The 553,784-nt window shown below is 41.8% G+C and overlaps 8 protein-coding genes across 18 annotated transcripts; 5 read left to right on the top strand and 3 right to left on the bottom strand.

Moving 5' to 3' along the window:
• Positions 1 to 83,968: 83,968 nt before the first annotated feature.
• Positions 83,969 to 114,917, top strand: LOC139346979 (CBY1-interacting BAR domain-containing protein 2-like). The gene is made up of 9 exons (XM_070986384.1): positions 83,969 to 83,988; positions 85,295 to 85,526; positions 85,620 to 85,688; positions 95,645 to 95,746; positions 100,378 to 100,383; positions 100,459 to 100,563; positions 112,749 to 112,862; positions 114,374 to 114,580; positions 114,723 to 114,917. The coding sequence occupies exons 1-9, from the start codon at positions 83,969 to 83,971 to the stop codon at positions 114,915 to 114,917; spliced, it is 1,050 nt and encodes a 349-aa protein (XP_070842485.1).
• Positions 114,918 to 120,898: 5,981 nt separating this feature from the next.
• arhgef4 (Rho guanine nucleotide exchange factor (GEF) 4) lies at positions 120,899 to 348,517 on the bottom strand. Of its 11 annotated transcripts, none has more exons than XM_070986356.1 (15): positions 348,002 to 348,517; positions 331,482 to 331,511; positions 240,328 to 244,872; positions 236,672 to 236,929; positions 236,178 to 236,307; positions 156,546 to 156,697; positions 144,095 to 144,274; positions 142,640 to 142,840; positions 141,750 to 141,929; positions 141,206 to 141,438; positions 138,538 to 138,667; positions 138,252 to 138,383; positions 135,714 to 135,957; positions 133,861 to 133,938; positions 120,899 to 121,987 (listed from the first exon to the last, which is right to left on the bottom strand). In XM_070986356.1, the coding sequence occupies exons 1-15, from the start codon at positions 348,188 to 348,190 to the stop codon at positions 121,830 to 121,832; spliced, it is 6,840 nt and encodes a 2,279-aa protein (XP_070842457.1). In that variant the 5' UTR covers positions 348,191 to 348,517; the 3' UTR covers positions 120,899 to 121,829. The 11 variants fall into 11 exon arrangements, with proteins under 11 accessions (XP_070842457.1, XP_070842463.1, XP_070842460.1 ...); XM_070986362.1 differs by lacking the exons at positions 331,482 to 331,511; positions 348,002 to 348,517 and adding an exon at positions 262,840 to 263,062 and having other exon boundaries at positions 240,328 to 240,485; positions 244,321 to 244,872; XM_070986357.1 differs by having other exon boundaries at positions 121,255 to 121,984.
• Positions 348,518 to 367,615: 19,098 nt separating this feature from the next.
• chchd7 (coiled-coil-helix-coiled-coil-helix domain containing 7) lies at positions 367,616 to 373,347 on the bottom strand. Its single transcript, XM_070986386.1, has 4 exons — positions 373,001 to 373,347; positions 371,270 to 371,329; positions 371,060 to 371,158; positions 367,616 to 368,131 (listed from the first exon to the last, which is right to left on the bottom strand). The coding sequence occupies exons 2-4, from the start codon at positions 371,321 to 371,323 to the stop codon at positions 368,027 to 368,029; spliced, it is 258 nt and encodes an 85-aa protein (XP_070842487.1). The 5' UTR covers positions 371,324 to 371,329; positions 373,001 to 373,347; the 3' UTR covers positions 367,616 to 368,026.
• Positions 373,348 to 373,614: 267 nt separating this feature from the next.
• plag1 (pleiomorphic adenoma gene 1) lies at positions 373,615 to 384,382 on the top strand. Its single transcript, XM_070986372.1, has 3 exons — positions 373,615 to 373,791; positions 380,571 to 380,921; positions 381,124 to 384,382. Exons 2-3 carry the CDS (start codon positions 380,674 to 380,676, stop codon positions 382,307 to 382,309), a joined length of 1,434 nt encoding a protein of 477 aa, XP_070842473.1. The 5' UTR covers positions 373,615 to 373,791; positions 380,571 to 380,673; the 3' UTR covers positions 382,310 to 384,382.
• Positions 384,383 to 394,413: 10,031 nt separating this feature from the next.
• Positions 394,414 to 398,668, top strand: mos (v-mos Moloney murine sarcoma viral oncogene homolog). The gene has a single exon (XM_070986375.1). The coding sequence runs from the start codon at positions 394,455 to 394,457 to the stop codon at positions 395,469 to 395,471; it is 1,017 nt and encodes a 338-aa protein (XP_070842476.1). The 5' UTR covers positions 394,414 to 394,454; the 3' UTR covers positions 395,472 to 398,668.
• Positions 398,033 to 415,146, bottom strand: steap2 (STEAP family member 2, metalloreductase). Its single transcript, XM_070986371.1, has 7 exons — positions 415,050 to 415,146; positions 414,502 to 414,623; positions 410,751 to 411,198; positions 409,019 to 409,185; positions 402,462 to 402,989; positions 400,576 to 400,740; positions 398,033 to 400,010 (listed from the first exon to the last, which is right to left on the bottom strand). The coding sequence occupies exons 3-7, from the start codon at positions 411,139 to 411,141 to the stop codon at positions 399,717 to 399,719; spliced, it is 1,545 nt and encodes a 514-aa protein (XP_070842472.1). The 5' UTR covers positions 411,142 to 411,198; positions 414,502 to 414,623; positions 415,050 to 415,146; the 3' UTR covers positions 398,033 to 399,716.
• Positions 415,147 to 473,075: 57,929 nt separating this feature from the next.
• Positions 473,076 to 508,207, top strand: alg14 (ALG14 UDP-N-acetylglucosaminyltransferase subunit). The gene is made up of 4 exons (XM_070986385.1): positions 473,076 to 473,317; positions 480,534 to 480,685; positions 488,669 to 488,791; positions 502,695 to 508,207. Exons 1-4 carry the CDS (start codon positions 473,173 to 473,175, stop codon positions 502,923 to 502,925), a joined length of 651 nt encoding a protein of 216 aa, XP_070842486.1. The 5' UTR covers positions 473,076 to 473,172; the 3' UTR covers positions 502,926 to 508,207.
• Positions 508,208 to 509,665: 1,458 nt separating this feature from the next.
• cnn3a (calponin 3, acidic a) lies at positions 509,666 to 551,189 on the top strand. Its single transcript, XM_070986383.1, has 7 exons — positions 509,666 to 509,921; positions 546,084 to 546,205; positions 546,375 to 546,441; positions 546,859 to 546,996; positions 547,112 to 547,228; positions 547,504 to 547,650; positions 550,103 to 551,189. The coding sequence occupies exons 1-7, from the start codon at positions 509,865 to 509,867 to the stop codon at positions 550,442 to 550,444; spliced, it is 990 nt and encodes a 329-aa protein (XP_070842484.1). The 5' UTR covers positions 509,666 to 509,864; the 3' UTR covers positions 550,445 to 551,189.
• The last annotated feature ends 2,595 nt before the right edge of the window (positions 551,190 to 553,784 follow it).

Below are 553,784 nucleotides of genomic sequence, written 5' to 3'. Positions count from 1 at the left end.
TTTGTGTATATATGCTGCCCTGCGATCGACTGGCGACCGGTCCAGGGTGTATCCCGCCTCTCACCCATTGACAGCTGAGTAGGCTCCAGCCCCCCCTCACGACCCTGAAAGGGATAAGCGGCATAGAAAATGGATGGATGAATTATAATTATTGATGTACAGTATTAACACATACATCACTTTAATGTTGCAGCTGATAAAGGTAGAGCTATTCTTATACTAAATCTACTGCTGGGTAGCCTGTGAATTTGGGGAGCATCTTATCCACAATATTACATTATTATCAACACCAGCAAATGGCAATTGACTGGAGATACTCACTAGGTACAGGCTCTGGAAACTCATGGGAAAGATCAGGAATCCGACGACAAACCAAGTTGAACGTCTTCCTTAGAATACGTTTACACTTAGGGAAAAGGCATATGATTTAATGTGGTTTGGCCTCTTGTTTACATGCAAAGAGAGTTTTTTTCACAGAAAACGAATAATAATAATAACATTTTTAAAAACTCCGGCTAAAGTGGACATTTTTGAAAATGCCGGTTATGTGTTGGCATGTAAAAAGGGGTTAAACAGCATTTTAGGTTCCGAAACGTCACAACATGCAACTGAAAATGCTTAACGTCATATGAGCGACCTATATACTGTAGGCCATAGGTTTGGCATAGTTATGATGGCGCTCGACGGCATATTTAGCCGGGTTCATGTAAACGACAACATTTTTGAAAACGATGTTGTGTGCACAATGTTATTGTTGAAAACGGACGGGCCAAAATATCTGTTTTCCAAAATATCCTGCTATGTGTAAATGTAGGCTTAGATACTAAGCCCTAATCAGGCTCATGTGCTCCAGGTGAAACACCCAGCTGAGACAGACAGGGGAACAGACAGACAGACACATAACACTAGGGGAAAAGGGGAAAAGGGAAACAGAGAACACTAGGAACAGACAGGTTTGTGGAACACTTGGGCCTTAAAAAAAGGCTCTCAAACATAATTTTCATATGAAAATATGGTGCAACAGGACTGCACGATTAGACAATCATGCTATTGATTTCAACCAAGGATGAAGATATTACTTGCAAATCACGTATGTAAGCCACGTATTCAAGAAAAAGTTGGATTCTCAAATTAAAGCACATCCCATTGAACCAAATGAACTTTACCTCACCTGGTCAACATCGCTCATGATAGCTTGTGGCTAAGCTAACATTAACTTAGCACCTGTAGGCAAAGATACTATGACCGGACTTTTTGACCGGCATGTTTTTAACTTGACGTTATTGTTGCCAGAGGGGAATCACACGGAGACTCGTGCATACCTAGTTACATTGATATAACGTAACAATACAGAGGAATAAACTGCTCAACACTCATTCTTGGAAACTAAAGGAGGAAGAGAGTTTATTCTAGCGCACACATGGTTTTACACATATGCTTCACATGTCCCTATGAACACACATGATTGGCCATCACCTACTCAAGATATGTTTTATGAAATAAAAGTTCCTCCTGTACAATGGAGGGCATATCTATTCCATGTTTGTTGACAGTCATTGTTTTAAAATACATTTTACCATGCAAAACCAGCAATTACTGACTAACGGAAACCCATCCATCCATCCATTTTCTATGCCTCTTATCCCTTTCGGGGTCACGGGGGGGGCTGGAGCCTATCTCAGCTGTCAAGGCGGAGGCGGGGTACACCCTGGACCGGTCGCCAGCCGATCGCAGGGCAATAACGGAAACCCTGTTACATTAATTTATTAACATCACACTACAGACAACAGTCACATGCTAACATGGTCTTAACAAAAAGCCTACGGTTAACGTAATTTTTGCATTATAACAATACGGAAAGTGGAAATACTACACGTCTACTACTTGGTAACTTTATTCTTACCTTAAAATGTCCGGCCGGGTGGCGGTGAACCTCTGGCTGCTACAATGGCGAACTTCACAGTAACAACATTGATTTGACTGCCAGGCAATTGAAAGGGAATCACGTGACTCCACTCACTTTTCAAAGTAAATATTACAATAAAATGTTTGTTGTGTGAGTGGACAAGAGAAGATTGGCTGGAATTACGTAAACACATTTTGTTAAGGGATACATGCACAATGTCTTGTCTTTTAAACTACGCAGATCAAGTCCAGGACAAAATTGTTCTTTGTAGAGAGAAAAACAAACATTTTATTATTCATATCATAGGTTTAATTGTGTTACATTTACATCCTCCCAGAATTTTTTTTTCTCAGTGTAGAGCTGCATTTTATTTTATTTTATTTTATTTTATTTTATTTTATTTTATTTTATTTTATTTTATTTCATTTTATTTTATTTCATTTTATTTTATTTTGGTCACCTGGAGTAAGGAAAAAACAAACTATAAACTAAGACTGAACCAAACGAGAAAAGTTGAAGGCAGAATTACACAAAACCATGAGTTGAAAGATGCTAAAATGTTCTTCACAGCTGAGGGGAACTGCAGAGTTGGTGATAATTGTCTGTGGGTTTATCACTATGAGCAAAAGCATTAATATTACTCATAGTCATTTGGTACATTGTAAATAAAAAAAATAATTTGAGCAGGGGAACCACAAGTTGATGGGGAAACAGACTTCAACACAACACCAACAAATCTGTCAGGATATATGGACTTCAGAAGAATAGACTTCATAAAATCAGAACCTATCCTTTATATAAAAGATAATGACTTGCTTACAGTAAAATGAAACCATTTCCACTTTCCACTTACACTTTTTTCTTTTTTGCTGAGATGCCTGAATGTCAGACAGATGTATTGTTGAGTCCACTCTTTAACCTCATCTTGACATTATAAATGTAAATCAGAGTTGAAAGCATATTTTGATGTTATTGTATGTCTTGATAACAAAAGAATGGTACATCGCTCAGTGTAGATTAATTGTATTTTCATACTATGCTTTTTTTGCTTCAATGATATTTCAGAGTGAGCTGGAAATGCATACATTAGCACAATATACAAAATATATTATGCCAATACCTTTCACTTGAAAAGTTTAGTTCACACAGACAACTCACATAGTGGTTGTTGATTTTAGTGAGAATAAATATTGATATTCATTTCATTTTTCTGCACAGTAGTGTTGTGCTTAGTACAGTCACCTCTCAGCAAGAAAGGTTCTAAATTCAAACCTGCTGGCTAGCTGGAGCCTTTCTGTGTGGAGTTTGCATGTTCTCACTGTGCCTGTGTGAGTTCTCCAGAGGTTCAGCCATCAACAGGTATAGCTGATGGATGGATTAAATTGTTCCTTCTCTGAGGGATACTTCAGGACAAAGAACCAGTTTGTATGACTTACAGTCAGAAAATCCAATAAGAGCAGGTATTTGTGAACAGTGCTGTCACAGTGCTCAAACTACAGGACTAATGACACTATGTGGAAAATGGATAACCATTGTATGAAATTTCTCATCAATGTCTCAACAATCTCAACAATGAAACAGGTTTCCACAAATGAAAGTATTTTATTCTTTATACAATACCACTATAAATTAATGTTCACATACAGTATATAAAGTGAAGCTACAGTATAGTGACATAAACTTCTTGTTAATTGACTTCATGTTCCAACATTTAGTTCCAAGTCTTTCAATTGTCATGTGACAAGGCATTTCCAGGCCAGTATTTATTTAAAAGCACTTTTGTTGGTGGTTCCTTTTATTTTTGATGATCACATACAAGACATTTAAAAAAAGGGATTTTCTTAAATGCAAACACATGTTTCTGCAGATTTTAAGGATGAAATGTTTAGCATTATGTAGAAAACCTTCATATTTCCAGCTACTTTGAAAAGCAGCTTGTAAGAGCTTGGTACTTTCTTGAACTTAGATTTAACTGACCATAAAACATTGTTTTACATTTCATGTTTGTATGCTTCATTGTTAAAGTATAGCTTATAAATCTCAAGGATTGCTTGCTGATGTTTAAACAGCCTGTGAAATGCTCCTGCCTGCCATGTTTTGATGCTTATTTGGCTCTTTATGGGTAAATATGCAGGGGCTTTTCACTTTGTGTTCCTCATCCAAGTATTGAAGAGATTAGTGTGTGCAACAATAAAAGATGTACATGAAGAATGTTTGCCAATGTTATTTGGTGAATGGTAAATGGACTGTATTTGTACAGCTTTTTTCTAGTCTGAAGACCACTCAAAGCATTTTTACAACTGAACCCATTCACGCACACATTCATATGGTAGCTAAGCCACCTATCATTATGAACGTCATACATTCACACACCGATGGCACAGCATCTCCTCCTTAGTTCTCTCCATTTGACCATTGGTCTGGATATGGTCCCCCTTACAAAGTCAAAGTCAAAGTGTTTATTGTCATATGCACTGCAAGAAACAAGTTTCCTAGCACAATGAAATTCTTACTTTGCCGTCCATGGGAATGCCAAGATAAAAAGATATATAAAAAGCAACAATATCAAACAAAGAGCAATTTAAAGAATCAAAGATAAATAAGAAACAAATGCGAGATAAATGAACAGAATTGTAACAGCTATAAACAGAAATTGGAAATGACTATTTACATAATTGCAATGACTATACACGTCGTGCAAAGTGGTGTTATGTGCAAACTGGTAGGTGTAAACAGTAGACAGTAGAGTAGTACTTCCCCTTACCGTTACCCAAACAAGTATAATGGGAACCCAGCTGGTCACTGCATTCTAAGTTCTAGGCACAGCCGCCTAATTTGATTGGTTAAATGACATGCAATGCATGTTTATGTTCATTTGTGTGTAAAGACAAAGTTTTACCTAGTAGTGGCACAAGAGGAATTGTGCAAAATTATCTAAAATGGAAATGGCTCATCGTCAGGGGAGTACAAATGTGAATTTCATACTGGTGCTAGAGAAATTATCAGAAGATTGTAGACCTGCGCTGCTTTATAATAGTCTTCTAAGCAAGGTAAAGCCCTTCCTCCTCTGTCCTTGGGCAACTGTAATGTCTGGAATCGAATCCTGGGCCTTTGCTTTCCCCAAATAAAGACTGAAATCATTCTATTCCATTCACTGAATTGCTTGGGGGGGACATGAACAGGCAGTGACTGGAAAAGGTAAAGCAGTCTGGGTAATACATTCATCTTTATAACATCTATTCGATTATACATGTTCATTGGTAACAGAGACCAACGATTTAAATCAGCTTTAATATCGGCTGTTATGGGAGTATAGTTATAATCATAGGTGGCAGATAGCTCTCTAGGTATTTGTATTCCTAAGTATTTGATTTTGTCACCTTTCCATTTAAAGTTGCACAATCTGTAAATATTCTCCTGTGGTTCATAATTAAAGGTAAGAGTTTGGGTTTTCTGTAAATTCAATTTATAACCGGAGTATGAACCAAATATTCTGAGCAGAGACAATCATTTAGGCAGGCTTACATTAGGGTTGGTAAGTGTCACAAGAATGTCGTCCGCGTACAGACAGGTCTTGTGTTGTGTATCTCCAATCAGTATACCTGTTATGTCACTGTCTTCTCTGATTGCCTGTGCTAGTGGTTCGATAAAGAGAGCAAAAAGTGTGGGACTGAGGGGGCATCCCTGTCGACACCCTCTCTCAAGAGACACAGTTTTAGTTAAATTCCCGTTAATTTTAATTCTGGCTGTAGGAGAGCAATATAGGGATTTCAGACATCCAACTACCTGATTGTCAAAACCAAACCGTCTAAGAACCAAATACAAATATTCCCATTGAACGGAATCAAAAGCTTTCTCAGCATCAAGGCTAATAGCTATAGATTCTGTGTTACTGTTTGTCATATGATCAATGAGGTGGAGGGCTCGTCTCACATTGTCGTGGGTCTGCCTGTTTTGTACAAAACCAGTTTGGTCTGTATCTATCAGGTCTGGGATTATATTTTCCATACGTTTTGCAAGTAATCTATGGTCCATGTTTAAAACGGATATGGGTCTATAAGAACTGCACTCTGTCTTATCTTTACCTGTTTTGGGAATTACTGAAATTATGGCTTGTCTCCAGGACAATGGAGTCAGCTGCCTGAGGTTGAGCGTATAATTTTGTGTAATATTTTTCGAAACAGGTTTGTATGTCTTCCAGTTCATGATACAGCTTATCGGTCTGGGGATCTTTTAATTTATATACAAATCTCTCGGCCTGTTGTTTGCAAATTCTCCAAGCAAGTAATTTTTTTGATTTAGTACCATTTTCATAAAAATTTTGTTTAATTAGTTTGGCTCTCTTCTCTATCTGATTTTCATATAAGTTGTTTAAAGTCTGTTTTATATCCTGGATCAGATTTAAAACTTGAGTGTCCATATGTTCCACATGTTTACTCTCCAGAAACTTTAACCTTTCAGCGAAATCCTTTATTTGTTTCTCTTTCTCCTTTTTCTTCTGAGCTGACCACATTATAAGTTTACCTCTACTTACAGCTTTTGCAGCATCCCATAGCACGCTGGGAGACACTGCACCATCATCATTATGGGTCATATATTCTTGAAACTCTCCCTTTACATATTTCTGACATTGAGGGTCATTCAAAAGAATAGTGTTAAGTCTCCACAATGTATCCTTGCGCAGTGTTAAATATACCCCTGCGTGATCAGAGATATCCCTTACCCCGATATTACATTTAGTAATCCTGTGACGATCAGAATTAAACATAAAAAAAATAATCAATTCTTGAATATACAGAATGAGGGTGGGAAAAAAAAAGTAAAGCGTCTGTCAAGTGGGTGTAACTCCCTCCATACGTCTATCATACCCAATTCTTTAAGCAATTTTTTAATATGTATTGCTTCAGATCTTATTCTTTTTGTTTTATTTGAGGAGTCAATGGAGGGATTAAGTTGAGTATTCCAGTCTCCCCCACACACCAAGACACCTGATGTTTCTGTAGTTATTAAGTTAAAGACTTTTTTGATCAGCTGTTTATCATTTCCTGGTGGTCTGTAGACATTCAATAATGTAACTTCTTTATTATCAATTAGACCTTTGACCAGTAAGTAACATCCTCCTCTGTCATTGATCTGTGAGGAAAACCGGAAGTTTACCTTGTTTGAAATTAGTATCGCTACACCCCTTGCATTTCCTTTTTCAAATGAAGAGTAATATGAATTTTTAAATCCTAACTTTCGTAACTTCTCATGTTCATCACTGGAGAGGTGTGTCTCTTGCCAGAAAATTATGTCTTGTTTTTCTCTTTTCATTTTGGCAATTGCTTTACTTCTCTTTGTAGGATTATGCAACCCATTCACATTAAGTGTGATTACGTTATAATGTTGATGAAGCATTTCTGACAGTACAAAGGGGAAAAAGATTCACCTGAACATTTAAACATCCCTGGATGACCTGAACACTGTAACTTCTGTCTGCAAATCAAAATGAAACTTAACATATAAACGTCCAATGATAATGACTTCCATCTCTGAAGTGTGAACTCGACTTCTGGCTTGGGAGGGGAAGCCCTTAACTGTGAAGGGGCCTCTCTCAGTGCAAACAGACATCTCTGACTTAAAGAAATCAGAGCAGTGCACATAAAATAAAAACAACATAAGTTCCCAGCTGCGGATAATATCAATGTACAGTTTAAGCTTAGAAAGGAAAGTTCGCCTAATTTGTATTTATATTTCACAGCACAGTCCGAGCTGGCATAAGGGTATAATCTTACCGGCCTTTTTTAACAGTTGCACTGTCATTTATAGTAATTGGTTGTTTTCATTTGGCGTCGTCCTCTCGCCTGAACCCCTTGAGCTTCTCCCGGATGCGTTGCAGGCGTACGTCTCGGCTCCGGCGTGTTGTTGCACCTGCTGTTACCCAAGGGAGTTGTCTCCTTCTCGACGTGGATGTACTTTCCGCGTGGGTCTCGGTTCCGCAGGTATCCGGGATTAAGCCTTTTTTCTTCAGGTCATCCGCTGCCTCCTGAGAGCTGTTGTAGATTACTGGACCGGTGTCGTAAAACACTTTGAGTTTAGCCGGGTAGAGTGTCTGAAAACGGATCCCTTTTTCTTTAAGTGCTTTTTTGGAGGTGGAATAAGCCTTTCTTTTCATAACTATTTCGGTCGGGTAGTCTTGTTCAAAAAACACTCGTTTACCTTCATAGTGGATCTCCTTTTTTTTCCAAGCGGAGCGGAGGACGAGCTCTTTGGTTTTATATTCCAAGAAGTAAATGATGATGGACCTCGGGTTGGAACCCTGCGGTGGCTTAGCTCCGAGGGACCGGTGACAGCGTTGTATGTCGAGGGAGGTGTCGGGAAGGGCCAGGTGTGTTTTAATGAACTTTTCAAGAAATTCCTACATGTCGCCCCCCTCGGCCTCCTCAGGGATACCGTGGATGCGTATATTATTTCGGCGCGACCGTGCCTCGAGGTCCGTTAAGTGGGCTTGGATGCTTTCCCGAAGCTCCAGGGTGTAGGAGAGTACTTCTCTGGATTCCGCGCTCCACTCCTCCATGTCCGCCACTCTCTGCTCCATTTCTTCAGCTCTGTCTGTTATTGCCTTTAAATCCGCAAAGATAGCACTTAGCTTCTGGTTAATTTCTCCTCTGAAATCTGCTAATTCCCCCTTCAACAGCGCCATTGTGTCGGTAAATTCTTTTTTCATGTCCGAGCGAACCGCTTGTATCTCGGCGATGATATTAGCTTGAACAGCCTCCATAGCTTCGTGCTCGGTGTGGTAGCTAGCACTGTCGCTAGTGTCTTCACTTTCACTTGGTGATTTATCGTTTGTCGTCGAATTTTTCTGCGGCTTTCCTCTCGTCTTTCTTGTCTTTCCCCCTTTCATACTATAAAAACAACTTTTTAAGCCAGGTAGCTGGTTTTTGTTAAGGGGGGAAGTGCGACCATCTGGGAACCTTTGACTTATGCTGCTGCTTCTTGTTGCGCCATACCGGAAGCCCCCAATGCATTAGATTTTAAATAATTTGTCACAGATCCATGTGGAATATACGTTTGACCTGATGTTGGTGCCAGATAAAAGGTCAAAGGGTTACATTTTTGAATGTTCAGCTGACCTGCTGTTAACTGATAAATGCTTACAACATTGTGGGTAATAATTTTACTGTTCAGATTTGTCTTCTCAGACAAACAAGTTTGGCTCTTGCACTGTTGGACTGCATTTCAATTGTCATAATGATGTTGTGTCATATCTCAGTTATTGATAGAAATGAAGAAGAGGAGGAATTGTACTTTTTATTATCACATCACACATCATGTTGCACACTACATGCTTCATGCCATAATTCCCGTGAAATTAATTCCTCCGCATTTGACCCATCCTGGTCGTCCTTCTTCCGCGGCAGACCAGGAGCGGTGGACTGCCAGCTGACATCCGACAGCAGCATCTGGGGGCCCAACTCTCTTTGTCACCATTAGTCAGGTGGTGATCTTCTTGCATGTTTATAGTGGGGGTATTTTATGGAGGATACCCCAGGTGAGCACAGGGAGAACATGCAAACTCCACACAACTCCACACCCCTTTTTTTCTCAAGCAGCAGGCACTGAAGGCATGGTGGAGGACACGCCACCAGCGCCCACAGCAGGATTCGAACCAGGGACCTTCTAGCTGTGAGGTGACAGTGTTACCACCGAGCCACCGTGACAAAACTCCAAAATAAGACCCAAGTTTTCTGAAAGCAGAACTAATTCAACCGACTGGTAAAACCAGGTTAACTCGGTCCATATATAACAGTCTATATACTGTATACAGAACAATTACACGCCATCATAATAGATGAAAATTTGTGCTAATTATGTATTTCCAATACTTCAAGTCTCACCTCTCCATGTTGCTGCCTCTCTAACTGAACAAAGATTATGCTTTCTTTGTCATTACTGTGACTGTTTCCTGTGGATACATATGCAATATTAAGTGAGATATGTCTGTTGGGTAGAGAATAGAAGAACAACACATATGGTTTAGTTCAAATAAATCCATTTCAGGAATATTGTAATGCAGAAAACCTGTACATCAGTGCAGCCCTCTGCTGTCCTCTTAAATGATGGAATAGTTCATATTAGGTCTGTCATTAAATTTAAACTTAAATGGAGCGTTGACATTTCCAAGCTACTTAGCATTCTCACTCACACCCACATAAATACACCCACCTCTGACACACATGCACACCACAATCATTTCTGGCTTTAGTCATAATGCATTGGAACAAAACTATTGATTTTGTCACTGCAAGCAGCAGCAGCACTCATCACTAATTGAAACAAACAAGTAATATCGGCTGTTTACTCCAGGCAGTGGGAATTAATCCACAGCTAACAGGGAAGAAAATTAAAAGCAGAGGCTATACTGAAGAGTGCACTGGCAGCATGAGTGCATTAAGTGAATGCAGTTGGTAGTGTTCAAGGGTGGGAAGCCAGTGAAGGCACATACCCCTGCACTAGCACTTACTCATCAGGATGTGTGACATCATCAAAGTAAACTTTCACAAATATTTCACATAGATGAACTTTTTTGGAATAGCAGCAGGTCTGCTAACATGATCCAGAGCAGTCATCTAGTCAGCACTACAGTAGACCAGGACCTGGGTAACAGCAGCACCTGCTGAGCTGCGCAGAGGAACATGCACACTGCTGGTAGGGAGAGAGGAACAGTCTGTGGTTGATCTGGAATTTCAATTTCAGCAGGGTGGGAGGAAAATACTTGGATCATGGTACACACTATACATCATGCTGCACTGTACACATTTACATATTGCTTCATGGACAGTTTTTTGTTGTTGTTGTTGTTTTTCAAAAAAATTGCCATCATCTAAATTTATTGTGCCATAAAAATTGTCAACAAAAACAAGCCTTAATGTCAACAAATCCCTCATGCAGATCAACACCATCAATTAATGTATCCTATTAACAAGTGTTGTAGTTGTATCCAAAGCCTGCTATATCATATTTCTCTGTGCCATAGAGCTCCATTGTTGTCCAGAACTATTAAAAACACACCAGTGACCCACAGTGTTGCACTTGGTGAGATCTTCTTTCATTACTATGAACACACACTGTAGTTTTGAATCAATCCCACATGCATTGCCCTTGTGCCAGATATATTCATCAGAGCATAAAATGTGCATTAATCCACCTCTGTAAATAGCCCCTAACAAATGCACTATTTCCTCCTGCTGTTTTAGAAATTATTGAGCCATAATAAACATGAAACCATGTATGTCTGAGCTGTTTTCAAAGATTGTCGTTTTCAATCACAAAAAAAAGAAAGAAAAAGAGAGAGAGCCACAGACATGGCTGGGAAGTCAGACAGTAATGAGAGATGGGCTGGGCTTGTTTAAATGATGACAGAAAATGATGTAGACTAACACTGACCTCATCCTTAAAAGCAATTCTCTTTTAGTTGTCAACCTCGAATTGGCTCTGTACACCTCACACCCTGCCCCCCCCCCCCCCCCCCCCCCCATTCCCCAGCCAGCTGTTCTCGAACAGTTTGAGCTCATTACCCTATCCTCCCTCTCAGATGCAGTCAGTCATCTGCAGCCTTCCAACTGACCCCGACTGTCTACCCTCCCATCTATTCAAGGATGCTACAGTTTTTGGCACGGTCACCCCCTTCCATCTACTGCTGACTAACATCATCCTCTCCTCTGGTTGTGTCCCGGCTGCCTTCAAGCATGCCGTGGTGCAGCCACTATTAAAGAAGCCAAACCTTGACCCCTCTATTCTCTCAAACTTCAGGCCTATCTCCAAACTACCCTTCCTGTCAAAAGTCCAACTGCAATCATTCTTAACCAACAACAACATCTATGAGAAATTCCAGTCCGGCTTTAGAACTGCCCACAGCACAGAGACTGCCCTCCTGAGAGTGCTAAACGACCTGCTCCTAGCCGCTGACACAGGTAGCCCAGTGATCCTGGTACTTTTAGATCTTACAGCAGCCTTTGACACGATGGATCATAGGATCTTGCTGTCTCGGCTCGAGCATCGCGTAGGCATCAAAGGCTCAGCCCTGAAGTTCTTTCAGTCCTACCTGGCCAAAAGGATCTTCTCTGTCCAGCTTGGAGATTTCTTCTCTACTGTTGCCCCCCTCACCTGCGGGGTCCCTTAAGGCTCTTTACTAGCTCCCATTCTCTTTCTGCTATACATTTTACCCCTAGGGGAAATCCTGATCAAATATAATATCTCCTTCCACTGCTTTGCTGACAATGTCCAGCTGTATCTCCCCTCAAGGTTGATGGGCAGGCTGCACTCCAGCCATTTCTTGACTGTCTGGCCAACATCAAGTCTTGGGTGCGTGCAAACTTCCTCAACCTTAATGAGAGCAAGACGGAGATCATCATTTTTGGCATAACCTCTTCGGCCTTCTCCACCAATGGTCTAGGCCCTCTCACCTCCAACATCCGGCCTTCTGTCAGAAATCCTGGCGTGATTTTTGACAGTGCCCTCAAGTTTGAGCAACAGGTTAGTACAGTAGTTAGGGAAAGGTTTTTCCATTTGAGAACCCTAGCTAAGACCAAGGCCTACCTGCCTCAGAGTGACCTAGAGAGAGTTATTCATGCCTTCATAACATCACAACCGGACTACTGCAACGCTCTATACACCGGCATCGATCAATCACAGCTTCACCACTTGCAGTTGGTTCAAAACTCAGCTGCCAGACTCCTCACCCGCACAAAGAAGCACGAGCACATCACCCCGGTCCTCGCATCGCTCCACTTGCTCTCCATCCATTACCGCATTAATTTTAACTTCTAATTAACTTCTAAACTTCTACTTCTGATCTTTTACGGCATCATACCCCCTCCAGAGCACTACAGTCAGCTGACCAGCTGCTGTTGGAGGTGCCCAGGTCCAGATTAAAAACCAGGGGGGACAGAGTCTTTGCAGTAGCAGCTCCCAGACTCTAGAAGACCCACCTCTTTTCACTTGCCTTTGACTAGCGTCTGCTTTTTTCAAATGCTAGTGTTTATGTTCCCTAGTAATCCCTCAGTTACCTTTTAAATGATCTTTTTTTGTTGTTGTTGTTTTTGTTTTATTTTAACTCTTGTAGTCAATGTCTTTTAACCCTTTCTTTCTGCCCTAGTTCTTCCCTGTATTAATTTCATTTCAAGCTCTCTCATGTGAAGTACTTTGGTGCGGCTCAGCCGTCTGTAAATGTGCTATAGAAATAAAACTTGACTTGACATTATATCACAGTCATCAGAGTAGATTTTCTTTGCTACAAAACAGTAATTACTGCAACACATCCGAGGAATCATTTGAGTATGTGGCTGCTGGGTTCATCTTTCTATTTGACCACTGTTACACAATTGTGTGAACCTAAATGCAGAACACAAGACATGAGACAGAGAGTAGGTGCAACGAGGACTCTATTAACACTCAGTGATTATTCATAGGTAACAGGGTTACTCAGCCATGGGAGAACAGAGGCTCAGTCATGAGTTGCTGGCTTGAAGCAGGCAAGGCAGAAGAACTGGTGACGGAAGACTGAGCAAGGGGAATTCAGAGTGAAGAAGAGAGCAGGAGTCGGACAAGGAAGGCTGCAGGCATGAATTAACAAGAATTACCAAGAGCTTAATCAAACCATGTGATTCAGAAGTGGTGGTGTGGTGGAGATGAAGCCCAGTATTTGAGGCAGAGAAGATTGGTAATGATTAGCAGTTGACACCTGCATACCTGATCACTCCTACAATCAGAGCACAACACAGACACACAGAGTGTGAGAGAGAGAGCACCTGGCTACAATGAGGCAGAGGGTGTGACAGTAACCTTGCATATCTCATGGCTCCTTACTAATTGGTCAAATGTTGAGTAACTTTGGAATGTTAGCAAATCAGAGAAGGCAAGAAAAAGTGTTTTTGTGGAAACCATTTTGAGACTGCTGCTTGTGATTCACTTTTCCTGACTTGAGTTTTTGAGTGCTTCTAAACAATTTCCACAACAAACCACATAAGTCTTAATAATGGATCAATAAAATGGGGAGACAGTTTTCTGGAATCCACTTTCAGCAGAGCATTTACAATTACAATTAGTCATTTGTCAGACGCTTTTATACAAAGCGACATACATATGAATTCACACACCGATGGCACAGAGGGCAGATTTTGGGGTTCAGTATCTTGCCCAAGGGTACTTCAGCATGTGGACTGCCAAGGCCAGTGATCAATCCACCGACCACCAGCCAGATTGGCAGACGACCGCTCTGCCTCCTGAACCACGGCCGCCCCAGGAGAGCATGTCCTCCATCTCCTGATTAGTTCTCTCCATTTGGCCATTGGTCTAGATATGGTCCCCCTTACTTCCCCTTACCATTAGCAAAACAAGAGTAATGGGAACCCAAGCTCCATTTAGTGTCTGAAATGATGTGCAAAACTATGCAAATAAGACCCAGGTTTTAATGTCTAACTACAAGCAATAGTAATAGCATTAAAGTAAATATGTACATTTAAATACAGCAAATAGTTAAAAATATATGCATGTGATGAATGAGTGCAATTGACTCATGGACTGAAATAATGTAAATATTTCTGTTAATGTAAATAAATCAGAGATATGAATACAAATAAGAGTGGCTCAAATTTGACTTGATAAATGAACAATGTATAATAATAATAATATGAAGAAGAAGAGGAAGAAAATTTGTACAGCACCTTTCATAAAAGGAATGTAGCTCAAAGTGTTTTCCAACAAACATATTACATGCACCAAGTGCTTCACAGAAAAAACATACAGGCATAGAAAGTTAAATATGACTGAGCATAAAACCCACCATAATAATAGCAGGAAAGAGGAAAATATAATGAGACCACAGAACACCGCATGGAAAACAAAACCCACTGAATAATAATAATAAAATGAAGTTAAAAATAGAGTACACAAAATGTTCTTTTTTAGGGCATTGCCATCCCCGATATTGATAGGTGGTATATTCCAAAGCTTTGGGGCATAATTTACAAAGGCCTGATTTTCTTAATCTGTAACTGGGAACCTCCAATAAGTCAGCAGTAGACACTCGAAGTGTTCTTGAATGCAAAACGTGGAAAAAGGGATTTAGCAATGTAGTTTTGTCCTAGCCCATTAAGGGCTTTGTATACAAGGAGGACCTTCAAGTCAATTCTGAATGTTACAGGAAGCCAGTGCAGAGCAGCTGAAACATTTTTCATTTATACTTTGATGCCAGCAACACATTTAAGGAAAATTGGGATTGTGGCAACAGAAGACTGGAAAAGCTATGAAATGTTAAAAGAAAACAGCTGGTGGAACCTCTTACAACTAATTTGGTTAACAGCTTAGTAACATGATTGGGTATAAAAAGAGCATCCACAGAGGCTGAGTCTTTCTGAAATAAAGATAGGGAGAAGTTTCTTCAAGGACAAGAAAGCCATATTAGATTAGATATTAGCAAAGGAATATAAGCAAAGCAGAGCAGGAAGCATGCTATTTTAGAAAAATGCATCCCAGCTGTGATATTTTTAGGCTGAATATCATGAAAGAAAGAATGACCTGCGGCCACTTATACAATAGAAGGGAAAGCTGTTTCAGTGTTAATGAGTTTAAAAAGCTCTGTGAGGCAGCAGGTGGTATGTGAACATCACACAGTGTCAAACTAGAATCAGAGACATGATGGAGGAGACAGGATCAGAGGCTACAGTAGAGTCTGCCTAAGTAGACACTTGTGGTCATAAGTACTAAACAGAGGATGCAAGCAGCGCCAGTAAGTACAAAATTATTATGTCTGAAACACTCTAACAGTACACATGATGTACAATATTTTAAAGTTATAATCTGAGCTCCAGAGACAGCAAGACGATGACACCACTAATCAAGTGTGTCTCTGTGTGCTCTGAAAGTCCACCACACAGTCCATCACACGCTTTTTACGGCTACTTAAACTCTATTGAACACCAGAAATAAGTAATTCAGATAGTCTCGTTGTCCATACGTTGTGTGGCAAGGCGGTAGATTTTCTGAATAGGGTGCAGACAATGCCACCTGGGGTATCTCGCCCCAGGAAATAGTTTTAATACAAGGAGTCAAACACCTAAGGTCACACAGGTTTGTGACACAATGAGTGCAAGAGACATGATTCTACGATTAACAAATTTTTATTTTAAGCACTTAAAATGGCAGTTAACTGGTCATACTTTCTAAAAAAAAAAACAGGTGCACATGGGCTACGTACTTGTCTATTGCTGGAGAAAAACAAAACAGATAAGCTTAAACCATATACATGAAAAGGAACCAGAAATGGGGCTTACCAGGGCAGCCAGTGGGGAAGGAACTCTACTCTAAACACCACGTGAGAAAAAAATAAGGACACCCAAAGGGATACCACCACCAGGGGATCAGGCTGCCATGCACCAGAGGCCCACAGCTCCTGTTCAACACAAACACAAACTCAATTAGAGAACCAGCAATAGACAATATATATAAATGAAATAAAATAAACCAAAAAACCAAATGTACATAACCAAAAAAGAATATAGAATAAACACAACAAGTACAGACAATGTACACGTAACAGAACCAGACTGTGGCCAAAAGAGTAAAACCAGGCCTCCTGCCAGCACAGCGGAAACCAGGACTGAAACAGTGAAATACGACAGTGTAGAGACACGAACACGAGTAAAACAAAATAGCAGCTCTGCGGAAGTAGCGGCCGGCTTTAGCAAGGCCGCACACCAAGGCTCTGAGCCAGCTGAGTTGAAGTGGGGAGGAGAATTTGGAGCCACGATGAGGGCAGCACACACGTCATCACCATCACACAGACAGCTAGGAGCAGATAGAAACGTGGTCACTGCTTGCAGCAAAACCCGTCTCAAAAGAAACAGCGGCAATATAAGAACACAGGCCTACCTCACGGACAGAGCGACCACAATGAGCCGGTCCCAAGCGGAGGGTGAGCAACACCACCAGCCCCCGTCAAACAACGCTGCGTACTGCGGACACACAACACGGACGAATAAGCAGTGTGTGCTGGTGATCGGACGAGCAAAGAGGGAAACGTGCTTACCGTCAACAATGCCAGACCCCCTCTATCAAAGCAAGTGCCCCAAGAGCAGACCAAGTGTCCCACGCTGCCACCTCACCTCGACCAAGCCACACCACTGCACTGGCTTGAGTAGTCAGATACGTAACAGGTGTGTGCCAGTGCGTATATATGTATACTGCTCTCACAGCGCCGCCTACTAATTAAGGTGCCAGCTGTGAGAGAGAGAGAAATAGCGAGCAAGAGTGAGAGAGGGCAGAAAGGACAGAGCAGAGCACTCCATTCGTTCTGCTACATTTTACCCCTGGCTTTTGAATCGTCGTCTCGATGATTAGCCCGGAGACTATGACCACGGCCTAAAGAGGGCTGACAGGTGCGTTAGACACTGGTTGCGGAGGGTCTTCAGCTCTATGGTCTACATGCCCAGCAGACTGGGGAAGACAGTGCACATTGGGGTGCTGACCAGCATTGGAACGGCCAGTACGGCGCAACGTCTGTTGCATGGCCCAGGTTGAACTCCTGGTGATAAAGAAACAGCCACCGGGATCGAGCTTCTCTGTACAGAAGGCATGCTGGGGACGACTGAAGGTCCCACTGGGACAACAGGAGGGCCTTGCGAAGGGACAAAGTTGGGAGCCACTACGGCAGGTGCCAGAGAAGTTTCCGGCACCAAGAGCCATAGGTCCTCCTCGCTGGAGTCGCTCTCAGGTTGGACCGGCGCAGGTGGAGATGGAGCCAGAGGAGGATCAGCAGGAGGTCCAGACCTAACCTGGGGTTTTATCATGTCTCAGTGGACATGACGCACCTTCTGGAGGTCATCGACTGGGGCGACTGTGTAAACTGCACCGGCAACAGGTGCTCGCAAGATCTGGTAGACCACTGGGTTCCAGATGTCTTGGATCTTATGGCGACCTCTGGTGCCATGATCCCGAAGATAGACCATCTTCAAAGGAGCATCACGAACCCACTGGTCATGTCGCTCTTTTCACCGACCTGCAGCAGCTGACATGTGCTCACGAGCCCCCTCAAAAGCCAACCTCAGTCTGGCCTGGTGCTCAGCTACCCAATTTTGGACCTCTCCTGGAACCAGATCAGAGACTCACCCCAGGAGAAAGTCTACAGGCAGCCGTGGCTCCCGACCAAACATCAAAAAGAAAGGAGACTCTCCGGTGCCCTGATGAGGTGTAGAGTTGTAGCAGAACAGGACCTGTGGAAGACAGGAGGCCCAGTAATGCTTCTGTGAGGTCGGGAGTGTGCGTAGGAGATTGTGGAGAGTTCTATTAAACCTTTCACACTGCCCATTGCCCGCCAGGTGATACGGGGTAGTGCGAGATTTCAACACCTCATACAAACAACAAAGCTGTTGGATGAGGGAACTCTCAAAACTCCTACCCTGGTCCGAGTGGATGCGACTTGGAACCCCAAGTCTGAAGAACCACTACTTGCGAAGACATCAGTCAGCACAAGAACGTTCTCCAGGCCGTTCCGGGAGGGTTCCAACACCGTAAAGTCTATGGCCACAATTTCGTTGGGCCTAGACGCAGACAAGTGGCCCATAAAACTATGAGGCACGAGGGCAGAATCTTTTGCGACTTGGCAACGCTCACACCCCTGAACCCACTGTTTTATGTCTGAGGTCATACCTGGCCAGTAGCAACGCTCCCATACCAGCTTGGTGGTCCTCTCAATGCCTTGATGGCCATGTTCGTGGTGCAGCTGTCTCAGGGTCTCACCTTTAAGGACAGCAGGCAAAAGCAGCTGACGGCCTTCTTCGCCCCCATCTGGCTGAAAGAGCCGATGGTGAAGCACCCCCTCTTTCTCTACGAGAACGATCCCAAACAATCCCACTGCCGCAACAGTGCCACAACGGGCATGGGGAGCTGCTGGCGTTCTGCCCAGGTGGGCTGAACTCGCCTCCTCCAAAACACCAAGATAGCTGCCAGAAGGGGGTTGGCCTCTTGCAGAGAACGAAGGTCAGAGAGAGAATGGCCTGGGAAGACAAAGACCAAGGACTGGATTGCACAGGCAACTGAGTCTGGGTGTGAGGCCTGCTGAAGGGATGCAGGTACTGAAGTTCCGGGCACAGCGTGCTCAACCAGGCTAGTACCTGATGTGAACTGCCGGGAAAGTGGTCAGGATGTCAGAAGACAGAAACCCAGAGCCCACTTTAAAACACTGTCAAAGAGGTTAGGAATAGAATGGAATAGTATGGATGTCATCTAAATGCTAACGTGTGTGAAGATCTAGGCCAGTACTGAAGTGTGAAATTTTGGACTGTGGAATTTTGGAAAGGACGTCCACTTTTACTCATACAAAAGAAAAAGAAAAATAATTGGCTTCCTCTTAAAAATACTCCAGGTCCAGAGGTTTTTGAAGTTGGTAAAGAATAGATGGTTGATGGCTCCAGCACAGAGACAGAGGCCAGACTCTCTGAGACATGTTTTGAAATGTACAATATAGCAATGGTCATGAAGAGGAAAATAAGAAAAATCCCAGGTTTCTCTTCAGCACTATCACCAGGCTGGCAGAAAGCCATAATTCTGTTGAACCATGCATTCATTTAGCTCTGAACAGTAATGACTTCATGAACTTCTTTAATGATAACATTCTTACTATTAGGGACAGAATACATCGCCTCCTGTTGTCAACAGGTACTGATTTATCTTCAAACACAGACACTGTGGAAATTGTTATTAAACCTGTCACAGTTTTAAACTGCTTTTCACCGACTTTCACCAACTAATTTCAATAATTTCGTCATCAAAATCAGCAACCTGTATTCTAGACCCCATCCCAACTATGCTGCATGAAGAAGTTTTACCCTTAATTGGCTCTTCCTTATTAGACTGTCTTTATCAACAGGCTACATACCACAGTCCTTTAAAGTAGCTGTAGTAAAACCTCCACTGATAAAACCTACTCTTGATCCAGGGGTTTTAGCCAACTATAGACCAATATCCAACCTCCCTCTCTCTCAGAAAACTGTTGAGAAAGCAGTTGCTAATCAGCTGTGTGACTTTCTACACAACAATAGTTTATTTGAGGATTTCCAGTCAGGATTTAGAGTGCATTATAGCACAGAGATAGCACTGGTTAAAGTTACAAATGACCTTCTCGTTGCATCAGACAAAGGACTTGTCTCTTTACTAGTCTAATTAAATCTTAGTGTTGCATTTGACACCATTGACCATGGTATCCAATTGCAGAGACTGAAACACTTCATTGGTATTAATGGAATGTCGCTCAGCTGGTTTAAATCCTACTTTTCAGACCACTCTCAGTTTGTACACGTTAATGATGACTCCTGTGTGCTCACTAAAGTCAGCTATGGAGTTCAGCAGATTTCTGTGCTTGGACCAATTTTATTCACCTTATATATGCTTCCTTTAAGGAACATTATCAGGAAACACTCAATAAATTGTCATTGCTATGCAGATGATACCAAGCTATTTATCAGTTTAACAAAACAAATGAAAATGTCCCTTCTTTGGGTAAAAGCAGAGTTCAGTTCCTCATGAAATTCTCTTTTGAGAAAAGAGATCAGAGTTCCCTTTAACTTGTGTGCACACTGCTGTGTGTTGTGTCTTATCTGTATGAGTGTAAATCGATGGTCTGAAGTTCACTGAGGCGGAACCCACGGCTGGCCACGCCGTTTGTCCAGTCCGTCCACAGTCAATTCTCTGGTTCTGGCTTGCCACTGAACCCTCCAGGGTTAAGGATCAGACAAATCAATTCCTAGTCCACAAGAAAAACCAATCTACACACACAGTGTAGAATATATACATTACTATCTCTTATTACTATCTTTCTGTTTATCAAATGACCTCAAATTACTTTCATCTCTCATTATATCTCTTCATATAAAACAACTACACAGTTTCAATCATTGTGAAATGAACTGACATACAACACAAGTATTGTAATAAACGTTACCCTTTATTTCCAGTTAATATAGAATCAACTGAGCAGGTTGACCGATAGGCTGCCACCATCTTTGACCGGGTTGGTCCTGTGTCAGAGACCTGAGAACAAACACTCCCAAGTCCACAACATCTGAACAATAAACCCTTTATTTAACACATTGTTCATAAGCCACACAGTTTCTTGTGTGTGGTAAGGGTCGGCCAGCAGAGAACTAGCCGACCCTTACCACAACCCCCTCTCCAGGTCCCCCTCCCACCAGCCAACCACCTGCCCTGAGTACCACAGCACGCCCAATCACCAGTTACAGGTAAGCACACTATAACATGCAAGTACACAGGTCACGTCACATGAAAGGAGATAAGTACACTCTGGGTAAAAAAGTGATTAACGGGGCGGGACCTGTGTCACCACCTGCCTATGGGCTCACTTCCTCTCGGCTCCTCCTCTCTCCCTCACAAATACGCTGCTGTGGTGGTTATGAAAATGCATAAAAGTTACATTTTAAGCAAAGAAAAACTGGACACTGACAATAATACACAAGCCCCGACGTCCTCAAGCTCCGCTCCCCAGACACACTCTCCCGCTTTCTCCACTCCCTCTTACCAGTTCACCTGTCTCTAATTGTAATCCCCGTCTCCCCAGGCAACCACAACCTCAGTTCACTGCAGTATTTTAGTGCAAACAAAATAATTTATCATGAATTCACAACCTGTATTTTAATGACACAATAAAATCATGTACCTTTAAAAGACACTATATTTTTAACTAGCAACAACAACTAACAACTATGAATTTGTAATTAACTTTTAGCACCCAAATGTAATAGGCAATGCTAGTGTTAGCATAATGGCTAGCGCCATGTGCGATTAGCATTAGCTCACGGCTAACGTCATTAGCAATCTTTTTCCTCATCGTCTTGAACAGTTAACAGTGATAGAGTCTGTACCAGAGTGGTATCAAAAGCTCTATGACTTCGATTGGTTTACAGAAAATATCAGCCAAAAACAGTGTGGTGTGATAAGCAACCAGCTAATACTAACAAGCAACATGGAGATCTAGCCTCTTAGCAACAATGGCTACGCTTACCAAAGTTCACAGTGAGAGAGCTCACTCGATGAAAGTGGCTCCTCCGTTCAGCTAGACACACAGGACTTTGTCCTAACAAACAAGCAAGTTATTAACACACGATATACGAGGCTTAATCATGAATTTATGATTTTTTTTCATTTTTCATACCAGGGGATCTTTGCTCAATGCGCGCTCTCTGGAACGTCTAGGATGAAAAAGGAGAGCAAGTAGAGAGAGAGGCACTAAGTTGTTTTCACAGTGAAGTACGGAGTGGGTGCGCCACCCTCTGGCCGGCATGGAACTACACCTCTAAACTACATAGATGGGTTTAGTAACCATATTTTTTATGTGGGTTACATAACATTGCAAAAATCAGGCACATCCTGTCTCAAAACAATGCAGAAAAACTAGTCCATGCATTCATAACTTCCAGGTTGGATTACTGCAATTCCTTACTATCAGGCTGCCCAAATTCATCGCTGAATATTCTCCAGTTGCTCCAGAACGCTGCAGCACGTGTTCTGAAAAACGAGGAAGAGAGATCATATTTCTCCAATATTCGCTACTCTGGCTCCCTGTAAAGTTTAGAATAAAATTTAAAATTCTCCTCCTTACTTACAAAGCCATAAATGGTCAGGCACCACCTTATCTTAAAGAACTAAAGTACTATAACCCCACTAGAACACTGCGTTCCCAGAATGCAGGCTTACTTATGGTTCCTAAAGTCTCCAAAAGCAGAACAGAAGCCAGAGCATTTTGCTATCAAGCTCCTCTCCTGTGGAATCATCTTCCAGTCTTTGTCCGGGAGGCAGACACTGTCTCTACATTTTAGAGTAGGCTTAAAACTTTCCTTTTTGATGAATCTTATAGTTAGGGCTGGCTCAGGCTTGCCCTAGACCAGCACCTAGTTATGCTGCTGTAGCATTAGACTGTTGGGGGACCTTCAAAGATACACCAAGCTCCTCTGTCCTTCTCTCCCTCCCCATCTGCATGCTTTCATTACCTACCACATCCTACTGCATTTCTGTCTGTCTCTCTCTCCATCTGTCTGTCTCTCTCTCATACAACCAGTTGAGGCAGATGGCCGGCCACCAAGAGCCTGGTTCTGCCTGAGGTTTCTGCCTGTTAAAAGGAAATTTTTCCTTGCCACTGTCGCCAAGTGCTTACCCATGAAGGAATTGTTGGGTCTCTTTAGATAAAACAGCTTCGTATGTACCAACTCTATATGGAAAGTGTCCTGAAACAACTTCTCTACTGATTTGGCGCTATACAAATAAAATTGAATTGGATTGAATTGTTGATTTAACCAAGAATAACACTGATGGAGTCTTGCAGTTCTAAAAAACATCTTAAGATTTGAGTTAAAATATTTTGTACAGGATTATTTTCCCCTAGATTTAAAAAGCACTAATTGAGACTGTAAGGGGTTATTTAAAAATTTAGGAGATTGATTAGTTGGTCTCTTTTATTGCATACATACCAAGGTGCACAAATCACTCAAATGTGTCATTCTTAACCCCCCTGTTATGTTCATTTGTCAGGAACAGCAATGATGTTCCTGGTGCATGTTTAATTATCCAAAAGATGTCCAAAACCAAATAAATCCTAAGAAGCATTGTTAATATTTCATTACTAACTCCATTACTAACTATTCTATCAATATTTAGTGCAATGGTGTTCCTTACCTCTCATAATTAATGGTTCAATTAGGATAATTAACTCGTTTTTCAGAAAAAAAAACACGTTCAAACTTTTTTTAATATTTCACCAATTTATTACTTTTGAAAGACAAACATATAAAATACAATAGTTTTATAGTTTTACATAACACTCAAACATAACTTTTAAATTTTGTTTTACATACATGCACTGCTTGTGAGCCAGAAATGAACAAAATAAGTGTGTGTGTGTGTGTGTGTGTGTGTGTGTGTGTGTGTGTGTGTGTGTGTGTGTGTGTGTCCGTCTGTCTGTCTGTACATCTACACAACACACGAGTGACATGTCACCACACTGTGCTTTGTGTAAATGAATTTTGCACATTTCACACAGCTCATGCTTGTCTTGACATCATCAGACGGCCTGCAGACCTGAAACCTCTTCCTCTTCCTTTTTCCCCCAGCAGCAACCTAGAAACAAGAGGACCATGATTACTTTACTAAGATGTCTTTTTGCTGATCCCAATGTGGTGTGAGTTCTCACCCTGGGTGGCGTTGTCGACAATACATCACCATCTCTTGGTATATCTTCTGTGTCCAACTTGCCACACCAAGATACATACAACGCACTCTCATACAGACCATAGTCTATTGAATCAAGATGGCCGCGCACACGTCCTAGCGTTGTTTACTCTCTGGCTCAGTGTCTTTGACGGTGTTTTAACAAACTTTTACTAATTTTCACCAAGTGTGATATTTCTTATTCTTATTTTAATCGTTTCTAACTGGACTCATCTCCACGTGAACACTAAATCGAGCTTATCTGTGAGGAAATGAATCATCATCATCAACAAAGTACTGCCTGCCTACCGGCTTCTTACCTTTTGGTCCACCTGAGTTTACGCTGCTGTCGTGCTGGAAATCCCTACCAGCATGTCTGCTTGGTTGACGAAGTGTCTTGACTGCTCAGGCTGCTGCATCTCGGTCTCCTACACGAGTGAGTTGCGGCTGCGGTGCTGTTGCCGGTGCTTCTGACATTACTGGATGCAGATACCGGCTCCAGGGTGTCCATCTGTTGCTGCTCACTCCTGTCTTCCTCTTGGATCCTTCAGCTGTGATTCCACTCTCCGCTGGATGCCGAAGCTAAAGCCGTTGATTGGCCTGTTAGCTGCCGGATCCTGTGGCTACACCGGGATCCGTCTTCCAACACCCCGGATTGCTGGCTGTTAGCTGGTGAGTTAGCCGTTAGCGGTTGCCCGGAGAGATGGCATGGTGGCTGGCTGGTAAGTTAGCTGCTTACTGTCAGCCACTGATAGCCCACGTTGTGGGAGAGCACAGCAGTCCTGCTGCAGACCACTCTACTCAGCGTACCCCTGCAGGTGATTCCACAGGTGATTCTGCATTTCACCTCTCTGCTGTCCACTCCAAACACTACTAGCATCTTTAACTGCATGACTATCTCGAGACATTAACAATGAAATTATTACTTGCACTGTCCTATTTCTCGTTCTCTGGTCCCTTGGAACTGTAGTCCATTGTAATGTACCCACTAAGGGGTCCTGCCCACCTCCGTGCCTTCCTAAGGCAATGACTATCACCTGGTCCTCTGCTCCTGCTGAGCTGGCTGAATGCTTGCCAGTGTCCTCTTGTGGGCCAGTTTTAAATGATCTTAAATTGCTTGTTCAATGTGTAATCTTGTCTTAAAAAACTATTTTTATCTCACAGAAGCATCATTTATTGACCTTGCCATGTCAAATAAGGGTGACTCTGCATCATTTCATGATCTTAAGAGAAAATGTTTCATTCTGCTTTTGCTACTTCTGTCTGGCAATGTTCAGCCTAACCCAGGCCCCACTCTGAATTGTATTGCTACCCCTGGGGTATAGCCATCTATGTTAAAAATAGGTACCACGTGTCTATCCTCTGTGTCCTTGAGCAAGCAATTTGAGCTTCTTGCCCTAACACTTGATTTTGCAAAGGGTCAGTCTATAAAAGTTATGGGTTGCTTTAGACCACCCTCAGCATGTAATGAAGCCCTTTCGTCACTGTCAGATATTATCTCCATGTTTAACATGAGTGAACTTGTTTTGGTTGGAGATCTAAATCTTGATTGGCTGACATCCGCATCAGATAGCTTGAAATCTGTTCGTGACTCATTTAATCTTGCCCAGCTAATTCATAGTCCAACCCGTCCTAATGCAAAACAGCCTACCAGATCATCATTAATTGATTTAATCATAACTAATGTTCCCCACAAGTACACTGGGGTGGGTATTTTTGCAAATGATTTAAGTGACCACTGTGCTATTGCTACTGTGAGAAATGCCAAGCTCCCAAAAACTAATCCACAGCTTCTGCTGAAAAGAGATTTTAAACACTTTTATGAGCAAGCTTTTTACCATGATTTGTCAGTTTTTGAGTGGAGCAGAGTTTCGCTCTTTGATGATGTTGAACTTGCTTGGAAATACTTCTTTGATGAATTTCTGAGATTAATTGATAAACATGCACCCCTACGCAAATTTCGTGTTAAGGGATGAAATAACCCCTGGTTCTATCCAGAAATTGGTCAATTGCTTAAGACAAGAGATGCTGCCTGGGCCAAGGCAAGAAAAACTAAAAATGAGGCCGACTGGCTCTCCTTCAGGCAGCTTCGCAATAAATGTACATCCTTTATTAAGAAGGCCAAGTCAGAGTTTTACCTCTCTGAAACAACCAAAAGCCTAAATGACCCCAAGAAATTTTGGAAAGTTGTGAAGAGTTCTGGTCTTGGATCAACAACTGAACTCCCAAATTTTTTGATGAAAGGTTCGTGTACTCTGACTAAAAAATCTGACATGTTGAACTGATTTAACGAACACTTTATTTCTGCTGGTTATTTATTTGACACTGTAAACCCTGAACTCGTTAAGCCTGCTCAATTATGGATGCTCAGGTTGCAAATAGTAGTGCAAATTGTTTTTATTTTACTCCTGTGTCTGCCTCTGATGTGCAGAGAGTTTTGTCCAAACTGGATGCTAAAAAAGCAGCGGGTCCTGACAAACTTGGTACCACGGTGGCACAAGTGGTAACACTGTCGCCTCACAGCTAGAAGGTCCCCGGTGGCGTGTCCTCCACCATGTCTTCAGTGCCTGCTGCTCGAGGAAAAAGGGGGCCTTTCTGTGTGTAGTTCTCCCCGTGTTCACCGGGGTTTCCTCCTTAAATAACCCCCACTAAAAACATGCAAGAAGATCACCGCCTGACCAACGGTGACGAAAAAGGATGGGTCCCCGGGCGCGGGCACCGGCATCGGCTGGCAGCTGGCAGCCCACCGCTCCTGGTCTGCCGCGGAGGAACGACGGACCGAAGATGGGTCAAACGCGGAAAAAATAATTTCACTTTAAGCATGGCGTGTGTACAGTCTCCTCCTCCCTGTAGCATGTGTGTGCTGTGATTAATAAAGTACTAATCTTAATCTTAATCTTTCTCAAACTGTCATCAGATTTCATTGCTGAGCCAGCAAGTCAGCTTTTGTTCTTCCCCTGTTAAAAGGGGGGGAACCTTCGGATGTAAATAATTACCGTCCGATATCCAAACTTTGTGTGCTCTCCAAAGCGTTCGAACGACTGGTCAGTGATCAGCTCAAAGATTTTCTTGAAGCAAATAATATTTTATCAACTTTCCAATCTGGTTTCAGAAAGCAACACAGCACAGTCACAGAGACTCTTAAGGTTCTGAACGATTTTAACTATGCTTTGGACTGCAAGAAATACTGTGTTGCACTTTTTATTGACTTGTCAAAGGCATTTGACACAGTAGATCACGGTTTACTGATAAACATGCCATATCAGATTGGCCTGTCTAAAAATACAGCCTTGTAGTTTGCCAATTATTTGTCTGATAGAACCCAGTGTGTTCAGATGGCTGGTTCCACCTCGTCATTTTCTGAGGTCTCCAAAGGTGTGCCCCAAGGTTCAGTCTTAGGGCCTATTTTATTTTTTATTTATATAAACAAAATATGTGATAATCTGTCAAATACCTCTTACCATTTTTATGCAGATGACACTGTCATCTATTGTTGGTCACCCTCAATTGTGCAGGCTCTTGAGTTTTTACAATCTGCTTTTAATGTTGTTCAATCTCGATTGCAAAATCTTAAATTAGTTTTAAATGCACAAAAAAACAAACTGATGGTGTTTTCTAGATCTGGTGAATTATCAGGGAACATCCCCTCAATCTTAACCTCACGAGGTGTTCCCATTGAACTTGTCTAAAATTACAAGTGCTTGGGTTTTCTTATTGATCATGAGCTATCATTCAAAGTGCATATTGTTAGTTTGGTCACCAAGCTCAGGATTAAAATTGATTTCTATTATAGAAACAAATCCTGCTTCTCTCTCCAAGCTCGCAAATATCTTGTTTCTGCAACTTTTTACCTCTGCTTGATTATGGTGATGTTCTGTACATGACAGCTTCAGCTAAATGTCTACAGTCCTTGAACACCATCTATCACTGTGCGCTGAGGTTTGTCACTGGCTGTAGCAGACTCACCCATCACTGTGAACTCTATGCCAAGTCTGGATGGCCATCTCTGAGTGTCCGCCGGTACATACACTGGTTGACTCTCATTTACAAAGCTCTTCTTGGCCTAGTTCCAACATACTTGTGTACACTTTTGCAAAGAACTAAAAGCCGCTACGCCTTACGCTCTGGTGATATCATACACCTGATTGTCCCCCGTGTCAGGACTGAACAGGGAAAAGAGCTTTCAGATTTGCTGCCCCATCAGCATAGAATACCCTCCAGTCTGATTTAAAAATGTCTGAGCTTATTCCATTGGAGAACTTTCGCTCTCTCTTGACTTACAGACATTGCGAGACCTTGGAACAGAGCTTGTGTTTTTAAAATTGTTATTGTGACTTCCACTGCTGCACTTTAAATGTCTACCTTTGACCTTAGTTACTGGCTGCTCTATCATATTGTTCATTGTCTGTCTGTTATTTATTGTGAAGTGTGCTGCTGACCTCTTGGCCTCCCTTGTAAAAGAGATCTCGATCTCAATGGGTCTTTCACCTGGTTAAATAAAGGTTAAATAAAAAAATACACATACACACATGTACACGTGTACACACATGCACGCACGCGCGCGCGCACACACACACACACACACACATGTACCTCACACACTGGTGTATTAGGTGCAGTCCTCTCCTGGATCTCCCTCACTGCGGCTGCAGCGGCTGGGGTCCTTGCCAGGTGCTGCCTCCATTGGATGTGCAGTGTCACAAGCGCCTTCCCCAGCTCTTCGAGAAAGATGTGCCTCTTGTACAGCTTTGACACATTCCACTCAGGAAAGATCTCAGTCGCGTTGTAGACGCGTTGTAGACCAATACATCGACCATGTTATAAAAGATGACCAATGGCAGTCATTCGTTTGGTGCTGTAGGACCCTGTTACTTTGTCCAAGTTGTCTACCCCCCCCCCCCTTTGGTCACATTGTAATCCAGGATCACGCTTGGTTTCTGGTCCTGTCTTGTGCTGATTTCAGCATTTTTGTGCTCATGAGCACAACATTTTTTCCCTTTTTGGGGCAGTAAGACACTAGGGCTGTGGTATCTGTTAGGGGAAACATGGAAGATTGAGAGGCCCTGTTCGTGATTACCAGCAGCTCAACAGGGAATTCAGCCCTGTTCTTTCGGACAGTTCCAACCATTGTGAGCTTTCTCTTTAGAAGCTCCTGACCAAAGCTGTAGCTTGTGAAAAAATTGTTACAGGTTATGTTGAGCCCCCTGAGACCCTGTGCCATGTCGAGCACGACCCTCTTGCCCTGATTCTTCTCTGGGGCTCCTCCAACCGGCTTTCCAGTGTAAACCTGCTTGTTCAATGCATAGCTGGTGTTTGCATCACATGCTGCCCAGATTTTTATCCCATATTTAGCTGGTTTGGAAGGCATGTATTGCCTAAATGGGCAGCAACCTCTGAATGCCACCAGCCATTCATCCACTGTGACATTAGGGCCTGGGTTATAGAGTAGTGGAAGTTGCTCTACCCACTTGTCCCTCTCTCCCATCTGCCAGCCCTTGTCTCTCGATTATCAAATCGGATTACTCTGGAGAAAATGTGAAAAGTCTCCAGAGACATTGTGGCTCGAAATATAGCCCTGTCTGTCTCTGCGTCCCACAGACTGGCTGTCGATTCATCCTTCGACTTACAGACCCCAGCCAGGATGAGGAGCCCCAAATACACTTCTAAATGTGTTTTGTCCAGCTCCTTCCACTTCTCCCCAAAAACACGTCTCCCTTCGAGATTAGTCATTTCCAAAATGATTTTCTGGATTGAATTAGGCATGACCAGTTCAAAAGCTGACTTGATGTCTGTCACACAAGTCACTGCCCACCGAGTGGGCCCTGGCAATGTCTTTATTATGTTTTCTGCAGACAGCTTTGCCTGACAAATATTTGGGGATGAAGACCACTGTATTTCACCATTTTTTGACATGAATGTCTTGCTTGGAGGAATTGGAATAGCAATTCCCTCATCTGGTTCAAAATCAGAATCATTAGGATCAGAATTGAGCTCAAGATAGTCTTTATCTTCAGACACATCCTCCTCTATTTCACTGTCACAAGCTCTGAGTGTAATGTTGGTAGGACTCCCGACGCTGTCTGATATCAAAGTTTTTCAAAGTCCAGTCCAATATGTTCAGTTGAATCCCTGTATCCCTTGTACGGTTACTGCGTGCCGTTTAGATCTCATCTGCCCAGGCGTGAATCTTCATGATGATGATGAAGATGGAGAATCCTGGATCCTCTTTAATCCTGCCCCGACTCAGACAGAAACCGTGGTTGGAATCACCGCTGTCCACCATATGTAGATCCAGTAACTCAAAAAAAAAACAAAAAAAAACCCAATTGGAATCCTCGGTGGAAAAAAAGAAAAGAAAGCAAATCCTCCAGTCACAGCCGTCTGGGACTCTTGTGACAACTCAAAACATGTACAGACATGTAACTTCGAGAATAAAGCAGTTTCTCTTCAATAAAATGTCAATATCTCCTTCATAAATATATTGTGGCAGCATTAGCATCTGGTGTAGCTGGGGTGTCTCTATCCCAGTATGCAATGCACCTATCTACTCGACTCCCCACATGAGCGCACATAGTGCCATCCAGCAGCTGCAATCCAGCAATCACAATCATCTTCTAACAGTTCTCTTCATGCATTCAGGTGTTAAAATTACAGTTACTAAAGCCACAACCAAACTATGGTAAGTAAACCCAAGCTGCATTTTCACAGGGGTTACATCCACCTGCCCTTAATTGGCATGCGTCTCTGCATGTCAACCCACACTTAAATATCAATGACTGGGCTTATGTAAGGGGAAGGTGAAGAGCTTGGTACATCGGGCAAATCAAGGGCTTCTGTGAAAACCTGTGAAAAACTGTGTAGTACAGAGTGCATGGCCAAAGTCAAGGGATTTCCAAGAGACTTGTATGCCAATCTGTCAGGTTCCCTTCTAGTTCTGGTTGGCCATCTGGCCTCCCGTTCTTTTTCATCCTGAACAGAATTGGTATCAGTCAGTCCAATCTCCTCTTCAATATTGTCTCTTTCATTCTCCTCTCTCATTGCTGTCTGATTCTGGTTTGTCAGCTCTGTATCATTAGTTCCTCTTCCAGGTTCTCCATTGACTGGTTCCTCGGGTACCTTTGGACTTTCATCAACACGTACAGTGACAGATTGTTCTATTTCCTCCATAGGTAAGTTTGTCTCATCAACAGGTGAGGGGTCGGCAGGTAAGTTATTATCCCCCGCTGCTTTCACGCTTGGGAACTGAGATGTGCCTGAGTGTTCCTCTTGCTCTGCTTGCTGGGGATGGAATTCTCCAGTGTTTGGCTTGAGATCAGACCCTTCAGGACTCACATCCAATAGCAAGGAAGGCTTGGTCATAGTTCTGGGAATGTCGTATGCAACAGTGAATGATGGGTGAGTAACCTCATCTGGACTCATTGATGGATAGTCCAATTCATCCTCTTCATCGCTGTCGTGTGGAGTTTCTGCCTCCCCGACTTCAGGTATAGGATTTTTCTGGGAGGGTTTGGCAGTGGTCCTCTTCTGGCCATCCAGACTGACTTTGTCAGCTTCAATTGACTCTGAAGGTGTAAGAAAACCACAGGGTAGGAGCAGATCTCGATGTAGTGTTCTCTCAGGGCCTTCAGATATGAGGGGAGCCACTACATACACAGGGGAATCACCAATGTGTCTCACCACCGTATGGATCGTTTGACCCCACTTATCTGCAATCTTGTGTTGCCCTCGTATTCCCGCGTTTTTCACAAGGACACAGTCTCCAGCTTCTAAAGTAGATTCTCTGACCTTCAAGCCATATCTCTGTTTGTTGCGTAGCGCTGTCTTATTACTGTGCTCAACAGCCAGTATGTAACTCTCCTCCAGTGTTTCTCTGAGTTTTTTCACATACTCATTGTGAGTGACTTTTCTTTGTCCTTCAGGATGAAGTCCAAATGCCACATCAGTAGGCAGGTTTGGCTGTCTTCCATACATTAGTTGAGGGGAAAATCCAGTCATGTCATTTTTTGTGCAATTATAGGTGTGGACTAATGGCTGCACATAGGCTGAATCCCATTTCACCCCTTGGCCCCCCCCCTTGGCCCTACCCCTCCGTTTTGCGCGTTCACGTGGAGGGGTAGGGGTGTCCCAATTCCCATTATGACGGAGGGGTAGGGGGAAGTGGTAGGGCTATGTACCCCTCCAAACGGAGATTTTTCCGAGGCACACTCCAAACGGAGGGGTACAACAGATTTCTCAGAATGCCTTGCAAGACCGGTATTTTCTCCATGAACGAAGTTTTAAAATGTACGAAAACCACTTTATTGTCTATTTTAACGTTGTTTCAATGTGTAGTGGTCATTTTCCTCGTAAAAAAAAAACCCTGAAAAAAATCGATAGTAGTCAAGGCTTCAGTTACATGGTTACCGTTGCCAGGCTGAATGCCACTAGCGGTGCTCTGTGGGCAGCCTGATAATCTGCAGTGATAACGTTATCAATAATAACTTTGGCAACCTCGCTGCTGGTATTCAGTTACATTGACAGCGTTGTGGGATACAACATGCAGGAATGTCATACACAAATCGAATGTGACGGTAGCATTAGCTTGTCGCATCTGCCTACGTAAGAGGCAGCGGCGACTACTGATGACGTACGCGATTGTCAAAGGGGTGTCCCAATTCGGAGGGGTTGACTTTCGGCCCTACCCCTTGGCATTCCGTTTCAAGGGGCAAGGGACAAGGGGTAGGGGTAGAAAAGAGAAATGGGATTCACCCATAGTCTCGCCACCTCACTTTTTCCACTTCTTCAAGAGTTCCAAGCATTGCCACAGGGGTGGTAAGGTGTCGTCCTCGATTTCTTTATCCCCAAGAGGTCACAGAGGTTTTTGATGACAGCAGATTCGAAGTTTCGACCCTGATCACTATGTAGGCGTTCCGGTATACCATAGTGTACAAGGAAGTTATTCCATAGCGCCTTGGCCACTGTTTTTTTCCTTTTGGTCAGGGGTGGCAACTGCAACTGCATACTTTGTGAAGTGGTCAGTTATAACGAGTATGTTCTTTGTGCCACGGCTGTCTGGTTCCAAGGAGAGATAGTCCATGCACACTAACTCAAGTGGCCGGTTGGTCTTGATGTTAATGTTCATCCATTGCTAGACACTCCACAATAACAGGTAAGTGACTACTTTCTTCCTCTGTCTCTGTGATCTTGTCCAGCTGATGTCTCTCACAGCCTCCTTTGGGAAGGTGTCTTCATTTCCCTCCTTCACAAACTTTGACACAAACTGCCGCACTCGTTCATCCTCAATCGCTGTAGTGCTGTCAGTTTCTGCAGGGGCATGTGGACGTCTTTTTCTGCGTCCTGTTTCTTTTTCCTAGCTCTGTATCTGATGCTGAAATTAAAGTTGGAAAGGTCAGCAAGCCAACGATGACCACAGGCGTCCAGTTTAGCAGAGGTCAAAACGTAAGTCAGGGGGTTATTGTTGGTCAGTACACTGAACTCTACTCCATAGAGGTAATCTGCAAACTTATCTGTGATAGCCCATTTGAGGCTGAGGAACTCAAGCTTGTGAGTCAGGTATCTGCGTTCACAGTTGGATAACTCTTGACTGGCATATGCAATAACCTTCATTTGACCATCTTGCTCCTGGTACAGTGCGGCTCCAAGTCCGTGTGAGCTAGCATCTGTGTGGAGTATGTATAGCTTCTTGGAATTTGCGAATCCCAGTACAGGTGCTGTTGTCAATCGTGATGAGGGTTTTAAATGCCTTCTCACATGAGGGCATCCACTTCTCATTAAAGGGCTTCTTTGAATCAGCATTAGTAAATGACCTCTGATAATTTATTGTGTTCTTGTGTTTCTTTTTCTTTGCAGGGACGTATCCTGCCATCAGATCGTTCAGAGGCTTTGCAATCTTGTAGTCCCTACAAACCTCCGATAGTATCTAGTGAAGCCACAGAACGACTTCAACTCAGATATGCTGTTAGGGCAGGGCCATGAGGTAAGTGCCGCGATCTTATCAGGGTCTGTTTCTACACCATCTTCTACACCAAAAAGTCTCTGAGTTGGTTCAGCACCCTCAAAAGCCGCTCTTCATGTTCTTCCAGGCTATTGGAGAAAACAATGAGATCGTCCAGGAATACCAGCACATCCCTGTGATTAAACGAGCCCATACACTTTTCCATGACTCACTGGAAGGTGCCCGGGTCGGGCAGGGCCTTTCTGTGTGAAGTTTGCATGTTCTTCCCGTGCATGCGTGCATTCTCTCCAGGCACTCCGGCTTCCTCCCACAGACCAAAAACATGCTAATTAGGTTAACTGGTGACTCTAAAATTGTCCTTAGGTGTGAGTGTGAGCGTGAATGGTTGTATGTTTGTATATGTTGCCCTGTGATCGGCTGGCGACCGGTTCAGGGTGTACCCCGCCTCTCACCCAATGACAGCTGGGATAGGCACCAGCCCCCCCACAACCCCGAAAGGGATAGTCGGGTATAGACGATGGATGGACTTCACCCAAGCTTCTAGTGTTAAGACATAAAAGACATGAGGATTTTCTGCTATATATCAGCTGTGAACCTGACAGCAGGACAGGCTTTATCACGCACTTTAGATTTGTCCGCTATATTACTCATTCAGCTTTTCATGTGCTTTACATTTTCCCCTAACTTGGGGTAATATTGAACTCTCCACAGCTTAGGATCCACTTATTTAGTTAATATTGAAGTGCATCCACACATACACACTCAAGCACTGGGGACATGTCAGGATGCTATTCATTGTGTATTGAGAATATTGCATTAAAGCACATCCCTGACGAAATTAACTTAGTAGAAATGAGAGAAAATATTCAATTCAATTCAATTCAATTCAATTTTATTGTGTAGCACCAAATCACAACAGAAAGTGTCTCAGGACACTTTTAAATTACGTTTCAGCCTCTCTCTTGTGATAGACAGGAGAGGTCATTGGGCTTATTAAGAAGAGAATGTTCATCCCCATTAAAAAATGCAAGTATAAAGCAAATAATATGACAATTTGTCTATTTCAATAATGAGATATCCTGTGTACAAAGACATTTTGGTCTGAGAGAAGTTCTGAAGGAAATGACTGAAGGTCACTAAATACATCATGAACATCAAGAGGTTTCGTTATTTATGGTGTAAGATCGCAATCAAAAAGACGTGTCCATAATTTAAGTTTCGTATTTGTAAAGTTAACAATTTATGTGTCATAAAAGTTGTTTTACACAAAATTCTGTCATATACGTGAGTCTGTGAAATTGGGTTCGGTTTACGAGTGTTTTTATATGAGTATGAGTCTAAAAGCTGTGAGTGCAAAGTCTTGAGAATACGATTCATTTTTCTAGGACAAGAAGTCTTCACTGTGGATACGAATTCAAGTTTACGGGTACGACTCGAAAAGTGCTGAAATGACATCACTGAGGTCACAGTCAAGTCGCAGGGGAAAGTAATCGATCGGCGATTCCTCCAACTGCGCATGTGTATGCCCCAGACACAAACGTGCAGGGCAACGCCACCGTCCCCGAGGAGACTTCACAGGTAATGTCAATAATAACGTGCATAGCTATTATTGATTTCATAAAATCGAACCATTTTATACAATATACATTTCTTGGACTCACATACTTACTGCTTTAGCTTGCAATCTAAAGATATTTACATGCCGATGAAGCTAGCTTAGTGCTATCATTACTGGGTGCTATCATTCATAATTTTCGACCAGAGCATTAACAATCAAGCCAGATTTGGGATGAATTAACGTGAACCAGTAACTTTGTTTAAAGTTAACACGGAAAGAGGGAGAAGGTTGATATGGAGAAATAAACCCGGACATGATGAACCATCCTGCTTATTGCACGATTTACGAGTGAAATTATACATTTGAGACAATAAATTACTGGTTCACGTTAACTCATCCCAAATCGGGCTTGATTGTTAATGCTCTGGTCGAAAATTATGAGTACAGTGCATTTTTTGAGGGGTAATGTTATATGTTTCATAGCTGTTCAGTGCTAACTAATTAGCACTGGCCCACTTCTAATCCCAGTAACGGTAGCACTAAACTAGCTTCATCGGCATGTAAATATCTTTATCTTGCAAGCTAAAGCAATAAGTATGTGAGTTCAAGAAATGTATATTATATAAAATGGTTCGATTTTATGAAATAAATAATGGCTATGCTCGTTATTATTGACTTTACCTGTGCAGGGCTCTCAAGTTTTGAACTGAGTTCAGAGTGAGATTTGGCAGCGGCAGTGAGGGTTCGGGTGGGGACGGGGGTCTGATCTGATAAATGACACATAAATTGGTACAAATAAAAATATTTATTCAATTCAGCATTTTTTAGTGCAAGTGTGTGTGTAACCTCCGCCCTTCCCCATCCTGCTCAGTGCATAAAAGAAAACACAAAGCGGCTCCTACTCCGGCTCCCCGGCAGGAGACTGCACTGATCGTTCACTTCAAAGAGCAGCTCTACGAGCCGTTTCATCCGTGACCGACACATCACCACTTCCTCTACCTGTTCCACTGTTTTATAAAATAGTGGCGCAACTTGGTGGGTGTTATCCTGGTAATTTCTCTGTGTGAGAAATACAAGATATGGCGTGTGAGCATGTGAATGGGTTGAAGTGCGTGTGTCTCACGCCCAGTGGGTGAGACTTTAGAGCTTTGCCAGTGAGGTCTCTCCGGGGATGGTGGCGTTGCCCTGTGTAGCAGAACTAGCCTCCAACTGACCCCTTCCTTCCCTCCTTTTCTGGTGATACTCAAGGGAAACAGAGGTGTAAGCCCGTCAGCTGATTGAATAGTAGACCATCCGGTCTATCTATAATGCAATCAGATTTCAAAGAGAGAGACAGTATGTCTGGCTCAGTGAAGTACTCTTCTCACATGTTGAAAAAGGAGAGCCAAAAGGTTAACACCTATCACCTATTCAGGGTGTCCCACTCAAACGCTAATCACTCCCCCAATAGCCCTAAGGACCCAATACAGTAAAGCTGGCTGGGAAGAACAAAGGCCAGGTTTCAACTGAATCCACAAACCGAGTCTGCTGATGGGTTGCAAAGTAGCCAACCTTGAAATGAACTGTTTGTAAGCCGGAGGACTTTGTTTCTTGGTATACCTGACAATTGCATCTTTATGACTCAGCGCTGGATATATGCACATGACTAACCCATGATCTGTATGACGCCCATGTTTTCTCCTGTCCCATGACAAAGCTGTGAATCTAACTTTGTTTTAAAGATTTGCCTGAGGCTCTGCTATGGAGCCTTTCTACCATCTAAGGGTTCATAGAGTTTGAAGTTGATTGTGCTTTATGAGACTTATATTAAGGAATAATCATAAGGATGATAATCATTTCAGCAAATATAGTCTGCATTTCTTTATTTCTTAATTTCTTTATCTTTATTTCTTTCTTTATCTCTTTCTATTTCTTTTATTTTTGTACTAGTTATACATTGAGTCATTATTCATGTTGGGATGAAACTGTACCAGGATTATCATTTAATGTTGTCACCCAACCATAGGAAGTGCCTGATGCATGCTGTGAACAACGTTGAAATGTCATTGAAAATTTGTTATTGAAATTATATGTGATTGACCATAGTGAGAAGCAGATGAGCCCCTCGTGTGAGTCATTGATTAATTCAGCTCCTTGAGGCGATCGTGCGTCACAAAGCGTCTCACATGTTCGACAGCCGGCCCATTAGACCCGCCCCAGGAGCGAGGCTTAAATGTCTGCAGCCGCAGCATGAATTCAGTGCGCGTTACTCAGTTTTGTTTAGATTATGTTACGTTACGATTAGTTTCGTCTTTTAGTTCTTTTTCTTAAGTTTTGCACAGTTGTTTTTGCTCTTTAAGTTTTTTTTCGTCTTCAAGCTACTCAAAGCCATTCCGAGTAGCGTAAGTTATCTTCAGAAGACGTATTCTTATAGTTCGCCGCAAGTTTCCAAGTTAACCTTTTTGTTTAGCCAAACGTTTAGTTTTAACATCAGTAAATTTAGGCAAGTAATACTAATTTTGTAGCCTTCTTCGACTTGCCATCGAAGAGACTCTTAATTTGTACTATCAGTCTAAAATAATCCGTCACAGACTCAACCGAACCAAACCCTGCAGCCAGCTGTTGATCCTTGGTCCGGCTAACGACCATCCGGAGCAGTCCCTCATCTGTAACCACCACCGCAGAACCAGTTCCAGAGAAGCCCCGTTCGACATCAGCTCTTCAACTTGGAGTTTGGGCCGTCCACCAGACCACCAGTCAGATCGAGCCACGGACGAACATCTGGAACGTCTTCGAGTTAGTTCGGAGCAGAGCACAACGGGACGCCATCAGTCAAGTAGGCACGCTAAGCGGGTTTGAATAAGAGTTGGTCCGTGAGGTTAAGAGACGGTCAATTCGTCCAAATTCTCTCCGTTAATCGTTTATTCCCTTAACTCTACTTTCACATCCCCATTATTCCCTTTCAGCTACCTCTCACTATCGCCAATTTATTTACCATTGTGTTGCCATAAGTTTCTCGTGTGTTCTGTCATATCATCTTCCATCTTCTGTCTTATTATCTCTGATACATCACTCATTATCCCTAATTCTGCTTAATAAATGATATTTTGATATAAGTCCTGGTTAGACGGTGTCCTTTTGAACTGAATATATACGATCCCTGTATCCAGAGTTTACACTTCAGATTATCAGATTGGTTTACTGTTAGTTCATTCGTTAGTATTTATCAGCGTTATAGCAGATAATTTCTGCAGTCCTTCTTAGCTGAGGAAGGTGGTGCCCCGTCATTTTATCAACGAATGCAACATCAAATTAAGGTAGTTCCCCTAGTTACACTACACCTGCATGTTTGCGTCTGGGGCATGCGCATGCGCAGTTGGAGGAATCACGATCGATTACTTTCCCCTGCGACTTGACTGTGACCTCAGTGACGTCATTTCAGCACTTTTCGAGTCGTACCTGTAAACTTGAATTCGTATCCACAGTGAAGACTTCGTAGTCGTAAAAAAATGAGTCGTATTCTCAAGACTTTGCACTCACAGCTTTTAGACTCATACTCATATAAAAACACTCGTAACCTGAACCCAATTTCACAGACTCACGTATATGACAGCGGAATTTTGTGTAAAACAACTTTTATGACACACAAATTGTTAACTTTACAAATACAAAACTTAAATTATGGACATATCTTTTTGACAGCGATCTTACACCATAGTTATTCCAGCAGGGAAATCTGCTACTGCAAAGCGTCGTTTTGTGTTTAGCAACTCCCATGGCAAAGAAAAATTGGAGATGAGATCTCCTTTATGTCACATTTGCATCTCCTAGATATAAATGAGCACTAATCAAGACCAAAGTGGTTTTCTCATTCTGCTCAAATTTAGATCCTGAGAAATAAGTCTCACAGTGAGAACCGTGTGAGTTCTCTTAATTCTCTTACAGCTTTCTCTTTTCCAGATCTCAACTAAGAGAAAAGTGAGACATATTATGCCACTTTCAAATATGTCTCAATTTGATCTCTTTACTCTGAAGCACTATCTCAGTTATGTCTCAGTGAGAAACATGCATAAATCTGTCTCTCACTGCTCACTATTTTAGTTCTTTCAGTTGTCTCTTTTCTAGTGTCTCATCAGAAAGAAAAATGAGAGTAGTGCAAGCTCTCAGACTAGTCTCAATATGACACGATTTAATATTATACCTCAATCATATCTCAGTTAATCTCAAGCCAAAATTTGAGAAAATAAGTAATTAAGGCAAACAATTTATGATATATATGGTTTATTTACATAATACTCAACTCATAAAATGTGATGATTTCTTACACAAGTAATTTAACTCAATAATTACAATTTTTACTGTTGAGTTCATTAATTTGTTTTCTGACAACAGTAAAACTATGTACATGAATACAGTTGTTTTTGACAGAATTCACAGCAAAGTTAGATTGTATAGAGCAGTAAGAGAGTCTTGGAAAGTGCAACACATAATGGAGCACATAATGTCATACTAATCATTCAAGTCATCCAGATAATACATCACTGGCAATTCATCTTGCCACCACATAATGTAGGCTCTTTGGTGCATCCAATATAGGTTCATGATAAAGTGAGCCCAATTCTTAAGATGGCTTCTAATTCTACAAAGCTTTGATGGCAAGTGGTCAGATGGGTGAGCCGTCTGCATTTTCAGATCATGTTATTTCAATGATTCATCATTTAATTTGAGGCCTCTAAGGACAGTTCTGGTCTTAATGGGTTAAAACCTTTCGAGTGTGTTTGGGAAATGAGCTGCAAACACAATGCCAGGCATGGATGTCAAGTCAAAGAAAACAACTTTACCCAATATGTGGTCCAAGGAAACTACCGTATTGACAGAGGTTTCCAATAGGGGAACAACATGATTGCATGTACCATTTGTTACATTATCCTGCAGCAAAGAAAAACCTGCACCTTTGAATTCATGAACAAGGGCCCATTCTTGACCTGACTGCCCTGAGGTAAAAAAAGAACTCAATTTGTCCATACTTTGTTTGTCCTTGACTCGAAAAAACAACTGTAAAATTGTTTCTTCTATTGCCTTTCCCATAGTGTTTTGATGTGAGAAAATGTCTCTTAACTTGTGCCCTGTGAAAGATCCTCACTGTTTTAGAACTGATGCAGTGACCAACATGTCTTTCCAATGAAGAGAGGTGAACTGTGTCCAGTTGAAGTTCACTTGATGCTCCATACAGTTTAGTCCTAGATGAATCAATGTTTTCATCTTTAGTCATCCATGTGTAAAATTCAGCTATGGCATTCCCTGGCTTTATGGTTTGTGATATAACAGGAATAGACTGCACAAGTTTGACTGCATGGACCATCTGCATAGGTATATTTTGAGTGCCATGTATGAGCCTTAACAAATAGCCATTTTTGTCCTCAAAATGAAAACATGAATGAGTCCATAATGGACCAAGGGCCCTGACACTGTCTGCTAGATGAATGAGAAGGTGTACATTTGCAGTTTCATACCGCTCACCATAAAGACTGGCCATTTGAGAACAAAAGTTCCACAGTAGTTTCTCTGCATGATCAATCTGTTCAACTGATATGGATTCCATCAACAAAATGAAAATGGCTTCACTTAGTAAAAGGAAGTGATTATAGTACAGTGTTGCAAGAATTCCGCGGAAAACAACAGGTCCATAGAAGATCAAAAGATCCCGATATTCTGATGCTTTAAAAAACATTCTGTGAGATGCCACTGATCGAGGATATCGAGTTGAAGATGGAGGAGAGATATCCTGAAATCGATTGTCAATTTCTTTGACATTTTTGGCCATGCTGAAGGGCTGATGAGAAAACTCTGAGGAAAACCACAAAACCATCAAAAGGCGCATTACTCCAAGAAGGACTGAGTGCATGTAATCTATGGCAGTGCCTTTGATAAGGTTATAACCTTTAAGTTTGCTAAGTCAACAGGGACCCTTCACCCCTTTAACAGTGGTTTTGGTCTCATTTGCGATTTTCATATCAAGGGCAAATTTTTCGTTTGTGCGTAGTGGCCCTTTCGGATCTCTGTGTTGGTAAGGAAATGCATAGACATGTCCCCTTTCCCCTGTTTTCACAGTCTCTCCTGGCTGCTCACATTTATGACATCCAAATGTCCCGTTGTACTGCACTGAATTAAGAACTAATGCTTTAGCAGGTAAATCACATGTTCCAGCAATAGTGAGCACTTTGCACACAAATGGTTCAGATGTCAACTCTGCAGGTTGCACAAGAATCCCAGTGTCTGCAAGTTTACTCAGTGTGTCACTTAGTGGTCTAAGAAATGTTACCATTGATGGTTTTGAATCCCCATACCAGAGTCCAGCAAATATCATATTCTCTCTTTTTGTGCGTTCCATAAAGCTTAATTCATTTATTATACAATAAAAAGGTCACACTGAAAACTTCGACGATTTGAAAATAGGTACCCCATCTGTGTTCCAAGTAAGTGAAATGTTTTTAGCTTCACTGAGAGGACCATCCCTATCTACAAGATTTTTGTAAACTTCTGCATCATATATATCTTCAATGTTGTTAGGATCTGTTTTCTTCCTGTTAAATGAGAAACAATGACCTTATTTGAGCCTCAATTGGAACCTCTATGAAGGATGAGGATCTTTCCTCTGACACACTGGTCCCACAAGACTGACATTCTAATTGTTCACTTTCTAATGACCCAAAACAAGTACTGCAGTATTTATGCAACACAACAGGGGATGATGCAGAGTGGGAGAAAAAAAAGTCTTTAAACTTCTGAACACTGTTTAAGCAGTCTGTATTCAGGCCACCAGGACAAAGCAACTTGAACATTTTAAGTAAATCACTGAGAGCCTTATCAGTTACTTTATGACAGTTTACATAAGCCATGATGATCAAAAGGCACTCTGCCACAGTTATTGATGCATTGTCATATAGTGGTTTGTCTGTTGTGTCATTTGAATCTTCTGCGCACCCCTCACTCAAATCCTCTTCAAATCCCTCACTGAATGTATGTCCATCATCATACCTCCAATATCCCACATCAGGGAGAGCTCCCTCAAATGATTAAGATGGATCATACTCAGCATTGTCATGAAGTTCAGCTGTTAGGCCATCAGGAAGATCTCTGAAGGCTGATCTGCAACTTGGTTCTTCGTTGTCTTCGATTGAGTCAACAGCTGGAATAGTCTCTTGTGCCATGCTTCCTTGTTCTGGTCATAAAATAGAATGAAAATCATTAAGGACCAAAAACAGCTTGTCACATTGAAAAACCTTTATTGTCTCAGCCTGTATGTCACCCTTTTACATCCAAATGATTTTGTCACATTTTAGCAAGATCTGCTCAGTGACAAGATATTCGGCACATCATTTAACAGAGAGACAGACAGAGGGTGTGTGTACCTGGCAGGTGGTGAGAGGCTTGATTTTCCAGAGTGAGTGTGGTACATCCTGCATTGACACCCAGAGGTTGGAGGTGTTCCCCTTGAAGTGCAGCATTTTGGGCTCCTCCGGGAGGCAACTCTTCTGGCTGTGTTGTCCTGCTGCTTACTCCTAACAGAGAAGAGAACATACATCAATAGTTAACACATTTTTCTCGAAAAAAAAAATGAAATTATTAAAACAGTCACATTTTGCTCCAAATACTTTATTCATTAATTAGCAAAAAAAAAAATAGATTTCTTATGACAAACTTTCTTGCAAGAAACTCAAGATAAAAAAGAAAAAGAGAAAACATGCAAAACAAGAGGCAGGTTGACATATACCAGTTATACAAATACAGCTAATGAGGCGCATATTCTTTTTCCCCACATCTTGATCACATTGTAGCAGTTTGTTTACATCTCTTACTGTGTCTGTGGTCACACGTAACCCACAGTGTTGAATGTAACAGAATACACACATAATAAGAGGTTAAAGGAACCTCAGGTGAATGAGTAGCTGTCAAGAGTTTGGACGGATATATATGATACAAGCTGACAGTGGCAGACAATACTAATAATGAGTGGAATGCCACAGCAGCAAACCAACATGAGGCTGCAGCCACAAGGTGACCTATATTAAAGTATTATGACCTTATGTTATTAACAGCCTTAACTTAAAGGTGAAGGTTCAAAGTAGGGATTAAAATAACAATTATTTTGATAAACAATTAATTAGTCAAATATTCTGGACATAAAACACACGCACATTTCATAACCTACCTGAATATTGCTGATCAGTTGCCACATGAACATTGGTGGCTGCAGGGAGGGATGACTGCAGAGAGGAAAAAAGGTATTACCGGTAAATGTCATATCTGCTGCAAGTTTGCTGCAACAAAGCTATGCCAGGCTACTCACCAATTGTGCATTCCTTCTTGGTCATTTATTTGGGTCTTCCTCTTTACTAGTCCTCCTCCATCGTTTTCCAGGTTTTCTTCTGGTCATTTTGGCACTCCAATACTATATGAATACAGACACAAATTGCTGGAATATACAGTGGAACTTTTTGTAAAAGTAAAACTCTATATCGTGATGGAGCATCAAGTGTTGTTTCAGTAGTAGGGTTTCACTCTAATCAGTTCTTCAGTAAAAAAAAAAAACATTTTCTAGCAATTCTCAGTCTTTAAAGTTCCTGTTCCAATTTTCCATGTTCATTTCTTTGTACCATTTTGATTTTCAAGTGGGATAGATTAAGTTTCTCTAATCAAGAACAATTTAACTTAATTTTTCTTTATTTTTTCCTGCATTACTTCTCTGTCCTAACTGGATGAATATCATATATATATATATATATATATATATATATATATATATATATATATATATATATATATATATATATATATATATACTACCGCTCAAAAGTTTGGGATCACTTGTAAATCTCTTTGTTTTCCAAAGAAAAACACATTTTCATGCATTTCACAAACAATTTTTTCCATTTCACAAACATTTTTATCCATTTCACAAACAATTAAAATTAATCAGATGATTTTCAAAGAATGATCTACATTTTTGCATAGAGGCCTACTAACAACAACTGTCAGTCCTCTGCATCAATCTCCTGGTATGGCTGCTAATCCAAGTTAATCATTTTATAAGGCTAATTGATTATTAGAAAACCCTTTTGCAATTGTGTTGCACAGCTGAAAACCGTTGAACTAATAAGGGAGCACAAAAGAGAGCATGGCATTCTTTAGGTTAGTTTATTGTCTAAAGTATCAGCAGTTGTTTGTTTGTTTACAGGCTCAAAATGGCCAGGAAGAAAGAGCTTCCTTTAGAGACCCGTCAGTCTATTGTTGTGCTTAGAAAGGAAGGCTATTCAATGCAAGAAATTGCAAAAAAAACTTAAAATCTCTTACCATGCTGTTAACTACTCCCTTCACAGAGCAGCACAAACTGGGTCTAACAAGGACAGAAAAGGGAGTGGGAGGCCCCGATGCACAACTGTGCAAGAAGACAAATATCTGAGAGTGTGTAGTTTAAGACAAAGACGCCTCACAGGTCGTCAACTGGCAGCTGCACTAAATAGTACCCGTCAAACACCAGTGTCAGTATCAACAGTGAAGCGGCGACTTCAGGATGCTGGACTTCATGGCAGGATTGCCAAGAAAAAGCCATATCTCAGACTGGCCAATAAAAAGAAAAGACTGAGATGGGCAAAAGAGCACAGGCATTGGACACTGGAAGAGTGGAAGAAGGTGTTGTGGACAGATGAGTCCAAGTTTGTGGTCTTTGGATCAAACAGAAGAACATTTGTGAGACACAGAACAAATGAAAAGATGCAAGAACAGTGCTTAATACCATCGGTCAAGCATGGTGGAGGCAGTGTGATGGTCTGGGGGTGCTTTGGAGGTGGTAAAATAGGAGATTTGTACAGGGTGGAAGGGACCTTGAGGAAGGAAAGCTATCACGAGATTTTGCAAAGCCATGCCATACCCTGTGGACAGCACTTGACTGGGGCCAATTTCATCCTACAACAGGATAATGACCCAAAACACACCTCCAAAATGTGTCAGCAATAATTAAAGAATAAGCAGTCAGCCAGAATTCTGACTGTAGTGGCCAGCACAGTCTCCAGATCTGAACCCTATTGAGCTGTTGTGGGAGCAGCTTGACCGTAAGGTACGGATGAAGACCCCATCAAGCCAATCCATCTTGTGGGAGATGCTCTAGGAAGCATGGGGTGAAATCTCATCAGATTACCTTGAAAAATTGACAGCTAGAATGCCTAAGGTCTGCCAGGCTGTAATTGCTGCAAAAGGTGTTTTTTTTGATGAAAGCAAAGTCTGAAGTACACATTCATCATTTCCATTAAAATCATTATTTCTAACTCTGACAATGTCATCATGTCCTGTTCATTTGTTATATTTCAGACTAATCTCATGTATGTTTCCATGGAAAACAAGAAAAAATTTCCAAGTGATCCCAAACTTTTGAGCGGTAGTGTATATATATATATATGTATATATATATATATTTCAAATTAAATTATTAAATTACAAATTTACAAATTAAATTATTTTAATATTGGTGGGTTTACAGCTTAAAAAACTAAATATCAATAAGGAACATTATTTGATTGGGTTTTTGCTCATTTTGTTTGAACTCTTGCCCTAAAACAGTTGAATTGGGTTAAAATAGTGTCTATTTTCATTATACTTAATGATCCAAAATTATTTTTATTTTCAGGATGGACAAAGACAAAATGCCAGCAACAAAGAGGGTCCGGTTTCCCACCCAGAAAATGAAGGACCTGCAGAGCTCCCCTCCCCCAAATGATAAATCTGGTACACTGCATGAAAAGTCACATTTCCGTCAATTTCCGTCACTGTAAATTGCCGTGGAAGTTCTCCCTCAGCCACTGTGACCATGAGGTGTTAAAATGCAAATGTAAATGCTGCAAAGCTATACAAATGCAAATTGGGATTTTTTTTTTTGTGTGTGTGTGTGTGTGTGTGTGTGTGTGTGTGTGTGTGTGTGTGTGTGTGTGTGTGTGTTCTGTGCCTACAGAATACAAAGATTTTTTTTTTTTTTCATGAGGATTTAAAAGTGTGTTTAAGTAATTTTATAGGTTACATACAGGATAAGTGTCCTGACTCTCAAAGGTCTTTAATTTTCCACTTAAATTGCTAAATCAAAATTGTGAAAATTAAAGCATCTACAGTTCTTGGACACTGGTCACAATTTTTCGCATTTTGCCACCACAACACCAGATGAACAATGCTTGTGTGATTAGCTTGCAAAATTCCAGCAGGGTAAGTCCACTGATGATTCTTTAAGTAGGAATAAAAAGGGAACACACCAAAGTAACTTTTCTTTTTTTATTTTCGATGATGTCACTTTAAAGAAGTTTACATGTTTTATAAAATATTCAGGTACAAAAATAGAAAATCAAAGTACCTAACAAAATTACAGCATGTTTTTCATTTACACAACAAAAATGGTCTCGCAAGAAATTCAGAGAGCGCGACCTCGCATATGATTGGACGCCTCCTCTGACGCAATGACGTCGGCAGAAAACGACCTCGGCAAGTCTGTGAACGCGAATCAAGCTTGGATTACAACAGTTACGTTTCGGGTCCTGCTAAACTTTAACTCTGTTCATGCAATGGCCGGACGTCGTCTTCAGTTCATCCCAGAAGGCACTCCTCTGCGACGAGTGGACAGCCTGGCTGCAGAGCGACCATATCCAGAAAGTCCAAACAATTTAGAGAAGAAACTGCTGAGCGCCTTCAGTGGATTGTCTCGGCTGCTAACGCAGCTGATCGCGCAGTTGGCGAGGAGAATGGCCGTGATAAAAGCCAGACTGCTCGCTCTGGAGGAGCAGCCCCGACCGAACTGCAGCTGCAGAGACGAAGAGACGGGTGCGTAAGTAACATCAGCATTTAGTACCACATTGTGCAGTTTTTAGGGCGCCAAACCTTTATTATTCTTATTGCACTACGTTCCGAACGTTTGGTAATCGTTCATGTTACATTTAACATTACAATCTATTTTGTATTTTAAAGGAAAAGGTGCGACGTCTGAACAATAGTGACGGACACAACAGGCGATATGAACCTGAGCAGGGGTAAGTTAATAAAATACACAGGAAATATTCTGCAGAATATAAGTAAACGTAAACGTTGCATGACCTGTACTTTTTGTGTTTTACAGACTAAACTCGCCCTACAACGAAACGGTGACGTCATATTTGATGGCGACTTTAACTGGGAGTCCAGACATGGATGGTGTGGACAGCAGTCTTTTAAACCCTTTCTGTTGTTTCTTGTTGTTGTTTTTACTGAAGCCTGTCTTAATTATTTCAAACCAATATATATTTTCTTCCAGACATATTATGAGATGGTGTGGAGGAGCTTCAGGTATGCCCAGCCAGCTCTTTCAGCTCAGGCAGCAACTGTGAAGATTTCAGCTCGCAGCAGACAAAGAAGGAGGCGGGTAAGAGTCCCATGAATGCCGCTTTATTTTCACAACAATGTAAAAATGGGCTGAATTTTATTTATTAGCTGCATTGTTTTTGACAAACATGGTCACATATGTTAATGTGTTATTGTTTCTTAGCAGTACTAATATTATATTAACACCTGTATTTACAGCTGCTGGAAGCAAGAAGGAGTGTCCTAGCTCTCCAAACTCTGCCAGACACTGCAAGATCGGCTGGAGAGCGTGCATTGGAGTTGCTATCCAATCACATGATGGTTTCCTTTTAAAATGCCTGTGGAATCATCCAATGGTTGTTTGTGAAGTCAGCAGGCCAGCCTGAGTAGATCAACGTTGGTAGCATTCATGTGCTAATTAGAGCTATTCGCACCTTCGCGAAGGCGCGATTAACCACGCCCCCCGTCGACAGATGGTTCGTTTCCGACGATTTTCGAAGTTCCCCGTAAACTTGCCGTATATCGCCAAAAATCAACGAACTTCGCAAGGATTTACGGGTCGAAAATGTGGTTTTTCATGCAGTGGTAAGTGTTGAGGTATTAATGGGAACTCATATAGTTGCTGTTATGTATGCAAATAGAGATGAAGGGTATCAATCATAACATTCTAAAAACATCTAAAAATGGCTGTCTAAATTGCTGTGCCCTTATAGACAAGACAAATTTTTAGACATTTTCTCTCTTTCTCTCTCTCTGTCCCTCAGGGCGTTTTGCATTTGTCAGATGGGAGGATGGTTATACTGGCAAAATCTTTACAGCATCTGACATTTTAGCAAGAGATGAGTCTCCCGTGCAGCTGCAAAATCTTAAAACAGGATATAATTGCCTGGGCCCCCTATGATCAAAACTTTTGGTCAATATCTGATTTGGCTAAGTTCCAATCCAGAAAAAACAGCATTAGAATAACTTTGTTATCCAATCTGTGATCATAGCATTATTTCAGTAAATAGTATGGTAATGACCAATACAATATAATATAATATAATTTATGGTTTAATGTCATTGTATGATAGGTCTAACAAAAGGGGCACCATTGATCCATCAGCCTACAATGGCAATGCAAACAGCCTATCTGCTTCTGGCCCCTGCACCTCTGGTCCATCTCCCTATGGCACCCATACACCCAGCCCACCAGGGTATGGCCTCAACACCTCTGGTCCATCTTCCTATGGCACCCATACACCCAGCCCACCAGGGTATGGCCTCAACACCTCTGGTCCATCTTCCTATGGCACCCATACACCCAGCCCACCAGGGTATGGCCTCAACACCTCTGGTCCATCTTCCTATGGCACCCATACACCCAGCCCATCTGCTTATGGCCTCAACACCTCTGGTCCATCTCCCTATGGCACCCATACACCCAGCCCACCAGGGTATGGCCTCAATACCTCTGGTCCATCTCCCTATGGCAGCCATACACCCAGCCCATCAGCATATGGCTTCAACACCGGTGGCCCACAAGCTATTGAGGTCAGTCCACCCGACAGCGGAAAAGCAGCCCACCTGTCACTGGACAGGAGAGATGCAGGCAGGTCATCTGACACGGGCAACAGTCCTTATGGAAAGCAGGCAGAAAATGCGTGGACACCATGTGATGGATGTAAGGGGGAGTTTGAAAGAATCACACGCGAAAAGAGGATTGATGAAGTCCTCTCAAGAATAGGCAAGTAATTTGTGTTCATTTATTTCTTCCACCAAGGAGGTTATGTTTTTTTACCTGTTTTTTGTCTTTTAGTGAACAAAATAACTTAAAAAGTAACAAACAGATTTTGATGAAATGTTGGTAATGAGACAAGGAAGACATGATTAAATTTTGGTGGTAGACCGGATTACCATCTGGACACTAGATTATTTAAGTATTCCTTAGCATTCCAAAGTAGGGCCATCGGCTGCTTGGTGGTGGTCTCTCGTGAAAACACTGGTGAATGGTCAGCTACCTAGTCTTGAAGCATCATCATCAAATCAAATCAAATCAAACTTTATTTATATAGCACTTTTCATACATAATAAAATGTAACACAAAGTGCTTCACAGGATTTAAAAACAATAGAAATCAAAATAAAGCAACAATAAAAACCCATCCCTCCCACCCTCCGTATGTACAAGCACCCACCCTCAACTCCATGCATACACACACGCACACATGCGCACATACACGCACATACACACATACACACACACACACACACACACACACACACACATTCTTACTGCAGACGATGGCAGGGGTAACGAGACATGGCACGGCACTAATGACTGAGGAAAAGGTCACCTTTCGGGTCGTCCACACCGAGAGACATCAGGGACTGTGAGCACAGGGGGCACCCGCACCCGGGCCCACCCGAGCCCGACAGACCGGTGGGCCCCACACCAAGGTAGGGAGTCCCCCAACCAGCCGGGCCAAGAGGGCCCGAGGACAGCCCCCCCTGCAACAGATCAGACACATCTCTCAGTGTGGAGGACCCGCCGAGGAAACACTGGAATTAAAAAATAAATAAATAAATAAGTTGAAAAAATAAATAAATAAATAAACATTTAAAAGAAGAAAAGTTCATAAGACAATAAGTAGAGTAGATAAGATAGAGTAAAATAATACAATATATAAAACATGAACATTGAGTGAAATGAGATGAGTAAAGGAATAAAAGGAATAAATAGTAAATAAACTATAAATGAAAGCTATAGATAAACTAGTAATAAACTGAGTAAATGAAATAAATAGTAAATAGTCATGTCGTAAGAACATACAACTAAAATATGATAAGATAAGAAGCCTGATTAAAGGAATGAGAAAAATCAGACATATCAATTAAAAGCCTGGTTAAAGAAATGAGTCTTGAGCCTCTTTTTAAAAACATCAACGGTCTCTGCGGCCCTGAGGTTCTCCGGCAGGCTGTTCCACAGTCGGGGGCCATAATGACTAAAAGCCGCCTCCCCATGTGTTTTAGTTCTTACTTTTGGTATGGTTAAGAGGCCGGAGCCGGAGGACCTCAGGGTCCGCGAGGGTTGATATGGTAAAAGAAGGTCAGATAAATAAGAAGGCCCGAGACCGTTAAGACATTTGAAAACTAATAAAAGAACCTTAAAATCTATCCTAAAACGCACGGGGAGCCAATGCAGCGATTTTAAAACTGGTGTAATGTGCTCCCGCCCTCTGGCCCTCATCAGCACGCGAGCGGCCGAGTTCTGTAGTAGTTGAAAATTTGAAGTACTCTTTTTGGGAAGACCAGAGAGCAGGGCATTACAATAATCTAAGCGACAAGAGATAAAAGCATGCATCAGCACCTCCGTGCTGGCCTGAGAGAGAAACGGGCGGACTCTGGCTATATTCTTAAGATGGTAAAAACCTATCTTTGTTATGTTTTTGATGTGTGGAATAAAAGTAAGCTCAGAGTCAAAAATCACGCCCAGATTTTTTACAGAATGTGTCGGTTTAAGATCTTTAAGTTTTGGTAAAAGTTTCTCTCTCTGGCCTTCAGGACCAATGACTAAGACCTCTGTTTTGTCCTGATTGAGCTGAAGGAAATTTTCTGCCATCCATGACTTGATGTCTAAAATACAGTTAAAAAGGGCATCAATAGGCCCTGTGTCATCAGGAGACACGGCAATGTACAGTTGCGTATCATCAGCATAACTATGGAAGCTGATGCCATGCCTCCTGATGACATCCCCGAGGGGTAGCATGTACAGATTAAAAAGAGTTGGACCTAAAATTGACCCCTGGGGAACCCCACACTTGATCTCATGGGTACCTGAGGAACATGCATCCCAACTTACAAAGAAGTGTCGGTCAGTGAGGTATGAGACGAACCAGTTAAAAGCAGTACCGGAGAGGCCGACCAGGTGCCTCAGTCTGTTCAATAAAATGTGATGGTCTACTGTATCGAAGGCGGCAGTTAGATCCAGTAGTACCAAGACTGTGAGCTTGTGTTTATCTAAGTTGCACCTGATATCATTTAAAATCTTTAATAGGGCTGTCTCGGTACTGTGGTTCATCCTAAAACCAGACTGATACCTTTCTAAGATGTTCTTTTTGTTTAAAAAATCATTTACTTGGTTAAAAACCAGTTTTTCTAAAATTTTACTTAAAAAAGGTAAGTTGGATACAGGTCGATAGTTATTAAGAATATTGGGATCTAAATTGCTCTTCTTCAGAAGGGGCTTCACCACTGCCGTTTTAAAGGAGGCGGGGAAGACACCCGTCTGAAGAGAGCAATTCACCATGTATAACAGCTGTTCCTCAAAGGACCCATAGAGCGTTGTAAAAAACGGTGTGGGAATTGGGTCTAAAAGGCAGGTTGTGGGGTTTACCTGGGAGAAAACTCGACCAAGTGTCCTTGCATCAACCAGGACAAAACTCTCCAGTGTTTCCTCAGGTAAAACCTGTGATCCAGACATATTGGTAGTTAAAACCTGTTGCGATAAAAGACTGGATCTGATGTTATCAATTTTGCGCCTGAAGTGGTCTGCAAAGTCTTCACACAAGGTATTTGTTATTGTCTTATGAGATCTGTTAAAATTACTGTTTATTAAAAGATCAATTGTGGAGAAGAGAAATTTGGGATTATTTTTATGGTCAGAGATTAGTTTTTTGAAGTGAGAAATTCTTGCCTGTTTAATGGTGATATTGTAAGTTTTGAGTTGATGACGAAAAATTTCATGGTGGACTGTCAGCTTTGATTTTCTCCATTTCCTCTCAGCACTCCTGCAGTTTCTTTTCAGATGCCTAATATCTTCATTTATCCACGGAGGTGTAGGTTTTTTCTTAATTGTTTTTGTTAAGAGCGGAGCCACTGAGTCCAGCGTTGACTTCAGATTACTGTTAAAATTGTCAACGATAAAATCACAGGGTGCTGGTAAAATCTCTGCAGGAGTGCTCTGTAAAATCTGGATAAAATTTGCAGCCACTTCAGGAGTTAGGTAGCGTTTCCTCACTGTTCTCACTGGTGCCTCCCGCTGAATAAAACTGGCGATGTTAAAAAACACACATGAGTGATCGGACACAGCCAGATCCACAACAGAGGACACCCCCACAGACAGGCCATAAGTTATGATCAGGTCCAGGGTGTGCCCCCTGTTGTGGGTCGGCTGTGTAACGTGCTGTTTAAAATCCATACAGTTTAAGAGGTTTAAAAATTCTCTGGATACTGGGTCCGAGTTGTTGTCAATGTGTAGATTAAAATCACCAGCTATTAAAATCCTGTTGTAGGTGGTATGAATGACTGATAAGAACTCAGAGAATTCACTGATAAAAGAGGATGAATACTGGGGTGGTCTATAGACCGTTATGCAAAGAATAGGAGGATGGCTAAAAACAAAGGCATGGTGCTCAAATGATGTAAAACTGTTAAAAGGAACTGCATTTGCAGACATTGAAGTTCTAGTGATAGATGCAGTGCCGCCTCCCTTTTTGCCCCCCCTAGTAGAGAATAAAAAGTTAAAACTTGGTGGGGAAGCCTCAGTGAGAACAACAGGTGCATCAGTGCCGAGCCATGTCTCTGTAAGGAGAAAACCATCTAGGTTTTTGTCTAAAATTAAGTCATTTATGATAAAAGATTTGTTTAAAAGAGAGCGCACATTCAGCACAGCCAATTTGATAGCTGTGCTGAATGTGCACTCATCATGGTGTTTTAAAGGAATGTTAAAAACAGTGCTGGGTCTAAAAGCAGTCCTGGGCTTTGAATGTCTGTGTGAAGTGATTGATGTAATAATGTGAATGTCCTGAGGTTTCGGTGGAGAAGAGGGGTTTACTGCCGGGAAGGTGTGCATGGTGTGGGTGAAACATGTAGTGGGTGAGGGTGAGTGTGGAGCAGATTGCTTGTGTGCATGAGTCATACCAGTTAGTCAGGAGGTGGCTGAAGTGCAGGACCGGACAGTGAGGTCAATGTTGACTGATAAAAGCCGTGAGCCCTCCTGGTTGGGGTGTAGGTTGTCCCGTTTAAAAAGGCAAGGCCTGTTTAAAAACGCTATAAAATTGTCCACATACGGGATGTCTCTCGTCAGGCAGTAACCCTTCAGCCACAGGTGTAGCTGGCGAAGCCGGCTGGTGATGACGTCACCATAACGTGGTGGGGGAAACGGGCCGGAGATAATTAGTCGCTTCCCAGTGTCCAGCAGGCGGTCGATCAGCGACATGAAATCCTTTTTTAGGACCTCCGACTGTTGGTTTCTAAGGTCGTTGATGCCTGCTTCCAAGACCACTGTGGAGGCTGGGCTGTGTTCCGCACACAGTTGGAGAGCGGCGGATGCAACCTCCGTGACGCGGGCTCCAGGGTGGCAGAAGGTCCGGCCGCCGAGCACCGCCACGTGCCTGACCATGGAGGTCCCCACCACCAGCACCGAGGGGAAGGTGCGCTGCCCCACTGGCTCCCTGGGGGTGCGGCGGTGGCGAGGTGGAACCTGCTGGCGTCGCGACGCGGGTGCTCCGGGCCGAGCCGGAGGGGAGCGGCCATGTTGGACTGGCGGTGAGAGCCACGGCCAGTTGGGTGGACAGGTCCTGGAGGCGAGCTGGGCCAGGCACTGACGGGAGGGAAATCCTGCAGGCTTAGGATGTCGAACCTGTTGTCCAGTGGCAGATCCGGAGGCGGTGGAGGAGGAGATGGCCGAGCTCCAGCGCCCCGGTGCACCACCGACCAGGGCTCCCTCGGCTTGAGTGGGGTTGAGCTCACCGGGCCCTTCACCCCGTCCTCCCCGGTGAAGCAGTGCGACTCATCGGGGCGAGGGCAAGAAGTGGAAGGTGCCGATGTTTTAAGCTTGGCTCCCTGTTGGTGCCAGCGGGACTCGGCCTGTGCTGGTGCCGGAGTACCGGTGGTGATCGAGCCCGTCCACGGCAGGGTGGTGTTGTTTGTGGCCGCCATGTTCCGGTCACCAGCGCCGGATTGCCTCAGGTAGGCGATATGTTTCGCCTGCGTCGTGGAGAAATCCAGGAGGATTTTATCTTTCTCTTTGAGATCGGCCCGCAGACAGGAGATGCTCTCCCTCAGTTTTGAGAGGGTGGGGAGGCAGGACTTGCACACCGCCATCATACCTGAGGCCACTATAGGCTCAGGCAGGTCGAAAAACAGTACCACCACAGGGAGGTGAGTTTCTGTCTTTAGAGTGTGGTGCCGGTAACGTTGGTACAGCGCTGTTATTGCTTTATGTTTGACTTATTTCATTCAAACTACTTTTTTTTTTTTTTTTTTACGTAAAAAACTTCCCACTGGTGTCCTTCACAGAGCTGCTGCCTACGTTCATTAAAAGCTTCTGTATGAATATATGTGTGTGTGTGTGTGTGTGTGTGTGTGTGTGTATGTGTTTATATATGTATAAGTAAATTCATGCTTATGTGTATTGACACTCCTAATAAAAATTTGAAGACTAGTTGAAAAATTTCAAGAATTTACATTTTTCCTTTGTTGGATCTTAAAAAGGTTCGAAGCTCTACTTTGAACCTTCTTAAGATCAAACAGTGCAAAAATGTAAATTCATGCAATGTTTCAACTTGGTCTTTCAATTTTGATCAGGAGTGTTAATACACATACACATGAATAAACATAATTTGTTCAGGAAAGTACGTGTTTGTGTATGTATGTGTGTGTATGTATGTATGTGTGTGTATATATGTATGTGTGTGTGTGTGTGTATATGTATATATATATATGTGTGTGTGTGTGTGTGTGTATGTATGTATGTGTGTCTATATAGACACACATACATACATACACACACATACATACATACACACACACACACATATGTGTACACATACACATATATACACACACACATACAGTTCATGGTATATATGTATGTATATATATATTTTTTTTTTCTCTTGTGATATAGCGTTTTTTTTTTTAATCTCCCCTGAAGAAGGCCTATGCATGTTGTATGGGCATGTTCTTTATATGTATAAAAAAAAAAAAAAAAAAAAAAACTTGCCTGCCAATTAATTTTTAAAAACATTTTAAAGGGTAGCTAGGTATATTCTTACTGTTTTATTTTTGTGTACTATTTATCCCTTTCAGATCCAACCCAGGTCAGAGAGCTTCAGACTCTGTGTGACCTCATTGGAGAAAAACATCGTGACAACCCATCATCACCATCAGGCCAGCAGGAGCTCTTTCCTGGGGCTGGCGTGTTCATCTCATCGTTTCGCCTTGCTGCCACGAATCAAGCATCAAAACCACATTGCATGCGTCTGTTTCATGCACTTTTTGATCATTTCTTCACTGTTGAGGAGTGTCAAAATGCAGTCCCCTGGCAACAACCCCCTAGGACAGGAAGGAAAGCGGATCCTTGACCGAAAAAAAGTTGACGGAATCCTAAGTAAGTTTCCTCAATTAGGGTCCAGTGTTTTCCATTAATTAACAAGATTTTGACAGTTTTCCACAATCTCGTTTGGGCCTGCCATAGTCTCTCAAAATAAAAAGACATCATTGTGTTTTTCGCAACAGCATTACTATCTCTCATCTCTGTCAGCTCCTCCTGTTGTAGTCATGTCGTGTGCACTCTCTCCAGAGTGATTTGTTAATGCACCCATGTTTTTACATGCATATGTGAATGTGCACACATACAGTTCATTGCATGGTGTTTCGATGGTTTCCTAAAATCCTGTGAGGGACACAGGGCACCAAGTGTTTAATGCTGTGAGGATAGTGATTATACTCAATCAGGAAACAGACTTTTTTTTTTACAGTTCAGTTATTGATTGGCCCAAAAACTTTCTAGCTGATTTGCAATTCTTTGAACTAAAATGGGCACCTCACTATGTTATGTCCCTTTAACCTGCAGTGTAATTGTGTATGGTCAAGGTGTTATGTCTTTTTGTAATTTACTTATGCCAGGTTTTATTGCTCTTGTCTTTCAGCTTATGTCCTGAGATGTGCTACTCTACCTGGTTGGGAAAAGATTGAGGAAGCCAAGCTCAAGAAAGCCTTTGTCAACAAATGTAGGGCCAGAGCAGGTTCTAAGGAGTAGGCCACTGCTATAGCCTACGGTATGTTGACTGCTTTCTGTCTCACCCTTTCTTTATTTTTCATTTTCATGGACCAGAGATGTTAAGACTGTACCTGCCAAGTTGACTCTGAGGTTTGGTTGTATGTGAGTTACTAGTAGAAGGCACTGAGGTCCTTTTCACATAGTTTGCTTGATCCACAATCAAGTGTGGTAGTTGCATGTACCTCAGAAGAGCTGGTCAGAATGTTCATTGTTTACAATTATGAAGTTTACATTTTCTGTATGTTGATTGGATTGCTTTATTGAATGCACCACAGTTCACATTTGAAAGTATTTTTGGGGGATACTCCAGTTCCATTGACAGAGCTTGCACACCATTCTGTACAGACCCCTGAGTGTAAAAAAACATTGTTCAAATTTTATAAATTTATTTCTGTTTAACTTAAAAGAATAGTTCACCAAAAAAGAAAATTTAGTGTACCCCTGAGAAGAAGTCAAGTGTTTTCTTTTTTTTTTTTAATAGTCTGTTAGAGACAAAACCTAATAAAAGTATCCCCGTAAACATAATTCTTCATTTCTCTGCTTTGAGGATTTTGGAGTTTTTTAAGGGGGGATACTTTTATTTGGTTCTGTCTGTGATTAGGCTGTGATAATAAAAAATTTACACCTGACTTCTTAACAGCAAAGGGGTGAGTGGGGGTGATGGCTGATTTTTTATTTTTTGTATTTAATTTATTCGTGTTTTGTTTCTTTTTTATGTTTTGCTTTTTATGCATTTTGTTCATTTCATTCAATGAAGTGTAATGCTGCTACCCAAATACTAATTATGTACAGATACATAATTATACCGTATACCATTTTACTGTGCAAAGGTGTTACCCAAATAAAAATGTTAAACTTTTCAATTTTGATTGTTGGTTTTAGTTCATTTTAATTACAAAAAATAATCTTTAAATAACATTTTCAATTTGTTCTCATATTTCTCAAATATGGCTCATATATCATTCTCATATATTGCTTCAATAAGACATTTAAGAGAAATAATTAGGAAATGAAAGAGACATTGGACACACAATAACAAGATCTCTTTTAAGGCTCATATTTCTCAGGTTTGTCTCATAGAATTCTTAGATTCATCTCATTCTATTCTCCTTAATTCTTCTTTAAGTTAACCAAGACATAATCGAGATCAGGGGCATACAAATATGAGTTCTCATCTGTTTATCCCACTTCTCAAGTATTGCTCAAATGGTTTTCTCAACTCAACCTCTTCAGTCTCAGTGATGTCTTTTCTCTTTTTAGCTTATCTCTTGCTCCTAAGGGACCCTTAGGAGAAGTATTTCAGAAACAAATGTTCACAGAATGATACGAATATGAGAAGCTCAAAATGATCTCGAAAGATGAGATTGAACAACAGATGAGCAACACAATTTTTGCTATGGGCTTATTTTTTTCTACTAGTTTCAATTAATACACATGCACACGCCACCTAAGATCTATCAAAACACAACAAGCCATGATGACACAATGAGTTATCGTGGAAATGTGGGTGTGGGACTGACACAGAGACACAGCAAAAGATTTAGTGACTGCAGGAGCCAGTTAGACAGATGGATCGACAGGTGGACAAGCATGGATGGGGTATAAGCATACACACAGACACGCACACACGCCCACACATACACACTCACACACGCATGCAAGCACACACACGTGCATGCACCCACACACACACATGTGCACACACACACACACACACACACACACACACACAAATTGATCTGAGCAATACATCTGAATTGAGCACAAAGACTTGTAGTGTGTTCATAGGCTTTCTTTCACTTGTGTGTTCTGCACAGTCCTGAGATGCCCTGCTGTGTTTTCGGCTTGTCCTGCTGGCCTCATGTGGCCAAACAAAATCTAATAATTCCCACATATAAAGTTTGAACTTCAGTTCATTTGCCCATCAAGGTTCTTACAAATATAACAGTCGTAAAAATCCTTGATGAGTACTCATTTCAGCTCATCAATTCTCTTCCTCTCAAGCACTCTCAAAATGTGTTCATGAGATACATACAGTACATGCTGTGAAGGCCTTTGTTTGATGAATACAACACTTCGAGGCTTCCTGTCTCGCTTGCTCAGCTTTATAATTCCCTCAGAGATTCGATGAAACCCCTTTGCTGTTTCTGCACTCGAAAAGCCTTGTTCAATGCATTCATAAAACCAGTGAAAGCACCGATTATGATTGGATGCCAATGATTAAAGTCAGATAGCCTCTTCTGATCATTCACTTTGGGAATCAGCATTGTTCAACTTCTCTTGAACTGACACTTCAGTAGGTTACCACAGTACAAGACTGTGTTAAACAAGTCCAGCAGCTTCTCACCTTTTTTAAAACGTCATTTAGAATGAGGAGCAGAAAAAATAAAGTGCAGAAAGAGGAAGCTAAAATCAAAGTTCAAATAGAAGAGTATGCAGCTCTACAAAAGACTGCAGGAAAAACTAAGAAAGATAAAGCAGTTGGAGGCAGTGAAAGATCTCAACATAGCATGAGCGAGGATGCAAGTGTACAATCACGTGACGATAGGAGAGCAGAAAGACATACTAGAACATGAGATAGTAGCAGATAACAAAGCTTCTGCTTCTACAAGTCTTCTGTCCCATATGTCTCTGGTACTACAACCTGTGATCACCTCTTCAAATTAAAGTATAGCAGAGCTCATTAAGGTGCTAGCAGGAGCTTTAAGTGCCAACAAAATTCCTGTTCCTGAACCTACAGTATTCAGTGTGAATCTATTGAAATACAATGACAGGAAACTCTCCTTTGAAATACTGACTGACCAGAAGAATATTCAAGATAAGGAGAAGATCTACTACCTTCGTAGATATGTAAGTGGACAAGCTAAGAAGGCATGTGACAGCTATTTCCTATTCGGAACTGAATCTGTCTATGTTGCTGCATGGGAGAGTTTGGAAGAGAGATATAGAAACACATTTAGAATCACAAAATCATACCGAGACAAGCTCCAAGCCTGGCCCAAGATGGGATCTAATGAGAGCTTTGAGCTCAGAGAGTTCGTTGATTTTCTCTGTAGTTGTAAGGCTGCCATGCTCCACATCAAGGCACTGGAAATCTTGAATAACTAATGAGAACAGAAAAATTCTTTCAAAGTTATCTGATTGGCTAACAGAAAGATGGAACTGGAAGGCTACTGAAGTACAAGAAGAGAGTAACCAATTCCCCTCCTTCAGCCAATTTGTCAAATGTCTGACAAGGGAAGAAAAATCACCTGCAACCCTGTCACATCACTCCAATCACTGAAACAAAGTGAGGCTGAAAAACCAAAAAGCCAAAGGCAACAAAGCTTTGGAGCAGAGACACTGATCACAAGTTCCAACAACCGGGCATACTTTGCACAGATGCAGGAAGTTCATGGAGAATGCAATTTCAGACAGAATCAAATTTGTTAGAACTGAAAGGCTATGCTTTGGTTGTCTCAAGTCTGGTCACTATTCAAAGAGCTGCACCTGTAGGAGTGTCTGCAACATGTGACACAAGCAGCATCTTACATGCCTGCACAAGGAGTGAACCAAAGAAGAACAAAAACCACCCCAAGCCAAACAAAATCCAAGTCCAGAAAAGCCAGGTATGAGTCAAGAAAGGCAAGAAGAAAGAACTCCATGAACACAACACAATGGAACAACCACAGCCGCTACTTCAAATAGAGTAATACTTAATGAAACTAATACACAAACAGCTGCAATGATTCCTGTCTGGCTTTCATCCACAACTCAACCAGCACAAGAAGTTTTGTATATGCTCTATTGGATTCTCAAAGTGACACAACCTTTATTCTAAGTGAAGTAGCTAAAGCTTTGGAAGCAAACAAAGAACAAGTCAAGCTCAAGCTCTCTACTATAACCTCAAGAACCATGGTGGTGAGCTCTCAAAGAGTAAACAACTTACAAGTCCGAGAATTTTACACAAGAAGATCTCCTTAGTTTATTCCAGTCAACAGAACTCACATACCAACAGATGAAACTGCAAAGGCTTGGTCCCGTCTAGAGCACTTCCAAGAAGAGATAGCACCTCTGCAGGATTGTGAAGTAGGTCTGCCCATTAGATGCAACTGCTCACAAGCCCTACTCACCAGGGAAGTAGTGTCTGGCACAGAAAACCAACCTTATGCACAACGTACAGACCTCGGATGGAGTATTGTTGGCCACGGAAATTCCCTGTCTAAACTACGGTGACTCCATCGGAATCAGCCATCCCATAGTAGTGAGACAAGTGACACCTAGTTTGGAACTGGCTGTAAACCTCAAAACTGTAGTACATTAAGTAAAAGAAATCACTCCCTCAGACATCATTAAGGTCCTCGAATCCGACTTCTCAAAAGAGCTGGAGAAGAGGATCGTGTGTGTCAGGGAGACTTCAAGTTCCTGTCAAAGTTGAGAAAAAACATCACACATAGCGACCGTTGTCCGGTCACTATGAAATGCCATTACTATTCAGAGAGGAAAGACCAAAACTACCTAGTAACAAGATGTGCGCAATGCATCGCCTGAAATGTCTTGAAAGGAGACTATAGAACAATCGAAAGTACTGCAAAGATTATGTAGACTGACAACAGTTCAGCACGGTAAAATTCCACATCACGGAGTTTATCATCCGCAGAAACCAGCAAAAATGCGTGTAGTATTTGACTGTTCTGCCAAGTTTCAAGAAACCTCCCTCAACCACCATCTCCTCATTGGTCCTGATTTGACAGACACATTGGTGGGTGTCCTGTGTCACTTCTGAAAGGGTTCCATTGCAGTCATGTGCAACGTTGAAGAATGTTCCACCAGTTTCAGATGAAAAAGGAAGATCAAGATTATTTAAGATTTCTATGGTGGGAGAATGGCAACTTGGAAGCCAGACCATCATCCTACATTATGAAGGTCCACTTGTTTGGAGCGGCCTCATCTCCTGGCTGTGCCAAATTTGGCCTAAAACATCTGGTAGCACAAGGGCAAGGACAGTTCAGTGAAGATTCTGTATGCTTCATTCAAAGAAGTTTTAACTTCTGACAGGCATCCAAACTGAGACAGAAGCCATCCAACTTGTAAGAGAATCCAAGGGGACTTTGCTGCACTGGCAAGTTAAGACTGCACAAGTTTGTTTCCAAGAATGAGAACGTGATGGCAACCATCCCAGAAGAGGAACGCCCTGTAGTTAAAAATCTAGACATGGCATTGAGCTTACCGTAAATGGAGAGAGCTCTTGGAGTAGAGTGGTGCATCACATCTGACTCATTCGAATTCAGAGTGATAGTAAAACCCAAGCCACTAACAAGAAGAGGTGTGCTCTCTACATAGCCTCTGTGTATGATCCCCTGGGGTTCATGGTACCCTTCGTCCTTTTGGGGAAACAGATACTCGAGCAAATGTGCAGAGAGAAGATCAGCTGCGATGAGGAACTTCAGGAAAATCTAAGACTAAAAAATACAAAGGAGTGAAGCAAAGAACCAACGAAAGTACAAGCCTAGAAGAAAGGAAAGAAGCATAACTTGTTATCAAGCTAGTTCAAGAAGAAACATTCTCAGATGAGATAAAGACCTTGAAACTGAAGAAAACAGGTCAAAGTATGTTCAAAAGTCAGTTCCAGGCTTTACCACGGATCTTCCATAGAAAACAAAACAGGAAATCAAAATGTTGCATACCAGGATGGCGTCTCTTAGCGCAGTGCAACCATTTAAGAAGGCAAATATGTACAATACTCACAATACTCGGGACCTGTCAGTCAGTCAGTCAGTCAGTCAGAGAGGGTCAGGATTGGCGTCGGTCGGACAGCATCGATTTGAACTCCACAGATGCCGTCAACACCCGGGAAACTCTACGGAAGTATTCGATCCTCCTTGATTCCAGCTGCTGACGCTCCTGACAAAGGAGATCCTTCTGCTACTGATGGACTTCAATTCGCGTTTTTTTTTTTTTTTTTGGCAATTCGCTGCGGTAAGTTGGCGTGCTCTCGCTCCACTCTCTTACTGGCGTCTCTAAGCTGAGCTCATATGTTTTTTTCCTATCGACCCTCTTCAAAACTGCCAGCCAATGTGGAGAAAGGGGATTGGATTACTGAACAACTATGGGTGGCGTCAGAGACAAACGTGAATGAATGTGGGCGGTGACATAATGATGGGTCGTTATACTCGGTGACAAATTTCTGACAGGGGTCATTACAAAAGTGGTAGGTCCATAATTACCTAACTATGAATCTATTTAACAGCAGCTATTCGAACATGATATAGTAAGGCAAACGTAGGTGCTACTAATGGCATGAATTAAGGTCCACCAGAAGGTACACCAGAATTGTCGTTCACATCTGAGTCAGGGTTTTCAAACTGGAAAAAGGCCTTGTTTAAAGAAGCTGAGTTCAAACTTCACTCAAGGTCAGAGCAACACATGAATGCCATGTTTGCCCGGAGTGAATACAAAAGGGGCATTGAGAGTAACAGAACAATATTGTATGCTTTAAATGAGGGTAGAAAAAAGAAAGTTGAGGAAAATCAAAGCCACATCAAAACAACTTCCTACGCGCTACTGTTAACAACAACTCAAAATATTGCAATTTTTTGGGCCATTTTGAATCAAATAGCAAAGCATGACCCCTTCCTTGAGACTAGGCTAGATGCCTGTGACAATGCCAAGTATATCAGCCAAATTCAGAATGCGATTCTCCAGGGATTAGCAGAAATGGTCCAAAAACAAATCATAGAGGAAGTAAAGGAAAATGAGGTGTTTTGTGTGTTGGCTGACAAAACTAAAGGGGAAGAAAAGGCAGAAAGCCTGGATGCAGAGGGTCTGACTAAAGTGTCTAGAGAAACACGGTCTGGACTACAAAAATAATCTTGCAAGGCAAGGCTATGATGGTGTTTCTATAATGAGTGGGAAACATTCTGGAGTGTCTGCATGCATTAAGAGGGATGCAAGATTTGCATTGTACGTGCATGGTAATGCACACTGCTTAAATTTAGTTCTTGTTGATGTGGTCAAGTCAGCGCCTGCAGCTGATCAGTTATTTGCACTTCTGCAGAACAATTATAATTGTTATCTGGCTCTGCTGTTCATATCAAGTGGTTTGCTGTTCAGAAAGAGCTCTGTCCACAGAAGACGCTATGAAAGACTTGCAGATGTTAGGTGGGCATGCAGATACATGGCATGTGGTAAGCTGAGGGACAGGATCCCAGGGGTTCTGAGGCTTGTACAGGAAATTTCTCTTGAGGATGGTGGTGATAGGAAAGTGGAAGCAAAGGGTCTTTTGGCTCAGATAGATTTTCAGTTCATAGGGGTTTTGGTAACCATTGTCAAAGTGCTTGGTGATGTCAAAAGTCTCTCTGACATGTTTAAATCCAGCAGTCTTGATCTGGCAAGGGCTGTAGATTTAATTGGCGCTCTTACAGACACATTGCAAAGCTACAAAAGTGAAGCTTACTTCAGTGAGCAATGGAAAGAAATCGAGGAACTGGTAGAGCACTGCAAAATCAGCACTGAAGCAGTACGTAAGAGGCGGCCTAAAGCCATCTAGATTTCTCGACTCACTAATAATGAGCTCTGTTGGACAGAAGTACAGTAACCCCCAGAGTTACAAGGCTTCTCCGGAGTAGTGGTGCTATCGAAAGATAGCTTAGCACTTTGAAGTGCATATCATGACTAAACTGCACTGTTTTACTTAATTTGCCACTTGGTGTCTATCGTCATGGTTAGTCTAGCTTTGCACTATGTCCGTAAACCTAAGATAATTTGCCACTTTGTGGTGCCTGTGATTATGAATCATTAGTCTAAATTTCGCACTATGTTCTTAAACCTGAGATAATTTGCCACTTGGTGTTCTCCATGGTTATGATATGTCTAAACTTTGCACTATGCCTTATACCTGAGATAATTTGCCACTTGGTGGTGCCTATGGTCATGGTTATTATTCAATTTTCAATTTCAATTCAATTTTATATAGCGCCAAATCACAACAGAAGTTGTCTCAGGACACTTTCCATATAGAGCTGGTACAGACCAAGCTCTTTTATCTACAGAGAACCAACAATTCCCCCATGAGCAAGCACTTGGCGACATTGGCGAGGAAAAACTTCCTTTTAACAGGCAGAAACCTCGGGCAGAACCAGGTTCTGGGTGGGCAGCCATCTGCCTCGACGGGTTGGGTTATTCTGACTGTAACTCTGCACTATGCTGTGTTTCTAATCTGTTTTATGTGAGTTTCCCACTTTGTGGTGCCTATGTTCATAATGGCACTTTGCACTACTTTCTGTTCTGACATATGAATTTGCCACTCGGGAATTTAAATGGTCATGATTTCGTTTTCCACTATGTTCTATGTAGACCCAAGATAAGGCTTAAGATAATTTGACATTTATTATATGTGGACTCCTGGCCATGTTTTAAACCTACCTGTCATGTGAAATTGCTTGTTGAATCGAATATGTCAAATTATCTGGTTTGTATAGACTTTTGCATATACACATACCGTATGTATTATTATCCACATTTTATGTTAGATAAACTCTCCAAAGTATTTCATCCACTAATTTCCTGTGTGCTTGTGTTAGGACCTGGCAGTGTGTCTCTCCCTTTTGTTTCATTTTCCCCTGTTTTCCCCAGTGTGTTTTGTCTGTTTGTCTCCCCCTGTCTGTCCAGGACCGTGCAGTAAGGCTGCACCTGCCAGTCAAGCTCCACCTGCCTGCCTCCTCTCACACCTGCAGATCATCAGCTCATCAGCAGCTGCATTTAACCCAGGCTTTTTCCTCCAGTACTCGTCAGATCGTCTGCTTACCTCCGTGGTAGTCTGTCTTTCCTCTGTCAGTAGACTTTTCTTCTGTGTGCGTCCGGTCCATTCTGACCTGTGTTTTTGTCTGCCCTCTTCCAGGAGCCTTTTGCCCTGTGGATAAGCCCTCAGCCCAGCCTAGCCTCGGTCGTGAGAGGAGTTGGAGCTTCCAGCAGAGTGTTTGTTTGCTCTCGCCTTTAGTTTTTTCCCGTTTTTGTGGACACCTTTAGTTGCTCTGTGCAGAGTGTTTGTTTGCTCTCGCCTTTAGTTTTTCCCGTTTTGGAGGACACCTTTAGTTGGACGTTGCAGAGTGTTTTTGTGCTCTCGTTTTTCGTTTACCCGTTTTTGTGGACACTTTTTGTTAATAAACCTTCTGTTGAATTTACCTGCCTTAGTTTTGTATTCTCTCAAGCCATCCCTGAGAGTTCACCTTCTTCTGGTCTCGGTGTGTGTACTCACATAACAGCTTGAGCTAAAATATTTCTACTTGGTGATCCATCTTAATGTAGAGAGGGGGGAAAATGGCTAGGTAGATGATGTATGTTCTAAATAATTAATAATGATTTGCATCTTTGGGAAAGACATTTAATTATATATGTTTATATTAGCTGTGTGAGTTAAGATGCCATTGCACTGTATGAGCCCATACTAAAATAGGCGCAGATCTCTTTCAAGCCCCCCTTGGTAGGATTATCTATATATACATTAATTTAGGCTATTTATCTCTGCAGAATGAGCCACGGGCTGTCTCAAGCATTTAGTTGTTTGTCTTCTACATGCAGTAAGCCTATGAATTCAGATAGTAGGCCTCGGTCTAGGCTATTTATATCATCAGACAGAAAGCATTGTGATGATGAGCATAGTCATTGGTTTTTTGTTTTTTAATTTTATCAATTATGAAGACGTGCAAATTTGAACTTGCGAGCTCTTGATGAAGAGGAGCACTATTGGGTCAACAGAGGCAGCCACATAGTTGACGCGCAGGTAACTAAACTAGGCCTATAGATTACTTAAGTCATGGACACCAGCATTACTGTATGTGCCGAACTCTAATTAACAATCACAGCCTATTCTACATTGGAGAAAGCAAGGAGAAAAAAAAATAGCGTGATGAAATGCATGCGGGTGTGAGCAGGTGGGATCTGTCAATTGTGTGTCTCTCACGCTCAATGCGTTCACTGCATGAAAAGTAGCATTTCCGTCAATTATCATCACTGTAAATTGCTGTGGAAGTTCTCTCTCAGCCCCTGTGACTGTGAGGTGTTAAAATGCAAATGTAAATGCTGCAAGCTATACAAACACAAATTAGAATTAATTAATTAAATTAAATAATTTTATAGGTTACATACAGGATAAGTGTCCTGACTCTCAAAAGCCTTTCATTTTCCACTTAAATCCTCTAAATCAAATTCTGAAAATTAAAGCATCTACAGTTCTTAGACACGTCACAATATTTTTGTATTTTGCCACCACAACACCAGATGAACAATGGTTGCGTGATTAGCTTGCAAAATTCCAGCAGGGTAAGTCCACTGATGATGATGATGAGGAATAAAAACGGAACACACCAAAGTAACTTTTCTTTTTTAATTTTCGATGATGTCAGTTTAAAGAAGTTTACATGTTTTATAAAATATGCAGGTACAAAAATAGAAAATCAAAATACCTAGCAAAATCACAGCATGTTTTTCTTTCTACGCAACAAAAATTGTCTCTTGACAAATTCCGAGAGCGCGACCTCGCATATGATTGGACGCCTCCTCTGACGCAATGACGTAGGCAGAAAACGACCTCGGCACGTCTGTGAACGCGAATGGAGTTTGGATCAGAAAAGTTACATTTTGGGTCCTACTAAACTTTAACTCTGTTCATGCAATGGCCGGACGTCGTCTTCAGTCTTCGAGTGGACAGCCTGGCTGCCGAGTGACCATATCCAGAAAGTCCAAACAATTTAGAGAAGAAACTGCTGAGCGCCTTCAGTGGATTGTTTCGGCTGGTTACGCAGCTGATCACGCAATTGGCGAAGAGAATTGCCGAGATAAAAGCCAGACTGCTCGCTCTGGAGGAGCAGCCCTGAACGAACTGCAGCTGTGGAGACGAAGAGAAGGGTGCGTAAGTAACGTAAGTAACGTTAGCATTTAATACTACATTGTGCAGTTTTTAGGCCACCAAACCTTTATTATTCTTATTGCACTACGTTCAGGGCGTTTGGTAACCGTTCACGTTACATTTAACATCACAATGTATTCTTGTATTTTAAAGGAAAAGGTGCGGCGTCTGCTTAATAGTGACGGAAACGACAGGCGATATGAACCTGAGCAGGGGTAAGTTAATAAAATACACAGAAATACACAGGATATATTCTGCAGAATGCAAGTAAATGTAAACGTTGCATGACCTGTTTGTGCTTTTTGTGTTTTACAGACTGAACTCGTCCCACAACGAAGCAGTGACGTCACACTTCATGGCTGGGAGTCCCTTTATGTAAGTTTGTTTTTTGTTTTTTTAACCCCTTTCTGTTGTGTCTTGTTGTTGTTGTTGTTGTTGTTTTTACTGAAGTCTGTCTTAATTATTTAAAATGAATATATATTTTCAGCGGTCTGTAAGACATATTACGAGACGGTGCGGAGGAGCTTCAGGTATGCCCAGGCAGCTCTTTCAGTTCAGGCATCAGCTGTGAAGACTTCAGCTCGCAGCAGACAGAGAAAGAAGCGGGTAAGAGTTACATGAATGCAGCTTTATTTTCACAACAATGTAAAAATGGGCTGAATTTTATTTATTAGCTGCATTGTTTTTGACAAACATGCTCACATATGTTATCATGTGTTATTATTTCTTAGCAGTACTAATATTATATTAATACCTGTATTTACAGCTGCTGGAAGCAAGGAGTGTCCTAGCTCTCCCAACTCTGCCAGACACTGCAAGAGCGGCTGGAGAGCGACCCAAAGTATGTGGCGACACACCGCAAGAGGCTTCGCATCGAGTCCCCTTCAAAGCAACAGGCGCAAACTCAGTATGACCCAGGGGCAGCAAAGAAGCATTTCCAGAGGCCTTACTCTTTTTTTCATGCACCATGGACCAGCGGCATGGCCCAACCCAGAGACTCTTATCAGTGAACCCCTCTGCACATTTCCTTGCTTTTTTTCCCCAGTAGTAGTATATAATTTTTTTGTGTGGTGCACAGATGACCAATAACAGCAGAGTTGCCATCCAATCGCATGATCACTCACTCATGTGATTGGAGCTGCTATCCAATCACATGAGGGTTTCCTTTTAAAATGCCTGTGGAATCATCCAATGGTTGTTTGTGAAGCCAGCAGGCCAGCCTGAATAGATCAACGTCAGTAGCATTCATGTGCTAATTAGAGCTATTCACACCTTCGCAGAGGCGCAAATAACCACGCCTCCCGCTGAGAGAGGGTCCGTTTCTGCCGATATTCGGAGCGGCGAACTTCCCAGTAAACTGGCCGTAAATTGCCTTTGCAGGGGTTTACTGGTCGTAAATGTGGTCTTTCATGCAGTAGTTTGACTTGAGAGCCTGCGAAGATAGTTGTATGTAGGCAATATATATTCATAATAGGCTAGGCCTACTTCCTCAAATATGATTAACACATCATAGGCTAATTATTTTTAATAGTTGTTTGAAGAGTAGGGACAATAAATTGTGGTCAGTCTTAATGAAAGCTACAACCAGCAAGTCAGGAACAAAAAGGTTGAGTTACGGCAAACAAAAATAATTTTAAGGCTGGCCTCATAAGAATTATCAAGTAGGCATGTTACTTAGGTAATAGACCTACAGTAGATGGACCCCCTGATACAGGCATGCCCATCCTCTGGCCATCCTTTGTATAAAAGTGTAGTTACGCCACTGAAACAGTCAATTCTTGGATGAAGAAGGTATCCTAAGAGCGGGAGAACATCTAAGTCAAGCTACGCTTCACCCACATGTGAAACATCCGGCAATACTCCCAAAGAACAGCCACATGTCAGCTCTACTTATCAAGCATTTTCACAAAAAAGTACATCATCAAGGACGTGGAATGCCGATGAACGAACTGCAAGCTAATGGATGGCGGATCCTGGGATACAGCAGTGCAGTCTTGTCACACATCTTCAAATGTTTCCAGTGCAGAATGTACAGACAACGTACCGAAGAACAAAGAATGGGTGACTTACCACAAGATCAAAAAGAAACAACTCCACCTTTCACCTACACCGGTATAGACTGCTTTGGTCCAATCTATGTCAAAGATGGAAGGAAAGATCTGAAAAGATATGGTCTCTCACTTACCTGTCTATGTTTAAGGGCTATACACATAGAAGTGATTGATGACATGACAACTGATGTATTTATTAATACCTTAAGAACATTCATCACCATAAGAGATAATGTTCGTCAACTAAGATGTGACCAAGGAACCAATTTTGTTGGTGCAAGGAGAGAGTTTACAGAACTCATGAAAGGAATGGACCAAGAAAGAGTGAAGGCTCTAGAATGTGAGTTTCTTCTGAACCCTTCAGCAGCGATTCACATGGGCAGTGTCTAGGAGAGGCAAATAAGAACTGTAAGGAGGGTTCTTACTGCCATTCTTGACCAGTCGGCACAAAGGCTCAGACAGCACCTCTCTAAGGACATTCCTGTATGAGGTTATGACCATTATTGACAGCAGACCACTCAGCACTGAACATTTGAATGGCTCATCCAGACCTGAACTTTTAACTCCAAACCACATTCTTACAATGAAGTCCACAATCATTCTGCCCCCGCCAGGACAATTTGTCAAAGAAGATCTTTATCTCCAAAATAGGTGCCGAAGAGTTCAGTACTTGGCTAATGAGTTTTGGACTTGCTGGAGGAAAGAATATCTTTTGAACTTTTGCCACTTTTGTCATGGTTGTAAGTGGCACAAGTTGTGCCACTTTTGTCTTGGTTGTAAGTTCAAAAGATAGTCTTTCCTTGTGCCACACAAGAACAGAAGAAACATGAAGGTCAACGATATCGTTCTTCTACAAGATTATCTGGGACCACGCAGTGAATGGAAGCTGACCAAAATCACAGAAGTTTATCCAGGATCAGATGGTAGGGTGAGAAAACTAAAATTGCTGGTTAGTGACATCACACTTGAAAAAAAAGGGGAAATCCACAACTAGAACGGTAATCCTTGAAAGACCTTTACATAAGGTTGTTACTTTGCTTGAGGCAGACTAAGAATTTAATGTTTTGCCTCAAACGTCATGTTAAATGGTTAATAATAGGAAATGTTTCATTGAGAAGTTGAAGTTGAAGTTTGCAGCAACCATTGTTTGATTGATTCACTGCCGTCGGGGACGGCAGTGAATCAATGTCTACCGGTTACTTTGTGGAAGGTGGGTTGTTGATGCGTAAATGGACACCGCTGAATGTGTCTCCCGTTGAAGAGTGGAGTGTGGTTAGGCAGATTATTGTTCCCATGCCATATCGTGCTGAAATATTAAAACTGGCTCACGACAAACCGCTTGCTGGCCATCTTGGCATTAGGAAAACTTATAATCGCATTCTGCGTCATTTCTTCTGGCCAGGGTTAAAAGGCAATGTAACACGCTTTTCTAAATCCTGTCATTGGTGCCAAGTTTCTGGAAAACCCAATCAGACCATTCCTCCCGCTCCTCTGTATCCAATTCCAACTGTTGGCGAACCTTTTGAGCGTGTACTGGTAGACTGTGTGGGTCCGCTGCCTCAAACAATATCAGGAAATAAATTCCTAATATTCAGTTCAATTCAATTCAATTTTATTTGTATAGCGCCAAATCACAACAGAAGTTGTCTCAGGACACTTTCCATATAGAGCTGGTACAGACCAAGCTCTTTTATCTACAAAGAAACCAACAATTCCCCCATGAGCAAGCACTTGGCGACAGTGGCGAGGAAAAACTTCCTTTTAACAGGCAGAAACCTCGAGCAGAACCAGACTCTGGGTGGGCGGCCATCTGCCTCGACCGGTTGGGTGAGAGAGGAAGAGCAAGAGAGGGAGAGTGAGACAGACAGACAGATAGACAGACAGAAATACAGTCAGAGAGAGAGAGAGAGAGACAGAGAGAGACAGAGACAGAGAGACAGACATGCAGTCACAGTAACAGTGACTGCGGATGTAATAACAGCAGTAGCAGTTGCAGTGGATGTCAGGCAGGGCCAAGGCAGGAGATGCAGCTGAAATCCACAATCCAGATTCAGCCACTGTCCATGGGAACCTGCAAGACGACAAAGCACAGAGACTCCGGGGAAGGAGTTAAGTTAGTAACACGCCGTGGTAGGACATGATAGCGTGCAGATGGAGAGGGACAGAAGGACAGAGGAGCTCGGTGTATCTTTGGATGTCCCCCGACAGTCTAATCCTATAGCAGCATAACTAGGGGCTGGTCCAAGACAAGCCTGAGCCAGCCCTAACTATAAGCTTTATCAAAAAGGAAAGTTTTAAGCCTACTCTTAAATGTAGAGACAGTATCTGCCTCCCGGACAAAGACTGGAAGATGGTTCCACAGGAGAGGAGCTTGATAGCTAAATGCTCTGACTCCTGTTCTGCTTTTTGAGACTTTAGGAACCATAAGTAGACCTGCATTCTGGGAACACAGTGTTCGAGTAGGGCAATAAGGTACTATGAGCTCTTTAAGATAAGAAGGTGCCTGGCCTTTTATGGCTTTGTAAGTAAGGAGGAGAATTTTAAACTCTATTCTAAACTTTACAGGGAGCCAGTGCAAAGTGGCGAGTATTGGAGAAATATGATCTCGCTTCCTGGTTTTTGTCAGAACACGTGCTGCAGCGTTCTGGAGCAACTGGAGAATATTCAGCAACGAATTTGGGCAGCCTGATAGTAAAGAATTGCAATAATCCAGCCTGGAAGTTACGAATGCATGGACTAGTTTTTCTGCATCATTTTGAGACAAAATATGCCTGATTTTTGCGATATTACGTAGGTGAAAAAAGGCAGTCCTTGAAATTTGTTTTACATGGGAGTGAAAGGACATGTCTTGGTCAAAGATGACTCCCAGATTCTTTACAGTGGTGCTGGAGGCCAGCGCAATGCCATCCATAGCTGCTATGTCATCAGAAAGTGACTTTCTAAGATGTTTAGGGCCTACTACTATAACTTCAGTTTTGTCCGAGTTTAGCATCAGAAAATTGCAGGTCATCCAGGTCTTTATGTCATGAAGATATGCTTGTAGTCTAGTTAACTGACTGGTTTCTTCCGGTTTCATTGATAAATATAGCTGGGTATCATCTGCATAGCAATGAAAATTTATTGAGTGCTTCCTAATAATCTTACCTAAAGGAAGCATATATAAGGTGAATAGAATTGGTCCAAGCACAGAACCCTGCGGGACTCCATAGCTGACTTTAGTGAGCACAGAGGAGTCCCGCTGTGGACTCTGCGCACATGACAGGAATAACTGTCATGTGCGCAGCTACAGGGTTTCCAGAAGTTTTTCCTGTGCGTAAAATCACTACTTCAGTTGTTGTGCAGGTGCTGATGAAGTTCTTCTCGCTGTTAAGGTTGCCTCACGTGGTACAGACGCATCAGGGCTCAAACTTTATGTCCAAAGTGTTCGCCCAGGTCCTCAAACAGCTTAAAATACAGCACTGTCACTCCAGCACGTATCATCCCAAGAGTCAAGGCGCACTAGAGTGTTTTCATCAGACGCTGAAAACGATGCTGCGATGAGGGGGTTCATTGGCAAATGTTGGCTATACGGGAGGTGGTTCAGGAGTCACTTGGTTTCAATCCCTCAGAGCTAGTCTTTGCACACACTGTCCGTGGCCTGTTGAAATTGTTAAAAGACAAGTGGTTGTGCGGGGAAACTGAACAGAATCTGTTGAACTATGTCAGTCGGTTTAGACTGAAACTGCGCCGTGTGTGTGAAATTGCTAAAGGCAATCTTGAAGTCGCACAGGCCAGGATGAAGTCTTGGTTCGATAAGAAAGGTAGGATAAGAGAATTCAAACCTGGGGGAAAAGTATTGGTGTTATTGCCCATTCCTGGCTCCAGTTTGCAGGCGCGGTACTGTGGCCCTTATGTAGTAAAAAACAGAGTTGGTGATAGGGACTATCTAATCTCCACCCCTGACCGTCGCCGTGCAACACGTCTGTGCCATGTAAATATGTTGAAGCCGTATTTTGAAAGAGTCGAGTCATTTGTGTCTGAGTCAGGTGGTCCCTGGGGAGCTGTCCAGTGACACTGGTTCTGAACGCTCCCAGCCGCGTGTCAGTTTGGTTACACAGGTACAGGAGCTGTTCAGTTCAGCACCCCCTGAAGATGACAGCTTGTCTGTGGCTTTGACACAGGGAAAGTTTGCCAATTCAATCGCATTACAGAAGTTGCCATTGTTACTGTCCCATCTGTCTGTCTTGGAGCAGACTGACTTTGTTAATCTGATTCAGTCCTATGGCTCACTCTTTGGTGATGTTCCCTCTCGGACTCACGTGCTCAGCCATGATATTGATGTGGGTGACGCTAGGCCAATAAAACAGCATCCATATCAGGTAAATCCTGACAAACGTAGACGTTTGAAAAAACAAGTCGACTACATGGTAGTGAAGTTACGTTTGTCTTTGGTTATTTAAGTTTTTTCTTATAGACTTATTTCGTTAGTAAGTTTTGGGAATTTAATTTATCGCGCTCCTGCCCCTCCTATAAATAGGCTGGCTCCAGAGCACTCGCTCTCTCTGGCTTCGCGCTGCCTCTCCCACCTCACTGGCTCCATCTCACTACCTGCGGCACGCCTTGGTCCGGTGCGCGCTCTGGGCATCAGCTGTGCCACGCTGCCGGCTTCAACCATGCCGGTCAGGTCGCCGTTTTTTTCTTTTGTTCATATAGTCTTCTTTTCCCGTTTGACTTGGTGGGATCGGCCGTCCTGTTTTCACTCTTTTCTTTGGTTTGGGTTTAGTTTGGGGTTTTCTTTTAGCTCGGGTGTCAGCACTGGCTTCGACGGCCCTATATAGGGTTGGCCTGGTGCCCGCACCCTTTGGTTTTGTTTGGCCGACCTGCCAGGTCCACCTATCAGTTTATTACTTTGATTAGTTTTTGGGCATGGGGTTGTTAAGGGTTTTTTTTACTCCTCCTCTTTCAGACAAGAGTTGCGTCCAACCAACTTAATGAAAACAACAAAACAATAAATTGAAAGTTTAAACCCTTAACTTCGTTTTTTGTGTCCTTTATAAACATGTTTGTCCCTTTTTATAGGTCATAACAGAGAGCAAAGCTAGCAAAGATGCTAACCTCGACATAGCAGCTGCAGAGCACTGTGGAGGGAGAAACAGAAGTCGCACTCGACGAGTGGAACAAACAATTCCCCACGTGGGAGGCTGAGGCTGGGCAAAGGCTGAACATGGCTGGTAGGCACTGTAGGCAAAGCACAGGTGAGGCAAGGGAAAAAAACACCGGTAAAAAACAGATCACAACTAGGCAAAGACTGGTACTCACTGGGCTCGGTTAGGGATAACTCATGGGAGAGATCAGAATAATCCGGCGACCACTCTAGCTCAGCCTCTTCCTTACGTACCTGAGCTCTAATCAGGCTCATGCACTCCAGGTGCACTGCCTGAGAGGCAGAGTCAGCTGGGTGCAGGGACACCCAGCTGAGACAGACAGGGGAACAGACAGACAGACACATAACACTTAGGGCAGACAGATCTAGTGGATCCTCACACGGCCAAATGATGAAGTATAATTGTAACTAATAATCAAGTGCAATAAGAGGGTAATGGCAGTGTTTTATATTTTTACATTTTATATTCTTTTCAAGTGCAGTAAATGGAATGATTGTCCATGTATGAAAAAACAACAACAATCATTTTCTTGTCTGTTACTAGTGTCCTGCCCTCACATTTAACAAGAATGTTCAATGAACTCATTTGTTCATCATTATTAATGGTACATTTTAAATGTTCCTAACAGCAATTGAGGTACTCATGAAACTCCAATAAACTGTCAATAGGATTATCATATATCATGAAACTGTCATCCACCTAAAAGCTTTCCATAGTTTGATGTGGTCATAGAAGGGAATTTTCAAAACAGGCTACATTTAGGGAACAAAGGTAAGGAGTCCTTTTGCATAGTCTGTATGAAAACGATTCTTTGTCAAATAAAAGGACATTTTTAGAAAAGACAGTCTCAGTCAGTTCCTTTAAACAATGAGTACTTGGTATAGTCCTAGGTGGTCTGGATCGTTAACCACACATGCAGGGCTGTGCAGAGACCTTTGGAGGGAAGGTGCTCAAAGTTAAAAGGGGGGAACATGGAGCACGAATTTGAAACACCATACAGAAACATACCTTGCAATATAACCGGTTGAAAGGTAGCACCCCATATTCATAAAGAATGTAACACGGAATTGCAACATACCATATCATTGTCCACACCTCATATATTTGTTTGAGGCCAGTGCAAAGCAAAATTAGTCTCTGTTTTACCTGATGTGGTACATTGAACAGCTTCTGTTGAGGGGGCTGGTGAGGAGGCTGCTGCTGCTGATTTAGCTGGAGGTGGGCTGTATTGATCTGAGAGTGTAGACTATTTGAACTAACCGAACAAGTTGCTCATTCATAAACTGAAAGGGGAACATCAATGTGTGTGTGTGTGTGTGTGTGTGTGGGGGGGGGGGGGGGGGGGGGGGGGGGGGGATATACAGTCTATATCCACAAAGCCATAATTCAAGCTTTGCATTAATTTAGGACATATGAAGTAGATAATGTATTAAGTTGAATTTAGATCACCATTAGACACTGGACTGTGGCTACTCTTCCTGGAGTCCTTGCTTTTCATCTTAATCAAACTAGAGGACAAAAATTAAGAAATTCTGAAACCTCTTTATTTTAATTTCACAGCTTTATTTTTGTTTTCTAACCTACTAAGAATAGAGGAGGGGTGGGTGGGTGTTTCTGTGTGTGTGTGTGTGTCTGTCTGTCTGTCTGTTTTTGTCTGTCTGTCTGTCTGTCTGTCTGTCTGTCTGTCTGTCTGTCTGTCTGTCTGTCTGTGTTTGTCTGTGTTTGTGTTTGTGTCTGTGTCTCTGTCTGTCTGTGTCTCTGTCTGTGTTTGTGTCTCTGTCTGTCTGTCTGTCTGTCTGTCTGTCTGTCTGTCTGTGTTTGTCTGTGTTTGTGTTTGTGTCTGTGTCTCTGTCTGTCTGTGTCTCTGTCTGTGTTTGTGTCTCTGTCTGTCTGTCTGTCTGTCTGTCTGTCTGTCTGTCTGTCTGTCTGTCTGTCTGTCTGTCTGTCTGTGTTTGTCTGTGTCTCTGTCTGTCTGTGTCTCTCTGTGTTTGTCTGTGTCTGTCTGTGTTTGTCAGTGTCTGTCTGGTCTGTCTGTATCTCTCTGTGTTTTTTACACATAACAGTTTCCTTGTTGCAGTTATAACAGCAACTTCCTGTTGCCCATGCTCTGAAAAATGTCAATGGCTTCACTGAAGTTGATTGGAATATCCTTCTCAACTGCCAGTAAAAGAAGCTCTGACAACCTCTCCTCTGTGCAAAGGGGGCGAAGTTTTGTTTTCACCAGCTTCAGATTTGAGAAAGAACGTTCCACTGTTGCTGTAGACACCGGAAGGATGCCATATGTCTTCAGCAGCTCAGTCAAGTTAGGGAAAGCCAGATGCGCATTGTTTTATTTGACCACTGAAAGAATAGATGTCACACTGATTTGTGAGGGGCATGAGTATGAAGTGTGGAAGACCTTAAGTTCTGTCTGCAATTTGTCTTCCTCAGTGTTGTAGAAATGGAACCTCTGTTGGAATTTTTGCTGTTTTCCAGTTCTCTGGGACTGTCAGGGAGTGGAGGGCACGCTGTGTGTGTTTAACTAGCAGCTATAACTTGTGAGAGGTGTGTGTGCAGAGTTGGACGACACAGAGGATGCTCATTGCTCACTTCACTTCATCAGTCATCTTGCAAGAACACATCGTGCACAAACGAAAACCGCTGCAAATCCTACTCACCGGACCTGTTGTTTACTCCTTCGGGTCTTCTTCAGTTTCACGAGACTAGCAGTGGCCATCTCCAGCAGCTTACCGATTAGCAGCAGGGCACGTCTGGGCACGTCAGGGCAGAGACGGCAGAGTGAGGCACATTGTGGACCATGTGGTCGACCAAGGTAGTTTTAAATTATTATTATTTTGTTTTATTTATTATTATTTTGGGCCACACAGATGGACTTTCACACTCACACACACACACACACACACACACACACACACACACACACACACACACACACACACTTACACCGCACGTGCCAGCACACATGTCATCATAGCACTTGAAGCCTGTTGCTGTGCATGATGCATAAATATGCCAGTGGTTCCCATTGTTCAAACAAACTGATCAAAGGAAGATCCAAATGAGAATGAAAAGTTGTTATAATTTGACTTCTGTGGCATGGAATAAGTGTGTTACCTTCTTTCATTTTCTGGAACAGGAAAACATGGAGGTATTGTTGTTTGCGCCATCAGCAAATTAAAACTGGAACAGATCAGACAACAGGCAACAGCTGGCTAATAGAGCAAACTTGTTTGCGACTGACACACACTGGCTGTAACCTCAATGTGGCCACATGGTAGCAGCTGGAACTCAAGTGGGTCAGTCTTAATGAAGAAGCCCACTGAAGGAGAATTCGATTTACCAGCATCCATCAAACAACCTCAGGTGGACCTTGTGAATTATGACTGTTCAATTAGCAACATCTCTGCATGATTTAAATTTTAAGATTGCATTTTGGTGTATCATTATTCCTATAATAGTTAATATTCACAACATATATGTATTGGATTGTATGCTACATGGATGAGAAAGGATTACACACTTCAATAATGAAATATGTGTTGTGGTTTGTATGCTTTGGGCTGTTATTTTGGTAGGTTCATGGACTTTTATTTTGGTGACACTGGTTCCTGGCTGGGTTGTTGTGGGCTAACTTGTCACCTGCTCTTCCTGAGGCACCCTTCCCCCCTGCTGCGCTGAGGAGTGATTGAACACACCTGTTCCTGCTTTACCATCAGTGTCCCTTCTTAAGGCCTGCAGAGACACTCCTCGGCGCCAGAGTATCCTGATAGCTTGCGTGGTATCTGCTGGCTTGGTTTTTTCTTGTGAGAAGTTGATATTCCCTCTCTTGTGACAACTGCTGAATTTGTTCTAACTCGTGTCTCTCCTCTTCTTTTCCAGTGCCTCCCGTCTCCCACACAGCCCAGCACTCTCCAGCCCTTTTGGATTTTTTGTACTTGTTTGTGCACTCCCTGCCCCTGTTGTAAATAAATCTTTGTTCAACCTTTTCCGTTTCCGCTCCTGGGTTCTGTTTCGTGCACACACGTCACAATATGAATAATAACGAAAATGAATATAGGGCACCACATACCACTTTATGAATTTCTATGATTCAGTAAGGTGATGTTGGGAGAGCTCATTGACATGACTATATTTTGTGTAGACTATGATAGGCAACTTGCTCTTGGGTACACCTGGTTTCATTAATGAATATCTCATATGGTAAAGACCCTCTCAAGACATGTTTTATGACTCTGCACAGTTGTTATATGATAAGTCCTGCTCATATGTTCATGTTTTCAAAGAAACACAAAGAAAGAGATATAGACTCTGCACAACCATTATTCTGCAGAGTGGAGCTCAAATATCACAGTCAGTAAAGAACAAGCAAACTCATTTTTGACTGGAGGGGGAATGTACCATTTTAATACACAGACAATATATGTTACATTGTTGTTCTTCTTATACTATATTTTTGTCCTCATGTTATTGAAAACTTAGAGGATAGTCTGAGGAGCTTGACACATGATCCTAGAGCTTGATCAAGAGTCCTGGTAGGTGCGCTGTTGCTTGCTGCCACAATGACTACAACACAGTGCCCCATTTGTGGATGTGTAGTTGTGTCATAGTGGTGTCCTTGAGGGTCTCCTCGACGGAACAGCAAAATGTTGAGCTTTGGTTTGTGAAATCTTCTAGTTTGTAGTATGAGTAAAGCACCAGTAGGTGGAGGTAATGCTACGTGGATAACATTCATGCACTGTTAATGAGAAGCTTCAGATGAATGCATTGGCTGATATTTCTCAAAAAAAAGAAGGAGATAATATGCGTATTATGTTAGCTGGCCTGTAGGAATCCTGACCCACAGGAATATACAGAAAATAAAATGTTGTAGTTTTCTGATAGATGGATAACATCTGAATGGAATCTGTACAACACTCTGTTCAACATGCACCTTAAATTGCATTCTGTTTGCACTGGACATTTAAACTCATTTAAACACTTGACATTTAAACTTGCATTCTGTTGCATTGGACATTTTTACTTTTAATTCTGTTTGGACAGAATCCATCCATCCATCCATTTTCTATACCCGACTATCCTTTTCAGAGTTGTGGGGGGGGAGGCAGGGTACACCCTTGACCGGTCGCCAGTCGATCGCAGGACAGCATATATAGACATACAAACATTCACACTCACACTCACACCTAAGGGCAATCTTAGAGTCACCAATTAACCTAATGAGTATGTTTTTGGTCTGGAAGCCGGAGTCCCCAGAGAGAACCCACACAAGCACGGGAAGAACATGCAAACTTCGCACAGAAAGGCCGTGCCTGACCCGGGGATCGAACTGGTGACCTTCTTGTTGTGAGGCACGCGCACTACTTGCTGCCCCACCGTGCCACCCTGTTTGGACATTTTACTTTTAATTCTGTTTGCACTGGACATGTGGACATTTTTACTTTTTTTTTTTAGTTTTACTTCTTCGCTTGCTGTGCTTTTAGATTATTTATTGTATGCCTTTTACTTAAAATTTGTGGAATATGCTGTAACTTGTGAATTTCTATCTATCTATCCATCCATCTAGCTTCTCAAACCATTTCTGCACCATAATGACTTTCTCTGTTCCATCTGTATAGTCAATATTTTCCCCTCATGGCCCACCACAGTACGGCTACATACACAACTTGTTTGTCACACTGCTGCCGTCCTCATAGAATATATTGTATATTGAAGTATATATTTTAGGCATGGTTATACTTTTTTTTTTTGTTGCCATGACAAAGGTCACCACCGAATTCCATGGCAGCCACCTTAAATCCAAACTGAGCATAGCTCAATAAGAAAACTCATGGTGAGTGTGTGATTATTAGGAAACAGAGGATTGTGGATTTTAACACTGAAATCCCCTTCAGTTTTTTCAATTGTTATTTAAAAGTGTGTGTGTGTCCAGCACACACAAACATAGAAAGTCACACACACACACACACACACACACACACACACACACACACACACACACACACACACACACACACACACACACACACACACACACGCACACACACACATGTTGTGTTTATATCACTTGTGGAGACATTACATAGACTTACATTCATTTCCTGGAGCCTTACCCTAACCCTAACCATAACCACTATTTGCCTGTTCCTTACCCTGTACCTAATCTAACCTTACCTAACCCGTAACCCTATCCTCAGTCTGTACCCTAAAATTTAATGATTTACATTGAGGGGACCTGCATTTTGTCTCCATAAGGGAGGTCAGTCCCCATAATGTGACTGTGTAAACAGATTTTTGTCCCCACAACGTGATAAATATCTGGATCACACACACACACACACACACATAATATAAGCACTCTCTGAAGAGGAATGAGACAAGCATTTTGTGTGTGTAGTAAGAAAACTAAAGGACCTGTTACTGGCACAAACAGTAAAGAGGAAAAAATATTTCAACTAAATGGTTAGAGTGGGCTCCTATGCGATATGTTGTCTGTTAAGAACATGGAGAATGACCTTGGCTGAAGAGTCCTGGCTTGAATTACTATTCCTGTATTTCTCTCTAATTAACAACTTTTTTTTTTTTTTTCAGCAACAAACAAAAGCTTAGGTCTGCTGAATGTCTCACAATGATATAGCAGATTAATTGTGCAACTTTTATTCATTTATTTATTATTTTATGCAGAAAGATGCACATGAGAGGGAACATCCTATGCCTGACTTGTGTCTGTTTTTCAAATAGCACTTGTTGCTCATGTTAACAGACCACACCTCGGAGTACAGCTTGTTTCTGGTTGTGAATGCTGGTCTGAGGTCAGTACAGACAGTTGTGCTGACACTGAACTGACGGAGTGCAGTAAGTGTGTCTGTTGTGTTGACGCTAATAGGTTTAATAATATACACGGTGCATCAGAACTAGGCCTTCTGCTACTCCTTTCTGTTCTATTGGAGCCGACAGTGTACATCTTTGTGACCGTATTAAACTGTTCTTTAATGAAGCCTGCAGAAGAGAGACAGAAAAGTAGAGAGTAAATTGTTTCTTGTGTGTGTTGTATACACAAACACACAAAGACAACTACTACTCCTGCAGTTCTGAGTGAAAAGTCAGATCATTATCTCCTACTGAGCCTAAATGAGACATTTGATAATAGAAATTTTCAGGTAGATGAGAGAGTGAGTTCAGTAATCTTATTGTCTTGATTTGATTGGAGAGACCTGGGTATATGGGGCTCTGACCTGATCGACCTGATCTATGGCTGGCTGGGATGGGAGCTGGGACATGGGACATCTATACTGGAAATAACAAAATATAAAGACACTGTACATGTCATCACTCTGTAGATTTACTTTTTGACATAATCACAATAAGCAATGAATGTAATTCCAAAAACGTCTTTATTTAGTGGTGTTCTTAATTGAGTATAGTAAAAGTAAAAGTAGTCATCAACATAACTACTTGAGATAGAGTACAAAAGTATATTCAAAGTATATTAAAAAATCTAAAAAGGTATCAAATTCCTGCCAAATAAACAACTGAAACTTGATAATTTGATAACTTGGAATGTGCTCACTGGATTTTGGATTTAGCACTCCACTCAGAACTCTGTTTTTGAACTGAAATCTTTTCCAATGGAGTACAAAAGAGGCAAATATTTTATTTTTAACTCCACTACATTTATCTTAAAGTTGTAGACACTAGTTCACTAGTTAGATTATTATTTCACATAAAAACACATTTTAAGTTTACATAATCCAATGCATCGTTAAATATTAAACCAGCTTTTCCAAATGTTTTGGGCTTGAGGCTCCTTGAAAAGCAGGGTCTAGTTGGAGCCCTTGTTATGTTTCAGATGTCTGAGTTGTTAGGAGTTCCACCAAAGAGACATTTCCCTTCTAAACCTCACTTTCATTCTGTTTGGGGGTCACAGAGGGCAAATTATCCAATATTTAATAAAATAAGCAAAGATTAGACAATAGTCCAAACCATGAATATAAATGCATGTAGCAGGGCTTTGTTTTACTTCTATCCTACCCCATTTATTACCTCATTAACTACCTGAGGGGGCCCAACCCCTAAATTGGAAACCACAGGACTATCCACCTAGACCGGCTAGAGCAGTAAAATGCTATTTGCATGTTGTTGCACAGTTATTAGTAACATAATGATGTCACACACATATCATATCACTCACATGGGTACACTGTGTTGATAATTCTTCTGCTTTGGTAAGTTGTATTCTGAATGTACAACTTTAACTTGTAATAGAGTATTTTTATATTGTTGTATTGATACTTTGGCTCAAGCAAAGATTCTGAGTACCTCCTCCACCACTGTTTATGTCCTTTGGAAGCATAAAAACTAATGTTGAATGTTATTTTAGTACAATAACATTAGCAGTCTGCATTTACTTTCTCATTTACATGAGTTACCGTTTTTAAATGAAAAATACAAGTTAAAATGCATTTGGGCAAACAATCTGAGAGGAAGAGCAGCTATGGTGCTCCCAGTGGTAGTTGAATGGAAATACACTGTAAAAAGACACTACAGAGGACAGACTTATTTGGTGAAAAGATTATTTTTCCTTTCATAATCCTTTACAGGAGAGACAGAAAGACTAATTAGTCCTTAAGTCCACTAGATGGGTTTAATAATATTCTGCTGCCATCATGTGTCAAAGAGCATACCTTACAACTACACCACAGCTATTCCACACCATCTGTCTGTTGGTGTTTCTATGGCAACTTATGTTACCTGGTGCAGGTGAGAACCACCCGAGGCAAACAGCATAGCAGAGAAGCTGTGGGGAGGACAGCAGAACAAACATGAACGGTCTCTTCAGCAGGTAGGAGTCACTGCTTTTATGTTTCACATTATCCAGAGGGACGTTAACCTGAAAGCATTCTCAACATCTCCTCCGTAACCTGATAGGTTTTAGCCAAAATGTTGACAAGCTAGCTTATTCCCACACTGCTGCCCTCCTCATAGAATATGTTATATATTGAAGTATATGTTGGAGGCATGGTAATACTTTTTTCTGCCATGACAAAGGTCACCACTGAATTCCCTTGAAGCCACCTTAAATCCAAACGGAGCACAGCTCAATAAGAAAACTCCTGGTAAGTGTGTGATTCTTAGGAAACAGAGGATTGGGGAGGGGCGATAACATGAAAAGCAGTTTCACCATCTCCCCTGTAACCTGATAAGCTTTAGCTAAAATGTTAACAAGCTAGCTTATTTCCAATATGTTACAATTCACTAACAAGGACCATGCTGATAAGACACAGATTTATAATGTTTAATGCATATTATGGATGGAGGAGAGCATGGATGATGAAAGATAGATTAGGATGAGGGTCGAGGGATGAAGAAATGGAGGGATGAGGGTCAAGGGATGAAGGGGAGGCAGGAGTGTAGGGAAGGAGGGATAAAGGGGTGAGGGGTGTGTGATGAAGTAATGAGGGTCAAGGGATGGAGGAATGAGGGGATAATGAGCAAGGGATGAAGGAGTGAGGGATGGAGGGATGAGGGTAGAGGGATGATGGAGTAAGGGAATAAGGGTGAGGGATGAGAGAATGAAGGGAGAGATCCAGGCTGTGGATGGATGAATGTGATGATGGACCAGTGTGAGCTGCTGGCGTAGAGACGAGATGGAACCATTTGGAGTTGAGGTCAATGGTGGGGGAGCTGCCTCTTCGAGTGTTCTCAGATTTTCAGAAAAAGCAGAAAAAGGAACCTCAAGAGAAAGCTAATTTCTGAAACCATCAGACGATCTTGGGGGGAAGCTTGACTGGCTAGTTGTACTTTGTGTAGTCATGGATAGGTTCGAGTAGACTTCGGAATGAATCTAGTCAAAGACGTGGAGGATTAAACTGGACTGGTTAGTCTAGCTGTATATGAGTCAAGGGAATAGACGGAGATGTCCAGACATGGCTGCGTGTTGAGATTAGTAGAGGATAGTGGCTGTGAACTCATGCCGTGCAGAATGTCAAGGAACGGTGGTAGGAACACAGATTCTGAGATTTTCCTTGAAAATGAGTTCCTGGTGCGAGATGTGGTCCGAGTGGGATGTTTTTGGGGTGTAGTCTTTGTTCCCGAATTTAGTTATAAATCATATCCAATTGCCAATTTTGTTATCTTGATCCTAACAGGGATGTTCAAGTTAACATGGAGCAGATGGTGAAACATGCTGAGAAGTACCTGGGTGAGATTTGCACCCTGCTGGCCTCCTACACTAGGAAGACAGCCAAGCTCAGAGATAAGGCAGACCTGCTGGTAGCTCAGCTCGTGGACTTCTCCGGCACAGAGGGCCCTGAGCTACAGATCGGCCTGAAAAACCTGGCTGAAGACCTAGCCATGGTGCAGGACTACAGGCAGGCTCAGGTCAGTGTTACTGGAGTTATCACCAATGCACTTTGTTTTCTGCATCAGACTTTTCAGCATGTTGTTGTCATGATGAACACTTTATTATTGCAGGTAGAGAGACTGGAGACAAGAATTGTTGCACCTTTAAAGGTCTATGGAGACATAGTCAAAAATAAAAAGGTGAGTTTGAATACAGATGTGTGCCTCGCATACTGATATACCTGCAATATATACCTCAGCTGTTGACCATATTGTCCTAAACAATATAGAACAACCCTGATTACAAGATGACTTCTCCTTTTCCAATACCAACATAATATTAGACATGTCCTGATAGGGAAATTTCTTGTAGAATTGTGTAGCTTTCAAACAGTCAGTCACTGTCTTGTTGCTTGGAGGTGGTGTAAATTATAATTATATTGTTTCTGACAGTTAGCATTTTGTATACTGTCTGTCTTTGAGATCCTCATCATCTGTTACAGCTGTAATTCTTGGCAGCTTGATTGATCATTCAGTCTGTTTCTGCAACCAGTGCTGTCTTTTGTCTTGTGATGACTGTTACACAAATACACTACATGAAAAACATGACATGACATAGTATGTGTTCGGGTCACCAGAAGGATGGCAGCATGAGGAAAGGCCTCTCAAAAAAAGTGAAAGAAATCTGGCTAAAAGTGTAAATAATAGAAGTTTACTGTTACTATACTTAGAAACGGGGACAGGATGGAGCAAAAGAATAATTAGTCCTCTCAGAGTATTGATGAAAACAATGAGGTTCAGCAACACAAGAGTGGTGGTTCCCCATAGCTAATTAGGACAGTGACAAAATGGATTCTGAGATTCTGATCCTCAGAGGTATATGTGATTTCAGGCAAGACAACAAAAACAGCTTGACGACATGAAGGACTAATTTCAGGTCCCATGAGGCCAAAGTGAGGTTTGAAGGGGATAAGGAGTGGCTACAACATGTGGGAGAGGCAATAGCAGGAAACTCCAACAGCAGCTCCGGTCAAAGCAAACAGATCAAAAGGGGGGCTTAGAGAGGGAACGCTTGAGGATATAGGGCAGTGGTGATTAACCTTTTTTCTCAATGAGCACATATCACACTAACTGCCGTACTGGCTGGAACTACGTCTCTTTGTCAAGGCATCTGATGCATACCTGTCAATACTGGCATTTGAAAATAAGCTCCATCCCAGGCCATTCCATCAACCTTACCACTGTCCACACCCCCTTTACATTTAGACAAGGATTCATGAATCAAAAAACACTACAAAGCAACCACTTCCTTTAAAGTATCAGAGCAACAAGCATTGAGTTTAACTATTTCCTACATTGGGCTCTATTTTCGACCCCGCCGCTGGCGCGGCGCAGGCTGCGCCGCTGGCGCAGTGGTATTTTCGAGCGGCGCAGGCAGGCGCACAGCGCATTTGGTATTTTGGTAGACCGAGGCGTACAGAGGTGCGCCAGGATGGGCGTTGCGGCGCAGTAGGTGGGAGGTGTCGGCATAATGAGCCACGCATTGGAATTTTCGACCATTTCGGTCTGCGCCGGCGGCGTAAAAGTGTGCTGAAAGCTCGCCACCTCAGACCTGGTCAACTCTGTGCGCCAGCGGCGCAAGTGGATTTTTGTAAACCGGCGGAGTTGTGCGCTCACGTCACCAATACCTCACAGGCAGGTTTCCACAGTGTCTGGCATTTCACTGCGATCAATAATTAGCAACAGCCACGATTCAATGCAACTATCTGAGTCAGCACATACAGTCAGACCTAAATTTATATATTTTGATCCGTATCTCATCTGACCACATCGAAAGCGCGTTCGGCACGCGTAATGGTCACTCAACCTGACTGAATGTACACAGGTGAAACAGGGATGTCTGGTGATCTGTGACTCAAATTGCCTGGTGACAAACGTGTATGCCACTTTCCCCGGGTCGGCACATGACTTGTTCATCCGGCAAATTCTAGCATCCTTACAGTCTTTCAGGGGGACACCCCTCTGGATGTGTGGCTGCTAGGTAATAACGGCTATCCACTGAAAACGTGATGACGCCATATATCACACCGTCAACAAGACGGCAGCGTGGTTTTAACGGTGTTTTCAGCAGTGCTCGGTCAGTCATCGAACGCACACTGCGATCAATAATTAGCAACAGCAACGATTCAACGTAACTGTCTGAGTCAGCACATACAAGCGCGTTCGGCAGGCGTAATGGTCACTCACCCTGACCGAATGTACACAGGTGAAACAGGGATGCGAACTAATCGGTTAACGTCGCTTTGCCAACCAGAAACAGCCGTGACATCCTACAGAGCATATATACTGCATCTATCTCAGAGCACTGTCAGAGACAGAGAGAGACAGACACATGAAAAAACGTAAGTGATGATCGTTGTCCGCTATTACCCACGTCATTTCATTCCAAATACAAATGTTATCATTGTAATGCTTAACGTTATCTGCAACGATGGAGTACATCATTGCTTTGAGGAGGATGAAGAGGAGGCCGAGGATTTACCATCTAAGGACCTCATATTTAGACATCAGAATCAGAATCAGAAATTCTTTATTTATCTCCGAGGGGAAATTGTTTTTGTTGCAGTGCTCCTTACATGAATAGAATTAGAATAAAATTAGAGAAGAAAGAAAAGAAAGAGAACTATATATATATAAAAAGCAAATATAAAAACAAAATATTTATATTGAAAATATAAATATATAAACAAAATATACCACAAAATATAGAACACAATATAAAACAATATATACATATATATATACTGAGAAAAAATAAACAGTATATACAAACGGTTGTGCAAAGTAATACAAAGGGATGTCAGGAGACATGAGTGACGTCAGTCTCCTGGAAACTTGCCATGCGCCTCGCCAGGCGTTCTTAAAGGTGAGGCGAGGAGCTGCTGTGATTGGTGAAGATTTGACTCAGCTGTGCCAAACCCACTCCACCTTCTCCCCTCCCTCTTTCCGAGTTGCGCCGCTGGGTGGGACTGAAATGAGAAAGAGGAGGAGATGCGCCGGCAGCGCAGCTCACGAAAACACCAAAGTCTGTGCCGCCACGCCCCATCGGCGCAGCGGACCAGACTTTGCGCCGCGCCTGCGCAGCGCCGGGGGCGGAGTCGAAAATAGAGCCAATTAAGTGACTTCAGTTAGGTGGTCAGAATCAGATAGCTGGTTGAAAGTGAAATGCTGTGAACATCCCTGTATTCTATAAATGAAAACACAAAAGGACATACAAACACACTACTTAGTTTATTTATATATTATTTGACAGATATGTACACATCACTGACACATTATGCTTCACTTGTGAGGGTACTGAAATGAGAAAATTGGTTGGAGAGGGTGATTATGAAAATGGATGGGAGAGGCAGATCTGATATTGCTGTGTTAGTGTTTTTTCTACAACATTGTAATTAGGTTGCTTCAGGACCATCTTTGCAACAGTCACACTGTTGATGTCAGAGCTCTGTGACTTAGGGGAAAATATACACACATTAGAGAAGTTAGCCTTTCTAACACATAATTAACATTGTGAAAGGGTCTATTTTAACTTTTTCCTTGTAGTATGTAGTTTTGTTGCCTTAACCTAACCACGTTGCAGCAGAAAACCGAAAACAAAAAAACTAAATTGAAAATACTGAACTGAATAATAAATTGGTCGAGGCTGAAAATAACACGTCAACATTATCTTTCACAATGACATGAACACATCTCCCAGAAAAAATCAGATGTTTGACCCACTCATCCACCATGACCTGCTCCCAGTGTGAACTTTGTCACTTTTTGGTCAGTTGCAGTGATGGTCGTGAAGCAAAATTCTTCTTCTACTTCTTCCTCATCTTGGTCTTCTTCTTGTTTTATTGCTGGGTGCCATTTGAGTGAATGACTCAAGCAAACTTTTTGGGAAAAAAAAATTTACAGGAAAATATTTAAACTTGAGGACAGCAAGAGAGAAGGGTAAATGAGATAGCTTGGTGTCAGATGGTAGTGATGATGATGCAACTGCAAATTGCAGTTGGTTTTCCAGGTTTTTGGTCAGTCATTCTTGAACAGAACTGAGTCTTTGCAGAAGTCATCTTCATAAAAACTGCTAGTCAGCCATTGCTTTGCAGCTCATTCATTTCATATTGTAGGTTGTCTGGCACATTAGCCGCTTCCATATTAAAATGCATATTCAGCATATTCAGATGTTATTGCAGACAGTTACCCCTTTGCAGTTGCACTAGAGACTACTAAGAACAACATGTCAGACTGTGGTAATCTGTAAGGGGGGACAGGGACCAGGAAAGTGAAATCATTGATGGGAGGTTGCCATCATAGATGTGCTGGACTGCACGGTATAGAAAATGGATGGATGGATGGATTCAAGATTGTAACATTGTAAAGATTGATCTTTGAGACCATAACCCAATTTCTGTCTCTACAGTAATTATAGAAAGGAAACACTCACTCAAACTTTCAAATATGCACAATGATCCAAAAATAAAGGAGAGACTAAAGGGATGCATCAAAAACTATAGAGACCTCAATGATTCTGAGGAAGTATCACCAGTAATCCTGTGGGACACAATAAAAGCTATAACAAGAAGGGAAATTATTTCCATCATCACTTATATGAACACACTTAAAAGGCACACACACTTTTCCTGAAACAGAACAAAAGAATTATGAAGTAAGAGTATGAAGGCAGGAGTGTGTGTGTGTGTGTGTGTGTGTGTGTGTGTGTGTGTGTGTGTGTGTGTGTGTGTGTGTGTGTGTGTGTGTGTGTGTGTATGTGTGTGTGTGTGTGTGTGTGTGTGTGAGTGAGTGTGACCAGGTATTTATCACACTGTGGGGACAAAAATCTGTTTACACAGTCACATTGTGGCGACTCACCTACCTTAGGGCCAGAGCTTCTTGTCTGCATAACATCCAGGAGAGTGGAGAGATACCGACCTTGGGAAGCCCGGTTATCTCGGGCAGCCAATGAAGGATAACAATTGTTTGGGTTAGACCGACACTATGTTGAGTCTCTCTGAGTCTCCCGGTGGCTGTAATTCAAATATATCCAAATTCGGTGGTCAATTTCACCCGAGCCGAGCTGACAACTTCTCTGAGTTGGCATCCACCCTGCAAAGGAGTTCAGGAATCGCATCCAGTTTGCAATTGAGCTCACATGTCGCTTGAGTCTGAGTGTTGACAGCCCTGCACATTCCCTCAGTCATGACAGGCAGCTTCTCGATAGCCAAAAGTGCTGCCAACATCTTCCAAACTTTGCGATAAATCAGGAAGCTGCTAACTCCAAACAGCAGAATGCCTGTTATCATAAATCCAAATAATTGTGTGTGTGTGTGTGTGTGTGTGTGTGTGTGTGTGTGTGTGTGTGTGTGTGTGTGTGTGTGTGTGTGTGTGAGAGAGAGAGACTTTATACAGACTAGTTCACCAGTGACTGACTATCCTGCCATTAAAACTTAAAATGGCACTCTGATTATTGACTTGAATCATACGGTTTGGAAGTAGGCTATCTGCCAAGATTCATATTTAACATTTAACCATAATGTCTGTCTTCGAAGATGGAGATATTTGGTTTTATCATGCTGCCCCATCAGCACTTCAGCAGTTAAACTCTAATAGCCATTTAATGTTATTCATCCATAAAGCTCTGCTGTTGAAGCTTCCAAACCACCTCAGATGTCATCTCTCACTTTAATCTAGTAAGTACAGGCCACATAGCAGAAATTACTTTATGTACACACTACTGTTGGAAGTACACTGACGTGCAGCTAGTGTTGCTGAACAGTTATAGATAGATAGATAGATAGATAGATAGATAGATAGATAGATAGATAGATAGATAGATAGATAGATAGATAGATAGATAGATAGATAGATAGAGTGCATCTTGTTTCTTCTTCTCAAGTCTTTCTTTGAAAAGAGGTCTTAATCTACCACATAGTGGTGCAATTCTTTAGTCAGTCATCTCCATTATTACCTGACCCATTAACTGGGTCTTACAGAAAGGGGAAATTCCACCCTCTTTGAGGGAGGAAATGATATCATTTTGTCCCAAGGAGGATGAACACAAACAAGAATGTGACAAATATCAACCTGTCAGTGCTCTAAACGTGGATTACAAATTACTTACATCTATTTTAGCTTGCATACTGGAAGCACCCTTGCCTGAACTCATCCATTTAGACCAGAGTAGATTTATCCATCGAAGATAAACTGTGGACAATATAAGAAGGACTAACCAACTATCATTAACCTCTAGTTAATGATAGTTGGATTAGATGGAGAGCCTTTGATTCAATTATACGGATATTTTTGTATGATGTTTTGGGAAAATTTGGCTTTTGAGGTTTACTGTTCATGATTCAGACCTTCTATGAAAAGCCAGCCACTTGGATAAAGAATAATGGGGACCTTTTTTGTAGAGAGAGGAACAAAACAGGGCTACCCAATTTCCCCTCTACCCTTTACTTTATTTATTGAAGCTTTAGGCCAATTAATAAGACAGAGTGAAGCTGTCAAAGGAATTGATGCAGAAAGTGGCATGATGTCCTGGGAGGGCCTGTCCAACCTCCCATTTTTCCTGGGATTTTCCTATATTTTACCTTTACCTTTTACCCACTGTCCCCTGTCAAATCTCACATATTTTTAACCTTTCTAAAAAAGAATTATGTGTTTGTTACCTTCCTTTCTAGTACAGCAGGTGGCAGTATGTAGAACATTAGCTGTAATATCTGGTGATGAGGAGTCATTCACTCAAATGACACCTGCAAGGCAAAGACGAAAAAAAACAGACAGGGATGGATTATCTGCCAAAAAGGCTGGAAGTTTCTGCAAGTGTCTCATCAAATGGGTGGAGGCATACCTGCCTACCTACCTACTTAATGAAAAGCAACATCAGTCAAAGTCCTGCTTTTTGTAAAATATGCCACTAAAATCCACAAATTTTAGTGTATCACCTGGAGGGAAATCAACAAATATATCAAACATAAGCACACCCAAAAAGAACATGTTAGTAATAGTGGAGCATAAACATGTTCCACTACTGCATTTATATTATCTCTGCCATCCATTTTCAAATTCACTTTCTTTTATCGATTGTCTTTCTTGCCAGCCGCCTCTCTCAAAAATTACAACTCAATCATAATGTGAATCATATGTCCTTTTGTGTTTCCATATAATACAGGGATGTCACCTATACAGCAACCAGGTGTCTGATTCTGACCACTGAACTGCAGTCACTTAATGTAGGAACTAGTTAACTGAATACTTGTTGCTCTGATATTTTAAAGAAAGCGATTGCCGAGTGATGATTTTAGTATTCAGTTTGTGCATCCTTGTCTAAATGTAAGGGTGGTGGGACAGCCCAGGGCAGGGTAATGGAAAATTTCCCTTATTTTCAAATGAATCCCAATGTTGACAGGTACAGTTGTGGTTTATTTGGAGGAGCTATACAAGTTATTTATAGGAGTAATGACACTGCTGGCTAATTTTGGGAAATTATCAGGCAAAAGATCAACTAATTGAAAACAGGTTATGACTAAACTTTACTTCCCCAAAGGACCTGCAGGACAAATAAAGCCTCCAGCTGGAGGCTGAAGCTTTAAAATATTTAGGAATAACTCTGACAAATGATTATTACCAGCAGATTATGGGCCATTATCTTCCAAGATAAAAACAGATATGCATTGATGAAATTTTATCTCCTTTCAAGTCTGACTTCAAGGATAATTGAATAAGAAATGCCATATTGATGTGATTGGCAGTACCAGTCCAAATGTAAGGAATTACAATCTGGAAGGACTACTAATTTTCCTTTCCTATTCCCATTTTCATATTTCATATTTTTGTTTTGGTGAAGAAGGAGTCCTATCGGGCCTGGTTGGCTCATAGGACTCCTGAGGCAGCTGATGGGTACCGGCAGGCCAAGCGTGCGGCAGCTCGGGCGGTTGTAGAAGCAAAAACTTGGGTCTGGGAGGAGTTCGGGGAGGCCATGGAGGAGGACTACCGGTTGGCCTCGAAGAAATTCTGGCAAACCGTTCGGCGCCTCAGGAGGGGGAAGCAGCTTTCTGTCAACACTGTTTACAGTGGAGGTGGGGAGCTGTTGACCTCGACTGGGGATATTGTCGGGCGGTGGAAGGAATACTTCGAGGATCTCCTCAATCCCTCTGTCATGTCTTCCGTAGAGGAAGCAGAGACTGGGGACTTGGAGGTCGATTCATTCATCACTGGGGCTGAAGTCACTGAGGCAGTTCGCAAGCTCCTCGGTGGCAAAGCGCCGGGGGTGGATGAGATCCGCCCTGAGTACCTCAAGTCTCTGGATGTTGTAGGACTGTCTTGGTTGACACGCCTCTGCAGCATCGCGTGGCAGATGGGGACAGTGCCTCTGGACTGGCAGACTGGGGTGGTGGTCCCTCTTTTTAAAAAGGGGGACCGGAGGGTGTGTTCCAACTATCGGGGGATCACACTCCTCAGCCTCCCTGGGAAAGTCTATTCCAGGGTACTGGAGAGGAGAATCCGGCCGATAGTCGAACCCCGGATTCAAGAGGAACAATGCTTGAGGGTTCATGGGAGTTTGCCCAACCAGTCCACATGTGCTTCGTGGACTTGGAGAAGGCTTTCGACCGTGTCCCTCGCGTCATTCTGTGGGAGGTGCTCCGGGAGTATGGGGTTGGAGGCCCTCTGTTGAGGGCTGTACAGTCCCTGTACAACCGGAGCAGGAGGCTGGGCCGCATTGCCGGCAGTAAGTCGGACCTGTTCCCGGTGCATGTTGGACTCCGGCAGGGCTGCCCTTTGTCACCGGTTCTGTTCATCATTTTTATGGACAGGATTTCTAGGCGCAGTCAGGGGCCGGAGGGGGTTCGGTTCGGGGGCCGGCAGATTTCGTCTCTGCTTTTCGCGGATGATGTTGTCTTGTTGGCTACTTCGAGCCAGGACCTTCAGCATGCGCTGGGGCGGTTCGCAGCCGAGTGTGAAGCAGCTGGGATGAGAGTCAGCACCTCCAAGTCCGAGGCCATGGTTCTCGACCGGAAAAAGGTGGCTTGCTCCCTTCAGGTTGGGGGAGAGTTCCTCAAGTGGAGGAGTTTAAGTATCTTGGGATCCTGTTCACGAGTGAGGGAAGGATGGAACGTGAGATTGACAGGCGGATCGGTGCAGCGGCTGCAGTAATGCAGTCGCTGTATCGGTCTGTCGTGGTAAAGAAGGAGCTGAGCCGAAAAGGCGAAGCTCTCGATTTACCGGTCAATCTACGTTCCTACCCTCACCTATGGTCATGAACTTTGGGTCATGACCGAAAGAACGAGGTCCCGGATACAAGCGGCTGAAATGAGTTTCCTCCGCAGGGTGGCGGGGCGCTCCCTTAGAGATAGGATGAGGAGCTCTGTCACCTGGGAGGAGCTCAGAGTAGAGTCGCTGCTCCTCCGCATCGAGAGGAGTCAGCTGAGGTGGCTCGGGCATCTCTATCGGATGCCCCCTGGACGCCTCCCTAGGGAGGTGTTCCAGGCATGTCCCACCGGGAGGAGGCCCCGGGGAAGACCCAGGACACGCTGGGGTGACTATGTCACTCGGCTGGCCTGGGAACGCCTCGGGATCCCCCCGGAAGAGCTGGAGGAAGTGTCCAGGGAGAGGGAAGTCTGGGCGTCCCTGCTCAGACTGCTCCCCCCGCAACCCAGCCCCGGATAAGCGGAAGACGATGGATGGATGGATGGATGGATGGATGGATGGATGGATGTTTTTGTTTTGTTTGTTTGTTTGTTTGTTTGTTTTTCATATATAGACCAAATTGGACCCAGATAGAAAAAAACCTACTTAGACTGCCAAATCTGGTCTAGATTATCCCTGGAAGAGCAAAGATTCTTCAAAACTTTTGAAAAAAATTCAGATTTGTGAAACCTTTCCCCTGTTTTTGAAAATACAAAAAAGGGATATTACAATTAGCAGACTTTTATCCAAAGCGACATACATATGAATTCACTATTCATTATATGTGGAATGGGATGGATGGGCATACAGTCCTGGAAGTGAAGATGGAGGGCTGAGTTAAGGCCTGAAATACTGCAGCCTTTTTCCGTGAGCATGTATATAACAACATATATATAAAACATGACAGTCTATCTACCATTCAGGCAGATCTGAAGAAGTTCAACGCTGATCTTAACAGAGACCTGAAGGAGTTGCAGAAACTGGATAAAGTCCGACTGAGGAACCCAGCAGATCGACAAAGCATTGTATCCTTCATATACTACATGGATATGGACTTTATTCATCACCACGTATTCATGAGAAATTTATTTCACTGACTGAAACCATAAGGAACTGCCAATGGATCAATTAGTATAAATTCCTACTGTGCCAACAGACATTGCTGAAATCCACAGAACTTAAAATTTTAGTACAGATGTTAACATTTCCAAAGAAAAAGGAGAAGTCATGCAGTGTCAGGTTTAAATAGCTTACTGAATGTAAGCATAATCATAGCTTCAAATCAGAGCTGGAACAAGACAGTGTGGAATAAGATGATTTTTTCCAAACTTAAAGCCACTTTTCTTACTATAGCTAATTGTAGTGGACTAAAAAGTACAATTTCCTTCTATGTGGTGCAGTATTAGCATAAAGTAATGTAAACTATAAACAATGAAGTACGAGTTCCTGCATTTAGCAACATTTAATGTACTTTAAGTGAGTAAATATATTTTACTTTCCGCAACTGAAAACCTGTCTTACTAATTATGGAGATTTGGCCATCATGCAAATAAAAAACAATCTATTATTGATTAGATTTGAGTTATTGATTTAATTTCTCACATCTGTGGTCAGGGTGACTGTAGACACAATTATCTGACTTATCTGTGCACATAATCTTAAAACTAAACTAAATGAAGTGAATTCCAAATTTAGGAGCCACAACCTCAAAGCTAAGCTTCCAAAATAAAAATTAAGAAATCCATTCAAAATATGGGGAATAAGTTGGGGGTGTGAGATGACATGCTGTGTCTTGATTCACCTCTGTATGGAAACAGGGGCAAAGATACAGTAAATAACACAGCTCTGTCTTCCATCAGCTGCTGCCTTCTCCAAAAATCAGCATTCTTAAGACTGCATTATATCACAATGGGTCAACAGCGCTGTCCTATTCTGAAGCCTTCCAAATGCAGCCTTCTTTTTCCCAGATTTGTATAATGCAGCAGGGATGTCCTTGTAGTCCTCAGTATCGCAGTCTCCATTGTGCACTTGTTCATTGTTTAGGTTTGAGTGGGTGGCAACAGTTATTCCTCTTCAGACATATCTTTCGGGGAGGAGGTTCTGATCCACCTTACAAATTGTTATCATAAGGAAAAACATTTTTCTAAACCACATCCTGAAGAGAACCCCCATGGATAGAAAAAGAGAAATAGAGAGTGTATGTGTATAGGTGGGCAGGTAGTTCAGGTTGAGCATCTCTTGAGCATGAGAACTCTGTGTTAGAGCAGCACAATGCAATCATCACATTTACATATATAATCAAATTTAAGTAGGTATACACATATTTTTATTATTGCTTGAAGATATATTTTGCAAAATATACCCATATATTTAATACCAGAAACAAATACAACAATATATTACTAAATATAAGTATGTACAATATCAGTTGCAACTCTAATATGTGGTCCACAGGGATAATAAAGCATCAGATGCAATGTTCAGTCTATTTTCCAAGTTATCTCTATCTGACACTTTCTATTAAACAGAGACAAAAGAAAAAAAATCAAAAGGTATGCAAAAGTATTTCATGACATCATTTTAATTATCATTCTGAACATTTTATCAAAAGTAATAAAGTCATGCCATTTTAAACACACACACATACATATACTCTTGTGTACATATAAGAAAATTCTGTATTTTAGCTGTTTCTGTGGGTTCACAATCATGAGCCAGCTGAATGGATGTTTTGTTAATGTAAGCTACAATGCCTTAACTTCATATGTATCAGCATGTATGTTTAATTTTGTATCATTTCGGATCGGGTCGGGCAGGGCTTTTCTGTGTGAAATTTGCATGTTCTTCCCGTGCATTCGTGGGTTCGTTCCGGGCACTCCGGCTTCCTCCCACAGACCAAAAACATGCTTATTAGGTTAATTGGTGACTCTAAAATTGCCCTTAGGGGCTCTATTTTCGACTCCACCCCCAGCACGGCGCAGGCGCGGCGCAAAGTCAGGTCCGCTGCGCCGATGGGGCGTGGCGGCACAGACTTTGGTATTTTCGTGAGCTGCGCTGCTGGCGCATCTCCTCCTCTTTCTCATTTCAGTCCCACCCAGCGGCGCAACTCGGAAAGAGGGAGGGGACAAGGTGGAGTGGGTTTGGCACAGCCGAGTCAAATCTTCACCAATCACAGCAGCTCCTCGCCTCACCTTTAAGAACGCCTGGCGAGGCGCATGGCAAGTTTCCAGGAGACTGACGTCACTCATGTCTCCTGACATCCCTTTGTATTACTTTGCACAACCGTTTGTATATACTGTTTAATTTTTCTCAGTATATATATATGTATATATTGTTTTATATTGTGTTCTATATTTTGTGGTATATTTTGTTTATATATTTATATTTTCAATATAAATATTTTGTTTTTATATTTGCTTTTTATATATATATATAGTTCTCTTTCTTTTCTTTCTTCTCTAATTTTATTCTAATTCTATTCATGTAAGGAGCACTGCAACAAAAACAATTTCCCCTCGGAGATAAATAAAGAATTTCTGATTCTGATTCTGATGTCTAAATATGAGGTCCTTAGATGGTAAATCCTCGGCCTCCTCTTCATCCTCCTCAAAGCAATGATGTACTCCATCGTTGCAGATAACGTTAAGCATTACAATGATAACATTTGTATTTGGAATGAGATGACGTGGGTAATAACGGACAACGATCATCACTTACGTTTTTTCATGTGTCTGTCTCTCTCTGTCTCTGGAGTGCTCTGAGATAGAGGCAGTATATATGCTCTGTAGGATGTCACGACTGTTTCTGGTTGGCACAGCGACGTTAACCGATTAGTTCGCATCCCTGTTTCACCTGTGTACATTCGGTCAGGGTGAGTGACCATTACGCGTGCCGAACGCGCTTGTATGTGCTGACTCAGACAGTTACATTGAATCGTTGCTGTTGCTAATTATTGATCGCAGTGTGCGTTCGATGACTGACCGAGCACTGCTGAAAACACCGTTAAAACCACGCTGCCGTCTTGTTGACGGTGTGATATATGGCGTCATCACATTTTCAGTGGATGGCCGTTATTACCTAGCAGCCACACATCCAGAGGGGTGTCCCCCTGGAAGACTGTAAGGATGCTAGAATTCGCCGGATGAACGAGTCATGTGCCGACCCGGGGAAAGTGGCATACACATTCGTCACCAGGCAATTTGAGTCACAGATCACCAGACATCCCTGTTTCACCTGTGTACATTCAGTCAGGTTGAGTGACCATTACGCGTGCCGAACGCGCTTTCAATGTGGTCAGATGAGATACGGATCAAAATAAATAAATTTAGGTCTAACTGTATGTGCTGACTCAGATAGTTGCATTGAATCGTGGCTGTTGCTAATTATTGATCGCAGTGAAATGCCAGACACTGTGGAAACCTGCCTGTGAGGTATTGGTGACGTGAGTGCACAACTCCGCCGGTTTACAAAAATCCACTTGCGCCGCTGGCGCACAGAGTTGACCAGGTCTGAGGTGGCGAGCTTTCAGCGCACTTTTACGCCGCTGGCGCAGACCGAAATGGTCAAAAATTCCAATGCGCGGCTCATTATGCCGACACCTCCCACCTACTGCGCCGCAACACCCATCCTGGCGCACCTCTGTACGCCTCGGTCTACCAAAATACCAAATGCGCCGTGCGCCTGCCTGCGCCGCTCGAAAATACCACTGCGCCAGCGGCGCAGCCTGCGCCGCGCCAGCGGCGGAGTCGAAAATAGAGCCCTTGGTGTGAGTGTGAGTGTGAGTGTGAGCGTGAATGGTTGTATGTCTATATATGTTGCCCTGCCATCAGCTGGCGACCGGTTCAGGGTGTACCCCGCCTCTGCTCGTTGAGAGCTGGGATAGGCTCCACCCCCGCAACCCTGAAAAGGGATAGTCGGGTATAGACGATGGATGGATGGATGGATGGATGGATGGATGGATGGATGGATGGATGGATGGATGGATGGATGGACTATGAGTCACATTTCACAAAATCCAAGACCAAGAGCAGGAAAGGCAAGTTATTCAACCACAGAATAGCACACAGAACAACAGGCTGAACAGGTGTCGGTATGTTAACGTAACACATTAACAAATAGCATAAAGAACATACCTGGGAGGCTGAATAGGCTAAATTAACATAACAACCCAGCGAGTACAACAAGTAAGGTACTGGTAACACATCACATCACTGAATCCATTGAATTTTTCATCCTTGGTGTTGCTTCTGAACAACTCCGCCAACTCCGGAGGAAGATGAAGCACTGTGTCCTCTTCTGCCAGGCTGTGGTCAGACTCGGCATTCAGCACTCAGTTAATTTTTCCAGTGGTACAGGAGCAGCATATAGCTGATCGATATCACATATGAAATTGACCATTTTGCTATCATTTGAAAAAAAATGTGAAATACAGTATACATTTGCTATATATGTGACTTTCATGTTGTGAATATTGGTGAGAGACATGCATTGAAATATATATATTATACATGCAATTTACATATATGGTCATTTATACAGTATGTTTTTGTGTAGAACGGTATAATTTTCCTTACTTTCACATGCAATGCATCAAATATTACATATGAATTTATACACATGTACAATGGGGAATTTTTTTCTTGACAAGACCTTTCAGTCTCAGGTACTGACCCTACAAGCAGCTCATACAGACTGTGAGGTAAAGCTTTGTGTAATATAATTGTGTGTTAATTGACAGGCGGAAGTAAGTGCTCAGAGGGCTTCCAAAAATGTTCAGCATAATATAAAACAACTGGAGGAGACCATCACAGACTTCCAGAGACAGAAGCTGGAGGATATCAAAGTCAGTCACACACATGCTTGTATACATACACTCTCCATCAGGTAAAGCATCAGTGCTGCACTGAGAGCAAACCATTGCTTAACCCCTCGAAATAATTTGCCACAGATCTTTTTAACACTTCCAAATCTTTTACCCATATGCAGCACGTCTCTGGACCCAGATATAACCACAGGCAAAATCTTGAGTTTTTACTCTGGACATGTCTCTGAATTCCCTGAATAAGACTGACTTTGTCTCTGACCACAAATTGATTATTACATTTGACACACCTTTACTACCACCTTTACTACTACTACAATAACCTAGAAAGTTACAATCCACCCAAGTTTCCACTGTCTGTTTTACCATCCACAGCAATCAGCCATTCTGCTTTACTGTTTAAACTTGCTCCTATGTCCCTCCAAATCCTTTTAAACACTGTAACTCATATGTGTACCTCCTCTAGTCCATGTGATAGAATTCCTTTCCAGTTCATAACAGGATGTCTCTTGCCCCTGTGAAGACTGAGCCAATCAGAACCGATTTTGAGATGACCGATGTTTCAAATAGCCAGTGAAATTCTGAACACACCAATATGCCAATTCATCTCATTTCATCTCATCTTCAACCGCTTATCCGGGGTCAGGTAGTAGGGGCAACAGCTTCAGCAGGGGACCCCAAACTTTCCTTTCCTGGGTCACATTAACCAGCTCTGACTGGGGGATCCCCAGTCAGCAATAATAATGCTATTACACATGACAAGTGACAAATATAGTAAATGCCCTCAATATAAAAAATATATAGCCAAAATATACGTAAAAAATACCTTAAAAATCCATGTAGATCACAAAAAGATTACAAATATATCAATCTAAATATAGATATTCATGTATATAGATATATAGTAAATTGGCATTTTTTTTAGCCTAAATATACCATTAGAGAAAATGTGAAAATATTAACCTTCTGTGGGGCTATCAGTTTTCGTGAACTTGGACAAGTGTAAGGCTTCATGCTGTGGTTCCATTGTGTTTTCCAGCTGAGGTCCCACATACAGTCATCTGCAAGCATCTATTTGCAAAAATATGTGCAGGCAAAAAACCAAAACAAAATTCTATTTCAGTGTGTTCAAACTTCTATTAGTCAATGCCAGTAGTACTTAACAGTGATTCTTACCGCTGGGATAATAGTTCAGAGTGTTACCTTTCAAAAGAGGCCGAAACCATGCATATACTCCAAATGGTTCAAGAACAGCTATCAATTTACATTGAATGTGTCTTGGATAGGCATTTAGGTTCATTTTTCTTAGAATGGCAAGGGTTAAAAAAAAAAAAAAAAAACCTTGACCCAGCCTAGTTAAAGATTCAGCCATACCTGCATGCCATACTCCAGTCTCCTGTCATTGGTCACCCAGGTTGTCAGTACCTCCCCCTGTGCCAATCAGATGATTTCCTCCTAGTTAGTGGAGTAGCGTCTCATTCATTTATACACAGCCAACCACCTGTCACAGTAGGACCCTCGCTGCTTGCGGGTCATTTTACACACCACGGTTGTGAACTTCTGACTGAACCTGGAACTGGACACTGCGCATCTTGGAAATATTCCTGGAATCGTTGACCATCTGCTTTGTACTGACATGCCACTGCTGCTGTGGATCTGAGCAGACACCCAACACACCATTGGTCAAGCTTGGTCAAGCTTTTTGGATGGAAAATGGATGGCAAGCTGAAGGAACCGAAACCCTGAAGAGACTCTGATCAGTCCACCTGGCTGACTCCTGCAGAGACAGGCCCCAAGCCTGACGGCCTACATACTTGGTGGTGTGGTAGGATTTTAACCCCCCCACTTGAATTAGCCAGTTTATCACTTAAAATAGAATTCACTGAATAAGTGAGATTCTGTGGGACTATGTAATACTCCTTTTCCATATTGACACCAGCACTTAAAAAACCCTTTAAGCACTTTAGCACATTGGCACTTTAAGTTTAAGTGCAATAGCAACCTTAAAGGGCTTGATTGGGAATCGTGCAATTCTTTGTCGTGTGGAAATTTTTGTGTGCAACTTAATGAACTGATTGAATGATGAAGCTGATTGAGGTGTGTGACCTTAGATGCACTGTGAACAGGACCTGGAACAACTACTATGGACTAAGTACATTTCCATTGATTTTGTTTTTTCCTTATTTTAAAGGGCCATTTTGTAATTTAATTTCGTTGTGTTTTCTCTTGAGTGATATCAAGTATTTTTTTTTATCATTGAATATTCAATACAACTGGTTAATTTAGTTCTGTCTCCTGAGTATTCTGTTAATTTTCCCTTGGCTCCCAGAGTGAACCTAACCTAGCCCAGAATTACCCAAATCATATGCTAACTTTGGTAGCTACCACCGTTACCTTCAGTGCTACATAAACTTGGCGAGCCAGCCAGGAGCCAGGTGGCGAATTAACAAGCACACAGTCTTGAGTATATCGTAAAAACCTGTAGTCATGGAAATAGTCCTGCAAGAGTATATAAAAGTCCTAGACTCAGTTGTGATTGTGGGCTTAACTTACACTGAGACTGACAAGGAACTCAAAAATTATCTGCCGAAGTTTGGTTCTGTAAACTGGGTTTTTTGTATTGATACTCCTGAATACCCTCGTCATGGTATTATTGAGTTTACACATGGAACTGCGATGCAGTCACTTGCACCTTTACTCCCTTTAACGTATAAAAGTCCTTCCACACCAGAAGTCCTCTACGAGGTATGTTCATTGGAGAGCCTATACAGTCCCCTTGCTTGCAGTAGCGCCACCAAGAGCTACCTTGAAGAAATGCAGGCTATTGCTAAATTAAGGGCAAAACCATTTGAAGTATTGTTACAAGAGGAGTTAATAAAAATTGCCTCTCAGTCTTCGAGGTGGAGTGTCTCCAACTGAACTGAATAGACATCTCTTGAAACAGTTCTGCACAGGCTACTCATTAGTGATTTACAGTTGGAGCAAAAGAAGGACAACCCTCCTTCCTTTGCAGAGTTGCTTTTACTGCTTTGTGTGGAAGAGGATAAGCAAGCATCTAAAGCCTGTCGCATGAAACATCACTTGGGTACAGTCAAACCAGCATCCACCTCTGCCAAATCACATGCCACATCTCATGTACATAGTGCTTGTTCTTGTACTATGGTGGAGCAATCCTCCCAACTTGAGCAAATGAAAAAATCGGTGATGCAAATACAAAGGCAACTGTCAGCATTGACCACCTCTCGGTTTCCAAATATCAAAGGTATACCAATGAACCAAAACCAGTTCTCAGATAAAGCGACATCTCAACCAGGGTCTGTTTCAGCAGTCTAAATCATACACAAAATCCTGTGCTCCATTGCGGCCTGGGTACTGCTTTAGCTGTGGGGAGGATGGTCATATATCCTCCAACTGTGATCAGGCACCCAAACCTTCACTAGTGGCATTCAAGAAGGCACAGCTACAAGAAAATCAGTCACAAATGAAATCACCAGCTGCTTTCAGTAATTTAAACTAGAATCAGCTTCTGTGGAGGGACACTCAGGAGCTGATGACAGTGAACAAAGTCCCACTGCCAAGCGGGTACATTTGAAACACACCAAAGCAAGTGATCACTCTGCTGGATTTCCCAAAAGACTAGTGGGAACCAAGAGCACTGCACAAGTCAAAATTTCTGGTACTCCGGCAATTTGTCTGCATGACACAGGCTCTCAAGTCACTACCATTCCCCTGTCCTATCATGCACAGTTCCCGGCTAACCAACCAATAAAGCTTTTAACTATGTTTCTAGAGAAAAAAGGTGCAAACGGACAACAAGTGCCTTACCTTGGTTACGTTGACCTCTGTCTTTCCGAAAGAGTTTGTTGGGATGGAAATTGACATCACTACTCTTGCTTTGGTGGTGCAGACTCATGAAGGCCAGGCGGGTGAACAAGTATTGATCGGCACCAATACCCTTGACTTCCTCTATTCTGACATTTGTCAGCACAACCCAAGTTTTGTTCCAGCTCAACATGGTTAGCATGCTGTCCTGAAGATCATGGAACTGAGACATAGGTACTCGCAGGATGGTAACTTGGGGCTGATCAAACTCCAAGGCCAGACCCCTGAAGTGATCCCAGCATACAGTACTGTGGTGCTGCAGGGTGTCATCAACAACCGAGGCTCCCATTCAGAACAATGGGCTCTCATAGAACCTCCATCAACCTCTTCATTACCCTGTGGAGTACTAGTAACCAGTTGTCTCATCACCTTACCCTACCAGCAGTTTAGTCGACTCCCAGCGGTGTTACATGATGAAACCAGTCGTGACATAGTATTACCACCTAAAACTGTGTTGGCTGAGTTGAGTGCAGTTCAGAAGAAGAAGAAGAAGAAAAAGAAGAAGAAGAAGAAGAATGTACTTTTTAATATACATGCACCACACATTACATAGACACACCATGCCTTGTGAAATTAATTCTCCGCATTTGACTCATCCTCGGACTGTTGATCCTCCGCGGCAGACCAGGAGTGGTGGGCTGCCACCTGACAGCGATGCCCGGGGACCCAGTTCCTTCTCGTCACCAGTGGTCAGGTGGTGATCTTCTGCATGTTTCTGGTGGGGTTTTTTTAAGGAGGAAACCCCAGGTGAACACGGGGAGAACATGCAAACTCCACACAGAAAGGCCCCTTTTTTCCTAGAGCAGCAGGCACTGAAGGCATAGTGGTGGACACGCCACCAGCGCCCACAGCGGGATTTGAACCGGGACCCTCTAGCTGTGAGGCGACAGTGTTACCACTTGTACCACCGTGCCACCCAAGAGCAGAGCATCATAAAACAGCAGTCTGTCTCTCAACCTGATTCCTTTCAGTCTGAACTCTTCCAACCACCAGAATCCTTCACACCGTCTAGCTTGAGTTTTGACTTTGGTGACTCACCTTTATCATCTGTCTGGAAGGAGAGAATACCCAATCGCCTCAATGCTATGAGAGACCTGGATTTTGGTCACACTGATAAAGTAAAGCATCACATCAAGCTAAGTGATGAAAGTCCATTCAAACAATGTGCTAGACTCATTCATCCCCAAGATCTTGATGCAGTCCGTAAATATCTGCAAGAGCTGGCTGAGACGGGGGTCATTTGAGAATCAGAGTCACCCTTTTCTTCCCCAATTGTGGTCATTCGAAAAAAAGAAAATTCAGTCCGCCTCTGCATTGATTACAGAAAGTTGAATCTGCAGACAACTAAAAATGCTTACGCTCTTTCAAATGTGGAAGACGCATTCCGTGCTCTTGCCGGTTCCAGATGTTTCTCTGTGTTGGACCTCAAATCAGGGTACTACCAGATAGAGATGGAAGAAGCTGATAAAGCTAAAACCGCTTTTGTGTGTCCTTTAGAATTCTGGTTCAATCAGATGCCCTAAGTTATAACCAATGCCACAAGCACCTTTCAGCGCTTGATGGAAAAATGCATGGGAGATTTCAACTTGAAAGAGGTGCTGGTATTCATTGATGACATCATTGTCTTTTCTGACACCCTGGAAGAACATGAAGCACGCTTTTTCAAGGTGCTGCAACAGCTGAAGGAATATGGTTCAAAGTTGTCGCTGGAGAAATGCAAATACTTCCAAACCTCAGTGCGATACCTTGGCCATGTTGTCTCCGCCAGCGATGGTGCGACTGACCCTGACAAAGTCCAGGCTTTACAGACGTGGCCAAGACCCCAAACCCTCAAAGAATTGAGGTGATTCCTTGGGTTCTCTGGTTACTATCAAAGATTTATTCAAGACTATTCACGCTTGGCTAAGCTTTGACAGATCGTCCAGCTGGATATCCACCCCTTCCCGATCAAGGAAAGAAAAAGAGTAAGCCTTTCCATTATCACAATCCGAAGGAACCTTTTGGGTCCCGATGGACATCAGCTTGTCAACATGCTTTTGACACACTCATTGAAAAACTCTCCACTGCCCCTGTCCTTGGATTTGATGATCCCAAACTGCCCTATGTTCTGCACACTGATGCAAGTACCACAGGACTAGGCATTGCATTGTACCAACAACAAGAGGGACAATTACAGCCTATAGCTTTTGCTAGCAGAGGATTAACTCAAAGTGAGTCAAAGTATCCAGTCCACAAGTTAGAGTTTTTGGCTCTTAAGTGGGCTGTCACTGAGAAATTCAATGACTTTTTGTATGGTGCTCACTTAATGGTTGTCACCAACAGCAAACGCCTCACATATGTTCTGACCACTGCTAAGCTGGATGCAATAAGCTATTGATGGCTGTCTGACCTCTCTACTTTCACCTTCAAACTGCAATATCGGGCTGGAAAACAAAATGTTGACGCTGATGCACACTGATCATGATGTTCCCATGGTCATCTTCTGAGTGATCATTCTTCCCAAAAGGAGAATGACAGGATTCGAGAGTTTGCCTTACAGCATCTGTCTGAGTCAGAGGTACATGCCATTTGTGACAAACATATTGTCTGAAACTCCATTGTTGCTGGTGTTGGTGACGGTTGTCATTCAGCACCACTGGTGGAATCGTTATCATTTCATGCTGGTGCTGTTCCTTGTTTTCTCCTCGATGAATACAAATGTGGCCTCCTTGTGATTTCTCACCTAACAGAAGAGGACCTGAGTGAGAAACAAAGAACTGATCCTTGTATCCGAGAAGTCCTTCAGCAAATGGAGACAGGAGTGACCCCTTCCCCCACAGTCTGGGCAGAGCTTCCAGAGATTCCTCTTCTTCTAAGAGAGTGGAATCTGTTGACTCTTAAAAATGGTATCTTGTACAGAACATGACGGGAAGGTGGTGCAAGTACAACTCTCCAACTGGTGTTGCCAACAGAACTAAGAGCCCTGGCCTTACACAGTCTCCATGATAACATGGGTCATATGGGAATTGACCATGTACTTGACCTTGTCCATTCTTGCTTCTTCTGGCCCAAAATGGCAGCTGCGGGATACAAACCTGTGACCGCGGTGTACAGCGGAAAACTCCCCCAGATAGAGCCGCTCCATTAGTCAACATCTTGACCAGTCGTCCTTTGGAGTTGATCTGTATGGACTTTCTGTCTCTGGAGCCAGATCATAGCAACACAAAAGACATATTGGTAATTACGATCATTTCACCAAATATGCAGTCACCATTCTCACTCCAAATCAAAAGGCCAATACTGTTGCTAAAGCTCTCTGGGACTATTTTATTGTTCATTTTGGATTCCCTGAACAACTCCATAGTGATTAAGACGCAGACTTTGAGTCAAAAACCATTAAAGAGCTCTGTGATAGTTGTCAGAACAACTCCCTACCATCCAAGAGGAAATCCAGTGGAACGCTTTAATCGCACACTGCTTCAGATGCTTGGTACCTTGAACCACAGAGACAAATCTCACTGGAAGAACTTTGTTAAGCCCTTAGTGCATGTCTATAACTGCATAAAGAATGAGACTACTGGCTGCAGTCCCTATGAACTTATGTTTGGTCGACAACCTCGTCTACCTATAGAATTGGCTTTTGGTTTCTCCTCGGACAGTTCCCAGCCTTCACACTCTCAGTATGTCAAAAAGCTCAAAAGCAACCTGGAAGAGAGGTATGGAATTGCAAGCAGCAACACTGCTAAAAATGCTGGCAGGAACAAAACACGTTTTGATAAACTAGTCACAGAGTCCACCCTCAGCGTGGGTGATAGAGTGCTTGTCAGAAATGTTTGCCTACGAGGTAAAAATAAACTGGCAGACAAACTATGCTGTAGTAAAGCGTGCAGGAGATCTACCAGTGTACACCATTAAGCCTGAAGGTAAAGAGGGGTCTTTGCCTACAGTTCATTGGGACTTGCTGTTGCTTTGTGGATTTCTGCCCAGAACTGATTCCGAGGTGCCTGTCACACTCAATCCGCCCCGACGACCTCGAACTCGTAATTGTCCAGATCCCAGCGATAACAGATGCCCCAATCACATTCACTAGAGTGAATAAGAGAAACCAGGCAAGACAATCTCTGTGTAAACCTCTAAGGCATCTTCGACCAATCCCCTCGCCTGTTGCCTTTCCTGTAGAGTTCTCATCAACAGAGGAGGATAGTGGTTCGGTCCCTGTAGTAAATATTCCTGCCATTGCTTCCATGGAGTTTGACCCTGAACCCAATCTGGATCCAGACTCTGGACCTGATTCAGAATCTCAGACTGAACCAGAACATCATTCTGAACTTGAATTTCACCTATGTTCCGGAACCTGAGCTTGACCCACAACCTGATGTAACCTTACCTGAACGAGACAGTAGCCTTAATACATAACATGCTTCCAGTAACAAGGACTTACCTGAACAAAACGATGACGATGAACCGGACAGGACACCTGAAAGATACTCTCCTGAATTGTACACTCCTGAAACTGAAACTGATCTAAGTGAGGATAACGGAGGACAAACTCAGGACAACGGCACATTGCATCCTGCATGTTGCCCGAACTTTTCCTGGACCTCAGCAGTGCTTTCAACAGGCCAGGCATCCTGAGAAACTAGCTGGAGCTTTCAGGAGTGGACCAACACCTCACATGCTGGATAGTGGACTATCTCTACAACCGCCGACAGTATGTGAGGACATGGGACTGTGTGTCAGGGACTGTCCTCTGTAGTGTGGGGGCCCCCCAGGAATGGTGCTGGCACCATTCCTCTTCACCCTCTATACAGCTGACTTTTCCCACCTGTCACCCACCTGCCACCTGCAGAAGTTCTCTGATGACTCTGCCATTGTCGGTCTCATCACAGGTGGGGACAATAGGTCATTTTGTGGACTGGTGTCAGCAGAACCACCTCCTGGATAAAACCAAGGACCTGGTTGTGGACTTCCGTCGACGCCCGCACTCTCCCCCACCACCAGTGAACATCCAGGGAAGGGACATTGAGATGGTGACATCATATAAGTACCTGGGTGTTCATCTGAACAACAAACTGGAATGGACTCATAACACCACTGTACTTTATAAAAAAGGACAGAGCAGATTCTATCTGCTCAGGAGGCTGAGGTCTTTGGGGGTGCGTGGGGCACTCCTGAAGACCTTCTATGACTCTGTTGTGGCCTCTGCCTTGTTCTATGGTGTAGTCTGCTGGGGGAGCAGCATCACAACAGCTGACAGGAAGAGGCTGGACAAACTCATCAGGAAGGCCAGCTCTGTCCTGGGATGCTCCTTGGAACAGGTGGGGGAGAGGAGGATGACAGCCAAGCTGTCCTCCATGACAGACAATGACTCCCACCCCCTCCAACACACACTCACTACACTGAGGAGCTCCATCAGTGATAGGGTGCTACATCCAAAGTGGACATCACTAAACTTGGACATCCCTTAATTTCTGTCATCCAGTCATTGTTCCAAGGTCTGAGTGATGCTGTTTCCACCTCTCTGAACTACAGCTCAGATGTTGTGAGACCTTCCGTTCCGATGTTGCCTGTGCTGGATGGGCCGGTGACTGCCCAGCCACAAAGAAGATGCAACGGGACGTGCAATCCTTCAGGAGGGGAGTATCTGGTTGACTCTGCTGACCATCTTCTACTACAGTCCATGACCACTCTGCTGTAGTTCATGGCTGTCCAGCCATACCTGCATGCCATACTCCAGTTTCCTGTCATGGGTCACCCAGGTTGTCAATACCTCCCCCCTGTGCCAATCAGATTATTTCCTCCTAGTTCGCTAACGCCCCTTTCACACAGTAAGGCAGAACAGCATTTTATTCATTCGTACACAGCCAACCACCTGTCACAGCAGGACCCTCACTGTTCACGGCTCATTTTATACACCACGGTTGTGAACGGTTGTGAATCGTTGACCATCTGCTTTGTACTGACATGCCACTGCTGCTGTGGATCTGAGCAGACACCCAACACACCATTGGTCAAGCTTTTTGGATGGAAAATGGATGGCAAGCTGAAGGAACCGAAACCCTGAAGAGACTCTGATCAGTCCACCTGGCTGACTCCTGCAGAGACAGGCCCCAAGCCTGATGACCTACATACTTGGTGGTGTGGTAGGATTTTAACCCCCCCCCCACTTGAATTAGCCAGTTTATCACTTAAAATAGAATTCACTGAATAAGTGAGATTCTGTGGGACTATGTAATACCCCTTTTCCATATTGACACCAGCACTTAAAAAACCCTTTAAGCACTTTAGCACATTGGCACTTTAAGTTTAAGTGCAATAGCAACCTTAAAGGGCTTGATTGGGAATCGTGCAATTCTTTGTCATGTGGAAATTTTTGTGTGGAACTTAATGAACTGACATCTATTGAATGATAAAGTTGATTAATGATTGAGGTGTGTAACCTTAGATGCACTGTGAACAGGACCTGGAACAACTACTAGTAAATGTTAAGGCTTTGCAGCCGCCGAGTATTAGGACCCAGAGATGCAGAAACCAGAGGCAGGGATTGTGTAAAACCACGTAAAAATGTATTAACAAAACGAAGAACAGAAAACGCGCTCAACGAGCAGATAATGAAACAAACAAAAGGCGCACTCAAACGGAGTGGAAGCAAACAAAAGACGCACTCAAACGGAGTGGATGAACAGAAGGAGCACCGACAGAGCGGGTATGACACGAGGCACGCGTGGAAGCGGCAGGCAGACACTGAAACAAAAGAAAACACAGCACAATAAATGGCTGGACAAAACGATGGACAAAAAAATGACTTTTTCTAACGAAGAGAGGAAGACAAAGAGACTCGTACTTATGGACCAACAACCAGACATCGACCAGGAAAGAGGAATAATCCGGCAACAAGGAGGAGAAGGTCCATGTCTTAAATACTCTCCCTAATCAAGGGAGAGTGACTGCAGGTGAGTCGCAGTGGGAGGAGCTGGCAGCAGGTGAGGGGCTGCCCAGCCACGTCGCCAGGGGTAGACAGACAGACACACACACAGGGAAAAGGGAGAGGAGACACACTGGGAGAGACAGGAAGCCAGGATCATAACAGTAAAACTATGGACTAAGTACATTTCCATTGATTTTGTTTTTTCCTTATTTTAAAGGGCCGTTTCGTAATTTAATTTCATTGTGTTTTCTCTTGAGTGGTATCAAGTATTTTTTGTTATCATTGAATATTCAATACAACCAGTTAATTCAGTTCTGTCTCCTGAGCGTTCTGTTAATTTTCCCTTGGCTCCCAGAGTGAACCTAACCTAGCCCAGAATTACCCAAATCATATGCTAACTTTGTAGCCTAGCATACCTTCCACCCTTTTTGGTAGCTACCACTGTTACTGTAAGTGCTACATACACAAATCTATTTCTCTGCTAAACCCAATAATCTGAATCGACTGTCCTCCCTCCATGATTTCTTAGCTGACAGCAAAGAATGGATGTCTTAATTTTTTCCACCTAGACCCTGACAAAACAAACATTTTTTATTGGTCTTGATAATTTTTCGATTGTAGTTGATTTGGTTGATTTGGTTAGTTTATTGGTCCATTTAACTCAAATATAAAATCTACTGCTAAGAATCTTGGTACCATCTCTGATCGGTATATGACTTTCGTCCAACATGTCACTGAAGTTGTTCACTCCTGTTTTCTTCAGCTAAGAAAAATGAAAATTATCAGAGGTATCCTGTCCTCTACAGATCTTGAACTGTTGATTCACTTTCTCTCGCTTTAATAATTGTAACTCCCTCTAGATGTGTCCAAGTCCAACTGCTCTGCACTGTTCAGAGTAGTCCAGGGTGCAGCTGCCTAGAACAAGCTGACGGTCCAACATTGCCCCTGTTCTTGCTTCTTTCCCCTGACTTCCTGTGAAATTCAGAATACTACAAGATCCTGTTGATTACATATAGGGCTCTGCATGACCTTGCTTCCCCTTACATTTCTGATCTCTCGTTATGTATTCCACTTCTCAGCTCCTCTGATCTTCTAACCTCAGCCTTTTATCCTTCTTCTTCTTATCCCACTTATCAACTTCATCTATTAGATATGCTGAATCTTTGCACTGTTTCAAGTGGCCTCTAAAAACATATTTTTGTATGCAAGCCTTTCTATAGAGCTCCATTCTGAACTTCATTTTTAGTTGCTTTTGTTGTCTGGTCTATCTGCCATTGTGATGTGTTTTATATTTTATTGTGTTTTTACCTTATTTGTTTATTCATGTGTTTTCGTGTGTGTGAAGCACTTTATATTCTGTGTGTTTTAAAGTGCTTTACAAAAAACACTTTACTTACATACCTCATTTGTTTGACAGAGGATTTTCACAGACTTTATCACCGTGGAGATGATCTTCCATGCTAAAGCCCTGGAGGTCTATACACACACATACCACAACCTTGAGGCAATGGACCCTCAAAAGGATCTGGAGGTATGTTATGCTAATGATACAGCTGATAACACCTGAAACACCAGCAGTTAGTGATGTAACTGTAAAGATAAACTCACTGAACGTTTCCTGCTCAGCCCCAAACAGCAGACAGACAAAGCTAGCAATTACCAACAGGCATGGCTGCATCATGTTCTGGCTGCAACGTGGTTTTGTTCTGCTCTACATGTGATTCAAACTTCACTGGGAAGCTGTGGAGAAGAGCATTTTACCTGCCTGATTTTGTTGACTTGCTCAGATTTTGCTGATTTGGTCATTATTCCTTGACATTTGTGCTTCTACCATGGGTAAGTAGGCCACGTAGTTAAATAGCTTCTTTTTGATAGTTTATTCTTGATATATAATTGGGAGTATGCACAGGGTGGGTTTTTATTTTGGAAAATTTACCAGATTCTCCAAACAGTTCCTGTGTCTGACTTCCTGCATGGCTCAATCTGCTCTGTGCAGCTTGATGCATCGTCATCGTCATTAAAAATAGGATTCTGGGATACTTTTGAAAAGCGCCACTGCGCATATGGTGGAATGGCATACATTTACTAAAATGCCATTGATTAGCACCCACAGACAGAAGACAGATGGAGCAGTTATTCCTGAGTGTTACTCCTGAATCGGCCCTTTAGCACTGTTGAGGCTTTCTAACATATAGTGAGTGAGTGTGTGTGTGTGTGTGTGTGTGTGTGTGTGTGTGTGTGTGTGTGTGTGTGTGTGTGTGTGTGTGTGTGTGTGTGTGTGTGTGTAAAAGTGGCAATGATTAAAGGAAAGAAATTGAAAGCCTGGCTGGAAATGGGTTGTCTGGGAGTCTCAAGCAGTCCCCATCATGCCAGTCCATACTATGTCTGTCAAAAACAGTTCTCATTCAGGTTCAGGAAGTGGGCACCTTAACAGATGTCAGAAAAAGACAAGTAGGCAAACAGGTGTAGTCTGTGTGCAGACAGGGGAACAGCAGCTCAGCAAAGTTGAACCAATAATACTACTACATGATCACTAAATACAGCTGTAACATAAGCCAGCCCTCTGCCAACCTGCCAAAAACAAAGAATGTATCATCTAGGTTAAAGCATGATGCATTATTATAGAAGCATCAATATGTGCTTCATTTTGCTGAACACATACAATGATAACTTATGATGCTGCATGGTCTATTATAGCATGCTATTAGTCCTTACTACTGTTGATTGTTGAGTTGTGTTTAAGTGAGTATAGGTAGTCACAATGTACTAAAAGCCCCATCAGTCAACCTCTAGTTTATAATTAGTCAAGAGCATCCGTAAAACACTTGAAGTTATAATTTATTATGAGTAACATCTATAACCTTTCATGACTGTTGATGAAGTGCATCAGAAAGCATTATGTGTGTGTTCATGAGTGTAGACATCACTATGAATGCCCTCATAACACACTACAGATGTGGTCTTCATAGAAGGTGTTCCCAAAGCGCTTCCTCTTCCTCCTGATTATGAAGTTGGTATGACACTGTCTCCCTGACTCCATAGCTGTTCAATGGACGGATCAAGATGTCCGCCTCTCTGGCTGGGTGTCTGGACACCCCACTGAGCAGCTATTCTTCTCCCCTCATGAGCCGCTGCCCCAGTCCTCCTCTGGCCTCCCCCAAAAGCCAAACCCTGTGGTCAACGCTGGCCTCAACCACAGGCCGCAACCACAGACAACAACACCGCCAGTACCCAGCCAGAGCCAGGAGGGTGAGCTCTAATGTCTTTGTTACCATAATGACATAAAGAGTGCTTGTTAAAGACAGAAACTTCACCTAAACTAGTCAGTTCTGCTCTGCTGTCCTACAGGCCATCACTGAGCCTGAGAATTCTTACCTTATATCATTGGCAGTCTCGTAGCACCTTACAACACCAGAGAGGTGTAGAGGAGGAGGAAGAGCTTGAGGGGGACAAAGAGGATGAAGAGGAAGAAGAAGAAGAGGAAGAGGAGGAGGAGATGTATGAATTAGAGAAAGAGGAGGGTCAGCGCACCAGCAGACAGTCTTATGCTGCCCAATATGCTGAGATGCGCAGATGGCAAAAATAACAACCTGTGCATAGAAACACATTCATATAAACAACTCCTTGTACACAGCACTGTGTTAGGTGCTTTCTTTTATGCCGAAATAGACACGCTGATGGCTGTAACTTTTCATTATTGTTGCTATCATGGTGCAGTCTTTATAAATTATGTTTATACAATATCACTTAATCTTATTAATTATATTTCACTTTTAAAACAGGTCTCATGGAGAGGTGATGTGACTCCCACCTATTCCAGTGAGATGCTGGTCCACAGGTAGAGATCAGACAAAGGGGGGAACAGTACACTCATGACACAAGGGCAATATTTTTCACTTTATAGGGATAAAAGCAAGCAGTCATTTGACTGACACAGGCTTTCATTCCGTTTCCATACCAGATGAACACGGAATTAAATAAAGACGTCATCTGTAGTCAAGAAAGACTTCCATCAACATGATTTTTTGTACAGACCCCAATTCCTTTTTTTATAGGTTTGCTTCTGAACGATCCTATCTTTGTTTATAATTGTTTGTTTATAAATATCTTATATAGAAAAATGACTACTCAAATACTTATTTTGCTCACAGACAATACTTACATTGTCTGTAAGGATATTTTTGCTGTCTTTACTTACCTTAAATATTAAACTTTGTATGTGGAATTCAGATGTACATTTATATTTATTTGAATACATATTGCTTAATTTGAAAGCAAGCAGTCTGATGTTTTCCACTTTGATTCTAAATCCATGCTTGTATAGTTTAAATTTCCTGGTTTTTGGAAATGTGAACATGTTTAAGTTTTATTTAACAACCATACTGCCAGACAAGAACATCAATTTGGAGGATTCCTCACAACCATCTAAACATTCAATGACAATGTTCTTGTTATATATGCAACATGGCAAGTATGACATGATTAAGGTTAGGGAAATATAAAGGTTATTACTGCAGGACTGAACTCGGGCCTGCTGCATGCAAGTCACATGTACTCCACATTCCTCCACCACCCAGACCTCTATGCTCTGATAAAAAGGACAACATACTTCCTGTGATAGCATTAGACATAAATTGTGTGGTGCAGAACATTCCAAAATGGACACAAGTTCTTGGGAGACTGGGCTGATACTTCAATGCTGAAGTCACACCCAGGTCAAAAAGTACTTTATTAGAAATAATTAAGTTAGTACACTCACATTTAAAGTATGTTTGACACATACTTTTAAAAAGTGTTCTCAATAAATGTCAATAAATTCAACTTAAATGTATTAAAATTAATATACTAGTCGGCACCCACTCGTTAGGTTTTAAATGCATGAAATAACCACATGAATTTGTTTAATGCATCAAGACTTTTTGACTTTGTCAGGAACCTCGATTTCAACAAAATAAAACAAAACAAAAAAAAATTTTCACTGAATTATAAAATGCTCTAGTTGAAATTATGACCTTTGTGTTGTTAGGGTCGGTTTTGATCTGGTTATAAAAATAACATTATAAAGCAATAATAAGAGCCAAAAATGTATTCATAACCAACACACTGACAGCCAGCTCCTCTCCCAATCATGTGAGCTTTAGGGGATTCTCATTTTGCCTTATTTTCCAGTACACCTGCACAAAAACAAAATAAACAAACAAAGACAGGCATGTCCAGACATGTGAGGTCAATTCAGTATAGAGTTGTTGAGTTGCAGAGTGCACATCTCCAATTTGCAGCATGCAAAAATGCCAGTGAATCACCAGGAGATGGCCAATGGTTGTGTTTTACAACATCCTTGATGTGTCAGCATGTAATACATTTGTGTTGTGGACCCACATCCACCAAGGATGGAACTCCACAAAAAACAAGCAGAGAATGTTTCTTGAGGAGCTGGGAAATTTCCTTGTCAAGCCACACATTGAGTGAACGACCCAGATGCTGCAGCCTTGGTCAGACAGCTGCAGAGCTATACTAGCACTCCGTCCATGCCATCAGGAACACAAAGAGCATCCGCTCCAGCATCCTCCTCAGCCAGCCCTGCCTCAGTTGATTTCTATTAGTTTGATTTGCTTGATCAGTTATTGTTTGTTTGACCTTGCAAATCATTATTTTGTCATATTTTAGTGCTGTCAATCGATTAAAATATTTAATCGCGATTATTGCAAATTAATCGCACATTTTTATCTATCATTTCAATACTGTTATCAACATGGAAAAGTGGCTTCCTTTGTGCAAATGTTTTTTAATTGAAAACAACATGTAGTGTTATATTTCACACTAACATTCCCACTTTGAGCAGTCATTCACATTTGAATGAATCAAATCTCACACAATTTAACACTGTCAATAAACAGATGACAAAAAAATAAATACTTGTAGTAGTAGTAGTTTCCTTTGAACATAATAGCATCCATATGCCTCTGTCGAAAGCCATCCATTGTCGCCTGGTTTTGACAAGGAGGCGGCGGAGAATTCGCATTCGCCGTGTGTCTAGGCATGCCTATTGTTTTGTTTCCAGTTTACAAGTGGATCCTGTTGTTTTTCTTACATTACTAGCAGTGGCCACAGCTTATAAAAAACTACAAGTAAACTAGGTCACAAAGAGCGTTAATCCATTAAACCATTAAAACTGATTTGCGATATTTTTGACAGCACTATTATATATCTATATCTAGATAGATAGATAGATAGATAGATAGATAGATAGATAGATAGATAGATAGATAGATAGATAGATAATTTTGTGTTAATACTAAAGTTCTATTGCTGAAAAAAAGACTTTTTTGACTTTTTCTTGAAGTAAATATGTATGGGTTGGAATTGATGTTGTGTTCTGTTGTGATTTGGCGCTATACAAATAAAATTGAATTGAATTAATTGAAAATACTTATAGAAAGTGTACTTTATTTTATTGTTATAGATTGTACTTATGTGTACTTTTAAAAAGTGTGCTGTTACAAATACATTGTAATAAATCGAAATGCTCTGCTTATTTTCACTCAATTTTAAGTATATTTAAGTATACTTCCAACACATTGGTGCTATAATACGATTGTACTGCAAGTGTGCTTTGAATGCTCATGAACGCTGATTTTCACTGGTGTACTTCAGTGTACCTCAAAGTTCGTATAAAGTTGTGCCAATTTTGTATATTATTTATACTTCAAGTATACTCATGTATTACTCAATTGGTAGTCAAGTACACTTATGTATACTTGAATATATTTCTACAATCGTCGAAATCAGCGTTTCTGTCTTTCTTTTGAGATACAATGTATCAAAATGTGTGATTAATGTTGTGGCTTCTGCCCCAGAATAATTGTTTTATTTTTGTTTTGTTGAAAGGAATGCTCTACAGCCCACATCTCAAGAAGTTGGTAACTCACACCAAGACAATGTAGATGTATAAATAGCACGAAATGTCAGAGGGAAAAAATGTGTTTTTGATTTTGGGATGAAATGTTCATTTAAGCTATTTACGAGCAAAAACATCTTTTCAATCGAGAAAAGCCTTCAGTGCTGTTCTAGTTCTGATGGAACTGATCCTCCAACAGCATCAACATTAACCTTTCTTGGAACTGTGATTTTTCTTTTTCAAACAAGCCGTGACTTCTTTTGCTGTTGTCACTCCTAAACCATGCCGTTTTAGCTGCAGTAGTTCCTCACAGGACACCGATTGATTTGCAGTGACTCTGGTTTGGCCTTAAACACAAATAACTTGATGCTTGACAAACCGGATTTACCTGGCAAGGTAGCTGGATCCACAAGATCACACGAACTGAGAATCCATTGTCAAAGGATGACTTCCAAGATGCAACAAACCATGTGGAGCATCAGATTGGTCCCCTGAATAATATACCAAACTGTTTTGGGTAATTTGAGATTCAGAAATTAGACATGTTTTTAAGTTACAGTAGACCTACATAATGAAGCTTAAATGGCCCCATGATGAGTTTGCAAGTTATTCAGTTACTCACATTACAAAATACTGTGTAAAAAACAAGATTTTGACATTCATGAATTGCAGCATTTATGTTATATATCTCTCTCGCAGTTAGGCTAACAGAGTTCACAGTTCATAGATCACAGATCATCAATAACCCTGGATCAACTATTCAAAACATTTGAATAAAGTGTGGAGTGGAGCTAGATGAAGGAACAGAAATAGAAAAAGTTAAGTCCTTTGAGGCTGATGCAGCCAAGTGTTTTTTAAAATAACAAAAAAATCAACTATTAGACAAGGTTTTGCAGCTTTTTAGCCATACCACATGCTTTTTATTGTGATCAACCTTCGAAACAATGAACTCATTGTTGCACACAAGGGGTTATGGTTAGTTAGTATAACCCTAACCAATTGATAAATTAGAGACTTCTGACCAATATAGACCATTTTTCATGCACAAGGATTTAATCAAAGAATAAAACCTACAAATTATATATGTTGGTTGTGCAGCCTATTTCTTATGTGTGTGTGTGTGTGTGTGTGTGTGTGTGTGTGTGTGTGTGTGTGTGTGTGTGCATGCGTGCGTGCGTGCGTGTGTGCGTGTGTGTGTGTGGACAGATTGGATCAAAGCCAGAATGCCAGTGCCACTGTGAGAGTAGTCTGGATATGAGTTAAGTCTTTCAGTATTAGTGTCACAATACTTTATACTTCTAATACTTTCATCAGTGTTTATTAAACACTGATGGATATCACATGTATGGAGTTTAACACTGTTTAACTCTGTCTTGACAAAAGCATCCATGCAGTAACTTAAAAAAAAAACAAAAAAACATTTTGCATAAAATCTAAGTCTAATAAATAGCAAAATTTGAATTTAAATAATCAAATATCAGACCAAAGAATAAGTAAATATGCAATTAATACCAATTTTTAGTATTTAACTGTTTTTGATCTGTGCTGTGGACACTTTGCAGTTAGTACCCAGAAATTAAAGGCCGATACCCAGCCCTGTTTTTGAGGTCCTGTGGATATAATTTCCAGCATAGTTATGTCCACGTGGACAATTCTGCACCTCACGGTTTATGTCCAGAGTTCAATGCCAGTATTCTGTGCCAATACAGGAAGAAGTGTCTCATTTATGTAGAAATGCAGAAAGAACACGTATTAAGGTTAAGATGGTGGATGGATGAGTAACACATCTTTCATGTTGGAAACTGGAGTTTGTAACCAAAAGGAGATGCCTTTTTTTATTAACACTTACCACAAAAAATCTTTATCATAGAATGTTGTCAGGGGTTTTGCAAAAATTTGTACTGAACTCTGTGAACTGTAAATGAAGGAAAACTTGATGTTCTATGTGATGGAGGGTACAATTTAAGTTTCAAGAATAACTGAATTGACCTTCAGTCTGCAAATAATAGAAAATATGACTCTTGAGAAAAAACTTTTACTGCATGCTTTTCCAAATTTTAAATAATACAGGTTTTGTGGTTTAAGAGCTTATATTTGCAAAAATGCTGGTGTGCTCCTTTAAACCTCAGTTTTTCTTTAACTTGAAAGTTAAATCTGCAGCTGAGCTAATGACAGTGCAGCAACACATTATGCTCACGCTTGATGTCTGCAGAGTAGTGCAACACTTTAGTGTGAAATAAAATAATAATCACCCCAAGTGATTGGCATGTTTGTCAGCTTAGGAATGTTTAATATTCCATATCATCAGAAGGTAAACTATTTGAACATAAAGGTTAAAAGAGTACATTTCACTGAATGCACTTACAGAGCGATATCACTGGGCTGCATTGATCGGAAATGAGATTATACTGGAGACCAGATACACAGAGCAGGGATACTGGATCAGTGAGTGTGTGTGTGTGATGCTGTCAGCCTAGTAGCACAATGAAACTTGAGTTTCTGAATCTGGCTAAATATAGCAGGGTTCTTCAGAGATAAAAAAAAAAAAAAAAAAAATATATATATATATACATATATATATATATATATATATATATATATATATATATATATATATATATATATATATATATATATATATATATATATATATATATATATATATATTCTTCACAGTATTTTTTCATCACATCCATGCATGTCATTGTAAATCCTCCATGACACACTTGAAATGGCACTTAAAAAAAGAAAAAGAATAAAAAAGAGGAGGTTTTTCATTTTCATTGACATGGTAGGTAGAAGGAGGAGTCAAGGATCAGATTCGAGGAATGCCGCAGTGTCCGAGTTTGACTAAAAAGCTCCTCATCTGCGATGAGCTGAATCTTCTTCAGGCTGCATTTGATGACTTTTATCAAGTTTTGCACAATACCACAAATGCACCAGAGACATACAGACAACCCCCTCACACACATCCATCCACACACACACACACACACACGCACACACACACACACACACACACACACACACACACACACACACACACACACACACACTCCCAATTTTCCCTTTTTTCAGAAGCAGACACGGAAAAAATACAAAAAAAAAAAAAAAAAACACCTGGCACTGTGAACACTTGGCATCTGTCAAATCCTAAAACAATAGAACAGTGGAAATAACACGATTTTTGTTGATAACCAACATCTTCACAGAGGCAGCATAGTCAAAAGACACACACTCACTTGCAGCAGTACAGTAGTAGTACTAGTACCAGTTGGTGTTTGATTGAAGATGTCGTAAGTTAAGCAAGAGGCCAGTCTCCTTGTTTGACTCAGTGTCTCCAGGAGACCATTCTCAAGTCTGATTGTTAGCCAACCTATAAAGTGCTTTCAAAAATAATCTCCTCATCATAATCATCCACATCTGTACAACTAATCAGTATGTCAATTAGGGCAATGTTACAAGTAGGAAAGAAAAGAGAGGAAGAATTAAAAAAGGTCTATTCAGGCACGAGCAAAGAGCTCTTCTCTTATTCCTCCTCTGTTCCTTCTCTCCACAGCTTTTCTTTTCAAATCTGATTTTTTTTTTTTTTTTTTTTTTTTACTTCTTGAAAGGTGTCAGTCTGCCGATGTTGTGCCAGAAGGTGGAGGTTTTGCGCTTCGGCTCAGCCAGCATGAACACCTGCTGCTGGGGCAAAGCAGTGGGGAGAGAGGGGTGTTTCTGTCGCAGCAGGAAGTCATAGTAGGGTCTGGTCACTGCTGAAGAGGAGGAGATAAACAGAAAATATCATTATTTATGACATTATAATCAGATATCACACACAGCTGAGAAAAGCTGACGCATTCATTACATATTCCAAGACTGTGTTTATGAAATGTCTCAGAGGCCTAGAAGTCTCACAGTGATGCATATTCCATCCATCCATTATCTATACCGCCTATCCCTTTCGGGGTTGCGGGGGGCTGGAGCCTATCCCAGCTACAATGGGCGAGAGGCGGGGTACACCCTGAACCGGTCGCCAGCCGATTGCAGGGCAGTGATGCATATTATTATTTCTAAAATTAAAGTGTAAGGGTAATCAATTAATGACTGATCCAGCATTAAGTGAGAAAGGTCAGTTACTATTAAAAGTCTGTAAAAAAACATTGAGCAGAGGTAGAATTACATGTACCATCCTGCCTCACCCACAGTACTCATCCCATCCCAGTTCAACACTATGGGCTCTATTTCGTCACTAAGTGAGGGTTTTTGCCAGTGGCGCACCCCTCGCAGTGGTATTTTCGTGCAGTGCAGGTGGGCACGCAGCGCACTTGATATTTTGGTAAACCGAGGCGCACAGAGGTACGCCAGGATGGGCGTTGCGGCGCACCAGGGGGAGGTGTCGCATAATCAGCCAGCGGATTTGGATTTTCGGTCCATTTCAGTCCACGCCAGCGGCGTAAAAGCGCACTGAAAGCTCGCCACCCCAGACCTGGTGAACCCTGTGCACCAGCAGCACACCGCTGGGTAAGTGGATTTTCGTAAACCCACGGAGTCGTGCGCCCACATCACCAATATCTCACAGGCAGGTTTCCACAGTGTCTGGCATTTCACTGCGATCAATAATTAGCAACAGCCACGATTCAATGCAACTATCTGAGTCAGCACATACAGTCAGACCTAAATTTATATATTTTGATCAGTATCTCATCTGACCACATCGCAAGCACGTTTGGCACACGTAATGGTCACTCAACCTGACCGAATGTACACAGGTGAAACAGGGATGCAAACTAATCAGTCACTGCGCCAACCAGAAACAGCCGTGACATCCTACAGAGCATATATACTGCATCTATCTCAGAGCACTGAGAGACAGAGAGAGACAGACACATGGAAAAACGTGAGTGATGATCGTTGTCCGCTATTACCCACGTCATTTCATTCCAAATACAAATGTTATCATTGTAATGCTTAACGTTATCTACAAAGACATAGTACATCATTGCTTTGAGGAGGATGAGGCGGAGTGCAGGTGGGCCACGAGAATAACGCCATCAACACTGTACGCTATGCAATTTTCTTTAATGATCTACTCTTTTGCATGTCACAGGAACATATGACATCAGCCAAGGGTGGTCGTTGACGTGGTAGCGTGCATCGTGGCCTCAAATGCGCACCCCGGCTGTGCTCTCCCAGTCGCGGCAAGGGTGACAGCAGCTCTGACCTTCTTCGCCACCGGGTCTTTTCAACATACCGTGGCCTCGGTGGTGGGGATCAGTCAGTCTGCTCGGCTATACGTGCAGTTTCCTCCAGGCTAGTCCAACATGCAAATGAGCACATCATTTTCCCTGCAACACTTGAGAGCCAGCTGGAAACTAAGTGAGGGTTCTTGTTGAAATTTGGATTCCCCAGGGTCACTTGGAGCAATCGCGCGGCCCAGAGACCCAAGACCACATTTATGTGAACCGAAGGGGGGTCCATTCCATCAATATCCAGGTGATCTGTGACTCAAATTGCCTGGTGACAAACGTGTATGCCAATTTCCCCGGGTCGGCACATGACTCGTTCATCCTGGCGAATTCTAGCATTCCTACAGTCTTTCAGGGGGACACCCCTCTGGATGGGTGGTTGCTAGGTGATAATGGCTACCCACTGAAAACGTGGTTGATGACGCCATATATCACACACCAAGACGGTAGCATGGTTTTAACGGTGTTTTCAGCAATGCTCGGTCAGTCATCAAACGCACATTTTAGATGTCTGGACCGGACAGGTGGTTCATTAACATACAGCCCTCAGAGTGTCGGTGCATTCTTCGTGGCATCAAAAACTTTCCACACTAAACAGATAGACAGTATTGAAATAAATTTTGCGAGACAGTAGATACAGCCCCTGCGAGCCTGGACCTCCCAGACCAGAATGTCACTCTTCTCCTGGAAGAAGTTTGGGCGTCAGACACTTTCCTGCGTGGGCTCAGTCATCCTTGAAACTTGCCATTCGCCTCACCAGCAGCATTTTTAAAGGTGAGGTGAGAAGCTAGTGTGATTGGTGAAGATTGGACTCAGCTGTGTCAAACCCACTCCATGCGTTCTCCCCTCCTTCTTTCCGAGTTGCGCCGCTGGGTGGGACTGAGATGAGAAGGGGGAGTATTTGCGCCGGCAGCGCAGTGCACGAAAATACAACTGCGAAAATACAAAATAAATAGAGCCCCATGAACACAAACACTGTTTTTTCACTAATTCATTCCAAATGAATGTTGTGAAAATGTATCTGATGGTGAATGTATCACGACACCAGAAGCATCAACAGAAAGTTAAAGCAGAAGATCGGAGAACAAAGATGCTTCATTACTTTCCATTCACTACGTCACTGTTTTGCAACTGTCTTTGAAACTCAACACCTTCTCCAGAGGTCTCACATTAAAAGCCTACTAGTGGAGGGGAAGACTGTTTTCCTAGACCTTCTGAGATGCTTTATCACAGTGGTTCTCAATAGACGGATGACAGTCCACATCCTGGACCCAGACCAGTAACCAATAAATTATTGACGATTTTTCAATTTTGACAGTGTTTCTGTTGTAACTACTGTACAGCTTTTCTCGCATTTACAGTATGGGTTCATCAACCCAGGACACTCACAGACCAATTGTATTAGTCGTAAATCATCTCAGGTGATGCTACTCAGCCAATCAAATCTGGAGTCAGTTAGTGAGAGTTCACACACAGGGAGGGACAAGATGAGGGCAATCGGAGAAATAAGTGTGCCAGAGAATAGTAATTGTTCCTGGTGTGCTCTAAAAAGAAAAGAGTAGACAGCAAAAATAGAGCTTTTAATCAAGAATGGGCAGAATGTTTGTTCTTCCCACGGGAAGTCCAAAACCAGTATGTCTCATATGTTCCAAGACCTTGCCAATTATTTAAAGTGGCCATGTGATGTGCCACTACGAGACAAAGCACAGAGCAACGAGAACACAGCCAATCAAATCTGAACTGACGGTACAGTGGCTAAACATGAAAAAAACATTTACTGATGAAGGGGTTGCCAAGGAGTACATGAGTGCGGTGGCTGAAATCACACTTGCAAAAAAAAAAAAAAAAAAAAAAAAACTATTAAAATTAAGCACTTAATTTTAATAGCTCTGTTGTGTATGTAGCAGAACTGGCCTCTAACTGACCTTCTCCTCTCCTCTCTGCATTTCTCAGGAGAAATGCATTTGTAAAACAAACTAACTCTTGAGAATTATTTACCATCTGGAATGTTCACAGGTAGAGGTTATCTCAGAGAGAGACAGGATGTCTGGCTCAGAGACATCTTCACACTCTTTCAATGAAGCAGGATTACCAACACCTTCACATCAAAAATTACCTTGCTCACAATGTTTGTCATGAGGATGCTAATGCTCCCTCATGATGGCCCATAGGAGATACTGATAATAAAACTGGCCGGGAGAACAAAGGCCAGGCCTCAGGGGAATCCACAGACCAGATCATGCTGATGGGTTGTAAATTAGACAGCCCTGAAACAAACTGTTTGTAGCCTTGCTTTCTAGTATACTAGGATCAGTGCTGTGCCTGAACGCGTTCATTGAACGATAGTTCATGAACTCGTTCATATTTTGGGGCGAACGTGAACTGAACGTACTGTATTACTACCTGATGAACGTTACTATGAACTCGTTCATTCTGGTGTCTGTGAATGGCACACTCTCTCAGTTTAACTTCTTTCAATCGGGTGCCAGATTTCTATACAGCCTTCCAGGCAAAAACCCGGCTAAAACACACCGTAAACAGGCCTTAATATGTAGCGGAAAAAACACCCAACCTGGCAACACCAGCCACCGGTGTCGCACCGCGGCATGCGTCATCAAAACAAAAACCAGTCGGTGAGGATGGGAAAAATCTTACATTTCTGTGCAAACTTAGGCTTTCAAAAAGAAATCCGCACTTCAGTCACATCCACAGCAACCCTGAAACAGCACATTGAACTGAAGCACCCGGCTAGCCTTTCAAGGTATGTTCTGACGCATAGTTACAGTGTTAAAACTGCTAAAATAATTGCTGTCTGTGGTTCTATATGGGCTGTGGTAATACTTTTGAAAAATAATAGCTAGCAGCAGCATATGGAAAAAAAGAACTATGTGTGTGTGTGTGTGTGTGTGTGTGTGTGTGTGTGTGTGTGTGTGTGTGTGTGGTGTCTGTTCTGTGCCTACAGAATACAAAGAGGATTTAAAAGTGTGTTTAAATAATTTTATAGGTTACATACAGGATAAGTGTCCTGACTCTCAAAGGTCTTTAATTTTCCACTTAAATTGCTAAATCAAAATTGTGAAAATTAAAGCATCTACAGTTCTTGGACACTGGTCACAATTTTTCGCATTTTGCTTGTGTGATTAGCTTGCAAAATTCCAGCAGAGTAAGTCCACTGATGATTCTTTAAGTAGGAATAAAAAGGGAATACACCAAAGTAACTTTTCTTTTTTTTATTTTCGATGATGTCACTTTAGAAAATCAATTTAGAAAATCAAAGTACCTCACAAAATCACAGCATGTTTTTCATTTACGCAACAAAATGGTTGAGAAATTCCGAGAGCGCGACCTCGCATATGATTGGACGCCTCCTCTGACGCAATGACGTCAGCAGAAAACGACCTCGGCGAGTCTGTGAACGCGAATCGAGCTTGGATTAGAACAGTTACGTTTCGCGTCCTGCTAAACTTTAACTCTGTTCATACAATGGCCGGACGTCGTCTTCAGTTCATCCCAGAAGGCACTCCTCTGCGACGAGTGGACGGCCTGGCTACGGAGCGACCATATCCAGAAAGTCCAAACAATTTAGAGAAGAAACTGCTGAGCGTCTTCAGTGATTTGTCTCGGCTGCTAACGCAGCTGATGGCGCAGTTGGCGAGGAGAATGACAGTGATAAAAGCCAGACTGCTCGCTCTGGAGGAGCAGCCCCGACCGAACTGCAGCTGCAGAGACGAAGAGACGGGTGCGTAAGTTACGTAAGTAACGTTAGCATTTAGTACCACATTGTGCAGTTTTTAGGGCGCCAAACCTTTATTATTCTTATTGCACTACGTTCCGAACGTTTGGTAATCGTTCACGTTACATTTAACATTACAATGTATTTTGTATGTTAAAGGAAAAGGTGCGACGTCTGCACAATAGTGATGGACACGACAGGCGATATGAACCTGAGCAGGGGTAAGTTAATAAAATACACAGGAAATATTCTGCAGAATATAAGTAAACGTAAACGTTGCATGACCTGTTTGTACTTTTTGTGTTTTACAGACTAAACTCGCCCCACAACGAAACGGTGACGTCATATTTGATGGCGACTTTAACTGGGAGTCCAGACATGGATGGTGTGGACAGCAGTCTTTTAAACCCTGTCTGTTGTATCTTGTTGTTGTTTTTACTGAAGCCTGTCTCAATTATTTCAAACCAATATATATTTTCTTCCAGCGGCCTGTAAGACATATTATGAGATGGTGTGGAGGAGCTTCAGGTATGCCCAGCCAGCTCTTTCAGTTCAGGCAGCAACTGTGAAGATTTCAGCTCGCAGCAGACAGAGAAGGAAGCGGGTAAGAGTCCCATAAATGCCGCTTTATTTTCACAACAATGTAAAAATGGGCTGAATTTTATTTATTATCTGCATTGTTTTTGACAAACATGCTCACATATGTTATCATGTGTTATTGTTTCTTAGCAGTACTAATATTAATACCTGTATTTACAGCTGCTGGAAGCAAGAAGGAGTGTCCTAGCTCTCTAAACTCTGCCAGACACTGCAAGATCGGCTGGAGAGCGACCCAAAGTATGTGGCGACACACCGCAAGAGGCTTCGCATCGAGTCCCCTTCAAAGCAACAGGCGCCAACTCAGTATGACCCAGAGGCAGCAAAGAAGCATTTCCAGAGGCCTTAGACTCTTTTTAATGCACCATAGACCAGCGACATGGCCCAACCCAGAGGCTCTTATCAGTGAACCCTTCTGCACATTTCCTTGCTTTTTTTCCCCAGTAGTCACTGAATTTCCTTGGATGATCCTTGTTAATGTGTGTGTCGTGATTTCATTAAAGACTTTTTTCAAAATGTTTCTGTCAACTGTGTTCTTTGTGTTCTACTGTGTGGTAGTGTAGAAGGTGGATCGCCAAATAAATCAATGAATCATCAATCAAATAAAATATATATGTCATTTATATTTTATATGTACATAAATCTAACAATATAATAACTATTTTTAATATATTAATTTATTATATAACATATGAATTTAATATATATTTATTATTATTATTATTATTTGTGGCGCACAGATGACCAATAGCAGCAGAGTTGTCATCCAATCACATGATCACTCACTCATGTGATTGGAGTTGCTATCCAATCACATGATGGTTTCCTTTTGAAATGCCTGTGGAATCATCCAATGGTTGTTTGTGAAGTCAGCAGGCCAGCCTGAGTAGATCAACGTTGGTAGCATTCATGTGCTAATTAAAACTATTCGCACCTTCGCGAAGGCGCGATTAACCACGCCCCCCGCCGACAGATGGTTCGTTTTCGACGATTTTCGGAGCCGGCGAAGTTCCCCGTAAACTTGCCGTAAATCGCCGAAAATCAACGAACTTCGCGGGGATTTACGGGTCGAAAATGTGGTTTTTCATGCAGTGGGTGGTGCAGCAGGTTGTGCCCGTGCCTCACAGCAAGAAGGTTGCCAGTTCGATCCCCGGGCAGGGCCTTTCTGTGCGAAGTTTGCATGTTCTTCCTGTGCATGCGTGGGTTCTCTCCAGGCACTCCAGCTTCCTCCCACAGACCAAAAACATGCTCATTAGGTTAACTGGTGACTAAAATTGCTCCTAGGTGTGAGTGTGAGTGTGAGTGTGAATGGTTGTTTGTCTGTATATGTTGCCCTGCGATCGACTGGCGACCGGTCCAGGGTGTACCCCGCTTCTTGCCCATTGACAGCTGGGATAGGCTCCAGCCCCCCCGTGACCCTGAAAGGGATAGGCAGTATAGAAAATGGATGGATGGATTGATTATTGTTGAAGATTGTTATCTGCTCATAAGAAATGCCTAATGCGTGTTATGAACAGTGTAGCAGAACCGGCCTCCAAATGACCTCTTCCTTTCCCTCCTTTTCTGTTGATACTCAAGGGAAATGGAGGTGTAAACCCGCCAACTGATTGAATTATAGACCATCTGGTTTACCTATAATGCAATCTGATTTCGAAGAGAGACAGGAAGTCTGGCTCAGTAAACCACTTTACTCACACACTGAAGAAAGAAAGCCAAAAGGTCAACGCCTATCTCTAAATCAGGATGTCCCACTCTATGCTAATTACTTCCCCATTAGCCCGAGGACTCCATGCAACAAGGCTGCCTGAAGAGACAAATGACAGGCCTCAGAGGAATCCACGAACATCAGCAAATGCTGATGGGTTGTAAACCGGACATCCCTTGAAGCAACTAGTGACTCATGTTTGTGTGCTTTTTCCTCAACACTCCAAGATAACCAGATTTTATGTCAAACTTAACTTTTCATGTTTTCAACTTACAGGACTCGGAGTACGCATTATATTGATGTTTTTCCCGTATCTCTGACCCGAAGTATGACCAAGTTGTGATTTTAACGGTTTTATAAAAAGTTGTATGAATTGTCACCACAAAACTATACTGCCATCCAGAGTTTCCTAACCGTCAGATTGAATATGCTTGACTTGGTACATTTATCGATAAGTAACCGTGATCGTGATAATCATTTTTGACAAATATAATCTGCCTCTCTTTATTATTACCTTTATTTTTGTATTAGTTATTCATTCATTCATCGTTATTATACCTGTTGGGATAAAATTGTACCATGGTTATCATTTAATGTTGTCACCCAACCATAGAAAGTATCTAATGCCTGCTGTGAACAATGTTGAAATGCCATTGGAAATTTGTCATTGAAATTATATGTAATTGACCATAGTGAGAAGCAGATGAGCCCCTCGTATGATTCATTGATTAGTTCAGCTCCATGAGGCGAGATTACACCGCGCGTCACAAAGAGTCTCACGTGATTCGATGGCCTGCCTTTCGACACGCCCCGGAGCGACCTTTAAAAACTGCGTGTAGTGCGCGTTACAGTTAGTAGATTTTTGGTTTTTGTTAGTTGGTTTTAGTTCTGTTCCTTTGTTTCTTTTCACGTCTAGTTACTCTCAGCTGAGTTCTTTTCTTTGCTTTTGTCTTAAGTTTTGCACAGTGGTTTTGCTCCTTAAGTTTTCGTCTTCGAGCTACTCAAAGCCATTCCGAGTAGCGTAAACTATCTTCAGAAGACGTATTCTTATAATTTGCCATAAGCTTCAAAGTTAACTTCCTCTTTAGCCCAACGTTTTGTTTTGTTTTTCATCAGTAAATTTAGGCAAGTAATACTAATTTTGTAGCCTTCTTCGACCGGCCATCGAAGAGACTCTTAATTTGTACTATCAGTCTAAAATAATCCGTCACGGTTTATTGATTTATTGTTGATCCTTGGTCCGGTTCACAACCATCCGGAGCAGTCCATCATCTGTAACCGACCGCCGAACCAGTTCCAGAGACGCCCCGTTCCGCACCAGTTTGTCATCTTGGAGGTCTGGGCCTTCCACTAGACCACCAAGTAGATCGAGCCGCGGACGAACATCTGGAACGTCTTCGAGCCAGTTCGGAGCAGAGCACAACGGGACGCCAGCAACCAAGTAGGCACGCTAAGCGGGTTTGAATAAGAGTTGGTCCGTGAGGTTAAGAGTAGGTCAATTTGTCCAAATTCTCTCCATTAATCGTTCATTCCCTTAACTCTGCGTTCGCGTCCCCATTATTCCCTTTCGACTGCCTCTCACTATCGCCAATTCATTTACCATTGTGTTGCCATAAGTTTCTTGTGTGTTCTGTCATATCACCTCCCATCTTCTGTGTTATTATTCATGGTACATTACCCATTATCCACAATTGTGCTTAATAAATGATATTTTGATTTAAGTCCTGGTTAGACGGTGTCCTTTTGAACTGAATATCTACGATCCCTGTATCCAGAATTTACACTTCAGGTTATCAGACTGATCTACAGTTAGTCCATTCGTTAGTATTTATCAGCGTTATAGCAGTTAATTTCTGCAGTCCTTCTTAGCTGAGGAAGGTGGTGCCCCGACATTTTATCAACGAATGCAACATCAAATTAAGGTAGTACACACTACAACAGTGTTAAAATGCCATTGAAAATCGTCCATTCAAAATATACGTAATTGACCATAGTGAGAAGCAGATGAGCCCCACATGTAAATCATTAGTTAGTCCTCGCCTCATAAAATGAAATCGCACGTCTACGAACCATCCCACGTGTGGGACGGCCTGTTGATTAGACACGCCCCGGAGTGAGATTTAAATGACTGCAGTAGCAGCGAGTACTCAGTGCCTGTTACTCAGTTAGTTAGTTATGTTTTTAGTTGTCCTTTTGTTTTCATGTTTTTGTTCCGTTGTTTTCTAAGTCTCTTATACTGATCTCATTCTTCACAGACGTATTTTTCTAGTTTGCCCTCCTTAAAACTTTAATTCTTACTTGCCACGCTAAGCCGCATGATTTGTTTTTTAGTAAAATTCTCATCAAGTAGTAATAATTTTGGAGACACTTTTCGACCAGCCATCGAGGAGGTTATCAATCTTATTGTTGTTAAATGTAAAATCTTGCTTCGTGGTTAGCAACCAAGCTAAAGACCTGCAGCCTGCTGCTAACCCGCTGGTCTGGGTCAGAAAACATCCAAAGCAGTTCCTCGCCTGTCACCGACGCGGTTGAAATCCAATTCCTGAAACATCACTGTTCAATATCAGCTCTCAACCTTAGTGTGCCTGGGTCTTCCACCGGACTGCCGAATAGACCGAGCTACGGACGGACACTGGAAGCATCTTCAGCTAGTTCGGAGCAGGCCTCTACAGGAACGTTGCTGACAAGCAGGCATGCATTAAGCAGGTTTGAATAAGAGTTGGTCCGTGAGGTTATGTTACTGTTAATTTACCTAAATTCTCTCAACCATTTATCCAAGAAATTAACTGTACATTTGCGTCCCCATTTTTCCCTTAAAAGTACTTCTCGCTATCGCCAAACTCATTTGTTTTGCCATAAGTTTCTCTCTCCAATTCTTTGTGTTATGCCATATCATCTGCATATTCTGTCGTACTATTCATGATACATTATCCACAATTATGCTTAATAAATGAGATTTTGATTTAAGTCATGATTAGACGGTGTCCTTTTGAGCTGAATATAAACGATCCCTGTATCCAGAGTTTACACTTCAGATTATCAGACTGGTTTACGGTTAGTTCATTCATTAGTGTTTCATCAGTGTTATAGCAGTTAATTTCTGCAGTCCCTTAGCTGAGGAAGGTGGTGCCCCAATGTTTTATCAACAAATGCAACATCAAATTAAGTTAATTCCCCTACATGTATTTTATCATTAATCGCAGCCCATATTTTACTTGAAATAAGAAAAGATCATCAGTGGTTAATATTTACAATCCCTCCAGTTCAGTGTGAAAACTAAATATTGTTGAAATACTGAACTTAATTGATTTGCACTTTACTTATTTGATTTGACCGTCAGTTGTTGACTACAGACATTGATGTAATGAGGCTATTTCAGTATATATGGCACCAAATTGTAATGCAAGTTAGACAGTATGATGTCGAGGATGTTTGCTTGAGGACACTTTCTCAAACTGTACCTCTTTGAATATCAATTGAACATTCCTACTTTAGCCTGATAATTGAATTGCCATTTCGTTTTCACTTCATTATTCAGAATCATTTCATTTTATAGTTGATGAAATGTCTTAACAACAGAGTGATGTTATAATCACCAAACTACTGCTCTGGGTCTCTCTGTTAAACACAAATACTGCTCTCATTCAATAATTACTGCCAATTGCCTCTACTTTGCTGTTTCTTCAATCACAGTTCAGACACTGTCAGTGAAACACAACACTTGCAGCAGATGTTCCTTATTTCTACCAGGAAAGGAGATGATTATTTCCATTGAGCTAGTGGAATCTTTAAATGTGACAACAGCAATGCAGTAGAACTGAGTTTTATTGACAACCGCACAACACCAATCAAACAGCAACAGGAAAGTAGAAGCAAGTGGAATGCTGATATTTATTTTAAAGGGAGCTCTCTGTCTTGCATGAGTGTAGGGAATCTTCATAAATAACTCTGCTGTTCTGTTCTGCAGGAGGAGGAGAATTTCTAGCCCCAGCAAACCTTAACTGTTATTCCTGAAAGGGATTCTGAGATGCTTGAAGAATAAAGGCCTGGTGAGATATGATTTCAGTAAAAAGTGCTGCTGTATGTATTATAGATCAGTGCTTATATATTATATATATTGAGGTAGCCTATGTCTGAGCACCGGGAGGCAGAAAAACATCTTAAGACTGAGAGAACACTGATAAAATGATCTAAGGGGTATTATATTCCCTGACAAAAGGAAATAAAATGTAAAGAGGATGTTAAGTTTACACTGCTACAAACACTACACTGAGACTCAGGTACAGGTGTTCATTGTCTAATGAGCGATTGTGCAAGTCCGAGCAATCCAGTAATTTCCCTTTGTCTGAATCCTTGGTTGAATACCTTTGGGTTTCCCAGATGGATGGCTTTTGCAGGCATTCAGTATGGCCTGTTTCTTCTGGACCTCTGTGAGAGAGAAGCCTAAGAAAAGACAAATACATAGTATCACCATGAAGCTTTCTACATAAACAGTCATTTTTTCATAGGAAAATTTTGGAAAGTATGGTAGAAAACTTGGCCACTGAAAGAGTGACAGACAAAAAGTCTGTAAAATCAGCAGCACACTGATTTGTGCAGTGTAGCTGATCCAATAAACACAGAATGAATAGTTTCACACTATGCCACTGTTAAACAGGTGTTGGTAACATGCCAAGAAACACACTAATGTGTCAAAAAGGCAGTGAAGAAGACTGCATACTAGTAAACATGGATGTCAACAACGCAGGTTTCCAAGGCATACACATTGCATCATTGGTGACTAATGGTGTATGCAAATTTTTCACAGTCCACTGTGAGGTTCAGCTCTTAAGTCCCCTTCCCCCATAAGTTTAATTTTGCAAAAACATCCAATACTGTTTACAGTTATAATTATTGCTTATTCTTACTTAGAATCTGTTTAGAGTTTGATTTCCTATTACTATTTTTTTTGTTTAGGTTTAATTTAAAATGCTCATATAAATTCAAATCACACCCATTTACACCCAACATTAAAACACCATCATGTGGGCCAGTATGCTGGAGGGACACCTCTGACTGACTTGACTGTACTGTATACTTACATTTGTGACTGACTGTCAGCAATTTTAAAAATTCTCAATTATAAGCAACTCAACACACAGTCTATACTAGTGTCCCTAGGGCTGGCTGGTCCACATGCCATGATGTCATGGCTGCCATCAGCTTGTGCCAGCAATGATAGGGTCCATCCAATCATGACACAGTATGTATGTGTTATACATAAAGGTCATACATAGAGGATAACAATGAGTATTGTATTTCACCTCATTCCTTAGTTAGATTTGTTTTGTTTGTTGTTGACATTTTGAGTCTAACTTACATTAGCTAGTGCACCACAAGTCAGTTTGTAATATACAGTAATATACAATATGGAGCATAAGGGGTTGAAAAATCAAGGAATACTGACTGTCTGATAATACAGCACACGCCTGACACAGAATGTCTCACACCTGAGACTAACAGGTTGCACAAAAGCATTGGTGTTGGACTGACCTCTATCACTTCAAAGTTTCAAGTCTGCTTTGACTGGTGGACTACTAATATGTGACATCATTCTTGGGCGGTAGAGAGTTGAAAAGTTGAATTTTCAACCTGTTCCATCACTTTGAACAGCCACAGTGCTTTAACTTTTACGAACTTTCATCCCATCTATCCCCTTACTATAACCCAACATGCATTTAATGGATAAAGATGTGCAGGATTCAAAATCAGTCAAACTCAAAATACTAATTTCTTATGATTCAAAATTTCACAATGAAGCAACCAGATGATACAGACCAAATAACTCAGGAAAGAAGCCTGGCTGTGTATAATGGAGGGAGATGAGGTGGAATCTCTGACATTCTGCTTGTCTATTCTTTGGTCAGCATCATAGAAATCCATTTACAGCTGGCATCCTCACAGTTCTTGATACACTGCCAAGTGGTGATATTAATGTATTAATGCACATGCAGTGGAGGGAGAAGAAAGGAGGATATTGGTCACATGATAGCTTAAGGAAACAGCTCTGTGGTTTGCAGAGAAGGAAGCTTGGCTGAGAGGTCATGGAGACAATGTCAGCTAACCAGATAATCACAGGATTAATGGAAGTAATCTTCAGTATTTTCTGGCTACAGAACAGATCAGTTGGCTAAAAGAGCAAACTTTAAGATCAGTGTTGAGCTGTGCATGTATCTGACCTGTCTCACGGTCATGCTGGACCTGAATCCTCTCGTCCGTGAAGGCTCGAAGCCAGCGCTGTTTATGCTCAGGCTTCTTGGCACAAAGGAGGTGGACCTCGTCACCAGCCAATGATCGCAACTTCAGGGCATTCTTCACGCTGATATTGAAGTCCTTCTCCTTGCCATCCTCCACATCTATCACCTCCATGTGGTCCATGTCCATCCGACCCTTGTAGTATAGCATGTCCCGGCGCAGGAGGTCCTTCAATTATAAGGATGTCAAATTTAATCAACAATTCTTTTGAAGAATACTCCAGTAATCTGCAGAACCAGCAGGAGCTAACATGACTGACTGATTGATGAATGGTGTGTTTCATGTCACAGGTATGAACAAACAGAAAAATAATCTTAGTTCTTCTGCTCAGATAATTTTAGAACATTCCATATTCAATATAGGTATTGAAGTCAATATTTCAATTTTCTCAGGTCCAATCATTGATTGATGATTGATGATCTTTTTAGGATTTAGTGTCTGGTCCCATCATTGAATATCACACCATATACAGTTTAAAATATGAAAATCTGTTCTTATTATCCATAAAAAAACAAAAAACAAACAGGCTGCCAGGTAGGGAATTCCAGACAGTTGTGCCTTTAAATGAAAATCTAGAAAGACCATATAACTACGCTCCCCCTTTCCTCTTATTATTAAGCAGGTATGTAGTTCCATTGAATACTTGGGTCTGAAACCAATTTCATTTGGGCGCAAGTGATTATTATCATTCCAGTATGACATTAATTGTTGTTGAGGTGGCACGGTGGTACAGTGGTAGCACTGTTGCCTCACAGCTAGAAGGTCCTGGGTTCGAGTCCCACCTGGGGTGCTGTGGGCGCTGGGGGCATGTCTTCCACCATGCCTTCAGTGCCTGCTGCTCAAGGAAAAGGGGCCTTTCTATGTGGAATTTGCATGTTTTCCCTGTGTTCACCTGGGGTATCCTCCATAAAAAAACACTAAAAACATGCAAAAGATCAACACCTGACCAACGGTGACAGGAAGGAACTGGGTCCCCGGGCGCCACTGTCAGCTGGCAGCCCACCGCTCCTGGTCTGCTGTCCTTGAAGGACTACCAGGACGGGTCAAACGCGGAGGAATTAATTTCACAGAAGCATGGCGTGTGCATGTAATGCATGTAGTTGTGTGGAGTGATTAATAAAGTATGTTTCTTTTTCTCTTCTCCTCTAGATTCCACTACCCATATAAAATGGACATCTTTCATCTTTTAGGCTTACAAACATGTTGTGGTGTTTTTCACAACTGCCCAGGTATCTCAATAAAAATACATTTTGCACTACATGCCATTTGCATTACATTCCATTTTAGTGCTGCTGAGCACTACTTTGTGGCCCTTGGAAATTGTCTCTGTGAGGTCATTTAACTTAAATGTTGACACAAAAATCAATGGAAAAAGGCCAATAATTGTATTTTTACCAGTGCTGTCAATCGATTAAAATATTTAAGCGCGATTAATCACATGAATGTCATAGTTAACTCGCGATTAAGCCCCTTTGATAACCATTTCTAAGGGATCAAAACAGGGTGATCCAAAATAAAGTTACAAAGTGCACATCATTGTAAACTAGGATTCAGGCTATAGTGCAGTTAAACCATGGCTTAAACTTTCTTTTCATTAGTTTCCTTTGAACATAATTGCATCCATATGCCTCTGTCGAAAGCCATCCATTGTCGCCTGGTTTTGACAAGGAGGCGGCGGAGAATTCGAATTCGCTGTGTGTTTGGCCATCAAATGTTATTTAAGACAGGATGTGCTACGGTGATAATTCAGTTCACACAGATAACTTTGGTCTTGTCAGTCGACCCATCTGGCAACTTTCTGAAACTAAACTTTCCATTCAGAATCTTGTTCGCATCCATTTCAACGTTTCGCGCTTGACATATACACACACCGGTAGCCTACTCTTTGACAGCTAGCGAGCAGGCAAGACCAAACACGTGCATGGGGCGTGCCTATTGTTTTGTTTCCGGTTTACAATCGGATCCTGTAGTTTTTCTAACGTTACAGGAGCAGTGGCCACAGCTTATAAAAAACTACAAGTTCACTAGGTCACAAAGAGCGTTAATCTTGTGATAAAAAAATGATGCCATTAAAATTGATTTGCAGTAACACCTTAATAACGCAATATTTTTGACAGCACTCATTTTTACTTAATATGTGAGAATTTGTATATTTCTTGTATAAAGATAAATCAACCATTTGTGCACTACAAAGGCACCACAAATTGTTACATTATTTTGGATATTTTAATTTCAACCTGTTCCTCCATCATTTTTGCTCTTTACCACTTCAAGCAAGCAATGCTCCCTAATGAAAACAACTCAGCCACAAACCCTGCAACAGGTCAAAATTAAAATTAAATTCACGCAGTCATTGCAAATACACTAGGCAAAGTTAGAGATACTATAATATCACTTCTTTTTCTTCTTCCATACTGATATCAGCATAAAACTGTAAAATACAATGTAAAATGCTGAGGCACCTTTTTGCAGTACACCATCTGATGATCAAAGAGGAAAAACATTCTCTGTTGACTCTTGGCCTGAGGCTGGGACAGCTTGGTCAACTCCCCTGAAAAGATGAGATCAGAACTCCTGCTGAGGACGTCTTCACCCTGCATGGGTTGAAACACACACACACACACACACACACACACACACACACACACACACACACAGCCTTTACTTGCTAACCAGTCCTGTTACAGTTGCACTACACAGTATGAAGTGAAAGACCATATTCCGGAAGAAATATGCTTCTTGTCGCACCTCCCAGTCCTCTATGGAGCTCTGCCAATGGGCAATCTTGTCAATGTTCTCAAGGCGCCGTTTCCTCTCGTTAATCAGCCTGGCCACATTCTTCATGGCATTTAAGGCTGCCTCTACATCTTTGTAGTCCCTAAAAATAAGAATGACATGCAGTTGTTGTGTGAAGCTGAAGCTTAAAGAATACAGTATGTCTGTTGATGTTCTATATTTTTCGTAACGTCAAGAAATTCCATGAAAAGACCAAAAACACATCAATGAGTAGCACTGTTACTCTGGGTGACACATTACTTCATGACCATGAACTGACACTCTAGTTTACTTTGACTCAATCCCACACACATCATCCTGCTGCCCCAAATACTCACTAGCACCATATGTGGATTAATGTGCCTTTGAAAATAGTCCCCACAAATACACTATGTCCTTGTGTTTGCCGACTATTTCTGCTCAAGACCACAGTGACCAGCTGTCATTAGGAAACAACATGTACCTAGCAGTTGATATGTCAATGTATTGTGGCAGCTCCAGAGCGTTATGCTTTCAAAGAGAAGCGTTTTTTTTTTTGGTGAAGTATAAGGGAAGCCAGTTCTTGTTTGGATACCCAACAAGCACAAGACCACATTCTGATAGAGACAGTGCTAAGTAGGCAAGTTTCAGAGTGAGCAAGCTAAGAGGTGAAACCTCATTCAGAAGGAGAATTTGTGAAGGAGTGGCTTGTTGCTGCTGTGCAGCTGCTAGCACCAAAGTAAAAAGTAGTATTTTCGAGCAGCGCAGGCAGGCGCATGGCGCACTTGGTATTTTGGTAAGTCCAGGTGTACAGAGGTGCGCCAGGATGGGCATTGCGTAGGGGGAAGGTGTCGGCATAATAAGCCGGCGCATTGGAATTTTCGACCATTTTGGTCTGCGCCAGCGGCGTAAAAGTGCGCTGAAAGCTCGCCACCTCAGACCTGGTCAACTCTGTGCGCCAGCGGCGTAAGTGGATTTTTGTAAACTGGCGGAGTCGTGCGCTCACATCACCAACACCTCACAGTCAGGTTTCCACAGTGTCTGGCATTTCACTGCAATCAATTATTAGCAACAGCCGCAATTCAATGCAACTATCTGAGTCAGCACATACAGTCAGACCTAAATTTATTTATTTTGATTGGTATCTCATCTGAACACATCCAAAGTGCGTTCGGCACGCGTAATGGTCACTCACCCTGACCTGATGTACACAGGTGAAACAGGGATGCGAACTAATCGGTTAACGTCGCTGTGCCAACCAGAAACAGCAACCAGAAACAAAATATACCAAAAAATATAGAACAGAATATAAAACAATATATAGAGAGAGAAAAAAATAAACAGTATACACAAACGGGTGTGCAAAGTAACGGAAGTAACGGATGTCATGAGACATGAGTGACGTCAGTCTCCTCCTGGGAGAACTTTGGGCGTTGGACACCTTCCTGTGCGGTCTGAGTCATCCTCGAAACTTGCCATGTGCCTCGCCAGTGGCGTTCTTAAAGGTGAGGCGAGGAGCTGCTGTGATTGGTGAAAATTTGACTCGGCTGTGTCAAACCCACTCCACGCCTTCTCCCCTCCCTCTTTCCAAGTTGCACTGCTGGGTGATGCACCAGCGGCGCAGTGCACGAAAAAACCAAAGTCTGCGCCGCCACGCCCCATCAGACCTGACTCCGGTGGCGGAGTCGAAAATAAAGCCCTAAGTGTCTGTGTAATTTGACCTTCATGGTGGACATTACCCTGTACCTCAGAGAGCTGAACATCAAGTACCAGCCAGCTTCTAGTTCTCTAATTTCAAATGTGAAATCATTCAGCATTTTCCTACTCCTATAAACAAAAGCATGCTGTGACATCTGAATATGCTGGTGAGTGTGAAAACTCCTTCAGGCATTTTAAGAGAGGTTTCAGGACATGAACAGTAAACAAACAAAGGAACTGAACATATTTGCTATGCTGTTTAATGTGGAACCAGCTCATGTGCCTGACAATCTACAACATGAAATAACTGAGCTACAAAGCAATGACCTACTGCTTAGAGCAGTTCTTTTCAACAGTGATTCATGCAAAGGCTCAGGTCCTCTCAAGACCGACTGTCCCAAACCTGAAAACCAGCTGCAAGTAGCATCATCATCATCACCACCATCTGACATCAGAGGCCTCACCAAAGAGAAGGAGTTCAAGCCAGAGATTAGTGTAATATATACAGTATGTTCAATAATTCTGTCTGGCCTGGGCTGCTGCCAAGCAGATTTCAAGGCTACACTGATACAATTGCTGGCCCCCTCCAAGTGAGCACCCTTCTTCCACTTCCCCCTCTCACATATACATAATAAGCTTCCTAGGTGCTATCTAATCACCACTGATTTGAAAAGATCTGGGTTTTGATCAACTGAGGAAGACAGTGAGAGACAGTTGGAAGCTTTGGAGAAAGCTGGTCAGTGGACCCTGACTTAATTTTATTTTTTGTCAAACTGCTGTTTCCATGGTAAAAAAATGAACTTTCAAACTATACTGATATTGACTGCATCTGTCCACGTTGAGAGCTGGTCAGTCTCTAGAGGAAAGAATAAAAGCAATGGATCATTTCAACATCAGCACACACATGCACCAATCGATCTCCTGAAATGTTTCCCTTTGTAACACATGAAAAGTTTGCATTCACCTGTGCTGCGGATTGGTGTATTTGAGCAGCTCAGCCAGCTGCAGTGGGTACTTGCAGATCTTCTGAACTGGGGTGAGCAGGAAGCCATCCAAGGAAATATCAATCATCTTCTGAAGCAGTCGGCAGGCCTCAAAGAAGAACACGTATTTGTTGACCTTCATTAGCTTAGAGAGCTGAATGCAGGCATTGGGATGGTTGTTGCAATACTCTGAATAGATCTGGAAATCTGTTTGCTGCATATTAAACAAAGCAAGAGAAATGGTTAGAAGCAAGAAAAACAACTTGGGTAGAATGTAGACCCCAGGGTCAAAACGTATGCAGTCACATTTACTGTAAGCTAATTGTTATATCAATAATAGCTGAAAGAGGTGTAATACAGAGACAATAAGAAGTGGAGTTTTGACAAACTATTTTGTGTCGTTTTTGTCATACAGTAACATCTCTCTGCTGGCATAATTTTGAAATACTACGGCAGTAATTAATGGGCTTTCAGCAAATTGTCTGGATTCAAGTTGTTTCAATTGACTTTTGTGGCACATCTTACGTGTTCAAGGAAGCAGCAGCCAATCTCACTCAGGTGCGGCTGCTCCTTATTGAACTTCTTTTCCAGGCCTTTCAGGAACTTCCTCTGGAATCGGTAAATCTCTTCAATATTGCCAAAGATGGTACGAAGTTGCTCTTCATTGAACATGTCTGTCCTCTTGCGGCACTGTTTGATGTAACCCTGAGGGAAACAGAGACATACAACATAAACAAATACATTTAAACATTCATCACACAAAATACATGCACAGTACAATATATCTGTATAGTCTGTTGTTGTTGGAGGGCAGAAGTCCAGTTATCAATACTGGCTCAAAGAGGGGTTTTTTTGTATTTTCCAGGTCATATAGATTGTCTATTTGGCTTCCAATTATGGAAGTATAGTAAGTGTGTTTGCTTTTGATTTATGTTCTATGGTTGTTTTCCAAGTACATATATTGCCCAACAGGGGGGAATGGATTACAGGAAAGCAGTTAGGTTAGAACCTTTTCACATCAAGGAAAACCCATTACAAGTGCATGAGTAAGCCAACCTCACCACACCCATGCCAGCACATTTCTGATATATTCTGTGTCATGGTTCTGGTTCTTTAATTACATGGTGTTAGATGAGCTCTATTGTAGACTTTTCAGTTGATTTATTAAGGAATTAGTAATTACATTAAGAACCACAATGGAAATAATTTTTGGATTACTGTAACATCAAATAAATCAAGAACAGTGGTTAACTGTTCTAGAACTAGAACTAGGTTTAAACCTTGACAATCAGAAAAGCGTATTTTCCATGGTCATGGTAAAGAAATTGGGCTATTGGAGCAGGTTTATAACAGTACATAAACAAGACAATAAATGACTTGTTATACTTCATGTTTCAACACAATCTAATCCAGACCTCACAGATGTCTTTCAGGTGCTTTATGTAGTCTCTCTCCGTGCTCATGATCTCATTGATGACATTGGCCCTCATCTGCTCTTTGCAGGGTAAACCAGGTCCCAGCAACAAGCCCCGACCTGCCCGGTTCTCCTCTCCAGCCTGAGACTCCTCCAGGTGGGCCAGATACTCCTCCATGGGCTCATCCTGGTTCACACGCAACTGTGGATCACACAGGTAAGTTAAAATGGCAGGAATTTTGGATTTTCCCCAACAATTACCTCTGCATGCATTTCATTGTCAACTCTCTTAAAATCACATGTATGTGAAATGGAGTTTCTAATACTGCAATAGATTCTGGTTTAAAGCTGTACAAGTGATTTAATGAGAGATCTAAAGTTGTTTTGTTTTTTTCACAACTGTCATGTACATTTCTGTGTTGTTTTCTGGCTTTCTACAAATCTCTCCCTTTAAGACAATAGATTTTGGATTTTGGACAATGGTATATCTGCCTCAGTACAGTATTTTGGCTTCAACCAAAGCCTGGACCACAACAATGATTTAGAAACACAGATTTACACATGCAACGTTAGGTAAGCTAGCTGGCTTTGGTCATGTCTGTCTAGTCTCCGTATTATTTTGAGCACATTTCATGTCTTGTCCTTCATGTTTTATTTTTGTTATCATTAATTTTGTGTTTCTGTTTTAGGTTCACTTCCTGCACGCCCTTCCCCTGTCTCGCCACACCTGCTCCCTGATTGTTCTCCCCACCTGTTTTCCATCTCCCCTGATTACCTCTTGTATTTTACCCTGTGTGTCTCACAGTCTCGTTGCCAGTTCGTTGCACTTCGTAGTCCTCGTTCCAACATTTATAGTCATAGTCTGTTTTGTGTACAACCTTGTTTTTGCCTCCGACCTTGCCTTTGCCTCTTGTTTTTTGGATACCTCTGCTTGTCTGATTGATCACCCGTGTACCGAACCCTGTCTGGAATTAAACCTGCCTTTTGCTCTAGCCAGATCTATGTTGTGCAGTTGTGTCCACCTGTTCTGTGTTCAGGGGAGTTCTTGACAGCTTTTTAAGAATTCCCTTCTAAACATCAGACAGATTAAAACAGATCCTCACTCAAAAAGTTACAGTAGCAGAAATTGATGAGTCTCACATCAATCCTATTTTATTGCTGCTGTTTTTGGAAGCTTTTTGTTCGTCAGGGTTGTGAGGATCCCAGGTAGACCACAGAGCACTTTCTGAAAGCTAATTGGGATCTGAAAAAAGAATTAAGGATGCACAAAAAACAAAACAAAAAAGAGGCAACCCTAATTTCGTAGATTACACGATTACACAAATATTGATAACAGGAGGAGGCATCATATTTGTCTGTCAGTTTTCAACAGCTGTGGTCAATAATCAGTGTAATTGAAAGGTGTATAGCAAGTAATTTCTGTCCCTCCCAGTAGTCTGGACAGAGCCTGTCTTACCCGTACGAAGCTGGCAGGGAACCAGCCCTCGCTGTCCATGATGCGACCCCACCACCACTCCTTGTTAGTGGCATCCACTACTTCGATGACATCACCGGCCTTGAAGCCCAGCTCCTGGTCGTCCATGGTGACATGGTCCCAGAGGGCCTCTGCATACACCACGCTGCCATCACTGATCAGCTGTAGAGGAAACACCACAGAAGGAACAGAGGTTAGGCTTCTGTTAAGTTTATTTCTTGTTTCAGCGCATGTTCCAATATTATAGTGAGGACTTGCCACGTCATGGTGGCAACTGCAGTAATTTTCATCATACAATGAATAACACTGGTCAACAACCATCCACTAAAATGACAAAGAATGCGGATTGTGCAGACAGTTCTTCAAACCACTTACGCATTTCTTACTGGACAAAATATTTGTATTAGTAGTATCAGTTAGCCCACTATCCAGCAAAAATATGCACTTTCAACAGTACATTGTGAACTTGATAGAATTGGTATCGAATATGGGTTTGGGATAAGGCCGGGTGACTGGGTGATAATATTGGCTATTGGTGACGGGCTGAGTTGCTTGTTGGGTAGACATTTTGTCGTTTTATTTTGCAAATTTAATGCTCTGCCACTGAAGAATGAGTGAGAGCCGCTGCTCAGCAACAGACTCTTGCTCAGCACAAAGAGGCCAGCAATGGAAAAAAGAGGCAGCAGGGAAAAATAGTAGTGCCAGAATTTTTTCAAGGGGTTTAATTTTACCAAATCAGAGTTGGTGATTGTTGGAAGAGCAGAAAGACTAACCCAGAGTTGTTGAGCTTTATTTTGTTTCTCTTGAGTTTACATTAAGTATGTTTTACAAGGAAAGGAAAGGAAAGGAAAGGAAAGGAAAGGAAAGGAAAGGAAAGGAAAGGAAAGGAAAGGAAAGGGGAAACGTAAATTCAGAGGGTGTATTTTTTAAGAAATGAACAGTGCCACCCACACACATCTGCATGATTATATTGGCAATCACCAATGTTGGACTGACATATTGCCCAACCCTAGTTTGGGACACAATGAAGGTGTGTTCCTTGCAGTCTGTTTTGTCATGATGTTAGTGGAAGTAGACAGACGAAGAGGGAAGAGGAAGTGTGAGATAGAGAGGAGACAGAAATGGAGTGATACCAGAAGGAGACAGAACCAGTATTATTGATGAAGACACTGCAGTGGTCATATGACCCCAGGCTCCACAGAGGCCATCCATTTTCCTGCTCAGCCTCTCATTCCTGCAGAGGCAACACAAATCTTGCTGGATCACATCAGCCCATTATCCCTCTCCTTTGCAGGCTTGCCCCTTTCAGATATGGTCTTTTACACTACCTCACTAGTGTTGTTAAAGATATAGTCATGTTATTCTTCTTAGATCCACTGATCCATCATAACGATAAGGAAAACAGATGATGTGGATGTTGCTAAGCAACACACCCACACCATCTTGCCTCTCTTCTGCCTTTCTCTCCAGATTCCTCTTTGGCTACATGACAGCAAAATATCCTCCTATTAAATGTTATGATAGTAAACAGCTACATTCACCTTGTTGTAAGGTGCTCGAGCATCATGACAATGCCCATAGCTTATAAAATACAGTAACTGTGCCCCTGACACCTTTCCCCCCTGATCCTGATTTGGGCATCTGAGCAGGGCATAAACAGGTTTTGTCTGGCTCTGAGGGGCTCGTGGCTCAGACATAAGCTTTTTCTGGGCACGTACACATACACACATTTACAAGCTGACTTATACCTGAAAATAAAATATGCTTATTTTTAGGGCTGTCAGTTTAACGCGTTAATTAGATTAATTAATTACGCTGCAAATTAACACGCTATATAAATTAACGCAATTAATCATGAGTGGCAAGTCAATGCGCAAGCATTTTAAATTTGGCCCTTTGAGTGACCCGTAGGCTGCAGTGGCAGGTCGCATCCTACCTGCACCACTAGTCAAAAGCAGGGTGACAACAGACATGGATGCAACACTGGAGAGCGAGGCAAGCCTACTTGGACCTTTGAATGGCAAGTTTATTTATAAAAAGAACAAAGACGGGACTATTAACAAGGACGCAGTGGTTTGTACCTTGTGTAAAAAAGAATTTTCCTATCACCGTACCAGCTCCAGCCTGAATTATCATTTAAACGCTAAACATGTAGTTGCTGCTAGTGCCGCTAGTGCTACCGTGAGCTCACTCTGCCAACCCACACTTGCTGAGTTAGGAAAACGAATGAGCAAAGCCACGACAGACAAAAACTGACAAACTCAATCGCAAAGTGGGTTGCTGCTGATAGCAGGCCGATTTCAATCGTGGAAGACGAGGGCCTAAAAGAGGCGTTTCAGATAGCGTCATCTGACTCTAATTTCCAGCTACCGTCGAGAACTACAGTGATGAAAAGAATTCACCAGCTGTAATGTGAATGTTAGTGAATTGTAATGTCCTAGAATTCAAATTCTTTATTTGGGACCTTTAGCTGATATGAGATTAAAATGCGATTAATTAGATTAATTAATTACAAATCCTGTAATTAATTAGATTAATTTTTTTAATCGCCTGACAGCACTACTTATTTTATGTAATCTATGTCACACCGTGAAAACAAGCCAAGAAGGAAAAACGGCTCTGGTTGAAGTGCTTACAGCTCACAGACATTATCAACTTATGATGAGGGGTCCTAAGTGGATATTGCCTCATTTTAAGGGATTGGTTGAGAACAGCTAGATTATTTCATATCTGAGTCATGTAAAGTAATAAGTCATGTAAAGTCAACTGATGTATTCAAGTGACACTCTCAAAATGCTCCTTAAATAAAAATAAATACGGGACAATGTATGACTAGGTGTCCCAATGTAAGAAACACTTCTTTATTTCACATTCAGCAAGTTACGTGTGCAACTGCACAACTTGCCAACAGAAACACTTATGTTGGGAATAACAACACTAACACCTGGAGCAACGAGAGGAGACAAGTTGGACAATTTCTTATTATTATTTTTAGTAGTAGTAGTAGTAGTAGTAGTAGTAGTAGTATTTCTGTATTTATTTGTCTTTTGTGGGTTTTCAAATAAAGCTTCCTCTTTCACCTGCAAGGAGAAAGCTGCTATTCTCCAGGAATGTAATTCAAGCGACAATACTACACTGAACATGTGTAGCAGCATGACTGACATGAGAGAGAAGAGAGAGAGAATAGAGGAAAAGGCAGCTTGACAGTGTATATAGTTCATATTCATGATGTAAAAATCACCTTTTTCTTTACCAACTGTTCCAACAACCCCAAGAAATTTGAGTTTGAAACAGCCGATTTTGCTGAAAGTGGCCGAACTGATGCTATTGTTACTACACTGTGCCTGCAGTGTAATCTCGGCAAATTCAAATGTGAGTCACATGGTAAATTCAGCATAATGTCCATGTGTGCTCTGTTGCTCTCAGTTTCTCTCAGAAATACTGATTTCAATCACTTCCACGTCCTTCTCATTTGCTGTTGTGAAGCACCGAACACTAATCTACTATCATTGAAATGAAATGTAACAGTATCAATTTGTCCGATGATATACTATCAGTGTTCTTACTACTGATGCAGACAAGCTGGCAGGTTAGTTCGCTAGTTACTATAAGGAGATTTCTTTTAATTATTTTTGTGACATGTTAACATTTTTGCAGTCATTTTTTTTACATATGGGTGCATTTCTGTAATGTTATGGTGCCAGAGTCCAGATTTATATATCACAAGATACAATGTGAAACGTCTTTACAGCATCAATTAGATATGTATCTGTTTGACTAACCAGACTGGAAATAGAGGCATATGTGAGAAGATTGGTGTTGATCAATTCAGTGCTTCAATAATGCAATAATCTCATCTCTTTATTTCCAAATGAAAGTTACTGTGAAAGTAAACTGTTTTGCCTTTTTGTTCTAGTCCCTCATTTCAGATACTGCACCCTGAGATACCATGTCCGTTTACCTGGAGAAAGGGCTGTACAACAGCAGCTAGTGTTCAAGTACAGTCCAGCTAGCTGTCTGAATACTAACACACCACTAACAGGTTGATATATTTTTTTTTTATATATTACATTATGTTACATTAGTATTTTATAATATGGCACCAAATCAGTGATAACATGGGCCGATCAGATCAGATCAACCCTGTCTATTCAGTTATGTTCAAACTGCCAAGTTGTATACTCCGAACACCAACAGCCATGGTTATCTAAGAGCTGAGGAGCAGTAACAGGGTCACCGCAGAGTGTGTTACATCACCTGAAAGTACTACTGTTGTGTTTAAGCAAACTACTTTATACCAAATAAACACATATTAAAAAAAATAGTGTGGTCTGTGGATTAGCCACAGCAGCATAGGATATGTTGGTGTTTTACTTTAATGTTGGCAATATTCTTTTTTTCAAGTCAACAAATCCCACATCCATGTTTTGGTTTAAGGAAATTACTGAACCTTGTTTTATAATTGAAAGTATATATTTGTGAGATACTTTAAAGATTCATGTTTTCAGTAGGAACCACAGGGCTTGGAGCTGAGAGCCACAGACAGGGTAGGGAAGTCACTGTAGTCAAAGTATTGTGAGACAGACTAAAGCATTGTTGGTTTGGAACATTTTATGGAATTTTTTTTGACAGTTATAGAAAAGCATAAGCCTTACCCTTCAAATACCACAAACTGTATACCATCAGCACCCTTGTGCTGGGGTGGAGACTGAAAGCATCGAGACAGATATGTCAAAGCCTGGACAAGTCACAGTCATTACTACAGGTATGAGAGAAGTAAGTTTTTCTGCAATTCTGATGAAGCCATCCTTTCTCTACGGGTTCCTACGCTCATATACAACAGATTCCTCTTGTTTACATGTTTCTGATGACACAAATGTACACATATGACCATTCCCACACTCAGTGATTTTCCCTTTTCTCCTGGTTGTACCTGTGTTCTGGCGCTGCCACGGTGGACACCCATCAATCCCAGCAGTCCCTCACATCAACAGGGCAGTCCTCTGCTCCTTGGTGCCTCTGCGTTTCAGTTTATCTGGTCTTTTCCTCCATCTAGAAGCATGTGTTTATGTGTGTTTGAATGTGTGTGTGTGTGTGTGTGTGTGTGTGTGTGTGTGTGTGTGTGTGTGTGTGTGTGTGTGTGTGTGTGTGTGTTTTGTGTGTGTGTGTGTGCGTGAGAGAGAGCGCGGTGGTTTGTGTGTGCGTTCTACTGGAAGGCGAGCAGGAACATGAGTACCACGTTGATGATGATGAGAAGCATCATGATGAGGAACACCACCACCTTCTGAGTCTCTGGGGGTAGGTTGCAGCGCAGCATGGCATTGAAGAATCCCATCCTTTGCCTGCTCCACCTCCCTGAGCCGCTGCCACGAGCCATCAGTCCCCTGGCCTCCTCCTCTTCCTCTTCCTCAGCACCACTGCCCCTCCCCCGTCGCCTTTCCCTCAGCGCCGAGCCTCCACACCACACCGCGTCACTTTGTCTTCCTCCTCGACTATCTCCGTCACTGTCCTCTAGTGCTGCTCTCCTCCTCCGCTCGGCTCCAGCGGTCGCCTCCTCTGCTTCTCCTGCCACTTTGCCAATGCCCAGTGTCGCCCCGGCCTGCCAGTGGAGGCTGGGTGCCTATCTGTGTCAGTGTGTGTATGAATCCGTGCTCTGAGAAGCGATTTGAGTATTACGTGCTGAACATCGCCCCGTCCTCCTTTGCTCCCTTTCTTCTCTTTGAGGAATAGGCACCTCCCCTCTCTATTTTCTTTTTATCTTCCACCAATTGAGTCTTTCTTTTCCTTTTGGTTCGTCTCGTCTCTCTTTCAGTCAGGATGTCAGGATAAAAGACAGACGACACGATGCTGCATCTCTCCGGCTCATGCTCATGCCTCCTCGTCTTTTCCTTCCTCTTCTTTTTATCTCTCTGTCTTCTTTTCCGGCTTGATCTTTTATCACTGTTGCCTACATATATTCAGTTGTTTCTACCTCTCAAACCAACCGGCCATTTTTTCTCAATCTGGCTCGTTTTCTTCCTCTCCTATCTTACCGTCTCTGCCCAGCTTTTTTCTCCATTAAGGTGGTCCTGCTAAAATGGTGTTCTGCTCTGCCTGGAGCTGTGCTGCCTCAGCCATCCATCTAACTACCAGGATCACCCTCTTTTCTTTTTCCCCCCTTCCTTCCCTTCTTTTTTGTGTGCCCACCCTTACATAGCTAACAGCCAATCAGGATGCAGAGTGTGTCACTGTATCCTGGATACCAGAGTAGCTGAGGCTTGGCCATAGCAACCCCTAGGAGGGTGAAGAGGGGGTTGGGTGTTAGAATGAGAGGGACAGAGGGAGGGGTACAGTGGAGGCCATGCAGAATAATAGATGGATCTCAAGGGAAACGTATGTGTCTGCATCTATGTGTGTGTGTGTGTGTGTGTGTGTGTGTGTGTGTGTGTGTGTGTGTGTGTGTGTGTGTGTGTGTGTGTGTGTGCGTGTTCGCACAAGTGCAGGGGTTTAAGGGTGAGTGCTGTTTGCCGCATTCAAATACATTTGAAATGATCAAATACTGATTGATATGAAATTTGATAGTAGTTACAAATGAAAAAAAAAAAAAAGAATTACCAAATAGACATTATAGATGCAAAACCACCACTTAAAATCACATCAGGTTTCATAGATTGAATCTGGTGTTTTATATATTATTCAGCAAATCTCATGAAAAGAACAACACTAACAGTCCATCTCTCAGTACTTTCTGACTTCAATGTCCTGTCTGTAGCTCTCAAATCAAGACCACTGAGTCCTACTGAGAACAAAATCTTTAAAAATTATTCACAAATATGTAGTTTCAAGTAATTTCCTGAAACAGCTGGCCACAGCAGTTTTTGTCAAATGCTATTTAAGCAGAAGGAAATTTGTAGGGGACTATTTTCACCAGCAGAATAATCCTCATTCAGTTCTTCTTTCTGGGATTATGCCATAGTCTGTGACCACCATTAAGTGTGATAGATGGGTGCACTGTTGCATGGATGTTACTTTGTATGAGCGCTTGCTGCTATTAACCAGATTCAGTTTTTAAAACGGGTAACTAAAAGGCAAAGTACCAGGCAATATTGAAATACTGCATATTTGTATAGAACTTCTAAGCACAGCAGGGTCCCAATTTCTGATGATCTGTGTAAAAAATTGTAACCTACATTGCAATTTGCTTGACCTCTTGCATATTTTTGTATGTGTCATTCTGGTTTTAAAGAAGCTCATCAACAATTATTAACACTTATCAACTCATCTGTTCTATCCAGCTTGTATTATGATGGATGGACATACAGAGAGCATTGAGCAAGGAAACCGAAGCAAAACTGTAAAGTGGGGTGATAAATGTTGTGAAAATTAATATTTGCACATTTACTTGAGTGTGATCAGCAAATCAGTCATGGTGAGACACAAATTAATGGATATACAGTATTTATGTATATTGGTGTTTCCTCCTACTGTTTCCTTAACTCTCCTCTATCACCTAACCCTCACACTGAAGATAACAGACGATTAGCAGTAACATTTCCCATATTCTACCTTTGTTTTAGTTAATCACATTGTATCAACTGACCTAGAGAAGTCAGTGAGCCGTTTCTTTCCCTGGTTCTACCTCTCCACAGACCTGACCTCGATACAGAACTGGAATCACCACAACAAACCTCCTCTCATTCATTTCCACTCAAAGCCCAGGCTACATGACGCTGACACATACATGATAAGAAAATACTGAAAAATGCTCATCATAATCTTCCCCAAGCCCAGCTGATGTATTCAAATGATCATTTTGCTCAATCAGCATTCAGAATGCCAAAGATATTGAGCAAAAAAGAAGCAGATCCTCACATTGGAGAAGCTAGAAGTTGGAAACAACCACAAATAAGTGACAAACATACATGTACACAGCAGCCTCCTGGCCTGGTCTCCTCACAGCCATCTCACATTTCATCCAACCTTTATGAGCCCCTCCATTAACGGAGTGCTCTTCTGAGCAGCAGTCTGCCAGGAACCACACAACCCCCCACCCCCCCCAACACACACACACATACACACGCACGCACGCACACACACACACACACACACACACACACAGAGGCTCCTCCACGGGATGGCAGCAAAGCACTGACTATCTGCTACTTCGGGAGAAGAAGAAAAATGGGTGACGTGCAGCTGGTTGCCTGGCTGGCTGTTTTGATTGGCTATCACTATCAGCCAATACAACAGAGTGTACACTCAATGCAGCAGGATGAGGGAGGAAGACCAGAAGTCAATAACTAAGGAACTGATTGTCCTTTCATTGTTTCACTTTTCACCAACAATGAGTGTCCATCAACTAATTGCACCAAGTGGCTGCCTGAAGTCAGAGTCAATCAGACCTGCCACCTAAACAAAACTTCACAAGGCTTCTTCCCAACATTAATGCCTTGACCTCATGTATGTGTGTAGTGTATATATTTTGCAAAACATTTTCTCTCTTTGTTCACTGGTTAACATTATATATTCAGTCCAAATTTGCATGCAGGTCACTAAAATGAAGAATTTTTAAACGCTTTACAAAGTGCAGGTTTTTCAGTTGTCCAGTTTCTGTGTATCCCTGTGTGTTTGGGGAAACAATGATGTCAACACCTCGAGCCACACATGCTATTATTGCTTTGGGTAATGTGTCAGAAACAACAACAATGTACCACTGGTTAGTTTACATTTGGTTAGCATTGCTAAGCCATGTGCTGGACAGGCATTAAAAATGAATGAAGGCAGTGTGGAGAGAATGTTTTTTTAAAACGAAAGGGGAAATACCTGTTTTAAAAATATGTTTGTCATGGTTTTGGTTGTTATTTCCTGTTTTATGGTCAAAGTTATCTTCATGTATTATCTTTTGCTTTATTTCCTGTGTTTTCCTGCCTTTAGTAATTATTGATTTATTTGCGCCTGTCCCTTGTCCGTGCTCCCTATTTCTCTCAGTGTATACACGGGAGGTTGTAGCTCAGGAGGTAGAACGGTCGTTCAGATGGTTGGTGGTTCAATCCCTGGCTCCGGTATTCTATGTGTCGAAGTATCCTTTGTTCAAGATATCAAACCGCAATTGCTACCGATGCTGTGCGTTGCGGCATGTGAATGGTTAAAGGTCATACCAATCATTGTGTGAATGTGTGGGCGAATGCAGACTTGTGTTGTAAAAGTGCTTTGAGGATGAGAAAAGCAAAGGTCTGCAAAAGTCAGACTTATCAGTCTACATTTGATCCAGCCCCTTCTATTCCCTATCTGTACAGGCTTCAAACTGTACATGTGTGGTCAAAGCAGAAATCTCATCAACCAAGGACAACACATTACAGTATAGTATATAAGCAAATAGATGTAACATCTATTCATGTGAACCATATACACCAGTCTTAAACAAATGTGAACCAATCTGGACAACAACAAAGCTATATAATGCTCTACAATTAGTTACAGGAAAATGGGCAGGTTTCTTATTTGAATTAGTTGGAAACATCCATCCATCCATCCATCCATTTTCTATACCGCCTATCCCTTTCGGGGTTGCGGGGGGGCTGGAGCCTATCTCGGCTGTCATTGGGCGAGAGGCGGGGTACACCCTGGACCGGTCGCCAGTCAATGCAGGGCAACACACAAGAAGGACAACCATTCACGCTCACACTCACACCAGGGCAAGGGCAATTTAGAGTCACCAGTTAACCTAATGAGCATGTTTTTGGTCTGTGGGAGGAAGCCGGAGTACCCGGAGAGAAAACACGAATGCACGGGAAGAACATACAAAATTCACACAGAATGGCCCGACCGTAGTTGGAAACATGGCTTTTAATATGAAAAACTTTATGTTTCTATACCAACACACCTGCATTGGAGAGAGAAAGATTGCTTTACTCTAAAATGCAGATTAAAATGAAAGCTAATATAAACATATTTGATGCCTGATTTATGTTCTGGGATCCTTGCGCTTAACTGCCAAGAAATTTTTTGATACATTGATTTTGAGGCACTGCAACAAGTTCACATTCTATCAAAGCAGGTTATTCATGACTTATTTAGAAGTTTTTTTTTCTCTTAAAATTAAATTTTAAAAGTAACCTATTTTCATGATGTCACATGTACAATAATTTTTTGCAAAGACAACAACCTTTGATGAATGCCTTCTTTCCTCTAACATCACTCCTAACAAGAATGTTAGATGTTATGTTTTTGTTGTGTGAATAATGGAAAAAGCAGCACATGTACAGCAGCACGAGAAGCCTACTGTAGAAGAAGAAAGCAAGCAAAGCAGTGCATGATGTGCAGGTTTTTTTATGGCATTTTTATAGTTGCAATGTGTTGCCATTGCATGTGTGTTGTTTGCTTGTGTCCTTGTTCTTCTTTGTCTTTATATGCAAATATGTTGGTTACATTATTGTGGGCATGTTTCTGAAGAAGATGCTACTGAGTTCCCACAGACCACAGAGCCAATCATCAACAAGGAGCTTCACATTGTCGTCCCTTATGGCATATTCATGTTACAGCTGAAAAACAACGGTCTCTGTGCATCCTGTGTTCCAACACCTTAACTAAAATGCTACAATGCTAGTTGCTAGCAGTGTGGAATACTATACTACTATACTTTCTGAGGCTCAAACAGTGCCAACCTAGTTGTTACATCTGCATGATGATATTTAGCCAGGGGAATATCTTTGTCTGGTCTCATTATGAGGCCAATTTGTTATTGCACAGTTCAGGGAAATCAGAAACACAAACAATTTCCATATTAGCTGCACCCACAAACATCAGTGCAGCTTGGGCCAAAGGTAAAAAAAAATTGAACTTTCACAACTGCATTTGTATATAGTTATGTATTTATTATACCCCTAAATCTACTGAGAAATAACACATAATGAAATTGGTTATTGAGCTATCCATAATAATAATAGCATAACAAAAAATAGAAATGCTATGCAAAAGTCTGGATTGCAAGTCTTTTTCCAAATCATTTTTAGTTTCCATAAAGATATCTGTTACTTTCTGACAGACAATGTACTGGATTTGCATGTAGACTGTAAATACACACAAGAAATTCTTTGGAAGGTCCTTTCAGGCACAATACATGTTCCATCAATAACTGAGGCAATGAATAAATCAGCATTTTTATCAACTCAAATCTTCCCTCATTTGAACTGTGTTGGCTGAACAGTAAGGGAATAATGTTCAGTGACTTTGGTGAGAAAAAGAAACTTTAAACTATCAAAATAAAGGGGGCATGCCACTCCCATCATCAGTGAAAATTATACCCTTCCTCCCACATTATAAATATATACATAGATCAACTGTCATTTCCATTGTCACACTGTGAGATTTCACTGAGGTGCTGTGAGAATGCAAGTATCCACTCAGTAAATCACAGAGCTTGTGCATCATCAGAATCCAGACCAGGTATCCATGACAACCAAATAGCCCAGCAACCTCAGAGCTTGTTTTTGCAATCCCTTCTAGCCAAAAGGCAGTGAGAGCCATTCCATGTCCCTTGCTGAGGCCAGGCTCTGTTTCACTTGCTACCATCCTGGCATTGGATTTCAATTTCCTGTCAGTTCAGTTCATCTAGGGAGGTCAAGGATAGCAGTGGTGGTTTAAGGTCTTTTTAATACTGGATGGGCTTATGAACACTTTGTTCCCCCTACAAAAAGGGAAAGGTTTGTAAGAATTTATAGCATTTAGTCATAGCAATGAACCAATTTCTTTCATTTCCTGGAGGGGCTAACTCAGTTCTGGCCCCACTATCTCTGCAGAGCCTCCAAATTGTTTCTTTTTTAGTTTTTTCTGGCACAGAGGAAGGACTGTGGAATCAAACTAGACTCAAAGGACATGGGCCTGCAATACATTGGAACCTTATTCATAAACAATTACAGCCATTTAACAGGGAGATGGCTTCTGCACCATCATCGTTGCTGCATGTCATTTGGTGCAATGACATTTTACCCAAAATGAACCATTTTCATTTTTATATCTAGCTTAACAATATCAAAACTGAAACCTAAGCAATTTTAAAGCCATAACTATTGATTATATCACTGCCCCCAGTGGTAGAATCAAAAATGACAATGTGGCAAAAACAACACACAAATACTCACTCCATCAAAATAATTTGAAAGATCATTCAATCACTGAATAATCATTAGGGTTGAGCTGGATACTCGTTTCAGATGAGTATCCGGTACGGATAAAGCATTTTTGACGAGTACGAGCATGATACGAGTAAAACTCTGTATCTCTGTATCTATCTACAGATACAGATAGTGGTGTACTCGATCATCCCTAATAATCATACATATAGCTCATTTAATCTTCCACCTTAATACTGTTTTTTGGACCAATCACAGTGCTTCAAACCATAATCCCTGTGAAATCCATCATGCAGTTTTAGAGAGAGAATCTTATTGCCTACCTCATTGATGGCTAGCTGTTCTCCTCCACCTCCTCCTGGGTGTCCAAAACGATGTCCAGAACTGCGAAACTCTTCATACAGTAGATCTTCTTCGCTGCCCAGTTCATCCCCAAGCCCTACCTTCTCTGATGCCCCATCAGGAACAACCACCGCTGAGTTGGAGAGAGAAGGGGAGGACAAAGGAGAGATTCATTAAATTACGATTAACTGAGTTAATCCAGCCTGAAACTGTGGGAGCTAAATGGTTTGACATTCTTCCGTGGAGGAAGTCAACAAATAAATTAGCAGGTACGTAGATATGGAATCAGATGGGTCTCATTATTAGTGAGTGAATGTCTTTTTTTGAATCGATGCAATAGAAATTCAACAACGTATTCATCAAAAAGTATTTTTCACAAAAAAAAAAAAAAAAAAAAAGAGCTGTTGAACCTGCTTGTCATGAACTTCACTGCCATGGCTCCATTCACAAAAGCATTTTTTCAAAAGTGAATTATCTGTAGCCTGTCAAATGTCTCTTTCCATTTCATCCAATCACATGAGTGTAGATATGACAGTGTGATTTAATGTGGTCACATAGCATTACTTCTGTGCAGTCTGCAATTAGGAATTAGAACATGAGGTGAGAGCGAATGTCAACCATCTACCTGGAGGTCAACCTCAACGTGGTGTCTGGTAGCTGCTCTCCACAGGTTAGTGATAACTCTCATGTCATGCATGATTACACAGTAATGTTTGCTAAATTTGTGATGTGACATTTAAAACTACTGTGACAACACAGGATCATTAGCTAACTGAAACATATTTAATCATGCATGTAATTCTATCATGGTTGAGCTCTGAGAGCATTCAACTACTACAAGCCTACCCTTCAATTTGGTACTGTCTTCTCCTAAAGTCTCATGCCCCGACCCTCCAATTTGTGTCTGTCAGGATTGAATTCACCATCAACTTATTTATAGTGGAGCATATCAAATGAAATATGCTTTGATTTGGCCATTTTGATGTTTTGTCTATCATTTGTTAAGTCTTTCATTGCTTGTCACTTTGCTCCACCTAAGCTTTTCTTATAATAGTATTTAAATATTGTTTAAAGTCATTGTTAAATACACCGTAATATTGAAGTGAAAAATAAAAGAGTGCAAAAATCTGAAGGTGAAGTCCTCATTTCTTCATTTGTGTCTACTTTCTGCCAGACTTGATATGAGCCACATAGCTTGTATAGCCAGATATAGAATAATAATGATAGTAATACATTCAGAATCATATTTCCACATAAAATATATTGTATCCATGTAATCAAAAGAGGTAATCAAATCTGCATGAAGTTTATACAATCACAATTTATATCAATTCAGTGCTTGTGCTAGCGATGTGCTTCTGACTGCTTCAGCTGATGTGAAGAAAAGCTTGAATGAGCTTTTGTGATGGGCTATAATTTGGCCACAGAGACAGTTTGAGCCATAAAATAAATGCGGTTGCCGTGAACAGATGATAGGCTAGATGAAAAGTCACTGGTGTCAAATTACATTAACTAACACTTATAAGGTACATGACTTACAAAATTAGAATACCCTGAACAAAGTCTTGTGTGCATTGAAAAATGTTTTTGTAGAGACAGTATATTTATATATAAAACACAAAATATATTTGAGAATCCTTCTGTGTGGATTCATTAAAATTGAGACTGATCTGATTCCATAAATATGGGGTTCAATGCCATACACATACATACATACAGTATACACACAATATAATTCACTCCTGTGTTGTTGAATGGGAGGAAAGCCTGCCTTAGTTTAATTGACCCAGTAACATAGAAGTGAAACTGTCAAAACAATAGAAGCAATAATGAATGTTTTCAGTTGGACAAAAGGCACAGACAGGTGTAATGTCAGAGTTTACAAAACTCGCTAGTTGCAGGGTGTTGAGTGAAAAAGGTGGTCACAGTCCAAACCAACTGCCATATTTGCCACTGACAAAAGATTTGTTGACAAGAAAGAAAATCAGTTTATCATTTTGAGATGTATTGACAACAATGCACAGTTAAATATGAGAAGTCTCTGGTTTCCTCCATTCTCCATCACTGCACTGAATTCCTGTGAGGTCAGATATAATTTGAGTTCTGAATCACTTTGGACTACAATGAAGTGTAAGAGGAAATTGTAATTATTTTTCACATTTTAACCAAAAAAAAAAAAAAAAAAAATCAATAGATGCATCAGTATTCAAATGATATGATTGGTCGCTGTAACCTTTAATAAAAAGATTCAGAATAGCAGGGATAAAAGGGAGTTTCCATCACATGATGGAGCAGGATGGTTTACATGGTTTTAAATGGAGTATTGTTATCATTCCTATTTGACCTCAAACAAAAATCCTAAATTTTATATCTAAAATAATTCAATTTTCACTCTCCATTAAATGTGCCCTAGTGTGCTCAGGAAAAAGTGTCTCATTACTGTCGCTCACTGGCTGGGAGATGAATTGTGACAGTGAGAGTAGGCACCCCTGTGACTGCATGTTACTGTGTCACTAAATAACTAGAGCACAGAGGCCTCATCTGACAGCCCCTCTGTAGCTGCACAGCATTTTAAAATCACGCAGACTGCTGAATATTTCCTCTTACTTTGGAAAGTAGACACAGAGCTATTTTTACTTGAATACTTTTTATTGAACATCAATCAATCACAACAATTCCTTGGAGCATCAGTAGACCTGCAACCTTCCCTACATGTTCTCTCAGTTAGAAATGAAACTGACGGCAGCCATTGATTTGGGTGGATTTAATAATTTGGGAAACTTTTTCTATTTCAGCCTCAGTCCAATAAATCAGCCTTGTCTCAAATAAAACCATGTATGAGGTAGACTGACCGGACACTGAGTTTGGCAGGGTCATACAATGACTGATAATACATGACCAACAAATTCCAATTTAGTGTATTAGTGTACACTACATTAGGTGCTCCCACACCTTATCATACAAGTCCCCTCAGTTGCTTCGCTGAGAGCTGTTGCCATGAAGGATGCATCAGTGGTGACAAATCACCATGGAGACAGAGAGATGCATATAATAAAAGACCACGTACAGACCCATGGGCATTGTGGAAAAGATGCACTTGGAAACAAGACAAAGCTATTGAAGAATGCACAAAAAGATGCAGTTGTTGGGGGCAGTGCATTAAAAGTCAGTGGGAAGTTTTTTTCTTCCTCACTGAGTACAGACAATGCACAATCTTCTACAGTCAACATCTGCAAAAAAATACTTAAGCTATTGTCTTGAATGAATGAATACACACTCAATGAATACATAAAGCAGCATCTTACAGATCACAATACTGTATGTATATTGTGTGCTGCCCTCTTGGGGGCAGTGTTGGACACCCTGACTGGTGATGTGCGATGCTGTAGAGAGATGGAGGAGCTCCAGGTATTGAGTGGCCTTTATTTATGGGCAGGGAGCTCCTGCAGTCTGGCTTATAGCAGCATGTAAATTCACACGCAATGTGAATTCTCCAACAAGGCACTGCCCCACACTGATAACTGGGAGTGCCCAAACTGCCATGGCAACATCAAAAGCTATCCCATTCTGGCTTGAATTTCATATCATATTGTAAGACCCCATTCAAAACATATATTTCAGACTGTTTGAAGTTAATTGAAGAATGGGTGATTAATGACACCAATAAACTGTATTCACATGAAGCATAACCCTTTTCAATGAAATATGACAAGGAACACATGTTTACACGCACAATAAAATAGAACTGCAATATTATACTATAGCTCAGGTAAAAACAAAATTCAGTTCATTCAAAGAACTCCAATGATTCTTTAAGAATCATCTGTCATCACAGTGGATCCTGACAACAGCGGCTCACCATCGTAGTTGGATTAAATCCAGGGCAAGAATTTGCTACTGGGCCCCAACCACCTCCAGTACTCTACCCCCATGAGTGTACATGCACTGTATATGTATACTGTTCCCATCATGCAGAATGCATACATACAACCTTTTAGGACTTTTCAGTCTATTGTGCGCATAACTGGCCATTGTTGTGTTAGAAGAATTAAACATGAGATCGCTGTCCTCTGAAGCTGTACTAGTAAATGAGTTAATGTGAAAATGTGAAAAGCCATTTTTGACTTAAGCCTATTAATCAACCCTAAACCTTCTCAATTATAACTCATTTGAAGCCTTGTTATTATTCTTTCACATTAAACCTGGAAAACAGTGCAGCCAGTTTTATTTGTTATAGTGTACCGCTCTACTGGTCCTTATTCCAAATTTATATCTGAGTTTTCTGAGTTTCTATCAGGTTTAGTCCTGAAAACAGATAAAGCAATTACTGCAGCCAATTCTAATGTACATGTAGACATTGATAATGACAGCCTTAGCACTGTGTTTATCTCATTATTAGACTCAGTTGGCTTCCGTCAGAATGTACACGAACCTACTCAGTGTTTTAACCCCACACCTTCTTCTGACATATGGCATTGATATTGACGCTTAATAGTCTCCTCACAGAATCCTCTTTTAAGGGACCATCATTACAGTAACTTTTGAATTAATATTACTTTCTGATGATATAGCAGTTATGGATGGCATTGCGCTGGCCTCCAGCAGCACCGTAAAGAATCTGTTTATTAACTTCCAGGTTGGATTATTGCAATTCCTTACTATCAGACTATTTGTTGCTAAATATTCTCTAGTTGCTCCAGAACGCTGCAGCACATGTTCTGACAAAAATCCTTCTCCTTACTTACAAAGCCATAAATGGTCAGGCACCATCTTATCTTAAAGAGCTCAAAGTACCTTATTACCCCACTAGAACACGGCGTTCCAAGAATGCAGGCTTACTTATGGTTCCTAATGTCTCCAAAATCAGAACAGGAGCCAGAGTCTTTAGCTATCAAGCTCCTCTCCTGTGGAACCATCTTCCAGTCTTGGTCCTGGAGGCAGACACCATCTCTACATTTAAGAGTAGCCTTAAAACTTTCCTTTTTGATAAAGCTTATAGTTAGGGCTGGCTCAGGCTTTCCCTGGACCAGCACCTAGTTATGCTGGTCTCAGATTAGCCTCAGTAAGTAAGTAAGTAAGTAAAATTTATTTATATAGCACCTTTCACAGATAAAAATCACAAAGTGCTTTAGAGCAATAAAAGCAGAAGGATAAAAACAGAAATGACGTCAGTAAGAATATAAGTAATAATATTGATTAGACAGGGGAGTAACAGCTAAGAACAGAACAGCAAAAAACAATAAATAAAATAGAATAGAGCAGGTACTGGTCAACCGAAGGCCTGTCTGAATAGAAGCGTTTTCAGCTCATAAAAATTTTACTAGAGTCCACCAATCTCAGTGTTAGAGGAAGCGCATTCCACAGCTTCGGTGCGAGAACTTGAAAAGCATGGTCACCACGGGTTTTGTACTTGGATTGGGATTCAAGGAGTAGTTTTAGTTGGCCAGACCTAAGAGCTCTGTTTGGGGCATACAGGTGAAGGAGATCAGCAATATACCTGGGTGTTTGACCATGCAAAGCCTTGAAAGTTAGCACCAATATTTTAAAGTGAAATCGATAAGTGATCAGGAGCCAGTGAAGAGAGGATAGGACAGGGGTGATGTGGGATTTCCAGTTTGTTCCTATTAAAAAGCGAGCAGCTGCATTTTGGACTGTCTGATTGGCTTAAACAGGTAAAAAGGGCATTACAATAATCTAAACGAGATGAGATAAAAGCATGTAAAATCATATCTAGTTCCACCTTGGATACCATACATTTTAGTCTAGTTATATTGCGCAAATGGAAAAAACAAGAGCGTGTTAACTGGCTGACATGGCTGTCTAGTGATAGAGACTGGTCAAAAGACATACCTAGATTTCGAAGGCAGAGTTTAACACAATCACTTAAAGGCCCAATATGCTGCTTAATGGAAGGTATCCATTTTGAAGTAGCAAGTGTACGACCTTCTGTTTTGCTCGTATTTAATTGAAGGCAGTTTTCGGACATCCAGACTTTAATGGCCTGCAAACAGCCATTTAAAATTGATAGTTTGTTGCTCTCGCCAGGTTTGAATGAATAATATAATTGAATGTCATCAGCATAAAAATTATATGACACCCCACTAAAACGGCTAATTATCTGACCCAGAGGCAGCAAATATAGTGAAAACAGTATTGGACACAGGACAGAACCCTGTGGGACACAAGAGGACAGAGGGGCTGTGTCAGACATAAACTGGCCCAACAAAACAGACAACCTCCTGTGAGAGAGGTAGGATGAGAACCAGTCCAAGGCAGATCCTGAGATACCCACCAAATGCTTTAGCCTATCTAGCAGAATATCATGATCTACAGTGTCAAAAGCAGAGCTGAGGTCAAGAAGTACCAATAATGAGCATTTCCCATCATCTACTGCCATCAGAAGGTCATTAGAAGAGCTGTTTCTGTTGAATGCAGTTTACGAAAGCCAGATTGGAATGGATCATACATGCCTTGTGTGTCTAGAGCAGTTGTAAGCTGCATGGCAACTACCTTTCCAGAATTTTAGAAACAAAGGGCAGTTTGGAGATATGCCTATAATGAATTGGAAGGGTGGGGTCAAGATTTGTTTTTTTCAGCAGAGGCTGGATTATAGCATGCTTAAATAGAGTAGGGACAGAGCCTGTTAAAAGGGAGAGATTTATCATGTCAACAATGGAGGGACCAATTTTTTTAAAATCATTAAAAACCAAGAATGGAGGGAGAAAATCAAAAGGGCTGTGTGAGGGCTTAACTTTGTGCAACAAAGTTGTAACTCCCTCTAGTGGAATTAGAAACTGAAATCAAGAGATTAGAAAGGGAACACAAACAACATTGGAAACAAGAAGTGCTTGATAAACTTAAAGAAAATAGAACCAAGTTAGATGTGATATTAACATATAAGGCAGAGGGCGCCCGCAGGTTTATTGATAGAAAATATTACGAACTGGGAAATAAGGCCAGCAGGTTATTATCATTTCAATTACAGAAGGCACAAGTGAGTCGTATAGTTCCTAAAATTAAACAACCTTATTCTAATGATGTTGAAACAAGCCCAAAAGCAATATCAGATGCCTTTGCTAAATACTATGAACAACTATATAAGGGTCAATCACAAGAATCAAAAGAAAAATTAAGGATTTCTTTAAAAATTTCAAGTTGGCCAAACTGACAACAAACACCTATTGAGATGGGATTTGGTGAAAAATTTGCTAGTTGGTTTCGGTTGTTACACAAGAATCCCATATCAAAAATTAGAGTAAATGGGCACTGCTCAGATTTTTTTGATGTAGAGAGAGGAGTAAGACAGGGAGATTCTCTTTCCCCCATCCTCTTTATTCTTAGTATCGAGCCTCTGGCGGAGGCCGTACGGCAGGACGTTCTGATTGAAGGGATTGAGGATGGTGGGGGGAGAATTCACAAAATTTCCCTCTTTGCAGATGATCTCCTGCTCTTTATGAAACATCCTATTACTACAATACCTCGAGTCATGCAGTGTCTGAAAGATTTTTGAGATATCTCTGGATATAAAATTAATCAGAAGCAATGATGATATCAGGGCAACTTAACGTATCATTTCACTGGTCAAAACTAGGGTTCAGGTATTTAGGAATTATTATAACACCTCAAACCACAAAACTTTTTGAAGCAAACTATAATAACATAATTAAACAAATAAGGAGTGATCTGACATGCTGAGAAGTCCTCCCTCTATCTCTGCTCAGCTGAGTTGAAACAGTGCGGATGAATTTGCTTCCCCGTCTCTTGTTTTTATTTCATAAGAGTTCCAAGTTCCATTTTTAAAATGTTAAACAAATTAATCTCTCAATTTATATGGCAACATAAAAGACCCAGAATTAGACTTAAAATACTTCATTTGGCTAAAAACAAAGGAGGTCTGGCATTGCCGAATTTGAAATTTTATTATTGGGCAGCTCAGCTAGCAGCGATTGTGGGTTGGATCAGTGGAGACGAGGAGACAAAGTGTACTCAAATAGAACAGGGTGAAGTTAAGATTATTAGATTGTACCGTTATCTGTCTTACCCTTTTTGGATTTGAAACATGTCAAAAAGATTAGAAATGAATGGATAAAACATACTATAAAGGTTTGGGCAGAAGTTAAAAAGATGTTTGAAGATAATAGATCTATTTCCTGAGCTATGCCCATAGTGGGCAATATTGATTTTCCACCTTTGATTTCAGATCATGGTTTTAGGAGATGGGTGGCTTAAGGTCTCATTGTCTTTAATCAATTATTTGAAGAAACACACTTAAAGTCCTTTACCCAGCTTCAGGAACAATTTGACCTTCCCTCCAATGATTTTTACAGATATTTGCAAATTAGACACTATATTACAAATCATAAAGACAAGGGGCTCTATTTTCGACTCTGCCACTGGCACATCGCAGGCACGGCACAAAGTCAGGTCTGCTGCGCCAATGGGGCGTGGCGGTGCAGACTTTGGTATTTTCGTGCACTGCGCTGCTGGCGCATCTCCTCCTCCTTCTCATCTCAGTCCCACCCAGCGGCGCAACTCGGAATGAAGGAGGGGAGAAGGCGTGGAGTGGGTTTGACACAGCCTTTTCAAATCTTCACCAATCACAGCAGCTCCTCGCCTCACCTTTAAATACTCCGCGCATGGCAAGTTAGGAGGATGACTGAGCCCACGCAGCAAAGTGTCTGATGCCCAAACTTCTCCCAGGAGGAGACTGATGTCACTCATGTCTCATGACATCCGTTTGTATTACTTTGCACACCCATTTGTATATACTGTTTTTAGTATATATATATTGTTTTATATTCTGTTCTATATTTTGTGGTATATTTTGTTTATAGATATATATTCTCAATATAAATATTTTGTTTTTATATTTGCTTTTTATATATTGTTCTAGGGCTGCACGGTGGCACAGCAGGTAGTGGCGCGTGCCTCACAGCAAGAAGGTTGCCAGTTCGATCCCCGGGTCAGGCGGGGCCTTTCTGTGTGAAGTTTGCATGTTCTTCCTGTGCATGTGTGGGTTCTCTCCGGGTACTCCGGCTTCCTCCCACAGACGAAAAACATGCTCATTAGGTTAATTGATGACTCTAAATTGTCCGTAGGTGTGAGTGTGAGTGTGAATGTTTGTTTGTCCTTGAATGTGGCCCTGCAATCGGCTGTTGACCGGTTCAGGGTGTACCCCGCCTCTCGCCCATTGTAGCTGGGATAGGCTCCAGCCCCCCGCAACCCCGAAAGGGATAGGCGGTATAGATAATGGATGGATGGATGGATATATAGTTCTCTCTCTTTTCTTTCTTTTCTAATTTTATTCTAATTCTATTCTTGTAAGGAGCACTGCAACAAAAACAATTTCCCCTTGGGGATAAATAAAGGATTTGTAATTCTGATTCTGATTCTGATGTCTAAATATGAGGTCCTCAGATGGTAAATCCTCGGCATACTCCTCATCCTCCTCAAAGCAATGATGTACTCCATCTTTGTCAGTCGGTTACATTGCATGTATGATCCATTCCAATCGGTCAGGTTGAGTGACCATTACGTGTGCTGAATGCGCTTGCGATGTGGTCAGATGAGATGCTGATCAAAATATAGGTCTGACTGTATGTGCTGACTCAGACAGTTGCATTGAATCGTCACTGTTGCTAATTATTGATCGCAGTGTGCATTCGATGACTGACCCAGCATTGCTGAAAACACCGTTAAAACCACGCTGCCGTCTTGTTGACGGTGTGATATATGGCGTCATCAACCACGTTTTCAGTGGATAGCCATTATTACCATAATATCCAGAGGGGTGTCCCCCTGAAAGACTGTAGGGATGCTAGAATTCGCCAGGATGAATGAGTCATGTGCCGACCCGGGGAAAGTGGCATATACGTTTGTCATCAGGCAATTTGAGTCACAGATCACCAGACATCCCTGTTTCACCTGTGTACATTCGGTCAGGGTGAGTGACCATTACGCGTGTCGAACACGCTTTCGATGTGGTCAGATGAGATACGATCAAAATATATAAATTTAGGGCTGACTGTATGTGCTGACTCAGATAGTTGCATTGAATTGCGGCTGATGCTAATTATTGATCGCAGTGAAATGCCAGACACTGTGGAAACCTGACTGATATATATACAAACCTATATATATATATATGTGTGTGTGTGTATGTATGTATGTATATATATATATATATATATACTAAGCCCGCCACTGATACTAAGCCCGCCTGCCCAGTCCGCGGGGGGGGGGTTCATGCTCATCAACCACAGCAGCAGCAGCGGGCTGCTGCCACGCTCTCGTCGGTCTTCACCATGCCAGGCTGCCTTCTGCGTTTTGAGTTATTGTCTTTTGGTTTTGCACTGACAACATGCACCACATACCATACAACACATCCATGCACCCTCACACACCACTGATACTGATTTCCACACCCCAGTGTTTGCAGTATTCAATAAACTTTTGTTAATTTTTGGAGCCGCCCGTCTGCATCTCCCTTATTTGTTGCGGCCTACGAGCCGGCCATAACAATATATATATATATATATATATATATATATATATAAACAAAATATCCATCCATCCACCCATTTTCTATACCGCCTATCCCTTTCGGGGTTGCGGGGAGGCTGGAGCCTATCCCAGCTTCAACAGGGTACACCCTGGGCGCCGCTGGGTGCGACTGAGATGAGAAGGGGGAGGAGATGCGCCAGCAGCGCAGTGGACGAAAATACCAAAGTCTGCGCCGCCACACCCCATCGGCGCAGCAGACCTGACTTTGCGCCGCACCAGCGGCGGAGTCGAAAATAGAGCCCCAGGACTGCAAAATGTAAATGAAAAGAATGTGATAATATGCATTTTTTTAAAAAAGTACTATGATAATATTTTAAATATTTTACTTCATCAACTTCAGTCATTTTTGTATATACTTATTCTAAATTTGATGCCAGTAACATGTCTCAAACAAGTTGAGACAGCAGCAACTAAAAACTGGGAAAGCTGTGGAATGCTCCAAAAACACCTGTTTGAAACATTCCACAGGTTATCAGGTTCTTTGGTAACAGATAGTGATAGTATAATGATTGGGTCTAAAAGGGTCACCCTTAAAAGGCTCAGTCACTCACAAACAGGGCATGGAGTGAGGTTCAACACTTTGTTAGAAACTGTGCGGGAAATAGTCCAACAGCTTAAGAACAACATTTCTCAATGCACAACTGCAAGGAAAACAGGGATTTCACCATCAACAATCAATAATATCATTTAACGATTCAGAGAAACCAGCATGTAAGGAGCAGGGCTGAAAACTAACATTCAATGCCCATGACCTTTGATCCCATTGGAAACACTGCATTAAAAACTGACTGCAAAGGGATATTACTACATGGGCTTGGGATCATCTACAAATGCAAGTTAAGACTCTGCCATGCAAAGTGAAAGCCATATACCAACAACAGTACTGCTGACCTCTCTGAGCCAGAGCTCAGAGATGGACTGGAGATGGAAGTATGCTGTGGTGTGGCAAGCCCACATTTCATATTGTTTTTGGAAATCATGGCCATCATGTCCTCAAAAGAGGAAAAGAACCATCCAGATTGTTTCCAGTGCAAAGATCAGATCTGAGAGACATACCTGCTTATTCGAGCAAGACAGTACAGTTGCCACTTACTGCTGAGTGTTCAGAATGAGTTTATATTCAAAAAAAATATATCAGTTTGAACATTATTAAAAAGATAATTAATATTTTTTCTTTGCACTATATTCAGTTGAATGTAGGTGGAAAAGGATTTACACATCTTTGCATTCTTTATTAGTGATACAGTGTTTCTTCTTCTTCTTCAACTTCTTCTTCTTATTCTTCCTCTTCTTATTTCGGTTCGCTACTAGTCAAAAACGATAGCGAGCACCCAGGCAAATCATATATCAAAACATGCGGCTCGATCGGGAATGGGGTGCTATTATTTTTCTTGACAAAATACGAAAAAATCCCATTCAAAGTAAAACGTAGACACAAGTCTCGTCTATTGGTGTATTAATTCTCGTTTTGATAGGTCGTATAGTTTTTGAGCAGTCGCCGTTCGATGACTGTGAGTGTTTTGGGAGAAATTGTGAGTTTATAATGGGTGTGTATTGCACGGAATGTTCGCGCTAGAGTGGAGGGGATTAACTGAGAGAGTGGAGAGACGCTCTGAAAATTGCCTGAAACTTTCGTCTTTCCACGCTCCTCCAAAGCACAAATTTCGCTGTACGTGCGTGAGACTTTCCAAGGTTGTAGTGCCGCTTGCGCTGATTCTCACGATGTGCCTGGCTAAGCGATAGGACTTACGATTTTTTGAGTTCTCAGCCTCTGAGCGAGGAGAGCACCTCTGACCTCGCCCATAAGGTCCAATACAAATCAAAAACAGGAGAAACAGAAACCAGCCCTTTTTTAACTCGCTCTAAAATCGGCATTTTTGGGCCCAGCAAAAAAACAAAGTGATCAGCATGTACAGCAAAGCCTTGTAGCACTCATGGTGAAGAAATTTCGGCAATAGGAGCTTCGGTGTTGGCGTGAGAAGCGTTCTTTCGGAGGGTGTGCAGAGGCCAAATTCATACGTTTCTCAGACTCTCACAGACCTGCAGGTGGCCTGATCTCAAGTTGCCGTGGCAATCCCTGAGCCTTCGTGCCTCTCCCACACACACACACATAATATCATTTGACTGAGCTACACAGCTGTAGCTGCAGCTACAGTTCAGTTCAGTTCTCCATTAAGCTCTGTAGTGACATGCTAACCAGCCACACCCTAGCCTATTACTGGTGAGTTCTAAGTGTAAAGGCCCCTACACATGATCAGCGGTAAAAACGCTTTGCACCGGCTGTCCCATTGTTTCCCTATGGAGAGAGCGCTGGTGCCCGACTAAGCGGCAGCGCTACCCTCGGCATGGCGCACCGCTCAGATCTGCCGCTTACCACTGCGCTCAAAGTTCAAATTACTTGAACTTTGACCTTGTTTGCCGCTGACCTTTCAAAGCGCAACCAATAAGATAACAGCTAGAGGCAGCGTTTACGAACTACCGTTAAGCTAAATACAATGCTAACGTTAGCTTAGCTGTTTGTGTACGTTCGCTATTCCAGGCAGACGCAGTGACTACTGCGTCTGCCTGGAATAGCGACTACTACTACTACTACTACTACGCTACTGCAAGGGCCTTCTTTTGCGACAAACTCAGATACATTGTGTGTAATAATTTACAAACAATGATTAGCTTTCCGGAGTGAAAGGAAGTACTTGCGTTGCCTAGCAACGGTGAATTGCTCGCACTTGTTGATGACGTATATCTGAGCTCCGCCGCCTCCGCTCAGCGCCTCTGCACCCTACCTGGCGGTGAGCGAAGAGCAAATTTCTTATCATGTGAAGGCCCCTTTAGTGAGGTAACTAGTGGTGTTGGCCTGTTAGCATTAGCCACAATGCTAACATGCTAATGCTAACATGAGGTCCTATGAACTTGTTGGTGCATGGAGGTTTGACTATTGATGTCGGGTTGTTGTGCTAACATGCTAATGTTAGCATGCTAATGCTAATATGTTAACATACATTGAAATGAATGTTCATTGCGTTCTAATGATGGTTCAGAGGTTTTTAATGTTATTTGACATGCTAATGTTGGCATGTTAATGCTAACATGCTAACACGTTAAAATGATTGGTAAAGGCATTCTAAGGGTGTTTCAGACGTTTTCAATGTGTTTTTTGACATGATAAATTTAGCTTTGTGTTCTGTTTTTAGTATGTTTTTTTTTAGTATCACTCTCCAAATTTCCCGCTGAGGGGAATTTGTCTTTATTTGTTTTATTTATTTATTTATTTATTTTACATCGTGTCCCAAATTTTTAGGAATTGGGGTTGAAAACAATTTGATGAATAGAAAACTGATAAACACACTGTGGGATGTAACAGTGACAAGAGAATGCTTCTTCTGTCGCTCCATCATCCACAGAGAACAAAAGCAATCAGTGTCACCGATTGAACAACAGCAGCTTCATACAGGACACTGTGTCACTCACAGCAGGGATGGAGACCTAAATTGCACTGTTTGCTGTTTGCCTGGCTGCTCATTATATTCAGGCTGCTCAGCCTGTCCTTGAGAAATACTGATATGTGTGTGTGTTATGACTGCTGCTGATGGGATTACAGAACTGAACACTGATTTAAATGGGGTTTGAGTCTGTTTGTGTGTTACCATGGGAAGCTGGACCTGAGGCAAAAGCATGTTCATGTGTGAGTTTGGACTGCACCATTTAATCATCCTGAGCCTCTTGATGTGGGTTAGCCATATTAGTGGATCAGATTTGTCTGCATAGAGAACATTCAATACCCATGGCTCAGATGTGTGTATCTTTGTGTATGTGTGTCTGTGTTTGTGGTTGGCTGAGGAATTGAAGCGTAATGGCAGCATTTTCATTAGATGAGTGTACTGCTACTGTAGCTGCAGCAGGGCATGTGACTACTAGCAGCGCGTGACTGGACAGCCTTGTACAACTGAATGCCCTCAATCGCTTGGTCTGCCTACGGGGGGTGGACTGGTTACAGGGCTACACTTTAGACTAAAGTACTTTATCAACTTTATCTTATGATATACATTTTAAAAATGAAACTATACATTTGTGAGCTGTTTTTACAGATTTAGAGTGGGGAGTCAGAAAGTAGTGTTGGCTTGGGTATAGCACCAGATTTATCCTTTATAGGAAAATCCGTTTCCAGTACATCTTAAGATCCTCAATACCTGTTTGATGGAATAATTCAAATGCTTGGGAAATGCACTGGAGAAGAGAAGACCATTGATATCAGTGTCACGTCTGTGTTGAGCAGCTGTAGTCAGGACGTCAATAGCCTGACTTCGCATTAAAGACTGGCTACTGGAGGAAACACCCTCTGTCCGAAGATCAAAACCGAGCAACACGATGTGAGTGATCTTCTCAGAGAGCAGGGCCACTCTTACATGTTTCATTACATGTAGGCCTGATCAGAACCTGACCATGAAAACAGCACATAATGCCAAAATACATAATAACACGCAAAGACAGGTGGGACTTCCACCCCGTCGCACTCACCCCCATCATCACCAAGTGCTTCGGGAGGCTGGTCTTGGCTCACCTCAAATGCTGTCTTTCCCCCACACTGGACCCCCATCAGTTTGCCTACCGACCAGACAGGTTGACAGAGGACACCTTCTCCACGGCTCTGCACTCCACCCTGATGCACCTGGACAACAACACCACCTACGCGAGGATGCTGTTCATCGACTTCAGCTCAGCAGTCAACACAGTCATCCCCTCCAAGCTGGTCAACCAACTCAGTGACTTCGGCATCAGCTGCTCCTTCTGGAACTGGACCCTGGACTTCCTGACCAAGAGACCCCAGGCTGTTAAGTTAGACAACCACACCTCCACTACCCTGACCCTGAACACTAGTGTCTGACAGGGCTGTGTGCTGAGCTCTCTCCTGTACTCCTTCTTCACTCACGACTGCGATGGCTCCAATTCCATCATCAAGTTCTCAGACGACACCACTGTGATAAGCCCAATTAACAACAACGAGCCAGCCTACAGGGATGAGGTTCAGCAGCTGGTGATGTGGTGCGCTGACAACAACCTCACCCTTAACACCAAGAAGACCAAGGAGCTCATCGTAGACTACAAGGCTGGACGTGTTTCCAGCTTCAAGATCCTGGGTGGCCACATTTCCAAGGACCTCTCCTGGACGCTCAACTCCTCCACCTTGATAAAAAGAAGTCTCAACAGCGCCTCTACTTCCTGAGGAGACTGAAGAAAGTTAACCTGGCTCATCAAATCCCAGTTAACATCTACCACTGCATCATCAAGAGCATCCTGACCAACTGTATCTCAGTATTATGACTATATGCACTTCTGGTTAGATGCTAAACTGCATTTCGTTGTCAGAGTGTGCTGCACTCTGATGATGACAATAAAGTTGAATCTAATCTAAACAAACCAGCAGATTGGTGATATTGACAAGGAAGAAAACACAAAGGTGAACAGTAAGATTATGATGCAAACTGTTGTAAACCAGTTCACAGACCCACTTCCAGTTTCACCTTTGAACTACTGTACTTTATTGTAGTTGTGTCCACACTTTTTTGGTGAAATGGGAGTTTATTAGAGACATTCTAGATGTGCTCACTGCCTGCTTGACCTTCAAATAAAGTGGTTTGGATAATCTGGATAGTTCTGATGGCTTGTTCACATGCTGCCTGATCACCTGGCTGCTTTCTTGGAATGTCAGACTTTTTTTTTATAGTGAGAAAGTAATTATTTTTGTGAGTGCAATGTTATCATAACCAACAAATTAGCAAATTATGGGCAAAATTTTAAATGTAAGATTCAATTTGTAATAACATAGAGTTATTTATGATTACATGCTACATACACCCTGCTGTTCATGTGCTAACAAAGACTATGAAAAAGCTATTTTTACCATGAACAACAGGGGGTCTACTGTAGGGAATACAATGAATGTGATTTTTTTTTTTTAGGAAACTGCTCAATAGTGAAACTGGGTAAAGCATTACATGTGTCCTCCCCCCAGCACTGTGTGACACTACCACTGCCCCTCTCCTCTGTTATAGGAAGTGACGGTTTGGAGTCTGGCACCTTGCCAAATGCTCCTTCAAGGTGACATAGATGCCCGCCGGCCAGCGCCTCGACTGCCGCTTCCCTACAGCTCACTCATTCACTTGCACACACACATTCATAGATGAGCTTTTCCCCCTCTGTAGATAGATGGATTTGCTCTTTGAGAAAAAGGGAGAGAGGCTTCTTTGATACCTCAGGGTTTTAATCTCAAGCCTCAGCTAATGGATGGGGATGAGAATTTTTTAAGCACCATCGGTTACAAGTTCAGCTCTTCACTGGGACCCTGCTGTGCCATCAAATCCACCCCTACCAACGTGGACAAAATACAGTTATAAAAGTAATTTTTGTCACCTCATGTGTTGGAATAAAACTACACAAATGGTAGAGTAGTTTGGAATTGGAAAATAAGGTAGGGTAGGTGAAATGAAAAAAAAAAATTCACGAGTGAAAATGTGATGAAGTGAGCTGTTTACTGTGAGAGTGAGCATACAGAGGAAAAAAATAAAACATGGCCATGCAGCAGAATCCCCAAACACAAAGAAGCATTCACTTCCTTCACATCCTTCAGGGTGAAACTGGAAAGCAGTCCAACAATGCAAATTAAAGGAAGATTTCACTCTTTTAAATCACTAACCTTATTAAAATGTTCTTTCCCAACACTTATAACACACATATAACCTAACACCATAGCTTAAGAAACTATCTACTGTTCCGTGACTTCTGAGTGAAAACCAAGAGTTCAGTAATATAAGAATAAAAAAGATAATAAATGCTGAGATAAAGACCACGGTGTAAAGTATACCCACTCACACAGACCAGTATCTCAATTTGAGCTCTAACCACCACTTACACCATCGAAGGTCAGTGGTGAACAGCCTACTATACAGAACACAACATCTTATCAGTGAAGAACATGATAGAGAGAGGGAGTTTCAGTCCTGAGTGCAAGGAAAGGATGATGAGAACCATACCCTGACTTAAGACCAGGACAGACACTGCAAACTCAACAGGAGCAACCAGAAGCATTCCAGTTCCAATTAGAGTTTCCATTCCATTCCAGTCTTACGTGGCTGGACTGACAGAACATCTAACCAAAGTCTCCAAAGAGTCAACACTTATCAGAAACCATCCCACACTTTTAGATCTCTGCTAGTATATCTGAAAGCCAGGGGCCTGAGAGAGGAGAGTGGTGTATGGCCATACAGTGGTATCAAACCATACTTAATGGTTTTATTTTAGTATAGAATAAGTGTGTTTATTGAAATAACTCACACAGCAATATGATGAGGCAGCCAAACATGTCATTTCATCACAGATGAGCTCATATCAAGCTTCCTATTGGCACTACGCTATGTTTATAGTGGTGGAGCACAATGTCTTTATTCAAACATGGTGAAAGCATGAGCCGTCAGCCCTGCTAACAGCTTTGTGAAGCTGTACTTAAGTACAGCAGTGCTACCAGGGCAATAATAACATATGATGTTTAGCAGGTATCATTTACCACAGACTGGTGTATTATCATATTGCTACTTAGCACAAAAGTACAGCTGAGCCTGATGGGAATGTCATCAATCTTGCAGGTACTGTAATGTAGTGTAAATGGAGGGCAAACTTTAAAAGATGCATAATTGGTGGGAGATCTGGGGGTTGTCTCAGAAAAAAATCAATTTAAAACAATTTTCTTGCATGTCTACATCACTTAACTTCTCGGATTAGGTACAGAAACAGCCAACAGCACTAGACTAGATTAGTTAGATTGAGGATGCAAAAAACAAGAACAGGGAGAACTTCTTGCAAATGATTGCCGTTTACATTATTACAGGAAATATGTAAATATGCAGAATAAATAGCACTCTGCTAGCTCCCAAATTTACAACCAAAACAGGCTCCAAGATCAACAGATGTCAGTGTGACAACAGCTAACACTAATAAGAGCGCTATCTCGATGGCTAATTGAGCTAACTGGCTAATGGCAGCTACAGTTCAACATGAGCCTCAGTCTGGAGAGAATTCGAGCCATGTGGAAAAAATTCTGTGTTGTTCCAATCCCAAACACTGTGCATCCCAGATTTCAAATCCAGATGCTCTGTAGTAACATAGCCATTGTTGGCATCGTATTTCACAGGAAAATTAATTGGCATACAGAGAAGTCACCACCAACTTTGTCAAATGATGTGAACTAAACCACCTACACATAAACTTTTTATTCCTGCTACTAATCCTCGCTGTCAGTGACACTCTGATTTCCCCGGAGGTAGATTAATAAAGTTATATCTCATCATTTGCCTAAATATCATTGGTGAAATTGCTAAATTAATGATGACGATATTATTTCAGAATATCCACAAGTGACTGAAAAGCTCCTGGCGACTGAGCTAGACACTGCATCCTGCTCTGGAAAGTAATGAATTGCTTTCCATTGATTTCTGACTGGGGTGTGGTCAGGGGTCAAAACAATCAAATTACAATTACAATCAAATAAATCAAAGAATTACAGCAGTGTAATGTGTGTTTTGTCTACTCATTGTTGCCTGGTTGAAAGCATAAGTACTGTACATTACACAGCACAGTAACATATCAAGAACAGACAGCAAGATGTTCCTCTAGGTCGGAGTTCTGTGATCTGGATGTTAATACTACAGAAACAGAAGGCCTCAGCCAAGGTGTCTGAAGACGTGCTTCCTAGTTCATTGTGTATTTGGGAAGATGTCTGGCTAAATGGAGGACAGTTAACAGCTTGTCTGTTGTGGCTGGCTATATCAAACAAGTTGGTTTTGGTCACTTTGTAGGCATCATGACAAGAGGTTACATTTATTGTAGCAGTGCCTCTGTGTGATGCAGTTCAGTCCTGGCTGAATGTGTCCCAGTGGTGCACCCTGAAAATCAAGGTGGACTTTTTATGAATTGTGTCTGGAAGAATTCAGGCTTCCAAGCCTGAGGGAGGATGACAGACTGAGGCGTGAAGGGAGAAAACATTCATTCTGCAGTTTTGACAAGTATGAAGGTGTTACTGGAAGAAAGTATAAACTATGTGGGCTCATTGCTAAATGCTTAAGTGTCACCAGGAAATTAACAACAGAAAAAAGGAAATAATGTTGTACTGAAAGTCTTTGTAACGGCGTGAAAATTTAAAAAAAGAGAAAAATGAGACTTGACATGGACGCACTCTGAGCACAATGACACACATAATTAATTATATATAACTTTGTTCTTTCAGTTCCAGACAACAATTATGACAAGAATAAAATGGTTGTGCTGTAATCAAGTGCTGTAATCGCCTGCCAATAACCTCTTTAACTCAGGGGCTGATGGAGATATTAAACAAGAATCTGGCATCTAGTATCAAATGACCTGGATGACTAAATATTTCAAAGACATTGTTGAACAGGTTGCAATGACCAATATTGGAATGGTGAGGAAATATAAAAGACACCAGACATCTACAAGAACCCAGTCATCTAACCATCACAATTTGGCCCTTGTCAAACTCGCTCAAAATCTTACACTTGCCCATGTTCTTGCTTCTAACGCATCAACTTTTAGGACAAAATGTTCACTTGCTGCATAATATATCCCACCCACTAACAGGTGCCATGATGAAGAGATAATTAGTGTGATTCACTGTCAGTGGTCATAAAATTATGTCAGTGGTCATAATTTTATTCTTGATCGGTGTACAATGGCAACCTGAGATTCCCTCTCAGTTTAATTCCCCATCAAACCTCAACAGTTGTGATGGTGGTCACATGACAACCAGGCAAATGAACAACAAACTATTCACAAGTGTATCCAACATTAATCGTTTTGTTTCAGTAGTGTACAAGAGATTATATATTGCATACTTATTTCTTTTTTGGATTTTGTTACTTTTTTAAATCACTGAACAGGAGATATTCTGGAAAATATCTTAAACTCAGACATTCTGCAAAATATCTTAATGTAGGGGAATCCACTTATTAAATCTCTAATTTAATGTTGCATTCTTTAATAAAACGCCAGGGCACCAACCTTCCTCAGCGAAGAAGGATTTTATTTATCATTTTTTTGTAATGCTGATGTAATGATAACGAATGAACCAACTGTAGACCAGTCTGATAATCTGAAGCGTAAACTCTTGATACAGGGATCATTCATATCCAGCTCAAAAGGACACCGCCTGACAACGACTTGAATGAAAAGTCTTATTTGTTAAACACAATTATGGATAATGAATAATGTATCATGAATAGTGCGACAGGGGATATAGGTGATATAACGTTACACTAACAATTGCAGAGAGAAATTTATGGTAAAGCAATGGCAGAGTGAGTTTGCAGATAGTGAGTAGTTTTAAGGGAAAAATGGGGACGCAATTGTAAAGTTAATTTCTTGAATGAATGGTTGAGAGAATTTAAGCAAACTGACAGGATCATAACCTCACGGACCAACCCTTATTCAAACTCACTTAAGCATGCCTACTTCACGAAATTCCTGGAGATTTCTGTTCGGAACTGACACGAAGGCTCCAAGCTGTGTCCGTGGCTCTGATCTGCACGGTCTGCTGGACAAATCAAGCAAACCACGGTGCTCTATTTTCGACTACACCACCGGCGCGGCGCAGGCGTGGCACAAAATCGGGTCCGCTGCACCGATGGGGCGTGGCAGCACAGACTTTGGTATTCTCGTGTGCTGCGCCGCTGGCGCATCTCCTCCTCCTTCTCATCTCAGTCCCACCCAGCGACGCAACTCGGAAAGAGGGAGGGGAGAAGGCGTGGAGTCGGTTTGACACACCCGAGTCAAATCTTCACCAATCACAGCAGCTCCTTGCCTCACCTTTAAGAACACCCCTGGCCAGGCACATGGCAAGTTTCAAGGATGGCTGAGACTCCACAGGAAAGTGTCCGATGCCCAAACTTCTCCCAGGAGGAGACTGACGTCATTCATGTCTCATGACATGCATTTGTATTACTTTGCACACCCGTTTGTATATATTCTCAGTATATATATATTGTTTTCTATTCTGTTCTATATTTTGTGGTATATTTTGTTTATATATATATATTCTCAATATAAATATTTTGTTTTTATATTTGCTTTTTATATATATAGTTCTCTCTCTTTTCTAATTTTATTCTAATTCTATTCTTGAAAGGAGCACTGCAACAAAAACAATTTCCCCTCTGGGATAAATAAAGGATTTCTGATTCTGATTCTGATGTCTAAATATGAGGTCCTTAAATAGTAAATCCTCAGCCTCCTCCTCCTCCTCATCCTCCTCAAAGCAATGATGTACTCCATCTTTGTAGATAACGTTAAGCATTACAATGATAACATTTGTATTTGGAATGAAATTATGTGGGTAATATCGGACAACATCATCACTTACGTTTTTTCCATGTGTCTGTCTCTCTCTGTCTCTCGAGTGCTCTGAGACAGATGCAGTATATATGCTCTGTAGGATGTCACGACTGTTTCTGGTTGGCACAGCGACGTTAACCAATTAGTTCGCATCCCTGTTTCACCTGTGTACATTCGGTCAGGCTGAGTGACCATTACGTGTGCCGAATGCGCTTGCGATGTGGTCAGATGAGATGCTGATCAAAATATAGAAATATAGGTCTGACTGTATGTGCTGACTCAGACAGTTGCATTGAATCGTGGCTGTTGCTAATTATTGATCGCAGTGTGCGTTCGATGACTGACCGAGCATTGCTGAAAACACCGTTAAAACCACGCTGCCGTCTTGTTGACGGTGTGATATATGGCGTCATCAATCACGTTTTCAGTGGATAGCCGTTATCACCTAGCAGCCAACCATGCAGAGGGGTGTCCCCCTGAAAGACTGTAGGGATGCTAGATTTCGCCAGGATGTACGAGTCACATGCCGACCCGGGGAAAGTGGCATACACGTTTGTCACCAGGCAATTTGAGTCACAGATCATCAGACATCCCTGTTTCACCTGTGTACATTCAGTCAGGTTAAGTGACCATTAGTGCCGAACGCGCTTTCAATGTTGTCAGATGAGATACGATCAAAATATACAAATTTAGGTCTGACTCAGATAGTTGCATTGAATTGCGGCTGTTGCTAATTATTGATCGCAGTGAAATGCCAGACACTGTGGAAACCTGACTGTGAGGTGTTGGTGACGTGAGCGCACAACTCCGCCAGATTACGAAAATCCACTTGTGCCGCTGGCGCACAGAGTTGACCAGGTCTGAGGTGGCGAACTTTCAGCGCACTTTTACGCCACCGACGCAGACCGAAATGGTCGAAAAATCCAATGCGCCGGCTCATTATGCCGACACCTCCCCCCTACTGCGCCGCAACACCCATCCTAGCGCACCTATGTATGACTCGGTTTACCAAAATACCAAGTGCGCCGTGCGCCTGCCTGCACCGGTCAAAAATACTACTGCACCGGTGGCAAGCCGCGCCACCAGCAGAATTGAAAATAGAGCCCACGGTGGAGAGCCGGTGTTGGACAGGGATGCTTCGGAAGCTGGAGGACCACCAGTGTTGGTCACAGACGAGGAACGGCTTCTGATGATTATTTAACCCAGACAAGCAGGCCGAGGCTGGCTGCAGGTCTTCGGTGTGGATAGTTGGCGACCGTATGGCAAAACTTTAGATTAATAATAAAATTGAGATTCTCTTTGATGGCTGGTCAAAAGTGTCTACAAAATTCTTATTACATGACTGGAGTTTTAACACAAAAACAAAACAAATCATGCGGCTTAACATGGCGAGCAAAAATTAAAGTTTCATAAAGAGGAAAAACTAGAGAAGTACGTTTTCTGAAGAACAAAATCAAGCTACCCGGTGTAACTACGAGCAGCAACAAAAGACTGAGAAAACGACGGAACAAAAAAACTGAACAAGACTAAAGACAAAAGAAGGCTGGAGGGAAACTCAGCGGAAAAAAAACAACTGCAAGAGGCAAAGGAAAAATTACTGAACAAAGACTAAATGAAAACTAGACTGACCGTCCGCTGCATGCTGCAGACAGTATAATCGCTCCAGGGCGTGTCTAATCAATAGGTTGTGACACCTGTGAGATGGTTCGTGGGCGCGCAATGTGATTTCACCTCAAAGAGCGAAAATTAACTAATGATTCATTTAAGGGGCTCATCTGCTTCTCACTATGGTCAATCAGATATATTTTGAATGATCAATTTTCAATGGCATTTCAACATTGTTCACAACACGCGTTAGACAATTCTTATGAGCAGATGATGACATTCAACAATAATCATGATCATTTCTAATACTTATCCTAATATACATGATGATTAAGGGTATAACCAATTGTTGGTTTCTTTGTAGATAAAAGAGCTTGGTCTGTACCAGCTCTATATGGAAAGTGTCCTGAGACAACTTCTGTTGTGATTTGGCGCTATACAAATAAAATTGAATTGAATTGAATTATAACTAACTTGATATGAAAAAGGATAAGGAAAGGCAGACTATATTTGCCGAAATGATTATTACTACTTGTCTTATATCAAGTATCTAACGTAACCGCTACAAACCTCTAGATGGCAGTATGGTTCCATAGTAGAAACTTTTTAGGAGAATTAAAATCACAGTTTTGTCATTTTACGAGCCAGAAACATGGGAAGAGCATTGATATCACACAGATTATGGCCTTGTACTGTAAGAACATCCAAAGTAGAATCGAACATATAGAGTGCATTATCCTGGTGTGATGGGAAAGAAGGCACACAGACATACAAGTTTGCTTCAGGAATGTCTAATTTACAACCCATCAGCATTATATTTTGTAGGTTCCTCTGGGATCTGGCACTTTTCATTCAGACAGTTTTACTGTTCTTATCTCTCATGGGGCTATCAAGAAAGAATTAGCATCTCCATGAGAAACATCCTGGGTGAAAGGTCATGTTTGAAGTGGGAGCCTGGGATTCTTGTTCCCCTGAAAGAATGTGAGAAGTTGTTCTACAGCCAGACATCTTGTCTCCGAATTCACACCTCCCTGTGAACAGTCCAAATGGTCAATAACTCTTAAAAGTTGGGATGTTTACGATTTCATTTCTCCTGAAGGAATGAAGATTAAGAGATTAAGATATCGTTTTATTAATCACTGCATACACATGCTACTACACACACGCCATGCTTAGTGAAATAATTTTCTCTGCATTTGACCCATCCTGGAAAGTCCTTCCTCTGCGGCAGACCAGGAGTGGTGGACTGCCAGCCAACAGTGGCGCCCGGGGACCCAGTTCTCTTCGTCACCATTGGTCGTCACACAGAAAGGCCCCTTTCCTTGAGCATGCACCGAAGGCATGGTGGAGGACACGCCCCTGGTGCCCACAGTGGGAATCGAACCCAGGACCTTCTAGCTGTGAGGCGACAGTGTTACCACTTGTTCCACCGTGCCACCATAAAAATGCCAAAAAGGGGAAAAGAGGGTCAGTTACAGGTCAGTTCTGCTACATTAAACTCAGTCATTCATGTATGGTTGATCTCAACCACTCTGATGGGATAATCACCCTTTAGAAGTTAAATGTCTGGAACCCCCCCAGTTTCTGTTTCAACTATTCACATCCAGGTCCTACTCACATTCAGGCCCTCCAAGGTTATGTCAAATACATCCTCATACTCTACCTAAGACAAAGAAAATAAGCTGGCCATAGAAAGATCATAGTCTTTGAGTAAAGTTAGGAAAATGTTACATTCGTGTCATTAGCGTGTCATTAGGTCTGCAGAGAAGGTGATCGACTGCAATCTCCTGTCTCTTCAGGACCTGTACACCTCTAGGACCCTGAGGCATGCAGGAAAGATTGTGGCTGATCCCTCCCAACCCTGACACAAACTCTTTGAGTCACTCCCCTCTGGCAGGAGGCTGCGGTCCATCAGGACCAAAACCTCATGCCACAAGAACAGTTTTTTCCCGTCTGCTGTCAGCCTTATCAACAAGGCCCGGAACCACCCGACACTCTTCACACTTCACTTCTGCCTCATCTTGTCCCATTGACATTGTCAGAACTCTATGCATTACATTAACGCTCAGCTTGGACTTCTTCTGATAAAACAGACTGTGTTTCCAGAAATAAAAAAAAAGAAATAAATTAAGAAAAAAAAAAGACTTGTGTATACTCACTGTAAATTTGACACATAGGACTCAAATTTACAGTGAGTGCCAGGCTGTTAACACCTACCATCTATAGGAAGTAAACAAGTTTGCTTGATCAGAAAAGTTTAACCTTTCTTATCAGCTTTAACTTTATGTACACTCACAAACTCACTCAATCCAAACATTTACAGAGCTGGTGTTCATCATTCTTAGAGAAAGGAAAGAGGAGGTTTACTTCCTCGAAGTCAGTCACTGGCAACATTCCAGCTAATAAATGTGAAGGCTGAGAAATGCTGATTTCCAGGTCTCAGTGTACCTTACATGATGAGTCAGTAGCACACACACATAAATACAGAAGCAAAGAGAGCATCCTTTTAATATACCGAAAGAGCACTGATTAGCCAATCCCCCAAGTTTAGATTTCTCTACTAACTGTACAAAAATCTTTCATTGAATTATGTCTTTAATCTAAATGGGATTCTAATTTCACTCTTCACCCCTCAATCCAAATCCTAATCTTAAATTGAAATCAAGAGAAGGAAATGATGAGTAACGAAACAAGCTAAATTCAGAGGATTGTCCTTATCTCTAGTGCAATCATATCTGGCCATACTGAAAACCTGGTCACACAATGTCCACACTGTATACACACACATTAAATTAAATGTACTGAGTAGCTACATATATACCTACAAAGAACAATCAACCATTGGAGCCCAGCCATATACATGTTAATATGTTTAACTACCTTAAAAACAAACATCCAAAAACAACTACAACTACGATATGCAGAATAGATGAAAAACAGCATTCATGTAGATGAAAAACTGAAGTGAGGTAATGCACTGAAATACTTTTGGAAAACATAATTCTCATATCATCAATAAATAGTTCAATAATCCAGTGAACATCCACGACACACAGGAAAATGAAAAATATGGCTACCGTCCATGTGCAAAATGGTAAACCAATTGAGATCATAACATGCAAATCTGGATGTTCATTTGAACTGTTTCTAGAGTCTGAAGAGCGAAGATCTAAAAACCTTCCATATGTATCTGGTTCTCATAATATTCACATTCGCACAGTACAGACAAACCCAGCAAAGCAGTGAACGGAGCAGAGAGGGCACAGATGTGTGCTGGTGGAGAGGTAGCAGTCCCTGTAGTGCTGTGTTTTTACTGCTTTTAATAATAGCAACAGTGGGACAGAAGCAGGAGAGACCCCCCCCCCCCCCCCCCGCATCCTGTCAGCCGTGAAAAATCCAGCTAGGGGCCAAACAACTGGTGGGAAACAGGGGTCTGGGATGACCCTTTTACTGTCCCCTACCACCAGGGTCCGAAATCATCCAACCCAGTTTGGTGCAGTGTGGTCTTGTGGAATACAAAGAAATTAGCAGAATGTGTCAAAATGCAGAACGTGTTTCATGTCACAGTCAGTCAGTCAGTCACAGTCACCCTTCAAAGAATGAATTTCGAAGAGGACATGTTTGAGTGGAGAGTTTTGCAATTTATATAGACTTCTGTTCTAATGTTAGGTTGTTAGTATTAAGCAGTTGTTTAACTTGAATAATGTGTAACTGTAACACTGTTATAGTTTTTAAATGATGAATTTGTAGAGACAGTGAGAGAATCTGATACTGCCACATCTTTCTTGGTCCCAGACCTGTGCTGATGTATGCATCTTCCCAAAACTGACAGTTCAAATTTGCTGAACTTTGAACTGCAGCTGTACTGACCTCTGTGTGTGCAGCCAATGGCTAAGGGCTACTGCTTGTGCTGTGATTACAGTATACCTGTCAACATTCCCATTTTTCCAGGGATTCTCCTGTATTATGTATGTAAAGCACTGTCCCCTCCTTATTTTCCCATAAATCTCCCATATTTGTAACCTTTCTAAAAGAAAAAGTTGACAGGGGCCAATTTGATGTGCTTGCTGCATTCCCCTAACCCTCCAGTAGAGCAGTATGTAGAACATGAGCTGTAACATCTATTGACAAGGAGTCATTCACCCGGCAATAAAACAAGAAAAAGAAGAAGGATGATCGAGACAGAGATAGTGTACCTGTCAAAAAGGCTAAAACTTTGTGCACCAAATGGGAGGAGGCTTACCATACATAACGAAAAGCAAGGTCAGTCAAAGTCATGCTTTTTGTAAAATGTGACCCGCCATGAGAAAACCAGCAACAAGTCGGCCTGGCGCAAGATGTGTTAACAAAGAAAAATCGATTTTTTTAAAAAATAGTGATTTTTGTTTTTTGCAGAATATGTAAGTTGAAATCATGAAGAAGCCACTCCATGTTTCAAATAACAGTATTGGGGGCCTTAAAACCATAAACTTTGTATTTGAATTTGGGTTGTTTTAGAGGAAATTGTTGGTCCTAGTTGGGGGTGTGGCGATTCAACAGTAAATTAGTATACTGGCTTTCTTTGGCTATTCACGTGCTTCTGTTCTTTTTTCGGCCAATCAGCTGCATGTTAAAAGGGAACCACATGGCTACTTATGCAGCTTCTGGTTATGCCGACAACGATCTCACTTTTGATTCTGAACCCGAACTAGAAGATGAAACTGAAGAAATCGACGAGAAGGCGATAAAGAATACGACGAAGAGTAGTAGTAGTGATGGCGGCACGTGCGGACGCAGCGGCTCCTCTCTCTCCCAATAATGTGGTGTCTACATGTTTGTCTTCGTCGATGTGTTCGAGTGATTTTATGTTTTCGTCGCGCTTGTTTGTCCCAATGCGCACATACAGCCGTGGGATTCTTTTTGACATCGGCAACACAGCAATCTGCAAATTAAACCCAGCACACGCTAAGCAGTTACTAGACCTTGGCCTACTCTGGCGGCCTGTTTTGACACCAACCCCCACTTCTACAGTGCACCCCCAGAGGAAGTGTCGCAGGCGGTGCAAGAGGAGGCGGAAGCGGGGAAAGCATGGGGGTATCCGGGCCAAGCTAGCGGCGAATCCACACAAGTCGGCTATACCATCTATCGTACTCGCTAATGTATGCTCCTTGGACAACAAACTGGACTATATACACCTTCTGAGATCGACCCAGCAGACCGTGAGAGAGTGCTGTGTTTTCGTTTTTACAGAAACATGGCTCAATAACACCAGCTGGATTCAGCAACAGACTGATCCATCCTACTGCACCACAGAGTGACAAAATTTATTTTATTTTATTTAATATTAGAAATAAGTATCTACATTTGCTCCTTCTAACTCTTAAGGCAAGGCAAGGCAAGGCAAATTTATTTGTATAGCACAATTCATACACTAGGCAATTCAAAGTGCTTTACAGAAGCATAAAAATACATTAAAATCACACATTTCAAAGAAAGAAAGAAAGAGAGTAGAAGAGAATAGAAAAATAAAAATAAAATACAATTAAAGGAAAATTAAAAACAGAAACCAGTAAAAGACAACAATTTAGCATTTAGAATGATTAAAACCATTGAGTAAATACATTTACTTTAAGTAAAAGCTGTAGCAAATAATAATGTTTTCAACCCTGATTTAAATGAGCTCACACTTGGTGCAGACCTCAGGTGTGCAGGGAGAATGTTCCACAGGTGAGGAGCATAATATCTGAAAGCTGCTTCACTTTGTTTGGTTCTCATTCTGGGAACACACAATAAACCTGTCCCTGATGACCTGAGAGGTCTGGATACCGCATATGGAGTTAATAAATCTAGAATATATTTTGGTCCTAGACCATTTAATGCTCTGTAGACCAACAGTAAGATTTTAAAGTCTATTCTTTGACTCACAGGAAGCCAATGTAGTGATCTGAGGACTGGTGTGATATGGTCCATTTTTCTGGTGTTTGTAAGGACTCGTGCAGCAGCATTTTGGATCAGCTGTAGTTGCCTAATTGATTTTTTGTTTAGGCCAGTAAAGACTCCATTGCAATAGTCTAACCTACTGAAAATGAATGCATGAACCAGTTTCTCCATGTCTTCTTTGGACAGACATCCCTTGATTCTGGTTATATTTTTCAAGTGGTAGTAGGCTGATTTGGTAATCAGCTTTAAATGGTTGTTAAAATTCAGGTCTGAATCAATAATTACACCAAGATTTCTGGCTTTATCTGTTGTTGTCAGTGACATGGAGTTAAGGTGAGCACTGATCTTTGACCTTTCATATTTGGGGCCAAAAACAATCACTTCTGTCTTATCTGCATTAAGCTGAAGAAAATTCTGGCACATCCACTCATTGATTTGATGAATACACTCACTCAGTGAAAGTAAGGGACTGTAGTCATGGATGACACAGAAATATAAAGTTGTGTATCATCTGCGTAAGTATGATAAGAAATATTATGATGCTCCATAATCTGAGCTAGGGCAACATGTAGATATTGAAAAGAAGTGGTCCAAGAATGGACCCTTGTGGCACCCCACACATCATCTTTTTTCGTTCAGACACATGCTCACCAATTGACACAAAGTAGTCTCTATCTTGTAAATAGGATTTGAACCAGTGTAGTACAGTGCCAGTTAGTCCCACCCACTTTTCCAGTCTGTCAAGAAGTATGTCATGATCAACTGTATCAAAGGCAGCACTGAGATCTAATAATACTAAGACTGAGGTTTTGGAAGCATCATTATTCAGATGTATGTCATTTAAAACTTTGATAAGTACAGTCTCAGTGCTGTGGTGTGGACGAAATCCAGACTGAAATGCATTAAAAAGATTGTTCTGCATCATGAAAGCATGCATTTGTTGAAAAACAACCCTTTCAATAATTTTTCCAAGAAAGGGAAGATTTGATATTGGCCTGTAGTTACTAATTACTGAAGCATCCAGATTAGTCTTTTTTAGGAGAGGTTTTGTTACTACAGTTTTCAAGGCCTGGGGAAACTGATCGGACTGAAGAGAATTATTTATTATCTGCAACACATCTGGAGCTATGCAATTAAAAACATTTTTAAAAAACTTTGCTGGCAGAGTATCAAGGCAGCATGTTGTGGATTTTAACTGTGATACAGTTTCTGTCAGCCTTGTATGATCTAGAAGGTTAAAATGTGCTAGATTAACTGGAGAACAAGAAGGCACAGATGGACTTATCATTTTGCCTGAGTTGGAGCTGCACACTGTTTGTCTTATCCTTGAAATTTTATCTGTAAAAAAGGCTGCAAAATCATTGCATGACTTGTTGGATAGCAGCTCAGGAGGGACTGATGCTGTGGGGTTTGTCAGTCTGTCCACAACAGAAAACAAATTGCGGGCATTATTACAGTTTCTGTTGATAATCTCTGAGAAGAATGCTTGCCTTGCCTTCTTTAGTTCATGGTTATAGGTGTGGAGACTGTTTTTGTAAATCTCATAGTTAACCTGGAATTTGGTTTTTCGCCACCTGCACTCTGCCTGTCTGCAGACTCTCTTCTGGACTTTGACCAGTGTGGTGTTTCTCCAAGGTGCCTTTTTCCTTCCTGACAGAACTATGGTCTTAATTGGGGCGATGGAATCAATAATACTCATAACTTTGGAACTGAAATTATTTACAAGGTCATCAGTTGAAGCTGAGGGCAGTGTTGGTGATGGTATAAAAGACTCAGTAAAGACTGCACAGGTATTCTCATTAATATAACGCTTTTTGATTACCTCTGTTCCACTTTTGTTAAGAATAGCAGGTGTGGCCATTTTAAATGACACACAGCGGTGATCAGAAAGAGCAACATCCGTCACCACAACCTCAGAGATATTAAGCCCTTTGGAGATAACCAAATCTAATATATGCCCTTTGTTATGTGTTGAATGTGTTGATAGCTGAATGCTGAGATAGGCCAAAATGATCCAGAATGTTTAAAAGTTCTTTAGCACATCCATCTTTGAGATTATCAACATGAATGTTGAAGTCATCCACTAACACAACACAGTCAAAATCAATACAAACAACAGACAGTAAACTGGCAAACTCATCAGAAAACTTTGCATTGTATTAAGGGGGCTTGTAGATGGTTACGAAGACTGATCGACAGGGAAACTTTGATTGAATGGCAACATATTCAAAAGATTCAAACTGACTGTAAGAGACTCTCTTGCATTGAATGCTATCATTAAACAAAATGGCGACTCCACCTCCTCTCTTATGCATTCTTACTTCACTTATGAAACTGAAATTCGCAGGGGCTGACTCATTGAGAACTGCTGTGCTGTTATCTTGTCCTAACCAAGTTTCAGTTAAAAACATAAAATCAAGCTTGTGCTTGATGATAAAGTCATTGATTAAGAATGATTTGCCTGCCAAAGACCTAACATTTAAAAGAGCTAAGTTAAATGTGCTAAAAAGTCTAACATCCCCATTTTTTAGAACATACTGTGGCTGACATGGAATACATGTTAAATTCGATGATGTGATGTTTCTGGAGAGATGGACAGATCTTCTCCTCCTACCTATTGAGACATGTATCAATGAAGCTTCCGGCACAATTGGCCCTGGCTTTTCCTTGGAAAAGTCAGGCATAACATTTGCCCTAAAAGCTGGACCCAGAACACATCAGTTACCAACACAAATAGGTGGCTGTGCTGTGCTCTTACTAGGGGACTGGAGTAGGTTCAGATCAAGCCGTGGTGGGGGTGGAGGTGGTGCCCGTCGGCGCTGTGGTGGTGGAGGGGGACAGGGTGGTTGTAGGGGGCGGGGTGGAATTTGGGGGGGCAGGATCCCAGATGGGCGAGGAGTAAGCCTGATACCAGCACTGACAAGTTTGTTCATTTGGTCAGTAAACTCCAGTAGGGGGGAGGAGGGTGACGGGATACCCAATGAAGATGATGAGCTGGATGGAGTTTGAGCAGTTGGAGATGGTGGCCTAGGTGGAGTTTTAGTGGTTGGAGTCAGTGAATCCTCACAAGCAGTGGCCTCTGGTGGAGGACATGAGGCATCCGCTTTTTTGCTCTTAAGTATATTACCTTCCTTGTTTTTCATTTTTATTCATGGGCTTTTTGTAACAAAAGAATTTCCATTCCCATTTGATAACCATTGTTCAAACTACTACAATAGTTTCTGTCCTGCAGGCTAACAGATACCAGATGTCACTGATAGCTAGACCAGTGGGGGGTTGGATTTATGTAAATGAGATGCAATGAGCAGCACTGTGTTACCTGGCTCCCCTAGTAGGTGAGAATCTTACAGGCTGGATTTCTCACTAAGCTAGTTTGAGAAGTGTCTACATTCAAAAGGCCACATCTTCAAATATTTTCAGATTTCCATGTTAGACATCGTTGGAAAGCTTAGAAACTACCCTTTCAGAATCTGTAAATAAATCAAAATGCCCCCCAGGAAACTTGTTGCTGGTTTTCTCGTGGCTGGTCACAACTATGCCACACAGACTTTAGTGTATCATATGGAGGAAAAAGTGACAAATCTACCAAGGATAAATGTGCCCAAGAGGCGCAGAAACATGCTCCACCAATGACTATTTATACTATCTCTGCAATTCATTTTCATAATCACCCTCTCTTACCAATTGTCTGACACATATGAACAGCTGTAAGGGTGGTGAGAAGGGCCAGGGCATCAGGAAATGTACATTATTTTAAAATCTCAATGTTGACATGTTTGGATCGCAGTTAAGGACAAACTAATAATGCCCATTTTTTTAATTGACTATAAAATAATAACTCATGAGCATACTGACAGCAAACTAACAAAACAAACAAACAAACAAAAAAACAAAAAAAAAAAAAAAACAGTTCTGGCTGAAATATCAGCCCTGTGATTCATCTTCCACATTTGTTACAAAAGCAATGTTTGAGCCTCTGTAGTATATAAATACTGTGAGCCACATTCACAATACAGCCTTTAGGTCTTTCAACATGATGTTAGTTCATTATAATACAAATGGCAACATGACATGACACAGCCATAATTACTGATATAAGCAAATATTTTGCCAGCAGAAACAAATTGTTTCCAGAATATTCAACCTCTGTTTGATTCAGATACATCTGTTGTTCCAAATACTGGACCTTTCTTTTAACGGATTGTAAAACAGAGATACAATACATGTCCATGAATAGATATGGATTTACAATTATTACAGTTGTTCATCAGAAATGAGGAGCTGTACAGCAAAGCATGGAGTCACAGTTGGTGTTTGATAATTCTTCTGATGTTCACTTCTTGCTTCTTCACAGAATCTGCTGTTTTTACCCCCTATGGCATTTCGGAGAATCTTGCAATTGCTGAAGACTACTGTGTGTGGTAGTGGCTCACGTGCCATCTGCAGAGACCAATGCCATGGTGTCTTGCATGAGTATAAACAAAGCTTAAAAGCTTCCTGAGGACATAGCTAAGTACTGTCCATGACATGTTGTTAAAACCTCCTGAGGTCGTAACTCAAGAGCTTCGTAAGGCTGGTCCTGCTTTGCTGCACTCCAGCCAAAAATGTAGCAAAAAAGTTATCGGACCATCATCAGCAGTACTCACAACCAATGTAATTCTCAAGACTTAGAGGTACCCTGTGGAGTTTTTGAGCGCTAGAAGTACTTAGGAATAATGTTTTTAGAAGTGGACTGCTCTTCTGAAACACATGCCTGCCAAGGGTTTCACAGTATTCCACTTATCTAGAGGTGGCGTTGACAAACCAAGAAACACAGTGAACACAAACACGCACAATGCATAAGCAAAGAGGAAGACTACGAGCAAGTAAAAATGGCTGTAAACAATGCAGGTTTCAAACTGATAAGAGGAATTAATTTTGCAGGAGGAAGTACAGTACAGAGCACACAACACACAAGAGGTCCAAGGAGAATTCCTTGTCTTTTTATGCAAGTTGTGATAAGATTTTTTAAAATATAGAATTGACTAAATTGAAGGGTTTTTTGTTGAAAAACAGAAACTAGGCACAACAGAGGATAGTAATATACTTGCTATTAGAAGTATAGCATGAGTATAAAGTTAATGTGTTGTGTAAGCTACAGACATTTCCTCCTCCTTTCCTATGTATGTTTTTACCCAGTCTGTATCATACAAAACTGTGTGAGATTAATTTTGTTTGAATAAAGTATCATTATGTTATAAATATTTACAGAAATACTCTCTGTCCATTTTTAATATTCTGTGCTTCATTATGTTTGGGTAAAGTTATGCGGGTGGCCGCAGCGTGCATACGTTAGCTGTGTCAACAATCACTGGAAGCTCGCAATGAACGCTAGCTGTTAGCTGCACTAAAAAAAATATTTATTGATTGATGCTGATTCAGGCTGGTGATGGGCATCTCTCTTTCTTCACCCTCCCTGTTTTCTTCCCAATTCAGTGGCCATTGAGACGGATTAAGCTCCGAGTTCATCTTTCTCTCTCTCTCTCTCTCTCTCGCTCCCTCCCTCACACACACGCATGCACTCTTGCACACTCTCACACACTGCACTCACAGTCAGCCACACACGCACCAAAATGAACATGCCTGAAATGTTTGTTGAACTCAATAACTTTCCTGGTCAGAAGTTGTTCTGTTATGTTTTGTTATTTTGAGTTGTACCTTCAAAATCCATGTTTTGGTTTCAGGCTGTCTGATCGTTTTTTTGTTTTCTTTTTTTTTTTTTACATGTTTACAAAGTGCTCGCAATGGCCTACAATGTTAGTCTGGCGTACATGTTTTTGCTCATATTTAGCCCAGGCTACTTTATATGGTTCTCTTCTCCATGGTCTTAACTCGCTATTTGACAAGTCTTTATGTTCAATGTTAAAATTGCATGCATACGTCGTGCCTTAAATTTCCCCCGGGGATGAATAAAGTATAATCTACTTGTCAATGTAGCCTATTATTGTTTGCCATTAATCATCTGATCTGTGATGAAATCACGTGTTATTTAATTTTGGGACAATTTCTGTAAGCGTACTGCTTATATTGGAATTTTAAAAAATTTAAAAAAAATAGTGGCCCACACTACTTTGCAAAAGTCCACCCTGTTGAAAAATCCTGGCTACGCCACTGATGAGATATATAGCATATCAGCTGTGTAGCATATTAAAGTCAGGTGGGTGTGGCTCAGAGGCAGGCCATCAGAAGGTAAGTGGTTTGACCCCTGGCTTCTACAGTCAACATGTCAAAACATCCCTGGACAAGATACTGAACCCCAGATTGCTACGCCATTGGCGAGCGAGTGTGCCTGAATGGTTATTGCTCATGATGAGCAAGCAGCACCTTAACGCCAGTGTAGAAATGTGTGTGCAAATGGGTGAGCTGGCCAAGTGTTTTAAAAAGCGCAGTGAGTAAGTAAGACCAGACAAGCACTATATAAATACAGTGTCATTTACCTACCCCGCATTGTAAATAGCATGACATGCATCTTTGAAATTTAGAGTTCAAATTTGGGAATCTTATTTTGGTGCTTTTTAAAAGATATCACTTGACTTTATAGTGTAAGACAGGCCAGTCAGTAAAAAAACAGAACAAAAACATTACATTACCCATAGTGAACATAAGGTCCCTGGCTTATCAAAATGCGGCTAGGTTGTTAGAGTCACCTAAGTAATGTGTTCTTTGAAGGGCTGGGGCTAAAACAGCCAAGGTTCAATCCAGTCAATTTTTGTTTTGTAGTTGTCCCCAATGGTTCAGATCTACAGTGCACTCTTACCATCCCTCACCACTTAACCTCTTAATGTTACCACCCACTCCATCAGTAGAGGACAGATTTAATGCTTCTGTGCTGATCAGAATTTATATATGTAGCAAAACATCTAGTTATTAAACCTACTTTCTAGTAAGCAGATTTGTGATTTAAACGCATCTGACTGCTAAAAACAGAGAGACGTTTGAAGCTGAAGAGCAACAGTGGTTCAGCATGCATTCAGTAAAAGAGTGATGGTTACACCTGCCACAAGTATAGATTGCAACCCACACGTGGAATGTACACACACAGTATGTACAGGAATGTACAGGTATGCAGAAGAAGCAGTGACTTTTCTAAAAAGTAGTAGTAGGAAATACAGTTAGGTGCTCTTGGCTGCTATTATCAGAACTAACAGACAAAACAGGGATAAAGTGGGAGTATAGAGTGCATGCAAGGAAGTGGCAAGCTGAGCAGAGGTATTCCTCTTGCTTTGTGTTTCCAGCCATACGTGGGCAGTATATGAAAGCGGGCATATGTGCAATACAAGGACACAAACACAATCGCTACCACTAAATGGAATGTGACACACACACAAACACACACCTCCCCTCTCATAAGGACCGTAAAAACCTCAACATCACTCATCTAGCTGCAGCTGTACACCTTTGCCTGCATTTTCATAAGAGAAAAGGGGTGAGGCTAGGAAGGAGAGGAGGAGTGAGAGAGGGGGGTGGGTGAATGAAAGGCAAGAGCAGGAAAGAAAGGTAGACACTCTTCACAGGAATATGTTGTACTGTTAGCTTGATCTATCTGTTAGAGCGACAGCTTTTCAGATTTCAAACATCCTAAGTTGCTATCTCTGTATGATCCATATGTGTGTGTGTGTGTGTGTGTGTGTGTGTGTGTGTGTATGTATATATATATATATATATAGAGAGAGAGAGAGAGAAAGAGAGAGAGAGAGAGAGAGAGATACACACACACACACACACACACACACACACACACACACACACACACACACACACACACACACACACACACACACAGACAGACAGACAATGGGGGGAGAAATGGGGGAGAGTGAGAGAAGCCCCTTTCAGATATATGCCCCATTATGTTAATCTGATGGCAATTCAACATGTTGGTCTCATGTCTGAATACAATACCCACTCTTACTGGGTCAGACTCGGAACATTTCTGTAACACTTCAACATGACCAGCCTGAAATGAATGAGAGTATGCCTTTTCCACAATGCTTCATCTTCTAAGATCACTGTATTAAATGTATTCTCTCAGTTACTTTACATCCAGTATTTGAGCAGATAGGAATTAATTAAGAATCCCAACTTCACAGCCTGTCATTCAATTACTGTGCACTGTTGGACTTTGACTCTCCAATGATGTCAAATGATGAATGAGTGAGGCAAGGTTCATGCCTTTGAAACTCCACACTTCCATTTTGTAACACTGGCTTTCTGTTATAAATGTGAAGTCTCAAAGTCCATGCTCCAGGAACATGACCTCAATGACATCCCTTCGACATCATCAGCGTAAGCTCCTCCAGAGCACTGAAGACATTATACAAGTGTTTTACAGGATGAAGAGTAGTAGGCTCCTCATGATCACTAAACTCACCCTCATGGGTAATCAGCCTGAACAGTCTGGAAGCCACTGATGGAGACGTTGTCGTTGGGTATGTCCTGATGCAGCCATGTTTCCGAAAAACAGATCAGACTGCACTCCCGGTACTCCTTTTGACTCCTGGCGAGTGCTGTTAGCTCATCCGCCTTGTTCGCCAGCGACCGCACGTTGCCCATGATGAGAGAGGGGAGACACGGCTTATAACTCCTCTTCTCCGTAAGCCTCTGTTGTCTCGACCTCGCTCTTTTCCTCCGCTGTTTCTGTCCTCCCCTGCATCCTCTGTGTGTTTTTCTCCAGATTTCAGCGGGGATCTCTGTTGTTCTGGCCGACAAGCCGGCCAGCCTCAGCGCGATCGGCTGATCTCTGGCGTAAACAATGCGCTGCACATCGGTGCTGTGTCCCAGTGAGAGTAGTCATTTCAACGTGAAAAACAAACCAGAACTCTCTCAGCCAGCATGTTTGGAGAGGGCACAGCTTCAAAATGACGGTCCTTAAGTTAAAGATATTAATAATAAAGAAAAGAGCAAAAGAATTGCAAAACTAAGAAAAGAAAACAGTAGCGACTGCTACAGGCTGCACGCGCGGTTGGCGCATGCGCAACCAATCGCTGTAGAAATTTAAGTGACTCCTGGCTCATTCAATAAGGGTCAGCACCTTAAGGTGTGATCTTGAGTATGACAGCACCAGGGTTTTATCTTACATACCAAGCATTCTCAAAGTCTGCCTTGTGTGTTTAGGCATGACACTAGAGATAAAATGTGACCACGAGTAAACCAGCAACCGGTCTCCCGGGGGGCATTTTGAGTTATTTGCAGATTCTGAGATATTATTATATCTGATATTATATTATATTATTATATCTGAAAATATTTGAAGAAGATGTGGCCATTTGAATGAAGGAACTCCTCAAACTAGTTTAGTGAGAAATCCAACCTGAAAGATTCTCACCTACTAGGGGAGCCAGGTAACACACTGCTGCTCATTGCATCTCATTTACATAAATCCAACCTAGCTATCAGTGACATCTGGTATCTGTTGGTAGCCTGCAGGACAGAAACTATTGTAGTAGTTTGAACAATGGTTATCAAATGGAAATGGAAATTCTTTTGTTACAAAAAGCCCCTGAATAAAAATGAAAAACAAGGAAGGTAATATACTTAAGAGTTAGAAGGAGTAAATGTAGATAGATAAACAAATAAATACTGTCACTCTGTGGTGCAATAGGATGGATCAGTCTGTTGCTGAATGAGCTGAATGAGTCAAGTCAAGTCAACTTTATTGTCAATGCTGCTATATGTACAGGACATTAACAGCACTTGATGATCATAAACTCCACGAGGGCTGAACAGTGTCTACAAATCACCACAGCATCTTGACACCAAGCATCCTTGATATAAAGACAGACCCCACCGCCACGGGTCTAACCTCCTTCAATGAGGGCTCTGTCGGTATGGATGGTATAGCTGGAGTAGGCCGGCTATATCATCCTTAACATGAGCCGGGTTTAATTTGCAGATTGCTGTGTTGCTGATGTCAAAAAGAGTCCCATGGCTGTATGTGCGCATTGGTACAAATAAGCGTAACGAAAACATAAAATCACTCCAACACACCAACGAAGACAAACATGGAGACACCACATTATTGGGACAGAGAGGAGCTGCTGCGTCTGCATGCGCCGCCATCACTACTACTACTCTTAGTCGATTTCTTCAGTTTCATCTTCTAGTTCGGGTTCAGAATCAGAAGTGAGATCGGCATCGGCATAACCAGAAGCTGCATAAGTAGCCATGTGGTTCCCTTTTAACGTGCAGCTGATTGGCCGAAAAAAGAACAGAAGCACATGAATAGCCAAAGAAAAGCAGTATGCTAATTTACAGTTGAATCGCCACACCCCCAACTAGGACTGAGAATTTCCTCTAAAACAAACAACAAATTCAAACACAAAGTTTATGGTTTCATGGCCCCCGATACTGTTGAAACATGGAGTGGCTTCTTCATGATTTCAACTTACGTATTCTGCAAAAAAAAAAAAAAAGAAAATCACGAATTTTTAAAATAATCCATTTTTCTTTGTCAACACAACTTGCCCTGGGCTACCTTGTTGCTGGTTTTCTTGTAGTAGGTCACATATGCAAACCCAGCGACCCAGTCACTCCACAGGGTCTAAGCTACGGGAATTTGAGAAAATAATGCATTTGGAAATATTTTCTAAACTGTAATATGTTGTTATGTATGTATGTTGAGACACTACATCACAGCACAATTCGCACTCCAAGCCAACCACTCTGTGCATTGAATTTCTTCTCTTGGAGATTTATGAGTGATCCTTTTTTACACTCTACATAGCTGTTGGCATAGCTATACATGTAAGATAAGGTTGACGTCACTTCTCTTTTTTTTTATAAGGCCAGTGCATCATTACAGTTACCTGCTGTTGATCAAGTGTAACAGTGAGCTGTTGCAGCCTTTAGTGCTTGATTTATACTGTAACAGTGCTGTCATGTTTTACTCCTAAGTATGCCCTGTTATCATAACAATCTACTTTTGTTACAGCTGTCCAGGCAACTGTGTCCTGCAAGGACTAATGTTGTTATGCACTGCATTCCAACAAGAATGCTGATACAGGACAAGCCACCACGTCATCAGGGGATCCTCTTTTCAAACTGAGCTTTTCAAAGTCCATGAAGGGAGAGTGCAGAGGAGGGTACTTGCGGAAGTTGCGCAAACTCCCAACGTATCTGAAGTACTGCGCATGATGGGATGACTACACAAACTCCAACAAGCTAAATGTATGTAATGGAGAACATTGAACATTATGTTAGTCAACACGTTATATAATGTCAACATCTGTATTCACATTTTTCTAACTTGGATTCAGTGAATTGTACTGCATTTCCATGTACAAATATTCATGACTGGTCAATACATATTTATTGTATATCTGTAAAATGTTTCACGTAAATAAATGTGTAATACACAGTATTTGCTGAGGAAAAACTTGGCTATATGTTCAAGAAAAAATACAATCTCAATTTGTGGCATTGGCTGACTATATTTAGTTTATTATGGTGTATGAACAGTGAGGTTAAGTAGGTTATTTTAGGTGTAACTCATTGCTCTATTCCCCATAGCTGTAAAGGACCATAGTCAGCCCTCTAAATGTTACATGCGTTCTGCAGCAAGAACAAATTTAGGCAAACTAAATCTTTTCTAAACCTGGATGGTCGATCATGCAAGGAGGCTTTTTTGTCCAGCTGCTGCAGCTGTCTTGTAATGTTCACAATTTCCACATTAGCACTGATACATACAAATAAAAAAATAATGCCTGTATAAAGCTCAAGAAATAAGAGACCTTACATACCGGTATTTGCAACCAATAATAGCACCCACTTTTTAGATTTGAATGTGCATGCTTTCGCTGGCTACTTTTTCTCAGCCTGAGGTGAATGGCCAGTCGTGCTGGTCAGCAGTGTCCTCTGTGAGTGCTCTGCCCATTCATGTGTAAATGACAAGGAGTGCTGAAACTAACAGCACAGTTCGACCGGTCAGTGTCTCAGTAACCCAGTGGTCGTATTTGATGATCAACACCTCTATTTACCATTCAGAGTCAAGATATTTGAGGGGCAGCAACCAAGTTCATCATCGAAACACCAATGACGATCCAGAAGGAAGTAGCCCCAGAGACAGTATATCACACAAAGAGCGCTCCCCCCTCTCTAGAAACCCCCTCCTCTTTATGTAAACAATCAGGACCTTCAGAATCTCTGCTTTCATGATACCAGGCTTGTGTGGTTTGTGTGACGTGGTGACAAGAGCAGATGCGCTAAAGTGGACATACGTTATTTTCGTGTTTTCTATACATGACCATATAATTTTTGGGCGTATGAATTATTATTATTATTATTAACTTTATTGCAGACATAAGTCCATATACAGATACCCCAGACTGTTGAGCAACTGAAGCTGTGTATCAAGACGGGGATAGTAAGAATGAGAAAGAATTTTACTTTCAAAATTTCAACATTTAGTTGCCATTTCCCAGTTACCAAATGCTACCCAAGTGTTAAAAGACGAGGGAATGTAACACAGTGGTAAACATGCTTCTTGCTGACGCTAAGTAACTTTGCCTATTTATCTTTCTTGTCCTTAGTTGCTTCACTCTCCAGACCCTTTTTCAGCTTATGCTTGTTTCACTTACAGTAGTATTGATACCATGAACTCTATGTCAATGTCACTCTCAGCTAACTTTCTGCCAGTCACCAGGGCAACTTCTCAAGCTTTCAGTAATGTGCTCTCCCTGTTCCTGCTCAATCTGTTTTACCTACTCTGCAAAGTCATGGGATAGGCTTTTCTTTTGTTATCATGGCTTTGTAGCTGCTTAGTAAGCAAGATAAGTAAGATGTATTCCTTGGTCTTTCCATAGCTGTCAGCCATTCTGTCCACAGCAGACAAATATACAGCAAATAATAAGGCTGGCATATTTAGCATCTAGCATCTAATTTGTACAAAGTGACATCTACATCTAAAGGCAAAAGTGTTACAAATGTGATACCTTTTCCAAAAGGCAACAGTCAATGGCAGGGTGAAAAGCCTGCTGTTGTAGCAAAGGTTACTGTCTGCAGATTTTCATACAGTGACATTGAAACTGGATCCTGTTGTAAATGTAGTATAAGTTGTGTACGGAATGAAAAAAGAGAGCTTGAGAGAGAAGTTCAAATCCTCCTCATGCCCTAAATACCATTCCAGTAACAATGAGCATAAAATGTTTGAGCATGTACAGGTGCTGCTTCACAGAGTGCTGGGCTCTTCTCTTAAACATTTGTGACACGCCACGGGAAAACCAGCAACAACTCGGCGCAAGTTGTGTTAACAAAGAAAAATTGTTTTTTTTTAAAAACTAGTGATTTTTGTTTTCATAGGTGGCACAGTGGCGCAGCAGGTAGTGTGCGTGCCTCACAGCAAGAAGGTCACCGGTTTGATCCCGGGTCAGGCAGGGCCTTTCTGTGTGAAGTTTGCATTTTCTTCCCATGCATGCGTGGGCACTCTGGCTTCCTCCAAAAACAGACCAAAAACATGCTCATTAGGTTAATTGGTGACTCTAAATTGTCCTTAGGTGTGAGTGTGAGTGTGAGTGTGAGTGTGAGTGTGAGTGTGAGCGTGAATGGTTGTTTGTCTATATATGTTGCCCTGCAATCGACTGGCGACCGGTTCAGGGTGTACCCCGCCTTTCGCCCAATGACAGCTGGGATAGGCTCCAGCCCCCCTGCAACCCCGAATGGGACAGTCGGGTATAGACGATGGATGGATGGATGGATGGATGGATGGATGGATGGATGGATGGATGGATGGATTTTTGTTTTTTTGCAGAATATGTAAGTTGAAATCATGAAGAAGACACTCCATGTTTCAAATGACAGTATTGGGGGCCTTAAAACCAAAAACTTTTATTTGAATTTGGGTTGTTTGGGACTTCCGGTGGCCTCAAGACCAAAGATGGCTGCGTGATACCCCAGCTCTCGACTTAAAGGTGACATATTATGAAGTTTTTTCAATATGTTACATAGGTCTATGATTTCCATAAATCATGTTTCTGAAGCTGTTTGCTGGAAATAGCTTTCAGGAAAAGATTCTTGCCTCCCTCTATTTGCCTCTGTTTCAGTCCCTTTTAGAATGTGCTGTTTCTGGTGTCTGTAGCTTTAAATGCAAATGAGCTGCTGCTGTCCCACCCATGTTACCATGGTAACGGGGAGAGCGTAGGCTCACGTTGCACTACGCATTTGAAAGTAGCGGACATGGCGGCAGTAAATAGACCGAGTTCGTCAGTAGTTGAATGTACGTGTTCGAACCTGAATCGGATCCTGAAGGAGGGGAGGCTCCTACAGAACCCCAGAGAATTCAGCAGGACGCTTCTGAAAGGTTAGTCTAAAAACGTCTTTCTATTTTTTTCTCTTCAGTATGAGCACCGCCTGTACAGGAGGCAGCATGAGAGGCCCGCAGTTCAGACGGTCAATGCTCACGCTAGGAAGCACCAATCCTAACTTGTAGCATACCAGAATGATGGGGAGAAACTCAGCTAAAATCAACATCACACAAACCACACAAGCCTGGTATCATATGAAAGCAGAGAGTCCGAAGGTCCTGGTTGTTTACATAAAGAGGGGGGGGTTTCTAGTAGTCACTGGGTTGCTGAGACATTGACCAGTCTAACTGCGCTGTTAGTTTCAGCGCTCCGTCTCATTTACACATGCAGGGGCAGAGCGCACAGACGACACTGCTGAGCAGCACTACTGACCATTCACTTCAGGCTGAGGAAAAGTAGCTAGCTAGAGCACACACATTCAAATGGAAAAAAAAAAGGGGTGCTGTTATTGGCTGAAAATGCTGGTATGCAACGTTTCTTATTTCTTTAGCTTTATACATGCATGAATTGTCTTTTTTTTTTTTATTTGATTGTATCAGTACACATGTGGAAATTGTGTAACAATGCTTTCAGAGCCTGAGAACATATATGCTGCCAGGAGGTGCCACAGGTCACAGTATCTTTACCTGCACTTACAGTATGATTGCAGTGTATGATTGCAGAAAACATGCCACTGCAGATACTGACCTTATGTTATGCATAACAGGTTACAAGACGGCTGCAGCAGCTGGATGAAAGGCCTCCAGGCATGATTGACCATCCAGGTTTCGAACCTGTTTGCCTAAATGTGCATACAACACTTACAGGGTTGACTACGGTCCTTTACAGCTATGGGGGACAGAGCAGCGAGTTTCATCTTAACTAACTTCATTGTTCATACGCCATAATAAACTAAATAAAGTCAGTTATATCTTTTCTTGAACATATAGCCAAGTTTTTTCTTAGCAAATACTGTATATTACACATTTATTCACATGAAACATTTTATAGATATAGAATACATATTTATTGACATGAATATTTGTACATGGAAATACAGTACAAGTGAAGGAATCACTGAATCCATATTAGAAAAATGTGAATACAGATGTTGACATTATAGAACCTTTTGACTAACATAATGTTCAATTTTCTTAGTTGTTACAGGTATCTAGCCTATATGAGTTTTGTGAGCTGGTGCTGGAGCTTCTTTGGCCAGAAGATTTGTGTAGTCATCCCATCACGTGCATGTCCATCAAATCATCAATATACCCTGTGCAATACACAGACACACAGAAAACATGAATCATTAGTATCATTTATTGGATTATTCAACAACTGTTAATATAGTGACATTTTGCACTTTGAATTCTGTGGTTAAGTGTGTAGTTTTTGGTTTATTTATTGTGTGACATGTACAGTATAAATGTTTGTTTCTTGAGTAAAAAAAAAAGTTAACACGAATGTGGCCTCAGTCTTCACTGCACTCTCTCTTCATGAACTTTGGAAAGCTCAATTTGAAAAGAGGCTCCCCTGATGATGTGGTGGTTTGTCCTCTAACAGCATTCTCGCTGTAATGCAGTGCAAAAGTATATTTTTATGATAACAGGCCATACTTGGGAGTAAAACATGACAGCACTGTTACAGTGTAAATTCAAGCACTAAAGGCTGCAACAGCTCACTGCTACACTTGATCAACAGCAGGTAACTGTAATGATGCACTGGCCTATGTAAAAAGAGAGAAGTGACATCAGCTTTATCTTACGTGTATAGCTATGCCAACAGCTGCATGCAGCGTAAAAAAGGATCACTCATAAATAAAATCCAGAGAAAAAACGCTTGGAGTGTAAATTGTGCTGGGATGTAGCAGTCTCAACCATACACTCGCTTTGCCCTGGGCTTTTCTAACATACACCAGTTTAGAAGATATTTCCAAATGCATTATTTTCACAAATTCCAAAGCTTAGACCCGGTGAAGCCACCGTGTATGTATCGCTTGACCGACCTGGTCGCTGGGTTTGCATATGAAGACCGTGCTGATTGCTAACTAGAAGCTAGCGGTTAGCGTTAGCTTGTGCTATATGGCAAAACGCTACTTTGTTAGTTCGTGTAGAACTGAAAAATGAACACAGCTAAACATTTGTAAATGCTGGCATCTCCCTCGGACATGCACTAAATCATTTACAAGACCAGAAACGTGGTGTGATGTACCAGAAGCTACGGTAGCAGCGAGCTAACGTTTGACGGCTGAAGCCGTAGTCTCGAAGCTAGCGGTTAGCCTTATGTCGTTCTCAATGGCAAAACAAGCACGCTACAACACACAGGAGTTCGCGCTAATCTACAAAAGAAACACACAGCTAATTATTTGTATACTTACATGTCCTTCCTCTGCAGGTATTCTACGCGAAGTTGGAAGTGAGCCCTCCTTTAGATGAAGTCTCTCGGCTAATCCTGCCTCGTACTGACCGAGGTTGGAAAAACAGTCAGCCTTGAAGTGGTTAGCACACACCAGCAGGTTTTTGCCAACTGTAGCGGGGACGTTGCCTTCAAAAATGAATTCAATCCACGCCGCACTTTTGTCCTCTGCAGCTGGGAGCCCATGGAGCATTTGTGCTGCTCTTTACAGCCAACAACAGAACCATGCGTGTAGCGCCCCTACCTACACGGTGCTTTCGATAACGAAATGGCGTATCTGTGGTAGCGCTGTATCTGGTGGGTGGAGAGACACCGAGGAGATGGGGAGGGAGCGCTGGCTGGTGGGCGGGAACATGTTCCCTTATTGCGTATTAGCGACCGACAATTGCGAATGGCTCGTGTGGAAGGGTGTTTTCAGAAATCCGTATCTCACTGGAAATAGCGCGAACGGTCTTATTTCACACTTTGTATGTGTGTGGCAGCACCAGAGACCCAAAATAACACCCCAAAACCCAGAAAAAGTTGGTTTTTCATAATATGGGACCTTTACCACAAATCCCCCCACAAACTAGGAGATTGAACTTAAATAGTGCTTACAGCACTAGATAATGCAAGGGGGGAAAGAAAGAGCCCTTCGTATGTCATTAAGAAGCGGTAAAAAAGGAGAAATGTCGAAAGACGGTGCTGGCAGAGACACAGAAGATGCTAACGCTAGCTGCGGCGATGAGGCTATGCTAGGAGAAACGGTCTCCTTGGACTCGATCCGCAACGCCATAAAACACTCCATGGCTGAGGCAATGTCCGAGCTTGAAAATAACATCTCCAAACAGCTATCGGACTTCCAGCACAACTTTAAAGAGGACATCATAAGCAACTCGGCAAAATGAGAACAGAGATCAACCAGAAGATGGAGGCATCATGGAGACTCGACGAAGCCGAAGAACGTATCAGAGAAGTGGAAACGTTCAGCGTAAAGGTGAAGGATGTTTTGACCAACGTGCAGAGAACTCAATTGACTTTACAAGCCAAGATTACTGAACTCGAAGGACACTCGCGCAACAACAATATCCGGATTTACGGCATCAGAGAAGGGGCTGAGGGAACCTCAATGACTAACTTCATAGAAAATCTGATTAAAACCAACATCGAGGTGAACAACATCATCGGTGTGTCTGATCTGGGCATTGAGCGTGCCCACAGGGCGCTCGGTGACAAACCTCCAGAGTCCGCTCCTCTGAGGTCGACTGTGGTGAGAGTCGCGAGATACACAACTAAGGAGAAGGTTCTCAGCGCGGCCTGGAAGAAACCCATCACCGTGGAAGGGAAAAGGATTTACTTTGATCACGACTACGTGACAGGAGTGATGGAGAAAAGGAAGGAATATTTGCCGATTAAGAAACTATGGAAAGAAAAGGGGATTCGTTTCCACACTCCGCTGACTAAAATGCGAGTCTTCCTGGATTCAGGGACAGTCATGTATGACAGCGCGGGCCAAGCGGCGGTGGATTTACAGTAAAGGGGAATCCCGGTGCCATTGAGGGGTGATGACGCACTGACATGCTCGACGCGGATGAGCTCCTCTTGGGAACCCGCGAGGAGCGCCGACGCAGCGAGAAATACCAGTTAAGTATCCGTGACAAGCTTTGTGGATTTCAACGTGTAACTGGAACGGAAATTGAGTGATCAGCTTTGATCATTTGCCCCATCTCACTATAATATCACCGTACACATGAGCCTTGGTTGTTCTTACATTCTTATCTAAATCAGAGAAACGGCGACAGCAGAGTCCCTTTTTTATAACATCTCTGTTTTCACTTACTCTACCACCTTAACTGTGAAGTAAGACTACGCCCTGCTGGCTTGCTAAATTCTATGGAGCACACCTATTATCTACTGCTTTCCTCGGGCTGAGGCTTTTATTTTTTATATTTTGACAGATAAGGTAGTCAGTCCATAGAGTACAATGGACAGCCATCCACCTACCCAACACCAAATTGAGGGGGCCCCCCAGCTAAATGGCCGGCTCATCCGCCTACACAAGTGGTACAGGGATAACCTCTTTGCTGGAAGCCCAATGTGTTTGTTCTGTTGGTACTTTTTTGTTTCACTGTTACAGCTGTTCAATGCACAATGTAAATAGTTGTTACTCATTGTTTTGGAGGGTCACAAGTGAGTGTTTGAGGGAATTTTGGCCAAAGTATGCATAACAAAGATTTTAAGGTTATAAATCTTAATGTTAATGGTCTGACAAGTCCCATTAAGAGGGGTAAAATGATATCGAAGGCAAAAAGAGAAAAGGCCCAAATCATATTCTGGCAAGAAACTCATTTGACAAATAAAGAACATGAAAAATTAAAGAAAATGGGTTTTAGACATACATACTATTCATCATTCAAAACAGGACGTAAAAGGGGTGTGACTATTCTGTTGCCAAATTCTGTTCATTTTGAATTCCTATCAGAAACTAAAGACAATAATGTGTATGCACCCCCATGTAGCAGTAGGGAATTCTATAAGAAAATATTTGATTTACTTGCATTTGAATCTGCTGGAGTTACCATATGTGCGGGTGACTTCAATATGATCCTTAATCCAGGTCTTGACATAACAAATCAAAAGAGAAGAATCACAACCACTGAAAAATGGATCAAAAAGAGAACCCAGGATCTTGGTTTGATAGATGTCTGGAGGCACTTTCACAAGTGGGACAGACAGTATACATTTTATTCAAGTCGCCATAATGTCTATTCAAGGATAGATTATTTGTTTATGCACAACATGGAAATGCACAGGATAAAGGAATGTGAGATTAACTCGAGAGACCTATCAGATCACTCTACTGTCTACCTGAGACTACACCTAGACAGCAGACTAAAATCAACAACATGGAGAATGAATGTAAGCATGTTAAATAATGCTGAGTTTAAAGAAAAAATTAAACACGAACTACAAGCCTATTTGAAGATTAACAACAATGAAAGCGTGAATCCAGCAATATTATGGGACGCAGCCAAAGCAGTCTTGCGGGGAAAAATAATATCAGAAACTGCCTTTGTTAAAAAAATGAAAGCCCAAAGATTACTGGATTTACAAAATCAACTCTTAGACCTTGAACAACAAAACAGGAAAAATAAAGACCCACAATTACTTTTACAAATGAGACCAATTAAACAAGGAATAGATAAGATCTACTGTGACGAAATTGAGAAAAAGCTCAGATTTACAAAGCAAAGATACTATGAGGCAGGCTCAAAAGCCCCCAAGCTGTTAGCCTGGAAGCTGAGAAAACATATATACAATTATAAATTCAAGGAGGGAGTGTCCGGCCAGCCCAGGACTCTTCAACCTATTTATTGAGCCACTTGCTCAAGCAATAAGACAAGACCCAGAACTAGAAGGTATCACAATAAGAGGTAGAGAGAACAAAATATGCCTTTTTGCAGATGATATTTTTGATATTTAAGAAATCCTGAGTCTGGAGTTCCCAGACTAATGAATCTGTTACAGATGTATGGTGCCATGTCAGGCTACACCCTTAACATTGATAAAACGCAGTCTTTAGTGTTTAATTTTACCCCAACACCAGAACTTAAAAATGGATACAGGTTCAACTGGGACTCTCCATCAATTAAATACTTGGGTGTGACATTAACTAAGGACCTATCCCAGCTTTATAGTAGTAATTACAACCATATTACTGTAAAGATAAAAGAAGATCTAGATAGATGGGCCTCCCTGCCCCTTGACTTTGGCAATAGAATATTAACAATAAAAACTAATATTTTACCCAGGTTACTGTACTTATTCCAGTTTTTACCTATTCCAATCCCTAATAGTCAATTTAGCGAATGGGATAAATTAATATCCCGTTTTATTTGGAGTGGCAAGGCCACTAGGATAAGATATGCAGCTGCCAAAGAGCTGTGGAGGTATGAGTCAACCGAGCCTCAAGGATTACTATCCTGCATCACAAATAAGACCGCTAATGCTCTGTTGTAATCAAGAATATTTTGCAAAATGGAAAGTTATTGAGCTCTCACTTTCGGATAAGCCCCCTCAGTGTTTACTAGGATATTTTCCAGCTACAAAACATAATATCCAGAATCGGTGGGTTAAGTTTTCAATAGAAATCTGGTCTGGTCTGGTGAAGACACTTAAAATTCAGGGAGAAACTCGACTGTTATTGTGGCCAGCTTGTGACCCGAGCTTTGTGACCCAAGCTTTGGCTATGAATGATAATAGCTTTGCCCAATGGGTGAGCAAGGGAGTTACAGTGCTCTGTCTGTTGGTTGACAATCGGGAATTCATAGATTTTAAAACTATGTCAGAGAGATATGGTCTAGGCTGACACGATTTCTATAGGTATTTACAACTCCGTCACTATTTTGACAAGAATGTTAAAGGATCCTTGCCAAATAATGTATCAGGTATTACCCAGATGTTTACCAGAGCTTATAACTCAAAACTATCCAAGAATTATTATTGGCGAACTATACAGGCACATAGTCGAACTATGAGGCCATACGACAAATTACGTAAAGAGAAAATGGGAAACAGAGCTGGGAATTGTTATCTCCTCAGAGAAATGGACTAATATTATCAACACACAAATTACTACTACAGCCTCACAACAATGGAGGGACTTTTCTTGAAAAAATTGTGTCAGATTTTTTATAACACCAAAACGAAAGTCCAAACAGACTGGACTCCCACCCAAGTGCTGGAGAGAATGTGGCCACTCCATAGCAGACCACGCACACATATTCTGGGGCTGCACTGCCCTCTGACCTTTTTGGGATGGGGTTCACAAAGTAACCAGAGAAGTCCTGGGCTATGACATTGAATTCTCCTGTTTGTCTTTTTATCTGGGGAACACAGACCTGGAAACATCTAGGGCGGACAGATATCTTTTGAAAGTCTTCATGGCGGCAAGTAAAAAGGCCATAACACGACGTTGGCTTCAAAAGGACCCGCCCACCCTGAAAGAATGGCTAAACATAATTGACACTATCCAAAGTATGGAATGGCTAACTTTTAGTCTGAGACTTAAAAAGGACAAGGGAGAAGCACTTTGGAGAAAGTGGGACAGCTATATTCAAAAGAGAAACAACCTATCTTGTACTTCAAATGCTTTGTCAAGTGATTGTGACACCATTGATACCAATGCCCTCACTAGTTTGTATGTGCCCCCTGTTCCAGTGTTCTTATATGTTTGAGTGTTTGTTTTCTCGTTATACTTGTAAAGTGTGAATGGTGTATGCATAAGCAAAAATCTGGAAAAAAAATAAAGTAACAAAAAAAAAAGAATTTGGGTTGTTTTAGAGGAAATTCTTGGTCCTAGTTGGGGGTGTGGTGATTCAACAGTAAATTAGCATACTGGTTTTCTTTGGCTATTCACGTGCTTCTGTGCAAGTTAAAAGGGAACTACATGGCTACTTATGCAGCTTCTGGTTATGCCGACGCCGATCTCACCTCTGATTCTGAACCCGAACTAGAAGATGAAACTGAAGAAATTGACGAGAGCAACTGCATTACACTAGAGAACATCCCTAATCTACAGTTGACCTTAGCTCTTAGCACTTGTTTGTCCCAATGTGCACATACAGCCATGGGATTCTTTTTGACATCGGCAACACAGCAATCTGCAAATTAAACCCAGCACACGCTAAGGAGTTACTCGACCTCGGCCTACTCCAGTGGCTCATTTCAATACCGACGAGCACTACTGCAGTGCATCCGCAGAGGAAGCGCAGCAGGTGGTGCAAGAGGAGGCGGAGGCGGGGAAAGTGCAGGGGTATCCGGGCCTGGCTAGCGGCGAATTCACACAAGCCAGCTATACCATCTATCGTACTCGCTAATGTACGCTCCTTGGACAACAAACTGGACTATACACACCTTCTGAGATCGACCCAGCAGACCGTGAGAGAGTGCTGTATTTACGTTTTTTACGGAAACATGGCTCAATAACAGCATACTGGACTCCGCCATCCGGCTGGAGCGGCTAACATGCCACCGAGCAGACAGAGCCCTCATTGAAGGAGGTTAGACCCGTGGCGGTGGGGTCTGTGTTTATATCAGGGATGCTTGGTGTCAAGATGCTGTGGTGATTTGTAGACACTGTTCAGCCCTCGTGGAGTTTATGATCATCAAGTGCTGGCCTCTGTTAATGTCCTGTACATATAGCAGCATTGACAATAAAGTTGACTTGACTTGACCCATTCAGCTCATTCAGCAACAGACTGATCCATCTCACTGCACCACAGAATGACAGAATTTATTTTATTTTATTTAATATTAGAAATAAGTATCTACATTTGCTCCTTCTAACTCTAAGTATATTACCTTTCTTGTTTTTCATTTTTATTCAGGGGCTTTTTGTAACAAAAGAATTTCCATTTCCATTTGAGAACCATTGTTCAAACTACCACAATAGTTTCTGTCCTGCGGGCTAACAGATACCAGATGCCACTGAGAGCTAGACCAGTAGGAGGTTGGATTTATGTAAATGAGATGCAATGAGCAGCGTTACCTGGCTCCCCTAGTAGGTGAGAATCTTTCAGGCTGGATTTCTCACTAAACTAGTTTGAGGAGTTCCTACATTCAAATGGCCACAACTTCTTCAAATATTTTCAGATTTGGATTGGAAAGCTTAGAAACTACACTTTCAGAATCTGTAAATAACTCAAAATGCCCCCTGAGAGACTTGTTGCTGGTTTTCTCGTGGCTGGTCATATATGGAGACCATGCTGATTGCTAACTAGAGACTAGCAGTTAACCTTAGCTTGTGCTATATGGCAAAAGACACGCTATAACATGCAAGAGGCCGCGCTAATCTACAAAAGAAATACACAGCTAATTATTTGTATTTAGCTGTGTTTAGCCATCCTTGAAGTGGTCAGCACACACCAACAGGTTTTTGCCAACTGTAGCTGGGACGTTGCCTTCAAAATGAATTCAATCCACACCACTCCTCTGTTCTCCGCAGCTGGGAGCCAATGGAGTGATTTGTGCTCGTCTTTACAGAAAACAACAGAACACTGTGTGTGGCGCCTCAACATTATGATTCCTAACATGGTGCTTTCGATAATGAAATGGCGGATCTGTGAGAAGGTAGCGCTGCATCTGGTGGGTGGAGAGACACCGGGGAGAGGAGGAGGTGGTGGTGGCTGGTGGGTGGGAATATACAAATGTGCCTGCTTGTTATGTAACAGTAAGCACCGAATTCGATCGGCTCGTTTGGAAGCTGAAGGCAGGGTGCTTTCAGAAATCCGTATCTCACTCAAAAAAGCACGGACGGTATTTTTTCACACTTTATATGTGTAAAATAACACCCCAAATCCCAGAAAAAGTGAGTTTTTCATAATATGGGACCTTTAAGTATTTTGTCTTTGCACTATATTTAAGTTAATGAATGTCAAAAAGAATTTGCAAATCATTGCAGTCTATTTTTATTTATGTTTACACCATGCTCCAACTTTTTTGGAATTGGGCCAGCATTAGCTTACATACTGTAGAAGTGATACCTACTGATTCTACAGATCAGACAGAGAACAGCAGGCTCATATTTTTCGTTCTTTAGCATTGCGCCACACCTCTGCCATTTCCAAAGTTGTCTGACAATGAATTGTACATTTCTCTTTGACCCCAAGTATTATCTACCTCTGCAGAAATTGTATGGCGACACACCACTACAGCTTAATTTGGCCAGGTTTTGGCTTATCCTTCTGACTACCAGGAGTCAAATTTGTCCTCTGAATATCTCCCACCCACTGCATACTACTGAATTAACTCTTTTGCCATCTATGGAGAACATTTAGGGCTTTTCAGTGATACCAAATGTGAAGGGATGGGGCTTTGGTACCTTTCTCTTTCTCATTAAGGAAAATCAGTGCATCAGTGCAAGCGCATTTTATGGGAAGAGGAAAAGTAAGTGCATAATACTTTTTATTGAGCAAATTTGGCTTGAAATGTTGTTGGCATATTTTAGATAAGTCTCTTAACAACACATTAAAACACTGTCTGAATAATTTTAACTGTATTTTAACATAGTATTTAATAGTATTATAGCATAATAAATAATAATAATAATAGTAATAATAGTAATAGCATAGTATTTAGTATTGCCTTGCCATCAGAGGAAATCTATTTAAAGGAGAAAGACTTCTCACTATCTGCCTGCCAATGACAGAGCAGATACAGGAAAGCAATCTTTTCTTCCTCCTCTCCTCTTTCTCCAACAAAGACAAAGAGAAATAATTTTAGCTTTCTGTGTAGTTGAGGTGCTGCCAAGCCAGCAACAGGGAGGCAACTGATTACACATTCTATGTTGAGTTAAGCATTGTAATACTGTATTAGATATATGGAGGTTGGAGGCTATTAGTAAATTTTGCACGAGGATAACGAAAAGGCATTGACAGAAAGAGGAAAATCTATTCAGTGTAAAGGCAGCATTAGTTCAAAGATACGATCTGCTGTACAGTAATTAGTGTTTTGTGCAGTACAAAGCTGTGATTTGATCTGACAAACATAACTCTACTTAAACTTTCAATGCTAGTCTTTGTATGAGTCTTTGTAGTCTTTGTATGCGCATGGAAACCATGGCTCATGGGAAACAACAATCAAAGTTGGGAGTGTAAAGTAACGTTACTGCACCCTTTACAATGACATCATACTAAATGTTAGACTGCAGTTTTTGTATGTGCAATATAACTCTCTATAATAATTTCTACTTAACAATCACTCCCAATGCTGTAGACCAATGTTACAATGATTTACACAACAGTACAAAAGAAAAAGTGCGGAACTACATTTGCTTCAAAGCAGCCATTGCAACTATACACAATAATGTACTCGTGAGTGAAAACTAGGAGAAAGACATGTGACAGACAGATTAAAAAAAAAGGTTTCAGTTATCATAGTTAAAAAATGTAATAAAATTAATAACAACAACATAAAGAGTCTCCTGCCACACTAGCAGACCTGTGGGGCTCTACTAAATGTTACATCAGCATGCTACCATGCTCACAATGACAGTGTTAACATGCTGATGTTTAGCAGGTACAAATTTCCCATGACTGCCATCATACATTTTACCTGAGCATGCTGACATTAGCAAATTAGCACTATGTATAAAGTACACTAAACATGATGTAAGTGTATTTTCTTTGCAGGTATGTAAACCAAAGCACTGGGCATCTTTTGACTTGATGACAGCACTAAATCAAAAACTAAAAAGATCAGCTATATTTCAGTTTGGACCTAAGTGGTGGACTGACCAACTGACCATCATTGCCATGCCACTAGACTGGCTAAAAATTGCAGCTGTTGCTACTTAGTTACTGTATCTGGCTGGACATCAGTAGCCATGATGACTACTGATGGAACATAAACTGGTAAAGCCTAAGTCATGTTCGCTTAAGTTATTTTGATTCAGTGGCCCCTGAAAACTCCTCCAAAACACATCTAGATTCAGGTCTGTGACCGTCAACTGTCACCGCACAAACACAAAAGAGTCATGGTTTAATTACATTTTTTCTAGGATATCTAAAAGTAAGCACGTCCTCCAGATTTAACAACAAAATCTCTCCAGAATGGTACAAAGAAGTGCTTTCTGATCTGACACCAGTGTCAGCAACAACATAATTTGTGTGCATTCCAGTTACAAATCAGTGTTGTCTATTTCATGATCTTACATCAGCATGGTTAAAGTTTGATTAACTTTAGGGAAAGGTCACAATTTGGGTCAAAATAATTACTTTGGCTAAGGTTAGGGGAATTTTATTATCACAGTTACAGTAAATAACACTGGGTCAAGGTTTTTGGACAATTGTGGTCATGAAACCAATGTTGACTGGAGCAGGCTCTCATGTTTAAGTCTGATGTTTTGCTGATGCACCCATCCAGCCAACCTCCCTCTGAGAACTTTGTTACACTAGAATATCACTGTACTTCTATTTTACTTCCCATGGACAAGAACCATAACTCCTACAGCAACGAGAGGATTTTGTCTAAGCTGAAAAGCCCATGCTGCTGTTTACCTTGAGAGGACAGACCCCTAGAAATAGACTTGCTGTAGATTTCTTGAGAACAACCTTAACAATGTTAAATGCCTGGCACTCACCACAATAAATCTACAACTGAAGAAGCTTTTTGGATGACAGCGAAAACGTCTTTACAGAATCCGCATCATATAGTTGCATTTAACCAACCACTGCTTGATACAGATGTTGATAATTGACTATTCATTTATTATCAAAATCTGAATTAATAAAAGAAAAAAAGCCTGACCCCTTCACAGACATTGGTATAGTATATGTAACATAAGTATATGTTACACATAAACACATAAGTAAACACAAGTTCAAACTGCTTTTTATTATATACTGCTGGTTTTTATAATGAGTAACGCTGAGCCAGCCCCTCCTCAGTAGAAGAATGGCCACATAGGTTGACTCTAAAAGCAGGTTATTATGACCCAAGGTAACTATGACAGGAGCAAAGGAAGAAGTCAGCTGACGTTGCATAAAGAGCAAGAAAGTCTGCATATGGAGAAACGTGCTGTGTATGGATCAGTCAGACTAACACAGGAAGATGTATTCATTCAGGAAACTGTTCATGTAGTCAACATTGACCTGTTTTAAGTTATGTTACATACATAACAGTAATATACTTATTTTAACGCATTTCACTATTTTTGTTACCGACAGTAATGTTGTTATTTTCACTGAAAACATGACCTTTTCATTAACCTAAACCAGTAGCTTTGTTGTCTAACCCTAACCAGCAAAGCAAACTGCGACCCTTTCACAACATTAGCCACTTGACAACGAAGGTAATGGCCTGTTGCAACGACTCTCCTATGGTGAAATATGTTGTTTTGGCAGTTGCTTAGGTATGAGGATGTGTTTGTACAGCCACAATAATAATAATAATATTGTAACAATAGCAACTAAATCTGGAAGTAAACTTATTAATTATAAATCCAGGACATTATGGAATGACAGTTTCACCCTTCACCTGTTTAGGCAGTTTCACCCCTTAACCCCTTCACTTTCAACAAATTATTCATAAGTTTGAAAAGGTAAAACCAAAACCAATATTTCAGTTCCAATTTACTGTTTAATCAATCATAATTGAAATAACAACCACTGGAAACCATTGATTTGTGGAAAAACCTCTCAATTCGGTTGCTACATGACATCATGTGCCCCTAAAGAACAACCACCACAGCAGTCCATCTCTTTCATGGAACACGCCGTGCTCCACTGACATGATGTAATGGGCTGTTTGGAGACAACAATGCCATTAAGCAGAGCTAATTGCTCCCAGCACTTTAGATACTCCTTTCGTTTTGACACTGGGATTCACTGCAGGGACAACTTCAATCTTATTTTATGTTGATCATCATAAGACATTGGAAGGGAAAAGTATAGTATGATTATCTGTGTAAGCCTGTCAATGGTTGATGCTCAATAGCACATCATCAAATTCCAATCCAGTCCCATATCTAACCTGGTCTGGTAACATTTAAGATTAGCAACTAAAGTTATAAATAATCAATATTCAAAGAACCATCTTTGGTTTGTAATGACCTTTTGTTGGTTGTGGAGGCAGAAACAGTTTTGAGTGTCTGTCTGTTTAATGTTCACAATCTGCAGCTCTGAAAATGAAACATGCATCTGCAAATATTAAATGTTATTTACATATGTATCTGACATGCTGAATAACAGCTGGAGCCTACTTACCTTTTTCTCCAGCTACTTGATCATAACACTGGAGGCTTTGATTCACAACTAATAAGCTTATCATCTTAAATTATTGATATGATATGAATGAACATTTAACTGGGAGATTTCAAGACATGATGCAATCAGCTGATGGATTCACACAGTAAACACGTGGTTATAGAGTGGGGTTTCAGGCTGAAGTTTCTTTCTTTCTTTAAATATATTTGGCTGAGAACAACCAAGAGTTCACAAAGAGTACATTAACCATGCAACAGGCAAAAGTAGCTGTTCCAAAATTAATGGTAATTGGCTGCAGCTGGGGCTGCACGGTGGCGCAGCAGGTAGTGCGCATGCCTCACAGCAAGAAGGTTGCCAGTTCGATCCCAGGTCAGGCGGGCCTTTCTGTGTGAAGTTTGCATGTTCTTCCCATGCATGCGTGGGTTCTCTCCGGGTACTCCGGCTTCCTCCCACAGACCAAAAACATGCTCACTAGGTTAATTGATGATTCTAAAATTGTGTGAGTGTGAGTGTGAATGTTTGTCTGTCTTTGCATGTGGCCCTGCAATCAGCTGGCGACTGGTTCAGGGTGTACCCCGCCTCTCGCCCATTGTAGCTGGGATAGGCTCCAGCCCCCCGCAACCCTGAAAGGGATAGGCAGTATAGATAATGGATGGATGACTGCAGCTGATTTACTCTGCTGTTGGCAAAACTGGTCAATTTAAGAAGCAATGGTGACTGGTTAAAAATGAAAAGCCTGCTAACATTACTTAAATGTATTCTATGTTGCTCTTTGCTCATGAAAGAGAAATAAAGCTAAAGAAAGGAGAAATAAAAGGTTCACCCAGATATTAAGGGTTCCCAAACTTTTCCATGCCACGGCCCCCAAAACAGCATTAGCTTCTGGCTGGGGACCCCCTTTGCAAACCAACCGACAATGCTACAAAATATGTAAAGAAACATCAACTTTTAGAATGATTTTCTTACTTTTATTCACTATTCAATAATTATTACATTTGTTTAGCATAAGAATATTGACGAACATGTTTTCAAGACTGTATTATATTCCCACTGAATAATGAACTTTTCAACAAAGTGTTGACAGACAAGAACAGAACAAAAGAAATCAAACCTCTCTCAATTGTGTGTGTGTTCACTATTCAATAATTATTACATTTGTTTAACATAAGAATATTATTAACTAACATGTTTTGCTTTTTTTTCTTAACTTTCCTCCAATTTTCTGAGGCCCCCCTAGCACCCCCTGGCAGCCCCCCAGGGGGCCCTGACCCCCACTTTGAAAACCACTGAGTTAGCCAATCCAGTTCTCAACTGGGAAGTGGATCCAAAGTGAAATCTGCTCTCTGAGCCAAACAAGAAGCCCACCTTAACTAGGGTTGTGAACTTTAAATCTTATTGCTTTGTATTCTTTGTTCTGACTCATGTCATGTAATACAAAAGTTAACTAAAATATGTTGAAAGCAGAAAGAAAAAATTTTGCTTTTGTGAAAAAGTTAAGATTTTCTACCTACCATTCAAAATTCAAATGTTTTATTGCTTTAACTAACATGCTAGCATTCAAGGTACTTTCAGACAGTTGCCCCCGATACCTCCCTTGTTTTCAAAGCAAATATGATGCTAGCAAGTGGCTGTGCTCCTGAACAGGTTGGCTATTTGCTACTGAGTTGATGATGGTTGAACTTTTGTCAGCTTGACTCAGTGCCATGTGATCATGGCCTACACAGAAAAAAATATTCAGTGGCTAGTTTCCTGAATTACACACCTATTTATCAGCAGTTAACAAATTTGCCTCCTGAGACAATACTGACATGAAACTTTTGATTTTGTCATGCTCTATCAATACTAATACAGACTGCTGCTGAGCTGTTCTAAAAGATTAGATGACAAAGTTGATAACAAATGGAAAACAATCAGGAACTCATTGCCTTGATTGTTTCCCCTCTCCCCATCTCAACTAAGCAACTTCAGCAGAGGTAGAACACAAAGATGCCTCAGGCTGAATGGCTGTTTCACAGCGACCTATTTCCCAGAGAGCCCTGTGCCTCCCATTTTTTGTGATGGATGCTTTCAGACATCCTCCCCCTCCCTCAATCTTTCTTGCCCCACAGATGAGGACAGTTGGCAGTGTGTGTGTGTGTGTGTGTGTGTGTGTGTGTGTGTGTGTGTGTGTGTGTGTGTGTGTGTGTGTGTGTGTGTGCGTGCGTGCGTGCGTGCATGCGTGCATGTGTGCATGTGTGTGTGTTTGGATGGCACAGTGCACAGTTGCCAGCTAGCCCTGCTTTAATTCAAAGGCCCACACGGGGGAAAACGTTAACACAAGCATAGCCCTGTAACAGACACGTTTAAACATTTGACCTCTGCAATGTCATTTTGACAAACTGTGGGGCTGTGCAAAAGGAGGAAGCAACACGAGTAATGGTGGTTTGGGGTCAGGCGTAACAAAGCCTTGATGGGAACCATCATTGCTGGAATTGAGCAGCATCATGCTTTATGATGGTAAATGGCAGAGAATGAATTCTAACAAGGAGAGAGTAAACATACTCAAGGTTGAGTACTGAACTCTGCTTATACCATATGGCAAAAGTATGCCATGCGTGTGTATGTGTATGTGGGCACCCCTGTTACTGATACTGAAATGTACTTTTTGTCTGGGTCTGTTTGTCCTGATTTGGTCTCACCCCCTCATTTACAGTGAAGAGAAATCTTGAAACTACAGCATAGAATTATATTTTACATAATGGTGAGCTCTCAACTGTGAGTCAACAGTCTATGTTCATCTCCTTCCTATTTCAACATGACAGTGCTCCCATGTGCAAAGCCAGCTTCATAAAAAAAATGTTTTTTCCAGCTGTGTGGAATAACTTAAGTGGTCTGCACAGAGCCTTGATCTCAACCTCATCCACTACCTCTGGGATGAACTGGAACACTAGCTGTCTGCCAGGCCTTATCGCCCAGCATCAGTGCTGGCCCTCACTGATGCTTGCTTCTGAATGGGAGCAAATACCTATAGCCAAGTTCCAACATCAGGTGAAAAGTTCTCCCAGATGAGAGGACGCTGCTAGAGTAGCAGCATATAACATATGGGTGGAATGTTCAGGTGTCCACACACTTTGTTCAACTGTCCACACTCTTTTGGCTATCCAGTGTATCTGAAAGTGGTGTTTTTCCAGCAATTCCAGTAAAACTTCCTTCTTCATCAGGGATTTGCAAATTAATTTTGCTGTGCTACAACTGAGCACAAGATTTCTATGTTGGATGTTGGATCCAGAGGTGGGGGTAGCAGAAGAAAGGTGCTGTTGATAATTTTGCGGCTCCTTCTGGTTGACGAATGAATACAGCTTATACAGTATTTGGTGCATATTTGAATTCAACATGGGATACTAGGATTAACAAGAAAGATCTGACAGACTAAAGGGCTAAAGAACAGAAAACAGACAATTGTGTGTGTGTGTGTGTGTGTGTGTGTGTGTGTGTGTGTGTGTGTGTGTGTGTGTGTGTGTTCCTATGTATGTGACTATCTGTCATTGTTGTGCAGGAGACAGACGTCCTCCTGTGACTTTGCTAGCACTAAATGGAGGAACTTCTCATTTGGCCCACCTTCCTCTTCAAAAAAAAAAAAAAGCAACAAAATTAGAGTTAGTTACATGTAGTTTGACCAAGAAGTCTTTCAAATTAAATGACAAAATATTGTGTTTCTCAGTGCTTTCCAAAATGATGCATATGAACGATTTCTCATCGGAAGCCCTTATCAGTGCAACATCATCTGGCAGTATTAATCCATGAGGGTTTTGTGTTCTGCCACCACTATGAGTAAGGTCTAGTTAAATTTAGGCACCCTAAGGGTCTGAGCCTGCTTCAAACACAGTGTTCATTGAACCGTCTATGATTACCTGAAATGTCCTCCCCCTCAAGTGTGACCATTTGGATTGGGTATAGACTAGTGTTGTTTTTGGCGGCCTGTTTTAATTTTAGTCTTAGTCTAGTCTTTGTGTCAAGCTGTCATTTTCGTCTTTATTAGTTTTAGTCACGTTCATATTCTTTTTAGTCTAGTCAAGTTTCAGTCAACTAAAATTCTGAGCATTTTAGTCTTATTTTAGTCAGAATTATCCCTGACTATTTTCGTCTACTTTTAGTCGATGAAAACTGATGACATTTTAGTCTAGTTTTAGTCAATGAAAATTGTAGTCTCTTTTTAGTAATGCAATTTTATTTAACCCAGTCAATATAGTATCTAGTACTATAGACGAAACTAAAATTTTCTTTTAGTCAAACTCATTTCACAATTCAAACAAGGTTGTCTTATTATTTTATTTTTGTTACCTTATAGACTCAAGAATACATCCATTCCAGACACAAAGACAAAGACGATTTGAATTTACAACATATTTATTTTACCAACCATCGGTCCTGTTCTCTGTGTCAGCTGACTGTCGTTAACACTAACCCACCGCAGCTGCGTCTAAATAACGCCGCAAGTGGGAACTAATGCCTTGACGTCGCTACGACTGCGCAGTGCGACCTGATGCAGCCCCTGAAGTGAGACACAGGAAAGAGAAATACTGCAAAACAGTAATAACAATGCGACTAAATGCGACGAAATAATGTTAAAACATTTCGTCTCGTTTCATTTTAGTCAACGAAAATGAAGAGACATTTTAGCAGAGTTTTTAGTTTGTAAACCAAATTATTATTGTTTTTATTCATCAACGATATTGCATTATATATTTAATTGCAGTTATGGTCACATGACCAGCATTTACAATGTGACTTGTCTCGTTTTCGTCACATGATAAAGGTTCGTCGACGACGATATTTAGTCAGAATTTTCGTTGATGAAAGCAACTATAGTATAGACACTGTTGCCTTTAGATATGGTTGGATGACACATCTTTCAAACAATTTTTTTCAAGCATGCTGAACCCTTAAAACTACTTGGTTAGGATTAGGGAAACATCATTATCATGGTCAAAGACACCAAGAGGTAACGGGCGTTGTCTACTCTACCGCCACAAGCGGTTGCTTACCAAAACATGTTTGAACCAAATGTTTTTCTCGTGAGGACAGAACTGGTGAATTGGAGTATTACTACTTCAAGCCATTGATTGGAAACAGAGCTCTCATCAATATATTGCGGACAGATAAAATGCAACAGTTCACAAGGTTCTGGAGTAGATAAAGGGAACTCTGTGTGTGCAATGTGGCCACAACTGTGTTTGTGAGAGTGTATGTGAAAGAAAGAGAGACTGTGGCTGCTCAGAAAAAAAAGAGAAAGTGGAAATAGCATTAGGCCAAGGACACATCCATACGTTCATACACTGCGCGCCGTATGTAAGTACAGACATTTCTTTTCGTACTATACTCTTCCAAGTGTGTCTAATGTGTGCAAATAAAAAAGCATGCCAGCACAGACGCTTATTCTTCCACCTCCAACTGAGCAAAAAACAATGCTGTATCTGACCTTCCTCCCACTCTACTGTACATCTTCATCCCTCCTTCTCCTATCTCTGAAATGTATACACTCTATCCTTTACAAATTAATAGCTCATCACACAAACACACACACACAGACGCATAGCCTGACTGACAAAGCCACAACGACAACAACTGTGAGTCACGATAAAGCTAATGTGATGTCATTTCAACGAGGCAGATGCTGACTAAATGGCACAGTATTATGAGCTCTAATGTCTCCGCTACACTGATTTTGCTTGTCCCAGCTTTGCATTTTGCAACTGTATGAAGTCCTGAGCTGATGGCTGGTCCCTCTTCTGAAAGATGCAGTGAATGCAGTCTCATGACAACAACAGAACAATTGGCTGGCAGGTAAGGTTGATGAGTGGATGGCATGCATATAAATTATGAGATGCAAAGGATATAGCCTATAACATGTCCATAAACAAAGAACCTAGACACAAGCAAAGAGACACCATAAACATAAGAATTAAAAAAATTTAAGTCAAACATCTCCTGTTTCTAGTTTCTTAAATGTAAGAATTTGCTGTTTCATGTCTCTGTACTGCTGGGATCAGGCCACACGAACCTAGCCTGATCTTGTGTCGATCTTGTCATGGCCGAAGAATTACCAGTCATGGCCAATTATGAACAACAACTGGGTGTCGATACCCATGTAGCTTGACATGCTAAACAACCAGCTGTGCAGCATCTAGGAATGGCCCATGACACCCCGACAAAAAGACTAGCATGTCAGAATATCTTTGTTGTGACAGGCATAGAATGACATCTCTCACAATGTGCTCCGTAGTATCGACCAATAAGGTGCCCTGTCCAGAGCAGCATCAAGGCAACAAACATAGCAAAGTGGAGAAGGAGAGATGCTGAGGTTGCTGCTGTCAGGTGGCACAACGAAATAGAAGGAAAGTTTGTTGCCCATACTGCCCTCTCCGTGCCACCCAAGAGCTCATCCACAGCCATTTTTCTGTGGGGTTTTTTTCCGCTACACAAGCACCACACCGCCAACATCGCACACAACACCTCTGTCGCTATGATTGACAGTTGCTTTGCCTGCCTGCCCAACTTCTAAACTTGTGTGAGATCATGCATGAAGCACTGAGATGAACTAAGATGAAAACTGAAAAAAATGCCAAACCAAAATTTTAGTCAGTATCTTAATGTTGTTTGATCTTTGATCAGACAGTTTCAAATTCAATTCAATTCCTAATTTGCATTTTGCATTTGCATTTTTTACTTTTACTTTATATTTAAGTTCTCTAACAGCTGCTTGAGTACAGATAGTTAATGTTTGTGGAAGGGTTTTGTTAAAAAAAAAAAAAGAAGTTGAATTTATATTTCACAAAGTAAGACACAGAGAAATGTATCATGGGGCATTCTGGTGGCCTATTGGTTTCAGACACTGACCTTGTAATCCCAACATTGTTGATTTAGGTCTCTGTGTGAATTGTTGATGTGTCATTCCTCCTCTTTCCCCTGTCATCTCTGTGCTGTCACTTACAAATAACCAAGCAAAAACCCTTGAAAATATAATAAAAAAGAACTCTGAAAATGCTTTCCAGCAAGTCCTGACAGTTGATGATGGTCAGTCAGGTTCCTTATATGCTACCCGAGGGCCACCATGAGAGCAATCTTAGCAAACAAGCACATACATACACGGCATATAACCTATGTGTGTAGCGGAAAAGCACATATCCTTAAATCAGTGAAAAGGAGACCATAAGAAACCGCTATGAAAGGCAAAGCCACTGGTATTTTCCGTTTCCTTCTGCACGACTAGAAAAGCAAGCAGCCGGCCCACCCAAACACATCAACACAGTGCCTACCCTGTCAACGGTTGTCAGCTGAATGGCTGGCATGATGCACACACCCGCACACAGAGTACTTCTAATCAAACCTGAATAACACTAACCTCCTGGCATCGTGTCAGTCTGCTGGTGTGCATGTGTGGTCACATACAGTGCAATGTATGCATCCATGTGCTTGAAAAAGGAGACCATATATCTGCAAGTTGGAAATTGCATATTGCAGCTTGTTTCTGATTGCAGATCAGTTTCAGATCTGCACAGACCTGCATCGTGTGTGCAGGGCACTTACCTGTGGTGGAATGCAGACTCTCCAAGCTCCAATAACGAGACAGGACCCCCCTCAGAGTGCCGCCCAAGCTACCTCCTCCTCCGCCTCCACCCATACATCCACCCACCCTGAGACCTCCGTCCACCATGCTGTCCACTCCTCCGCCTGTCGGGCTTCCTCCGTCTGAGTCTGACCCAGGCGACAGCCCCGAGCTGCCACTGCCACTGCTGCCACAGCTGCCCCCAGGCAGGGGCACGCCCCCCTCCGAGCCCTGCTGGGTCCGCATCCCAATTTGGATATCAACAACAAGAGGGGAATGGGAGTGGGCAGTGAAGTAGTGAGTGGAGATAAAGAGCAGGCGAGGCAGCTGAGCAGGTGGTTTAATCTCCCAGCAGGGAGACAGCGCAGAGGAGGAGGAGGAAAGGGAGGAGGAGGTGGCCTCCTGGTTGATATCTGCTGCACTATTCGCTGAGGTAAGCTTCAGCTGTCAACTTGCTGCTTCCTCTTTCTGTGCACAGAGAAGGAGCGCTGTAGCAGCGCTCCCCTCCTCCCTTCACCTCTCTGCTTTGGATTGGTACGGTGGCAGCCTCCTCTCTCTCTGCTCCTGTTTCTCTGGGTCTTTCTACCCATTTGCACACTGCTTCATTTCCTCACATAAACTCACACGGTTCATCTCTCTCTCTCTCTCTCTCTCTCTCTCTCTCTCTCTCTCTCTCTCTCTCTAGGCTGACATCAGTGGGGGTCCTGGAGGGGGGTTTCTGCAGCTCGACTGTGTCGTTTGTTCGTGAGTGTCAGAGTGAACGGCTAACGAATGGTGCAGGATCTATTTAGGTGGAGACTGAAAACAGCCAGCCCTCCCTCAGTCCAGCCCCCTCCACCCTCCCAAACACACAAGAAAGAACAGAAACAAACAAACACACACACACACACACACACACACACACACACACACACACACACACACACACACACACACACACACGTTTTGTGTTGTTTTAACACTCCATAGTCTGTTTTCAAAGCTACAGTGAGCTACAGAACAAAATTTTCAGATTCAGATTTTGACCATTTTCAGCCATAATGGATCTGTACTAGTATTTAGTGAGGTATAGTATATGTATTAAGTACATGCTGTCTAACATGCAGAATCTGTAATACACATCTGTTTCAGAGGCTGGAGCCATTAATTATAAATGAAACTGTCAGTGGCTGATTTATATAGCAATATTGAATATGTTTTAACTGATTTTAAACATATTCATGAAAAGCATAAAGTATACACTGCTCGTTCTCGCAATTGACAGGATACAGGCATAGATTATACTATACCACTAGAGTACAATCCAAATATTGATCCTAAAAGTTCAAATAACAAATGAATAAAGACTGTATTATATAGTAGAGGAGGATGACATGATCCTTTATGACATAATCTTTTAGTGTTAGGAGTTTAAAATGACTTAATTAAAACAACTATGTAAATGCGGTTAATAAAAGTAATACCAAAGTTTTAATTTCAAGAATGTTTTGTAAATAATTCCAGGTTGGGACATGGTAACTAAAAGTAGATCTTTCAAGTTCAGTGCAAACTCAAGGGACTCGCAGCGAAAGCCAGAGTCTCAGTCAGTCAATTAGAGCAGAGTATGATTTGGTTCAAAGGACCAAACTCTCATAAATTTGATGTACAATGACAACTTCCAAATAAGAGACTTACAGATAAAGAAATGCACATGCCTATTAAGTCAGAGAGCACCCAACTTTTCATACAAGGTGCAATGATGAGTGCTATAAACATCAGCAATAATAAATCTAAGAGCAGAATGATAAATAGCATCCAAGGGCTTAAGAGCAGATGCAGAGGCATCTAAATCACGTCACTATAATTCATAACGGGGAGCTTCGACAATCCTTTTCCTACAATGCATTCGGAAGATGTTTTAGTTCTGTATAAAAAATATATTATTGCTGTAATTTCTTGAAAAGACTGTCTGTATGATATTTAAATATGAATTTGTCATTAACACAACTATGAAAGTAATTATAATCGGTTACTCTCTCAACGCTGGGTCCTTGTACAGTAGAAATATGAAAGTTTTTCCCACCATTATTTCCAGCTATAGAAAGCAACATAAACTTAGTTTTATGTGCATTCAATACAAGTTTAGAACACTACAAGTTTTCCACAGCAAGCTGAGCAGTGTCAGCAATACAATACTGTATCACTCACGTGTAGAGGCCTACAAAATTCTGGATAAATGAAAAGAATGTGTTTTATTTTAATATGGGTGGTTTCAATTAAAAATACATTCACTATGATGCTTTGTTTCTTGAGAATTTCCATATCTTGTTTACTGGGCCAGTGTATTTCCAGTTTGTTTGAGTGACGTAATTTAAGGCACTCAGTTTTCTGGGGACTAGCCAATCAGAGATCACTGCGGGTGGGTGAGAAGGAAGACCGGTTTCCAGAGAAAAGAAAAACATGTGAGAAAGCTGGGTGTTGGTAAAACAAAATTTAACACTGAGGTGAATAATACTTGAAGATTAAATACTTTTAAGTGTTGGCACAAGTATTGTGTATCTGCAGTTTTATAACTCGTTTCACCAGATTCAAGTGCAGTCAGGTTAGGCATGTTTCTTGTTTTCATCAACTAAAAAAAATGCAAAATCATGGATGTTTTGCTAAAACCATTGTCAGAAACAGTCAGCTATAAGCAACAGGGCTAACTTTGACAGAAAAGGCTGGAGAAGATTAGCTGAAGTAAACTTGCTATTAGCATGGCTGGTGAGGAAGGACTCAGCACACTGGACCTGCATCAGGTCAAACAAGGAAAAAAGACTCGCCAGCTTGCTGCATCGTCTACCAGCTTGGAACCCTTCTGAACTATGCATATCATATTTAACACAATTTTTTAGAAAAAAAATCTGAGGCTGATTCAGCATCAGGAATTCAAGATGTAAGAGGAATAGTATAACTACAGAGGTTATTCAGTAAAGTTTATTTATTAAAATTTCTCTCTCAATCCTAAACCTTTCTGGTCTTAAACATATATGACTATTCAGACAAGATGGGATGCACTTGGGTGGGCATTTAGTCTGAGAAGGAGCATAACCACTGGGAATAATGGCAGGACTGGAGCTCAAAGAGGCAGTAGGCACAGATTCAAGTACTGTATATTGTTGTGGTCATGATTTTGTGTTTTCTGATTTTGCTTCCACTGACTTTCTCTCTCCCTCTCCTGGAGCGCTGCTCTCCTGGCACACCTGCAGCTCATTCTGCCTAATTCACCTGGCTTCTTAAGCCATCCTCTGGTAGTCTCCAGTGCCGGAGAATTCTCGCAGATCCCCGCACGCGGAGCGCCTCCTGAGTTTTCCTGCCTCTCGTCACGAGTTGTTCGCCTTCCAGTTTCTCGAGTACCAGTTTGCTTAAGTATTATTTTTGTTGCACTTTGTATCTCGGCTTTTTCCCAATTATTGGTGATTCTGTGTTGAAGTTTTAGTTGTTACTTTTTAATGAGAATTTCAGTTGTTACTTTGTTTTTGCTATCGTTCTGCTGAACTGATTTTTCGTTGTTACTCTGTGAATAAACTGTCCATTTTTGATACTCTGCTCCTGGGTCCTGCCTCTCCATTGTCTGGCCATAACAGAATTCTCCGGCCAACATGGACCCAGCAGAGTCGGAGAGTTTAAAACGAGCACTCTCCTCACAAGCTGCCCAAGTCAACCAGCATGAGTCTTCCCTGATGCAGGTAATGGATCACCTTACCGCCAGCGTCGCTCAACTGGATGGTCAGATGGCGGCTCTGAAAGACCGGCTCGCTCCACCTGCCGTTTTCGCTGCTCACCACCATGCAGACGATCAGCTGACCAGCCCAGGACCTCAAGCACGTGAGCCCTACATCCCCATACCGGCTCGGTATTCTGGAGACTTAGGCACATGTTCTCAGTTTTTACACCAGTGCAGCCTGGTTTTCCACCAGCAACCCCACACGTATGCCACCCCTCAATCTAAGGTCGCTTTTGTAATGAGTTTGCTCTCCGGACAGGCAGCAGCCTGGTCCCTAGCCATTTCCTCCCAACAGCAAGAACTTATTCAGGACTATCACAAGTTCACTGAGGAAATGAGACGGGTTTTCGATCATTCTGTTAGGGGTAGACAGGCCGTGAGCCGCCTGCTCGACTTGCAGCAGGGTCGCCTCTCCGTGTCGCAATATGCAGTGAACTTCCGCATTCTGGCGGCTGAGAGTGGGTGGGACGATTCGGCTCTCCAGGCCATTTTTCTTAAGGGGTTGGCAGGGGATGTTAAAGACGAGTTGTCGGTTCGGGGGGAGTGTAACTCACTAAACTCCCTGATTGATCTAGCCATTCGCCTAGACAATAGATTGAGAGAGAGATTTAGGGAACAACAGGAGGCGAAAAGAAGACAACCTCTACCCAACATCCAACCCAGTTCTCCAGAATCCACCCCGGCGCTTCCTGACACCTCTGAGTACGCCCACGAGTCTCGACCTCCACCTGCCGACGAACCCATGCAGCTGGGACGGGCCCGCCTCACCCCAGCGGAAAGACAGCGGCGCATGTGAGGCAAGTTGTGCCTCTACTGCGGCCAGGGAGGGCACTTTCTCTCCAGCTGTCCCGAGACGCCAAAAGACCAGGCTCGCCAATAGGAGGGAGGACTTTAGTGAGCCGTATCTCCTCCGCCTCCGCCTCGAGAATACAGATTCCAGGTATGATTCATAAACTCGAACACTCGATTCCCGTCCAGGTCTTGGTGGACTCCGGGGCAGACAACAATTTCATTGACATTGATTTTGTGAAAAAACATAACATACCCATTTATGAATTGTCTTCACCCAAGGAAGTACTCGCCATAGATGGGAAACTACTGGAACTGGTAACTCATAAGACTGAACCACAGAAACTAGTTCTTTCCAGCAACCATCACGAGTATCTTGAACTTTTCGTCATCTCATCTCATCACCTCATTCAGTCATTCTAGGAATTCCCTGGCTTCAACTCCACAACCCGCACATTGATTGGTCCACCGGTACTATACGTAACTGGAGTCACCATTGCCACGCCCACTGCCTCCGCTCCACTTTGCCAGCCAGATTGGCAGACCAGCCACACGCACCAGAGGTAATCGACTTGTCTAATGTACCCCCTGACTATCACGATCTACAACAAGTGTTCAGTAAGACTTCCGCCTCCTCCTTGCCTCCACATAGACCCTACGATTGTGCCATTGATTTGCTTCCCGGTGCTCCTCTCCCCACTAAACGACTGTTCAATCTGTCCAAACCTGAGCGAGAGGCAATGGAAAAATATATCACCGAGTCGGTCGCGGCTGGTCTCATCCGTTCCTCCTCTTCTCCAGTAGGAGCTGGTTTCTTTTTTCGTAGAGAAAAAAGACAAAACACTACGACCCTGCATAGACTACACCGGACTAAACGAAATCACGGTGAAAAATAAATATCCACTTCCCCTGATCGACTCGGCCTTCAGTCCGCTACATTCCGCCTGTGTTTTCTCAAAACTCAACCTCAGAAATGCCTACCACCTCATCAGAATCAAAGAAGGAGACGAATGGAATACAGCTTTCAACACCCACTTGGGACATTTTGAATACTTAGTTATGCCATTCGGACTCACAAATGCTCCTGCTGTTTTTCAATGTTTAATTAATGATGTGTTACGAGACCTGTTGAACAAAACTGTTTTTGTTTATTTGGATGATATTTTGATTTTCACATGTGACTCATGTGCGTGATGTTTTGAAAAGACTTCTAGAGAACAAACTGTTTGTTAAAGCAGAAAAATGTGAATTCCACGTGCCTACTGTGAGTTTCCTAGGTTTTATAATAGAAAAAGGACAACTGCGAGCAGACCCCTCCAAAGTGGAGGCTGTGAAGAGTTGGCCAGTCCCCTCCACTCGAAAACAGTTACAGCGTTTCTTGGGGTTCACCAATTTCTACAGGAGATTCGTAAGAAACTATAGCCGCCTGGCGGCACCGCTCACTCACCTCACTTCCACCAAAGTAAATTTTGTCTGGTCTCCTGTTGAGCAAGCTGCTTTTGATAAGATAAAAAACATGTTTGTTAACGCTCCTGTCCTTGTGCACCCAGATTCGGAACCTCCTCCAGCCTCTCGTCCGGTTACCACCCGCAGTCCAACGGGCAGGCCGAGCGAGCCAATCAAAGCCTGGAATCTTCCCTGCACTGCGTGGCATCCCGCCTCCCGTCCTCCTGGGCCACACACCTACCTTGGGTGGAATACGCCCACAACACGCTCATCAGCTCAGCCACGGGTTTGTCACCATTCATGATTAACAACGGTTTCCAGCCCCCCTTGTTCCCCGGCCAGGAGTCCGACGCTGCAGTTCCTTCCATCCAAGCTCAGTTTCGCCGGGTCCGACAGGTGTGGCGGGAGACCAGAGCGGTGCTAGGGAGGACTCGACGGCTTGCAGACCGACACCGGGTCCCCGCACCCAGTTACCGAGTGGGACAGCAGGTGTGGCGCTCCTCCCGGGACCTCCCCCTCCAGACGGAATCCTGAAAACTCTCCCCGAGGTACATCGGACCCTATCCAGTGGAAGAAATCATTAACCCCAGTGCGGTTCGCTTCCGTCGCCCAGCCTCCCTTAATGTCCACCCTGTTTTCCACGTCTCCCTCCTCAAGCCAGTCACGGAGAGCCCCCTCCAGTCTCCCTTACCACCTCCACTGCCCCCGCGTCTCGACGGCCACCCGATCTACACGGTGAACCGGATTTTGGATGTGCGCAGACGGGGTAGGGGTTACCAATATCTGGTCAACTGGGAGGGCTACGGTCCCGAGGAGCGCTCCTGGGTAGGACGCTCCCTCATCCTCGACCCGCAACTGTTGCGGGACTTTTACCACAGGTTCCCGGGTAAACCAGGTAGGACGCCAGGTGGCGTCTCTTGAGGGGGGGTACTGTTGTGGTCATGATTTTGTGTTTTCTGATTTTGCTTCCACTGACTTTCTCTCTCCCTCTCTGGTAGTGCGAGTGAAGAGGGGTGGAGCATTCTCCTGGAGCGCTGCTCTCCTGGCACACCTGCAGCTCGTTCTGCCTAATTCACCTGGCTTCTTAAGCCGCCCTCTGGTAGTCTGCAGTGCCGGAGAATTCTCGCAGATCCCCGCACGCGGAGCGCCTCCTGAGTCTGATGACTAAAAGCTTTCACAATATTAAAACACAAAGATAAAACACGAGGTTCTAAAATGTGCAACTGCAAATAATAGCTTTGAACAAAAATAAAAAGGTCAAATTAAGGATGCAGCTTCTGTATATTCTGTCAGGTAGAGATCATACCGATGCATGTGCATGTGATGTGTTGGAAATGATATCGGCTGAGCTAGATTTCAGATTCTTAGAAAGTAGTAGCTAATGAATTAACATCAGGGTGAACAGTGATGAGAAACTTCTTTTTACTTTCCTCGCTTGTTGAATATTTCAAGTCTGTTGCAGTTCTGACCACACTAAGCAGTGATGGCAACATGTATTGGAGAGAGAAGTTAAATAAATGCCTGCACCTGATGAATTACCTGCAAACTATTTACGCATTAATTGATTAAATGTTTGCTCCATAACATGTCAGGAAACTGTGAAAACCAATGGCACATGAAGATATACAGTTTACAATCATAGAAGGCTGGGAATCTACAAAACATTCACATTTGAGAAGCTAGGACCAGGGAATTATTGGCATTTTGCTTATGCTAATTATTATCAAAATAGTTTCATATTTTTGTTGATTATTCATCTAATCATTGCGGCTCTTAATTAAGCCACGGGAGGTCAGCAAAAACAGTTTCAGTTAAATTGCTGGTTTTTTTGAACATCCAGGGAAGGGACATTGAGATGGTGACATCTTATAAGTACCTGGGTGTTCATCTGAACAACAAACTGGACTGGACTCATAACACCACTGCACTTTATCAAAAAGGACAGAGCAGACTCTATCTGCTCAGGAGGCTGAGGTCTTTTGGGGTGCGTGGGGCACTCCTGAAGACCTTCCATGACTCTGTTGTGGCCTCTGCCTTGTTCTATGGTGGGATCAGCATCACAGCAGCTGACAGGAAGAGGCTGGACAAACTCATCAGGAAGGCCAGCTCTGTCCTGGGATGCCCTCTGGAACAGGTGGAAGAGGTGGGGGAGAGGAGGATGACAGCCAAGCTGTCCTCCATGACAGACAATGACCCCACCCCCTCCAACACACACTCACTGTCGTGAGGAGCTCCATCAGTGATAGGATGCTACATCCGAAGTGTGTGAAGGAGCGGTATCGCAGGTCATTCCTTCCTGTAGCCGTCAGACTTTACAACAGATACTGCTCAAAGTAATCGGTACAATTATATGTAAAACAATACACAATGCACAATGTGCAATAACACAATAACATGTGAAACAATCTGTGCAATAACTGAACTGAACATGTGAAACAATCTCTGCAATAACCTGTGCTATAATCTGTGCAATATTTCAGTACATAAAAGTCTGTCGGTACATAACAGCCTGTAAACACTACTTTCCGATAAATAACGGTCTGTAAATACTATTTATTATTTATTATTATTTTAATTTTTCTTTTTTTAAAAATGACGTTTCTCTTTCTATCCCATCCTTTTGTATATACTTGCTCTGTTAACTGCATACACTTGTTATCTTTTAACTTTCTATCCATTTTTGATGCTGCTGTGAAATTGGAATTTTCCCTCGCGGGACGAATAAAGGCATATTGAATTAAACTGAATTGAATTGAAAGTCAGTGCTTAAGTCATTATCAATGAATAAGCAATGGCTAAATTTAAAGCCACACACCTGAGGCAGACAGTTGACCGTCTGACTTTTCAAGATCAAGCACCATTATTCAGGGATTTTGGCCTAATGAAACACCCTTTAAGAAGATTACAAGAGAAAAAGAGATACACTCCTGTACAGATTACTCTTCTCTGCTGGGGATCAAAATGATAATGTATAGCATTGTGTAAAAAGATCAAAGTGGCTTTATGGTGAGTGCACTGTCCCACTATGTAAGTGAGGTGGCACTTATGATTCAGCTCACAATTCAATTTAGTCCAGTGAATCTAATTATACAGAGGACATTTGTAGGAAGACCTCACTGTGAGAGCATGCAGTCTACTGCCTGACACAGTGCAAGCTCAGACTGTGTGTGTGTGTGTGTGTGTGTGTGTGTGTGTGTGTGTGTGTGTATGAGAGAGAGAGAGAGAGAGAGAGAGAGAGAGAGAGAGAGAGAGAGAGAGAGAGAGACCTGGTATTTATCACATGCAGGTCCCCTTAATGTAAATCATTATATTTTAGGCTGCAGACTGAGGACAGGGTTACGGGTTAGGTAAGGTTGGGTAGGTACAGGGTTAGGAATAGGCAAATAGTGGTTATGCTTAGGGTTAGGGTAAGGCTCTAGGAAATTAATGTAAGTCTATGTAATGTCCCCACCAGTGATAAAAACACAAGGTGTGTGTGTGTGTGTGTGTGTGTGTGTGTGTGTGTGTGTGTGTGTGTGTAGGCATGAGTTAATGTGCATGTGAGTGTACCAGACCTGTGATGCATTTAAGAACTACAATCTGAGTGTGTACTGTTGCTGAATGGATAATAGTAGTGAGGTACAGCTATGTATGCATGTAGCCAGTCTGTTAACTAGTCCGTCACAGCTTCTACACCCCTGGGACACACACTCAGTGACACTGTCAGTGTATTTGGTACACCAAGCTCAAGTATGTTAATACTTAGTCTATTTAGTCGGTATTGATAAAAATGAACAAATAATGGATACACTTCTCAGTATAACACAATGCAATTTAACAGCACCACAAACTACATTCTAAAAAAGGCCATGAAATTGAATCAACACCTCTGTAAAACTGTCTCAAGAAACACCAGACATTATAACTATAGGATTTATTGCAGGGCTGTTACAATAGAATGCCTTTGCTTTAGATGGGTGGACCTCATTAACTGGCAACAGAGTGCAAACACAATCTTGGTGACCTACCAGCCATGCTACAGTATGAAACAAGCAGCGCGTTCTAAAAGACCATTATACACATCAACAAGTACCAAATAAGTGCCAGTCATGAAAAGGGGACAACATTCTCTACCTTAATCAGGGTCTTCATTTAAAATGCCATCATTAAGAGTCAGTTGGTGTCCTAAACAAGGTGCAAAATATTGTTTTGGTTGTGGTACTGAAACTCCGGTAACATATAAGTCAGGACGGGAGAATCTGATAATAACACCCTGCCCTAAATATTTGTTATGTCACCTGATTTACAGTGCTGATGTGTTTCAGCGAGATGGATAAAATTGATTTTTGTTGTTGTTGTCTTGTTTGAGCAAGTCTGATAAATTAAGAAAAGTCTTTCCTACCTTTGTCACAAGGGCCCAACAAAAAATAAAACAAGCATTAAATTGCAAAACAAAAAAAGCTGTATGTCTCCCCAGAGAATCTGATGGCTTATTGCTATCTTTTTGTATGGCTCTGTATTTGGTTAGAGGGACATTGAGAGCTTTGAGTTTCAGTGAGACCTTACTGCAGCCAGCAGGTTAAACAAGGTACTGCACTGGTTTTGCGTTAGAGAGTCAGCCTCAGCTGGACACACTGACAAGTAGGGTTGCCACCTGTCCCGGAAAATACGGAATCGTCCTTTAATTGACAATTAAATGCTGCGTCCTGTATTGAACCAATATGGGACACGATTTGTTCCGTATTTTCATAAATGTCCAATACACATGTCTGTCACACACACATCAACACTAAATCTAACAATAATGAACAAAATAAAACACAGGAAATACTAAGGCCAGCAAAATTGTCGTGGCGGGATCTACGCAGGACCCCCGCTCCAGTCGTGTGCTTCGCTGCCTGCGTGTGTTGCTGTCACGGTTGCCTGGAGACAGACACCACACACCATCGCTGCTCACAACACCCACGCCTTTTAAAAATGTCCACTACACCCGATACTCCACCACGTCCTCAAAAGCGAAAACACTTGCAAAAGTACAGACGTGAGTGGGAAGAGGCATATCCTTGGCTGGACAGCATCAGTGGAGATGATTAAAAGGCAAATTATAAAATATGTCGGCAAGTGTTTTCAGTGACGCACGGTGGGCTGTCTGACATCAGACAGCATTCATCAGGACAGAAACACTGCAGGCATGTAAGAACGCAGAAGACCCAAGCATCAGTGTCACAGTTCTTCATACCCCAATCATCTCCTGAGACTGATAGGGTATGGGACATTATGTCATGATTGATTCAGTTTCCTATCTGGTTGTGCTTTTGCCAGAATATGTCAGTGCATGGGCATAGCCTAGTTTAGTAGACTATTGTGGTTTGATTGATTGCTTAGGATGTTGAGTTTTTAAAGTCAAACGAATTTATTTAATATACAGTAGTATTAGCCAATATAAATTGCCATTTAAAGCACAAATCATACTAATGGATTAACAGTTAATGAATAAATAAATACATAAAAATATATTGTTATAGAACATTTGAAAAGTATTCCTTAAATTTGGTTAGAGAGAAAACGTTTATTTTTTAAATATATATACATTTCCTAGATTAAAAATGTTTGTAGAGCTTTCTGTGTATTCTATGTAAAAATGTTTATATTTTTGAGGAATACAGTGTTCAGTGATCATTATATAAATTCTTATATTAGTGTGGTTTAACTGTTTGGATGACCTGACTTCCTTTCAAGTCATAAGACAGGCAGCAAACAAATACTGTTCAATTTAATTAACAACAACAACAAACAAAAACAGTGGCACAAAATAAAACATACCACTGCTGCGGGTGCCCCAACCCACAGGAGTCGGGCCCGTGGTGGTCATGGCCCCGAGGAGCTGTGGTGGGCGTCCCTTATTTTCGATTCTGAAAGGTGGCAACCCTACTGACAAGTCCACACTTCATGTGTTTCGAACAACAGTTCAAGCAATCAAATGTGCATAAACACACAACTTGAACTGCTGTTAGATATAGTTAAATGAGTCTGTGGTTATGGCACATGAGAACTGTATATCAGTTTCAGTTGTACAAATTCAACATCGATTCACTGAGGTGAAATTAGGGTCATCAATATTACCATTTTTCAGTAATACTGTGGTTTTCCAACAACAGAAAGCAGAGATAATAACAAAACAGAGGTAACTATATAATATATCCATATAACAAACTACAAATTTCGGGCCTGTGAAGTTGTAATAATATTGTAACATGCTCCTGGTCTGCCGCGGAGGAAGGACTTTCCAGGATGGGTCATATGCGGAGAAAAATAATTTCACTAAGCATGGCGTGTGTGCAGTCTCCCCCCTTTAGCATGTGTGTGCAGTGATTAATAAAGTATATCTTCTTCTTCTTCTAAACAATGTTACATTTGGCAGTTTCCCCCTCCAGTTAAAATGTTCTTTTTATATGTGATGTATTATTTGTCTACTATGTTTTCTGTGGGTATCAGAAAGAGCTTTACTCGTCTCTTACACTAAATTCATGGAACGTATGCCGTATTTTCCGGACTATAAGTCACATTTTTTTTCATAGTTTGGCTGGTCCTACGACTAATAGTCAGGTGCGACTTATATATCAAAATATATATATTTTAACATGTTTTTAAATGTTAATTCATACTGACTGACATGAACCAAGGAGTAAACATTACCGTCTACAGCCACAAGAGAGCGCTCTAGGCTTGTGACATATGCTGCTCCTGTACCACTGAAAAACATTAACTGAATGCTGAATGCCGTCTGACAACAGCCTCGCAGAAGAGGAGACAGTGCACCATCTTCCTCCGTACATGGCAGAGTTGTTCAGAAGCAACACAAAGGATTCAATGGATTCAGTGATGTGGAATGAGATTGGGAGCTTGGCAAACTTGCTTATAGCAACTTGCTTGTTGGACTTGCTGGCTTGTTATGTTAATTTAGCCCATTCAACCTCCCAGGTATGTTGTTTATGCTATTGTGTAACTGAATAACTGTTAATGTCCGCCACATGACTTGCTGAGCTGCACTCAGGCCCAAGGAGAAAAGATACAGATTGTAAACAATGGGGGGTGTTGCATACACTGGGCTTATTGCAGAGTAATACATTTGTAGATAAAGAAACATATCTGAGAAGGACCAGTGTTTAAAACACTCCAAAAATCGTAAGAAAAGTAAACAAAAAACAACTAAAAAAAGAAAAATCACTGGCAGTGTGGATTGCACTCAAGGTGTTTTGCATAGTGATATCAAAGAAATAATTTTGCTTACTTCAGTTAGGAAATTTCAGGAATTGACACAAGCTGAATTTTGCATCATTTCCACTGCATTACTGGATTATAATTACACTTAAAAAAAAAATAATAATAATGAGGTGATGTGCACAATACTATACAATTTGTATCTACTGGATAGATAGTAGTACTATTTCAATGTCTGCACACTACTGACTATATCTCACCATAAACTCATTAAAATTGATATACAACAGCTGATCACTTTGTAGCCATAAAGCTCCTGTCATAAATGTAGGGGATTAGACTCCAGCAGATCAATGGTCTACTGTCAGCCAACGGTACCAAACCCTGAACGGCAAATGTACTGCACTTATGCAGCGCTTTTCTACCTGAACAGACAAAGTGCTTTACAATTTTGCTTCTCATTCACCAGTCATCTCTCTCTCATTCACACACACATAAACACACACATACACACACACACACCGCTTATGGTGGAGCTGCCATGCAAGGCACTGGCATGCCCATCAGGAGCAACTTGGGTCAACTCAGTGTCTTGCTCAAAGAAACCTCAACATGTTGACAGGAGGAGCCAATGATCAAACCACAAACTCTGAAATTAGTGAACAACCTGCTTTACCTCCCAAGGCACCAGCACAATCTCATGCCACACAGGAACACACTGATGAAACTAAAATGAAAATAAACATACCTTTGTTTGAAGAAATCATCTAGCAACTAAAATGCCACAGATTCAAATGTTCTAACAGCCAGTGCACCATCCCACAACCCCAGGTGAATCTGACTAACATTGCAGTGTCTAAAATGCAGAAGACTGAACCACAGCATGCACTTACAGGAGTAGGAGATACATCTTCTCCAGCCCAGGCAGTCAAGGCCGATTGGCGTGCTCTGAGAGAAGCAGTGGGCCTTGAGGGGCACCCCCTGGAAGGCCTCTGTCAGCCCCACTGTAACCCCTTCATCAGCCTGAGGAGATGGATGAGGATTAGTTCAAATCACTGATCACTGAACTGGACATGAACAATCACTTACATATAACAATAACTGATGCAACTGATATGTAAAAGAAAGAATACAAGATGAATGAACATGCATGAATTTAAGTGCAAACGAGTGAAGAAAATAGTTTGAGGACACGCCTGAAACAGAAATGACGACAGAGATGCCCAGGCTACATATCCAACAAAAACTGTCAGAAGCCACCAGAGAGAAACATACTGTCCAGGAAGAATTGAAATTCAGAAGTAAGGCAGAGAAGGAAGATGAGGATTGCAAAGACTTCCAAAGTTTGGACTTTGTGTTTACAGCTCACCGCACGATGACATCTTACTTTGTCCATGTCTTCAGATAACAGTGTGTTGAGTTGGCCCAGACTCCCCCTGATAGCTCTGGCCAGTTTGCATTTGCATTTCTTTTGCTCTTCAATCCAGAGGTCATCTGGACAGTTTCGTATTTGCTGCTGGCCCACGTCCACCAGACAACCAGTCCTCAGCCCACCTGGAACCACAGAGGCCTTCCCCATGGCCTTCACCTCCAACATCCTTCTTGTTCTGGGCTGGCTGGCAGGTTGAGCACCATTTTGTGTGCCCTTTTGAGTGCACAGTTAACTGGTTAGACAAAGTTTTCAACCAACTTCATTCCCTTCAAGTCCCCCGTGAGTATGACTGTGGCTACTTTTAATTCTAGATCGCAATTGCAACTTTGGAACCAGCATCAACAAGTAATCAGCACTGTCAATGATGACATGAGGATGACATTAATAACCAAATTTAAGGAATACTTTTCAAATGTTTGTTTATGATATTCTTTTATGTTTAAAACGAATATTTCATCAGGTATTTAAATTTCTCAAAGATTAATATCAGATTTCGCTTCAAAATGCATTTGGAATCTACTTTCCGTATCAAAATGAAACAGTGTTTTGTTATTCATTGAAACAAAGACACAGTATGTGACAAACAATTAAGACTGAGAAAATGTCCTAAGCCCATATTATTGGCCCAACAACAAAGGCTCATGTGGCTCAACATATAATGAGCCACACATACATACATACATACACATACACACACACACACACACACACACACACACACACACACACACACACACACACACACACACACACACACACACACACATATATACACATACATACATACATACACACACACACACAGACACACAGACACACACACACACACACACATACATATATATATATCGGGTGTAAGACTTGTGAATATTGCCTTTTCTGTAAGAGAGGCCCTATTGCTTATGTGTGTCAGGTCAACAGGGCTGTCACCTTGCCATTAGTTCAATTGGGCCAGAGGAGAGAACAAAGGAACAAGTGAGTGTAAAACACCCACGCAAATTGTTCTGATTATGTGATTAGTCTGCAATTGCAAAGGCTTAAGGACATTGTGTACTGGGTGGGTATCTAACTTGTGGAACATTCTGTATAAAATCTAATCTTATTCAACTTTGTATAATGTGGGAGGAACTGAGATCATTTGGCCTTCATGGAGAGAACTGATCGCAAACCACTGTCATTACACACACGCTGACATGTATCACCAGACTTACCCCACTGTTAACTAGGAAGCAGCCTAATCCATAAACTTCTTAAATACATCTGGTATTATTTTAAATGAATGTGAGAAATGTTAAAATTGATATGGTTAAAATATGGGCAAAGTCTATTTTTATTTATTTTCATTTTATTGGAGAAATGGTTGACTTGATCTATATATGAAAGACCTCCTTCTGCCTCAAAAGATACTTTCTCTTCTTTGTCTGAATTCTTGTCTATGATTAAATATAATTAACTGTTTTATGGAGGACTTAAATCGGGATTGGTTCACTCCTGTTTCTCTGATTTCTGATCCTTTTAAATTGCAATTGCGAACAACCTGAAAAGTCCCTGTTCCATGACTTGTTTTTAATAAGACCACTGTATATTCAGATGACATCAGCAATCACTGCGTAATTATTATAGTGAGAGACAAAAGCTTATAAAGCAACCAATTATAAGGAAATAACATTGACGTCCTTTTGTGAACAAGCATTTTTACATGATCTTTAGTGTTATCTGTAGTCTTATGCAACTGGGAAAAGGTATGTCTGATTCCAGAGGGAATTCATCTGACCCTAATAATTTCAGACCCATGCTGGGTCCTATTTTCTTTACAATTTATGTCAGTAATTTGTGTTGCAATGTTTTTAATCGAGAATTTCATTTTTAAGTGGATAACACCATTCTGTATAGTTCTGCCTCATCTTTAGCGAGTGCAAATGAGGAACCGCAATCTACTTTAATGTTAAGAGAACTCTTCGTGAATTCAGACTTGTATTAAATACTGAAAAAAGAAAATGATGTGAAGACTGCAGCTGACTGCATATATCAGATTGTTACTTAAAACTGAGTGAGTGATTGAAAATTGAGTGATTGAACGAGATTCAACTCACAAATTTCTTGGTTTTTTCCAAGAGAACAATCTGTCTTTTAAACATCATATTAAGTGTCTTACAAAAAAGGGTGAAATTTGTTTTCTATTATAGAAACAAATGCTGTTTTTCTTATGGCAGAAATTAATTAATTCATTTTTATTCAGCAATTATGTTGATATTTTATATATGCATGAAATTCATCTTCTGATTCAGTGTACCATGCTGCTCTGTGATTTGTCTTCCTTATACAACCGTAGAATTGGCACTCTTTCTTTATAAGACCACATTATATGAACTGCCTCCTTATTTATGCTCTTTAGTGACTCCTAAAAATATCAGCGATTGTACTCTTGGGTCACGCAGACAAATTATTTATACAATTCCTCAAACTCAAGCATTTGAGGGTGCTTTTTTTGTGAGTGCTTTTTTTTTGTTTGCTTCCTCATCACGTGAGCTACAGAATCACCTTAAACTAGATTATTTCACGAGCAGGGAATATTATACAAACAGGATTAAGGACTATTTGACCACTGAATGCACACTGAACACTGCTAATTCATTGTTTGAAGATTGCTGCTTGTTTCATTTATGGAAAAAATGATGCTGTTTGTTTTTTTTTTTGTTTTGTTTTGTTTCTTCAATGCTTTATGCAACTGTCTTGGCGATGACCCCCTTGTAAATTTAGAATCTCAGTGGGGATATTCCTGGTAAAATAAAGGTTAAAAATAAAAATAAAGGAAGCCACAAGGGGGAACTAGTCCTCAAGTTATCCTGCTCTAGCTATACACAAATGGACTATTGTTGGAATTAGCAGGAAGGTACAACCCCAATTCCAAAAGAGCTGGGATGATGTGTAAAACATAAATAAAACAGAATGTCATAATTTGCTAATGCTTTTTGACATATACTCAAATGAAAACAGTACAAAGACAAAAAAATGTAATGCCTCATCTTATCAATTTTTTTTTTTTTTCAAATATATGCTTATTCTGAGCAGCACATTTCAAACAAGTAGCTAACTCACATAATGGAAATCTACCACACTGCTTGGGGCCAAGAGGAAGAAAGAATGGACTCTGCCATTTCTCTCCTCCTCTTCACCTTGTTCACAGAGAAACACAAAGAAAGGGGGACTTGTTCTCTGTCCCAGCCCAGATACTGACAGATAAAGATGCAGGCAACCATCCTGAGACACACATTAACACACACAAACATCACACACCACAGAGCAAGAGATTCACTGGTGGTTGGCTTGTTTTTCTTTAATTCCAAGCCAGAGTTTGTGTGTGAGACTGGGAGGCGGGGATGAAACACAAAGAGCTGAAACCCCAATGGCATCTTAATTAAGGCCTTTTAGATTTTATCTATACAGCTTTGATGTTTGACATCCAAACAGGAAGGTATTTATGGCATTTACACATACAGTACATATTACATATCTGAGTGAGACATGAGTGATATAAAAAAGTGATGATAGCTTAGAATTTTTTTACGGAACATTTTACAAAAATCTGCTCTGTGCAGATATTTTCTTACCTCTGATTCATTGATGCAGCCAATGGCATACAGGCTGATGTGTGATTGGCTGTCTATTCTGCCCTCAGCTACATCCAGAGGGCTGAGATCCACAGGGTTAGCTGATGGTTTTAGGGTTTTCGGTCTCTCAGGGGGGTCTGTCAATCCCTCCATGCTGACTGATTGGCCCAGAAAGACAGGAGAGACAGAAAAGGCCCTTGCTAAGTGAGGGTAACCAAAAACTTTGCGCTGAGCAGCTGGCCTCGGGCTGTTAGGTTTAGGGCTCATTGGCCGTAGGGGGCTTGCAGTCAAGCTCTCACTGGCCACTGGGTGGGACCTGGTACAAGAAGGTGAAAGCTGATGTGTAAGGGTGGCTAGTGAGCAGGGGCTCAAAGGTGAGACTGGACTGGTGTAATTGGGGAGTGGGAATGTAGAGTCATCGAAAAATGGAGGTAGGCCAGACAGACACAGTGTGGTAGGTAGACCATTTGGTGAGCACTTTTTTCTCTGGCAGTCAGATTTGCATCCATGGAGGTTCTCCTTTCCACTCCACTGTGGAACTCCCCGCTTGGAGATAGGATCAGTGTGGCGAAGGGCTGAGGATGGTGACCCTAGACTGCTGGGCCTGTCCAGGAGTGGAGAGGACATTAAATATCCACGGTCGTGCCCAGAAGCCATGGTACAACATTCCCCATTTGGATTTGAAAGACTTCTTTTCAGCACCTCAGCCTCCTTGGCTTTTTTCAGCTTCCTCCAGGATTGTTTGGCTTTACCAGAATCCATATCAGTGCCCATAGCAGCCTGATCCTCATTCTCCTTATCCATTGAACGGGACTCAAACAGGCTAGAAAGGGACTTGTGTGCTAGTGTGAAACGCATGCGGATGTTTAAACTGTCGTTGCTCTTGCTCCTCTTGTAGATCTGCCCATCAGGGGATTGAACTTGCCTGAGGTAAGGATTGTCTGGGCATGGTCCTCCATTACCCTCTCCACTACTGCCATGTCCATCATGGCGAGTGTGGGGAGCAGAAGACAAAAAGCCACAGTCCTCTCCTTCTATCTCGTAATTAAATGATGAAAATGGTTGGTGGACTGTTTGGTTGAGGATGTCCCTTTTGACAAAAACCTCATCATCAGAGTTGTCCCTCTGTGGCCCTTGCTCAGACAAAAAGCCCTCACCTCCTCCATCTAATAACTCCTGGGGTACATCTTCACTTTTGGTGCCCTTTGAGCCCTTAGTTTTTCTAAAAGAAGGCATTTTAGCAAAGACAGAAAACTTAGAACCTTTATTTCCAATTTGGTTGCCTTTTGATTTGCTTCTCTTGGTCAATTTGTTCGGGTTGGGATTTCTGGCTGAAATAAAAAAGTGAGGATCCTCCAATTCATTGTAGTTGCTGCAAGCTGAGGTGTAAGACACAGCATCATATGCAACAGCCATAGGTCTACAGCTCTTTTCACTACTACTATATAGGACAGGTGTTGGTGGGTTCACGTCAGGTCCTAACTTAGCAGTGGTTAAAGATTCTTCTTCCTGCTCAGGCTGCTGGTATGGACTTCTGGGACTGGAGGTGTCCCTTGAAAGGTAAACACCATCCCTTACCCTAACTGGCCACATGATCTCATATTCTTTCTTTGTTTCTATTTTTAAATGGTGCTCTGTTGTCTGTCTGCCACAATTTTCAAGTGAACACTGAGCCTCCACAATTGGCTCTAATCTACTGACAGCAAGTTGGTTGAGGCTGACATCGAGGTGTGAGTATCTACCTACCCTCTCCTCCTCCTGTGAAGCTGACAAGCTGAACTGTGTGTGATCTTTGCACTCCTCAGCCAGTGCATATTTCTCATATGATTTGGATAAGATGCCAGATCTTTTGTTAGGTAAGCTGTGATTCTCCGGTTGGCTACAATTGTGACTCTCTTCTTTAAATTCACTGTCCACTATTAGGTCTCTGTTCTCTGATCTTGACACTTCATTTCTTTCCAAGTCAGAATACATGTACTCAAGACTTTGTACAACAATGTTATCCTTAATAGTCTTCACTGTCTTTAGTTTTTCAAGCTCATTTGCATGTCCCAGGCTCAAATAGCTGTGGTTACCACAGTCTTTCCCTAGAACAGATTCAGAGTCCTCACTGCTCCAGTTGGGTCTGTGGTCTAGTGAAGACAGGAACACCTCAGTTTCTTCCTGAGGCTTGAATATACCTTCAAAGGGGCCAGAGGTCACATTTGTTGATTGCTCAACCAAGGGGCAAATTATTCTCTTATTACTTTTAGACTTGTTCTGGGGTCCCCCTAAGAAACAACCTAAACCCTCCCCTCTCCCCAACCCTTTTATACTGGCCTTGGTGTTATTGTTGGAGTCTGAGAGCAAAGAAAGAGAGACTTGGCTAGAAATTCTGTCAACAGTAGTTTTTATGTTTGTTGAGTTTGTGGTCCTTTGTACTACGTCTTGGTGTTCTCTGCCAGTGTCCTGAATGGACTCAGTAGTAGCAGGACATGTGGATGTTTTTCCTATCTCACTAGGCACATGAAGAGTAAAGCAGGTATCTGGATCACTGGCAACTCTGTTTGGAGTTACTCTCAAATCAATGTACTCAGGAAGCTCAGTTGTGTAAAGTTGTGACTGTGAAAGATTTACTTTGCTTACTGCTTCCACAATTTGTTCCTGGGCAAGATAAACACACCTGCCCTCCACCTCCTGCTCCTTGTTTTGCCAGCAACGAGAGAAGGGTGATCCTACTCTCTTACTCTCGCCTTCAAAGTTCTCTGAAAACAGAGGGGAGTTATCCTCTGGTCTTTGGTTGCCAGAAAAAAATAGATTATTTGAGAATGGGTGATGAGGCAGACATTCTTCAGATCCCTCACCAGTGTCAGATTGGATTTGAGTTGAGTCAGGCCCTGGGTCAACACAGCCTGGGAGCCAATACTTTTTTACAGAATACAGCTGCCTATTGGTGAGTATTTTTACTGTAGCACCCCGCTGATCCAACTGATTAGTGGAACCTGGAACTTGCCATGGTTGTAACCTTGTGCTCTGGGGTTGTTGTTGATCTGGTTGCTTCCCAGTGAGCTCCTCTCTGTCTGAGTCGGCCAACAGCATAGGTGAGGCCAGAGCAGAAACTTTTGGAACGACAGTCAGCTCAGTAGGACAGGTATCCAATGGAAAACAGGCTGAGGTCTCTGTGGAAAATGTGATGGAGGAACAGATTTCATTCACTGTCCCAGGTGATTTAGTCCCCTCTGCTGTATTACCAACACAACCGAACTGCTCTGCCCGGAAGCAGATAGTTGAGACCCATGCCTTATCCTGGGGCTTTGTTACACTAGTACAAACCTGAGGGTGGATCTCTGACAGTCCTTTGTTGGGGCTCTTCTCAAACGGAGTTTGTGAGCAGCAAATATCCACCTTGGGTGCCAAGACATTGATTTTTCTATCCAGTAAATCTCTGAGCTCTGATTTTCTGTTGTGTGATATACTATTTGACGTTGTACCACATGCTTCTGAGATATTTGGTCTTTCTACAGCAAAATCTGTAATTAACTCAGATTTGTATGCTGGTGAACAAGTACTGTCAAATGTTTGTACATTTATTACATCCGTGAAATGTGTATCTGCTGTGTATGTGTTGTCTGTGCAATTACTGTTGATTTTGTGACTTGTCCCCACACTCTCAAACAAGTCCCGTTTGTCCTCACTGAACACTTTTACAGCCTGTATCTCTCTGTCTTTATCGATTATACCTTTTTGTTCAAATTTTTCTGCCAGTCTGTGATGTCCATCATTACAGTTACTGCTGCATCTCTTTAAACCTGTGTTTTTCTCTAAGCTGTCTGTCTGTAACCCTGTCTCATGTTCATGTGTGATATGCTGTTGTGTCTCCCCAGCCTTGTCTTCTGTGGTATCTGCATGTATCATGCATGTTTCTGAGTCAACAGATTCATTCAGCCTGATGGGATAAGTTTCTTTAGGCTGTACATCCAACTTCACCTTGTCAGTGTACAGTGGACTATTTACCTTTGTTTCAAAGGTGTCTGTGTTGTGTTGGCTTTGTACATGTAAACTGTATCGCTCCGTGCTTCCGATAACTCCAGTTTCTGTACAAACAGCCTGTAAACTGGACTGTTTTAATCCTTGTTTCTGTTTCTCTGTACCAGGAGGGGTTTGGATCTCATCTGAGCTGGTGTTCAACTTCAAGGGAATATTAGGGTCCACATGGTTCTCTGGGCTTTTCCTCCTGGTACATGTGGATCGTCCAACATAAGTCTCTTTGACATCTCTGTGGACATCCTTGGCTGTCACTGGCTCTTTCTGCCAGGCTTCGCGTGTTGTTTGCAGACCAGAGTAGGTGTTCTCCAGTCCCAGCAAGGAATCCAGAGAGTCCTCCCCATCCAGACTCAAATCTGACAGGGTGTCGCTTTGCCAAGAGTGAGAGTCAAAATAGTCATCAGATGTGTCATCCCCTCCAATGCCTCTCTCGCACCATTCCAGGGAGTCAGGACCCAAATCCCCCTTCTCTAAACATAATCCTTCAGAGAGGTGGGGGGAGTCTTCAAGGGCTTCCTGGGGCTGTGGAGACAGTAAAGAGGAGAGTGAGATAGAAATCTGTGCAGTAATAACAGGAGGTTTAGCACAATGCTAGTAAGAATGTTAAAAGTTGATCCTCATCAAGCCACTGTCAAGCTACATAAGGATCCGTCATTTAAATTAAAACATGCAAAGTATTGATTTTAACCTGCAGAGTCAGACAGCCTAATGAATAAAACAACAAGTCCTAAAGATATACAATTTTCAAAGGTACAGTGCTGTACGTAGTGTTCAGACTTCCCTCTATTAAAACGAGCAAAAATGTTAATGATGTGAAATAATTTCAGACATTTGTAAAGCAAATGTAAAGTATAAATGACGCCATTGCTATTATGCTGATCTTTTTCAAAACCTTTTTTCAAAAGTGAATAAAATAGTTCTATAGTTATATACTAGTTTTTGGACAGATACAGTGGTATGCAAAAGTCTGAACACCCCTGATCCTGATAACTGATGCATTTTGGAAATTAAAGACCATCTCACACCAGCCACCCCTTCCCTAATTCCTTTTCTGCTACAATAGGTGTCTCCACGACCACATTTTGCCATGATCACACACACACACACACACACACACACACACACACACACACACACACACACACACACACACACACACACACACACACACAACCACAGAGACTCATAAGGTGGCTGCAATGAGCAAAGGTATGTTGGGAGAAAAAACTTACAGAATTTAATGAGAAGAATACCTCTCCAACTGTTAAAGAGCAGTGCATGCAAGACATTCCCAGAATCTCACAGAACTAGAAGTCTTTAACAAGAGGGAAAGGGAGAAAATCCCCTAAACAAGAACTGAAAGACTATTAGCTGGTTACAAAAAGCATGTAGAGGCTGTGACACTTTCCAAAGAGGATGTTACTAAATACTGACCACACAGGAAGTCCAAACTTTTGCTGCAGGCCCTTTCTTTTTGGATTATTTTGGACATGTAAAAGATGTAATTAAAAAGTAATGTTGCTTGAAATTAGAGCTGGGCGATAAAACGATAATGATATGTCTCACGATCAACACAAAATCAATATCAATAAAAAATGCGTTCGATAAAACATTTGATAATTTTTTTTGGTGGACTGTTTGGTTGAGGATGTCCCTTCAGCTGTGAAGCAAGGTTGGTTGCATGAACAAAGGCACTCGCTCTCAGGTAACCGAGCAACGTAGGGAATAATCAGTGATCAGCGGGAGTGACATGCTACCAACACGCCATTTATGTAACAATATCAAGTTTGGTTGCGCCATCTCATTGTCCCCTGTTTGATTCTTCGCGAGGAGTGAGATGAGCAATAGAAAGTGAGCGCTGCAGCGAGCGAAGAAATTGTCGATAAAACAGGGAAAGTCGGCTCGCCAGTATGGCAGTATTTTGGATTTTATAAGTTGGACCGTAGTCAGACCAATGTGGTCTGTAACTTGTGCAAGACTGTCGTGCCCACCAAGACCGGTAATACCACAAACTTGTTTAACCACCTTAGCCACACTGACCCTTTGGAGTGCAACTGTATTCGCCAACGTCCAACAACATCTGCAACTGCAGCACCACCGCACAAGCAGCATATCACCATGCAGAGGTACTCTGCTCCAGTTCCTTATGACAAATCATCTTAAAGGCACAAGGACATAACGGAGGCAGTGGCATATCATATAGCTAAAGACATGCTTCCACTGAGCACTGTGCTTTTTTTTTTTTTTTTTTTTTTTCCTAAACACACTTGCAATAAAAATATAATTGAATAGTTCATGTATGTTTAGAGTAAGACAAGTGACTTAAGTTATTCATATGCCTAGGCTGGTTTTATAGTTCAATCAATCTTACTGTACTAATATGTATTTGAAAACATTTTATTCACCAGAAGGTGAATCAGCTTGTCAACTTCCTGCACTAAACCTGCCTTGATAGCTGAGGGGACTATAATCAGAGGAAGGTTAAATTTACAATAAAAATGTTTAAATTTAATGTATTTTTCTCCTGGTCCTTATTTTAAATAGGTCATAAAAAATATCAATAATTATCGATATCGGCCGATATAAAACACTGATATCGTTTTCAGCCATATCGCCCAGCCCTACTTGAAATATTGAAGAATCACTTTTAACATTGTACCTTTTGGAATTCCTGTCATCTTTTACTGTTTGTGGAAACAGCTCATGCTGATTTCTTAACAAATATGTATGACAAGGGTCATAAGTAAAAAGAAATAAAATTTCTTTATAGAAATAATCACAAATATTCTCCATATCATTGTTGTTTTAAGCAAAAGTGCTTACAAACAATGTACACACACACACAAACACACACTGTAACACACGCACACAGAGTGCCTCTAGTACATGTACAATTCTTTAATGAAATCCTCCAAAGTCAGAGTTTTACTTACTCTCCAGTGCTTCAATGCATCAACTGTATCCAGCGCCACAGCAACACAGGCAGCAAACCTGCTCAGGTCAGCTCCCATGGCGTCCCTCATGTATGGCCACACAGTTCACACACATACTCGTAGGGTCATCTCTTTCACAATACTACATGTATGTAGCTTTTGTGTCTATCTTCCATGATAATCAACAGAGCTCAAAGTCTTAAATGGCATTATTTACGTAAAGTCTTGCAGTAACATCACAGTACATATGAGAAAGCAGAACCTCCCCTTTCAATGCATGTTAAAGATGAGGTCCTTCAACAGCAGCCACGACTTAATCCAACCTCAAAAGGTAGGTACACAGTGATCTCTGAGTCTCAATAACAAGGGAAGACATTAAGAAGCCCTGCTATAAATACTGAGCTACACCTTTGGGCAGTGCAGGGTGCATGACAACTCAAGTCAAGGACAAGTAGCCTTAATACAAGCTCAAATCACATTAGGAAGCAAACAGCTCCATTGTATATAAAAAGAAGCATGGTCTGCACAAGACAGTCAAACTGTCAAACTTCATTCAGTCATTAGCCACTTGTCCAAGCATATAGTTTCCTCTTTCTATCCTAAATCAATTATTGTAATGTCATATACTGTATACTACATGTTAAATATGAGCAATTATCTTAGCCTGCTACATCAACTAACTGTTTAGATTAAGAGGGTTTTCCAAAGACAGTGTGTTAACAATTCTATATATAAAAAAAATGTGTCTAGAAAAAACTGGATCACATCCATATCAGAATCTCCCTGACTGGAAAATCATGTAGTAACTAAACAGAAAAGCCTTACAAAGACTCTACTTAAATACAGTCAAAGAATATGAACATATACAGTATGTCAGTGTCCTATTACATGGCCCAAATGGACTGTTAAAATCCTTACTACATTAAATTTTAAATCCTGCACAATTTTGAATTAAACAAACCATGGCATTATAAGAATTTGAAGCAAACCATGAAAGGTAGGGGTTGGTAATGAATAGTTATTGTTAAAACTGTAAGCAACAAATTAGAGCATCTGCAGCAACCCATTTTAGCCAATTATAGAAGCAGAGTAAAGTGAAAAAAAAAGAAAAAAAAAAAACACTTGACAAAACAATCTCCACTCAAGGTCTACTTACTCGTTTGTTGTGGAACTCATTGGACCTTCAGTGAAGACGGTTTTTCTCAACTGCTGTCATCAAGGCTAAGAATGAACTGTGAAGCTTATGTAGTAACACAGCTAAAGTTAAGGGTATTTGTTTGATCTGTATCAGCCATTATATAGTGACCGTGCTGCAGCAACAAAACCATTGCTGCTCTGCCAACAGTATTTGGGCCATTGCTCCAACAAGTTGATGTACTGTCCATGATTACTATAGATAACAGTGATGACCCATTTTGATGTGAGAAGCAGTGGTTAAAACTGTGTGTCATTGTGATCATTTTCAGGATAAAGATGTTATTTCTGACTGCTGGAACACAATAATGATGAATCATGGCATGTACCCAGTTCATGAAACCTTTACATTTGTTCCTATAAACACAAATTACAGATACCTGCAACAACATGGTGACCACTACAGTACAATCCTAATTCCAAAAAATTTGGGATATTGTGTAAAATGGAAATAAAAATCCTTTCATAACTATATTCATTTGAATACAGAACAAAGACAAAATATTTAATGTTCAAACTGATAAATCTTAATATTTTTTGTAAAACTTTGCCATGTTTACCACTGTCTTGCATCACCTTTCCCTTTAACTAAACTCAATAAGAATTTGGGAACTATGGACACTAATTGTTGAAGTTTGAAAGTGAAATTCTTTCCCACTATTTTTTGATACACAAAAAATAGTCTTCATTGTCCTATTTTGCATTCCATAATGTGCCACACTTTCAGTGAGAGACAGGCATGGACTGCACGCAGGCCAGTCTTGTATCTGTAAACTTTTATTACGAAGCCATGCTGCTATAACACCTGCAGAATGTGGCTGGCATTGTCTTGCCAGAATAAGCAGGGATGTCTCTGAGAAAGACATCACCATGGCTTTCTTTCAGCATTAATGGTGACCCTTTCATGTGTAATCATGATGCTATCATCACTATCACTACCAATTAACCTCTTTCTTGTGGAATTTTCCAAAAAGGTGCTTTTTGAACATTCCTCAACTTTTCCGGTCTTTGTTGTCCCTGTCCGAAAAAAGTTGGGATGGGGACAACAAAAGACTGGTATTACTGGCATCAAATTCAGACTAAGCATATATCTACAGAAAAGGTACAACATGATTTTTTTTTCTTTGTACTGTTTTCAATTGAATATACATCAAAAAGATTAGCAAATTATATTTTTTTTGGAATTGGGGTTGCATGAGCAAAGCCTATTCACCTCTCCAGCTACCAATTCAACTCATGTTGGACTGAAACTGGCCACCCTAGAGTGTCTAAGCCAAGTCCTTGACGAGTACTGCCGTCCTTGCTGTCAATTAATCAGAGTTGAGTGTTTTAAAGAAGATTAAAGGATTAGCAGAGCTCTCTTTCTAGCAGATAGTGGAGTGGTAACTGAAGCACAAGACTCCGACTTTTCACCACAGTTATCCAAGTGAGCTGTAGCAACCTGAGCAAGCAGCTGACGCATACCAGCGGAAAGACGCCGTCTATGGGACAGGCATGGTGCCAGGGTTTAAATTTTGAATGGCAAAACTGAAAGAAAACTGCGAATCACCTAAGACAGAAATGACTGATATGCTTTTTAAATATTTTTCTAAAACATTTTTATTGTCGAGATATCTGATTTGCCTGCTACAGTTTCCTTCATTACAAGGGATGTATAGATACATCCATGCATTTAGAACACTGACATTTTGACTTTTAATGAGAGAGAGCAGCCCACTGTGCTGTTAATTCATAAGCTTGTATCAAAAGAAGCAGTCTGTGTTTTAAAGGCAACACAGACACAATAAAGTCAAACAGAAATTTTCAGATCCCATCTTGACCCTATTGTTATGTAGGTTCTTCTACTCTCAACAACATTTGCAGCTGTGAAATTAGACAGTGACTACATCTCCTGTTTAACATGCCCAGGCCAATGTAAAATGGCCTGATGTGATTGGTCCGAACTTAATAATAATTCAGTTCAATAATAATAACTGTTGTATTTAAGGTTTTAAGAAAGAGAGACTTTTGTCAGTAGTTATTGTGGATTTGAATGTTAATTTTAATAGTTAAAAACAAAAGGTAAGAAAACGGTCATTTTTGCCATTCACTGTATTTCTATATTACTTAATAATTTGAAATTCTGCTCTGTGCTTTTTGAAGCTGAAAACTAGGTACTTATGAGGACACTCTTTCAATTGGTGTCCAATTAAGAGCAATAATAACTGATATTATTATTATTTTGTTTGTTTTTTAAAGAAGACAGTTGAAAATCACTTCAATCACGACACTATTGTGCATTGACAGTTCAGTGAACAACAAATCAAGTTCTATGATCATACAGTCACAATAAGAGTGCATTCAGTTATGCAACTACCCTGCCAAGAAATATGAAAGGCAGTAGTAGCGATACGCTGGATCATCAAAGGATCATAATTCTAAAAAGGGCCATTTTAACAAACTTTATGATCTGACATTAAAAAAATGTACACATTGTACCCATTATATTCCACCCATCACATCTGCACAGCATGTGGAGACACAAAGTGGCAAGGGAGAACTTCACAACAGAGAAAATCAAAGCAATAGTTTCCCCTTCCTCTCCAAACATTACTTTAATAACTTAGCTGGGACAAAACATGCAGGGTGGTTATACCTCTGTCAGAAACAACACTTGCTGTAAACAACACAAACAGATACAGGATACCTGTCTTTAGATTAGCCTTTGATCCAGGTTTTCATTTTCCACTCCATCATCTCTCTTCTTTGTCTCTATCTGTAAAAACAACTGTTGCCTGGCCATCCTAACTCTCTACAGAGCCAGTGTTTCCTTCTGACAGGCTGGAAACGCCACCCACACTCAGGACGAAGGGAATGTGTAAGTGGGTGCTGCAGCCATGCTGGGGACAGCTAGCTATTGTGCCACCAGGGCTCCACTGAGTTCACAGATACACACATCACAACTGCATACACACTGTTCAAATGAACACACACACGAACACCCACATGCAGGAATAAGGCTCATCTTTCTTTTCTCCAAGACACAATAATCCTTGTTCTGCTGCATCAACTGCAACACCATCTTCACCTCACCACAACCAAAGCTGTACCTGACTTCTGCTCTACCCCTTCACATGCAATTAGATACAAAATCTCCTCAAACTGTCTGTTTTCCTTGTGTAACTGACACAATGGTTGTGTAACGACTTGCCTGTCGTTTAAGTCGTTTGAGAGGATGAGGTCCTGTATGATTGTGTGACGCGCTGCTGCTGTTTCATAAGCACGCTGAGTCCAGGAAAGTTTCGATCATTTTAATAACTCAAAACATCACACAGCTACTTAGCGGCTTTCAGGTTACACACGCCTAAAAGATGTTAAAACGTGCACTGGCGGCGAATATGTAACATAGCAATAAACTAAACAAAAAGCGGTCAACAAAAATTGCGGCTACCTACACTCCTCTCTCTCCTCACCCGTGCAGGTAAACCAGCTCCCTATATCACCTACGGCAATCATCCCCAGTGCCCACGTGACCCAAGCCCTGTGCATCACCGTGGCAACCAGGCCAAGCAAATCAAGAAAGGAATAATCCACCAGTGACACAATACGGCTCCTACAGGTTGACATAACTGACATGAGAGCAGCATCAATTACTCATGCTGATACTTTATAGCAAGCCACACATACACATATGCAGAACTTACCTATAGCAGAGGATGTACAGTTTGTGTTGGCAGACTCAGAACTACTCTTCCATTCTCATTCTCATTCCCCTCTCCTGCTGTTTCACCTCAATCTAAGACTACTACCCCCATCACTATCACTGCTCCTCCTCCCTCTGCCTGCTCTCTAAGGTCACCCCCAAATTCTTACTTACTGTCTTGCATCTCAGCGTAGAAGAGGAGGAACCTGATCTCTTTGGTGGAGGCTACTTGGAGTAAAGAAGTGGTAAAGAAGTAGTAAATAAGCACTGCTGTGCTGAGAAGTTGATATGAAATAAAAATTCAAGGGAAGCTGAGATGTCTTTAGCAAGAAGGAACAGCACTAAGCTGCTGTGACTTTGGCACAGTGGCAGAACTGCAGATCACATGACACCCTTTGCCCTTATAGACATAAATTTTTTTTCCATACACATCCATTTCAAAAGCAACAACTGTCCCTACTGTCAGAATGCTGACCCAAACAAGGGGAAGTCAATAGGCACTGATGAATGCAATATGGACACATTAGTAAGAAGCACTATAAACGGGGCAGCAAGATTTCATTATGTATAATTTTGTAGTATTTTGCAGTTTGTAAGTATTTGGGCAGTGAGACTTTTTTTGCTGCTTTGACCTGGCACTCCAGCATCTGAAATGACTATGAGAGAACATAAAAAGGAGGACAGAGAGAGAGAGGAGCAGCAGGTCCTAGGTGCAATGACAGGAGTTGATGATCATCATCTCAACTCAGGACCAGGACAGACCAGGAAACTGCTAAGCAGACACAATGGACAGATGCATCCTAGGACAATGGGGCCTTTGGGACTTGGAGCAACTATAAATGCATTGAAAATGGGTGTTAGACTGTACACATCATTGATATGATATAAATACTAGTTCTACAATACCAGTATCAATACTACACACGCCTAATTCACACCATCAAGGGATACAGATGTCATCTGTGCTTAAGTTGTGATGTATCATGAAGTTTGAAAAATTAAACTGGAGTTTTGTTTCATAAGCAATGTAGAAATTGGTTCAGATGAACAAGTAATATCTGGTAGGATGTAGGACAGAGAACCTGGTCTAACTAGTGCCCCTCAGTGCCGCAGCCTGGTCAGCCACAGAAGCCAGCAGTTTTCTGATATAAAGAAATGAGGATAGATGGTTGTGAGACTATATAGAGGAAACTAACTTAAAGGGGGTCCATAGTTACAGCGGCCATCTGTCTCCATTTACATCAGCCACTCAATTATTTATAAGAGAAAAAGACACACAAGCTGGTGCTGACTGGCACACATGGATACATACACATTAGAGTACGTGGATTGATTTATCTCCATATCATCTGATCTAATAAAAGTAATTCTGGGTTGACTTTTCTTTTCAAATCCTAACTCCACCTACCTTACATTTGCCTATCCTTGCCAAGTCCCATGCTGGTCATTGTTCTAGTTTTAATCCTCTCTCTCTCTCCCTGAATGACCATGTTCTTTCCACACCACATTGTACAGAGAAGTAATAATGGCCTTTCTTTTCATTTCCCATTCTTTCTACCACACAGCTCTTATTATTATTATTTTTTTTTATGAATAATAGATTTATACTCCGATGTGTCAGTGCATACTCTCACATCTACTATATGTCTATTTTCAGTGCCTCATTCTGTTACACCCTTATGGGCTGGCACCCAAAGAAATCCCACTGGGTGTCAAGTCTGCTCAATCTCAGAACCAACAGCTCCATCACAAGGTCTGATTTGTGATGGAGTTGCCCCCTGATTTGCCTGTGTTATCAGAGCTGAAGGTGAATATGTGACTGTTCGCCTCTGCTTCACCTCCTCAACCCCCTGTAACATGGCTGCCATTAGCTCATGTTATAAGCACGCTCTACGGCTCCACCTCCAAAGAAAAAAGCTTAATTCACCTCTTCATGAAAACTATCACTCTCTGGTGGACAGAGCTGGAATGAAATACACCTGCTCACTTTGTTTTCTCTTCTTGTTGTGATTTCATTAGAATGCAGCATAGAAAATTAATGGCACATTCAGTTCCTAAAGAAAAAACAACTAAATAATTGTGATTTGACAACAAATACATACATAACAAAGCAAATACAGTACAACTAAAAACCTCCCACATTCCTGTACAATTAGCCTAAAACACCTATCCAAGTCAAACCCAAAGTACTGTAAACTGAAAGCTGTTCTTGAATCACTTTGAGTGCATGCATGGTTTTGGTCTCTGCTGAAATGTCACATTCTGAACTTTTATCTCCAGCTGTCAGAATCACTGTAAGCCCAACTGGCATTAGCTAAACATTTAAACACACTGAAGTAGAAGGTTTTTATTTCTTTTTTGTGAATAGATAACTGCAGATGACTGTATCTGGGCTTTACTAACACAATGGGACCACAGCAGAAGCCTTACACTAGTCATGTTCAATAAATACTTCTGACAATACCACAGAAAATGAATATTTCCAATTCAGTATTCTAATGGTATGTCTAGGTGCACATCGCACTCACACGTTTACTATGTTCATCATTTTAAACCCTGTGTAATATCCCTATTTGCACTGAATTCCTTGTTTAGGGTATAAATTACCCACATTTACCTGTGTGTGTGTGTGTGTGTGTGTGTGTGTGTGTGTGCGTGTGTGTGTGTGTGTGTGTGTGTGTGTGTGTGTAATAAAAATAGAACTTAAAAAATCATGCTAAAGGAGACTAGTTCCTTCAGTATGTAGTCTGTTAAGTACCCCCCCACAATGTGTAAGCCTGGCTGGGGCTGCAATTTATTCATGCTGCAATGTGAGTGTAGAAAAACAACGTGTGTCAGTGAGTTATTAAAATCCTAACTCCACCTACCTTAGATTAGAGATCGACCGATATGGATTTTTCAGGGCCGATACTGATACCGATTATTAATAATCAAGTGAAACCGATAGCTGATATTTAGAACCGATATTCGTTTGCAGCAAAAATTATTTAGAGTAACACACCTGGGATTAGAATGAATACAGTATACTGTTTGTTTGTTTTGTGTACACTAAAAAAAGACCTTAACTTTTTGCAAAATAACACAAACACAAAATCTTCATTGAAATGCCTTTAATTATTAATAATAATTAAAAAAAAGTGCAGGGGCCTTCCAGCAACATTCCTTAAAACTCACTCAAATGAATAAATAATAAAATAGCTCCCTGAATTTTTGAAACATCAACAAAATAAACTGAACTGTTCTGAAATTTGGGTCTGAGTTAGTACTCCCAATTCAGTAGCAGAAGACATGCCAGCGCCACAGTTTTCATATCTTCGAGCTTGGAAAAGCGTTTCATTACACACGTGAGTTGTAGGCGCGACGGCAAATTTACAGATTGAAAATAAAACACACAGAATAATCTCCTTGACGTGTGCTCGCTGCCTCACTCATATCCCTGGACTTTACGAATGACAGGCAAAAAGACGATCATTTAACACCAGTAGTTACGTTGCTGCATCATAGTGTCTTGAGAGCACGAGCGCTGAGGGAGAGGCGACTGTAAACAAACAAAGACACGTTAGTGTGCAGTACTGTTAAACTTATAGGCTAGAATCACCTCCGGTGTTGTTTATTGATAAACCAGGAGTTGCCAACGGGCTGAGACACGTTAGGAGATTTATTATTCCCACAAAGTAACGGTAACCGAAAGGGCCTGTATTATTATTGTGCGTCTGGCCACAGCTATAAAGCGGCTGCGGCAGTTATAACGTAGTGGTGGGTCATCATGAAATACGTAAGGGATAATGCCCGACGAGGTGTCCATTGTCAGAAATGAATGGACGATGCGGAGGCGTGAACTGTCCGACGGTTGAGCCAGCGCAATAATTTAGAACAATCAGGCTATTTGACCGGAACTTTTTTATAGGTGTCCTACAAGACTTTTTAACGGACACCCTGCAGCCATTCAGAATCCATTGTTCACCCAGACCATGCCTTGTTGAAGTTGTGAACAGTTTCATCTCCAGAGCCAAACAGTGGAATTCAGCAGGTTTTCCTCCGTTATACTTGGTATAATCTACCTACCGGTATGTCGTTATGTCTTTTTGTATTATTATTAAGTAAGGAGCTTCAGGTCATGTTCACTTGGTTACGTCTTTTTTTTTTTTTTTCCGTCGTATGCTTGATGTGATTAGACAAGTAGGCCGGTGAAATGTCAACTCTGGGCTTGCATGTTATCACTGAAGTTGATCATAAGGTTGTAGCATTTTTAAAACTTCATCAAAGAGAGTTTTTATTGCAACTTCGACTGACTCTGTTGCCTTATCTCCGCTTGATCACCGGAGCAGTTGTCTGCTTCTCCTTGTCTGTGGCGCTGCATGTAGAGGCTTCAGTGTCGATTGGCTGTCACTGACTCACTTGTGCCATGTAGCCAATCAGTGAGGGCTGTGGGCTGGACATTGTTACACAGCCAAGAATGATGACTTCAAGCAGAGAGACGCTGCATTGGAGCCAACGGAGTGCGTTTTAAAATACATTAATTAATTTTATCGGTTATCGGTGGAAAAAACGGCCGATGCCAATGATCGAAAAAATGCCGAATATCGGCCGATATTCTCGGTCAGGTTGATAATTGGTCGATCCCTACCTTAGATAGGTACTTTCGCACACACACACACACACACACACACACACACACACACACACACACACACACACACACACACACACACACACACACACACATTTTGTGCTTCCATCACTTTCTTCATTACAAAGACTTCCATTCATTTTTGGGAGACTTACCCAAACCACTCCTGACCTAAGCCTCACCCTAACCTTAACTGACATCTTCACCCTAAAATGTAATGATTTAGTGCCTGCAATGTGTGGAATCCATTTCTCCACACACACACACACACACACACACACACACACACACACACACACACACACACATACGCGCACACACACACATACACAGCCCTTTCACTTAACCCAACTTGTCTCCCCTCCAGACTGCACTACCATGGAAACATAGCACAAAGGAGGGGACCAGTGAAAACAGGCCTCAGAGACCTGGTTTAGAATACCAATATCAAAGTGTGGGAAAGAAACAGCCAACAATAATTATATGTGAATCCCTGCAGACTTCATTATTCTGGCCAGTATTCCCTTCAGTATTTCATCATCACACACACAGACATGATAGCATTGTTGATTTTATCATTACATGCTGTTAACAGGTTAGGACCCATGTAAAAATCTGGACTGGGTAGTGGAGGACTGACTGACTTAACTGTGCACTCAGAATTATGGATGTCTACACAAATCTGTAAATGTGAATTGGAAAACATTTGAATGTGTGTAAAATATATTCATCAAATGTAAATGCAATTTTATTACTGAGTGAAAACAATTAAGTAAACAACTATCTCGACTCAAAAGCTTGAAAAACAGATCAGATTCCTCATATCCACCACCAGAGTGCTGCTCATTTTGCTGTTCTTTTTCATGTGACTTTTGCTACAGTCCTGCGATGCCTGAGATCTGCAAATGTGTGTTGCAAAGTGTGTAAGATTTGTTTTTTGCCCTGAACTCAGGCTCACAGGCTCATGCTCCCAGGCTGCAAAGCACTATGGTTGCAATGTGCCCCAATAGCTATACAGCCTATGTACCACAGGGCGGCAGAAGCACCTAATCATTTTAATCTTGGTATAGAGGTTGGTATAGTGGCCTAACTCTTTATTGGCTTATCTCTGATGGATAGTAAGTTCCTCCGCATATTGGATCAATAGAGCTTCAGCATTAGAGTCCAGTCCTTTGAGCAAAATGTTAATGTCAGCACATTCACATGCTCACAATGACAACGGTGAGATGCTTATGTGGAGCAGGTAATATTTACCCGGTTTGCCATCTTAGTTTAGCCTGTTAGCTTGCGAAAATGGTCTTTTTCCTTTTTGAAAATTCAGAAATGCTGACATGTAATTTTATGGTGGCATTGTAAAAAGCTTGTTTTAAATGATGTGGTCTTGCAATATGTCAATACTGTTTTGGTACTCTGTAATTAATATTGCTAAAAAATATCTCACACTAGCTGCAAGAAAATGTTCGAAATGAATGTCCACCTACTGTTAGGATCTGGCAGTGTGTCTCTCCCTTGTGTTTCCTTTTCCCCTTTTCCCTGTGTGTTCTTGTCCATCTGTCTTCCCCTGCATGTGCAGCTGGGTGTGTCCTACACCTGGCCAGCTCCGCCTACCTGTTCACACCGGTTGCTCATCAGGCTCATCAGGCACAGTACTTTATGAGACAGCTCTCTCCTAGCTGTCACCGGATTGTTTCAGTCTCCTTCCTCCGGAGATCCTTCCGGGCCTGTTTGTGATCCTTTATCGTAAGTACTTTCTCTCTAGCTACCGTGATTGTGCCAATGTGTTTTTTCTCCACCACTAAAGGTGTGTTTCTTTTGTTTCAGTTGCCTGTCTGCCACTTCCATGTGTGCCTTGCCTCAGACCCGTCGTACTGAGCTCCCTTAGTCATTTCCACTCTGTTTGAGTGCACCTTTCGTTTATTGTTGTTTGTTCCACTCCTTTTGAGTGCGCTTTTTGTTGGTAATAAATTTGTGTTATTTTTACCTGCCTTCTCTCTGGTCTGCATCTTTGGGCCCTGTTCAGAAACCTTGGTGAAAACCGTAACACCTACAGGGTCATGTTTTTTTGACTTCTCTAGAGCTTTCAACACAATCCAGCCATCAGTGCTCAGGGGGAAGCTGTAAAGAGCTGGAGTAGGCTGCCACCCTCTTACAAATCCAACCTAGTAGTCATGACTTTTATGTAAAAGTGACCGGGGTGCATTAGCATATCAAATTGGCAACAGCTTAATGTAAAGCGATGCGTCTGAAAGAGGCTGAAGTCTGCCAGAAGCTGTCAGACATGCTGGAGCCTCCTGAAACATTTTAATCAGCCAGTGTTAACAACTGGGATGGTGTGAACCCCTGGCTGCTGATGGTTTCTTTATACTCTCTGAGAATGAAGGAAACATTTAACTGCTGTGTGAGCAGCATGTCCTGCAAGAAAATCAATGACAAATGAGCTGTCTGTTAACCTGAAAGAGCCCTGCCATCCTCATACAAAACCAGTCTGCTTCACAAAATTAAGGAGACACACAGTAAGCAATAAAGTAGAGATACTGCCGAATTTTCCAAACTGTGAGAACTCAGCATGAGGTCTGTTTTCACTGTTTAGTCTCTCAGCAGCTTTCCTGAACTTTTATACATGAACAGGTTAAATATTTTATAGATTTAGTTTAAGGAATTCACTGAGCACATACCTGTAGCAAAATCCACCTTAACATCCTGACATATCATTGCACTGTCCTAACAGTCAGTGATGTCTTTTAACATTATCCATGATAGCTGGACTCTATATGTTTGGACAGGACAATATGTTTTATGCTAAACAATAAGCAATAAACAATCATCTAAAAAAAAACTTTAAAAAGCAAATTTAATTTAAATGACATCTGCTGTACTAAATGACATATTCATAATATTGCAAGCATTAAGATCTGCTGAGGAGAGAGGAGAAAGTTGGTATCTCTGCCTTCTGGACAGTGGAATTTGATGATTGTGCAAATGTGGTGTTAGCTGTGATATAAGTGCTTATGTGCTCATTGGGATCAAACTAAGTAAGATTACCAGAGCAAAATATAGGTACATGTACATGAGTAGATCCATATTGAACTTTACTTCCTTTACTTTTCTCTCTGTTTTGGCCTATACTCAGCTCAAAATGGACAGAAACCCACAGAGGAGTCAGTAATTTGGGGTGAATTTGCTCTGATGGGGGATGTTTGTTCAGATGTCTCCTCCAGACATGTTTTAAGACATGGTCTCCTTTGTTATTTTCTTCTTAATATGTCTTTCCACAGAAAAAAGTTACTTTTGTTATATGTTTTCCTTCTCCCTCACTGGAAAAACACAGAATATGAATATGTAAATATTGTTCTTTTTAAAGGTTTAACTGCTTGAACTCCAGATGTCTCATTCTTCATTGAAAAACGGACATATGCTGGAGACTTCAAACTTTTACATCACCCCTACTGTGTGTAAGTTGCATAGTGGAGCATTATTTGCTCTCAAACTAGTGGTGATGTCACAAATCCTGCTGGTATGTCTATGTCCTCCCTCTCCAGGAAAGCTCCAGCATAAACCACTGGGCTCCCAGCGGACAGAAGCACAGGGTGTGGATCACTTGCTGGAATCCAGCTCTGAGCTCCACTCACATACCTCAGGCCTGAATCACACTGCTGTAGTATCAGCCCCCAACCATTCACATAGAGTTTGTAATGCTGAATGTAATGCAGGCTTTCTGTTGTAAACTGGATGTTATGGATTATTGGTACTTCACATCCAGGCTGGACGGAGCGTTCACTGAAACATTTGTCGACATCCACATATCTGATAAACAACATATTCTGATAAAGTGTTATGCAATACAACAGTGCTTACACTGGGTACTCGAGTGATTTATTATCGTACTTCCATAAAGTTGGGCGAGTCATGAGAGACAGATTAAAAAATGAATTGTAAAAGCAGCAGAGGCTGAGGTATCCTGACTTTCAGTCCCAGTTACAGCACAGGCAGTATGGGTAAAATGGCTTGTTCTTCAGGGATTTAGTTACTACTATGCCTTTCAGTTGTACCATATGCAAACAAGCTACAACATACACAGAATACCTTGACTGACAACAGACAAAGACAGAAACTAAACCAATATACTTTAGGGATGAGGGTTATCAAGCAGGCATGCTTGATAAGCATGAGGGTTGTCACAATCTCAACAAAATTTGCTCCTACATCATGCAACTTGATAGTACCTTAAAATTAAATTAGACTTCAGTGTCCATATAGCCAAGACAGTCCACATGGAACAGGGTCCACATTGTGCAAATTTCATAATCTGCCTTAAAACAGTTGGGTTTTCATCGTTTCCAGTTCAGCAGTACTATCCACTAGGCTAACAGGCCAGCCAATGTGATCACTGGCATAAAATTTTAGAACGTATAGTGTCCATTTTTAACCCAAGTAAACAAACACAGTGTTGCTTACTTGATGAATGCATTAAAGGTTTTCAAATACATCATCCCAAAATGTCTTTACTGAAGTACAATGCCACAACATCAATATCAGTGTACCTTCCCCATCACAACCATGCCAGCATTAGCTTGACACTGTACTAGAGCTGTATTAAATGTGATTTATTTATTTATTTTTTTTATACATCTGAAGCTTCTATTGAGGTTTTTGAATGAAGCTTAGAATGTGTCATCACTAAAAAAAAGAAAGAAATCCTCAAAAATTGATTTGGAGGAATTACACCAGAAGTTTCAGCAGCTTCTGGAGATCATCACAGACAGGGAGAGACTGCAGAGGCTGCTCTCGATGAGAGCAAAAAAGTAAACAAAAGGAGAAGTGGGATTTCTAGCTGAAATTGGATTAATTGCACAAGTTGGAAACAATCCTATACAGCCACCACTGAAATCTAATTCTACAAATAGAATAAGTAAACATTAGTTTAGTCTAATCTTTTTCTTCAACTGTGCTGATATACAGGGTTTAAACAAACAGAAAGAATTGAAATGTACAAAAAACATAATTAAAAAAGCTGCCCGTTTGAGTGTTGATTTAGGATTTGAATGTTAACATTATGAATGAAGCTTCAAACTATTCAGTACAACCCTACACTGTACAATCTACACAGTACAATGTAAATGCTGTATATTATTTCAATTTGCAAAACTTTCTATTTATATTTGATAGCTCTGGAGCATTAAGAACTGCTGTGTCCAACTGGGCTGAGTAGATCAGTACATCCATGTCACATTCCCATTTGTTAAATCTTAGTAATCTCTAGTAACCAGTTAGTACAGCTATTGAATAAATTGCTTTCACATAAAGTACAATATTTCTCTCTGAAATGTATGAAGAAGAGTATAGAGGAAAATTAAAATAGTAAAGTGTCAAGTAGTCAAGTAAAGTGCAAATGCCTCACAATTGTACTTCAAAAAGTACTTGATTAAATGTACTGTTGATATACTCTATAGTGTTTGATATAGTTTCCCTGTATTTTACAGTGTGTAGCAGATGGGAAGTAGCAGATGCTCAAACAGCTAAAGTGTTCCTCCATCCCCAGGAAAGCTGATAATACTCTCATGTTCATTGGACCTATCCTCTCTACCTCCACCATGATGAAGAATTCTTTCAACTCACTATTTTAATTCAGATATTTTCTCACCAGTAAAACAAGCTGCCAGCATACAACAACTCCTGAGGATAGACAGGAATGGGCGGTTCTGGAAATCTCCTGAACCAGCGTCACCTATCAGATTGTAATCATTCAACGGTGCTTCATTGCATCTGATAAAGGCAAACCTGAAAAGGCAGCATCATATGTTTAAAGGGCTAACACCAGAGTGTCTGAAAAATGATATTCTAACAAAGTTAACCTGTCACAACTTGTTACTGCCACCACACTGAACACTAAGACTGAGACTGAATTCTTAGACAGAAACTGTGCACAGTGATAACAATGATGATGAAACACAGAATTAATCACCCCCCTCTGTCAGCCAGGGAAGTTAAATGACACAAAGAAGAACTAAGAGCTGCATCTATCTATTCAGCAGACAGAAAGCAAAGCCTACCTGGAAGATAGTGCGGAGGAAATACATAACACTTAGCATTCTTGAAGTATTCAGTCAGAGAGAGACAGACATGCAGCGGTCTTCACCCTGCTCTCCCCTCCCCAGCAATTTCTTCTGCCCTGCTCTTGTACCAGGGCTCTGGGTCTGTACAAGCTCCAGCTTCACAACCTGTTACTATTTTAAACAGACTTAGCCCTGATCACAGAGAGAGAAGGAAGGAGGGAGAGAGCGAGGGAGGAGAAAGTCCTGCCACAGGAGTTACATAATACTGAGAATTTAAAGGTGCAAGATATGGCCAAAATTTTAATTTAAAACATAAAAAAAAAAAAATAAATAAAGATTGGCACAATGCAAAAAAGTAACAGCTCTGACCGTGTGTCAAAGACACATATGAGATGCAGAGACTGAAGTTAGTGTGCTAACCAGCTAGCAGCGGCCCATCCTGTCTCCTAAAACTATTTTGTACCTCAAGAGGCGCTAAAGAATAGTATGTACTTTCAGCTGGGAGAAATGAGACAAGTTCACTATGTTTCATAAGCTGTCTTTTTCTAGTCTAATAAATAAACAAAATAAAATAACAAAATGTCTAGAATGACACCTGTCTTCGTTATGAAACAGAAAAAAATACAGCTGTATAAATCAAGTTTCTCTCTAACCAAACGAGGGCTTAATTGCCAGGTTAACTCATCTCAAAACACAATTCATTCTGGTTTGGTTCCACAATCAACATCTGAAAATTTCTGGCTCTACATGCGGCTTTTCCACACTGGTGATAACTGACCTTCCTCTCACTGCTCTCCTGGTGCTCCTGTCCCAGCTGGGATATCTTAAATCTATGAAGAAGACTTCAAAAAACTTGTCTATAGAAGTAGTTCTGATGGTTTAACATTTAATCCCAGACTGGGTGCAAAATAGATTACAAGGCTCTGTTGGACCAGATCTTACAGTATCAAATATGTTCCGAGCTGATCCCAAAGATCAGGGCCATGACTGATTTGGATCACTGACCATCACTTTGAACAGTGAAAAAAAAAAAGGTGCCACACAGCAGCTTGTTACAGCAGCTCCAACTGTCTTTCTTTGTTGTAGTGTTTTTTGTGCATTTTGTGTGTTGGACAACTGACAACTGACAACTTATGGATGTGCAACTGATGAGACTAGTGATTTGCTTTTTACTTTTTTCTGAACTATTTAAACCAACAGTGGGAGATCCATTCACCCACAACTCTATTGTTTACTCGGTAACAGCTGTTAGTGCTGTGCACAGAAAGACAGGAGAACACCACGGAAATATAGAAAAGAAGATGCAGAGCTGGGGTGAAGTACCGGGACGAAAAAAAAACAGTATAAACCATCCATACTGTCTCTCATTAAGGGGAATGTCAGATCTCTCCCTAAAAAGATGGAAGAGCTAACAGCGCTAACCAGACTGTAGATGGAGTACTGAAGACATAGACATAGAGCTGTTAGAGTTTGGCCATATTGCAACGATTTGGTCCTTTCAAGTGATGTTATGTGTTCTCATCCTGTGATCTTTTATTGCACTTGTGTAAATGAATGTCCTTGTACCGTCCAGCATTGTAACATAACATGGCTGGTGAAAGCCAGTTTTGATAACAAGAGGCAGATGACACTTTTCTCTTCTCTCTCTTTTCTGTAAGTGACGTCTGTTGCATTAGATCCACGCCTAAACAACACTCACACACAGTACACAGTACAGTACACACATACAGTGCAGCCGCCGTACCACACAGTGATGCAGCTGGTCAGGATGCTCTCGGTGGTTCCATGGTAGAAGGTGTGCATGATGGGGACTGGTGCTCTGGTTCTTTTCAGTCTGCGGAGGAAGTAGAGGCGCTGCTGAGCTTTCCTGGCCAGTGAAGAGGTGTTGCTGCTCCAGGAGAGGTCCTCAGTGGGGTGCACGCCTAAGAAATTGGTGCTGCTCACTCTCTCCACAGGAGCATCGTTGATGGTCAGTGGGGGGTGCTGGGTGGAGGCTCTCCGGAAGTCGGCAACAATCTCCTTTGTCTTCTCCACATTGAGAGAGAGATCGTTGTCTCTGCATCATGTGGCCAGTTGGCTCACCTCGTCCCTGTAGTTTGACTCATCAGTTACTACATTTACATGCAGTCAAGTAACCCTTTCATAACCGGAATATCAGCAATAACCTGGTTGTGCACGGCCATGTAAACACCAATAACCCTTATGAGCATATTCCGGTTTTTAAAAACCCGAATATGACTCCTGGGTCACTCCTTTTCTAACCCTAACATTTGGTCACGTACACGCCTATCGGAATATCCCCATTGAACGGAACATTAACTTGTGTTCTGCGCATGTTCTATTCGCAAGGACTCTTGGTCTTTTGAGTGCAGGCAGCATGGATATGGATGGCACAGCTCTGGCCCCATTTCCTATTTCTTCACCTTCACGCCTTCCATTAATGAAGAAAGACAGAATAGTGTCTGATGTACTGGTGGTGGGTAAGTACTAACACCAAAGCACAAATGAAGGCGACTGCTACCCGCCCTGGGCTGTTCATTATCCGCTGTGCTGCTGTTGTTTTGGATACAGGAAGAAGAAGCTGAAATGACACGCATTGCGTCATGACGTTCTCCATGCGTTGCTGTTTTGATAGGGGTAATCAATTGGGATATTGGATGTCCGTGGCATCATCAATGCATTTGCTGATGTCGGCAGTAACAGTGTCTGAATACTCCTGGATGTTGATCCGATGGTTGTAGGTGGCTGCCTGCTTAAAAATGTCCCAGTCTGTGGTGTTAAAGCAGTCCTGAAGTGCTGAGGAGGCACCCTCTGACCACACCAGTGCCTGCTTCTGGACCGGTCTGGTGACTTTGACCTTCGGCCTGTATGCTGGCACCGGCATGGGGGAGGGATAAGGCCTTGTATGCTCCACTTAGTGTTGTGTTGTGTAAACCAGGTCCAGTGTGCTGTGTTGGAAAGTCAATGTGTTGGTACAACTGAGGAAACGCTGTTTTGAGATTTGCATGGTTGAAATCTCCAGCCACAACGAAAGTCCCTCTGGATGGGCTGTCTGCTGGTCACTGATGGCACTGTACAGTTCACTCAGTGCCTTGTCTCTATCATTAAGGGAGGGATGTAGACTCCAATTAGTAGGATGGCAGAAGACTCCCTCGGTAGATAGAAAGGCCAACACTTGATGATCATAAACTCCACGAGGGGTGAACAGCGTCTACAAATCACCACAGCATCTTGACACCAAGCATCCCTGATGTAAACACAGACCCCGCTGCTGCGGGTCTTACCTCCTTCAATGAGGGCTCTGTCTGCTCGGTAGCATGTTAGCCGGTCCAGCTGGATGACAGAGTCCGGTATGCTGTTATTGAGCCAAAACACAGCACTCTCTCATGGTCTGCTGGGTCGATCTCAGAAGGTGTATATAGTCCAGTTTGTTGTCCAAGGAGCGTACATTGGCAAGTACGATAGATGGTATAGCTGGCTTGTGTGGATTCCCCGCTAGCCTGGCCCGGAGACCCCTGCGCTTTCCCCACTTCTGCTTCCTCTCGCACCGCCTGCTGCGCTTCCTCTGCAAGTGTGCTGCAGTAGTGGGGGTCGGTGTTGAAACGGGCCGCTGAAGTAGGCCAAGGTCGAGTAACTCCTTAGCGTTTGCTGGGTTTAATTTGCAGATTGCTGTGTTGCCGATGTCAAAAAAGTCCTACGACTGTATGTGCGCATTGGGACAGACAAGTGCAACGAAAACATAAAATCACTTGAACACACTGGAGAGGAGATACATGTAGACACCACATTATCAGGACAGAGAGGAGCCGCTGCGTCTGCATGCGCCGCCATCACAACTACTCACCAGAGCACCACACCAGAGACAATAGAACACTGGACCTACTTTATGCAAATACAAAGGATGCCTACAGTTCCTCACCCCTCCCCTGACTGGCCGTTATCTGGTTTATCTGCTTCCTGCATGTATACCTATGGTGAAAAAACAACCACCAACCGTCAGGTATGGGGAAGTCAAAGCAGGGACTGATTGGAAGTGTTCTGTAGTCCACATGGGGAGGACACCGACAGTTTAATGACTTGCATTACGAACTACATCAACTTCTGTGTGGAAAACACTATGCCTACCAGGAAGGTACGGTGTCCCCACAGCAAACCTTGGGTGTCCCCAGAACTGAAAGCTTTATTGAACGACACTTCTCTACACTCTTAACTTCCCACCTGATGAAGATGATGGAGAGGATCATACTGAACCACCTCTGTCACCTGGTGAGCAGCGAGATAGATAGATACTTTATTCATCCCCAAGGGAAATTCACAAAGTGTTGCACTACTATACAGTCAGTAGTTCCCACAACCCCAAATGAGCGGTCTTTAATCCAACATCTTCTTTCTAGCTGATCATGTACTAGCTCATGAAATATAAGGTGTGTCAGATTTACTCAACTATAGCTGTTATTTTAATGCAGTGCTGGGCGGTATACCAGTGTATATTTTTGTTATGATCTGAATTTTTAATATATCGCCATACCGGTCTATTTGATTACACAATGGTCGGAAAGCTGCGCCGTGCGACACTGTTTTAGACGGGACACTTTTCAATGTTACGCTTCTAAACACGCATTGTGGGAGGCATGTAAGGGTAAATTGTAGTGCTCTGGTGTTACGTTACGGTGCAGATGGTTGGGATAGATGTTGAAAGTTCCGAAATCGAAGCTATAGAACTAGTAGAACATGATGATACAGAAGAACTTGTGCCAAAAACAGGAGCCATGTCTGTTGTTTTTTTAGTTTAAAAAAAGAGAGCAAGTGTTGTCGGGCTAAAGTTGTCACTGGAGGTGGCAACACGAGCGATTTGCTCCACCACCTTAGCCGCAAGCATGTCTTGGAATATCAAAAATGTATGAAGTTAAGATCAGCGCCCTCCACATCAGCAGGTGGCACGGGAAAAGCAAAAGAAAAATGTCACTTCAAGACGTTTGCTGGAGGAACTCCCTACGACAGAATAAGCAAACGTTGGATCGAGATTACAAACTCTATCACTATCCACATAGCCAAAGGCATGGTTCCGCTTAACACTGTTGTAAAAGAAGGTTTTGGGCAGATGCTCAACACCTTGGATCCCAGGTATGAAATACCGAGCAGAAATTACGCAGAAAGATCACCTCCTGTACAGGGGGTAGCATGAGGTGCAGACAGTTAAGATGATCAATGCTCACACTAGGAAGCACCAATCCAAATTCGTAGTATATCAGATTGACAAGGAAAAACTCAGCTAAAAGCCTCTACCAAGCATTGCCACCCAAACGAAACATAATTCATACAGCCAGAAATTATATGCACATTATATGTCCACTTTAGAGCTTCTGCTCATTTCACCACTTTACACAAACTGATATCATATGAAAGCAGAGAGTCTGCTGATCGCGAAGATGTCTGCCTCCTCACTATGCGATGGAACCTCGGCAAACTGGCGGCCAAAGAGGAGCAGAAAAAAAACTTTGCTAAATCAGAATGTCTTACCATTGCTGCTTTGTGATCAAAAGTTATATTTCAGCTGAAAGAAACGCTGTCTGCTCCTATGACTCTGTGTTAGTTTGAGATCAATCGCGAAGGTCCTGGTTGTTTACATAAAGAGGAGGGGGTTTCTAGAGTGGAGGGGGCGCTCTTCATGCGATAAACTATCTCAAGGTTAGTTCCTTATGGATCGTCAATGGTGTTACTATGGTGAATTTGGGTGCTGCCCCGTGATTCTCTTGACTCTGACTGGTCGATAGAGGTGTCGATAATCAAAATTGACTAATGGGTTGCTGAGCTATTAACGGGTATAACTGCACAGTTTCACCTGTCCGTCTCATTTACACATGAATGGGCAGAGCGCACACAGAGGACTCTGCTGACCAGCCCAAGGTGTTATTTTACCATTTTCTTTGCATGTTGTCCTCTTATGAGAGATAAGAACAATGGCAAGCAGAAAAAAGACTGAAAAAGTGTTTTCAACAGTGGAGGTTCTCCGTATGCTTGGATGAGATAACGGTACTCTGCCCAGATGCGCCCAAATGAGCGCATGGACATACCTGTGTTCAGTGTGTTCATTTTTTTAGCATGTACTTTTGCACAGTTACTTATCAACTATTACTTTAGTAATTCCTAGATGAATTTGGCTACTATCCTATGATTTAAAGGTGTTTTTCACGATTAATAATGTTTTTGGTTTTTTTAGGAGGAGATAACAAATTTAAATTTTCTACTGTCTTCCAAATGAAAGAGAAAAAAAAAATACCGTCATATACTGTGAAACCGTTACAGTTTTGAAAAATACCCTGATATCATATCACCCACCCAGCACTATTTTAATGTTTCAATAACAAAATGAATCAATACTGTATGCGTATTGTATTGGCCAATATCAAATGACGAGATTGGCACCAAAAAACTTGACTAGGACATCCCTATGAAGTATCGAATGAATTTGTAACACACTTTTGCCAGCAATGGCAAGGTTATAATTTTGTGCTTGTTTTTAGTGTGTGGAAGTGCTGGCAGCGAGGAGAATGAGGTCTTTCTGGACAACCACTTTGATCAATACCTTTAAACTATCTAGTATTGGTATATAGTCTAAAGCACTCTACAACTACAACAATACAAATACACCTTCTGTTGGATTTGTTAATGTAATGTCATTATATTTTATTGGACTATACCACAATGTATAGTTCTTTAAGATTGATAAGATAGGACTTTATTGATCCTAGGGCTGGGTGATAAAATAATAGCGATATTCAAGATGAGAAATAGAAAGCGCTGCAGCGAGCGAATAAATTGTCGATAAAACAGGGAAAGTCAGCTCGACAGTATGGCAGTTTTTTGGATTTTATAAGTCGGACCGTAGTCAGACCAATGTGGTCTGTAACTTATGCAAGACTTTCGTCCCCACCAAGATCCGTAACACCACAAACTTGTTTAACCACCTTAGCCACGCTCACTCTTTGGAGCGCAGCCGTATTCGCAAACGTCCACCAACCGCAGCACCACCACACAAGCAGCAGACCACCATGCAGAGGTATCTGCTTCAGTGCCTGATGACAAATCATCTAAAAGGCACGAAGACATAACGGAGGCAGCGGCATATCATATAACTAAAGACATGCTTCCGCTGAGCACTGTGGAGAAGCCAGGTTATAAACATCTCTTACACGTACTTTTTTTTCTTAAACACACTTGCAATAAAAATTAGTGCTGTCAGGCGATTAAAAAAATTAATCTAATTAATTACAGGATTTGTAATTAATTAATCTAATTAATCGCATTTTAATCTCATATCTGCTAAAGGTCCCCAAATAAAGAATTTGAATTCTAGGACATTACAATTCACTGACATTCACATTACAGCTGGTGAATTCTTTTCATCACTGTAGTTCTCGACGGTAGCTGGAAATTAGAGTCAGATGACGCTATCTGAAACGCCTCTTTTAGGCCCTCGTCTTCCACGATTGAAATCGGCCTGCAATCAGCAGCAACCCGCTTTGCGATTGAGTTTGTCAGTTTTTCTGTCGTGGCTTTGCTCATTCGTTTTCCTAACTCAGCAAGTGTGGGTTGGCGGAGTGAGCTCACGGTAGCACTAGCGGCACTAGCAGCAACTACATGTTTAGCGTTTAAATGATAATTCAGGCTGGAGCTGCTACGGTGATAGGAAAATTCTTTTTTACACAAGGTACAAATCACTGCGTCCTTGTTAATAGTCCCGTCTTTGTTCTTTTTATAAATAAACTTGCCGTTCAAAGGTCCAAGTAGGCTTGCCTCGCTCTCCGGTGTCGCATCCACGTCTGTTGTCACCATGATTTTGACTAGTGGCGCAGGTAGGATGCGACCTGCCACTGCAGCCTACGGGTCACTCAAAGGGACAAATTTAAAATGCTTGCGCATTGACTTGCCACTCATGATTAATTGCGTTAATTTTTATAGCGCGTTAATTTGCAGCGTAATAAATTAATCTAATTAACGCGTTAAACTGACAGCCCTAATAAAAATATAATTGAATAGTTCATGTATGTTTAGAGTAAGAAGAGTGACTAAAGTTGTTCATATGTCTAGGCTGGTTTTATAGTTCAGTCAATCTTACTGTACTGTCTATCATGTTTGTTTGTTTGTATGTTACAGATGTCCAGTCTACCTCAATTTCTGCTATGTTTCCAAAACATTGCACATATCTGAAAACATTTTATTCACCAGAGGGTGAATCAGCTTGGGAACTTCCTGCACTAAACCTGCAGAAAAAAAGTTCTCAGGTTTCTCTCTGTTTACATTTTTACACTATTTTTTACATTTATTATTTGAGTGTTTTCCATGGTTGTGTTGACATTTCCTTTCCTTTCTGCCTTGATAGCTGAGGGGATTATAATCAGAGGAAGGTTAAATTTAAAATAAAAATGTTTAAATTTAATGTATTTTTCTCCTGGTCCTTATTTTAAATAGGTCATAAAAAATATCAAGAATTATCGATATCGACCAATATAAAACACTTATATCGCAATAGAGTTTTCAGCCATATCGCTCAGCCCTAACTGATCCCACACTGGGGAAATTTAGTAATAAAATTTAGTAATATGTATATTTAGCATTTCATGTATGTACTCTGCTTTAGTTTGTTTTTTTTTTCTTTGTTTTTTTTTGTGCTGCTATAACATCTGGGTTATCTCCCTGCGGAATAATAAAATCTTATCTTCACATCACAGTCATGCACTTTGTGCATGCCACATCCACTCCTACCACCTCCCTGTGACTCCAGAGAGGTACATAACTCACTCAAACAAACCTTGACTCTGAACATAATCCAAGCAATGATTATTAGCACAACATATTATTATTGTTAGATTATTTAAATTATTAATCATTTATTAGTTGTAATACATGTAGGTGTAAAATGCACAAAAACTCAAGCATGGTCCTCACACATGCATCAGAGAGAAAACAATGACTTCACTGTTCAGTAACCAAGGGCTTTGCATGAAAAAAAGGGCCAGTGGAGCTTGTGATGCTCGATACTACCATTATGCAACTAATCTATGTGGTTCATTACAGCAAAATCCTCTCAAAGGTTCTCATAGTTAGTAAAGACTTATTTTACTCCATTTTTTTTTCAAAGGAATGAAGAGAAACCCTTTTACATGGGTAAAACTCCCACCTGACCTCTGCCACCAGCTACCAATACTGAATGATTTCAAATCTTAGAATTTTAGAATTTTAGAATTTTAGAATTTTAGAAAGAAAGAAAGAAAGAAAGAAAGAAAGAAAGAAAGAAAGAAAGAAAGAAAGAAAGACATCCCCTTATTTGTCACACCACATTACATGCACACTCATGCCATGCTTAGTGAAATTCTTCTCTGCTTTTGACCCATCCTGATAGTCATTCCTCCGTGGCAGACCAGGAGCAATTGGGCTGGCAGCCGACCGGTGCCCGGGGACCCAGTTCCTTTTTCGTCATCATTGGTCAGGTGGTGATCTTGCATGTTTTTGGTGGGGGTATTTTTATGGAGGATACCCCAGGTGAGCATGGGCACGTGGAGAACATGCAAACTCCACACGGAAAGACCCTTTTCCTCAAGCAGCAGGCACTGAAAGCATGGTGGAGGACACGTCCCCAGTGCCCACAGCGGGATTCGAACCAGGACCTTCTAGCTGTGAGGCGACAGTGTTACCACGTGCCACCATACTACCATTTCTCTACTGTAGTTTACATTTTCCTCATTCAGCTGGGCTCTGCAAAGCTGTGCCCCATTAACAGCCAGTAGTATCACGGAAAAATGAATCACACAATGCTGTTATTATATTTACAAGCTTCACAATATGTAGGCCACTGAATACACAGTCACACATGTTTCATGAAAACAAATCAGAGAGCACAGACAGTGAGAAAAAGCCAGACAGGAACTACAATCAGGCATGTCTGCTATTTGAACTGCTGTTCCTGAATAATGCCTGAATATGTTGCACACCGGGACAATGAGAGGATTTGAATCAAGTGCCACACAGGGCAGAATGTGGAAATATCAACAAGACAAAGACAAATCACGCCCCCTGCTGTGTCAAACACAGAACTACAACTTATTTTTATTCATCTACCTGCAGAAACTCAGTTCCATTTTTTTAAATACTGCTCTTCACTTTTATACATTCCAAACATTTGCACTGATCCTGTAACCACTGGTACTATTTGGGTAATGTAACTGAAAGGGAAGACTATATCTCACTTCCCTCATCCAGACTTTCTCTATTGCTGTGGTGTTCTGAAGCACTAGGCCTAATAGATGGACCTTACTACTCTATCTTAACTACACTTTTGTGGTTTGTAAATGACGTCACAGTAAAATAAAGCGAAAGTAAAATTTCCCCAATCACTCATTTGACTCACTTCAATACTGGAGGGAAAATGGCTTAAATTTCAGTCAAACAATGAACAAATTCATCTGTGCAGTTCCCATGGTACCTACAATACATACACGGTTATGTTTGTTACTCTATTAGCTGTAGTTGGGACACTGTGTAAAATGTAAATAAAAACAGAATGGAACAAACTGTTTACCTGTTTTATGTAGTGTTCCTGATGTTCCTCCATGTAGTAATATCCTTTATAGAATCACATGTACACATATTGGTGACACTCGCTCCATCCTTGCTTGTGAACGACTGAGCTTTTTTGAGGATGTCACTTTCATACCCAATCATGATACTATCACCTGTTATCAATAAGCCTGTATAATTGTGTTCCAAACAGGTGTTTTCTGACTTGTCTGAACCTGTTTGAAACGTGTTGCTGGCATCAAATTCAGAATAAGCACATATTTACAAAAATCCCACACATTCTGTACCTTGTTTTAAACAGCGTACCAACTTTTTTGCAATCAGGGTAGCAACTGACTTTATCTGACTTGTAGCTTGTAAGTAGCTTTTCACTCAACTCTACTGTAAAGAATACCTAACTGAAGACAGTAGTAAAGCTGCATGAACAAGCACATACATTTCAACATGCTGGTGCTTCTCTCACACAGAGCCGTAAGAAATCCAATTGAGTTTTTTCCAGATTCTATTTTATTTTCTTCCAAATTGTTCTATGTTTTCTGTTAACATTTTTCTGAAATCTGTTTGATTTGATAAATCTGTTGATTTCAGCACAATTTGTTATCAAAAAGAGTATCTAATCATGTGGTGGATGAATAAAACTTCAACAATACTATAAAAACATTAGGGCTGTCAGTTTAACGCATTAATTAGATTAATTAATTACGCTGCAAATAAACGCGCGATAAAAATTAACGCAATTAATCATGAGTGGCAAGTCAATGTGCAAGCATTTTAAATTTGGCCCTTTGAGTGACCCGTAGGCTGCAGCGGCAGGTCGCATCCTACCTGCGCCACTAGTCAAAAGCAGGGTGACAACAGACGTGGATGCGACACCGGAGAGCGAGGCAAGCCTACTTGGACCTTTGAACGGCAAGTTTATTTATAAAAAGAACAAAGACGGGACTATTAACAAGGACGCAGTGATTTGTACCTTGTGTAAAAAAGAATTTTCCTATCACCGTAGCAGCTCCAGCCTGAATTATCATTTAAACGCTAAACATGTAGTTGCTGCTAGTGCCGCTAGTGCTACCGTGAGCTCACTCCGCCAACCCACACTTGCTGAGTTAGGAAAACGAATGAGCAAAGCCACGACAGAAAAACTGACAAACTCAATCGCAAAGTGGGTTGCTGCTGATTGCAGGCCGATTTCAATCGTGGAAGACGAGGGCCTAAAAGAGGCGTTTCAGATAGCGTCATCTGACTCTAATTTCCAGCTACCGTCGAGAACTACAGTGATGAAAAGAATTCACCAGCTGTAATGTGAATGTCAGTGAATTGTAATGTCCTAGAATTCAAATTCTTTATTTGGGGACCTTTAGCAGATATGAGATTAAAATGCGATCAATTAGATTAATTAATTACAAATCCTGTAATTAATTAGATTAATTTTTTTAATCGCCTGACAGCACTAAAAAACATTGAAAATTCATCGAATATCAACTTCATGTAACACAACCATTATTTTTATCAAACGGATCTTGTACCAGACAGCCTCCATATGTAGCTCAAACACACCAGATAAGTGCTTGGGCAATGCTCGCCCTTGTTTACAAAGCTTAGCAAGAAACAGATAGGGCTACAGAATATCTGACTCATGCCTCGGTCATCTACACTGGTTACCGACAAGGCCACTTCCTTAAAGGGGGAGGCAGGTAAAAAGGAAAGTACAGTCAGGCTGAGGGTGTACTAACCTAACTTGTTAAAAAAATGTAGTAACTATAATAACATATGCTGTGTGTACATATGTAGTTAAAATATTGACAATTATATGCAGGATATCAGCGACTTGAAAATGCTCTCCTAACTCAGGATGGTATCCTTTGATAGTGAGGAAGCAGTGGCTATCACCAGACCTCAGTTGGCAAAATACAACCAACCTCACCTGTATCAACTACTACAGCTGTGCCTTCCTTCTTTCACTCACTTCATGTACAGAGAGAATTTTCACAAACAAACATATAGAATCATAGAGTCACCCATCTCCCCCCTTGTACCTAATGTGTACATTGTTGGGACTTCATCATGTGGATGACAAAGAAAGAAATGCACCATAGGCTAAAAGCCCAAACAATGAACTCAGGACAAAGATTAAAAAAAAAAAAAAAAGCGAAATCCTGCCTCGCAAATTACACTTGAATGCAAGATTCCGTTTTAATCCAAATACTGGTTTCCCATTGGAAAAGACCCACTGGGACTATGACAATCTTGAGTGAGACACAACATAACATCACCAAGGACATTAGTACGCTTTGAGCACCTTTTCCTCCGTGTCTTTTACTAACCCACACACACACATTCATGCGACCTTTACAACCACACACACCCTAAAGGTGTCTCCTTGGTATCTTGTGGACAGAGACTGGTAAACATGTCCTCTGGACAAAAGATGTTTATTAACTGAAGGATTGTTGATTGTTGATTGTTGATAAGTATTGCTGAAGTCAAATAAATGCTATAGTACATTTAAAGAGCAGTTTGTGATTATTTGTGTATATGTGCTGTGCTAACAGCTGGTTTTATGGGTTCAGGCTCAGACTCAACCCTTCACTGTTCACCTGATAAAAGTAAAACGGTATTTTGAACATTGGCATTTTAAGTGAACAACCCTTTTCTGAGACTGCACTGATTACTGGTCCGTGATCTCAGGGTGGTGCCCCATTATTATTAATTCTTATTAATATTTTCATTGATATTAGTGCAGTTATATCCGTTAATAACCAAACCTGCTCCTACCAGATCTCAACAACATGGAACACTTTTTACAGATTACCCTCAAAAGCTTGTTATACTTGACATCTGATACTGGCTTGTGGATGATTCTTTAACCAAACTGCACTGTTCCATTATAAGCAAACAGTCACAAGTACAGGATGATAAGAGTCCTACCCAGACCTTAGACCAGAACTTAAAATGCCATCTCCACAGTCACCAGAAGCATCCCAGTGGGGTGGCTGAACTCTCAGAACAAGTCACAAGGAGTCAGCACTTACCACAAACCCCTAAACACCTTACAGTCTCTGCTGCTATTGCCTGAACAAAGAGAGGAGACTACTTTGATTTTTTTTTTTGTCACATATACGACTTCTATTTTTTCCGTATTCAAATGGAGGCCCCTCTACAGACTAACAGTGTGATCCCTGAGTGAAATAAAGCTAATTTGAAATTATGCAGCTTTTGCTTCCCTAAAACCAGTAGTCCCCAGTGAGCTGTAGCCACGACTCAGTCTATTCTCTGACCACCCAGCTTTCTTTTCTCTTCCCAGAAGTCTTGAAATACATGTCCGTGCTCTGGCCAGGCCATCGGCTGCCTGTCAGGATTACAGAGGGTTGCTGTGGTTTGAGAGCCACGAATGTTCCATTTAGAAATTTGGCACATCAGAAAAGCTGGACAGAACTGATCAGGTTTGGACTTATCAGACAATGTCGGTCAGATGAGATATTCAGCATATGTTACCAGTCAGTCATCAGTGGAAACTTTCTTTGGATGGATGGAATGATGACAACATAATCACAATATTATGATCAAAGACAAAATATTGAAACCACATGAGATTAAACTGCTAATTTGCAGGATTCTTGTTTCTTAGCTGTGACCAGCAGCTTGTGAGTATGCTGGACTAACCTTTGCTGGACAATTAGTCCCAACCTTTCTAGAATTTTGCATCATTTGTCAAAATACGACTGACACCACGAGCAAAAGATTCTCCAGGCCGAGGAGAAAAAAACCGAGCAAGGCCTACACATTCTACAAAAAATAAACATTGTTTATCCACTGGCTAATGGCATCACTATGGAGAGGAAATACACAGAAAGCATTGTGGTGTGCAATGACTCTTGGCAGCAGGGGCTGGGACCATGTGAACTACAGAAAGCAGTGTGATGAAAAGCCTGCTCCTGGGGAAACATGACCTCAGATTCACCTTCCAGCATGGCAATGACCTGATCCACATCATGGGGCAGCTGTGGCTCAGGAGATACAGCGGTCGTCCACTTATCAGGAGGTCGGTGGTTTGATCCCTGGCCTCGGCAGGCACATAGCAAAATATCCTTGGGCTAGATACTGAACCCCAAAACTGCAGCGCCATCAGTGTTTGAATTACATCACTTTGGGTAAAAGCGTCTGCCAACTGAGTAATTGTAATTGTAACTGTAACTGTCTCACTATCCCTGAAGATCGCTGCTGACAAATGCTCCAAATTCATCCTGACCAAGCTTGACCTGCAAGGACGAATGAGAGTTTTTGAGTGTGAACAAGCGCTGAAGCTTGACACTTAGCCACAGTGTCACACATAAGGCTGTATGATTTCTGTGATGCAGAAAACAGATGGAATTGCAGAATTTGATAACAAAAATGACTGGCAAAAAATGGATGCAATTCATAACAATCAGGGTCGTTCCGACCATGGGGGGGTGGGGTTCACAGTGAAATAAACAGGAAAAAAAAACATACTCCTGTTTTCGTGTCATATGGGCACACACAGTCACAAGAGGTTCTCTGATAGAGCCAGAGAAAGAGACAGAGGCAGTGCATTAACAAGAACTCATCATTTCAGCAAACACTCAGAAGTACAACCACATTGAGGACTTCATGGTTTATAGTGGAGTCAGATATTCTCTTTAAAAAAAATCAAAAAGCTATAAACAGAGAGGAGTTGCCTGAATGTCACTTACCCGGTTTACATTGGAATTTATTTATATATTTGGAAGATTTTTATTGAATTGTTTTGTTCATCCATAATATGTGACCCGCCATGAGAAAACCAGCAACAAGTTGGCCCGGCGCAAGTTGAGTAAACAACAAAAAATCTATTTTTTAAAAAAATAAGTGATTTTTGTTTTTTTGCAGAATATGTAAGTTGAAATCATGAAGAAGCCACTCCATGTTTCAAATAACAGCATTGGGGGCCTTAAAACCGTAAACTTTGTATTTGAATTTGGGTTGTTTTAGCGGAAACTCATGGTCCTAGTTGGGGGTGTCTACGTGTTTGTCTTCGTCTCGATAACTTCGTGTGTTCGAGTGATTTTATGTTTTTGTCGTGCTTGTTTGTCCAAATGCGCACATAAAGCCGTAGGATTCTTTTTGACATCAGCAACACAGCAATCTGCAAATTAAACCGGGCACACGCTGGCAGCCCGTTTCGACACCGACCCCCACTACTGCAGCGCACCCTGCAGAGGAAGCACCACAGACGGTGTGAGAGGAGGTGGAAGTGGGGAAGGCATGGGGGTAACAGCAGCAGACTGATCCATCCCACTGCACCACAGAGTGACAGAATTTATTTTATTTAATAATAGAAATAAATATCTACATTTGCTCCTAACTCTTAAGTATATTACCTTTCTTGTTTTTCATTTTTATTCAGGGGCTTTTTTGTAACAAAAGAATTTCCATTTCCATTTGATAACCATTGTCCAAACTACTACAATAGTTTGAACAATGGTTAGGGGGTTGGACTTGTATAAATGAGATGCAATGAGCAGCACTGTTACCTGGCTCCCCTGGTAGGTGAGAATCTTCCACGCGGGATTTCTCAAAAAACTAGTTTGAGGAGTGCCTACATTGAAATGGCCACATCTTCCTCAAATATTTTCAGATTTCCATCATTGGAAAGCTTAGAAACTACACTTTCAGAATCTGTAACTCAAAATGCCCCCCGGGAGACTTGTTGGTGGTTTTCTCATGGCTGGTCACATATGATTAGACTCTTTCTGATGACAAAATATGCTTAAATCAGAAAAAAACTGAATTCAGAGAACTAAAACGGAAAACATGCAATTTGGGAAGAAATTAATCTGGAAAGAAATAACACTGATCTAATGCGGCCCTAGGATTTGCCTTTGAAGATGGCCATTGTGTGTACACTGAAGCTACCCCACGGAAAAGTAGCATGCTAAGCTACAGCAACATGGCAAAGGTAGTTTATTACACTAAAGCACCAAATCCTAATTTCATTTAGGGCCCTGCTCTGAAACAAGCACTGTTTTAGTAGAAACTTTGTATTCAACAGGTACTGTATTGGTCCTGGTACAGAACATGACGGTCCAACACAGATGTCTGTGGAAGCATTTGTTTGTGCTACTTGCTGCAATTTTAAATAAATTCTCCACAAATTTGTTCCAGTGCTTCCAATCCCAAAAAAGTGCTTCTGTTTCCTTCATAAGAAGCTCACAGGTGCACAATTCAGAAAAAAAAGGATAGATAAAACACACAACTAAATGCAACAAAGTGCAAGGCACAATTAGAATAATATAGCATGAATAAGGTGAAGAATAACGGAGTAACTAAACACACTAAAATGCAACACTGAATGCAACAAAAGACAGTTAACGTAGGTATATATAATATACAACAATACGCACTGTGACGGTAGTTGCATGAATTGAAATATAAACTGGAATATGAAAATTGAATATAAAAGAAATATAACAAGTACAGTCTAAAATAACAAGTACAGTCTAAACACAGTAGAATAAAATTAAGTGATAAAGTGATGTGATGAGCAAGAATTAAAGTGAGTGAGTGATTGTTTAAAGTGATGACAGTGATAAATATGGTAGTAGATAAAAATAAGAAATAAAAATAAAATACAGCAGCAATAAGACAGAATGTCATTATTCTCAATAATGAACCCAGTCTCTGAATAAAGTGACAGTGGTAAGGTGACAGGTGACACAGAGTCTCTACATTGGCTCAGGACACAGAGTCTCTACAGTCCCTCTCGCGGCCAGAGGTAGATGAGTTGAACAGACTGATGGCCATAGGAATGAAAGACTTCCTCTGGCGTTCAGTGTTACATCAGGGGGGAATGAGTCTGTTGCTGAAGGTGCTTCTGCTCGAAGTTAGCACCTTGTGGAGAGGGTGAGCATTGTTATCCAGGATACTATGCAGTTTACATAGCATCCTCCTCTCAGACACCACTGCCAAGGAGTCCAATTGTACCCCCAGGACAGAGCCAGCCTTCCTTATGATCCTGCTGATCCTGTTGGTGTCTGCTGCCCTCAGCCTGCTGCCCCAGCACACAACACCATAGAAGATGGCACTGGCTACCACCGACTGGTAGAACATCCTCAGCATGATGTTACACATGTTGAATGACCGAAGCCTCCTCAGGAAATAGAGTCGACTCTGGCCCTTCTTGTAGACAGCCTCAGTGTTCTTGGCCCAGTCCAGTTTATTGTCCAAGTGTATTTGTAATCCTGCACAACATCCACAGGCACACCGTTGATGGAAATGGGTATGGGGGCCGATTTCCTCCTGCGGAAATCCACCACCAGCTCCTTTGTCTTGGTGGTGTTGAGATGCAGATGGTTAGTCTTGCACCACTCGACGAAGGAGTCCACAACGCCCCTGTACTCCTCCTCCTTCCCCTCACTGACACAGCCAACAATTGCAGAATCGTCCGAAAACTTCTGCAGGTGGCAGGACTCAGAGAGGAACTGAAAGTCTGAGGTGTACAGGGTGAACAGAAAGGGCGAAAGAACAGTTCCCTGGGGAGCCCCAGTGCTGCTGACCACAGTGTCAGACACGCAGTCCTGCAGTCTGACATACTGTGGTCAATCTGTCAAATAGTTTGTAATCCAGGAAACCAGGGGAGGGTCCACCAGCATCGCCTCCAGCTTTCTCCCCAGCAAGGCAGGCCGGATGGTGTTGAATGCACTGGAGAAGTCAAAGAACAAGATTCTCACAGTGCTTCCCGGTCTGTCCAGGTCCAGGCTCAGGTTGAAGATGTACTGCAGGACTCCACTCAGCTGGGCTGCACATGTTTTGAGGACCCTCGGGCTAACACCGTCGGGACCTGCTGCCTTGCCTGGGCGGAGTCTGCGCAGCTCCTTCCTCACCTGCTCTGTAGTGAAGGTCTGTGCGCTGTGTGTGTTGTTGAGGGTGTTAGTGGGGGTGGGGGTTGGGGGTCAGTGGGGGACAGCAGGGCTGGAGGTTTGGAGGTGGATGGTTGCTGAGGAGCTGGGGGAGGGGCAGTCTGGATCCCTTTCATCAAATCTGTTGAAAAACAGATTCAGCTCATTGGCTCGTTCAGTACTGCCCCTTGTTGTCTGGCTGCCAGATGTTTTGTAGCCAGTGATGCTCCTCATGCCACTCCAAACGTCCTTTGAATTGTTCTGCTGGAGTTTGTGCTCCAGCTTCCTCCTGTAGCTGTCTTTCCCCTGTTGGATCCTCTCCTTAAGCTCCCTCTGGACCCGCCTCATCTGGTCCTTGTCCCCACCTCTGAAGGCCTTCTTCTTCTCATTTCAGCAGGACCTTGATGTCTCTGGTGACCCATGGCTTGTTGTTAGGAAAACAGCGTACAGTCACTGTAGGGACAACACTGTCCACACAAAAGTTGATGTACCCTGTTATGCAGTCTGTGAGATCATCAAGGTCCTCTCCATGCGAATCACAGAGCAGCTCCCAGTCTGTCAGTTCGAAGCAGCCCTGCAAAGCTTCAGTGTCGCAGCCAGAGTGACGTGATTGAAGTCCCCGATATCGCGATGAATGCGTCTGGGTGCTGTGTCTGGAGCCCCGCGACGACGGTATGGATGACGTCACTCGCGAGCGCCGCGTTAGCAGCCGGAGGAATGTAAACAACCAGGATGATCACATGTGAGAACTCACGCGGCAGGTAATATGGCCTCAGACTCACGGCGAGCAGTTCAATGTCCGGGCTGCACACACGCTCCTTCACAGTAACATGACCAGGATGACACCACTTGTTGTTAATAAAAATAGCAAGTCCCCCACCTTTCCTCTTGCCACTCTCGCAGTGACTCCTGTCCGCCCGAACAGTCTGAAAGCCGTCCACTGTTACATTAGAGTCCAGGATGTCCTCGTGTAGCCACGTCTCACTGAAACACAGCACACTGCTCTCACGATACACCCGCTGAGTCCTCACCAGGCCCGCCAGCTCATCCATCTTGTTAGATAGCGACCTCACGTTCCCCATGATGATGGAAGGGAGAGATGGTTTATATCTCCGCTTCTTCTCCCGGTGTTACATCCAGCCTTACGTCCCCTGTACTTCCTCCTCAGTTCTCTGGGAATTTCAGGCCTCTCCCGTAACAGCACGGCTGGTTGTAGCGACAACAGCTGATCGCGGGTGTAAACAATAGATGCGCCGCATTGTTCAATTCAATTCAATTCAATTTTATTTGTATAGCACCAAATCACAACAGAAGTTGTCTCAGGACACTTTCCATATAGAGCTGGTACAGACCAAGCTCTTTTATCTACAAAGAAACCAACAATTCCCCCATGAGCAAGCACTTGGCGACAGTGGCGAGGAAAAACTTCCTTTTAACAGGCAGAAACCTCGAGCAGAACCAGACTCTGGGTGGGCGGCCATCTGCCTCGACCGGTTGGGTGAGAGAGGAAGAGCAAGAGAGGGAGAGTGAGACAGACAGACAGACAGACAGACAGACAGACAGACAGACAGACAGACAGACAGAAAAGCAGTCAGAGAGAGAGAGAGAGAGAGACAGAGACAGAGACAGAGACAGAGACAGAGAGACAGACATGCAGTCACAGTAACAGTGACAGTGATTGTTGAGCCCAGACTGCGACGCGGTCAGGAAAAATTGTCCCAAGAATGAGACAAACTGACAAAAAACACGGAATAAAGTTCCTAACCATTGTTGTCCCGATTAAAACAACACCTTAGACACAACTTAGACACACTAAACAAGAACAATAAATAAGAAAAATCGCTAAAAGTGCGGAAAAGAGAGAGAGCAACTGTTGCAGGCTGCCGCTTAACACAGCGCCGGAAACGATGGAAGTCTTAGCCTCCACTGGAATTTGTCAGCCAGAAAAATGCCAACTAGCTCACACGTTAATGGCTTGTTTTTACGTGTTGCTTTGTTTTCGGAAGGAAACAAACAGATATGTTGAAAAAGGCTCAGGATTTCCGAGAAGCAATAAAAATGCTAAGACTTCATGGATCTTGACAGAATGAAATCAATATGCGGCAGATAAACTGAACAAGGGATTCAAGACAAGAGTGAATTTATGGTCAAACATTTAAAGGAACAGATCAATAATTTGGGGAATATATTTGACTGTTGTCAAACTGATAAAGTGAGACAATCCATAGCAATTCTGATGTAAAATGATAGAATCACAGTGATAAATACTGTGAGTATTTGTCACAGTTGATGAGTACTCAACTGTCTTGACAACTTACGTGTGAGGGAATAGAGATCTGGAGAGTTCAAAATGGAGGAAGCTGAGAATGATACTATGGATGCTTCCATGAAAAGGAGAAAAGGAGATCAGAGTTCCTTTTAACTTGTGTGTGCACACTGCTCCTATGACTACCCGGGTAGTTTTTTATAGTGTGTTGTGTCTTATCTGTATCCGAGTGAATGGAGTCAATCGATGTTCTGAAGTTCACTGAGGCAGAACCCATGGCTGGCCACACTGTGTGTCCGGTCCATCCACAGTCAGCTCTCTGTTTCTGGCTCGCCACTGAACCTCCAGGGTACAGGATCGGAATAATCAATTCCTAGTCTACAAAAAAAAACAATCTATACACACGGTGTAGAATATATACATTACCATCTCTTATTACTATTTCTCTGTTCATCAAATGACCTCAAATTACTTTCATCATTCAACATATCTTTCCATATAAAATAAACTACACAGCTTCAATCATTGTGAAATTAACTGACATATATCACAACAAAAGTATTTTAGTGCATACAAAATAATTCATCATGAATTCACAATCTGTATTTTAATGACACAATAAAATCATGTACCTTTAAAAGACACTTTATATTTTTATCTCACAACTAACAACAACGGGCTGCACGGTGGCGCAGCAGGTAGTGCGGGTGCCTCACAGCAAGAAGGTTGCCGGTTCAATCCCCGGGTCAGGCGGGGCCTTTCTGTGTGAAGTTTGCATGTTCTTCCCGTGCATGCGTGGGTTCTCTCCGGGCACTCCGGCTTCCTCCCACAGACCAAAAACATGCTCATTAGGTTAATTGATGACTCTAAATTGTCCGTAGGTGTGAGTGTGAGTGTGAATGTTTGTCTGTCTTTGCATGTGGCCCTGCAATCGGCTGGCGACCGGCTCAGGGTGTACCCCGCCTCTCGCCCATTGTAGCTGGGATAGGCTCCAGCCCCCCGCAACCCCGAAAGGGATAGGCGGTATAGATAATGGATGGATGGAACTAACAACAACAAACAACTATGAATTAGTATTTATCTTTTTAGCACCCAAATTTAATAGGCAATGCTAGCGTTAGCTTGCGGCTAACGTCATTAACGATCTTTTTCCTCATCGTTTTGAACAGTTAACAGTGATACAGTCTGTACCAGAGTGGTATCAAAAGCTCTATGACTTCGACTGGTTTAGAGAAAATATCAGCAGACAACAGTATAGTGTAATAAGCAACCAGCTAATATAAACAAACAACATGGCGATCTAGCCTCTTAGCAACAATGGCTACGCTTACCGAAGTTCACAGTGAGGGAGCTCATGCGATGAAAGCGGCTCTTCCGTTCAGTTAGACACACAGAACTTTGTCCTAACAAGCAACTTATTAACACACGATATTTGAGGCTTAATCATTGATTTATGATTTTTCTATCATTTTTCATACCGGGGGATCGTTACTCAATGCAAGCTCTCGGGACAACGTCTCAGATGAAAAGAGAGGGCAAGCCGAGAGACAGGCACTAAGTTGTCTTCACAGTGAAGTACAGAGTGGGTGCGCCACCCTCTGGGGGGCATGGAACTACAGCTCTAAATTGCATAGATGGGTTTAGTCACCATATTTTTATGTGGGTTACATTTAATACTACTGCATTCCAGAACGGACGAAGTTCCCAAACAAGGTGTCATCTCAAACACAATGCAGTCAGGTGACAGGTTAAACCCTGTACAATGCTCAAGAGACTGTTTACGCATGATATAATGGGTTCAGCATCACTGCAGTAATGCTGCTGCAGGTCTGCCAGAACCTATTATGGTCTCTGTTTTTCTAGAACATTTGTCAGTGGTGGACAAGATGGTCGCCCTCACATTGACATGACAATGCACGTGCGGCTGTAACATGCTAAGCTCAAGGGAACTGGCCATTCATTTAAAAAAGAGGGGTTCTGTGCTGACAATGTTCAAACAGTACCAAATGCTCCCTGAACAGAGAGGTGGAGGATGGTGTACAGGGCACACTGGGAGATTTTTTAGTACTACAGGCTGGTATCTAGTAAGGAAAGGGACCTTAAGGGTCTATAGAGCATGGGAAAACACTTAAACCTTCTTCTTTAAACCACGGCAAGTTCAGCAAGGACAACCCGCCGAAAAGCGCCTTGTGCACCAGCAAAGTAAAGGAGCTGAAGACAGTACTGACAGCCCAGCAGCAACTTTTCACTAAGCAGGTAGACAAGAATAAGGCCATGACTGAGGCATCATTTCGTGTGAGTCAGCTTTTGGCTAAACACAAGAAACCCTTCACTGATGGGGAGCTGTTTAAGGAGGCAATGTCTGTAACTGCGGACACTTTATTCAGAGACTTTAAAAACAAGGATGAGATCAAACATGCAATTGAGAGTGTGCCACTTGGTCCTGCAACGGTGGCGAGTAGGATCGAGTCTCTTTCAGAGGACATATCCCAACAAGTAATGTGAGTGTTGGATTTATCATTGTGCGAGCGCTTTTCTCTGCAGTTTGATGAATCAGTTGACATGACTGACACAGCACAGCTGATGGTTTTTGCTCGGATGACTTTTGAGGATTTAATCTCAAAAGAAGCCTTCCTGACTCTTTTACCACTGAAGGAGAGGACCAGGGGCAAGGACATTGTCACCGAGTTCAAATGGTATGTGTGCGACAACAATATTGCCATTCATAAGTTGGTTGCCATTACAACAGATGGGGCTCCAGCAATGATTGGCACACACGCTGGATTTATTGCACTGTGCCGCAAAGATCCCGATTTCCCCATTTTTGTCAATTATCACTGTGTTATCCACCAGCAAGCTCTTGCTAGTAAGGTTGTGAACTTTTCCCATGTAATGACGCTGGTGACAAGGATTGTTAATTCAATACGAGCAAAGGGACTGTAGCACCGTTTATTCAAGTCACTGCTGGATGAGGTTGACGCAGTTTATGGTGATTTGCTTCAGCATGCTGAAGTGCGCTGGTTAAGTCGCGGAAAAGTCCTGCAGCATTTTTTTGGCCTGTTGCCTGAGATCCGCTCATTTCTGGAATCACGTAAAGAGCATCATAAAGAACTGTCAGATGATGCGTGGCTGCGTGATCTGGGATTCCTCACAGACCTGACAGCCAAAATGAACGAGCTAAACACAGAGTTGCAGGGTAAAGACAGAGATGTAACGCAAATGATCAGCGCTATCAGCGCATTTAAGGCCAAACTTGCTCTGTGGATTTCTCAGCTGAGAAATCCACAGTTCCCAAACCTGGAGAGACTTTCAAATAATGTGAGCGAACCCTACCCTGACCATTTCTGTGTCCATCTGGATAAAGTGAGGGCTGAATTTGACAGGCGTTTTCAAGAAATGGATAAGATGGAGGACATTGTGAGATTTATCAGCAACCCATTCATTCTCACAGACATCGAGGCACTTGCTGCTAAGCTTCAGGAGACGTTTTCTTTACCAAATGGTGTGGACATGGAAATCATCGAATTGCAAAATGACATTGAATTGCAGGCAAGGGCTAATGACAGACACTTTTGGGGTCTTGTAAATAGAGAAAAGTTTCCCCTTCTCTCCTCCTGTGCTGTAAAGGTCAAATCCTATTTTGGCTCCGCATATCTCTGTGAGGTGGTGTTTTCACACATGAAAATAATAAAATCAAGGCACAGGACCCGTCTGACTGACAGACATCTTGCTGACTGTGTGAGACCAGGTGTCACCAACTATGACCCCAACTACAGTGCATCAACTGATGGGCTGCAGGCACAACCATCACACTAACTATACTGTGATGCACTTAAAAAGGACACAGGTTCAGATTGATTTGTCTTGTGCTGTGGTGTATCATTCTTACCATGATATGATGCTTCAGTTTTGAATGTTGCAATATAAACAAGGGCTCACATTTGTAAATACATTTTCACTACTCTGCTAGTAATGTACATACCAGCTGTCAAATGTATGTTCAAATGATTTCTGTATTTCTAAATTTTAGAATCTAAAAGTTGTAAAATAAACCTGAAATGGATGGTAGATCTCTGCTTTTTGTCTAACATCTTTGCTTGAAAAAGGCTGGTTACCGGGACTTAGCTCCAGCCCAAAATGGCAGCATAGACAATTCGCTCCCGATCAGCACTCGATAAAATCCCCCGTACTCGACAACCCCGATAGGAAAAGACAATTTGAAACGGAGATGGAAAGGGGTGGTAGAGCAAGAAGACAAAAAAAGCAAAAAAACACGAGAAACCAACCAGAAATGACCGAACACGGAGACGACTCAGCAGACACGGACTCTGACCATGAGGAAGAACACATGGTCAGAGGCCATGCTAATAAGAACGGGACTGGAAGACATCACCAAAGAAATAAAAGAATTCAAAACCGATCTGAAAGCTGAGTTCACAACATTCAAGGAAGAGATAAAAAGGGAAATGAAAGAAGAACTCGAGGGTTTTAAAAAGGACGTGAATCAGCGACTCACAGAGACAATGACAGAGCTAACTACACAAGACAAGAGAATCGCAGAGGCAGAAGAGAGAATTGAAGAGATGGAAAACTGGAACCTAGAGGCAAAAGAGGCCCTACTCCAATCTTTGAAACAACAGAAAATACTACAGGACAGACTGACAGACCAAGAGGGAAGAAGCCGACGGAATAACATCCGCATCTTTGGCCTGAAAGAGGGAACAGAGGGCAACTCACTGGCACAGTTCATTGAAAAACTCCTGAAACAAGAGCTGCCGCTGCCGACAAACATGGAGCTACAAATACAACAGGCACATCGAGCTCTAGTGCCGAAACCAGATGCCGATAAACCCCTGAGATCGATCGTGGTGAACTTTCTTCAATACACGGTAAAGGAGACCGTACTGAAGGAAGCCTGGAAGAAAAAGATCCACTATCAAAACCAAGCACTTTATTTCGACCAAGACTTCGCCACTGAGGTTATTAAGAAAAGAATACAACGGTATCAAAAAAGCACTAAAAGAGAAGGGAATATGCTTCCAGACGCCCCTGACGAAAATGAGGATCCACTGGGAAACAGGACCGCAGACGTACAATAGCCACAGGAGGCTGCAGAGGAGCTGCTCAGGAGGGGAATCACGGCGGAGTCACCGCGAAGAGACACAGCCAAGACGGGGATCGATGAGCGGCTACAACGGGTGCTACCGTGGCAACACACCAGGAACCCAGCAGACACTGCTGCGCAAGCCAAGAAAAAACTGAAAGACTTTCAGAGGAAATTAGGGTCTAAGGTATGTGAGAGCATTCAAACAGTCAAGAGACATGAAAGGACAGACCCGAATTTATTTAACTTAAAACCGGTCATGATCAGTCTTCAGGTATTTTATCTGATCGGTGAGAGTATATTTTCTCTAGGAGGTTAATGCAAAGACCAAACCCTCCTAGAGAGGGGCCCCCATACACAGTGGGATATTCCCCTCATCCCACGCAGGTAGCGTGGGAGGCAAGCACATGGACACATGTCTACCTTTGGAAGTCAAACTGTTCTATGTTCTACGTTCTATGTCAGACAGCTCTGTTCTATAAAGTTGTTGTTATTGGTTACTATGGCTACGTTACGGATCAAATGAGTAAACATCTTAAATATGAGTAATATCTCACTAGTGTCGCTAAACATTAATGGGTTAAATAATCCAGTCAAGAGAAGCAAGGTAATCTTGAAAATGAAAAAAGTCAAAGCACAAATCATTTTCCTCAAAGAAACCCACTTATCCAAGGAAGAACATGAAAAGCTAAAGAGGTTTGGTTACAGAAAAACTTACTACAGTACATGCAGTCAAAGCCGGAAAAGAGGGGTCGCTATAATGATACAGAACACAGTAAACTTTGAATGCTTGAAAGAAATCAATGATGAGGAAGGACGATATGTTATTGTAAAGGGGAAACTGGAGAACAAAATGATTACACTAGTTAATGTTTATGCCCCACCAGAAAGTGACAAGTATTTTTTCAAAGCTCTCTTTGCCAACATATCATCTGAGGCAGAAGGTATCATGATATGTGCAGGGGACTTTAATGTCGCCCTAGACCATAGGATAGATACAACGAGCACGAAAAAGAATAAGACCCATTTAACTAAATTCGTGAACATATCCCTGAAGGAACAGGGTATGAAAGATGTATGGAGGGAATTTCACCCAATAGAAAAAGACTATACACACTACTCTGGCACACATGATACTCACTCCAGAATAGATTATGTATTTATGAATAACTGGGACCTACACAGGGTAAAAGAATACAAAATTGGGGTAGCGGATGTCTCTGATCATAAGGCGGTCCACCTAACTGTACTTATGGATAATAAACAAAAAAACACAACATGGAGACTGAATGTAGGAATAAGGACCAGAAAGGCAATAACTGAATAAATTAAAAGAGAAATAAAGAGAGCTAGGGCTGCACGGTGGCAGAGCAGGTAGTGCGCGTGCCTCACAGCAAGAAGGTCACCGGTTCGATTCCCAGGTCGGGCCTTTATGTGTGAAGTTTGCATGTTCTTCCCGTACATCCGTGGGTTCTCCCCGGGTACTCCGGCTTCCTCCCACAGACCAAAAACATGCTCATGAGGTTGATTGGTGACTCTAAATTGCCCCTAGGTGTGAGTGTGAATGGTTGTGTGCTGCGATCGGCTGGCGACCGGTCCAGGGTGTACCCCACCTCCCACCCATTGACAGCCGAGATAGGCTCCGCCCCCCCCCGCGACCCCGAAAGGGACAAGCGGCATAGAAAATGGATGGATGGATAAAGTAAGCTACAGAAGACAACGATACAGAAGGAATTAGGCCAAGCATCCTTTGGGACACTGTGAAGGCAGTACTTAGAGGGAAATTAATAGCAATAACATCACAGCAAAGGAGGCTAAAACAAGCAGCCTATCTTAACTTGACCAACAAATTAAAAAACTTAGAAGAAAAATACCAAAACATAAAGAAAATTCAACTCCTACAAGAAGTGAAGGTTATCAAAGAGGAAATAGATAACATTCTGAGAGATGAGCTAGAGAAGAAACTCAGATTTGTGAAACAACAATACTACGAAACTGGCCCTAAAGCTACTAGAATTCTTGCAAGGCGTATTAGGAAACAACAGGCCCAAAATACAATATCCAAAATCAGAGACCCACAATCAGGCAAATTAGAATATGAGGTAGTGGAAATACAAAAAAAAACTATATTCTCAACCACCTTCATCTAGTGAAGAGGCGAAAAGGGAGTTTCTTAACTCACTCAATTTACCAGCCATTGGGAAGCAACAGAACGATAAACTCACAGCTCCTATAACTCCTGATGAAATATCCAAGGCCATATCCAAACTTAAAGCTAACAAAACTCCCGGAGGAGATGGTTTCCCATCAGAATGGTATAGAGCCTTTAAACAGGAACTGATACCTCTTCTTTCAGCCTCTTTTAACTGGACCTTCAAGGAGGGCGTATTGCCGCCATCATGGAAGGAGACAATAATTTCATTAGTCCCCAAAGAGGGAAAAGATACAGAATATTGTAACAACTTTAGACCAATATCGATCCTCAATGTAGATTATAAAATATATACATCTATCATAGCACAAAGATATAAGATCCTTATGAATGACTTAATTGATGAAGACCAAACTGGTTTCATTGCAGGACGCCAAACACAAGATAGCATTAGAAAGACAATCCAGATAATCAACATGATACAATCAAATAAACATAGCGCAATCCTCTTAAGTCTCGATGCTGAAAAAGCTTTCGATAGTGTCAATTGGGACTTCCTATGGCCAGTGTTAGAGCGATTTGGATTCAACAAAAATTCAATCAATTGTGTTAAAACTATCTATCAAAGCCCTACAGCCAGGATAAAAGTTAATGGCAGCCTATCAGATAAAATAATACTTCAGAGAGGTACTCGGCAAGGATGCTGCCTATCCCCGCTACTCTTTTCCCTGTACATCGAACCGTTGGCACAGGCAATTAGACAGAACGAGATGGTAAAAGGAATTAATATTAAAGGACAGGAACATAAAATAAGTCCATTTGACGACATTTTAATATATTTAGACCGACCTAACACAAACTTTATTCAATTAATGCACCTTATAAATGAATTTGGAGACCACTCCGGATATAAGATAAATGTAAATAAGACACAGGTCCTGACCTTTAACTATGTCCCACCCCCGGAAATTAAAAAAACATACTAGATAAAATGGAATGCAAAAACTATAAAATATCTAGGTGTGACCCTAACAAAACGACTCTCTGACTTATACAAAGCAAATTATGATCAGATCCATCTTCAGATATGTAGTGACATAGAAAGATGGTCAATTTTGCCATTAGATCTCAACTCAAGAATCGAACTAATTAAAATAAACATTTTACCAAGATTACTCCACTATTTTCTCTCTCTGCCCATCGAGGTCCCACACGAAAGGTTCAAAACTTGGGCTAAAATGATCTCCAGATTCATATGGAATGGTAAAAGACCGCGAATAAAATATTGTACACTACAACTGGAAAAAGAAAAAGGAGGTATGGGACGCCCAAAATTAGAGAACTACTACCTTGCTGCACAACTGAGAGCAATAATTATGTGGTGTGATGAAGACTATAATGCAAGGTGGAAAGATATTGAGAAGGTGGTGGCAGATACGCCAACCTAGGCCTTGATTGGCAATTTAAAACTAATGAAGTCACTACAAGAAGAGATAGATCCAATAACACTACACACACTGACTATTTGGTTTGAGTTTATCAGACGACATAACTTAGAAAGAGATGTAAAATTGTTAAAATGGTTTGCCTATGATGATGGGTTTGAGCCGGGTGTAAATGACAACTTTAGAGACTGGAGCAGGAAAATGTGTAAACTAATGAGAAATGGACACGTAATGAGCTTCCAAGAACTGAAAACGAATTATGGCCTTGAAAACAGAGACCATTACAGGTTTCTACAGCTGCGGGACTATTTTATAAAGGACATACAAACTGGGAAAAATTTAAACGGTGTATTGGATGTAATGATCAAGACCTACAGTGGAACCAAGCTGAGAGCAGTGTCGGTGCTGTACCCAAAATTAAGAAACCCAGAAGATATCTCTACTATGTACATTAAAGAGAAGTGGGAGAATGAACTGAAGATTAACATTTCTACAGAGGAATGGCACAATATGTGTGCAGCACAGCACACAACCACAAATTCAAGAATATGGTGAGAATTTGGATTGAAGAATCTGACCCGTTTTTTCATTACTCCCAAATTAAAAAGTAAACAAACAGGTTCCCAACCCTTATGTTGGCGTACACGTGGAGAAAGAGAAGCGAACCATACCCTTCTGGGGATGTCAGAAGCTTGACCCGTTCTGGGAAAATGTACACAGTGTAATTAAGGATATACTGGGTTACGAAATTACAAAAGAGTGTAGTGTTATGTACCTTGGGAACTTGAATAATTTTGTCCTAGTCAAAGATAGATATTTAATAAAAATATTACTGATCACTTGTAAAAAAAAACTATAACAAGAAGATGGTACAAGACCGAGCCACCAGTTGTGAATGAATGGTTAGAAATCATTAGAGAAGTTCATAACATGGAAAGAATGACATATAGACTTAAAATGAAGGAAGATGTCTTTTCGACTAAATGGGAGAAGTGGTCATGATGGGACACGATGGAGAAAACTTGAAAATTAGTTTTATTCATATTCTTTTCTCTTGGATCTGCATACAATGTAAATTAACAATGGACATGTAGCCATCAACCACGTTTTCAGTGGATAGCCGTTATCACCTAGCAACCACCCATTCAGAGGGGTGTCCCCCTGAAAGACTGTAGGGATGCTAGAATTCGCCAGGATGAATGAGTCATGTGCCGACCCGGGGAAAGTGGCATACACGTTTGTCAACAGTCACAGATCACAGTGGTCAGACAAGATATGGATGAAAATATATAAATTTGGTCTAACTGTATGTGCTGACTCAGATAGTTGCATTGAATTGCGGCTGTTGCTAATTATTGATCGCAGTGAAATGCCAGACACTGTGGAAACCTGCCTGTGAGGTGTTGGTGACGCACGACAAGCACGCACGAGCGCACGACTCCGCCGGTTTACGAAAATTCACATGCCCGGCGGTGCGCCGCTGGTGCACAGAGTTGACCAGGTCTGGGGTGGCGAGCTTTCAGCGCACTTTTACGTCGCCGGTGCAGGCCAAAATGGTCGAAAATCCCAATGCGCCAGCTCATTATGCCAACACCTCCCCCCTACTGCACCACAACGCCCATCCTGGTGCACCTCTGTACGCCTCGGTTTACCAAAATACCAAGTGCACCGTGCGCCTGCCTGCACTGCTCAAATATACCACCACGCCAGTGGCACGGCTTGCGCCACGCTGGCGGCGGAGTCGAAAGTAGAGCCCCATATCTCAAAAAAAACCCAAAAACCCTCAAATAGAAATAAAATTTTCAAAAAAGGACTCAGTAATGAGTAGCAGCGCCATTGTTGTTAATCACCTCAAAAATTCGTTTCGGCATGCTTGATGCTAGTGTTTCCAGGAGGCTAGTGGGAATGTTGCTCCAAGTGGTGAAGATGGCTTCACGGCGGGCATTCACTGTCTGGAACTGGTGTCCATTCTTGTAAACTTCCCTTGCCATCCAACCCCAAATGTTCTCGATTGGATTTAGATCAGGGGAACACACAGGATGGTCCAAAAGAGTGATGTTATTTCTCTGGAAGAAGTCCTTTGTCAGGCGGGCATTGTGAACTGCAGCGTTGTCCTGTTGAAAAACCCAGTCATTACCACACAGACGATGGCCTTCAGTCATGAGGGATGCCCCCTGCAACATCTCCACATAGCCAGCTGCTGTTTGACGCCTCTGCACAACCTGAAGCTCCATTGTTCCATTGAAGGAAGGATTGAAAAGCAAGAAAACATCTCAGATGGAACCTCTTTGTCATGCCAGTAACGTTGGAGGCCATCAGGACCGTCAAGGTTAAATTTTTTCCAAAATTGCCTGTTTTCTCCAAACGGGCAATTTCTTGCCACTGAAGGAGACAAGACCTTTGAAGACGTTTTTTGTTCTTAAAACCCTTCACTTGCAGATGCTGTCTGATGGTTATGGCACTGCAGTTGGCACCAGTGACAAGCTTAATTTGGGCCGAGGATTGTCCCGTGTCTCGACGGACAGCCAATTGGATCCTCAAGCTCAGGGCCGGTGAAATTTTTTTGGGTCTACCACTTGACTTTTTTGTTCCATAACCCTCAGGATCTTTTAAGAAGTTTAAAATGACTGTCTTACTTCGTCCAACCTCAGCAGCAATGGCACGCTGTGAGAGCCTTTTTACTTATGCAGCTCAACAATCTGACCGTGTTCAAAGAGAGAAAGCTTTTTTGCCTTTGCCATCAGGAGGTCATGACAGTGTGGATACCTAACACTGATGGCATGGAGATCGATTCTCATGCAGTGGAAGTCAACCAGACCTCCGTCATTTAAACACTGGGTTAAGGAGGTTCTCTCTATGATCCCACTGGAGAAACTGAGGTATAGCCGTAACAGTAGCAAAGACAGATTTATTAAAACCTGGACTCCTTTCATGGAGTTTATTGAAAGCACATCCTTCACTTGACATTACTCTAGTGTGCTACCCTTTGTGCAGATAGGATGACCATCAAGTTCTGTGTAATAGATCAGAATGTCGCCATCATGCCCTTTATACAGTAGTGTATGTGATAACTGTTCTGTACCTGTATGTGAATATACAATATGTGTGCTCGGGACCTCGTATGAGTGCAAGTGTGTCCATGTATTTACAATGTGTACACATGTAGGAAGTTTTCTTTCTTTTCCTTTTTTTTTTTTTTAATATTTATATAATAATTAGTGCTGTCAGGCGATTAAAAAAAAAAATCTAATTAATTACAGGATTTGTAATTAATTAATCTAATTAATCGCATTTTAATCTCATATCTGCTAAAGGTCCCCAAATAAAGAATTTGAATTCTAGGACATTACAAAATTGTAGTGCATGACTAATCAATTGAATACGCCAAGAAGAGAAGATTTGATATCCACATTTTTATTGGTGAAGTGTGCTTCATAAATGAAATTCAGATGACGCTATCTGAAACGCCTCTTTTAGGCCCTCGCCTTCCACGATTGAAATCGGCCTGCAATCAGCAGCAACCCACTTTGCGATTGAGTTTGTCAGTTTTTCTGTCGTAGCTTTGCTCATTCGTTTTCCTAACTCAGCAAGTGTGGGTTGGCGGAGTGAGCTCACGGTGCTACCGTGAGGCAGCTAGCGGCACTAGCAGCAACTACATGTTTAGCGTTTAAATGATAATTCAGGCTGGAGCTGTTACGGTGACAGGAAAATTCTTTTTTACACAAGGTACAAATCACTGCGTTCTTGTTAATAGTCCCGTCTTTGTTCTTTTTATAAATAAACTTGCCATTCAAAGGTCCAAGTAGGCTTGCCTCGCTCTCCGGTGTCGCATCCACGTCTGTTGTCACCCTGCTTTTGACTAGTAGCGCAGGTAGGATGCAGCCTACGGGTCACTCAAAGGGCCAAATTTAAAATGCTTGCGCATTGACTTGCCACTCATGATTAATTGCGTTAATTTTTATAGCGCGTTAATTTGCAGCGTAATTAATTAATCTAATTAATGCATTAAACTGACAGCCCTAATAATAATGTATGTCAATTGAGTGGGGAGTGGGTGGGTGGGACTGTGTTATTGTTGTTGTTGTTTTATGCTCTGGAAAAAATTTATAAATAAAGTTTAAAAAAAAAGAAAGAAAGGGTTGTTGAAGGGGCTTTTTGTAACCAAGACACGTCATCAATATCAATAAAAAATGCATTCAATAAAACATTCGATAATTTTTTTTTTTCTTCGTCGGAAGAAATCTGAAGTTGCGAAGCGAGGTTGGTTGCATGAACAAAGGCACTCGCTCTCAGGTAACCAAGCAACATAGGGAGTAATCGCTAATCAGTGAGAGAGACACGTTAACACGCCAATCATGTAACATTGTCACGTTCAGTTGCGCCGTCTCGTCACGTGTTTGTTGCTCTGCGAGGAGTGAGATGAGAAATAGAAAGTGCTGCAGCGAGCAAATAAATTGTCGATAAAACAGGGAAAGTCAGCTCGCCAGTATGGCAGTTTTTTGGATTTTATAAGTTGGACCGTAGTTAGACCAATGTGGTCTGTAACTTATGCAAGACTGTCATCCCCACCAAGACCAGTAATACCACAAACTTATTTAATCACCTTAGCCGCGCTCACTCTTTCGAGCACAGCCGTAATCGCCAACATCTAACAACATCTACAACCGCAGCACCACCACACAAGCAGCAGACCACCATGCAGAGGTATCTGCTTCAGTGCCTGATGACAAATCATCTAAAAGGCACAAAGACATAACGGAGGCAGCGGCATATCATATAGCTAAAGACATGCTTCACTGAGCACTGTGCTTTTTTTTTTTTTTTTTTTAAACACATTTGCAATAAAAATATAATTGAATAGTTCATGTATGTTTAGAGTAAGAAGAGTGACTAAAGTTGTTCATATGTCTAGGCTGGTTTTATAATTTAGTCAAGTCCACCTCAGTTTCTGCTATTTTTACAAAACACTGCACATATCTGAAAACATTTTATTCACCAGAAGGTGAATCAGCTTGTGAACTTCCTGCACTAAACCTGCAGGAAAAAAGTTTGCAGGTTTCTCTCTGTTTACATTTTTACACTTTTACATTTATTATTTGAGTGTTTTCAATGGTTGTGTTGACATTTCCTTTCCTTTCTGCCTTGATAGCTGAGGGGATTATAATCAGAGGAAGGTTCAATTTGAAATAAAAATGTTTGAATTGAATGTATTTTTCTCCCGGTCCTTATTTTAAATAGGTCATAAAAAATATCAATAATTATCGATATCGACCAATATAAAACACTTATGACCTTCTAATTGCATCTGATAAAGGATTTGTCTCTGTACTAGTCTTACTGGATCTTAGTGCTGCATTTGACACCATTGACCATGGCATCCTATTGCAGACACTGGAACATTTCATTGGCATTAAGGGAACTGCGCTAAGCTGGTTTAAATCCTACTTGTCAGATCGCTCTCAGTTTGTACGCGTTAATGACGACTCCTCTGTGCTCACTAAAGTCAGCTATGGAGTTCCGCAGGGTTCTGTGCTTGGACCAATTCTATTCACCTTATATATGCTTCCTTTAGGTAAGATTATCAGGAAGCACTCAATAAATTTTCATTGCTATGCAGATGATACCCAGCTATATTTATCAATGAAACCGGAAGAAACCAGTCAGTTAACTAGACTACAAGCATGTCTTCATGACATAAAGACCTGGATGACCTGCAATTTTCTGATGCTAAACTCGGACAAAACTGAAGTTATAGTAGTAGGCCCTAAACATCTTAGAAGGTCACTTTCTGATGACATAGCAGTTATGGATGGCATTGCGCTGGCCTCCAGCACCACTGTAAAGAATCTGGGAGTTATCTTTGACCAAGACATGTCCTTTCACTCCCATGTAAAACAAATTTCAAGGACTGCCTTTTTTCACCTACGTAATATCGCAAAAATCAGGCATATTTTGTCTCAAAATGATGCAGAAAAACTAGTCCATGCATTTGTAACTTCCAGGCTGGATTATTGCAATTCTTTACTATCAGGCTGCCCAAATTCGCTGCTGAATATTCTCCAGTTGCTCCAGAACGCTGCAGCACGTGTTCTGACAAAAACCAGGAAGCGAGATCATATTTCTCCAATACTCGCCACTTTGCACTGGCTCCCTGTAAAGTTTAGAATAGAGTTTAAAATTCTCCTCCTTACTTACAAAGCCATAAGTGGCCAGGCACCTTCTTATCTTAAAGAGCTCATAGTACCTTATTGCCCTACTCGAACACTGCGTTCCCAGAATGCAGGTCTACTTATGGTTCCTAAAGTCTCAAAAAGCAGAACAGGAGTCAGAGCATTTAGCTATCAAGCTCCTCTCCTGTGGAACCATCTTCCAGTCTTTGTCCGGGAGGCAGACACTGTCTCTACATTTAAGAGTAGGCTTAAAACTTTCCTTTTTGATAAAGCTTATAGTTAGGGCTGGCTCAGGCTTGTCCTGGACCAGCCCCTAGTTATGCTGCTATAGGATTAGACTGTTGGGGGACATCCAAAGATACACCGAGCTCCTCCGTCCTTCTGTCCCTCTCCATCCGCACGCTCTCATGTCCTACCACGGCGTGTTACTAACTTAGCTCCTTCCCCGGAGTCTCTGTGCTTTGTCGTCTTGCAGGTTCCCATGGACAGTGGCTGAATCTGGATTGTGGATTTCAGCTGCGTCTCCTGCCTTGGCCCTGCCTGACATCCACTGCAACTGCTACTGCTGTTATTACATCCACTGTCACTGTTACTGTGACTGCATGTCTGTCTCTCTGTCTCTGTCTCTCTCTCTCTCTCTCTCTCTCTCTCTCTCTCTCTCTCTGACTGCTTTTCTTTCTTTCTGTCTGTCTGTCTGTCTGTCTGTCTGTCTGTCTGTCTGTCTGTCTGTCTGTCTCACTCTCTCTCTCTTGCTCTTCCTCTCTCACCCAACCGGTCGAGGCAGATGGCCGCCCACCCAGAGTCTGGTTCTGCTCGAGGTTTCTGCCTGTTAAAAGGAAGTTTTTCCTCGCCACTGTCGCCAAGTGCTTGCTCATGGGGGAATTGTTGGTTTCTTTGTAGATAAAAGAGCTTGGTCTGTACCAGCTCTATATGGAAAGTGTCCTGAGACAACTTCTGTTGTGATTTGGCGCTATACAAATAAATTGAATTGAATTGAATTGAATTGAATATTGCAATAGAGTTTTCAGCCATATCGCCCAGCCCTATAACCAAGTATTTATTTTTTGTCATCTGTTTATTGACAGTGTTAAACTGTGTGAGATTTGATTCATTCAAATGTGAATGACTCCTCAAAGTGAGAATGTTAGTGTGAAATATAACACTACATGTTGTTGTTTCAATAAAAAACATTTGTACAAAGCAAGCCTATCCACTTTTCCATGTTGATAACAGTATTAAAATGATAATTCAAGGGACATTTATGTAGCCCAGTCTAAAATATGTCATTTCAGACAAGGCAAACAACAAATGTTAATAAATAAATAATATAAATATGTTCATAAAAGAAGATAAAATACTATATTCGAATCAGTTCATTTTAGTGTTAAAAACAGTTCATTATGGGTTAAAAACTGAGCCATACGTGGACTAATAAGTCTTTGTCAATGTGTTAATAAAGTTCATTGAAATTCAAATAGTTGTTTACAGTGAACAAAAGAGTTGTGTGGTCATGCTCACAACCTAAACGTAGAGAGCGTTAAGATGTCTGTCTTTTGTTTTCCTTAATTGCATTGGTTGTTATGATCTTGTCAGCCCTATCAGAAAGGTAGGGCAGGATTTAGTAGCAGTTCATGTTACTGTGTGTTGTTATTATGTGCTAATGTTATCAGCTAGTGTAAGCTCACACAGACTCGGTATGAGACATAAATGAGCTTGTGGATGAATTAAAGAGAGACTAAGAGACTGTTAATGTACACAGTGGACTAGGAAGCACTCTTTGGACCCGCTGGACCAGTAGAAGTCTCATATTCAGCCTGCCTTTTGTCTGGACAGTTGCCGCCAGGCTGAAATCTCAGTGACTGTTCACCCTGTCAACCATTGCCCTGCTTTTCACCCTTTTCCCATTCTGCAGATGAGAACTGAGGGATTTGTGAGTAAAACTAACCAGTGCACATGCTCTTATTTTCTGTGCTTGCATTTGCAAGTCACCCGGCCATTTGTTTTTGGTCACAACGCTCCCAAGCTACGATTCAGGCCTGCCACATTTTTATTTTGGTTTGAAACTGATATTGGAAAAAAATATCAGAACTGAAATTGGAACCTAAAGGGTACCTATTGGTGAAAATTGACTTTTTTTTCCTGAAATTTCTGAAAGTTGTTTATATTGACAAAGGAAGCACTCTCAAGTGTCTTGGTACATGTTTTGTGAGTGTTTTATGTTTTTTGGGGGGGGTTAAAAATCATTATTAATTCAACTAAATTCATCATCTGAATTTAAAGTACTGTCTTTGTGTCCTATTTACATTCTTTAAAGGTATTTACAATTCATTGCAGTGTGTTTAAGGTTTGAAAAGGGAATACTTGGATAGAAACAAAATTCTTAGTAGGGATTAATAATCAGTAATTCATGTTTTCCTGCTGAGTGGAGGCACCGCCATTTAATTAAAATTCATAAATAAGTTACAGAGTTTTAAAAGCAATTATTTTCTTTCCTATTTACTCAGGATAACACGGTCAGCCATAAATAAACGTGCTCAGGGCTCCGCCCATAGTACTACAACCCCCTTTAACCAATAAGTTAATCATATATCTACATGGGACAGGTGCTACATTTAGAATACATAAAAACGAGCGATTAATTTGCAATTAACCGCGAGTTAACTATGACATTCATGAGATTAAGCGCGATTAAATATTTTCATCAATTTACAGCACTAATATACATATATATGTATATATTTTGTATAATTTTATTTTATTTTTTTACAGTTAATGTTATTCCATCAATTCATCAACAAAGCTGGTCTAATTTCAAATTTAACAGTATTGAAAATATATTAAAGGTCTTAATGAGATATTTTCTGCTCTAAATCAGGAACCTTTTAGAAAACTAACTACTTTTATTTACAAAAAGTTTAAGTTTCGTAAAAACTGACTGAACCGTAATCACCAGTTTAGCATATTATGTTCCATAAAAAAAAAGTCAAAACATGTTGATATGTCTTAAATCATGCCATCAAAAGGGTTGTTTAAGGACCTGTGCAAAAGGACAAGTACTTTGACCCTGACATCAAACATTTTAGAATGATATGTATGTATACATAATCTGAGGCAGTGCTACAAAGTAATGCATAGAGTGAACAGAGAGGAGGTTTTTTTTTAAGAAAGAAGGTGTTCAGTAAAGAGCTTGGTCTTTAGTCTTTTTCTAAAGATCGACAGGGACTCTGCAGATCGAATGGAGTTTGGTCACTCATTCCACCACCAGGGAACCACAGAAGAAAAGAGTCTAACTAGGGACTTAGGGCTTTTTGAGCTGGCAACACCAACACCATTCTCAATCTGCAAGAGTTTTAACAACCATGCTGGGAGCCCTGCCAGTAAGGAATTACAATAGTCAAGGAGTGAGAGTACCAGCGTTTGTATTTGGAGTTGTGTTGCATGCTCAGACAGGTAGGGTCTGATCTTCCTGATGTTGTACAAGGCCAATCGGCATGACCGAGCAACAGAGGCCACATGCTCTTTAAAAGTTAGTTGGTCATCAATCACGACACCCAAGTTTCTGCCAGATTTTGCAGGAGTGAGCAGAGCTGAGTCAAGCTGGATACTGATCTGTTGTATAGAGGGACTGGCTGGGATGACAAGGAGCTCAGTCTTCGACAGGTTAAGCTGGAGGTGGCGCTCCTTCATCCATGCTGAGATATCGGCGAGGCATGCCGATATCCATGCCAAGACTGTGGGGTCGTCTGGCAGGAACGAAAGGAGGAGCTGAGTATTGTCAGCATATAAATGTATGAGATGCCTTGTAAGTGGATGGTACCCCTGTGGACAAGCAGTGGGATTTAGAGACTTCTCCCCTCCAAGATACTGCAAAGGATCTCCCTGAGAGGTAGGACTCAAACCAGCGGAGAGCAGATCCTGAGAAGCCGAGCTCAGCGAGTATGGAGATAAGGATTTGGTGGTTAATCAAGTCAAGTCAGCTGATCGTCGAGCAATAGTAGAACAGAGGATTGACCAGTAGCCCTAGCTGATCGTAGTGTTTCCACTACAGATAAGAGCGCAGTTTCTCTAGAGTGTCTGCGTTTGTAACTGGATTGGTTAGGATCATGCAGGTTGTTATCAGAAAGGAATTCAGAGACCTGATTAAAGACCGTGCATTCAAGAGTCCTGGTAAGGAAAGTGAGGAGTGAAACCAGCCAGTAGATAGTACATAGTAAAAATACTTGTTTTATTGCTGTACATTTTATTGTGTGGTATATTTCTGTATATTTGTATATTTCTTATTTACATATATCCTTAGTATTAATCGATTAGTTGATTTTCCTCATAAACACAGACATGTGGATATATTTTACATATCACTGTTTCTATGCTGTCAAATGATTTTCGAGGTACTACTGGTTTGCAGTACAAATACCCTCTGGAGTACAACAGTGCTGGCCTAGGTGAACTGCCTGTACATATCAAAAAGTGTTGCTAGTTTTTGTATGCTGTTTTCCTACTGTGTAAACCTCCAAATGGCAACCGTTCCCTGTGCTGTTTGTCCCTTTTCCTCTCAAATCTAACTCTTCCCAGGTGTGCTGTATGTGATTGCAGATTGAGGTGCAACTGACCTGAGACAGAAGTGCTTAAAACATCCTTTCCCAATATCAGAAGAGAGAGGCATCTGGTGTTGGGGCTGCTGGTTTGCCTGCTCTCTGAATAGATCAGACTGTGTGGTCTGATCTCTGATGATGGCTGACTGAGAATGGAACACTGTCAAGAGCAAGTGGATGGTGAGGGGATAAGCTCCTCTCAAGCTGAGAGCTAGTGGAGCAAAACTCATTAACATGGTGTGTAATTCTATGTTGCTCCAAAACCATGAGAAATGGTCTGATCTTTCAGTGGATTCAGTGGACAGGATCCTCTTCAGAAAAGTCTTGTTGCCAACAATAATATAAAGGGATCATGTTACGCTTGTTCTGTCTGCCCAAAACTCAGTTATTCTTTCTCTCTGCATCTCTATCTCTGAATATGTCTCTCTCTCTCTCTCTTTCTCTCTCACGCACGCACACACACACACACACACACACACACACACACACACAAATCTGTTGTGTCGGGTCTGGAGGGCCAGAGAAACCTAATGACCAGGCAGAGAAACCACAGGTCCCAAAAAAGAAAAGTCCGTCATTACGCTCCCTCTGGCTCATTTCATTTTCCTGTGTGATGAATGCTTTCTTTGGCCTTCCCCTTTCCATTATACTCATCTACCTTCTGATCCTTTCTCTTCCCCTCTATTTTCAGCTGCTGGAAGAATTTCGGTTAGAGCTGGATCAAAGTCGCCGGGTCCTACTCTAAAGCCCTCACTCACACTCACACAAACAGGTAGGGTTGGGGGACAGGATGACAGTATAGACCATGACAACAGTATAATGTGTCCACTGGTAGAGATTTGGCAATACCATTTCCATGGCGGGACCTATCCTTTACGCCATATTTATTCACAGTGTATGCACTGCTACCCTGCTACACATTGAGTGAGTGCGCACAGCGCATTGAAACAATCCAGCTGCCTTGCAGGTCACATGATCTGGGCAACAGGACTGCTTACCACGTTCTCAAGTGACCTGAGAGCAACAGTTGGTGGTGATAATGAACCTTTGTTGCATTTCTGTTGTTCTCATTTGGAACCTTAAATTGTCCATTTTCAAAGAAAGTTTATTTAATTTTTTCAAGTTTTTTATTTTCAGTTCATGCCATCTCATGTGAGGCAGTTCTTTTTGCCTGTATGGAAATTCCAAATAAAAGAAGAAAATAATCAAATGTGATGAAGTATGGTACGGTATGGTTATTGTAAACCATTTCCTAAACAAATGGAGTGATGCATACTGTTACTGTTACCGTGATATAAAATTACTTATACAACAGTTAGTTCCAACCAAGTAATTTGATTGGACAAGAGACATTCCATGAGTGCTGATATAGTGTACAACAGCACTGGGACTTTTTGCTGACATTATCACTCAGCTGTACAGGTGTTCTAATAACCGTTAATTAACGTTACATCAGTTGTTAACTATCTTAGATTGTGGCAAACTTTGCACCGCAAACATGGATGTATTTCCACAAATAACATTTGATCTAAATTATGAATGGTCATCAGACTCAGAGGAGGATGAAAGGAAGGAAAGAGGCCTGGATACATCAGTGCAAACCAGGTATGCTGATATGACATCAGCCAACCTCGACAAATTAGAGAAGAGCAAAAATGAAGCTAACAATGTAAGGCAGACAACCTGGGCTCTGAATTGCCTTCAGACTTGGCTGAATCTAAAAAATATCCAGGTCAACTTTCAGTTAGTTAAGAAGACCAAGCTGAACATAGTATTGAGGCAGTTTTATGGATCCTTCTGGACAACTAAAGGGGAGCTCTACAGCATCAGCAGCTAGCTTGGACTTTGGGCTGGATTAAATCGTTATATCAATGAACTTCCGATTAGCTGTTCATGGAACTTAATGCAGGACCCAGAGTTTATACGAGCTAACAATGTTTTCAAAGGAGTCATCAAAGAGATAAGAAGTGCAGGGAAGGACAAAACAACACACCACCCCCCGATCTCACCTGAAGACCAGCGCATCTTAAAATATTCTGCAGCGCCGAGTCCAGACAATCTGAAAGGCTTACTGAACAAGGTCTGGTATGATATTAAGTTGCACTTTGGACGCAGGGGCAAAAATGGGAATCGGGATCTCAAACCTGACTCATTCATCCTTAAATGTGATGACAATGGAGCAAAATATTTCACCATGAGATTCAATGAAAAAACAAAAAAATTACATGCTAAAGTCAAATGGAAAATGTGGAAAAAATAAGCAGAGAAAGTCTGATGCTGTGGTCAGACTGGTACTGGTTGGAACCCATTAGAATAGATGCCAGTGTCCATGTCCAAGTCCATGCATATGTAACTCAGCCACAGTGGGCTAACTCTGCTCTCCCAGACTGGCTTCACCTTTAACATTTTGTCCTCTCTAATTGGAAGCACTGTTTTTGCGCTGGACTTGGAGGCCACTGAGTCCAAAATTAGTGGTCAGGCTCTGGAAGGAAGCAGAGGAGCCAAGTACAGCTGGCTGGAAAACTACACACACACACACACACACACACACACACACACACACACACACACACACGTGGGAGCAGCAAACACAAATGCACAGTTGCTCTCTCATTCACCTCAGCTGGCTCCTTTCCTGTACTATATCCACAGCTGTCCACAGAGCATATTTACATAAAATGCAAAATTATTCCGGGATTACGTTTAATAGCATTATTCAGCACAACTGTAGTCAGAATTGCAGGATATTTGTATATGATGGTAATTCTAAGCAAACATACCTGAAAACTCAGCACAGTTCACCCAGGGTTTATTTGGGGATTTATAGTTGCTATTGGGAACAATAATCACAAGTTAGTGTCAGACTGAGTGGCATATTTATGCATTGTTTTGAAAAGGACATATAGTCATACCTCTTACAGCACATTGTAAATGTGACTGGCCCTGTTCCATATAAAACTGAATGGAAAGCAAATTGGTCTTTGGCAAATTTTGGTCTGACTGTGACAACATGCTACTGATGCCGCTGCTGGGGGCACAGCAAGATTGTGTTAAAGGGATGGGGCCCCTTTTCCATCACCTGCTGCCTTTGTAGAATACTTTTCTGCCTTCTCATGGCTTAACGCTAGAGAGTGGGGAGTCTGAGTTGCAACTGCCAAAGCGCAGAGTTTCAGAAAAACTCTGCTGAATTCCAGTCCTCAAGCAGTGGCCTTGCATCATCCAGTTGACTTGTCGTCCTGGCTCCCCCTTGCCGTAGCATCTTTGTATCATGGATGAGGCACATTGTACTGCATCAATCTCTAATTGCGACAGTAGGTTGTTCTTACGGATATTACAGCACAGGATCACAAGTTGCTTTGCAGTCTTCATGGATGTGGGGTATGGAAGCATCCATAGGATGCATCCATCCATAGGTCCCATATCCTCTTCATATATCCTCTCTCACTGGGGTTGCTGGTGTAGTAGCATTCCAGCAGCGTTTTGTTCTCTGTCCTGCTCCAGGTATGTCGTGTTCCAGTAGCCAAATTCTCGTTAGGGTGTAGATTATCAAAAATGAAAGCTTATTTTGATTGATTTGGATTTAAAGTCAAAACCATGACATCACTATTGCCCAAATCAACTTACTCAGTTATCACAGTGTTTCCCCCCACCATTGTACAGGCCTGGCAGCCGCCAGGCCAAGAAAACCCCCGCCAGGCCAAAAAAAAAAACAAAAAAACCCCAATATGCTAAAAATAAGCCACCTATCCATTCATTCATAAATCAATAATCATTCACATTTAGGAGCGCCTCTGTGCAGCGCAATGTGAGTCAACCTGCTTTGTTGCCTAGTAATGATGCGAGAACTACTGCTGAGAGCAGGGGCATATTTTATGGGATGTAGCTAGGTTTGTAGCTAGCCAACTATGGCACCGCTGAAGAAAAGAAAAAATATTGCGGGCGACAGAGAACTTACCCTACGTTTATACGTAGCAGGGTATTTTGGAAAACGGATATTTTGGCCCCTCCGTTTTCAAAAATAACATCGTGCACACAACATCACTTTCAAAAATGTTGTCATTTACATGAACCCGGATAAACACGACGTCGAGCGCATCATAACTATGCCAAACCTATGGGCGCGAGTGTAAACATAGGTTGCTCACGTGATGTTACGTATTCAGTCGCATGTTGTGACGTTTCGGAACCTAAAATGCTGTTTAACCCAGATTACACGCCGCGTTTTCAGAAATCTCCACTTTGGCCGGAGTTTTTAAAAATGATCATTTTCCATGAAAAAAAACTCCACGAGAGTGTAAACAGGGTCTTAATATAAAGAAGTTTTTCTGCCAGACTCCGGAGCCAAGGAAAATAGATGAAGGGAGAGTAACCCAGGCAACTCTAAAAAAAAAATGACAGGTGCAGGTGAGACGGAAGAAAGGGGGGCAGACTGCAGTGGAGAGGGGGACTGCTCAAGGACCATTACTGCCTACTGCCTACTGCCTCCGATTGCCAACCCCCCTCCGACAGGTGACCGCGGGACCGGTCCGACTGGTAACCCAGTCCAAAAAAATCTGGCTGGGATCCCGAATGGCTTAATAACCATAAATACAGCCCTTGGTTGTACCACACTCCCCATGGTAAGTTTCCAATTTGTTGTTTAGCTTATTTTTGTTCTGATTGAGCTTCTTTTTTTTTTTTTTTTGGTAAGCAATAATGATGAAAATAACACAGACAATAGGCTAGTTTTCCACTAGAACCACTAAGGGGTAATTTTTCCACAGGCACTGTCAAATGAATGTAACTCTGTTATAATAAAATGAATAAAAAAACTTCTGTGTTTAATGTTTGTTAAATGTTGAAATTATTTATAACTGATAGAATCTCAATTATGTGTAGGAAATACCCCTACCACAATGCCTTTGTGAAGTTCTTCTCTAAACCGAGAAAAATCAAGTGCAGCACAGAACAATGCACACTGTGTGGTTGAAGTGCCAATGTGTAATCAAGCATGTTCCATTTGTATGCAATAAATGCATCTTATTAAGTCACCCTCTCCTTGTGATCTTGAATACAGTCTGGGTGAACAAAACTTTGAATGCAAATATAATAATTGCAGAATTGCAGACTGCTTGCTGTGCCACCTGACTTCATCCAACTGCGCCAATACACCATCCCACGCATCTCGTCTGTTTAGGGTTTTTTCAGTGGGTGCCACCGGGCCTGAAAAAAATTCTAGGCGAAACATTGTATCATAATCATCTATTGATACCCTGTTATGGCCACCGACATTCCTCCCCCTTTTTTGTGGTTAACACGCCGTGCTTCTGAGGAGTGTGTGTGTGCAGAGCAGGCATAGCGGATCTCAGCGCAGAATTGGCTCGTCCTGGAGGTGTGATCTCCCTCCGCCTCCCACCTTCCATCGTCGACTGTCAGCTCCCTGGATTGGTGCAGAGTCTGGGCCGTTCACCAATCACTAGGCGCCAATCTAGGACGGGACGCTGAAAGGCTTGAGCGGACCAGCACTCCAGGTGGCTGAAGAGCAGCGCGCCAGTCGTGTGAATTTGTGCAGACGTTATCGTTTGAGAGACTGAGAGGCATTTCAGAAATTTGTAAAGGAATGGGCCAGGGCCAGCTTTAAAAACTGATGATTAATAGCGCCACTGGTAGTGGAGATTTTTGTTTAGAACACAATAGGAGGAAGGGGTGCTGATCTGCTGTTTTTGTTAAACTTTAGTTAAGCAGAGAGGGTTTTGTTTCTGGGTTGTTGTTTTTTTTGTTGTTGTTGTTTGTTTGTTAAATTAGTGTAGTTCCAGATATTCCTCTTTTGGTTTTGATTGTTTTTTGATTTATCAGCACTCGTAGGCCATTTCCTTTAGAGTTGCCTCTGGTTTTTGTTTGTACTTATTATTTTCCTTAGCTTTAAAATAAATAACTTTACTTTAACCGATAACATCTGGTTTATGTTGCTTCCCTCTTTCCATCACGAGCTAGGGGTCGTAACATACCCTTTTAAACTGTATTTTAGACATTAAGTCATGGATGGCAGAAAACTTCCTACAGCTCAACCAGGATAAAACAGAGGTTTTAGTTATTGGTCCTGAAGGCAAGAGAAAGACACTTTTACCAAAACTACAAGGTTTTACACCCTCACAACCTGTAAATAACCTGGGCGTCATTTTGGACTCTGAGCTTAATTTTATTCCTCACATTAAAAATGTAACAAAGATAGGTTTTTACCATCTTAAAAATATAGCCAGAGTCCGCCCGTTTCTCTCTCAGGCTAACACAGAGGTGCTGATGCATGCTTTTATCTCCTGCTGTCTAGATTATTGTAATGCCCTGCTCTCTGGTCTTCCCAAAAAGACTATCCCTAACTTACAATTACTCCAGAACTCAGCCGCATGTGTGCTGATGAGGACCAGAGGGCGGGAGCACATTACACCGGTTTTAGAATCGCTGCATTGGCTCCCCTTGTGCTTCACGGTCGAATTTAAGGTGCTTTTATTAGTTTTTAAGTGTCTTAACGGTCTTGGGCCATCTTATTTATCTGACCTGTTCTTATCATATCAGCCCTCGCGGATCCTGAGGTCCTCTGGCACAGGCCTTTTGATTGTTCCAAGGGTTCGGACCAAAGCCCACGGGGAGGCGGCATTCAGCCATTATGGTTCGAAGCTTTGGAACAGCCTACCAGAATGCATCAGGACCGCAGAGGCCGTTGATGTTTTTAAAAGGAGGCTCAAAGGTCTCCTTTTTAGTTTGGCTTTTAATTGATTTCTTATACTCTTTTAATTCAAACATGTTTTACCCTCGCACATTGTCTTTTAGTTTTTAGGTCCTTTTATTTTATTCAATTTTAGGTTTTAGGTCTTTTATTCTATTATCTTTTAGGTTTTAGCTCCAGTGTTTCCTCATGGGGGGCCTCCATGCTGGGAGGGGTATCTGGTCTGCCCGCTGGGGCATCGTCCTAGGGACCCCTCGGACCCGGAGGACTGGGGGGCTCTGCCTTGCGTGTGGAGTCCACCCTGGTCTATCTGAGTCGGGGGTCTCTGTTGCGGCGGCGCTCCCTGTGGCCATGGGCTGGGATCCTTCGCAGCGTGGATGAGCTCCCCATAGGTGTTTTCTTTTTCCTCTCATTATTTCCTCAGTGCCCTGCCATGTTATTACACCAACAGTTTCGTTGGGGTGGGCGTGTGTGTGTGTGTGTGTGTGTGTGTGTGTGTGGGTGTGTGTGGGTGTGTGTGTGCATGATGTAGGTCTGCGGGCGTGATGGGGGGGGGGTATTTGCTATGATATTGCTATTTTATGTTTTCAATTCAATATTCCTTTATTTGTCCCTTGAGAGGAAATGTATCTTCTGTCAAGCACCTTGTGTTGCATTTTTATGTATGAAAAGTGCTATACAAATAAAGTTTGATTTGATTTGATTTGATAATACACCATCATTAATGTAAGGGAGTATGTGAACTGCTGTCCATTATCTAGGAAGTCAGAGGTCAAAAAAGAGAAATTGGGAAAATGCCAGGACAAAGCCTTGGCACTTAAAGCCAAATGAGAAGACTCCAGCCTTTCTCACAGCCATGGATACAATGAGGGAGCATGGGAAATGGGACATTTGAGTTTGTGAGAATCTATTTCCCACAGCTTAGCTGGATGTGAAAAGGGAAAATTTCATGAGTATCTCTGTTGTGTCAACTGTGCAACTGTGTGTTAAAGCCTGGATGGCCAGCCCGTCACCCCATCACCCTACGAACCCCACTCCAGCCCTAAGCCTCTGAGAGGAATGTGATGGTTTTGCCTCTAGATGCTGATGCGTGGGTTTCTGTGTGAACTGAGGTCTCACTACTACAAATACTTAGGAGGGGGATAAGGGGTCACAGGGTTGTGTGTCTGCTCACATTTAGACGGTGCTCGTAAGGAGGAGAAAGGCAAAACGAAGGAGAGAAGGTGGAAAATAAATGGTCACAGATATCAGACCATTTGCCACCTCTGGTTTCAACACTTCCTCCCAATATTCAAGTGGGAAATCTCCATGCTTTTCATTCCTATGCAGCAAAGGATTTCACACCCACTGGGCAAATTTTCCCATGTCTCTAACACATCATGGCAGTGGACCCTTGCGTGTGCAATAAGTGAAAACTTTTCAGTTTGACCACACACGGTGACAGTTTTCATACTGGTAGGTACAGACACTATTCGGGTTGGATGAAAGTGCTCAGCACAAAACTTTGACCAAGTCAAAAGTGGTTTTGTGCAGCATAATTGCTCAGCTGGATCAGGAAGTTCTGTTCACATAAATAACTAGCACAATTAAAGTTTATGATAGACGTGCAGATGAGAGTTGCTGTCAATACACCTGCCTGTCCTGTTTTCTTTTAATTGAGAGAACTTGAAAGAGCAGGTGTTTATCTTCCCACATCAACAGAAAGAGTTCAGAGTTCCACATAGCTTAAAGGTATGTAAGGCTACTCGAATATTTTGTTTTGTTTCATGATCAGTCTCCAACAAATTAAACCAAAACTATGGGTTTTAATGGTACACATTAAATGACAACTATGAAAAGTATAGAAAAATATAGAATGGAAAGTAGCCAACTACATATATCTGGATGTTTTCATAAGTGATCACACATTCATTACCAAAAGTGCCAGTGGCAGTATACACCAAAGATACAGCACACTAACTCAAAGAATGGCAAACTAAAAAGTATAGGAACAAAATATGACTTACTTGTATTGTAGCAGTGTATTAATCACTGTTATATTTAGTATACTCAAATGGTATTGTTATAGTTCGTATACATTTGTTCAATTACCTCTTTTATGCTAACTGAATTCATAAATAACCGCATTTCAAAGTATTACATGATGGCAGTAACAATATAACGAATAAAACTGTATAACAGCAGGTTTCACCACACCATACAGGAAAAAAATTATACCAGCCAATCATTAGAAATCATAAACCTAGTATAACAGTATGAGTATGACACCCATACAGCAACTGTGACAAGATGATCAGATGTACCCAGTGTCAAGGATTCTGATGAAGTAAAAAAATCTGAATGGACAAAATTTAATTCAACTGAAGTTTATTTCCAACAATCCAAGTAACATTACTTTTTTCAAAATTCAATATTCAAGAGAATCCAAAATCGGAAAATGAAAAAAGAAAATCTTTTGGTTTGTTTTTTAACTTGATTGATTTTATGCTGGGATCAATAATAGGAAAGTAAAAAATATTTCATTTATCCGTTTTATGTGACCCGGAGGTTACTTATTTCTTTGTTGTACTGCACTTGATAAATGTGTAGCAAATTAGCACCAACAATTCAAGAAAGCCTGAAAAACGTTAGTATCTCTGTTTGGTATTGCAAAGAAATTTGCAAAGAATTTGGGGATTTCATTGTCTACAGTATATATACTGTCATGAAATGGTTCTGAGAATCTGAAACCTCTGGAGGCAAGGGACAAGGCCAAAAGCCAGTGTTGGCTGGCCATAACCTTCGAACCCTCAGATGGCACTTCACTGAAAACAGACGTGATTCTGTTGTAAATATCACTTCATGGGCTCAGGAACACTTCCATAAACCACTGTCTGTGAACACAATTTGTCACTGCATCAACAAATGCAAGTTGAAAGTACCATGCAAAGAGAAAACCATATAGAAACCAGATCCAGAAACGACACTGCCTTCTTTGGTCCCAAGATCATTTATAATGGACTGAGGCGAGGTAGAAAACTGTCCTGTGGTCTGATGAGCCAAAATTTGAAATTCTTTTTAGAAATTCATGGATGCCGCATTCTCCAAAAGAAAAGGGACTATCTGGCTTTTTATCAGTGCACAGTGCAAAGTCAGCATCCATGATGGTACGGGGGTAACAGCATGGATAACCTGCACATGAATGCTGAACCGCAAGTTTTGGAGCAACATACATTATGTTGCCAAGTAGACAACATAATTTTTAGGGAAGACCTTGTTACGGACTCTGGAAGTAGGACTCAGATGCAGAGACGGTAACCACAGTTTATTTAGAAAAAGTAACAACAAAAGAAGTAACAACTGAGGGAGCCGAAATAACGGGAACGGAGAAGTCAGTCTCTGCTGGAGGACACTCGACAGCTTCTAGTGAAAAAACACAAAACTCCGTTTAGGGAAAGCACACAGGCTAAAGTCCAAAAATAAACGCTGGAGAAAACTCGACAGCCACCACACAAAAACAAAAATCTCCACTTGGGGAAAAACTCACAGGTAGGATGAAACTCAGGTGCTGGAGAGAACTCGACAGTCACTGGTAGGAAACAAAAGCTCCGCTGAGGGAAAAAGCACACAGGCAAACAAAAGAACCAAAAGTGCTGGAGAACCACTCGACAGACACTTAGAACAAAAAACTCCGTAACGGGTTAGCACACAGGCAGGAAAACAAAACTCACGAAATCACAGCGTGTGCGAAGGCAAGACGGCTGGAGAACACAAGGCAGGAACCTGGAGATCAATGCTGAGGTGAGAAACACAAGCATGAGCAAAGTGACCATCTGGCATCAGAGTGTGGGAGAAGCATGCTTAAGAAGGAGAGTCCTGATTAGGGGAGATAGGTGACAGGTGTGTCAGGAGTTGCTCAACCCCTGCAAAGATCAGCCCTGCCCCTGCCTTGTTCCAGCCCTGAAAAAACACACAAAACAGAGTCAGAGCAGATCACCAAACCACGGCCACAACAGACCTTGCTTATTTCAGCTAAACTGGCCTGCCTGCAGTCCCGACTTGTCACTTGTTTGGTGCATTATGAAATGTAAAATACAACAAAAGAGACCCTCCTCCTTGAACTGACACCTTATCGTGGTGGAGGAGTTTGAGCACCCGAATGATCCTAGAGGCTATGTTGTCCGGGGCTTAATGCCTCTGGTATGGTCTCCCAAGGCAAACAGGTTCTAGGTGACGGGTCAGACTAAGAGCGGTTCAAAAGCCCCTTATGAAAGAGAAAAAATCAAGGAAGCGTACATCTCCCGGATAAGCGACACCAGGGACCCACCCTGGAGCCAGGCCTGGGGTTGGGGCTCGCAGGCGAGCGCCTGGTGGCCGGGTCGGGACCACAGCACAGCCTGAAGGAGCGACGTGGGCCCGCCTTCCCGTAGGCCCACCACCCACAGGAAGGATCAGAAGGGGCCGGTGCTATGTGATATGGGTGGCAGTCGTGGGCGGGGGCCCCGACGACCCAAACCCTGGACAACGACTCGAATACTTCGAGGATCTCCTCAATCCCACTGTCATGTCTCCTCCTTAGAGGAAGCAGAGACTGGGGACTTGGAGGTCGATTCATCCATCACCGGGGCTGAAGTCACTGAGGTAGTCCGCAAGCTCCTCGGTGGCAAAGCACCGGGGGTAGATGAGATCCGGCCTGAGTACCTCAAGTCTCTGGATGTTGTAGGTTTGTCTTGGTTGACACACCCCTGCAACATCGCGTGGCAGACAGGGACAGTGCCTGTGGACTGGCAGACTGGGGTGGTGGTCCCTCTTTTTAAAAAGGGAGACCGGTGGGTGTGTTCCAACTATCGGGCGATCACACTCCTCAGCCTCCCTGGGAAAGTCTATTCCAGGGTACTGGAGAGGAGAATCCGGCTGACAGTCAAACCTCAGATTCAGGAGGAACAATGCGGTTGTCGTCCTGGCCGTGGAACACTGGACCAGCTCTATACCCTCCACAGGGTGCTTGAGGGTTCATGGGAGTTTGCCCAACCAGTCCAAGTGCTTTGTGGACTTGGAGAAGGCATTCAACCGTGTCCCTCGCATCATTCTGTGGGAGGTGCTCCAGGAGTATGGGGTTGGAGGCTCTCTATTGAGGGCTGTACAGTCCCTGTACAACCGGAGCAGGAGCTTGGTCCGCATTGCCGGCAGTAAGTCGGACCTGTTCCCGGTGCATGTTGGACTCCGGCAGGGCTGCCCTTTGTAACCGGTTCTGTTCATCATTTTTATGGACAGAATTTCTAAGCGCAGCAAGGGGCCGGAGGAGGTTCGGTTCGGGAGCCACCAGATTTCGTCTCTGCTTTTTGCAGATGATGTTGTCTTGTTGGCTCCCTCGAGCCAGGACCTTCAGCATGCACTGGGGCGGTTCGCACCCGGGTGTGAAGCAGCTGGGATGAGAGTCAGTCAGAGAGTCAGTCTGAGGCCATGGTTCTCGGAAAAAGGTGGCTTGCTCCCTTCAGGTTGGGGGAGAGTTTCTGCCTCAAGTGGAGGAGTTTAAGTATCTTGGGATCCTGTTCATAAGTGAGGGAAGGATGGAGCGTGAGATTGACAGGCAGACCGCATTACTGCAGCTGCTGCACCGGTCTGTCGTGGTGAAGAAGGAGCTGAGCTGAAAGGCGAAGCTCTTGATTTACCGGTCAATCTACGTTCCTACCCTCACCTATGGTCATGAACTTTGGGTCATGACCGAAAGAACGAGGTTCCGGATACAAGCGGCTGAAATGAGTTTCCTCCGCAGGGTGGCGGGGCGCTCCCTTAGAGATAGGGTGAGGAGCTCTGTCACCCGGGAGGAGCTCAGAGTAGAGTCGCTGCTCCTCCGCATCGAGAAGATTCAGCTGAGGTGGCTCGGGCATCTCTATCGGATGCCCCCTGGACACCTCCCTAGGGAGGTGTTCCAGGCATGTCCCACCGGGAGGAGGTCCCGGGGAAGACCCAGGACACGCTGGGGTGACTATGTCACTCGGTTGGCCTGGGAACGCCTCGGGATCCCCCCCCCCCCCCCCCGAAGAGTTGGGGGAAGTGTCCGGGGAGAGGGAAGTCTGGGCGTCCCTGCTCAGACTGCTCCCCCCGCGACCCGGCCCTGGATAAGTGGAAGAAAATGGATGGATGGATGGACAAAAGAGACCCTGAACTGTTGAGCAGCTGAAATAGACAAGCAAGAAGAATGTGAAAACATCCCACTTCCAAAATGACAGCAATTGGTCACCCAAAAATTTAGTGTTGTTAAAAGAAGAGGTGATGTGCCAGACATGTTGCTGGCATCAAATTCCAAGTAAGGACATTATTTTATTTTATATTTTCAAAAACAATGAAATTCCTCAGTTTCAACATTTGATATGTTGCCACCTCTGATTTTCCATTTCTCTGTGTAGCTTAGCATGATCACGATGTACCACTAGTGGAAACAGGGCTGTACAGTGCGACAATTTACATCGCATTTGCTACTAAAAATCATTCTGTGCAAAGAGAAATATGCATCCACTAGTACAAGTGCAAAGGTGTTGCGCTGGTATCATGTCTAAAAAAAATAGTGAGGAAAACTAGGCTATATTACTGTCTCTTGTCCTATTCATCAGTTGTTGGAACAATGCTTCATGGGAGTTGTAGTTATGTGTACTGTCCTTCTCAATCCAAATACAAAAGAACTACATTTCCGGGTAAACGTTCCCGCACTCGCTGATCTGTGTCGGGAAAGCGCAACTTTTGTATCACTTTTGTGACAAACCAACAACTAAGAATAACAAGAAAACTCAAGCAAAATGAAGAGGTATTTTTCTGTAGTTTCTACCTCAGTAGGTCACGACGAGGATAAAAGACGCCGTTTGGAGGAAAATAGTACTACTACAGCATTTACGGGGTCTGACGCTGAATCTTTGTCACTTGTCGCTTGTAACGCCCACCAAGTTGCGCTGCTATTTTTACAGTTTTAACAGTGGAACAGGTAGAGGAATTAGTGATGTGTTAGTTGCAAATTTATGTGTCATTTATCAAAGCAAAGTTCAAAACTTGAGAGCCCTGTATTACATGACCAGACCAAAAAGGCGATGTTTTTAAGTACTGTATGGTATGGAGTTAGATCAGTCTCATAATTAATAAATGCACGCAGAAGGATTCACAAATGTATATTGGGATTTATATATAAATGTCTCTCAACACACAAATATTTTTCAATGCACACACAAATATTTCTCATCCTATATAAATGTAAAAATAATCCACATATAAATTAATAAAGTTCACAAATGTATTTTTGATGCACGCACAAATATAACTTGTTTTAAATATATATCACGGAAATCCACAAATATCTTTATCTAAAAACATTTGCAATTTTCATCTAAATCATATATGTATATTGTGACATTTATTCACGAACTGTTGAATCTGCATTTGCAAACCGCTCTCCATTTGTGAACTTCGCTGCATTTGTGTGTGAATGTTTTTGAGACTCCCCTGCCGTCTCTCGATCCACAAATGCATTTTTTTTAACAGGGAAGTATCTGTAGCCAATCAGATGTCGCCCTCTTTTCAGCCAATCACAAGAACGTGCCCCACATGGGGGTGGGATGTACTTTTCAGCCAATCATATGAACGCGTCCGCACAGCACTATAAATGCCTGCCACAGCCAAGAACAGGCTGTCGTTGACCATGAACATGGCGTCTGGCAGTGGTAATGCGGAAAGTGTAAATGAAACATTATACAGGTTTACTTAGTTTTCCTAAGTTGTGAGGTTTCCTCATAGTTAGAAAATTGTATGAAATATATAGTTACGTGGTTTAAGTGTGTATCTAGTTTCATGAGCTAGCGAGCTATCATAGCATCAGCTAGCAGCGTATGCTAGCGGGCTATGCTAGCAGGCTATGCTAGCGGGCTATGCTAGCGGGCTATGCTAGCGGGCTATGCTAGCGGGCTATGCTAGCGTTCCCGCATGCTAAAAAGGTTAAGTTAACATCTTGCAATTAAATTGAAGTTATAGTAAATATAATGACTGTTTGACAGGGTCTGTCAGACAGTAGCCCAGACATTTGTCCAGCTGTTGGCCTGGCCTTGGCATGCATGATTAAGTATGTTTTAGTTATGAGTACTTGGGACATTATAGATGTGACATCATGGCTAGCTAACAAGTAAGCTATACAATGCTTACAGACAACCAAGGATCATTAACTGCCTAAAATCAGCCATTATATGATCCAAGTAACATTAGACCAGTATTACCCAAATTATTTTTCTGGGGACCCACCTTTTAAAAATGGCAAATCATTGTGAAGAGTTTCCCAATAGCCTGTATCTATAAATGATGAGATAAGAAATGAATGTTGTTCATCATTTTTACCATGATTCATAAATCATATGTTGGTTTTATGCAAATGGTATTGAAAACATATACATACATCATATTCATATGATTGGCTGAAAAGTACATCCCACCCCCATGTGGGGCACGTTCTTGTGATTGGCTGAAAAGAGGGCGACATCTGATTGGCTACAGATACTTCCCTGTTAAAAAAAAATGCATTTGTGGATCGAGAGACGGCAGGGGAGTCTCAAAAACATTCACACACAGATTCGACAGTTCATGAATAAATGTCACAATATACATATATGATTTAGATGAAAATTGCAAATGTTTTTAGATAAAGATATTTGTGGATTTCCGTGATATATATTTAAAACAAGTTATATTTGTGTGTGCATCAAAAATACATTTGTGAACTTTATTAATTTATATGTGGATTATTTTTACATTTATATAGAATGAGAAATATTTGTGTGTGCATTGAAAAATATTTGTGTGTTGAGAGACATTTATATATAAATCCCAATATACATTTGTGAATCCTTCTGCGTGCATTTATTAATTATGAGACTGATCTAACTCCATAGTATGGCAGGCGAAGAGATGGCAGGTAATACACCATACATTACAGGGAGTACCACGATCCAGAAAAACAGCACTGAATTACCTTACAAATGATATGTTTCATTGTGTGGAAAAGACTGAGATCATTCTTTGGTGCATCAGACTTGACTTAAAGGTCCCATATTATGAAAAAACAACTTTTTCTGGGTTTTGGGGTGTTATTTTGGGTCTCTGGTGCTGCCACACACATACAAAGTGTGAAATAAGACCACGCTTTTTCTAGTGAGATACGGATTTCTGAAAACACTCTTCCAAACGAGCCATTCGCAATTGTTGGTCGCTAATACGCAATATGGGAACATGTTCCCGCCCACCAGCCACCACTCCCTCCCCATCTCCCTGGTGTCTCTCCACCCACCGGATACAGCGCTACCACAGATACGCCATTTCGTTATCGAAAGCACCGTGTAAGTAGTTATCATGTTGAGGCGCTACATGAATTGTTCTTTTGTTGGCTGTAAAGACCAGCACAAATCGCTCCATCGGCTCCCAGCCACAGAGGACAAAACAGTGGCATTGATTGAATTCATTTTTGAAGGCAACGTTCCCGCTACAATTGGCAAAAACCTGCTGGTGTGTGCTAACCAATTCAAGGCTGACTGTTTTTCCAACCTCGGTCAGTACGAGGCAGGATTAGCCGAGAGACTTCATCTAAAGGAGGGCTCACTTCCAACTTCGCGTGGAATACCTGCAGAGGAAGGACATGTAAGTATACAAATAATTAGCTGTGTGTTTCTTTTGTAGATTAGCGCCAACTCTTGCGTGTTGTAGCGTGTTTGTTTTGCCATTGAGAACGATGCAAGGCTAACCGCTAGCTTAGAGACTACGGCTTCAGCCGTCAAACGTCAGCTCGCTGCTACCGTAGCTTCTGGTACATCACACCATGTTTCTGGTCTTGTAAATGATTTAGTGCATGTCCGAGGGAGATGCTAGCATTTACAAATGTTTAGGTGTGTTCATTTTTCAGTTCTACACGAACTAACAAAGTAGCATTTTGCTATATAGCACAAGCTAATGCTAACCGCTAGCTTCTAGTTAGCAATCAGCACGGGCTTCATATGCAAACCCAGCGACCAGGTCGGTCAAGCGATAAATACACAGACGCTTCACCGGGTCTAGGATTTGGAATTTGTGAAAATAATGCATTTGGAAATATCCTCTAAACTGGTGTATGTTAGAAAAGCCCAGGGCAAAATAAGTGTATGGTTGAGACTGCTACATCCCAGCACAATTTACACTCCAAGTGTTTTTTTCTCTGGATTTTATTTATGAGTGATCCTTTTTTACGCTGCATGCAGCTGTTGGCATAGCTATACACGTAAGATAAAGCTGATGTCACTTCTCTCTTTTTACATAGGCCAGTGCATCATTACAGTTACCTGCTGTTGATCAAGTGTAGCAGTGAGTTGTTGCAGCCTTTAGTGTTTGATTTACACTGTGACAGTGCTGTCATGTTTTACTTTTACTTTAAGTATGGCCTGTTATCATAAAAATATACTTTTGCACTGCATTACAGCGAGAATGCTGTTAGAGGACAAACCACCACATCATCAGGGATCCTCTTTTCAAATTGAGCTTTCCAAAGTTCACGAAGAGAGAGTGCGGAGCCAAACCAGTGAAGACTGAGGCCACATTCCTGTTAACTTTTTTTTTTTACTCAAAAAACAAACATTTATATTGTACATGTCACACAATAAATAAACCAAAAACTACACATTTAAACACAGAATTCAAAGTGCAAAATGTCACTATATTAACAGTTGTTGAATAATCCAATAAATGATACTAATGATTCATGTTTTCTGTGTGTCTGTGTATTGCACAGGGTATATTGATGATTTGATGGACATGCACGTCATGGGATGACTACACAAATCTTCTGGCCAAAGAAGCTCCAGCACCAGCTCACAAAACTCATATAGGCGAGATACCTGTAACAACTGAGAAAATTGAACATTATGTTAGTCAAAAGGTTCTATAATGTCAACATCTGTATTCACATTTTTCTAATATGGATTCAGTGATTCCTTCACTTGTACTGTATTTCCATGTACAATATTCATGACTGCGGTCAATAAATATTTATTGTATATCTATAAAATGTTTCATGTGAATAAATGTGTAATATACAGTATTTGCTAAGGAAAAACTTGGCTATATGTTCAAGAAAAGATATGACTGACTTTATTTAGTTTATTATGGCGTATGAACAATGAAGTTGGTTAAGATGAAACTCACTGCTATGTCTCCCATAGCTGTTAAGGACCGTAGTCAACCCTGTAAGTGTTGTATGCACATTTAGGCAAACAGGTTCGAAACCTGGATGGTCAATCATGCCTGGAGGCCTTTCATCCAGCTGCTGCAGCCGTCTTGTAACCTGTTATGCATAACATAAGGTCAGTATCTGCAGTGGCATGTTATCTGCAATCATACACTGCGATCATACTGTAAGTGCAGGTAAAGATACTGTGACCTGTGGCACCTCCTGGCAGTGTATGTTCTCACGCTCTGACTGCATTGTTGCACAATTTCCACGTGTACTGATACAATCAAATAAAAAAAAAAGACAATGCATGCATATATAAAGCTAAAGAAATAAGAAACGTTGCATACCAGCATTTTCAGCCAATAACAGCACCCATTTTTGTACATTTGAATGTCTGTGCTCTAGCTAGCTACTTTTCCTCATCCTGAGCTGAATGGTCAGTAGTGCTGCTCAGCACTGCTCATCTGTGTGCTCTGCCCCTGCATGTGTAAATGAGACGGAGTGCTGAAACTAACAGTCTAACATTGATCAGTTAGACAGGTCAATGTCTCAGCAACTCAGTGACTGCTAGAAACCTCCTCCTCTTTATGTAAACAACCAGGACCTTTGGACTCTCTGCTTTCATATGATACCAGGCTTGTGTGGTTTGTGTGACGTGGTGAAATCAGCAGACGCACTAAAGTGGACATAAGCTATTTCCGTATTTTCGTCACATGCGCATATGATTTATTGCTGTATGAATTATGTTTCCTTCGGGTGCAAATGCTTGGTAGAGGCTTTTAGCTGAGTTTCCCCCCCGACATTCTGGTATGCTGCAAGTTAGGATTGGTGCTTCCTAGCGTGAGCATTGACCGTCTGAACTGCGGGCCTCTCACGCTGCCTCCTGTACAGGCGGTGCTCACACTGAAGAGAAAAAAATAGAAAGACGTTTTTAGACTGACCTTTCAGAAGCGTCCTGCTGAATTCTCTGAGGTTCTGTAGGAGCCTCCCCTCCTTCAGGATCCGATTCAGGTTCGAACATATACAGTTCAACTACTGACGAACTCGGTCTGTTTACTGCCACCATGTCTGCTACTTTCACATGCGTAGTGCAACGTCAGCCTACGCTCTCCGCTCTCCCCGTTACCATGGTAACATGGGTGGGACAGCAGCAGCTCATCTGCATTTAAAGCTACAGACACCAGAAACAGCACATTCTGAAAGGGACTGAAACAGAGGCAAATAGAGGGAGGCAAGAATCTTTTCCTGAAAGCTATTTCCAGCAAACAGCTTCAGAAACATGTTTTATGGAAATCATAGACCTATGTAACTTATTGAAAAAGCTTCATAATATGTCACCTTTAAACATTTCTTTCCTGTTTTTTTAAAAAAAACAAACAGATATGTACTGAGTTATTTATTTGATAAATATGCACCAGTACAACAATCTTAAAACAATAGCTTCTCTAGCTTGGTCAAACAACATGTAAAAAAATACAAGTGTAACTTAGTGCAATTAGGAATATAAAAGGAATATAAAGTGTGCAACAGTCTCTCTCCCACCTGCAACAGCATCACTCACAGCACGCTGTGATAGAAGTCCCTTGTTGCATGCGCAACGCAGCCTAAACTACGCACTCTCATGCTGTCCATCGCCTTTCTCATGTTGCTGGCGTTGTCCCTCAGAATCACGTGGACTTTACTCAACATATGTCAAACATTTCCTTCAGGTTGGCTGCGATCGTGTCGCTAGTGTGTGACCCACGGAAGTTTGTAGCATTGAGCATTGCACTGTGTGGCACGTAACTCTCATCCAGCCAGTGTGCAGTTTAACTTAAAAGTGACACGGGACATCCTCTCCGTGATTTTTGTTGCCTGCACACTATTAGGTTTAAATTTTTCACCTCTTTCCTTCATCTCATCAAGTTAGCTATGTCATACCACCTCCTTTTTGTTTATTCAGTTCGATGAAGTCAACATGCTCCCTGGCATGAAATCTCTGTAGGTGAATGATTAAGTTGGTCATGTTATAACTTGATGTATAACCACCGCCCCTCGGAACATTTACTGTGCAGATATTGCAAGTAGCCGTCGAGTTTGTAGGCTGAGGTAGTGTGAAAAAGTTCCAGATAGCCAATCCTTTCACTATTTCATTACATACTATTTTGAAAACAACGCGGTCCACATTATGTGCGCTTCAGCAGTGCGTGTTGGTTGCACACAACACCACTCACAGCGCCTATAGCATAGCGTTAGACTAAATAGATCAGCCCCTATGTATTGGGTCCATTGTCACCGATACCCGATCTAGAATTTTCTTCAATATCGGGACTGATACCGATACCAGTATTGGATCGGTGCATCCCTAATTGTATTAGCTTACTTGTGTTTCAGGAGCACCTGATTTTCTGTTGCATCACCCAAGTAGTGCCTATGCCTGTTTTTTATACAATGACAGCATTGTGAATTCACTACAGCTGACAGACTTTTTCTCCATAGCCATACTGGGTGAGACTAATGGGTCTTGCAGCATATAAATGCATCCACCATATCAAACTGAGAAAAAAAACTTCTCAAAAACAGTCATATTATCTCAGCTTGATGGTTATAACACAAACCTATGCTATAAATGTGTTAAATTATATTTAGCGCTATTTAACATTAAGAAATTCATCAATTCAAAAGAAGCTTTTCAAATGGGAATTTGGAGTAGTGAAAAACTTCATGAATTAGTGAATCTTCCCTTTTCACAACTCCACTGAGGTACAATCCTGGTCCTAATCTCCAATGTTTACAGTGAGTGCAACTGTAGGATAAGCTTTTGGTGTAATTACTTAAATGCCAAGCAACCCAACGTAGGCCATCTAAAGTTCAGAGCCTTACTACTATTCCCATGCTCTTGTGACTGTGGCAGCAAAAGATCAGCAGAGCATGTGTTTTGTTGACTTGCCAGAGCTTTGTTGGCCATCAGAGAGTATGTATGATCCAGTGAAGCCCCAGTCAAAGACAACACAAATCAAATGCAGTGGAAGTAATGAGGCTGGTTGTTACAACAAACTCCCGCTTTTGTCTTGTTGGTCCCTTACAGCTTTTCTCACCTTCACATAGAGAGGAATAGCCATATCACAGATTGTGTGGTGGCTTTGTTGACCAATGCAAACCAGCCAAAATACATCATTCCCTCTCGCCATACAAGTATCTGTCACTCCACAGCAGGATGGACTCCAACCTTAATTTTGAGCTGAGGAGCACACTGGACTGCATCTCCAAGTAAATGGTGTCTGCCAGACAAATGGGAGAAATTCTTGTCAAATATTATCTCTGTTTTTGGACCATTTTCCCTATTTTTGTGTCTAAATGACTAACAGGGATGGCAATTTCTGAAATTGGTTCAATGCTCTTGAGTGAGAGCACTGCAGCCAGCAGTCAGCCACTGAACGGGCTACAATGTAATCGGTCACTTGTGCACTATCAATGTGTGTCCACTGAAAGTGTTTCTTTTAGCCTCTGATAGGCTCAGATTATTATTGTACATGTTTTACAAACAATATGGAAAGGACCCCTACAGAGACGAACCTTTTTGTTAAAGAGTAAAATGCTTTTTGTTTAACCCAAAATAGCACTATATTGCTCTCAGCAAAACCGCCAGACCCTATTTATAGAAAAAGTAATTTTATCATTGCAAAACACTTTTCATTCAGACTTGGCAAAAACAAAATAAAACTCACCAAAACCTTCATAATTTGTTCTTATACTGTTCCAACAACCACCACCAACTCTGGTTTGGTCGAAAGAAACCCTTAATTCACAGAATTGGCAGAGCAGCGAAAGAGATAGTGGCTATCAGAGAAGTAGTGAGAGAAAATCTACAGCCTGAATATTTTCACATCAAACATTTTCCAGTTCAAAAAATGATAATTTCTCGATAATGGAAACTTTGCTCCCAGTCAGCACTGGTGAAGTGACAGGTAGCTGTGATTTGGCTTTCAACTGTGAGAGCTGTCCAGCAGTCAGTGGTCAGAGCTAGCTTGTCTGCGTTTGCTGGCTTGACTTTTAGTTCATCTTTCTCCTGGAAGTGTTTTTCAATGTATTTGGTCACAGTAACTCTAGATGGCATAGCATACTTGGACTCAAGGGACTGACCTAGCTTTTTCAATCCCTCACCATCGACCACACTGACTGGCAGCATATCATGGACAATGAGGACTATCATGGACAATGTCTCACATCCACTTCATAATGTGCTGGCCAGGCACAGGAGTACGTTCAGTAAGAGACTAATACCACCAAAACTGAGGACTGAACAATACAGGAAATCATTCCTGCCTGTGGCCATTAACCTGTACAACTCCTCCCTCTGAATGGCCCTTGGACTTCACTGTCACTGTCTGGTCTGTTCTGTTGAATATTTTACAATTTCACTTTGCACATCTGATTCCATTTTGCACATTTTTTTGCACATCCAATATACTCAGTATATTACTTATTTTTATTACTGTACATTTCATTGTGTTGCATATTTTGTGTTGTATATTTCTTAATTTGTGTTGTATATTTCTTATTTACATATATCTTTAGTATTAATATTCTGTTTCTTAATATTGCCTTTATATATATATTTATTCCTTCTTGTTCTTTCTCTCTTTTTTATTCTAATCTGTAATTCTGTTTTGTGTGGAGCACTGTACAAAAAACAATTTCCCTTTGGGGATCAATAAAGGAATTCTGATTCTGATTCTGATTCTGATATGGGTCTCTATCATTCGGCACACAAACTGGGTGATGGCTCGGACCAACCTGCATCATACTGTGCTTGTGCATGCAAAATAACCTACAGACCAACATGCATGACAGGTCAAAAATATTCACGGTGGTTAACCACTGACATCCAGACCCTGTCTCTAGAAAAAAAGTTCAATTGTCATGTCTGTGCTGGAGTTCTTACAATTCCCATACATTAGACATGTACTTTTTCATCCTGAACTTTACAAAAGGTTGCAGATTTTAGCATACAAAATAAAAACATGATTGTATAATGCTTTTAACATTGATGGCACCATCATACCCTCGAATTCTGGGAAGACCACTTTGAAAATGACATGACCGAAAACAGCTGTGACATTGACATAGTACAGATTGTTCTGACTTTAATGAAAACCTTACCATTCCAGTAAAAATGAGCCTAAAATGCATATCAAAGACACACCCAAAGTAAATTCTTGAACCATTTGGAGAACATGCATGGTTTTGGTCTTGTCTGAAAGGTAACACTCTGAACTTTTATCCCCAGTAGTCAGAATCACTGTTAAGTACTACTGGCATTGAGTAATATAAGAACACACTGACAGGTAAAAGGACTTATAAGCTGGAAAACACAATGGGACCACATAGGGCTGGGTGATAAAACACTAACGATATGTCTCGTGATAGACACGTCATCAATATCAATAAAAAATGTGTTTCATAACACATTCGATAATTTTTTTTCTTCCTCAGAAGAAGCCAGAAGTTGCGAAGCAAGGTTGGTTGCATGAACAAAGGCACTCGCTCTCAGGTAACCAAGCAACATAGGGAGTAATCAATGATCAGCGGGAGTGACATGCTCGGTTGCACCACCATCTTGTTGTCTAGTGTTTGATTCTTCGCGAGGAGCGAGATGAGAAATAGAAAGTGAGCGCTGCAGCGAGCGAAGAAATTGTCGCTAGAACAGGGAAAGTCAGCTCGCCAGTATGGCAGTGTTTTGGATATTATAAGTCAGACCGTAGTCAGGCCAATGTGGTCTGTAAATTATGCAAGACTGTCCTCTCCACCAAGACCGGTATTACCACAAACTTGTTTAACCACCTTAGCCGCGCTCACCCTTTGGAGCACAGCCATATTCACCAACGTCCAACAACATCTGCAACAACCGCAGCACCACTCTGCACCTACTCTGCTTCAGTGCCTTATGAGAAATCATCTAAAAGGCACAAAGACATAACGGAGGCAGTGGCATATCTGTAGCTAAAGACATGCTTCCTCTGAGCACTGCAGAGAAGCCAGGTTATAAAAATCTCTCACACATGCTTTTTTTTTTTTTTTTTTTTTTTTAAACACACTTGCAATAAAAATATAATTGAATAGTTCATGTATGTTTAGAGTAAGAAGAGTGACTAAAGTTGTTCATATGTCTAGGCAGGTTTTTTAATTCAGTCAATCTTACTGTCTATCATGTTTGTTTTTTTGTATGTTACAGATGTCAAGATACCTCAGTTTCTGCTATGTTTACAAAACACTGCACATATTTGAAAACATTTTATTCACCAGAAGGTGAATCAGCTTGTGAACTTCCTGGCAGTAAACCTGCAGAAAAAAGTTCTCACGTTTCTCTCTGTTTACATTTTTATTTACATTTATTAATTGACTGTTTTCCATGGTTGTGTTGACATTTCCTTTCCTTTCTGCCTTGATTGCTGAGGGGATTATAATCAGAGGAAGGCTCAATTTGAAATAAAAATGTTTAAATTGAATGTATTTTTCTCCTGGTCCTTATTTTAAATAGGTCATAAAAAATATCAATAATTATCAATATTGACCAATATAAAACATATACATAAGCCATATCGCCCAGCCCTACACCAGACTCCATTCACATTCACATTCATTTGTTTTTTTTTGTTTTTTTTTTCATAATATAAAGTTTCGCTATCTATATATAATAAAGGTATTTTTACCCATATTTTGGCTATATATCCTTCTATTGAGGCCATTTACTATATTTATTACTTGTCACTTATCACAAATTGTGGTTAACAGTGGTATTTTGGCTGAAATCCTTGATTTGATTAACCAGAGCTGTAAATTCAAGTGCCATAGTGGCATGTTCAGAATTTCACTGGCTATTTGAAGTGTCAGCCATCTTCAAAATTGGCTGTAATTGGCTTCTCTGGTTGCTAGGCTGCATGTGCCAGATCGAGATTGGTCATGTGTAATTTTGAAACCTGAGACTCCAAAGCGTAAGGCAGGCAAGATAGTTCCCTTCTGCATAAGTTCAGGGAAGTTGTAAGTGAGAAAGCACCGAAGACAAGCAAAAGACAAGCACATAGCCTGCCATTTTGAAAACAGCTTAATAATGAAATCAATCGTACACTGCAGCAAAAACTAAGTAACACAAATTCATACTGTGCTCCAATTGTTTGCACAAAAAAACTCAAGCTTACTGGCTCACAGTACATTACGAACCTTAGTTTATCCTCTTAAGAAAGTCCCAAACTGGCCCTGACATTGATAATATGCCGTAATGTGCTATGGCGCAGACAGACTGAGACAAACACAGTTCCACGCTGAGCTCCCTCATGCTGGCCTATTAAAATGACCCACAAAGAAGGTGGCAGTTAGCACTTGGCACCAGTGTCATCCTGGCAGCTTTAAATGCCAAAAGACCTTTGAGATGCACTTGAGAACACAAATGCACTGACTACAGCACTGTGAGCAACCACCACTGAAAAGAAGACCTCGAGTCACCAGGAGAAAATGGCCCATCTGTGCTGACTCCTGGACCAGTCGCACAGTTGCTGGGTTTGAGGTTTTTCACGACCAAACATTTTTCTCCAGAGCCTTAACCCCTTAACACTCTATAAATTCCAATTTAGCCTGATAAGCTTGTTGATGTTAGGCTTTTTCTGTTTAGAAGGGAGGTTATCTGAATAGACAAAGAAGCTGTGATCAAGTCTGCCCTTATAAGCAGCAATGTTTGTCATTCAGCACTAGAACAACCTTAACAGATATGTCTATGACATGGCCATTGGCTACATCACCAAATGCATCAGTTGCATTATAGAGGGGACTATAGTACAGATGTTCCCCAATCAGAAGCCTTCAGTTAACATACATCAGTTATACATAAGTCCATACCAAACTTCATGTTTCAAAAAGTTCAATGTTTACCCTTTCCTCAATACCAAAGCCATCTGCCTGAACTACTACCACCCAGTCGCATTCATCTCTCTCATCATGAAGTGCTTCGAGCGGTTAGTCAAATCCTTCATCCTCTCTGCTCCTGACTCACATGTGCTAACTGCAATTTGTATACAGGCCAAACAGATCAATGGACAACACCATCCTTGTTGCCCTCTACACTGCCCTCTCCCTCTTGGAGCAAAGGAACACATGTGAAAATGTTCACTATAGTTCAGCATTCAATATCTTTGTGCCCATCTAGCTCATCATCAAGCTCAGAGACCTGATATTCAATACTGCCCTCATGGACTGGATACTGAACTTCCTGGCAGGAAAATGGCAGGCTGTGCAGACACCCTGGCTCTCAGCACCGGTGCCCCTCTCTTGTACTCTTTGTCCATGCTGAGGACACAACTGTCCTTGGCTTGGTCACCAACAACAATGTCACAGCCTACAGAGAGGAAGTCAGAGCCCAGGAAGCAAAACAAGCTGATTGTGGACTATTAGAAGCCTTCAATGGGACTACTGTGGAGAGGACTCCAGGATACTCTGTATTCAGGATACTACAAGCACACCTTTAAGTGTATCCTGAGTGGTTGCATTGCCACCTTTTAAGGCAATTGCACCGCCCACAGTTGTTTATGGCAGTACTATATATATATTTATAGACACACCATTTTAAGGGCAATTTTTCTGTTACTATTGGTTGGTTTACAGGGAACCAAACAAATATATATCAGCACAACATGAGACTTGTTTGAATTCCTGGAAAAAAAATTAGATTACGGCAGCAATTTAAAGGTCTGTAACCAAGGTATTTTTTTGTTTTTTGTATGTTTTTTTTAACAGTAATACACAGTGTCATAGTACCTCTGAGACTACTGAGATTTTTGATTTTGGTCCCACTCACCTCCACTAGTTCTATTACTGCTGTGTGCTGTGGTTCCTGAGTTCTACAGTGAACCAGACTGTACTTGTAGTTCTGTGAATTATACAGAGGGCACCTGGTCGTATTTCCTTCCACTGTGTCCTCAAAGTGTGGACAATTTTTTGAGACAATGAGAACCAGACCCTGGGAAATCAACCAGACAGACCACTGAGGTTCAAGTGGGGGTCACGATAGTGAAAGTGCTTTCACTCCCTTGTAATGCAGTGTAGAAGTGCCCGAACAACACAGGGTTTCAATGGATTTGTCAGTATCTCTCTCTCTTTCTCTCTCTGTCCCTCTCTTTCTCTCTCTCACACACATGAACATTTGTGCTTGTATTCAACATTTACTCTCCCCTTTATGCTGTTTATGCTCTCTCTCTGTCTCTCTCTCTCTCTCTCTCTCTCTCTCAATCTGTGTGTTGTGTTGTATTGTGTTGTGTTGTGATTGGTGGATTGATGTCAAGCTCTTATTGGCACTTGGATCTTATTTAACTGTTAAGACCTATCATTTTTGAATGCTGATGTTTTTTGTCTGGAACTGTTACAGGTCCCTGTTTCCCACTCATTGAGCAGTTGATATTGGTCCACAATAGATGCAGGACATTTATGTTTGTATTCAACGTGTTTCTACCTTTTATACATTTTAAGATATTACTTTTTTTTTTCTTTCTTTTTTAACAATTTATTACAATAAAAGTAAAAAACATTGACAATATTGGAGTTTCGCTTCTAGTTTTCTTGGCTTTAAGGTCATAACGTCTTCAGATAATGCAATTCAGCTTCCAATACTAGCAAGTCATTTCATATATCTGCATGCTTTGCCACTCTCAGCTAATTAGACCTATGCCTTCTCTGTTTCAAAGTGTAATTCAGTCCATCTGTGTGATATTAATACAAACGATTTCTCTTTCAGACAATTAATTTGAGGTGATATATACACTGAGCCAAGCTGCGAGCAATCATGGCCATTCATATGATGCAAAAAAGTCTTGGTTAATTCAGAGACATGCTGGGGGTTTGCTGGTTCACACAAACTACAGTAAGCATGCAGCTCTTCATCTAAAAGCGACATTCACCATTCCTCCCTGCACTTTTTGAAACTAATTTAACCAACAGTGAACACGTTTTTTACTGAACAAGCAGACAACAATGCAAACTCTGGGACATTGCATGTTACAGACACAGAAAACAAAGCTCCAAAAGTGGTCAGTAAACTGTGAGCCTGATCAAGGGGTAAATAGAAACATGAGTGAATTTAAAACTGTGAACCACAGAGATTCAGTTACAAGTTACAAATGTGTCAGGAGACACAAATATGTCTACAAACAGAAATTTCTCTCTAGCCACCAACACAGCCACACACACAGCCACACACACAGCCAGCCAGCCACACACACACACACACACACACACACACACACACACACACACACACACACACACACACACACACACACACACACACACACTGTGAGTGCAGCACAAGGCACAGTTTTAATTTGAGAGAGACCTTCTCAGATTGGCCCCGGTAGGCCCTGCTACCGAACAGGATCACAATAGTTTGGGTCAGTGCAGTTATCCCTTGCTGTGACAGCATGCACACCCCTTTGCTCCAAACAGAGCAGAGCCAGAAAGGCAACTGTTAAAAAAAGAAAAAAGATTTAATTTTCTGTTGGCTTCTTACCTGTAGAGGAGCAGACTGGCATCTGAGTTTCTGAGGAGTTAAAAAGAAAATAACAGTGAACAGTATGAATACAAGTTTTTTTGTAAGACATTTAAAGCATTGAACTTCTAAGGACCACTGTGACATTGACCAGTATTTTGAATATCAAATACTGCAGTCAGATTGTGGTCACTTGCATGGAAGAGACTGAAGTTCTGCAGGAGTTCTGTCCCCTCTGTCATAACAGAGCTGAACAGAACATCCAGACTGTAATGTGCCGGAGTTTGTGTGTTTGTGTATGTAAAGTTGAAGAATGTGGGTGTGTGGTGTGGGATTCATGTACATATCTGTAAAATTTGATGTATTCTGTCCAGTTTGAAGTATTTCTGTACTCTGAGGTTCTACAGAAGGTGGAAACAAAGAGAGAGTCTGCTGAGATAACCTGGTTCCAGGTAAAGTCACTTAAAATAAATTTCCCAGTGTCTCCATCATCACGCTGAACATCAACAGTAGTAATCTGTACAGTTAAGAGTTAACCCACTAGGTAACAATTAACGTTACGCAATAAGTACAAGTACCTAAACACTGTACGGTGAAAGTATTAATAACATTTTAAAGTTTACAAGCATAGCACTGCACAGTGTTAGCTAACAACGAAGGCACATAGAGTTTGTATCTATAGTAATATTATATATAGTAATATTCTGTTTACAGTGATGATAAGTATGCATCCTGTGATAAAATTTGAAAGGAGGCAGTCAGCTCACTATCAACATGTTCAGGGGACACACCCTGTTTTATCACAGTGAATTAATAATGTTATGAGCCTGTGTTTAATTTGATATGTATCTGATCCACCAACCAGCCTGTATTGTAGTAAGAAATCTTAAGTTTTGAAATGGTTCATCTCTCATTCCCACAGACATCACCCACTAAAATAGCACCGCTAACCAACGAGGCTGGAAGGGAACTGAGGTGGCACAATCCAAAATCTGTTGAACAGTTTATCTTGATGGATTATATTGATGCTGAATTAACAAGAAGCATGTTGACATATGACGGGTTTTATCTTGTGTTTCTCGAGTGATGTGTTTCTGCAGACACATGAGGAACTGGAGGGAGCTTCCATCTAATTCAAACACTGTATCTGTTGTGTCACCACAGAAATACTAGGTAACTGTTAAAGTATGATAAGGCTGTCTGACATTCATTGACTGTGGTCAGTTTCTGGTTTGATTAAAGGTTTACAGTCTAATAATGTGCGTCTGTACTGATTATTGACAGTTGATGATCAGGCTAATCATTAGCTAATTGTTCTCAGTTTCTACTGGCTGTGTGCAGTAAATGGTTGCCCTTTGTGTGCATGTTTTTAGACTACTTTCCAAAACATGATGTGCTTGATGGCATTATTAATGACGTATTTCATGTTCAACATGTAAAAAAATGTTTTGAGTCACTTTTGTGACTGCTCTTATGATTCCACACTCAAATGCTAATAATTGCATGGGTGTCGAAACTTGTTCAGATTAATCGGGATCACCCTTAGCCCTTTTCTAGACTTTATTACAATAAATTATTATAATTATTACAGAAAATACAACGACAACATAATGAGCTGTTCACATTTTTAAAAAACCAAGCAGAAGGTATTTTGTGGAGAATTGCAACATTCAGGTGGCAGTTTTAATAAACTCATTACTGTTTTTCGACACAGTGACTAACTATCAGGCTGCCTATATTTGTTGCTAAAGACTCCCCAGCTGATCCAGAGTGCTGTCACTGTTACTGTCATTGCATTTCTGTCCACGTCCTGACCCCTGCTTGTTTTCTTCTCGCCTTCTCTCTCTCTCTCTTTCCCCAACTTCACATTAAAGAAGACAGCAGATGCCATAGTAGGCCTATGTGATGGCTTCAGCCAGAGCCACACAATTAAGTTAGGTTTGTCACACTCAGCCACATCACCACATGTTAAGTTGCTTTCATTTGCAGCCACTTCAATACATACAACATAAAGTTTGATTTGGGAATTTGTTTTATTAACACTTTGGCATATGTTTGTTGAAGCACATCTAATTTCCATTGTTTGTCACAGTGCCATGTGATTTAAGTTATTAATTCCTTTGTCTTTCTTTTGAGTTGTCCTTTAGTATATATCCTCCCTCATGCCTCATTTTTTTTCAGGTCTATTAGTTGGGTTTGCATTTTGTTTTGTTAGCCCTATTTTTCAGTAGAGTTATGTTTCGTCGACCTCTTTTATGGGGCCTGTTACTTTGTTAAGTTGGTGGTCTTCATTTGCCTTTGTTAAATTTCTGGGGTTTTTTTAGAGAAATAAATTTAACACTTCCCATCCAAAAACCTGTGTCCTGGTGCCTTGGCTGTTTGGTCCACGACAACCTAACTATCAAAGTTAAAGAAACTATTAACATTAAGCTCTCATATGTGCTTGGTTTTGACATTGTATCATGAATGTTTTTCTTGACCTCAACTACGGTGGTACAATTTGGACAAGTCATTAAAAGGCCATTAAATGTTTGGCCAATTTGTTGTTAAAATAAACTAAATGCTAACTAGTAGCATCCCAGTGAACATGCTGGACTAGCACCAAACACAGCCCCTGAGTCAAACAGAGGCCAGTTTGACGATAGATAATTGCAGTACACAGGCAATCTATGAGTTTCCTGATGAATACATAGCTTTATATGTTGGTAAAATTCCATAACTTTCTGTTTTCACAGGAAATTCATAAATATGTAGACTCAAATAGCACTCTGCCAGCTCCCAGCAAACATGGCCAGACTGGGACACAAGTTTGAGTGAGCGCAGCCTCCGAGGCCAACACAGGATAGTTTGATGACAGGGAGTACAGCACCAACGTGGTTTTCTTGCCAGGCTTGTTTCCTGGAGCGCGATATAGATGGCTAACCAAGCTAACTGTAGTTTTCTAGTCCAAATTGTACCACTGTAGTTGAGGTCAAGAAAAATACTCATGACATAATTATAATGTCTCATGACAGCCAATGTCAAAACAGATGGCATAAGACAGTTTAACGTGATGTTAACGCAGGAAGCTAAATAGTTACTCTAAGGTTGATAACAATGCTAGGCATGTTTATGATGGTTAATGTCAAGCTGTCATACCAAAGACATCTCAGTGTCAACTTTGCATTAAAACTGACATAACTGACTGAATGACAGTGAATGAACATTCATAAAGACTTCTTCATGTCCATGACAGATGTCATATCATGGTTATGACAGCATCATGTCAGTCATATGCACACCACTTCAAATAAAGTGTTACTGACCTTTCTTTTAAAATGTACAAATAAACATTTGTATATTGCTAATTCACCATCTTAGCTAACTGCTAGTATCACCATGATAATAAATTACCTAGCTAAGTACCTGATTCACTGCAAAGAAATGGCATAAACAATTATCATTTACATACACCATCTTCCTCATACATGGCCTAACATGTAACCTTGGTTATGTGGGTCTAACTTCAACTCACATTGGAATTATTTTTCAGCTAAGCACCGTGCAGATATTAGGCAGCAAATGACACTGACGAGGTCATCGGAGTTGACTGAGGCTATATGGTGTAAGATCGCTGTCAAGAAGACGTGTCCATAATTAAAGTTTCCTATTTGTAAAGTTAACAATTTATGTGTCATAAAAGCTGTTTTACACAAAATTCTGCTGTCCTGTCTGCTGTTCACAGACTCATCTATACGTGAGTCTGTGAAATTGGGTTCGGGTTACAATTGTTTTTATATGAGTCTAAAAGCTGTGAGTGCAAAGTCTTGAGAATACAAATCATTTTTCTACGACTACGAAGTCTTCACTGTGAATACAAATTCAATTTTACAGGTACGACTTGATAAGTGCTGAAATGACGTCACTGAGGTCACAGTCAAGTCGCAGGGGAAAGTAATTGATTGACGATTCCTCCAACTGCGCATGAACATACCCCAGACGCAACGCCACCAGCCCCAGAGAGACTTCCCAGGTAACGTCAATAATAATGTGCATAGCTATTATTGATTTCATAAAATCGAACCATTTTATACAATATACATTTCTTGGACTCACATATTTATTGCTTTAGCTAAGCTAAAGATATTTACATGCTGATGAAGCTAGCTTACTGCTATCGTTATTGGGTGCTATCATTCATAATTTTCGACCGGAGCATTAACAATCAAGCCAGATTTGGGATGAATTAACGTGAACCTGTAACTTTGTGCAAAGTTAACACGGAAAGAGGGACAAGGTTGATATGGAGAAATAAACCCGGACGTGATGAATCATCCTGCTTATTGCACGGTTTACAAGTGAAATTACAAATTTGAGACAATAAGTTAGTGATTCACGTTAACTCATCCCAAATCTGGCTTGACTGTTAATGCTCTGGTCGAAAATTATGAGGACAGTGCATTTTTTGAGGGGTAATGTTATATGTTTCATAGCTGTTCAGTGCTAACTAATTAGCACTGGCCCACTTCTAATCCCAGTAACAATAGCACTAAACTAGCTTCATCGGCATGTAAATATCTTTATCTTGCAAGCTAAAGCAATAAGTATGTGAGTTCAAGAAATGTATATTGTATAAAATGGTCCGATTTTATGAAATAAATAATGGCTATGCACGTTATTATTGACGTTACCTGTGCAGGGCTCCCAAGTTTTGAACTGAGTTCAGAGTGAGATTTGGCAATGGCAGTGAGGGTTCGGGTGGAGACGGGGGTCTGATCTGATAAATGACACATAAATTGGTACAAATAAAAATATTTATTCAATTCAGCATTTCTTAGTGCAAGTGTGTGTGTGTGTGTGTAACCCCCGCCCTTCACCATCCTGCTCAGTGCGTAAAAAAAAAACAAAGCAGCTCCCGTTCCTGCTCCGGCTCCCCGGCAGGAGACGGCTCCAATCGTTCACTTCAAAGAGCGGCTCTACGAGCCGTTTCGTTTGCGACCGACACATCACCAATTCCTCTACCTATTCCACTGTTTTAAAAAATAGTGGCACAACTTGGTGGGCATTATCCTGGTAATTTCTCTGTGTGGAAATCGATTCCCGGGTCGGGCCTTTCTGTGTGAAGTTTGCATGTTCTTCCCGTGCATGCATGGGTTCTCTCCGGGCACTCCGGCTTCCTCCCACAGACCAAAAACATGCTCATTAGGTTGATTGGTGGCTCTAAATTGCCCCTAGGAGTGAGTGTGAGTGTGAATGGTGTGTGTATGTGCTGGCGACCGGTCCAGGGTGTACCCCGCCTCTCGCCCGTTGACAGCCGAGATAGGCTCCGGCGTGTGAGCATGTGAATGGGTTGAAATGCGTGTGTCTCACACCCAATGGGTGAGACTTGAGAGCTTTGCCAGTGGAGTCTCTATGGGGCTGGCAGCGTTGCCCTGCATGTTTGCATCTGGGGCATGCACATGTTGGAGAAATCGCGGATCAATTACTTTCCCCTGCAACTTGACTGTGACCTCAGTGACGTCATTTCAGCACTTTTCAAGTCTACCCGTAAACTTGAATTCATATTCACAGTGAAGACTTTGTAGTCGTAGAAAATTGAGTTGTATTCATAAGACTTTGCACTCACAGCATTTAGATTCATACTCATATAAAAACGACCGTAACCCAAACCCAATTTCACAGACTCACGTATATGACAGCAGAATTTTGTGTAAAACAACTTTTATGGCAAACAAATTGTTAACTTTACAAATACAAAACTTTAATTATGGACATGTCTTTTTGACAGCGATCTTACACCATAAGGCTACAGGTAATTACTTATGCGTATCCCTTCACTTTTGGATCTATGGCATCAACTACAGTCACAGAGTCCACTCTCATACATGATTAACTGCTTTGTGTGTCTCATTTCAAACAACTGTCTGACTTTTCAGAAAATGAGGGTGACCAGGTCGTTGGAGCTGTTAGAGTCCACAGGAAAGTAATTACTCATCTTTTCCTATAACTGCTTCCATGCATGCTGTCCACTACTTGTACATATTACAATTTAGTAAGTGCATCTTGCAAAAAATGTTCACAAGTTCCATTTTAAGTATATTGACTCTGTTAATGTATGATGTCCACTGTAGTGGTAACATACACACATATCCCCTTCAAAATGAAAAATAATGCTCTTCTACATGTATCCCCATGAGAATAACAGAAATAAAACCATGAAGCAAAAAAGTCTCATTCTATTTCTAACAATTTGTGTGTGAAAGGATTCAGCAGTCACTACAGCACACCAATCATTTGTTTCATTACTCTTTGTTGAACCCTAACCCCTGCTTTGCAGTATTCATTATACTAAAGATTTTCTCATACCACATTGAATAAAAAAAGGAATCTTAGGTCAACATTAACAATACAAATTAACATTAACTGCCCATAACCAGAAATCAGAATCAGAAATCAGAAAAAACTTTATTGTCAAGTACGATTTTACACATACGAGGAATTTGCTTTGGTAAAGTTGGCACATGACGCATCTACTAAAAAATACTATTAAAAAGTAAAAATATAGCAATATAAATATATATACACAAGTAAGAAACACAGTCTTTTTTTTTCAGAACAGAGACAGTTTTTTTCTAGAATTAAAACACAAAACAAAATAACGCGCACCAACACACCGAGGCAGCCATCCGCAGCGCCATCTTCATCTTAACTATGATGTGGTCCCTGGTAACGTACAACTAATTTCAGACAACATTGTGAGGTGGCTCAGGAGGTGGAGTGGTCGTCCACTTATCAGGTCAGTGGTTCAATATTCTCAGCAGTCTACAAGTCAAAGTATCCTTGGGCAAGATACTGTATAATTTTCTCCTAACTACGATTGTATGAATGTGCACGTGAGTGGGTAAAAGATCTTTGAGAGGTCGTCGGAATAGAAAAGCACAAGATAAATACAGTCCATTTACCACACACACACACACACACACACACACACACACACACACACACGTATATACATATATAGGTGTGTGTGTGTATATATATATATTCTTAATAATGAGTACTTTTACTTTTAATACTTTAGGTTCAGTTTTTTATTTGTAAAAAAAAAAAAAAAAAAAAAATCACATATAATTTTGGGCTGCACGGTGGTGCAAGCAGGTAGTGCGCGTGCCTCACAGCAAGAAGGTTGCCGGTTCGATCCCCGGGTCAGGCGGGGCCTTTCTGTGTGAAGTTTGCATGTTCTTCCTGTGCATGCGTGGGTTCTCTCCGGGTACTCCGGCTTCCTCCCACAGACCAAAAACATGCTCATTAGGTTAATTGATGACTCTAAATTGTCCGTAGGTGTGAGTGTGAATGTTTGCTTGTCCTTGCATGTGGCCCTGCAATCGGCTGGCGACTGGTTCAGGGTGTACCCCGCCTCTCACCCATTGTAGCTGGGATAGGCTCCAGCCCCCCGCAACCCCGAAAGCGACTGGCTCTGACGCTCACCAGTAGGGATAATGGATGGATGGACGTATAATTTTCTTTGTACTTCACAATTGTGTGCCACATTGTGTCGGTCTTTCACGTAAAATTCCGATAAAATATATGTGTGATTGTGGTCTTAACGTGACAAAATGTGGAAAAGTTCAAGGGGTATGAATACTTTTGCATACTTTTGTGTGTATATATTAGTGCTGTCGATTAAAATATTTAATCGCAATTAATCTCATGCATGTCATAGTTAACTCACGATTAATTGCAAATTAATAACACATTTTTATCTATTCTAAATGTCCCATTAATTATCATTTTAATAATCTTATCAACATGGAAAAGTGGATACGCTTGCTTTGTGCAAATGATTTTATTGAAAACAACAACGTGTAGTGTTATATTTTACACTAGCATTCTCACTTTGAGCAGTAATTCACATTTGAAGCAAAATCTCACACAATTTAACACTGTCAATAAACAGATGACAAAAAATAAGTACAAAAAAACTCCTTCAACAACCCTTTCTAAGGGATCAAAACAGGGTGATACAAGATAAAGTTACAAAGTGCACATCATTGCAAACTAGGACTCAGGCTATAGTGCAGTTAAATCATGGCTTAAACTTTCCTTTCTTAAGTTTCCTTTGAACATACAAGCAGTCAGACTATAACGCTCATCTATTTATTCACCAGAGGCTTATCAACCCAGCCTCTTATTTCTCTCCAGAAAGAATGAACATTACATCTCATTATGTCTAATATTATGCCTCTGTCGAAAGCCATCCATTGTCGCCTGGTTTTGACAAGGAGGTTGCAGAGAATTCGCATTCGCTGTGTGTTTGGCCATCAAGTGGAATTTCAGACTGGATGTGCTACGGTGATAACTCAGTTCACACCAACAATACACACAGATAACTTTGGTCTTGTCAGTCGACCCATCTGGCAACTTTTTGGAACTAAACTTTCCATTCAGAATCTCGTTCGCATCCATTTTCGGCGTTTCGGGCTTGACAAACCGGTAGCCTACTTTTTTAAATCTAGCGAGCAGGCAAGACCAAACACGTGTGTGGGGCATGCCTATTGTTTTGTTTCCAGTTTACAATCGGATCCTGTAGTTTTTGTAATGTTACTAGCAGTGGCCACAGCTTATAAAAAACTACAAGTTCACTAGGTCACAAAGAACATTAATCTTGCGCTAAAAAAAATGACGCCATTAAAATTGACATGATATTTTTGACAGCACTAGTATATATACACACATAAATATATACGTATATACTACATATATATAGGGCGATTATCAGTATTATCAGGTTCCTGCTGTCTGAGGTATTTGCTTAGCAGCTCATCTTTAAGAAACAGGGTGTATTCTTCAATCTTAGTTGTTGGATCTTAGTTGTTTCCTCCTAGACAATGGCTCTGACGCTCACCAGTCCTCGGCCTCCCTCTGTCTGCTATGCGTACAGTCGCAGGGAGCTGGACTTGGGATGAAACCCTCCATGCATTGTGAAAAGCTTCCTTGTCTTGATATCAGTGGCTTCTATCTCCTCCTCTGGTCAGTTAATGTAGAATATATAGCACAACAGATATATTTCTCTATACATGGTTGCTATGTATTGTTGCATAATACACATTAGGGATGCACTGATATGAAAATTTGGACCAATACCAATATCCACTATCAACATTGCTGTTATGGCCGATAACAGATATTTACCGATATTGATATATGTTTTAAAAAAAGTTTCTGAGATGATAAAATTTTGTACAGACTGAAAATCATGCAAACTGAATTTCTGTGTGTCTTCTTTATTTTCAAAGCATGCAGGGCTACCATAAAACACAAGTGACCAACAGTGTTACTTTTTAGCAACCTTTACCACTTGCAGCAAGTGTTATTGTAAATTAAAGTACCCTCAACCCTCAACTTATAAAACTCCTGTAAGAAAGTTTGGACCATAAATTAAAATAAGGATCATAAATCAAAATAATATCCTGACAAAGTTACCTTATGAAACTTTCCAGTATTCATGGCAACCAGGCATTTATTAAATTGCAAAACATGTTTTAAGCCCATGTCCACTCTATTTAAACTCAATTCTGTGAAAAAGGTTCAATCAAAAATATCAAAAACATGTCCTGACTGTCAGTGCACATTTTTCCAACTTGCACTGTAATTTTCAAGTAAATGTCCCAACACTTACGCAATGTTTCCACCAAGCAAACATAAAAAACACTATACGAGTGCAAATCAGTGCAAGTCAATTTCAAGTCCCATCTATACAAATGGTAAATCAAAATATTAGAACTGACATAACTGTAACTCAAAAGACATGGTAGTCTTTGTACATTTTCCAACTTAAAGCAGCCACCATGTACTCAAAGTAAATGTCCCAAACACTAAAATAGTGTTTCCACCTGACACTGTAGGTTATAGTCTTGGCCTCGTTCATCAGCAAAGGCAGGTTTTTTTGTTTTTTGTTTTTTTTACAAAGAGAAGCATTTCTACTTTCTCGCAGTGGATCCTATTTCTCTTTTCATCAACAATGTGTGATGCAGCAGAGAAGAGACGCTCACTGTCCACACTTGTACATGGAGCCAAAAGGTATTTGCATGCTGCTTTGGCCAGGACAGGAAAGCAAGACATGTTGCTTTTCCAATACTGCAGTGGGCTCTCATTTCTGGGGATGGGGGGCTCACTCAGATAGCCATGCACCTACAGGAATGTAGACAAGTGTATTACTTTGTATGTATGATAAATTACCAGCAATCTGGACATTACAACATTGCTCCCCTCCACTTAAGAGCTTTGGTGAACTTTGCCTGAGCAGATGGCCTGTGCTAAAGGTCAACCTCAAGAGGACAGAGAAGCATTGCTAAATAAGGTTTTTTATAACAATTAGTTTTTTCATTTAAGTATATCTATTATTTTAGTAACTCAATGGAATGTACAGCACATTAATAAAAAAATCATTGCACAAAGGATTTTAACAGGCTTCCTTATTTTAATAAAAAATAGGGTCTGATAATACGATACCTGCACACTTGGTGGTGTGGCTTGTCCGGCCTGCCTGCTGTTCCATGATCGAGTTTTCCTCTTCTCTTGCGGTTCTTCCGTGTCCGGTGTCTCCGTAGCTCTGTCGCTGTACATCATTTTGTCCACTTGCTTCTGGAGCATATTTACCGCCGCTTGCTTGGTGACAGTGTCGAAATAACGGTCTTTGTACCTAGGGTCAAGGTTTGTTGCCAAGTAGTAAAGCGGCTCAGAGAACGTGCTTCCAAATCGCTCGTTCACAGCTTCTGGTAGAGTGTTTTTAGCTGTGCGGACCCCACTGTCTGTGTAAGCTGCCTTGCTCAGCAAACGTTTCAGTGCCACAACAGAGGGAATCACGTCCGCAGTAGTAGCCAAATGTGAGCTGATCTCCCTCGTTAATTGTTCAAATGGAGTGAGAAGCGTGGTCATGTTTTCAACAAGGCCCCACTGATATGCGCTGAAACTAGCAGGCAGTTCATGATCTGCTCCATACACACCAAGTGCACGCTTCTGGTCCAGTAGACCTTTCATCATATAAAAAGTACTATTCCATCTGGTTGTGACATCTTGTTGTAGCATCTTATCTTTCATGCCTAACTCGTGCTGTATGTCTCTCAACCGAGAGGTGGTGAGTTGAGAGTGGCAAAAATGTCAGACTATTTTCCTTCCAATAGCCACACAGTCAGAGATGCTTCGCTGGCTTAACACTCCATCATGCACTGCTAGCTGCAGCGTATGAGAAATGCAGCCCAGGCTTTTAACAATTGCCTTCTGCATATTCCGTGCATTGTCGCGAAGCACAACATGCATTCTTTTTTAATTTTCCACTGAGCAAACATGCAGTCAAATGCGCTAGCAATAGCAGCCCCCGTATGCGATCCTGCAAACTCTTGTGCATGCAAAACAGCTCTCTTCATTTCAAAGTTGTCATCAATCCACTGAGCAGTAAGGCTTCCACTATGGAAAATGGCTGGTTGTCAAGAACAATCTTTTCCATTACCTTGTTTGTTACTGACCTGGCTTTTGCGCTGTCCTTGGCAAATTTCTTGGTTTGGTCAAGTACTTGCTGTATTGGGCTCCCAGCTGCGGCTGCTGCTGCTTTCGTTTTTGCCTGCTGGCTAACGTTAGCAGCGTTAGCTTCCCGCCATTGTTTATGAACTTCTGGATGCCGGTTTTTCAAATGACATATTAAATTTGTGGTGCGGCATCCTCCTCGCATTACCTCGACTTTGCAAGTGTTGCATACTGCTTTTCGAATATCTTCTTGTGACACCCCACAATCCTGTGCTGCGTTTGTGTCACTGACACGCGCCCAAACAAATACTGCATGGCCAAATCCCCCTCCCCCTCTCCCGACACACATACACAAATAGCAACAAGACGGGTATAAACATCAGTTGTTAATATCGGCCCAGTTTTACTCATCGGACCGATGCCGATATATTAAAAAATGACGAACATCGATATAATAATATATGTATATATATCGTGCATCCCTAATGCACATAGTTTACATATTTACATATTTCATACTGTTTATTATTTATGGTTGATTTTAGTGCTGTCAGGCGATTAAAAAAATTAATCTAATTAATTACAGGATTTGTAATTAATTAATCTAATTAATCGCATTTTAATCTCATATCTGCTAAAGGTCCCCAAATAAAGAATTTGAATTCTAGGACATTACAATTTGCTGACATTCACATTACAGCTGGTGAATTCTTTTCATCACTGTAGTTCTCGACGGTAGCTGGAAATTAGAGTCAGATGACGCTATCTGAAACGCCTCTTTTAGGCCCTCGTCTTCCACGATTGAAATCGGCCTGCAATCAGCAGCAACCCACTTTGCGATTGAGTTTGTCAGTTTTTCTGTCGTGGCTCTGCTCATTCGTTTTCCTAACTCAGCAAGTGTGGGTTGGCAGAGTGAGCTCACGGTAGCACTAGCAGCACTAGCAGCAACTACATGTTTAGCGTTTAAATGATAATTCAGGCTGGAGCTGCTACGGTGATAGGAAAATTCTTTTTTACACAAGGTACAAATCACTGCGTTCTTGTTAATAGTCCCGTCTTTGTTCTTTTTATAAATAAACTTGCCGTTCAAAGGTCCAAGTAGGCTTGCCTCGCTCTCCGGTGTCGCATCCATGTCTGTTGTCACCCTGTTTTTGACTAGTGGCGCAGGTAGGATGCGACCTCACTGCAGCCTACGGGTCACTCAAAGGGCCAAATTTAAAATGCTTGTGCATTGACTTGCCACTCATGATTAATTGCGTTAATTTTTATAGCGCGTTAATTTGCAGCGTAATTAATTAATCTAATTAACGCGTTAAACTGACAGCCCTAGTTGATTTACATTGTAGTATAGTGTATAGTGTACATATTTTTACATATTTTCTCTAAGATATTCTTATTTCCTTTTTCAATTTCATTTACTACATTGGAAGCAAAAGCAACTAATCCAATTTCCCCTCAATGATCAATAAAGTAATCTGATTCTGATTCTGATGTTCCAATCGGAGGTGTCTAATGCTCACAGCAATCACAAATCCTTCAGTGGCTGTTGCAACTATGGACAAATCCACCTTAAGCCATTCAAAGACCCCCCTCCTCCACTGAGGCCAAGGGGGGAAGAGGAGGGTCATGGAAAAAGGTTGCACCGCCCAAAGGGTGTTTTGTTCTACTCTGAAATATCAGTGAAGATACAGCATACACATACATACATACATACATACATACATACATACATACACATACAGCATGTCTGCAATTGTCCATGAACTGAGATTTGAAAACTGAGGCTTGGAATCCAATAATGTGCAGAGGAGGTGGATCAGTCTGGCTGGATATGAGTCAACACACCTCCATAACTGCTGAACAAAGTTGAGCATGCAGGCAGAGTGAAGACATGACTTTGCTTGTCCCTGCAGTCAGTGCTGCAAAGACAAGAACATGAGCCAAATCCACAGACATTTTCAACCTTGTGGACCAACCCTCTTCCTGACACACCCCGTCTTATTAAGCTGGCTAATGGTTTTGTCAAGTCAATGTGCAGGGAGTTAAGACAACCATTCATGATGCACTTAAGCACTGACATCACCAACTAAAGTGCACAAAAGCCATTATGCTGTCAATAATTTGGGCCAGAATATACCTTGCGTGCAATATGGGTAAAAAAGATAATCACCTGGGTGGAAAAATTATCATTTGAGAATCATTTTGCACACAAGAGGTTCTCTTGTGTTCTCTCACAGAGAAATTAAAAATGACCTTTCACGACTGCATGAGCTCCTACTTCAGAAATTGGAAAAAGGGGACTAATTAAAACTTGATGACTGAAATGAAAAATATCACCACACTCTGTAGATTCTTGTAATATATTCACATTATTGGTATGATTTGGACTCAACTATTCCAAACATCTGAAAGGATTTAAGCAGCCAATCGTTCTATTGACTCTTCAGTGGAAGGATGAATATTGGTTCACTTTTCATGGAATGTAAGCGTTCATATAAATGGATGGTGGGTCGACCACTGTGTCATGCAAAGTCCCTCCAGAAGTTTATATTTGTTTTACATGGTTCCAAAACATCAAACTCACAACAGAAAGATCCATCTCTGTAATGCCGGACAAAATTACTCTTGTTCTTTACTTTTATCCCAAGTTGTCCTTCAGTCTAAAATATTAGGTTGGTGATATGTACAAATCATAAAGACTGTTATTTCAATTTACCTTTAATTTACAATAAAAAGTGCAAACATTGTTATTTTATGGCCACATTATCATCAGAACACGACAGTAACACTGTATGTTCATTGATCCAATCAGTCAGGAAAGATTAAGATAATGCTTGAGTCAGTTTGTGGTCTTTAAGCTATAATAAAAGTTACATTATCATTTGATAACTGTATCAAATGATACACAGTCAAGTGGTTATTGTGAAACTGAAACTTTGAAACAATTTAGAGAATTATTCCATCAGTTATCATTATTATTATTATCAGGCCCGCCGATAGGGGGGGACAAATGGGTCTGCTGTACCGGGCCCAGGGAGAGGGGGGCCCACAACTGGGCCCTCATTAAATTGTGGAATTAAAAAAATGTAAGAATAGTCCTATTTGTGGAAAACTATTATTTCAATCACATTACAGTTTTTTATTTGTATTCTCCTAGTTGTCCTTGAGAAATAGTGATCATGAACCCTTCCACCCCAAACACAAAAATGGTTTGGCCTAGATCAAACTTTGATGTTGTTATTAATTTGAAGTTGAGAAGGCGCGCGGGTCTACGATCAAAATATCTGGTAAGCACAAGTCCGGTGCCCAGAAAAGGAAAGAAAAGAGAAAAAGAGAAGAGGGCAACAAAGGGTTGAGAAATGTTCTAAACAAATATTTTAAAAAAAATGTCCCGACAGTGAAGCTGGGACGAGTGGAATAGAGCAAGGTAAGTAGTGCAGCCAACCTTGTAACGCAGCCTAACTGACTAGCTCTAATGTTAACGGCCATTAGCCTAGCTTGTACAAAGCCTGACAAAACACGTTATCTTTGACAGAAACAGAGAGGAGGGAGAGCGAGCAGCAGTCAGGAGTCAGGGGTCAGGCTACGGGTGACGGAGAAGAGAGAGGGGGGTTGTGTCACGGTGGAGCCGAGGGGCAGAATGAGGCTGCCGGTGACGGAGAAGAGAGAGGGGGGCTGTGTCACTCTGGACCGAGTCCGGAGCAGCAGTGAGGCTACCGGTGATAGAGAGGAGAGAGAGGGGGTGTGTCAGTGTCACGGTGGAGCGGAGGAGCAGAGTCAGGCTGCAGGTGAAGAAGAAGAAGACAGAGAGAGAGAGCGGGATGAGAAGAGAGGAAGATAAGAGAGAGAGGTGAGAAGGAGCAGAGGTGAGGAGAGGAAGACAGGAGAAGAGAGGAACTTATGTCAGTTATGAGATGTTCATTTGGTTTTGAAGTTACAGAACTGACAATTCTAGCATGACGTTGAACTGATAAAGTTTTCATTTAAAGTTTGATATACATGCATATTTACTGTATTATCAGTTGACAAAGAGAAAATTCTTCAAACTAAAATGCCTAATTTATTCTTCCCTGGTCTATTTTTCCTGCATGTATAAGAATTAGAAAATGTGTATGCATAACTCTTAATAATATTAGCAGGTCCTTTGTGACAAGTATATAAATGTCATATTTAACAAAAATCTCAGCTGCCATGGAGAGCTAAGATTTTCCCCTCATATAAAATACCTTATTTATTGCATTATCACAATATATCAAACATAACTGGTGATGTTTAGTGACAAAAAAAACCCGGCGGTGGTGGAGGGGAGGGCCCATCTAACATTATCTTGTCCCGGGCCCAGACAAGACTGTCAGCTGGCCTGATTATCATCATCTGTACCTTTAAACTGTATAAATAAATAAACTTCATTCATCAGCCAAAATTCAACAAAAACAACTCAATTCCTTAGTTTGTATTTACTATATGCTTGAAATCATTCATTTGGAGAGCAGAGTGAGTCGTTGTCATAGGACAACCACTGACAGTCTATAATCTATAAAAAAGACAATGCTGGAGTCTGAAAAAAAAATCAGCATGTGGTTGCTAAAACTGCAGTCAATAAAAAGGAAAAGAAAAAAGAAAAAAACACGGTAACTTCACTTAAACTATTTTTAGACTTGAAAACAAGTGTAAGCCTATAATTCAGTGAATCAGTGTGACGTTTTGACAGCGTTAATAAAGTATTTGTCATATTTTGTCATGGGCCATAAAGAATCCATTTTAGATTAGGCTTCATCATCTCCACCAAGCAGAATTCATTCCAGCTCAGTGTCTGACTCTTAGCAGACGATGTCACAGGTGCTGTGAGGGGACTACTGCATATTTTTCTTGAAATGCTGCGCTTCATGGTGGATTATTTCTGTGGAATTCAACATCACATCCTCATGACTCCACTAAGGTCTTGTTCTGCTACTCCCGATCATTTGTCTGATCATTTGTTTGTCTTTAAACTTTTCTCGAAACTTTTCGCAGCCAACGATGTTAGTTAGAAATCTCACCTGGTACCATCGGAGCAGAGCCCAGCAGAGCAGGTGAGCTGCCAGGCTTAACTTGGCGGTCCGGTATCTCTCTGGGAGGCGGGTGAGGTACATGAGCAGCTCCGCCCGCCCGCCGCCGCTCGGTTCCTCTCCGCGCGCCGACCCGCTGCTCTCCGCCGCCGAGTCTCTGCTGCAGCCCGAGCTGTCCATTGTTGGATTCAGCCAGTGGAAGTTGTTTTGTGGCTCAGGAAAAGTTCACAGTTCAGCTATAAGTTCCCAGGACTTGTTTGTCACAACTGTTCGGTACAGCGGAGAGACCGTCTCACATACTGGAGGCTCGCGGAGCAACTTTTCTTTCCCAGACACTTGACGCAGTTGATGCCAGCTGCGAGTCACGTGCACGCGCACGTCAAGGAATCACTGACCCACTTGATCCCGCCCGGACCGTCTGCAGTGTGAACGTATGACATTTTTCGATTGAAAAGTCAAAGGACTCCCCGTCACATCCAGCCAAGTAGCTTATCCGCTGCTTACGCTGTCATTCATCACCAGTAGCCGTCACAATCGCCGATACACAACAACGTCAGGGCTGACTTATACCGCCCCCTGTTGGCAAAATAATTTAACATATCGCATGCATGAGCCCCCAAGTCACATCAAGGTGACTAAAACTGCATTTTTCCACCTTAGAAACATTCGCTGAAGTACATCCATTTCTAAATCAGAAAGATGCTGAGAACCTGATTCATGCCTTTCTTTCAAGCCAATTTGATAACTGTAACATATTATTTACTGGCCTCCCGAAAAAAAAAAAAAAAAAAAACACCGCAAGACTTCAGCTCATTCAAAACTCTGCAGCTCAGCAATTGACCAGAACCAAGAGGAGAGAGCACATTAGTCCAGTTCTAGCTGCTCTGCACTGGCTTTCTGTAACATTCAGGATTGATTTTAAGGTCCTCCTCCTCATATACAAAGCCCTTAATGGACTACAACCAAGGGAAGCTTCAGGGCATTTAATCATTCGCAACTGGACTTTGTCAGTTTGTCTTGGAAGCACTTAGAGCTGCAATTCTTGAATGAATGTTGCTATTAAATAAAGTTTATCATTATTATTGCTATTCTTATTCTTATCATTATTATTATCAACATCATTATTATTATCGTGCACCAGCAGAGATGTGAAGGTGTTGGATGGTTTGAGGACTCCTTGTGATTTTCTGACAGTCCCTACAGTGATGCCTGTGGATTTAGCAGTGTCTATTCAAAGGAATCAGATGAATCTCAATATTAATGAATGAGCACAGGAGTCACAAATGTATTTTGTGATTTATGCTTAAATAACTCTCTCTGTAAAAATATTTTTCAGTACACAAAAATATATATCATTGTATATAAATGTAAAAAAGAAATCCTCATGTAAAAAAGGTGTACAATGTATTCACTGTATAATGCACACACAAATATTTATTATAATAGCAATAGAAATGCAAAAGAGACATACAAAAATACATGTATTTAAAAGTATTTGCAATTATCATCAAAAACATATTTGGAAGTTGTTACATTTAGATATAGATTGCTGAACCCAAGCTTACAAGGTCTGCTTGTCATTTGTGAACTTCACAGCATCACAAGTGAATTTTCTGTATCAGATGTCACCTTCTTTTCCAGCCAATCATATTAGCATAGAGTCAAGGGCGTGACTGCAGTATGCAGTTATGAATTGGAACACAAGGACAGCAGGACTGTCAACCTGGAGGTCAACCTCAACATGGCGTCTGGTGGCTGCTCTCCACAGGTTAGTGATAACTCTCTTGTCTTGCTAAATTAAATGTTGGAGTTATTATCCCTTTCACACTGGACAAAAAGTGCCCACTGACACCACTAACATCTGGCTTTTGTATTCAGTGGGAAAGGGTACATTCAGCATTCATTCCTGGGTCAAATGACTCTGCAGTAGTCACAGGCACTGATCGTCTCCAGCTGCAGTCGGCAGTAATGGAAACATGGCACCTGGGTGGACAGGCTAATTTTCCCCCCTTGTCTGGCATGGTGATGACGCGCATTGATGGTGTGGATGTTGGCTTGTAAATATTGCCTGATATCAGAGAGAATTGTCAACTAGTTACAGCTCATTTCAATCTCATTATCATTGTCTCATAAAAACATAAAAAGTAACCACCATAACATTGTGACTGGCCTTTATGCTGCTTTTTACTGCTCCCTGTTTTCTGGCGCATTCATGACATTGAAAGAGACACACCAGAAAAAAAAATTAAAAAAACAATAGGAAAGGAGACAATCACTTCTTTTAAGCGTGTAAAAGTGGAATGAGAGCCTGATGAGCAGACACCATTGAGGCCACATGCCTATAAAAGAGAAATACCAGTTCCTCTCTCAGTTGTATGATGCTATAGTTATTTTACCTGTGAGCTGTTGGTAAGAAGGGGCGAGCTCATGACCCTCCCATTCCTCATTGTATTCTGAGTTAGCAATGGCTTCCAACTCCCTTTGTCTCATTTGTTTTTCTTGTTTAGTCTGAGAAACATGCTTGTGTCTGAAGTGTTAAAGGTCTGTATATGAGCTTTTTTGTGTTGAGGCCATTACATTTTTCACCGTGACAAAAAAAACATTTGGTTGACCAGAATTTGAGTTGTGATATTTAGTTCTTCTGGTCAACATAACTGTCATCTCTAGTACTCAGCTGAAGTATGTTTGGTACAAATAAGAAAAAAAAATGCTATGGCACTTTTAAAAACCTCTTTAGGTGGCTGCCAATTAAAGTTTAACAGAAGATAAATCTCTCAACTTGCGGCCTGTTTTTGATGTAGTATTCAGAGATAAGTATATTTCAGTGATAATTAAGAGGGCTTACTGAACTTTGTAGGGAAATGATTACAAAGTCTAACAAATTTGAAATGAAATGCACTTTCTGAATACAAACTGTTAAACAAATCCAGATGTTCTTTCATTTGTTGAAGTGATTACATATGATGACATTGCTGACAACAGATATTAAACTAAGCAGTAAAAAAAACTGACAATGACAGAACCAAAGGCATTTATTATGTTTGACCAAAGCAATCAAAATTAAAATTAAAAGGGCATCTGATTTAGTTCTACAGATACTACATAACTACTGCTACTTTTTATTTTATTTATTCCTCTTTTCAATTAAGGTTATATATAAAGTGTTGTTTCTCAGTTTTTAACACATTGCTCATTGCACATTTCACTCGACAAATTTGTTGGTACAGGCTCAAAACTCAAAAGTGTGTGGTGTGTTGCAAAAAATAAAATCATTCTTGTTATGGCCCTAATTATATAAGAAAGAAAAAAAAATCCACTTCCATTACTGAGTCTTTGTTCTATGCTTCTTCTGACTGAAAGTGTTTAAGAACAAAAACTAAACTAAGCTGGCTTTGATAGGAGAGGATCGTCTCACAAACTGCTGCAGGAAATGAAAAGTATTATTCAAAAGATAAACTTTAATTTGCATTGTAACAGCATTGTTATCACATGGATGTGCAAACCACTCAAGTGTCATTATGTGTTTTTGTGTTGTATTATTTGTGTAGTATCATATTTTCAACAGATGCATGTGACACAGACAACTGAAGCATTCAGCTGAGACGTGTTGAGCATGGAGAGAAAGTGATAGTGTTTTACAGAATTTCAGCTACTCTTTTCATCAAAAATGGTTTCTCTCTAATTACAGCACACTCACTGCAGATTACCTAAGAGGCCTGATTCAAAATGAGATTCAACCATGAAACATACAGAACAAAACTTAGCACAGTTACAGTAACATTAACATCATACAGAACAACCAATGATGTCTTTTTTAGGAGTAGAAAATCTTGAAACATGCTTAAAATAAACCTTGATACTGATATCTAATTGCAAACATTACAAAATTGGCACTGGTCCATAACTGGATGTGTACATTCAGTGCAAGCACAGACAAACAAATAAACAGACACATACTTTAGTTGATGTCAACTTTGTGCAGATCCTCGACAGTGATGTACACTATCTGAAACAATACAGCCACAGTTACACATCAGTATATTATGACCATTTTGACCGACATTGAATGTAAAAATGACAAAAGAACACTTTTATATACCTCATATTTGAGTAAATAATGTATACAGTAGCTTATCTGAATTGGTACAAATAGATATTAAGCACATTTGTTTTTTTTCCACAATTATTCATTACAGTACTGGCTCCAGGCTCCATGTTTTCCATTTTCCATTCACATTTATTAATTTGTCAGATGCTCTTCAAAAGCCATGGATGAATGAGGTACAATTGAAGCCACAGCAGATCAAGGGGAAACCACTGAGAATAAATGAGCAAATGACAGGAGACTATGGAATCAGATTTGTGTCAAAATAATCAAACAAAACCTCTTCAATATCTAACGAAAATAAAAATTTGAGAGAGAATAAAACTCACTGAAGCAAAAAAAAATGTCATCTAAAAAATAAAACTTGTAACTTGCAAACAAATTATTTGTGCAATTGAGTAAACTATTGGTCTTTTACTTTTGTCATATCCTCTGTTTCTTTCTCACAGCTCAGACTTTTGCTCTCACTGTCATCTTTGCAGTCACGCTGCCAGCTCTCTCGTTTGTGCTCCCTGAGTTTTTGTCAAATCTCTCACGTGGGCGGGCTTTTTCAGGGGTGCGTCGCCATTGGCTAGTGAGTTTTTGAGTGACAGCTCAGTGCCCAGAAGTTGCTCAGTGCAGCACGCGCGAAAAACAACACAGACACCCTGGATGGCAGCACTGGGCACGCACTACTTGAACTTATTCTTTGGGTTTGGTATGGTGTAAGATAGCTGTCAAAAAGATGTGTCCATATTTTAATGTTCGTATTTGGAAAGTTAACAATTTGTATGTCATAAAAGTTGTTTTACACAAAATTCTGCTGTCACATACGTGACTCTGTGAAATTGGGTTCGGGTTATGATTGTTTTTATATGAGTTTGAGTCTAAAAGCTGTGAGTGCAAAGTCTTATAAATACAACTAATTTTTCTACGACTACGAAGTCTTCACTGTGAATACAAGTTCAAGTTTATGGGTACGAGTCGAAAAGTGCTGAAATGACGTCACTGAGGTCACAGTCAAGTCTCAGGGGAAAGTAATGATGAAGATATGATATTACTTGATATTAAGGAAGTTTTGTTTGATTATTTTGACACAAATCTGATTGCATAGGAGACATCCTCTCAGCAAACAGCAAATAAGCAGTTGAACTATTCCTTTAGCGCCCTGTATGCAAAAATAATAGTTACTCAAGTGTATCTATTTATTTCATATGTTTCTTGTTTGTGTGTCTACTTTTTCAAATTTGTGCATTTCTTTTTTTCTTTTAGTCGTGCATGCTTATTTATGTATTACAGTATACTGTATGTCATGTAAAACGTTATTTTATTAATTTTAAAAAATGCATCTTATTTCATATGGGAGACTCTGATTTTCCTTTAAAATATCAAAATTGTACAATACATCATTTTAACAGGAGAATACACCTGACACCAATGGCACATTTCATTACACAGTTCCAGCTCTACTCGACTCGGTTCTACTCTACTCGGTTTGGTTGAGTTTCCATTACAATTGAGTACTTCATAGTACCTCCTCAACGTAGGCGGGGTTGTCATACCACGGCTGCGCGAAACTGCCATGACGTCAATTTGTACGCGACGCAAACAGAGCCGACAAACAATGGAGGACATCGAGGCGATGTTGTATTTGCTGCTCGGTTTTTGCTTTTTGTCACACACAAAGCAATAGAAGAAACCCAGAAAAGGCGACGGACCACGGTGATATTTTACAAGCAGCCATTTCCCTCGAGTGAGAATAAAGAATAAAGTCAGCGGTTGCTGTTGCCCGGCGTTACAATGGAGGGGGCGGGATTGTTTTTCCGGTGTTGGACGTCGCAGACCAGTGACGACACTCTCCGGCCAATCAGTTGCCGACAGACTGTTGACATCACACATATAGTATTGCTTCTACTCGCTTGGAACCTCGCCAGAGCAGGTATTAAAAATAGTATCGGGTACCAGGTCCTATCCCTAATGGAAACACAAAACAACCGGGTAGAGTAGAGTCAAGTCGAGTCGAGCCGCGCTAGTGGAAATGTGGCACAAGTGTCTTTGGTGCATATTATTGGAACTATAAGGTAAATGGTGACAACTGATACAGAGCCAGTGGCCAGAACACACTGACCATCTGAATCTGAGCTGACTTTACATGCATCACAAAATGACTTTCGAGACCAGGTAAAAGGAGCTCATACTCACCTGCTTATGGCAGGGATCAGGATAGTCACAAATGTTCTGTGAGAATACAGAACGCAACAACATTTTCACCTCTTCAGGGTAAACATAGGTAGGCAGACACAGATTGCCCTCCTTCACACCAACTCTGTGAAACATCTGAAATAAAAGTGAGAGGAAGATAAAGGGAAAAAAAAAAGGAATTGAGACAATATTTCATGACTGCTGTTGGCTTGAGGATGCTTTTTCGGGCCATCGTGAAACCAAGGTAGTCCAGACATGGGGGGGTGATAATAACATGGATCAGGAGAAATCCTGCTGGTAATCTTGACCCAGGACTTTCTTCTCCTCAGACACATCCTGCAGATGGGATATATAATCGTCCATGTTCTGGGTATGCCCAATAGTCTCTTTACCAGTTAGACATGACTGGAATACTGTACCTCTACATGAATGTGTCTAGGAGGCATTCTGATCAGAACCACCTCAATTCATGGCCCCATTGGCAGTGAGGAGTGGTAAAACAAGGATCCAGAGAAATCCTGCCCTGACTTTGGACTGATTGCTGTGGGCCAACTATCAATACTATGTTTTGCTGCATCCCACTCTGTCTCCTCATGCAAACACATACGTCACACACGACACCTATTTCAAACTTATTAGTGAAACAAGTTATTTGTTGTTGCAAGTTTTATTACTGTTACATGAGCATCAATGTGTAAAAGATATACGGTCAAAAACGTGTACATGTGTTTGCATTTTCTTATATGAGTACCAACCAGTTTCCTCTGCAGAAGCCTATAGACCTTCTTCCGACGGGCACAGTCACTCTTCAGGCGTTTGGCAGCATGGAGTAGTGATGCTATCCACACAGGAAGTCTAAGGAGAGGGGAAGATTTCATGTCTATTTGTATACATACCATGGATTGTGGTGTGTTGGGCTGGGGTAAGCCCTTTTTTTTTAGTTATTGTAAATGTTTAACTAAGGGTTAATTATGCTCCAGTTACATAGTTCAATGCAACAAAACACTGAAGTGAACTTCAGCTCACTAACCCCCTCTACCTCCTCCACAGCCACCCGGTTAACATTGGCACCTCACATGATCACTGTAAGTGTGTTGATTTTTTTTTTCTTTGCTGTCTATCATGGGCTAAGTCACTTACAAATACAAAATAGATCACATGCCTTTATTTTTTGTGTAAATAATGAAATTTGGGCTTGAAGGTATAATGTAAAATTCTTAAAGCAAGACAGCTATGGCCTGTTTGATATACTAGTTACAGTGTTTTCTTGGTTGAATAAATGTTAAAGTTGGACCAAAACTTTTCATGTAATTTAAATACAATTAGCCTAAATAAAAGGCCTGAACTCATAAGTCAATCTGATCTTTTATTCTGAGCATTTCAATAGGTAGATCTAGTCTTTCACTCTTTCACTCGGGCATCTCTATCAGATGCCCCATGGACACCTCTCTAGGGAGGTGTTCCAGGCATGTCCCACCGGGAGGAGGCCCCGGGGTAGACCCAGGACATGCTGGGGTGACTATGTCACTCAGCTGGCCTGGGAACGCCTCGGGATCCCCCCGGAAGAGCTGGGGGGAAGTGTCCGGGGAGAGGGAAGTCCAGGCGTCCCTGCTCAGACTGCTCCCCCCGCGACCTAGCCTGGATAAGCGGGAGAAAATGGATGGATGGATGGATGGATGGATGGATGGATGGATGGATGGATGGATGGATGGATGGATGGGTAGTCTTTCACTGAGGCCGAGGTCATGGATCTTAGGCTTAAATAGGTTGGTGATCACTGCCTTGGGTCATTTAGTTTCCTTTACCAATATATTTACTCCAGCTTTAAAATGTAGCCCACTACAGTCACTGACAGTGATTTCTGAATTATGCACACCCTTTAAATACTCAAACTCATACTCCTTGTGTTCCGCTTATCTGGGTCCGGGTTGTGGGGGCAGCAGCCTCAGCAAGGAAGCCCAGAGAGCCCTCTCCCCAGCTACTTCAACCAGCTCCTGCTGAGTTCCCAGGCCAGCTGAGAGACAGAATCCCTCCAGCGTGTCCTGGGTCAGCCCCGAGGTCTCCTCCCTGACGGACATGCCCGAGACATCTCCCCAGGGAGACATTCAGGAGGCATCCTCACCAGAACCCCAAGCCACCTCAACCAGTTCCTCTCAACGCAAAGGAGCAGCAGCTTTACTTCAAGCCCCTCTCAGTTGTCCGAGATCCTCAACGTATCTCTAAGGCTGAACCCAGACACCCAGCAGGGGAAACTCATCTCAACAGCCTGTATTCATGATCCTTTTCTCTCTGTCATTACCCAAAGTTCATGACCATGGGTGAGGGTTGGAATGTAGATCAATAAATCACCTTCCGGCTTAGCTCCCTCTTCAACACGACGGACGTTTTGAGCGCCTGCATCACTGCAGCTACTGCCCCAATCCGCCTATCAACCTCCAGTTCCCTCCTACCCTCCCTCGTGAACAAGACCCCGAGATACTTCAATCTCAGGGTCTTCTCAGGGCAATCCACCCTTTTCCGGCTGAGAACCACGGCCCCAGACTTGAACCGGCTGATTCTCATCCCAACCGCTTCACACTTGGCTGTGAACTGCCCCAGCAAGAGGACCACATCATACACAAAAAGCAGAGAGGAGATCCTCAAGTCACCAAACCAAACATCTTTCACCACTCGGCTGTGCCTAGAACCGCCTAGGTGCACCAGTGACAAAGGACAGCCTTGGCGGATCCCAACCCTTTCCAGGAACAGGTCCGACTAGGCAGACCAGACTCACACTTGGTCAGCACAGGGAGCCATTACCCCATTACATCCCCCACAGGATGCCCCTGGGAACCCGGTCATAGGCCTTCTCCAGATCCACAAAACACAAGTGGACAGAACCCAAAAGCTAGTGGTGGATTGGACCACCAAGGCCCCCACCTTGGAACACTATCTGATCCACACTGTACCAAACCCCTATGGCTCCTCCTGTAGGTGGTGGGCCTACTGGAAGACAGACCCATGTCTCTGTTTTGGGCCGGGCCTGACCTGACCCCATGGATGAAGGCCTGGTCACTATGTACATTTTGACTGTATGTGACTAATGGTACACTGACAATTCAAACAGCATTGCTAGATTATGAATTTTCAGGCCATGCAGCAAGCATGTAGGCAAAGTTCAATTGTGTCAGCAAGGAAATCAAAAGATGTCCAGGTCTATCAGCATCACTGTTGCAGTTGCTTATCACCCCACAGCCTCAGTTGCTGTACTATCTTCACGAGGATCACCAATCCTTACTTAATTTTTGTGTCAATCAGGGCCGATATTCCAATTTGTTCAACGAAGCCCTCAATCTGATTTAAAAAAAAAAAAAAAAACCTGCCTGTAATGCTGTTTTGCATACATTTTGGTAGACATGAAGAGATGAATATGTCCATCTTAAACTGTAGGCTGGGGTGTTGAAGGAAATCTTTAGCTTACCCAAATGAACAGCAGAGATCAACATATCCATCCATGAGAATGTTGATGGAGGGCAGCAAATCTGTAAACCAAACACACACAGTTTGTCTACAAATGACTTCCAGTGACTGTGACAGTGTGTGAGGGTTGCCTCTCCACTTCAGTTTCAATAAGCTGAAGAAAAAATACATGCTCAAATTCAGAGGAAAGGTCACTTTGTACTGAAGCTCAGTAACTTGTGTTTGCATTTTATTTGTTTTTCAGGCAGCCACAGTTAACATGACATAACCATGACACACATCATCTCTTGTCACACTGTGTTATATTGTCAGAAACTTGTCTTGTGTCACATCTATGTCAAGGTTTAACATACAAGATATGACCACCAAACAGCTGTAGTGCCTTCAGGTTCATTGCTTGCTTTCATCTTCAGTGTCTGAGATGTCTGGGATGAGATGGCCTTGTGAGAACCAGTTTCTTTTAACAATTGACTGTAAATCTAAGCTGTGTGACTCTTCTACTAGATACCAAAAATAACATCATCCTATCAGTACATGAAGTTTAAAACACTCACTATGCAGCGGGGGGGATAAAGTAATCTAGAATCTACAGTCTACTGTGCATTTAGAGATTTTTCTGGTAGAGCGACATGTCCACCCACTTAGCCTCGTCAATCAGCTCAAGTGAATTTTAAATCCTTAATTACAAACCAGTTTGCCGTCTTTTTTCATGGATCTGAAACCGCACATCTCTATTTTCCGTATGCCTGCTCATCAAAACTTTGCTCTGCATGCCACAAGAGTAGTTAATGTTCAGAATATAATTTAGATTGTGATAATAAAGATAAGACAATACTCTTAAACAGAACATGATGATGTGATTTTGTCACACCAAGCACAGACACACAGAGTTTTAAAAGGGAGCTGTTGTTTGAATTGAGGTGACATTGGTACTAAATAGATTTTTTTTAATGTTTAAATATTTTAAACAAAGAGTTCACACTCTTTTAGAAATGCCACATGAAAGCTTGGAGATAGGATGTGTAATATCCTTGAACCAGGCTCAGGCTACAGAGTACAGAGGGACAATTCATCCCTGATTCAGAAAACTGGTCTGGGACCTTGGTTGGAACCGATGTTTGGCCCACATTATCTGTTAAAGTGAGAGGTTTATAGATGGAGGTTGAAACCTTTTGAACTGCTCACAGACTCAGTGGGTTTTGATATTTTGGTGTTAAAATTTTGATAATTACGTCAGTATTTTCCTACAAGCACCACTGTATCCAATGAGAAAGACAAGTCTACAAGCAGCTGATGATGTTGCCAAGCAACAGTAAACATTCTAGCTCTTGACACTAATGTTAGTGAGCATACTACTGTTGATGGATATTAAAACAGACCGTTAACATCTCACCTCCAGTTCTCATTGAAGAATAGACAAGCCATCTTGTGTCTCATCCAGACTCATTCAACAGCAAAGCAATACTACAGCAAGCTCATGCAAACACATCAATCTCCATTTTGTTTCCAACTGCTTCCCCAGCAGATCATTGAGGTGGTGCATTGTTCCCTCTGGCACGATAACCTTAATAATATCCTGTAATGTGTGATGCCTTTATTGTGTGCATGCTTGAGAATAGAGAGAACATCGGTGAAGTTTCTCCTCATGTGTTTGAATCAACCCTCTGCCAAAATCAGTGAGAATTTTTTGGGCTCACCTTTGATATCTGTTAAAACCCATAATATCCCCAATCCAAAATGCTGCGTTTTTCTTTGACAGTGAGGCTAAGTTGTCCATACTGCCATTTTACTGGTGTGCTGTGACGTCACTCCCCCAACTTTCTCTTCCTCCTGCCATATCCCAACTTATAAGTCCTAACCTATGTGTCTAGACATAGACAACACCTTCACTAAAAACAAAGAGTAGTTTAAAATTTTAAGCAGCACAGAGAACAGTTAGCACTTTATAGTACATTAACAGGAATTAGTTTTTGTGATTATGAGCACTTTCAAGTAAGCTTTCTAACCTTTAAAATCAAACCTTTTTGTCGACCCCATCCCAATGTGATGTCACTGAGCAACAGATGCAGTTGGATTTGTTCAGATTATACCTGTTGATTCACACTTTCACACTGTCATCTTCGGAGAAATTTAAGTCACAAGTCATTGGTGTTAAAGGTGAAGTCAAGTCTTTCTTGATTTCAAGTCATGTGACTTGAGTTGACACCTTTGTTGCATAATGATCCCCAAACTCTTCAATATAGATTAAAAAAAAACAAAAACAAAACAAAATCTGTCTTTTGAGCTCCAAAATCTCTACCTGTGCAATAATGAATACTAGGATTTGAGCTGCAACAAACAATTATTTCAATTTGATGAATCTGTCAATAACCTTTTGATTGTTTTGTCTAATTTTATAGTCACAAAACAATGTAAAATGTCTACCATGGATTTTGAGAGACCAAAGTCACATTTTTGTCAGACCAACAGAGCAAATCCCAAAGATACTCAGTTTAAAACAACATTAAAGGTGACATATTATGAAGCTTTTTCAATAAGTTACATAGGTCTATGATTTCCATAAAACATGTTTTTGAAGCTGTATGCTGGAAATAGCTTTCAGGAAAAGATTCTCACCCCCCTCTGTTTCCCTCTGTTTTAGTCCCTTTCAGAATGTGCTGTTTCTGGTGTCTGTAGCTTTAAATGCATATGAGCTGCTGCTGCCACACCCATGTTACCTAGGTAACGGGTAGAGCTTAGATGCATGTAGCACTATGCATGTGAAAGTAGCGGACATGGCGGCAGTGAACAGACCAAGTTCTTCAGTAATTCAACTGTACATGTTCGAACCTGAATCAGATCCTGAAGGAGGGGAGGCTCCTACAGAACCTCAGAGAATTCAGCAAGGCACTTCTGAAAGGTTAGTCAAAAAACGTCTTTCTATCTTTTTCTCTTCAATATGAGCGCCGCCTGTACAGGAGGCAGCGTGAGAGTCCCACAGTTCAGACAGTCAATGCTCACGCTAGAAAGCACCAATTCTAACTTGCAGCATACCAGAATGTCAGGGGGGGAACTCAGCTAAAAGCCTATACCAAGCATTGGCACCCAAATGAAACATAATTCATCCCCCAGGAAATTATATGTGCATGTAATGAAAACACAGAAATAGCGTATGTCCACTTTAGTGCGTCTGCTGATTTCACCGCATCACACAAACCACACAAGCCTGGTATCATATGAAAGCAGAGTCCAAAGGTCCTGGTTGTTTACATAAAGGGGAGGGGGTTTCTAGCAATCAGTGGGTTGCTGAGACATTGACCGGTCTAACTGCGCTGTTAGTTTCAGTGCTCCTTGTCATTTACACATGAATGGGCAGAGCACACAGACGACACTGCTGAGCAGCACTACTGACCATTCACCTCAGGCTGAGGAAAAGTAGCTAGAGCACACACATTCAAATGTAAAAATGGGTGCTGTTATTGGTTGGAAATGCTGGTATGCAAGATTTCTTATTTCTTTAGCTTTATACATGCATTTTTTCATTTGTTTGTATCAGTGCACATGTGGAAAGTCAGAGCCTGAGAACATATGCTGCCAGGAGGTGCCACAGGTCACAGGATCTTTACCCGATCACAGTGCATGATTGCAGATAACATGCCACTGCAGATACTCACCTTATGTCATGCATAATCGGGTACAAGACGGCTGCAGCAGCTGGATGAAAGGCCTCCATGCATGATCAACCATCCAGGTTTAGAACCTGTTTGCCTAAATGTGCATACAACACTTACAGGGCTGACTATGGCCCTTTACAGCTAACTTCAGTGTTCATACACCATAATAAACTCAATAAAGTCAGTCATATTTTTTCTTGAACATAGCTAAGTTTTTCCTTAGCAAATACTGTATATTACACATTTATTTACATGAAACATTTTAGAGATATACAATAAATATTTATTGACTGCAGTCATGAATAATTGTACATGGATATACAGTACAAGTGAAGGATTCACTGAATCCATATTAGAAAAATGTGAATACAGATGTTGACATTATAGAACCTGTTGACTAACATAAAATTCAATTTTCTCAGTTGTTACAGGTATCTAGCCTATATGAGTTTTGTGAGCTGGTGCTGGAGCTCCCTTGGGCAGAAGATTCATGTAGTCATCCCATCATGCGTAGTACTTCAGATACGTTGGGAGTTTCCTGACGCCCAGGGAAGATTCCCTGCAGTTAAGTGTTAAGTGTGTATATTTTTGGTTTATTTATTGTGTTGAAAGTACCAAGTTGCGGTACTTTGTGTCATGTACAGTATAAATGTTTGTTTTTTGAGCGAAAAAAAAAAAAAAGAAGTTAACACTTACGAATGTGGCCTCAGTCTTCACTGGTTTGGCTCTGCACTCTCCCTTCCTGAACAGTGGAAAGCTCAGTTTGAAAAGAGGATCCCCTGATGATGTGGTGTCTTGTCCTTGATCAGCATTCTTGTTGTAATGCAGTGCATAACAACAGTAGTCCTTGCAGGACACAGTAGCCTGGACACCTGAAACAATAGTATATTGTTATGATAACAGAACATACTTTGGAGTAAAGCATAACAGCACTGTTACAGTATAAATCAAGCACTTAAGGCTGCAACAGCTCACTGCTACACTTGATCAACAGTAGGTAACTGTAATGATGCACTGGCCTATATAAAAAGAGAGAAGTGACATCAGCTTTATCTTACATGTATAGCTATGCCAACAGCTACATACAGCGTAAAAAAGAATCACTCATAAATAAACTCCAGAGAAAAAACGCTTGGAGTGTAAATTGTGCTGTGATGTAACAGTCTCAACCATACACTCGTTTTGCCCTGGGCTTTTCTAACATACACCAGTTTAGAAAACGTTTCCAAAATTATTATTTTCTCAAATTCCCGAAGCTTAGACCCTGCAGAGCATCCGTGTATGTATTACTTGACCTACTGGGTCACTGGGTTTGCACATGGAGACCATGTTGATTGCTAACTAGAAGCTAGTGGTTAGTCTTAGCTTGTGCTATGTGGCAAAACACATCTTGCTTAGTTCATGTAAAACTGCAAAATGAACACAGCTTAATATTTATGAATGCTGACATCTCCCTCGAACATGTATTAAATCATTTGCAAGATCAGAAACGTGATGTGATGTACCAAAAGTACCAAATGGTAGCAGTGAGCTAACCTTTGACGGCTGAAGTTGAAGTCATGAAGCTAACGGTTAGCCTTACATCGTTCTCAATAGTAAAACACACACACTACATCATGCAAGAGTTCGCGCTAATCTACAAAAGAAACACACAGCTCACTGATTCTTGGGAATTCGGATTCGTTTTAATTTTGAAAATAAAAAGTTACTTAAATTACAAAATCTGAAGGTATATCATCATAGACCAAGGTCTTGGCTGTTAAGCAATGTACTGGTGCAACCTCCTCATTTTGTATTTTTTTCATAAAACAGGCATTTTTTCAGTTATTACTTTGTTTTTGTCAACACCGTCAGACACAATAAAAAGCAAATTATTTTTTTATTTACTTAATAATAAAAATCTAATATGTATTTAGAGTTTTTAAATCATTATCGGGCATTCTTAGAACACATATTGTTAAATGAATGAATATTCTCTTTTGTTCATTTTTTATACTGTTTTACATGTACTCCCTTAAAAGAACATTTACTTTAAGCCTAAATAGAAAAAGTAATGTTTTTTATTTAACACACATATTTTTGTATTCAAAGAGATTATTACTTTAATAACTCAAGAGCACTGAAGAAAAATGTTGTAAGCACCTTCATTTAAAACAAATAAAACTCCCTCTGACGGTAGTGACTTTAGAACTGATGGTGGTGATACTAATCTGACAGTGGTGACAGTGGCCTCATTACGACATACAATTCCAAAATTTATACCACTCAAGTCAATGGCTTCTTGCTTAACAACTTTATTTAACTATTTGGTCCAAAAAAATAACAATCCTGAGCACTGTGATAACATTTTTCAAGGAATATAGGCCTAAGGTACAATTAAGCAATATTATTTTTAAAAGTACCCCATTCCCATATCATCAAATGACTATGAAACTGGGGGGAATGTTGTGAATGTTGGATTTGGTTAAATGTTGTCGTGCCATTTTCATTTGGTTTTAGTCATTGGAGATGCATAGCCTACAAGGGATATTGTATACTATGTGCTATATAGGCAAGGGCAGGGCTTGTGGACAGGCAAGCCACGCAGTTGCTTGGAGCCCCCAGCCACTAGGGGGGCCCCGTCCACTCATTTACAACAACGGTTATTGATAGGCCTGGGCTTTCAGGGACCTCTGTTGGTCCCTGGACTTCACTTTGAGAACCACAAATCTATTTTTTCAGTATTGATCTCAAATGTCCCAGAAATTGCTCATTTATGTGCGCAAAAACTAAATTTTTGCGACGTGCATGGGTGGGTTGGGGGCCCCAGGAATTTCTTGCTTGGAGCACCAAGAGACCTTAGCAACGCCACTGTATAGGTAGGTAGTAGGTGCACTGTGTGCATTCTTTTTTTTTTTTTAACAAAAGAGAGTGTATTGACATGTTATAGTTATGACAGTAGCGGTGTTCAAAAATATGAACAAATTTAAGAGAAAATAGCAAACTTATAGGAGCTTGGGTGATCCGGAGGCATGCAGTAGAGCTGAAGGTTTGAAAATAGGGTCCTCAGGAATATAGTTGACCTTGTAGTTGCCTGATTTTATTGCTTTTTATAATATCTGACAGTTGTGAATAATGTGGGACACATTTTGAGCAACCACAAAATAATTGTAAATATTGTTCAAAACTCACTGTTTGTTGTTTTTAATACATACTGCAATGTACTCTTTCACGTGGTAAAGATATTATTCAATTCAATTATTACTATTTCTTTTTTTTAAGTTGAAATGATTATCTCCTATCTGAGGACAACTGATTTTGGGCCAGCATATAATCATTAAATTATCATTTAAAAAAATAAAAATAAGCCTATAAAAGAACCTTACATATGTGCAAAGGACCCCCTGATTATAACCTTACTTCTTTTTATTCATGAAAATGTAATTAATTTCCAACAGAAACCACTTTTCTTAGTGGGACATGTTTTTGCCAAAGTTTCAATAATCGGTGAGCTAACTATTTGTATACTTACATGTCCCTCGTCTGCACGTATTCCACGCAAAGCTGGAAGTGAGCTCTCCTTTAGAGAAAGTCTCCGGGCTAATCCTGCCAAGTACTGACCGTGGTTGGAGAAACAGTCAGCCTCGGTTGCCTTGGTTGTTGCCAACTGTAGTGGGAACGTTGCCTTCAAAAATTCAATTCACGCTGTTCTTCTGACCTCTGTGGCTGGGAGCCGATGGAGCGATTTGTGCTCGTATCTACTACCAACAACAGAACACTGGGTGTGGCAGCTCGACATGATGAATCCTAACACAGTGCTTTTGATAGTGAAGTGGCGGATCTGTGAGAAGGTAGCGCTGTATCTGGTGGGTGGAGAGACACCAGAGAGAGGAGTAGGGGTTGTTGGCTGGTAGGTGGGAGCATGCAAAGGTCCGGGCTTGTTACGTAACAGTACTCCCCGAATTCGGGGTGCTTGGAAGGGTGCTTTCAGAAATCAGAAAAAAAAAAGCACAGACGGTGCTTTGTATGCGTGTGGTAGCACCAAAGACACAAAATAACACCCCAAATCCCAGAAAAAGTGGGTTTTTCATAACAGGGGACCTTTAAACACAGAAAAGCCACAAATCTAGATAAGAGAAATTAACCAGAACCTTGACATGAGAATATTCACCATGACTTGAAACAGAATTCTAAATTGTTTCAGGTTCATTTCTATCAACTACTGATTAATAATCAGTGTAAGTGTGTTTAGAATGTCAGTTATCTGTGTAAGGAAAGTCACTGTTAGCCATATTAATAACAACACCACTGTAGAACAATTTCAAAGTGCAACAAATGTAATTTAAATGTGTCTACAAAGGCCACCTGGAGGGAAATCCACATGAACAAACATTCGGACTGATACCTGTTACACTACTCTTTTGACTGTCTGTGTGTCGGTGGTTTCAGGAGTGTCGTCTTATTAACATCTAACGAGCAAATTCAATCCAGAGAGTCAGCATGGCTGAGGACAGAGCAGAGGAGTAAAGGTAAGAAGTGACAACCTGCCTGTGAGCCTGACTTCTCCTTCGAATAGTGTCCCGACGCGTTGAGACTCCCGCCGAGCCAAGTAACAACAGCCTTCTACCGTTCATCGATTTGATGGCAGAGTCCGCTCAGGATCAGTCTGCACGTTGATTGGACAGTGATACACTTACGTCAACGACGTCGGCTGCGGTCGTTGACAGAAAGGGCGGATCGATGACAAAGACTCCAATTAGTGATTCCTTGTTGGATTATGAAATCGCCGCATGGTTGTAAAATTCCTCTGATTATTTTTGGAAGAATGCGAAGCAGTGATCAATGATTAGTTATCAGTGTACTGAGCTGTATTTCAGTGCAGCTCTCTGGTCTAGGCGGAGCTGAGCCTGATATAGATTGCTGGGTAATCTATTTTAGGATCTTAAAATGCGTTTTATAAGCAAAATTCTTGTCATTGGCACCAATGCAGTACAAGGGAGAGAACGTTTAAGACTTCTCTATTGTATGTCCTGCGGATAGAGTTGTACAAAATGGTAAACGATAACTGAAACATCACTTCAGTACATCCATAGAGCTCATAAAACCATGTCTTCTTTTCTGCTTGGAACAAATCCTTTCATTTGTCGACTTAAACGTCAGAGCTGGGACTGTGAATCCTTGCCAGGTGATCATCCTGTGTAATCTGAAGCATTGTCATACCTTAAATCATCCAAAATTATCTGTAGCACATCATATTAGCTCCATCTCCATCAGCTCCATATTGAATAAAATGCTGCTTTTATGTTGATAAATAAGTAATTCAATAATGTAATATGCTGTGTTTTTACTTTAAGAGTTTAAATGCAGGTCCTTCACTTGTAAGAATTTTTACTTTGTGTTTCTTCTTTCTTCTATCAGGTTAACTATTATTACTTCAGGCCCTTGTACTAGCAGTAGTTTTGGGGCTATTTCTTTAGTTTTTGTCAGCCACAATGCTTGTGGTGTCATTATTTTCCCTGGGTTCAACATAGATTCAACATGTATATCACACCTTTCACCAGTCAGTGGGTCATACCTGTTTTGCAAAGACAGTAGTGAGCAGTGGCCCTCCTACTTAGTTTCTTGCTGGATTTGCTCTTGTGGAGTACGACATCAGCCTAAGCCCGGGCTGGACTGGATGCTCTTGGTGTGGTGTGCTGTCACTAAGAAGTGTCATTCAGGAAGGCTGGTTCAGGAGCCTCAACAGCTGATCCAGTGGCGTTATGACACATCCAGGACAGCATGTCAGTCAAATCTGCGCCAGGATGCACTCCAGTTTAAGTAATCCCATGTATAAAAGTCTGCCCATTTTCACCTCGTACAGAGGCTGCTACAGTCAGTGAATTGCTCATTCTTTCATACTTGATGAAGGGTTGTTGCAATCCTCATTTCAAACTATGCAGTTTTTTGTCAGTCGCCCACACTCAGTGCAGCTCACAGATTTTGCCATATTCTCTCTGCCCTGATGCCAGTTTTCCAGTCACAGGCACAGTTAAAAGGCTGGTGCTGTTTGGAGGTCACACTAGTACAGTACTGAGAAGAGAGTTGGCTGATGGTTGGACTGGCTTTACGCCTTTCCTATATTTTGTACAATCATAATGATGTATCTTTATTAACACACAGTAGTCCTATGAAAATGCACAAGTTGTGAGTAATCATGTACAAGTTTCACAGTGAGAGAACAGTATGCTTTGTTTAAATCATTTAATTCTTTATAATAGATAACAAATGATTAAAGAATTCTGTGACACATTTGAGAGAGCTTAGAACTTGTTTGTGTCTGTGGTCATCCTTTTGTCTGTACAAGCTGTGAAGTGAGCATGACTCCAGTATAAGTGATGGGTAATCCAGTACTTATGAGATGTAAAAATACATTCTAAAGTTCATCTGGAGCTAAAATGAGGCTTTACACATGAGCCACGCAAATCAAAATTAATAAGAAATTCTATGCCTCCATTGTAGCTTAGCAAGGAAACAAAAGCACAGAATTTCATACCACAAGGCAAGACCAAGCACAACATGGTGGCCTATGTTGCCTTTGTCTTCACCATTATTTTAACATTTGTTGAAATTTTCTCTTTCATTTGACAATGCTGAGTGTCAGTATGGTTTGCCTCCGCTGGCAGCCAGCAGCTCCTGCCTCTCTGCAGCAGTGGGCATGTCAGGTCTCACACCGTCTCTTCTCCTCTGCAGCATTATGTTGTGCTGCAAGGAAAAGAAAAACAAAAAGCTTAGTTCATTTAAAAATGCTTTACAGATGGCTAGCTGCTACCACTGGCTTCCATAATTAGTAGAAACACTTACAAAAGATACATCTGTCCTCACACTAAAAGCAAATGCAGCTGTGCCTGTTTATATCAAACAAGCCGTCTACCAGTTTACCAGGTCAAGGTCAATTTTCAAGTCATGACTAGCTGTCTGTGAAAACAGTTGTGTAATTTCTTCTGTGAGGAAATAATGACATCAGCAGGTTTATCCCAGCCTTGGCTTGGAGACAACACATGCTGCCTTACAGACTGGAGGTGTGGAGTTTGAATGGCTTCGACACTGAACAGATGATGGGAGGAGGGAAGTATAGAACATGTGTGAATTCATATGTATGTCGCTTTGGATAAAAGGGTCTGCCAAATGACTAATTGTAATTTTATCGTAACCTTACTGGCTTCTCTTGGCTGTTTAGACAATGGTTTAGACAAGGTATTAAGTTGGCAGGGCCAGCGTGCCTGCAAGAGCTCATCACTTCAACAAACTCTTAGAAGTACCACCGCGATGCAAGACACATGTATGTTGAAGATTTGCTGGCTGTATGCAGGGAGTCGGATATTCTGTTGGGAAAAATGAAAAATCTAAGTCTGTTCCTGGTCAAGCATTGGCCCACGTGAGAGAAGCCTACACACACTTACCCCTGTGTTCCAGCTGTATACTCTAGAAGCTCAGTTTGATTGAAAAAAAACAAAAAAAACCCATTTTTCTTACTGAACTGCTGAAATTGTATGATTAGACACTCCTTCCGATAATAACATGCACTTGAAGCACTTCAATTGTCAAAACCAGCAGAACGGCGGATGGCTCCCAACTTTAGCTGCTGAAGTCAATTCTCCTGCAAAGCAAACTATGCCTTTATTTCTCCAGTGCAATTGAGTGTTGTCCAGTACACATGTTGGCATTTTGTTTGTCTATTAGTAGCTCTGTCAAAGCTTGTGATAATTTCAAAAGTTTCAAAAGTCAATCTCACACAGCTCATTTCCTCCCTCACTCGTCCAGATCCAGAAATACGGAAACGTCACACTCTCCAACAGACCACAGCATTATCATCCAGCACTAGATCCAGTGGTATTTTTTCTCTTGATTGCAGTGAAAACGTCTCATTAGCGTGCATCCATGACACGAAATTACAAAAATCCAAACCATGAGGAATTTCAGACACTCCTCTGAACAATAATTTTGCTGATTTGCAAGACAGTGGTGTTAGGTTTAACATGACAATTCCTTTGAAGAAACTTTTCTTATATCTTTAATGTGACTGTCGTATCAGAAAGCATCTCTAACTTGTGGAGGACAGCCTACTGTCTTCCTTTACATTAAAGGCGTCAGTCAAATGAGCTGAATAATAATTGACCAATTTCCAAACTTCTGTGGTTAGTTCAAGTGTTTAAGAAACTGGTGAAGGATCAAGGGAGAACATTTTTATATCAATACTCCCTTTTAAAATCTCATCAATCAGGTTTTAGACCAAGGTGTTGTACCGTGATGACAGCATCAAAAGTCTTTGCGAGTGTATTACATAATAAGCAGATTTGTGCCGACCTCAACAGAGATGCAACAGAGGTGCATTATCACTACCAACTGTTGCTCTCAGGTCACGTGAGAACATGGTAAACAGTCTTGTTGCCCAAATCAAGTGACCTTGCAAGGCAGCTGGATTAACACTGTGCTACTTGCCCCAAATATATAGCAGAGACACCAAAGCCATTTTATCATATGAACTCCTGATGATGGATGACAGGCCATATTAATGAATGAACACATATTAATGACCCTAGCCCTTTAAAGGAAACATTTTTTTTTCATAGAAACAAGACTTGGATTTGTCAAAAATGCGGAAAGCAATCATTTGACCCATTATGGGCTATGGTGATGTAATTTCTATGCATTCTTCTGTCTCCACTCTGATACCTTCAGATGCAGTCTTATCATTCTGGTCTTAGTTTCATACCTGGTAATGGCTGTAGAATGCATCAGTATTTACTCTATGAGAAAGTTGGGTGGCTGTCATTAGCTGTCAGAAGAGAATGGCTCTGCATTCTGTTTTTCTATAAAGCACTTCTTGGCAAATGACCTCAGTATCTCTCATAACTTCTTCACTATAAATGAATTTCACACTGCACTATGTCCCACTTGCCATTTGGTCTTGGAGGGTCACCATGTCAATATCCTTTGGGAAACTGGCTCTAAATATTATGCACCACTCAAATAGAACAACCTGCAGAAACTCTTAAAACTAGACAAGCTGATCCCTTTTCATCAATTTAAATCTCTTTTGATAGACAGAGCAATGTGAATGTCGGTGTTTCATTTGAAATGGTATCTCTAATGTTGTAGTCCTTAGCCTGTTGTGAAACTTGTTGATGTATCTTTTGTGAAACTTTATTACTTTATATGTATTGTCATTTTTATATAGTGTTCTCACAGCACCATTGCAGAAGTGAGCTTGTTGTCAACGGCCTTTCTTGTTTAAATAAAGGTACTACATAAATCGTAAAACACAGAATTCAGAAAAATTAAAACAGAAAACAGTGAATTTGAGAGAGAAAAAAAAGAGGCTGGAAAAAATGGAAAGGGATTTCACAGGGCCCTAAACAACTGATACCTCCATGGTTCATGGTGGCACCAGTGACCAACCAGTGGATGTCACTACTGTGGCATCAAAGACAAGAACCCAGAGGCATGGCTGCTGGGAGTCAAAGCCTAGTTCTCTGTGATGAGCATGCCTTCCCTGCAACCGACTCTCAGCTTTATATAATCTCCCATGTACAAATATAACAAGCACAATGTCTATAAGGCATCATAAGGATTTTTTTTCCAACCAGTTTCATCAGTTAGTTCTCTTGGATTATGGAAACATACACTCACCCAGTATTTCCTACAGTTCTTATATCTCTGGAAATAGGCTGCACACCTGCTCTTATCATAGTTGTAGGCTTCCAAACACTTCTGAGAGGCATCAGTTTCCTGAAAAAGAGAAGATGTTCCAACAAAAAAATATTATGAGAAACATAGAAACACTGTCATGTGGCAGCAGCAGGCAGATGTTTGACACGATGCTGTATGTTGTCAGCTTACTTCGATGCATGGGTTAATGTCCTCATTCCGAACTTTCCGTACATTTTTATCCATTTGGATCTGTGCAAAGATGGAGAATATGAACAGGTTCAGTTTTTGCAAGTTTTCTTTCTCAGAAGTAGGGTCATGTTTTACCTTTTCTGTGTGTGTGTGTGTGTGTGTGTGTGTGTGTGTGTGTGTGTGTGTGTGTGTGTGTGTGTGTGTGTGTATATTAAAAGTAATTCATCCATGCAAAGTGGAATTGTAGGCTGATTTCTACAGCTCAGTTCATTTGAATATTTTTTAAAGTCAGTCTCCATCAAATAATACTGTATGTTGTTATAGAGACAACTTTCAAATGTGACCCAACTGTAATATTATTATTACAGCACAACATCCCCACTTTGAACCTGGCCAGGGACACTTGTTGCATGCCCCCATCTTTATAAGGACCATACCAATCTAATCTAATCTAATCTACATGTGGGCCAATATTCATTTTTAACATCAACACATGATGTAAACATATTTTTGATATGGATCCCTCAGATTCTATCATTAAATAGTTGTGACAAAGACATGTAGGCCTACTGAGTGGGAAGTTTCACTATTGAAAAATAAACTTCAAAATAAAGATATCACACGAACAGTAAACAGTAGTTTTTCTAAACAGTAAACTTCAAAAAATTAAATTCATTTCAATATTATTTAAATAGCGCTAAATACCAACAGGACACTTTCCACACAGAGAAGGTCAGGCCATACTCTTAGTCTACAGACACCCCCATGAGCACACACTTAATGAGAATAGCTTGACCACAGTGTATGTGTCACCAATGATAATTTCATTTTTATGTTTTCATGTGTCTTTAACTGTACTCTTTTGGTAATTCAAACATATCTTTGCTTTTTGGTACTGCTATAGCTTATTATTCGTCAGCCAACATACGCTAATACTGATGTACCTGTGATAAGCCATTATCAGTCATATTTTAGACTTTTTTTTTTCCTCTTTCTTTTGTTTTTAATTTTTCTCCAATTTTGTCTAGGGAAGAATCTTTACCAGTATACTGTTAAAATGTAACAGTCCACCAGACAATTTTGCATTTTCAACAGCATGTCCATGCAGAACTCTCTAATGAACTAAACTCTGATTTTACAAACTCCCAAAGGTTTCAGAAGATACCATTAAAATATGGTGGTCTTTTACTGTAATCACCTCAATTTCTGACAGACCCCAAGACAACATATTCAGTTCGAAAACGAAATATTATGACACATTATATTTATAGTACCTACTGCAAAATGTCAGACATTACACCATACACAATCACAGTAAGTTTAACTAAGTACTAGAGTTTAACCTTCATCTTAGGTTTACAATCTTTGCTATCATTAGCCAGAACACACATTTTTTTTATTTATTATTCTATAAAAACGATTTCAGCTAAGTGTGTAAAATATATGCCGAATGGAAAAGTGGCTCTCTCTTTTGTAGACACCATCTTTATTTATTGATCTATTTATTTTCTGTTTTTTACAATAAAAACGTCTTACTTATCTTCACCATTTCTTAAGGGAAGTTTGGCTGCTTCTCCCGAGCATATGTAACGCTGCTACATGGTCACAAATTAACCTTCATTGTGGTTACCAAACGGCAAAAGGTGAAACTTACCCGCGGCTTTTCTCTAAACAGAGGAGGATTAACGTTAGGGGTGAATGGAGATACAGCTATACAATGTTAAAGCCTACCTTTTACAAATTCCAACTTTTGTCCAGGAGTAGGTTAATGAATCATGGATGCACCATATATCCACAATAGTGAAGGTTATCCAGTTTTAGAAAACTGATCAAAATAACTGGCAAGCCTATTTACGTCCCCTTACGCATCCTGTAGCTATTCAAAAACACTTTTGTCGTTTATTTGCCTTGGAATTCTGGCAAAACTCTTGCTCTAGACTGCTAGCGCACAGCTAAACACTACATGTGGCTAGCAGCTACGCAAGCTATATGCTAACCTCCCCATCATGCTCAAGACAGACCCAGTGTCATTGCAGCAACAGCGCACCAGGAAAATCACCCACACGTCACTGACAACTGCCAGCGGCATCAGCCAATAAGAATCCCTGAATAGTAACAACGCAGACTGACAATTCAATTAGCCAATAGAATTTATTGGCTGTGTATGTTGGTCTTCCTATCTTTGGAAATTGGACTGAGCCAAGTTCAAACGATTGACAGTTTATCTAGCAAGTCCAAAAATTGAGTTTTATTGAAAGGGACTGTAACTGATTTTGAAGTGAAAGTGGCAGCGCCTTACACAAATCAAAAAGCACAGGTAGGCGGGACGTTTAATGGGCGTGGCTAAATCATAGTGCGGTTGCATCGCAGCGCATACACAATGGCTGCTCGAAAGACGGGAAAGCAAACAATTTTCAGGCCCGCCGCGTCTAGCAAAAAATATGAGAAAAAAATTATTAAAAATTCGGAAAATAGTTGAAAGTGAAGAAAAACTCAACAGAAAGGATGTTAAAGCGTCCGGGGTAAGTTTGATGTAAATTAAGTAAACGGTTGCTCAGTTTTTGAATTAAAATATCGGGGTTATTTAAATTATGAGAGAGGGGTGAGCTGGGGAAAAGTTTGTGTTAATCAGTACTCCGTTTGGGACCACAGAGAAAACCAAGGGAAGACACAAGTGCTGATTATTATTTTTTTTTAAATAAATAATGTCACTAGTGATAGCCTTACTGTTACAGTGCGTGTCCGCGAACGTTAAAAGACCACAGAGAGCAGCAGAATGAAGGAAAGTTGAGTAAAGTTGAACATAGGCTCCTCACTTAGTTTATTTATTTTTTAATAACAACGGCTGTGCGATGAGCACCCGCAGGAACAGGCGCACTTGGATTCAGCAGTAATGTCAATTATCCTTCTATTTGCATTCACATTTTTTGCCTCTCTCTTCACTTCATCATAAGCAGTGTTAACATGTCCTTATCGATTCAAGCATCTCCTTTCCATAACGCCAAATGCAACCATGTAGCAGCTACAGTGGCGTTTAGGCATGCTATTTCTGTTTGAGGCTATATGCTATATCGTATTTTCACCCACTGCAGGTATCGATCACGATGTCACACAGATGACAGTTCGGCTATGACCCGTAGGAAGGCTGATATACAAGAAACGGCAAGAAATTGCTTGTCAAAAAAAGTAGCAAAATGGAGGGAGAACATAAGCCAAACTAATTAAGCAATGCTTAAGATTTGCTTGAGCAACCTGCGTCCCAACTTATCGTACATAAGTTCTTTTAAGACGAAAAGTCAGTCTGTGTTCAGTTTGATTGGCGTGGCAGGTTGCACTGTGTACGTTTGTAGCCTAATTCGTATTTAAAGGATCTGGCCCTATAGCTGCAGCCGATAATACAGCGGAGGCTACAGGAGCCGATCATGTCAATGTACTGAGCGTTAAGCACACGTTCTGTAAACTTTTACAGTTTGGAGATCAGAAGCTGCTTTCACCAGCTGCTTTTTTTTATTGAACTGAAGTAGCCAGTGTGTTTGTGTCGGTGGTTAGAAAGCTGATATTGAAACAGTTCCCGAAGTGAAGAGTTCTCAATGTTGGTCTCTACACCTGTCCTATAGGCGACCTACAGCAACACCTAAACTCTGCATCTAATATGGAATTAGTCTGCAACTGCTGTGCAGCTGCCATGGCATGATTTTGACTTCGGTCTTTTACATGGGCTGCTGAATCCATGCGGCTAATTGCACGCGATTGTGTTCATCAATACAATATAATCTTGACAATGCTAAAGTGAATAAGGCAGAGAGTTGCATGGGAGAAGTTGTTCTTTCTTTGATTCAGATGTTCGCTGTTTGGTTCACATGAGACTTTAAATGCTGCTGAGGCTGGAAGGAAACGTTCTATATGTTTCATCCTGATTGAAAAGATAGGAGGAACTAATGTTGACATGAGAAAGCTTGGGAGGATGTTATCTGTCTGCATGCATGGGTCTTATTTAGTGCTCATCATTTCCCATAGAAATGAATATGTGATTCTTAATTGCTTGCTTTTGAGTTTCTTGAAATTTGAATATTATATTAATGTTTATAATTGCTTTAAGAATTGAAATGCTTTGATAATGACACATTGCCACTGTCGTTTTGAAGGCAGTACAATTCATATATTACTTTTTAAAAGTCTGCACTACAGCACCTTCTGCGTGGGTTATTTTTAAATAAATGAACCTGATGTAGTTTATTTCTTGTTCTGATTGCAGCTGTGATTAGACAGACATGTCTTTTATGTGCTAAATTATCCTGCTGTTGAGAACATGTGTTTTCAGCTAAAGAACAACCCTCCCCAAAGTTGGTCTTACAAAATATCAAGTACTTGACTTTGTTTGTCTTGAGATTGATGGCGACTATATTGTTGTAACTTAGTGAAAGTACACTTTTGCATTACAGAAATTTCAACAAAATAATTAGAAATATTTAAGAATTGTTTCTATATCTATTCAGAAATTAGTATATTTGGTAAGTTAAGACAAACAGTTAATGGAAGTGAGTAAAGATACAGAATGTATCTCATGGATTATTATTATTATCATCATTTGTATTATTCAAAATGATAAAAAAAAAAAACAAACAAACAGAAAACTGATTTTTTAACACCGACAAAACCTCAATCATAACAAGCATATTGATGTGTTACTATAATGTGTTTGAATTAAGAGTCAGTAATGAAAATGAATTCATGTAGCTTTTTTGGCTTAAGAATGCATGACATTTTTTATTGAGGTAAAAATGATAAGTTCTTTAAAATTTCATGCTGATAAGTCTTAATTATTGCAAAATAGCAGGATGCTATCAATCTAATTATTTGCAGTAATTTGGTTAATTTCTGTTTGATATGCATGAGTCAGTGCAGACACGTGATTGTAATAACCCTTTATTTCAATAGTAAAAAAAAAAGTCTGTAAAACTCTCATTACATAAAGTTACAGAAACTTTACATTGAATTTAATAACAGTAATATAGAAATGTCAGCCCTTTCCACAATCAAAATGAGGAAGAAGGAATGATGCGATAGCTTTCTTTATTTCATCTGTCACTTTGATGCTTTTGCAGAGCTGCATGGATAAATGGCTATTAAAAACTGTGCACCTGTATAGATCAATCAGTCATTGTCAAATTTGGTGGCTATCCCAGAATTAATACAGTTCATGTAAATTTTGCTGAGTGATAAATATCAATGTGTGAATTTTTAGTCTTGTTTGAATTTTGAGAACTAATATAATAAGAGGATGTGTGATAGTGGATGTGGTGATCTATTTATCTGTTTTTGTTTCTCCCTGCTGGATATCTCCTGTGTTTATTCAGCACAGTTTGATCTGTGTTTTATTCAATTAAATTTTCAGACTTGGTTGGCTTAAGGCAAGAGCTATTCCATTGTCCTTTTACTGAATCACAGACATCATTTAACAGGGTTTCCAGACTAGCACAAAGCTGATTGGGACAGATTCGACTGCCTGTCACGTTAGCTGTAGAGGAGCTAAGATATATGAGGGAGTTTTTTTTGTCAAAATCATTATATATAGGGAGGTGCGTGGAAGTGGTTTTGGCTACAGAGGTACAACAGATCTTGCTTGCAGCCATTTCTAAAATATTCACTTGATTGTCCTGATTCACATCAGTCTGTCATGGAGTTCATTTCCTGGTTAAAAGGGCACGTCACCCTACCTGTTGCTTTGTTAAGATGGGTGACCCTGCACAGGGGTAGAGGAGACTTTCTACAGGTTTTTGGATGTTGTAGCCCATTTACTTCAAGTTATGAAAACTTTACATGTGTGATATGTCTGTAGTATTAGCATAATTACTGTATCACTGTATTATTAGTATTATTCTTATTATTAGTAGTAGTAGTAGTCATGTATATACTGGCATGCACCTGTATTACCTGTACACTATGTGTATTAAATGTACAGTAAATTTCTATTAATTTCAGTTCAGAGCCTCACAATTCCAGTACATAACATCAGCATACAAGATGTACTGTACTTGAATCAGAATACAGTTTATTACTGGGTATTATCAAGTATACATTTATATATATTTGCTGTGGTTTAGTTTTAGTTTTGCTGTATGTTGTTCATCAACCACTTTGAACATCCTTTTGTCATCAGTCTGTCAGTCTTTGCATTTTCATTGCATTTTCCTTATATCATGGGTTCTCAAAGTTTTGATGACTGAGTGTCAATTCAGGGAGCCAGCATACATGCAGGGCTTCACAGGAAAACCCATGAACTTGTCATAGGATTTATGATTGGTCTCATAATGGCATTATATTCAATTCCCTGAGGACTGTATTCACCTACTTGCAGATAAGGCAGATCCCTGTATCCACCCCCCAAGGTCCAACAAACATTTGTCCTGAAACCATTATTTCCCTGATAGCTCTTCCCTCTTACTTCCACATTAGCCTGTCAGGCAGTCCTTTGAAATACAGCATAAACTTTGATGACAAAACGGAATACAGAATGTTTCTGAGGGCTGCACTTTGACAACCCCTGCCGTACGTCTTCGGTAGCCATAGCTTTCCATTAATTTCCACGCAGCTTGCAGAGACTTTGCTTAGAGTAAATGGATCCATCACAGTTGTTATCATGCCTCATGGAAGCTGTGCCATGACATTCTGGTGTTTTCCTGAAATGCATGTTGTCTGTCCCAGAGCATCAGACGTCAGTGGGAAGAATTAGGTGAGAGTTTCCTGCAAATATGGCCACACAAAAGGGAGTGGATTGTATTTTAATGAAAATTTTCTCTTTGACATCACCATTTATTTGATTATTTACTGATTTCAGCATGTTTTTAATAGAAATGTGCAACAATAATGCTGAAAAATGTAAATCAAGACTTTCATTTCTACACTCCCCAAACAGGTTTATTGTGAGCATGGAAATAATGTCAGTAAAGTAGTCTGCAGTGAATTAAATGTCATTGATTCACCTGTGGCTCAGGAGGTAGAGCATCCACTAAAAACAGGGTTGGCTGTTAAATCCTCAGCTCCCCTTGTCCAATGTGGACAAGGGCAAGTGCCTTGCCCAAGGGCCAGCACCCTGCATGGCATCTTCCTGCCAATGATTTGTGTGTGAATGGATGGAGGCACACCAAATTGGGATAAAAGCTTTATGTACATGCAGACATTCACTATTTACTATACACATACATGTATGTGTTCTAACTGCAGTTGCTAAAATAGCTTGATGCAACACCAGCCACCCTGTCCCTGTGAAATTATGCTGATATACTGCTGCTTTGCAGGGGCAAATATATTTTCAATGAAATGTATTGCAACCTAGATGTTTTTTTAATCATCACATCATATAAGGAAAAATTGTCATTAAATCAATTGATATCATAAATGTTGATGCAGTTTAATAGAAGTTTATCTGTCAAATGTGGGTTCAGTACTGACATCCATCAGCCTACCAACAAATATCTATTTCCAGCTGCTGACAGAAAGTTGAAGGAAAACATTTGTTCCATAAGCTGAGAACAAAGAAATGTGTCATTGTCATTGATATTGTCTAACATACAGTATATCATAGATGCAGCTGGAGGTGTGTTTTATTATTTAGCAAAAAATGAAAGCTGTACACAAGGTGGGAAAGTACTGAAACCAAAAATAAATCTGGGACTCATTTAAAGCTGCTCTGTTTTAGATTTCGGATCTTTTAATTCCCTATTCTTCACCAAGATCACTAAGGTCTGTTGTTTATGATATTTTTCTCTTTCATCGGCCAGAATATTGATCAGTCTTACAATCAATATTGCAGAGACTGTCAGTCTGTATCCAGGGTCTTATTAGATAACAGCAGAGAGTAACTCACCCACATCATTATTACCACACCCAGCCAAGCGACCAGCACAAAAGATCACACACTCCTGTCGTGTTATTGGTAGTATTATTGCTATCGCCAGTTCACTATTGTGATATAGAGGCTTGTTTCTGTAATCTAGTGGGAATTAGAGGGAGGGGCTGCATTTCATTTAGTGTTATAACCTGATGAGGTAGTCAGGACATGAGGTCGAGCATACTTTGCTTTGTTTGGGGCACTCAAAAAAGCCATGGTCAATTGGACTTGGTCAACTTTCAGGCAAGGTCTAGAAAACTGCAGGGGCCTTTTATTATGAGCAAGATTAGTTAGTCATCCAGCTATCTTTAGACTTATCACAGGTTTTCTGGTATCACAAAGCTGTTGATCACCATGGTAACCTAGGCTGCATGGCTATCCTGCTTTGGAGCAGATAAACTTCAGAGGTTGAGATCAAAACCTGTTCAGCCTGGCTACTGACCAGTCAGATCACTGGAAAGGTAAAGTCTTTATTCCTGCCGCAGCTGCAGAGTGCTGAATTTGCAATAACATGACAAGTTCTAAAGATGAATATTTTTATTGGTCAGAATAATCACTGTTGTTCCAGGCTGTCCATGTGCCCACAGTTTAAAACAGAACTTCTAACAAAAGGACGGGTAGGTCACCACATTAATGAGTGACAGTATATAAATGATTTAATTTCTGTCAGGAGTCCTGGCAGTGAAGATGCTTTAACACTCGTATTACATCACTACAACTCAAAATAACATTAGGCAACGTTTTGGTAATAATTTTTAAAAAATGTGTATCCATGGTCGTCTTTTATTGGGTTAGGGTTAGGTTAGGCAGTATTCATTAGTACTAACTCTCTCCTCTCTGCTTTGGCAGAAGAAACAATCTTACATTACTTTTAACTTTGTATGTGTATCACATATTCATCATAATTTGTTCATCTTGATATAGAAAAGGGAAACCTACTTATTCTGTACAACTGATCCTTTCGGAAATGGCAGTTGTATACAAAAAGACATATGTAATAATTCTCTCACTTATTTACAGCCAACCATTAAATATTACATTAATTATAGTGGGAAGTACCTCAGAAAATTTTTTGAGTTATTTGTCAGGTGTGTTTACTTCTGTGGAAAGGACAAAGCTGAGCTGGATTGTGAAACCCAGAGTTAAATATGCTAGTTGACAACCACCTACATGGTACCAATAATCCAGGATCACCAATGTTACCCAAAGAGAGAAGAGAGCCAGGCCTCAGATCAGTATTTCTGTTGATTTAATTGATTTAGGTTTTAGTTGCCTTTTGTACTGCCAGCCACTCAGTCAGCAGCCTGAAACTGTACCATTTACATACATTTACACCTCTCTCTCTCTCTCTCTCTCCCTCCCTCCCCCTCTCTCTCTCTCTGTCTCTCTCTCTCTCTCTCTCTCTCTCAGGCTCCTGAGTCCCGGCGGTGAGTACATAAGACTGGATAGAATAATTGCATCAGTACTTGGCCACTGCACCCCTGTCCATGTAGCTGGTCTGCCTTAGAGTGCCATGGCCACGGGAACCCAGGGCCACCGTGACCACATTCTGGAGAAAGCCAAACTTGCAACGCCCATGGGGAGGCGCAAGAGAGCAGAGGGAAAGCCGAAGAAAAATTTCCCTTGCCAGGAGTGTCAGAAAGCTTTCAACAGTCTGGAGAAGTTGAAGGTGCACTCATACTCTCACACAGGAGAAAGACCCTACCGCTGCTCCCACCCTGACTGCACCAAGGCTTTCGTCTCCAAATACAAGCTGCTACGGTACAAACAAGCAGCAGTTCATAACAGGCTGCAGCATGTTGCTTTTCTCTTTACACCTTTGGTAACATAGTGCTCAGTAGTAGTCAGAATGATGTGTTTATACTAGTTTCAGGTCTTGTGTTTATGTGTACTGTAAAGCATGCCAACTTAAAACATGATTGCAACAATTCTGAGTGCTCATAGAATGTGTCTGTGTTCCAAGGCATATGGCAACTCACTCGCCAGAAAAAAACCACAAGTGTTCATACTGTGAGAAAATGTTCCACCGCAAGGATCACTTAAAGAATCACCTACACACTCACGACCCGTACAAGGAGGCATTCACCTGTCAGGAGTGTGGCAAGAGCTACAACACCAAGCTGGGCTTCAAACGCCACCTCGCCCTCCACGCTGCCAACAGTGGAGACCTCACCTGCCAAGTGTGCCTGCAACCGTTCCCCAGCACAGGGGTTCTTCTGGAACACCTCAAAACACATGCTGGCAAGTCCTCTGGTGGGACCAAAGAGAAAAAGCATCGCTGTGAGCATTGCGAGCGGCGATTTTACACCCGTAAAGATGTGCGACGGCACATGGTGGTGCACACCGGACGTAAGGACTTCCTTTGCCAGTACTGTGCACAGCGCTTTGGTAGGAAGGACCACCTGACACGTCACGTGAAAAAGAGCCACGCCCGGGAGCTGCTAAGGGTAAAAACTGAGCCAGCTGATTCGCTGGAGCCAGTCGTCTACGACTTGTTGTCTGGGGGCATCAAGGGCGAGCTTCCAGGAATGCTGACGCCGAGGCCACACCAGCTCAACATGTACACAGGCCCCGTCCTGGACACAGAGCCCTTCCCCACCACCACACACCCCTTTTCTTTAAAGTACCCGCTGGGCTCCAATTTTACCTCATACACCTTCTCCTCACAGGAGCGGGAGCAAAATCTAAAGGGAGAACTGGAGACCTACCTGATGGAGCTGCAGAGCAGCATGCCCTCATCCTCTGCAGCCCAAGAACACCAACTCTCCTCCTCCAAACTGGACTTGGAGACTCAAGTGGGCGTGCTGGAGGAAACAAGCCAGGAGGTGTCCCTGTCCAAAATGTCCACGCCGGTGGCAGCAGCCTCTGCAGGTGACTCTCTGGCTTCATCCTCCTCTCTGATGGACTTCTCACAGCTTTTCAACTTCCTGCCACTCAACGGGCCTCCCTACAACCAGGCAGGGGGCAGCGGGGGGCAGGGCGTTGCCTACCCACCCAATGAAGAGCCTTCATCTCTTGTCCAGCTGCCTCCCCATGCCCCTGATGGCCCTGATGCTGCAGAGAATCCGCTTCATGGGCTCCCCTCCTCCTTTATATCCAACCTGAGCACACCCACCACACTGCCCCGCTTCCACCAAGCTTTTCAGTGATCCAGTATGTACTGCACATTGCACACATGCAATCAAATACACATACTGACACACATGTTGAGCTATACAATCACACCAGCAGACAGCAAAACAAGATGCCAGTAACACATTTGAAGATGTTAGCACCTCTGTCCATTTAATATGAAAACATGAGCAGACACTTACATACACAAGAGACACATGATGATTAGCACTAACAGCAGTACACATACATTATTCCCTAATGATGTGTTCACATAATAATGGAAAAATTATTGTGTTAAACTAGAGTGTTAATGAAATTACAATTTCCAAATTCTTGGTTTCTTGCTATTTTCAAGTTGTATAACTCATCCTGGTCTGCTCTCATTACCAGGAGAAATGGCTTTTAATAGATTTTCAGGCTAGAATATACAATTTTTAATTGCAGCAGAATTCAGTTGAATTTAGTCATGGGCTGTGCTCACAAAGGTCATTACAGACTGCACAGCACTGCTCTGTGCACCACACCACAAACAGTAGTGTAAAAACACACCACATACACATTAATGAAGCAAAAAGTTGGACACGGATCAGTTGTGAGAGCTGCGTCAGTTTTAACATGAATTAGTCTTTTGGGTGTAGGAGAATTTTCACATAGATGACTGATAATAATTATTTGATTGCAGTGACATTTTCCTTTGTTTACCTAAACCCCATGCTTTATGATAGATTGACCTTATTATGCAGATTTTACAATGTATATTGTGTTTTGTGCAGCACTTTGAACTTAGTGATTTTATCTGTCGTCACAGTTGACCTTAGTTTGTGTCTTTCTTGTCGTAGGGACCAATCTGCAGTTTTGGGATGTTTTTGCCCATTTACATCTATTTAATACGTCACATACTATAAATGACTGCTGACCATTTTCCAAACCAAACCAGATTTTGGATTTTTGCAATATTCCAGGCAGCTATTGCGTTTCATTGATTTCTAATCTGTATGGCAATCCACTTACTTGAGTCAGGTAATCTGTCACAGTGATCATGTCTGCTTGTTTTTTTGTCATTATCATCACTATAATATCCATGCTCACAACTGCATTATCACGCAGTACAATGAAATCACCATGGCAGCAGGTAAAGCAGACCTAATGTTCACTGTGCTGGATTACACAGCCCGGTTGCAAGTACCTGCAAGTTTATTTCCAATATTTAATGAAATTATAGGAAACCAACGGCTTCCTGGAAGGTGGGAAAGCTCAATCAAAACATCTCAAACATGCTATGAAGGAATATTAGCATAAAGTTAAAGTATTTGTGATTTGTGGTAAATAGTCTAAAACATGCAAAAACATCAGTCTGGTCCTTTTGATCAATCCATAAAGTTTATTCATATTGTTAGAGACAAGGTACTGAGGAGGAACTACTGAGCAACAGTGTTACAGTTTTACATTTCATCTTGGTAGTTAGTGGATTTTCTGCTCAAGTTTTATCTTAACTCACCAAGAGTGGGAGCATTTTCATTAAAGCTGAAGCGTGTCTTTATGGAGTTTCTTAGGCATCCCCCAATCCCAAAGTCAACTAAACACAGACAGAACTGTCTTATATTTGCTCAAACATTGCTGAAGACTGACAGGTAGATGAAAAATCTTCAGGGTATTTCAACATAGGGATTGAATTGACACCAAGGGCTGCCATTGTCCAATTTTCCCCACCGTCCCTACCCCACACACACAGCATTCTGAGTTGGAGAGTTAAGATCAACCATGTGTCTGGATTCACAGGCACCAGTTTCATCACAGAAAACTGAGAAATTACTTCTTTTCATTCATTCGTTCATTCATTCAACCTGTAATTAAATCTTGAAGAATCATGACAAGACACGCCCTCACTTCCAATGATGTTGAGAGTACAGTTAAAACATACAAAAAACTCCTTTAACCATGACACACAAACATGCGTAACCGTACAAGTTTTATCACAGTAGCGTTATCTTTTAGTAGGACTGAGCACTGCAGGCTCAATGTGTCTTTATTGATGGTTTTGAATATGGCACTAAATTGTTCCACTCTCCCTTTGTTAGTATCAGTGTGCCTTATTCTTCAAAGGTTATGAAAAAAAAAACAATTTAATCAAAGACCACAAAGCAAGCACTTCTTTAAGGTTGAAGGACATTATTCCTGCAAAAATGCATAATCACGTGAAGTATCTCCATTTCTTTCTTGTCTGTTTTCAAGCACCTGTGCCTTTAGTCGCAGTTAAGTTTCTAAGAACTGTAGTTAGAGTGCCTTGTTTGTGACTGTTGGACTGAAACAAAACTTTTAGCTGTAGATCAGATTCAAAATATGCAGAAAGCTCGTTTTACATCTGCATGTCATCACGTTTTAAGTGTATATGTGGTACCTAATGTTATTGTATACAGTACAGTATCATAAAAAGGTCATTGCAAGGATGGTATGCAAAAGTGACGCATAAAAATGCAAACTGGGGATTCGTAAAACAATTTGGGTAGGCAGGGGGCTGAACCCAATGCCTTGCTTTTTAAAAAAGCAAGAGCCTGTATAACACAACTAATATTTTTACTGGACTCCTACCCCCCTTGAAATAAAATATAAAGCACCTTCTCCCCTGTGTCTCAGAAATGATAAAGCCTAAAGAATTTAAGATGATGTGCCCCAATTTAAGCCTTTAATATCTGTAGAAATCATTACTTTTTACAATGTGCACCACCAATATGCACATTGAAAGTCAAATTAGCAATTGCTAGATAAATTGCAAATATACTCTTTACCAAATATTCCAGCCACTCTTTACCTTTGAACCAAGAACTAGATATAGAATATCCATATAAAATATGCCAGTTCAGTTTTTTTGGGGGTTTTTTTTGCTCATCCAGTGTAGAACAATGTTGAACTGTTTAATAATATATAAAATCATTGTAACATTATGTGAAACTGCCAAACTTTGCTACTATTTTGGTATTTTTGCCAAAAGAATGGAATGTGAAACAAATATTCACAATCCTAAGAGGAAATCTTTTATGAGTGACTGAGCCACACCTTGGTAGTCATTCCATTTTTAAAGCCTGACTAAATGTTTTCCTCAGGCATGAATACTCTCTCCCTCTTTTACAGAGGTTTGTGAGGCATGGAAAACATGCTTTAGTATGTTGTGCTTCCATTAAAACTCAGCATGCAGGTTTTCTGAATCCCTCAGTTCAGTAGTTTGATTGTGAAAATAAATGTCCACCGCCACATGTTCTGACTTCCTCCTGCAGGCTCCACTTCACTTTGTTTAGATTAAAGTGGAGGTCACCTCCTAAAACACAAAACACATGTTAGTCTTTTCAGGTTTTGACTATAGTGCCTAATTCTATGAACAGCTAAAAAGCTAAAAACATGATGGAGCTGTGAGACACAAAGACTTAAGTTTAGGCTTTGTCAATAATTGAAATAGTAATTGAAATGCTCATTATTATTAAGTATGAAGGAAAGAGTTGGTGGCAATCCAGTTTTTGTGCAAATGTGAACAGGGAATAAGTGTAATTGCTCTTTACTGATAACAGCAATGAAAACTTAGCATCTCAGTGTACGCTTACTTATGATGCTGGAAAAGAGTATTTACATGTTTCAACAACACTCAAAGGTTAAATGAGACAATGGAATATTACTGGCAAATCTTCAGAGCTCAGTTAGACTTTTAAGATCAAAGTGTTGATATGCAAGCTAACAGCACTTTTTTTATGCGATACAGCTTTAAACATGAAAGCACACTAATTTGAGTGAAATCCCTCTAAGTATACAATCAAACTGTCTGCTATTTATGGAGTTTGGTATGATTTGCCTTCATTCGTCATTTATATTCAGCTCTCAGTACTGTGATATATAGCTTTAGGGGAGAGTTTTTATCTGAAATGAAATGTTTGAGAGGGTAGAAATAAAACTGCTTTAGGTTCATGTGGGCAGAGAGCTCTGGGTAGGCTGAAAATCTGTGCAGGAACAGTCATTTGTACCATCTTTAACTGCTTCTAGTGCCCTCTTGCACTTACAAATGTAGCTGTGCGAGCAAAGCCGCTGACCAATGGACAATAGAAGATCATAGTGGTGCTTGGGCATCTCCCAAATGCAAATGTGTAGAATGAGTGAATGTGAAGCAGGACAGTGCTGGAAAAGAGCTGAGATTCACAGCTAACCATCCCTGGGTTAAAGAAAATGTTAATAGAATAGGCCAAAGCATGCTTGTTTTCGATCATTATTTCAGGTAGTCCATCCAGTTTAAACCTTTAAAGGACTGTCAAATGCAGTTAAATGTGGTGGATTCAGTTTCAACACCTTTGGGAATTGTGTTGTTTCTGAGATAATTGTCTCTGAGACTTCTGCATCCACTCCAGTACAATGGGGGTGAAAGAGCACTGAAAAATTCAGCCCATTTAAACCAAAACTGTCTGCAAGGATAAATGCCACTAGAGGGAAGAGGACATGTTTCTGTTTTGTTTTTTGGAGATTTAAGGGAACTGCATCTCTAATTCAAAAAATACAAAATTGAGATCTGATCATTTTTGAAAGGACACAATGTTTTGGTGTGAACACATCTGTGATTCTTATCACTTAGATTCTTGAAGTAGTATTTTTGCAATTTTCTGCAGTTCCAAATCTACCCAAGCCACCAAAAGAGGTGCCTGTTGTTTGATTGTGAGTAATGAAGATAATCAGTGAACAGTAGCTGCATTTCCTCTTGGATGGACAGTCAGTTCAGAGACCCACAGACATAAATACACACTTCACACAATACATACTTCTCTTAACATGAAGACATGTAGCCAACAGTAGCTTGACTGTTATCAGTATGGACACAATGTAAGATTCAAATCCTACTTGTAAGGAGAGGTTGTGCCTTATTTTTCATGTAATACTTTAACATGTCAGCTGCTTTTTAAAATCAACATGGAAAATACACTAACATATACATTTTAAAGAAGAGTGGTACAAATAATGGCATAGTTAGAATATATGTACATCACATATACTTTTTTAGATATTGTTTCCCACAAGTTAACGAATACAGTTCTATCCACTAACATCACCTTTCACTTATAACCCTCTAAATGATTGATTCCAGCTTGAGATATAGGATTTTTGAATGGCCATTGAAAAGTATTATTATTATATTGAATAGTAGTTTGTGTAAACACGAAACATCTTCAGTGAAGTGTTAAAACAGGCAGATACTGAAAACATCTGTGATACTAAGTGGACCATTAAGTGGAAAATTGGGGTTCAAGAGGTATTTTTCTAACAACAGAATGATAGTAAGTTTGCACTGATGCATTGGCGTGTCATTACTTCTCTTTACTGTTGTGTATTGAAATTTTCTAAATGTGGTAGTGTTGCATTGAATAGTTGCTGCAGCTGTTGTTCATCAAAGGGGAAAAGATGATACTACCTGGGCAAAATGTTGTCATTCTGGGCTGACAGTAAACATCTTTGAGATCACAAAAAATGTATTTAAAGATATCTGCTGCTGGAAATTCTAATTTTTCCACATAGGTTTGTGTAGGAAACTCCATATCATGGAGTTACATACATGATACTGAGGCCACAAATGCTTTCTAACTGTTGCCAGTGATGGGCTTATGGCTGTAGTCTTCCTTCTCATACGAATAACATCATGCTTGACTGAATTGTGTGCACAGCACTGAATACCAAAATCTTTACTGAAAGCTAACATCAAATGCTCGGTCAGAGTCATTCTTTTTTTTTGACTCATTAATTCTGTATTTAATTCACAATTTTGATAAAAGCTGAGGGAAAACAAACACCTATCCTAGTTGCTGGCTCACTGGCAGCACATTAAAAAAAGGGAAAGCTGCACACTCAGAACTCACTTTTGGCATACTGCCTTCCTCAGCCAATATAAATTATTACAACTTGATATTACTGTATTTTACTACAAAATTCTCATCCCACTGCTGATGTTTGGGCAACATTTGGCATTTAACATTGATCATGTGACCAAAATTCTCTGCTTGCATATACTTATACTCCATAACAACTGAGCAAACTCAATTTTTTAATGAAGGCTGTTGGGTGCTATTTAAAGGGCTATAAAACAACAACAACAACAACAACAACAACAACAAAACTAGTAAGTGGACCTTTAGTTAAGATCATTTTGTCAAACTACTGTTCCCAGGGCCAAGAGTGAACTTTCATGCTCAACATTTGAGCATTGTTGCTTCTTTTGTAAAATGAAAAAAGGATCTGTAGGAAAAAGTTGGTCAGTATATTGTTTTGGTATCAGTATCAAAACTCTTGTATCATATTGACACAGACTGAAACATTTTCAACCGATAGTAAGCCCTCCAATGTAACTGAAGGATGAAATGCCATGAAGGTGATGTTAGCTGATCTGTATTTCACAAGATAAAGATGACATATTTCATCTGAAGTACACACATAACATTGGATTGCACCCTGTACAGAAAAAATGTGAACTTTACAGCCTGCAAAAATTTTTGCCAAACTTGGCCTTTTCCCTTCCCCCACAGCATTAACAGATGGTGCATCTTATTTCCATGAAATGGTTGATGGATATGTAACCCAATAGTGTTATCATTTACCTCACATACTCATCTAGTTTTTGTGCTACAAGATTCAAAAATGATGATGAACTACAAGTGTTAAGTTCCCCTTTTTCTTTCCTGAATGACAGAATTGATGAGAAATGAATGGAGACAATATTTTTCTCAGTTGTGTGAAATGTAGAGTTGAATGTGTAATGTGCAAAGCATTTATGGAAGTTTGCTATTTGAATCTTGTGAAGGTTTGTGGTTTTACAAGAGATGTTAGCAAGCCGCTATTTTTTTCCTAGCACTTTTTGTAAATTGAATGCCTTTATTTCCTCCAATACAATTTGTTTCAAACTTAACTACAAATGTATAGATGATATATTTAGCTCTTTTAGAGAACAATAACATGTAAATACAATATAAAATGTTTTATTTTTACAGGTACAATTTTGACAGTGTTTTTCCTATCAAAGTGTCATTTTTGCTTTACTTGCACAAGTGTTCTGTGTATCTCATTGAGGGGTCTTTTAACAAAATAATGTACCTTAAACACAGATATTTGTTGGCCTAGTTTTTCAGAAGGCCTTCTCTGACTATTCAACCGCTGGTTTAGGTGAGAGCTAATAATGAAGCTTCAATTGACGATTCGATAGCACTTAACTATGAATATCATCTTGTCATTGGTTGTTTAGTTGTTAAGAAGACTGTATGTTCAATAACTCCCAGGATGATTTTGTCCTCCTCTATCATCCTTTGACCTCAGTGTGACATATGACCTAAAAATATTACTTGATTTCTTAACGGTTTCTGTCTGAAAGCTGTTGCATGAATACAGATCAGCTAGCTGTTTCAACTTGATGTATAACTCACATGGACTGTATGACAGAATCCAGGGATTTGATGTGGGGAGAGTAAAAACAACAAACTGTGGATCAAAGTTGACACTAAAATGCTCCACACATTAGAGACAGTCAGTCTGATTTGGAGTCTGATATCAGATCAGGTTCATAATTCTAAAGTAATCTGAACTGTCCTGGGAAAAAGAAATAGGAAAAATAAAATGTCTCCCGCAGTTGTTTGGTGACCAGGAGACAGGAGATGCTCTTCAGTGAGAGGCACAGACCTTCAGCAATTCCTGTCAAACTTCTTTATAAGCTTCAGTGGTACCAGTGAACTTTATTGAATGTGTACGTAAGAAACACTGCAATACTGCAATATATTTTGGTATTGGATCAAGCTGCTAACATACTTCTAAAGCTCCTTAAGGTGCTACAGACCTCTTTTCTAGTTCTTAAATGTATCGTTTGTACAAACAAAGTATCCAGTTTAGCTGAACAGTTGGCAGTGTGCCTGGTTGTACTATATAGCTACATATATTTTTTATTGTACTGTGACTTTTGTAGTCTTTTGACAGACTTGCCTGTAATATCACATGCCCTCACCCCCTCCCTACCTGTGTGTCATGATATTGGGAAACATTGTGGAAGATTGTTCTGAGTGAAGTCACTCAGCAGAGATGAAGACTTTGGAGCTGACACAGAGAAACACGACTCCATGTGACCCCATTCAAAATGAACTGAGGAAGTTCAGAGATGAACTCCATTCCAGCCATGTCGTTTTTGTTATTTGTTACATTTCAACAATGCCATCCTGTCACAATGATGGAGTCATTGCTAATTCTCAATATTCTACTTAAAATCTATTTTACAAACTACTGTTGTAATTTTATAAATATAGGCAAAGTAATTCATATATATGTATGTGTGTGTTTGTGTATATATGCATATATACACAATATATATATTTTGTGTATATGTGTAATATATATGTGTATATACATGCATGTATATATGTATATACATATATACATGCATGTATATATGTATATACATATATATGTATGTGTATATATACATATATGTATGTGTGTGCGGGTGTATGTGTATAGGTTGTGTAAAATGAAAATTAATGCTGCAGCTTTTATCCGTTGTTCTTTAAACATTGACAACATCATCCAAAGACGCAGATTATTTATTGTCTGGCAGAATAACCTGATTTGATTTACATACCTTGCTGCTATGAGAGAAGAGCTGCAGTCGTCAACTCCAGTGTTTTTACACAATGTAATGAAAGTTCAATAAACATAAGAGAAGGATCTAACTGTGTCTATCTGGTCATTCCTAAAATGTGTGCTTCTGTGTAAGCCAGTGGTCCTTTCAAGCCTTTTCTCACTGTCCAACAATGTGCTCTTAACATTAAATCTGATTTTGTGGTTAGAACTATCTGGACCAGAAGTCTGCAGCTTTTAACAAGGTAAATGAGAGTGAATTCTGCATACAAGCTGAAAAAGGTTGGTTGTTCAATTCAAACCCAAATCTGCATCTGGAACTGCTGGAATATCATTGTAACCGTTGGTTACTGTGATGGTTTTAGCTGAGTTAACATAACCAATACAGTTTAGCGGCTGAGCTAGATTTGCCTTGTGTTATACAATATTTTTCTTATTGTCAACAATTCAATGCTTCATCAACAAAGCATTGTGTTAGTCCATCTCAATACTTTGAGAATTCGCTGTCCAGTCTGTGGCTCTCAGCTTTTAGCCCATTGGTTCATACTGAAGAAGAACTCCTTAGAAATGTCTTACTAATATATAGATAAGCTTTTTATGAAGGCTCAGTGATTTAATTACACAGTGGGCCGCTCTAGTTTTTAACATAATTCAAACAGGCAGAAGGGCTGAATTTGTTGGGAACTATTTTCAGTGGTGGATTAATCCACATATGGTGATCTAGTGAGTATTCTCGGCAGCATGTGGGACTGAGTCAAAATTAACTACAGTGTGTGTGTGTGTCCTGCTGTGTTGTTTTTAGAGGAAGAGATTTTCATAAATACAATATGAACCAAACCATCAAATGTATGTATGCTGTGTGGATCATAAGAAAAATAACTGGCAAGAAATATAATGCATAGCTCATATACTTAGCAATGTGACCAAAGCAACCCTAACTTGGTACATTTTTGTCAGTTTGGTTCACTATCCTACAAGAGAGAACAGCTTCACCTTCAGCACATGCTGTATATCAGGTGCCAGATTTATGCTTGGATATGTTGTTGTTAAAACATATTGTGAGTTAGTAATTCTCTTATGCTTTTGGTCTCATAAGTTGATGTCATTAGTTTATTTAATCTTCTGGCAATGCTAAACAAACCCATCGAAATGGCACAACAATTTCCAAACATTCCCCCAACCAGTGTTCACAGTTACAGGGGCTGGAGTTTATCCCAGCATTGCAGGTCAGCAGTCTGACAGGTAACGTGTACAAAGTTTCTGGTTAGCTGTCTCTGAGTCAAATTTCAACTACAACCCAATTTCAAAAAAGTTGGAACTCTGTATAAAATGTAAAAAAGAACAGAATGCAATTATTTGCTAATCATTTTTGTCCTTTATTTAATTGAATATAGTATGAAAATAAAATATTTTGCATTCAAAATGATTTTGTAAATATAAACTCATTCTGAGGCTGCACGGTGGCGCAGCAGGTAGTGCGTGTGCCTCACAGCAAGAAGGTCGCAGGTTCGATTCAGGTTCTGTGTGAAGTTTGCATGTTCTTCCGTGCATGCGTGGGTTCTCTCTGGGCACTCCGGCTTCCTCCCACAGACCAAAAACATGCTCATTACAGTAGGTTGATTGGTGACTCTAAATTGCCCCTAGGTGTGAGTGTGAGTGTGGATGGTTGTGTGTATGTGCCCTGCGATCGGCTGGTGACCCGTCCAGGGCGTACCGTGCCTCTTGCCCGTTGACAGCTGAGATAGGCTCCCCCGCGACCCCGAAAGGGATAAGCGGCATAGAAAATGGATGGAGGGATGGATAAACTCATTCTGAATTTGACACTTGCAACATGTTGGGACAGGGGCCTGTTTACCACTGTGAATACATTACCTTTCAGATCACTATCTGTTCAAGTTTTGAATGCGAAAATATTTCTCATTCTTGTTTTATACACAACTTCAGCTGTTCAACAGTTGGGGTCTCTGTTGATGTATTTTGCACTCCATAATGTGTGATACATTTTAAGCAGGCAGGCCAGTCTAGTACCCACACTCTCTTTATTACAAGGCCATGCTCCTGTAACACCTGCAGAATGTGGCTTGGCATGGTCTTGCTGGAATAAGAAGGGACATCTCTGAAAAAGGCATAATCTGGATGGCTGCCTATGTTGCTCCAAAACCTGTATGTACCTTTCAGCATTAACGGTGCCTTCACAGAATGCCATGGACACTAACACACCCCCATAACATCATGGATGATGACTTTTGGATGGTTTTTGAACCCATATAGTTTTTCACAAAGTGGTGAACCTCTCTCCATCCTTGCTTGTAAACGAGGATGCCCCATCATACCCAATCATGATACTATCACCTGAAACCAATTAACCTGTTTACCTGTGAAATATTCCGAGCCTGCGTTTTTGGAGCATTCCACAACTTTCTCAGTCTTGTGTTGCTCCTGTCCCAACTTGTTTGAAACGTGCATGAGATTTAGGATAGGCATATATTTACAAAAATCAATTCAGTTGATAAGGTAAAACATTGTCTTTGTGCTGTTTTCAATTGAATATGCCAAAAAGGATGACTGCATTATTTGCGTTTAATGCAGCATTTCAACTTCTTTGGAATGGGGGTTGGGTAAACCAAGCTGTAATTTTCTCTGTAAACTGACAAACTCTCTTTCCTGCTGTCACTGTTGTCTGTGTGCCCTCACATTCATGTGTCTCCGACTTTATCTCCCTATCTGTTTGCTTGAAACCCCTATATTTTTGTGGAGGTTCTGGAAAATTCAGAATTTATGGCCATTTATAATTGGCCTCAAGTGCAGGTTTTCATGGCGCAGTCCTGGACAGAGATGCTGCAGATGATCTAAAAGCCTATTTTGAAGTTCTTAAGATCTGCCAAGGATGGCGACTTCATGAGTCACAAAAAGGCTGACAGCCAATGCAGTACACTGTGTGCAGTCCTATGTTGTCACAACACTTACACTGAAGTAGGATGTGATTATGTGTTTCTGCATGCTGGAAGACTCTCAGTGAATTGACTGAAAGGAGCAAATAGGCTCTGAGCCGTGTTACAAGTTCTTCAGTGGCACTCCCTCCCACAGACTCATACTCAATCTGGTAAGTAAAATTTGTCTTTAAGCACTGCTGCACAAAACTGCTCAGCTGTTTAGCTTATCCCATGGCATGCTCACACAGAGTACTTTCTTTCTGACATAAAATATTATTGTGCTTTACTACCACACAACGCAAAAAGCGGTTCATTCCCCCCGCCCTCCCCTCCTGTAGACAGCGTAAACTGAGTTTAACCATCGGAATGAACCCGTTAAACCCAAACAGAAAGCACTACATACTCCACAGCACTAAGGGGCGGTGTAGCTCTTTCTCTCTCCTTCTGTGTGTGTGTGTGTGTGTGTGTGTGTGTGTGTGTGTGTGTGTGTGTGTGTGTGTGTGTGTGTGTGTGTGTGTGTGTGTGTGCGGTGCGCGCTTAAAAGTGTACAGACTGCTGACATGCTTTTCAGTCACTAGCAGACGTCAGGCTGTACTGACAGTCTCCGCTTCGCACGATGCCCTCTCCGATCCCCGTGACTCGCCTGTTGCCCAAAGACATCTACCCCTCTCTGGACATCGGGACCTGCAGCAGTCCGCTGTCCAAACATCCCTACGGCCCCACCTTGCAAGTCCCCGTACAACGGCTCCACGGAAAGGTCTCCAGTCGGCTCTGGTCCTCTGTGATCCACTGGAAGGAGCTGCGCTCCATGCAGCCTGTGGGCTCTGGAGGCTTCGGCTCCGTCTACAGGGCGGAATACCTCGGGGACACCGTCGCACTTAAGAAAGTGAAGAAATGCACCAAGAACAAGTTGGCGTCACGGCAGAGCTTCTGGGCCGAGTTGAACGCAGCACATTTGCGCCACAGAAACATCGTTCGTATCATCGCTGCCACTACTTGCGTACCGGCGGATTTTGAAGACGAAAGCAGCATCGGAACGATCCTGATGGAGTTCGTCGGAAGCAGAAATCTGCAGCAGATTATTTACGAATGTGCAGAGCCGCTGGGGGAGGACAGGTGGCTCAGGTATTCCACGGACATTGTACACGGCTTGCAGTTCCTTCACTCCCACAACGTTCTGCATCTGGACATAAAACCAGCGAACGTGTTGGTGTCGAGTGAAGACGTATGCAAAATTGCCGATTTCGGTTGTTCATTGACACTAGACCGCGGTTGTGAAGTGAGCGCCATCAGCCCCCATCTCAGTCACGTCGGCGGCACCTACACGCACAGATCCCCGGAGCTGCTGAAAGGCGAGGGGGTGTCCAGTAAAGCGGATATCTTCTCTTTCGGGATCACCTTGTGGCAGCTGATTACCAGAGAGCAGCCATACACCGGCGACAGGCAGCACGTGCTCTACGCGGTCGTGGCGCTCAATCTGCGGCCGTGTGTTCAGAAGCACCCGCTGTTCCGGTCCGAGCAAGGGCGGCTGTGCAGGATTCTGCTGAACCGGTGCTGGAACGGAGAGTGCCGCTGCAGACCCAGTGCCCAGGAACTGCTGCCTCACCTGGAGCAGCTGCGATCCCACACATGACTTAGTTTTATGGCGTCGCTGCCGCACACGTGGCTAACTGACAGCTATGAGGTTCAGAACACTTTAGAACATTCAGAACATTTTAGAAGGCGCTGTTCTGCGGCGTCGAAGCAGTGGATTATCCACTTTCTTATAGTCACGTTCATGAATTTGGAGAGTATCCAGTTAAGTGCCTTGTTACCGACCTGCAATGATAGAAGGTGCCACACCAAATTTCAGTTCCTACACTAACACAATGACGTACTTTTCAACTCAAACTCCACTACAAACCATTTATTGTAATAAGAACACCACTTGTTTTTCATTGCTCGTTCTGCCTGGTTGATGCATTTTTGGTTGTGAAATAGTCTCTGGTAAAACAGTTTTTAGACCGTGTTAGACATTTTAAAACCACATTCTAGATTCACTTATGAAGGTGTACAATTTCCCAACACAATATACATATGTACAATATATACACAATATATTTTTTTAATAAATAAAAAAATCAGTTTATTTAATGCTGCACCTTTAACACATCATCATTTCACTAGACAACCTAAACCATCCACACTCGAAGGTTTTGCAAGAGTTCTGACTTTATTTGAGTGATTTGTGAAAATGTCGAAATGTGTTGTGAAATGAGTTTTACTTGCCATGAGATTTAGGGTTTTCATTATTAAAAGTGTTTTTATACTATATGAATATGACTCTTGGTTCTTCCTCACATCATGATGGGACACCAGTTTGTCATAGGACTAACATGTCCACAGACTCATCTACACCCATGCATTTTAGAGTTAACCTGACCTGCATTCAGTCATTGACTGTAATTTATCTGAACAAGTATTAGATCAGTTTGTAGATTCACATCATAAATGGATTATCTAAATAATTTAGCGGTAGCACTCTGTGCCTTTTGAATATCAAATCAGCCTTTCCATTATCTTTTGTGCAACACTCTAGAGTTAAAAATAAACCACACTTTTTTTTCCTTGTGTAATGATTGATGATGATTTTTTTAACAAGGGGCATCAACATCATAAGCATTAGGAATGATCAAATATACTATATGTCACGATTATAATATTTTATGTCTTGTACAAATATAATAGTGACAGAAAGCAAAGTGATTCTACTGCAATCTGCGAAGATGTCATTATTCGTGTCATAATTCTCACTTTTCTATAAATGCAGTACTTTTATCTGGGTTGAAATCCTGTAGATATTATGAGTTTGCCCATTATGAGTTGTTAAACAGCTTTAGCTCAGTATTTGGGCTGGTTGTGGTTTTTGTGCAAAGTTATAGTACTTTTGACACTGTCAGTCTGTATGTCATAAGAAGTGCAGCAGAAAGTCCATCTGTGACACTCAAATAGGTGGAAAAGCATTTTCAGAATGATGGTCTCATGTCAGGGTCACGCTCATTGAGGTCAGGATGGTTAAGGAAGATGTTTCCCCCTTACATTTTGCTGTCATTCCTCCTTCAGTGAATTTCTTTTGTTTTCTCCATTTCAGTCTTCTTCTTCTTCATCACCACCTCCACCTTCCCATGCTGTCAAAGTCACATTCACCATATTTGGCTAATTAGTCCATGAATGCTGGTCTTTAATATCATTGCTATATTGTCATTTTATTGAACAACCCAACACCTCTCTATCATTACCATGACCTCCAGGATGTCCATGGACATTCAACTGAGAATTTCCTCCATTTGAGAATGGAGGTGGAGGTGGTGAATGGAGGTGGGATCCTGTCCTATCTGCTGTCTTCATCTAAGTCTTTATCTGTCGCTAAGCTCAATAATTGTTCTATACTTATTCATCACTGTAGTTATGCCAAAGATGGTGAAATCCCTAAAATCCTAGTAATTGAAATGAGAATTGCTGTTAAATGTTTGGACTATACGCTCCAACCTTGCTTGTTGCCTTTTGATGATGCCCCTTTCATACCCAATCATGATACTGTCACCTGTTCCCAATGAACCTGTTTAGCTGTGGTATATTCCAAACAGGTGTTTTTGGAGCATTCCACAGCTTTCCCAGTCTTGAGTTCCTCATGTCCCAACTTGTTTGAAACATGTTGCTACATCAAATTCAGAATAAGCAAATATTTCCAAACCTCAAGTTGATGTGTTTAAACATTAAACGTATTATCTTTGTACTGTTTTCGTTTGAGTATATGTCAGAAAGGCTTAGCAAATGATATATTTCTGTGTTTCTTTGTTTTACACAGCATTGCAACTTTTTGGTTTTGGGGGTTTTAGTTCACTGATCTTCCTGCTGTAGGAAACAGCAGGTTTTTGTTACATACATGATGACACCAGCCCACAATTAAAAGTAATACTGGTGATGGAAATGGTACACATACATCTAATTCACGGTAAAGATCTGGCATGGCATGTGTAATGTATAGACTGACAAACTGATTTTGTTGTAATTCAGTGACAACTTCTCTAACTGCATCAGCTCGTGTAGTCAGCTAAGCTGTACTGCCTGCAGTCAATTAAATTTCACAAATGTCACAAATAAGACTGCTGGGAAGAGTGTGCAAAAACAGAAACTCTGTTGAATTCTCAATCTGAGCCATAAATTCCATTCATTAGAGCATGACTGATGGACACAATATTCAGTAGTACATTACAGACAGACAGAAAAACATAACAACACAGTGATGTTGCAGAATCAACAAATACCTTCAAACATATCTTGACAGTTTGCAGTGTGACACTGTCACCAAAACTAAGAACAATTCCAAAACCTGAAGATAATCATAGTAACTAGTAATACCCTCATAGAGAAATAATTTCTTCTATGTTACTTATCGTTTGCCGATTCAACTTTATTTTGTTGTTAGCTGTCCCGAGCACTGAAAGCACTGCAACCCAAGAAAACACATGCAAATGGACAAAACACAAGCAACTTAAAGACATCTTCATCAATTTGAGAATGCATGCACAGCGTTTTAAAAACACTCTGCAAATAGAGAAATGCACTGTAAAAACAGAAAGCACAACCACTGCAAGACAACAACGGAAAACTGTTTCAAGAGTGCTTATTCCCGGAAGACTTCTTTAACTAAGCCCCAAGATGACAACTACTATCTTCTCTTTTCTAGTGTGGATCTGAATGGGATCATGACCACATTGGTCCTGTTTTCATCACAATGCAGGTGCAGCACTGTGATGAAAACAAGGTTTAATCAAGGCCACCATAACCATACTGAAAAGAAATTTGTATTGCATGAAAATGTCAACTGTCAAGCAGAAATACTGTACTTAGTTAGGTACAGCAATTTACTGTCCCTGAAGTTTGGAGACTCACAAGAGAGAGAAGAGAAGCAGGAGCCCAGATGTCCTGATTACTTGTAATACTTCCCATAATACAGCTCAGTAGTAAGCTCCAATCAAAAACACTAGATCCTACACTTCCCATAATGCAACTCTAGTACCGCTTTTTCATTTGACCATCCCTGCCTGCTGTGAAGGAATTTTCTATCAAAGGCCTTCTATACAGTTAGGAGCCCAAAAGTCTCAAGGTTGGACAACACAGAGACCTCAGACAGAGACACATTAACATAATATTTAGAGAACATTCTAGCAGATAACAGACAGGAAGTCTCTCCCTGTTCTAGCTACGGAGGTAACCAAGGTCTTATAGATAAACTGTACAGACATAGACTGGACCAATTCGAGGAGGATTGCTTGAGTGCTCTCCTTGACATCACTATGACAACATCAGGGTTATGTAAGAATTTACACAGTTCCACCAGAGCCACAGAGGATATTATACAACTATTTTCACTGGCCAAGCAGAACTAGCGGCCCACTGTGCAATGACTAAATGTCACGTGTAAAATTGCAGAATTCCCCTTTAAAGCAATGAACAACACTGTCTGTGTCATGTCTACCATAACACAAGACCAGGAACAAGGTATTGATGAAATATTAGCAAAGTACTTTGAGCATATGGGCAAGATACTGTCAAAAGAAGAATATTCAGTTTTACAATTTAGATGGGTAAACAGTGATGTAATAGTGATACAAAGTCAGTAGTAATAGTGAATAGTAACAGCTAATAATCACACAAGTACACAATTCACACGTCAACAAAAACTGTTCAGTCAAAAAGTAAGAATAATATGCCCTTCCAATGAGAATAAATAGTGTTCAATATTATGTAACAATATTGCTTCAATAAAACAGCTAAATATGGCAGTATATGTCAAAATCTCGATAAAGGAGCAGACAGCTCTGTGCTGCAGCCATCACATGATGGTAACTCTCTCAGGTGAAACCTGGACAGCCGAGCCCACTGGCTCCAGGCGCTGGCACCAGTACTGACTGCTGTCCAGGCCCTGGCGAATCTGGTGCAGCTTGCGGGCCACACAGGGAAGCAGCATCAGCACCTTCGCCAGTATGACACACACTGGCAGGGCCAGGGCCACCACGAAGCTGGGGGGCAGGTAGAAACGGTAGGCCTCCTCTTCAAAGGCTCTCTTCCAGCCAAACAGGAGGCCATGGAAGGTAGCGATGAGCAGGGCGATGTAGCCCAGAGTGGACTGGAGCAAAGACAGTAACACACATGATGGTACATACAGTAACAACTTCTGTGATCATACAGCAAAGAGAGCAAAGCCAGCAAGGCAGTTCAGATGCACAACTCCATTTACAATGTCACATTCATATGTACCAAACTTCACTGTGAGGATAGTTCCATGCTAGTGTCCTAAAAACAACTAGAAGTTATTGTAGTTTGGCTGCTGATTTGGCCTATTTTCCATGGTCCATGGTTATAGGCAGCAGCAGCTCTGACACACAGCTCATGGAGGCAGTTAAAGTTTTTTTTAAAATCCTTAATGCCCAATTGCTGCAATAGTCAACAAAAACTGTACTAATTTTTCTTTGACCCATAATAAAGTCAAATCTGAACAGATAGGTATTATAGACATATATTGAGATTCTGTGTAACTTTCCTGGAATATCACTATCTAAAACATCCATAAATCCACACAGAAATAATGGAAAAAAGATGCTCTGTATAACCCCAGAGTCATCATGTTTTTAAATTTTCCTCAGTATCAAATGAGTCCAGTGTTAGAAAACCCCTGGTTTATATGTGTGTACCTGTATGAAGCTGAACTCCCTCCAGTTGAGCGTGCTGCTGACAGAGGGGATGGAGGTGATTGCCAGCAGTGACAGGAGCCCGAGGCTCATGATCCCAAAGGAAACGTACATCTCCACCCTCCACACCTCCTCCTCATTCCATGCATTCTCCACATTAGCATGGATCTGTCAACATAGAGGATGCTCAGAACTGAATTCACCACAATCATCATCATTCAGTTCTTTCAAATGCATGGTCAGATTAACCTGCAAAAGGGCCCTGAGACAAAGGTAAAGTGTTCAGGCCCTATTAACCAGTGTTACCACGTGTAATGTGTACAGTTTTTATATGAAAAATACCTACCCCAGATTTGCTGTGTGGTAATTCAATTAAACACATTCATTCAGGTATCTGCAACATGAAAGAAATACTGGGGGTCTTAAAACTGAATTTTTATTCCCCCAAGACTAAGACTATAAACCGGACCCACCTTAAGACCTTTTATCATGTCAGTGCACTGTAGATTATGCTTCAGTAGTGTATATTCCCAAATAGATTTTCAATTAAATTAGCACAAACCTGCTTGGACAATTGCATGGACCCATGTGGACATGACCAGAATTTATGACTGCAGAAATTTCTGACATACTGTACGTGTCGACTAGTGTGCTGATTGCCGATGAAACATGTCACACACCCAATGCAGTGTGTACAGAATGTATAAGTAGACTGTACTGTTTTGGAGTCTTTCAGGCACTTTAGCATGTAAATGGTAAATGGCAACATTTATATAGACCTTTTATCAAAAGTGCTCTGCAAGGTTGTTGCTGCTTATTCACCCTTTCAGTCACCAATGGCAACGAGCTAACGCACAGCATGCCTGACCATCAGGAGCAATTTGGGGTTCAGAGTCTTGCGCGTGGACCCTTCAACATGCGAGCAGGAAGAGGTGGGAAATGAACCACCAACCTTTTGATCAGTGGATGACCCTCTCTACTTTCTGAGCCACATTTAGGTTTTCAAAGAACGGTCTGGACTTAAATTTTTTTAGTGAACTTTTGCTCAAGGCTCATAGAAAGCACAGTACTGTTAGTATGTATGCTATATTGTGAATTTGAGATAATCATTGTTATTCAGTCTGTGCTCAACAATAATGACCGGCTCAACTGACATGCAGGTAAGGGATCGCAGAGATACTTCTGAGAGGGAGATGTGAAGATGGATATCAGTGTCATGTCTGTGTGTCCAGAGTGGACAAGGCTAGAGGAAGTAATTAGCCTAGTTTAGAATGAGTACAAAAATACACCTATAGACATCTCTAAATTTCAGGAAATGACATTATCATTAACACCTTCTTCATCCTGAACACAAACACAAATAAAAAACAAACAAACAGAATTTGTGTTTTTAGGGACAGTTATGTGCCAGAAATGTTTACTGACAAACAACAGTGTATCCATCTGCCATACTTCTGTGCAGCAGCTCAAGCTACTGTATCAGTAGATGCAGTGGATGAGTATAGGTTTTGGTTTTAGTCTCTTGTTTTTTTGCACACCACACAGGTACCAAACCTAGCAACCTCACTGTGATGACAAGACTCCAGCAAGCTGTGTCCAATTGAACTTAAGAGGTTTTGTGTACTTTTGTTGGATGCTGGACCTTCCACCGTCTGCCATTCTTAATGCTAAACTAGCCTAAATGCTCTGTACTTAGAGTATGGACAAAACATTGATACTGATCATGTATCATTATAAATGTCATCTTTCTTTTGAGCAACTGATGAAAGTACACAAAATGCTGACAAATTAATTTAATGTTGGTGGAAAATGCCAGCATTGTGTGGGTGGAAGGTTAAATTTATGAGTGTCAGTGTGGAAATGCTGTCAGCGCCCTCCACCCCACTGACCTGCTGGTAGGCAGTGTTGAGCAGCAGGTACCTCTCAGACCTTCTCATGGGCAGACACAGGCTGTAGAGAACATGTACAGCAGCCAGGAAGAAGCTGAGGAGGCCCAGCTGTTTCCGGCTCTGCAGCCAGCCCTCCAGCCAGTGTGGGAAATGCCTGTACTTGGTACCGTAGTAGAGTTGGTGGGCAGCTGCTAGCTGGCCTGCCAGGTACACCAGGGCCAAGAGAGTGATGGCAACAGTAGGCAGTGTTCGGTTCACCATCTCTATGGGAATCTTATAGAAGTCACTCTGCTTGTATTTCACATATGGGTGGATGATATCTCGTACAAAAGAGTAGGCAAAAAAGAAGATGGAGAGGGCCACGGCAGCAAGGACAGGGCCCTTCCAGCCAGGAAATAACTGTATGGGCATGTTCTCAATGTCCCGCGAAGAAGACAGAGTGCCCATATCCACCGGCTCGAAGTTGAGATGGCGGGCTAGTTCCATAATCTGCTGTCTAGCCTCCACTGAGTCACTGCAAATGAACACCTGCACAGAGCCGGGATTAAAGAGAGAATAAGTTGGTTAGAGGTCCAGTGAAGACAACTAGGAAGGATGGACCAAAGAGGGGAGGACATATGACATACAATACATGACATATTCCTCTGATCCATAGAGCTCCATTGTTGTCAAAAGACACAGCCACACTGCTGCACTGTAGGACATCTTCCTTCCTTACCATGAACATACACTTTAGTTTATTTTGACTGAATGTCATATACACCATCCTATGTGGATTAATCTGCAATTAAAAATAGTCCCCAACAAATGCAATATTTTGTCTGGTTTTAGTAACATTTGGTAAAAAATGCATTGACCACTTTTAGGAAATTACTGAGCCTTTTTTTAAAAAAAAATGAAACTACATATTTATGAGGTGTTTTTCATCTTCACAAGGGCGAGGGCTGCATATGGATGGAGGGAACATGTCCCCTCCAATATTTTGGGTCGACATAATTGTCACTGCTAATATGTGAGTGAGTGCATTATGTTTGGAGTGAAGTCAGGAGCCATGTTGATTGAAGATGAAAACCAGTTAACTAGCCAGTATCACCAGCCTTTCCACTGTGGAAAATAACATCAACTGATGTTAGTTAACCATGTTAGATAGAGTTAATTAGCAAGCTAACCCTGACTTCTTCATCTGTGTACTAGCAGTCAGGTTGCCCATAAAATGGCATCATTAATGGATTATTTTGTATACAGGAAACACAGCAGCGAGCAAGAGAAGAAGAGCAGGCTAATGAGGAAACAGGTGCAGATTCAGGGTTCCAGATGAGGTACTAACTATGAACTATAGTTTGGGGATGAGAGCCACAGACAGACTATGATGAAGACTCTATCTTTTTGTAATGTTATATTGCATCATTAAAGAGCCACAGACAGAGTTTTCCTTCTACCTTCCTACCTTTTTAATCCTCTCACCACACCCTCAGATTTATCTTGTGATCCTCTGTGAGCTCAGGACTCCTAGGGCTTTGTATTTGGCTTCACATGTTCATTACTTTAGTAGGTATATTTGGTTTTCTTTTCCTTGCTGAATCTGAAATGTCTACACCACTGATAAAGACATTAGACTAGCTGGGGATCATTTCAGGATTTCCTGACTGTTGTGAGTGTCCCTTGTATGAATTAGCTGTAGGGGAACTAAATTAATTTGATGTTGCATTTGTTGATAAAATGATGGGGCACCACCTTCCTCAGCTAAGAAGGACTGCAGAAATTAACTTCTATAACCATGATAAAGTACTAACGAAGGAACCAACGGTAAACCAGTCTGATAATCTGAAGTGTAAACTCTGGATACAGGGATCGTATATTCAGCTCAAAAGGACACCGTTTAACCAGGACTTAAATCAGAATCTCATTTATTAAGCACAATTATGGATAATGAATAATATATCATGAATAGTACGACAGAAGATATGAGGTGATATGACATAACACAAAAGAAACTTATGGCAACACAATGGCAAAACAAGCTGGCGATAGTGAGAAGTAGTTGAAAGGGGATAATAGGGACGCGAACGTTAAGTGATTAAACGAATAGTTGAGAGAATTTGGACAAATTAGCAGTATCGTAACCTCCGGACCAACTCTTATTCAAACCCGCTTAGCATGCCTACTTGATTGATGACGTCCCGGCAAGTTCTGCTCCGAGCTAACTCAAAGATGCCCAGGTGCTCTTCCGTGGCCCGATCTGCTCGGTTGTTCCGGTGGAAGGCCCAGGCACACCAAGGTGAAGAGCTGATGTTGGACGGTGATGTCTCTCGAACTGGGTTCTATGGTGTCGGTTACAGATGAGGGATGGCTCCGGATGGTTGTTAACCCAGACCAAGGATCAACAGCTGTCTGCAGGGTTTTGGTTCGGTTGAGTCCGTGAAGGATTATTTTAGACTGATAACAACAAAATTGATAGTCTCTTCGATGGCCGATTGAAAAGGGTCTACAAAATTATTATTGTTTGACTAAAATTTATTGACACTAAAACAAAACGTGTGGCTTAGAAAAATGAAAGTTTACAGCAAAACTATAGAAACACATCTTCTGAAAAATAAATCACGCTACTCGGTATGGCTTTTGCGTAGCTTGAAGAGCAAAACGACTGTACAAGACTAAGACAACTAAGAAGTAAAAGACAAAACTAAAATGTAACATAACAAACTTAACAAAAACTCAACGTAACACGTAACAACTAAAGACAAAAACATAACTTAACTGAGTAATGTGCACTGAGTCATGCTGCTGCTGCATACATTTAAATCTCGCTCCAGGGCATGTCTAATGGGCAGGCCGTCGCTCATGTAGGACGGTTTGTGGCGCGCGATGTAATCCTGCCTCATGGAGCTCAAATTAATTAATGATTCATACGAGGGGCTCATCTGCTTCTCACTATGGTCAATCACATATATTTTGAATGGACGATTTTCAATGGCATTTCAACATTGTTCACAACATGTATTAGACAAGTCTTATGAGTGGATGACAACATTAAACGATAATCATGATAACAGTTTCTAATACTCATCCTAATATATATGATGACTCAGGGTATAACTAACACAAAATAAAGAAATAAAGAAGGGCAGACTATATTTGCCCAAAATGATTACCACTATTACGATTACTTATTAATAAATGCATCATGTCAAACGTGTTCAACCTGACTGTTACGAACCTCTAGATGGCAGTATGGTTCCATGGTAGAAATTCAGACAAACTTTATAAAACAGTTAAAATCACAACTTTGTCATTCTTCAAGTTAGAGAAACTGGAAAAACGTCAATATTATACATATGGTGGGTCCTGCAAGGTGAAAACATCAAAAGTTAAGTTCAACATAGAGGTTTGGTTATTCTGGTGTATTAGAAAGAAGGCACACAGACATACAAAACAGTTTGCTTCAGGAATGTCTAATTTACAACCCATCAGCATTATCTGATTTTGTAGGTTCCTCTGGAGCCTGGCACCTTTCATTCAGACAGTTTTATGGTCCCGATCTCTCATGGGGCTATCAGGAAAGAATTAGCGTTGCCATGAGAAACACAGTGAGGAGAAGGCAACCTTTGATTGACTGAGGTGACTTTGAGGTGTCTGTGTCTCTGGCTCCCCCGAAAAGAAAACGTGGAGGAGATGTCTCTTGGCCAGATATCTTGTCTCTGAAATTAACACCTTCCCTGTAAACAGTTCAAATGGTCAATAGCTCTTGAAAGTTGGGATGCTTTGCAACTCCATTTCTCCTGATGGAATGCAGAGAGGGTAAGAGAAGGTCAGTTAGAGGCCAGTTCTGCTACATAGCTTTCTCTGGATGTGAGGGCTCACATGGATTTTTTATAATTCATACCTAAATTCGAACAGAAGTAATGTGTCAAAGAGCAAACAAGGCAGTCATATACACTGTCACATACAATACATTGGCTGCCATCTCCTAATATAAGAGAAAACACAGATCCAAACAAATCACAATGTCTTGCAGTGAGCTTTGAAAAGGACTCAGGCTGTCCCTCTTCTTTCTAATGCATATGGATTTTTTTCAACTTTTATTGAAACAAAATGAATTAAACCTGAACACAATGCTCTGTGGTAATAACGGTGGCAGTGTGAATTTTCATTCTTTACTGTTGGAATAGAAGTTTGACAAAAAATCTTTACTTCATTTCCTAGCTTGTTTGGGAGCTTTCAACTCCAAGTTGTAGGGCTTCTTCAGGGGATGGTTTGCTTAGTTGTCATGGAGGTGGCTCAGGCATCATCACATGACCTGAGTGTGGATCTTGCATATTAGCATATTCCTCTCCAGTGTTCGCTTGCTGGGCAACAAAATGGATGAACTACAACTACTGGTGGAAGTCCAGAGACTTCTCCTCATCTGCTGCACTGTGTTTCACGGAGACGTGGCTATGTGGAACTATTCCCAATGCTGCAATACATCTGCCAGGATTCGAACTGTTCCGGGCAGACTGTGACACTGAGCTTGCCGGCAGAGCAAAAAGCGGTGGAATATGTTTATATATCAACATCGGCTGGTGTGATGATGTCACATATCCAGCAACACTGCCCCCCAACCTGGAATCATTCTTCATTCACTGTAAACCCTTCTACTCCCAATGTGAGTTTGCTTCATTCATTGTGGTTGGTGTTTACATCTTACATCCCACCTCTTGGCAATACATAGGAGGCACAAAGCTCACTTGCTGAACAGATACTGAGTGTGGAGCACACAAACCCGGACTCTCCAATTATTATTCTGAGTGATTTTAACAAGGCTAATCTCTAAACTCTGCCATCATATGTCAGATTCTGTGTGGATGTCTGCATACCATCACGTACCAGGGTATACAACAGCAATGACAAACCCTGGTTTACAGCCAGGCCCAAAAAGGAGGTAGCATTTAGGAGTGGAGACAGAGACAGTTTCTGAATTTTATGTAAATGAAATCGTTTGAGAGCCTTGTGCTGTCTCACCTTAAATCCATCACCGACCCCCAGCTGGATCCCCTGCAACCCTGGTTTGCCTACAGAGCAAACAGATCTGTGGATGACACAGCCAACACGGCTCTACATCACATCCTCCAGCACTTGGACGCTGTGGGCACCTATGCCACGATACTCTTTGTGGACTTCAGTTCCGCCTTTAATACCAACATTCCGGCTAGTTTGTAGGACAAACTTACCCAGCTGAACGTGCCTGACTCAACCTGCAGGTGGATCATTGACTTCTTGTCCGACAGGAGGCAACATATGAAGCTAGGCAGGCATGTCTCAGGCAGCTGCACCATCAGCACCGGTGCTCCACAAGGCTGTGTCCTGTCCCCTCTGCTCTTTTCCCTGTACACCAATCAATGCACCTCCAGTCACCAGTCAGGCTCCTGAAGTTTGCTGACAACACCATCCTCATAGGTCTCATCTCGGATGGAGACGAGTCTGCGTACAGGAGCAAAACTGACAGGCTGGTACACCGGTAAGAGGGAAACAATCTGGCCCTGAATACAGCAAAAACTGTGGAGACGGTTGTGGATTACAGGAAAACTCCAGCACCACTAGCCCCTATCACACTTCATGGTTCCCCAGTGAACACTGTGGAATCATTTCGCCTCCTGGGCACAGTCATCTCCCATGACCTCAAGTAAGAATCTAACATCAGCTCCCTCATCAAGAAAGCCCACCAGAGGATCTACTTCCTACGGCAACTGAGGAAATGTGACCTGCCCATGCCAATGCTGGTTCATTTCTATTTGGCCATCATTGAGTCCATCCTCCCCTCCTCCATCTCAGTCTGGTACCCAGCCGCCACAGCTAGGGACAAGGGAAGACTACAGCACATCATCCACACAGGGTGCAGGGTGATTGGCTGCAGTCTGCCCTCTCTGCACAGCCTACACTCCTCCAGGACCCTGAGGAGGGCGAGAAAAATTGCAGCTGACCCCTCCCACCCTGGACAGAGTCTTTTCCAGACACTTCCATCCATCAGGACCAGGACCACATGCCACAAGAACAGTTTCTTCCCCTGCGCAGTCAGTCTCCTGAACAGGACATGACTCACACTACCCCTCCTCTCCACTCTCTCTCTCTCTCTCTCTCACACACACAAACACACCATCTATCCTGACCCCCTCCACCATGCAAACACTTGCACTTTTTAAAGTTGGAGCATGTCTTTTTTACTGTAGCATGTCTTTTTTTTTACTGTTTTTTTTTTTTGTTGTCTTATGATATTTATTATAGGTTCCCAGTAAGAATAGCCATCATCTTAAGTCAAATTCCTTGTTTTTCTTGTGGGAACTTGGCGATAATAAACCTGAATCTGAGGCCGTCTTTGAACAGAGACACCCCCCATATTCAACTAGCTGTTATCATATTACTGAAGGTCCATACTTAAGTGACTTGACGATAACTGGGCCATCTTTGTGATTCTTTTGTTCTATTGTTGAAGGCTATGAAAAGCCATTGAAATCCACAGAAAAGGCTTTTTCTTTTTTTTTCTTTGTTTTCCCCAAGTAGTAGAATATGCTTAATTGTACCTGTGTGCTGGCATCTTTGGGGCAGCTCTGCTGCATGGCCCAGGCTGAGATGACATTGAAGCCTTTGACCACGATGGAGTCTGGCAGCAGTGAAGCCAGATATTCAGCATTAGACTCTGGATACTGGTTCACCTTCCTGTTGTTACTCACATCCACCAGGATCTTGCCTGTAATACAAAAAGACAAACACACATGACTTGCGTAGTTAAAGATATTAATTTTATACTAAACTTAGGTTGTTCGCTACAACTACAGCAGCACAATAGGCCTCTCTAGAGTATCTGGTGATGATTTTACATCACTGCACATACATTAGTTGCTCCAGTCACTTAAATAATAACAATAACAATAATAATATTGATAATGTGTGCTAAAATGTTGGACAAGTTCAGAATAGGGCGGCACGGTAGCAGGTAGTGCGCGTGCTTCACAGCAAGAAGGTTGCTGGTTCGATCCCTGGGCGGGGCCTTTCTGTGTGACGTTTGCATGTTCTTCCCGTGCATGCGTGGCTTCTCTCCGGGCACTCCGGCTTCCTCCCACAGACCAAAAACATGCTCATTAGGTTGATTGGTGACTCTAAATTGCCCCTAGGTGTGAGTGTGAGTGTGAATGGTTGTCTGTCTTTGCATGTTGCCCTGCAATTGGCTGGTGACCGGTTCAGGGTGTACCCCGCCTCTCGCCCGTTGAAGCTGGAATAGGCTCCAGCCCCCCCGCAACCCCGAAAGGGATAGGCGGTATAGAAAATGGATGGAAGATCAGAATATTTCAACTGTATTCTAACACAACACTCACTACATACATAATCATTCCTCCTGTCAACAGTGCCAGTGAAGAAAGCCTTTTGTAATGTATTTTAAATTAAGCTTAAGCTAATATCAGTCAGACAAATCTTGTGGGTATCCTCCAAATGTTGTCTTTTTGTGTTCCTCCCTCTTTTTGTTACTATCCCTCCACTGCAGCAGTCTGGGGAAACATAAACTAAAACGTGGTATTAGCTTTGAATGATTTCTCTGACTGAGACTGCTGAAGTCTCTTCAGCGGATGTTTTTTTTAATATATAAAGAATGAGGACTGTGAATTTTGTCTTTCATTTCTTACAGGAGAATCAATGCGGCTGTGGCTCAGGAGGTAGAGTGGTCGTCCACCGATCAGAATGTCAGTGGTTCGATCCCTGGTCTCAGCAGTGAAGCAGTGAAGTATCCCTGGGCAAGATACTGAACCCCACAACTGCCCCTGATGCTCTGCCATCGGTGTGTGAATTGATATGTACTTTGCTTTGGATAAAAGCGTCTGATTGTAATTGAAGAATCATACTGAAAAGGATTACTTCATAACAGTGTGAACAGGATGAATGATTACAGAGGCCAAAAAATATTTCAACATATATATGGCACGTGAGTAATGTATTAACACAGAGAAATCATATTATATTATCATATTAGATTATTATGTATTATATATTATATATTATGTATTATTAGATATATTAAGTATTACATTAAATCCTTTAATATAGAGCATCATAGTATAGGCAATGCTTTAGAGTTGTCATGGAGCTTACTTAGCCTATTAGGCTGCATTATTCCTCCTTCTTTTATGATCCTACCTGCTTTCCTTCAGTCAGCCACCATGTTTTGTGCAATATCAAGATCAGCTTGAAGAAATTTAAGAAAGTCTTCTTCCTTTAAATTTATGGTTAGTTTTCTCATTGTGTATATGTGTTGTTCTCTACCTTCCAGTAGATGCTTGAGGTCCCACAGGACAGAATAATGCTCACGGCGGATTGCCAGGAACACAATGCTGGCCTTTCCCACAGCGTCTTCATGGTGTGTCACATCCACCACATGGGGAAATGAATGGGCTGCCAGTTTGGGATGGCGGCTGCCCACCACTACATGGAAGCCACAGTGGAGCAGGCGTATGGTCAGGCACTTGGAGAAGTCACCAGAGCCCAGGACGGCCACTGTGGCCTGGGCAGACAGACAGGGGGTTCCTGTGTCTCCAACTCCATTTTTCATGCTGCTGGGCAGGAAACAGGTCTGGGCATGGTGGAGATGGTGGGAGGAGGAGGCTGTGAGGAACACGGGGCTCCTGCTGCCATCCATCATAGAGATGGAGTCCATCCTTCGTCTCTCTCACTTCCTCTTCTGTGGTTTTGTCTTAGGATGATTTCAGTGGGCCTAGGAGAGGTAAGAGGAAAGGAAAAGAGGGATCGAATCATGCAAAATGAACTGATTAGTTCTTCTTGAAAATGTATTTTTGATGTGCGACACATGATCACAGGCAGAATGAGTCATCACCTTATGCTGTTTTCCTATGATGGGAATGATGACATCAAACACCACAGCAAACAATAGCATTACACTTGAGCGTAACACATGCTAAGAGTTCATGCCTTTCATTTAAATTACAATACAATTACAAATACACTTTAAATTGTCGATCTTGACCTTGGAATGAGCAGTGATGTCACCACAAGGTCCACTCAGTAGATGTTCTGGAGTATTTTTGAAAGTAAAAATACTGGTACAACTTTCTCATGAGTCACTGCTTATAAACCGCAGGGTTCTGTGCTTGGACCAATTCTATTCACCTTATATATGCTTCCTTTAGGTAAGATTATCAGGAAGCACTCAATAAATTTTCATTGCTATGCTATGATACCCAGCTATATTTATCAATGAAACCGGAAGAAACCAGTCAGTTAACTAGACTACAAGCATGTCTTCAGGACATAAAGACCTGGATGACCTGCAATTTTCTGATGCTAAACTCGGACCAAACTGAAGTTATAGTAGTAGGCCCTAAACATCTTAGAAAGTCACTTTCTGATGACATAGCAGCTATGGATGGCATTGCGCTGACCTCCAGCACCACTGTAAAGAATCTGGGAGTCATCTTTGACCAAGACATGTCCTTTCACTCCCATGTAAAACAAATTTCAAGGACTGCCTTTTTTCACCTACATAATATCGCAAAAATCAGGCATATTTTGTCTCAAAATGATGCAGAAAAACTAGTCCATGCATTCGTAACTTCCAGGCTGGATTATTGCAATTCTTTACTATCAGGCTGCCCAAATTCGTTGCTGAATATTCTCCAGTTGCTCCAGAACGCTGCAGCACGTGTTCTGACAAAAACCAGGAAGCGAGATCATATTTCTCCAATACTCGCCACTTTGCACTGGCTCCCTGTAAAGTTTAGAATAGAGTTTAAAATTCTCCTCCTTACTTACAAAGCCATAAATGGCCAGGCACCTTCCTATCTTAAAGAGCTCATAGTACCTTATTGCCCTACTCGAACACTGCGTTCCCAGAATGCAGGTCTACTTATGGTTCCTAAAGTCTCAAAAAGCAGAACAGGAGTCAGAGCATTTAGCTATCAAGCTCCTCTCCTGTGGAACCATCTTCCAGTCTTTGTCCGGGAGGCAGACACTGTCTCTACATTTAAGAGTAGGCTTAAAACTTTCCTTTTTGATAAAGCTTATAGTTAGGGCTGGCTCAGGCTTGTCCTGGACCAGCCCCTAGTTATGCTGCTATAGGATTAGACTGTCGGGGGACATCCAAAGATACACTGAGCTCCTCTGTCCTTCTGTCCCTCTCCATCCGCATGCTCTCATGTCCTACCACGGCATATTACTAACTTAGCTCCTTCCCCGGAGTCTCTGTGCTTTGTCGTCTTGCAGGTTCCCATGGACAGTGGCTGAATCTGAACTGCTACTGCTGTTATTACATCCACTGTCACTGTTACTGTGACTGCATGTCTGTCTCTCTGTCTCTGTCTCTGTCTCTCTCTCTCTGACTGCATTTCTGTCTGTCTGTCTCACTCTCCCTCTCTTGCTCTTCCTCTCTCACCCAACCGGTCGAGGCAGATGGCCGCCCACCCAGAGTCCGGTTCTGCTCGAGGTTTCTGCCTGTTAAAAGGAAGTTTTTCCTCGCCACTGTCGCCAAGTGCTTGCTCATGGGGGAATTGTTGGTTTCTTTGTAGATAAAAGAGCTTGGTCTGTACCAGCTCTATATGGAAAGTGTCCTGAGACAACTTCTGTTGTGATTTGGCGCTATACAAATAAAACTGAATTGAATTGAATTAAGGGGGTTACGAGTTGGAACTAATGGTTTTATTTATGTTTAATAACTCATTTACTAATTAGACTTAGACAGCTTTTATTGTCATTCAGTAGACAGAAAGTGTACACTGAGTATTAAAAAAGTATAAGAAGTATATATATGTACAGAATATATATATATAAATAAAAAAGTGTGTAGTGTACAGGTATGGTAAAGGAATGTTAAAATAAATTCTAATGCTAATGCTTTATAGATCGAAGGTTGCCAGGTTTTGGCTGGTTCTGGATAATTCCAATATCACAAAAGCTTGGTCGCATTTTCCTGGTGATTTTGGCATCTTCATTTCTGAAGGTGAGTCCATTAGAAGGGTTCCCTCGTACAAGTACTTGGGTATATGGATAGATGACAAGCTTTCATTTAATGTACATATTACAACCTTAGTCAGGAAGCTTAAAGTGAAGATTGGCTTTTATTTTAGGAACAAGTCTTGTTTTACCTTCAGTGCTAAGAGAAAACTTGTGGAAGCTACTTTTTTGTCTGTGATTGATTACGGTGACATATTGTATATGCATGCAGCTTCCTCCATCTTAAGTAGTCTTGATTCGGTGTATCATGCATCTTTACAATTCATTACAAATGCAAAGTCCCTGATTTGGGGATAACTGCCTTTTCCTACTATGCCCCATGGGCTTGGAATAATCTGCAGAAGGACCTTGGATTAGAAACACTCATATCAATTAATACATTTCAGGGCATCATAAAGAATGTGGTGATGGAGACATGTGCTTGTTTTTCTTGAGAGGTCCACTATGTTTTAATAGTTGTTCTTGTTGTTTTATTGTGGAAGATTGTATGTTTTTGTTTGTTTGCTTGTTTGCTTGTTTGATATGTCGTATATGTTGCATTTTTAACATGTTCTGACTGGCTGCTACCTTGGCCAGGTCTCTCTTGTAAAAGAGATTTTGAACCTCAATGGGACTTCCTGGTTAAATAAAGGTAATGATAATAATCACGTTGACATGTGCAATTTGATTTATCCTTGTAGTTACTTAGTTAATGTATGTGTAAGTGCGTGCGTGTGCGCGCGGGGTGGGGGGCATCCTACGATAGCTGTCCATTATCTGCTGCAGCAGGTCGGTAAATGCCGATCAGAGGACATCTGTCCACCGGGAGACGCTGCGTCGTCTCATGACCTTCTGTCTGCAGGGACGGTGATCTTGTGAAGGACGCGGCCGTGTGTGTTCATGCAGCATGTGTGCACCTGTAGCGTTGCAGCACGGCTGCTGATGCTCCTCCATGGAGTCGCACAGCATCGGTTACACAGAAAGCTGATGACAACACGCCCACACATTTACCCATTCAAAGATGGCCGAGTGACTACACACAACTTTGTGAGTGCGATGGTATGTTACCCACCTGTCATCGAGCTTCACAGGGATGATGATGTTGATGCAGAAGCGCAGACCAGCTGTTAGCTGCCCATCTTGCTCCGGTTGCAATTCAGCCTCTGCAATCTGAACACATGCAGCGTTCACGTCCTGTAGAAAAGATTGGCGATACTAGCTTCGTCTGATAATAACGTGTCCGTAGTTTTTAGCTTGGTGTTCTTTGTTTTGCTTTTAGTGGATCAACTGTATTACAAAAGCATAACAACATACAGGCAAAGAAAATGCATAAAAACTATGCAGTAAATAATCAAAGCAACAATAACCCATAAGATGCTCTGCAATAAACATAAATAAATAATAGCAACTCAAATTTAAACAACATATGCCTAACTAAACAAAAAAGGACAAAAAAGATTTTTAAAATGGAAATGGAGATTATTCAATATGAATTACTGGAATGGGTCTGACTGTGTATAGACAAAAAGAAATGCGTCTGAGAAAGTCCCGCATCAACAGCAACTGTGGAGACAGGTCATTCTCGGGGTTTCTCTAGCATACACCCTCTCAACATCTTACCGAAAGTCCCTAAACAAAGAGAACGTAAAGCCACCGGAAGTGCAGCAAAATAAAATACTCGCGATACTTCCAAACGATGAAGTCCAACATTTGCCTTTCTAAGACGGCATGTTGACTTAACTCGAAACCCAATTTACTAACATGCACAGTTTTAAATGAACATACTGACGACATATTGACAACACGTCAGGACCATAGACATGACAGCGGAAATGCTAACACACATCCTTCAAAATGAGTCTGTGCGCCGATCCATACAAGATCCATTGCACAGGATATATGATTGCGATATGCGTTACCCTGTTCACGAGCAGAACATCATTGTACAATGACATTTACATAAAGTTAATGCATTTACATATACATATCAGCTTTTCTTAAAACAATTCAATTGAGTTTCAATAGATGGAAAGTTTGGGGTAGGCTGAACACTTCCCCAAGAAACCTAAGAAATGTGTCTATATAAAATATATAGAAAAAGCTGTTATCACAATCACAAAAAAGCGACAACTTAATGTTGAAAATCAGGAATTATGTTTGTTAATCAGCCATTCATGTAAGCTATCCCAAAAGGTTTTGATACCATCACGGGTGTCTGCTGAGCACTTTAACACTTCAGCAGTGCGTAATTTGAACAAAATTTACACATTTATTTTTGACAAAAAACACAGGGATAATTGCATTAATCATCCCAACCTTTGCTCATGGAAAAATGGAAATGGAGAGAGCTGTGACAGCCTGTCCATCATGACCATATTCAATGAGCTTAGACTTCCAAGCAAAGTTTACATAGGATACACCAGTTATGACGTTAAGCCATATATGTTAATCCCCCATGGAGATACTTCATATGCCAAAAATAAAGCCACATAGCAGCAATCAACAAAAGCAAGAAAAGGTGTCGTAGGTGTAAGAAAACAAATTGGGGTTTAAATTGCCAGTTGCTAAATCACAAGTCATATGTTTTGTTAATTGCCATAAATCAGCACCCATGAAATTGTATGGACAAGTACTGGAACAGGCTAAGGTGATCTGAGTTTGGTTTGATGAAAAACTCACCTGGTGCTGACATATTGATAAAGTGAAAAACAAGTGTAAAAAGATCATTAGTATCATTAGATCTATCATCTGCCATACCTCCTTGGAGATTCATTGTGTGGTCCACATATCTTAGTCCACAGCAAAAATGAAAGAGAAACCTAAACTGATACCAAAGTGGACAATAGTACAAAACTATATTAATCAACACCAAAACAAGATATTCCTACAGATGGTTCAAATGGGCAGAGTCTGGACATGTTGCGGAGGTGAAAGAATGCAGTCCAGGTGATGTTCTGAATATGGGGTGCAAATGAGAGGGTGCTGTCCAGAATGATGCCGAGGCTCTTGAATTGGGGGGAGAAGGGTACAGGGAATCCGTCAACAGTGATGGATGGAGCTGGGGTGTGTTGTAATTTAGTGAGGGTGGATTTGGAGCTGATAAGCAGGGCCTCGGTTTTATTGCCATTTAGCTTCAGGAAGTTCCTGCTCATCCGCTCCAGACGTCTTCAAGGCAGGTGATGAGGGACATGGGAGGGATGGCAGCAGTGGGTTTGGAAGAGATGTAGACCTCTGTGTCATCGGTGTAGCAGTGAAAATGGATCCCATGATGACGGAGGAGTGTGCCCAGAGGGAGGAGGTAAATGATGAAAAGAAGTGGACCCAAGACTGACCCCTGGAGGACACCCAGTGAAACACCCAAACATCCAGAGTTGTGATTCCTGAATTGCACGAATTGTTGGCGGTCAGTGAGGTATGATGTGAACCAGGAGAGTGCAGCACCAGTGATCCCAATACCAGCCAGGCAGTCCAGGAGCAGTGTGTGGGAGATGGTGTTGAATGCTGTGCTGAGGTCGAGGAGGATGAGAATGGTAAGTAGTCAGCTGCACGGAGGAGGTCGTTGGTGATTTTGACCGGGGCTGTTTCAGTGCTGTGTTTTGGACAGAAACCGGATTATTTCTCAGGACACTTTCCATATAGAGCTGGTACAGACCAAGCTCTTTTATCTACAGAGAACCAACAATTCCCCCATGAGCAAGCACTTGGCGACAGCGGCGAGGAAAATCTTCCTTTTAACAGGCAGAAACCTTGGGCAGAACCAGGCTCTGGGTGGGCGGCCATCTGCCTTGACCGGTTGGGTGAGAGAGGGAGAGCAAGAGAGGGAGAGTGAGACAGAAAGACAGACAGACAGACAGACTGTAGTTGTGCGGCAACCACCCTTTCAAGTATTTTGGAGATGAAGGGGAGGAAACAGTTATGGTTTCTTAAATTCTCAAGTATTAACTTAAAAGTGCTCAAAACAACCCCAAATAGCAGTAACATAAGATGTCCATAACATAAACTAAAATAGGGGTTTCTTTCTTTTTCTCAATATTTCCTTATTTCAGGTTTCATATTGTCCTTTTTGGTGCATGTCAGTTTATTAGTTAAGCCTAATAGGTTTAACGATGGCTCTCCCAGACCTGGTTCTGGGAGCAGGAGTCTCTGCAGGTGAGACTTGGGGTACTCTGGCATCTGCTGCGGCAGTGGTGAACCTCTGTTTTGTGCAGGTGTGTGTAGAGGCATTAGGTGCTGACGGTTTCGTCTCACCACCCCCGAGGTAAACCCACCAAGTATGACCTCAGAGTGGTGTGGTGCCAGTTCCAGATACCTTCATGTTGGTTTCCCATACCCGCTGTCCTGGTGACAAGTCACTGAGAGCTTGGGCACAGTGATGCCTGCCGGACTGTATCCACTCTGGAGAGGTGTGGCCCTATAGGAGAGTAGAGCCAGGTAGGGGTCTGCTGACTTTTTCAGGAGGTTTTTCACAGTCTGGACCGTCCGTTCTGCTTCACCATTACTCTGTGGAAATCCCGGGCTGCTTGTGATGTGCCTGAACCCATATGTAGTTACATATAGGAAGTGAAGACTTTGGCCCATTATCCGACATCAGGACCTCCGGGATGCCATGGTGAGCAAAGATTGGCTTCAATTGAACAATGATGTCAGTGGACCTGGTGTGAGATAAGTGTGCAATCTCAACATACCTGGAGAAATAATCGACAACAAGAAAGTATATTTTACTCCCCAGGACAAACAGGTCTGTCCCCAACTTTTGCCATGGTCTTTCAGGGCACTCTAATGGCATAAGTGGCTCTTTGGGATTGTGCCACTTCTGTATGCATGTCCTGCAGTTGAGCACCATTTCGTTCACTTGTTAGCTGAGTCCCGGCCACCACACAGACTGACATGCATGTGCTTTGCACTTGACTACACCAAGGTGTCCTTAGTTTAGCGAGAACACCATTCCGCATTGCTGAAGGTACTATGAACCGTGTGTCTTTCAGCAGTAAGCCGTCTTTCACTGTGAGTGTAGCTTGCTCTGGCCAGTAGTTTTTCAGCACTGGTTCCTGTTTTGCATGCGCTGGCCATCCTTCTGTGCACATTGTCATGATGCATGAGCAGACACTGTCGGCTTTCAGCTGCTCTTTCAGATTTTCCTTGTATGATGAGCTGACAGGTAGACTTTCAATGACGCAGTCCATGTAAATGTTGGTGCTCTCCATCAGCTCCTGCTCATCAGTGGACATGCATGATTTCACAGGTGAGTGTGTCCATAGTGACTTTCCTGGTACATGCTCAATAGAGTATGAGTAGTGCATCAGCCTCATCCTGAAGCGCTGTATTCTCTGTGGCAAATGATCCAATGCTTGAGCTCAAGCAGGCTGAGAAGGGGTTTATGGTCGGTCAGGCAAAAATGCTCTCCTATGAGGAAATCCCGGAACCGTTTGCAGGCCCATGTGAGGCCCAGGGCCTCCTTCTCTACCTGTGAATATCGTTGCTCGGTTGGAATGTGTGACCGAGAAGCTTCCATTCTTCCTCCCACCTCAAGAGAAGAATGCTAAGTAAAATATGATGATGCATTAGCAGATACTTTGGTGTCTCTGCCTGGGTCGTACATGGCAAGCACAGGAGGAGAGGATAGAGCTTTCTTTAGCACTGCAAACGCTGCTGCCTGGTCCACATCCCAGACTCAGCAGTTTTTCTTCAAGAGAAGGTCACTGAGCAGTTTCTTTTTCCGCTAGCTGGAGAATAAACTTTCCCAGCTGGTTGACCATACCGAGAAAACTCCTTAACTCACTCACATTTGTGGGCTCTGTCATGTCTGTGATGGCCTCTGTCTTTCTTGGGTCAGGACAGATGCCTGCAGTTGCGATATGGCCCAGGAAACCCTTAGAGAGTTTACACTTGTCCACATTCAGTGTGATGCTTGCTTTTTCCAGTCTTTGTAGCATGGCAAGAAGTCGAGTGTCATGCTCTTCCTGATCCCGCCCCCACACCAACAGAGCATCGATGTGGCAGACCACACCTTTGAGCCCCTCTGTGATCTCTGCCATCCTGCTCTGGAAATGTTCGGGCGCAGAGGTGATGCCAAATGGAAGACGGTTAAAGTGGAACCGCCTGAAGGGTGTTATGAATGCAGTGTACTAGGCTGATTCCTCTGTTAGTGGAATCTGCCCGAACCCCATGTTGGCATGCAACTTGCTAAACACTTTTGTTTCAGTAAGCATTCCCAGGCTCTGTTCCACTGATGGCAGAATGCACTTTTCACGGCACACATACTTGTTTAAGTCGGTCAGATCCACACACAGCCGCACCTTTTTTCTGTCCTTTTTGGGCAAGAACACCATGCCAGCACACCAGTCTGTCGGCTGCTCCACCCGGCTGATAACGCCAAGAGCTTTCATGCGCTGGAGCTCTTTTTTAACTTCGCCCACCAGAGATAGTGGAATCCTCCTGGGGATTTTTACAGAATATGGCACAGCACCTGGCTTGAGCTCGATGGTGTAAAGTTGCTGTAGCATGCCTAGCCCGCTACACAGCTTAGGATAACTTGTCTTGAGGGTCTCTGTGTCTATGCTGTCGACACGGATGAGCAAGCCAAGGGGTTTAATGGCTGGCAACCCAAGCAAAGGCATGCTCAGGTTTTTAACCACATAGACCTTCTCTATGGTCTGCTTGGCCCCTTTCCTTAGCATCAGTCTGGCGAGCCCCGACACCTCCAGAGGAATTTAGTTTAGTTTAGTTTATTTAGATCCCCATTAGCTTTTGCCATGCAGCAGCTATTCTTCCTGGGGTCTTTTAATCGCAACAAATGACAAGTACAAACCATTAACACACAATACAGAAATACATAAAAACAAAAATACATACAGAAAACACATACAAAACAAAACATCCAAGACAAACACTTAACATATGTTACCTGCTCCAACATTGAATCACTACACAACAAGGATACCAGGACCCAATTTACAGATATACAATAAATACAAATACAATAAAAATATAAATAAAAATACAAATAATGGCTACTAATGGTTAAAATTGCGACCAAAATAATAATCTCTTAGTTTCATTTTAAAACTAACCATGTTTCTTTGTTGTATAACATAATTCGGAAGGGCATTCCACTCCTTCATAGCTCTATACAATACTGTACCTTGAGAGAGTGCCCTGGGTAAAATAAAATAACCTCCAGTAGCTTGTCGAGTTGAATAAGTATGTATGTTTGAACTAAAAGATAATTTTCTATACAAACTATATGGCATTTTAGTTGTTATAATATTTCTAAGAAAAACCATCAACAAATATGACAATCTGTGCTTAACATCCAGCCAACCAAGACTGTCATGCATTTGACAAATAGTCAACCTTATTCCACACCAAAGTGCAACTCATGCTGCTTTATTTTGTATAATTTGCAGTTTTCTGATGTTAGCTAGTGAGGTATTGGACCAAACAACTGTACAATAATCCATATGTGACAAAACCAGTGCTTGAATGACTTTAGTAATTTGTGTTGTTAGATATTTAGAGCATCTCCTAATCACTGAAAGAATGTTTCCAATTCTGATTATTATCCTCTTAATATGCATTTCCCATGATAATGTTGGATCTATGATGATTCCTAATAATTTTACCTCTTTCACTTGTTTAATTCATTGATTATTAATCATGACATTAAGCTCTGGGTTTGAACGCAGTAAATGGTTTGATCCAATAACCATGCTAGTTGTCTTTGACACATTCAAAATTAATCCATTACAGTTAACCCACTCAGAAACCAACTTCATTTCTTCACTTAAATTTCTATTTAATCCATCAATAGTTCCTTCAGCTAAATAAATTGTTGTATCATCGGCATACATTGTTATGTGAGCTGTTTTTAATACCAAAAGAAAATCATTGGTAAAAATTGAGTACAAAAGAGGTCCAAGGCAACTTCCTTGGGGTACTCCATGTCTAACTTGTTTTAAATCTGACTCACTTCTGTTGAAATAAACCATTTGCCGTCTCTCACTCAAATAACTTTTAATAATTAACAAAGCTGATGATGAAAACCCATAATTTTTCAGTTTTGCCAATAATAATTCATGATTTTTCATGCCGAAAAATCCAGGAAGACAGCTCCTATCATTTTCTTTTGCGTGATTTCATTACACCAGTCATCTAACATTTGTGTCATAGCTGTTGTTTTTCCCTGTAGGCGTGCTGAAAATCTGTAAATAAACAATTATTAGAAAAATATGACTGAATTTGCTCATACACAATTTTTTCCATGAATTTACTCAAAATTGGCAATAAACTGATAGGTCGACTATTTGACTCAGAAAACTGCAACTTTTTGTTTTTCGAAATTGGTATTATTTTTGCAATTTTCCATCCTTGTAGCCATATATTTTTTATCAAACATAAATTAATTATATGTGTTACCACTGGGGCCACAATACCAACAATAGGTTTCAATAACCTTCCATCAAGATAGTCAACACCAGGTGACTTATTCTTGCAATTCATTAATAATAACTCAACTTTCGAAACTGTCACAGTCTTGAAATCAAAGATACATTCTTTACCTTCCATAATTTGGTTAAATAGTCTATCTGCAAGGTCAGTATCATTATGCTGTACAGTACTTATCAATTTTATTAATTTTATTATCAATTTTATTAATGAAATAATTATTCAAATGATTAGCAATATCCTTGGGTTTGGTCAAGAACTCTCCTCCCGTTTCTAAGTAAGATGGTGAAGATTTAGTGTGGCCCTTAACTAAAACATTTAGTGTACTCCATAATCTTTTACTATCGTGCTTCATTTCCTGAACTATTTTATCATAATATTCTTTTTTCTCCTCCTATTTAACTTTGTAACAAAATTTCTTAACTTACAATAAACTTGCCAGTCTGATTTAATACCAGATGATAAAGCAATCTGTTTTGCCTTATCTCTTTCAATCATATGTTCTTTTGCCTCTCTGTCCAACCATGGTGAGTTAACAGTCCTCACTGTGGCTTTTCTCACAGGTGCATGTTGATCTATGACACCTGTTAATGTATCATCAAAAACTTTAAAGGCTGCTTCAGGATCTTCAAGCAGCAAAATATTTGATATCTTAGCATTTGAAACATCTCTTACATATTTTTCTTCATCAAATGCTTTAAACGACCTCTTCTTAATTATTCTCAACCCCTCCTTGGGCACCTTTGTTTTCCTGACTATTGCAATTAGATTGTGATCGCTGCATCCAATGGGCGTAGATATAGCTTTGGAGCAGATCTCAGGTGTATTTAAATAGAGATGATCAATACAAGTGGCCACTCTCCTGCCATCATTATTAAAGCTAATTCTTGTTGGTTTATTCATTGCTTACTCATCTGCTGTTTGGCAAGTAGTGCGTGCCGACGTGCTGAGGTAAGCGTATCGTCTCACTTCCTGTTTCTGGTTGCTGCCTTATGAGTAGTGTGCGTTTGTCGCGCTTGTTCCTCTGAGTGTAATTTGCTCTGTGTTTTGTTACAGCGGCCTTTTATCCGCGCTCTAGAGTAACATTAGTTCTGCTCAAGCACCCATAAGTCTATTTATTTAGCGACCGTCAATTTTATTTGTCTACGCGCTTGTCTGCTCTGCTAGCTATACCAACTTAGCCTAGCAGCTAGCGATGGCTTCTCTCTGTCCCTCTCCAGCTCTCTCCTGCTTGGTGTGTCACATGTTTAGCTACTCCTCTGCCTCCTTTAGTGATACTGGTACGTGTAATAAATGTAGTTTATTTGGTGAGTTGGAGGCGAGGCTTAGTGAATTGGAAGCTCGGCTCCGCACCATGGAAACAAAACCATTAGCTATAGTTAGCCAGGCCCCCGTAGTCGGTGCGGACCGACCAAGTGCAGCTCCGGCTAGCCGTCCCTCGACAGCTCCCGAGCAGCCGGGAAACCAGGGAGGCTGGGTGACTGTTCGAAGGAAGCATAGTCCCAAGCTGAAGCCCACGGGTCACCACCAACCGCTTCATGTTTCTAACAGGTTCTCCCCACTCGGCGACACACCCGCTGAGAAACCAACTCTGATTATTGGCAGCTCCATTTTGAGAAATGTGAAGTTAGCAACACCAGCGACCATAGTCAAATGCCTGCCGGGGGCCAGAGCGGGCGACGTCGAATCAAATTTGAAACTGCTGGCTAAGGATAAGCGTAAATACCGTAAGATTGTTATTCACGTCGGCGGTAATGACACCCGGTTACGCCAATCGGAGGTCACTAAAATTAATGTGGAATCGGTGTGTACATATGCTAAAACGATGTCGGACTCTGTAGTTTTCTCTGGACCCCTGCCAAATCTGACCAGTGATGACATGTTTAGCCGCATGTCATCGTTCAATCGCTGGCTGTCGAGGTGGTGTCCAGCAAACGGTGTGGGCTTCATTGATAATTGGCAGACTTTCTGGGGAAGACCTGGTCTGATTAGGAGAGACGGCATCCATCCCACTTTGGAGGGAGCAGCTCTCATCTCTAGAAATCTGACCAATTTTATTTATGAACCTAACCCCTGACAACTCAGAGTTGAGACCAGGAGGCAGAGCTGCAGTCCTACATGCTTCTCTGCGCCTCCATTAGAGCAGTTACCCACCCAACACTCCATAGAGACTGTGTCTGCCCCCCGACCACGTAAACTAAGTAAACCAAAAGTACAGAGAAGAGGAGTTAAACATAAGAATCTAATTAAAATTAGGACAACCTCTGCAATAGTACAACAAGATAGGAGAATTAAATGTGGACTCCTTAACATCAGATCTCTGTCCTCTAAAGCTGTTTTAGTAAATGAGTTAATATCAGACCATAATGTTGATTTATTTTGTCTGACTGAAACCTGGCTGTGTCCTGAAGAGTATGTGAGCCTAAATGAAGCTACTCCTCCGAGCCATATTAATACCCACATTCCTCGAGGCAGCGGCAGAGGAGGTGGAGTTGCAGCCATTTTTGACTCAAGCCTTTTAATCAACCCTAAACCTAAACTCGACTATAACTCATTTGAAAGCCTTGTTCTCACTCTTTCTCATGAGAAATGGAAAACAGTGCAGCCACTTTTATTTGTTGTAGTATACCGCTCTCCTGGTCCTTACTCCGAATTTATAGCTGAGTTCTCGGAGTTTCTATCAAGTTTAGTTCTTGAAGCAGATAAAGTAATTATTGTAGGTGACTTTAATGTACATGTCGACGTTGATAATGACAGCCTTAGCACTGCGTTTATCTCAGTATTAGACTCAGTTGGCTTCCGCCAGAATGTACATGAACCGACTCACTGTTTTAACCACACCCTCGACCTTGTTCTGACATATGGCATTGAAATCGAAGACTTAATAGTCTCCTCACAGAATCCTCTTTTATCAGACCATCATTTAATAACTTTCGAATTCATATTACCAGACTACCAGCCAGTAGGCAAAAATTCTTATACCAGACTCCTGTCTGATAGTGCTGTAGCTAAATTTAAGGATATGATCCCATCAGTATTTAATTCAATGCCATGTCTCAATACAACAGAGGAGTCTTATGCTAACGTTAGTCCCTCCCAGATTGACTTCCTGGTTGATAGTGCTACAGGATCGTTGCGTATGACACTTGACTCTGTTGCTCCCCTAAAAAAGAAGAAAATTAAACAGAGGAGGTTAGCTCCATGGTATACTCCTCAAACCCGCAAATTAAAGCAAACTTCACGGAAAATAGAAAGGAAATGGCGTTCTACCAATCTGGAAGAATTTCGGTCCGCCTGGCAAGACAGTCTTAAAATATACAGGAAAGCCCTCCGCAGTGCCAGGGCAGCCTATTACTCTGCACTAATAGAGGAAAATAAGAACAATCCCAGGTTTCTCTTCAGCACTGTAGCCAGGCTGACAGAGAGCCATAATTCTATTGAACCATGTATTCCTTTAGCTCTGAACAGTAATGACTTCATGAGCTTCTTTAATGATAAAATTCTAACTATTAGAGACAGAATTCATCGACTCCTGCCGTTAACAGGTACTGTTTTGTCTTCAAATGCAGAAATCGTAGAAACTGTTACTCAGTCTGTCGCAATCTTAGACTGTTTTACTCCTGTTGACCTTCACCAACTAATTTCAATAATTTCATCATCAAAATCATCTACCTGGATTTTAGATCCTATCCCGACTAAGCTGTTTAAAGAAGTATTACCTCTAATTGACTCTACAGTTTTAGACATGATCAATTTCTCTTTATCAACAGGCTACGTACCACAGTCCTTTAAAGTAGCTGTGATAAAACCGCTACTGAAAAAGCCTACTCTTGATCCAGGGGTTTTAGCCAACTATAGACCGATATCCAACCTTCCCTTTCTCTCAAAAACTCTTGAGAAAGCAGTTGCCAATCAGCTGTGCGACTTTCTAAACAATAATAGTTTATTCGAGGATTTCCAGTCAGGATTTAGAGTGCATCATAGCACAGAGACAGCACTGGTTAAAGTTACAAATGACCTTCTAATTGCATCTGATTAAGGATTTGTCTCTGTACTAGTCTTACTGGATCTTAGTGCTGCATTTGACACCATTGACCATGGCATCTTATTGCAGACACTGGAACATTTCATTGGCATTAAGGGAACTGCGCTAAGCTGGTTTAAATCCTACTTGTCAGATCGCTTTCAGTTTGTACGCGTTAATGACGACTCCTCTGTGCTCACTAAAGTCAGCTATGGAGTTCCCCAAGGTTCTGTGCTTGGACCAATTCTATTCACCTTATATATGCTTCCTTTAGGTAAGATTATCAGGAAGCACTCAATAAATTTTCATTGCTATGCAGATGATACCCAGCTATATTTATCAATGAAACCGGAAGAAACCAGTCAGTTAACTAGACTACAAGAATGTCTTCATGACATAAAGACCTGGATGACCTGCAATTTTCTGATGCTAAACTCAGACAAAACTGAAGTTATAGTAGTAGGCCCTAAACATCTTAGAAAGTCACTTTCTGATGACATAGCAGCTATGGATGGCATTGCGCTGGCCTCCAGCACCACTGTAAAGAATCTGGGAGTCATCTTTGACCAAGACATGTCCTTTCACTCCCATGTAAAACAAATTTCAAGGACTGCCTTTTTTCACCTACGTAATATCGCAAAAATCAGGCATATTTTGTCTCAAAATGATGCAGAAAAACTAGTCCATGCATTCGTAACTTCCAGGCTGGATTATTGCAATTCTTTACTATCAGGCTGCCCAAATTCGTTGCTGAATATTCTCCAGTTGCTCCAGAACGCTGCAGCATGTGTTCTGACAAAAACCAGGAAGCAAGATCATATTTCTCCAATACTCGCCACTTTGCACTGGCTCCCTGTAAAGTTTAGAATAGAGTTTAAAATTCTCCTCCTTACTTACAAAGTCATAAATGGCCAGGCACCTTCTTATCTTAAAGAGCTCATAGTACCTTATTGCCCTACTCGAACACTGCGTTCCCAGAATGCAGGTCTACTTATGGTTCCTAAAGTCTCAAAAAGCAGAACAGGAGTCAGAGCATTTAGCTATCAAGCTCCTCTCCTGTGGAACCATCTTCCAGTCTTTGTCCGGGAGGCAGACACTGTCTCTACATTTAAGAGTAGGCTCAAAACTTTCCTTTTTGATAAAGCTTATAGTTAGGGCTGGCTCAGGCTTGTCCTGGACCAGCCCCTAGTTATGCTGCTATAGGATTAGACTGTCGGGGGACATCCAAAGATACACCGAGCTCCTCTGTCCTTCTGTCCCTCTCCATCCGCACGCTCTCATGTCCTACCACGGCGTGTTACTAACTTAGCTCCTTCCCTGGAGTCTCTGTGCTTTGTCGTCTTGCAGGTTCCCATGGACAGTGGCTGAATCTGGATTGTGGATTTCAGCTGCATCTCCTGCCTTGGCCCTGCCTGACATCCACTGCAACTGCTACTGCTGTTATTACATCCACTGTCACTGTTACTGTGACTGCATGTCTGTCTCTCTGTCTCTGTCTCTCTCTCTGTCTCTCTCTCTCTCTCTCTCTCTTTCTCTCTGACTGCATTTCTGTCTGTCTGTCTGTCTGTCTGTCTGTCTGTCTGTCTGTCTGTCTGTCTGTCTGTCTGTCTGTCTCACTCTCCCTCTCTTGCTCTTCCTCTCTCACCCAACCGGTCGAGGCAGATGGCCGCCCACCCAGAGTCTGGTTCTGCTCGAGGTTTCTGCCTGTTAAAAGGAAGTTTTTCCTCGCCACTGTCGCCAAGTGCTTGCTCATGGGGGAATTGTTGGTTTCTTTGTAGATAAAAGAGCTTGGTCTGTACCAGCTCTATATGGAAAGTGTCCTGAGACAACTTCTGTTGTGATTTGGCGCTATCCAAATAAAATTGAATTGAATTGAATTGAATTGAATTGAGAGTCAAACACAGCGCAATCCAAAGAAGCAGATTAAAAATCCACTTGATGAGAGATCGGCGCAATCCAGCAATAGGTCCAGGTGATTATGATGAAGCCTTGCAATCGGCTGGGATAGGCTCCAGCCCCCCCGCAACCCTGAAAGGGATATGTGATATACAAAATGGATGGATGGATGGATTATGATGAAGCCACAGAGTGCAGCGGAGGCAGAGGAGTGGAGCGTGCTGGTTGTAGCTTCGCTGGAGAGACCAGTTGGACGGCGCTGGGGATCAGAAACAGGCTAGCCGGCCAGCAGGCGGACACCACCAGGGTATTGGTGTGTCGAGGAGGCGGCGTCCTCTGCATTGACAGCAATCCGTGGGCGCAGGTGAGTGTCCAGGAGAGCTGGCAGGGTGGCAGCAGACCAGTCCGAATGGGTGTGCTTCGTGAGGTACACCAGAGCAGGCTATCCAGCCACAGAGTGCAGAGAGGAGCCACAGGAGTCCCATACAGATGAGTCCGGTATCGGCGAAGCCAGGCTCTGGCTATAGTGGCGAGGCAGTAGCAGCAGACAGGTAGAGACTATTAAGTGCTGTTTCGGTGTTGGAGTGTCAGATTGAACAAGCTGAATCTAACAGATGGGTTTAAAGTCCAGCACTCATACGACACAATATGTGACCAGCCACAAGAAAACCAGCAACAAGTCTCCCAGGGGGCATTTTGAGTTATTTATAGATTCCGAAACTGTAGTTTCTAAGCTTTCCAACGATGTCTAACACATGGAAATCTGAAAATATTTGAGGAAGGTGTGGCCATTTGAATGAAGGCACTTCTCAAATCACTCGAACACACCGACGAAGACAAACATGTAGACACCACATTACACTGTTAAAAGGGATTTGGGCTTTTAGTCAGAAGGACTATTGCTGTCAAGTTGAGAGAACTCATTTCCCATTACAGCAAAGTAAGAAGAGTTACAACAACTTCAACTTGAAAAAAGCGCGGAACTCATTAAAGACCCATGATGATCCATTCAGTTAACTTCAGGAAATACGTTAAGGTGGACATTTCAACCAACACGTATGCGCCCGCAATGTGAAGTCACGCGCAGTGTTGAGCTTAGCTTAGTTAGTTCATCTGTTGGTAATGTACATTGGTCGTCTAATGTCTCCATCTCAAATGATCCGTTAAGATATTAAACCTGTGATGAATATTTCATGTTCATTCATTTTCGGAAATACGTTAGCATGTAACTCTAGCTGGTTAGCGCCGCCAGAGTGAAACAGCAAGTTAATGTAGGGTTGAGCCTCATATTCAACTGTAACAAGTATTTGGCACCGACAATATACTCTTATGGGAGTGAAACAGTGCGAGACCTGTCCATATTATTCTGGAAACGGTGTGGACTGTGGGAATATTATACCTGGATCAACCTGTTAATATATAGGTTTTGCTTGCACTCAAACAATCTGGCGCAGGATTGACAAGACAGCGAAATAACAGAGCAACTTATGGTCCATGAGGAAGAGGAGTGGAAAAACACTGACCACTGCAGTAGTGTATGGATATTTTTTTATGTAGAGTTAGATGCTGTATAAACACGTAGTGATAAGTGAGTGTTTTCAGGTGTGCTGTTACACTCTGTATCCATGGCAATGCGCAGCAGTCGGGGTGAACAGCCATGCAGCCCACCGTGGTTTTTTGGCCAGTGGGAAAGGAGCCCAATGCTGTTTAAAGCGGGTTGACCGTGTTTAAATAAAAAAACGTGTTAGCCCAGTACCTATGAGCCGCTTCCCCACTGAAATAAGCGGGTCGATGCGGGTTTTTATGCTAGTTGAACCGCTAACGATCAGCATATAGCTCCTTTCCTATTGACCAAAAAAACCCCGGTGTTAAGGCTTCGCAGCCGCCAAGTATTAGGACCCAGAGATACAGAACCAGGAGACAGGAATTGTGTAAAACCAAGGAGATATTTATTAACAAAACGAAGAACAGAAAACACACTCAACGAGTGGAATGATAAACAAACAAAAGGCGCACTCAAACGGAGTGGGAGACGAAGCAAACAAAAGACGCACTCAAACGGAGTGGATGAACTAAGGGAGCACCGACAAAGCGGGTATGGATCAAGGCACGCGTGGAAGCGGCAGACAGCCACTGAAACAAAGGAAAACACAGCACAATAAATGGCTGGAGAAAAGGGACAACAAAAAACAAACTTTCTCTGAGGATGTGAACAGACAACAAGACTTGTACTTACGAACCAACTGATCAAACTCGACATAAAGAAGAGAATAATCCGGCGACGAGGAGCAGGAAGTCCACGTCTTAAATACTCCCCCATATCAGGGAGAGTGGCAACAGATGAATTGCAGTAGGAGGAGCTAGCAGCAGGTGAGGGGCTGCCCAGCCATAGATCCAGGGGTAGACAGACAGACACAAACACAGGGAAAAAGGAGAGGAGACACACAGGGAGAGACAGGATCCTAACACCCGGGTCTGATCTCCAGCTGGCAGCTGCCACCATAGACATAATATACGTAGATACCTCATTGACTGACGCTTCCTATTGGAACTGACGTTCAGCGCGGCCGCCATCTTGGATGGGTCTCCCATGCGACCCCAGTGCATTTATTTCTATGTCCAACTACAATAATCATAACTTTTTACCCGATTTTCACATGGTTTGGTTTGTTACAAATGACAGAGATGTAGTTATGACACAGGACGCTGTCACACATTAAAAACACATGCTTTCATGCTGAAATACTTTCTTTGTTAAAGAGCACAACACAGACATATGGTATGGCATACTAATAAATGTATAAATTAATTAATTTTATATTGTAATAAAGAAACAGTTTGATTGTTCATTTGTTCTCTCTCTCTCTCTCTCTCTCTCTCTCTCTCTCTCTCTCACACACACACACACACAAAATCATGACACACACACACACACACACACACACACACACACACACACACACACGCACAAGAATTTCTTCTGTTTTTACAATGTAATCACTTACCATTCAAATTGAGTGACATGGCCAAGTGTGTCCACTTTATAATAAAGTCGTTTTTATTTCATGTTAGGATACATTAAAATCTGGAAGCTTTAAATTGTGAACTGTGCAATTTTTCAGAGACTTGTGGTGATGCACAGTATTTTGCACATCTAAAAATACACATACACAATTAAGGAAACTGAACTTAGTGTGTTTTGTGCTGATAATGGTTGTATATGTTTTTTTTTTTTCTTTCTTTCTTTTTTCTGTACAGGGTTACTTCACTTAAGTGTAGGCCATGCTGTTTGGGGCAACTGCCCCTCAATGAGGTGGTCCTGCAAGTGTTTCTCTTCGCCGAACCAACGCACACTAATTGTCCATTAAATGTCCACCTTGTTTTCATTTTCTGACTTATTTCTACTGCTCTGTTTGGAGGAACACTAATCCATGTGATGTTATAGAGAAATTGTCAAGAGAGTGGACATTTCAGTAATCTGAATGTTTTCATTTTCAACATTTTGAGCAAGTTTCTCGACATCCATTGGCACTTATTTTGAAGCAAGGCTGGTTGTAGTTGGACTTGTTGGGGGTTAAATAAAGGTCCTTATTGAATTGTCTTTTCAGCTATTTTTTCTTGTGTTAATATTTAGTTTGTCTAATTCTCATGTAGATTCTTTGTAGATATTATTTTGCTTAAAATTTTGAAATCTAGCAATTTCTGTAAACTCAAGTAAGTAAGTAGCATAAGAAAAAATAATAATGTTGCCCTAACTTGATAAAATAAGTTCATCCATCCATTTTCTATGCCGCTTATCCCTTTTGGGGTCGCAGGGGGGCTGGAGCCTATCTCGGCTGTCGATGGGGGGAGGCGGGGTACACCCTGGACCGGTCGCCAGCCGATCGCAGGGCAACATATATACACAAACAACCATTCACGCTCACACTCACACCTAGGGGCAAATTAGAATCACCAATTAACCTGTGGTCTGTTGGAAGCCGGAGTGCCTGGAGAGAACCCACGCATGCACGGGAAGAACATGCAAACTTCACACAGAGTCAGAAAGGCCCGACTCGGGAATTGAACCAGCAACCTTCTTGCTGTGAGGCACATGCACTACCTGCTGCGCCACCGTGCAGCCCAAAATAAGTTCAACCAACATATTTTTTAGTTCTCTTAAGTAATGTTTTCCAGTCCACATTACTTGATACAGAAAGTTGAGTCAACAAATAGCAAGTTGTGTCAATTATGTATTGTAAAAAACTTGACACTATAAGTTGACTCAAATTAACTCAGTCAAAGCAACAAGATGACTTGACATAGTTAAGTTGGGTCAACTAATCTTTTTTTACAGTGTACCGGCATCAGTATAACCAGAAGCTGCATAAGTAGCCTTTCCTTTTAACGTGCAGCGGATTGGCCGAGAAAAGAACAGAAGCGTGTGAATAGCCAAAGAAAGCCAGTGTACTAATTTACTGTTGAATCGCCACACCCTCAACTAGGACGGAGAATTTCCTTTAAAAAAACCCAAATTCAAAAACGAAAAATCACTAATTAAAAAAAAAAAAAGATTCTTCGTTGTTTACTCAACTTGCGCCGGGCCAACTTGTTGCTGGTTTTCTCGTGGCAGGTCACATATTTAAAAAATCGATATGAACAACAAAATATCGAAATAGCGAGAACAATGGAGGAGGCGCGGCAGCAGCTTGCCAGCGGTCCCTCACCCTGGAAAGAACCAGACTATGAACCAGAACCAAGAGCAGAGAGCACATTAGTCTAGTTTTAGCTGCTCTGCACTGACTTCCTGTAACTGTTATTATTGTTAGCGTGTGTCTGATGTGTACAGAGGCACAGGCGGATGCACCTGATTTTCAAAATAAAACTTCTTTCAGACTGGTGATCACACTTGCAAACAAGGAGGAAGACCGATGGGGACAACAGCATGGAGTTAAGTGAGGAGGATGATAGGAGGGAGAGTGAGTGGGGAGAGGTGGTAAAAGGAAGAATAGGAAAGAGTCGTAAGAAAAGGAAAAACAAAGAATCTAGCATGAGTGGGTTGGAAAGCGACGGAAGAGAAGGTGAAGACAGGCATTATAAAGCAGGACTGCTCAACGTGGTAGTGAGGTTTGAGGGAGGAGGAGGTGTAAAAAAGATTGATCTGCTTAAGTTAACAAAAATCATCAGAAAGCAAATTGGACAAGTTAAATATGTGAAGGTTTTAGGTGACGGAAACTTATTAATAGGCTGCAATACAGAAGTAGAGGTGGAGAAAGCAAAGAAAATGAGTGGCGTGGGGAAAATCAAAGTATCCTGAGGAACTGATAGAAAACCTGAAGGCAAGGAATAACAAAGTGAGGAGTATGAAAAGAATGACAAGGGGGTGGAAAAAAGGAGACTGAAACCATCTTGGTAGAGTTTGAGGAAAAGGTTGTGCCAAAGGAAATATATTTTGGGTTCCTAAGATATAGTGTACGACAATACACTCCAAAACCTGTAAGGTGCTTCAATTGCCAGGAGTTTGGGCATATGGCCAAAAGGTGCAAAAAAGATGACGATGCACTAGATGTGAAGGAGGGCACAAACATGGAAAGTGTGACGAGGCAGTGGGGCCAAAGTGCTATAATTGTGGAGGTGATCATAGTGTGGCTTATTGGGGATGTGAAGTACACAAAAAAGACATGGAGGTGCAACAGATAAGGGTGAAAGAAAAGGTCTCATATGCTGAGACAGTAAAGTTGGCAGGGAGGAGGGAGGAAGTAAAGAGCAAGTTGCTGCAGGAAAACAAAAAGAAAACAAATGATACAGAAGAAGAAACTGGTGACCTTTATAGCAGGAGTAGTAAATGCTACATGAAAAGGAAAGAACTGGTGATTGTGAATTATTATAATCCAGGCAAAAGACTGGAGTTAAACAAGCTTGAAGAGATAGAAGGTCCGAATAACAGTAATAACAATGGACACACTTTATCAGGGAGTGGAAGGACAGACAGTAATGGTCAGGTAATAGAAGAGCTGCTCGATGAATCAGAATCAGAATCAGAATCAGAATCAGCGTTCCTTTATTGATCCCCAAGGGGAAATTGTTTTTTGTAGCAGTGCTCCATGCAAAATAGAATTATAGATTAGAATAAAATTAGAAAGTCAGAACAAGAAGGAATATATATATAAAGGCAATATAAAAAGAAACAGAATATTAATACTAAGGATATATGTGAATAAGAAATATATAAATATACAGAAATATACCACACAATAAAATGTACAGTAATAAAACAAGTATTTTTACTATATACTATATACTGAGCAATTCGATGTGCAAAATTGAGATGGAAAATATATATTAGAATTACACTATATACTGAATATTGACTGTGCAAAATTGAATTAGATGTGCAGAAACTGAAACTGTAAAATATACAACAAAACAGAACAGACCAGACAGTGACAGTGAAGTCCAAGGGCCATTCAGAGGGAGGAGTTGTATAGGTTGATGGCCACAGGCAGGAATGATTTCCTGTAGCATTCAGACCTTAGTTTTGGTGGTATGAGTCTTTCGCTGAACGTACTCCTGTGCCTTGCCAGCACATCATGAAGTGGGTGTAAGACCTTGTCCATGATAGTCCTTAGCTTATTCAGCAGGTCTAGCTTGGAGAAGATTATTATTATCCAGGTTATTATTGTCCAGATTATTGTCCATGTGTACCCCCAGGTACTTATAATCCTCCACAATGTCCACAACGACCCCATGGATGAAAACTGGGGTCACAGGTGCCTTGGTTCTCCTCAGGTCCACTACCAGTTCCTTAGTCTTTGCCACATTTAGTTGCAGATGGTTCTGCTCACACCATGTGACAAAGTTGTCCACAGCAGCCCTGCACTCATCCTCATCACCCTTGCTGATACATCCAACTATCGCAAAATCATCAGAAAACTTCTGAAGATGGCAGGTCTCTGTGCAATACTTGAAGTCCGTGGTGTAGAGGGTAAAGAGGAAGGGAGAGAGGACAGTCCCCTGCAGGGCCCCAGTGTTGTTGACCTCTCTGTCTGACACACAGTGTTGCAGGCGCACATACTGTGAATTGATCAATGATAAATAATATTTGATAATTAATAAATTGGAGGTACATGGTAATCAAATATTGTAAAGATTAAAAACAGTGAATGTTCTGCACTTTAAAACAGTTAAGTTAAAATTAAAATATTTGAATAATAAATTACTTTAAAAATGACAAAACATTTAAAAAGTATGTGAGATGTTTTATTTGAAAGTGATGATGGTTGTACATTTCTGTTTCTGGTTGAAGGTTTTCAACCTAACATTTCCTCCAATAAAATAATAAATTTGAGAAGAGGAAAAGAGTTGTCCCATTACATCCATTTTTCAAGTTTGTGCAGGAGCTGAGCAAAGTAAACCTCAGGATAACTTGTAAGTTGGAAACCAGTGCATGACAGTGAAAACAAATTATGACAGCCGTTTTAACCGGCAACCGGGTGGAAGCTGCCGTCCTTTGTTCAGGGGTTCGCTATGGTTGTGATGCGCTCCAAAAAACAAAAACAACAATCACTGCCTCTCTTGAGTCACAAAGCACTGTTTTATTTGTGTCCCTTTGCAGTGTCAACTTAAGGCTCATGATCAATAATAGAAAAATAAAACAAAGAAAAGAGAGTGGTCAGAAAAAATTGTGGCTCTTCCCTGTCTCATCTCTCTCACCTGTCCCACATTTCCATTATATGAACTCCTTTCCTGCGCGGTGGCTTATCTAAACTATAAGTCTTTAAACAGTCAAATGAACTCATAAGCTTAATTGGAACAGCTATTCATTAGCTCGTTAAGAATAATAATAATATTAATAATAATCAAACAAAATATGTCAAAATGACTCTAATATACCAGCCCTTAATTGCTTATTACATAACAATTAATTCAATTCAATTCAATTCAATTTTATTTGTATAGCGCCAAAACACAACAGAAGTTGTCTCAGGACACTTTCCATATAGAGCTGGTACAGACCAAGCTCTTTTATCTACAGAGTGTTAGGATCCTGTCTCTCCCTGTGTGTCTCCTCTCCTTTTTCCCTGTGTGTGTGTCTGTCTGTCTACCCCTGGATCCATGGCTGGGCAGCCCCTCACCTGCTGCCAGCTCCTCCCACTGCGACTCACCTGCAGTCACTCTCCCTCATCAGGGAGAGTATTTAAGACGTGGACTTCCTGCTCCTCGTCGCCGGATTATTCCTCTTCTCCATGTCGAGAGTGATCAGTTGGTTCGTAGGTACAAGTCTTGTTGTTTGTTCCCTTCTTCAGAGAAAGTTTGTTTTTGGTTGTCCCTATTCTCCAGCCATTTATTGTGCTGTGTATTTCTTTGTTTCAGTGCCTGTCTGCCGCTTCCACGCGTGCCTCGATACCATCTGGTTCTGCTCGAGGTTTCTGCCTGTTAAAAGGAAGTTTTTCCTCGCCACTGTCGCCAAGTGCTTGCTCATGGGGGAATTGTTGGTTTCTTTGTAGATAAAAGAGCTTGGTCTGTACCAGCTCTATATGGAAAGTGTCCTGAGACAACTTCTGTTGTGATTTGGCGCTATACAAATAAAATTGAATTGAATTGAATTGAATACCCGCTTCGTCGGTGCTCCCTTAGTTCATCCGCTCTGTTTGAGTGCGTCTTTTGTTTGCTTCGTCTCCCACTCCATTTGAGTGCGCCTTTTGTTTGTTTATCATTCCGCTCGTTGAGCGTGTTTTCTGTTCTTTGTTTTGTTAATAAATTTCTCCTTGGTTTTACACAATCCCTGTCTACTGGTTCTGCATCTCTGGGTCCTAATACTTGGCGGCTGCAAAGCCTTAACAGAATAATCCGGCCAGTATGGACCCATCAGATCCAGTGCGCAAGGCAGTGACCATGCAGGGCGCTCTGCTGGGCCAGCATGATCAACTGTTACAGGCATTGTGTGATTCCTCACAGCATATGGCGGCGCAGGTTGCCGACCTGTCTCGCCATATGGCCAGCCTTTCTAGTTTTCTTTCCAGTTCGTCGCAGCCTACTGCTAGCCCGTCCGAACCTACACTCTCTGACTCCTTGGTCACGATCCCCGAACCGTTCGACGGCTCTTGGGAGAAGTGTCGGGGGTTTTTGCTGCAGTGTAGTGTTGTTTTCCGTCAGCGTCCACGTGCGTTTTTGTCTGACCGTTCCCGTGTTCATTACTTGTTCGGGTTACTGCAGGGCAAGGCGTTGACTTGGGCGGAGGCACTGAACTCGTCCGTGGACATAAGCTCTCTTACTTTCTCTGATTTTGAGAACAGGCTTAGACTGGTCTTTGACCATCCTGACCATGCGGGTAATGCCTCCAGCCGCTTACTTCAGCTCTCCCAGGGCTCTCTAGCCGTAGCCGATTACGCCGTTATTTTCCTCACTATTGCAGCCGACTCCGGGTGGAACGACATCGCTCTCCAGGGAGTTTTTTCTCATGGGCTTTCCGAGTCTTTGCAGGAGGAGCTCGCCACCCGAGAGAAACCTGCAGATCTACACGCACTTATCGACATGGCAGTCCAGCTGGACAACCGTCGGAGGGAACAGTCACGGCGTCGTTCATCCAGCCACCCTGTTCAACCACCACCCCGCTAGCGAGGATCAGCGTCCGACTCCCTGGAACCCAGGACTCATCAGCCACGCGTCTCTCCGCCTCTGCCCTCCGACAGGGAGGAGCCCATGCAGCTTGGCAGAGCCCGGCTCACCGCCTCGGAACGTCAGTGGAGGATTGCCGCGGGTGAGTGTGTGTATTGTGGACGCACTGGACATTTCCTGCCAGCTTGTCCGATTCGGCCAAAAGGCAGGGCTCGTCAGTAGGTTTGGGGGTACTGACGAGCCCAATCTCTCTGAACTCTGTTAACCCCAAAACCCGCAAGCTGCAGGCCCGGGTCTCCCTGGAGGTGGGAGAGGAGGTTTTAATCTGTCTGGCTCTTATAGACTCTGGCGCAGAGGAGAATCTGCTGGACGAGCGCATGGCTGCCAATCTGGGCTGTGATCTGGTGGGGCTGGAGGAGCCGATCAAGGCTTATGCCCTCAACGGTAAGGTGATGGCCAAGGTAACTCACACACAGCTCCCATCAGACTCATTTTCTCTGGCAATCACCATGAGGAAATTTCTTTGTTCATTTTTCACTCTCCACACTCACCCCTCGTTCTTGGGCATCCCTGGCTTCAAAAACACAACCCACATATTGACTGGAGTCAAGGAAAGATTGTTGGCTGGAGTGCTCATTGTCACGCTAACTGTCTCTGTTCAGCCGTTCCTCCCACAGCTAGAGAGGATAGGATCTCTGAATCTCCTCCGGGGCCTTTGGACCTCTCCCTGGTTCCTGCCACCTATCATCATCTCGGGGAGGTATTCAGTAAGGAGAAGGCGCTGACTCTTCCTCCTCACCGTCCCTACGACTGCACCATCGACCTCCTCCCCGGCGCTCCTCTTCCCTCCAGTCGTCTCTATAATGTTTCGCGACAGGAACGTGAAGCCTTGGAGAAATACATCCAGGAGTCGTTGGCCGCGGGTACCATAAGACCCTCCACGTCCCTGCTGGGCGCGGGTTTTTTCTTTGTGGCTAAGAGAGATAAGTCTCTCCGCCCTTCCATAGACTATAGGGGCTTGAATGAGATAATTGTGCGTAATAAATACCCATTACCTCTGATTAACTCTGCCTTCGACTCACTCCAACAGGCCACCATCTTCTCCAAGCTAGACCTTCGCAACGCTTACCACCTGGTGCGTATCAGGGAGGGAGACGAGTGGAAGACCGCGTTTAACACCCCGCTGGGACACTTCGAATATTTGGTCATGCCTTTTGGTCTCATTAATGCTCCTGCTGCCTTCCAGGCGTTGATAAATGACGTCCTCCGCGACTTCCTCAATAGATTCGTTTTTGTCTACTTAGACGATATCTTAATCTTTTCTCAGTCCCTGGAGGAACACGAATCCCATGTTCAACAGGTCCTCACCCGGCTGTTGGAGAATCGCCTCTTTGTGAAGGCTGAGAAGTGTGAGTTCCACACAAACACCGTCTCTTTTCTTGGGTTTATTATCCAGGAGGGCAACCTGAGGGCCGATCCCGAGAAGATCAGGGCTGTCGCTGAGTGGCCAGTTCCAGAGACCCGGAAGGAGTTGCAGCGTTTCCTTGGCTTTGCTAACTTCTACTGCAGGTTTGTACGGGACTATAGTAAGATAGCCATACCTCTGACACAGTTAACTTCTTCTAAAGTAAAGTTCGACTGGTCAGCAGAGGCTGACAAGGCTTTCCGGAGACTTAAGACTATGTTCACTTCCACCCCAGTGCTGATTTCACCGGACCCCTCCAGACCATTTGTGGTTGAGGTGGATGCTTCTGACACTGGGGTCGGGGCGGTACTCTCCCAGTACGCCGAGTCGGACAATCGTTTACACCCGTGTGCCTTTTTCTCATGTCGTCTCTCCCCTGCAGAGCGCAACTATGATGTTGGCAACCGGGAGCTGATGGCTGTCAAGCTGGCACTGGAGGAGTGGAGGCACTGGCTTGAGGGAGCTGAACAGCCGTTCATGGTCTGGACCGATCACAAGAATTTGGCATACATCAAGACTGCTAAACATCTCAACTCCCGACAGGCTTGCTGGGCTCTGTTTTTCAGCTGGTTCAATTTCACACTCACATATAGACCAGGTTCCCGCAACACCAAACCGGACGCTCTCTCCAGGCAGTTTTCCCCCTCCAAGAGCTCTGTGGAACCAGAAAATATTCTCCCTCAGGAGCGAGTCATCGTTGCTCTCTCCTGGGAGATCGAAGGGGTTATCAGGGAAGCACAGCACCAGCACCCTGACCCAGGTAATGGCCCTCCCAATAAGCTGTTTGTCCCTCCCTCTGTCCGCTCTCAGGTTTTACAGTGGACTCATGCTCATCGCCTCTCTTGCCATCCTGGAGCCAACCGCACGATTTCCTTGCTGCGTCGCCACTTTTGGTGGCCTTCCATGGAGGCCGACACTCGGGAATACGTGGCTGCATGCTCCACCTGTGCTCGTGGCAAGGCGTCCCACAAGGCACCTGCCGGTCTTCTCCTTCCTCTCCCTGTTCCCGGCAGACCCTGGTCTCACATTGCGGTCGACTTCGTCACTGGATTACCTTCCTCCCGAAGTAACACCACTATTCTCACTGTTGTCGACCGCTTTTCCAAGTCCACACACTTCATCGCTCTCCCGCTTCCCTCCGCTCTAGAGACTGCAGAACTCCTGGTGGCGAATGTGTTCCTCCTGCATGGCATCCCCACGACATTGTTTCTGACCGTGGTCCTCAGTTTTCGTCTCGAGTCTGGAAGGCTTTTGCCATGGCGCTGGGGGCCACGGTCAGTCTGACGTCCGGGTTCCACCCTGAGTCCAATGGTCAGACCGAGAGGGCCAACCAGGATCTGGAGACGGCCTTGAGGTGCATCTGCACCGACAACCCCTCTGATTAGACCTCTCTTCTCCCTTGGGTGGAATACGCCCACAACTCCCTCACGTCGTCAGCCAGCGGTCTCTCTCCATTTGAGGCCTCCTTGGGCTATCAGCCTCCCCTTTTCTCCATACAGGAGGCCGAGATCGCTGTTCCTTCGGTGGCTGAACATCTGGCGAGGGTCAAGGAGATCTGGCAGAGGGCCTCCAGAGCCCTTGAGCGCAATCAGATGGTGAAACAGCGCGCTGCAGACCGCCACAGGACCCCTGCTCCCGCTTATGAACCAGGTCAGTCAGTCTGGCTCTCCACCAAGAACATTCCTCTTAAGACTGAATCCCAGAAAATGTCCCCCAGGTTCATCGGTCCGTTCCCTATAGTTAAGGTCATTAACCCACAAGCCGTCACTCTCAAGCTCCCGGACTCCATGAGGATTCATCCCACCTTCCACGTCTCCCAACTTAAGCCGGTCTCCTCTAGCCCTTTGTGCCCACCGGCCGAGCCCCCTCCTCCCCCCCAACTCATCGACGGGGATCCTGTCTTTTCTGTCCACCGCCTGGTGGACGTCAGAAGACGTGGCAGGGGGTTCCAGTACCTCGTTGACTGGGAGGGGTACGGTCCTGAGGAACGCTCCTGGGTACCTACCTAGGATCCTGTCTCTCCCTGTGTGTCTCCTCTCCTTTTTCCCTGTGTGTGTCTGTCTGTCTACCCCTGGATCCATGGCTGGGCAGCCCCTCACCTGCTGCCAGCTCCTCCCACTGCGACTCACCTGCAGTCACTCTCCCTCATCAGGGAGAGTATTTAAGACGTGGACTTCCTGCTCCTCGTCGCCGGATTATTCCTCTTCTCCATGTCGAGAGTGATCAGTTGGTTCGTAAGTACAAGTCTTGTTGTTTGTTCCCTTCTTCAGAGAAAGTTTGTTTTTTGGTTGTCCCTATTCTCCAGCCATTTATTGTGCTGTGTTTTTCTTTGTTTCAGTGCCTGTCTGCCGCTTCCATGCGTGCCTCGATCCATACCCGCTTCGTCGGTGCTCCCTTCGTTCATCCGCGCCGTTTGAGTGCGTCTTTTGTTTGCTTCGTCTCCCACTCTGTTTGAGTGCACCTTTTGTTTGTTTATCATTCCACTCATTGAGCGTGTTTTCTGTTCTTCGTTTTGTTAATAAATTTCTCCTTGGTTTTACACAATCCCTGTCTCCTGGTTCTGCATCTCTGGGTCCTAATACTTGGTGGCTGCAAAGCCTTAACACAGAGAACCAACAATTCCCCCATGAGCAAGCACTTGACGACAGTGGCAAGGAAAAACTTCCTTTTAACAGGCAGAAACCTCGGGCAGAACCAGACTCTGGGTGGGCGACCATCTGCCTCGACCGGTTGGGTGAGAAAGGGAGAACAAGAGAGGGAGAGTGAGACAGACAGACAGACAGACAGACAGACAGAGACAGAGAGACAGACATGCAGTCACAGTAACAGTGACAGTGGATGTAATAATAGCAGTAGCAGTTGCAGTGGATGTCAGGCAGGGCCAAGGCAGGAGACGCAGCTGCAATCCACAATCCAGATTCAGCCACTGTGGAACCTGCATGACGACCAAGCACAGAGACTCCGGGGAAGGAGCTAAATTAGTAACACTCCGTGGTAGGACATGAAAGCGTGCAGATGGAGAGGGACAGAAGGACAGAGGAACTCTGTGTATCTTTGGAGGTCCCCCGACAGTCTAATCCTATAGCAGCATAACTAGGGGCTGGTCCAGGACAAGCCTGAGCCAGCCCTAACTATAAGCTTTATCAAAAAGGAAAGTTTTAAGCCTACTCTTAAATGTAGAGACAGTGTCTGCCTCCCGGACAAAGACTGGAAGATGGTTCCACAGGAGAGGAGCTTGATAGCTAAATGCTCTGACTCCTGTTCTGCTTTTTGAGACTTTAGGAACCATAAGTAGACCTGCATTCTGGGAACGCAGTATTCGAGTGGGGCAATAAGGTACTATGAGCTCTTTAAGATAAGAAGGTGCCTGGCCATTTATGGCTTTGTAAGTAAGGAGGAGAATTTTAAACTCTATTCTAAACTTTACAGGGAGCCAGTGCAGAGTGGCTAGTATTGGAGAAATATGATCTCTCTTCCTGGTTTTTGTCAGAACACGTGTGGTAGCGTTCTGGAGCAACTGGAGAATATTCAGCAACGAATTTGGGCAGCCTGATAGTAAAGAATTGCAATAATCCAGCCTGGAAGTTACGAATGCATGGACTAGTTTTTCTGCATCATTTTGAGACAAAATATGCCTGATTTTTGCGATATTACGTAGGTGAAAAAAGGCAGTCCTTGAAATTTGTTTTACATGGGAGTGAAAGGACATGTCTTGGTCAAAGATGACTCCCAGATTCTTTACAGTGGTGCTGGAGGCCAGCGCAATGCCATCCATAGCTGCTATGTCATCAGAAAGTGACTTTCTAAGATGTTTAGGGCCTACTACTATAACTTCAGTTTTGTCTGAGTTTAGCATCAGAAAATTGCAGGTCATCCAGGTCTTTATGTCATGAAGACATTCTTGTAGTCTAGTTAACTGACTGGTTTCTTTCGGCTTCATTGATAAATATAGCTGGGTATCATCTGCATAGCAATGAAAATTTATTGAGTGCTTCCTGATAATCTTACCCAAAGAAGCATATATAAGGTGAATAGAATTGGTCCAAGCACAGAACCCTGTGGAACTCCATAGCTGACTTTAGTGAGCACAGAGGAGTCACCATTAACACGTACAAACTGAGAGCGATCTGACAAGTAGGATTTAAACCAGCTTAGCGCAGTTCCCTTAATGCCAATGAAGTGTTCCAGTGTCTGCAATAGGATGCCATGGTCAATGGTGTCAAATGCAGCACTAAGATTCAATAAGACTAGTACAGAGACAATTCCTTAATCAGATGCAATTAGAAGGTCATTTGTAACTTTAACCAGTGCTGTCTCTGTGCTATGATGTACTCTAAATCCTGACTGGAAATCCTCAAATAAACTATTATTGTTTAGAAAGTCGCACAGCTGATTGGCAACTGCTTTCTCAAGAGTTTTTGAGAGAAAGGGAAGGTTGGATATCGGTCTATAGTTGGCTAAAACCCCTGGATCAAGAGTAGGCTTTTTCAGTAGCGGTTTTATCACAGCTACTTTAAAGGACTGTGGTACGTAGCCTGTTGATAAAGACAGATTGATCATGTCTAATACTGAAGAGTCAATTAGAGGTAATACTTCTTTAAACAGCTTAGTCGGGATAGGATCTAAAATACAGGTTGATGATTTTGATGATGAAATTATTGAAATTAGTTGGTGAAGGTCGACAGGAGTAAAACAGTCTAAAACTGCGACAGACTGAGTAACAGTTTCTATGGTTTCTGTGTTTGAAGATAAAACAGTACCTGTTGACGGCAGGAGCCAATGAATTCTGTCTCTAATAGTTAGAATGTTATCATTAAAGAAGTTCATGAAGTCATTACTGTTCAGAGCTAAAGGAATACATGGTTCAACAGAATTATGGCTCTCTGTCAGCCTGGCTACAGTGCTGAAGAGAAACCTGGGATTGTTCTTATTTTCCTCTATTAGTGCAGAGTAATAGGCTGCCCTGGCACTGCAGAGGGCTTTCCTGTATATTTTAAGACTGTCTTGCCAGGCGGACCGAAATTCTTCCAAATTGGTAGAACGCCATTTCCTTTCTATTTTCCGTGAAGTTTGCTTTAATTTGCGGGCTTGAGGAGTATACCATGGAGCTAACCTCCTCTGTTTAATTTTCTTCTTTTTTAGGGGAGCAACAGAGTCAAGTGTCATACGCAATGAACCTGTAGCACGATCAACCAGGTAGTCAATCTGGGAGGGACTAACAGCATGGGAATCATTTGTTGTATTGATGCATAGCATTGAATTAAATACTGATGGGATCATATCCTTAAATTTAGCTACAGCACTATCAGACAGGAGTCTGGTATAAGAATTTTTGCCTACTGGCTGGTAGTCTGGTAATATGAATTCAAAAGTTATTAAATGATGGTCCGATAAAAGAGGATTCTGTGAGGAGACTATTAAGTCTTCGATTTCAATGCCATATGTCAGAACAAGGTCGAGGGTGTGGTTAAAACAGTGAGTTGGTTCATGTACATTCTGATGGAAGCCAACTGAGTCTAATACTGAGATAAACGCAGTGCTAAGGCTGTCATTATCAACGTCGACATGTACATTAAAGTCACCTACAATAATTACTTTATCTGCTTTAAGGATTAAACTTGATAGAAACTCCAAGAACTCAGCTATAAATTCGGAGTAAGGACCAGGAGAGCGGTATACTATAACAAATAAAACTGGCTGCACTGTTTTCCATTTTTCATGAGAAAGAGTGAGAACAAGGCTTTCAAATGAGTTATAGTCGAGTTTAGGTTTAGGGTTGATCAAAAGGCTTGAGTCAAAAATGGCTGCAACTCTACCTCCTCTGCCGCTGCCTCGAGGAATGTGAGTATTAATATGGCTCGGAGGAGTAGCTTCATTCAGGCTCACATACTCTTCAGGACACAGCCAGGTTTCAGTCAGACAAAATAAATCAATATTATGGTCTGATATTAACTCATTTACTAGAACAGCTTTAGAGGACAGAGATCTGATGTTAAGGAGTCCACATTTAATTCTCCTATCTTGTTGTACTATTGCAGTGGTTGTTTTAATTTTAATTAGATTCTTATGTTTAACTCCTCTTCTCTGTACTTTTGGTTTACTTAGTTTACGTGGTCGGGGGGCAGACACAGTCTCTATGGAGTGTTGGGTGGGTAACTGCTCTAATGGAGGCGCAGAGAAGCGTGTAGGACTGCAGCTCTGCCTCCTGGTCTCAACTATGAGTTGTCAGGGGTTAGGTTCATAAATAAAATCGGTCAGATTTCTAGAGATGAGAGCTGCTCCCTCCAAAGTGGGATGGATGCCGTCTCTTCTAATCAGACCAGGTCTTCCCCAGAAAGTCTGCCAATTATCAATGAAGCCCACACCGTTTACTGGACACCACCTCGACAGCCAGTGATTGAATGATGACATGCTGCTAAACATGTCATCACTGGTCAGATTTGGCAGGGGTCCAGAGAAAACTACGGAGTCCGACATCGTTTTAGCATATGTACACACCGATTCCACATTAATTTTAGTGATGTAGTGTAACTAGGGAACTACCTTAATTTGATGTTGCATTCGTTGATAAAATAACGGGGCACCACCTTCCTCAGCTAAGAAGGACTGCAGAAATTATCTGCTATAACGCTGATAAATACTAACGAATGAACTAACAGTAAACCAGTCTGATAATCTGAAGTGTAAACTCTGGATACAGGGATCGTATATATTCAGTTCAAAAGGACACCGTCTAACCAGGACTTATATCAAAATATCATTTATTAAGCAGAATTATGGATAATGAGTGATGTATCATGGATAATAAGACAGAAGATGGGAGGTGATATGACAGAACACAAAAGAAACTTATGGCAACACAATGGTAAAACAAGTTTGGCGATAGTGAGAAGTAGTTGTAAGGGGATAATAAGGACACGAACGTAAAGTTAGGGAATTAACAAGTAGTTGAGAGAATTTGGATAAATTAGCAGTATCTTAACCTCACGGACCAACTCTTATTCAAACCCGCTTAGCATGCCTACTTGACTGATGGCGTCCCGTTGTGCTCTGCTCCGAACTAACTCGAAGATGCCCAGATGGTCGTCCTTGGCTCGATCTACTCAGTGGTCTGGTGAAGGCCAAGCGCACCGAGCTGATGTTGGACGGTGACGTCTCTGGAACTGGTTCTTCAGTGTCGGTTACAGATGAGGGACGGCTCCGGATGGTCGTTAGTCGGACCAAGGATCAACAGCTGGCTGCAGGGTTTGGTTCGGTTGAGTCCGTGACGGATTGTTTTAGACTGATAGTACAAATCAAGAGTCTCTTCGATGGCCAGTCGAAAACGGCTACAACATTATTATTATTCGACTAAATTTACTGATGTTAAAACAAAACGTTTGGCTAAACAAAAAGGTTAACTTGAAAACTTGCGGCAAATTATAGAAACATGTCTTCTGAAAAATAAATCACGCTACTCGGTATGGCTTTTGAGTAGCTTGAAGACGGGAAAAACTTAAAGAGCAAAAACGACTGTGCAAAACTTAAGACAAAGAACTAAAAGACAAAACTAAACATAACATAAACAAAACTGAGTAACGCGCACTCTGAGTAACGCGCGCACTCTGAGTAACGCACGCACTGTGAGTAACGAGCGCACGCACTGAATTCATGCTGCGGCTGCAGACATTTAAACCTTGCTCCAGGGGCGTGTCTAACGGGCAGGCCGTCGAACATGTGAGACACTTTGTGACGCGCAATCGCCTCAAGGAGCTGAATTAATCAATGACTCACACGAGGGGCTCATCTGCTTCTCACTATGGTCAATCACATATAGTTTCAATAACAAATTTTCAATGACATTTCAACATTGTTCACAGCATGCATCAGGCACTTCCTATGGTTGGGTGACAACATTAAATGATAATCCTGGTACAGTTTCATCCCAACATGAATTCAATGTATAGCTAATACAACAACAAAAGAAATAGAAAGAGATAAAGAAGGAAATAAAGATAAAGAAATTACGAAATAAAGAAATGCAGACAATATTTGCCAAAATGATTATCATCCTTATGATTATTCCTTAATAAAGGTCTTGTAAAGCACAATCAACTTCAAACCCTACGAACCCATAGATGGTAGAAAGGCTCCATAGCAGAGCCTCAGGTAAATCTTAAAACAAAGTTAGATTCACAGCTTGTCATGGGACATGAGAAAACATGGGCAGCATACAGATCATGGGTTTAGTCATGTGAATATATCCAGCGTTGATTCATACAGAGATGCAATTGTCAGGTATACCAAGAAACAAAGTCCTCCGGCTTACAAACAGTTCATTTTAAGGTTGGCTACTTTGCAACCCATCAGCAGACTCTGTTTGTGGATTCAGTTGAAGCCTGGCCTTTGTTCTTCCCAGCCGGCTTTACCTCCTTAGGGCTATTGGGGGACCATTAGCATTGACATGGGACATCCTGTTTCTCTTCGAAATCACACTTCATTATGAGCATTCTAGGTGGTCTATAGTTCAATCAGTTAGACTGGTTTACAACTCCGTTTCTCATGAGAAGTCAGAGCGGGTAAGAGAAAGTCAGTTAGGGGCTTGTTCTGCTACAGTGACCTCCGATTGGCGTAACCGGGTGTCATTACCGCCGACGTGAATAACAATCTGACAGTATTTACGCTTATCCTTAGCCAGCAGTTTCAAATTTGATTCGACGTCACCCGCTCTGGCCCCCGGCAGGCATTTGACTATGGTCGCTGGTGTCAATAACGTCACGTTTCTCAAAATGAAGCTGCCAATAATCAGAGTTGGTTTCTCAGCGGGTGTGTTGCAGAGTGCGGAGAACCTGTTAGAAACATGAAGCGGTTGGTGGCGACCCGTGGGCTTCAGCTTGGGACTATGCTTCCTTCGAACAGTCACCCAGCCTCCCTGGTTTCCCGGCTGCTCGGGAGCTGTCGAGGGACGGCTAGCCGGAGCTGCACTTGGTCGGTCCGCACCGGCTACGGGGGCCTGGCTAACTACAGCTAATGGTTTGGTTTCCATGGTGCGGAGCCGAGCTTCCAATTCACTAAGCCTCGCCTCCAACTCACCAAATAAACTACATTTATTACACGTACCAGTATCACTAAAGGAGGCAGAGGAGTAGCTAAACATGTGACACACCAAGCAGGAGAGAGCTGGAGAGGGACAGAGAGAAGCCATCGCTAGCTGCTAGGCTAAGCTGATGTAGCTAGCAGAGCAGACAAGCGCGTAGACAAATAAAATTGACGGTCGCTAAATGAACAGACTTATGGGTGCTTGAGCAGAACTAATGTTACTTTAGAGCACGGATAAAAGGCCACTGTAACAAAACACAGAGCAAATTACACTCAGAGGAACAAGAGCGACAAACGCACGCTACTCCTAAGGCAGCAACCAGAAACAGGAAGTGAGACGATACGCTTACCTCAGCACGTCAGTACGTCGTCCAGAATAATACATTAATAGAGACATTACAATAATACAGGACATTGGCCTCTGCCAAATAAGTTCATATTATCAATCGTCCATATCCATGTAGGAGTACACTCATTGTATCAGTCCATTCTGCTCCTCTCAGGCAGGGTCAGAGTTTCAAGAGTCAGAGGTGCACATCACTGAAAGAGAAAGAGACTAACAAACTCAGTCAGATGCCTCCAGAAGCAGACAGAGTTTGGTGATGGGTCTCTGAATTGTGTTGGTTTTGGTTTTTACTAAAACACTGCGGACAAGGCCCTTGGATCCTAGAAGAGCTTTGACCACTCATCCTAGGAGCCAGGTGTTTCTTGGGGCATTGTCATCAATGATGACGACAAGGTCTCCAGGAGTTAAATTCCTTTTAATGTTATTCCACTTATCTCGCTCCTGCACAAGTGGGATGTATTCTCTGGCCGATCTTCTCCAGAACAAATCGGCCATATATTGCACCTGCCTCCATCTTTTCCTTGAATAGATGCCCCTTTCCTGGAAAAGTCCAGGGGGCGTGACAGGATTTGTTTTTAGGAGGAGCAGATGATTCGGAGTTAGTGGCTCAAGGTCATTTGGGTCACTGGTTACTGTTGTAATTGGTCTATCATTCATATTTAGCTTCCACTTCACACAAAGCTGTATTTAGACCATCACCCAGAGTTTGTTCCTTTTGGACGGAGTAGAGGATCTTTTTAACCAGTCTAATTAGCTTTTCCCAGATACCACCGTGATGAGCTCCAGAGGGGGGGTTGAATGTCCAGTCAATTCCTCTTTTGAGAAGTGATCCCTGGATTCTGTCATTATCCAGCTGTAGGGCTGGGCGATATGGCTGAAAACTCTATTGTGATATAAGTGTTTTATATTGGTCGATATCGATAAATATTGATATTCTTATTACCTATTTAAAATAAGGACCAGGAGAAAAATACATTCAATTTAATCATTTTTCCTCTGATTATAATCCCCTCAACTATCAAGGCAGAAAGGAAATGTCAACACAACCATGGAAAACACTCAAATAATAAATGTAAAAAAAAAGTGTAAAAATGTAAACAGAGAGAAACCTGAGAACTTTTTTTCTGCAGGTTTAGGACAGAAAGTTCACAAGCTGATTCACCTTCTGCTGAATAAAATGTCTTCAGATATGTGCAATGTTTTGGAAACATAGCAAAAACTGAGGTAGACTTGACATCTGTAACATACAAACAAACAAACATGATAGACAGTACAGTAACACTGACTGAACTATAAAACCAGCCTAGACATATGAACAACTTTAGTCACTCTTCTTACTCTAAACATACATGAACTATTCAATTATATTTTTATTGCAAGTGTGTTTAAGAAAAAAAAAGTAAGTGTAAGAGATGTTTATAACCTGGCTTCTCCACAGTGCTCAGTGAAGCATGTCTTTAGCTATATGATATGCCGCTGCCTCTGTTACGTCTTCGTGCCTTTTAGATGATTTGTCATCAGGCACTGAAGCAGATACCTCTGCATGGTGGTCAGCTGCTTGTGCGGTGGTGCTGCTGTTGGCGGACGTTGGCGAATACGGCTGCGCTCCAAAGAGTGAGCGCGGCTAAGGTGGTTAAATAAGTTTGTGGTGTTACCGGTCTTGGTGGGGACGAAAGTCTTGCATAAGTTACAGACCACTTTGGTCTGACTACGGTCCGACTTATAAAATCCCAAAAACTCCATACTGGCGAGCTGACTTTCCCTGTTCTATCGACGATTTCTTCGCTCGCTGCAGCGCTCACTTTCTATTTCTCATCTCACTCCTCGCGGAGCAACAAACACGTGACAACGACACGGCGCACCGAACTTGATAATATTACATGATTGGTGTGTTAGCGTGTCTCTCTCACTGATTAGCGATTACTCCCTACGTTGCTCAGTTACCTGAGAGCGAGTGCCTTTGTTCATGCGACCAACCTCGCTTCGCAACTTCAGGTATCTTCCGATGAAGAAAAAAAAAATTATCGAATGCTTTATCGAACGCATTTTATATTGATATTAAGAACGTGTCTATCGCGAGACATATCACTATCATTCTATCAGCCCAGCCCTATCCAGCTGTTTCACGGACTCCCCCTATTCTCTCTGTGCACCTATGAAATCGGTGCCTTCAACGAATAGCATTTATGCATGCATCTGTGTCCACTTGGCTAGCAACCTCCAGGTGAACAGCCCGACATACAAGGCAAGTGAATATTACTCCCCATCTCTTAAGCAGAGCACGGCCACGTCTCACCTTGATGGGTCCAAAATAATTTATACCAACATCGGTGAAGGGTGGAAGATCTGGTGTAACTCTGTCTAGAGGGAAATCAGCCATCTTCTGCTCACCTGCTTTTGCTTGTTGTCGTCTGCAAAACACACAGCTTTTGATAATCTTTCTTGCTGAAGAGTTGGCACCAGACAGCCAATATCGTTGGTGAAGTTTGGAGAGCATGTGACCTTGCCCGGAGTGACCGACCTGTTTGTGAATGTGATTCAGTATTAACTTTGACACATGAGAATGTTTAGGTAGGATCTTGGGGTGCTTGATCTCTGTGGGCATAGCCATCCTCCTCATCCTTCCTCCCACTCTCAGGATATCAGCATCAATGGCAGGGTCCAGCTTACACAGGGAGCTTCCTCTTTGCACGGTTTTCAATTCAATTCAATTCAATTCAATTCAATTCAATTCAATTCAATTCAATTCAATTCAATTCAATTTTATTTGTATAGCACCAAATCACAACAGAAGTTGTCTCAGGACACTTTCCATATAGAGCTGGTACAAACCAAGCTCTTTCCTTGCTCCAGAGTGGCCATTTCCTCCTCATAATGCTGTCTCTGCTCATAGCAAATAATGGCATTTTCTGCATTTTCAATGTCCTCTACTGAAAGACTCCTTTTTGTGATTTTCCTTTATCTTGACCAATCAGTGCACATTCCTTTTTCTTCTTCCTGTTCATTTGTAGAAGGAGATTCTTTAGTTTCATCATCCAGGCTATGGCTCTTTTCAAGTCATCCCAAGATGAATAGTACTCAATAAGCTTACTTGTTGGTTTTTTCTCTGAGGTAGAGGTGACAGTGCTACCTACAAGCTTCTTTCCTCACCTCTGGATCATCTGGGAGAATGGAGCCGAGTTCTACAGGATTTCCTGGCCATCCTGTTTCAGATTTTTTCAGAAACTCTCGTCCATGAAGCCATCTCTTGGAAGTGAGAAAAGGTTCAATGCTCAGTCCTCGAGATGCATCATAAGCTGGGTTGTGTTCGGAATCTACGAACCTCCACTGATTCACATTTGACAAGTTATGGATCGCTGCAATTCTGTTAGCCACAAAGGTGCGAAACCTCCATGTTTTATTTTTAAGATATTTCAGGACAGACTGGCTGTCAGTCCAGAAAATGGATTCTTGGAGTTCAATTTTAAGTTCTGAGTGAAGCATTCTGTCTATTCGTGCAGCCAGTGTGGCAGCAGTGAGTTCCAGTCTTGGGATAGTCGTTGTTTTGAGTGGGGTTACTCTTGATTTTCCAATCACAAATGCAACATGTACCTCTTCAGAGTCATTTGTGAACCTTAGGTAACTTGCAGTTCCATAAGCTTGTTCACTTGCATCACAAAAGTTATGCAGTTGTGCAGTTTTTACTTGGCCAAAGTTTTTTGGTTTCACACACCTGTTAATTTGGAATCTGGCCAGCTCATCCAGATCCTTGAGCCATTGTTGCCACAGTTTTAACAATTCCACAGGCATTGCTTCATCCCATCCATACTTGGCTTTACAAAGTTGTTGAAGGATTTGCTTGACTTTTAATACAAAAGGTGCAAGAAAACCAAGAGGATCATACACAGAGCTAAGAATGGAAAGTATGTTTCTTCTGGTGGGGCTTTTGTTGTTAACAGTGACATGAAAGCTGAATATGTCATTTTCAATGTCCCAGTACAGTCCTAATGCTCTGTCATTAGGCAGCTGCTCCCTATCCAGATCCAAGTTTTTAATTTGCTTTGCTCTGTCATCATCAGGGATGGATGCCAATACAGTACAACTATTACTAACCCACTTGGTCAGCTTGAATCCTCCAAGGGAGCACATTTCTCTGAGGTTCTTAACAAGGCATATTGCTTGCTTCTCTGTTGGAACTAACTTGAGACAATCATCAACATCCATCCATTTTCTCCCGCTTCATCCGGGGCCGGGTCGCAGGGGAGCAGTCTGATCAGGGACGCCCAAACTTCCCTCTCCTCACTTCCCCCGGCTCTTCCAGGGGGATCCCGAGGCGTTCCCAGGCCAGCCGAGGGACATAGTCATTCCAGCGTGTCCTGGGTCTTCCCTAGGGCCTCCTCCTGGTGGGACATGCCTGGAACACCTCCCTAGGGAGGCGTCCAGGGGGCATCCAATAAAGATGCCTGAGCAACCTCAGCCAACTCCTCTCGATGTGGAGGAGCAGTGACTCTACTCTGAGCTCCTCCTGGGTGACAGAGCTCCTCACCTTATCTCTAAGGGAGCGACCTATCACCCTGCGGAGGAAACTCATTTCAGCTGCTTGTATCCGGGACCTCGTTCTTTCGGTCATGACCCAAAGTTCATGACCATAGGTGAGGGTAGGAACGTAGATTGACCGGTAAATCGAGAGCTTTGCCTTTCGGCTCAGCTCCTTCTTCACTTCTTCTTCACTCATGCTCCACCCTTCCCTCACTCGTGAACAGGATCCCAAGATACTTAAACTCCTCCACTTGAGGCAGGAACTCTCCCCAAACCTGAAGGGAGCAAGCCACCTTTTTCTGGTTGAGAACCATGGCCTCAGATTGGAGGTGCTGACTCTCATCCCAGCTGCTTCACATTCGGCTGCGAACCACCCCAGTGCATGCTGAAGGTCCAGGCTTGAGGGAGCCAACAAGACAACATCATCCGCGAAAAGCAGAGATGAAATCTGCCGGCTCCCGAATCGAACCCCCTCTGGCCCCGGGCTGCGCCTAGAAATTCCGTCCATAAAAATGATGAACAGAACCGGTGACAAAGGGCAGCCCTGCTGGAGTCCAACATGCACCGGGAACAGGTCCGACTTACTGACGGCAATGCGGACCAAGCTCCTGCTCTGGTTGTAAGGGGACTGTACAGCCCTCAACAGAGGGCCTCCAACCCCATACTCCCCAAGCACCTCCGACAGAATGACGTGAGGGACACTGTCGAATGCCTTCTCCAATTCCACAAAGCACATGTGGACTGGTTGAGCAAACTCCCATGAACCCTCAAGCACCCTGTGGAGGGTATAGAGCTGGTCCAGTGTTCCACGGCCAGGACGAAAACTGCATTGTTCCTCCTGAATCCGAGGTTCGACTATCGGCTGGATTCTCCTCTCCAGTACCCTGGAATAGACTTTCCCAGGGAGGCTGAGGAGTGTGATCCCCCGATAGTTGGAACACACCTTCCGGTCCCCCTTTTTAAAAAGAGGGACCACCACCCCAGTCTGCCAGTCCAGAGGCACCATCCCTGACTGCCACACGATGTTGCAGAGGTGTGTCAACCAAGACAGTCCTACAACATCAAGAGACTTGAGGTACTCAGGGTGGATCTCATCCACCCCCGGTGCTTTGCCACTGAGGAGCTTGCAAAGTACCTCAGTGACTTCAGTCCCGGTGATGGATGAATCGACCTCCAAGTCCCCAGTCTCTGCTTCCTCTACAGAAGACATGACAGTGGGATTGAGGAGATCCTCGAAGTATTCCTTCCACTGCCCAACAATATCGAGTATCAATACCCCAGTTGAGGTCAACAGCTCCCCACCTCCACTGTAAACAGTGTTGACAGAAAGCTGCTTTCCCTTCCTGAGGCGCCGAACAGTTTGCCAGAATTTCTTTGAGGCTGACTGGTAGTCCTCCCTGAACTCCTCCCAGACCCAACTTTTTGCTTCTACAACTGCCCGAGCTGCTGCACGCTTGGCCTGCTGGTACCTGTCAGCTGCCTCAGGAATCCCATGAGCCAACCAGGCCCGATAGGACTCCTTCTTCAGCTTGACGGCATCCCTTACTTATGGTGTCCAGCACTGGGTTCGGGGGTTGCCACCAGGACAGGCACAGCCGACTTTACAGCCACAGCCACGGACGGCTGCATCAACAATTGAAGTGGAGAACATGGTCCGTTCGGACTCAATGTCTCCAACCTCCCTCGGAATCTGGTCGAAGCTCTCCCGGAGCTGTCCCTGACAGCGGGTTCTGCCAGACGTTCCCAACAGACCCTCACGGTACATTTGGGTCTGCCAAGTCTGTCCCGCTTCCTCCCCTGCCAGCAAATCCAACTCACCACCAGGTGGTGATCAGTTGACAGCTCAGCCCCTTGGACACCCGAGTGTCCAAGACATACCGCCGAAGGTCAGATGATACGACTACAAAGTTGATCATTGACCTCCGGCCTAGGGTGTCCTGGTGCCACATGCACTGATGGACACCCTTATGCCTGAACATGGTGTTTGTTATGTACAAACTGTGACTAGCACAGAAATCCAATAACAGAACACCATTCAGGTTCAGATCGGGGAGGCCGTTACTCACAGTCACACCCCTCCAGGTATCACTGTCGCTACCCACGTGAGCATTGAAGTCCCCCAGCAGAACAATCCAGAACAATGGAGTCCCCGGTTGGAGCACTTTCCAGTCCACTTCAAGAAGGCCGGGTACTCTGCACTGCTGTTTGGCCCATAGGCCGAAACAACAGTGAGAGACCTATGCGCAGGGAAACGACCCTCTCGCTCAGCGGGGAGAACTCCAACACATGGCGGCAGAGCTGGGGGGCTATAAACAAGCCCACACCAGCTCACCGCCTCTCACCACGGGCAACTCCAGAGTAGAAGAGAGTCCAGCCTCTCTCAAGGAGTTGGGTTCCAGAGCCCAGGCTGTGCGTGGAGGTGAGCCTGACTATCTCTAGCCGGTACCGCTCAACCTCCCGCACTAGCTCAGGCTCTTTCCCCCCCAGCGAGGTGACATTCCATGTCCCCATAGCCAGAGTCGTTGTCCAGGGTTTGGGTCGTCGGGGCCCCCGCCCCCAAGTACTGCCACCCAATTGTTGGTTCTCTGTAGATAAAAGAGCTTGGTCTGTACCAGCTCTATATGGAAAGTGTCCTGAGACAACTTGTGTTGTGATTTGGCGCTATACAAATAAAATTGAATTGAATTGAATTGAAATTGAATATCGCATAGCACCGGCCCCTTCTGATCCTTCCTGCGGGTGGTGGGCCTACGGGAAGGCGGGCCCACGTCGCTCCTTTGGTCTGTGCCCGGCCAGGTCCCGTGGGCAAAGACCCGGCCACCAGGCGCTCGCCTGCGAGCCCCAACCCCAGGCCTGGCTCCAGGGTGGGGCCCGGTGACACCAATCTGGGCGATGTACGCTTCCTTGAATTATTTTGCTTCTTAAGGGGCTTTTGAACTGCTCTTAGTCTGACCTGTCACCTAGAACCCGTTTGCCTTGGGAGACCCTACCAGGGGCATTAAGCCCTGGACAACATAGCCTCTAGGATCATTCGGGTACTCAAACTCCTCCACCACGATAAAGTGTCGGTTCAAGGAGGATCATCAACATAGAAATTAAACTTGACTGTGTCAGACACCTCTCCATCAAATTTGCCACTGTTATCCTCTGCAGTTTCTTGCAGTGCAAAGTTTGCACAGGTTGGAGAAGATACAGCGCTGAACAGATGAACTGTCATCCTATACTCCTCCAATTCTTTGCTTGTGTTTCCCTCTGGCCACCATAGGAATCTGAGCATGTTTCTGTCCTCTTTATGAACTCTCACCTGGTGAAACATGCTCTCAATATCTGCCATAATTGCAACTGGCTCATGCCGGAATCTGAGCAGAACACCAATAAGAGAGTTAGCTAAGTCTGTAGGAGTATATTATTGAGTGATGTGCCTTTAAAGGTTGGTGCACCATCAAAGACTACACAGAGGGTTTTTTTTATGTTTATGGTACACACCATGGTGAGGTATGTACCACAACCTGCCATTCTCTGATTTTAAATCTCCTGATGGTACCCTCTCAGCATAACCTTTTCTGATGATGTCACTCATAAAGTCTCTGCACTCACTTGCATAAACCTGATCCTTTTGAAATTTCCTTTTGAGATGTAACATTTGTTGTTCTGCCATCTGATAGTTGTTTGGCATGCTGATGTTCCTATCACAAAGAGGTAAAGGTAAGTAGTAGTGACCATTTGTGAAAATAACAGAACTTGGCAATCTGCATGAACTGCCGGTCATCAGCTGACATCTCCATTTTCTCCTCATAGTCTTTCTCTGGGAAGTCGTGTGCATATTGTCTTTCCAGGAGCCTTTCAATATGCACAATGGAGATTCGGTTCACAGATGCCATGGTGCGTTCCTTTTCCATAGTAGTGGAGACATTGAGTAGACCATTGACCACCCATCCTAACAGTGTTCTAACTGCATATGGTCCATTGCTTTGGCTATTAATGATTCTCCATGGCCTTTGGTACATTCACTCCAATAAGAAGATACACATCAGCATCTGTTTCCTTCACCTTGATCTCCTGCAGGTAAGGCCATTTGTTTAAATCTGCCTGGGTGAAAATGTTTTTCTTTGTCACAGGAATTTTGTTCTGAGTATATAATTTTGGCAGTGCCAGGTAAGTTCCATCTTCTATATGACCAACCTCTAAACCTCTTAACTCATAGCTCTTAACTGTTTTTTCTGTTCCCATAGTCTGCAGAAGAACTTCACTTCTACAGCCTCTAGCCTTGAGCTTCTTCATGAGATTCTCTGTACAAAATGTGTCAGTGCTGCTGGGGTCCAGGAAGGCATAGGTAGATACAGTTTTACTTCCATTGCAGAGTTTAACCAGCACTGGAACTATGGCCAATATACAGTCTCCACCAGCCCTAGTTGCCTCACCCTCTCCAAGTGACACAAGATTAAGATTAAGAATTTGTTTATTCATCACATTACACACAACATGCATAGTTGAGGAGGGAAACTGTACACACCATGCAATTGTGAAATTCTTTCCCACTTTTTGACCCATCCATGGTCAGTCCTTTCTCCACGGCAGACCAAGAGCACTGTTGATCGATGTTTCTTCAGGTTTAGCTGCCATACTATGTAGCTCTGCCTTGTGAGTGTATGTCTCAGGTTTGGGAGATCTCTGTATGTGCAGAATAGAGGGGTGTTTGGCCTAACAACTCTGACATTTCATTTCATAATTGGTGATTTCTCTTGTGTCCATTTCTCTTCTTTGCTGTCAGACACCATTGCCACTGTGGTAGCAAAGCTGCTTCCTTTACTTTAAATCTGTTTGGTTTTGTGTCTATGGTAGTTTTGACCTTTAAAGTCCCAATATGCTTGAGATGATCATGAATATCACCAAAAAGAGGATCTTGTAGTATCTTAGCTTGCCTTTCAATGAATGCCACAAGGTCCTGAAATCCTGCTTGTGTGTTCCTGTGTTCCAAAATGTCACAAGCTGCTGTTCTCCACCTCTCCCTCAGTTCATAATGATGTTTTTGACACAATGAGCTTTAAATTGGATGGTAGGTCAAACTCCCTCATGTCCTGCAAACCACTCATGGCAGTACAACAGCCTCTTAAGAAAAGTGCATAACTTTGCAGTGCCTTTCCATCCTCTGGCTTTATATTGTTCCAGTTCAGAGCTTTAGCCATATAAGCATTTGCAATCTTTATTTCATATCCAAAATGCACCTTTAACAGCCTCTTGGCCTCCACAAATCCTGCCACAGCATCCATATGAAGACAGCTACGGCCCAACTCCAGGCAGGGTCCTGATGTATACTGCTCCAAGTAATATAACATGTTTTGGCAGTTATTTGTTTTCTCCTCAATGTTATGCTGAAATGCCCTCATAAAGATTTTTAATAATCAATAGGGTTTCCATCAAAAACTGGAATTTCACGTGCAGGAAGTGATACTTTTATGCTGTAAAACCAATAAATCAGCAATATCATTTTGTCTCTGCATTACAGTCAAGAGATGGTCACCATTGTTCATCATGTTAATCCCAGCACCTGTTGCTGTTTGAGGAGAACTCTGAACAGTAGGACCATACTGTTGTAGAGTAGTGTGTGTTACTTTTTTAGTTTGTGGCACAGAGTTTATTATTGGTTTGGGTTGTTGATTTATATACCTTTGAAGTGGTGTTTTGGGAATCGCTGCAAGCCCAGCAAATTCAACTGGAGATGTTTCTGAATTCACTGTTGCATCTGTGTTTAGTTGGTAAGTTTCCAAGTATTCATTCATGCCATCCCTATGTTGTGTTTGTGGTACATTCATTGGTAAGAGCTGTTCATTTTGAGATTCAAAGCTTTCCAGCACTTTACCTCAGATTCAGCCAGATTCATTTCCAACTCCATTTGTTCCATTTTGGTTTTTAGTTGAGCCTTCTCCATGTCCACGGCATGTTTCTTTTCTAAAGCTGCTCCCTGAGCAGCAGAGCAGCTCTTTCTGTGGCAACTTTAAGACGGGCTGAGGCAACAGAAAAAAAAGTGGTTGATCCTGATTCTGAACATTTTGAGTCATAACCTCTTTGAAACATTGGAAATGCTGTCCTTAGGTCCAATGAGTGACTGAGGATCTGTTTGAGATGTTCTACACTTTTCCACATCCTTAAGAAAATCTGAAAGCGTGGACATTTTTGGTTCATACCAATCATTTCTCTCCTTTTCCTTTACTTCCTCAGGCAAAAACGTTTGGTCTGATTCATGAATCTGCTTAAAATCTTCAAGTGATCTCTGAAACAAGGCAACAGATTCATCCACCTTTTCAACATTCCCTTCGGTTTCCATTAAGGCTTTTATTTCATTCATTTTGTGCATGCATGCTCTGAGTTTCCCTTTTCGCAACGCGAGTGATTTAGCCGGCATTTCATCAGCATCCATTATTCTTTCTGTCTTTATTCATAGGTTTAGTTCAACTTGTTCATAAACTTCAGCTCGTGTTTGTAGAACTCATTCCTATACATTCTCATTTTCACCACGTCACAAGCATCTGATCTGAGCAAGACGTTTCCATTTTCCACATTTTCCATTCCCAACCTTAAGCTTCAGGTTATCATTGTATTTCTTTTTGTTTGTCAGTGTGCACACTTAATTGATTGCCTGATGAAGCTAATTTCCATTAATGTAACATTTTCATTCACAACTTCCAGCGCGACTTTTACTCATGAGTCCGCTGAGGCCAATATCTGTGTCCTAGATCCATAAAAGTCCAGCGCTTACTCCGATGTGCTGGACCATTCACATATCCACAGGTTGCAATGTTTTTATTGTTTTTTTATTCAAACTCAAGAAGAGGTCCAAAAGAAGCCAGTAGAGGGCAGTATAACACATTCTCAAGTTTCTCTGTCAAATTACAACGATTTAGAGTCATCAATTAACCTAATGAGCATGTTTTTGGTCTGTGGGAGGAAGCCGGAGTACCCGGAGAGAACCCACGCATGCACAGGAAGAACATGCAAACTTCACACAGAAAGCCCCCACCTGACCCGGGGATTGAACCGGCAACCTTCTTGCTGTGAGGCACGCGCACTACCTGCTGCGCCACCGTGCAGCCCAGTTATAACATATTGAACAATTAACAGTAGTAAGCATTTTAACACCCACCTTGATCCTATGGCCTTGCGATCCTTTGGTAAATCCACTAAGTCCCATGTCTCATTTTCCAGCAGCGACTCATATTCCAAGTCAGCCGCTTCCTGTCTTTCCTTTGCATTAGGACTCATCAATGCTTCTTTCAGTGTGCTTGGCTCTGTGACACAACACATCTTAGCATAATGATCAGCAGTGACCATGTCAGCAAACTCATCATATCCATACCTCTTTGGAGGCCTTCTGACTCTGCCACTTTCTCTGGCAGGTGTGTTGACAGTGGTCTCATCAGCTGGTGTTCTCCTTTCATCTGTGTTGATGGTTAATTGATTCTCTGAACAGGACTCCATTTCCTGTTTCCAACCAAAGTCTGATTCATTGAAGATGACATCATGACGAATGAGAATTCCTCTCTTTTCTTCATCCCACAGACGGTAGCCCTTGGCATTGTTTGCATAGCCCATGAAACGAAGCTTCACAGCTTTCTTCTCCAGTTTTCTTCTCTCTGTGTCTGGGACATGAGCATAAGCAACACAACCAATGAGATAGCATACTTCTTGCTGCTTCAATCAGAGATTTTTTCTTTCTGCAACGGCGTTTTGCTGAGGTGTGTGGGAATTCCCCACCATTATCTGTTCTCAGTCTTGTGACTCTCTTCCCACAATCATTTGAGAATGTCTTCTCAAATTCTTTGAATTTGCTAAGGACTTCACTCTTCTGTTTCCGGAAGTAAACCTTGCAGCATCTTGAATAATCATCAATAAAAGTCACAAAGTACTTTGCTCCACCTATAGATTCAGTCTGCATGGGACCACAGACAACCCAACCGCCTGTTCTATGCCTTAAGTTCATGACAGCTTGGAGCGAATGTCTCCCACGGGCTTGTGTGGTTTTCTAGACAGCTTGCCCTCCACACACGCTGCACAGAAGTGGGTTTCTTTCTCTGCTGTAAAATCCACTCCAGTTACCAGATTTTTGAGTTCCTTCAACTTGCTGGTGTGACCCAGGCACTGATGCCACAGACTGGCTGCTACTGTTGCACTTGATGCACCATGACAAACAGGTGAATTTTCCTCGACGTCCAGCTGATACAATCCTTCAGATCTCTGTGTTCCCATCCCTAGAAGAAGCGATATCAGTCACTGCTGTAAATCAAGATTGCTAAGAAGTGCAGATGACCTTCATTACACAGCTAGTCCAAGAAGCTATTAAAAGCCTAGTGGCTTAGGAGTTATGGATTCCAGCCGAGGAGTAACCTAATCTGGAAGGCAGAGTAAAGGGCCTTAAAAAGATCAAGAATAAGCTTGAAACAAGAAGAGCAGAGTTTGCCATAGCACGAAGGATTGCAAAGGAGAAAAGTGTAGAGGCGGCAGCCTCATTATCAGCAGCAGCCAGCATAACAACCACACCAGCTGCACACACCGCACCAATTGTGAGAATAAAACCAACTAGTCTGCCTGGATTTTATGGTTGCAAAAGAGTATTTCACTGCACTTTTGGACAGCATGGATGAAAAAATCTCCAGAGACCTCCACCTGTCAACATACAACACTGCTCAAGACATGTTCCGTGTACTGGAAAACAGATTTGGAAATAAATCTACAGTTACCCTGGAGATAATTGAAAAACTTGAGAAAATTCCTGTTTTAAGAGCAAAAATCAGCCAAGGAAGGTGATTGACTTAATCCAAACCATTGAGAAAGTTCTGGCAGACCTAACAGAGCTTGGGGACACAGGAGCCATCAAGAATCCACTGGTAACCAAGTCAATTGAAAGCAAGTTACCGGATGCTGTAAAGAAAGACTGACTTGTATTTATGGTGAAACCCACAAGAGACACATCATTTTGATAGCCTCCTCAACTTCCTGAAAACGCAAGAGGAAATTCTGGAGAAATTAGGATGATAGTACCCTACCTGTGCAGAAATAAAGATTGCAGAAAGGGGAGCTCGTCAAAACAAACGAAAAAACCCCAAACAAAACAAAAAAAAACCCCAACGTACTTGTATATATATATATATTTATATTGTTACATTTTTGCTTTTTTAATAGCTTCTTTTTTATAGATGTGTCGTGCACCAACGTCAACAAAGCAAATTCCTCATATGTGTAAAATCGTTCTTGGCAATAAAGCTTTTTCTGATTTCTGATGGGGAAATGCTATCCCCTCAATGCTAATGTAAACCATGGCTGGATAAGGATTCAAAATTGGATATGAAGATGAAATCTGACGCATAGGTACAGTGTTAAAACTGATAAAATAATTGCTGTTTGTGGTTCCATATGGGCTGTGACAATAATTTTGAAAAATAATAGCTCACAGCAACATATGGAAAAAAAGAACTATGAATTTGTTCATTTTTGAATTGTGAACTATGAACTGAACTAAAGTTCATTTTAATTTTGTGAACTGAACTTTGAACTAGTGAAAAGTAGTAGAAAATGAACTTTCCCAACACTGAACACCAATACGCATTGTATGGAACAGCAGCCAAAAATTCAAGGGGCTGAGTATGAACGATCGCCCAAAGACCTCAATCCAATCCAGGCAGTTTTTGCAGTTCTGGGGGACATCAAAAAGATGTATAACTCTGTGTAGCTGGAAGACCAGGAGATGCATCTCCACAGATTCCTGTGGAGAGATACTAAGGATGAGGAAATCGGAGAGTATGTAATCACTAGAGTGAAGATGGGTGATTGACCTGGAGGATGCATAGCACAGCTGGCTATGCGGGAGACAGTGAGGCTGCCAATATTTAAGCACCTGAAGGAGGAGCGTAGAGTCATAGAGGAGGACAGCTATGTTGATGATATCCTGATGTCCCACTGTGACCCGAAAAGGCTGGACAAGATCACAAAGGGTGTAATGGAAACTCTGAGAGTTTTCCTCAAGCCATGGGTCCAGTCAGGACAAAGTGGGAGGCAGGCAAACTGGGAGGCAGAAGAACCTTGATCAGGAAAATCAACAAGGGAAAGTGGAGTCAAAATACTTTCCAATCAGACGAAGGAGGGTGAAAGTACAGCCCTAGGAGTTGGATACCTGGTCCAGGAGGACAAACTTTACATAATATCCTCGATCAACTTCTCAAGACGGAGAAAGAAAATTTGAACAGGCCAAGACCTCCTTGAAGAGGAAGTGAGAAAGAAGACTCCTGACGCACTGACCAGAAGAGAGCTATTAAACCAAGTAGCTGGCTTCTATGATCCAATCGGCCTAGTTTCACCCACCAAGCAGAAAGGAACCATACTTGTCAGGAAAGCATTCCAAGAGGCTGGAGGTGGAAGTCTGACCCGAGACACTCGGGACAAACCACTTTCTGGAGACCTCTGGAAGGAAGCCATCAAACTGTTTGAGGAGTATGTGCGTCTTGGCCAGATCACTTTCCATAGAAGCCTCACACCAGATGGCTGGGTTGGAAAACCTTGGGGAATAAAATTCTCTGATGGAAGTGACAAGAGCTTCGGAGCTGTGGTATACCTCAGGTGGGAGACTGAGCAAGGTGTCCAGGTCAGTTGGTTGAGTCCAAGGCAAAGCTTACACCACTAGACCAGAAAGGGGAACCAGTTAAGGCAGAGATCAGTGGTGCAGTCTTTGCTCAGAAGATATGTCGAAAAGCACAGCCGAATGAAAGTAGAATGATGGTTCCACCTGCTGGACAGCCAAACTGTGTTGGCAGCTATTCAGTGGGACAGTTATGGATACCAGACCTTCTTTGCAAACAGGGTTGGTGAAATCCAGAAGGCTGGACCACTCAAGAACTGGTGGTGTATCCCGGGAGACATAAACATCACTGACATTATAACTAGAGGAACGACTCCTGAGGATCTCAATGAGGTTTCAGTATGGCAAAATGGACCTTGCATCTTGAGGCGGCCAATGGAGGTGGCCAAAAAAGTCAGCTAAAGAAGTTGCAGCAAATGCCAAAGAGGGCATAGAAAAACTTCAAAGGAAGGCTTTCTCAGCAGTATTGACCAGAGCCCAGAAGAGAAAACTGAGTACTGCGCTGCAAACCCCTGACTGCAATGAACCTGTGACTCATCCAATGATTTTTGATTGTCTGGGAGAAGTTCCAATCTGCAGACCCCCTGCTGACTTGGTAGTTAAGCTACTTGTTGATGAAAAGAGATTCAGTAGTTTATCTAAACTTGTCAGAGTCATTGCCTGGGTGTGGAGGGCTGCCACAAGGTGGAAGATGAAGGGCTCAGTGGTCAGTAAGGCAAAGTGGAAGGCAATACCTCCAAAGAAAAGGCTAAGGCCAAAGCCAAGCAAGCTGTTCTGTCTGTTGGAGAGTGTGAAGATGCACTTCAAGACCTTTTCCTTGCAGCCCAGGAGGGTGTTACCTTTCATGACACTACCCTCAACAGACTGGCTGTATACAAAGAAAATGAGTCAGGATTGTTATTATGTTGAGGAAGAATACAGTTCTTCCTAAAGATGAAACCACAGTACCAATCCTACCATATGAAGCGTGGATATCAACACTTCTAGCTCAGGAGGCCCACAAAGCAAACCACCAGGAGGTAGCAGGGACACTCCTACGGATGAGGAAAAAAACCTGGGTTATAAGAGGCCGAAGATTGGCTAAGAAAGTTGTTGACACCTGTGTGATACACAGAAAAGCCAGAGCAAGGAAGTGCCAGCAAATCATGGGTGACCTTCCACTGGAGCGAACACAGCCAACCAGACCATTTGAGTTCACAACAGTAGATCTATTTGGACCGAATGAAGTGAAGGACACGGTGAGAAAGAGAGTGAGGCTCAAGGTCTGGGGTGTTGTCTTCTGCTGTATGGCATCGAGAGCTATGCACTCAGACGGTGTTGGTGACTAGTCAACTGAAGGGTTTTTACTAGCCTACCAATGATTCACAGCATTGAGAGAGCATCCAAGGAAGCTGTGGTCAGACCCTGGGAAGAACTTTGTGGGAGCCAAGTCTGCCCTAAAGGAACTTTACCTGTTTCTGGACTAGTTGGAGAGGCAGAACTAGAGAATGAGGCCGCCAAACACGGAACAGACTGGAGCTGGAAGATCCATTCAGCAGACTCACCTCCCATGAATGGAGCTGCTGAAGCTGCTGTTCAGATCGTGACAACAGCCCTGAGTAACCTGGGAGGAAATGGACTCTTCACATGGGGAGAGTTTCAAACGTTCCTGAACATGGCAGCAAACCTGGCTAATGAAAGGCCAATTGATGCCAGGACTCGGGAGGACTGTGTTGAGTACATCAGCCCAAACTCTCTACTGCTCGGTAGGGCTGGACCTAAGGGAGACCCAGGAAGCTTCGACTTTGAAGGCTACTCCTACAACAGACTAAAAGTGATCCAGGCAGAAGTTAACAAGTTCTGGAAAAAGTGGAGTCAGTTGGCTGGACCCAACTTGTTTGTCAGGAGTAAGTGGCATACAAGGGAGTGCAATGTTGCCGTTGGAAACATCGTCTGGGTAGTGGACCAGAATGCCTTGAGGAGCCAGTATAGACTTGCCAGGGTTGTCAATGTCAACACTGACAAAAACGGAGTCATGAGAGATGTAAATATCAGAACATTCCCAAGCTACCCAACCTCCTCTGTGAAACCTGGCAAAAAGGTGGGCAAGGTAAAGATAGAGCAGTCAGATCGTATCCCTGCAACAGTTCTTCACAGAGATGTCAGGTGGATAGTCATCTTGCTTCCTGTAGAAGAGCAGAATAAAACTGGAAATACAAGTGATGAAGAAGATGGACAAAAGTTGGAACAGGTTACCACTCAAAAGACATCGGGGGTATTCCAGAAAGCGGGTTATGTGAAAACTCAGAGTAAGTTAAACCTGAGGTGAGGGAAACTCTGAGTTATCCATTCCTGAAAGAGAGGTGACTGAAACTCTGAGTCAGTCACCATGGTAATAGACTCTGTGAATATAATCTGCTCACTGGCAGGTTTACGATAAGAAACCCTGAGTTTCTACATGTCTCCTCCCACATGAAGAAAGCTGTTAGACATGGATTGCCCGTTCATTCCCAATCCGATTGATATCGAAGCCCAACTGATTCGAAATGCTTTATGTCACGAGGGAATCTTTTGACCCACATTAGATGTCCTGTCATTTCCAGAGGGATATCTATTCGAGCACTACCACTTTTCATCCAACAGTATAATTTGTCTCGATAACATTCTCTGGCCATACATCACCAACCTTGCACACCGTGGACGTGCGCTCACGTCACTGCAAATTTTATGCATAGTGCTACATTTTTTTGCAAATGGTAGTTTTTTTGTGCAACATTGGTGATGCAGAATTATGTACATGAAAATGTATACATTACACTACACTGTAACTCATGTCATTCTATGCACTGTGAAGATCATATGTGATGTAGCCTACATCATTACAAATGTAGATGTCAAGTGGCCTGGCTCTGTACATGATTCCGGAATCTACCAGGAGTGTAGTCTGAGCAACAGATTTGCACATGGTAAGGAAGCTAAAACTTTGTACAAATGTTCTTTGTCTCCCATTTCAATGCGCTTGAATGTGTCCTCTATAAATACAGGAGAGTTTGATGACTACCTACTGGGGGGATCGTGGCTATCCATGCCAGCCCACTCTGTTGACCCCTTATAGTGACCCTGAGCCAGGGCCCCAACAACGTTTTAATGTGGCCCACTGCAGGACTAGAGCTGCAGATGGCCATAGGCATACTCAAATCCCAGTTCCAGCGCCCGCGTAAGCTCAGGGTCACCCCAGAGAGGGCATGTGGCATGTGTTGTTCTCCATAATATTGCAACTATTAGAGGAGAGCAACACCCTGCCGAACAAATTAATGACCCTGAGGATGACCATCCCATTCACCCTGCAGATGTCCAGGATGGAAGGGCTGCAAGGGACCTAATCATCCATCCATTATCTATACCGCCTATCCCTTTCGGGGTTGCGGGGGGGCTGGAGCCTATCCCAGCTACAATGGGCGAGAGGTGGGGTACACCCTGAGCCAGTCGCCAGCCAATTGCAGGGCTGGGACCTAATCAGCAGAAACTAATTTTGATCTAAACAGTCAATTAAAGCCAAATTCACATGCAATTTGTTTTTCTTTATTCCCTAAAAGTACAAAAGCAGCAGTTAGGATTTGTAATATAGTTCCAACCCTTAACATATTTCACCTATGAAGTGCACCCACCCCAAATGGCATTCCAGTAATAGAATTTCAAGGTCTGTTTTTCTAATCTGGCAATCCAGATAGATCATTTCCTTTTAACTTTTCTCTATACCCTTCATGAGGTGGACTCTATACAACTCCTTCACTGGTAACTGGGAAACATATGGACAACATTTCTACAGTTCTACATACAGATTTAACATGGTATTGACTAAAAATCTCACTGTGTCTAGCTGCGCTGTGGAAGTTGATGGACCCTCCTCCTGGTCATGTCTAGCCATGTTCTGTTGAAGTCCAAGAATGTGCTAGTTGTTTGTCCATTATCTATGCTCATCACTTCAGTGTACATGTCCAACTCCAAATTCCACTCAAGAATGTAAAGGAATGTGAATGGGTAGAGTACTGCCAGTAGCTATACATAATATTAAGACACACTTCAGTAGGCCTCTCTGGATCTCTCCCTGTGGAAGCAGACAGTGTTTCGTCATCATCATCCTCCTGTGATGCAGGAAAAGATACTGTTTCATAATATTTTTAACTACCATCTGAGGCAAGATCTGAGTATGGAATACTTACAGCTGCAGGGTGTTCAATTGTTTCAGTAGTAGGAGGCTGAAGGAGGCAGATGACACCATCCACAACTGTTGGGGGGTGGAGATTTTATATAGTTTTATATATAAGAAGTTTTTTTATATAATGTATGTTTTATTTTTTAAAAAGACACAAACCCGTTTTTCGGGCCTCTGCGTTCTTTCTGTTGGCTGACCAGAACTCAAATGTTAGTCTTTTTTTAAATGAGTATTTTATTGAGTGTTCATGGACACATCATCACATTTTAAATGACTTCAATACATATAAAATAAAAATGTGTAAACATTGTATCAAGTGTTAATCTACTAAGTGGGCTATTAAGTGAGATGACGTGTTAAAACAACATTTTGTTAGGGGTTTAAATTACTACTTGTAGTAGCCACTGAATTAATATTTACTTTAATTGCCTAAGTCAATTAAAAAAATAAAATTAAAATCAAAGTGAGGAACAATCATAGCCTAACAAAATATGCCTTACCTTTTTGAATGATGTTTTTATATTTCATTTTTAGTTGCTTCCAAGCTCGTTTCTCCCCTGTTTGATTGCACCTAAATAAAAATCAGATTTTATTCCTACTCCTACTACATTCAAATTTAGGCGTTGACTCGGGTAGCAATTTTCTCCCATGCCGTTTTTCTCTCCTTCCTGCTGCAGTGGTGTTACATTTACGCCAAAATAATGTGCTCATACTCCACATAGGCCTGCAATAAGACCTCCAACTCCATCAGGGTAAAATAACTTGATCTTTTTTGTCAGTTGTCATGGTGACTCGTGATATCGGGACTCCATTGATGATGGCTTTTTATAATGATTGTGCATGCGCGCAACTCAAGGTGAACATACTCAGAGTTGATTGAACTAACTCAGATCGGCTGTTCTGGAACCGGATACTCAGAGTTTCCCATCTCAGAGTGAGTCAACTCAGACTTCAGGGATAGACTCAGAGTTTGCTGAACCTCCTACCTGGAACACCCCCCAGGACAACCCTTCCAACACCAAAACATGAACTAGACTGCTGTGACCCCCTTGGGTTCAGGAACCAAGAGCTAAAGTGGGAGGTGTTGAGTCCAAAGTCAAAATCAGTCAATGTCAAAGAAACCATGACACCTGTATGAAGAGTGGAGCAGTGTATGGCCTCCCTGCTGAAGAGAGGAAAGCTAATCAGCTGATTAGCTGAATGAGGAGAAACAACTGTTTGGCTTGGGTCAAAACTGTGAAGAAGCTACTGGTATGGATAAACTGAAATAATATTGATGAGAAATGTTTGTTTTGTTGCTGAAAGTAGGAAAAGTATAAAGGTATAGTTTGGTTTCATGTACAATTAGGATAGACAGCAGGCCTACTCATGTTGAGCAGCAGTGAAGCAGCGTGCTTTGTTTTGTCTCTTTGCTGGTACAAATTGATTTCATGTTTAATGTAAATGATAAATAATATTTGATAATTGATAAATTGGAGGTAAATGGTAATCAAATATTGTAAAGATTAAAAAGTGAATGTTTGGCACTTTAAAACAGTTAAGTTAAACTTCAAATATTTGAATAATAAATTACTTTAAAAACAACAAACAAAACATTTAAAAAGTATGTGAGATGTTTTATTTGAAAGTGCTGATGGTTGTTGGTTGCATTGTTTTTTGATGTTGAGAAAGCATATGACATGTTGTGGAAAGAGGGACTTCTGATTAAACTGCATTCAAATGGAATCAAGGGGAAAATGTTAAAATGGATTTCCATGATGGAAGAACTATTCAGGTGACGATAGGGTCAGAGCTATCAGATCTATATATAGTAGAAAAGGGGATACTGCAGGGAAGTGTAGTTAGTCCAACCCTATTTTCCATTATGATGAATGATGTATTTATAAATATCCCAATGGAAGCGGAGCACTTTGCAGTCGACAGGGCGCTGGACAAGAGGAAGAAATGTTGACCACTTAGTTAAGAAAATTCAGTATGGAATTAACCAAGTAGAAAAATGGGGAACAAAATGGGATTTACATTTTGGTGGAAAAAAACTAAAGTTATGTTCTTCACAAGGAAGAAACTCAGGGAAGGTAGCATGAAATTATATGGAGAAAACATAGAGAGGGTTGAGAGTTTTTGTTTTCTGGGAGTGTTTTTTGATCAGAGATTAACATGGAGAGAGCGCATTAGATATGTAGCTAATAAATGTTAGAAAGTAATAAATGTCATTAGATGTCTGGCAGGATTGGAATGGGGAGCTGACTTTGCATCACCGAAACACATGTATGTAGCCCTAGTGCGATCGCGATTAGATTATGGAAGCATTGTGTATGGTTCAGCAGCAAAATCTGCATTAGCAGACCTGAATACCATACAAGCTCAGGCCTTAAGATTATGCATAGGAGCATTTAGAACTTCACCAGCATGTGCAATTCAAGTTGAAGCAGGTGAGATGCCATTAGGGATACTTAGGAAGCAACTGGTGGCCAACTACTGGATAAATATAAGGGCACATAGATACAGCCATCCTGCAAAAAGGGTGCTGCAGATATGTTGGGAGAAGGACAGGCCATACAAAGAAAGTTTTTGCTGGACAGGAAATCAAGTCACAAGAGATGGAGGAATATATGATAAGGAGATTGAGGATACTGTTGTGTGGCCAGTTAGACCTGTATGGATATTACAAAACCTTTGTGTTGACTATAGTTATAAAGACTGGAAATATAAAGAATGGGTTCAGATTTTTACAGATGTATCAAAGGAACAAACGCAACAGGGTCTGTAATTGTACCCGGTTCCAAAGTACAATTCAACAAGAGAACATCAGATTATTTATATGTACAGTTGAGCTATATGCTATATTAATGGCATTAGAGTGGAGTGAGCAGATTAACTGGAGTCATTTGTTAATATGCAGTGATTCAGTGTCAGCCCTTGCAAGCATTTCATCAGGAACAGCTAGAAGTCACATGGGTCTGCTCTACGAAGTCTTGAGCACCATCTCACGAATAGTTAGAAAAGGCATAAATGTAACATTCATGTGGGTTCCAGCACACTCAGGTGTCCCGAACAGAAATTAGTGAAAGAAGCGGTCAAAAAAGTAATGGTTGAAGTCAGTATTAAATTGTTAAAACTAGAAGGGAAAGTGTAATGACAGGTAGCAACCTGAAGATATCACTGTACTAGCCTAGGGCATTGTTCTGCCCAATTGTGTAGAAGAAGCCAGAGAGATACAGGATGTTGTTGTCGTTCACTTTGGCAATTATTAAACCAAGCACAGAAAGAACTCAAGTAGTGTCAATATTACTATATGCCTGTAAGAGATACCAGCAGACATTACAGAAAGGCATAGTGTGGACAAAAACACAAACAGAACACAACAGTGGCAACAGTTTTGGAACAATGCAGCAAAAGGTACTGTAGACATCTACATGCAATACGAAACAGAGTGGGTATCAAGCTATCTAATTTTCACAAGCAGATTTTGCATTTTTGGAAAATGATATTTACCCACAACTTTTCTCCCCATAATTCAATCTTATGGAACAATAGAGTAATATCACTTAATCGAAAATCAATCTTCAAGATGGGTTTGTTTAAGAAAGACATTTTATATATAACAGATTTAATGGATGATAACAATGTCATTTTAAGTTACACAGACTTCACAGAAAAATATAATTTAAACTGTTCTCAAAGAGAATATAACAAATTATGTAAACTGATTCCACTGCCTCTGATTCACTTGATTAAAAATTTTATGATGTACAATAATTCCCCACCAGTACTTCCAAATTTATTGATAGGACAATATAATCTGACCGGTCCAGGGTGTACCCCGCCTCTCGCCCGTTGACAGCCGAGATAGGCTCTGGCCCCCCCATGACCCCGAAAGGGATAAGCGGCATAGAAAATGGATGGATGGATATAATCTGATTGATAAAAAATGTAACAATAAATTTATTAGTAGGGTTTTGAAAGCCAAAATGTTTCATGACCATGACAGAAGGTTTATTTGGCGGGGATATACTTCTACTACTTCGAGCACATTAGACAAAGCAAGTGGCCTATTTTGCCTAAAGTCAAAGAAACACACTTTAAAGTCAAAAACAAAATTTATCCTGTGGCAGAACTTCTCAAAAAAGATTTGGTTTTGAGATGGATCAATGTTCCTTCTGTAGTGATGAAAGTGAAACTCTGGAACATCTGTTTTTTTTTATGCCCTATTACACAATGCACTCCGGCTTCCTCCCACAGACCAAAAACATGCTCATTAGGTTAATTGATGACTCTAAATTGTCCGTAGGTGTGAATGTGAGTGTGAATGTTTGTTTGTCCTTACATGTGGCCCTGCAATCGGCTGGCGACCGGTTCAGGGTGTACCCCGCCTCTTGCCCATTGTAGCTGGGATAGGCTCCAGCCCCCCGCAACCCCGAAAGGGATAGGCGGTATAGATAATGGATGGATGGATGGATTACACAATGTTTTTGGTGTGACATAAAAAATTGGATCTCTAAAAATTAATGATGTGCCGCCATTTGAATTACATCATATTATTTTTTATATGGATCATCTACCCTGTCTGTTTCAGACACTATTAGCATCATCCTACTATTGGGTAAATACCATATTCATTGTGCTAAATGGAAGAACGCTAAGCCTAGTTTTATTAATGTTTTTAAGTTATTTTTATTCACTTAAAAAGGTAAAAATCAAATATGCCAAGTCTTCTGCTATTCTAAAGTATAACTTACTTATATGTTATTATTCTGCTGCTCCATTTTATGTTAAATTTAAATGCCTGATAAAATGTATCTTTTGCACCTTATCCCATTTGTTACTATATGGTATTGTTTTGCTTTTGTTTTGCTGTGATTCATGAATTCCCTAATGTTATATTTTTGCACTTTTATACTGAATTTAACTTACATCTGTATTATTATTATTATTATTATTATCCTCATTGAGAGTTTGTATTTTCAATTGTTCTATTAAATAAAACAAACAAACAAAAAACCCAAAACAAACCAAACCAAACCAAAAAACAAAAACAACAACAAAAAACAACAGAGTGGGTATTACAAGAAACAGGGGACACGAGAAGGACAAGTCACACTAAGCAGACAGCACACTCTAACATCATGGGAAAACAGCCAACTGGCAATTGCAGTCAGTGTCATAAACTGAGATAGTATAGCATATTTTCATGTCATGCAGGAAATGCACACGCGAGAGACGAGTTATGACGACACAGCTACGGAAATAGGGCAGGTGGAGGACAACATTAAACATATATTAGAGTGTGGGTATAATGACCAAGGGAGGAAATAGATTTTTCCGTTTTCTAAGAACGACTGGATTGGACAGACGGGACTAGGTTTGGCTAAATGGATAAAGATGGAAAGTGAATCCAGAAGATGGCAGTAATGCAACATCGTGGATACCAGCTGCCGTAAAACCTCAGAGAAGAAGAAGAAGAAGAAGAAGAAGAAGAAGAAGAAGAAGAAGAAGAAGAAGAAGAAGAAGAAGAAGAAGAAGTTGTTGCTGTTGTTATTCGTGTAGATGTCATGGCGTTCCTGGTAGCAGCTGTATCGGCTGTTTTATTTTTATGTTTGTTATTTGTCGCCCGGTTATATATTGTTGTGAAGACTGGATTAAACTCTCAGCCTGGAGCCAAACGTTCGGTCACTGTTCTCGTCGTCGCGGGATCAGGTAATGTTAACGATATCACAAGCAGAAAGCGCTTGTAGTTCTTCCATTTGCATTAGCTGACTTCCTTAGCTCCCACGCTAAGAATGCACAGTATAACTTTCGTCTTTCTTATGAGAACTGCTGTATATTATCACCAGTGTTGTGCCTGAACGCGTTAGTTCATGAAATGCTGTCCCCTCAATGCTAATGAAACCACGTTGGATTCAAAATTGAATATGAAGATGAAATCTGACGCTTAGTTACAGTGTTAAAACTGATAAAATAATTGCTGTTTCTGGTTCTATATGGGCTGTGGCAATAATTTTGAAAAATAACAGCTCGTATCAACATATGGAAAAAAACAAACTATGAACTAGTTCATTTTTGGAACGGTGAACTTAGCTCAAAATTTTGAATTATGAACTATGAACTGAATTAAAGTTCATTTTAAAATTTGTGAACTGAACTTTGAAACTAGTTCATGTAGGAAGTGAACTTTCCCAACACTGATTATCATGCAGTAGCGGGAGTTCTAACAACTCACTCCATCTGGTTCACAGCCAAGCAGTTAATGTTGCAATAGAAAGAGGCATTTAAGTGTGGGGACAGAATGGGTTTGGAGAGTCAAGGTACAGGTTTAGCAAGGTAACGAGAGAAGCTAAATGACTGTATTCTGCGGACATTCAACACCAACGCTGCATATTTGTTGTTCCGCGTGCCCTCTTCGATCCCCACTGCCATCATAAGTGTTGTTCCATTTGTGTTAAAAATGAGAGTGAACTTGGTGTGATCGGTCCTCGGAGGACTGAGAGAACACTTCAACAACGATGGTCACCTCAGAGCTACATATCACCCACAATGCATTGCATTTATGCATTTTTGGTCCAAGGAAATACATCCATGGTTCGGTGGCAGTACTGTACGTAAAACTCGAGCAACCACTAAAGATTCATTAAAAAAACTTTATAAGTAGGTGTACACTGGCCTAGTTAGCAGATGGTTTCTTTAGCTAACTGCATTGATGGCTTGATATTATACTGAAAATGCCACAGAACTGATTGGCGTTAATGTTTACAGACATGCTTGTGCTATTCAGCTTGTGTGATTTCTTTATTTCCAACATCATCCGTAAGCACCAAGAAATAGCTGTTTTTATTTTAAATCCATAATTCTTATTACGATAATCATGATACAGACAGACAGAAAACACACTCAAACAGAAATTTCCAAATTACTGATGACCAAGCTGATTGCCAAGTGCAGACATAATGCAGCTATCCTCAGAAGATGCCTTCACCTCATTGAAAAGAGTCTGCAGTAGGGTTGGGTGGTAATCCAGTAATAAGGTATCCCGCGGTATCTAAAAAAAAAAGCAACGGTATCAGTTTCATTACCGTCATAAAAAAAAAAAAAATGCTGCACATATAGGTCTATAGGGGCCTAACATAATTGTAGCATCATCATAACAAAAATGAAGTCCACTCCGTTCAATGTATCTGGTTGAATTTTTACTTGAGAAAAAGGTGACTGTGCAAAAGTACAGACTAAAAAAATGAACCTGAGCAGTTTTACAGATGTTTTAACAAAGGTATGTGTCTGAGTACCATTATCTCGTCCAAGCATGAAACTTCTCTGTTGAAAACACTTTTTCAGCCTTTTTTCTGCTTGCTGTTGTTCTTATCTCTCATAAAAGGACGAAATGCAAATGAAACAGTAAAATAACACTTCGGGCTGCTCAGCAGGGTCCTATGTGAGGGCTCTGCTCATTCATGAGACAGAGCGGTGAAACTAACTGCAAGGTTACACAGGTCAATAGCTCAGCGACCCACCCAAATTCATCATAGAAATACCAATGATAATCCAGAAGGAAGTAACCCCATACATAGGTTATTGCATGAAGAGCCCTCCCTCGATTCTAGAAACCCCCTTCTCTTTATGTATACAACCAGGACCTTCGTGATTGATCTCTAATCAAAACAGGGTCATAGGAGGAGACATTAGCAGCGTTTTTTCGAGCTGGAGTATAACTTTTGACCACAAAACAGCAAAGGTAAGACATACTTCATGATTTAGCAAAGTTTTTTTCTGCTCCTCTTTGGCTGCTAGCTCACTGAGTTTTCGTCGCACAGTGAGGAGGCAGACATCTTTGTGATCATCAGACTTTGACGGTGTCAAAATTTGGATACTGCCCAATTCTAGTCTGCAGGTAATTGTCATGCTTTGTGAAAAGTAGTGTAGTGCCAAGCCTACAACTGGTGGTCGATCCATGACAGTTTGGGCTGAAAGTGTACATGTGTACCATTTACATCCCTACCCCTCCCCCACCCTCTGCTCTCCAAGTGGCTTCCATGTGATGTATGCTGCTACGCGATATCAAGGGCTAAAGGCAACTGCTAATGACACATAGCACAAGGGATTTTGGTGAAATAATCTTTTTTTGCTTTGAAAGGATGCTGAGTGAAATTACCTGGAAGTATAGACTGGCATAAATTAAATAGTGCTTATCATACAGTCATACTAATTGGAGATCGTTTTACACTATGCTCAGACTACAAACTTAACACACTGTATGCCACAGCAGCCACAGCAACTACATAGTTACAGTTTTTCACGGTTGTCAACACATGTTTCTCAATACAATAACGGCTTTCTCAATACTGCACACACAAAACTGAAAACTGCACACACAAAATGCTAAACCTGACACTCCCTTTGCAAGAAGACTCTTGCCATCAAATCTCTACATTGTGTTCACAAAATGGAACTCATGTTTTCATTTGCTACACACAGTCGTATTTTCCATTTTCCAACTAAGCTTTTGCTGCACACTACCAAGCATTTACAGCACATCGTAGTGCAAAATTGAAAACACTATTGTAAAATGGAACACACCATATGAATGACAATGACTCTGGAAAATAAGATATTTTTCCTTTTGTAAAAATGACTCAGTGTAGCCTACTTTTTTCATAAAACAAACTTAAAACAGCACACAAATATGCAGCCAAAAATGTTTTTTTTATTGTACATGATTAAGGAATCATCACGATCAAGCATCATCATGCCTTCGGTATCTGTCAGGCCAGAGGGCCTCGTCCACATCACAGGCGATGTTCTCCCTATCTAGACATCTCTGGAAGAACCGCCTTGAGTGGCGCATGAATCCCTGAGTGGACTCGAGGCTGACGTCACCACAGGCTTCTTCCATGGCCTGGACGAGTGGGACCTGGGTCTGGGGGTTTCGCTCATACACCTTCCACCTCCAAGCAGAGAAGAACTCCTCTATGGGGTTGAGGAATGGAGAGTACGGCGGGAGGAATAACACCGTAAAATGTGGGTGAGCCTGGAACCACTGACGTACAAGCAGAGCCCGGTGGAAACTCACATTGTCCCAGATAACAACATAATTAATTCTTTGTGTATCATCAGTGTGATCTGGTGGAAGAAGTTGTTCGTGGAGGTCATCAAGGAAGGCCAGCAGCAAGTCTGTGTTATAGGCACCAAGATGTACATGGCGGTGCAGGACACCATGGTGATTTATTGCTGCACACATGGTTATGTTCCCACCACCCTGGCCGGGGACCCCAACAATGGCCCGCTGGCCTATGATATTTCTTCCCCTGCGCCTTCTCTTGACCAGATTAAACCCAGCCTCATCTATGGAAATATATTCATATAGTTCATTCGCCGTATCAAGCTCCTGGATTCGCTGAAACAAAAACAGAGAGAATGCAAGTTACTGTATGGACAGAGAGGTCAAAAGACACTGTAGAAAAGGAAAAAAAATATATTGCTGTACATCACAGGTAGGCTACATTACCTGTATGTCAGTGCTTACTGTAATGTATGGGACTTATAAGCACAAAGTCGCGCCGTAGCTACTTCACATGGTCTGTGTTTCTTTCGAACGGGACTCTGTAGACCTGTTTCATAGCTAATGAATTCCTCTTGAGGACACGGTCCAGTGTAGACAGGCTGACATTCTGGATCGTATTAAAAGCTGCATTATCTGCTAGGATCTTCTGTTTAATTTGTCTTAGGGTAATTGCATTGTTTTCACGAACCATGTTCACAATTAGGGTCTCCTGCTCTGGTGTGAAAACACGTCTTTTTCCCCCACTGTGAGGTTGTCTTTCGGTCCTGCAAAATATAACTACTGTGAGCACACTGTATTATATTGAAATGCAGTATTGTATTACAGTATACAGTATATACAGTACACAATGTATACAGTACACAAATACATAGTACACAAATGCTGTATTATTTTACAGTACACAAGACAAATAGATTTATAGTGTAGACTAGTTTAAGTATAAACAAGTACCTGTTCTCCATCCTGAATGTTCTTATGATGGCACCAACTGTGAATGGGCTGAGATTGGGCTGGACCCTCAAGCCAGCCTCCCTCATGCTCAAACCATGGTTCAGCACATGGTCTATCACAGTGGCCCGAATCTCATTAGATATAATGGTTCTCCTTCTTCTTACTCCTCCTCCTTTCTGTCCTCCTCCTCCTGCTCCTCTCTGTCCTCCTGCTCCTCCTGCTCCAATCTGTCCTCCTCCTCCTGCTCCTCTCTGTCCTCCTCCTCCTCTCTGTCCTCCTCCTCCTCTCTGTCCTCCTGCTCCTCGTGCTCCAATCTGTCCTCCTCCTCCTGCACCTCTCTGTCCTCCTCCTGCTCCTCTCTGTCTTCCTCCTCCTCTTCTCTGTCCTCCTCCATGTCCTCCTTCTCTCTCTCCTCCTCCATGCCCTCCTTCTCCTCTCTCCTCCCCTCCTTGTCCTCTTTCTCCTTCTCCTTGTTCTCCTCCTCCTCCTCTCACTCTTAGACTTCTCCTTCTCTGGTTGCTCTCCTGGAGGTTCTCCATTGTTCACCAAACACAGAGGAGGAGGCTCGAGGCACTTATATGCTGCAGTCCTGATTGCTAATTGCTCACCAGACCTGAATTTTTTTGTGTTTTGAACACTTGTGTGTTGTAGGTTGATACCACTGAGTTGTCACATGAGAAGTGTGTGTAACAACAGAACATTGTGTGTAGTGTTTTGACAACAAGTTAATGTGCAATTGACTGCAGAGTGCATTGTAGGTTGAAGCTTTGAGCTTTTACATAAGAGGTGTGTGCAACAACTGCACATTGTGTGTAGTGTTTAGACAACAAGGTGATGTGCAATTGGTGTCAGAGTGTAAAGAAGGAAAGTCAGAGTCTAGGGGAGTCATAAGGGAGTGTGAGTAGTGACAATTTGGGTCGAGCGAATGGTACGTGAAGTTAAGGTTGTGCAAATTGTGCCAAAGTTTAGATTTTTGTGTGTTAACAATCGTGAAAAACTGTAACATCATGAAACTAATGCATGAGGACTGCAAGGAGATGAGGGAGAGACAGCACTTAGAGATGTAATCCACGACCAGTTCATCGCAGTTCATAATAATGCAGCACAGAAGGGCTGGGCCGATAGAACGATAGCGATATGTCTCGCGATAGACACGTCATCAATATCAATATAAAATGCGTTCGATAAAGCATTTGATAATTTTTTTTTCTTCGTCGGAAGAAACCTGAAGTTGCGAAGCGAGGTTGGTCGCATGAACAAAGGCACTCGCTCTCAGGTAACTGAGCAACGTAGGGAGTAATCGCTAATCAGTGAGAGAGACACGCTAACACACCAATCATGTAACATTATCAAGTTCGGGTGCGCCGTGTCGTTGTCACGTGTTTGTTGCTCCGCGAGGAGTGAGATGAGAAGTAGAAAGTGAGTGCTGCAGCGAGCGAAGAAATCGTCAATAGAACAGGGAAAGTCAGCTCACCAGTATGGAGTTTTTTGGTTTTTATAAGTCGGACCGTAGTCAGACCAAAGCGGTCTGTAACTTATGCAAGACCGGTAACACCACAAACTTATTTAACCACCTTAGCCGCGCTCACTCTTTGGATCGCAGCCGTATTCGCCAACGTCCGCCAACCGCAGCACCACCGCACACTCAGCTGACCACCATGCAGAGGTATCTGCTTCAGTGCCTGATGACAAATCATCTAAAAGACACGAAGACATAATGGAGGCAGCGGCATATCATATAGCTAAAGACATGCTTCACTGAGCACTGTGGAGAAGCCAGGTTATAAACATCTCTTACACGTACTTTTTTTTTCTTAAACACACTTGCAATAAAAATATAATTGAATAGTTCATGTATGTTTAGAGTAAGAAGAGTGACTAAAGTTGTTCATATGTCTAGGCTGGTTTTATAGTTCAGTCAGTGTTACTGTACTGTCTATCATGTTTGTTTGTTTGTCTGTCTGCAATGAAGTTCATATACTTCATTGATAACTCACAGAATTATAGTTCTGTGATTGAGTATTGAGTGACATTTGACTTCATGATCAAAGAAAGTTTTTATAACATATCTGTCCATATCCCCCCCTTTTCACTTTTCACATGAGCTCTTTGAGCTATTTTCTTGACCTCATTATGTTTTCCAGCGAGGTCAAGGAAAGATGTTGACGAAATGAAATCAGATGTCATTTTTTTTGACTGACCAGTTCTGACCCAACTGCGCTTCTGTTGGAAGGGACTTGACAAACCTAAAGCCCCAGTCCATTAATGATTTACTCTGCCAACAGACTGAATGAGTTCCACTGTCATCATCCCTTCCCCCAAAAACAAAGGATTGTAGGACTTAATGAGAACAGACCTGTCGCCCTAACCTCTGTGGTAATGAAGTCATTTGAATGTCTTGAGCTGTCCCACCTTAAAACCATCACTAACCCACTCGTGGACCCACTGCAGTTTACCTGCAGAGCCAACAGATCTGTAGATTATGCTGTCAACATGGCCCTCCACTTTGTCCTCCAGCACCTGGACTCTTCAGGAACCTACGCCAGGATAGTGTTTGAAGGACTTCAGCTCTGTGTTCATCACTTATTCTGCTGAAGAACATGCTGTCTCAGCCTCCTCCATCAACATCTGATACACTACTGCCACTGCCAAAGACAAGGGCAGATGGCTACATGTCATCTGCTCTGCTGAGAAGGTGATTGGCTGCAGTCTACCATCCTCAATGACCTGTATGCCCCTAGTACCATAAGGCATGCGACCCTGTGGGTGTGGTCCTGGCACACAACAACAGTTTTTTTTCTTCTATTTAAGGGCCTAGTCTTAATGTTATTGTCTTGAAAGCTCATAGAACTGTTGATCACCTCCATTTTCATCATGTGTAATTGATATTGTATCTTCTCTGTTTTCCAGGTGGTCACACCTCTGAGATCTTGAGGCTGATGGAGTGCCTGTCTGCAGCCTATGCACCTCGATATTATGTCATTGCTGACACTGACAAGATGAGTGAGGAGAAAATTGCCACCTTTGAAAGCTCTAAACAACACTCAGACTCGAGGCCACAGGTACATAGCGATCCATGGATGTATATTTGGGTGTGGATGGTAGGGGCATATCCCTATCAATGACAAGGCGCTGCTGAATCGTCCCCACCAATACATTTGATTTCCAGTTTTTAGAGATCTCAAATCATCTTGTCATTTTAACTCAACACAATCTGGCAACCTGCTGTGCTGTTCATTGCGACTGCTGATCTGACAGTAGTAGTAGTGTCTGAACAGTGATGAATAATTTTACATGTTCAAACACTGAAGAATCAAAAATGACAGTCAACTGATATTTTATGCAGATTTAAACTCAAGGTGTTTGCTGATTTGTGATGGTTGCTTAGACATGTCATTTTATCCAACAACTATTAAAATGCTGTGAAAATTCCTTAATTAAGATACCCACCGACACTGTAGAACCAAAGTGTCAGTAATCATCTTTGACATAATGTCTAGAATTAATATTTATTGAAAGAACATCATATAAGGCTTTTTAAAGATTGGATCAGGAGTTCAGTTATTATTTCCGTGTGGAGGTTATGTTTTCAGCTGGGTTTGACTGTTTGTCAGCAGGATTATGGAAATGGCCCAATTTTTATGAAACTTGAGGAAGAGTGTAGCATGGGCCAAGGAGGAACACATAAAATTTTGGAGCAAATCTGAATCAGGGGCCAGATACACAAATTATTTTTCACTTTTGTTAATATTATGACATAGGGCATTTTGCCCTGGTGGAATAATAAATGCCACACATTTTAATATCCAGTGGATGATCGTAAAGTTCAGTGATTACAAAACATGTCCCACTGTAGAAATATGATTTCTCCATATCAACATCAACATCCACATTCACAAGTACCAGTAATCTGCTGGGATAGCTGGGAGTGGACTATTTGACTTGATGGAGATCTGTGGTCTTCAAGTTATTGTATGGATCATAATATTATGGACAATATATTATTGACCCTATGTATTGGATAAATTAGCCACAACTTGTTCAGCAGGTGAGTTTGGTCATGAATGCGATGCATCAGGAGAATCAACACCCAGACCAGCACAGACATACACAAGTTAGTTCTGATCAGTGGGAGCATTTGAAATTCTTTACTTAAGTAAAAGTACAGCAGTGTAAAAATACTGCATTCTGTGCTGCATCTGAAGTGTGTTTAAGCAAAAGTACGGAAGTCTTATCACCGAAATGCACTTAAAATATCAAAAGTAAAAGTATGTGTCCCCTACTGACTGATAAATAAACCATCATACAGTCAGGTCCATAAATGTTTGGACATTGACACAATTTTCACAATTTTGGCTCTGTACGCCACCACAATGGACTTGAAATGAAACAATCAAGATGTGATCACTTTTATTACTTGGTTGCCAATCCTTTGCAGTCAATGACAGCCTGAAGTCTGGAACCCATAGACATCACCAGACACTGGGTTTCGTCCCTGGGGCATTTTCCCTTCAGTTTTGTCTTCCGCAAGTGAAATGCATGCTCAATTGGATTCAGGTGAGATGATTGACTTGGGCAATGCATAACATTCCACTTCTTTGCCTTAAAAAACTCTTTGATTGCTTTCACAGTATGCTTCAGGTCATTGTCCATCTGTAGTGTGAAGCGCCTTCCAATGCGTTCTGAAGCATTTAGACTAGGCCCAGGGTGTGTGGCCCAGTACCGGGGGACTCCCCTGGGATGAGGAGAATTTATTACCAAAACCATACCTATACTTGAGGATGTGGTTGCTGCTGTACCTGGGGCAACAGTTGTGAGTCATCAGGGTAAACAGCAGGGGGCTCAGAACACATCCCTGGGGGGAGCCGGTGTTCAGGGAGATGACACTGGATGTGTTGTTACCCACTTGGACAGACTGGGTTCTGTCGGTGAGGAAGTCCAGCAGCCAGTTGCACAGGGAGGTTTTGAGACCCAGGGGCTCCAATTTGCATACCAGGTCCTGGGGGATGATCGTATTGAATTGAAGTCCAGGAACAGCATGGAGATGGCATCCTCAGTGGAGCGGTTTGGCTGGTATGCGAACTGGAACGGGTCGAATGATGGGGGGAGTATGGAGATGATGTGGTCCTTAACCACCCTCTCGAAGCACTTCATGATGGTGGATGTGAATGCAACGGGGCAAAAGTCGTTTAGGCATGTGATGGCTGGTTTCTTGGGCAGTGGAATTATTGTGGCTGACTTGAAACATGGGGGGACGACAGCCTGGTTCAGTGAGGTGTTGAAGATGTCTGTGAGCACGTGGGCCAGCTGGTCTGCACATGCCTTGATCAGCCGTCCTGGAATGTTGTCAGGGCCTGCAGCTTTCCGTGCGTTGACCTTCCTCAGGGCTCTCTGAAGCCGCAGCAGCCGCAGCCGGACAGGGCGCCGCCATTTTGTTATGTCGATTGGCTGAATATGAGCAGATAATATTGCCCAAAACACTTCAGAATTCATCCTGCTGCTTTTTTCAGCTGTCACATCGTCAATAAATACAAGGGAACCAGTCCCATTGGCAGCCATACATGCCCACGCCATAACACTACCACCACCATGCTTCACTGATGAGGTGGTATACTTTGGATCATGGGCAGTTCCTTTCCTTCTCCATGTTCTTCTCTTCACATAATTCTGGTACAAGTTGATTTTTGCCTCATCTGTACATAGAATATTGTTCCTAAACTTTAAATGCTTTTTTAGATGTTTTTTGGCAAACTTTAATCTGGTCTTCCTGTGAGGCTCACCAATGGTTTATCTTGTGGTGAACCCCCCTCTGTATTCACTCTGGTGAAGTCTTCTCTTGATTGTTGCCTTTGACACAGATACACCTACCCCCTGGAGAGTGTTCTTGATCTGGCCAACTGTTGTAAAGGGGTTTTTCTTCATCAGGGAAATGATTCTTTGGTCATCCACCATAGTTGTTTTCCATGGTCTTCCGGGTCTTTTGGTGTTGCTGAGCTCACCAGTGCATTCTTTCTTTTTAAAAATGTGCCAAACAGTTGAATTGGTCTCACCTAATGTTTCTGCTATCTCTCTGATTGGGTTTGTTTTGATATTTCAGCCTTATGATGGCTTGCTTCAGTTGACAGCAACAGATTCCAAATGCAAATACCACACTTGAAATGAACTCTAGATCTTTTATTTGCTCCTTGTGTAGAAAATAATGGGGGAATAACACACACCTGGCCATGGAACAGCTGAGCAGCCAATTGTCCAATTACTTTTGGTCCCTCAAAAAGGGGGAGGCACATATAGAAATGGTTGTAATTCCTAGACCGTTCAACTGAACTGAAGTGTTCTTCCGGCGCCATACGAGCGGCAGCCTTTTACAGCAGCTCGCTTGACTTTTAGGAGTTTTTCTTATCTTTCTGTTTTTCTTGTTCATCTTTTTTTTTTATTCTTTAGTTCAACGTGTTTGTAAATATCTGGCGCATCAGAGACGCTAAACACGGCAACTCTGGCGCTACTTGGCGACCACTTTTACAACCCGAGCAACTTTTGCCGCGTCTGTGGGTCCATGAGAGACAATGGCTCCCATAGTTTACAGTAGGGATCAGCTGCTGGCCCTGCGTAACACAGCTGTGGGCTGGAGGAGCGACCTGATGTCCCCCGCGAGATAAGGAGGAGGATGCGGGGGTGCCGCGCAGGGATTAAACGTCGCGACAGGAGGAGAGCTTACAGACCGACTCTCCCGTCCATCGTCACGGGGGACGTAAGATCTCTCCCCAACAAGATGAATGAGCTGGCAGCGCTGACCCAACATGAACAGGATTATCGACGGTTGCTACTGTTCACAGAGACTTGGCTGGGAACGCAGCACACAGACGCGACTTTAGCGCTGGATGGATTTTCACTCATACGGGCAGACTGGACAGAGAGAAGCAGTAAAAGGAAAGGAGGAGGGCTGGCAGTGTTTGTGAACGATAGATGGTGTAAGTCCAGGCGCATCACTATCAAAGAGCAGCACTGCTGCCTGGACATTGAGCTGTTAGCTGTTATTATAGTCCTCCCTCCACAAACGCCGAAGCAGCCGGTGACGTCATCAACTCTGTGATCAGCAGGCTGCAGACTCAGAAACCACAGGCTCTCTTACTGATCTCCGGGGGTTTTAATCATGCCTCTCTGTCCTCCACTCTGGCGAAATTCATCCAGTATGTCACATGTGCCACCAGAGACAATAAAACACTGGACTTATTCTATGCCAACACCAAGGAGGCATACCTGGTTCACCTCCTGCCTGTCTACAAGCCCCTTGTTAACAGGCAACCAGCTGTGTCCCACCGAGTGAAGAGGTGGTCTGAGGAGGCTGAAGAGACTCTGAAGGATTGCTTCGAGACAACCGTGTGGGATATATTCAACGACTCTCATGAGGAGGACATCGACAGTCTGACAGACAGCATCACGGACTACATAAACTTTTGTGTGGAGACCACTGTACCCACCAGGACTGTATGGTGTCACTCCAACAGCAAACCCTGGATTAATCCTGATATTAAGGCTCTTTTAAAGGAGAAGATGAGGGCCTTCAAGTCAGGAAACAAAGAGGAGCTGGAAACTGTTCAGAGGGAGCTCAGAAGGAAAATCAGGGAGGGGAAGGACAGATACAGGAGGAGAATGGAGGAACAGCTGCAGGAGACCAACACCAGGGGAGTCTGGAGAGGCCTGAAAACCATTTCAGGCCACCAAGAGCCAAACTCTCAGGCAGCTGGTGATTCAAAGTGAGCAGACGAGCTCAACAGCTACTTCTGCAGGTTTGAGGAAACATCTGCCCCTCCCCCAGCTGTACCAGCACTGCAGCAGCACTCCCTTGATCTGCCAGCACTCTGCCCAAGTACCCCCACCCCCCACAGTATTAAGCTCACCACCTCCAACGCCACCCCCCACTGTTCCTCCTAGCCCCCCATCCACTTCACAAGACACTCAGCCCCCATGCTCCAACTTGTCTCTCACACCTCTCCAGGTGAGAAATCAGCTGAGGAGGTTAAAGACCAGCAAGGCTGCAGGACCAGATGACCTCAGTCCCAGACTCCTCAGATCCTGCTCTGATCAGGTGAGCGGGATCATTGGACATCTGTTCAACCTGAGTCTGAGGCTGGGAAAGGTGCAGCGACTCTGGAAGACGTCCTGCACGGTACCTGTGCCAAAGACCCCACATCCCAAGGACCCTAGTTGCTACAGGCCGGTGGCACTAACATCGCACCTCATGAAGGCCCTGGAGCGGCTGGTCCTTGCCCACCTGCGTCCCCTGGTGAGCTCGTCCATGGACCCGCTGCAGTTCGCATACCAGCCTGGCATCGGAGTGGATGATGCCCTCATCTTCCTCCTCCATCGAGCCCTGGCTCACCTGGAGTTGCCGAGGAGCTCTGTTCGGGTCCTTTTCCTGGATCTCAGCAGTGCTTTCAACACCATCAGGCCAGCCATCCTGAGGAACAAGCTGGAGCTTTCAGGAGTGGACCAACACCTCACATGCTGGATAGTGGACTACCTTTACAACCGCCCACAGTATGTGAGGACACTGGACTGTGTGTCAGGGACTGTCCTCTGCAGTGTGGGGGCCCCCCAGGGAACGGTGCTGGTACCGTTCCTCTTCACCCTCTACACAGCTGACTTTTCCCACCTGTCACCCACCTGCCACCTGCCACCTGCAGAAGTTCTCTGATGACTCTGCAATTGTCAGCCTCATCACAGATGGGGACGATAGGTCATACAGAGGACTCATTCAGGATTTTGTGGACTGGTGTCAGCAGAACCACCTGCCGATTAATGCGGATAAAACCAAGGAGCTGGTTGTGGACCTCTGCTGCCGCCGCCCGCACTCTCCCCCATCACCAGTGAACATCCAGGGATTGGACATTGAGATGGTGACATCTTATAAGTACCTGGGTGTTCATCTGAACAACAAACTAGACTGGACTCATAACACCACTGCACTTTATAAAAAAGGACAGGGCAGACTCTATCTGCTCAGGAGGCTGAGGTCTTTTGGGGTGCAGGGGGCACTCCTGAAGGCCTTCTATGACTCTGTTGTGGCCTCTGCCTTGTTCTATGGAGTAGTCTGCTGGGGGAGCAGCATCACAGCAGCTGACAGGAAGAGGCCGGACAATCTCATCAGGAAGGCCAGCTCTGTCCTGGGATGCCCTCTGGAACAGGTGGAGGAGGTGGGGGAGAGGAGGATGACAGCCAAGTTGTCCTCCATGAAAGACAGTGACTCCCACCCCCTCCAACACACACTCACTGCACTGAGGAGCTCCATCAGTGATAGGATGCTACATCCGAAGTGTGTGAAGGAGAGGTATCGCAGGTCATTCTTTCCTGCAGCCGTCAGACTGTACAACAGAAACTGCTCCAAGTAGGGGGTACAATAATTTGTATTACAATCTGTGCAATAACATAACTGAACATGGGAAACAATCTGTGCAATAACTGAACTGAACATGAATATGTGAGACAATCTGTGCACCTGGGCAATAACCTGTGCAATATTTTCGGTACATTTTCTTAGGATGATGTTGTTTCTCTTTCTCTTTCTCTTTCTCTTTCTCTTTCTATTATGCCCCTTTGTATATACTGTGTTAATTGCACTCTTATTGTCTTTTTGAATATTCTATTCACTTATTGATGCTGCTGTGAAATTTGCAATTTCCCCTCGAGGGACGATTAAAGGAATATTGAATTGAATTGAACTGAATTGAATTTGGATGTAAATACACTCAAAGCTGAAAGTCTGCACTTAAAGCCTGCCTTGATTGTTTCATTTCAAGTCCATTGTGGTGGTGTGCAGAGCCAAAACTGTGAAAATTCTGTCAATGTCCAAACATTTATGGACCTGACTGTACGTATATGACATTATTAGATTGTTCATATTAATGCATCAATACATAAGTACCATTTTACTGTTGTAACTCATCCAGGAGCAGCTAGTTTTAACTACTTTATATACAGTTAAAGGTATTTTAGTCCAGTGGTTCTAGATCATCTCACAAGATAAATCTATGAGATGATTGATGGGGTAGCAAAAATAATGGATAGCTAAAAAATAGGAATCTCCTCTAAACTTTTCTTTTTGTGACATTTTGGATAATTGTAATTTTTTGGAATGTGGAATTTTGATCAACTCATAGACATCTGAAACCTATGACAAGGGCCCTCAAGTTGTATTGTCTAATTCTAATTCAAGAGACTCAAAATAGCATAGAGTTACAGAATCTGAGGTGAGGTTTCAAAATCATTTACAGCAACATTTGTGGAAATCTATCATATCTCATTTTTTAATCACTGATTTTAGTCTCAGATAAGTCTCAGTGAGTAAAATATTGTTTTGAAATGAAAGTGTGCATGGTGGCCACCTGACAAAAAATACCAAACTTAGGAAAGCTGATGAAATGAGGAATGTACAGCAACTGATAGACTGCATGTGATTCAGTGTTCATATTCACCAGCAGGGGGCATGAGTACACTTTTCATCTGTGCTCCTCTGGGACTTTTCCTTTTGGATTTAGCTTGTTGTTGTTGCACAGATGACAGGTACTGAGAGAAATGTGTCATTTGATCTAGATTTACAAATACAACACACTAAAAGGATTCCTGCTTTATTGGAATATCAGTGAGAAATGAAGGTATGTGCGTTCATTTGAATGGAAGATTTTACTGCAGTCTAATTTTCTGTTGCTAAGTGATTAGCAGAATTAGTGTCGCAGCTCTAAATTTGTTTTGTCGAAATATTTGTGCTACAGAAATCTTAAAAATGTGTGCATGGCTGTAACATAGTATATGTTAATATGTAAATGTTATACTTTTAGTATTTTGGATGACAAACCTGCCTGTGTTGTTGTTGTGTAATTAAGTGTAAACTTAATGAAAAAGTACCACTGACCTGTTCATGTGCTGGTGTGCGACCTTAAAACCAGTTTTATTGAAATGTAAAACAAATTCAGAGTAATCTTTATATGTTGATATCTATATGCAACCTCTCTGAGTGCCTCTGATGGACATGTGCCCTTGTTCCCCAGTTCACCATCTGTCGGATCCCACGGAGCCGGGAAGTGCATCAGTCTTGGAGTTCCTCTGTTGTCAGCACCCTCAATGCTCTGCAGCACTCTCTCCCTCTGGTATTCAGACTCAGACCTGACATGGTGAGTGTGGCTTGAGACATGGCAGGAGCTGTTCTCATACAGCACCATACCTCTGTACCCTTACACACACAAACATACAGTAGTGACAGAGTATTACATATCAGGCAGGGAGAGTCACTTAAGATCCACGAGAAAACCCACAACAAGTCTCCCGGGGAGCATTTTGAGTTATTTTCTGAAAGTGTAGTTTCTAAGGTTTCCAACGATGTCTAACAAATGGAAATATGAAAATATTTGAAGAAGTTGTGGCCATTTGAATGTAGGCACTCCTCAAACTAGTTTAGTGAGAAATCCAGCCTGAAAGATTCTCACCTACCAGGGGAGCCAGGTAACACAGTGCTGCTCATTGCATCTCATTCACATAAGTCCAACCCCCTACTGGTCCAGCTATCAGTGACATCTGGTATCTGTTAGCCCGCAGGACAGAAACTATTGTAGTAGTTTGAACAATGGTTATTAAATGGAAATGGAAATTCTTGTGTTACAAAAAGGCCCTGAATAAAAATCAAAAACAAGGAGCAAATGTAGATACTTATTTCTACTTATTTCTAATATTAAATAAAATAAAATAAATTCTGTCACTCTGTGGTGCAGTGGGATGGGTCAGTCTGTGTTTGATTATGTTAGTCAGAGTCCATCCATCCATTTTCTATGCCGCTTATCCCTTTCGGTGTCGCGGGGGGGCCGGAGCCTATCTCGGCTGTCAACGGGCGAGAGGCAGGGTACACCCTGGACCGGTCGCCAGCCGATCGCAGGGCACATACACACACCATTCACACTCACACTCACACCTAGGGGCAATTTAGAGTCACCAATCAACCTAATGAGCATGTTTTTGGTCTGTGGGGGGAAGCCGGAGTGCCCGGAGAGAACAGAGAAAGGCCCGACCCGGGAATCGAACCTGCGACATTCTTGCTGTGAGGCACACGCACTACCTGCTAAGCCACCGTGCAGCCCTGTTAGTCAGAGTGTTTTTGCCAATTCTGAAAATGGAAAACAAAGAAAACCCTTGTCTCAGATCATGGGTCATGCACATTAGCATCACAGTCAACACTTTATTCATGCACACAAAGGTGCGTTATTCACCCACGGGTGTGTTATTCATGCACCCAAAGGTGTGTTATTCACACATTATTCAAGCACATCATCAGGTTGGTGTGTTATTCAAATTAATAGCAGATGCTCATATTACCATATCTAAACCTCCCATTACAGCTCATAATATGATCATCTGATCTAGCATAAGTTTCGATGTGCATATCATTTGCATTTTAAAATGACAATTCTGAGCTAGCTAAAAACAATGTAAGGTATAGCCATAGCATCTAGCATGAAAAAACAGTTTGTAATCCCTGTATGTGACTTCGAATGAACACTAACGTAACGTTCAACAGTGTATCAACCAGTGAGCAGTATACAGACATGTATGTGTGTGGCAATAGTATTCAGTGTAGTCCCTCAAAGTGACAGTTTTCCCCGATTTTCCCCACAGTTCAGTTCAATCCAGTGTTTTCCTTATCAACTAAAAGTACATTGAAAGGTCTGCTCCGGGTTTTACCACAGATCTTCCCAGCAAAATCAAAACAGGAAATCAAAATGTTGCATTCCAGGATCGCGTCTCTTAGCACAGTGCAACGAGTGAATAAGGCGAATATGTACAGTACTCACAATACTCAGGACCTGTCAGTCATTCGGAGACAGTCAGGATTGGCATCAGTCGGACCGCGTCATTCTTAACTCCACAGACGCCGGCCGCTAGGGCTGGGCGATAAAACGATAACGATATGTCTCGTGATAGACACGTAATCAATATCAATAAAAAATTTATGTTTTTTTCTTCGTTGGAAGAAACCAGAAGTTGCGAAGCAAGGTTGGTTGCATGAACAAAGGCACTCTCTCTCAAGTAACCGAGCAATATAGAGAATAATCGCTGATCAGTGGGAGCGACATGCTAACATGCCAATCATGTAACAGTATCAAGTTCGGTTGCACCATCTCGTCTTGTGTTTGATTCTTCGCAAGGAGTGAGATGAGAAATAGAAAGTGAGTGCTGCAGCGAGGGAAGAAATTGTCGATAAAACAGGGGAAGTCAGCTCGCCAGTATGGCAGTTTTTTGGATTTTATAAGTCGGACTGTAGTCAGACCAATGTGGTCTGTAAATTATGCAAGACTGTCATCCCCACCAAGACTGGTAATACCACAAACTTGTTTAACCACCTTAGCGGTGCTCACCCTGTGGAGCACAGCCGTATTCGCCAACGTCCAGCAACATCCGCAACTGTAGCACCACCGCACAAGCAGCAGACCACCATGCAGAGGTACTCTGCTTCAGTGCCTTATGACAAATCATCTAAAAGGCACAAATTCAATTCAAAGACATAACGTAGGGGCAGTGGCATATCATATAGCTAAAGACATGCTTCCGATGAGCACTGTGGAGAAACCAAGTTATAAAAATTATAATTATTATTATTTTATTTTTTTTTTCAGCCATATCGCCCAACCCTACCGACCGCTTCCGGGAAACTCTATGGAAGTATTCGACCCTCCTTGAGTCCATGTTATGTGATAGACAATATAGAGTGTTTTTGGAGCACACACTAAAGAGTGAGAGTAAGGCATTCTCAGTGTCTGATGCTCAGATTGTGAGCATTTATTTCATAGTCTGTATTTTGTTTTTTTGAGTCCACCATCTTTATAGAGGTACTGAACTGCTTAAGTAACCTTTCAAAGACTGATTCACTGTGGAAGAGCACAAACCAATACGTTGCTTGCAGTCACATGATGTTAAATTCAGATGGAAGGTTCTTACTGGGCTAGTTTAGATAAAATTATGCGAGAAAGATATCAACAAAAGATCAGAACATATGTTGGATGTGATGCTTAAGTTATGAAGAGGAGTAATTTTTCACCTGAAGTTTTGCCTGCTGTTGAGGGAATAGATATAACAACTATCTGCTCATTCACACGTCGTTCTTCTCTTGAAAATAAATGAAAAATTTGTATGGAGGTATGCAACTTTCTTGGTAACAGCTGGGTCCACGATCTTGATACAAAAGTGCTCCAGGATGACTGTCATTTGGTTTTTGCTAGGGTGCATAGCTTTTTTTCCTGTGGATTAACCAAGCAACAAACTTTCAGTACAATGGTGCTGTATGTTGACATTTACGTCATGGTTGTTTGCTATGTTAGCCACTTGCAAAGGTCTGGTGAAACGCCACTGAAGATGTGGATCGTTGCAGAACAAGACAGGGTACGTTAATTACGCTCAGCTGTCTTGTGAAACCTTTACGGCTGAATTAACAAGTGTTAGTCATGTAGCCATTACTTTAAATCTTTCACTATAGATTTAAAACAAGAGGTAATGTTGCTTCATTTCCATCATTAGCCAACTCAGCTCCTCCCAACCGCAGACATTTTTTTCCGACGTTTGGTCAGTTTCTTGCATTTTTTACTCTAAAGAACAACAGCATTTGGTATAAAGAGTTCTCCTGGTTTCTTGGTTTGATCAATCTGAGCAACTGTAAATGACGCAAAGCATAGGCATTTTAAGTGTGTGCTATAGTGCTTCCTATGCAGAAAATCAGTTCTGGCAGTCCATCTGCAGTTCGCACCACAACAAAAGTGTGATGTGATGTCATCTGCAAACAACCTATCCCACTCCTTCCTGCATTTATACAATCACATATGAACACTGAAAAATTCTTCCTCATGAAACTTACAGTGTAGACATTGAGCTTGGGGTGCGTAACAAGATCATGCTCATTGAGTTGCACAACCTCTTCACTGAGTAATAGATTGTCATTCCAAGATCAAACAAATTTCCGACTGGAAAACTCAATTAGTGCTGAAGGCTATTTATTCTGTTCAACAAAATAGAGTGTGTGTGTGTGTGTGTGTGTGTGTGTGTGTGTGTGTGTGTGTGTGTGTGTGTGTCTGTATGTATGTATGTATATATACAAACTGTTGCTCATAAAATGATTGTGACAATGTGATTTATTCTTGACAGGTACAGTGTATATCCTCTCAAAACTTTATTAATCAATCTCTTCCAAACATATCGCAATGAAAATGAAATCACAATTAACCTTTACAAACTGTAGTCAGGCTTAAACAAAATTGAGGGAATTGAAGCAATAGGATTAAGGCTTTGTTTAAATTCTTCAGCCTTGGTTAGTTTCACAGGAAACACATAATTGAGAAGATTATGATTGTCCAATAAGATAAGATAGACTTTTGCTGTTTCAAATGACACACAGTCACTAACTATCGAGTATGGCCACCCCTGACACATATCAGTGCATTAAGATGTTATGGCATACTGTCCACAAGCTTGTTGATGTCAGTGGGCAGGGCGTCCCACTCTTTTTTCAGAGCCTTGCGCTAACTGCTGTAGAGTTTGAGGAATGTTGTCCCTCTCATTGATGGCTCAGCCTAAGGCATCCCAGGCATGCTCAAAAGGGTTCATATCAGGGGAGCAAGTGGGCCATGGCATCTGCTGCACCCCCTCTGCATCAAGATATTCTCTCACTGCAGCTGCCGTGCTCTAGCGTTGTTGTCTCGTAGACAAAAGTTGTTCCCATAGACCTGTCTTGCATGTGGGAGGCAGTGGTTCTCTATGATATCCCTGTACACAATGGTGTCGAAATTTCCATCCAGCACCTCCAATGTTGTCTTTCCTCCATAATGGATACCGGCCCATACCATCAATGAGCCGCCACCAGTTTGAGTGGTTTCCTGGATGCAGTCATTGCGAAGGTTTTTGCCATGTAATCGCTGAACCCATTGTCCATCTGTATAGTTAAGGATATAGTGGCTCTCGTCTGTAAAGATAACATGTCGCCAGTGCCCCAAGCTGTAATAGGGATGTTCTGATCTGGTTTTTTCACCTCCGATACCGATACCGGTATCTAAGGTTTAGATATTGATTCGACACCGATACAGAAAAACAGCGCAGAATTACCCAACAAATGGTATGGTTCATTGTGTGTTCATTGTGTTATGTACTGAGTTATTTATTTAATAAATGTTCACCAGTACAACAATCTTAAACCAATAGCTTCTCTATCTTGATCAAACAACATGTAAAAAATATATATAACAAGTGTAACTGGTTCAGTCAGTGCAGTTAGTAATGGAAAAAGTCTCCCACTTGCAACGGCATCACTCAGCGTGCTGAGATAGAAGTCCCTCGTTGACAACCAGCTGCAACTACGCACTTTCATGCTGTCCATCACCTTTCGCATGTTGCTGGCGTTGTCCTTCAAATTCGCGTGGACTTTACTCAATGGAGTTTGCCACTTGTCAAACACTTGCTTTAGGGTAGCTGCGATCGCGTCGCTGGTGTGTGACCCACGCAAGTTTGTAGCATTTAGCCTTGCACTGTGTGGCACGTAACTCTCATTCAGCCAGTGTGCAGTTAAACTTAAAAGTGGCATGGAACACCCTCTCCATGATTTTTGTTGCCTGCACACTATTAGTTGGAAATCTTTCACTTCTTTCCTTCATCTCTTTCAAAGTTAGCTGCGTCATACCACCTCTTTGTTTATTCAGTTCAATGAACTCAGCGTGCTTCCTGGTGTGAAATCTCTGTAGGTGCTTGATTAAGGTGGTTGTGTTATAACTTGACGATTTACCACCACCCCTCGGAACATTTACTGTGCAGGTATTGCAAGTAGCCGTCGAGTTTGTAGGCCGAGATAGTTTGAAAAAATTCCAGATAGCTGATCCTTTCGCTTGCTCTATTTTGAATAGATCAATGAGGTCCACATTGTGTGCGCTTTAGCACTGCATTTTGCTTGCGCACAACGCCACTCACAACGCTTATAGCCTAGCGTTAGAGTGAATAGATCGGCCCCTATGTATTGGGCCCATTGTCACCGATACCCGATCTAGAATTTTCTTCAATTTGGGACTGATACCAATACCAATATTGGATCTGTGCATCCCTAAACTGTATTCTTTTGTGCTCCCTAGCCCAGCGAAGTCGAGCAACTCTGTGTTGAACAGTTAGGCGCGGTCATTTGTGACCCGCCACGAGAAAACCAGCAACAAGTCGGCCAGCGCAAGTTAAGTAAACAACGAAAAATCGATTTAAAAAAAAAAAAAAAAAAAGCACTTTTTTTTTTGCAAGGTCACGGTCAAGGTCAATTTGATTTAAATAGCACATTTAAAAACAACCAAAGTTGACCAAAGTGCTTTACAGACTTCTAAGCACTACAAAGACAACATACATGAACATAACATGAAGAAAGGCAATATATATGCAGCCAGGATGTCAACGCCCAACCGAACTGAAAGCCACTGAGTAAAGATGGGACTTCAGCTGGGACTTAAAAGATTCCATAGTCCGAGCAGCCCTAATGTCCAGCGGCAGGCTATTCCAAAGTTTAGGGGCTGCCACTGAAAAGGCTCGGTCACCTTTAGTCCTGAGTCTGGATCTGGGGACCTCCAGGACCACTTGACTGGACGACCTCAGGTCTTTAATAGGTTTGTGGACCTGAATAAGGTCTGCTAAATAAGGTGGGGCCAACCCATGTAAAACTTTAAAAACAAGAAATAAAACCTTAAAAACTATTCTAAAATGAACAGGAAGCCAGTGAAGCGATGCCAAGACTGGTGTTATATGCTCCCGCTTTCTAGTCCCAGTTAAAAGCCGAGTGGCACCATTTTGGACCAACTGCAGCCGGCGGAGAGAAGACTGATCGAGGCCAACATACAGAGAATTACAGTAGTCCAGCCTGGTCGTGATCATGATTGCAGAATATGCAGTTGAAAATAACAGTATTGGGGGCCTTAAAACTGTAAACTTTGTATTTGAATTTGGGTTGTTTCAGCGGAAATTCACGGTCCTAGTTGGGGGTGTGGTGATTCAACAGTAAATTAGCATACTGGCTTTCTTTGGCTATTCACATGCTTCTGTTCTTTTTTCGGCCAATCAGCTGCACGTTAAAAGGGAACCACATGGCTATTTATGCAGCTTCTGGTTATGCCGATGCCTGTAATGTGGTGTCTACGTGTTTGTCTTGGTTGGTGTGTTCGAGTGATTTTATGTTTTCGTAGCGCTTGTCTGTCCCAATGCGCACATACAGCCGTGGGACTCTTTTTGGCAACACAGCAATATGCAAATTAAACCCGGCACACGCCGCCAGCACGTTTCGACACCGACCCCCACTACTGCAGAGCACACGTAGAGGAAGGGCAGCAGGCGGTGCGAGAGGAGGCGGAAGCGGGGAAAGGGCGGGGGTATCCGGGCAGTTTGAGAAAATGCGTGACTGTCTGATCATCTCATTGTGACAATTTGCGAGGGAACGGTGCATATTCAGTATGAATCCTTCACTGAATGTACTGTGGGGTATACGTTCAGTGAACGGATCACTCGCTGAGCCCAATTTGCCGAGTAGACCAGTTAAATAGCATACCATAGGACAGGACACTTAAAACATGATTTATAAACGAGTTTTATATTTACAAATGTGTTTGTCAAAGCAACACAGTCACAACACTCTCGTCTCCCAGTCCTGGAAGCTGTGAACTGAACTGAAACCTGAACTGTTCAGCTGTATATCAATTCAGGAGTCGCAGGCTCCTTCTGCCATGCACTGAATGATTTGGTGAACAAATCTTTTGAACGAATCTTCCTAGTGAACTGATTCTAGTGATTCAGTACATCTAAAAGAACTGGCATGCCCATTACTACTGTTCACCCTTCGTGGGGTTTATGATCATCAAGTGCCGGCCTCTGTTAATGTCCTGTCCATATAGCAGCATTGACAATAAAGTTGACTTGACTTGAGAATCCCTCGGCCTCACAGCGGAGGAGCTGGAGCGTAAGATATCAGTAGTAGTAGTTTTTCTTACGTTACTAGCAGGGGCCACAGCTTATAAAAACCTACAAGTTCACTAGGTCACAACGAGCGTTAATCTCTCGATTAAAAAAAATTACGCTATTAAAATTGATTTGCGTTAATGTGTTAACGCAATATTTTTGGTACACTAATGTACTTAGAGCCTTGCTATAAGTTATATTTATATCTGTCTCTCTTTCTATATACATACATGTATACACACACACACACACACACACACACACACACACATATTGCTGCACAATGTGCCCATATACATAGTAAGCGCCTTAAGAGTATTTGTTTAGCACCGCTGTCTGTGTGGTTGACAATGCTATGAAGGTGATGGCAGAACTTTTTGTCAACAATTTAAAACTGGAATGTATCACATTTTTGTTATTATGTGATAATAATAATAATAATAGTAATAGACTATTAGACATGACTGGAGGTGAGAAAGCTGTTGGCTAGCTACCTTGTTGGCTGGAGTTAGCAAGCTGCTGACAGGCCTGTGGCTAGCCAAATCAGGGAATGGAACGGGCAGGGAGCTAGCAGGCCAGAAGCTAGCCCTCTCCGGGGCTGGAGCTGACAGGAGACTAGCTGGCTGGCGGCTAGCCCACTCAGGGGCTGGAGCTGGCAGAGCCACCCGCTGGGTCCAAGCGTCAATTAGCCGTTGGATTTGTGCGGTTAACTCATCCAGCACCAGCTTCCCAGCTACTGCGGATTGTTTGGCTGCAGCAGCTTTAGACACTATCAAGGGCTCATGGTGCTGGGGGATGCCCTTAATCTTCTCAAAGTGATCTGATGATGAGGTGGAATGACTGGCCAATGACTGTATTGTAACATGGGGGTTTGGGACCCAAGTGCAGAACCACCACAACACAGATATTGCTGATATCAACTTTAATCTCAGACTTGGCAGGTCCAGGTAAGCAGCAACAAAACAGTCTCTAGTAAAGCACAGTGAATAAAACACCAAGCAGTCACAGGCAGAAAAATGAATACCAAGTCTGTGGCTGTGTCTCAATTCAGGGGCTGCGTCCTTCGGAGGATGCATTTAAAGGCTGATTACGTCATAGTGCTGCGCGAAGGCTGTCCCAATTCGTCTAAATTTGAAGGGTCCTCCAAATGCAGCCGACAAATGCGTCCTCCTTTTCCCTGTTTTCGGAGGATGCATCGCTACTATCCTTCGCGGCCTGCCATATCCCAAGATGCATTGCGCACCGATTGTTTTTTTTTTAACAATAGCGACCAACAGCACCAGCAGCACCATTATTATTGTTATTGTCGTTATTATATCGAACAATAATTTTGTCTGGTGACATAACAGAAAATATGCTTTACATGTCATTTTGTGAGCAGGGAGCAGACGGAGGAGTTTATTAAACTCCGTGGTCAAAATGACCACCCGTTTACCGGGGCCAAAAACACGGCCATACTCGGATGGAGGTAACTGTTGAGGCATAAATGAATAGCCCATTTGTTCTCTATACATACTGTATTTGTATGTGAAAGTTACATAAAGGAACCCAAATCCTGTACAAAGACCAAAGTACAAATATAATCTTTGGATCACATCAAATGAATGTTGTTTTTGGATGGGGGTGGGAATTTTATGTCTGTCCTGATGTCACTTTTTATGAATCTGTACTATGATAATGTGATCTTGTGTGTTTACCTTGTCATGCTTCACTCATGTTTAGAACAATCCTGCAAAAAATGATTGACAGGTGCAGATTTTTTTTAATGTTTTTTTTCCCTATTTTATTATGTTCTGTGTTGTTAGATTTAAATTGTTAATTAAAAATATTGTGTTCTAAATTAAAATCTTATAACCTCGTTACATTACCTATTCCATTTCTTATTTACAAAATAAGTAGACTTTTGAACTACTTTTCAGTGACAACACAATTAGTTTATTTTTTCTGTGATATTTACAAAGATACAATATGAATACTTCTATTTACAAGTGGGCATTCTTAAAATGTACAACTATTTACAAAAGATAAGCAGAAATTACGATTTACAGAGATTTGTAGATTTACAGAGAACATATATACAGTTGAGGCTGAGCTGAGTCCCTGGTGGTGCTGCAAGATTATTGAAGCAAACAGTTTCCTGTTCCAATAACAGTGACCATCAGGACCGCTTGGAGGCTTGATCCTCACATGGCAGCCATCGATTGCTCCAGCAGCTTTTCGAAAAGCTCTGTGTCTTGCCAGCCCTGCAAACCCCTGAGTTACTGCCGCCAGGTCTTCTGTGGTCTTGGGGAGGTAGATGACCCTGTGGCGAATGGCCACCACCTCCTCAATAACTCGATGGACGATGCGGTGAACAGTGGAGCAAGGCATCCCAAACACCCTTGCCACCACAACTGGAGGATGTCCCACTTGCCAGCCAGAAGAGACAGACCAAGGTCTCTATTGTGGCACCCCATCTGTGTCGCCTTTCCTGGTGGAGAAGCTCCAGCAGCACCGCCAGGGACTTTCTGCTCAGCCTAAAATCTTGTCTGGTGTCATGATCATTGAAAAAATAATAGCAGAACAGGAACACTGAGGTTTATGCAGCAGTACATCGCCCTTGCCTGGATGGAGAAAGGAGGGTAAGAACAGGAGGATTAAACAAGAGCAACAGAATTTTAGTTGATACGACAACTCTAGCGAATGTTAAAGCTTATAATGCTTCATTTCTCCATCTATCACACTTTGGCTTCTCAATATGGTTCTGATGTTTAATAACACAAGGCTATTGAATTAAGCCAGGGTTATTTACAGGGTTTGTACACATTTAACTATTCAATTCAAGCACTTTTCAGATCTTGAAAACATAGCATTAAAATTACAGCATACAGAACCCTGTATCAAGTCTCATGGTTAAATGACACGTGTCATTTTTTCGTTTGTCACTAAACGGTATCGTTTATTAACGGGTATATTAATTACCACGAACTCTGGTAGCTATAAATGAACATTAATATGAGTTAAAATAGCCGGTTAATGTTACCTTCACACGGCGCTCTCCCAGTCGGAGATAAATGAGCCGCCGGTGTCGCAAAACCTCTGGCTCCATTGTTGTCTGTCTGTTATGTTTCTGTTGTGTCGTCTGTTGTCTGTTAAATTTTTGTCTTTGTACGTGTGTTTTTCCCGGGTTAGTAGGGAAGACGTTATGACGTCGCGACGCAATCAGGGAATGCTCCAAAGGCTAGACCATCCCATTTACCGATAGTTGATGTGGCCAACAGAGGAGCCTCCGAGGCCGTGGCCTCCGTGGGCCGCGGAGGCTTGGTCCTCCAAAGGATGCAGCCCCTGAATTGAGACACAGCCAACAAGTCTCTTTAAGTGTTTGTGGAATACACCAAACAGTCTCAGGCAAACAAAGATCCAGGAAGCGTAAGGCAAGACTCGTGATCAGGGACAAAAGGCTGTGATATTTACCGACATTTACTGGAACAGGAAAACAGGCGTGGTCAGAAACAGGCAGGTTCAGCAACAGGAGATCAGTCCATATGAAATAGTTGGAGAGTCTTGCATGGGCACATTAACAGTCTGGCAAAGAGTGAGTGTGGCAGAGCAGCTTAAATACTGCACTGATTGCCATGAACCTCAGGTGTGTGAGCAGGCAGGTAGGCGTGGCTGAGTGTGGAAAAGTACTGAGGGCACAGGTGAGCTGATGAGAAGACAATGCCAGCAGGTAAGAGACTGAATATACCATGACAACTGCTCTTTCAATGTGCAGTCGTGTTTATTTAACCTCAGGAATACTGATTAACAAGTAAGCAACTACACTAACAAGTAGTCTTGATGCTTACATCTGATTGAGCTGTATAAATGATGGAACTGTTCTGCTTTTGTGAATACAGAGTGCAGGGCAGTTATATGAAGTTTCCAGAGCACTGTGGAGAGGATATTGCTGTGGTGCTGTGCCTGTACTGTGGAACTGTTTGATGACTTCTCCAGACTCCAGAGCAGCTCTGTCTGGTTTCCTGTAAACTCAAACTCCCTCAGCCTCCTTCAGCCCTGAGGTCACTTTTTCGTCCGAGTCCGCTCCCCCTCATTCTTTGAGACTCACTGAGCTGCCTTAACTGTTGCCTCTGAGTCACATGCATACTGTTAGTTAGTCTGCTGTTGTTGCCCTTTTGATCTTCAGACTGTGTTTACCGCATGTATTCAGAGTGTTGAGGGACAGTTCAGCTCAGTTATGTTTGACTTGAAACGTACCCCGTGACCCTCCAAATCCTAAGATCTCAACAACAAACACACAGAGAATCATCTCCTTTATTATTCTCTAGCTGTAGCCTTTTTGACTAAAATGAATTAATGTCTACCTATCCCCCCTCATCACAAGATGTAGGTGTAAGGTGTGAGCAGTGGAACCAAAGTGGGATTTTTTTTCTTGATGTATCATTAAAATAGAAGGATTTTAAGTGTCGTGCTGCACAGTGGCGCAGCAGGTAGTGCACGTGCCTCACAGCAACAAGATTGCTGGTTCGATTCCCGGGTCAGGCCTTTCTGTGTGAAGTTTGCATGTTCTTCCTGTGCATGCGTGGGTTCTCTCCGGGCACTCCGGCTTCCTCCCACAGACCAAAGACATGCTCATTAGGTTAATTGGTGACTGTAAAATTGTCCCTGAGTGTGAGTGTGAATGGTTGTGTGTTTGTGCCCTGCGATTGACTGGCGACCGGTCCAGGCTGTACCCCGCCTCTCGCCTGTTGACGGCTGGGATAGGCTCCAGCACCCCCCGCAATCTATACCACCTGGTATAGAAGATGGATGGATGGATTTTAAGAATCCTTGAAGATGCAAACTTGTCTGCTGTTTAACAACAAAAAGTAAGAGAAAATTCAGTAACTGTGAAATATGTCATACTTAAGTCAAAGTCTAGTTTTGATACAGATAGCAAGTCATGTATTTTAATCACCGGAATTTAACCTGTTTTACAACACTTTGATACAACAGTAGTTCATCATTATTCATACTTTGAAAAAACAGATACCTGTTGGGTACAACTCTACAAAAGTGATTAATTGTGAACCAGTGAAAACATAGGTTTGTAGGTATTTACAAAAAACACGAACATATTAAAATATGTGCATAGTTGACTAAACCCAGATATTTTCACATGCACTCTACTGTTCTTTCTACACTGGCACACAACTGGGTAAAAGTAGGATCCCCACTGAATTAACACCCCTTCTTGTCATAGAAAACCAGAAAAACTCGATATCTGGATGAGAAACAAATCAGTTTGCAATCTGTCACTGTACTGTATTTGTAGCTGCCATCAGAGCCAACTGATTTAATCCATACGTTCATTTCAGATCATTCAAATTCATTAATAATTTGCATTTTAAAAAACAAGAATAAGTTAAGGTTAAAAATATTAAAAATGTTTTGTTGTTTGCCATAAATGTAATTTAAATATTCAGACGTCTGAAATCCTGCTAAATTGTTCATAGCGGAACGAATGTTAAGGAGCTTCATGGAGGGGCAGGTTATAGTTGATTGCAGCACGCTCCGCTACCACACGTCGGGAAAGCACCTGTAGAAAGGAGGAAGATGTCAAGTTAAGATGCTGATGCTAATTGTTTTGAAGACCTGTAAGATGACGACCTGCAAAGACTGAAGTGTACTGTTTTCTCCCTTTGAGTTAATGCGGCCAATGAGGTATGTGCTGTAGTGTTTCTTGCCGCGTCATGTTAATTAATGTCGGTGTAATGAATAATTGATTGGTAGCGTCAGTGTGCGCAGCCCGGTTACGTTTCAGTTTGTTATTTTTGGTTTGAAGGCACATTTGTTTTGAGGTGTGTGAATTATAAAAGCTGTCTTATGTTTGTGAGATTTCTTTTAATATCTGTTCTCCATGAGAATATTATTTTTATTTAAAGTTTACCAAATTGACTTTTATGATTTCTGTATTTTGTTTAGTTCTCACAGCATGCTTGATACAAATAAATGCCTGTTGACAAAGAACACCTTGTGTCCGTGAATGCGACTGAAGGGGAGCTACAGTATTGTTCCTATAACCACTTTCTGTCACCCCCCCCCATGTTGTTTCAGGTGCTGTGTAACGGCCCGGGGACCTGCGTTCCCCTGTGTGTGGCAGGACTCCTCCTTGGAATTCTAGGACTGAAGAAAGTCTTGATAGTTTATGTTGAAAGTATCTGCCGGGTGCAGACACTGTCACTCACAGGGAAGATCCTCTACCCAATATCAGACTATTTCTTCGTACAGTGGTCCTCTCTGAGGGACAAATATCCCAAATCAATTTTCCTTGGAAGAATAGTGTGACAAAAATCTAGTAGACACAACTATATGATCAAAACACATTTTAATATTTGTTGTAATGATCATGAATAAATGCTCAATTCAAACAACAAACAGTGCAAGGTACAACACCAGAGTATACATGGTGTTACTGTACTGTTTCACGGTGCACTTTGCAACAGTTTCTTTCTGCTGCTGGTTGAAAAAGAATTGACATGAAAATGAAATTTTGTCCACTACTCAGCTGTGGTGAAAACAGTATTTTAAAATACTAGACAATTTGGTACATTGTGTGTCCCAATTAGCTATGAGGCATACTGTAGGAACAGTGATGTTATCAGTCTTTGTGTCCAACTGTGGTCCACAGTAAGTTTCTCAGCAGCTACTGGTTTTGTTTTGTTTTATTTTATTATTATTTATTTATTTGCACATAGGTTGACATATAGATATTCACATGAAGGAGAGGAGAGGGAGGAAAGGAAAGAAGCCCAAGAGGGCTTATACGAGTCCTCACCTTCATTTCAAAGTCGCTGAAGAGACACTAAAACAGTAAAACAACCAGTACAACAGCAACTGAAGAAAAACAAACACACAAACAGCAAACAACAATATGTTATGTATAACAATAGAGGAAAAGGACAAAAAAACAAGATAAAATAGAAATAATCAAGAAACATGATCAAAATAGATATACGTGTGAAGTGAAATTGTGGTCAGTTACTCAAAGATCTATTTAAATAGATACTTTTTTAAATGAGATTTGAAAATTCTTAAAGAAGATGATGACTTAAAATATGGATTTAGTGAATTCCAGAGATAAGGACCTTTAAATTTGATGGAAAAAATTATGAAGTGTAACAGTAAGGTAAATAAAAGTCATTTGAACGTCTTGTTGGATATGAATGAATCTGTGATGATAAAAAGGAGAAATTATGAAATGTATCTGGAAAGTTATGCTTATGATACATTAATTTAAATGTAAACACACATTCGATAAGTATTTACAGGATGAAGGGACAAGATTTTAAATTTCCTAGACAAAGGTGCTGATGGCTCTTGTGGGCTTGAGTTTGTGATCAATCTCAGAAATCTGTTTTGGATTAAATATATCCAATTACAATGTGAATCCACAAGGTCATTTCAATCTATTTGAGGTGTGTCCATTTATGGATACAAATTGTTCTCTGTTGATTAAATCATTTTTAAGCCATTTGAGTGCAACATCTTGTAGTCCATATTTATTGACCTTGGAAATAAGGATTTTATAGTCAACTGTATCAAATGCTTTGGATAGATCTAAAAAGATGCCAAGAGCAAATTTTTTTTTCCTGTCCATGGCCATAGAAATCTTGTTATCAAGCTGTATCAATGCCATTTCTGTTGAATATTTTTCCCAGAAACCATATTGATGTTTATGCAGGATGTTGTTCTCAACCAAGTGCTTTGAGATTCTTGCATAGACAAGCTTTTCCAGAACTTTTGATTTAAGAGGAAGTATAGAAATTTGACGGTAATTTAAAAATATTGTTGTCACCTGGTTTGTAAATGGATGTAACTCTAGCAACTTTGAGATCATGTGGCACAATGTATGGATTGAATGTAAGGATAAGGAAAAAATATAGGACAGTGGATCCATGATTGAATTTCAGAATCTTTTTCATAACTTCATAATGATACTATGTATTTCCTCTGCAGTCGGTGGCTTGAAATCACAGTGGTGAAAATTTACCTGTAATTAAATCAGTTGGAATCTAAAGAAAGCTAAAGAAAGTCCTAGGTTCACAAAGAAATTGTGAAAACCATCGGCATTCTCCCAGCTATGAATTCCATCACTCCCCAACATCATCTCAGATGGCCCAACAACAGGATCTTTTTTTCGATTTCATAATTGATTCATGAGGTTCCATGATGACTTAATATCTTTAGAAGCCTGGATGAATTTTCCTGAAAAATATATATTTTTTGGCTTTTCTTAATAAAAGGCTAAAATTATTTTTAAGTATCCAGATTAAGAGAAATGGGGTTCATAACATATTTTTCTCATATATATAATTAATTCATTATATAATTCTAATCCAGACAGTTGTCTGTGTAGACCATGTAATGTCCTGGTTAATTTGTGCTGTATGCGAGTAAATGCAACCCTGTGTTAATCTATTTATTTGTTATTTTAAGATATCAGATTTACACCATGTCTGCACAGGAGTCATAGTGTTAGCATATTGGCAGAGCAGCAGCTTCAGCATTCTGTCTCTGTGGCTGTGTTCAGGCACGGTATTGAGTTTGGGTCACCCATGTAGGATTGGCAGCAGTCAGATTCAAACACACAATTGTAAAATGTGTAAAATAAAATCCACTTAAAGCATGAAAATGTGTTTCATGTTGTTAACGGATGTAACACGAGCTGTATACTGCCTATATAGACAGCTGGACTGATTAAAGTAGAAGCGTAGATATCTGGTCTGTCAGTCGTGTGTGAGATGGACCATAGTTAGTCCATAGTCCAGTTGTGTAATATTGTCCTGAATGTGGTAATGAAATACAATGGAACTATGACTTCTCCATTTCCAAAAAAGGTCCATCAGGGTTCAAAGTTGAACTTCATTTGCGAATCCACTGGAGTCAGCTGGACATCACCCATAACAGGAAATGTACATTTGAATGTGTTTATCTTTTGGCCTTCAATAGCAGTGAATGTGAAGCGATATGAATATTCAAAGAATGGGAGTGTAACGTGACCGCACCCTGTGTGTAGCCATGTTTTGATTTCTGCTGCCAGATCAGGTGACTGACACACAGCACTGCATCCTGTGTAGACACTGTATGGACTGAAGCTACTACTGCTGCTAACGTGCAGCTGTCATTAAGCAGGCAGTGTATATTGTGAGACAGACGAAATCAATGAAATAATTTAGATATGGGATATTACAATTGTGTTAGATAAATGGAAAGTACAACAGCTACGGTCAGATGTCAGTCAGTCAGTTTAAACCTGGACTGAAGAGGTCAGAATAACTTCTGATATAAACCTTAGTTTACAGTTGACTGAACTGAGATGTAAAAGAGTGAATTCATTTGAGTTTTAAAGCTTGGTGCATTAAGATTAGAAAAGAAATCATGGTTAATCCAGGTTTAATGCTAATCCTAGTTTGTAAAATATAGAAAGTCACCAGAGAAAGCAGCAGAGCAGTTTCTAAGTGTTCAAAAAGACAACTCCAACGCATGGTGTAATAAAAGACCTCTCTAGATATGAGTCTCTTAAATCCATGGTTGTCTCTAAATGCTGGCAAAATTACATCTTCACAGTCCAGTTTTAAAGACAATCTAGGAGAGAGTTCCATGTGGAGCAAAGCAAAAGTAAAGATGAAGTGAATAACTTGTGTAACTTGTTTTTCAAATGAAAGGTCACTGTTGAATATTAGATCCAGGTTTTAGGCTGCAGGTTTGACATTTGTAGACAGGGAGCTGAAATGCTTTTGTGAAATTGGGATAGACGGTGGAGCACCAAAACAAATAATTTCAGATTTAATTTCAGTTAACTGGGAGAAGACTTTTGAAGTTATTTTTAATGGGACATAAATGTGTGTCATCCACATAACAATGGTACTGAATAGTGTGTTTATGTATAATGTGTCCTATGGCAGCATGTACACACAGAGGTGGAGCCCTGTGCAACACCACAGGTCAGATGGGTGACAGAAGAGGAGGCATCACTGACTTCTACTGAAAAGTTCTGTTTGATAAATACAATTAAAACCAGTTTAGAGCAGTATCCCTGGTGCCAACCCACTTTTCAAGGCAATCCAATAGAACAGAATCGTCTACTGTTGCCAAATTTTAACATCAATTGACAAAACAACTTTTTGCCTAAATTAACCAAGGAATGCTATTGCACTGCTTTTGAAAGCTTTTCAAATGCTGGTCTTATGGTGTTTGTGGCATTGTCACTGCTCTGTTTTTCTTCCTTTGTGCTGTGTTTCCTGTTCCTGGATAGAGCACTTGGCAGGAAGATCTCTAAGATTATTTGCTGAACTAAAGAGGAGGAGGAAGGAGGAGGCACAAAATAGACTAGATCTCTGAGTATCTGTGGAAACACACACCAGGCCTCACAGAGAAACTGATCCAATATTTAGCTGGTAGAGAATGATTACAGATGACTGGATTGTGACACTGGCAAAGTTACTGATTGAGTGAGCACTGGGAGAGAGATGAGTCTGTGACCCATAAAAGAACTCATAGGCAGAGCAAAATAATGTCAATTCAATTCAATTCAATTTTATTTGTATAGCGCCAAATCACAACAGAAGTTGTCTCAGGACACTTTCCATATAGAGCTGGTACAGACCAAGCTCTTTTATCTACAAAGAAACCAACAATTCCCCCATGAGCAAGCACTTGGCGACAGTGGCGAGGAAAAACTTCCTTTTAACAGGCAGAAACCTCGAGCAGAACCAGACTCTGGGTGGGCGGCCATCTGCCTCGACCGGTTGGGTGACCGGTGTCACATAAGACTTATGTGGTGTTCGGGTCAAATTGACCCGTTTCAGATTTTTACTAAAAGAAAAATGACACAAACATATGACATTTTGACCTGAAACTCCATGGCCTTGGCTTATTTTATGTGAAGAACATGTGAAAGAAAGAAAAAAATGACTTGACATGATACAATACCCCTACACATCTATGTCCTTCATAGGATGTTTGGGTCAATTTGACCCGCATGCATACAGCGCCTGACAGACAGACAGACACACGCACGCACGCACACACATGCACGCACACACACACGCACACGATACAGGTTTTCCTGCTCTTTTTACCCTCTGAAACATTGGAACCTGGGAAAATTTTCTCTTACTGTACCAGATGTATCATACATCATAGGTCACTTCACCCACAATCTCCACCAGCAATATGAGCAAAAGATTCCTTCCTTGGAGCTAATAGTGAATAGTGAAATGGAAGAGGAGGATGTTTCAGAATACGAGGATAATGTAGAAGTTTAGACACACTTCCTTCATGTTGTGACACAGACCACATGCAGCAAATGCAAAAAGTACACCTGTAGTACACACACACTCAAGTTCTGTGCATCATGTGTTGTTTAGACAGTGCACGTTTCCTTCATGTTCTGTGCTCCATGTGTTCTATTTGTATTTCATAACCATTCATCCATTCATTCATTCATTCATTCATGTAACAGTCAGACTATGGTTCATGTTCCCTTTGTTGTTATTCACCTGTTTTTGCTCTCCAGCTTTGGTTATAATAAGATAAAGATGAAAATCAATTGAGAATGTAAGTTTAAAATAAAAAACATCAATGAAAACATTGTTTCATTTCATTTTTTCATAGATAAGCATAAGGCTTTATTATAGTGGATTTTTTTTACATACATTATAACTTAATCACAAAAAAAAAACGAATGACACTTCCATTGTTAAATGTTATCTAGCAGAGATTAATTGAAAACATTTATCATGTATGTTATCTATATTGCTTGAGATAAATTGAGATTGAGATAAATTGAGATAAAATTGAGATAAAAACAATATATGTTGGAGTTTTTTTATTTTTATATTTCTTTTAAAACCAACAATAATATCCTGGGTCAATTTGACCCGAACAGTACCAAAGGGTCCAAAAAGTGAACATAACACAGGGATAACAGAGCTGCAAACTACATATACAGTTTACATATGTAAGGGACCCTCTTTAGAGACTCCATTATTAATAGGAGTAATAATGAATAACCTGACATTAGGCAGCTTACACTGAATGGCATATTAGTTTCTTGATTACAAAATGACAAAATAATTTTGTCAACATTGATTACTCATGAATACTTTAAAGTATGCAGTGAGTACTGATGTTTAAGTTCAGTGATGTTTAAGTTTAGTGATGCCACACAGTCAATAAACAGAAAAGTTGCTGCACCTCTCAATTTTGCAATTTCAACAACAGAATTCACAATTTAACTAGAGTGACAGAATGCTGCTCTCACCCCATCTTTAGTTTGTGGTCTGCACCACTAGCCTGCTCTTCAGAGTATTTTATATGAAAGGTTTCCCTGCACTTCAGAACCTGAACCATAATACTTTTCACATTCTTCAGTAAATTGGTAGTACCTCCTATCAACATCAGAACCCTTAAACATCCACAGCTGCTAATCCTAAAACACCCCTGAACCCATTTACCCATTATAATGGATAATCATAGAACTTTACCTGTAGGAGGAACCAAGTTTCAAAATGATTAAATGTGCTATCAATGGGCAAGGACCTCACAGTGGTCATACAATGCAAATTTAAACACAGAATTGTATAATTTTGAATCTTACTGGCTTACATTGCTAAAGAGACTGGGCAAAGTCTTCCCCATTCTTCAGAAGTGAATGAAACCCTGAGATTTGAGTTTTTGAGTCATTTCACTGATTTCAATGCAATATGTGTTTGTTAATATTAGATTTGAGACTTTATGGTATTGAGCGTGACGTCACTGAAATGAAACAGTCGTTGGAGTCACTGAAGTTTACAGGCCACGGCAGTTCCATTGATGTTATTTCATGGAGGCTTATCCATGCTGTCATGAATCAGTATCTGCATCAGTTACTGTTACTGCAGACATTAGCATTAGTATTCACTAATGACTGTAGTATGACACATACTTTAAGAGGACCAAGGGAGGGAGTGTCCGACAGCTGCTCTGATTGGCTGTTGTGGCTACATCAACCGTTTGACGAGGTTTTTTTTTTTTTTTTTTTTGCAATCTGAGCCCTGTCCTACAGATGGTGGAGTGAGACTCTGGCAGTTTTGTCTGCAAAGCTTACGGAAAACTTTCCTCCTTGTCTGGCTGTTCCAGGGGACCGAAGCACCCGCCGCTTGAAAGGACTTTCCCACCACCTTCTCTGTGCTACTCTGTAGCTGAGGATAATCTTTTGGGTTAACGTGCAAAACCAAGAAAATGGCACATTTTAACAAGGGGCCAGCCTACGGATTGTCTGCTGAAGTGAGGAGCAAAGTAAGTATTCCAGTCTTGTCTGTACCTTTGTGTCTCAGAGGGAAAACATCTTTCAGACGTTTTAAAAGGTTCGGAGAGGCTTTGGTATCACAGCTGTGTCCGTCCTGTTCTCATTACCACAGGCTATTACGTCTCGGTCTTTCTCCCATTGACAAAGCTACACGCCGAACAGCATTCTGTTCATCAGAGCGGCTGTTTTAGGACCGTTAGCTTCAATGCAGACGCTGTCAAAACTTTCTGACGTTTACGAATTTCTGTAGCTTCTTTTGCACTTCGCTGCTACAGAATTTGAATAATGAGACCGCTCAACAAAGGCAGGAGAAAGGAATGTGTGCCGAGCTTAGCAGATGGGATTTCAGCGGAGGACTGAGGTCTACCTGGGGGATTGGGTGTAGTCTGCAACAAATTGAAGTCCGACTCCTACATTTTGACGGGGTTCTCCAAACTCTATGTACTACTGCCAACCGTGTATGAAGCGAAGAGTCTGAAGACAGTTTGCCGTTAGCACGATTTGCCCTCGATGATGGGAAACACACTTTCGTTCCTCTTTGTTTATCGACCGGATCGCAGGAGCGCTTTTAAAATGTCGTCATACGTAAAAACTGTTATAGGAACTTATTTTGATGATGTGCTGATGTGTAATGTTTGCCTTGTCAAGAGTTTAGAAACATCCAGATCGTGTCGGGAGGAGGCTGTGTCGCTGCTCCCTGGCCTGTGCATGGCTACTCATTTACTCTGTGTTTTTGTACGTTTGCTGTTCTAGAACCAGATTGCCACGTAGCAGTAGTATGATTATAAACGCTTTCTATTATTGAAATAGCAATTAAGGCACGCAATGCAGTTGGAGGGTGCACTGCAAAATAGGCAAGTTTCATTGGTTAAAATGAAGAAACTTGAACATGAATGGTGTGTGAGAGAGATATTATAGATAACTGCTGGGTGTTGGGGTTGTAGGAAATATCTAAAGGACACACCATCAAGTGCTCAACCCTCCTATCTTCTGCTCAAAATTGTACATAAACATGCTTGCATGTTCATCGCGTACATTACATGACGTGAATCAGAGTCAATAAAAGGCTGTGACAGATTTTGCATGTTTTCAATGATTAAATTACATGTACTTTACATCACTGCTCACCATTTTAAAGCATGCTGTCATTTGAGCACTTGTCATTTTTCAAAGTTTTTTCCATCAGTGCAGCAATGGTAATCTACCACAAGTAACATCATATGTACTTTCAATGTAAAAGAGAAGTGAAGTCATCACTTCACTGTTAACGAGGTTACAAATATGTGTAACCTTGACAACAGCCAAGGACAGATGGTATGATGTACACTGTGATGGTTAGAAAAGTTTCAAGTCTCTCCAAGTAGATCTTTTGGGGGAACTCCATACTAAATTATTTCCCTTTATGCTGGACACAACGTAACAAAGAGTTTTGCGGGTATATGATGTTGATACAGGTGATTTTCCCAACAATACACATATGTATAAAACTATTTTTTCTGCTCAAAACTAGCTTGTCTAATAGTTTCCCTGGCCCCTCTCTAACCATGACAAGGACCCTGAGGTATGTTTCATCTTGTACTTTGACAGAGCTGGGCTGTGCAGTGATATTTGCTCAGCGGCTGCACAGGGTATTGCACTCCCACATTCGTAAGGTGACGCTCACTGGCCCAAAAAGCATTTTTCCCATGCACAATCACTGGAAAAGGAGCTGTCACAGCCTCCCGGAAATGACTCCTTTTATTATCAGAATTTGGTACATTAGACCCAATAACATTTGGAAGGTCTGTGAGAGTCAGCTGATTAAATTATTTGATTCCATTCCTGTATGTGGAGGGCTAACAGTCAGCTGGCTTGGGCATGCTCTCAAGTAGCTCAACTGATGGAGTCTAGTCTCTGGGAGGGAGGCTTCTAGCAGAATTTGAGTCAGTAGTTGTCTTTCAAAAACTACGGACTGGAAATTGGTCCTCAACAATGGAAGTTTTTAAATAGCCAAATATAAAAAACACACGACTATGGTTTGCATTCATGACAAGCATGTCAGGAGAGTTATCTGCAAATATTCTTTTAGCTAACTGAAGGCTTTTGTTGCTGTTCACCTGCTTATCTCTGCCTTTAAAGCTGCATCAGGCTATATTTTAAAATCAAAATTCCTGTAGCATTGTAACCAGAACCACAAATAGAGACTGGGGCAGACATAGAAGACTGATGCTAAGTGATACAGTACAAGTGCTTGTTTGTGGTTATCCCATTTAAACTCAAGTGTGTGTAAAGTCACTGTGGAACTGAACTTTCAGGAGTACACAGAGATTAGGGGATGGTAAGTCATCTTCATCCGAGTGTAGTTAGAAAAATTGTGGAAGTCGCTATTCAAAAGATAAAGATACTCTATACTCTGTGCCACCATTTTACAACATTACTTTACACCCTCAATGTAGCTCATTACTGCAATGTTAAGTAATTTTTGTCACATTTGCTAAAACTGTCTCTATGCCCAGAGAGCAGTACATGAAACATGCAATCTGTGAAAAAAAATGGCTCCACTGCAATTTGCAAGAATCCACTGTGCCCACCACAAAACAACCAATCAGAGTCAGAGAAGCATCTGAGGGAGTGTCTGACATCTGTCAATCAATACTCACACACGCTGCAAACTGCCCCCTCCCTCTGCTGCCAGTAGGCTAGTGAAAGCTATGGTAGAGCAACAGCCACCCGCAAAGGAGAAACTGCCCATACCGTCGCTGCCAACAACGGCATACGGCTAAGACAACAAAAAAACTATAAAGCTAATATGGTGATTGTTACAGTAAAAACTCTGCAGCACGTACGGTATGTTAGCAACTGTGATGTAGCAGCTGGGCATTTAGCTTGTTTCTGATGCTAAGGCTAACGTTACTGGTTGTCACTGGCAACCGCACAGACACCGCAGGGAGGAGGGGCTTGGAGGCAGGGCATGAGTGCAGCGGAGAGGGAGGGGGAATGACATGGAACTTTTGTTGGTTCTAAATTTCAGGCTGTCTGCTCTCTTCTTGATCTTACCGACTGCAGCTTTAAGCCATGTTTGCAAATCAAGTATACTTCTGTATCAAAGCATTCCATGGCGTTTTGTGCTATTTAACGTACTGTTTTTGTTTCCACTTATTTCCATGTTCTTTTAAAGTTCTGAGGCCTGTACCATAAAGCTTGATTAACCTAGCCGGGCTTCCTCTTACTTATCGGGCTTCACTTAACGAGACATCCGCCCTCCGGATTTTCGGTACCATAAAGCCAGCTATCAACTCACTAATTCAATTCAGGCTTGTCTGATCTAGATCTGTGCACGCTCACATAAAAAGGGCAGAGTTTGCTGCATGCGACCAATCGTAAACATGGAAAAATCAGCCCAAGCGCATATTTCACTACGGAGGAGCAAACAATAATAATTAATAAATACGAGGAATATAAATTAATAATCCAGGCAAAAAGCAACACAGTTGCAGCTGCCAAACGGCGCAAGGATTGCTGGCAAAAAATCGCAGACTGTGTCAATGCGTAAGTTAGTGCCATTATAATATTACTTCCCCACTATGACTGCACTTGTATGACTGCAGTAACATTTGTGTGTTCCATAAATGTATGTGTGTATGAAATTTTTCGTTATGGCATGTGATTGTAGCCTTATTATTTCAGATGCAACCCGAGTGGAGCAAAGAGAACATGGGAGCAAATCAAACATAAGTATAAAAATATACTTCAAAGTGGTCAGTACGCTTACTATATCTTATACATGTAGCATATGTATATGTAGGCCTACATGTTGGAGGCTATATACAATACAATATACAACGGCAAACATCCCAGGGCTTAGTCTACATTATGCAAATTACACATCAACCTTGCTTACCTGCGATGTCATAAAAGCCCTCTTTGATGCATTGCGTGGGCAGGTGGCCCGGGAAACACCACGAATGCATCGACAAGCTCAGTCAGGGCCCCCACGACTTTATGAATAGCTCTACATACTGTATTTTTCCCGAGGTTTTCGGCATCGCCAACAGAATACATAAAAGTACCTATGAATGAATGAATCAATCCATGATTTACTTAAACAAATAATTGATTAATGGCATTTTATCTGTGGCTTGCTTGTAACCCATCCAACGAGGGATTTAAAGACATCATAATAATTACAAACATCACTAAGAAATATATTACCTGTGGCAAAAAACCTCAGTGCAATGCACACTGTCTGCGGGACAGTCAGCGCGTGGTTGCGGTGCGTTACATTACTGATGTAAGCCTCCAGCAGCTGACAGATGTATTGTAACCCCTCTCCCGAAAACCTGTACCTTTCGTACAGTGATTGTTCAGACAATTCGAACGGATTACAGCGATCTCTAAATATTCTCTCACGCCTGAGTGCTCTTCGCACAAGCTGTGCACCAAGTCTGTTTAACAAATCTGTGAATCTTGTCAATCCAAGTCTCACAAAAAGAATGTGTGTGTGTGTGTGTATATATATATATGTATATGTATATATATATATATACACACACACACACACACACACATATATATATATATATATATATACACACACACACACACACACACACATATATATATATATATATATATATACACATATATATATTAGAGTTAGCCGGTATCCAAATTTTGATACCGTCAAACTTTCCCCACATTTTCCCGGGGTATATGGTATTACCGTGACTAAAAATCACTTTGCAGGGCAGCATGACATGCGCGCAGTTCAGACGGTCAATGTTCACGCTCAAGCACCAATCCTAACTAGTAGCATACCAGACTGACGGGGAGAAACTCAGCTAAAAGCCTCTACAAAGCATTGCCACCTAAACAAAACATAATTCATACCCCACGAAATTATATGTGCATGTAACGAAAACACGAAAATAGCGCACGTCAAAGGTACAGGTACTGCTGATTTAACCACTTCACACAAACCTCAAAAGCCCGGTATCACATGAAAGCAGAGAGTCTGATGATCACGAAGATGTCTGCCTCCTTACTGTGCGACGATAACTCGGAGAGCTAGCAGCCACAGAGTGGCAGGAAAAAAAAATTCACTAAATCATAAAGTATGTCTTACCTTTGCTGTTTTGTGGTCAACAGTTATATTCCAGCCCGAAAAAACGCTGCTAATATCTCCTATGACTCTGTGTTAGTTTCTGAAAGTCCTGCTTGTTTACATAAAGAGGAGGTGGTTTCTAGAGTGGAGAGAATGCTCTTCATGCAATAACCTATCTCTGGGGTTACTTCCTTCTGGATCGTCATTGGTGTTTCTATGGTGAATTTGGGGGGGTCGCTGAGCTAGTGACCGGCGTAACTACGCAGTTAGTTTCACCGCTTTGTCTTATGAATGAGCAGAGCGCTTACAGAGGAGCTGCTAAGCAGCCCGAAGTGTTATTTTACTGTTTTATTTGCATTTTGTCCTTTTATGAGAGCTAAGAACAATAGCAACAGAAAAAAAGGCTAGAAAAACGGTTTTCAACAGAGGAGTTTCTCCGTATGCTTGGACGATAACGGTACTCTGCTCAGATGCGCCTAAATGAGCGCCAGGACATACCTGTGTGAAAACATCTGTACGACTGCTCGGGTTCATTCTTAGCATGTACTCACTTACCTTTTCCTCGAGTAAAAATTCAACCAGATACATTGAACGGAGTGGACTTCATTTTTCTTATGACGATGCTACAATTATGTTAGACCCCTATAGACCTATATGCGCAGCATTTTTTTTAATGACGGTAATGAAACTGATACCGTTGCTATTTTTAGATACTACGGGATACCTTATTACCGGATTACCGCCCAACCCTAATATATATATATATGTTACCTACTGCAGATTAAGTGTCCATCAAAAGTATTACAGTTACAGTAGCCACTCATAAAGTGTCATAGACACAGCTTAGAGCTGAATACATTAACCTGACAGATTTGGATTTTGAGGTTCAGATTCCTCTTTTCTATTTGGAGGAACCGTATTCTTCATTTTTCTGAAAAGTATAATGGCTCTGATTTTCTTCCACAACTGCAGTCCCATAGTTGCGGCAGTCGAACCTGCTGCCACTGCAGAGGACTAACAGCCTCAATACATGGGGCACACACCCTACGAGCTGAGCTATAGGGGTGTAGGGGCACCCCGATTTGCTTATTTTCTTTGTTTAATATAATTGGAAACTGACCAACCTTAAATTTTGGGCTCTTGGGAGGCTGAAACAAGACATTTGAAGATTTACAATTTGTCATTTGGCAGCCGCTTTTATCCAAAGCGTCGTACATATGAGATTTTCATACATCACAGGTAAAGTTCTAGATGGAAGAGAACAACGAGAGTAAGTGCCCTAACGCAACTTTCTGGTCAAACTGGACATAGGTGCTATGAGATAGTGCTACAAAGTAATGCAAGAAGTGCGTAGAGTTGATTGAGGGTTTCTTTCTTTCTTTTTTTTTTGTATTAAACAAGGTGTTCAGTAAAGAGCTTGGTCTTTAGTCTTTTTCTAAAGGTCGAGAGGGACTTGGCAGAACGAATGGAGTTTGGTAACTCGTTCCTCCACCAGGGAACCACAGAGGAAAAGAGTCTAGCCAGAGACCTGGGGCCTTTAGGAGGTGGGAGCACCAGGCACTGTTCCTGGGCAGAGCGTAGTGAGTGGGAGGGAGCACGAACCTCAGTGAGGGAGTTCAGGTAAGTCAGAGCGGTTTTGGTGGCAATTTTGTATGTCTGTACGACTGCTCGGGTTCATTCTTAGCATGTACTCACTTACCTTTTCCTCGAGTAAAAATTCAACCAGATACATTGAACGGAGTGGACTTCATTTTTCTTATGATGATGCTACAGTTATGTTAGACCCCTATAGACCTATATGCGCAGCATTTTTTTTAATGACGGTAATGAAACTGATACCGTTGCTATTTTTAGATACTACGGGATACCTTATTACTGGATTACCGCCCAACCCTAATATATATATATATATATATATATATATATATATATGTATATGTTACCTACTGCAGATTAAGTGTCCATCAAAAGTATTACAGTTACAGTAGCCACTCATAAAGTGTCATAGACACAGCTTAGAGCTGAATACATTAACCTGACAGATTTGGATTTTGAGGTTCAGATTCCTCTTTTCTATTTGGAGGAACCGTATTCTTCATTTTTCTGAAAAGTATAATGGCTCTGATTTTCTTCCACAACTGCAGTCCCATAGTTGCGGCAGTGAAACCCCCTCTGTCACTCAGTACACATAAACAAAAGGGGAAGGACAGGCAGGGCCCCATCTGGGTTCCATTGCATAAAGTGTGATCAGTCGTCTATGCTCTTCTCCAAGCTGCATACATCACATTCCTGAAATTCTTGGGCATAAACCTCTTGATGAGGACCCCAACCACCAGCCTACCATTTCTTTTTCGCTCTGCTTAGTTGGCATCATAGTGTTTTTCTAGCCTGGGGAGTGGACGCACATTTCAGGTCTAAGAACGTTGTCTTTGTCTGTAATATGTTTTGTGAAAAAAATAAAACAAGCAAATAGATTGTGTTTGTGTGTGCAGAGCTGGAAGTGTTGTGACTGATGAGAGTAAAATAGCAGAACTGCAAAACAGACCTCCTGACAGATGAATCATCTAGCCTAACTCATTATTGTTATCATCACAGTGGTGACTTATCATGGTCAAGAAGAGTTTTTATCTACCAATGTGGAACGGTTTCCCAGAAACGGCTGAAAACAAATTGCATCATTCTCAAATGGTAGACTGTCAAAATTACTAAATGGACTGTAAGAGCAGGAGCTCTGCAGGAGCAGACTTTGAAGAACCAAGCTTAACCACAATTTAAGAACAATCTGAAAAGCACTGCTTCACTGCCTTCTGGCTGACACTCTCAAGTATGTTGCATCTCTTGCACAGCTTGATGATACCTCTTCATCACTACAACAAGGTCAGAAATTAAATCATGGAGAAAACCAAATTTTCAGGAGCTGTTAAATATATTTAAATTAGTGCTGTCAAAAATATCACGTTACTAACGCGTTAACGCAAATCAATTTTAACGCCGTCTTTTTTTTTTTTTTATTGCGAGATTAACGCTCTTTGTGACCTAGTGAACTTGTAGTTTTTATAAGCTGTGGCCACTGCTAGTAACGTGAGAAAAACTACAGGATCTGATTGTAAACCGGAAACAAAACAGTAGGCACGCCCCACGCACGTGTTTGGTCTTGTCTGCTTGCTAGCTGTAAAAGTGTAGGCTACCAGTTTGTGTGGATATCAAGTGTGAAACGCTGAAATGAATGCGAACAAGATTCTGAATTGAAAGTTTAGTTTCAAAAAGTTGCCCGATGGGTCGACTGACAAGACTGAAGTTATCTATGTGTATTGTCGGTGTGAACTGAATTATCACCGTAGCACATCCAGTCTGAAATACCACTTGATGGCTAAACACACGGCTAATGATTCTCTGCCGCCTCCTTGTCAAAACCAGGCGACAATGGATGGCTTTCAACAGAGGCATATGGATGCTATTATGTTCAAAGGAAACTTAAGAAAGGAAAGTTTAAGCCATGGTTTAACTGCACTATAGCCTGAGTCCTAGTTTATCGATAATAGCGATAATGTGCACTTTGTAACTTTATTTTGGATCACCCTGTTTTGATCCCTTAGAAAGGGTTGTTGGAGGGGCTTTTTTGTAACCAAGTATTTATTTTTTTTGTCATCTGTTTATTGACAGTGTTAAATTGTGTGAGATTTGATTCATTCAAGTGTGAATGACTGCTCAAAGTGGGAATTTTTTTGTGTGAAATATAACACTACACGTTGTTGTTTTCAATTAAAAACATTTGCACAAAGCAAGCCTATCCACTTTTCCATGTTGATAACAGTATTAAAATGATAATTCAAGGGACATTTAGAATAGATGAAAATGTGCGATTAAATTGCGATTAATCGCGAGTTAACTATGACATTCATGCGATTAATTGTGCTGAAATATTTTAATTGATTGACAGCACTAGGGCTGGGCGATATGGCTGAAAACTGTATCTTGATATAAGTGTTTTATATTGGTCGATATCGATAATTATTGATATTTTTTATTAAAATAAGGACCAGGAGAAAAATACATTAAAATTTAACATTTTTATTTTAAATTTAACCTTCCTCCGATTATAATCTCCTCAGCTATCAAGGCAGAAAGGAAAGGAAATGTCAATACAACCATAGAAAACACAAATAATAAATGTAAATAAAAGTGTAAAAATGAGAGAAACCTGAGAACTTTTTCTCTGCAGGTTTAGTGCGGGAAGTTCACAAGCTGATTCACCTTAAAACATAGCAGAAACTGACATAGACTTGACATCTGTAACATACAAACAAACACGATAGTATAGTAAAATTGACTTAACTAGAAAACCATATGAATAACTTTGGTCACTCTTCTTACTCTAAACATATATGAATTATTCAATAAAATTAAAAAAAAAAAAAAAAAGCATGTGTAACAGATTTTTATAACCTGGCTTCTCCACAGTGCTCAGCGGAAGCATGTCTTTAGCTGTATTGCCTCCATTATGTCTTTGTGCCTTTTAGGTGATTTGTCATAACGCACTGAAGCAGAGTACCTCTGCATGGTGGTCTGCTGCTTGTGCGGTGGTGCTGCGGTTGCAGATGTTGTTGGACGTTGGCAAATACGGCTGCGCTCCAAAGCGTGAGCGCGGCTAAGGTGGTTAAACAAGTTTGTGGTATTACCGGTCTTGGTGGGGACAACAGTCTTGCATAATTTACAGACTACATTGGTCTGACTACGGTCCGACTTATAAAATCCAAAAAACTGCCATACTGGCGAGCTGACTTTCCCTGTTTTATTGACAATTTCTTCGCTCGCTGCAGCACTCACTTTCTATTTCTCATCTCATTCCTCGCAGAGCATCAAACATGAAACAACGAGATGGTGCAACCGAACTGATATTGTTCCATAATTGCCGTGTTAGCGTGTCACTCCCACTGATCAGTGATCATTCCCTACGTTGCTCGGTTACCTGAGAGTGAGCATCTTTGTTCATGCAACCAACCTTGTTTCACAACTTCTGGTTTCTTCCAGTGAAGAAAAAAATTATCAAATGTTTTATTGAATGCATTTTTTATTGAGCTTGATTACGTGTCTATCACGAGACATATCGTTATCGTTTTATCGCCCAGCCCTAGACTAATATAAATATATTTGACACTAGGTCTGTTCTTGTTCAAATTTCTGCTCCTGCCAATTGGAAGTACAGTCTTATTGGCAAAGCATGGCTCTTCCAATGTATTGTTCTGACACCAAAGTGATCAGTATTGTTGTGAGTGCTTCCCTAATTACTCACTGGGTTTAGTTTAGTCAATCTTATCACAGCAAACTGTCCTGCTTTCTTCAATATGATGAATCGCAATGGGGATAACGACACACACTGTCAGTCTCTCCTTAAAAGCATTCATTGTGTTGTGCACACAAAAGTGAGGGAAGTTGTGCGTGGAAAATAAAAATTGCATTTAAGAGAGATGGTGAAACCATGTTGGCTGTCTTACATGGCCAGTCTCTACATAAAGTAGTGATGGGAATTCCAGCTCTTTTTAGAGAGTCAGGTCATTTGGCTCAGCTCAGCAATAAGAGCTGCTCTTTCACCTCCCAAAATGGCTCTTAGGATTTTACAATTACGCCAAATTTTGCTCTTTTTTGACCTATAATTGGTACTGTACTGTATGTGTGCACATATATCAGTCCAGTTACTAAGTGTAATTATAGTCAACCTTATCATTTCCAGACTAGCATAATTTTACATTGTTTTTGGTATAAAAACCTTAAATAGCCAAATGTAAAGACACCAGACACTATTACATATATAGTGAATGTGTTATTGATATTACACACTTGATATTACACTCCTTCCACACAATATTGCCACTCTAGAATTGTGGGACGTTGATTACTCACCATGATGTTCTACATGAGGCCCACTAATCCATGATGATAGGAGTAGAGGCACACCATTTGGCATGTGCGTAAAAGTGGCAGATCTTACAGCACATCATCTGCTGACTAGCACGTTGAGTCAGGGACGGCTCAGACACATTGTGGGCATAGAAATGGATGAAAGGACATGGAAAAGCTCAGGATACAGCTGCCCAGATTAGGGGTGGGCAGTAATGCGGTATCCTGGGTATTTAAAAAATAGCAGTAGGGTCTGTTTCATTACTGTCATGAAAAAATCCTGCTGCACAATGTGCGCATATACACAATAAGTGTCTTCTGTGTAATTGTTTAAAACAACTGTCAGTGTGGTTGGAGATGCTATGAAAGAACTTTTTGTGAACAATGCAATTTGTCAAAAAATAACCTGTCAAAAAAATAATCTGTCAAAAAAAGACTTAGAAAAAACAGATTTTTTTTTTCTAGACGGAAGAGAACAACGAGAGTAAGTGCCCTAACGCAACTTTCTGGTCAAACTGGACATAGGTGCTATGAGATAGTGCTACAAAGTAATGCAAGAAGTGCGTAGAGTTGATCGAGGGTTTCTTTCTTTCTTTTTTTTTTTGTATTAAACAAGGTGTTCAGTAAAGAGCTTGGTCTTTAGTCTTTTTCTAAAGGTCGAGAGGGACTTGGCAGAACGAATGGAGTTTGGTAACTCGTTCCTCCACCAGGGAACCACAGAGGAAAAGAGTCTAGCCAGAGACCTGGGGCCTTTAGGAGGTGGGAGCACCAGGCACTGTTCCTGGGCAGAGCGTAGTGAGTGGGAGGGAGCACGAACCTCAGTGAGGGAGTTCAGGTAAGTCAGAGCGGTTTTGGTGGCAATTTTGTAGGCAAGCATCAAGGACTTATACTTGATGCAGGCAGCAACAGGGAGCCAGTGGAGGGATATGAACAGAGACATGCGTTTGTTTGGGCTGGTTAAATACCAGGCGAGCCGCCGCATTCTGTATCATCTGCAAAGGTTTTAACAAACATGGTGGGAGCCCTGCCAGTAAGGAATTACAATAGTCGAAGCGTGATAGTACCAGCATTTGTTCTAGGAGTTGTGTTGCATGCTCATACAGGTAGGGTCTGATCTTCCTGATGTTGTACAAGGCAAATCGGCATGAATGAGCAACAGAGGTCCCATGCTCTTTGAAAGTTAGTTGGTCATCAGTCATGATGCCCAAGTTTCTAGCAGATTTTGTGGGAGTGAGCAGAGCTCAGGGTCAAGCTGGATACTGATCTGTTGTTGTATAGAGCGACCGGCTGGGATGACAAGGAGTTCAGTTTTTGACAGGTTAAGCTGAAGGTGTCGCTCCTTCATTCATGCCGAGATATCGGCGAGGCATGCCGATATCCGAGCTGAGACAGTGAGGTCGACTGGCTGGAATGAAATGAAGAACTGGGTATCGTCAGCATATGAATGGTGTGAGAAGCCATGTAAGCGGATGACTGCACCAAGTGCCCTGGTATATATTGAGAAGAGAAGGGGTCCAAGCACTGACCCTTGAGGTACTCCTGTGGACAAGCAGTGGGATTTAGACACTCCTCCCCTCCAAGATATTGCAAAGAATCTCCCTGAGAGGGAGGACTTAAACCAGCAGAGAGCAGATCCTGAGAAACTGTGTTCAGCGAGTGTGGAGAGGCAGATTTGGTGGTTAACTGTGTCAAAGGCAGGCGATAGGTCGAGCAATAGTAGAGCAGAGGATTGACCAGTAGCCCTAGCTGATCGTAATGTTTCCACTACAGATACAAGTAGAGCTGGGCGATATGGCTGAAAACTCTATTGCGATATAAGTGTTTTACATTGGTCGATAACGATAATTATTGATATTTTTTATTACCTATTTAAAATAAGGACCAGGAGAAAAATACATTAAATTCAAACATTTTTATTTTAAATTTAACCTTCCTCCGATTATAATCCCCTCGGCTATCAAGGCAGAAAGGAAAGGAAATGTCAACACAACCATGGAACACTCAAATAATAAATGTAAATAAAAGTGCAAAAATGTAAACGGAGAGAAACCTGAGAACTTTTTTTCTGCAGGTTTATTGCAGGAAATTTGCAAGCTGATTCACCTTCTGGTGAATAAAATGTTTTCAAATATGTGCAGTGTTTTGTAAACATAGCAGAAACTGAGGTAGACTTGACATCTGTATCATACAAGAAAACAAACATGATAGACAGTACAGTACAGTAACTATAAAGCCAGCCTAGACAAATGAATAACTTTAGTCACTCTTCTTACTCTAAACATATATGAACTATTTAATTATATTTAAAAAAAAAAAAAAAGCACGTGTAAGAGATTTTTACAAACTTGCTCAGAGGAAGCATGTCTTTAGCTATGTGATATCCCACTGCCTCCGTTATGTATTTGTGCCTTTTAGATGATTTGTCATAAGGCACTGAAGCAGAGTACCTCTGCATGGTGGTCTGCAGCTTGTGCGGTTCTGCTGTGGTTGCAGATGTTGCTGGACGTTGGCGAATACAGCTACGCTCCAAAGGGTGAGCGTGGCTAAGGTGGTTAAACAGGTTTGTGGTATTACCGGTCTTGGTGGGGATGACAGTCTTGCATAATTTACAGACCACATTGGTCTGACTACGGTCCAACTTATCCAAAAAACTGCCATACTGGCGAGCTGACTTTCCCTGTTTTATCGACAATTTCTTCGCTCACTGCAGCACTCACTTTTTATTTCTCATCTTACTCCTTGCGAAGAATCAAACACAAGGTGAGATGGTGCAACCGAACTTGATACTGTTATATGCTTGGTGTGTTAGCATGTTGCTCCCACTGATCAGCGATTACTCTCTACATTGCTTGGTTACTTGAGAGCGAGTGCCTTTGTTCATGCAACCAACCTTGCTTCGCAACTTCTGGTTTCTTCCGACGAAGAAAAAAAATTAAATTTGATATTGATTACGTGTCTATCGCGAGACATATCGTTATCGTTTTATTGCCCAGCCCTAGCGGCCAGCTTCGAGCAAGTTTGGATGAGAGTGGACATAGATTGTTTAGATAGGTGGCTAGCGAAGAGCAGAGTGTGTCTGTTGCCTCATTCACAGCACAAATCGCTCCATCGGCTCCCAGCTGCAGAGGACAAAAGAGCAGCGTGGATTGAATTCATTTTTGAAGGCAATGTCCCCGCTACAATTGGCAAAAACCTGTTGGTGTGTGCTAACCACTTCAAGGCTGACTGTTTCTCCAATCTCGGTCAGTACAACATAGGATTAGCCGGGAGACTTTTTCCAAAGGAGATGTCTAAAGAAGGACTTCCAGCTTTGCATGGAATACCTGCAGAGGAGGGACATGTAAGTATACAAATAATTAGCTGTGTGTTTCTTTTGTAGATTAGCGTGAACTCTTTCATGTTGTGGCGTCTTTTGCCATAAAGCACAAGCTCACATTAACTGCTAGCTTCTAGTTAGCAATCAGCATAGTCTCCATATGCAAACCCAGCGACCCAGTCGGTCAAGTGATACATACACATACGCTCTGCAGGGTCTAAGCTTCGGGAATTTGAGAAAATAATGCATTTGGAAATGTTTTTTTAAACTGGAGTATGTTAGAAAAGCCCAGGGCAAAACGAGTGTATGGTTGAAACTGCTACATCACAGCACTATTTACACTCCAAGCCAACCATTCTGTGCAGTGAGTTTCTTCTTGGAGTTTGAGTGATCCTTTTTTACGCTGTATGTAGCTGTTGGCATAACTATTCATGTAAGATATGGTTGATGTCACTTATTTTTTTATATTGGCCAGTGCATCATTAGAGTTACCTGCTGTTGACAAGTGTAGCAGTGAGCTGTTGCAGCCTTTAGTGCATGAATTTATATTGTAACAGTGCTGTCATGTTTTACTCCAAGGTATGCCATGTTATTATAACAATGTACTTTTGTTACAGCTGTCCAGGCTACTGTGTCCTGAAAGAACCTATGCTAGAGGACAAGCCACCACATCATCAGGGGATCCTCTTTTCATATTGAGCTTTACAAAGTCCATGAAGGGAGAGTACAGAGCCAAACCAGTGAAGACTCAGGCCACATTCGTAAGTGTTAACTTCTTTTTTTCACTCTAAAATAAACATTTATATTGTACATGACACAAAGTACCGCATCTTGGTACTTTCAACACAATAAATAAACCAAAAAACACACTTAGGTACCCGAGAAACTACAAAATTCAAAGTGCAAAATGTCACTATATTAACAGTTGTTGAATATTCTAGTAAATGATACTAGTGATTCACTTTCGTGTGTGTATGCCTGTGTATTGCACAGGGTATATTCACCAGCTGCGTGTCAAAATTCAATGGGGGGGGGGATTCTACGTATCTTCCCTGGGTGTCAGGAAACTCCCAACGTATCTGAAGTACTACACATGTTGGATGACTACACTAATCTTCTGCCCAAAGAAGCCCCAGCACCAGCACACAAAAGTCCTATAGGCTAAATAACTGTAACAAGTGAGAAAATTGTACCTATAATTGAACATTTTGTTAGTCAACAGGTTCTATAATGTCAACATCTGTATTCACATTTTTCTAATTTGGATTCAGTGAATCCTTCACTTGTGCTGTATTTCCATGTACAAATATTGATGACTGTGGTCAATAAATATTTATTGTATATCTGTAAAATGTTTCATGTCAATAAATGTGTAATATACAGCATTTGCTTAGGAAAAACTTGGCTATATGTTCAAGAAAAAATACGATCTGAATTTGTGGCATTGACTGACTGTATTTAGTTTATTATGGTGTATGAACAGTTAAGTAGGTTATTATATATGAAACTCACTGCTCTATCCCCCATAGCTGTAAAGGACCGTATTCAGCCCTGTAAATGTTGTATGCGCTCTGCAGCGAGAACACATTAAGGCAAACAGGTTCCAAACCTGGATGTCGATCATGCATGGAGGCCTTTCACCCAGCTGCTGCAGCTGTCTTGTAATGTATTATGCATAACATAAGGTGAGTATCTGCAGTGGCATGTTATCTGTAATCAAACACGTCCTAGCAGCATATGTTCTCAGGCTCTGACTGCATTGTTGCACACTTTCCACATGTGCACTGATTTCCATCCATCCATCCATCCATCCATCCATCCATCCATCCATCCATCCATCCATCCATTTTCTCCCGCTTCATCCAGGGCCGGGTCGCGGGGGCAGCAGTTTGAGCAGGGACACCCAAACTTCCCTCTCTCCTGACACTTCCTCTAGCTCTTCCGGGGGGATCCCAGGGCGTTTCCAGGCCAGCCATGCGACATAGTCACTCCAGCGTGTCCTGGGTCTTCCTCGGGGCCTCCTCCTGGTGGGGCATGCCTGGAACACCTCCCTAGGGAGGCATCCAGGGGCCATCCGATAGCGATACCTGAGCCACCTCAGCTGATTCCTCTTGATGTGGAGGAGCAGCGACTCTACTCTGAGCTCCTCCTGGGTGACAGAGCTCCTCACCCTATCTCTAAGGGAGTGCCCTGCCACCCTGCGGAGGAAACTCATTTCAGCCGCTTGTATCCGGGACCTCGTTCTTTCGGTCATGACCCAAAGTTCATGACCATGGGTGAGGGTAGGAACGTAGATTGACCGGTAAATTGAGAGCTTCGCCTTTCGGCTCAGCTCCTTCTTCACCAGGACAGACCGATACAGTGACCGCATTACTGTTGCCGCTGCACCGATCCGCCTGTCAATCTCAATTCAATTCAATTCAATTTTATTTGTATAGTGCCAAATCACAACAGAAGTTGTCTCAGGACACTTTCCATATAGAGCTGGTACAGACCAAGCTCTTTTATCTACAGAGAACCAACACTTCCCCCATGAGCAAGCACTTGGCGACAGTGGCGAGAAAAAACTTCCTTTTAACAGGCAGAAACCTCGGGCAGAACCAGACTCTGGGTGGGCGGCCATCTGCCTTGACTGGTTGGGTGAGAGAGGGAAAGCAAGAGAGGGAGAGTGAGACATACACAGACAGACAGACAGACAGACAGACAGACAGACAGACAGACAGACAGACAGACAGACAGACAGACAGAAATGCAGTCAGAGAGAGAGACAGAGAGAAAGACATGCAATCACAGTGACAGTGGATGTAATAATAGCAGTAGCAGTTGCAGTGGATGTCAGGCAGGGCCAAGGCAGGAGACGCAGCTGCAATCCACAATCCAGATTCAGCCACTGTGGAACCTGCAAGACGACAAAGCACAGAGACTCCGGGGAAGGAGCTAAGTTAGTAACACGCAGTGGTAGGACATGAAAGCATGCAGATGGAGAGGGACAGAAGGACAGAGGAACTCCGTGTATCTTTGGAGGTCACCCGACAGTCTAATCCTATAGCAGCATAACTAGGGGCTGGTCCAGGACAAGCCTGAGCCAGCCCTAACTATAAGCTTTATCAAAAAGGAAAGTTTTAAGCCTACTCTTAAATGTAGAGACAGTGTATGCCTCCCGGACAAAGACTGGAAGATGGTTCCACAGGAGAGGAGCTTGATAGCTAAATGCTCTGACTCCTGTTCTGCTTTTTGAGACTTTAGGAACCATAAGTAGACCTGCATTCTGGGAACGCAGTGTTCGAGTAGGGCAATAAGGTACTATGAGCTCTTTAAGATAAGAAGGTGCCTGGCCATTTATGGCTTTGTAAGTAAGGAGGAGAATTTTAAACTCTATTCTAAACTTTACAGGGAGCCAGTGCAAAGTGGCGAGTATTGGAGAAATATGATCTCGCTTCCTGGTTTTTGTCAGAACACGTGCTGCAGCGTTCTGGAGCAACTGGAGAATATTCAGCAACGAATTTGGGCAGCCTGATAGTAAAGAATTGCAATAATCCAGCCTGGAAGTTACGAATGCATGGACTAGTTTTTCTGCATCATTTTGAGACAAAATATGCCTGATTTTTGCGATATTACGTAGGTGAAAAAAGGCAGTCCTTGAAATTTGTTTTACATGGGAGTGAAAGGACATGTCTTGGTCAAAGATGACTCCCAGATTCTTTACAGTGGTGCTGGAGGCCAGCGCAATGCCATCCATAGCTGCTATGTCATCAGAAAGTGACTTTCTAAGATGTTTAGGGCCTACTACTATAACTTCAGTTTTGTCCGAGTTTAGCATCAGAAAATTGCAGGTCATCCAGGTCTTTATGTCATGAAGACATGCTTGTAGTCTAGTTAACTGACTGGTTTCTTCCGGTTTCATTGATAAATATAGCTGGGTATCATCTGCATAGCAATGAAAATTTATTGAGTGCTTCCTGATAATCTTACCTAAAGGAAGCATATATAAGGTGAATAGAATTGGTCCAAGCACAGAACCCTGCGGAACTCCATAGCTGACTTTAGTGAGCACAGAGGAGTCGTCATTAACGCGTACAAACTGAGAGCGATCTGACAAGTAGGATTTAAACCAGCTTAGCACAGTTCCCTTAATGCCAATGAAGTGTTCCAGTGTCTGCAATAGGATGCCATGGTCAATGGTGTCAAATGCAGCACTAAGATCCAATAAGACTAGTACAGAGACAAATCCTTAATCAGATGCAATTAGAAGGTCATTTGTAACTTTAACCAGTGCTGTCTCGGTGCTATGATGTACTCTAAATCCTGACTGGAAATCCTCAAATAAACTATTATTGTTTAGAGAGTCGCACAGCTGTTTGGCAACTGCTTTCTCAAGAGTTTTTGAGAGAAAGGGAAGGTTGGATATCGGTCTATAGTTGGCTAAAACCCCTGGATCAAGAGTAGGCTTTTTAAGTAGCGGTTTTATCACAGCTACTTTAAAGGACTGTGGTACGTAGCCTGTTGATAAAGACAGATTGATCATGTCTAATATTGAAGAGTCAATTAGAGGTAATACTTCTTTAAACAGCTTAGTCGGGATAGGATCTAAAATATAGGTTGATGATTTTGATGATGAAATTATTGAAATTAGTTGGTGAAGGTCGACAGGAGTAAAACAGTCTAAAACTGCGACTGAGTAACAGTTTCTACGGTTTCTGTGTTTGAAGACAAAACAGTACCTGTTGACGGCAGGAGCCGATAAATTCTGTCTCTAATAGTTAGAATTTTATCATTAAAGACGCTCATGAAGTCATTACTGTTCAGAGCTAAAGGAATACATGGTTCAACAGAATTATGGCTCTCTGACAGCCTGGCTACAGCACTGAAGAGAAACCCGGGATTGTTCTTATTTTCCTCTATTAGTGCAGAGTAATAGGCTGCCCTGGCACTGCGGAGGGCTTTCCTGTATATTTTAAGACTGTCTTGCCAGGCGGACTGAAAATCTTCCAAATTGGTAGAACGCCATTTCCTTTCTATTTTCCGTGAAGTTTGCTTTAATTTGTGGGTTTGAGGAGTATACCATGGAGCTAACCTCCTTTGTTTAATTTTCTTCTTTTTTAGGGGAGCAACAGAGTCAAATGTCATACACAATGAACCTGTAGCACGATCAACCAGGTAGTCGATCTGGGAGGGATCCTCCATCCTTCCCTCATTCGTGAACAAGATCCCAAGATGCTTAAACTCCTCCACTTGAGGCAGGAACTCCCCCCCAACCTGGAGGGAGCAAGCCACCATATCTGGTCGAGAACCATGGCCTCGGACTTGGAGGTGCTGACTCTCATCCCAGCTGCTTCACACTTGGCTGTGAAACAACCCAGTACATGCTGAAGGTCCTAGCTCGAAGAAGCCAACAAGAAAGATGCCAACACATGGCGCCGCAAAAAGCAGAGACGAAATCTGCCAGCTCCCGAACTGAACCCCCTCCGGCCTCTGGCTGCACCAAGAGATTCTGTCCATAAAAATAATGAACAGAACCGGTGACAAAGGGCAGCCCTGCTGGAGTCCAACATGCACTGGGGACAGGTCCGACTTACTGCCGGCAATGCTGACCAAGCTCCTGCTCCGGTTGTACAGGGACTGTACAGCCCTCAGCAGAGGGCCTCCAACCCCATACTCCCGGAGCACCTCCCACAGAATGACGTGAGGGACACGGTTGAATACCTTCTCCAAGTCCACAAAACACATGTGGACTGGTTGGGCAAACTTCCATGAACCCTCAAGCACCCTGTGGAGGGTATAGAGCTGGTTCAGTGTTCCACAGCCAGGACCAATACCACATTGTTCCTCCTGAATCCGAGGTTCGACTACCGGCCAGATTCTCTTCTCCACTACCCTGGAATAGACTTTCCCAGGGAGGCTGAGGAATGTGATCCCCCGATAGTTGGAACACACCCTCCAGCCCCCCTTTTTAAAAAGAGGGACCACCACCCCATTCTGCCAGTCCAGAGGCACTGTCCCCGACTGCCACGCGATGTTGCAGAGGTGTGTCAACCAAGACAGCCCTACAACATCCAGAGACTTTAGGTACTCAGGGTGGATCTCATCCACCCCCGGTGCTTTGCCACTGAGGAGCTTGCAGTCTACTTCAATGACTTCAGCCCAGGTGATGGATGAATCGATCTCCGAGTCTCCAGTCTCTGATTCCTCTACAGAAGACATGACAGTGGGATTGAGGAGAGCATCGAAGTATTCCTTCCACCGCCCGACAATATCCCCAGTCGAGGTCAACAGCTCCCCACCTCCACTGTAAACAGTGTTGACAGAAAGCTGCTTCCCCTTCCTGAGGCACAGAACGGTTTGCCAGAATTTCTTTGAGGCTGACCGGTAGTCCTCCTCCATGGCCTCCCCGAACTCCTCCCAGACCCGAGTTTTTGTTTCTATAACCGCCCGAGCTGCCACACGCTTGGCCTGCCGGTACCCGTCAGCTGCCTCAGGAGTCCCATGCGCCAACCAGGCCCGATAGGACTCCTTCTTCAGCTTGACAGCATCCCTTACTTATGGTGTCCACCACCGGGTTCGGGGGTTGCCGCCACGACAGGCACCGGCGACTTTACGGCCACAGCTATGGACGGCTGCATCAACAATGGAAGTGGTGAACATGGTCCATTCGGACTCGATGTCTCCAACCTCCCTTGGAATCTGGTCGAAGCTCTCCCGGAGGTGGGAGTTGAAGACCTCCCTGACAGCAGATTCCGCCAGACGTTCCCAACAGACCCTCATGGTACGTTTGGTCTGCCAAGTCTGTCCAGCTTCCTCCCCTGCCAGCGGATCCAACTCACCACCAGGTGCGTCCAGGGTTTGGGTCGTCGGGGCCCCCACCCACGACTGCCACCCATATCACATGGCACCAGCCCCTTCTGATCCTTCCTGCGGGTGGTGGGCCTACAGGAAGGCGGGCCCACGTCGCTCCTTTAGGCTGCGCCCAGCCATGTCCCAGGACCTGGCCACCAGGCGCTCGCCTGCGAGCCCCTACCCCAGGCCTGGCTCCGGGGTGGGGCCCTGATAAACGTCATCCCGGGTGACGTACGCTTCCTTGATTTCTTCCTCTTCATTGGGGGTTTTTGAACCGCTTTTAGTCTGACCCGTCACCTAGAACCTGTTTGCCTTGGGAGACCCTACCAGGGGCATTAAGCCCCAGACAACATAGCCTCTAGGATCATTTGCGTACTCAAACTCCTCCACCATGATAAGGTTCAAGAAAGAGATGCACTGATACAAACAAATAAAAAAATCCTACATGTATAAAGCTAAAGAAATAAGAAACCTTGCAAACTAGTATTTTCATCCAATAATAGCACCCACGTTTTAGATTTGAATGGGTGTGCTCTCACCAGCTACTTTTTCTCAGTCTGAGGTGAATGGCCAGTAGTGCTGGCCAGCAGTGTCCAATGTGTGCGCTCTGCCCATTCATGTGTAAGTGAGACAGAGCACTGAAACTAACAGCGCAGATAGACAGGTCAATGTCTCAGCAATCCAGTGTTCGAATTTGATGATCAACACCTGTATTGTCTTCCGCACGGACAGAGACTCGGAACTTTCCTGCAAAACTAAAGGTGGAGGAATCGGTTTCTACATCAACAGTGGTTGGTGCAACGACGTGACAGTGATCCAGCAGCACTGTTCTCCTGACCTGGAATCTTTTCCCATAAACTGTAAGCCCTTTTATTCACCCCGTGAGTTCGCCTCATTCATTCTGGTCGGCGTTTACATCCCGCCGCAGGCCAACGTGCAGGACGCACAGCGCGCGTTTGCAGACCAGATACTGCGTGTGGAGCGGACCAACCTCACTCACGAACTCCCCAAATACAGACAGTTTATTAAATGCCCGACCAGAGAGGACAATATTCTGGATCACTGTTACACCACAGTCAGGGATGCTTATCACGCCGTCACCCGCGCCGCACTCGGCCACTCCGACCATGTCATGGTCCACCTGATTCCTACATACAGGCAGAAACTAAAGCTCTGCAAACCCGTAGTGAGGACATCAAGGAAGTGGACCAGTGAGGCTGTGGAGGATCTCCAGGCGTGTTTGGACTCTACTGACTGGGATGTGTTCAGGACTGCTACCAACAGTCTGGATGAGAACACGGAGGCTGTGACGTCCTATATCAGCTTCTGTGAGGACTGCTGTGTCCCATCACGCACCAGGGTGAGTTACAACAATGACAAACCCTGGTTCACAGCCAAACTCAGACAGCTAAGGTTGGCAAAGGAAGAGGCCTTCAGGAGTGGGGACAAAGACAGATTCAGAGAGGCGAAGTACAGGTTCAGCAAGGCGGTGAAAGAGGCTAAACGGCTGTACTCTGAGAAGCTCCAACACCACTTCTCAGCTAATGACTCTGCGTCTGTCTGGAAAGGGCTTAGGCAAATCACCAACTACAAGCCTAAAGCCCCCCAGTCCATCAACGATCGACGCCTAGCCAACGACTTGAATGAGTTCTACTGCCGCTTTGAAAGGCAAAGGGACAGTCCAACAACCATCCCCCATGACACCTCCCAACAGCTCCAGCTCCAGTCACCTCCACCAGTCCCCCCCCTCCCCACCCACCTCAGTGACGACTGTTTCCATTCATGAGAGAGATGTCAACAAACTCTTCAGGAGACAGAACCCCCGGAAAGCAGCTGGACCAGATTCTGTCTCCCCATCCGCCTTGAAGCACTGTGCTGATCAGCTGTCTCCAGTGTTCACAGACATTTTTAACACCTCACTGTGAGACATGTCACGTGCCAGCCTGCTTCAAGTCCTCAACCATCATCCCAGTTCCCAAGAAGCCAAGGACTACAGGACTTAATGACTTCAGACCCGTTGCCCTGACCTCTGTGGTCATGAAGTCCTTTGAGTGCCTTGTGCTCTCACACATCAGGTCTGTAGACGACGCAGTCAACCTGGCCCTCCACCTCATCCTCCAGCACCTGGACTCCGCAGGAACCTACACCAGGATCCTGTTTGTGGATTTCAGCTCTGCCTTTAACACCATCATTCCAACCCTGCTCCAGGAGAAGCTCTCCCAGCTGAGCGTGCCTGACTCCACCACCTGCAGATGGATTACAGACTTCCTGTCTGACAGGAAACAGTGCGTGAAGCTGTGGAAACACATCTCCGACTCAAAGACCATCAGCACCGGATCCCCTCAGGGCTGTGTTCTTTCTCCTCTGCTCTTCTCCCTGTACACGAACAGCTGCACCTCCAGTTATCTGTCTGTCAAGCTGCTGAAGTTTGCGGATGACACCACTCTCATCAGACTCATCTCTGATGGCGACGAGTCCGCCTACAGGTGGGAGGTTGACCATTTGGTGACCTGGTGTAACCAGAACAACCTAGAGCTCAACGCTCTAAAGACAGTGGAGATGGTTGTGGACTTTAGGAAAAACTCAGCATCACCTGCCCCCATCACCCTCTGTGACTCTACTATTGACACTGTGGAGTCCTTCCGCTTCCTGGGAACTATCATCTCCCAGGACCTCAAGTGGGAGCCGAACATCAGCTCCCTCATCAAGAAAGCACAGCAGAGGATGTACTTCCTACGGCAACTGAAGAAATTCAGTCTGCCAAAGACAATGATGGTGCACTTCTACACAGCCATCATTGAGTCCATCCTCATCTCCTCCATCACCATCTGGTACGCTGCTGCCACTGCCAAGGACAAGGGCAGACTGCAACGTGTCATTCGGTCTGCAGAGAAGGTGATCGGCTGCAATCTCCCGTCTCTCCAGGACCTGTACACCTCCAGAACCCTGAGGCATGCAGGAAAGATTGTGGCTGATCCCTCCCACCCTGGACACTCCCCTCTGGCAGGAGGCTGCGGTCCATCAGGACCAAAACCTCACACCACAAGAACAGTTTTTTCCCGTCTCCTGTCAGCCTTATTAACAAGGCCCGGAACCCCCCCTGACACTTCACACTTCACCTCTGACCCTACTGGTCAGTGACATTGCCACAACCATATGCGTTACATTAATGCTCTACTTGGACTCCCTTGAAAAAACAGTCTGTGCCTCTGTGGAGACTTGTGTACATATATTTATATTGTGAGATTTATTATTTTACTACTGTTACAGTTCTTCTACTGTTGTATTTTTTTACTTATTTTCTTATTTTTATATTACTTACTGTCATATTTTTAACTTTTTAATTGCTTCTTCTTGATAGATGTGTCATGCACCAACCTCACCAAAGCAAATTCCTCATATGTGTAAATCGTACTTGGCAATAAAGCTTTTTCTGATTCTGATTCTGATTGACCAGTCAGAGTCAAGAGATTTGAGGGGCAGCACCCAAGTTCACCATAGAAACCAAAATGATGATCCAGAGGGAAGTTACCCCCAGAGACAGTATATCACATGAAGAGCACTCCCCCCACTCTAGAAACCCCCTCCTCTTTATGTAAACAATCAGGACCTTCGCACTCTCTGCTTTCATATGACACCAGGTTTGTGTGGTTTGCTTGATGGTGTAATCAACAGACGCTTGAAAGTGGTTATATGCTATTTTCATGTTTTTGTTACATGACCATGTAATTTCTTGGGGTATGAACTATGTTTCGTTTGTGTGGCAATGCTTGTTAGAGGCTTTTACCTGAGTTTCTCCCTGTCATTCTGGTATGCTACAAGGTAGGTTTGGTGCTTCCTAGCGTGAGCATTGACCATCTGAATTGCGGGCATCTCAAGCTGCCCCCTGTACAGGCGGCACTTGTATTGAAGAGAAAAAAAAATAGAAAGATGTTTTTTGACTAACCTCTCAGAGGCGTCCTGCCGAATTCCCTGAGTCTGAGGTACTGTTGGGGCCTTCCCTCCCTTCAGGATCCGATTCAGGTTCGAACATGTACAGTTGAACTACGAAAGGACTCTGTTCATTGCCGTCATGTCTGCTACTGTACTTTCACAGGGGTAGTGCTACCAGAGTCTAAACTCTCCCTGTTACCATGGTAACATGGGTGGGGCAGCAGCATCTCATTAGCATTTAAAGTTACAGACACTGAAAACAGCAAATTCTGAAAGGGATTGAGAGGGAAATAGAGGGGCGTGGGAATCTTTTCTTAAAAGCTGTTTCCAGCAAACAGCTTCAAAAACATGTTTTATGGAAATCATAGACCTACGTAACTTATTGAAAAAGCTTCATAATATGGGACCTTTAAACAAAACCAGTTCAGACTACATAACCTCTGATTGTGCATTCTAAGTGTGTTAGACAGAATTTTGTGTTCTCATCAGGAAATGCTTTTGGGTTCACAGATGAAAAGAGAAGGGAGTTTGTCTAGTTTTCACTTCCATCAGGCTCAAATCGATTCCTGCTGTGGGTGCAGTTTGCATGTTCTCCCCGTATTCACCTGGGGTACCTTTCTTAACACCCCCCCCCCCCCCCCCCAATAAAAACATGACCACCAGACCAATGGTGACAAAAGACACTGGGTACCCGGGTGCAGGTCGGATGGCAGCCCATGACTCCTGGTCTGCTGCAGAGGAAGGACTACCAGGATGGGTTAAACGCTGATCACAAATTTCACCAATTGCATGGCGTGTGATAGCGTGCATGTAGTGTGTGTGACAAATAAAAGGGATAGAGGGGATGGATGGTGGAGGAGAAAAGTAGGAAACCTTTTGCCCCTGAGGCTTGAAAATTATACATACCCATACATCTTTATCTCACATAATTGGGATAAACCTAGTCTACAACATTTATAACATCTAAATATCTGCATTTCTTGTTTCAAATACAGCAGTAGTAATGGGCAGAAAAGAATTTCTGTTTTTGATTGGATGCAATCAGTTAGTGAATCGTATTTTTTTCTGTATTATATGATTGGAAATCAAATACCTTTGCCTTTTAGACAGCTATTCAGACAAACAGGACGTTTGAAGAGGTGTCTTTGGGCTCTGAGGAATTGTGTGTTTCACTATATATTGATACTTGATGGAAAATTAAATGAAAACTAAACATTATTTGGTTTTCCTGTGGTTTTTTCCTTCCCAAGAGAGTCTCCCCGCATCAGACATTTGGCAATAATTTTACCAATGAGGTACAAAACTACACAACTATGATAGGCTTTTACTCGGCCCCATTGTGGTGCCTGTGGGTCGCTTTGTAATGCATTTGCCAAAAAAGATCAAAACAATTTAACAAATATATTTGCTTGTATGCTTGTCTCCTCAAGAGCCCTAAGAACCTGCCACATCAATCAACCATAGGAAACAAATAGTAGAAGTATGCCTATAATTCTAGTAAACAAGACAAGAGCATGAGAAAGCATATCCCTTATTCATGTTCCTAAAACCTCTTGGGTATGGTGCCTATAACCAGCATCGCTGTCAAAGTTTGTCAATTTGTCTGTTAATTATCTGTTATCTATCTAGAGCAATGTAGACCATAAGAGTAATGTGTAACTCAGGATATGATTCAGTGTCCATCATGCTTGAAACAACCAACAATTGTTTGTTTAAAAAGTCCTTCAATCACGCCTTGAGTCAGAGTGCTTGTATCTGTTTTGAATGGCCACACTGGAAGTTGCCTAGAGAAAAGCTTGCAGTCATGGCTGCAATCCACCAGCTCCTTGACCTCTCTGTGCTTCATGTACTTTATTGTCATAACAATTACAGTGAAGTAGTCACTGGTAATGAAATTCTTAATAGTGGTTAATATATATATAATATATAAACAGATATAGACAGGTATCAATCACTCAAACTTTTTGTTTTATTATTTTATCATTGTTTGTCATACGTCAACTGCAACTCCAACTGCTGAACGTACTGAAGAGTGGGAAAGAATGAGTTTAAATAAAAAAACACTTAAATGAATAAAATTCAGTATAAATGTAAAGTATAATGTAATAATGTATATAATAATAATGTATATAATAATAATGTATATATAATAAAATAAGAGTAAAAGTGCAAATTGAAGTAAACACACAAAAGCCAGGCTAAAAAGGCATGTTCTAAATTTCTTTCTAAAGATATCAACACTTTCTGCCCACCTCCCTCAGGTCCCCCAGCAGGCCATTCCAGGACCCTAGGAATAACCAAGAGAGTAGTAGTCCAGAGAGAGACTATGTAATGATTTGTAGATCAGTAACACAAGATCAATAACACAATCTTAAAATCAGTAGTAAAACTAACAGGCAGCCAGTGCAGCAATTTTAAAACAGGGGTCATGTGTGCTCTCCTTCTGATCCTTGTGAACATACAAGTAGGTGAATTTGTATTAGCTGAAGATGATCTATGGCTTTTTTTTTTTTTCTCTGCACAAGATGAGATGCACTAGGCAGATGGGGAGATACTCATGAGCATCTGGATGTGGACGGCTGTTAGTTTCCCCACTCCACCACACCTGATTCAAATGATCGGCTCGTCAAGCTCTGCAGTGGCTTGATAATGAGCCGATCATTTGAATCAGGTGTCTTGGAGTGGGAAACATAGAAAACATGCAGGGCAGGGGGGCCCGAGGACCGGAGTTGAGAAACACTGTGTTAGTGTATCAGAGCCTGCTACTCACATACACCATTTTAACTTTAGGGAATATGAGGTTAAACCCTTCAGTTGCTCTGACATGTTTGAATGCCTTGTACATAACCATCTCTCCACTGTTGTTGTAGAGCATAAACCAGGGCCGGAGTGGGACTCATTTTCAGCCCTGGAGTTTCATACCTCAGACCGGCCCACTTTAGATCACAACCTATTATTATGAAAATCATGTATACATTTTAAGTCTACCATAGTGCACTGTTATGTAAAGCCTTGTAATTCAGAGTATTTTTCTAAAATATTTCCAATTCAGTGCAAGTAAGGGTTGCTTCACAATGTAGATTTATATGAACATGAGTGCACAATCTCAACATTATTCTCTACAACACATCCTTTTCAACAATATCTGAATCTATATTCTGTTCAAATAAGTGTTCGTTTGGGCATAGAAAGCTTGTTCACACACCACTGCATGAAAAGTCACATTTCCATCAATTTCCGTCACTGTAAATTGCCGTGGAAGTTCTCGCTCAGCCACTGTGACCACGAGGTGTTAAAATGCAAATGTAAATGCTGCAAAGCTATACAAATGCAAATTGGGATTTTGTGTGTGTGTGTGTGTGTGTGTGTGTGTTCTGTGCCTACAGAATACAAAGATTTTTTTTTTATGAGGATTTAAAAGTGTGTTTAAATCATTTTATAGGTTACATACAGGATAAGTGTCCTGACTCTCAAAGGTCTTTAATTTTCCGCTTAAATTGTCAAAATCAATCAATCAAATCAAATTGAATCTACAGTTCTTGGACACTGGTCACAATTTTTCGCATTTTGCCACCACAACACCAGATGAACAATGCTTGTGTGATTAGCTGGCAAAATTCCTGCAGAGTAAGTCCACTGATGATTCTTTAAGTAGGAATAAAAAGGGAATACACCAAAGTAACTTTTCTTTTTTTTTTATTTTCGATGATGTCACTTTAGAAAATCAATTTAGAAAATCAAAGTACCTAACAAAATCACAGCATGTTTTTCATTTACGCAACAAAAATGGTCTCGCGAGAAATTCAGAGAGCGCGACCTTGCATATGATTGGACGCCTCCTCTGAAACAATGACGTCTGCAGAAAACGACCTCGGCGCGTCTGTGAACGTGAATCGAGCTTGGATTACAACAGTTACGTTTCGGGTCCTGCTAAACTTTAACTCTGTTCATACAATGGCCGGACGTCGTCTTCAGTTCATCCCAGAAGGCACTCCTCTGCGACGAGTGGACGGCCTGGCTGTGGAGCGACCATATCCAGAAAGTCCAAACAATTTAGAGAAGAAACTGCTGAGCGCCTTCAGTGGATTGTCTCAGCTGCTAACGCAGCTGATGGCGCAGTTGGCGAGGAGAATGACCGTGATAAAAGCCAGACTGCTCGCTCTGTAGGAGCAGCCCCGACCGAACTGCAGCTGCGGAGACGAAGAGACGGGTGCGCAAGTTATGTAAGTAACGTTAGCATTTAGTACCACATTGTGCAGTTTTTAGGGCGCCAAACCTTTATTATTCTTATTGCACTACGTTCCGAACGTTTGGTAATCGTTCACGTTACATTTAACATTACAATGTATTTTGTATTTTAAAGGAAAAGGTGCGACGTCTGCACAATAGTGACGGACACGACAGGCGATATGAACCTGAGCAGGGGTAAGTTAATAAAATACACAGGAAATACTCTGCAGAATATAAGTAAACGTAAATGTTGCATGACCTGTACTTTTTGTGTTTTACAGACTAAACTCGCCCCACAACGAAACGGTGACGTCATATTTGATGGCGACTTTAACTGGGAGTCCAGACATGGATGGTGTGGACAGCAGTCTTTTAAACCCTTTCTGTTGTTTCTTGTTGTTGTTTGTTACTGAAGCCTGTTTTAATTATTTCAAACCAATATATATTTTCTTCCAGCGGCCTGTAAGACATATTATGAGATGGTGTGGAGGAGCTTCAGGTATGCCCAGCCAGCTCTTTCAGTTCAGGCAGCAACTGTGAAGATTTCAGCTCGCAGGGTAAGAGACGGTAAGAGGAAGCGGGTAAGAGTCCCATGAATGCCGCTTTATTTTCACAACAATGTAAAAATGGGCTGAATTTTATTTATTATCTGCATTGTTTTTGACAAACATGCTCACATATGTTATCATGTGTTATTGTTTCTTAGCAGTACTAATATTATATTAATACCTGTATTTACAGCTGCTGGAAGCAAGAAGGAGTGTCCTAGCTCTCCAAACTCTGCCAGACACTGCAAGATCGGCTGGAGAGCGACCCAAAGTATGTGGCAGCACACTGCAAAAGGCTTCGCATCGAGTCCCCTTCAAAGCGACAGGCGCCAACTCAGTATGACCCAGAGGCAGCAAAGAAGCATTTCTAAAGGCCTTAGACTCTTTTTCATGCACCATAGACCAGCGGCATGGCCCAACCCAGAGACTCTTATCAGTGAACCCCTCTGCACATTTCCTTGCTTTTTTTCCCCAGTAGTCACTGAATTTCCTTGGTTGATCCTTGTTAATGTGTGTGTCACGATTTCATTAAAGACTTTTTTTCAAAATGTTTCTGTCAACTGTGTTCTTTGTGTTCTACTGTGTGGTAGTGCAGAATTTCAATTTCAATTTCAATTTTATTTGTATAGCGCCAAATCACAACAGAAGTTGTCTCAGGACACTTTCCATATAGAGCTGGTACAGACCAAGCTCTTTTATCTACAAAGAAATCAACAATTCCCCCATGAGCAAGCACTTGGCGACAGTGGCGAGGAAAAACTTCCTTTTAACAGGCAGAAACCTCGAGCAGAACCAGACTCTGGGTGGGCGGCCATCTGCCTCGACCGGTTGGGTGAGAGAGGAAGAGCAAGAGAGGGACAGACAGACAGACAGACAGACAGACAGACAGACAGAAATGCAGTCAGAGAGAGAGAGAGAGACAGACAGACAGACAGACAGACAGACAGACAGACAGACAGACAGACAGACAGACAGAAATGCAGTCAGAGAGAGAGAGACAGAGAGACAGACATGCAGTCACAGTAACAGTGACAGTGGATGTAATAACAGCAGTAGCAGTTGCAGTGGATGTCAGGCAGGGCCAAGGCAGGAGATGCAGCTGAAATCCACAATCCAGATTCAGCCACTGTCCATGGGAACCTGCAAGACGACAAAGCACAGAGACTCCGGGGAAGGAGCTAAGTTAGTAATATGCCGTGGTAGGACATGAGAGCGTGCAGATGGAGAGGGACAGAAGGACAGAGGAGCTCGGTGTATCTTTGGATGTCCCCCGACAGTCTAATCCTATAGCAGCATAACTAGGGGCTGGTCCAGAACAAGCCTGAGCCAGGCCTAACTATAAGCTTTATCAAAAAGGAAAGTTTTAAGCCTACTCTTAAATGTAGAGACAGTGTCTGCCTCCCGGACAAAGACTGGAAGATGGTTCCACAGGAGAGGAGCTTGATAGCTAAATGCTCTGACTCCTGTTCTGCTTTTTGAGACTTTAGGAACCATAAGTAGACCTGCATTCTGGGAACGCAGTGTTCAAGTAGGGCAATAAGGTACTATGAGCTCTTTAAGATAAGAAGGTGCCTGGCCATTTATGGCTTTGTAAGTAAGGAGGAGAATTTTAAACTCTATTCTAAACTTTACAGGGAGCCAGTGCAAAGTGGCGAGTATTGGAGAAATATGATCTCGCTTCCTGGTTTTTGTCAGAACACGTGCTGCAGCGTTCTGGAGCAACTGGAGAATATTCAGCAACGAATTTGGGCAGCCTGATAGTAAAGAATTGCAATAATCCAGCCTGGAAGTTATGAATGCATGGACTAGTTTTTCTGCATCATTTTGAGACAAAATATGCCTGATTTTTGCGATATTATGTAGGTGAAAAAAGGCAGTCCTTGAAATTTGTTTTACATGGGAGTGAAAGGACATGTCTTGGTCAAAGATGACTCCCAGATTCTTTACAGTGGTGCTGGAGGCCAGCGCAATGCCATCCATAGCTGCTATGTCATCAGAAAGTGACTTTCTAAGATGTTTAGGGCCTACTACTATAACTTCAGTTTTGTCCGAGTTTAGCATCAGAAAATTGCAGGTCATCCAGGTCTTTATGTCATGAAGACATGCTTGTAGTCTATTTAATTGACTGGTTTCTTCCGGTTTCATTGATAAATATAGCTGGGTATCATCTGCATAGCAATGAAAATTTATTGAGTGCTTCCTGATAATCTTACCTAAAGGAAGCATATATAAGGTGAATAGAATTGGTCCAAGCACAGAACCCTGCGGAACTCCATAGCTGACTTTAGTGAGCACAGAGGCGTCGTCATTAACGCGTACAAACTGAGAGCGATCTGACAAGTAAGATTTAAACCAGCTTAGCGCAGTTCCCTTAATGCCAATGAAGTGTTCCAGTGTCTGCAATTGGATGCCATGGTCAATGGTGTCAAATGCAGCACTAAGATCCAATAAGACTAGTACAGAGACAAATCCTTTATCAGATGCAAGGAGAAGGTGGATCGCCAAATAAATCAATGAATCATCAATCAAATAAAATATATATGTCATTTATATTTTATATATACATAAATATAACAATATAATAACTATTTTTAATATATTGATTTATTATATAATATATGAATTTAATATGTATTTATTATTATTATTATTATTATTATTTGTGGCGCACAGATGACCAATAGCAGCAGAGTTGTCATCCAATCACATGATCATTCACTCATGTGATTGGAGTTGCTATCCAATCACATGATGGTTTCCTTTTAAAATGCCTGTGGAATCATCCAATGGTTGTTTTTGAAGTCAGCAGGCCAGCCTGAGTAGATCAACGTTGGTAGCATTCATGTGCTAATTAGAGCTATTTGCACCTTCGCGAAGGTGCGATTAACCCCGCCCCCCGCCGACAGATGGTTCGTTTCCGACGATTTTCGGAGCCGGCGAACTTCCCCGTAAACTTGCCGTAAATCGCCAAAAATCAACGAACTTCGCAGGGATTTACGGGTCGAAAATGTGGTTTTTCATGCAGTGACTCTGTTACAACAGCTCACCTGTTCCTTCCATACTGACAGAAGCAATCCCCTCATCACTACTGGCTCCTGGCTCTGCTTCTGACACTAAATCACATTTTAAAAATGGTCATAATTCTCAGCACAAATCTCCCCTTTTTACAAAGCCTTCTGATCAGTTCAGGTCAGTTTCATTAATGTAGTGCTGAATCATCTAGCATCTCAGGGCACTTTTCATATAGAGCAGGTCTACACTATACACTATTAAGTGTAATAATAATCACTCAATGAGCAATCCTACCTGCCCACTCTGGACTTGTGGACTCATGGCTGGTGCTTGGTGCTGGATCTTGCTTCTGACTCTGAGGGGCTACAAGACAAAGTTTCCCAGTTATGTGGCACTGTATCATACTATAATTTAAATAACGTTGTGTTATATGCCACAATGCTACACAATTCATTGACATGATAATTAATTCACTTGAACGGTGGTTTGCAGCATCTTGCCGTGCCCGTTTCATCGTCCTCATTTGTCGTTTACAACCGCGAGCTCGTTTTACTGAAAAAGTTGCCAATTTTAGCACATTTGGCTGCATCTGCTTCCAGAGCTTTCCTCTTTTTAATTCTTGCCTTCTCCGCGCCACCCTTGCTCTTCCTATTTTCCATCTTTCAAACACCACTGACCGAGTGCACGGACATGTTACGTTAGGGTGCAAAAAAAAAAAAGAGAGAAAGAAAAGAAAAAGAAAAAATTACTGCCAATTGAGGCCCAGGGACAGCGATAGCAGAATGCAAAAAAAAAAAGTGAACACCGTCCCTCGCGGCCCAAACATCAGACCGGCCCACCGGGAATTGTCCCGGTCCTCCCGATTAGCCACTCCGGGCCTGACATAAACAGTTTGCAAATAGAGCTAACAGGTCTGTTAATGTTGCAGTTTAATTGCATCTGAGGAGAGGAGAGAAGACAGAGAAAGTGGTGTGTGCTACATCCACAATTACTGGATGTGATCTCCCACCCCTAGTGGAAATCTGTAAGACTAGATTACAGAAAAAGGGCCTTGAGTTCTAAAGGACCCCTCTCATTTAAAGTGTTTGAAACACTTTGTTTAGTGGGTGGTTTGATGTTGTTGCATAATTCCCAACATGTGCTAGGGAATGCTCCAATCACTTATGTTAACATGACAATAAAGTAGTGAATCTCTAAGTGGCCAATGAAATTACAGTTTTAAATAATGGACTAGCCACATTAATTTGTGCGATTTTAGGTCAAGAAGGGGACAGGTTCAGCTGGTTTATATTTAACTTAAAACCACAGCCTTGTGTTTGGCAGGCAGTGTTGTTGTCCTCTCACTGGGGACAGTTTGGTGCAACGTCTGTTAATGTTGTGTTTGCTTGCATGCACGCCCACAAAATATTCATTAAAAATAAGAACAGAAAACAGAATTGGTATGTATTTTGCACAGACTTGCAAACAATCAATTACTTATACCCATCTGTATCTGAAATGGCAATTTTTGTTATAACTTTAGCAGTCACCTTTGTTTTCTCTTCCTAATAAGTTGTTTTCATAATCTGGTTAAACCTGTGTAAACCCTCTGCATCTTGCTAACAACAGATTTTTTGTATCAGAATAGATGAGCATGTTTTCTTTTGCCAAGGATGTTGTTGAATTTATGTCTCTGTGTTAACCAGAATTAAATTGTTTTAGTCTCAAGTGAATGTGTAATGATGTGAGACTGCCAAAATAACAGCTGGGCAGTGTAGCCAAAGCAAGATTAAACAGCGGAGTTGAAGTTACAGTAGGCTGTAATAGAGAAGAGCAGTCCATTGCCTACCAATGCAAACTGCAAATTGATCATTTTACAAGTTGAATTCTAAGGTTGCTGTCACTAGCTGTTAATATTCACACGAGGCAACAAATCCAAACTCACTGGTGAAATTCAAGAGTGCCACCTAAATGAGCATGCACGTCCCCCACAGACTGGAGCATCCAGGTCCAGCAGCTGGTTTCACATAATTGTTAGAACCATCCATATAACGATGCCAGTCTTGGATTAGCTATGACACTCATTTAAGTTTGAGTTACACAGCAACAAAGATTTGCTTAGTCCTAAGTTTGAGTTACACAGCAACAAAGACTTGCTTTGTCCAAGTCTAAAAGGCCAGCCTCCCTACATCCAGAGACATTTGGTCAGATACTGAATTGGTGACACTTATCTTGTGTGTCCATCTTGAAGCTGTGGTGATTGTATAGATTTTTCTGCTGCTGGGTTGAAGATGTGTGTGAAGCATCCACCTTTTAGAATTTTTTTGCATCTGTGCAGCAACATGCATATTTGAGGCATTTATCTATTGTCATGACTATAACTTTGGTTGTGGCTCAGGCAGTAGTAGGTTGTCTGCTATTCGGGTTGGTGATTTGATCCTCTGCTCCTTGTCCCTGAGCAAGATAGTGAACACCAAATTATGCGTTTCTGTGAAAGTGTTGGAAAATACTTTGAGTGTTCAGTATACATGTGATCAAGCTCTCTATCAGTCCTCTGTACTTCTCTGTAAAAACAGATTGTAGTGAAGACAGTATGTGTCTCAGTGGAAATTATTCACTGGAATCATACATGTCAACATTAACTTCCATTTTGCCAAAAAATACATTTACCTTTTATTGAATTCCTTCAAAGTCTTCACTACATATATTAGATGAGTCTGGATAGATGGCTGTAAACTGCAACTTGACTGGTTGGCAAAGGGACACAACTGTGAGGCGGTAGGGTTGAATATCGACCCCTGTTCAGTCTAATCAGGTCTGGCAGGGTCCTGTTCTTACTGCTGTGGATGTCTTGTCTGTGTGTCATTTCCTGGATGAATGCAAGTATCTCCTATCATCCCTCTGTCATCTGTCTCTTTACCAGATGGTTCCTCTCTCGTGGACTGTCTGTCATCTATCAGTAAACTAGATGAGTATCTATTACCATACTGGTTAGTGAAAAAAAATGAATATGAAAAATAAACATCATTCGTTCAGACTTAGTCTTACTCCTGCTCATATCACTGAAGGTCAGAATCAGGATATATCAGCTGGGTTTCTGATGGAAATCGAACAGAGTATAAAATATATTATTTTACTTGTGTCACATGAGAAAGATTTCTGGGGCTCAAAATTCACTTGCCTCTCATTATCATATAGAGCTGCTGGCACAATGTGGCCTAGTGCAGCTTGAACATATTAATTCTCATTCATATTTAGAGATTTTTTTTCTCCAAAATTACTTATTAATATAAACTTAGCATGATGTTATGTCTTTCAGATTGCTCAGAAATATGACCCACAGAAGGAGGAGGAGCTCCGCTTCTGGATTGAGGAGGTAACAGGAATGTCAATTGGAGAGAACTTCCAGAAAGGCTTGAAGGATGGGGTCATCCTCTGCGAGTAAGTTCTGTGTGTGTGTGTGTGTGTGTGTGTGTGTGTGTGTGTGTGTGTGTGTGTGTGTGTGTGTGTGTGTGTGTGTGTGTGTGTGTGTCTGTGCATACTTAATTCTCCATAGATGACAGATCACATTATTTTTTTTTTCATACATGTGTTTTCCTTGCACTCTTAGACTGATTAATAAGCTGCAACCTGGTTCAGTAAAGAGAATCAACCTTTCCCAACTGAACTGGCACAAGGTAAGGCCTGCTCTGAACTGGAAACACTGCAGGGCTTTCAAATTTTCTGCTGATCACACAAAGTAACTTAAAACTGGAGTGTGGGACTTTTACATAAAAATGAAAGGCTGTAAAAGTCAGACTCTTCCGAGGTGAGTTCACACAATGCTGATTAAGCCTATCACTGCCAGATAGACCTCTGTATTTCGCAGCCTTTCAATGCACTGCACAGTTGCAAAGAAAGCAACTTAGAAGTCAGCATCATGAAAAAGATATTCAGCTCCTTTAAGACCAGTCTAAGGCTTCGAGGAACAGTGGACTCATCCATGAAGCTTTCACAGCTTTTTACTAACAGCTTTACTTGCTTCCTCCTGGTTTTGATAAAGTCCCTGTCCCAGCGCCCATTACTATTTTTCTTTTTTCTGTTGCTCTCTGCAGCTGGAAAACCTTGGGAATTTCATCAAAGCTATTCTGACATATGGCCTAAAGCCCAATGACATCTTTGAGGCCAATGACCTGTTTGAAAATGGGAACATGACTCAAGTACAGACCACACTGCTTGCACTGGCCAGCATGGTGAGTGAACACACAGCACAGAGGGTTATTGTCAACTTAGGAACACATTTTCTTTTGTTATAGGAAGCAAATCACGTCACATCAGTCCTTTGACCATCATTATGCTCTCCATTAGGCAAAGACCAAGGGAATGGACACAAAGATTGATATTGGGGTGAAATATGCAGACAAACAAGCTCGACATTTTGATGATGAGAAGATCAAGGCTGGTCAGTGTGTCATTGGACTGCAGGTAATCATGACTTTTGATTAAGTGGTTCTGAGAGCCAGCATATGAGCTGATATCCTCAGGCTGGTGCTCGTTTGTAGTTTTAAATGTACAGTAAATGCTTCAGTGCCATTACTGCCCTTGAATAAAAAAACAGTTCTGTCAAAATTGATACACTGAAACTGACACAAGTTTCAATAACCTTCATTTAAAATGTTCATTTTAGGGTTATTTTAAACAGGTTAGACTGATATGTCATTGCATTTGGTGAGATCCTATTGCTGGCTTTTTGTCATCAGATGGGGACAAACAAGTGTGCCAGTCAGGCTGGAATGACTGCTTATGGAACCAGAAGACACCTGTATGATCCAAAGACTCAGACTGACAAACCATACGACCAGACCACCATCAGCCTGCAGATGGGAACCAACAAAGGCGCCAGCCAGGTTAAAACCCACTCCTCTTTTATTGCTGCTCTTAGCTTTTTATTTTTACCCAATTCCAGACCAAAACCAGCAATTTAATACCTAACATGACGAAAATATTTCCCACATATCCACAGTCACATTGTTAAGTGGCTGTACTGAAATTTTAAAGCCACATACTTTATCCTGTCCTTTATCCTATCCACAGTGTCATCTCATCCTGGGCCGAGTTTTGAGACCTCTGTCTCTGAGATTTCTGCCTCCACCCAAGTATAATTTAGGTGAATGGGACTTGAAAGGCTGATTACAGCATTGAAAAAATACACATAGGAACTCATCAACCTCACTCTATCCATAGACAGTGTCCCTGTTACTCAGGATAATCCACAGAACATGTTTGCAGCATTTATAGGGACTGTTTCCTCAGTAGAAAGTAGTTCCAGTGAAAATTGGTTGATTATGTAGAGAAACCGGATAATGAGACTGAAATTTGTCATGTTGTTGGTGGAGTTGTGTTGTTTCAGACACCGCTGTGACATGAAATATGATTCAGAAAGCCCAGTTGGAATAACAATATGTTATGTCATAATATCAATATGAAGGTTACTCAGACCCCATACATGCATATGATTAGTCGCTACAGTGACTTGCCGTGCACATAATGTTTGTAGTCAGGTTCTCAGGTGAGTACCAGGAGATTACATTCACTCAAATACAGGAAGACATAGGATGTGCCTGCTGAGTTTTATGAAATGTTAGGAAAAAACATCACACAGAAATTGCAGTTGTTCATTCATCTTGCTTAGCGAGTGGGTAACTTGATGTTTCATTTTGAGTAGTTTGTTTGCAGTAGCTTGTGCTGGAGGATTGAAATTCTTCTCCTGTGGCTGAATGTGAAAGTAGCTGTTCGGTGTCTAATGTTTTTTGGACATCTCTCACAGCAGGTTACTTCATTGAGACTGTGTGTTGACAAGAAACACATATAGACGAGAAATGATGACCAATGACCATTGCTGCCATCTTCTTCTGTTGAGTTTTGTGGTGGTTGTCATCCATAAGTGTTGCATTACTGCCATCTGCTGGATTGTAACTGCTCCACAGTGAAAACCATTTACAGGGTCCACCCACAGTGATCCCATTCATGTATTCATTCTGGCGAACCCTCACGTTTTTCCCCATTTTCCTCCTATTTAAATATTTTCTCATAAATCTCCCCTATTCTTAAAAAAATGAAAATAAAAATTGACAGGAGGGATAGCCGCCTATTTTCTGTGTTTACTACATTCCACTCTGGTACAGCAGGTGGCAGTATGTAGAACATCAGCTGTAATATCTAGTGACGAGGAGTCATACAGAAAAACAAGATTAACAAGAAGAAGATTAAATGTGAGAGGAATGGAGTACCTGCCAAAAAGTCTAAACTTTGTGCAAGTATCTCATCAAATGGGAGGAGGCTTTCTGCTCCATTCTGCCTTTTGCTGTTGACTTTTTTCATATGTCCTTGCTAGTGACAATTGTGTTTCTCACTGGAAGTTATCGACATATCAATATAATGATAACTTCCATTTCATGCTTCAAATTTAATTAAAAAAAAACAAAGAAAAACACCCTCTGTGAGCTGACAGACTCTTTTTCAGCAGCTCCAGTAGCACAAAGCACACACCCACAGCAGTGAACAGTCACTGCCGAGCAGCATAGCAGATAAGAATGAATCTGAAAGACTGAATGTTTGTGACAGCTATTTTGCTTGTGTTTATAAGATTGTGCCATTTTACAGAGTCGTTTATCTATAGATTTGTTAAAAGAGCTGGTATTTAATCACCACTCCTCTCCTCTCACCACTCCTCCTCTAACAGTAGTCAGGCCACCAACTTTAGTAACTTCAGCTGTAACAGTGATGACTGAGATATCATGGTTTACAGTTTTATGTCATGAATTAATGGTATGGGCACTATAAATAGCCAAAGCTGTGTGTAATGGTGGCCCATAATACCAGCTGTTCTGACTCTGTTGCTGATGAAACACAATCAATGAAATTCCACTGTTTCTTCTGTGCCCTTCTTCTCTTTGACAGGTCTAATGAGTGGGGGTATCAGTGTAAAGCCATTTCAACATTCAGTTGTGAATAATTGTGGGAGTGGAAATGAAGCTCATGGATGTGCACCCTGTTCTGCAATGACAATTTTGCATTTTTGAAAGAGGAGTGAAATAATACATGTCAAACTGGAAGGTTCTAAGACACCACTTATCAGCCACCAACAATGCAGTCCTGAGACCTCTACCCAGGCAGCTTAACAGCCACTCACACCAGGACTCACATGACCCCATAAAGTCATATGATGGGTGGGCGGGGTTCCTCTTAAGTTGTGGAATAATGTGATATTACTCCTCCAAAAATTATTGTCAAATCAGAACTGAGAATTCAATACAAGATGAGAATAAGTGTCTTTATGATGTGAAATTTCTGCTGCAGGCAGGCATGTCAGCCCCTGGTACCCGTAGGGACATCTATGACCAGAAGGTGGCACTGCAGCCTCTTGACAACTCTACCATCTCCCTCCAGATGGGCACCAACAAAGTGGCATCTCAGAGGGGTATGAGCGTGTATGGTCTGGGTCGACAGGTCTACGACCCCAAATACTGTGCCCCCCCAACAGAGCCAGTCATCCACACTAATGGCAGCCAGGGTACCGGTACTAATGGCTCAGAGATCAGCGACAGTGACTATCAGGCTGAATTCCAGGAGGATGAGTACCATGGAGGTTACCATGATGACTACAATTCCCATTACAATGATCAGGGCATTGACTATTAATGGAGACCTCCACCCCCAGAGCAGTATTAACGAGTGTATTTCAACTAGACAAGAGAGCAAGTCTTTTGCTGTCCTCACTAGTCTTTTTCTTCTCTTGAATCATAAAATGAAATGTTGCCCTGAATGCTTTCCTTCTTCACCTAGACTCTTTGATCCGAGCAGCAAAGGTTGTATGAAGTTGCAGTTGCAAAGAATAATGAGATACAGAGATACAGTGATGAAAATATTTTTTTAAGCTTAAGAGCATTCCTTTTAATACCCACTTTTTAAAAGTAGTGATAACTTTGTGGATCATTGGTGCAGCTTCAGGTGAAACTGCTGCATTCCAATCTTTGTATTCCTGGACTGAAGCTGTGCTGATGATCAATGTGAAAAGAATTCCTATATACACTCTTACAAAATAGGCAGATTTATGTACCTGTCTTCTCTCTGTGTTCTGTTTGTATTCATACACCCAGCTAGAGTTTCTGATACGGATAGTGCTTAAAATTTGTACTACAATTGATCACTACTTTTTTCCTTATGAGCATGATGGCTGTTCTTATAGTACAGATGGTCAAACCCAAGCTGACTCTGTTTCAAAGCTACGCCTCCTTGTCACGACATGACACATATTTTCATATTGTTCGTCTTTTATTCCCAAACTGTATTTATTGCAGTGACTCTCATTGTAAAACAGTCCACTGTTATGCATAGGGTCCATACAGAAAATGGTATGTTATAAATAAAGTCTCAAATCCTTCAATTCTGGAAGCTTGTCTGCACACTACTGTTACATATCACATGTCCAGCCACAAGAACGTTCTACATTCAGTGCTGCAGTTTCGGTGTATTAACATCAACAACATCTTTAGTAATTTCATGCTACATTTTATGGAGTGGAAAGATTGAAGCTGGTGGTTAATTCCTTATAACCAACAGCAACATGGAGACTGGTAAGAAACAGTCAAGAACACTCATACTGAAATGAAATGACAAGAGAATTGACTGTATGAATGTTGAGTCATTTTAAACAAAGTGGATTATAGATGTCATTTAATGGCCAACTCAAGTTCAAAGGGTGAATTTGTTTTATCATGTGAAAGGCTTTAAGGTCTGGTGTTCTGTAATTTTCATATTGTCAACAAATCCCATGTGCAGAGCCAAGCCAACAATGAAAAGATCCTACCATAGCCTGTGTAAAACATAGATGTAGTTTCCGTTGACTGTCGTAAATGGAGAAATTAGCTGTAGGGACCAAAACTGTTTTTGTACCAGATTTTAACCATGTGTATATATTTTTCAATATGGGCATCAATGGGGAGTGACTGGCTTTAGGAACCAGCCACACATGGCCCCTTGGGTAACTGCAGTTTTTGACACTTCGTGGTGTCTTCGACATTTCATGCTGTCTTCATTTTTCAGCCACGGAAGTTGCTACTACTGTTATTACATCCACTGTCACTGTTACTGTGATTGCATGTCTGTCTCTCTGTCTCTCTCTCTCTCTCTGACTGCATTTCTGTCTGTCTGTCTGTCTGTCTGTCTGTCTGTCTGTCTGTCCCTCTCTTGCTCTTCCTCTCTCACCCAACCGGTTGAGGCAGATGGCCGCCCACCCAGAGTCTGGTTCTGCCCGAGGTTTCTGCCTGTTAAAAGGAAGTTTTTCCTCGCCACTGTTGCCAAGTGCTTGCTCATGGGGGAATTGTTGGTTTCTTTGTAGATAAAAGAGCTTGGTCTGTACCAGCTCTATATGGAAAGTGTCCTGAGACAACTTCTGTTGTGATTTGGCGCTATACAAATAAAATTGAATTGAATTGAATTGAAAATTGAATTGCTTGGATACTACTAACAAGCATTGCCTGCTTATCCAAGCCTTGATATATCTTTTTCTGTTAGTTTAATGGATAGACTACTTAATTAATCCCAAAGGCAAACTGCAGTGAAAAAGCAGCTAACTCACATACAGCACAAAAACATATGAGGTTAGTAAAGAGGAAAATACAATAAAATCGCAAAAAAAAAAAAATACAATGAAATAAAAGATAAGAGTAAGAATTAAGGTGAAATCATGATCTTCATCTTAAGTATGCATTGAATAGAATGTCCACAGCACATTGATACATGAGCTTAATGAAATAGTCAATGTTTTCCAGGAAATTTTCCTCAAATTAAATCATCGATGGAATTTTCAAAAATATTTTCCCAGTTTTTCATACATTTTCAACAACGATCTACTTGATAGAAACTTCAACATTATAATCACATTAAAACCTTCCAAAATATTCAATTTTTTTACGCTGGAAGTCAGTCAGAAAACCTCTCAAACCTTTCAAACATTTACATGAAATCTCCATTCAAACTTTCAAACATTCATGAAACTTGAGACTTTCTCACATAAATTAACTTTTTTATATCATTCAAACTGGGGCTGCACGGTGGCGCAGCAGGTAGTGCGCGTGCCTCACAGCAAGAAGGTTGCCGGTTCGATCCCCAGGTCAGGCGGGGCCTTTCTGTGTGAAGTTTGCATGTTCTTCCCGTGCATGCGTGGGTTCTCTCTGGGTACTCCGGCTTCCTCCCACAGACCAAAAACATGCTCATTAGGTTAATTGATGACTCTAAATTGTCCGTAGGTGTGAGTGTGAATGTTTGTTTGTCATTACATGTGGCCCTGCAATCAGCTGGCGACCGGTTCAGGGTGTACCCCGCCTCTCGCCCATTGTAACTGGGATAGGCTCCAGCCCCCCGCAACCCCGAAAGGGATAGGCGGTATAGATAATGGATGGATGGATGGATATCATTCAAACTTTTTACATAATTAAGATTTTAATTCATGTAATTTCCTTTGCAGATTTTTACATTGGTATGTATGGAGTGGAATGTTCAGAGCTAGAGTGGAGTGGAAAATTGTTTAAAATCTTCTCTTAAACTTGCTCTTCCCACAACTCCACATACAAAATTTTTAGATCAAAATGTAGCAAAACGTGCCAATCGCAGACATGTAGATGAAAGACGACAGATGAAAACAGACTCACGCTTTTGGCTCCCTGAGCTTCCAAATGACATGGGTGCTAACCGAATGCCCATGTCTTACAATATTGCCATACAGGTGATAGGAGTTACTGTCTGTAAGGTACAGGCAGGAGAATCAGAGGTCTCTATGAAATGAACTCTCTGAGCAAGCAACTGGGAACGCACAGCTGATTGAGATGAGCTAATTAGTGGTGTTTGACACACACACACACACACACACACACACACACACACACACACACACACACACACACACACACACACACACACACACACACACACACACACACACACACACACACACACTCTTTTGGGTGCACTGATTACTAAA

Source organism: Chaetodon trifascialis, chromosome 18, assembly GCF_039877785.1.
Source record: "Chaetodon trifascialis isolate fChaTrf1 chromosome 18, fChaTrf1.hap1, whole genome shotgun sequence".
In the NCBI taxonomy this organism is placed as follows: Eukaryota; Metazoa; Chordata; class Actinopteri; order Chaetodontiformes; family Chaetodontidae; genus Chaetodon; species Chaetodon trifascialis.
Note: the sequence above shows the minus strand (reverse complement) of the source record. Positions and strands in the feature narration are given on the sequence as shown.

Bases quoted from the DNA above. Each gene is read 5' to 3' on its own strand.
- steap2 (XM_070986371.1), bottom strand. From the start codon at position 411,141: ATGGACTCCATCTCTATGATGGATGGCAGCAGGAGCCCCGTGTTCCTC. The intron at 402,990-409,018 runs GTACAATTAAGC...GGCTCTGTGCAG, and splicing joins CCAAAGATGCCAGCACACAG to GTGTTCATTTGCAGTGACTC. The intron at 400,011-400,575 runs GTACACACATAT...TCTTTGCTCCAG, and splicing joins GGGAGTTCAGCTTCATACAG to TCCACTCTGGGCTACATCGC.
- plag1 (XM_070986372.1), top strand. From the start codon at position 380,674: ATGGCCACGGGAACCCAGGGCCACCGTGACCACATTCTGGAGAAAGCC. The intron at 380,922-381,123 runs GTACAAACAAGC...CTGTGTTCCAAG, and splicing joins TCCAAATACAAGCTGCTACG to GCATATGGCAACTCACTCGC.
- arhgef4 (XM_070986356.1), bottom strand. From the start codon at position 348,190: ATGGACAGCTCGGGCTGCAGCAGAGACTCGGCGGCGGAGAGCAGCGGG. The intron at 236,308-236,671 runs GTAAGATGTCAT...CCATCTCCTCAG, and splicing joins TATCTGAAGACATGGACAAA to GCTGATGAAGGGGTTACAGT. The intron at 142,841-144,094 runs GTAAGACAGGCT...TGTGATCCACAG, and splicing joins TCCCTGCCAGCTTCGTACGG to TTGCGTGTGAACCAGGATGA.
- LOC139346979 (XM_070986384.1), top strand. From the start codon at position 83,969: ATGAACGGTCTCTTCAGCAG. The intron at 100,564-112,748 runs GTCAGTCACACA...TTTGTTTGACAG, and splicing joins AGAAGCTGGAGGATATCAAA to AGGATTTTCACAGACTTTAT. The intron at 114,581-114,722 runs GTGAGCTCTAAT...TATCATTGGCAG, and splicing joins ACCCAGCCAGAGCCAGGAGG to TCTCGTAGCACCTTACAACA.
- mos (XM_070986375.1), top strand. From the start codon at position 394,455: ATGCCCTCTCCGATCCCCGTGACTCGCCTGTTGCCCAAAGACATCTAC.
- chchd7 (XM_070986386.1), bottom strand. From the start codon at position 371,323: ATGGATAAAAATGTACGGAAAGTTCGGAATGAGGACATTAACCCATGC. The intron at 371,159-371,269 runs GTAAGCTGACAA...TCTCTTTTTCAG, and splicing joins ACATTAACCCATGCATCGAA to GAAACTGATGCCTCTCAGAA. The intron at 368,132-371,059 runs GTGAGTGTATGT...TTTTCCTTGCAG, and splicing joins AGAACTGTAGGAAATACTGG to CACAACATAATGCTGCAGAG.
- alg14 (XM_070986385.1), top strand. From the start codon at position 473,173: ATGGCGTTCCTGGTAGCAGCTGTATCGGCTGTTTTATTTTTATGTTTG. The intron at 473,318-480,533 runs GTAATGTTAACG...TCTGTTTTCCAG, and splicing joins TCTCGTCGTCGCGGGATCAG to GTGGTCACACCTCTGAGATC. The intron at 480,686-488,668 runs GTACATAGCGAT...CTTGTTCCCCAG, and splicing joins ACTCAGACTCGAGGCCACAG to TTCACCATCTGTCGGATCCC.
- cnn3a (XM_070986383.1), top strand. From the start codon at position 509,865: ATGGCACATTTTAACAAGGGGCCAGCCTACGGATTGTCTGCTGAAGTG. The intron at 509,922-546,083 runs GTAAGTATTCCA...TATGTCTTTCAG, and splicing joins CTGCTGAAGTGAGGAGCAAA to ATTGCTCAGAAATATGACCC. The intron at 546,442-546,858 runs GTAAGGCCTGCT...TGCTCTCTGCAG, and splicing joins CCCAACTGAACTGGCACAAG to CTGGAAAACCTTGGGAATTT.